Raw genomic sequence first — 576,716 nt, forward strand, 5'->3', positions numbered from 1 at the left:
ATGCGCACAAGAATGCTCTCCTTGGAGAAAACAATCATTAAGCGTGACTTAAGGGGCTTCTGCCACAATTAAAGTCAGTCTATGGAAATGTGTTTACATCTTTTTTCTCTGCTCTAATCTCTACCTCTGTCTCAAAACAAAATAAAAAACTATAGCTTCTCAGTCCTAACATAGAGTAATACATTTAAGACACTGAACCCTTTTGAGATTTCTATGAGGATAACCCTTGTATTATAAAGAAATCAAGCATTAAGCATTGATGTGACAAAGTTAGTCTAGAACAGACAGATTAGAAAGCAGGAAGCTCCCTTGTAAAAATTTATTTCTTTACAAATCAAATTCCCTTGTTTTTCATTGAATAGCCAGTGCTCACCTATCCAGGAACTAAACTAAAAAGTTTATTATAATATTATGAATTATTTATTACTATTAATTACTGTTGACTTAGAGGAACTTTTCATCATCTTTATTTCAGATACTTTGTGATTTTTTTCTTTCCGTCTTCCTAAGCCCCGAATTCTCAGGCTCAACCCTGCACTCTTCTTTCTTCACATTTTGTCTCTCAGAAAGTGAAGACACACTGACAGTAATAGTAAACAGATATTTTTTATAGAATTCTTCCTAAATTCAAAGTGCTGGACCAGGTGCCATGATGTAGGTGATGAGTAAATAACAGGGTTCCTTCTGCCCTTAATAAACCTAGAATATAGTGGTAGACACAGAGCATGAAGTCACAGAATGGTAAGAGCCCACATGCCGCTGTAGGAAAGCTTTCTATGATTTCTTCAGGCAAAGCAAGCAGCTACTCCCACCTCTGAGCACCAACACTCCAATTATCAGGCAGCTTAGCCTATGTGGGATCAGGTATGTGTGCTCTGGAGTCAGACTACCTGGATTCAACCTAGCTCCATCACTTACTATGGGAATGGCTTGGGCAAATGATGTAACTGTACGTAGGGTTCCAAGTCTCTTAAGCCAAACCATATTAAACTGCTATCCTACAACTGCTTTGACCTATATCAAAGGCAATGGCAATTTCACATGGTTCAATCTAATATAAATTGGGGATAGTGGTCATACCAACCTTCACAAGATTACTGGAAGGATCAAATGAATGAATGTAAGCAAAGCACTTAGAACAAAACAAGCACATAGTAAACATGCAATACACATTTATTATAACAATTTTTTATAATTATTTTCCCTCCACAAATTTGAACTTTTTGATTGCAAAGAGCCTTTCCCACATACATCTGAGTTTACCTCTATTCTAATTCCAACATCTAGAACAGTACAAGACACATACTATGTGACAGTTAATATTGAGTGTCAACTTGATTGGATTGAAGGATGCCAGACCCACTCTTAATCTGGGTGGGCATCATGTAATCAGCTACCAGCACAACTAGAATATAAAGCAGGCAGAAAAATGTGAAAAGACTAGACTGGCCTAGCCTCCCAGCCTATATCTTTCTCCCGTGCTCTTCCTACCCTCAAACATTGGATTCCAAGTTTTTAGTTTCAGAGACTAAGAACTGGCTAAGACTAAGAAACTTGGACTGGCTCTCCTTGCTCCTCAGCTTGCAGATGGCCTATTATGGGACCTTATGATCATGTGAGTAAATACTTAATAAACTCCCCTAATATATATATTATATATATAATCTAATATTTATATTATCTAATATATATCACATATTAGATAATATATATTACATATGTAATATATATTATCTAATATGTGATATATATTATCAATATATATTATCTAATATATATTATATAATATGTAATATATATTATCTAATATATATTATCTAATATATATTATATAATATGTAATATATATTATGTAATATATAATCTAATATATAATATATTATGTAATATACATATATTATATATTATGTAATATATATTAGATAATATATGATATATATTAGATAATATAAATATTAGATTATATATAATATATATATTAGGGGAGTTTATTAAGTATTATGAAATATATATTATCTAATATATATTATATATTATGTAATATACATTATCTAATACATATGATATATTATGTAATATATATTATCTAATATATATTATATATTATGTAACATATATTCTATATATTTTATACATTACATATTTTATATAGAGAGGGACAGAACTAATATATATAATATAATATATAATGTATATTATATTATATATAATATTTTATTATATATAATAAAATATTTTTATTACATATAAAAATATTACATATATAATATATAATAATTTATTATATAATATATATTAGTTCTATCCCTCTAGAGAACCCTAATACATACTATAATAAATGTTTGTTGGCCAGGCACAGTGGCTCATGCCTGTAATCCCAGCACTTTGGGAGGCCAACACAGGAGGATAACTTGAGCCCAGGAGTCTGAGGTTACAATGAGCTATGATCGCAACACTGAACTCCAGCCTGGGTGATGGAGTGAGGCTCTGTCTCTAAAAAAAGTTTGTTGACGAATGAGTGAATCTATGAATGAAGTGGAGCTGAGAAGGACTTAAGATCACAGCACCAGCACAGCAGACCTAAGAATTCAGGAGAATTTGTGCAAAGGAGATGATCCATAGCAAGATTGGCAAGATTCAAATGCTTAGAAAGGAATAAGGAAAGCTTTTAAATAACAGTGAATGAAGGACTCATAGAAAGGCAGAGAAGATACTCAAGGCTGGCCAGAGCCGTCAGCTCTACACAGTGACATGTGCAGGAGAAAATGGCATCCCTCTAGGCTACTGCAGTACTTCGGTAGTCTCAGTATAGCACTGAAGCATATGTGAGATTTCAGACCCCACTTGCCCAGGATCAGGAGCCTTGGGCAGTGCACAGCCTACACAAAGAAGCCCTGAAGTGGCTCCCTGAGAGGCAGCAGAGGACTTCATTTCTTAAGCCAGTGCTTAGGACCCGATTTTACTTGGTTGAATAGCTACCATAAGCAAATGTTATCCTCACCACTCCAAGCACCTGCTCTCCTTTACCCCTCTGCCTCCAGATCCCCAGCTAACAGAGCAGCATACCGCAGGGTTTGAATCTCAGCTCTGCTGCTTAACTTGATATTGGGCAAGTCAAATGTAACCTCTCTGGATTTCAGTTGCTCCATTCTGGAAAATGGGGATGGTGACATCTGTCTCACTGCTACAGTGAGAAGGAGGTTGAATAATCATGTGTGTGAGACCCTCTGCACAGTGCCAGCCCCCAGGCAACGCCCAATGGAGGGCCCTAATTGCATTCCACTTGCTAGGTGATGTCTACATTTTTAATATAAAGCACTTGGAAAACTAGTTATTGAAAATGAAAATTGTTCTTTATGTCCCTTGGGAGTGGGAAATTGTATATCCTCACTTTAAATTACCTATTTTATTGAGTACAAGAAGTTGATGCTGCTTTTTTAGCTGATAAAATACTAATACTAGAACACTTTTGAGAAGCAGAAACTAGGATAAAGCATTTAGACTTTTTTATATGTTCATAAGTTTATAGCATCTTCTCGTAACCCTCAAAGAACCCCAGAAGATGGTTGGAATTATCTTCACCAATTTACAAATGGAGAAACTGAGGTTTGCAAACAGAGAGGGACTGGCTGGAGGGCACACAGACACAGTGGCAGAGCTGACTGAGACAGAGGCAGGTGTGGAGGGGTCTGACGCTTACACAGTGGAGGACGACCAAGATAAATGATCCAATATTATGAACACAAAATTAGGTACAGCACTTTGGAAGGATCCTGTATGAGTGAGAGGCCCTTCTGATGGTTAACTTTATGTGTTAACTTGACTGGGCCATGGGTTGCCCAGATAACTCATGAACATGACTTCTAGGTGTGTCTGTGAAGATGTTTTGGGAAGAGATTAGCATTTGAATTTGTGGACTTAGTAAAATAGACTGCCCTCCCCACTGTGGATAGGCAACATCCAATCCACAGAAGGCCTAAGTAAAACAAAAAGATGGAGAAGGGGTGGATTCACCCTCCTTTTGCCCAAGTGTTCTCAGGTTTTCAGTCTTAGACTGAAATCTGTGCCTTTGACTGTCAGGCTCTCTAGGTCTTCAAATTATACCATGGACTTTCTTGGGTCTCCGTCATGCAGAAGGAAGATCATAGGACTTAGCTTCCACAAATGGTGTGCGCTAATTCCTTATAATAACTCTCCTTCTCCCTCTCTCTCTCTACATATATCTCCTATTGGTTCTGTTTACCTGAAGATGCCTGGGTAATATAGCCTTGAAGCTTTAAATGTTATTCACTTCCAGATAATTCATCCTCTGGCTGATGTAAGAATTGATTGTATTCAAATGCAATATTTACGGAGTGTTTGGGGCCCTGTGCTAAGTGTTCGATATGGCATCATCCTGGAAGCATCTTCCCCAAATCCTGGGTGTGACATGTCAACTTGGCTGGATTACAGTACCCAGTTCTTGAATCAAACACTAATCTAGATATTGCTGGAAAGGTATTCTGGAGATGTGATTAACTGATCTATGATCAGTTGACTATAAAGGAAATTACCCTCGATAATGTTGGTGGTCTCATCTAATAAGCTGAAGTCCTTATAAGCAAAGAGAGGCTTCCCAGAAAAGAGAAAAAAATCTGCCTCAAGACTCTAGCGTCAACTACTTCCTGAGTTTCTAGCCTGCAGGCCTGCCCTACAGGTTTTAGATTTGCCAGCTCCAAAAACATGAACTAATTTATTACACTAAATCTCATTAATTTTATATATATATATATATATTTCTAAACTAAATACACATATATTTTAAAGTTTTATATTTAAAAATATGTAAATATTTATTTATAAATTATATATATTTATATATTACATTTTATTTTTTATATATTATATACATATATATAATTGAATAACATGGGTTTGAACTGCACAGATCCACTTATATAAGGATGTTTTTCAATTAAAAGTTACACAGAGTGCACCTGCCTCCCACCTCTGCCACCCCCGAGACAGCAAGACCAATTCCTCCCCTCCCTCCTCAGCCTACTCAATATGAAGACAACAAGGATGAAGAGCTTTATGATAATCCACTACTATTTAATGAACAGTAAATATACTTTCTCTCAAAATGTCTTAATAGCATGTGCTCTTCTCTAGCTTATTTTAAGAATAGAGTATATTATACATATGACATATAAAATATGTGTTAATCAGCTGTTTATATTATCAGTAAGGCTTGTGGTCAACAGTAGGCTATTACTTAAGTTTTGGGGGGAGTCAAACGTTATAAGAAGATTTTTGACTCTGCAAGGGTTCAGTGCCCTTGGCCCCAGTGTTGTTTATAGTTTCGATATGTATACCTATATATATGTGTATATATATTTCTATATGTCTATCTATACATGGATAAATAGGTGGATAGACAGCTAGATCTCCTATTGGTTCTATTTCCCTGGATATCCCTGACTGAACTGACCTCCTCCTTCTCCAGGGGTTAGACATGGTTTGTTCTTAGCAATGCTTTATTTGTCCCATATTGATTTGAAAGAGCTTAAGCCAACATTTTTTAAATGTTAGATTTCACATCAAAAAGTAAATTTTTCCAGTTTCCTTTGAAAACACTGGATGCCTAGAAACATCTTGGTGTATGGGGTTGGGTTCTGCTCCCTTTAGAGCAAACTAGTCTTCATTTGTCCATCCTCATCACATTTTCTTTTATCCCACTAGCCTCCTTCTTTCATTACAGCTAACCACTTGAACCCTATAATCCATCAGTTTTGTTTTGTTTTGTTTTTGTTTTTGTTTTTGTTTTTTAACGTGGGGGTGTGGAATACAAGGACACATTTAAAAATCAAACCACCAGCTCAGAGACAAGCAAGGTTAGTTGCATGAAACTGTTGGCCTGTGGGCTAGACTCACACTCCATGAAAGCTGGGCCCAGTTCTGTTCAATTTTTGTACTAGTCACATCCCAGCAGGAGCTCAATGAGGAGTTGGCTGATTTGTGCCCCCTGCTTTCCAGCCCCTTCATTAGTCATTAGCAGAGCCAACGGAATATGCACAGGGAAAAGACATAAACTATTCATTTTTCTAATCGTTAGCAGTTCCTGCAACAGATTCAATGGGAGCATGAATTGAAAAATCTTGGCTAAGAGGGCAATTAGGGATTTTGTGGGGCTTTTCCTTTTAAATTTCTTCCAGCTCACCTACATACAGATGGTGCTAAAAATTTATCATTAGTAGGAGATGCTTTTAAAGTTAATATTCTGGTAGAGAGGAAAGACTGTTAATGAGTTATCCATATGATTATGAAACTACCTGAAAATAACAGCAAACTGTTCTGAAGTGTGGTGATCACAGACTTGAGTGACAGAAGAAGCAGCAGCTGGTTTTCATACTATGACAGATCTAATTTGAGAAATAAGCTCAGTGAAAGAGGATATTATTTACCCATTCTAGTCCTTTTCTGCTTTCAGGAATCATAGAACATAGCAATGAATTCTGAATTTACTGCCATGGCCACTACTAAGCTATATGATCACTTATATAAATATTAGATAAAGGTGCCCTCTCTGGGCAAAGGAGATAGTACAAGGTGCCTGTCTGTAGGAGAGAAAACCCCAATCCTCTGATTAGATGGAGCCCCTTGTCAGGGCACAGGGTTTGGCGAGCAGAGCACAGGCTGAATTTCAGTGCCAATCTTTCCATTTAGATGCTTCTATGCGAGTATGCAATGCCAAAGTTCACAAGTGGATTCAGAAGTCCTACCAGGGGATAAAGCATTTTAGTTTCTAATCTACAAATAAGCAGCAGAAGGAAAAAAAGGAAAGAGCAAAGTAAGTTCTCTAGATAGGTAGTTGCTAGACATATATGACAGAACCAGACACTAGAATAATTTATTCATCTGTTTATTCAATGAACAACGATTGAGCAGCTAATACGTGCTAATTAATGACGATTCAAAGGTGTCTCAGACTCAATCCTTCAAGATGCCAAGGAAAAGGATATGGTAACAAGAGCTCGACAGGAGTAATGACTTCAGAAAAACATTTGGAAAATTGGATTACTGACAGGCAGGAAGGTTGCTGAAGTTTAGGCTCCTGATGCTTGTTTTCTATACTTAATACATAAAGGAATTTCTGAAGGCTCTGCCTGTGCATGTGTCACTTAGAAGGTGCAATACTAAAAAAATGGGAATTAAAACCAATATTTTGCCTTTGCAGTCACCTATTTCCTTAGAATGCCCACAGAGAAGACAGCTAATTTAAAAAGAGGTTGGCACTGAAGTACAGGATTACAAGATGAAAAACGTTCCCTAGAATCAGTGCAACGGGCTCCATTAGTAAACAGGAAAGATTCATTTCTTCTTGTTGCAACACAGCAAACCAGATAGAGAGGGTTTGAGTTTAACACATAAATGCAAGGGGAAATATTGTGAAAGTATTTTTAAGGGTTCAATCCCAAATTTTTAGTTCCTGTGTAATCCCAATAGCCAGAAATTGGCTTATTAAAAAATCTCCAGATTCCAAGTGGCAACTATCCCAAATTAAATTCTATCCTCTCTTGCAAAGTTTAATCCTGTCAGGATTAGAAGGAGCTATTAATAACAATAGATAATGATCATTTAGCCATATGTCAGGTGTTCTTCTAGTTGTGTTACTTTATTAACCCACTTAATCCTTATATTATCTCCTTTTTCCTGGTAGGGAATATCAGGTACACCAACTTCAAGTACTTTGCCTAGGAACACAGAGATAACTAGTGGTATGGGTGATGCTGGGATTTGAATGAAGGCCCTCTGGCTCCAGAATCTGGGCTGTCAACCACAACATTTTACTGCCTCTATAATCATCATCATCTTTCTATTATAATTACCATATTTAATTACAAGTATTAGCTTGGATGCCCCGCTCCTCCATGGCATTCTGTGCTCCTTGAGGGCAAAGACTTTTCAATCGCTAGCACCAGGCCTGCTGCATATGAAGCATCCAATAAATATTTGCAAAATAAATGAATAAATTATGCTTACGGTTCTGTCTTACACTATGTGCAGCCCTTACCAAAAGGCTTACCACATATACCATAGGAAACAGGCAAAATTAAGTGAAATGTAGAAGTTGACAGAAAAGAAAACACTAAGTAGACAAAAACAGGTAGTTGAAGAGTCTTGTGAAATTCACCAAGGTATCTAAGAAGGATCATTACTGGGCTCACACTGTACATCCAAGCAGCACAAGGCCGACAACTGAGAAGGGGCAAAATCTCTTACATGGATATGCCAAAGCCACATGGAAGAGGGGAAGAAAGACAAGTGACAAAATATTCTGACACCCCTGGCTGAGATAATTGGCTAACCATAAGCAGAAGATTAAAACTGGATGACTTCCTTATACCATATACAAAAATCAATTCAAGATGGATTAAAGACTTAAACACAAAACCTAAAACTATTAAAAAAAAAAAAAACTAGGAAATACCATCCTAGGTATAGGCCCTGGCAAAAACTTTATGATGAAGACTCTAAAACTAATTGCAACAAACACAAAAATTGACAAATGGGACCTAATTAAACCAAAGAACTTCTGCACAGCAAAAGAAACTAACAACAAAGTAAATAGACAAGTTACAGGATAGGAGAAAATATTCGCAAACTATGCATCTGACAAAGGTCTAATATCCAGAATGAATAAGGAACTTTAAAAAATTAACAAGCAAAAGACCAAACAAACCCATTAAAAAGTGGACAAAGGATATGAACAGACACTTTTCAAAAGAAGACATACATGTGGCCAACAAGCATATGAAAAATGCTCATCACTAATCATTCTAGAAATGCACATCAAAATACAATGAGATACCATTTCACTGTGGCTACTATTAAAAAGTCAAAAAATAACAGATGCTAGCAAGCTTGCAGAGAAGAGGGAATGATTACACACTGCTGGTAGGAATGCAAATTAGTTCAGCCACTGTGGCAATCAGTTTGGTGATTTATCAAAGAATGTAAAACAGAACTACCACTCAACCCAGCAACCTCATTATTGGGTATCTACCCAAAGGAATATAAATCATTCCACCATAAAAACACATGCACGTGTATGTTCATTTCAACACTATTCACACTAGTAAAGTGATTTACACAATGAATCACCCAAATGCCCATCAATGGTAGATGAGATAAAGAAAATGTGGTACATATACACCATGGAATATTATATAGTCATAAAAAAGAAAGATCACGTCCTTTGCAGCAACATGGATGGATCTGGACGCCATTATACTAAGTGAACACAGAAAGGGAGAACCAAACACTGCACGTTCTCATTTAAAAGGGGGAGCTAAACACTGAGTACACATAGACATAAAACAGGGAACAACAGACAACAGGGCCTACTTGAGGGTGGAGTGTGGGAAGAGAGTGAAGATTTGAAAAATCACCTGTTGGGTACTCTGCTTCTTACCTGGGTGATGAAATCATCTATACACCAAACCTCTGCAACATTCATTTTATCTATAAAATCAATCTGCACATTTACTCCTGAAACTGCAATAAACATTAAAAAATATATTCTGACCACCCTGCAATGCGATCCCAACTAAGGAACATCTCCCTCTTGCAGGTTGTTGGGGATGATCAGAAGATACCCCGCAAGGATCTAATTCTACAACAGCAGGGGTTTTGCGATGGGCAGGGGTTGGGCAGAGAGAACAGGTGGGGAGGGTGGGGACAGGGAGAATGAATACCAGCCTTTATGGGGCATGGCCTGTAAATTAATGTGGCTGAAACACTGAAAATAGAATAGAAAAGTTAACCACGGCACCCTGACCAAAAGAACCCAGAAAAACAATTCAGAGAGTACAGAGAACACAATCAAAAGCAGTTAGTACAATCAAAACACAATCACAAGCTGCCTATGCAGATGCACTTTTTTCTTTTTTTTTCCTGTTTTACTCTTATCAAATATAAAAATCTATCTAAAAACTGGCTTTTATTCTTTGCTGCTTGAAGAAGGGTTAGATTATGATTTTTAAAGCTTTATAAGGAATTAAAAATGCAGAAAATGAGACATTATCTCCCAAAGAAACAAAGGAAAGAAATGCAGTGTCTTCTCTGTGAAAAACCAAGCAAGACATGCCACGAGGCTAATGAAACCGAATTCAAATCATCATGGTCCCACCTACCAACTCTTCCATTCCTTAATACCACACCTAAGTACCATAATGCCTCCAAAGTTCCACTGGAAGATAACAGAACAGAAATTAATAGGAACATTCAGCTATGACCTTCTGGTTGAAGACCTGCTCATTACTGCAGTAAGCTCAGCCTTTTACCAGTGTTTATACAGCCTTTCTTGCCATCAAACAATTCCCCGCCAAAAAACAGCCAGTGTGATTCTTCTTAAATCCGTTTATGACATACTTCTTTAAATATTCCCATTCATAATAAAATCCTTATCTCACATCTAATTTACAAAAAAATTATAACAATCACATAAAATATTTGAATCAGCATGACTAACACCTTTTTTCCATTAGATTTACATGAGAAACATGTGTGATAACATGGAATTTGAGTAATAGTTCATCTTTGCTAACCCATCAGGCCATATGGAAACTGGCTCCTGCTTATCTCACTCCTCATTTTATATGACTTACTGTCCTCTAGCCTACAGGCTTCCTTCCTATAATCTAAGCACCTTAAAAATTGTATACCAGGTGCTTCTCCACTCTGAAATACCATCTCCCCAGATAGATTCCACACACTTTTCTTCTCAGCATTCAAATTTCACTTCCCCAAGAGTCCTCCCTGGCCATTCACTCCCTCTGTTAGCACATCACCCTATTTCATGTTCTATTTAATATTTCATTTTCTTTCAATTGTCTTAATCTCTGATTTATTTCTGTATCATTACCTAGGAGGTGCCAGGCACGAAATACATTATTACAAACAAATCTTGCAAATTGAGGTTCACTTAATAAAAGGACTATTTACAAAAGTGGGGACACACTGTGGAGAAACCATAGGGATGGCGCAGTAAACAGGGCCTAGGAACAGTGAGGGACATTAGCACCCCTAAGCCTAGAGGGGTAAGGGGAAAAGCAGATGCTGGCACATGAAGAAGAAAAGGGTTGTATATTCCAAAGACCACCTGGCGGGCTCTGTGACCTTCAGGAGCTAATTTAGGCAATTGACAGAGACCCCAAAGAAAGGCAGCTGGAGAATTAATTCCCCAAAGTCTGTGCTCCCTTGCCTTCTGATCTCCAGCAGCAGCTATCCATTGGCCAAGCCCAGCAAGAAGCAGAGAGTAAGCAATCTGTTGATGAAGGCTAGAGGATGCTAAGCCTTTTCTTTAAAAGGCCAGATAGCAGGCCAGGTGCAGAGGCTCATGCCTGTAATTCCAGCACTTTGGGAGGCCGAGGCAGGCGAATCACAAGGCCAGGAGTTCCGGACCAGCCTGGCCAACATGGTGAAACCCCATCTCTACTAAAAATACAAAAAACTAGCTGGGCATAGTGGCGGGCACCTGTAATCCCAGCTACTCAGGAGACTGAGGCAGGAGAATCGCTTGAACCTGGAAGGCAGAGGTTGCAGTGAGCCAAGATCGTGCCACTGCACTCCAGTCCAGGTGAGCGACAGAGTGAGACTCCGTCTCGGAAAAAAAAAAAAGGCCCGATAGTAAATGTTTCATGCTTCTGAAGCTATAGCATCTTTTTAGCAGGTACTTGGTCCAGCTGTTTTAGGGCAGAAAGCAACGGAGAGAGCAGTAAACAAAAGGATGTGGTGGGGTGCCAATAAGACTTTATTTATGGACACTGAATTTTGAGTTGTATACAATTTTCACATTTCACAGAATATTCTTTTGATTTTTTTTTCATCCATTTTAAACTACAAAGATCATTCTTAGCTTGTGGGTCATATAAAAAACAGGCATAGATTTGGCCCATGGTGCATCGGGGGGGGTCTGGAATATACTAAGTGCTCAATAAAAATTTGTTGAATGATGCATCACATGAGTTTTCTGCTGATTATTTCTTTATTTGGTCAACATCATTGTAACCAGCCCTTGAAGCCTCATAATACATTCCCTGAAAACATTTCTGGGGCACTGTCATGTGGCACTTCAGATTTACAATACAACCAAACAAATCGTGCAGTCGACCTGGAGTCTTCAAATGATGTAAAGGTCGGAGGGTGTGCAGGAATCTTCATATGTTACTCATCAGGGCCCCAAGGCACTTCATCCAACATCTGATTCCAGTAAGAACTGATACAAAAGGAGGGGGGAGAATGTGTTCCTTTTCCTTAAGCTGAAAGCAGCTCTAAGACTGAGCCTGAGGGACTCTGTATGCTTGACTATTGATTCACCTTCTAATCAAAATGGATAAATGCGCCCACTCGAGCTGCAGCTAGAAAAAGAATGATGAACGCAGGTGGGGAGCTCCTAGACAAGTTTAGGCCTTTCTGCTTTTAACATAAGAGCAGCGCTGGTCCTGGGCAGATGGGTGCTTCCAGAGGCTGGGCAAAAGCTACTGTTACTTAGTACCACCCTAAAACACTCAGGGAAAACCCCAAATTCATAGTGATATTTCCACTTTTTATAGCAACTCACTGTCCAAATAAACAATAAGAACATGCTTCCTGAATGAAAAAGAGAAAAAAAAAGACATGCCCTGACTTACACCATATTAAACACTAAACATTTTTAATAGTAACAATAATAGCAAACAATTTTAAAATACTTAAACATGCCATGTACTGTTCTTAGAGCTATGTGTGTATATACATATCACACATATCAAAATATATAAACACACATACATTAACATACATCAAAAGATATATACATGTATATACACAAGAACATAAAAAATATATACATATCAAAATATACAAATATACACACACATAAAAATATATACACATGCATATAAAAATTCATTTTATTCTCCCATGAAGATTATGAGGTAGGAACTTTATTATTCCCATTTTACAAACTGTGAAACTGAGCCACTGAGTGGTAAGTAAATATCCAAGGTTATTCAGGCAAGCAAGCCAGCATCTGATCCCAGGGAGCCTGGTTCTTAGCACCTACACTATTCTATACATTTCTACACTAATCAGTCTATTAAATATCTGCCCAAGAGATGCACGTAGTTCAAAGTTGACAAGGAAATTATAACATGCATGAATTCAAGCATGTATAGTCAAGATTCAACACAACAGATAAACCGAGAGCTAAGCTAAGAGATTATACATCGTGTCATCGCAGAATTACCTTCATAGCTGAATGCAATTCAGCAAATGTTTATTCAGTGTCTACTTTGCATCCCCAAAGAATGTGAGGTACCTCTGAGAACACAAGCAGAATATGACAAGGGTTCAAGTATAAGAGTAACACACGTGAAACAACTAGAGAACGTATCACCAAAAGGTCATCAAAAGGCAAGTACTTATTTATGTTTCCTTTTTGATGACTTAACTCTCCTTAGTACCAGGTAAGTGCCAAAGAACTTACTAGTAAAAGTTTGGATAAAATGGTTCTCGCACAGGATAATCAAGACATGTACAATTAAAACCCACATGGTTACCTATGAAATATTTCTCACGTGTGCATTTTAGTTAAGTTCAGTGGCTTGTTTGGTGATTAGCGGCTAGAAAACCAAGGGGGGAAAATTGTTGAAATCAATGTTTTGGAGTTATATATCTCAGTAGGACCAAAATGAATGAACAACTGCCCTTATTCCATAGTAACCCACGTTAATTAATTCAACTCATTGACATTTAATTGCATCCTCAGCCTCTAAAAAGTCAAAGAAGTGTTTCTGAGAAAATCAACTGAAGGAGAGAGTTTTAAATGACGGCAGATAAATGAAAAAGTATTTCACTCTCACTCTCTCCCTCTGGGCATTGGCAGGTGGGGATGATGCAGAGGAGCACTAAAGGAAGCTGTCTCCTCGGGATGCAGAGAGCGAGAGGTGTTCAGTGTTAGGTTTATTTACTCCTTGGATCTCAAGAGGGCTTCATGTTTACATCTAGTGGGCTCTGACCATTTGAGTGGGTCCACGCGGAGCCCTCTGAACAAGAAAGCCTCTAATAGCCTTCTCCAGACTGCCCTCAAGTTCCTTAGTTTTTTATGACAACATTGGCCAGAATTACACCATTGCCCTGTAGGGATGAAAACTTGAGTAATGGAATTCTAAATTAAACAAGTAATGTGTTTCTGCTTCATACTCACCCACCCATCTACTCGTCCAGCCATCCTTTCCTTTCTAATTTATATAAAATTGGCTCCAGCTCCTTTTATCCTGCCCTCGAGAAAGTTCAGTATTCTCCAGAAATTGTCTTCAAACACCTAGGGGATTTTTGTCTCAAAGTCACTATGGGTCCAGGTGACTTACTCCACATCTCACACAAGACTTACCTTGTGCAGCACTGATCTCGCCTCTCTGTCACCCCTGTCTGGGAATTCAGCCACTGTGTTTACCCCAACCATGCACTGGGGTGTGTGCCAGGCTTTACTAATAGCTTTAAATAACAGCCACACACATAAAAGTTCGAGCATTAGACTTCTTCACACTGTATTAGTCAGGATTCTCCAGAGAATCAAAACCAACAGGGGGGATGTGTGTGTGGAAATTTATTATAAAAATTAGTTCAAGCAGTTATGAAGGCAGAGAAGTCCCACAATCTGCTGTCTGTACGATGGCAAAACAGAAAATCTGATGGTGTAGTTCAATCCAAATCCAAAGGCCCAAGAACTTGGGAGCCATTAGTGTAATCCTGATCTGAGTCTGAAAGCCTAGGAGCAAGAAGGCGAAGTCTGTAAGTCCTGATCTAAGTCTGAAAGTCCAGGAAAAAGGAGGTCATGTCTGACAGCAGAAGATGAATGTCTTAGCCCAAGCAGTGAGCAAATTCACCCTTCCTCTGCCTTTTTGTTTTATTCAGGACCTCAACGAACTGGATGATACCCACCCCCACTGGAGAAAGCCACAGGTCTTTACTCAGTTCACCAATTTGAATGCTGATCTCTTCCAGAAACACCCTTATAGACATACCCAGAAATGTTTTACCAGCTGTCTGGGCATTCCTTAGTCCAGTGAAGTTGACATAAAATTAACCATTACACTGTCCGGGCACAGTGGCTCATGCTTATAATCTCAGCACTTTGGGAGGCTGAGGTCGGTGGATCACCTGAGGTCAGGAGTTCCAGACCCACCTGACTAACATGGCTAAACCTTGTCTCTATTAAAAATACAAAACTTAGCTGGGCATGGTGACATGTGCCTATAGTCCCAGCTACTCAGGAGGCTGAGGGAGGATAATTGTTTGAATCCGGGAGGTGGAGGCTGCAGTGAGTTGAGATTACGCCACTGTACTCTAGCCTGGGTGACAGAGGAGGACTCCATCTCAAAAAAAAAAAAAAAATTAACCGTTACAAACTCACCCCTTTTCAATCTGGCACTTACATGCATCTCCATAAGCCATACTTAATCTCCAAAGAAAGACAATAACAACATCGCAATTTCTCTTACTCTGCATACAACCAAAATTGCCAGCTAAGCTCTTTCCCAGAAGAGGAGGTAAGGTCCTTGAGTGATGTCTACTCTTGTTCTGATATTTTATAATTTAAATACTATGATATAAAATTAATAATACTTAAATACTGATGTAAAGTCAACATGTGCTACATGATAAGGGAATAAGACAGGAAATAAAACAAGGATATTTGCATAATATAATTTTATATATACATATATTCATAACAAAATAAGGAGGAAATACTAATTGCAATTATAGTCCTTATTTCTGTAACCGATCATTTGGTCATGGTTGGTATTTATAATTACCTTCTTATATTACCCATTCTGTATTATCTTTGCCTTCAGCAGGCACCTATCATCTAGTCATGGTTCTTTACGTGGTGCATGACCCAAACCTTCATTACTGAAGGGTCTGGGCCATCAGTAGTCCTGCCTAGATTAAAGTGCTGTGGTTTTCCATTATCTTAATCACAAGGCATGGTAATTCTAAGAGACACTCTAAGGGATCTCTATATTCCAGACATCCTCTTCCTCACCAACATTGTAGAGTTGCAGTCTGATTTCTTCTTGATCACTAGAATCACTCACCCCCACCAGCATAGTAACCTCCCTTCTTTGCCTGTTGACTTAAATGCATGAAGAAGCCAAAGTGGCTAACAGCAGTCTTAAATTTCAGTTCAACAGAATCACTGTTGTGCTTCCTAGTAGAAGCATTCCTCCTTCTAGAACTAAGACCTCTAGGCCAGCAGAGCATCAGGTCTCAAGAATAGGAAGCAAAAATTTTGCTAGTGATTCACCAGGGGTAATATTGAGCGGTACCACTCCCATTTCCCCCCCTTAATTCTTGGACTTTGATCCTGGCTATGGGAGAAACAGCACCATATACTGGACATGATTCAGAGCATACATAGTCTACAGAATCTTGCCCCAGGCCTGCAAGGTATTGCCACCTTGCTGGCTGCCACTGAATATAACTTAAAATGTTTCTTAGCCAACCTAACACTAGGAATTTCTCCATGGCTACCTCCATTTGTAGACATCATCATCCCCCCATGTTGCCTGACCCATTCACTTTCTTATTCCCATTCTTCTCTCTCATCTTCTCTCTTTCAGGCACCTCTCCCACAGCCATTCTTGCTCATTGGGTATACAAATATATTTAGCTATTTGTTTAATATTTTTCTCATAAACATTGACTTCACCTAGCCCTGAATATTCTCCTAAACAAAAACAGTTTTGTCACTAGAAAAAACTTTAGTACCAGCTATCAAAATAATGATTTTTAAATCCCCTACAAATAAATTAATATCACCCCCATATAGATCTATATAAGCATGTACCTTATTTTTTAAAAGATATATAATTATTTTAACAATAAAGCACATTAGCATTAATTTAGTTTAACATATAAATAAATGTGCCACAGTCATTTTTATACTTAAAATATATTTCTTCTTAACAGGATAAGGCTCAGCTATTTTAAAGGAAAATTAAATAGTTGAAGTTCCATATTAAGAGGAATCTATTACTTACACTAGTTATACAAAATCCACTTGTATAATTCTTTATTGTTTTGGAAAGAAGTTTTCTGCTGCTAAGCTCAGGCCTGAATCCTAGAACAAGTTTCCTTCTGTGGGTGTGCTGTCTCTATGGACATCCTGAAATAGCATCCCCTTTGCCCTGGCTCTCCTCCTGGGCCTCTGATGGCAGTGGCCCCTTCCAAGCCCTAAGTCTATGGCAATTCCTCCCCATCAACCATTCAATCAGATTAATGACCCCCTTTGTGGCTTTGTAAACGTACAACACAGCTTTAAACACATCAGGATATACCCTAAGAGTGAAAGATATCTTCCCACCCAAAGGATCACATCACCTTCCCTTCGCCAGATAAAGGCCCCATCCTCATCAGGCTTTGCCCTCATCTCTCAGCTGGGTTTCCATTCATCTGGCTGAATCTTGAATTCTGCACTGGGGTTACAGAAATTATGACAATTCTGGTTCACAAGAAACAAGAAAACAAGTGAATATTCTTATTGAGGAACACAGATAAATACGCATTAGATAATTGTGACCCAAATAATAAAGCACTTTTGGCATTTGTTTGTTGAATTTTGTTTTGCTTTTGCTAAGTATTTGCAACAGACAAATAATCTTCATTTAATTATAATACAGTGACCTTGTTTTCAGAAGCACATGGCGCACCATGCAAATCAATAAATAAGAATTAGCCACATCCAAAGTGTTGCAAGTGTTTCGCCTGACAGAGCAGGAATGCAGGGAGAACATCCAACGTGGAGGCGATAATCATGGCACGACAGCTGGACTCAGAAGCCAAGAAGAGTAGAATATTTATAAAATAACTTTTAAGCAGCCCCATGCATGGGCTCAAGTTTAGGTTCATAATCATAAATCCAAAATGGAATATGATCATGAAGTCACTCTGCTATGCCTATCTAAGATGTGACATGACCTATTTCCAATTTACAGGGGGAGCCAGCATCTGACATGTTCTAGATATTTTATCACAGAGACTCAAACTAAGCATGCCAATTCACTTTTTGTATACAACATCCTAAGAGTTCGGAGATTTGGCATGGGGAATTTTGCTTTTCACCATAGGAAACACAGTTCACTTACAAGAGAAAACCATCTATTAACAGCCCTGAGTCTTGATTATCAGTTGAACACACACCAAAAAACATCTAAATAAGATGCTAAACATATCTATGCAGATGGTCTCATTCAGTCCACAAGTCTCAAGAGAGAAAATTCTAGCCCATTGATGGAGACTGCATCTCCTACAAAGTGATGGAGACATGACACTGAATGCAATTGATCTTTTAAAAAGAGTAGCATTGATATTTGTATGAGACGTAATTTTAAGAAAATTGAGTTAGAAGATGGTTGCAAATTATAATGGAATGCTGAAAGGAGATTTTGAAATGAACAGAATTCTACAGCCTTTTATTGAAAAAAAATCCACAGTCGTCTTGATTTGTGTAAGCACAAAATATTCAATATCATTTTTTAAAATGCAGTCCTTCTCAAGCAAGATTCTTACTGACCTCAATGGAGCTTCTACAGTTGAAATAACTCCAGGGATGTTTCCATGTAGGATTTAAACATACTAATGGAAAGATCATTAAGCCTTTAAAAATTCTCTCTGATTGTATCACCAACACAATGTCCACTGCAATTATCTTTTCCAGGTGTCACTGTTGTGGGAGATGCTAGGAAAGTTTTTTTTAAATCATTTATAACATTTCATATCTGTATTCCATCAAAATCTTCCATTTTAAGACCGTACTCAAAACTGTTCCAAAATGGTGAAAATTATGTTCTGAAATATAAAACTTTGTTGGCAAAATTAAAAAAAGGTTATTGGCAAATATGCGAACAATTAAAACACATTTCCAGTAAATGTCTTGTTTATGCACAAACAAGGACTACTTTTTACAGTAATGAATATTTTCCACAGAGTTCTGAATCTGTAAAGTTTGCCACGTGGGACTAGAAGAGAATTTGGCACTCACTGATTTTTCTCAAGTGTTTACAAATGGCTTCCCATGTTTGATCAGCAGCTTTCTCCTACATTAACAGGAGTTCCAGTAGGAATGATTTGGGGAGAGGAAACAATGCTGTCAAATGATTATAGAGTTTTGGTTTTTGGAAGTAATGCTACCTCCAAGGAACCATACAGCTATCCAAGCAGGGAACATTAGCTTTCTTTCCTGTTTTCTCAAATCTTCACACTTGGCTACCTCTTTCTTTCAGCTGCATGGGGTTGGCAAACATAAGGTCAACAACAGAGAATTTTTCTAGAAGAACCTTGGCATAGTTATGTTTAAAAAAAAAAAAAGCACAATAAGCCTTCCAAATCAATGGAGAGAGAATAAAATTTCAAACAATATTGCCTGAAAATTTGCCAATTTGGAAAAAAGAAAATAAATTTAAAGTCTCACCTTACACGATACACCCAAATACATTTCAAAGATACTGAAAAAAATAATTTATAAATGATAGACCATAGGCAAATATTTAACTTACTAGTGACAAGGATTTTCTCAGACAAATGCAAAGGAAAAGTCAGGAAGAAAAAAATCTTAAATTATTTTTAAAGAATCCAAAATAAGTTATTTTACTACTATAGTATAATTGCAATTAATATCTTTCTACTTATGAAAATGTTATACTCTCACATCTGAAAATTTAGAAACCACAAAGAAGAGCAAAAAAGCTTAACCTACCTACAATGCCAAAAAGTAGCCACATCAGTGTTTTCATCATGTCCTACTATTTTATCTATGTTAGATACTATATATACAATATGTCAATGTGAATGTACTTCGATGTAGTTTGAGAAGGAATATAACCCCAAACTCCAGGCATGGGGCACATACCTCAGACCCAAGCCAATTAAGACTTGATATTCATTTTGACCACAGTAAATCAATCATCCAGGGATGGATGCATTACCTAGTCAGAGCCACTAAGACTGCTCAGATTTCCACAAAAGAAACTCTCACTTCTCATAACAAGCACGGTGCCATGTCTGGCAGCTCTCTGTGACCAGAAAAGAATGGAGCATATAAACTTTAAGTAGTTTTTTCCAATTCTGTGAAGAAAGTCATTGGTAGCTTAATGGGGATGGCATTGAATCTATAAATTCCCTTGGGCAGTATGGCCATTTTCACAATATTGATTCTTCCTATCCATGAACATGGAATATTCTTCCATTTGTTTGTGTCCTCTTTTATTTTGGTGAGCAGTGATTTGTAGCTCTCCTTGAAGAGGTCCTTCACATCCCTTGTAAGTTGGATTCCTAGGTATTTTATTCTCTTCATTGCAATTGTGAATGGGAGTTCACTGATGGTTTGGCTCTCTGTTTATCTGTTATTGGTGTATAAGAATGCTTGTGATTTTTGCACATTGATTTTGTATCCTGAGACTTTGCTGAAGTTGCTTATCAGCTTAAGGAGATTTTGGGTTAAGACGATGGGGTTTTCTAAATATACAATCATGTCATCTGCAAACAGGGACAATTTGACTTCCTCTTTTCCTAATTGAATGCCATTTATTTCTTTCTCTTGCCTGATTGCCCTGGCCAGAACTTCCAGCACTATGTTGAATAGGAGTGGTGAGAGAGGACATCCTTGCCTTGTGCCAGTTTTCAAAGGGAATGCTTCCAGTTTTTGCCCATTCAGTATGATATTGGCTGTGCATTTGTCAAAAATAACTCTTATTATTTTGAGATATGTTCCATCAATACCTAGTTTATTGAGAGTTTTTAACATGAAGGACTGTTGAATTTTGTCGAAGGCCTTTTCTGCATCTATTGAGATAATCATGTGGTTTTTGTCGTTGGTTCTGTTTATGTGATGGATTACGTTTATCAATTTGTGTATGTTGAACCAGCCTTGCATCCCAGGGATGAAGCCCACTTGATCATGGTGGATAAGCTTTTTGATGTGCTGCTGGATTTGGTTTGCCAGTATTTTATTGAGGATATTTGCATCAATATTCATCAGGGATATTGATCTGAAATTCTCTTTTTTTGTTGTGTCTCTGTCAGGCTTTGGTATCAGGATGATGTTGGCCTCATAAAATGAGTTAGGGAGGATTCCCTCTTTTTCTATTGATTGTAATAGTTTCAGAAGGAATGGTACCAGCTCCTGTTTGTACCTCTGTTAGAATTTGGCTGTGAATCCGTCTGGTCCTGGACCTTTTTTGGTTGGTAGGCTATTAGTTATTGCCTCAATTTCAGAGCCTGTTACTGTTCTATTCAGAGATTTAAATTCTTCCTGGTTTAGTTTTGGGAGGGTGTATATGTCCAGGAATTTATCCATTTCTTCTAGATTTTCTAGTTTACTTGCATAGAGGTATTTATAGTATTCTCTGATGATAGTCTGTATTTCTGTGGGATCGGTGGTGATATCCCCTTTGAAATTTTTTATTGCATCTGTTTGATTCTTCTCTCTTTTCTTCTTTACTAGTCTTGCTAGCAGTCTATCAATTTTGTTGATCTTTTCAAAGAACCAGCTCCTGGATTCATTGATTTTTTTGGAGGGTTTTTTGTGTCTCTCTCTCCTTCAGTTATGTTCTGATCTTAGTTATTTCTTGCCTTCTGCTAGCTTTTGAATTTGTTTGCTCTTGCTTCTCCAGTTCTTTTAATTGTGATGTTAGGGTACTGATTTTAGATCTTTCCTGCTTTCTCTTGTGGGCATTTAGTGATATAAATTTCCCTCTACACACTGCTTTAAATGTGACCCAGAGAGTCTGGTATGTTGTGCCCTTGTTTTCATTGGTTTCAAAGAACATCTTTATTTCTGCCTTAATTTTGTTATGTACCCAGTAGTCATTCAGGAGCAGGTTGTTCAGTTTTCATATAGTTGTGCGGTTTTGAGTGAGTTTCTTAATCCTGAGCTCTAGTTTCATTGCACTGTGGTCTGAGAGACAGTTTGTTGTGCTTTCTCTTCTTTTACATTTGCTGAGGAGTGCTTTACTTCCAACTATGTGGTCGATTTTGGAATAAGTGCGGTGTGGTGCTGAGAAGAATGTACATTCTGTTGATTTGCAGTGGAGAGTTCTGTAGATGTCTATTAGGTCCTCTTGTTGCAGAGCTGAGTTCAAGTCCTGGATATCCTTGTTAACCTTCTGTCTCGTTGATCTGTCTAATATTGACAGTGTGGTGTTAAAGTTTCACATTACTATTGTGTGGGAGTCCAAGTCTCTGTAGGTCTCTAAGGACCTCCTTTATGAATGTGGGTGCTCCTGTATTGGGTGCATGTACATTTAGGATAGTTAGCTCTTGCTGTTGAATTGATCCCTTTACCATTATGTAACAGCCTTCTTTGTCTCTTTCGATCTTTGATGGTTTAAAGTCTGTTTTATCAGAGACTAGGATTGCAACCCCTACTTTTTTTTGTTTTCCATTTGTTTGGTAGATCTTCCTCCATCCTTTAATTTGAGCCTATGTGTGTCTCTGCACGTTCGATTGGTCTCCTGAATAAAGCACACTGATGGGTCTTGACTCTTTATTCCATTTGCCAGTCTGTGTCTTTAAAAAAAAAAAAAAAAAAAGCCCACATTGCCAAGACAATCCTCAGCAAAAAGAACAAAGCTGGAGGCATCACCCTACCTCACTTCAAACTATACTACAAGGCTACAGTAACCAAAACAGCATGGTACTGGTACCAAAACAGATATATACACCAATGGAATAGAGCAGAGGCGTTAGAAATAACAGCACACATCTACAACCATCTGATCTTTGACAAACCTGACAAAAACAAGAAATGGGGAAAGGAATCCCTATTTAATAAATGGTGCTGGGAAAACTGGCTAACCATATGTAAAAAGCTGAAACTGGACCCTTTCCTTACACCTAATACAAAAATTAATTCAAGATGGATTAAAGACTTACATGTTAGACCTAAAGCCATAAAAACCCTAGAAGAAAACCTAGGCAATACCATTGAGGGCATAGGAATGGGCAAAGACTCCATGACTAAAATACCAAAAGCAATGGAAACAAAAGCCAAAATTGACAAATGGGATCTAATTAAACTAAAGAGCTTCTGCATGGCAAAAGAAACTACCATCAGAGTGAACAGGCAACCTACAGAATGGGAGAAAAATTTTGCAATCTACCCATCTGAAAAAGAATTAATATCCAGAATCTACAAAGCACTTAAATTTACAAACAACAACAACAACAACAAACAACCCCATCAAAAAGTGGGCAAAGGATATGAACAGATACTTCTCAAAAGAAGACATTTATGCAGCCAATAGACACATGAAAAAATGCTCATCATCGCTGGTCATCAGAGAAATGCAAATCAAAACCACAGTGAAATACCATCTCATGCCAGTTAGAATTGCAATCGTTAAAAAGTCAGGAAACAACAGATGCTGGAGAGGATGTGGAGAAATAGAAAGACTTTTACACTGTTGGTGAGACTGTAAATTAGTTCAACCATTGTGAAAGACAGTGTGGTGATTCTTCAAGGATCTAGAACTAGAAATACCATTTGACCCAGCAATCCCATTATTGGATATACACCCAAAAGATTATAAATCATGCTATTATAAAGACATATGCACATGTATGTTTATTGCAGCACTATTCACAATAGCAAAGACTTGGAACCAACCCAAATGTCCATCAATGATAGACAAGATTAAGGAAATGTGGCACATATACACCTTGGAATACTATGCAGCCATCAAAAAGGATGAGTACATGTCCTTTGCAGGGACATATATGAAGCTGGAAACCATCATTCTCAGCAAACTATCACAAGGACAGAAAACCAAACACTGCATGTTCTCACTCATAGGTGGGAACTGAACAATGAGAACACTTGGACACAGAGTGGGGAACATCACACACCAGGGCCTGTCAGGGGTACGGGGGCTCGGGGAGAGATAGCATCAGGAGATATACCTAATGTAAATGACGAGGTGATGGGTGCAGCACACCAACATGGCACATGTATACATATGTAACAAACCTGCACGTTGTGCACATGTACCCTAGAACTTAAAGTATAATAATAATAATAATAATAATAATAATAATAATAAAAGAATGGCGCAAATACACAGACAATGAATCCAAGAGATAAAGAGGAACTAAATCTGAGCCCTGAAGACAACTGAGCCTTGAAGTCAGTCTTACCCCAGAATGTCTGACTTATGTGAGCCAATACATTTTATTTATCTTGAACTGGTGAGAGAGTGCTACCAGATTCAACTGTGGTTAGGGCATTGAAAGAATCTCTATGAAATTTGGTTTTTAATAATCCACTCCTCTTTACCAATAGTTTCAATTTTCTTAGTTTAAATCTACCAGATCCCCTTTTCTAGGGCTGTGGTATCACACATTCACATGTTTAAATGCTAGAATAGGAGTTACCTGAAAAAAATTATAAGGAAAGATAAACGAATGATGGACTGCAAAACCACAGCCATAATCTACAAATTATCGAGAAAGTTTGAGGACATATGCAATAATTCCTTTAGCAGTGTAGGGTTTGGCTTATTTCCTTCTAATAACTGTTTAGACATGATACAGCAACACAAATTGTGTATTCCACAGTTCACTTTATAGTCTCACTCTGGGAATCTCCTAAACCCACAGCTATGGCTAAAGCAGTGCAAAAATGACAGCCATTTTCCAAAAGAAAAGAAACCAGCTCTAACAAAACTATGGTATTTCATAGCTTCCATTACCAGCCAGATCCTAATCATTGTCTTGAAGGATAAGTAATTATGCTGTACAGGTGCTGCATCAATCAATCAGTAACATGAATTTGCTGACCTCCTATTATGTGCCTAGCATTATGCAAAATGTTTTCTAAATTATAATATGTATTGACACTATATTAAAATGTCTGTTATCTTTGTAGCACCTCAGAAAGATGTGTGGGAAACACTATGCAGACCTCTTCACTGTATCCATCAACCACACAATCATGTTTGACATGATCTATGGGCATTAACTTACAAAGGTACTGATCAGGTTTCATTGCTGGAGGAAAACAAACCCTAAACTCCATGACAGTTATATAACAATGTCATTGTGTATGAGTATGTGCGTGCGTGTGTGTGTGTATGTGTGTGTGTGTGTATGTGGGTGTATGTGTGTGTTAAAGGTAGTTTTCGAGTGCAGAAAATAAGAAAAGACACATGACACTAAGATACTACTACTAATCACCAAGAGAAGCTTAGTATATAAAGACCATGACGAGCTGTGTTTTGTTTTCTTAAGCCATAATATAATTTGCTTTTTCTTGTCTCTCTTGATTTTTTGGCAAACAAGAGATGGAGATCAGGAAAACTGGAAAGAAAAATGTAGCATTCCACTGAGAAATTTTCAACAGCTGCTGAGTTTGTGGCAAAGTGTGGAATACCAAGGCACCAGAGACTCAGCAGTGACTAAGCCACGGAAGAACTTCTGACCCCATGAAAGGAAGCAAGAAGAATTAAAGCATTAGGATTATTGAGACTTAAATGAAAATTAGCGTCAATGGAAGCAGTTGTTAATAGAAGTTGCTCCTAAGTGAAAATTGTATCTGTGGTAGACATTTATCGATCGACTAGCTTGGCTACTCAGCATCCACATGCAATCTTCAGTCTTGGTGGCATTATAAAGCCAGTTATACCCCAGGCCACCCAAGGGGGAAGTCAAGTAATCCAAGCTTCAGTCACTGGATGCTTTACTATAACTTCTAATCTTGAGTAAAGTGGCATAAGACGATAAATGATGAAACAATTAGGTAGATTCTATTGCTGAATGCCAAGAGTGGCCTGTTCCTAATCTATTGCCATGGATTATCCTTCAGTCTCTCATCTATTCTGGCATCTATCTGTTCAGCAGCCCTTCTCTAAACTCTCTTATTTCTTGACTTGCACAGAACTGGGATCTGTTGCTTACACCAAAGGCTCTTAAGTGATACTTAAGCGTTCATACCTAGGTGCTGGTTTTTTTGGCTCTTACTCTAATATGTGATCATTATTTTAAGGGTATTTGGTGGCTACTCCAAAGAGTTGGACAACACAGCTCAATCACAGATACAAATTAGGGTTTGGAGCATTCACATTTTCCACAATCATCCAGACCTTGGTAAACTCAGAATAACAACAGTTCTGGAATAAAAATATCCCCACAGCCATAACCCACATATATCACCTTGATCGGTGAGTTAAAAGATTTTAGTCACAAGGCTCCCTGCTCTACACACAAAACTTCAAGCCTAAACTTTCACCAACTTAACCCATTTCCTCAAAGGAAGGAAGGGAGGACAAAAGGGCAAAAAGAAAAGAAAAAAAGAAAGAAGAAAGGAAAAAAACAGATTATAATTGTTTTTAGCACTATTTTGCAAGAAAAAAATACACATTTCTTTAGCTTTTTGGAAATCTTTCCACTCCTATGAGAGCCAAAAAATTATTTTTGTCCAGTATAATCCTATATAATTCATATCTTCTTTATTTGAATTTATTTTGACAACTTCTCAATTCATTCTTTTTTCTGAGAATGATACTGTTGTGTTTTTAGTAGCACAAGCTATGTGGTAGGATCATGATCCTGAGTGCTAGATGATAGTTTTTGTCAACAATAAGCCATAATTGTTAACAATTATGTTTTGATGGGAAAAAATATATAACCAACTCAAAAAGTTATGATAATAAGTTTTATTAGAAAAGAAGAAGGCTGCAATTTATGAATTACCTTCTTTCTGCCAGGCACAGAGCTTGGTGCTTTCCATAAGTTCTCATTAGTTCCTCATGACAATCATAATAGGGATCATTCTCCCACGTTTCTAATAAGAAAATTAAAAGCGGTCATAGCAAACCTAAGATTGTAATGCCTGTCTTCTTCCCAAAATGCTACACTATTTACTGCTGTCCTTGCTTCAAGGAAACCAGGCCATGCCACCCAAGTACCACTCTCCATTGTATGGCAATTTTCCCAGATTGTAATTGTAGTAATCAATTAGTAATTAAAGCTCTATAAACCCTTTCAAGTGATGTCACCACTTTCCAGACAGTTTCAAAGGAATCTTGAACATTTTCCAAAAAGATATGACTAGTCACAGACTGATGACATTCAGCCTGATTCATACTCTATTACCAAAAAGAATAAAGTAGATGAAGAAAAAAATTCCATAAATTAAAATTAACTCACTAAATCGTGCTAGCAGCCACTGCAAGTTGAAAAGCTAGGTTAACTCAGCCTGCACTTTTGTGCCTCTGGTAATGTTGTCTAACTCTACAGAGAATAAACATCATCTAATATCCTTGAACCAGTCATCCAAAAATGTCTATAAGCTTCTGGACTGCATTACTCTTACCAGAGTAATGCTGAGAAATTCAAAAGTTCTTTGGTTTTGGTCTTATTTCTTCTTGAATTGTTTGCCCACCTTCTCACTAAAATGCAAAAAGGACAAAAGGAATGACAAAAAGGCAACACCTAAAGGATCCACAGAATTTTGAAAATCCATTAATAGATACTCAGACTCCATATCCTCAACGTGTAACTATATTAATATATGTAATATATTAATAATAGTGCAAATATACTCTTTGTATGCAAAAAACAAGCTTTCCTGAGTATACTGATAACAGTCAGAGGTTTGGAATTTCTGATCTGCCTTATTGTTTTTAATAAGTTCTTTCTTTTGAGGATGCTTTGATTGAATTCAGATTTTTGGGTTTTTGTTTTGTTTTGTTTTTTTCCAGAAAAATATGAGTGCAGGGGAAGATGTTAAGACTTTGGAGCTCTAGAACTGCACTGTCTCTGTCTAAGCCACTAGCCATGTGTGGCTGTTGAGCACTTGAAATGTAACTAGTCCAAACTGAGAGTATTATACATGTAACATGCCCACTAGATTTCAAGGACTAGTTCACTAAAAATAAAAAGAACATAACATTTTGATACTGATTATATGTTGAAACAATGTTTTTGACATATTAGGTTAAATAAAATGTATTCTCAAAATTACCTTTGCCTCCTTCTTTTTACCTTTTTAAATGTGGCTACTAGAAAATTTTAAATTACATTTCTATTTCCATTGAAGAGCAATGGTCTACTGCTATGGCTTTAACTCAGGATCTGTCACTCACCAGCTGGGCCACCACATAGGTTGTATGGATTGTGCAATATACAAGGGTAGCTGGCAGCAGGTGCAAGCAGGGGTCAAAATCCTTCCTGTGCTCTGCCAGCCAAGCCATCACCGCAGTGAGAGCCTTTCTCTAATATGCACACAGTGCCACACTGGCTAGGAGCAGCCCTGCTTATCTGCTGCCTCCTTTGAGCATGATACCTACCTCTCTTTCTCGTTTTCCTCATCTGTAAAATGGGGAGACCCTATGGGCCTCATAAAGGTACTGCAAAGATTAAACAAGATCATGCACATCAAAGGCCCTACCCAGTGTTCAGCAAATAATAAATCTCAATAAATGGTTGTTATTATTATCTGTTCTGTGTAAATCATCCCCGGTGATTTATACATCTTCAGACTGTTGAAAGTCTTCAGAAACATCTTCATTGTTATACAGTCATCCCCCAATATCCACAGGGAATTGGTTCCAGGACCCCTCACAGGTATCAAAATCTGTAGATGCTCAGTCCCTTATATAAAATGTCACACTATTTGCCTATCAACTATTCACATCCTCCCATAAACTTTAAGTCAGATTTAGATTACTTACAATACCTAATGCAATACAAATGCTATGTAAATTGTTGTTGTAGTACATTGTTTCCTATTTGTATTTTTATTTTGTATATTTTTCTAATATTTCTGATTTGCAGTTGGTTGAATCTGCAGATGTGGAACCCGTGGATAGGAAAGTCTGGCCATACTAGTCCTTCGAGCAGGTGGTTTTCTCCCTCAGATATCCATGATTTAAAAGAAAATACGAGTGAGTGGCCTGGCACCGTTTCCCAATAGTTGATGGATGAAATAGAATTGACTCAAGAAGCTACCACCATTACATTTCACCAGAAGAAACTTTACCACAACTATTGGGAAATAAATATAATGAATGAAAATGTTTATGAGTAAAATGAAAATCTGAGGAAAGAGAAGGAATGCCAAATAAACTATTTCTCATCAACTTGCTGTGATTATATTTCTTTCCCTCTAAATGAATGCCAGGTGTATAAGAAGGATAAAAACTTTCAATTAAGCTGCTACATAAAGATTAAATGACCTTTAAAACAACTAGAATACTTGGAAAGGCTATTAATCATTATTAGAGTATGCGTCAACCATGATTCAAAAGTATGAGGTCTCAGACTGGGCACCACATTTCAAAGGTGGTAATATTTCACTTCAAAGTGCAAAGTGACAAAGGTCAACTAGATGAAGCAGGAATATAAGTTCCCATCAGGGAGGGCCGTTACCTTGGCTTGTTTTCCCACTATGTGGAAATGAGTTACTGGACACAGACTTCATTAAGCTGTAAGCCCAATTACTATCACATGGCGTCAACCATATTGCAATTACAGTCCTTTCGAGAGGCAGCCAGCCGCTGTTTTCAGTAGAGAAACACTGGTTTGGACAAGGTTTATAAATGATTTTCATTAACTATCATTTACCATTAGTGCAAATAAAAGCACTAAATGCCCACTTTGCTGTAGAGAATGACCTTTGACCCGGATTCTCTCTCTAACCGATGAGGGCTAAATGTATTGTGACAGCTCCTAATCACATTTAGTGCAGCCCATGATTTGATGGCACTGGGTGTCCCATCAACTACAGACAGCCCTTGCAAAGCCATTATATTCTGCTTCCTTTTAGAGATATGCACATTAGGATCCCAGGGAATCGAGAAATATAAGCCTTTCCCAATCATCTGGACTATATTTCAGTAGCTTAAAAAGCTCATACAGTGACATCATTACTTATAAAGAATTACTTGCAATGAGAACATACTTCTCTTCTTTATAATTCAGGTTTATATGCCTAAAATGCATTAATCCAATCAGCCCAACTCTAGTACTACAGATAAAAACCCAGCCATCATAACTCACCAGTCAGAAACAATCCCCTCCAAAATCCACACGTAATGTTTTGCAGCTCAGTTTCATCTCATAAAAAGTTAATACAGCTGTGTGATATTTAATACTGAAGCATTGGGGCCTGATTTTGTACTAATCCAGGATAACACATTTCACAGAAACATCAAGGGGAAACACTGTGAAGTCAAGACTCATAACGTGAAAATGATTTACTTTTGAACTCTAACTCCTTGATTTGAATGAAAACAAGAAAATGGCTGCCAAATGTTCAAAATAAAATACTAAATTATGAGTCCAACTACACATTTCCATAGGTAATAGCTTATTTTTTTCTAAAAGAAATTAGATCAGGCATGCTATGGTTTGAATGTGTCCCCCCCAAGTTCCCATATTGGAAACTTAATTCCCAATGCAACAATGTTGGAGGGATAGGGCCTAATAAGAGGCGATTAGGTCATGAGGGCTGTGCCCTCATTAATGGATTAATGTCATCATCGTGGAAGTAGGTGAGTTATCAACCGAGTGGACTTGTTATAAAAACAAGTTTGATCTCTTCTTGCTAATGGCTCTCATGTGTACTCTCTTACCCTTCTGTCCTTCTGCCATGGGAGGAGGCAGCATGAAGGCTCTCACCATATGTTGGCACCATGCTCTTGAGCTTCCCAGCCCCCAGAACTGTAGCTGAATAAACTCGTATTGTTTGTAAATTTCCCAGTCTGTGGTAGTCGGTTATGGCAGCAGAAAGAGAATAAGACAATGCACTACCCCAGCAAATATCTGACCCCAAACAGGGGATAATAGTATCTAAATACACAGTCTGAGGCCAAGAGAGAAAAGAGATTTACAGAGTTATGCTAAAATTGTTTTCTCATAAAAATCCAAAGCTAAAAAACAGCTGAATTAAATATTGCACATGCAGTAATTGTTTGGAAGCAGGTGTCAATTATCAACTGTCTCTGCAGCATAAAGGCCCACTCTCTTTGTTCCCTGCAAGCACAGTCATTAAAATCAGGAGGAAAACAGCAAGCTCATGCTCATGCTCTGTTCTATTGGAAAGTGAAACATATTCATGAAAAATTTGAGGAAAGGCAATGCTTTTTATCCTGATACAAATATTTAAGGAAAAGAAAGAAAGAAAAGCTACACCAGAGGACAGTCTTTTAGAAGTTAAAAATAGATAGTTTACATAGACAGGTCTCCTTTCTATAGACTTTTGGCAGGATACCATGTGTTTTATCAACACTGAAAGACCCTAACCAGTTTTAACTTGGCTATATGGATACCCTCTTAAAAAAAAAAAAAAAAAAAAGGCCCCCCATTATTATTGCTTTCTTTATTTGGAACCTCCAAGAACTTGGAAGTCAGAAAAAAATGTTTTCTTCTATGAACTAAACTTTAAAAATCAAAGATGTGCAAAGTCACTTTAGAGAGATACAATGGCCTCTGTGTGAAGAAAGGAGGTTGTTGGCAGTTGAAGCCTGGATAGCGAAGATGATAATGGCATATCATGGCCAAGCATGTTGTCAAACCATTTACTCACACATTTTTTACAGGTAGGGAACTTGAGACACAGTGAGACAAGGAACTTGCCCGGGATCACACAGAGGAGTCATAGTTGGCAGTGCTCATCCAAGTATACTTTAGAGAATCTGGTCCTAGCGGCAGGTCTTGCTCTTTTGTGGAATTGATGTAATCAACCATCTTATCCTCATGTCATTAAACATTTAAATCATGTAACTCACTCACCTCAGCTGCTTACAGCCTCACTAAGCAACCAGATGACTATAATTTGTTGTCTGTGCCCTACAGGGAGATTATGGGTTAGCTGGTGACATGTGTCTTGGGATTCACTGTACCTTCATCAGTTGATCTGCTCATTTTATACATTAGGGTAAAAAGTTTCTGAGTCCACAACTGAGAGAAGAAACCACTAGCAGTGCACTGACAAATGAATGTTCTGAGCTTAGTGAGATTGGGTCCTGAATGTGACAAATTCACAAAATTAATGTCTTTCTGTGATGAGATCCCCAGCAGGTTTGGGACAGGATATTCTGGACATTGCCATTGGCCAAGTTTGACCTTTTTCCTTTTAGTTAAATGCACACCATTACACAATTCATGGTCTCTGATATATCATGGTTTCCTAAAACATTTTTAAAAGAAAAAAAACCTACAGAAAATAAAAGCCGAAGGTCATATAGTTAACTTATAAAGAGCTCATTACACCACCTTTTAATACTACCTTACAACAAGATTCCCCTGAATATAACCATTTGAGACATGCTTTATTTGTACTTCTTCATGCTATCCTGCACTTTGGATATGGATTATACAGCCTATTGTGCTTCTTTTTTAAAAAACTTCAAAGTCTGAAACTAAAAGCTCTGCTTCCTTTTTTTAACGTTATGCATTTATGAACAAGCCACCATTGGAAATAAAATATTCTAAATGTTTCTTCAAATAGATGTTCCATGTTTTAGTAAAACCAGGTAGTTCTACTTAATCCAGTTTCTTTTGAAGAGAGAGTGCTTTTAAATTCAATCTTTAAAAAATGGGTCACCTGCAACTGTGTCAATTTCCTAATTTATTCATTGCCTTAACCTTGACATATCCATGCTCAACAGGCAACCTGTTCACAGATTAAATTAGGAGGAAAAGCACCCTGAATGATACTTAGAAAACAGAGTTGTGAGGTCAAATCCTAGGAGGGTAGTACAACAGAGGGCTTAAGAGCAAAGACTGAGGTTTGCGGCATAGAGAAAGATCAGAATCCCATCTTTGCTATATGAGAACTATTGACCTTGGGCAGGTTATTTAACTTCTGAGTCTCCATTTTCTCACCTAGATTAGAATATTAAAAAAAAATAAAATAAAAATAAAAATAAAACCTAACACTTGAGCAATTACTATGTTCCAGACATTATTCTGATTAGCAATTTAAACCTCACCACTTTCTGATGAAGGTGGTATTACTATTGCCACTTACAGGTGCGGATCTTGAAGTTCGGTGAAAATAAGACTTGCTGAAGGCAGCCAGCTAGTAATGCCAAGAGATGGTATTTGAACCCAGGCTGTATGACTCTGACTTGCCTCCTTCATCATTTGACTTAATGCCTCCCAGAGTTCATAGTATAATTAAATGAGATGATACATGTCAAATACTATACCCAGCATGTACGAAGTACTCAGAAATTGCAGCTGTCATTTTGATTTTTATTTATTAATTAATAGTTTATTTGAAGCTGAGGTGAAAATCAATGTAGGCCTTTGTGGTAAAAAGTTACTCCTTGCATCAGTGAAATTTCTATTCTTTGTATGAGAATACTACTTACATCACTTTAATAGCAGCAGCAATAACACCCTTATAAATAACAGAGTGGTTCAGAGCATGGCTACAAACTCAGAGGATCTGAATTCGTAACCCAAGCCTGCTACTTACTGGTGAGATCTTACAGAGTTGTTCAGTCTCTTGAAGCTTCATCTGTACAAGGCCCCTACCTCAAAAAAACTGCAGTGAGAATTAAATGAGACCATACATCAAATGCATTTAGCATAGTGCCTGGCACAGAGTAAGAACTCTGTAAATATTAGCTAGTATTTGGGGTATGGCCTGCTTCTCTCAATAGATTCCATGTCTTTTTGTATAAATTATATCTATTGGTATGATTGTTCATTTGGGTTGCCATATACTAACAAAGGTGTCCAAGAACTATTTTAAATGGTATTACTTATAAATATCTAGAATGTTATCTCTACTGGTACATTCACCATCATTATTCTAGCACTGCTAACACATAACAGGTAAGAGCCACACAAGACTTCTCTATTGTCACATTTTTCTTCCCATGTGCTTTTACATAATTTTTTTTTCTTTTTAATGAGCTCATTTCTAGAAGTATGTTTCTTGGATCATTCTCTTTTTTAAATATATATATATCAATTTCTAAATATTGTCTGTTTTTCTTCTATAGTACTTGAATTCATAATGCTTCCATCACATGTGCATGCTTCATAAAGTCATCCCTTGATGACAGTCAGTGAGCACGGAGTGTCCACTTTCAGTAGCACAGCTCTGGCTTCTTCTCCAGTTGCTTCCTTAAAGATGACTTCATTTCTTCTTTTTTGCCTAACCCTAGCCTGTGATAAAGTCCATTCCATATCCTCAAGTTTTCATATCTCCTTTACCTTAAAAGATCCCAAGTCGCAGAAACCAAATTATAGCTACATGTTAACAGTAGAGAAGGAGAAAGAATGATTTCGAAAAATCATACCAACTCAAGTGGTTGAAAAACAAAAACAAAAAATCAATCTAAACATTGGGTTCTTTTTTCTAACACAATAGCAAATAACTTTCACTAAAGCCTGAAAACTGTCTTTGTTTCTCCCTAGCTATTTTAGATTATTAAAAAGCCTTTACTATCCCATTTTCTTTTGCCCTGTGGTCTTTGGATCTCATTAGAAATGTTTATTCTTGGGAATATAAGCTTTTGCCATACAGTCAAAAAATATTGAACTTTTCTCCTTTAATCACCAATTAGCATGTTTTGTTTCTCTTTTCTGTGTTTATGCACTTGGAACGTGAGACTCTAATTTCTCTGAAAAGAGGCTAAGCCCTTTCACACCAATTTCAAATGGCGAAGGTAAAAGCGGAACATTTCAGCTTTCTCCCTCTTCCTCTTTTTAAATATTTAAGACACAAGGCATCATTTTATCACATGTAATCCTCTTTCTCAGAAAAGTGAGTACATTTTATGCCTTCTAACCAAAACCACATCAACAAAAAAATTACATATTCAATTTTAGGTAACAGAGGGTCCTAGGGAAAGGGATGATAATCTAATGGTCTGAATGCTTTCCTAGAGAGCAAACACTGGTCCCGGCCAGGAGCACAACCGCTGGTCTGACCCTCTTAGACTTATCACACCTAAGCCCTTTTTTCTGCGGAGCCTGTCTCAGCTCAGATACAACAACATTCCCAAGTGATGTGTCTTCATTCTCCCTTTGCCCTGCCTCTAATGTGGACTCATGGTCATTCCTCTATTCAGACAGACACCAGTTCCACAAGATTTTGCTCAGAGAAGTTACATTTCTTTCATACTTGTTTAAAGCAAATCATTTTGCCCCCATTTGCAATCACTGCACTTTCAAGCATATACATTTTGCCTTTAGACTGTTAAGTCAATCTTCCATGCTTTGTCCACATAGGCTAATTCTAAAATTGGAAAACCAATTAAGAATGTTTATGATTTTTATAAACGTGTAGCTATTATTCACTTTAGAACCAAGAAGAGTAACACACAAGGAATCTGTTGTCCTAAATCACTTCTAATTGGAGGAGACATTTTCAGGTCCCCACACCAATTAACCTTACCTTCTTTCTAGCTTCCTTTAGTTCTCCTAAGTCTTACTCTTTTATCATATTGCTGAAATACCTCCTACTACAATCTCTTCATAAACTTCCTGAATTATTGCACACCCAAAAATATCTTCATTGGCCTTCATGCCTGATTGGTAATGTGGCAAGTATAGAATGCCAGTTTCAAACCTTTCCCCGTCTTCCCAGCATTTTGAAAATACTCTGGTCAACATGGTAAAACCCTGTCTCTACTAAAAATACAAAAAAAAAAAAAAAAAAAAAAAAAAAAATTAGCCAGGCATGGTGGCAGGTGCCTATAATCCCAGCTACTCGGGAGGCTGAGGCAGGAGAATCGTTTGAACCCGCTGGAGGTTGAGGTGAGCCAAGATCCCACCACCGCACTCCAGCCTGGATAACAGAGTGAGACTCTGTCTCAGAAAAACAAACAAACAAACAAAAACTAACAAGGAAAAGAAACAAGAAAACACTGCTTTTTTGTCGGCTATCCAGTGTTGCTGACAAAAGGTAGAATGTCATGTCTTATTTCTTGGTAAGTAATTTGTTTCTCCTCTTTGGAAGCTTTTAGGATCTTCTCTTTATCCTCAGAGTACTAGAATTCCTCTAGGATACATGAAGTGTATTCTCACAACTTTCATGCAGAAATGCGTCTCCAATTCTTTGGTCCTAATATGAATCCCATGCAGTAGTACTAAAATCAGATATGGCCAGACTGATGATTTCAAACAATGTTATTAGATCTGTGTCTCTTTCTTGCTATCTCTCAGGCCTGGTCTTCTCTGTGGTGGATTCTTTCTCAGGCTGATACTCTCCTTATGGGACAAAAATGGCCCCTTTCTTGTTTCATGATCACTGAGTCGTTAAGTACTAGATATCTCAGAACGGTAAAGAACCAATATCTCCCTGCTTCCACTCTGATCCCTAAGTAGCATTAACAGCCAGTTCTAACATATCGTAGAGGAGTGGTTAATTACCGAAGGCTGAACACTAAGCTAGCAGTAGGTTTTCGTTTCCTTCATTCCACTTGGTACTTACTGGAATCTTTCAATCTGAAGAGTTATATTTATTTTACTAAACAAAACAAAACTCTTCTATTGTTTTTGGGCTATGTCCTTTTCTCTATTCTTTCTTTTTCTTTTTCTTGTTCTCTGGAGTTCCCATTAGAGTCACATTAGCTGTCTAGACCTCTGCTCCCATCTTAGTATTATTTTCTTATTTTCTGATTCATTTTACTGTACATTATCAAAGGTTTCCTTGATGCTATCTTTAAGAACAGCAACATGGTCTTCAGTCCCATTAGATTATTTAGGCCATCTATTGATTTTTTTAATGTCAGCTCTCTGTTTTTCCTATTTTCATAAACTCTTGCTATATTCAGGATGAAAGCAATTTATTCTGAGAACATTAATTTAAAGTTTTTCCATTATTAAAACTATTTCTATTTACTTTAGTTGTTCTGTTTATTTTCACTCTTTCAAGATTTTCCTCAGTGTTTTCATCAAACGTCTGCTAACCTTTGTAACATGGACTTACTTGAAAGCTATATATATTTGCTTCCACAGGCATCTCTCCCTTGAATGAAAGGGCTGACTGCAGGTTCTAGGAGGGACAATAGTGTAATTGAGATGTCAACAGGTGCGCACCCTGGAGTCTGCTGGGGCATGAGGCATGCAAAGAGACTGAGGACAGACACAATTACCACAGGAATGGAAGCCTTTGCTGTATTTCCTTCCCAAGCACTTACCTTTTCTTCAGTTTACCTGACTGTATCTGTTGTGGAGATCGGGACTTCCTACATACACCACCCTGCTTCGCTATAGATTCCTATATTCTCACTGAGATCTACCACCAGACAAATCATTTTCTTTAGGAAGCAGTTCTTCAGTCTTAGCTCAAGAGCAAAAGCCTATTCCTTTAAACTGTTCTGATTAATAAAGGCTCAGAGGGGCAATCAAATGTCCATGTTATTAGAAACACAGTTCTATGAAATGAGTAACTTGGATGATTGCTCTGTGACTCGTTCAAGCTCTCTATTGACCCCCAGACTTGAAGCTGCTCTGAATTTTTGTTTCTACTGAGCTTTCTCCATCAGTCCACTGATTGAACGGATGCTTTCTGTCTTCCACATGTTCTTCAACACTTCTGGCCATTGATACTTAAGGAATGTTCTTGCTCAGTGCTATTATAGTTCCATTGTTTAAAAAAAAAAAATCTGTAATGTTACTAGAAAGAAGAATCAGACACATGTGATCAGTCTACCATCTTGAGCCAGAATCCTATAGATACCAATTGAAGGGTATCAGATTGACAAAATATACAAAGATTGATGATGTTGAGTTGTGGTGAATGTGTGACAAACAGGCATTTTCCTCTCAGAGGAAAGGAGGCTAGAGCATCCTTTCTGGAGGGAATTTGACAGTCACTATTGACATGTTAAATGACTACAATCCATGACTTTGTAATCTCTATAATTTTAACAATTTACCCTACAGAAACACTAGCATGACTACTTAAAGATATATTATGTAATTATAACTACTGAAGCACTCTACTTAAAAGCAAATACATAGGCAATGGCATAAATAGGCAATGTTTTAACAAATTATTTTATATTTATAAAATAGGTAAAGAATAAGACAAATCTGTTTGCAATGACTTGGAAAGATGCTGGTAATATGTGATTGACAAAAGCAAGTTGCAGAAAAGTATGTTTTTGATGATCCCATGAAAAAATAATAAAACAAAAGCAGTGTCCATCTTAAATGTGCTGTGCTGCTATGCTTACATATTATAAAATGCTCCTAACACATTTATTTTGTCTGTTCCTATTTATTTTTATTTTTAATTTGCACTTTTTTTTTTTTTTTTTTTTTTTTTTGAGACAGTGTCTCACTCTGTGGCCCAGGCTGGAGTGCAGTGGCAAGATCTTGGCTCACTGAAACCTCCACCTCTCAGGTTTAAGCGATTCTCATACCTCAGCCTCCAGAGTAGGTAGGACTACAGGCACGCACCACCATGCCCAGCTAATTTTTGTATTTTTAGTAAAGACAGGGTTTCATCATGTTGGCCAGGCTGGTCTCGAACTACTGACCTCAAGTGATCTGCCCTCCTGGACCTCCCAAAGTGCTGGAGTTACAGGCATGAGCCACCACGCCCAGCCTAATTTGCAGTATTTTGCATAAGCCAAACATAGTTGATGACTATTGTCAGTTAAAAACAAGCAACAAGCTATATAGCACCACCAAACATGAAATGCAAGATTTCTCTGGGGAAAAAAAAAAGTATTGATAAAATATACTGACCAAAAAAGTAACGTAAATCATAAATAAAATATTTTAGTATTTTATAACATTTTATTTTCTAATTTTCATCTTCACACCTCCCAAATTTTAAGTATCCAAATTTTAAAGCTGATGTCAGAATCTTTTATGCCACAATTTGAATTTAACTTCATTGAGACAAAAATAATTTTCGCCAAATAATTTCTAAATGAAAATTTGCTGATTTCACCCAGAATCAATGTCTAGTTGTACATCATACCTTCGAAGGCACTGCATAATGTTCTGGTTCCCATCCTATTTCTTCAAAAACTCCCCTTTTCCCTTCCGTGAACATTTCAAAGTCAAGAATGAAATAAGCAGCACCAGAAAGTATCACATAAAAAGCAATGTGTTTCACAGAGAGAGTAAAGTTAAGACTTGTTTTAAAATTTAAAGTGACATTTGAATACTGTATTCTCATAACATCAGAGGCAATTAAGAGTTTTACAAATGAGTCCATCAAAGGCATTCTTCAATTCTGTTACAGTAGTTTTTATTTGTAGCATTTCTTTTTTGATTCTTAGAATCTTCATTTTTCTACTTACATTACCCAGCTGGTCTTGATTGTTGTCTACTTTTTTCATTAGCGTCTTTAGCATATTAATAATTCCCTTTCCAACAATTCTGACATTCTTGCCCTATCTGAGTCTGATTCTGATGCTTGCTCTGTCTCTTCGAACTGTGTTTTTTGTCTTTTAGTATGCCTTGTAATTTTTTGTTGTTGAAAATGAGACATTTACTGGGTAAAAGGAGCTGTAGTAAATAGACCTGTAGTGATGTGGTGCTGAGCTGTGAGGGGCGGGGACACATTCTGCAGTCCTGTGAGTAGGTCTCAGTTTTAGTGAACCTATGCCCCTGGGTTGTAAACTTTACAAATGTTTTTCTGCGCCCCCTTTTACTGCCCAACACACGTCAGGCAAAACTAGAAGGGACTTCCCTTCCCCATGGCCTCTTAGGCTTTGATAAAAGACCAGTCTGTTAGGCTTTGGTGAAATGGTTTATTTCAAGGGCAGATCTTAAGAAGGACAGAACACTTGGGCATATTTAAAAATGTGCCCCTTGTCAGAAGTACAATTGGATTTTTCTCCAGTATTCACTATGAGAACCTGTAGATAAAACTCACAAAAGTGTGGGAGCAACCCCCTAAGACTAGGTTTCCTGGAGTTCTTAACTGTCTAACTTGTCCACAGTGAGCCTCCAGCAATTCATTAATTATAGTTTAGGTGTCCCTACTCTAGCACTGCTTTCCCCAGAAGTTGTTCCTTTGGGGTTTCTACTCAGGTAAAATTGTAATTCTCTGTATTTCCCTGTCTCTCCAATTTTGGGGGCAGTCATTTGCCCTATGACCCTTCAGTTCTCTGAAAGCTGTAAGAGTTGTTAATTTTTCAGTTTATTCAGCATGATTTGTCTTATTGTGTGGATGAGGAAGACGTCTTCCAAGCTCCTTACATGCCAGACCTGGAAAAGTAAAAATGTTATATTGCTTGATATTAGATACACACTTGAATGTGCCTGTCACTTGGAAGTACTGGTTCCTATTATTTATTTTAAATATGACACGTAAGGAGAGAAAATCTTACATAAATTTATTCAATATGTTAACAGTGGGTTATTACGAGAAGTTAGAGTCTCTGACTCAGACTTCTCTTGGATAGTCTCTATCAGACTAGTGCCTCCATTAATAGGGTCAAATATCTTGCCTGCAATGGGATGCACAGAAATTTTCTTAGCTTTTAGAAACTGGTGGTAACAAAGCTTTTAATTCTCTATCTGGTGGTAGAGGTAGGAAGAGAAGGAAATCTTATTAATCCTTTGTTTTGTTTTGTTTTGTTTTGTTTTGTTTTGTTTTGTTTGAGATGGAGTTTCACTCTTGTCGCCCAGGCTGGAGTGCAATGGCGTGATCTTGGCTCACTGCAACCTCCATCTCCCAAGTTCAAGTGACTCTCCTGCCTCAGCCTCCTGAGTAGCTGGGATTACAGGCACACACCACCAAGCCCTGCTAATTTTTTTTGTATTTTTTTAGTAGAGATTGGGTTTTGCCATGTTGGCCAGTCTGGTCTCAAACTCCTGACCTCAGGTGATCCACCCACCTTGGCCTCCCAAAGTGCTGGGATTATAGGCATGAGCCATGGCACCCAACCCTAATTCTTTGCCTTTACTGAGAGTAACTTACTGATGGGATCAGCAGTTGATTCCTTTAGATAGATAAGGTAGCTATTAAGAATTAGGGCAGCTTCCAAACTTATATTAGTATGTTATCCAAAATTACACTCTCTCCCGTACACATATCACATCACAGTAGGGGAAATCCAAATGGCTCACAAACACAGAAAGAGATGCTCAAATTTACTATTAGTAAAAGAAATGCAACTAAGAATTCCCATAAGAATGGAAAATTTTAAGTGATGGTTCAGAATAATTTTCATATATGTTTCTCACAAATGTGCTTGCACTAATAATAAATATAACCATACTTGAAAGTGATACACATTATTTACTATATACGCTATAACCAGACAATCCAACCTCAAACATACCACAGAAACATTTTGACACAATAGAGTGTTGCTTGCCATAGCTGGGAGTGAGACCGCCTATCATCGGGGAAATGAATCAGTAAAATATGATGGATGCATATTTGCAATATAATACAATCGCTACTGAAGCAAACCAGTTACACAAAAAATATAAGTCGATATCAAACACATAGTTTTGAGTAAATTAAGAAACCAACAGAGAATCATAGTATAATATACAAAACAAGATGCCATATTTCATATGGATGCACCTTTTTTAAATGATGGTGCCTATGTGGAAGTAGAGTAGGTGCCTATGTGGAAGAGGAGAATTGAAATGGGGTAAAGGGGCATAGAAGGGTAAAGGAGAAAAATGAAAATAAAACAAATGAGAAGCAGCCTTGCATAGGAAAGAGCAACAAATACCAAACACTACACATTAAGCCCTCTCTAAAATACTTTTTTTTTTTTTTTTTTTTTTGAGACAGGGTCTTGCTCTGTCACCCAGGCTGGAGTGCAGTGGCACAATCTTGGCTCACTACAATCTCCACCTCCAGAGTTCCAGCAATTCTCCTGCCTCAGCTTCCCGGGTAGCTGGGATTACAGGTGTGCACCACCACCGCCAGCCAATTTTTGTATATTGGGTAGAGACAGGGTTTCACCATGTTGACCAGGCTAATCTCGAATATCTGGCCTCAAGTGATTGGCCTGCCTCGGCCTCCAAAAGACTCTATATTTCACCCACCTTTTCAGTTTCCCCTGCACCTGCCAGCTCACAGCAGACAGGAACCATACCTTTAATCCTTTGTCTTTTACTTACCAAGTTTTCCCACATGCCCATGTTTACCTTCCAGATTGTCATTTGTTTCTTATGAATTTCTTCATAACTAAGGAATTCAATTAAAAAATCCAGTATCTTAGTAATCATCAACACCTACTTCATCATTTTACATGTTTGGATTTGTTTTGTGATTTAGAAAGTGACACAAATATACTCACAGCATTTTGGAGCACTTAAATAAATTTTATAATCCTTGATACTAAATCCTTACTCAAATTTGTCTATAATTTGGAAGTAGTCCTATTAGTTATACATAGGAGAAAATGACAGGAGAAAGCCTTGCTTAGACATTTACATGCAGTACATTAGTAGAAGGTTGTGAGAAGTTAGGGTCCCTGGCTCTCAGACTAGTGTCTGTCCTACTTGGGCCATGTATAGAAAAATGAAAAGATGCCTAAGAGCTAGTTCTAGGCAGCCAGGAACAGATCATAAGTCTCCAGAGTCACGAGCCTCCTTTCCTCACTGTTCTGCACATATTTGCACTGACTCTAACTGATCAGCTATTTCCCACAATGGCACCTCCCCAGTGAAACCAGTATCATTATTTTCAAGGGGAAGGCATCATAAACTGACTTATCAGTACTGGAAAAAGATGCAGTCAAGAGCACAAAAAATCAGGAAACTTTTCGGGGAGACAGCAGTTCCACACTTTCTTATTTTTCACATGAAATCCAAAAAGGCAGGAGAACTTACTTTCTAAATATTTTTTCTATAACTGAATAAATATTTCAGTGTTAAAAATCCAACATGACATGGTCATAGTCCCCTGATTCAAAACTCCTATCTTCTTCATTTATTAATCACATTTGCCATCGATATAGCACTAAAATATCAAATTAGTACTCACTGACAAAATACTTTAAAAAGGAGAGGCTAACAAAGCTCCCTCCCACCAGAAAAACGTAAAATAGTCCCAGAAGAGTGAATTAAAATGCTCATTTTAGTTTTCTCAAGGTCTAAATCTCCTCAGGCACCTTCTGTGATCTTTTATTTAGAAAGAAAAATTTTCGGCTGTCCGCCTATACTTTCTCCATCGGGCATTTAGCCCCAAAGAAAAAGGAAAATATTTCTAACAAAAGCCCAAAATATAAGAAATGAAGAAACAGATTAGAATCAAAGTGATTTCTACAGAAGGTTGAAAACGGTGTCACTTAGAGTAACCCTGGATATACAGATTACATGTGACTAACTCTGATCTTTCATCAGGAATCGGAATTTGTATTGATAGAAAAAGCTTCCAGCTATAAGAAAACAAAAGCAGCAACAATAAACAACACTGATCTCTTTTCTCACAGAAGCACTATTCATGGACAAAAGAATTGAAGTGGAAAAATAACTTCAGATTTCAATCAACTCTGTAGAGCGGTTCACACAAACATACACAGAAAACAGGCTTCAATGCTAATCGCCTGACCCAAGCGCAATCCACCGTGAGTAATGGCACATCTCCCAGGTTGAAGACTGACTTCATGGGCTTAACAGTGGCCTTTAGAGATCACCGAGAGGGGCATCTCATTCTGACAAAAGTCCACTTAACCACCCCTGCCAAAAGAGATTCTAAAAACGCCTAAAGGTTTCCCAATAGGACTCCAAAGTCACACCCAGGAGAACCTCTCAAAGCTTAATAGCCTACAATACCAGGAAATGATTTCATGTAGGTAACTTAAATCACCCACCCTAGAGATTTAACCTGTTTCTTCTCTTTTTCGCTGCAGAGGATAACAGCTGACCCTGCTTCAGTGGCAAGTTCTTCCTTTATTGGAAATGCATTATCAAATTGTTCTTCATGATGAGATGCTGTTCTGTCTGACCTTTGCTTCTGGTTCTCCCTTCACATCCCTTCAAACACTTTGGTGGCTCCTCAGGAAATGCTCTGTATCATGAGAACAAGTCATGTGCAGAGAAGAGCAAAGAGTTACTTTCATAATAATTGTAAGAAGAATAGGAGAAGTCCACAATGGAGCTTTTTAGACATTGGGTGTGTGGGAGGAAATTGAGAGCAACACTCAAAAGGATATTGGAAAAGCCAGTGATCCCTTTCTAAGCACTTATCTTAAAGATACTTCCTCGCATTAACATTTATCTATTAAAGTATACTCACATTTATGTACAAGAATGCTCTCTGCAGCCCTGTTTATAATAGGGAAAAATTAAAAGCAACCTTAAAGTATAACATTAAGGGAAGAATTGTCTAAAATTATATAGAAATTGAGTGGAATATTATTCATCCATGAAAAATAATGCTGTTAGATGAGCATTTAACATTTTTATGATACAGTATATTGCAACATTTAAGAAAGCAGGTTGCAATACAACGTGTACAGAGTGTCCTAATTTATGTTAAATTGCGTGTGTATTTGTGTTCAAAAATATTAGTCAAGAAAAATATATACCAAGATCTTGGCAGTGGTAATTACTGGGTAGTAGGATTATGAGGGTTTTTCTCTTATTTTTACCTATCAGTATTTTCTGATTTTTCTCATAATGAGCCTATGTTGCTTTTAAGCAGAAAAAAAATCCAGCATTTATTTTAGTTTTACAAATATCTTGTAGAGAATAGCTTAATACTTTGTACAAAACTAAACAGAAAGTAGATGTAATGTAACAGTTCAGATAACAAGGAAATAAGGGTGTAGACAAGGGAATATTCAAAAAAGGAAACATGTCAGAGACATGTCAGAGACAAATGAAGTTAAAGTAGTGTTCAGAATCAATGTCGTCTCTCCCATTCTGCGTGAATTCTCTGAATTACTGGATGCCCACTCCTCTTCAGAACGCCACTCCCTCTTCGTTTCTTCTCTTCCTCTGCCTTTTCCTTTTTGGCCTAGGTTGCATGCTGCCCTAGCACTCTGCATGTTGCCCTAGGTTGATGTCAGCTGCTACTCTGTAACTGTACCTTCCATCAACCTCTCTCCTGGCCTTTAGAATCGAATCTCTAATCTTTAGAACTCCTGCAGGCCATTTCAATTCTGTTTGTTTAAAGCCAGAATCATTATTCTCTCCCCCAAATCCTGCTCCTTTCCAGTATTCCTTTTCCTCTACTCAATAGTATCATCATGCACTCAAGCTAGACGTCTCAGGGTTATTCTTAACTCCTCCCTCTGTTATTCTTCCAGTAAATCAGGACAAGTCTCATCATGCCCACTGTCTAAAGCTCTCTGGTATTTGTTGTCTCCTCTACTTTTTTCCTCACAGCATTAGCCCAATACCCCATAACCTGCATTAGCTACTTCTTCACTCCAGTTCAATCCTAAGCTCATGTTAAAGCCATCTAGTACCCTCCCCAGCTTGGCTTTGTCCTCAGGCTAGCAAGATGGCCTCTGAAACTCCAGACATTATATTCATGTACAAGATGAGAGGAAGAGGGAGATACCAGCTGTGCTTTTCTCTGTTATAAAGTAAACACAAAAATTTTTCAGAAACTCCCTAGCAATTTTTAACTGATGTCTCATTGGTTGGGTTGTGTCACATGACCATTCCCAGCTGCCAAAGTCCAAACTGCTTCCTGCTATGCAGAAGGCTCTTTAAAGTCTAGTTTTAATTTATCTTTCCAGTCTTAACGCTCCCCACAACATCAGCTACATCATACACACACATACACACACACACACACACACACACACACACACACACACACCCCATCCTAGAGCCACCAAGTTTCTACCAACTCCCAAACATGAAATGCATACAATGCTTAGGTGTCACTGTATCCCATTTCTATGACCTGGCAACCCCCACTCTTTTCTCTACCTATCATTATTCTTTAGGATCTTTCTGAAACACTCCTCTCCTCTCTACTATTTAAGCCTCAGTCCTACTGTTATGCAGTCATTTTTTCCACCATGCTTTCTTTCACAACCTAACATTGTACACATTCCTCTTTTTTACTTCCTATACCCCCAATCCCATGCCACTCCATCAACAAATGAGACTGTGAATAGAGTCTTTGCTCAGTTCCTCTGTTGAAACTGACAAAGCTAGATAGTCATCGTCCAAGCCCATCTTGCAGCTGGGAATGGTCATGTGACACAACCCAACCAATGGGACATCAGTTAAAAATTGCTGGGGAGTTTCTGAAAAATTTTTGTGTTTACTTGATAATAGAGAAAAGCACAGCTGGTGTCTCCTTCTTCCTCTCATCTTGTACATGAATATAATGTCTGAAGTTTCAGAGGCCATCTTGCTAGCCTGAGGACAAAGCCAAGAGAATCACGGAGATTACAGCTCTGATGCCACAGAGGTCCTGAACCAACATTACTAGCCACCAACCTACAGACTTACTAGGTGAGAAAAATCAATCCTGACTTCTCTAGCTATGTTTCATGCTTTTGTTGTTGTTGTTGCTACTTGCTGCATTCCTAACTGACACTGTTTTTTAAACAAGTCGATGTAGCAGTAGAATTTCTCGGGACCTACTGGTCTTCTGACACTAAGCATTTTTGTTTATGTGTCCTTGTTTAGGTCTTTAGGCGTCATCATTTCCATTTACAAAATTAAAGACTGATGCATTGAAAGATTAAGTAATTTCTCAAACACCATACACAGTTATAAAGGTTCTCAGCCAGGATTCCAACGCAGAGCTGTCTGATTTAAAAGTCTGTTCTTTTTACCACTTGCAAAGACTGATTCAATGAGGCTAGACCAAGAAAGGAACTGTTGAAGACAACATGGGTTTGCAAGTCCAGCAAATGGGAAAATCTGTATCAGCTAAATCCATTTACCAGTTTACCAATGAGTTGGTAGTGTGGGACAGAATGAAAAGGGTTGATAAAGTTGGTAATAGAATTCTTTCCAAAGTGCCTTCACAAGAATTATCAATCCTGCCATTTGGTCACAGACAATTGGATTCTTCTCTAAAAAGACAAAATGGTTAACGGCCCGCACTCCATTTTCTTCAAGATGCCTGCAAATTTATTCACAAAGGAGACCCACGCTCTAAGAAAGGATAGTGGAAACATTGTTTAAGCCATTTATGAGCATGCAAAGGCAACACATGAAATAAAATGCCTGTTCAGAATTAAGAAGGCCCTATCTGGGATCAGGAATGATTTTTAAAAGAGTAGGAAGATACCTCCACAATGTGATTTAAGGATCAAGAAACATGATTTAATTTGCCCCAGAGATATAAGAACAAAAAGTCAAACAAACTTATTATATTGCAGTTAGTCTGATGCACACCATGAGGTGGAAGAAAGTAAGGGCTTTGTACCAGGCAGAATATATTTAAATCCCAACTCTACCATTAACTGCACCTTAGCCTTTGAAATTCAGTGTAATGGTCAAATTAGGGTGATGTTCTTACTTAACAAGGTTTTGTGAGGATTAAATTAGATAAAAGATAAGCAAAGTACTTGGTTAATGCCTGGCCCCAGTAAGTGCTGGATAAGTGGTGGTGTTGATAATAATAACAACAATTAGAAAAGCAAAGGCAACAACAGCTCAAAAGTACCTCAACTGGAAGAGGACCATGTTAACACTGAGGAGAAAATAGATGGTTGAGATATATGCAAACTGAAGTATTACTACGAACAGGGATATAAATATAAGTTCGAGATATTTTGTGTAAACAAAGCTGATTGCTTCCCTATGAAAGGGTTGATATCTTGAAAGCCTCATATTATTCCAGAATAATCCTCAAAACGACTGTGAGCTTTTATATTTATCAGTCCAAAGTGATGCCCACTTCCCTCCATGTATCAATAGTATAAACACTTTACAATGTGCTTGGCTTCCAACTTTGAAATTTAAGTGATTCTTGCTGAAATTTTTATTACAGAATTGGGTTCACATTATTTTAAATTTAACTTATAAAGTGAAGTAACATTAACTTTTGTCACAAAATCTCAAATATACATAATTCTAGTTCTTACAAAATGTTCCAAGGCAGCTAAGTTCTGAAGCCTGGGATCTCAGGTAGAGATGGTTGCCCTTCTATAAAATTCCCCCTGCAACTTCTACTTCTAGAGAATACACTTGTGTCTGGGAAGCAACTGCCTCGGGAGTAATCACATTTCCTAGCTCCTGGACCAGTCATAGTCATATAACTGGTTCCCTCCAGCGGAATGTAAGTGGCATTAGCATCTCCACCCTCTTACCCTTCCTCAGACTGGATGCAGATGATGATGTGGCCATCAAGGATGGCAGAAGCAAAAGATGAAAGGAGCCAGTAGATCACTGCATAAAGAAAGCCATCCACTGACCAAACACACATCTTAGACTGTGATAAAAGTGAGAAATGAAGCTCTATTGTGTATGACACATTATACACCTTTAGGTTTGTCAGTAGCAGTTCAATCTAATGCAGATTCCATAGAGGAAAGTTACATGAAAAAAGATTTAAGACCAGTTCAACTAAGCAAGAGACAAAAAGAAAATCTAGATACATGTAATCACAACATATTAAGACGATTTTTAAAAATTGAACAACCAGCATCTTTTAAAATTTCCAGCCAGGATATCTGACAGGTGTTATTAACAGCAAATAAATAAATAAATAAATAAATAAATAAATAAATAAATATTGGTCAAATATAAGCTAAGCTTCATATTCTTGCTTATGTGAAAAGCCTAGGATAGTTATGACCTTCCTAAGTTTAGAAAGAACCTTTACTAAAATTTTTATCTCTATGCAAATAAAAATTAAGAACAGGTTGAGGAATCTTTCCAAGTAACTGGCTACAGGAGCTCACCTCCAAGAAGGCCCCCAGTGGTTCTCACCTCTTCATATTCATACCTCTGTGCTTCCCCCTGCCACACTGCATAGGGCTGCTCTGTCTATACAATTTGGCACTGCAAACATGCCAGAGTGTGATTTCCAAGGCTAAGTCATAAAAAAAAATTGTGGCTTCCACCTTCCTCTCACTTGAATCACTAGTCTGCGAGAAAACAGCTGCAATGTTGTAAGGATACTAAAGAAGCCCTGTGGAAAGATTCAGGTGGCAAGGAATTCAGGCCCCCCACCTACCACCAGCACTAACTTGCCAGCCACATGACTGGGCCATATTGGAAGCCAATCATCCAGGTCCAGTCAAGCCTTTAGATGGCTGTGGTCCGAGCTGACACCTGTGCTGCGACTTCATGAGACACCATGATCCAGAACCCTGCAGGTAAGTTGCTTGAATTCCTGACCTCCAGAAACTATGTGAGATAATAAATACTTATTGTTCCTTAAGCTGCTAAGTTTTGGGCTAATTTACTATTCACCAATAGATAATGAATTTACTAGCTTGTTCAATATACAGACAGAGAGAAAGAAAAAGTTAGCTCTACTTTAGGCTGAAAAGCTTTGCCTATCTTTAATTATGTTTGATGTTTCCTGGAATAGGGGAATAGACTGTGCCAGGCATTGTGTATTACCTTGAGTTTTCTCGAACTGAGTCATAGATGAAATCAGTTCTACCTGGGTTACAGGCTCTTTTTAACAAGACAGCAAAGGTTTTACTCATGAACTTATCATTGGCTCATGTGAAAGGCAAATTTAAAGGTTTAATTCATTCTGAGGAAGGGGTGTTGGCTGGTAGCACTGAAGAAAACATGGATAATTGAACATAACATATAATTCATTCAGGGAATCAGAGACTATTTCTTAAGAGCCTCACATTTCACATAAAATGAAGACTTCAGGGCAATTTGATGCTTTTGCTGCTACACAGCACACTGCATCACTACCATTCTATGATTGAGAACCCTCGCACCAAACTACTTTAGTTTTATCTTTCTTGACTGAGGATACTTAAGAGGTGGAAAAAAATCTCTCACTGCCTCCACATTGTGACTGGCTGACTTGTTGGAAGTGTCACAGTGTTTGATCATATTGACATGATTACTGAAGAACAGAAAGCAAAGAACGTGTAGTGGCTCATTTCCCTCTTTACGGTTTGCAGGAACCATCACTCGCTCTTACATCACAGTAGGTGGCACGCTGACAAGGACTGGCAACACAACCCCTTGTCAGAAAACTGTATCAGGCAACAAGAAGAGCTAACTATCCTAAATATATACACGCTGAATACAGGAGCACCCAGATTCATAAAGCAAGTCCTTAGAAACTTACAAAGAGACTTAGACTCCCACACAATAATAATAGGAGACTTTAACACCCCACTGTCAACATTAGACAGATCAACGAGACAGAAAGTTAAAAAGTATATCCACGAATTGAACTCACCTCTGCAGAAAGCAGACCTAATAGACATCTACAGAACTCTCCACCCCAAATCAACAGAATATACATTCTTCTCAGTGCCACATCGCACTTAGTCCAAAATTGACCACATAGTTGGAAGTAAAGCACTCCTCAGCAAATGTACAAGAACAGAAATTATAACAAACTGTCTCTCAGACCACAGTGCAATCAAACTAGAACTCACAATTAAGAAACTCAATCAAAACCACTCAACTACATGGAAACTGAACAACCTGCTCCTGAATGACTACTGGGTACATAACGAAATGAAGACAAAAATAAAGATATTCTTTGAAACCGATGATAACAAGGATACAACATACCAGAATCTCTGGGACACATTTAAAGCAGTGTGTAGAGGGAAATTTATATCACTAAATGCCCACAAGAGAAAGCTGGAAAGATCTAACATTGACACCCTAACATCACAATTAAAAGAACTAGAGAAGCAAGAGCAAACACATTCAAAAGCTAGCAGAAGGCAAGAAATAACTAAGATCAGAGCAGAACTGAAGGAGATAGAGACATAAAAAACCCTTCAAAAAAAATCAGTGAATCCAGGAGTTGGTTTTTAGAAAAGATCAAGAAAATTGATAGACTGCTAGCAAGACTAATAAAGAAGAGAGAAGAATCAAATAGACACAATAAAAAATGACAAAGGGGATATCACTACTGACCCCACAGAAACACAAACTACCATTAGAGAATACTATAAACACCTCTACACAAACAAACTAGAAAAGCTAGAAGAAATGGATAAAGTCCTGGACACATACACTCTCCCAAGACTAAACCAGGAAGAAGTTGAATCTCTGAATAGCCCAATAACAGGCTCTGAAATTGAGGCAATAATTAATAGCGTACCAACCAAAAAAAGTCCAGGACCAGACGGATTCACAGCCGAATTCTACCAGAGGTACAAGGAGGAGTTGGTACCATTCCTTCTGAAACTATTCCAATCAATACAAAAAGAGGGAATCCTCCCTAACTCATTTTATGAGGCCAACATCATCCTGATACCAAAGCCTGGCAGAGACACAACCAAAAAAAGAGAATTTTAGACCAATATCCCTGATGAACATCGATGCAAAAATCCTCAATAAAATACTGGCAAACCGAATCCAGCAGCACATCAAAAAGCTTATCCACTGTGATCAAGTGGGCTTCATCCCTGGGATGCAAGGCTGGTTCAACATGCGCATATCAATAAACATAATCTAGCATATAAACAGAACCAAAGACAAAGACCACATGATTATCTCAATAGATGCAGAAAAGGCCTTTGACAAAATTTGACAGCCCTTCATGCTAAAAACTCTCAATAAATTCGGTATTGGTAGAACATATCTCAAAATAATAAGAGCTATTTATGACAAACCCACAGCCAATATCATACTCAATGGGCAAAAACTGGAAGCATTCCCCTTGAAAACTGGCACAAGACAGGGATGCCCTCTCTCACCACTCCTACTCAACATAGTGTTGGAAGTTCTGGCCAGGGCTATTGGGCAAGAGAAAAAATAAAGGGTATTCAATTAGGAAAAGAGGAAGTCAAATTGTCCCTGTTTGCAGATGACATGATTGTATATTTAGAAAACCCCATCGTCTCAGCCCAAAATCTCCTTAAGCTGATAAGCAACTTCAGCAAAGTCTCAGGATACAAAATCAATGTGCAAAAATTACTAGCATTCTTATACACCAATAACAGACAAACAGAGAGCCAAATCATGAGTGAACTCCCATTCACAATTGCTTCAAAGACAATAAAATACCTAGGAATCCAACTTACAAGGGATGTGAAGGACCTCTTCAAGGAGAACTACAAACCACTGCTCAATGAAATAAAAGAGGACACAAACAAATGGAAGAACATTCCATGCTCATGGATAGGAAGAATCAATATCGTGAAAATGGCCATACTGCCCAAGGTAATTTATAGATTCAATGCCATCCCCATTAAGCTACCAATGACTTTCTTCACAGAATTGGGAAAAAACTACTTTAAAGTTCATATGGAACCAAAAAAGAGCCTGCATTGCCAAGACAGTCCTAAGCCAAAAGAACAAAGCTGGAGGCATCACGCTACCCGACTTCAAACTATACTACAAGGCTACAGTAACCAAAACAGCATGGTACTGGTACCAAAACAAACATATAGACCAATGGAACAGAACAGAGCCCTCAGAAATAATACCACACATCTACAACCATCTGATCTTTGACAAACCTGACAAAAACAAGAAATGGGAAAAGGTTTCCCTATTTAATAAATGGCGCTGGGCAAACTGGCTAGCCATAAGTAGAAAGCTGAAACTGGATCCCTTCCTTACACCTTATACAAAAATTAATTCAAGATGGATTAAAGGCTTAAATGTTAGATATAAAACCATAAAAACCCTAGAAGAAAAACTAGGTAATACCTTTCAGGACATAGGCATGGGCAAGGACTTCATGTCTAAAACACCAAAAGCAATGGAACCGAAAGCCAAAATTGACAAATGGGATCTCATTAAACTAAAGAGCTTCTGCACAGCAAAAGAAACTACCATCAGAGTGAACAGGCAACCTACAGAATGGGAGAAAATTTTTGCAATCTACTCATCTGACAAAGGGCAATATCTAGAACCTACAAAGAACTCAAACAAATGTACAAGAAAAAAACTAACAACTCCATCAAAAAGTGGGCAAAGGATATGAACAGACATTTCTCAAAAGAAGACATTTATGCAGCCAACAGACACATGAAAACATGCTCATCATCACTAGCCATCAGATAAATGCAAATCAAAAACCACAAGAGTCCATCTCACACCAGTTAGAATGGCAATCATTAAAAAGTCAGGGAACAACAGGTGCTGGAGAGGATGTGGAGAAATAGAAACACTTTCACACTGTTGGTGGGACTGTAAACTAGTTCAACCATTGTGGAAGACAGTGTGGCAATTCCTCAACGATCTAGAACTAGAAATACCATTTGACCCAGCCATCCCATTACTGGGTATATACCCAAAGGATTGTAAATTCACTCTGCTATAAAGACACATGCACACATATATTTATCGCGGCACTATTCACAATAGCAAAGACTTGGAACCAACCCAAATGTCCATCAGTGACAGACTGGATTAAGAAAATATGGCACATATACACCATGGAATACTATGCAGCCATAAAAAAAGATGAGTTCATGTCCTTTGTAGGGACAGGGATGCAGATGGAAACCATTATTCTCAGCAAACTATTTCAAGAACAGAAAACCAAACACCACATGTTCTCACTCATAGGTGGGAATTGAACAATGAGATCTCTTGGACGCAGGAAGGGGAACATCACACGCCAGGGCCTGTTGTGGGGTGGGCGTAGGGGGAAGGGATAGCATTAGGAGATATACCTAATGTAAATGACGAGTTAATGGGTGCAGCACACCAACATGGCACATGTATACATATGTAACAAACCTGCACATTGTGCACATGTACCCTAGAACTTAAAGTACAATAAAAAAATAAAAATAAAAAAATAAAAAATAAATTTAAAAAAAAAACCGTATCAGGAAGACCTAGACTATAACTGAGCAACACACCTCCAGACCTCATCACATACTGCCAAGGACAGTGTCAAGGAATGTCTAACAATTCTGTCCTCATCTCTTGCACCATTCTGACCAGCAGTTCATGGCACAGTTCATGTCCTCACAGAATCCTGTTTTGAAATGGCTGATCTTTTTTTATTCAACCTGATTTCTCACTAATTCTGAAATCTAGCAAATATTAGAGAAGGCTGTTTATTTTTATAATCACCTAACAGACCCTATTAAATCATTTCCATGAACACGGAATCATGTTTTAACAAAGTCAATTTGTGGACATGGCATTTCCTCTGCCTTTTAGGTTATAGGTGGCCTATAAACCCACACTTAAGTGCATCCTGCAATGATTCCCAACCTGGAGGCTTTGAATAAAGCATCATAGTTTCATAAATAATCCTCACCATTGCAAAAAATGTAACAAGAATCATGCATTTGCGCATGATAAAGCTGCATGAATTAAATAAAGCAGTGGTGGACACACTGTGATCTGATGGCCAAATTGGTCCTAATACCAGTTTTTGCAAATAAAATTTTGTTATAATATAAACACATCCATTCATTTGTCTATGACTGCTTTACACTATAAAAGAGTTAAATAGTTGAGACAGAGACTGTGTGATTCAAAAAACTCAAAATATTTACTATTTGGCACTTTGCAGAAAGAGTTAGCCAACACCTGAAATAAAGCATCACATTTCTTACTTTGGGCTCTGGGTGTAGCAACTGATATGGGACCCTTTCTTGACCATCTCACACGGACTGCTGCTTTAACTTTAGTGAATAAAGAGACTAAGTAACAAATCTGATAGATTAAATCTTTCAAGATTTAAGGTGGAATTAAGAGAGTTTTCCTTCTTAATAAAGCATTTTCCTTATTCATGCTTATCAAAATTAAAAAGGACTGTGCATGCATTTGTTTAAAGTTTCTACCTACTGGATAAGTTTAAGTAGCCTTCTTTTTTTTTTTTCTTTTTTTTTTTCTTTTTAACATGATTTATTTGGTCTCCAGTACTTTACAGAGCTCAGTATTCTGAGCCTTACATTGCATGTGTTTTTTAAGTAAACTATTTGGGATACAATGTTTTTCCCGGTTTGAAAATTCATAAGCATGGACTAATCCATATTGTACAAGATCAGAAAATGTTTGTAGCAAAATTTAACGACAGTAAAACAGCTACACAATTTGAAATCAGTGATTTAGAAACCCAAAGCATACATAGTTTGGCATCAAGACACAATCTTTCCAGGCATGGTGGATCACACCTGTAATCCCAGCACTTTGGGAGGCTTAGGTGGGAGGATCGTTTGAGCCCAAGAGTTCCAGACCAGCCTGGGCAACATAGCGAGACTCCATCTCTAGGAAAAAAAAAAAAGAGAGAGAGAGAAAATCTTCATTAAAGTCTGAGACTATGATTTTTAGAGAAGCTTCCCGTCTTCCACCTTCAAAACAATAGAAAGGGTCCCAGTAAATCTCAATTTTATTACAGAAAAGACAACGCTTGGAATTCGTGGTCTAAGAAACTTTCCCCTCACACTAGTCTCTTAAAATTAGATCTGGAAAAAGGATATATTTACAGACTTGGGGGTCCTGACTACCTCACAACGAGACAAAGCATTACACGTTCTGTTTTAAAACTTCCCTTCAAAATATTAACCTCATAAAGGATATACAAAAACAACACCCCAAAGTCTCAGAATATTTTTCAGATCAGGGTTTCTGAGCCTTAGCCCTACTGACGTGTTGGGCCTGATAATTTGGCATTGTAGGAGGCTGCATTGTGCATTGCAGGATATTTATCAGCATCCTTGGCCTCTACCTACTGGATGCCAGGAGCACCCCACCAATGGCTGTGACAGCCAAAATATGACTGAATGTCCCTAGAGGGAGGGCCAAAATCATCCCTATGGAGAAACGCCTCTCTAGAGAAGAGTTAAACCTTTAACTTGCCAAAAGATGGTTATTTTGTCCAACCTATACAAACCAGCTATCCATACAGTTGGAAGCAAAACCTGATTCCTTCCAAAGTAAAGCAGCTACAGGTGTTGTAACAGTTTTTTATCACAACCATGCTCAAAAAGAGGATCAATTCTTTTCTGAGAAAATTCCACCATTCGCGTTTCTCTGAGTTGTCATCTTTTCCTTTAGAACCCAGATTTCTTTCCCAGAATCTGATCAACACATAAAAGGCATCACAGGCATTCAGAAAGACTCATTTTCCAATTTTGTTTCCAAATCCCACCCTGATTCAACAGCAGTGACGGACAGTCTCTTGTAACTGATCAGAGCGAAAAAAATAATAATAATAATAAGTAGCCTGCATTTGCTAAAAGAGTCCACTATGAGAGATCGTTACTTTATGTATTGCACATTAACAGGATTTCACATGACAGCGCCAAAAGTCGAATGTGGTTGCTTTCCTTGTGATCCTTTTCAACTCCCAATTCAATTACCAGGCTCATTTTTCTGATGAATCATCAGTAAAGAGCCAGACTGTTTTTAGAGAGTGATATGATTCTCAGCTCAAACAACAGACTGCTTTACCTACCTGACACCAAATAGACACTCAGTCTAGCCCTGAAAAAGGTTAGACCTTAGTCGCTAACCCAGTGCAAAATTAACCCTTTATAGAACTTAGAGTTTTTCAAAGACAGCTGTTACGCAACTGACACCAAAGAAAAACGAAAAAATTAATAATAATACTAAACAATGTAGTGAAGTGTGTGGTGTTACTTTATTGTTGTAACTCTACATCGGATAGCCTCAGAGATGCAAATCTCAGCTCTAGGCCACAATTAAATTGATGCATCAAAATAAAGACTTCACATAAATTTCAAACATCACAGCAGCTGTGAAATGTTAGGTCTTCAATATTGCTTTTCCCTCAAGGATTTTCTTTTTTCTCTACCTCTTCTTCCTTCACTAAAACGATACGCAACCAGAGAAGCAACATCTGCCATGTTGATATTGCCACAGATAGTGAATCTCTATAGAATTCAGGGACTGGTGCCATAAACAAGGAGGTTTCTTTGAATTCCAAAATTGCCTGGAAACTGAAAGTAGAACAAATGGACACGCGACCACCCAATATTTAGGCTGTGCCTCCCAGCTGGCGTGATTCTGAGCTGAGTGCTTTTGCTACAACCACATACAGAAAGTGAGTGCACATTTCTGAGTAGTGAGCATGGGAAGACACAATAGTTACAGCAAGGAGTTACAGCAGTTTTTCCTCATTCTTGCTCCTTATTCATGTGCCCTTCTAGGTTTCAAGTTGCTTGAAGCTGTTGACATCACAGACACCAAGAGTCCATATTTTCACCAGTAAATCTCAGTGGTAAAAGTGAACTCCCTGACGCAAAGGACTCTGGAATGAGCTCTAGCTTCATGTCTTCAGTTCAAACATAAAGAAATAAGAAGGTAATGACTAAAGGGCAATTATGGTTGCCTTGGTTACATCTCCAACTTTTGGCAAATATGTTAGTCTTTCTGTATCTCTATGTTTTAATACTTATTTAAATGGTATGTAAAAATACCAGAAAGATGTCATTTTTATTGGCATAGCTATATATCTTTTTCTTTCTCGATTATTGTTCTCTGTATCAACTGTATTCCTATCCCTTGGTTCAGATTATCTGCCACTGCTGAAATGGAGGAGAGAAGGCTGACATCTCCCACTCTCACTGTCTTCCATGCATTGCTACATTCTGAACGTGATGCCTAGGGGCCTCCCGGCTAACTGGATGTGTAAATAAGAGTTTTAGATCACTTCAAGGTGTCATTCAAATTTTCATCCTAGCTAACAGGGAGGAAATTCACCAAATCCACCCTGGGGCCATTTTCCCATCTCTTTTCCTGCTGACAGTTAATGCGCCAGACAAAGGCACAGCAAGTCTCATATTAGGATCTTTCAGGACTAACTCCCCCGTCCTTTCTCCAATCTTAAAAAGATTACTCTTCTCACTCATGGATTTAAAAGAAGAAATACAAGGACTAAAAAGGTAGTATCTATTATCAGACTTCTTTTCATAGATATTCTTCTTCTTATTTATCTATATCTAAAACCACTAGCAATCATAACGTACTTGAAATTTTATTGAGTAAGATGTAAGAAGAAGAATAGGACAAACACCTTAAGAGTGCAACTTTGTAACTTAGTATTCTTTATCCATTATATAATTTGAAAATTATTCCCTGCATTGTTGTTGCAAGCATGGAGGCTCTTTGATGATATTAGATTTGGGCTCTTGGCAAGATTTCTCTGCCTGTGTATTCTGACAATAAGTACCATTACAGTAATCCCCACAGTGTGAAGACAATCATTAGTCAATGGCCAAGAGGAGATGTCAATGGTGCTTCAGGCAGTGGTTCCACTAACCCCACTAATAAAGGCTTTGAACTTGAGTAATAGAAAAGTTATCTCTTGGAACCCCTTACCAAAGATTGCTTTCTATAATGGTCAAGGGCAAATACCAAGATTCAACAGAATACCTAAGTAAAAATAGTAATCCCACTAGCCAAAGGTTTTGAAAGAGATCTTGCTCTAAACTGCCTCTATACACAACAATATTGGTAATTCTAAAACAATTTGTAAGTCACCAAGAACGTAAAGCAAACCCAGGGAAGTTGTAAAATCTCCGTCCTTGTCAAAGGACTTGCTTCACAGCTTCTCAGAACAACAGCTGAGGCAGGCTAGGAGAGGTAAAGTCCTACTCCATAACATCCCTGTCCTATAAAACTCTCTGCAATAATAGATACACTCTATATCTGCACTGTGCAACATGGTAGTCATTTGACTTATGACTTTTAAGCATTTGAAGTGGAGCTGTGCAAATGAGTGACTGAATTTTTAATTTAACTGTAATCATGTTTAAATGTAAATAGCCACATGTGTCAATTGACCATTATATTGAATAATTCAGGTTTAGAAATTGAGGAGGGGAGCAATGAAGACTGAGTGTCTGGTCTAAGCAAGGGAGAAGGCATTACTAAGAAAGCTGTAAGCCTAGCAAGGACAGCACCAGAGTTTCATCTTGTACACGACCTCCAACTGATTGCTAAGGAATGCCTGCTTCCAAGGCGAAGGCTGAACTCAATAGGAAAGAGTGCTGTGATTGGTTTGCAATGACTAACATGAACCCAGGAAAGGGAGCTGGTGGCACATTTCCTGCATATTTCCTAATGTCAATATGGTGAGCACAACTTAAACCCTGCAAACAACGTAGAAAGAAGTAAACAAGGACAGGTTCTGAGGCTCTAAGATACATGGCCATTCCAGAGAACAGGCTGGATTATGGTTATGTGTTTGCTGCCTTGAATAAATATGGTTAGACAGGGGGTCTGAATATATGCCTACAGTTAAGGGGTCACTGGTGTCAAGTATTTTTCTTTTTTGGTTGTTTATTATCTGTAATGTTTATTTAGTTGTTTACTTGTTTAGTATCTCTCTCTCTCCCCCTCTAAAATATGGGCTGCATAAGAACATTGACCATCCTGTCCGAGGAAGTAAGTCTTAGATAAAATATTACCAAATAGGTACCCTGATATGATTGCTGCTACATTAGGATTGGAGAAATTGCCTGGAAAGACAGATCTGTCCCTATCCTCATGACATATATTAGACAGATTTCGCAACTAAGAATGTGTGATATCACATCAACAGGGACTTTACTTTTTTTTTCTAATTTAAGTTCGGGGTACATGTGCAGGTAAACTTGTATCATGGGGGTTTGTTGTACAGATTATTGCACCACCTAGATATTAAGCCTAGTACCCATTAGTTATTTTTCCTGATCTTCTTCCTTCTCCCACCCTCCAACCTCCAACAGGCCCCAGCGTGTGTTATTCCCCTCTATCTGAGGAACCTGACTTATAAGGTATGCAGGGAAAGGTTCAAATCAGGGAAAGCTTCCTTGAGGTATTGAACTGAATTTTGAAGGCTGAGTAGGAATTAACTGGGTGACATAAAGTGACAGGGAGGGAAGGAAGAGCATTCTAGGCAAAGGGAATGACTTGAGCAAAGGCTTGGGGTAGGACATTGTGAGCTCAAAAATCTCCAAAATATATATATATTTTTAAAAGGTTATTATTACTTTCATCCAAAGAGCAAGCAAGATAGGCAGGAGAGCAGGTTTTCAGGGTCAGTTGAAGAAGCCCCTGGTGGTGTCCTGCCACTCAAATCCAACCCCTTAGACCTCCCGGGCACACGAACCCATGCAGTATCATCTGAGGGTATCCTTCTCAGGAAAGACCACACGATCCTATGCACCTATCCCCCAGCTCCTTTAACTCTGATGTTCTTTTGTTCACTTCCTTAAATAGAATAATAGAAAACCTTGAATGCACGTGGGACTCATTTATCCAACAAAACTAAAGTGACGGACAGATATATATTCAGATTCAGGCAAGAAATTATCATAGGCTTTGCTCATGCACTATTGAATTTGAGTTTTGGGTCTAGACAGTTCCTGAACAGTAAAGGATACTGAGACTCAAAGAAAATGTGACTTGTCCAAGAGTTCACTGTTAGAAAGGGCAGATCCAGGATTCAATGTCGTACCATCCAAGTCCCAGATTCTTTCCTACAAGAGCAGTTTTTTCCCAAATGAGGGTTCCCATGGGAAATACGGAGTCAGATTTTTAATGATACAAACTCTACCAACCATGCAACTTTAAAAAAAAAATTATTGAGCTGATTTTTGTTCTGCCAGTGAAAGCACTCTTTCAGAGAGCTTTCCCTTCTCCAGCCAGGGAGACTGGCATTCTAAAACACAGCTAGCATCCTAAAACACATTTACATTGTGGTTAGAGGCTTTGGGGAGCTGCATCAGAAAGTTCTAAGGCCACTTATTCAGAAAGGCAATATTGTTCCTCCAATTCAAATCCAGAGTCTTGCTTTGAACTATTTTTAAAGTCAATTTGAAGAACCTGGAATCATTCATAGGGCCTCATTAGTTCTGAAATACAATGAGTCATTTTCAGACTCACAGATCGAATGCCCCAAAGCACATTCAACAATGACAGCTCTCATATTCTGAGAGTCTATAAAAGCACAGATGTTTTACATGCATCCTATAAGTAGGGTGACTAACTTTCCTAGTTTACCTGAGATGGAGAACTTTCAGTGTTAAACTAAGATGAGTTAGTAACCCTGCTCGTAATTCAATCCTGTAACTTCAGGTATAGTAAGAAGACCTTATCCATCATCTTTATTGATAAGAAAATCAAGACCAGAGTGTTCATATGGTTTGCCCAAGGTCCTTACAGCCTGCAGAAACACAACTGGGGTTGAAAATGGGGTCCAATTCCCAGGAATGACCCCAAACCTAGGCCCGTGGGTAACACAGCAGTGCAATTCAGCTGAGAGATGCACATCCCTGGGTGCTGACATGTAAATGAACACTTCAGATCTTCCACTTCTCTGGAGAACTCTCACTTTTCTATCTTCTGAAATGGATAGGATTTTTTCTTCAGGACTTAAATAAAACTGGGAGCCTTCTCTTTGCCTTAAGCTCAATGTTCCAATTTGCATGTCAGTGCCAGCAGTGTTATTTCACCTGAGGGCTGCTTTTAAAACACCCAGAGCAGTGCAAGGGATTTGGCTGGGAAACTAACCAGTCAGTTGTGGAGAACAAGCCTTGGAGTCACACCTGAGGAAGTGGAAAGAGTGTATCAGGAAGACTTAAATTTAATTCCTTCTCTGACATCTACTAGCTGTGTGACCTCAGGGTTAATAATAGGTATGTCTCAGGATTACTGTAAAGCATAAGATGAGACCACCTGATGTGAATCTACCTTGCTCTGTGACTGGCACATGATAAATGCCCAATAAATGCTAGTTCACCAACAACCCTAACAAGGCAAGCTTGAACTGTCCCTCACCTTGTAATCTCCTCAAACTTCCACTAGGGTTTCTGAAACCTAAATCTAGGTGAAAATAATAGATTGTATCAATAAAGAATATAAACGACCCAATTTTTTCTAAGACAGGGCAAAGATTTGAACAGACTTTTTACCAAAGAAACATAGAGATAGCAATTAAGCACGTAAAAAGATGCTCAATATCATTATTTAATAGGGAAATACAAATTAAAGCCACAATGAGATATCATTGTACATCTACCTGAATAGCTAAAATTAAAAATACTGCCAATGCCAAGTGTTCACATGATGTGGAGGAACTGGAACTCTCAGGGACCGGAACTGATAGAAATGTGAAACCATTGAGCTACTTTTAACAATAGATTGGCAACTTCTTATAAAGTTAAACACACATTTATATGACCCAACAATCTCATCCCTAGAAATTCATCCAAGAGAAATGAAAATGTCCTCACACTCACAAAACAAAGCTTATAGCAGCTTTATTCATAAAAGCCAAAAATGTGTGAGCAACCCAAATGTACATCATCAGAAAAGCAATATGTGGTATACATCCTTACAGTGAAATATTACTGAGTAAGAAAAATGAACTACTGATACATACAACAAAATGGGTGGATATCAAATAAATTTTGTTAAGCAAAGGAAGCCGGATACAAAAGGATATATACTACCTGATTCAATTTACAGAAAATTTTGGAAAAGACTGGGAAAAGGTGAGGGAATTATGTAGCAAGGAATGCAAGAGACTCTTTGAGGATGATGAAAACATCCTACATCCTAACTGTGGTGGTTACAGAAGTGTACACATTTGTCAAAACCCAAACTACAGATTTAAAAAGGGTGAGATTTACTGTCTGTAAATTATACGGAAATTAATGTTACTTAAAAAACAGATTGTATTCCATGGTGGATATGTGCCATATTTTCTTTATCTAGTCTATCATTGATGGGCATTTGGGTTGGTTCCAAGTACTTGCTATTGTGAACAGTGCCATAATAAACATACATGTGCATGTGTCTTTATAGTAGAATGATTTATAATGTTTTGGGTATATACCCAGTAATGGGATTACTGGGTCTTAAAGTATAACAAAAATAAATAAAAATTAAAATAAAACATTGTACAGAACAAGGAAGTCTAATGTGGGAAGGGGGATGTAAGTCTGGGAAAAGCATATAGGAGGAAGCATGGGACAGATGGACAGCGCAGAGCCAGCCACTAGTTCTTGCAAATGAATCGTGACCTGTGCCTCTGATTATTTGCGGAGCATCTCAGGAAATAAAGGAGCCACGCGCTGATCAGTGGTCTATGTGTCCCACAGTCTCATTTCGTTTGGCTATTCATTGGAATGTTTGTTAGACAGGTCAATACTTTATCTTACAAAACATGTTAAATGGCCTCAATTTTTAAGAATATGCTACCAGAATCACTACTCCTTCTGCTGCCTCCAGTTACGTTTTTGAGTGAGCTCAGGAATATTTTATTTTTAATTACTTTTTAGAGGTAAAAACAATAGGCTAGTCTAAGAGCATGAATCCATCTTACCACTGACAGTAACTCTGCCATGGCTGTGCCTATGAGAAAAAAAAAGATAAACTCAGCAAAAATTCCTCAGCCCAATCTCAGGCTTGACACAGGTGCCTCCAGCTCCCTGTCCATAAGGAAGTACACAGAGGTCTACAGAGAAGTGAGGACAATGAGGACAGTGGGGTGTGATGGGCTATGATGGGATAAGGCAGGATGCACATGAGAGAGATGGGTTGGGAAAGGGTTAAGGCTGCTACCTATTCTTTCTCAAGAAAGGCTACTCTATCCTGACATAAATTTTATTTATCATTTTTGGTGCTTAAATGCACTTCATGTATGAAATGATGTAATATCCTCTCTTGTCATAAACAGGAGTTAATTCTATTTTTGTCTCTACATTTTCTTTTAAATTTACTGATGTAGGGAATTCCCCAGTCTGGAAAGCCCTGCTGGCCAGTGTTAGACTGCTATGACAGCCTCAAAGTTTTACTCTCAACCTATTTGTAAGATAAAGTCCACGCTTCCTGGCATGGCATTACAAGGCCTTCATGACAAATATACCTCCAGCTATTACCTCTACTCAATCCTATGACAAACTTCTGAATCTTTCCCAGCCATTCCAAATACTGACTCATTCCCTCTATCTGGAAAGCTCTTGCTCTGCATCTCCTACTCCTCTTAAACCTGGTGAAATGGCTCCTTTCCATGCAGCCTCCATTCAGGGAGGGCAGCTGAGCCCCTCTCTGCAGTACCTCTTACTCTCATCTCTTTCATGGCCCTCACCCTCTTATAGCATTATGATCTGTGTATAAGCGTGTCTCCTCCACTGAACTGTGGAGGAGTTTTAACTTCTTTAACTTTGCAGTTCCAGCTAATACACGTTGACTGACTGCATCAATGCAGAATTCAACATAACCACTATTTATTGAGCACCTCCTACGTGCCACGCATGGTAGGTGCCAGAAGGATGTGTGCCCGGGAATGAACGGCTTACTTCCAACACTTGCCACCCAAAAATCAGAAACTAACATTGTCCATGATTCCACCACCTACAGGACTTCCCCAGTAGGTACAAGGTCAAAATGTGAGGACAGAAACATTTGGACATGTAAATTCAAAGGTCAAAGAAAAAGCTTTAGCAATTTGAGCAATCAATCAATTTGCTTTAATTTACAGGCAGACAAAAATTATTAATATATTTTATTCTAAAGGACAGGAGTACGATGAAAGGTCTGTATTTTAAAACATCAGGGCCCAGTTGCACCCATTGTCAGATTATCTGTTCAGGAGATGTGTGCTGCTGATCTCATTTTCTAAGTTGAGAAACTAAGAATTCTGAAATTCTAAAGAAGACTCCAAATGTTTCATGTCACCATATAAGAACTTAGAGAAGATTAGAGTTTCCTAAGAAGAGGAGGGACTTTGACTTATGTCACCTGGATGCATGTTCCAGGTTAAAAGGTATTCAAGTGCCAGCTCTGCCTTTGGGCAAAACACTTACGGGACCTCAATTTTTTCCCATGTAAAAATAAAGAAGGGAGATTAGGTAGATGAGACCCAGTGGGATATGCATTCCAATCCAGTTTTCTAATTCTAGGAGTCTTATTTTGCATATAGAAATACGGATCAGCCAGGTGCAGTGGTTCACGCCTGTAATCCCAACACTTTAGGAGGCCGAGCTGGACGGATCACAAGGTCAGGAGTTTGAGACCAGCCTGACCAACATGGTGAAACCTCGTCTCTACTAAAACTACAAAAATTAGCCAGGGGTGGTGGCGCGTGCCTGTAATCCCAGCTACTCAAGAGACTGAGGCAGGAGAATGGCGTGAACCCAGGAGGCGGAGGTTGCAGTGAGCCGAGATCGTGCCACTGCACTCCAGCCTAGGCAACAGAGTGAGGCTCTGTCTAAATAAATAAATAAATAAATAAGGATCAAGTTATCTGCCCTTCTTCCTGTACATAAGTACGTGATAGATTCCATACTTTCCTCTCTATTCTTTCTTTTAAAATGGTAGGAATACAATGCTACAAAATGTTCCAGATTCTTGTCTAAATATGTGTCTATTTCTCCTTCTCCTTTTTTCTCATTCTCTTTCTCACTCTTTCTCTCTGCCTCTCTCTATCTAGGAAAAGAATGATAATGGTTATTTTGGCAACTAATATCTATTGTCTTTGGTCTGATAACAGCACCATGATTTTTTTTTCCCCCCAGGAATTATACCCCGTCCAAAAGATACAATTTGAAGGACACTACATTGAGGATCCCCACCTTACCCTGGCCAAGAAGCAGCTATCTGAAGCAGGAGAGGCCAGTTAGATAACCTTCCCATAAAATCCAGGTCTTGAGCAGAGTAGCATAAAGGCGAAGAATGGCTGGGATTTATTTTTCTTATGTCAGTGCCCTTAAGAAACCTTTCAGTACTTTCTACTACTTAAATCTGAGCAACTCTTGTGTCAGCATTTCCCCAAAACTAGCTTTGTCATTTTCCCTTTGATTTCTGTAATTACCTTAAAATTTTACAGTATAATATTTTGCTCAAAGTAAAGTCAGTTTCTGTTTCCTGAAACCAAAGAGCCCTAACAGATACAACTTTTTATCTCAATCATTTTTTAAGTCTTAAGATTTGCCACCTAATCTTCCTGAAAAGCCATAAGGATAATGTGCAAAAGCAGAGCAATCCATTTGCTTTACTAGGGTCTTAGGCATATTTCTGGAGCCTGGGGTAGGATATAGGGACTTTTCATCCAGCTCTTCCTTGGCCTTCCTGATGAGAAAAGAGCAGACTATTGACAAGTCAGGATAACTATTTTCTAACCTTCTGCCCACCAGGACCTGAGAACATCTTAAGGATCACAGGGCAAAACCAGGTGGATGAGCACCAACTTGGTTTGACTGTAGAAAAGTATGTCTGTGTCATTTCCAGTCCCAGAACCCTCTGGTAAACTGAAAAATTGAGGGAGACTTGAAGCCCCAACTCATACAATTTATTCACTATTATTGAGCAGTCATTACCTGTGAAGCACTGAATCAAAAACTCTATATATTTTATCTCATTTGAGCCATATAATAACCATAGATGGTTAGCACTATAATTATTCCTATTTGACAGATAAAAAGGTTAAGCTTTGGAAAGGTTAAGACCTTGTCTAAGGTCAAGAGCTAATAAAAGACAAAGCCAGGATCAAACTGGGGTCTTTTTTATTTCACAGTCAACAGTTTTAATCACATTGACATCCTACCTATTGTGGAAACGTTTCGGCTTCTGTGCCGGAAGTCAGAGTTCACCTGGCTAATATACAATGTAAAACCAAAAAGGCTTTCATTAGATTTCATGCCAGAAATGATCACCCAAGGGGTTAGGCATCAAAGTGAACTACCTTGAATTTATCCATTTCCTTTTATCCTCTGCCTGCCACTTGAGACTTTGCTGTCCTCTGTGTACTGACAAACCCTGTCTTACCTGGAGCAGGAATGTTTTTCACGTTAAAACAAAAAAGGAAGACCATTATTCCTCACAAGTTAACAGCACTCAAGAGCTTTGCCAAAGCTGTAACTCCCCCAGGGCTCACTGCAGTTGATGCAGAACTTCAGGGACCTCCAAATTTGTACTTTGCAAGCTGCTCCTACTCAACAGATAAAAGGGAGACATAGTCACACAGAACTTAAATTTGACTCTTAAATACCCTCTCACAGAGCCTTTCAGGTATAAAGACCACCTTAAAGACTGAAAGAATAGAATGGAAAGCAACTATATGTTATACATTCACCCAAAAAAAGTTTTACTACACAAGTTAACTAGTAGTTTCGTACAAATGTTCATCTCTTTATTGTAATATACATACCTTGATTACGTAGGATGTTAATATTAGAGGAGACTGGGCAAAGGATATATCTTTGCATCTCTTCTATAAATGTAAATTTATTTCCAAAATAAAAGGCTTTCAAAAATGTAATGACATTCTTGATAAGAGTCCCTACAGTATGCTCCTAAAGAATGACTGTTAGAACAGCGATACTGATGGAATGCAGTTGAAGTGAGAATTGAGTCATTTTCATCAATGATGTATCATTGGTAGCAACAGTACAGAGTTCCTCTAATCCAAAGCCATGGGAATAACACATCTTGCAAACCAAGGATTTAATCAGAGCTGAGCAAAAAAGAGAGTTTGATCACAATGCTTTACATCTGAGCCATAAACATATCTTCTATATAAAACACTGTAGTAAATAGTATTGGCAGAGGGGAGGTGAAGCTGGTGTAGGGTGTGAGGAAGGAAGCAAAAGGGAGGACAGAAAGCACCATTCATATATTCATGAATGAGATGAACCTGAAGGAAGCTAAGAATCATTTTTATTTAGCATCTAGGATCAGATCAGGGGAAGAATTTCCACATTTGCATAAGTAACTTCATAATACAGAGGGAATAAGGCACTGGAGTGCAGGTCCTCGACACAAGAAACTTTTCTTTAACTTTTCCAAAGAAAGTTTCAGAAACACCCATCCAAGAGTTATTTGGTATAACCAAAGCATTTCAGAAGAATTTTAAAAAGCAATGAAAGGATGAAATATTTAGAGCCTGCAAAAAACTTTCTAAGAAAGTTCTGAGGATGATCAAACCCAGAATCAAGAGCACTTTCAAGAATTTGAAGGTCTCTTACTTAAGGACCATGATCATTTAATCTTCTTTGCTAAGACCAGAAGGAAATATCTCACTAGGTCACCAAAGGTGATTACAATATTATCTTTGGATGTCATTGCAAAGAGAAGAGGCTGCTTTTTGTAAGGGTTTAATATAAACCTGCCTTAAAGCACAGAGGAAGAATAGATGGTCTATTTCAGGTCTGTTTCCTCCCCAATTCATGGAATCAAAGCAATATAATATGCAGCTGCTTTAATATTTCTTTGAAGAGTATTTGCTAGAGAGGAATCAGGAAACATTATTCTAGGACAGAAAGCACCAGTCACATCATGAAACTCAGGCGTAAAAAATCCCTTGACTGATCCAGTTTTCTAACCTCGCTTCCTATTTCATAGACTTTCTGAGGACATATGACCACGAACCTGAAATTTAGGAGACAAGCTGATCTGGTGCTAAGCTCTGATTTCTTTTCCAATAAGACAACTGAGACAAATTCATATGAGAATAAATCATGGCCCTAAACCAGAGTCTTAAAAAAAAAATGCCATTAGCCCCTGATACTTTATTTTCAAGGGGTATATCCACTCACATCCTATTCATAATACCCTTAAGGTAAAGTTAAAGTCAATAATTCAGTTTTTGAAATTTGTATTTTATTGTTCTCATTAATGAAAAGAAAACATAATCATCTGGTACATTATGTTTGTATATTACTGTTTGAAAACCATACTGTGATAAACTCCTCCACCTCACCCCAAACAGCTTGATACAACCCCATTTCACTTTATACCAGTTTGTCTTCTATTTATATTTTAATAGAATAATTTGGTCAGACATCCAAAGGACTTCCTACTAATGAAATATGAATTTTCTAAGAAAAAGGCAATTTATAACTTGCCTTAGTATCCATCAAAGACAAGAACAGTTATTAAAGTCTGAAACACAGCAACCATCCTCAGACTCAAAAGAACCAGTAGGACAGTATCAGAGGCAAGCAAAGGGTTAACACAGCTGATATCTAGGTTAAGAGAAGGATGCAACATAATTTTTTAAGACAAACACCTGGAGAGAAAAAAAGTAGTATTTTGTTTCCACCTCAAGAAACCGCAGACAAACACGAAGCAAATCACATCATCAGAATACTCAATTATCTGAACATGCTAATTAACTAAATGTAATCAACCCGCTTTCAGTCCTCTTTTAACCTGCTGTAATATTTCTAGTGCATTGCCTTCCTTATTCCTCACAACTGGTAGAACGTTAGACAGTCTGCATGGTGCATCAAAGGGAAACAAATAAGCACAGATTTTTGCTGATGGCAGGAATTTCTCATGCTCAGGGCATGTGAATCAACAATATGGAAATGGCAGTACTGGCTGTATATTTTAATTATTCTCCACACCTATTTTGCAAAAGAGACTTAAAGTTCAATTAGGTAATTGATGCTCAGTTATGGTTATTTCATAAAACTGAGCGCAGACAGTCATTTAAAGTAGTAAATATGCAGTCATGACAGAATTAAATATTCATGAAATCAAGAGCGACTGGAAAGCTGAGGATATCAGAATATTAAAATTCATCATAGTTTTCACAATGTAAATCTTGTATGCATTTGTAAGGCACCCCGGTCGCATCTAGAGTGTATTCAAATTCTAGTTCCTTGGTAAACTTCCATTTAAATAACAATATTGATTTTGGAAGATAAACAACAATTTTGATTCTTAGCTCAGTTTCAAAATGCAAAACAATTCTGAACATTTGCAAATCTGAACTTGTTAAATGAGCCTGTCTCCAAACACAGAACAGCAATTCAATGTGATCCCGACATGTTTCCAGTATTTATTTAATCCACTAGTATCTTAGGAAAGCTCTAACAGAAACCAAGGCAATCTCCATTAAGGGGCACTTCATGACACACAATTCCTTTCTAACTAGCAGAAGTGCCCATTTTCCTGCACACTTCCTCAAGTGAGCAGAAGTGAGAAAGTAGATTGACTGGCTCATTTGGTTCCAATAGTCTGATTTGTTGAACCAACTTTTCCCCAATATTACCAGCCAGTTTCAAAATATATTAACAAATATACAGTGTACACTTTATACAGATAAAACAAAGCAACATTAGCTTCCACAAAACTAAACTCCCAGTGTGTGAAGGAAGACTGCTCAGAGACAAAGCTGTAATAAACACACCCTACTAATACTACCAAGGCAGTATTTTCTATGCCATTTCCTCTACTTTACAATTTTCTCAGCGGAAGAGGCATCAGCACCAGAAAATAACATTCAAGCCATTTCTTACTAGAATCCAATTACCTGAAGAACTCCTCTTTCCACAGCAAGTAGCAGCTATCCCCTGGTCTACAATGACACAGCAGGGCTGCAAAAGATTTGTAGGGCTCATCTGCTGGCAGGCACTTGATCTCTACCCTCCTAGAAGGAGGATGCCAGGTCAAGAGGAGGACCTCCAGCTTAGAGCAGGGTTAAGCAGGGCACTCCATTCTGCAAATGAGCCAAACTTTGCTCCCATTGTTTTCTTTAGGTTGATGTCACCACCCTCCAAGGAGTCTCAGAAGCCACTTGGCAGCTCCTAAAGAACAGTTTCTCCTAGACCTATATCATCCAAATAAGCCTCAGTTAAACTGCGAGGGCAAGCAAAGGTCTCATCACTGCTTTACTGAGGTGCTGTGCTCACCCAGAGCATCACACCGCATGTACCAGAAGACTTTTCTCTGCACACACCGCTGAACACTGAAACCAGGACAGACTTCTACACATACCCTCCAGTTCGGAAAGTCACTATCGCCCATGGATTCCCCTAAATCTTAAGCCTTCTTCACATCTGCCACCCCCACCCCCACACAAACGAGGGAAGGGGGTTGGGGAGCGGAGGGGTTAAAGTGACAGCCACGACAGCAACTCCTTGGTTTTGTTCAAAAGGTAGCACAGCGCCAACACTGTGGACCTACCTTGCTCTCTCCTTTCTCGCCGTTGGGTCTCGTCTCCGGATCGTCGCTGTCCTCAGCGCCTGCACTCTCGCCGGGCAGTTCATCCTGAGCCAGCTGCTGCGGCGGCGGCTGGGGCTGGGGCGGCTGTGGCGGCGCCTGGCAGGCTCCGCCAGCCCCCTGGGAGCGGGGGATGGGCTCCGGGCGCGGAGAAACTCCCTCAACATCCATCTCCATCTTCCCATTCACTGGAGGGCAAGACAAAAGCGGAGTGGAGACTTGGCAGCGGCGACCGGCAGCTCCTCAGCTGCCCGTGGCACGCATGGCTCGCCGAGGAGGGGCCGCCTCCCGCGCGCCCTCCCTCCTGCCACCCTTCACCCGCGCTCCCCGCAGCTCCGCTCGCCTGCTCGGCTCCGGCCCTGGCTGCGTCTGGGCCGGGGAGCGCGAGGAGCGGGTGGCCGCGTGTCCTTGGAGCGCTGGCCTTCAGGCGCCCCCGGCAGTCCCGCTAAGCAGAGCGCATCCCGGCGGCGGCGGCGGCGCCTCCCGGCCGCGCTCCCAGCCTCAGGGCCGCTTGGGGACTTGCTCTCCAGCCCGGCCCACGCTCCGAGCCGCTTTCCGGCGTCTCTTGGGGCCCCTCGGCGTTTCCCCTCCCTACCAACCTTCTGAACAAAGTTGCTGGAAGAACAAACCTGGTCGCCAGGATTTGCCCGGCGAAACTGGCAAGAATAGGGACTGTCAGGTGCAAGTGAAATCTACCGTCCCCGCCCGCTGACCAAGCGCCGACCCCTCAGCCTTATCCCCTCCCCAACGCAAAGGAGCCAAGGAAAGGAGGGATCTCCGACCTGTGCGAGGTGGTGGCGGCGAGGACTAGAAAGAGAGGAGCGTGCGGAGAGCTGGTGCGCCCACCCCCAACCCCAGGTGACCCTCGCCTCCGCTCTGGCCCTGGTCCCCTCCCTCCCCCGGCCGAGCGCGCCTCAGGGGTCAGTCCCTCCGGGCTGCGCGTGTGTGTATCCCAGAGCTCCGCTCCGGGGTCTGTTCTGCCGCTGGCGGCTCCGCGCCGCACAGCCCTGCACTAGAGAACTGGAGTAGAGAAGGAGAAGCCAACGGCAAATTCCGGGCAGGAAGTCGACCTACCCTTGCCTCTGGCCAGGTCGCAGGTTAGAACCGGGAAGGGGTGGGGCCCCTCGGGGACAGGGAGGACGCGAGTCTCGCGGCGCGCCGGAGTTTGGCGTAAAGGTCGGCAGCAGAGGGTCGATGGGGTAGGAGGAAGGAGAAGCGAGAAGTCGCTGCCAGGCATTTACTGCAATGTGCCCGGGGCGGGCGCCAGCTGGGCGCCGTCTCTTTTTGGTGGTGAGTTCTGTGCTGGAAGAGCGTCCTCAGCAGGGCAGGGCTCCACCAGGAGGCTTCGGTGGTGACCCCAGGGCAGGGAGTGCGGTGCGTCTGTACATTTAGAGATGGCGAGGGTAGACTTGGAAATTCTTAAATCGGGGTTCACCACTAGTCAGGTGATCAGGATGACTTCTCAATTTAACACCACTTGATCCTGGGTAGTAGCTTACAACTTCACGGGAACTGCCACTGCAACTCTGCACGTCCAGGAGGGACCTTCAGGCGACTCTGGAGAGAAATGGCGGGTTATCAAGAACCTGTTCAATATTAAATAGAGCCCATTGTTCTGGGCTTTGAGTTCCATAATGCTCCCAAATGGATCAGCAGATTAATGAACTATTCATGCGTTTCTTAGCAGAGGATGGCTTTTTTTCCCCTAACATATATCACAGATCACACTTGCTTGATGAAACTGGAAAATTGCATTGCTCATCCCATGAATGCTTTGCATTAACTTAAACACAACTTTTACATATCAAGACACACTGCCCCATAGATGCAGTTACACAAGAACACATCATTAGGTTGTATTCCTCATTGCTATCTTTTAATCTGACTCTGCATGTATGACAGAAATTAATTGCTCCACTTTCATCAGCGTAGACAACCAATCTGGGTAATGCAATGTGAACAAGCTTTTGAAAAAGAAGAAAAAGTTTAGGGACCAAATTACCCATTCTCTTTTTCTTCACATTTTCTAAAAATCAGATTTCAAGTTCATTTTCTCAATTGGGAATTGTTGAAAATAGAGTGGGCTCCTCCCCAGTACCTGGTAATAAACCAACAATCATTAGAGAAGGTTTATAATGGTAAATTAGATTATATGTGTAATGTGCTTAGCAGAGGGTCTTAGTGCATAGTGAGCACCTAACATTGTTATACTGAGAACAGTAAGATGATACAAGTTCACACTGAGTGTTCATCTGAAGACCTTGATTTACAAAAAAGAAGCTACCAATTTAAATTACCTTTATTTAAATTTCCTAAAAGATATTTGGTCTCTTTAGAGAATGAAACCGCTTCTGAAGACAGGAAGAAAGTCAATAATATTTTGTGCAATAAAGGTTTGAATGTGTCAGATTTTTTTTTTCTACAGTGTAGCAATAAAAATCATATGTCAGTTCAGACAGCAGCAGGAATAGCTGACTGGTAAGTTATTATTCTTCCATGCTTGCTACTTCCAAAATATGTTTGTGAACTTCTTTCAAGGCTTAAATGAAGATTACATCAAAATAAAGATACAATACTTCAATTAAATTTGTTCTAAATTTAGACATGTCCTTTTAAAGACTCTCATTGTTAAATGCAAATATTTCTCCTTCTGCCCCTCTATTTTTGGGGGACGTAGTTTTTTTAAGCATCTGTCACAAGTAAATATGGACTCGGAAAATATATTACATTTCAAAACTGTTGATTGCACCTAATTATGCATGTAAATTGCTACTTCAAGCATGCAGACAGCTTGCAACATTTTGAAAATTTTGCCCTACTAGTCATCTGAGGTATTTGTGTTACTATTTTGCAGTTGCCTTAAATGACTCTTCATTTCTCAATTAACTTTCCATTAATGATAGGTCTGTGAATAATTTTGACCTTTGACTTTCTCTTCCCAAATGATTTAAATTAGTAAATCAGCACTTTCAACAACATCACCCTTCTTCCTATTTATACCAGACCTCTTGATTTTTTGAGTCACTGAAATGGGACTTTACAAAAAGGTGTCCTGGCAGAGTAGTCACTCTAACTCCTTGCTACTGAGTATGATCCATGAACCAGAATCTTCCCAACATCTGGGAGTTTGTTAGAAATGCAAGGTTTTGGGCCCTACCCTAGACCTACTGAAGCAGAATCTACATCCAGCAAGTGATTCCTACAACATTTAAGCTTAAGAGCCAGTGCTCTGGCACATCACGTGGTTGGTCTTTCTACATTATAATCATCTATGGGCACTCATTATTTCCCTGAAATACTACCAAGAAAGGCTTACTAGGAAAACACAATTTAGAAACATTTTTTTAAAGACATTATATTCCCCACGACCTCTCAACCTCCAGGATCTTAATGATGCATAATGAAAAGTTTCATAAAATAAGAATTTATCGGCCGGCATGGTGGCTTATGCCTGTAATCCTAGCACTCTGGGAGGCGGAGGTGGGTGGATCACCTGAGGTCAGGAGTTCCAGACTAGCCTGGCCAACATGGTGAAACCCCATCTCAACTAAAAAAATGGAAACAGCTGCGCGTGGTGGCAGGCGCCTGTAATCCCAGCTGCTGGGTGGCCCAGGCAGGAGAATTGCTTGGACCCCGGAGGCTGAGGTTGCAGTGAGCCAAGATGGCGCCATTGCACTCCAGCCTAGGGAACAAGAGCAAGACTTGGTCTCCAAAAAAAAAAAAAAAAAATTATCTATATTGTATCTCTGGCAATAAAAGTATACAGTTTTCTAAAGTCAAAAGGCATTAACCTAAAAAGCACCTAATCTTGAATAATAAACTTTATGAAAGTATGTGGAACTAGTTCCTTAAAGACTTGGTTATTCTTGACCTTCTTTCTACTTGAGACTTGAAAGTCCACAGTTTCTTTCTGCTGGGATAACTAATGTCTTTGGTTGCAAGGCAAACAGACTGACAAGTGCTTGTCTGTGCAGTGGCAATCTAATACAGCTACAATAATTTGGAGTGAGTTTGGACCAAATTATGTGCCCCAATATTTTTAGGAACTATAAAAAATTATTACAAGAATTTCTTTAAATCACACAGATCAACAAATTGTTACTTTAAAAGGCTATCTAGTGTAGTACTTCTCACCTTTAATGTATATGAAGTCACCCGGAAAATGTTGTCAAAATGCAGGTTATGATTCAGCAGGTCTGGGTTTGGCTCTGAGATTCTAAATTTCTAACAAACATCCAGGTAAAGCCAGTGCTTCTAGTCCCCAGACCTAATGGGTTTACTTTATTACCATTAATGTTTCTCAAGTTTTAATCATGTGGGAAACTTTTAAAAATCTTCAATGCCCAGACTACTAGGCCCTAGAAAAATTAAATCCGAATATTTGGGGTGGGATCTAAGCACAAGTAGTTTTTAAACCTCTCCAGGTGATTACAGTGTATAGCCAAGATTGAGAAACAGTGCTTTAGGTCAGTGAGTGATTCTCCAAGTGTGAGCCCCAAACCAGCAGCAGTAGCACCTGGGAATTTGCTGAAAATGCACAGTCTAATGTCCATCCCAGATTTACCAAATCAGAAACTCTAGAGGTGAGATCCAGCAATCCATGTTTTCACAAGGCATGATTTTGATGCATGCTTAAGTTTCAGATCCACTGCTATGATCAAAGATTCTCTGCAACTGCATGTGAGAATCACCTGGGGAGTGTTCAAAAAACACTGATTTCCTCCCCCACAATCAATTAAATTAAAATATCTGAGGGTGAAATCTAACATGTTAATGTTTAAAAGTTCCCCCCGGTTATTCCAATTGTGCAGACAAGGTTGAGAAGGATGTCTACAGACTGAATTTTTATGTATGCAAATCAGTGTTTCCATGGAGCAGCAGTTTCTTCTATGCTAGTTTTTTTTTTTTTTTTTAAAAGTTCTTAATCTGCAAAAATGGAGACCTAGAAAGGTAGAGTACTATCCCAATTGTCATAGATTCAAATTAGTGTATTCAGTATTTTCCGATGAGCCATTTTTCCTTCTTGGTAACATGACAGCAGCTTCTGCTTTCTCCAGCAGGACTTTGATGTGAAATGATTCAATTTTAAGTGGCTATGAGATGTACCCTGGCACCAGCCTGCAGTGATTAAAGATTCCTGTGTCAGATTGGTTAACCATCTTCAGGGATGTTGCTGTAAATCAAGTCTCTCCTGTTAAGGGCTTTAGCACGTTGCTACCCAAAGTGCAATTCACAGATCATCACCTGGGTGCTCATCAGTATCACCTAGGAGCTGTTGATGAATGCTGACTCTCAGGCCCCACCCCAGACCTACTGAATCAGTGTCTGCACATTAGGATCCCCATGTGATATGTATATACATTTAAAGTTTGAGAAGCACAGCTGTAGTGTATCCCCGTAATATACAAAAAAAAAAATAACAGCCACTTAATCCTACCTGTTACATCTCTTGGCTCTTCGTGGATGTTCATCCATTCTGAGAAGCTTGTGGAACTCTTATGGGTAAAGTTCCAATTGTAGAGGAATCTACAAGCATCCTTCCCTTTGTTTCAATCCTTTAGGTTTAGCACCCCTGTCCAGTAGAACTTTCTACAATGATAGAAATGGTCTTTATCTGAGCTCTTCAATAAGTAGCCATCAGCCACATGTGGCTGTTGAACAAATGAATTGGCTAATATGACTGAGAAACTAAATTTTAATTTTATTTCATTTTAATCGATTTAAATTTAAATTGCCTTGTGTGGTTATTGGCTCCACTATTGAACAGCACAGCTCAAGAGTAATCATCTTTCCTCTTGCTCAACCCTTATTTGAGTTCCCAGGTTACACCCCAGCCCCTCCTTCTCAGCTTTTGTATGTATTAATCCCCAGTGAATGCACCAGGAAGAAAAACATCTGCCTTGCCACCTCATTTACATAATAAGTAACATTATGCTTATTATTTTGAATGAGAGGAGTTTAACTTGAATTAAATGCCACCAAAAGTTGTCAAAACCTTTTTCATAGTATTCATAATTGCCTAGCTTTAATTTTACAGCCTTTTCAAACATCAGCAGACATAGACTGCATTTGGAAACTGCTTTAAGAAAATGAGACAAAAGACTGCAAATGGATTCAGAGTACAGGATACATAAAGACATCGCCCCCACCCCAAGCATCTTGTTGGCGTATAATGGAAAGTTGATTACATTGAGTGCATCTATGTTGAAAGTAAATATCAAAACTTGCAGATTACTCTCAAAATGGAAGGTGAAATACAAAATAAAAGAGAGATCATAGAGTTAACAGTACCAGAAGATAGCAAATGAAATTCAAAATAGAAATGTACTCAACACTTAGTTTGGATATTAAATATCTATGGAACCAATGGAATGAGATGGGATGGCATGGGGTGAGATGAGAGGAGAGGGGATAAAACAAAAACACTCATGATTTGAAAACAGAAACCAGCCCCCTCAAGCTTTCTCTTCTCTGGGATAAAAGTAACAACAACAACCACATTTATAATTGCACTGCCTATCATTGCTTAAGTGTGCTCTGTACATTATCCCCTATAATCCTTTCAATAACCATGTAAGGTGGGTATGATCAGGAAAAAAAATTCTTCCGGAGATTTGGATTATTGTTTTAACTAACACACCTCAGGAAGGCAGAATAAAAATAAGCAAATCCCTACTAGAGAGGGAAGGGGATAGTGTTAAAATAAAGTCAGCCCTTTTCTTTGATTGAAAAAGGACATGTATCACTTCTAAGCTGAATTAGCCACAGCCTGTCTTATAAAAGGAGGCTAACACTAGGAAAATATTTCATCAGGGTCTGTGCTTTGCCCAGCTGCTGATTTGGTACTGTGTGATTCAAAATTATTCCCACAAAGAAATGTGTAGCTAAGGGCAACAGCCTCACTTCTGCAGGATGGTCACTTCATAGCAACTGAAACCAATAAATAGACTGTTGTTGTCATTAGGAAAGAAACTCCAAGGGACTTCAGATAATATGATTTCAGGAGGCTGGCCTGGAGCTCAGACGCCATTCAAAACATCTTGAATTTCATGAGGGCTTCTTAAGACCCACCTCACTCAGACGTCATTTTCTCAAAAACGGAGGGCAAGTTTCTTCATGATCCACATCAATCCAGTTCAGAAGGGAGGGAGCAGTGTGGGGATGAAAGAAGACAAAAATATTTACTCCTTCAGTGACGAACTAAAAGGGCCAAACTCGGTTCTGTGTTTCTACACCTTTGCTGACATCTTAATAAAATGAAGCCACAAACCCTAATAGTTGTCTTGAGCAATGTTTGGAAGATGCACCACCCTTTACTTGCTCAAACACACGTTTCTTAACAGAGAACTAAAAGTTTACATGTAGTCTGGGGACATAAGAATTCCCAGGATTCTGAACTTTAATTTTGGGGTCACCCAAAGACGTTTCCAGGCCTTTTCAGTTTGAAGAGCAGTCACACTCTGCCCAAGCAATATCAGAGCAATTCTGCCTTAGTGAGCTGGCCCATTCAGCTCCTTGAATCTTGTGCAGAATGTCAGCGTTGCTGAGCTAGTTCTGACAACTGGTGCTTCTGAATGTTTAGGTGTGGTGCTCAGAAATGCAGTCCCTCTCCTATGATCTCCCGCATTTGATTATTTCTGTGCCCTTTGATTTGGGCCTCTCAGCTTGGATTCCTGGTTGCCATACTGGGGATTTTCTTTCTTCCTTTTTTTTTTTTGTGACAAAGTTTTGCTCTTTTTGCCCAGGCTGGAGTGCAATGGCGCGATGTCAGCTTACCACAACCTCCGCCTCTCGGGTTCAAGTGATTCTCCTGCCTCAGCCTCCCAAGTAGCTGGGATTACAGGCGTGAGCCACCACACCCAGCTAATTTTGTGTTTTTAGTAGAGACGGGGTTACTGGGGATCTTTCTTCCACATTTACATTTACTGGGATCTTTGCTGGACAGTGGAACCATAGAGATGAAGCATGTGGTAGTCTTTGCTTTGTAAACAACAGCAGTATGGATACTTAAGGTATGCCACAAAATACTATGAGAGTACTAGAAAGAAAAAGGTCAGTACACACCCACTTACTCCAGGGGTCTCAGCAACCAGAGTGTTCTCCCTGTGTATCCTTTAGGAGTCTTAAAAAGGGAACCCAATAAATAACCAACTCAAGTTCTTAAGCAGAGAAATAAGGCCAAAGAATATCCAGGGCCAAAATATCACCTCTATTACTGATAACATCTAGGTTGGAGGATATAGCTTTTATCTGTAAGCAAATGGTCTCCCTAGTTATAAACACTAAGATCAGGCAGACAAATTCAACCAGTCACAAACAGTGTGGGCATGTGCCCTGCAGGCAGCTAGCTCCCAGAAAGAAAAAGGAGGAGGACAGCAAACTCAGTCCATTTTTTCCCAGATTCACTAGGCAGACAAGAAACCTCTCCTGGGGCAGAGGGAGTGAAAGAGTTGGGAGAGGCCAGGGTTGTTGTGCTAGTTGAACTCCATACACATGGAAAGAAATAGATATGAGGAAGAAGTGTTATGCTTCCCAAGTGAATCCTGCTTCAATTTCAGCCCTGTATCCCATGTCCCAATCCCCCTTGCCAACTGCTGTCTCCTGCCACAGGGGAGAACTCTGGAACATACCATGGATAGCTCCATGTCCTGCCATGTCCTGTATCCACTTTCTGGCCCTATATGACTGCTCGGTCACCATCAGCTCTACCAGTCACACTTCCCTCAGTTGCAGAACTAACTACAACTAACAACAACCTAGACATGGTTGTTGTACCAGGAATTAACATTCCTGGTACAAAGCTGTCAAGAATTAAACTACTGACCCGGCTCTCATTAGCATCATGCTCATATCTCCTGAGCAAACCAGAAATTTTACGAAGGTATAAAGCTTGCAGAGGAGGTGCTCTAGCAAGTACCTTTTATCTTACACGTGCCTAATAAATATTACATTTTCATAATTTGACTTTTTAAACCACAAATTATCTTTCATACCCTCATGTAGTATGTTTTAGAAGGCCCACCTAATGCAGTGCCTTGTACATGGTGGGAGCTAAATAAATGCTTGAGAATGAATATTAAAAACCTTTTATGTGGATGACTTTGCATCTCCTCTTGGAAAATTTAGTCTTCAAAAAAGTAAAACAAGGACAGTCTATTTGGAAGCTAGGTTTTCACCATGGATTTACTATGATCACATGTTTGTGGCAATTTCACTGAACCATTGTAGGAAGGTGAGTAATTGTAACTTCATACAGGTATCTTTTCTGCATCTCCATTTCCCTATTTGTGAAATAACGTGTAATGTGTTCAACTCAAAAACTGAGATAACAATAGTAGATATCTTCTGACTAGTTAATTGCACACTGAAAGTATCAAATAATCAAGTGAAGGTGAGAAACCTGTAGTTTTTAATGGTATGCTTTCATTTGCATCTCTTCTCCTATTTCTAGATATGGCCATTGATCCCCTGGTCATTATGTTCTTTATCTGTACACTTTGCTTTCCATTTTGAAATCAGAGTATAACAAACATGTACAACTATGGCAAATAATTAGATGCAACATTTTGGAAAATGATAATTTAAATGTAAATACAAAACACATAAGAAAAAATAACCCACAGAGGCAGTAATACACATAATAAATAATCCTCTAGGGAGAACCAGAAGAGTGTAGATGATGGGTTACAAGGTGTACCTGGATAAATTTCTAGAGAAAAGAGAAGGACTACTATACTGGAGAAATAGAAATTTTGGTGGGTGATACACACCTTTTTCATATTTTGATATTCTCACATACCTTTAGAATAACATACATGCTTAGAAATTAAGACATACGATGCCAACTGTTCGCTGCTTCTCACTCTTCCCTCTCTTTTTACCCCTTAGTATTCAGGCTCCCAGCTGTCTGCTCTGTCGACACTGTTCTGTTGTGTGTCACTCATCACCTCTTCACTGAAAGAATCAATGCCTTTTGGTTCTTTTATCTTCATCATCCATCTGTCCCTTATTGCACCCAAATTTTATCAAACATTTTCAAATTAAGGACTTTCAGATTCTCTGAAGAAAAATTGAGTGAAATAATTAGTCTTACACAGTCTTAATTCCTCCTCCTCTTCTGACTAATCCCTCACCACTCTCATTTTTACTCTTTGTTCCCTATCCATCCCTAAGTGACCTGTTTTACTCCATGCATGTTGTTTCTTCAGAGCTCACAAAACTTTAACTTTCTTGAAATACCACTCGTTGTTAATCACCAGAGAGATTAAACACAGCACTAGGCATTTCATGTATAACATTTCTTTTATTTATCATAACAGCCTCATTGCAATAAGCATTGCTAGCTCCATTTTATACCTCAGGAAAGTGAGGTTCTGATGGTATAAATAGAATGCCTAAAGCCACAATCCTGGTAATAGCAGAACCAGGCATTTGAATTCAGGCCTCAGGCCTCTCAGACTCAAATTTCATGATCCTTTCCACCTATATATGTCAATGATCTCTTGCTATATAGCGAATTACCCCCAGAATTTAATACTCTAAAAAATCATTTATGATGCTCACACAACTGCAATTCAGACAAAGCTTGGTAGATGCGACATGCCTCAGCTCTATTCCACATCAGCTGGAGCAGCTCCAGTGGGGGCTGAAAGCTCCACACTGAAGACGGCTCACTCATGTGGCTGGCAAGTTGGTATTAGCTGTTGGCTGGGGCTTAAGGGCTGTGGCCGGGGTCTCTGTTCCTCTTCACATGAGCTCACCAAAGCCCGCTTGGGCTTCCTCACAACATGGTGGTTGTGTTCTAGGAGTGAAGAATCTACTAGAACAAGGCAGAAAGCTACTAGAACAAGGCCATTTCTTCTATACACTGCTGGTCAAGGCAAACACAAAGGCCTACTCAGGTTCAAGGGGAGAGGACATACACTCCACCTGTTATATGGAAGTAGTAAAGTACTAAAAGAGCATGTAGAATAAGAGAAAACCCTGTTGCAGCAATATATGGATAAAACAAGCTGATACGTGACAATTCCTCTATGAATCCCATCTATGAAGATGAGTTTCAAATTTATTTTTAAGCCCTAACATCTTTTGTGAGGCCAGTTCCATACTTCTGATTGTCTATTAGAATTTTTCAAAAACCAAATTCACAAAGCTCTTTATTAAAACCAGGCTTTATCCAATTCTTTGTTATTTGTATTAACAGACAATTCTTCCTAATCATCAAAGTTGAACAGCTCATATACAGTTTTGACTCCTCTTTCTAGCTCCATACATCCAAACAGTTGCTGAAACCTATTAATTGTATTTCGTTAAACAATTATTCATTTATTTATTTTAAAAAAGGTATTGAGTACTTACTATGTATCTGGTCCTGAAATGGTGTTAGTTATTAATGATGGAGATAGCATAGTACACCCACACACATATCTATGGAAATATATATTCATATACTGTATGTACACACACACATAATGTCTCTGCTCTTGAGTAGTTTGCAGACATGTAGAATGAATAGACAAATCAACAACATGTTAAAATTGTTCTTATAAGTATTATACTCTTAGTAAACTCATGGTGCTGAGGTTGCAGAGGAAGGAAAGAAATACTAACCTAGGTTTGGGGTGAGTGAAAGGTAACAAGAAAGGCTCAGAGAAGAAAATGAACACTAATCTGATTTTAAAGGAAGAGCAAGAGTTTTATTTCATCTGAGCTCACACTTTACAAACAAATCAAAACAAAACAGTATGCTGTTTTGCTCAGGATGACTTGAAGTTGGTTGGCCAAGAGATAGTTTTTGAACCATTGAATGATAACCAAAGCTAGACCTCTGTTCAAATATATATAGACTCTTAATAAATGTGTCTAACTTCTAGAAAGTGAATTAATTTAATAATAATCAGTATCACTGAGTACTGAGGTATTTGAAACTCAATGTAGAGAGATTTTTTTAAATTGCCCTTTAAACAAGAAGGAAAGAAGCCTTTCACAGACTAATGTGCTGGTATTTTGCTAGGTTGCTCTTAGAACCATTTCTCATTGTTTGTTGTGTCCCCTGCTCTGCTCTGTGTCACAGGAAACTACATATCTGGGCTCTTTTGCTAACTGATCTCTGGGTAGTTTCAGGCAATGGAAGGTACTGGTAGAAGATGGCAGGGTGTAAGGAGGGAAGACGCTCGGGTATTTCTTCCCCGCTCTCCTGCCTCAGCTGCATCCAGCAGCAGCTACATCTCTGTGGCTCCAGCTCTTGCGAGACAGATGGACCCTCCTTCAGTTGCCCTAGATCTTGCTGGGCAGCAGCCCCCCCGACACCCCCACCACCGTGGTTTTAGTTCCCACTATGTGGCCCCAGATTCTAGGACCAGGTAACACACCCTCCTCTCCGTGGAATTCCAGCCCTAGGGGAGGGAATAGCCTCCTGCTCTTGCTAACCTCTGGGTGGCTTCATCATGTTCTGCTGGCCATCCCATATGCGACTGAATCTATCACACTCGCTTCCATTTGAAAGGCTAGAGTGGTAACTGGTTTCCTGACTGAACTCTGACTGGTAATACTTAGCTCATTTTAAAATTATTTTTAAGTGTGGTAAAATATACATATAAAATTTTCCATCGTAACCATTTTAGGTATACAAGTCAATGGCATTAAATACATGCACATTGCTGTGCAACCACCACCACCATCCGTCTCTAGAGTTCTTCTCATCTGCAAACCTGCAATTCTGTAGCCATTGACAATAACTCCCTATTCCCCTCAAACCCTGCCCCTGGCAACCACCCTTCTACTTTCTGTCTTTAGGAATCTGACTTTTCTAGGTACTTCATCTGTGTGAAATCATACAGTATTTGTCCTTTCCTGACAGGCTTGTTTTACTTACCATAATGTCCTCAAGGTTCATTCATTTCATAGCATGTGTTGGAATTCCATATCCTTTTAAGAATGAATAATAGTCCATTGTCATATATATATATATATATATATATATATATATATATATATATATATATATATCACATTTTGTTTATCCACTCACCACAGATGGACATTTATGTTGCTTTCACCTTTTGGCTATTGTAAATAATGCTGTCATGAACATTCACGTAGGAATATCTCTTTGAGTTCCTGCTTTCAGTGCTTTTGGGTATATACACGAAAGTGGAATTGCTGGATCATATGGTAATTCCTATTTTTAATTTTTGGAGGAACTACTGTACTGTTTCCCAAGCAGCTGTAGCATTTTACATTCCCACCAACAGTGTAAAAGAGTTTCAATTTCTCTGTATCCTTTCCAACATTTATTTTCTGTCTTTTTGATAGTAGCCATTCAAGTGGGTATGAGGTAGTATCACATTGCATTTTTTAATTCACTTTAATGCCAGAATAGTATCTTACAGTGGTACAAATTTTTGTTTCAACTGTGTCTTCTAGTCATATGGTAAGCCGTAGGCAGGATTTCTGGCATTAAGTTTATTCCTGCTCTATGTTTCCATGACAAATTTAAATAAGAGCCTTACCAGCTCCCAACAACTGAGGCCCAGTGAGGATTTCAGAGTAAGACGGGCCTTCCTCAAATCCCACTTCAGCCACTCACTCTATGACCTTAGACAATTTATCCACCCCTCTCTCTCATCTCAGTTTTCTCATCTATCACCTTGTGAATAATAACCCATGCCTTGCATAGATAGAATAATACTTTCCCTTTATATTTACTTACATTCCAGATTCTTAGTTTTAAATATTTGATGCTTCACATCTTCCTACCTTGTTTAGATAGCGAAAACTTCATATGCTTTTGTTAATACAGTATCAATAAAAAGAACTGGAAATGTGCACATGTTGCTTTCCCTCATGGCTAAGACTGAAAAAAGTAGCTAATTAAGAGTGCAAGTCCCTGATGTCTGATGAACATAATTTTAAATTCTAACTCCACTACCAGTAAATGTATGACTTTGGAAAGTCACCTAAGTTATTTAATTTCTCTGAACCTCAATTTCCCCACCTGTAAAACAGGGATAATAACATTTCCTACACCTTTGGGTTGTTGTGGAGATTAAAAATAAAATTACATAAAGCTCTCATCACATTTATAAATATCTATTAGGTATTATTAGACTCTATTAAATTGCAAATTTAAAATTTAATAGACCCACGGTTGAAAGATCCATTAAAACCTTTTCATGTCATAAAGGGGATTTTAGTTTGGGTTTATCTGAGGACATGCTGATAAAGACTATTTCTGCCCCAATTTTTAGATCTTACTTGGGTATCCCAAATTCCAGGGTGCATAGTAACTTTGTATCAGTTAGGTATCTGCCTATATGAGTTGGACAAGCTCTAGCCACCTGGTCTTCTTTCAGCATGTTTGAATGTTGGAATTCTATGGCGCTGTGCTTTTTGTGTAGCATAGGAAGTCAGAAGTCTAGATTTTGAGTAATAGTCCCAAACAGAGCTAACCATGTTCTTACAAAGGCATAGCATGCTCAACCACAGTCCATACCCCTCAGGAGTGTGTAATGACCCTAACTCATTCATTTCTCATTCCCTAAGAGAGCAAATTAAGCATAATCTCTACCTCATTCATTCAGCCCTTCATTTCACAAACCTTTCCTGAGCACTTGTACCAGGCCCTAAGAACTATGCCAGAAATACAGAAATGCAAGACATAGCTCCAGCCCTCTAGGATCTCAGGAGACTGACAACCAGCCCTACATGCTCTGGGAACCCAAATGGTGTCTAACTCAGTCTGAGGTGTCAGGGAGGAAGCAGTGGCTGGGCTGATTCTGGAAGAATGAGGAGATGTCAACAAGAAATAATAAAAGGGAGGGAGCATCCTTGCTGTTCAAAGTGGAGAGAACAATGGGTACAGAGCAAGATGATGAGTGTAATGTACATTGCAGAACCTCAAGTGTGTAAAGGAGAAATGAGAGGTGGATGGAAAGGTTGACTGGACCCAGATCGTGAAGGTACTTCTATATCATGGTAATGATGGTGGTATTTTAAGCAAGGAATAAGATGTGGGAGATTTCATGATAACCCTATAGAGAAAAGTAAGGTAAGAGGGCAAGGAAACCAACTAGGGGACCAGAGCTATAAGAGAAGCAAGAAATACGATTTGAATAAGAGAGCAACCACAAAAGAAAGAAGAGGTGCTGTATTCTAGAGGGAATTAGAAGGCATAATCAACAGGACCGAGTGAGTCATTAGATGTACCTATTGCTTCTAAATTAGGAATGTCAAGATCACTGAGCAGACTATAAATATTCTCTGACCACATGTGGGTACACCAAGCAAGGCTTCAAAAGATGGCCAAAGTAAGAGGAAAATCAATGTGCCATGCAGTCAGACTCCAACCAAACCTGACCTATTTTTACCAACTATGCATTGAAATGTCAGAGGCCAATGAATTCTATGGGATTTTTGTTGAATAGAAAAAAAGAAAGAACCCATACTTTCCAGGTAGTGCAAATTTTTCTGTCTGTGTTTATAGTGCTATTTATTCTGAAAGCTCTCTTCAGTCTTTTGCAGGAAATTAAGTATATGCTTTTCAGTGTCAACCATTAGACAGCTAAAGACTCTATTTTTCACTGTCATTAAGCAAATATTCACCTACACAAAACCACTTTGTTTTTAAGAATCTCTAAATAAATAACATTTACTAACCTCACTGACATACTAACCTCACCCATTCTATTTCTTAAAACACCTTGCATGAAGAAAGCCCTCCTCTTACTTACTGTAATTCTCTCATATGTCCAGGTAGGGCTCTTTCTTCTCATGTTCTTTGGGGTATGTTGAAGAATAGCTGTTTTATGAAAGGGATAGATTTGCCTTTGACTAGCTCTTGTGAGTGAAAATGATTTCTTCCTCAGAGATCAACACAAGGTGAACTACACTAAATGTATTTGCTGCAAATTACCCTTCCCAGATTCCACAGCTGATCACTCACCATTTATAAATAAAGGAATTTTGGGTTGAAATGGAGAGCTAAAGACTTTGAACACCAATTCCAGAACTAGGTTTATTGTCAAACATTTTCTTGCCTCACAGTTTTTATATAATTTAGAATAAGGCAACCTTTATGGAGTTTATAGTCGAAAGACACGATTTTGGGATATACTTGTCATATGTTTTATGGTAATTCTCCATGCCTCAGAAGGTCTTAGTAAGCTGTATGACTGGGTCTTTCCATGGTCAAGTATTGGCCACATTTTGGGAAGATATTGGCAGGCTGGATATTGGGTGACTGAAATCCAGATTTGGAACCCAGAGGAAAGGAGAATACAGAATGAAAGGTAGGGCCAATTCAAGGCTGGATGAAGAAAGAAACTGCAAGGGTTTTTTCTTTTCTTTTTTTCTTTTTTTTTTTAGTCAAGATGTTTTGGGCTGCAAGTCAAGGAAAACCAACTCAAATTGTTTTAACAACAAAATAAATTTATTAGTTCATGGAACTAAAATGTGTAGAAATAATATCATTTCTAAAACAGTTTGAACTGGGCTCTGACTCTATTTCACTTCTATTCTTTTGGATCTATCTTTCTATACTGTGCCATCTTTGTTCTCAGACTGGCTCCACACTCATTGTACATAACCCCCCATGAACTAATCACCATAACCAGGAAAATATCATCTGGTTGACACAAGCCAATCATATCTTGCTCCTGTGTATGAGTGTGGTGGTCAGTCCTACCAAATCACATGCCTACCACAATAGAAAAGGAGTGGAATAGATGCTAGAGAGGCATCAATGCCCACTACAGTACCCAATAAATTCATAGTCAGTGAGTACAGAAGGGCAGAGCCAGAAAAGAAGGGAGGCAAAAGAAACTGAAAGCAAAATAGCCATGGCACCATCATCAGACTCAATCCACCAGTCACAAGAGAACCTCACACTGGAGCAAAGCTAGCCTAGGATGGCAGTATGATTGCATTCTTCATGTTGCAGCAGGTACCCAAGAATAACTTTTGAGGGAGGTTTGAAGCCAACACCTACATACATGACAACCACGTCCTCATTTAAGTTATTCAGAAAAGAACAATGGTGTTTATAATGAAGATAGCTCATGGCAGTAAATCGTCATGCTAGAATAAGAAAAAGAGACATTCATTTTTTTCAAGCAACTAATGTGCTAGTTAGTAAATATCTACTCTTAAGGACAAAGTAGAACTCAGAAACACTGAACATTTTATTAAATAAAACATCTTGTTTCCTAAGAATTACACTATGTGAAGTGACAGGCTGTTCTAGTACTGACTGATTCCTTCAATAGGAACAAAAAGTTTATACACCAATATTGAATAGGGAAAGGAGAAGGCTCATAGACATAGGGAAAGTGCATTTTATCATTTATTAAGATCTGAGTACAAAGACCATGTGTTTTGTTTTTGTTTATATTAAGAAAGTCCCTCTGAGAATAAATCAATTAGTAAATATCTTTCACAGTGTTTGGCAAGTAGTAGGTACTCAATAAATGTTCATTGAATTAAAGTATTTATTGAGTACCTTGTAAGTACTGTGACAGGCATTGATGGTAGCTTAGCAGCCACTGCATGTCCCTTGGCACTCACCATGTCTGAGTACATGGATTGCTCTTGTTAAAAGCATCTAAAACTCTCTGCTTGAGGGAGATGTTTAGTCCATACAAGGGGTAGGTTGGAGGTGCTCGGAAGTTAGTGCTGCTGGGAGCAGCTCTCTACCAATGATGGATGGGAATGACTGGTTAAATATTCTAGATTCTTTGCCCCTCAGATAGGAAAGCTCTACATTGTCTCACAGAGGTCCTGAGTAGGACTGAGAAGCAGTTGCCCACAGCACTAACCTGCTCATTAATACATCTTTCTACCCATCCATTTTTCATTTTCCCACTCTCCTGCCAATGCTTCTTGGGATCACCTCCTAAATCAGCTCTTTTTGCTTGCAAAGTTGTCTCATGAGTAGCTTTTAGAGGAATACAGCTTATGACAGTAGCCCTCCTAATAGCATTCTCCCTTTCTTTCCAGCTAACAGATCCCAAATATTCTGGAGAAAGGCAATAAGCCTATCCCCAGGATATGAATTACTATTGGGATACACCAAACATGACAATCTCATTTCAGTTTCTACAGCCCAATCTTGCAGATATGATCACTCTAGTCAATGAGATGTAAGCATAAAACTAATGAAAATTTTCTGAGGAAGCTATTGTTATCATGACAAAAAGTTAGAGATGTGACTGCCTTCTTTCTGCCATAAATGTGATCATGGTACCTGGAAAGAGCTGCAGCAAAGAGATCATAGCAAAAATTTTGCTGGCAGCAACATCATTGACCCACTGAGCCAACAACAAAGGCCCATCTCCAAGACTTCTTGTTATGAGAGAAAAAGTTTTATTTGTTTGTCAACTTTATTCAGATTTCTGCTACATACAGTCAAAAGCAATCCCAGCCAATACAAATATGTTAAGGGTTGAAAGAGATAATAAAGGAACAGCTCATGACTGTTTCACTGGGGAGTGAAAACTAAGTTGTAAGACAATTAGACCATTTTTATTAACTCTAAGGTAATGGGTGTGATGTAATACTTCGTTCAAGCACAGGTTGAACAACTAATTGGGATAGATTGAAGGGTTATAGGATGTTTAAGACGAGAGGATCTTTTAGGTCCTTTCCAGCCTTAAGTTTCTATCATTCTCTCACTACAGAGAAGGAAATAGTTGGAGTAGTAGTCCCAGCAGTAGTCCCAGAGAGAAAGAGAGAAGAAAGAAATACATGGGCCTTGGAAGATACATAGGATATGAGTAAAGTGAAACAAAGAGCATTGCAATTAGAGCAAGGTGTTGGAAATGTATGCAGCAGAAATACTGTCTACAACATGGAAGTCTCATAGTTGAAAGCACCAAAATTGGGTCCCCCTCTCCCCACCAAAATGAAGGGAGAATGCAGCTGCAGATGATGAATTTCAGTGTAGATGTAGATATAGACATAATAGCCATTTCAGAAGAGCATGTTTCACCTGTAATATCTGCTATGACTGAAGTCAGCTGATCTTGCTTTTAAACCCTTTTAGGAATTTCAAAATCAGCTCAATGGATAATGACAAAAGTGTTAACTTCTGTGACACCATTCTCTGAAGATGAAACCATAATGTCATCAGGGGTGGTGTTAAATGCCAGAATGAAGAGAAAGTGGAAGAGACTGATACGGTGGAATGCAAGGATACTGGACCCCTGAGAGCAGCCTGTTGTCATTGCTTGGCATTTACAGCATCTGTAATTCATTAGCTATTCTTTAGCAAAACCCTGTGAACTAGATTCATTTCTTTTTTAATGAGGAAACAGAAAGAAGATCAAGGAATGAGCTCAAAGCAACCAAAAAAATATTTTCAGTAGTAAGATAAACAACTGTTACCATGAGTCTAAAAGGTAGAATTCTACAAGGGGAAGAAATATATGGCCCCTGCTAATTTTAACCAGGACCATTGCCTGTGTAATTGCAATGACAATAAAAGTTACTGGTATCTATATTTTACAAACTACTATTAATTAAATTACCTCATTCAAACCTCACAAAAGAAAAACAGAAGGTAGGAAAGTCAAAAATTAGATCCTCATTTTACAAAGGGGAAAACTAAGGCCCATAGAGGTTAAGCAATCAGCCAAATAACCAACGAAGGCCACCTGGTTGGCAAGGAACCAGAATCCCATGCAAACTCTCATTATCTGTTTATTACCCCTCCCTACCATGTAGGTTTTGGCTACAACAAACCAACTTGATGGCCAAGTCTGGTTAATCCTGGAGTGCCAAGATACAGGTCAACACAGATAAGTAATTTGTTAGGATTTATGTAATTCACTTAACTCACTGAATTAATTATTTATTAAATGCTGACCATGTGTCAGACACCATGCTATGTGCCTTGGGTCCCAAGGGAAAGAAATTGTAAACTCCTGACCTTGAGGAGTTTACAATTCCCTTCAAAGAACCCAAGTTACTCTCCTCATATCTGAGGGAGAATTCCTTTCCAGGAGAGGCACTTTCAGCTCACTCTGGTGCTAGAGTGACACCTGCTATGATTTGCTGACTGGATCATGAAGGACATGGAGATTTACAAAAGTGAACAAAAAAGAATCATGAGAGACATTAAGAAATTCACTCAAAACCATAAAATTACATGGAAATTAAATAACCTATTCCTGAATGACTTTTGGATAAATAATGAAATTAAGGCAGAAATCAAGAAGTTCTTCGAAACTAAAGAGAATAAAGACAAAACATATCAGAATCTCTGGAACATAGCTAACACAGTGTTAAGAGGGAAATTTATAGCACTAAATGCTCACATCAAAAAGTTAGAAAGATCTCAATTTAACAACCTAACATCACAATTAAAAGAACTAGAGAACCAAGAGCAAACCAAGCCCAAAGCTAGGAGAATACAAGAAATAACCAAAATCAGAGCTGAAATAAAGGAGATTGAGATACACACACACACACACACACACACACACACACACACACACACACACACATCATTCAAAAGATCAATGAATCCAGGAGCTAGTTTTTTAATAAAATTAATAAAATGGATAGGCTGCTACCTAGACTAATAAAGGAGAGAAGATTCAAATAAGCACAATTAGAAATGACAAGCGGAATATTACCAGTGATCCCACAGAAATACAGATGACCATCAGAGAATATTATGAACATCTCTATGCACATAAACTAGAAAATCTGGAAGAAATGGACAAATTCCTGAACACAAACACCCTTCTAAGATTGAACCAGGAAGAAACTGAATCCCTGAACAGATCAATAATGAGCACTGAAATTGAGTCACTAATCACTAGCCTACCAACCAAAAAAGGCCCAGAATCAGACAGATTCACAGCTGAATTCTACCAGATTTACAAAGGATATCTGGTACTATTTATTCTGAAACTATTCCAAAAACTTGAGCAGGAGAGACTCCTCCCTAATTCATTATATGAGGCTAGCATCATCCTGATACCAAAACCTGGCAGAGACACAATAAAAAGAAGAAAACTTCAGGCCAGTATCCTTGATGAACATCAGTGCAAAACTCCTCAACAAAATACTGGCAAACCGAATCCAGCAGGCATTAGAAAGCTTATCTACCATGATCAAGTATCCCTGGGATGTAAGATTGGTTCAATATATGCAAATCAATAAAAGTGATTCATCACATAAACAGAACTAAAGACCAAAAAAAAAAACACATAATTATCTCAATAGATACAGAAAAATCCCTCAATAAAATTCAATATCCGTTCATATTAAAAACCCTCAATAAACTAAGTATTGAAAGAACACACCTCAAAATAATAAGAGCCACCTATGACAAATCTATGGCCAACAACATAGTGAATGGGCAAACACTGGAAGCTTTCCCCTTGAAAACCAGCACAAGACAAGGATGCCCTCTCACCACTCCTATTCAACACAGTATTGGAACTTCTGGTCAGGGCAATCAGGCAAGACAAAGTAATAAAGAGCATTCAAATAGGTAAAGAGGAAGTCAAACTATCCCTCTTTGACATATAACATGATCCTATATCTAGAAAAACCTATAGTCTTAGTCCAAAAGCTTCTTAAGCTGATTAACAACTTTAGCAAAATCTCAGTATACAAAATCAATGTGCAAAAATCACAAACATTCCTATACACCAACAACAGTCAAGGCAAGAACCAAATCAGAAACACAATCCCATTCACAATATTCTCTCTCTCTCTCTCTCACACACACACACACACACACACACACACACACACACGCACAGAATACCTAGGAATACAGTTAACCTGGGAGGTGAAAGGATCTCTGCTAGGTGAACTACAAAATACTGCTCAAAGAAATCAGAGATGATACAAACAAGTGGAAAAACAATCCATGATCATGGATAGGAAAAATCAATAGTGTAAAAATGGCAATACTGCAAAAAGCAATTTATAGATTCAATTTATAGTTTCCTATTAAACTGCCATTGACTTTCTTCACAGAACTAGAAAAAAACTGTTTTAAAATTCATGTGAAACCAAAAAAGAACCTGAATAGCCAAGACAATCCTAAGCAAAAGGAACAAAGCTGGAGGCCATGCCACCCAACTTCAAACTATCATACTGGGCTACAATAATCAAAACAGCATGGTACTGGTACAAAAGCACAGACCAAGGGAAGGGAATAGAGAACCCAGAAATAAGGACACACACATACAACTATCTGATCTCTGACAACATTGACAGAAACATGTAATGGCAAAAAGATCCCCTGTTTGATAAATGGTGCTGGGAGAACTGGCTAGCCATAAGTAGATGATTGAAACTGAACCCCTTTCTTACGCCATATAAAAAAACTACTCAGTCATAAAAAGAAATGAAATAATGACATTTACAGCAAACTGGATGGAATTGGAGACCGTTATTCTAACTCAGGGATGGAAAACCAAATACTGTATGTTCTCACTCATAAGTGGGAACTAAGCTATGAGGACACAAAGGCATAAGAATGATACAATAGACTTTGGGGACTTGGGGGAAAGGGTGAGAGTGGGGTGAGGGATAAAATATTACACATTTGGTACAGTGTACACTGCTTGAGTGATGGGTGTAACAAAATCTCAGAAATCACCACTATGGAACTTATTCATGTAACTGAACACCACCTGTTTCCCAAAAACTTATTCAAGAAAAAAAGAGTTCACTATCAACAAAACAAAACAAAACAAAACAAAGAAAGGGATGGAAGGGGATAACATTAGAATGGCAAGGTATCATGGAATGGAGTTCAGATAGAAGATCAGTGAGGGAAGAAGGAGAGAAAGGAATTAGGGAGGTAGATTATGGATGGTGAAGCACACGTTAGTAGTGTTCACTAGTAGTTCTGGTTCTCCTCTTCTCCCAACACAAGGGAAGATTATGCTTCTTTAACACCGTGGAGTTAGGCATGGCTGTGTGACTTCCTTTGGCCAGTTAAATAAGAGTGGAAGTGACAGGTGTCTCTCCTGGATGGAAGCACTTCAAAGCTCTTATGTGATTCCCCTTGCATTCTCCTCTGTTAGAATGTTGAGATGGTGATGTCAGTCACATGGCCAACTCTCTGTCAGCCTGGGTCCCTGAGTGATGATGATAATATAGCATCCCTCAAGTGACATGCTTTAGATGTGTAGTGTGAGTGATAAATAAATCTGTGTTGTTTTAATCCAAAAAAAAAGATAGATTAAAAAGATTTAAATGTAAAACCCACAACTATAAAAAATCCTGGAAGACAACCTAGGCAATGCCATTCTAGACATAAGAACAGGCAAAGATTTCATGACAAAGACAGCAAAAGCAATTGCAACATAAGCAAAACTGACAAATCGTATCTAATTAAACTAAAGAGCTTCTGCACAGCAAAGGAAACTATGAACAGAGTGAGCAGACAGCTCACAGAATGGGAGAAAATTTCTGCAAACTATGAATCTGACAAAGGTCTAATATCCAGAATCTATAAGGAATTTAAACAAATTAACAAGCAAAAAAAAAAAAAAAAAAAAAAAGCTCCATTAGAAAGTGGGCAAATGACATGAACAGACACTTTTCAGAAGAAGACATACACGTGGCCAGCAAGCATATGAAAAAAAAAAACTCAGCCTCACTGATCATTAGAGAAATGAAAAATCAAAACCACAATGAGATACCATCTCACACCAGTCAGAGTGGCTATTAATAAAAAGTCGAAAAATAACAGATGCTGTTGAGGTTGCAGAGGAAAAGGAACACTTATACACTGTTGGGAGGAGTGTAAATTAGTTCAACCATGTTGGAAGACAGTGTGGTGATTCCTCAAAGACCTAAAAACAGAAATACCATGTGACCCAATAATATCATTACTGTGTATATACTGAAAGGACTGGAATTCATTCAATTATAAAGACACATGTACACGTATGTTCATTGCAAATCTGTTCACAGTAGCAAAGACATAGAGTCAACCAAAATGCCCATCAATGGTAGACTGGATAAAGAAAATGTGGTATGTATGGAATACTATGCAGTTAGAAAAAACTATGCAGCTAGAAAATAGAATGAGATCATGCCCTTTGAAGGAACATGGATGGAGCTGGAGGCCATTATCCTTAGCAAACTAATGCAAGAACAGAAAACCAAATACTGCATGTTTTCACTTACAAGTGGAAGATGAATGATGAGAATACATGGACACGTGGAGGGAAAAAAACACACACTGAGGCCTATCACAGGATGGAGGATGGGAAGAGGGAGAAGATCAGGAAAAATAACTAATGGGTACTAGGCTTAATACCTGGGTGACAAAATAATCTGTACAGAAAACCACCATGACATAAGTTTACTTATGTAACAAACCTGCATGTGTACACTTTAAACTTAAAAGTTAAATTTAAAAGAAGAATGATAAGGAAGGTCTAGGGGCAATGTAAGAAGCTCTACAATCGTACAGTCCAATAGAACTTTCTGGGGTGATGAAAATGTTCTATGTCTGCACTATCCCATTTGGTAGCCACTTTGAAAAGTGACTATTATGACTGAGGAACTGAATTTTTCATGTTCACTTTTGGTAATACAGTAACCATATGTATCCAGTGGCTGTCATATTAGACAGCACAGGTCTAGAAGCTAATCCTAGAGCTGAACAACAGAAGCATGTTTTGCATTATAGTGCAGGAAAAGCTACAACTTACTTCTCTTTGTGCAAAGATGGAAATGTATTTTCTTTCTTTACTTTTCTTTTTTTTTTTGAAATGGAATCTCACTCTGTTTCCCAGGCTGGCTGGAGTGCAGTGTTGCAATCTCAGCTCACTGCAGCCTCTGCCTCCCAGGTTTAAGCAGTTCTCCTGCCTCAGCCTCCTGAGTATCTGGGATTACAGGCGCACCACTACACCTGGCTAATTTTTGTTTTGTTTTGTTTTGTTTTCATATTTTTGGTAGAGATGGAGTTCTGCCATGTTGGTCAGGCTGGTCTCGAACCCTTGACCTTGTGATCTGCCCACCTCAGCCTCCCAAAGTGCTGGAATTACAGCCATGAGCCACTGCGCCCAGCCGGAAATGTATTTTCTTAACAGCCAGGGCCAGTATTTTTATATGAAAGGAACTGTCTTTTCTTGGAAAATTGTCTTCATAAGCTAATTGGGGTAACACTAAGGCTCTGAGAACATGAGTGTTGCACTAGTTCAGGGCCTCTGAATCTCAGCACTATTGACATTTTGTACTGGATAATAGTTTGTTGTAGGATGTTTTCAGCATCCCCGGCCTATACTGATTAGATGACAGTATCACTCCCAGTTGTGACAACCAAAAATGTCTCTAGACATTGCAAAATACCCCATTGGCAATAAAATTGCCCCTGGTTAAGGACCACTGCAATATTTCAAGTAATAAAACCACTATCAAGCTGCTTGACAGGACTAATCAAGAAAAAGTAGGGTTTACTCTTGGGAAGGAGGGGGAGAAAAAAGATTTGAGGAGATGAAGAGAGCAGATAAGGAGGGAACATCCAGGGAGAGGGATGAGGTAGGCATTTTGTGTGCTTTGGGTAAAGTACCAGTGGGAATGCCCAGGGACATACGCAGAAGAAAATTTAAGAATGAGAAAGTTAGCTTTTCAACATGGAGTGGCTTGTAATACCATGGTGTAAAATTCCTCTCATATCTTCCTGCACCTGACCAGTAAAATTAACTATGCTTTGCAAATGTTTCTGCGAGCCAATTTTTATTGGAATCAGAAAAGAAGCTAAGAGCCATGCTTGGACTAAATTACAAATCTAAAGCAGGTACCTGGGCATACAGGTGATAACAATAGTGAAGATAACAGACTGAATTCATTGAGTCCTTTTTATGGACCAGGCACTGTTCTAAGTGTATCTTAGAACATCTAAATGCCTCTCCATATATTAGCCTCAATTTACATATGAGGATATTGAAGAACAGAGAGGCAAATTGTCTGTATCAGTTAGGGTTCAACTAGGAATGGAGAACCACCCTACCTATTATGGTGGTTCTGCACCCTACCATATAGTAAGCTCTTCTGCATGTAGTAAGCTCTTCTTACTATTATGGAGTAAGGAGTGTGCCAAAGTAAGGAGACCTTGCATAATTATGAGAAGAGCTAGAGGAATAAGGTTCCAGAAAAGGGAAAGTGGAGGATCAGGGGAAAGTCAATAACAGGGACCATACCACAGATGGACAAGTGGGAGCTGGCAAGCACCTCCTGTCACTGGGATGGGATCACAACTGGGGGTAAGTATCTGTTGGTGGGCCTGGGGCCGGTGCTGGTCAATGGCCTGTAGTCCAAGAATGGGATGTGAAGTGGAGAAAACTAAGACAATCTACCTATAGGTACCCCTGGGTTTGTCCCTCACCAAGCTCTCTCCCTGATGCCTTTTACCCAACAGCCTAAAATCTACTTGAAAGGCAAATATTCACACTTAACATTTATGCAAGAAGATGTTCCGGCAATATTACTTACAAGTAAAATAACCCTTTGCTTTTTATAAACAACTAAAATAATAGGAAAAGATTGTGTAAGTTACAGTATAGCCATCAAAATATTTTCAAGACTATTAAATGATGTAGGGGAAAGATTATTATATAATGTTTAATAATATTATGGACTGAATTGTGTCCTCTCAAAATTCATATGGTAAAGTCCTAACTCCCACAGTGACTGTATTTGGAGATAGGGTCTTTAAAGAGGTAATTAGATTCAATAATGGCATAATCCAATATGACTGGTGTCCCTATTAGAAGAGGAAGAGCACCAGGAGTGCACAGAGAAAAGGTCCCATGAGGACAGAGAGAAGACTGCCATCAGCAAGCCAAGGAAAGGGGCCTCAGGAGAAAACAAACCTGCCATAACCTTGACCTCAGACTTCCAACTTTCAGAAGTGTGAGAAACAAATTCCTGTTCTTTATGTCACCAAGTCTGTGATATTTTGTTAGGGCAGCTATAGTAAACTAATACAGATTGACTGGAAAAGTATGTATGTGTGGTGTGTGTATGTACACCAATGATCCAATTTTTAAAAAGGCTTTCTCATACACATAGTAAAATGACTAGAAGGAAATATACTAAAACCCAACTGGGAGGTTATGAAGATTTTTATTTTATTCCTACGTTATATTTTTCTCTGAGTGATTTATATAGGAATAATTTAAACTGTTTAGTGTGCATCATTAATTTATGTAGGCTTTTTGTTTATTTTTTTCTTGACGTGTATATATACTCTGCTTTATTACAGAAGAGATCTGCAAGTAAAATTCTTTCCTAAAAACAAACCCTGTTTTTCAAAAATGATGTTAACTCACTTATTAAAGAAATGAGGTGAATATTTTAAGTCCTTGTTCATCAGCATCTCAAACGAGCTGAAAGCTCAGTTTTGGATGTCACAGTTGATCCCCAGTTCCTGCCCTCAGCATTGCAACAAAATGGGTCAGGACAGCTCCCCCTCTAGAATGGTGAGCCTTGGTGCTGAAGGGGCTTAACCTCAGGTAAGGAGCACCCCTACCTTCTGCTCCTCTCTCCTCTCTCCTCCCCTCTCTAGCCACACAACACCTACAAGACTGAGGGAACTCAGCCAGTCTTGAGGTGCTGGAGAATTTGACAACTGAAGATTCACCTTGTAGTGGGGTTATGTTTGAATGTGGCTTAGCACTGCAATTTTTTAAGGAATAAAGAATAGGGAAATATTTTTGGCCATTCTCTCCCTCTCACCCTTCCTCTCTCACTCTCTCCTCATGTCCTGAAATTATGCATTGTTTCACTGAAAAAGAATTCCCTGTGTTTTCTAAGTCTGCTGCCTGTCATGCTCATGGCTATGATAAAGCAGTTAGGAGTGGAGCAGACAGACATAATGGAAGGACAATCCTAGTTATACAACCTGGGCAATTGGTAAGAGAGTGTTTCCACATGGGTTTATGGGAAATGCTCACCCGTGGAAGGTGCCCAGGAATGGAAAGATGAGCAGGAGATCCATACAGCCTAGCAGAGAAGTTTATCAGAATGAATCAGAGCCCTGAACTCCTCCCATGCCATGGATGCATGCAAGAGAGGTAAGTGTGAGGAAGCTGTGGGAAAATGTTTTGGGCTTAGGACCCTTTCCTCCTGTAGTAGTGTGATTCCTACATATCTCATTTATCTGGAAATGTAATTTCCTGTATGTTCTCTAGCAATGAGATTCTCATCCAATTTCAGTGTCTCTGCACAATGCCAGCTCACTTTCTCACTGGGCAACATGGAATAACACACATTTGGCACAATTGGCCAAATCATTTTCATTCCCATACCAGCAGGTTCCAACCACGGCAACCTAATCAATCTTCTGACCATCTACATTAATCCCCAAAATGACCCAGATAATCTGATTGGCTGCAGTGTGGCCCAGTGACAATTTACATCAGACCATCTGGTGATTCTGTCTCCTCCAAGGGTAGCCCAGAAGGGCCATCTGCTTTAACATTTCATATGTCCTGCTGAAGGAGGCAAAGGTTGAGGCTGACCACACACCAGCAAGCCATTCTCCTCCTGCCTTTGCATGGACCAAAGAAATCCTGAAATGCACTGTAATTCAGCTGCTCACAACCTGCAGAGCCTGCTTTGCATTCTCCATGAACACATGGTAATATTCAGAATGCAAATTAAACTTTATGGGTGCCATAACCTTGGCCATTTATTGCAGCAGATTCTGTAATTGCCTGATGCTGCTAATACAGCCAAGACTACTTTGACTTTTTCTTTTTCTTTTTTTTTAACTTTTGCAGATCAAGCTGCCATGTTGATTAAGCAATCCTGTTGTTTCTTTGTGCCATTTCTTTAGCTAATGTATTACTTAAGGTTCTTTCTCATACAAGCAACGGGAATCAGTTTCAGCTAGAGATGGGCAGTAAAATTAAGAATAAAATATATTAGTATCCTCAAGTTCAAGTATTACTTGGGAAATGAGTAGAGTTAACATTCTGAAGGAAAATAGGTTTGCACAATAATACAAGGAAAAATATAGGTTAATTTAAGAGCAACTGGTGACTACATACTAGAAGGTAAAAGTTGCTCTTTGAATAATTTGAACCACAAAGGTATCTATGGTTTGTACTAACTTGGAAGAAAATCACCAGCATTAGAACTGTCACCAAGGGAAAACCAGGAAAGTCTGGGCTATTGTTGGCCTATATAACATCTGTGTGCAAATTGGAAAAAGATGTGCATTTCTGTAGGCAGGTAAAGCCTGCTATAAGCAAGCATCTTCCATTGTAATCTTCAGCCCTGAAGAAGCCACCACCAAATAAAATGTCCCAGGACAGCAATTTCCCCTCCTATATTTTAAAGACATGATGATACAAGGAAGTGAATGTAAAAATCCTAATTTGAGAATGGAAGTAGGTAGCATTTCTGGAATGTCCCAGGGTATGGACTTCCCCAAGGAAGATGTCAGGTAGAAATGTAGGTGCACTTAAAAGAGAAGTTTGGGGATTTGAATAAAAACTAAACCTCAAGCATATGGTTTGAGATACCCTGGATTATAAGAGACCTGTTTTCCCCCCACTCTCCCAGTGAACCGCCAGTGTAAAGAAATCAGACTTAAGTTCATTTTCTTTTGCCTCCCCTACCTAGTGCGGTGGTCATGAGAACTGGATCTTAAACCAGGACACTGTTGAGCTCATTCCTTTGGCAATACTTATGAGCTGGACTTGGCATGCAGCAATGTCCAAGGTAGTTCCTGCTTGTTATTTCTGAGGTGGCTAAAAGAAACTAATGTATTGAATGGACATGGGGCAAACAACAATCAGCCATCAACACAATCGATATTCTGCCATAGCACCATGATAAATTGCATAAAGGACCCTCGTTCTTCTCCTCCCCATGTCATATGAATTTGTCACTCCTCTCTTTAAGAGGCAGAGTCTATCTCCCCACTGTCTTAGATTATTTGTACCCCTAAAACAAAATACCACAAAATGAGTAATTTATAAACAGAATATATTTCTCACAGTTCTGGAGGCTGGGAAGTCCAAGATCAAGTTTCTGGCTGGTTCAGTCTCTGGTGAGGGAAATGATTACTCCATCTGAGATGGTGCTTGGTTTCTGTGCTCTCTGGAGGGGATCAATCTTGTCACATGGCAGAAAAGATGGAAGGGCAAAATAGAGCCTAAGCTGGTTCCCTCCAGCTTTTTAATTTAAAAAAAAAAAAAATGCACCCCATTCATGTGGTGCAGCCATCATAACTTAAATCACTTTCCAAAAGGCCCTACCTCTTAATACCACCACAAGGAAGATTAAGTTTCAACATGAATTTTGGAAGGATATAAACATTCAAGCCACAAATCCCACCTTTATGTCTATGGTCAACAATGCAACTACTTGTTTTCATTAAATAAATGAGGTGAGAATGATAGCATGCCAATTCCAAGGCTAGGCCTTGAGAACACTTGCGTTTTTCTACTTCTTCTCTTGCACTTCTCTCATCACTTTGAGAAGGACGATGCCTGACTCAGTCATCTGTTTCAAAAGCGCATGAGAGACACACAGAGTAGAGCTACCCCAGCCACTCTGAGCCTAGATCAGGGCCTCTAATCAACCTAAAAATGCATGAGTGAGTCCTGTGGAGGTGAGATGACCCACAAATATGTGCATTATAATAATAAGTGATTGTTGTTTTAGGCCACTGAGTTTTCGGGTGATTTATACACTGTAATAGCTAACTGATACAATAAGAACTATGGTAGCTCCTCAACTTGCAAGTTTATGGACCTTTTTACAAACGGCTTCCATTAACCCGCAACAACTCCTAATGTCTGCTTCTCTGTTCACAGTTCCAAATTCCTGACAGAAACAAATAGTTGGGGAGGATGCAGTCAAATATCAGGAAACATAAGTCTCTTTGTGTTCAGGGTCCAGAGACCCTCCCCAAAGATGGCTGTCACAGCTGGGCCATCTGTCCTGGTCACAAACTGTGAGTGATTCCTTCTTCAACTTGCATCTCCTTGTACTGCTGACAATTAAACACCTCACTCAGTTCCAAACACAATGTCAACAATCAGGAAAAGTAAATGATAATCAGGATAAAATGCATTGACATCTCTGCTGTCTATTCGCCTATTTCTGAAATTTTTCATAAGCCATTATCTCCCCTTAGCAGAGACATTTATCATCAATGACAAAGTGTGACCACTGGGCACTTATGTACTCATAAAAGGCTGCTTCCTTGGACAAGGTGGGGCCTGATCTTTTCTCCTCAGAAAGCATCTTCTTTGTGGCCTTTGGATCCTACACTTGTCTCTTGAGGGCTTGAGTGCTGTCCCATGGGCTGTGTGGGCTCCTTCACAGCCCACACAGCCTTTATTTGGAAGCCTTATCACAACCTTTAAAAATTGAAATAAATGACTGTCACCAAGTCCTGTGTATCCCTATTTTTGTTTACTCTTTCTAAGAATTTAATAGCTAGAATGATTTCCCCTTTCCCCTTCCAGAAAAGAGTCTGTGTACACTTGCCTCTATTTTTTCCCTCCATTGTGTTGTGAGGTCTGGAAATGATAGTTGAAAAACAACTTTCCTGGAGGTTGGGCAAAACTCACCCCTCTTGTTTTAGGGATCACCTTTTCATTTATGAGACTGACGTACTGCCCACTGCGCCGAGAGGGTGATTACCTTCTTCTTTAGAACTAATTTTGGCCTCTTGGCTATTGTGGGTAGCAATACTTTCTTTTTCATAAGAACAAATGACTATTTCTAACTTTGTTTTTGTAGTTTAACTCAGCTTGTTTTCAGTAATACATTTGAGGCCAAAAGAAATTTTGACGGTTAATTTTAAAATTTAAAGACATTTTTTTAACTCAAAAAAAAAAAAAAAACAAAATTATAAATGAAAGTCCCCTCATACCAGGTTTTTATTTATCTTAAATTTTTAAAAAGCCAATACATAGTCTTACCTCACTTAAGCTATTGACTTAATAGCTCTTGAGAACCTATACTGTTTTTCCTACAACGGCTCCTCCCCAACCCACCACCCCATTTGGGGCCATATAACAACTTTTCATCTAAAAATACACAAATAAATATGCTGCAAGGAATGATATTTTGACATTACCCTATTAGTCGGAGACATGCTAACCAATTTACTAAATAGTCTCAGGTCGTAAAATAGCATATAAAATAAATGTAACTTACGCACGATGTATAAAACAACCCAAAGTGTTTTTGCTGTCATTTACATACTAAGGAACAGGAAAGAGGTGGCCTTATCTACAACTTTTTGGTCTGTTGTACTGAATGTATGCAATTTCTGCATGTTGCAAAATTCTCACACGTAGAGGCTTTATTTGGTCCCAAAAGTGTTTTTCTGTTCTATAATTTTATTTTTAAGTTTATTTTGACTTCAAGATAACCACAAGTTCCCACAAGGTTGAAAACTAGGTGAAAGTATAAGTACAGAAAGGAGAATGCATGTTTCAAAAAATGACTTCCTCCTATCAGTCCTGTGTAAAAAAATGAGTAGAAAAAAGTATCTCAGTTGGTCATGATTCTTTAACTGTTGGAGTGACCCAAACCTTGATCCTTAAAGGGTCTTGGGCCATTAGTAGCCTTGCCTGGATGCAACCATTGTAGTTTTTCACTGACATTAATCACAGACCATGGTAATACTAAGAGACTGCTTAAGGGATCCCCTACATTCCAGACATACTCTTCCTTACTTCCATTGTAGAGTAGTAGTACAATTTTCCCTTGTTAGTCAGAATCAATCACTCCAGCCAGCACAGTAACTCTCTTATTTATCTGTTGATTCAAAAACCTGAGAAGTCCAACATGACTGGGGGCAGTCTTAAATTCCATTTCAATAGAATCATTGTTGTGTCTTCTGGTAGAAGCATTTCTCCCTTTGGAACTAAGACCTCTAGGCCAGCAGAGCATGAAGTCACAGGAACAAGAAGCAAAAATTTTGCTAGCAGGTCACTAAGGGTAGTAGCAAGTACTGCCATTTTCATTTCTACTCCTTGATGCCTGAACTGTGAATCCTGGGTATAGAAGAAATAGCACCACATATAGCACACTGATTCAGAGCATATACAGCCTTCTACAGAACCTTGTCCTGCCATTGTAACTGAGTCTTCAAAAGGTCATACCAATTCCAGATGGTGGAAAATATGAGACCAGTGAACTCCATAAACATGGGCTCGTTGTCACACTTTTTTTTTTTTTTTTTCTGTGAGTGAGTTCCATGAGTGTGGATAAAATATTCTAAAAGTCCATGATGGTAGTTTTGGCAGAAGCATTTCATGCAGGGAAGGCAAATCTGTATCCAGAATAAGTGTTCATGCCAGTAAGAACAAAATGCTGCTCACTCCATGATGGAAGCAGTCCAACGTAGTCAACCAAGAAGCTGGCAGATCACCCCAGGGAATGGTGCCATGTTGGGATTCATTGTTGGTCTCTGCTGCTGGCAGATTTCACACTCAACAATAGGTGTAGCAAGGTTGGTCTAGATGAGTGGAAGTCCATGTTGCTGAGCCCATGCCATCACGATGACTTTACTCATGAACCCTCTGGGTGACGACGGGGGAGGCTGGGGAAAGAGTCTGACTGCTATCCACAGACTGAGTCATCCTAACCATTTGCTTATTAAAATCCTCCTCTGCTGAGGCCACCTTTTGGTGAGCATTCACATGAAACACAAATATCATCATGGTTTTTGTCCATTCAGAGAGATCTATCCACATACCTCTTCCTCAAATTTCCTTGTTATCAATTTTCCAATCATGTCCAAATCTCTGACTACTATCCAGAAAAACCACTAGCCTAGCCCATTAATCAGTATCTAATTGCGCATCTGGTCATTTCTCCTTTCAAGCAAAGTGAACAGTCAGATTTACTTCTTGAAGTTTTGCTCACTGGGAGGATTTTTCTTCACCATTGTCATTCAGTAATGTCCCAGGTTGGGGCTATAGATTTGCAGCTGTCCACTTTCAGGCGGTGCCTGCATGTAATGTAGAACTCTCGGTTAACAAGGCCCAAGCCTTCTCTTCCTCTGGCAACTGACCATAGGGAATTCCCCAAAAAGTCAGACGTGCAGGCTGGGAAAAAGAACAACCCAGTTTGTATGAGCATCTCAGATCACATGATAGTTTGGTGACCCATGGTTAAGCACCCAGTCTTTGCTAAGGCTCAGTAGCAGGCCAAGAGGTATTTCTCAAAAGCACCATAGTTCTGTGGATGATGGCAAGACTTTGCTCCAAAATCCTAGAAGTCTATACTGTGATTCACCCATAAGGACCTGTCAAAGCCTTCAAACAGCATCTCTATATGCACCTACACTTCAAGCATCATGGAATCTGCTGGATCATATGGCCCAAGTGGCAAAGCAGCTTAAACAGAAGCCTGCACCTGTTGCAGTCTTCTCTTCCTCTGGGCTCCCCACAAAACGAGAAGTTTTTCAGGTCACTTAGTAAATGGGCTAGAGAAACACATCCAACTGAGGAATATATTGCCTCCAAAAATCTAAGGAGGCCCTCTGAGCATTATGCCTCATTTCTGGTTGTAGGAGAGGCTAGATGCAACAACTTATTCTTCAGCTTGGAGGAGATATCTTAACATGTCCCACACCACTGAGCCCCTAGAAATTTAACTGAAGTAGAACTGAATTTATATGGGTATATTTCCTACCCTCCAGCATGCAAATGTCTTACCAATAATTCTAAAATATTGGCTACTTTGTGCTCACTAGTCCAATCAACACAGTGTCATCAATGTAATATACTAGTGTGATACCTTATGGAAGGTAAAGATCATCAAGATCCCTGTGAACTAAATTACGACAAAAGGATGGAAGGTTAATACACCCCTGTATACCTACCTACCAGACAGTGAAGGTATATCACTGGCCTTTCCAGCTGAAAACACACTGCTTTTGGTAGGCCTTATTAACAAAAATGGAGAAAAGGCATTTGCCAGATTAATAACCTCATACCATTTTGGGGGATGTGTTAATTTACTCAAGCAATAAAACCACATCTGGTTTAGGAGCTGAGCTGTGGTTTGAGTGCATATCCTTCAAAATTCAGGTGTTGCCAATGTGGTAATATTATGAGGTGGGACCTTCAAGAGGTGATTAGATCATGAAGGCTTCTCCCTTATAAATAGGATTAAGGTTCTTATTTATTTATTTATTTATTTTTTAAAAAAAGACTTCACACAGCATTTGACTTACTATTTTCCTAGGTAGAGGCAGTTCTAGTGACTTCCACTTGGCCTTTCCCACAATGATAGCCCTCACTGCACAAGTTAGGGAACCAGTGTGGGGATTTCACCAGCTGCTAAGTGTAACTATTCCAATTATGCATTTTGGAACTGGAGAAATAACCACAGGCTAGGGTTAAGGACCCACTGGGCCCACTATGAAATAGTCTTCAGTTAAAACTTCATTGATTACCTGACCCCCATCAGCCCCTACTTTCACCAGTGGACCCACAGTGATGTTTTGGGCCTCCTGGAATTAGTGTCAGTTCAGAGCCAGTATCCAGTAATTCCCCAAAGTTCTGATTATTTCCTCTCCCCAATGCATGGTTACCCCAGTAAAAGGCCAAAAGGTCCTTTGGGCTATGACGAAGGTTAACAGTAAAGTTTTGGCAGTGTCCCATGGTCTCTTCTGAAGAGGACCCAGCCTCCCCTTCATTCATGGTACTCTATGTCTATAATCTTGCTCAAGTCTGGAAATTGACTGAGGAGTCATGACTCTGTTCTTATGTTTCAAGTTAGAATTTTGTTCAGTTGATCTAGAACATTTCTGCTTATACAGATCAAGTAAGAATTTAGTAGGCTTCTTTCTATTTCACTTCTAGGAACACCATAATCAATTAGCCAACACCCTAAGTCTTTATGAGTCAGGCTATTCTAATTGCTGCTTTGACTCTTCTGTCCATTATGGTAACAATGTCTACCTTCCCTTTAGCATCTGAGTGATGCCACTTGGCCTTTGCCACCCAGGGATTCAATTACTTCAATTACTCCCATTGCATTTTAATTTCCCAATTCAGTCACTGCAATCCCTACTGTAAGGTCTGGCCTAGAGCGATGAGTGGAGTGATCATGGAGTTCTGAAGAGGTAGCTGGGACTCCCTTCACAAATTTCTCTCTCAAAGTATTGATGAAAGACACATTTTCTGGGCACTCCCAGAGTGGGTTAGTAGGTCTTAAATGAAAACTCCACTCTAACCTTACAATCTCTCTAAGCCATTGAATCTCTTCCTCAACATTCAACCAAGGCAGGTCTGGCCTTTCTAATTCCATCATCATAGGTCACCTTTTGGTCCAAGTTTTAGCCAACTAACCAAACAATTACGGTTCTTCCTAACTCCCAAGCTGCAACATTAAATGCAGAATCTCTGCTTAGTGAGCCCGTATCAGCAAATTCAGCCTGATACAACTTTATGTTTTTTCCACCATTATTACACACCCTCAACATTCATTTCCTCATATGCTCCCCATTTCTGTCTACATAAATTAGAAAACTCACATAGTTCTTTTGTAGTGCAACTCCTCATGGGTCATACTTTGTACCTCACCTTTAAAGGCCTGGCAGTGCTTGAGTTTAGTTATCATTATAGAAGCAAAGAGGGGTTCTGGGGGTGGGTCCTGAGGAGAGTCAGCATTGTCTTGCATGGCAACTGCATCAGAAGAGGCCATTATAGTTTCGTTAGGCAATGCAGAATCAATGCCCTGACAGAGGGTAGAAAGGCCACCATAACTAGCGAGGCAACTTCTACTGGCAAAAACACTAATCAGAATTTAGAATTTGGGGGGTCAGGGTTCCCAGACTCATCAGGGTCTTTTCACACATCTCTGTTTCAACGTAGAGAATCCCATTCCTTCCCAATCAATGCCCTCATTTTAACAGCAGACATGCTACAAGGCTAGGAGTTCAACTTGCATTGTCATTCAACCAATAACAGGATAAGATTCTTTATTTGATTTTCAGCAATCTCAGTCCTGAAGCTACAGGCAATAAGGATCTTCTTCAGGGCACACATAGATGTTTTCAGGTCATGTATGCGGCACTTGCACTGGGAATGAGAATCCCTGAGCTCAGTCTTTTCTTTCACCACTTTGTCCAGGGACATTATGCACAACCAGCCAACTTCATTACATTCATTAAAGTTCTAAAAATATTTATATGTACGATATATACAGTCACCCAGCTCTTTGCTCCTTTAAGTGGTTGATTAGGGTATCAAATGGAGATATTTTGTTTATCTCTATAAACACTACACACCACGGACTATCAGTGCTCTCTTTACTACTGAAAATACAGTCATTAGCATCTTCAAATCTAAGTAGATTAGAGATCCAATTTCAGAAACCCTTTGATCAATTTAGAAAAGTCATCCTTAAAATTCTGTTCCTCTGGAACCATTTTTGGTACCCAAACAAAAATCTGTATTAGTCAGGCTTCTCCAGAGAAATAGAAGCGCATATATATATCAGCCTCCATGACTGTGTGAGCCATTTATTCATAATAAATACCTTCATTTATATATGAAGTCCCACGATCTGCTATCTGAAAGCTGGAGACTCAAGAAAGCTGGTGGTGTAATTCTACTCCAGATTCAAAGGTCTGAGAACAAGGGAATCCCATGGTGGTCAGTCCAAGGACAGAAGAAGACTGATGTCCCAGCTCAGACAGGCAGGCAGAAAGGAAAAAGGGGTGAATTACTTCTTTCTCTGACTTTTTGTTCTATTCAGTCCCTCAAAAGATTGGATGATATCCATCCACATTGAGGAGGTCATCTACCTTATGGATTCCACCAATTCAAATGCTAATCTCATCCAGAAACAACCTCACAGACACACCCAAAAATCATGTTTAGTCTGGGTACCCTATTGGCCCAATCAATTTGAAACAAAATTAACCATTGAACCATGAATGCTAGATTATCCAGGAAACAGTATATGCAGTGTTGAAGACCACAGTGCAGGAGGGCAGATCCCTGGATGGCGTTGGCCAAGCCAGCTCTCTCCCCCTTCTTTGCAATTCTGAGGCCAAACGTACTGAGAATGCAACATTCCAAAATAAGAAGGAAGTGTCAGAGTATCCCAGACCATGCCTTCGTTCCTCCTAAATTAGGATGTTCTTCAGTGTTTGCACTCAGAGACTCAGTGACATCCAGGGTATACAACTCAGAGCAAAGTACTTTTAGTGGTCCCTCAGCTGCAATGCAACGTGGGGCATGCACAGACCAGTCTCTCTCCACTCTGGCCAGCTTTCCTGCATCTTGAAGAACTGGCTCTTCATGGATTCCAGGCTTCTATCTATCCTTGCTGCCTGTCTATGACTAATAAATTTGCTTTGCCTGATGTGCTATGTGAGTATTCTGCCTGACCAGATTTATTCTCTGGTAGCTGGGTTTGTGCAAAACTTCCTGCTAGACCTAGGAACTTTTGCACATGGTTCTGAGACCAGACTGAATTATAATTCCTGTTCTGCTACCAGATCTTGGGCAAGTTACAGAACCTTTTTATGTGTCAGTTTCCTCATCTGTGAAATAAAGATAACAGTATTGCCTATCTCATTGGGTAGTTGTGAGGACTAAATGTTTTATTAAAAGTTAAACCAATTGGCACAGTGATATAAGAAGTGTTTAATAAATGTTAGCTATTATCCATATGAAGGAAAATGAAGTGTCAAACACTAAGTGTAAACACTATCTTTTTAAAAATCTGAGTAACTGAGGCTCTCAAGTTCTCTTTTGTCTCAATCACAAATTTTCTTTCACTTGAAAAATTGCTTTAACGAACTCACTAACTCAGACAGAGCTTTTCTTGATCCTCCACCATAAACCTCCTGTGGTTATTATTCTGAAATAAAAAAGAACAGATGTCAGAGTAGTAGATGTTGTCCAGGCATCCCACATCACCTTGATTCTGACCACATCAGTCCCTTCTGCTGTATATGGCAGGCCAGAAGCATGGGGAATCATTACCTTCCAGGAGCAGTCTCTAACCAGTGACCAATGGGAAGTGGCATATAAATAGCTTAGCTTCCTCACACTCTAGGTGGCACAGTTCTGAGGTGTGTGTCCCACACTGGCTCTCAGAGTTCCCCAGCAGGATGGACCTTTAGTTGCCCATGATGGGAATTTGCTTGATAACACACCCTTAGTGTTCGCCTTCCCTGTGTCACTTCTTCACATCGCCTCCCACTATTGTCTAACACTAACCCCCAAATAAAACACTTACCCCCAAATATTTGTTTCTGGAAGAAACCCTAAGACAATTAGCAATACAAATATGAAAACTACAAAAACGTGTTTTTAAAAATATTTGTCTTGGCCGGGCTGGGTGGCTTATGCCTGTAATCCCAGCACTTTGGGAGGCTGAGGCAGTCAGATCACTTCAGGTCAGAAGTTTGAGACCAGCCTGGCCAACATGGTGAAACGCTATCTCTACTAAAAATACAAAACTTAGCTGGACATGGTGGCACATGCCTGTAATCCCAGATACTCGGGAGGCTGAGGCAGGAGAATCACTTGAACTTGAGAGGCAGAGATTGCAGTGAGCAAAGACCACGTTACTTCCCTCCAGCCTTGGTGACAAAGTAAGACTTTGTCTCAAAAAAAAAAAAAAAAAAAAAAATTGTCTACAAAACAAAACAAAAAATTATTAAATCACAAACCAAGCAAATATAAGAATTTCCAACTTATTCTACTTTGTATAGAATTTGTTTTAGGCCTTAAGTATTTAATGGTTTCAGGATAATGTATTATTTCTTTTTTATATCTTTGGCTCAAACATGCTATCACACAGTGAACACTTCTATTCTTCACTACAATCTTATTTGAGACTAGAAGAATGCTGTGGACCTTGTTTGGAGTCACTTGAACTCTGTGGTCTCCGAACTAACTTTTTCTCTCTCATCCCAAGCTCCATTTGGTGTCAACAAAACATGAACTTCTAGTCCAAATAAAAATATCTTGGAAAAGTCTTATAAGAAGACTCTTAAAAAGTGTTGGTATCTGAAATGTCTCTGACGGTGTATAAATGAATCAAGTACACACAGATTAGATTTCCCTTGAAATATAGTTTCTAAAAGAAGGAAGTCCTTTAGGGAAAATATGTGTGAGAATTTACTTCTTTGTTTTTTTTTTTTATTTTTCTACTTAAAACATTGGCGGGATTGTTAAAAACTTTTCTCTTCAATAAAAGCATACCAAAATTATCTTAAAATTGTCATTGAGAGATAATCATTTCTATGGAGAATGAATGTTTAAAGTTCTTGCTACTTAGAAAACCAAATTCTAGGGGTTTGGAAAATTCCAAATAATTGTTTGAATGTCCTGAAGCTAAAGATTAAATATCGTTAAAAATTTGCAATTTAAGAAGAATAGATTTCAGCATATGCTTAAGTTTATGCTAAATGTATAAATCATATGCATTATAACTCATGAAAAATAAGTTGTAAGAAAGTTTGAAATTTGTTTACATTTTACAAATTCATTTACTAGATTCTATCAAAGTTAATTTTTTGGTAAATTATTATCAGAGTCAAGTGTCTCAAAGTGAAACAATTCATATCAAGTAAATATGAATCACAGAAAGATTTTTAAAATACATTTGTCTATATCTAATTAGGTTATCAAAAGAAATTCTGATAGAGCTTGGAAAACTCAATTATAAATGACACTACACATGCCTAGTCCTCATACCTTTTAATTTGCTTTGATAAAAATGTACGGTATTAGGCTTCCAGGTAAAATACTTAATAGATGCATTTACTTTTAGGAATTTTTAATATTTTTCCTTTTATAATTTGAATGGCCTCATTTCTATTTAAGAAAAAGCATGTGTGGTAATTATATTTTTCAGTATTATGTATTTAAAAAATAACAAACTATTCTTCTTTCCCACCAACAAATCCTAGTCCTTAAATGGTTGTTCTTTTTCCATTCTGGCTATATTTCAGTAGTTACCTCTTCACTATCTTGCCTGCACACACACACAAATGCACACCTACCCCTCCTCCCCATACACACATGCACATAAGCTACAGAATTTTTCTGTGTTTGTATCTTTCTATCTCTGTGTCTCTCTCTTTCTGGCTTCCTCTCTTTGATCACCCCTTGTTCTGCCTCATTATTCCTATTCCCCACTTCCCCCATGCGTCCTCTGTGAAGTTTACTCTTCAGCATTAAAGCACAAATAAAATAATTCATTAATTTGCCAAGATTATGTTTATAAAAGGGAGCATGCAAGAAAGAATATCACTCGTCTTTTACTTTTTATTTTTTTATTATTATACTTTAAGTTCTAGGGTACATGTGCATAACGTGCAGGTTTGTTACATATGTATACTTGTGCCATGTTGGTGTGCTGCACCCATCAACTCGTCAGCACCCATCAACTCGTCATTTACATCAGGTATAACTCCCAGTGCAATCCCTCCTTCCTCCCCCCTCCCCCCTCCCCATGATAGGCCCCGGTGTGTGATGTTCCCCTTCCCAAGTCCAAGTGATCTCATTGTTCAGTTCCCACCTATGAGTGAGAACATGTGGTGTTTGGTTTTCTGTTCTTGTGATAGTTTGCTAAGAATGATGGTTTCCAGTTGCATCACTCGTCTTTTAAAGAGAGAACACCAGCTACTGTCGTAATAAAAGAATGAGTTTTTTTTTGTTGTTCGTTTGTTTGTTTGTTTATTTTGCCTTTTGGGGACGGAGTCTCGCTCTGTCGCCCAGGCTGGAGTGCAGTGGCGCGATCTTGGCTCACTGCAAGCTCCACCTCCCAGCTTCACGCCATTCTCCTGCCTCTCGGCCTCTCGAGTAGCTGGGACTACAGGCGCTCGCCACCACGCCCGGCTAATTTATTTTTTGAATTTTTAGTAGAGACAGGGTTTCACCGTGTTAGCTAGGATGGTATGGATCTCCTGACCTCGTGATCCGCCCTCCTCGGCCTCCCAAAGTGCTGGGATTACAGGCGTGAGCCACCGCGCCCAGCAGGAGTTCTTATTTACATATAATTAAGAATGTTAAATGTGAGTTTAAATTCTTCATTAGGCCTCTCAAAGGAGTGTTTACTTTTAAAATAAGGATACACTTCACTTCGTTGAGGTGAAATACAAGATTTAAAAAACTGTATGTCTATGAAATGCACACATTTATTTATGATCACTAACACACTGTAATGAAGGCTGAAATCATTATTCAGTGATCACTTGATTCAACATGATATGTGTTTCAGAACTGAAGGAAAAGAAGTCCACAGCATGGAATGATGGAATTTCATTTGTTCTTCTGTTGGGAGAGATAATCACTTGCCAATTTGAGACATTATTTCTTCATAAACATATAGTGATTGAGCCTGATTCTTTCCTGCAATGTCAGTAACATTCAAACATATTTGTGTTATTACAAAGGCTATGTAATTTATTGGTGGGCACTAATGGCTTTAATGAAATCAGAAAGCTTCAAAGAGCAGAAATAATAACAGGAAGATTGCAATCAGTAAATTTTCTAATTCTTCATTCCAATTACAAATATTAGCATATTTTGACTTGTTAGCCATATTCATGTGTTTATAAAATAACGAACTTACATGAACAGATCTGCTTATAGTAGACCAATATTTGGTGCCATGTTCAAATTCAGGAAGAAGGATCCAAGCCAATGTGAGAGATTCAAATGTAAAGTTGCATTCGTGAGAAGTTCAATTAACTAAATAGTGAAATCTGAAGGAAATAGTGAACTCAGCCTTAGCCATATTGGCCTTATTGAATATGTCATGTTTTGCAGTATCATAACCTTTGAACTTGTGGTTCCCTCTGCCTGGGATGCTCTTTCCCAGATACATGCATAGTTCAATGCACAAATGTCTAACCTGAGAGGCCTTTCTGACACCCTGTCTAAAATATATAAAGCATCATCCCCCATCCTGTTTTGGTTTTCTTCCTAGCTTCCTATCTTCATTGATTCATTGCCCTGATCTATATCTATTTTTAAATTGTCTGTCTTCTCCATTAGACTTTACCTTGTCCCTTTATGTTTACTTCTTTTCTTAGCCCCTAGAAGAGTATCTGGTAGACATTAATAAATATTTGTTGACTTGACTAGAATGTAACTGTAAAGCATTGACATCATGTATTGAGACAAATATCTCAATGCTACTCCAGGCACTGTGAGAAATGAGACATATGGTTCTTTCCTCTAAGATGCTTATAATCTATTTGGTGAGACAAACCCATCAAATATTGCATTAGTTATCTATTGATGTGTAAGAAATTACCTCAAAACATGAGTGTGGGTCAGGAATCTAGGCAAGCCTTAGCTGAGAAGTTCTGGCTCAGGGTCTTTCATGAAGTTGCAGTCAAGATGGGTTGTGGTTGTCTGAAGACTTGACTGAGGCTAGTGGGATTACTTCTAAAAGAGCTCACCCACATGGCTGTCACATTAGTGCTGGTTGTTGGCTGGAGGCCTCAGTTTCTTACCACATGGACCTCTCTATAGGCTTGCTAGAATGTCCTCATGGTGTGCCAGCTGGATTCCTCCAGATGACTTCTCCAAAAGAGATCAAAGTAAAAGCTGCACTGTTTTTTATGACTGAGCCTTGGAGGTTACATTCTGTCATGTTTGCAGTATCTTAATGGTTACACAGTTCAGCCCTATTCAATGTAAAAAGAGACTACATGAGTTTGGATACCAGAAGTTGAGAATCATCTTAAATACTGGCTGACACACACATGAAATAAGTAATAAAGCATATGTGGCCATGTGTGAGGGCTAAAATGTGAAAACATTCAAGTTTCATCCAGTTTTGAGAACTTAGACTTACATAATTGGAAAGGCTAAGTTAGATGGCAAATTTAATCCTTACTTGGGCAAGGGTATTTGTTCCAGGCATTTTAATAACATAAACTTGATTTATTCATTTATTAAACAAATATTTCTTAAGCCCTTGCTTGCTGTGCTAGGTCAAAGGATTATAAAAATCCATAAATCCCAGACCCTGACTTAAAGTATTTATAATCTATTTTGTGTAAGGTAAAATTTATGAGCAATAATGGTTTTGAATGAATTTAAATACTTAGCACAAGGGCTGGGGCAAGAACCATCATCCAAAGCTAGACATTACAAATAGAGACTACAAACACACAAAATATGTGTATTTGTGGATGAAATATGTGAATGAAAAATGACATAGTTTTCATGCTCTCATTGCAATAAATTTCAATTTAATCCAAGAAAAGTGGATTTTAAAAATTATCAGCTAAGTAATTTAATATCAAAAAATTCACTGATCATGACTATGATACAGGAAGGAAAGCTACATGACCACTTTCATAAAAGGAATCAGTAAACACTGACTTCATTCTCTAAAGCACCTCCAAATCCCTACCCCTGTCCAAACTGGAATATAACTCTCTGGACCTTTAAATTCTATCAGTTCACCAAAATGTTTATTAACCCAATGACTCTGCACTAGTATTCATCACAACAGTGATTGGCAAAAAGGGCATTTAGCATTTAAATCAAGTGATGCATCGTTTCTTTTAACATTTAATTTTCCCCCGTTGACTGCCAGATTTATTCTTTTTGAAATTAATCTATTTTATTTATACATAATAGTTATACATATTTACGGGGTACATGTGGTATGTTGATATATATCCTTAAAATGTGATCAAATCCATCACCATGAACATTTATCATTTTATTGTGGTGGGAACATTTAAATTCTTATCTTTTAGCTACTTTGAAATACACAATTTTTTTTCAACTATAATCAACCTACTGTGCTATCAAACACTAAACCTTTTGTCTATCTAATTGTATATTTGGATCCATTAACCAATCACACTTTATGCTCTCCCCCACCTTTCCCAGACTCTGGTAACTATCATTCCATTTTCCTACCTCTGTAAGATTAATTTGTATAAGTCCCACATATGAGTGAGAGTATGAAATACTTATCTTTCTGTGCCTTGCTTATTGCACTTAGCATAATGGCCTCCAGTTCCACCAAGGTTGCTGCAAATGACAGGACTTCATTCATTTTTATGGCTCAGTAGTATCCCAGTGTGTATATATACAGTTATCCTTCTCCATTCACTTTTTAAGGCTCAGTAGTATTCCAGTGTGTATATATACAGTTATCTTTCTCCATTCTCTTGTTGGTGGACACCAAGTTTGATTCCCTATCTTGGTTATTGTGAATGGTGCTGAAAGAAACGTGTGTGTGTGGGTATCCCTTTGATACAGTGATTTTTATGCCTTTGGATAAATATCCAGTAATGAAATTGCTGAATTGTGTAGTAGTTATATTTTTAGATTTTTTAGAAACCTTCATACTGTTTTCCGTAATAGCTGTATTAATTTACATTCCTGCCAGTAGTGTTAAAGAGTTCCTTTTACTCTGTGTTCTCATCAGCATTTGTTCTTTTTTGTGGTTTGTAATAGCCATTTTAACTGGGATGAAATGATATCTCATTGTGGTTTTAATTTGCATTTTTCCTGATAATTAGTGATGTTGAGCATTTTTTTTTTCATATACTTGATGGCCTTTTGTCTTCTGTTGAGGAGTGTCTATTTAGAACTTTTGCCCACCTTTTAATCAGATTGTTTATTTTTTTAATTGTTTTGTTTTGTTTGCTGTCAAATACTTGAGTTTCTTATATATTCTGGATATTGGTCCCTTGCCAAATGAGTAAATATTTCCTCTCATTCTACAGGTTCTCAGGTTGTCTCTTCACTAAGTTGTCTCCTTTGCTATGCAAAAGCTTTTAAATTTCACATAGTCCCATTTATTTTTTTTGTGTGTTGTCCATGCTTTTGAATTCTTAATCTTAAAATTTTTGTCTAGAAAAAGGTCTTGAATCATTTACTTTATGCTTTCTCTTAATAGTTTTATAGATTTGAGTCTTAAGTATTTAATCCATTTTGATTTGATTTTTGTATATGGTGAGAGATAGGGATCTAGTTTCATTTTCTGTATGTGGATGTCAAGTTTTCCCAGCACCATTTATTGAAGAGATCGTCCTTTCATCACAGAGTGTTCTTGGTGCTTTTATAACAAATCGTATTATCATAAACACATGGATTAATTTCTGGAGTCTCTATTATATTTCACTTGGTCTCTATGTCTGTTTTTATGCCAGTACAATGTGGTTTTTATTATTATAGCTTTGTAGCATATTTTGAAATCTGGTAGTATGATGCCTCCAGCTTTCTTCTTTTAACTCAGAATTGCTTTGTCTATTTGACCTCTTTCTTCATTCTATGTAAATTTTATAATTTTATAATTTTTTTCCTATTTCTGTGAAGAATGTTATTGGTGTTTTGATGGAAATTGCATTGACTCTGTAGATTGCTTCAGGTAGTAAGGTCATTTTTAAAATACTAATTATTTGAATCCATAAACCTGGTGTGTCTTTTTACTTGTGGCTCTTCAATCTCTTTCATCAGTGTTTTGTAGTTTTGCAGGAGGTCTTTTACCTCCTTGGTTAAGTTTATTTCTAGGTATTTTACTTTATTACGTTTTTGTAGCTATTGTAAATGGGATTGCTTTCTTGATTTCTTTTTCATCTAGTTTGTTATCAGTGTACAGAAATACTACTCATCTTTGTATGCTAAAGTTGTATCCTGCAACTTTACTGAATTCATTTATTCATTCTAAAAGTTTTTGTTTTTTATTATACTTTAAGTTGTGGGATACATGTGCAGAACGTGCAGGTTTGTTACATAGGTATACATGTGCCACAGTAGTTTGCTGCACTCATCAACCCATCATCTACATTAGGTATTTCTCCTAATGCTATCCCTCTCCTAGCCAGCCACCCACCAAAAGGCCACAGTATGTGATGTTCCTCTCCCTGTGTCCATGCGTTCTCATTGTTCAACTCCCACTTATGAATGAGAACATGTGGTGTTTGGTTTTCTGTTCCTGTGTCAGTTTGCTGAGAATGATAGTTTGCAGTTTGATCCATGTCCCTGCAGAAGACATGAACTCATTCTTTTTTATGACTGCATAGTATTCCATTATGTATATGTACCACATTTTCTTTATCTAGTCTGTCATTGATGAGCATGTGGGTTGATTCCAAGTCTTTGCTATTGTGAATAGTGCTGCCATAAACATACACATGCATGTTTCTTTATAGTAGAATGATTTATAATCCTTTGGGTATACATCACTGATCCCACATATATATATGTGGGAATACTATGAACATCTCTATACAAATAAACTAGAAATCTAGAAGAAATTGATAAATTCCTGGACACCTACACCCTCCCAAGACTAAACCCGGAAGAAGTCGAATTCCTGAATAGACCAATAACAAGTTCTGAAATAGAGGCAGTAATTAATAGCATACCAACCAAAAAAAGCCCAGGACCAGATGGATTAACAGTCAAATTCTACCAGAGGTACAAAGAGGAGCTGGTACCATTCCTTCTGAAACTATTCCAAATGATAGAAAAAGAAGTACTCCTCCCTAACTCATCTTATGAGGCCAGCATCATCCTGATCGCAAAACCTGGCAGAGACACAACAAAAAAAGAAATTTCAGGCCAATATCCTTGATGAACATTGATGTAAAAATCCTCAATAAAATACTGGCAAACTGAATCCAGCAGCACATCAAAAAGCTTATCCACCATGATAAAGTCAGCTTCATTCCTGGGATGCAAGGCTGGTTCAACATACACAAATAAATAAATGTAATCCATTGCATAAACAGAACCAATGACAAAAACCACATGATTATCTCAATAGATGCAGAAAAGGCATTCGATAAAATTCAACACCCCTTCAAGATAAAAACTCTCAATAAACTAGGTACTGATGGAACGTATCTCAAAATTATAAGAACTATTTATAACAAATGACAAACCTACAGCCAATATCATACTGAATGGGCAAAAGCTGGAAGCATTCCCGTTGAAAACTGGTAAAGACAAAGATGTCCTCTCTCACCACTCCTATTCAACACAATATTGGAAGTTCTGGCCTGGGCAATCAGGCAACATAAAGAAATAAAGGGTACTCAAATAGGAACAGAGGAAGTCAAATTGTCTCTTTTTGCAGATGACATGATTGTATATTTAGCAAACCCCATCGTCTCAGCCCAAAATCTTCTTAAGCTGATAAGCAACTTTAGCAAAGTCTCAGGTTACAAAATCAATGTTCAAAAAATCACAAGCATTCCTATATACCAATAATAGACAAGCAGAGAGCCAAATCATGAGTGAACTCCCATACACAATTGCTACAAAGAGAATAAAATACCTACAAATACAACTTACAAGGGATATGAAGGACCTCTTCAAGGAGAACTACAAACCACCACTCAAGGAAATAAGAGAGAACACAAATGAAAAAACATTCCATGTTCATGGATAGGAAGAATTAATATCATGAAAATGGCCATACTACCCAAGTAATTTATAGACTCAATGCTATCTCCATCAAGCTACCATTGACTTTCTTCACAGAATTATAAGAAACTACTTTAAATTTCATAAGGAACCAAAAAAGAGCCTGTATAGTCAAGACAATCCTAAGTAAAAAGAAGAAGCTGGACTGGAAGCGTCATGTTACCTGACTTCAAACTATACTACAAGGCTGCAGTAGCCAAAACAGCATGATACTTGTACCAAAACAGAGATATAGACCAATGGAACGGAACAGAGGCCTGAGAAATAACATCACACATCGACAACCATCTGATCTTTGACAAACCTGACAAAAACAAGCAATGGGGAAATAATTCTCTATTTAATAAATGGTGTTGGGAAAACTGGCTAGCCATATGCAGAAAACGGAAACTGGACCCCTTCCTTACAGGTTATACAAAAATTAACTCAACACGGATTAAAGACTTAAGTGTAAGACCTAAAACCATAAAAACCCTGGAAGAAAATCTAGGCAGTACCATTCAGGACACAAGCATGGACAAAAACTTCATGACTAGAACACCGAAAGCAAGGGCAATGAAAGCTAATGGGACCTAATTAAACCAAAGACCTTCTGCACAGCAAAAGAAACTATCATCAGAGTGAACAAGCAACCTACAGAATGGGAGACAATTTTTGCAATCTATCCATCTGACAACGGGCTAATATCCAGAATCTACAAACAACTTAAACAAATTTACAAGAAAAAAAAAAACATCAAAAAGTAGGTGAAGGATATGAACAGACACTTCTCAAAAGAAGACATTTATGCAGCCAACAAACATATGAAGAAAAGCTCATCATCACTGGTCATTAGAGAAATGCAAATCAAAACCACAATGAGATATCATCTCATGCCAGTTAGAATGGCAATCATTAAAAAGTCAGGAAACAACAGATGCTGGAGAGGATGTGCAGAAATAGAAACATGTTTACACTGTTGATGGGAGTATAAATTAGTTCAACCACTGTAGAAGACAGTGTGATGATTCCAAAGGATCTAGAACTGAAATAACATTTGACCCAGCAATTCCATTACTGGGTATATACCCAAAGGATTATAAATCATTCTATGATAAAGACACATGCACATGTATGTTTATTGCAGCCCTGTTCACAATAGCAAAGACTTGGAACCAACTCAAATGCCCATCAATGATAGACTAGATAAAGAAAATGTGGCATGTATACATCATGGAATACTATGCAGCCATCAAAAAGGATTAGTTTATGTCCTTTGCAGGGACATGGATGAAACTGCAAACTATCATTCTCAGTAAACTAACACAGGAACAGAAAACCAAACACCACATGTTCTCACTCATAAATGGGAGCTGAACAATGAACACATGGACACAGGGAGGGGAATATCACACACCAGGGCCTGTTGGGGGTAGGGGGCTAGGGGAGGAATAGCATTAGGAGAAATACCTAACTAATATAGATGATGGGTTGATGGCTGCAGCAAACCACCATGGCACGTGTATACCTATGTATCAAACTTGCACATTCTGCACATGTATCCCAGAACTTAAAGTATAATAAATAAAAATAAATAAATACATTTCTCTCCTGACTTCTTCTTTTCCTCTGCAAATTGCAAGAAGTTCATTTCATAAAATTTAAGATTTATGGAAATTCATTATATGTCATAATAAGGAAGGGTCAACAATGAAGGAGACTAATGCTGATTAAATATTTTGGTGAACTTCCTGGTTTTTAAGTTATTTTGAGCCTGGGCCCAAATTCCAACTTGCTGCAGGAACATATCCTTAAAAATAGCATGTCTTTCTTGCAAAAGGCATTTGGCCATTTGCTGAAGTGCATCCAAAATGACAGAGAAACCAGCCACTACTCATCAAAACTAAGACTTTCCCCCACCTTTCCCTATTTAACTGAATGTCTATTAAGAAAGCAAAGTTATTTAAAGCCATTTCTAAAACTCAACAGTGAGCTGTACCTTAAAAGATAGACAGAAGAGCATAATGTTGCTCTTCTGATGGTTTCCAAAGATTAATTTTATAAATGAGAAAGAAGGAACTCTGATATTGAGGGGTAGTAGATTAAATAATATAAGAGAAAGAAAAGTCATCATTTCAAATGTATAGTTACATTTTATCTCAGTAATGATTAATTGCAATATACTTAAACACATACTTGGTTCTCTTTGCAAAGAGTAAAACGGAAGATCAAATTGATTTACAAACCACTTTCACAAAAAGAATCTCATTTATTCCTCACAACAATGCTTGGTTTACATAGTTCCATCCCCATTTTACACATGAGGAAACTAGATTATCATTCCACCACCCAGCTAGTTAAAAGCTTCATCAAGACGTTATAGATGGTAATCAATGGCGTGGGATCTGGAACCTGACAGAAATGTACTCAACTTCTGAGAGTTCTATTTACTGGTTATATGACTTAAGACAAGTTAGTAGGTAAAATAAGAACCCTGACAGGCTTTACAACTCAACATCCTATGACACAATATCAGAATGCTAAGGAATACATGAGGAAAACAAGGAGGACAGAAATACATACACACTTTACTTTGACAAATAAGATATTTCACTGTTATGGGTCTATCTCTACTCTCCAGTCTATGTGATTATTACAGAATCTAAAAATACTTAAAAGAAGCAACCCACTCAATGAGTCCTTAGTGATATGTTGGTTGTTTGGTGTCTTATTTGTTTTTAATATCTATACATGTGCTGCCTCCTTGATAAAGCAGTATGAGGCAACTCACAATAAAATTCACCACTGTGGTGATGCTCTCGTGCACTTCTCTCCTCAAGCTTTGGTTTTTATGTGCTTGGAATGCCCTTTTCCTCACCCCGTACTGCCAGAGAGAGCTAGAGCAGGAACTAAAGATAGGTGTGAATGCCCACACATTTCAGTGTACGTAAAGCAAGATCTAGAATGATATCTACTAAAACTGTTCATGAGAATTCCTGAAAAATGATGTAGTTTTTACTTTCTATATTGTTAGATTTCTTATAATGAATATGTTTAACTTCTCTGTATACACGTTAAATTACATTTTTCCACCTTTCTGATGATACCTTCAAAGACACTGATTCAGCAGGGAAGGGTCCAGGATTTTGATCTTCCAAAATTCCCAGAGACTCTATTAAGCAGTCAGTTTTTGGGTACCATGGTTGAAATAATTGTTTCTAGTATAAGTAGCAAGTGAAATTTTGTTTTACAAGAAAAATTTCAACTCTATTAAACAATTATTTAAAAAATTATTTCCTTTTATTTTGTAATAGTTTGATTCCACCACAAATATACATTCTCTAAGTCTATTAGATTTGAATTACCTCTGAGATTTATAATAGCTTGGCCAGCCATTTTAAGTTATCCATTTTTGAATAAACGGCCTAAACAATCATTGTAAAGCATATGTTTGTGAGGCAATTTCACAAATCATTTAAAAATTAAGGCAAACAAGAAATATATAAATACAACTATCAGGGTTTTTTAATTCTAAATTTTTAACACTAACTTAAATACCATTTGACTGGCTCTAAAAATCATGGCCATTCTCAAAATATGAAGTAGAAAGTTATTGCAAATATAAACTTTGGTATAATTTATATCTATTTCACCAAACATTTTTAAGGTTTTAACTTCAGATAAATATAAAGATGCCAATATTTTTATAATTAACTTAAAAATGTATAGTATTCTAAAACTCAGACATCAAAGCATCTATTTCTTTAAATTTATTAGTTATATCCTCAATACATTCTCCAGCTTTTAATTTTATCCCATCAATTACAAGATAGTCCTCTTCACAGTGGTTTTCAAACAGATTGCCTGCAGGAGCTTCTGGGCTGCATTTAGATAACTGCAAAACAACCATATAATTAATCGGAACTACGTCAAATTTACCTGATTACTGGAACAAAACATAAAGTAGTCAGTAATTCCGCAAGCCACATTAGCTAAACAAACTTTTCTGTTATTCTAGTGTTCAAATAATAGTCACTATATATAGTACAATGTAGGGTGAATGTGTTTATATAAGAAAAAGTCATTATTTAGGTCTGTGTCTATTCCCCAGCCTTATATATTTTTAGTTTTAATTTTATGCTTTGGAAAAAAGTGGTAATTCTGATTCTATGTGAGTTTTCTACATTGTTTTAGTTTTTACATTATTGTTATAGGGAATACAACTTAAAATGTAACTGTTTTAGTCACATTTTCTGTGGTCATGTTGTCAAAAGGTCATCTGCATTTCTTAAAAATAGTGATAATTTGCTCTTGCTTAGTGGGAAAGGACACTAGTAAAAACAATGCATATGTGGATTTATTTGCTTTATAACTTCAGAGCTTATTAAAGGTAGAGTTCACTTCCCATGTAATTCAAGGGAAAAAATGTATATGTAGTTCATATAAATATTTTCACATATCAAAAATGTACACTTTTATACCAATAATTTTTCAGTAAACTCTATTTTATTTGTATATGAATTATTCAATTTGTGAATTATTCAGGTGGATTTATAAAAATCTAAAATTTATTTCCTCCGATTGCTTGCCAAGTCAGGGCATGTCACCCAATGTTAATATTAGCTTAAGAAGAACATAATTAGGAAGGTGACTCTATGCAGGAAAATAATTTCATAAAACATTTCAATGACAAATAGAAATGAGTTTTGATTATCTATGTGTATAAGCTTTTTTCCATGTTGTTATTCTCATCTATTGATGTAAATGCCTGAGATAATCCACTTGAAACCTCATAGGTGAAATGAATGATGAAAACATCATCAAATTCACAACTTTGAAAACAGCTTATACAATGTCTGCTCAGAGAGTCAACGTGCTCAGGACTTTAAAATTCTTAGGGGTCTCTTCTTGGAGTATTTACCTTATAAGAGGCCACCTTCTCCTAAAAACAACATATCTCCAGCTTTAAGTGGAGTTGCTTTTGGGAGACAAATTAATTATTTCTAATAACAGTAAATAAATTCCAACATGTGATTATTTATTTACTTTTAAACTGAAATTTCTCCAGCTTTGCTAGTTGGTTTCACCGTTATTCTCCTCATTTAAAAGTGAACAAGAACCTAAATATCCTGAATCTGGCATGAATGCCAGACTTACAAAGCTCAGTATGCACAGTGCTTATGTTTCAGTAACCAGGAGGCACTCACCTGCCCACTAGCCAGTTAAAATAGCTAATTTTTACACTTCTGAAATGCTGTTTGAAAGAATAAAATAATACAAGAATCTAAAACAAAAGCAAGCTCCTGCCTGGTGATGGGTTAAAACTATGTATTTTACCTTAAGAAATAAAAATCAGAAGTATTTCTCTGTTCTATCAAGGACTACTTATAATGGCAAAACAGAAGTCAATTCTGTGCCTGTAAAAGCTCCAGGACATCGCTCTAAAGATCAACCTGGCTGTATTTTTGAAAAGAAACTGCTAACACTGAAAAACACTACACAAAACCATATGGTATTCAAATAAAACACACATTTGCTGAAAAAGAATAATTTGTATATTAATTATACGTATGTAGGATGTATGATACCAATCTACAGGTCTTATTCTGCAAAAGACCCATATATAGTAAACAAGTCTTTTTTTTTTTAGAAAGGAATCCAACTGGAAAAGTAGCATTTACAACCCATGCACATTCAGGTAAAAATTGATATTGCTGATGCTGATTAAGAAAGTTATGTTTTTCAACTCAGTAGGAGTTTTTAATGTTAATATTACTTTCCTTTAGCACATTCATCTCCATAGTAGTACATTCTGTATATTTTATTAATTTCTAACTCAATAAAGGACATGTTTACGAATAATCTTTATTTTTGTTGACATTCTGAATGAAATCATACGACTGGGCAGTCTGCTTAACGGTGTAAACCCCTTTGTCCATTTATAAATCCATCTTTTTCTACATCTTGGAACAGACAGACTTGGAGATAGGCAGTTGTTCAAAGTGTGAATGTGGGAAAAAGAGAGATGAAGTAAGAAAATCTAAGCACTTATTCCCTCTAGCAACTGCCATTGCCAATTCTCATCTGTAGTAATAGCCAAACCTGGGGTGTTTGTTCCTATGGAAAGCACTTTTCCTGGTTTATCATATTTTATCCTCAAAACAATCCTCTGAGGTAAGTGATAAGCCACTTTTTCAAATCACATAAGTCCTTATTGGCAGGACCAGGACTGGGACACAGGATTATATTTCAGAGTCAGTGTCAATATGCTCTCTCGACTCCAGGCACACTGCATATCTAAATAAATGAATGAATAAAGCCTTAGGGTTACAGAACTCCTCACTGCCATTTTTTTCCTAGTTAGGGAACAGCTGCACTGGCACATGAAAGTGTCTACCCTATGACTTCTTTTTCTCATACCTACCACATCACTGCTCTGTACTAATGGCAGAGCCTTGTATCACAAACTCTCATTTTATTTGCAGAGACATTGAATAAAGTAAGCATATTTGGCCTTTCTGAGTTCAACATAGAAAGCCAAATGAAAGAAATAAAAAAAGGATGAGTCTAGATATAAATAGTAAAACTTATTCCAGTGAAAAATTCTACCTCCAGTATGTTAATGATAAGGTTTGTCCCTGTAGAGATTATCTCGGTGCATAGCCCAGACAGGGCAGATTTTCCAGTGAGCTCTTGTTATCTTGGCCCCCTCTCCTGACTGTAAAGATTGGTAGCAAGGGGGAATTCTCTCTGGAGTGGCCTACTTCAGCTACAGTGAGCATCATCCGTCTTTCTTCGCTCCAATCCCAAAGACTTAAAATTAAAAGAACTCCTCTGCTTAAACACAGATTTTTTTTTCAAATACTGATAGATGTGTTTTGATTTCTTAACAGGCTACTAGTTTATTATTTACCTCATGATAACCAAGGACTCAAATTTCAGACATAAAAATAGTTTTTTATATATTTAAAATGTACAATGAGGAAAAATTCTGTTTAAATAATTTGAAGTTGTTATTTAGGTCTGAAAATAATTATCAATATTACCTTTTCTCCCGTATTTATTTCCTCTCCATATCCTTCTTCAGACTCATCAGGTATGACTGTGGGTTGCAGTGCTTGCTGTAGCATTTGCTCCAACTCTTTTAGTAAAACTTCCGTCTCAGATACAACTAAAAAAACCATGATTAATACAGTAAAAAATGCTACATCTCACTTAATTCAATCTAATTCATAATCTTAACTACTCAGAAAGAAGAAATCTTTTAAATGCTACAAGGTAAAATATAAATGTTTCATATAATTTTCTTACATGACTTCTTCCTGATACAAAATTATTATGAATATCAACGTGAATCTTTTAAAATTCTTCCTCAAAAAATGTAGGTAATAGTCTTGCTATGTATAAACCATAAAGTAGAAGTGAAATATCAAAAGCTTATTAGAACTTTTTTAAATTAGGGGCTAAAGGCACCAAACTAAATTATATTATTTATAGAAACAGCATCAGCAAATTTTTTTCTAAAGGGACAGAGAGCCAATATTTCAGGCTTTGGGAGCCAGATGGTCTGTGACAACAACTCAATTCTGTTATTGTAGCACAAACCATTGACATGTACATAAACAAATGAGAGTGGCTATGTTCCAATAAAACTTTATTTACAAAAACAGGCAGCAGCTGGTGACCACAGTTTGCCAATCTCTACTACAGATTATTAAACTACTGTTAAAAGGAAAAGTTTTGTAATTAAGTGGCTAGGCTGAACACAAGCTAGTGCCTTCCTAATCCAAATGGCAACACATCTTAATTGCTTAATCTATTTTTTTAATACTGCATTTATAAAAGTCTTTTTGTATTATAAAAGTCACCGTGACATGCTCATGCCTGTAATCCCAGCACTTTGGGAGGCCGAGGTAGGTGGATCACGAGGTCAGGAGATCGAGACCATCCTGGCTAACATGGTGAAACCCCATCTGTACTAAAAACACAAGAAAATTAGCCAGGTGTGGTGGCGGGTGCCTGTGGTCCCAGCTACAAGGGAGGCTGAGGCAGGAGAATGGCGTGAACCCAGGAAGCGGAGGCGGAGCTTGCAGTGAGCCGAGATTGCGCCACTGCACTCCAGCCTGGGTAACAGAGCAAGACTCCGTCTCAAAAAAAAAGGAGAAAAAAAAAATCTGGTAATTCATTGACCTTGCTGAGATAAAACAATATCCCCACCAAAGAAATAAAAGCCTACTATAACTGTAGACTTAACTATTGATTAAAAATATGCATTTGCATTTTTGACTTAAATAAAACAAACATTTTCATTTTATAGAAGGCCTAGTGAAGCCTTTGCTTCAAAGAAGGGAGGCCACATGCCTGTTGTCTTGCACCAGAGGCAGATGGAGCATCTGAGAAGCTCTTCCAAAGACAACGTAATTCAGAGAGAAAGGCCGTGAGTACACATCCCTTCATCTTCCACTAGTTAGTAAAATCTAACATACCACCTTCTATTATCTGCAGTTCATGGGCAAGTCAGCAAAAATCCCACCTAGTAGAGCAGCTGAAAGGTCATGGAACATGAAAATACCCAAGGAGGACATAAGTAGGAAAATTTAAAATTCTGCTAAAGTACTTACGAAATAATGTTAAATAAAATCATAGCAGGTTATGAAATAGGTTTTCATTTCTTGGTTCTTGTCATTACAGTACTGGAAAAGCTACTTTTAGTTTATATTTTTCACAACACAGGTTTGTCTTGAAAATAATTTTTCTGTCAATATTTACTGCTTTCCCCAAGCACTTTCATATTCAATCAACAAATATTTACTGTTTACCTACTAAGGGGCAGGAACACAAGAAAACAGGCATAGGCTAATAAGCCTTCCTAGCTATCACCTCCTCCTAGTCAATTTTAGGTTTTCTCTATGGAAAACCTCTTTCAAAATAGTTTGAAACAAGCTTTTTGATAAGCAACTCCACATCTTATAAAAAGTTCTCATGTTTAAAAAAAAATAAGCAAAACCTGTAATTAACATGTTAGTTGCATCCACATAGATCTATGTTCTAGGGTTACTGCTAAGGCCTAAGAACACAGAATACAGAATGCTAGATTCTAAAACAGTGGCATTCAAAATTGTGTGAGCATAATAATCACCTGGAGAGTTTATTTAAAAATATAACAATGCCATGTCTATCAAATCAGGATTTTCTAGAGGAATGTACGTTTTTTATTGAAGCACTTTTGTTAATAAAACTAACACCCTCTTTAAGACAGATTTCTTATTTAGTAACCTGACTATATAATGACTAGTATAATAGTCATTATGCTATATAATAGACTATATAATAGACTATATACCTGACTAGTACATGACTAAGAGAAAATTTAATTCAAGGAAATAGAAACCTAAAGAAAATTTAAAAGCTCTGGTATGTAAATCAATAACAAAAATGATTCATTAATATTTTTCATATATATGTGTATATATACACACACGTATATATGTGTAAAAATGTATACATATGTATACATGTGTATATGTGTATATATACACACACACACACACGACCTTTTATTTTCCTTCAAAGGACTACAACTACATTCTGTGGAATTAAATAGATGACTGCTCATGGTTATTTTCACACCAATTCCCCAGTTCCACTCACAAATGTTAAGTTTTCCTACTTTACATTCTGAGTCTATGGAAATTGACAATGACATTTAATACACTGTTGAGATGATAGATTTGAAGCTATACTGTAAAAGAAAAAACGGCAAACAAACACCTTTATATTTCTAATGTTAGGCTAAAATACAATCAATTTATGATAATAAATATCATTGCCAAATGGCATTGTAGGCTCTTTTCAAGTGATCTGAAGAAATACGTACACTGCCTTTTGATCAAAATTAGACAAAGTAATGGATGACTTCATAAGTCAACTAGGGTTTACAACACCAACCTGACTGCTGTCCGTTTCTGCTTCCAGAGTAGTGGGAGGTTTGCTTTTCTAAATAAGTATTCCTATATTGTAAATGAACTTAAAAAATAATTCTCAAAAAATAGCAGTTATTGTAATCTACAAACTATGTTATCAAAATTGGTCAATGATATCCTCCAAAGATACGGACAAAATGAATGCCTTTGCTGACTGCATGACCAATCATCTTCTATCAACACTGATTATCTTGTAGTTTCTCTGACTTGTTTCAATTTATTGTTGAGAGTGAAGTGGTAGCATTACGGCTACTCTATCACTCAGAGAAAGTTAAAAAGAAAAAAAAAGAAATGAAAGAAAAAATACGTATCTGTAATAGCAAAGTCCATATCTAGCTTTTTTTTTTTTTTTTTTTTTGGAGATGGAATGTCACTCTGTCACCCAGGCTGGAGTGCAGTGGCATGACCTCAGCTCACCGCAACCTCCGCCCCCCGGTTTCAAGCAATTCTCCTGGGTCAGCCTCCTGAGTAGCTGGGACTACAGGCACACGCCAGCATGCCTGGCTAGATTTTGTATTTTTAGTAGAGACAGGGTTTCACCATGTTGGCTAGGCTTGTCTTGAACTCCTGACCTCAGGTGATCTACCTGTCTCGGCCTCCCAAAGTGCTGGGATTATAGGCGTGAGCCACCACGTCTAGCCCCATATCTAGCTTTTAAAAATTAATATGTAGAAAAATAAATCAGTGTTGTTTTTCCATTCCTGATAAGAAATAATTCACAGTTTGTCTCAATAACTCAGTCACTATTTTAGAAACTTTCAAATATATGTTTATGGAGTTTTCTTTCACCTAGACTTACCTATTAAATGTTTAAGAAGCTGTTTCCTCCTAATAGAGTTCGGATATGTGTCTCTGCCCAAATCTCATGTTGAATTGTAATCTACAGTGTTGGAAGTGGGGCCTGGTAGGAGGTAAGTGGATCATGGGAGCAGATTTCTCACGAATGATTGAGTACTATCCCCTTGGTACTGTCCTTGTGATAGTGAGTGAGTTCTCATGAGATCCGGTCATTTAAAAGTGTGTGGCAACTCTCCCCTCTTTTGTTCCTGCTTTTGCCATATGACATGCCTGCTCCCCCTTTACCTTCTGCCATGATTTTAAGCCTTCTGGGAAGGCTCCCAGGAGCCAAGCACCATGCTTCCTAGAAAGCCTGCAGAACTGTGAGCCAATTAAACCTCTTTTCTTATAAATTACCCAGTCTTTGGTATTTCTTTATAGCAATGCAAGAACAGACTAACACATTCTCTTATATAGTAGCTACTGGTTGGGTTACCCCAAAGCTGGCACTGAAAAAAAAAATCCTAAATAAATTTGCAGGGCTATGTCAATGTTGAAATTCGGAAGGTATTTTAATAAAAGAGAAGAGTGATGAGGAGGAAAAAGTACTTGGTTTTGTTTTCTAAAAGAAAAGTGTTAGAATCTAAAAGTTTTCCTATTTTACATTCTGGGTCTAAAAAAACAAGTTATTTTTTAAAAAATAATTACTTCATCCTTTCTGTAACCCAGGGTGGAGTGCAGTGGCGTAATCATAGATCACTGTAAGCTCAAACTCCTGGGCTCAGGTCATCCTCCCACCTCAACTTTCCCAGTAGTTGGGACTACAGGCATGTGCCACCATGCCCAGTTAATTTATTTTATTTTCTCAATTTTAGTAGAGATGAGGTCTCACTGTGTTGTCCAGGCTGGTCTTTAACTCTTGGGCTCAAGGGATCCTCCCACCTCAGCCTGCCAAGGTGCTAGGATTACAGGCATGAGCCACTGCACCTGGCTTTCCTTTCTTTTAATAACACTACAACGACTGACTTATTTAGCCAATTGAAATGCAATGCCATAGCATCCCCTGGGAGTGACTTCAAGGAAAAGGGAATATATCACTGATAACTCCTCAGGGTTTAATGGGCTTTGAACATGACTGCCAAAGTTCCACATTGCAAATAAGCATTTTACTGCTTTTCAAGACTAAAGAAAATGTAGAAGGAGGAAATTCCCTTTGAAAACCAAAACTTTCTCCCTGCATTCCACATTCACTCTACTGTGTTCTAACCGAGGACAATTTAGTTGGAAGCCCCAGGCTTCTGCTTTTCTTTCTTCTCTCCCTTTGGCACTCCTAGGATCCCAGTAAGTTTGGAATGAAGAAGTCTGGATTGAAATGTATAGTTGTTGGTATTTCTTCTCACAGCTGCTGCTTTATTTATTTATTTATTTATTGAGAGGGAATCTCGCTCTGTCACTCTGTCGCCCAGGCTGGAATACAGTGGCGCGATCTCATCTCACTGCAACCTCTGCCTCCCAGGCTCAAGTGATTTTCCTGCCTCAGCCTCCAGGGTAGCTGGGACTACAGGTGCATGCCACCATGGCCAGCTAATTTTTGTAGTTTTAGTTGAGATGGGTTTCACCATGTTGACCAGGCTGGTCTTGAACTCCTGACCTCAAGTGATCTGCCTGCTTCAGCCTCCCAAAGTGCTAGGATTACAGGCATGAGCCACTGTGCCTGGCCTGGTGTGTTATTTTAAAAAATTAAATACATGACTAAGAGAAAATTTAATTCAAGGAAATAGAAACCTAAAGAAAATTTAAAAGCTCTGGTATGTAAATCAATAACAAAAATGATTCATTAATATTTTTCATATATGTGTGTATATATACACACACGTATATATGTGTAAAAATGTATACATATGTATACATGTGTATATGTGTATATATACACACACACACGAGAGCTTTTTTTTCCTTCAAAGGACAACAGCTACATTCTGTGGAATTAAATATAGGTTAAAGAACTAAAAGCAGGACAGGCTTTCACATACCCATGTTTTCCTTTGATAAGGCATCATCAGAACAAACATTTTCAAAAGCGCATTTTAAAATTGCTTTCCTAGAAAAAGAATTTGACAGATTTAGTTTCAAAAGATCAATCATGTATATTTAAATGGCCATTTATGTCTATTCATTGGTAACTGTAGATTATAAATACATATATTTTCTTAAGGTAATTCTCTTGGTTGTTTTATGTAGTAAGAAATTATGCTGCAGTGAAAAACAAAGAAGACTAATATTGATTTGAGTTCTCACTAGGTGCAAAGCATTAACAATTTACCAAGCACCTTACACTGGCTTTTTCATAATCCTCCTCCAAAACAACTACTAATTGTTACTGTCATTATATAAAGAAACTGAAAATTTGAGATATCAGAGAAAAATGAGAAGTTTGACAACTTAGGTAAATGGTGGAACATGGCAGAACTAAACTCGGTCAGACTGCAAAATCCATACTGTTTCCATGACTCTATGTTGCTGACACAGAGTCAGAAAAAAATTTGCTCAAATGTACTTTCTCTAACCATAAGATCTTGAGAAAGTCACTAACTTCTCCAAGCCAGGAATTCTTCATTTTTTAAAATGGAGATTATAATATACTTCCTAACTATTTGATAGGGCTAGTGTGAAGTGTAATGAAATAAGGCAGTGAAAGTCCATTTTTAAACTTTAGTTATTCATCTTCTGAAAAAGCACAAGGAAGAAGAAAAGGGCTACCTATTAGTGTCAGTCCTTGTTTTTGAGTAGGACCCCTCCTAACACAGCACTGATTACCATTCTTTAAAAAATGACTGGTTCAATGACAAACACTAAAACTTGTCATCTGTGGCTTATTAGTTCATTATGAAAACCTGTTTCTGGTTTAAATTACCTATTTTTAAACTAAAAACCTGATTCTTTTCTGATTGCTCATAAGATATTAATCTCTAAGTCCCATTTCAAAATATTTCATAAATATAAACCTTTTTCCCTACTTCTAAGACTACTACTTATAATTCTATTAATTCTTTTAGAAAACTGTAAACACAGTATTTTCCAAGTGAAACAGAATCAAGGATTATGAGAAAGGTCATGCAACAACTAAATCCAATATATATTTCAATTTTATCATAATACTATTTAATTTCAAAAAGTATACCTTTTCCTTTTTCTAAGTTTGGGCTTCTTCTTTTCAATATTATTTTTAGAAATCTGCTTCTGTAAAACAAAAACAAAAATATGAGTTAGTTCATATAGGACTAAATCAGCTTAGTAAAATAATGGGCCCCATGCAGTTCAAGTAATTTGGCCAGAAGAAACACCCTGGCCGATAGCCCTAAACAACATCTTTACGTCTAGTCAACCACTGCATAGTCACTGCAATTGCATGGATCTGCTCATCTTTCAGGAGTGCTAAACTGATCTGATTTGGATGTGTACCTCCCATATTACCCGCTCCCCCTTACATAACTTCACAAACATATAAAAATACTAATAAAAACACTTTAAAGTTGTACACACATATATAACGTTTAGATAAAGAAAAAAAAATCAGATGCCAGAAGCACATGAAATGCAAAGCTATTAATATATAGGTGGAAACTGACATAGTGAAGGTCCAAAAGAAATTTGTACCAGGATAAGGGGCCAAAGGAGTTTTGAGCTGGGCTTTTCATGTCCAGGCAAAGATAAGTGACATGCTCTGAGGGTGACACTGGTTAGAGAGCTGTGCTAATAATGTTCCATAAAGCCCAGGGACTTCAAGGATTTTTTCCTGTCCATAACGATAGGAAAATCTTCATTCACGAGGACACAAAAGCAATAAGGTAGTACGCAGTCTGACATGGGGAATTAGATGGCAAAAAGCAATAATCCTAAAAGAATGAAAACACTAAGTCTATACCATTAAAGTGAGAAATCCAATTTCATGTCTCCTGAGATTTCCCAGTCGAATAATTAACATGAAGACTTATCCAGGACTTCTAAAATCACTAAGACAAAAGTAAGCAAAAGAGCCAAGAAATTAATGTAAAAATGTATACACGGTCTTTGTAATTCACAAGTATTAAGAGCATATAGATCATCTGGAGAAGAAAAAACCCATAAAATAATTATATTTGCACTGTATAGCTCAGTTGACATAAAACTCAAAAACAGGCAAAGCTAAACTGTGGCACTACAAGTCAGGATAGCAGTTACCTTGGAGGTAGGAAGTGTGACTAGAAGAGGGCATGAGAACACTTCTGGGGTTCTGGAAATGATTTGCTTCTTGATTTGGCGCTGGTTAGAAGGGAATGCTCATTTTAAAAAATTCACCTAATTTTATCTACATTTATGATTTTCATTTTGTATGTTTGTATTACAGCAATAAACCTAAATTAAAAATAAATATTTAAGTTATTAAAGGGTTAAAATGGATTAGAAACTATAATGAACAACTTTAGGTTTCTATACTATCTATAAGCCATGAAAGAATTTTTTAAAAAAGCCAAATAGCACTTCTAGAATTAAAAAAAAAAAGTCAAGTCATTGAATTTAAAATTCAATGGATGAATTAAAGAGCTGATTAGATATACTGAAGAAAGAATAACTATTCTGGAAGGTAGATTTGACGAGATCACCAAATCTATAGCAGTGAGACACAAAAATACTTTTTGGAAAAGTAGCTAAGAATCAGAGAATAGAATGATAAGGTCAAGAATATTTCTGAAAGGAATTCCATAAGAATAATATGGAAACAAAATGGAAGATCAAATATTTGAAGTGATAATGACTAAGAATATTCCAGAATTAGGCCATGTGTGGTGGTTCACACCTGTAATCCCAGCACTTTGGGAGGCCAAGGCAGGTTGATTATCAGAGGTCAGGAGTTTGAGACTAGCCTGCTCAACATGGCAAAACTCTGTCTCTACTGAAAAAAAAAAAAAATCAGCCAGGCATGAGAATCACTTGAACCCTGAAGGCAGAGGCTGCAGTGAGTTGAGCTTGCAACACTGCACTCCAGCGAGAATCTGTCTCAAAGAAGAAAAAAAAAGGAATTTTCCAGAATTAAACATGTAAATTTGTAAAAGCCCATGGTGCCAAGCTATAAAGGTAAGACAATTAGGCTTTAATAGGCACAATATCAAAACAATACCCAGGAACATATCTTCAATTAAACAATATTCAATAAACCTGTAATTCAAAAAGGTAGCCATATGTGTGTGTTTGTTGAGACTGAGCAGTATAAAAAGGTTTAATACTATTTTCTCTGCCTTTGTGATTGTTAATTTCCATGATTATGAAAAAAATTACAATTTTTAAAATAATATTTTTCAAAAGAGTGAGAACTAAAAAGATAGAACTTTGCTGACAGAGCTACTACAGAATGTACTTTGGAGGAAGAACATTAATCTAGAAAAATCAAAAAGAAGTGAAGATAAGTAAATTAAGTGCTCAACATTATATAAATCTAAATAAACACTGACCTAAAAAAAGACAAATTGGTAATGGAGTAAAGAACAAAGAGGATTTACAAAAGTAGACAACTGAATGGAAGAGGAAAAGGGGTTAGACAAAGGTGAAAGCATCTTAAGAACCTTGAATTACTCAGAAGAAGAGTGATGGTGATCAGATTTAAATTGTTAAACCCATTAAGCATGTTCATATTTAAGGATAATCACCAAAAGAAGAGAAATACAATTTGTATTTTTTTAAAGAAAATTCATTTTTATTATGTCTAAAAATATGTACTTCAATGGATAGAAAAATTCATAGAGTTAATACTTGGATAGACAGATAATGCCTGTCTATTCAGTACATTTATTATTAGAATTTGCTGCTAACATTTTTGAAAACATTTTTGAAAAAATTTTTCAAATGAAGTACTTTCCATTTAAATTCTTGTTTACATTATGTATATTCATTTGCTATATTTTCAAGTTCCATAATTTTGTTCAAAACCCACTTTAAGATATTAGTTCCCATGAGGGAGGATCCAACAATATGACCCATATAAAGAACTGACACTTGCTCCTAGTTGGTTCACACCCAGATAGTTGAATGACTTCCTGAGTTCCCTTACTGCCATGAAATTCAATTCATCTTCCAGATTGTCATTATGTTTACTTCTTCCCCTCTTTTCTCTCCAGTGTTGATCCTTTTCATTTCAGCATTGTTAATGCCCAGGGTCTTTCTTGACATCTAGGGTAGATTCTTAGCCTTGACTCTCATCTTGATAGCTGAAAAGGCTACAAGTTCCAGAGTGTAGCTACCAGGTGGTAGAGATTCAATCTGCTTCCCTTAGTGACCATGGAGTAGAGATTCTGTTCTAATTGTTTCAATCCCTGCTAATCCTCAATGGACATGCACAGTGTTTGTAAATGACTAATACAGATAAGAAATTTGTACATCATCATCTTCTCATGGAAGATCCTAGGCTTTCCTTACAGAAACTGGTGGCTTCTTTTCTTATGTCTTCAGGTTGGTTGAGGTTCCTCTTGGTTTGGTGGGGCATCTCTGATACACAGTGAAGCAGCTAGGAATGCTCTCCTGTAGGTCTAGGGTTGGCTGAGGTAGGTAGTTCTGCCCTACATGACTTGCATTTTCCTAAGACCATTGGGTAAACTTGGGTTAGTGTAGAGGGTCAAAAGAAAAGCCAAAATACACAAAGCCTCTTAAGGACTAGGTTGGAATTATCACACTGTCACTTCTACCTTATTCCATGGGCCAAAGTAGGTCACAGAGTTCAGCCAAAGGCATGCAGTGGGGCAATATACTCTTTAGAAGGAACAACTACAAAGGGTGTGGTTAAAAGAAGGTGGTCACATCTCCTGATTTCAAAAATTATGACAAAGCTACAGTAATCAACATAGTATGGTATTGGAATAAGAACAGAAGAATAGATCAATAGAATAGAATTGGGAGTCCAGAAAAAATCTCTCATGTATATGGGCAACTGATTTTTAGCAAGGTTGCCATGACAATTCAATAAGAAAAGAATAGTCTTTTCAACAAATAGTACTCAGACAACTGGATATCCACATGCAAAATGAAGTTCAACCTGTACCTCACATCATACATAAAAGTTAAAATGGACCAAAAATGTAAATGTAAGAGATAAAAGTTAAAACTCTTAGAAGAAAACACAGGGGCAAATCTTTATAATCTTGGATTAGTTAATGGTTTCTTAGATATGACACCAGAAACACAAACAACAAAAGAATAAATTGGATGTCATCAACATTTTAAAACTTCTGTAATTGTAAAGGACACAATCAAGAAAGTGAAAAAATCTATATAATGAGAAAAAAATTTTCAAATCACATATTTGATAAGAAATTGTGTCTAGAATATGTAAAGAAGTCACAACAATAAAAATACAGTAAGTCAATTAAAATATGCTCAATGAATTTGAATGGACATTTCTCCAAAAAAGACGTATAAACAGCCAATAAGCACAGAAAAAGATGCTTAATACATTAGTCATTAGAGAAATGAAAATCAAGACCACAATGACATACCACTTCAAACCTACTAGGATAGCTAATATTTTTTTTAAAAAAATAGAAAATGACAAGTGTTCACAGGGATTGAAGAAATGGAAATCTTTATTTACTGCTGGTGGGAATATAAAATGGTACAGCCACTTTGGAATATAGTTTGGTAGTTCCTCAAAATCTGAAATTTAGAGTTACCCTGTGATCTAATAATTCCAATCCTAGGTATATACCCAAGAAAAACAGAAGCATATGCCCATACAAGAATAAGCACATGATTGTTCATAATGGCATTATTTATAATAGCCAAAGAGTAGAAACAACCCAAATGTCCACCAATGGATAAAGTGTGGTATATCCATGTAATGAAATATTACTCAGCCATTAATATGATGAAGTACTGACACATGCTACAATATAGATGAAAAATGAACAGTCAGACACAAAAGGCCACAGTATTATATGATCTAAAATGTCTAAAAAAGGCAAATCTATAGAAGGAGAAAATAGATGCATGGTTACCACGGAAAAGGGGTAGATGGGAAATGGGCAGTGACTGCTAATGGGTATAAAGTTTCCTTTCAGGGTGATGAAAAAACTGTTCTAAAATTAGCTAGTGATGTTGGCTGCAAAACTTTGAATAAACTGAACTGTACATTTTTTTAAAGTGAGTTATATGATATACAAATTAAATCTCAATAAATCTGTAATTTAAAAAACAGAGTGACATGGAAAGGTTGAAAGGGACAGGGGCAGTGGCTCACAGCTATAATCCCAACACTTTGGGAGGCCAAGGCAGGCAGATCACTTGAGGGCAGGAGTTCAAGACAAACCTGGCCAACATGGTAAAACCCCATCTCTACTAAAAGTACAAAAAATAGCTGGGTGTGATGGTACACAACAGTAATACTCAGGAGGGTGAAGCTACTCAGGAGACTGAAGCAGGAGGATCGCTTGAACCCGGGAGGTGTATGTTACAGTGAGCCAATATCGCATCACTGCACTACAGCCTGGGTGATGGAGTGTGACTCTGTCTCAAAAAAAAAAAAAAGATTGAAAGTGAGGAGCTGGAATATAATATATCTATAATTATTAACAAAAGTAACAAAAGAAACCTAATGTAACTATATTCATGTCAGAAAAAAGTAGACATTAAGTCAAAAAGCATAATCAGAGATAAAAAGGGTTATTACTAAATGCTAAAAAAAAATTCACTCAGAAAGTATAATTGTCTTGACCTGTCTATTATCTAAAATATTAGTGCAATAATTTTGATGTTTGTCCCCTCCAAACTTCATGTTGAAATTTGATCCTCACTGTTGGAGGTGGGGCCTAATGGGAGGTGTTTGGGTTACAGGGGCAAATCCTTCATAAATGGATCAATGCCCTCCTTTGTGGGTGAGTTCTCAGACTATTAATTCTCACTACAGTTGGTTGTTAAAAAGAGTCCTGCTGACTCCCCTTTGCCTTCTATCATGAGTGGAAGCATCCTGGGTCCCTCATCAGAAGCTGAGCAAATGCCAGCACCATTCTTCTTGTACAGCCTGTAGAACCCTGACCCAAATAAATCTTTACTTTATTAATTACTCAGTATTCCTTTATAGCAACACTAAATGAACTAAGACACGTAGCTTTAAAATATACAAAGTGAAAACACAGAATTACAAGTAGAAAATACTGAATCTACAGTTTTTTACCTCTCTTAAAATTTCTTATACAATTTACCTCTCAAAAAATAATAAAGCAGAAAAAATACAGTAAATATGATAATTCAACCACACAAATAATAAGCCTAATATAATGAACATATATTAAAACTAGCATTGAATAATTAAAGAATACATATTGTTTCCAACATTGAAACATTTATAAATTTGACCACCTACTGGGTCACAGAGGAAGTCTCAAAAATATTAAAGTAATCTCTATTTTACAGACCACATTCACTGACAAAAATGCAATAACATGTGAAATCAAAACCCAAAAGGTAGCTAACTAAAATTTGTAATAAATTCATAGAAACCAAGATTGCACCAGTGTACTCCACAGAGGGAGACCCCATCTCAAAAAAAAAGAATATTGAAATATTGTCTGAATCACTGACCTCCATCTCCAAAGACAATGTAGAACTATTATTTCTATCTTGTTAGTAAGTATCATCTTAAATTATCTGCACGTTTAAATATAAAGTAAAAAGGTTTACTACAAGAGGAAATAAGATTAAAAGATAACAACAAATGAAAAGTACTGTATTGTTACTAATGGAAATACCATTAAACAGTTACCATAAATCACAGAGATTCCTGTTGAAAAAAATAAATTCTTTTTCTATTTCGTTAAATATTCTACAGTGACTGAAATGAACAAGTCAGTATTTGCCAAAATGCTCTGTGCCTTGCTGGTATGAGCCTTTGATAAAATGTGATGGAGAAAAGCACAGAATTTGGTATAACAGGATCTAGAGTGAAGTGCTTAATCTGGCACTTACTGGCTGTGTCACTTTTGGCAAGTCACTTGACCACTCCAATAGCCAGCAAGAGTCTGGTATAAACAATAAATATTTGTGGCCTAAATGACTATTTGGCATTTTAAGGTCTTCTTTTGTTAAATGATACCAAAAATTATTTACCTCAAAGTATTTGGGGGAAGATAAAATAACATATCAGAAAATATCCAACTCTGCTTGCCAGTTAGTTGTTCAATCATTGTTCACCTCTGGACCAGTGTCCAGATTCTACCCTTTTTGTTTACAGCATATGACTGAGGGAACTGAGCATCATGGTGTAGTAGGAGCTTGGGTAGTACACTAGTTTCCTAGGACTGATGGAACAAATTATCACAAACAGAAAAGCAAGAGAAATGTATTATCTTACAGTAATATAGGATGGAAGTCTGTATCTGGTGAGGGCACTCATTAAACTTAGGGCCCATCTCCAAGATGATCTCATCTTACTATCCTTACCTTGATTACATCTGCAAAGACCATTATTCCAAACAAGGTCGCATTCTAAGGTTCCAGATGGACATATATTTTTGGGGCCACTATTCAACCCACTACAGGTAGATACTATAATATTTACCTATCCCATCCCTTCCACTTCTCTCTCTACCGTTGAATAGCTGATTCTCCTATGTTGTCTAGCCTATTACTATTCAGAGTAATAGCCAGAATTAGCAATACCTGGGAGCTTGATAGAAATGCAAATTTTTATGCCCACCCTAGGCCTACTGAATCAGATACTCTGGGAGTGGGTTCCAGGAATCTGTGTTTAAATAAGCTCCTTAGATGACTCTCAAGCAAATTAAAGTTTCTGAGGCACTAATTTAATGCTTCCCACCTATCCACACAAATATAACACTATGTGTCACTGAGTTTAAATAAATCAAATAAGTATTAATGCTTTCCTTGTGGAGTGTAAAAAACAACGTGGTTATATGGAAAGACTCTCTCTCTCTCTCTCTCCATATATATATATATATACACACACAAAATGATAATTAGGATTGCTGACTGGAATGGCAAATGACAGAATTGCCTTTAATTGCAAAGGACAGAAAATCCATAGAACTGTGTTTACATTAGATTTATATAATCTGCGTAAAATGACTTGACATTGCCCATTTCCTTAAGTCACTATTCAGCTAAATGAAGTTTTCTTTTTTAATTTTTAAACAAAAAGAATAAGTCTGTAGTTCTGTTAAATCTGAGGGTGTGAAATTTTGATTCAGTATTTTATGCTCAGGGAAGACATAAATATGTTTTGTAATCTTCTTTTGAGAGTAATTGTCAGTCAATAATCACTAAAGAGCTGCCTGCTTTGACAGAATTTCCAAAAGTGAATCTATGTGCTTTGAATAATGTACACAAACTCCTTGTTAAACGTTATCATATACAAGAAAAAGCCAATATCCTCATTTCCCTTTGAAAAATCTGCTTAGAATAAGGATGAAAACTAGTTACATGTAGCACTGCAAATGATGGTTATTACTTAATCTGAGTATCCAAAGAGTAGAGATAATATAGTTAAGTCTTTGGGCCTAGACAATGATTGCTTTCAACTTTCCTTTGAAAAGGAGGGGAGGATTAAAATGATCATTTGCTGGCCCTATTTTAGACACTATTTCAATAGAAAGAACACAAATCTAGTGTTTCTTATATAAATGTCAATCATCAATTGCTACATGCTCCAGTCTAGTCAACCTTAAGTAGAGTTCTGCATTCCTGTGAGATTTGAACAGTATTAGAGACCAGTCCCTGACAATATGACTTAATATCTTGCTGTTCCCTGCACTCTCTTCTTCAGCCATGTGTAAGTTTACAATAAAGCACTGTGGATTTCTCTGCTTTGAGGGGCTTATCAAAGAGAACACTGGAGTGTGTATTCAAGCAGTGAGCTGAGACACAAGACAGCACTTTCCCTAAAAATAGCAGTTGATCACCAGCCCACCTTAAACAAAAGGCATAAAAAGCCTTTGATTAACACTTAACAATCCTGGCTGAGAACAGGAGTACCAGGAAACTTCAAGGAGCTCTATGATTTGGTGCTTCGCTGATAGTTTTTTAAAGCCTTACATTTATTTTTTAGTGGTCTTTGACTATATATACCAGAGATAGATCATGAAAATCCAGGTATTTCTTTTTGTAATAGAATAGATTTCACTTATAATTATAAAGAGTTTAAGAATACTAAGGACTAATCCAGACAGGGTGTCCAGGGAGGGACAAACCCCATGGAAAGCAGAATTTGTGACACAGTTGCTTAGCTGATTGAATAAAGCCAGTAAATTAAGATTATCTGACCTCTAATTGTAGGCTTTCTGAAAATCCAAATCAGTTGAAACAATTCCTACTTGGGTACAGTTTTTTCCTAAAGTCAACAGATATCTTAGCAAGGGGAATGTTGGGAGAAGATACTGTTTTTAGGGAAGACCTTCTAGAGTCTATGTGTTTCAATTACATTCTAAAAAGCTGATGCAGAGAATATTCAGTGGTTATAGTATCTATATTATGCTGTTTTTCTGGACAAAAGAATGAATGTCAAGTGTTTCATTATTTGTTTTATAATTTTTCTCCATATCGGCTAGAACAGTAAGGATAACCAGCCTGATTTTTGAACTCATGGATCATTGTCAAATGCTTTAAGCATTTACCTTCAGTAGAATGCATAAGATCTCTCTTATACATAGGAATAGACAGACTCTCCACAATAGCACAACTAAAACATTTAAAAAATTATTTTAAAAATGTTGTCTAGTGTGTAGGAGAGTATAAGTTTAAGATGTATCTCTAATATAAACATTTCATGATGCAGCAAATTATTTCTGGAACAAAGTGAAAGAATTATTATTATTATTATTATCACTATTTAAGATAGGGTCTCACTCCTGTCACCCAAACTAGAGTGCAGTGGCGCAATCTTGGCTCACTACAGCCTGAACTTCCCAGGCTCAGGGGATCCTCCCACCTCAGCCTGAGTAGCTGGGACCACAGATGCACACCACCACACCTGGCATAATTTTTGTATTTTTAGTAGAGACAAAGTTTCACCATGTTACCCAGGCTTGTCTCGAACTCCCGGGCTCAAGCGATCCACCCGCCTCAGCCTTCCAAAGTGCAAGGATTATGAGCATGAGCCACCCTGCTTGACAAAGTAAAGGTATTAACTACATAAACAAAAAGACAAATAGCATCTCAAAGTCATTATAATTTTAAAGAATTTTAGAAGTAGTAATTTATAGGTTTTTAAAGAAAGAAAATAGGTCTGTGTCATTTAACATAAATGAAAAGTTGAAAGACTTGTGGACAAAAGCCAAATGCTTATAAATTTGAAACTGTAGGCTTGAATTCTGCTATAAGCCAATTTTCTTTTCACTGACATTGTATTTTTTCTGGTGATATCTCTCCCCTTTGCAAGTAGAATAGTAGTATAACTATTAGGCATAGAAAAATCACTTAATATAACTAGTGTAATTGCTACAATCCATAAAATACCAACTCATTATTCAAATTCCTATTCTATATTATATCAATAACCTATTGATAGGTACTACTGGTTTTGGTTTTAATGGAATGGAGTGAAGATGATGATGGTGAGCAAGAAATATTCCAGAATTTAGAGGAAACTCAGATTCATTTTGTGTGGAGTCTGAAGTTGGAAATAGGACTTATGTGTCTCTGAATCAGAGAGAAAGGATTACACTTGTACTAAATACAATCAGCAAAATGCATTGAAGAAAACTGCATACCACAACCGTAGGTCCAAATAACAAAGGACAACATCTGGCAGCTGTTCACCATTTGATAACTGGTATTTGAGGAAGATTTTGTTTCTTAAAAAAAGGGCAGCTACATTTTGTGGAATCATATTTCTTGTTTTCTGGTTCAAAGTTGAAATATAGAATAGAAAACAGGGAGAGTTATGGTTGAAAAGTTTCAAATTTTTAGAATCTGCAGCAGCAGATTTTAAGTATCATCAAATTCAAATTCCAAATAAAATAATCTAAACTGAATTTTTAAATGGGCATTATGTATAGAGAAAAATTAATACAAAACTAGTCATTATAAACAGTGACATTCAAAAAGCATACTTTTGTGTTTGCTTTTTAGTAACAAGGATGAAAACAAATTTTAAATGACTAGAGAAAATCACTGATAGATAAACCTCAATGTTTGTTTACCAAAAACCAGATTTGCATAATTAAACTCTGAATTTTCTCAGACAAACCACTCACTGCACTGGGAGAAAAACACTGGTTTAGGAAGGCATCACTATACCTCTCTCCACTTCTACTTTCTTAGAACAGCCCCTTACAACTCAACTGCAACCCTAGCAACAATAAGCAGGCCAGTAGCCCTGTGGATGGAAAAACTTCCCCTTATAGCTAGTTGCTAGCCAACATTTCTTATACTACATGCCCTATGAACTTGAGGAATAGTGCGGTCTTCACACTATGACATACTATTGTATTCTCTCCAGGGGAGAAAAACAAAGGAGTTTTCAACTCTGCTATACTCACCCTTGACACGCATTTACCCTGTACTCCTCAGCTCCTCCCACTCCCACTGGCCATTTTGTGAAAACCACAAGTAGGCAGTTTGACTGAAGTCAGATCCATCAAGCGAAAATCAAATACAAAAAAGGGTTAAAGAAATATATAAGTCTCAATGAAGACTTTTTCTTTTTTGTTTAAGGAGCAAATACAATAATCTGCACTAGAAAATTGGTATTCTGAAGCAAGGGATCTTTGCTTGCCTTCATAAATGGTGTATAAAAGGATTTGGAATCAGAGATTTATCTATTTTCTCTAATTGTAATATTTTACTACTAATTGTTATCCTATAGAACTCCTATAGACTTTAATTCAAGATAAAAGAGGTAAATCTTGCAATTTAATCAAGCAGGGTTAGTTAAGAAGTTACTAAAGAGTATCTTGTTAAAATCACCCTCTGGAAGGGCATTTTAATACTGCCTTATAAGGAGGCAGTTTCCCTCTACAGATTTTGAGCATAGGGCAAATGAAATTAGTATGAAGAAAACAACTTTCTGGTGGGGTGTGGGTGGCTCATGCTTGTAATCCCAGCACTACGGGAGGCCAAGGTGGGAGGATTTTTTGAGCCCAGGAGTACCTTGTCTCTACAAAAAAAAAAAAACACAAAAATTAGCCAGACAAGGTGGTGCACACTTGTGTGTCCCAGGTACTTGGGAGGCTGAGGCAGAAGGATCACTTGAGCCTAGGAGGTCAAGGCTTCAGTGATCCATCTGTGTTCACGCCAGTGTATGCCAGTCTGGGCAACGGCCTTGCCTCAAAAAAAGAAAAATGAACTTTGTATGTTAAGATTTACACTGATGATTTAAAGTAATAAATGGATAAAATGGATAAATATTTACATTAGGAAACTTTCTGGGTAGGGAAAATTCTTTATTTTGATTAGGGATGGTAGTTTTATGAGTATATATATTTAAGAAAAAATCATCAAATTGTACAATTAAGATCTCTGCATTTCACTGTGTTTAAATTTTACTTCAATAAAAATTTAAATTATGAAAAAGGTGAGTCAAGTTGGCTAAATAAAATTTATAGGAGGTAGTCATTGTGGACTGTGCCCCTGCACTAGACCCCAATAATCCAGACCACACTAGAATGGAGTCACTCGCACTAGGTGTCATGTAATCAAACTGAACTGAGACATGAGCTAGTTTTCCAAAAACCAGAAGATTTCACAGCAACCAATAATAAGGGTCCCAGTCAATCTGAGCTGTCATAATAAGAAAGTATCTTCTGCTTTAAGCCACACAAGGAGAGTAACTTGAAGTAACCTGATGCTAACCAACCTAGTTTTTTTGCACAATGCTGTTTCCTTCTTCCTACTGGAGCTGCCTTACAAAAGCTGATCATTCTGCTAATCCCAGTAGAGCACCCTTCTATTTCATAGATAAGGTGCTGCCAGATTCACGAATCACTAATAAAAGCCAATTTGATCTTTAAACTCGATTTGTTGAAAATTTCTTCTCTAAAAACTAAAAAAAAACAAAAAAAAAACAAAAAAAAAAACTATATTAATAGTACTGAAAATGGCAAAATGGTGATGGAATACCTGAATGATTCAAGTCTGGGGGACACTGGCCTATGGAAAGGTGAATAATGCCCACAAAGTAGAATACAAAAGGAAATTAAATGAGTTTTGAAGCCTGACTGTGACTCTTCCCAAGGGGTTCTGCTCCTTGCTATTCTTTTCTGAGATTTCTCTCTGCCTAGGGCTAGAACCCAGCAGTAGGAATCTGCTATAATATATTTATCTTCTGGGAAGGATGCATATAAAGCTAAATTAAGTGAGCTGCAGTACATGAATTCCATATTAATAGCAAGCTTAGCAATTAACACAAATATCCAGAAATCTAGTCATAAAATGTAAGCAACTTATCCTGTTAATTGGGCTAATGAAAATTTTCTGCTTGTTATGGAAATTTTTTGTAATAACTTTGGAGAGAAATACTTTTTATCAGAAAACATAATAGCTGAAATTCCTCATATTGAAATGTATAAATCAAGAAAGTGGTCCTTAATTTTGTTGTTCAAATCGTAAGTTAAGTTATTGGTATTAATAAGTTTTAGGGAAAAAGATACACATAATTTCTGTATGTAAGAAAAAAATTAAAAAATAGATCTTTTTCCAGTTAGTAATAATATCTGGGATAGAGTTAATTAGAAATATGTAAAATTCTCTATTGAAAAAACGAAATAAAAATGAATAGAGAATCAAACTATGTTTCTACATGGATGCATTTAATATTATAAACATGAAATTTTTCCCTAAATTAGTACATAGATTTTTTTTACCTCATGTTATAGCAACAACAACAAGTTATGATGTAAACTGGCAACAACATCTTTATTATACTAATACTTGTCAATGACAATTATGGCATTTGCAAGCACTGATGATGAGAACACTTCAACATAATCCTTCTACTGGGAAGTGTCCTTAAAAAAACAATTCAACAAATAGGGTAGGAGAGAAAGCTATACTGATGAAGCTTTTCATCACTTTTACCAACAACAATAGAAGAAAGGTTAAGTGAATTGTGAAACATATTTTATATTAATGAAAAGGCAGTCTTTTAAAGCATGTCAAAAAAAAAAAAAACACTGAATGCCCCAAAAGAGACAATTTTACTATATAAATACAGAAAAAGAACTACAAAACATTTAAAAGGAAAATCAGAAAATGTTTGTAACATACTGACAAATTATTAATAACTAATAAGAGTGTCCATGCCTACAAATCAATCAGAAAAAATATAAGCCCAAGAAAAAATGGGTAAGGGTATAATTAGGCAATTTTCAGAAGAAAACCTAGGCAAATACCATTTAGGAAATAGGCATGGGCAAAGACTTCATGACTAAAACACCAAAAGCAATGGCAACAAAAGTCAGAGTTGACAAATGGGATCTAATTAAACTAAACAGCTTCTGAACAGCAAAAGAAACGATCATCAGAGTTAATAGGCAACCTACAGAACAGGAGAAATTTCTTGCAATCCATCCATCTGACAAAGGGCTAATATCCAGAATCTACAAGGAACTTAAACAAATTTACAAGAAAAAAACAACCACCCACATCAAAAAGTGGGTGAAGGATATGAACAGACATTTCTCAAAAGAAGACATTTATGCAGGCCAACAAACATATGAAAAAAAGCTCATCATCACTGGTCATTAGAGAAATGCAAATCAAAACCACAATGAGATATCATCTCACTCCAGTTAGAATGGCAATCATTAAAAAGCCAGGAAACAACAGGTGCTGGAGAGGAGGTGGACACTTCTACACTGTTTACACTTTTACACTGTTGGTGGGAGTATAAATTAGTTCAACCATTGTGGAAGACAGTGAGGGGAATCCTCAAGGATTTAGACCCAGAAATACCATTTGACCCAGCAATCCCATTACTGGATATATACCCAAAGGATTATATATAATTCTACTATGAAGACACATGCACATGTATGTTTATTTATGCACTGTTTACAATAACAAAGACTTGGCCCATGGCACTGACCCTGAGAACAGTACTGCCTTTGTTAAGAAAAATTGGTACAAATAAAGCAATATATAGAAACATTAGTTATTATCTTTATAGTCTTTGATTCTAAATATCATTTAGCCAAGATTAAAATAAACTTATCCACATTAACAATACTGCACTACTTCACGTATTCCTGTCTAAATCTCCAGATGAACACACAAAACCTATATCCTTTCTTTTATAAAGGGCAACCTTGTTTTCTATGATACTGAATTCCTCTCTGCAAAGGAGCTGAACAATATTCAGCCAGTGAACAGCCAAGATTCCTTTTATAAGCCAAAAAGCAAAAAGATAAAACAACACCTGATTTTAGAAGGACTCATAAAATGTACATATTCAGAATACAAAAATGATGCCCATCTTTTGCCTAATCATCTATAGATACATGCCCAACATCCTTTTCTGTTCCTCGAGGTTACACTTGACCTTCCCTGGATCTGCTCTGCTTCACTACTCAACATGGGAAATCTCACCATAGGCTTTTCGTTCTATCGTAATTCCTTTTTATTGTGGCACTAGTATATGTCCACAAGTATTTGTTTTAGGCACCAATTCTTTCTCTTTATTTAGTGGTAAGAACATCATCTCTTGAGGAGAATGTCAAGGTTCATCCTATCTCAACCAAGTTTTTGACAATAAGTAGAGTTAAACAACTGTCTGAATACAATATTCAGAATAATGTATTACATTTTAATAATTCTTTAAAAATGCTGCTGACAATTTTCATTTAAAACATTCCACGTTCAGAAAATTCATTAAGATGGCTGATACTGTTCTCTACTTAAGTTTAAGATAGATGCTATGTTGAGCAGTAAATTCTACTTAAATTTTCTATGAGACTGTGTACACACATTACAGTAATATAGTATATAAAAATATTTTAGTATATGAGTATGTATATGAAATATAATTTAAGTAAATGCACTCATTTACTTGTTTACTTACAGTTCTCTATTGTTCTAATTTCTGATAGTCCTCTAACATTAATATAAGTAACCATAAACATTAATTTCCTCATATTAACCTAAGAAAGGAAACATACTGAAGTAACATTTAGAAGAAAAAGTGGATTGTATGTCATTGTTTGTTTTTAAATAATTTAATTTTCTTTAAAGAATAGTGTTAAATGAAATTTGAAGTTTGTATATTTTATATAATAAAACACAATCTTACCCCTTTCTTGGCCAGTGCAGCAACTTTGTCATATGTTTTAGATTTATCTGTAAGACAATGAAACATGGCTGCTTCAAAAATGTGCCTATGTTCCTGTTCAAATAAATACTGAGTTACACAATTAGAATTTTCTACTTTCTCATTACTATTATAACATTATTTTGTTCCAGTTGTCCCTTTAATTAATATGCTAATAAATTGAGCTTCTCATTGTTTAGTAGAGCAATGCAATCCAAAGTAATAATATGAACATTTTTATATTTATTTGGCAAATCTCCTCTCTTAAAGTTGGTTAGTTGGATGTCCTCAAGTTGTCTAGTATATCTGATTTCTAGGTTCTGGGGAGCTTGTGTACTCTGGAGTATATAGGATCTAAAATTGAATCCCAGCTGCCTCCATTTTCATATCTATCTATTATATGCTGGACATGGGACAAGGACTTTATATAGATATCTTATTTAATTATCATTATAACCTTGTAAAGTACGCAGCCTCTCCTCACTTCACAGCTGAGGTAAATAACGTATCCTGCCTGAGGTCATGCAGCTTGGCCAGAACCATCTGATCACAAGCCTCTAATTTTTCCAGAATGTCTGTCGTCTCCATTTGGGACCACTGAGCTACCAACAGTGCCTCAGAGAAAGACTCAGCAAGAATGGAAACTACTAGTATATTTTCTCATTATACTACTCCTAAATTTAGTACATTTTCTCATTATTCCACTCCTAAAAACAGAATAATTAGTAACCAAATAGTTCATAAAAAACTATCCCAGGATATTATTTTGAGATATGCTAAAGCAGGTATGTGTGTATATGTACCTATTGGTTACGACTGTTGTCATAAAATACAGAAACTCAGAGGAACAGGTTACTATATTCATTCCTACAACTGGCTGGTCACACGTAAACTATCCTCTTTCCTATATCCAGCTGTATACTTGAGATGATCCCTCTTTCTGGAACACCCTTTCTCTCCACTGATGAATGTATAAGGTTATGTGCCACTACAGATATTCCTCTGATTAGGATAAAACTCCACCTCTTTTGCAAAATCACAGTCATATTAAGCCATGAAACTTTCTTCTTTGTATTATGGTTAGTTAAGAACATGTCTAAGTATTCTGTGACTTGAATATTCCTCAAAAGCAGGGACCACATTTTATATGCAGTAAGTGTTCAATATTACTTATAAATAAAAATGTATATGTATTTCATCCAAAATCTCCTATGAATCTGAAATATATATTTTACCTGAAAAAAATTACTGTAATGTATTAATTAAAATATATTGATCATTTACTTGGTATCAGCTACTATATTAGACAGTATAAGATATAAAACAATGCACATGCTCTTAGACTCTCTTTATTTATAAACCAGGGTAATAATTATTTTTCTTAAACTTTTAGTTTCAAGGGTACATGTACTTATTTGCTATACAGATACATTGTGTATTACAGGGTTTGGTGTACATATTATTTTATCACCCAGGTAGTAAGCATAGTACCCAATAGGTAGGTTTTCAATCTTCACCCTCTTTCCACCCTCCACTCTCAAGTAGGCCCCAGTGTCTATTGTTTCCTTTTTTGTGATCACGTGTACTCAATGTTTAGTTCTCACTTATAAGTGACAACATGCAGTGCTTGATTGTCTGTTCCTACATTATCTTGCTTAGGATAATGACCTCCAGTCCCAACCATGTTGCTGAAAGGACATTATCTTGTTCTTTTACATGACTGCATAGCATTCCACAGTGAATATGTACCATATTTTCTTTATCCAGTCTACAATTAATGGGCGTCTAAGTTAATTTCATGTCTTTGCTATTGAAAATAGTGCTGCAATGAACATATGTGTGCATATATCTTCATGGTAGAATGATTTATATTTCTATGGGTATATATCCCAAAAATGGGATTCCTGGGTCAAATGATGGTTCAGTTTTAAGTTTTTGAAAAATTGTCAAACTGCTTTGCACAGTCACTGAACTAAATTACATTACCACAAGTAGTATTATAGCATTCCCTTTCCTCTGCCACCTCGCCAGTATTTGTTATCTTTTGACTTTGTATTAATAACCATTCTGACTACTGTGAGATACTATCTCATTATGGTTTTGATTTGCCTTTCTCTAAGGGCCAGTGACGTTGAGCATTTTTTCATATGCTCATTAGCCACATATATGTCTTCTTTTGAAAAGTGTCTGTTCATGTCCTTTGCCCACTTTTTAATGGGGTTATTTTTTGCTTATTATAAATGCTGGACATCAGAACTTTTTCAGATGCAGAGTTTGCAAATATTTTCTCCCATTCTGTGGACTGTCTATTTACTCTGTTGATAGTTTCGTTTGTTGTAAAAAGCTCTTTAGTTTAATTGGGTCCAGGAGTAAAAATGATTACCTCACTAGTATATTGTGAGATTTAAATAGAATAAGCTACTTAATTAAAACTCCTAAAACAATGTCTGAAAATCAACAAATATTCACTTCCATTTTAGCTAATAGACATGGTGTGTGTGTGTGTGTGTGTGTGTGTGTGTGTGTGTGTGTGAGAAAGAGACAGAAAGAAAGACAGAGATCTTGATCTTTGGAATACTAGGAAAAACACTTTAGTGATTATATATTTCACTACTGTATCATCTTTTTAGGTGACTCTACCATTCTTCCATCTAAATAATTATTTTCATCTTTTTAACATAGTTAGAAATAATTGATTAGTAATAATAAAATAGCAACATGTTTCAAGAAATAGGAAAAAATAAGATCACAAAAATCTCACAGTATATTTTGGGATTAATGACGTGTAAAGGGCCCAGTAGAACCTTACAGTAATAAAAAGATACAATAAGTTTTGTTGTATCTTAAAAAAAGTAAATTTACTCTTTGTTCTTTTGAAAATCTCTAATAAGGATAGAAGTCATGATGAAATATCAATCATTAAAAATAGTTAAAATTGAAAAAGAAACTCAAAAAGTAAAATTGGAGTCTATGTATCTGTATGGGATAGAGAGAGTTAACCAAAATGGATGTTTGCTATGTTTCCTGTCAAAATATACCTCATTCTTACATAAATTTGCTAACATGGCAATGAATTGGGAACAGAAATATGTGAACTGTTGTTCAAGGAGCTTTTTATGCTCAAAAGTTATAAAAACCATCTTCCAATAAAAGTAGAGTATCTTGGGGAATATCAAAAACCACATTGATTTTCAAATGCCTAAGGAAAATTCTTATGTAATACTTGAAACATTATGATCAGTAGTAATTTCTTTATTAATAATAACAGTAGGTCTATGTTCAACTTCAGCAAAAATTAACAACCTTCTAAAAGCTAAATTTTCTCTTGTGAGAAAGATTTAATTTCCTTCCTTCAGAAATCTCTGCATGGAGGGACTCTCACCATAAAGAGTGAAAAGCAGTTAACAGGAAATGTAGATGTGGATAATGAAAAGGGCCTTCACTCCTCCTTTGAGTTATATCCAAGTCATATTTTTAAAGTGCAAAAGAGGAGCTGCTGGTAGTAAATGAAAATGTTCTAAATGAGTAGAGGTGGTTATGACTCATGACCCAGAACAGATGTTACTGATTTTTTACTTACAACCATATTAGGGAGAAATACAAATATTCACATAATTCAATGATTTCTCTTCTTTAAATAATTTTTTTAAACCTTGTGTATTCATGGACTCTGAAAAATTTGTCAGTTTTTGTTTGTTTAACTGTGATAGCTGAGAGCATTTTCGTAAAGATGTAGAAGACATTCAGTTTCTGGTCTGGAATGTAAGGAGCTTAGAAGGTTGCCACTAGAGTCCAACAACATGTACAAAGGTGAGCAAAATGAAAAATGAACAACTCTTTTCAGATCCTTTGGAGAAGTGAGATCACCAGGAAAACTGATGTCCCCAAATTTGGAGAAAAAGACAGGTAAATACAGAGAATCACAACCCACCTGAGCAGGGTGGAAACTAGTATAGGGGTAGGAAAACATGAACTTCAATTGACAAACTTCTAGAAACTCTGTGGGAACAAGCCTGAGACAAAAACTCCAGGGGGACCTAGTCATGGTGGGAGCGGCACACACTTTTGTTGAGTTTTACCTGAAGGAGCTCTACCAGGTTCTCACAGAGAAGATTAGGGAAATATCTCCTGGTTCCATCAAGGGGAGGAGAAAAGTAATCATTTTGAAATAATCAGACCATTCTGTACTTCTTAGCAAGGCCTGCCCTCAGGAGAAACTATTTTACCAGAGCCTAACCTATTGAGGGATTTTCAAAGCCTAACCCCAGCCTGACCTGGGGGAAGCAAAATACCCAACTCCAGCCCCTTCTAGCCATCCTTTACCACCTATGTAGGTGAAGAAAATAAAAGGAAGTTGGAGGAAAGCCCTTATGAAGTTTACAGCCTAGGACTGAGACTTTATGATAGGAACATAGAATGCTTTCCCTCCCCCCCATGTCTTACCACTGTACTGCTAAACTATCATGATTGCAGTTATTTTACCCAGAACATCATGCCCACCTTTCAATAAAAATTTGTAAGGCATACTAAAAGGCAAAAAAGAAAATTTGAAGAGAAAGAGCAAGCAGCAGGACCAGATCAAGATATGGCAGGGATGATGGGATTATCAGCTCGTGAATTTAAAACAACTATGATTAATATGCTAAAAGCTATAGTGTTAAAAGTAGACAACATGCGAGAACAGATGAGTAATGCAAGTAAAGAAATGAAAATTCTAAGAAAGATTCATAAGAAATACTTGAGAGCAAAAGTACTGTAACAGAAATGAAGAATGTGTTTGATATGCTCATCAGGAGACTCAACATAGCTAAGGAAACAATCTTTGAGCTTCAGGATATATCAATAAAAACCACCAAAACTAAAAAAACTGAAAAAGAGAAAATACTGAAAAAAATAATAAAACAGTATATCCAAGAACTGTGTGACAACTAGAAAAGTGTGACATACACGTAATAGGTATACCAGAATGAAAAGAGATACAGGAACAACAACAACAAAAAATTGACACAATAATAACTGATATCCCCCAAATTAATATCAGATGCCAAACCATAGACCCAGAAGCTCAGGAAATACCAAGTAATATAAATGCCAAAAATCTACATGTCATATTCAAACTGCAGAAAATAAAAGATTAAAAATAAAATCTTGAAAGAAGTCAGAGAAAAAACCCACTTTACCAATAGAAGGGTAAAGATAAGAACTACATCAAACTTTTCCTCAAAAACCATGCAATCGATAAAACAGTTGAGCAAAATAAAGTGTTAACAAAATAACCCACCCACCTAGAATTATACACTCTGAAATTACTTTTCTTTCTTTTTGTTTTTTTTTCATTTAGAAAACATGTTTCTTAATTCTTTTTTTTTTTTTCTTTTGAGATAGGATCTTGCTCTGTACTTAGGTCAGAGTGCAGTGGCACAATCATGGCTCACTGCAGCCTCAACCTCCTGGGCTCAAGCGATACTCCCACTTCAGTCTCCTGCATAGCTGGGACTACAGATGAATACCTGGTTAATTTTTGAATTTTTTTATAGAGACGGAATCTCACCATGTTGTCCAGGCTGGTCTCAAACTCTGAGCTCAAGTGATCCTCCTGCCTCAGCCTCCTAAAGTGCTGGGATTACAGGCCTGAGCCACAATGCATGGCCTGTGAAATTATTTTTCAAAAGTAAAGGAGAAATAAAGACTTTCTCAGGCAAAAAAAAAAAAAAAAAAAAAAGGAGGCATTTGTTGCCAATAGAACTGCCTTGCAAGGAATACTAAAAGAAGTTCTTCCGAGACAAGAAAAATAATATAAGTTAGAAAGTCAGATCTGCACAAAGACAAGAAGAGCATTGAAAACTGACTAAGTAAAGGTAAAGTAAAAACTTTTTCCTTTTCTTATTCTTAATTGATCTAACAGATAACAGTTTGTTTAAAATAATCATGATATACTTAATTATGTATGTTTATGCATACATCTTTTTGTGTGCATGCATATATGCTTATATATGAGTAAAATGAATGATATCAATGATAGCAGGGATGAGAAGGAAGAATTAGGCATAGTCTGTCATAAGATATTTGTACTACCCATGAAACAGGATAATTATTTGTAAGTGAGATTTGAATTAGTTGTAAATGTATATTGCAAACTCTAGGGCAACAACTAAAAAAAGTTTTTGAAAAAGCATAACTGATAATTGGTAGGCTAAGAGGGAAGAAAATGGAATTATTTAAAATCTCAAAATCACAAAGACAGGAAAAGAGTGAAAGACAAAAACAGTAACAAAGAAAAAGGACACCACTAAAAATAGTTTTAAAAAAGTATAATTGATAATTGATATGGCAACAGGGAAGAAAATGTAATTACATAAAATCTCAAAATTACAAAGACAGAAAAAGAGTAAAAGGCAAAAACAGTAACAAAGAAAAAGGGCAATAAATAGAAAATAATAATAAATATGACAACTATTAATCCATGATATTAAAAATAATCATTTTAAATATTAATGGCCTAGATGGATGAATTAAAAGAAAAGTATATCATGCTAACCCTAATGAAAAGGAAGTAGGAGGAGTTATATTAATTTGAAACATAGCAGACTTCAGAGTAAGGAAAGTTATCAAGAATAAAGAGGGTCATATAAAATAATAAAGAAGTCAATACTCCAAGAAGACTTGCAACCTTTAATGTACATGCACCTAACAACAGAGCATCAAAATATGAGAGGCAAAAACTGATGGAACTGTAGACAGAAATAAATAAATCTACTATTACAGCTAGAGGCTTCAACAGCCCTCTGTCAGAAATGAACAAATCCAGCAAAAAGAAAATCAGTAAAGACACAGTTGAACTCAAAAGCACCATCAATCAACTGGATATATTTGACATCTGTAATCTACTTCATCCTACAACAGCAGAATACACATCCTTTTTGAGCCCACATGAAACATTCAGAAAAACAGACCACATTCTGGGCAATAAAAAATACTTTAACACATTTAAAAGAATAGATATAATACAATGTCTCCTTGCAGACCAAAATGGAATTAAGCCAGAAACTGGTAACAGAGAGAGAAGTGGAAATTCAAAATACTTGGAGATTAAGGAACACATTTCTAAGTAACACATAGATCAAAGAAATAAAAAACTCAAGAAAAATTTTAAAATATTTTGAACTAAATGAAAATGAAAATACAACTTATCAATCACGGGATGCAGCAAAAGCAATGTTCAGAGGAAAATTTATAGCATTGAATTCATCTATTAGAAAAGAAAAAAGCTCTAAAATCAATAATCTAAGCTTCTACTTTGGAAATTAGAAGAAAAAGAACAGACTGAATCCAAAGTAAGCAGAAGAAAAAAATAAAAGAGCAGAAATCAATGAAATTGAAGACAGTAGATAGAGAAAAATCAATACAACCATAAGCTAGTTCTTTGAAAGATCAGTAAATTTGATGACTAAAGAGAGGAAGGAAGGAAGGAAGGAAGGAAGGAAGGAAGGAAGGAAGGAGAGAGAAGGAAGGAAGACAAGAAGGAAGGAAGACAGGAAGACAGAAAGGAAGGAAGACAGGAAGGAAGGAAGACAGGAAGGCAGGAAGGAAGGAAGACAGGAAGGCAGGAAGGAAGGAAGGCAGGAAGAAAGGAAGGAAGGAAGGGAGGGAGGGAGAGAGACAGGAAGGAAGGAGGAAAGAGAGAGAGGCAGGTGGGCACATATTACTAATATTAGAAATGAAAGAGTAGACATTATAACAAATCCCATGGGCATTAAAAGAAAATAAAGGAACATTATGAACAACTCTATGCCCGCAAATTTTATAACCTAGATGAAATGGACCAATTTCTTGAAAGAGACACTCTGCTAAAATTCTACAAAAAGAAACAGGCAATCTGAATAGACCTATACTATTAAAGAAATTGAATCAATATAATAACCTTCCAAAACAAAAAGCAGCAAGCCCAGATGGGTTCACTGGTGAATGCTATCAAACATATAGGAAGAAATTATGCCAATTCTCCATAACCTTTTCCAGAAGATATAAGCAGAGAAAATACTTTCTAACTCATTCAATGCAAGGTAGTTCAAAAATTGGAAACCAATTAATTTAATCAATCAATTGCATTAACAGCATAAAGAAGAAAAAAAAAACACCTCAGGAAACAAGGAAGACAGGGGAACTTCCTCAGCTTCATAAAGAGCATTTACAAAATATCTAAAGCTAGTATCATATTTAATGGTAACAAGCTAGAAGCTGTCATGCTAAGATGAAGAACAAGTCAAGGGTTTTCTCACTCACCACTCTTCTCAATATTGTACTGGAATTCCTAGATAACACGGTAAGACAATAAATGAAAATAAAAGGTATATAGATTTGGAAAGAAGAAATAAAAGTCTCTTTGCACATGATATGATTGTCTATGTAGTAAATCCAAAAGAATAGACAAAAAAAATCCTGTAATTAATAATAGATTATAGCAAGGTTGCAGGATACAAGGTTAACATGCAAAAATAAATAGATTTCTGATATACCAGTACCAAACAAATAGAATTTGAAATGAAAACACATTAGAATTTACACTGGCAAACCTCAAAGTGAATTAGTTAAGCATAAATCTAAAAAAAAGTATAAGATCTAAATGAGGAAAACTACCAAACTCTGATAAAAATAAATCAAAAAAGAACTGAATAAACTTGAAGATATTCCATGTTCACTGATAAAAAGACTCAATATTGTCAAGATGTCAGCTCTTCCCAACTTGATATATAGATTCAACACAATCCCAATCAAATGCCAGCACGTTATTTTGTGAAATCAACAAACTGATTCTAAAATGTATATGGAAAGGCAAAAGACCCAGAATAGCCAACCCAATATGGAAGCGAACCAAACATCTGACCCTTTGACCCTTGGATTTTTAGAGCAGTGAAACTATTCTACATGATACTACAATGGTGGATACAGGTCATTATACATTTCTCCAAACCCACAGAATGTGTAACAGCAAGAGTAAACCCTAATGTAAACTAAGGACTTTGGGTGATAATGACGTGTCAGTGCAGGTTCATCAATTGTAACAAATAGATCTCATGGTATGGGATGTTGATAGTGGGGGAGGTTGTGTGTTTAGGGGCTGTGTGGAGGAGATATACGGGAACTCTCTGTACTTTCCACTCAATTTTCTGTGAACTTAAAACTGCACTAAAAAATCAAGTCAATTTTTTTACAATATAAATAATTCTGGGAAAAAGTTAGAAATAAGGACATCAATTCTAAAATGTAGAGCATGTAAGAAAGTCTTAATCTTTATTAAGATTAATCATTATTCTATGGATAATGGTCTATTTATTTTTAGAAGTATAATTAAAATGAATGTTTCTATATAAGATAAAAAATTTTCTAGCTCCAGCAGAATTACTTAGTTACAGTAGTAGTAATAAATGCAACAAAAACAGAACAACTACATTATGAGGGTGAGACTGTTATAATCTGATTGGGTTATATTTAAAGTTATATTTTAAAATTTACATATATTTAAAGATCCTGCATATTTCAACAATGAGAGAGTTGCATCAGATAAAATACTATACCAATTTCTGCATGGTAGGAAGACTATAGGTTAAATATTGGGGTAATTTGTTTCTAGGTTGGAAAAATAAATTGTTAGGTGAAGAAACCTTTCAAGTTGCTGGGTTACAAAGTGGATTGCTGCTAAGTTATTCATCTTTGGTGAAATATCTAAACGGTGGCTACTTATCTCTCAAAACTACTTTTGAATACAGAAAGAAGTTGAATACTTTACCAGAATCTACACTGGATGCGAAGCAGACACAAGGATTACATGACTATTTTGGAGATAGTGAATAGTGAATTGTGAGCCTGTTACTGCAAAGACTGAACTCCTAGAATTCTGAAGTCCTGAAAGTTCATGCCCCTCCATTTTGGCTACTTAAGAGACAAAATGAAAGCTGTTAGGCATATGGCTCTCAAGAATCAGGCTGAATTACATAAAACTCTGCATGTAAAAATAATCAGACTTTCAGCAAGAAAATGAGCTATTGCTGCAAAACCAATCAGAAATAATCCTTCTTCAGAGTCTCTGGACAGGCAAGAATGTCAAAGGACCCACTGCTAATTGAGAGTGCAAGTCTACTCCTCGTGAGAAATAAATATAAATTTTAAAAGTAAATGACTATATTACTTAAAGTTATTAATGTTCAAAAAATTAAATGTCTAAAAGGCTTTTGTGATTAAATAACAGAAATGTATAGTCTGTGCAAGGCATAAAATTGTATTTGTGACAATACAGTGAGTTCAACCTTTATTGCTAATAAACAGAGACATTATATTTTCAGCACAGGAATAAAATTGCATTTGTAGTAATAAATGTCTCTTCTCATGGTCTCAGAGTAAACCTGAGTAGTGTATTTGTCATTCTTTTTCCACTCTTTTCAAACATACTTATTTGCTTTAAATCCTAAACTTAGGTGGCTGGGTTGAAATTTAAATTTTTTCTCAAATAAAATCTTTTCACATATACATTTTTTTGTAAATATAAATCAAAGTTTTCCAAAGGAGAAAAAAAAAATCATTGCTACTTTAAAATCCAGTCAGCATCAAAGTCCGGATCCTTCTATCCATAGAGTAATCTGTTTAGAACTTAAAGTAATAAAGACAAAAAGGGGCTTATAAAATATTAAATGATTATAATCACTAAGCAGAAAGCAATTTAAACATATTTAAGTTTAATAAAAACTATCTCATGCCTGTGATGCCAGCACTTTGGGAGGCCAAGGCAGATGGATCACCTGAGTTCAGGAGTTCAAGACCAGCCTGGCCAATATGGTGAAACCTTGTCTCTACTGAAAATACAAAAATTAGCTGGGTGTGGTGGCGGGCATCTGTAATCCCAGCTACTCGGGAGGGTGAGGCAGAAGACTTGCTAGAACCTAGGAGGCGGAGCTTGTGGTGAGCCAAGATCGCGTCCCTGCACTCCAGCCTGGGCGACAGAGTGAGACTCCATCTAAATAAATAAATAAATAAATAAATAAATAAATAAATATTATCATTTTATGTGGCAATCATCTTCTTTTTAGAGTTAAAAATGTGTCATATCCATAGATCAATGGAACAGAATAAAGAACTCAGAAATAAGGCCACATGCCTACAACTATCTGATCTTCAACAAACCTGACAAAAACAAGCAATGGGAAGTTCAAGACCAGCCTGGCCGACATGGTGAAACCCCATCTCTACTAAAGATACAAAAAATTGGCCGGACATGGTGGCATGTGCCTGTAATCCCAACGACTCGGGAGGCTGAGGCAGGAGAATCACTTGAACCCAGGAGGTGGAGCTTGCAGTGAGCCGAGATCACACCATTGCACTCCAGCCTGGGCAACAGGGCAAGACTCTGTCTAAAAAAAAAAAAAAAAAAAAAGAGGAAAGGATTCCCTATAAACGGTGCTGGGAGAACTGGCTAGCCATATGCAGAAAATTGAAACTGGACCCTGCCCCACTTCCTTATACCATATACAAAAATTAACTCAAGATGGATTAAAGACTTAAATGTAAAACCCAAAACTATAAAAACCCTGGAAGACAACCTAGGCAATACCATTCAGGACATAGGCATAGGCAAAGATTTCACAATGAAGACACCAAAAGCAACTGGAACACAGCAAAAATTTACAAATGGGATCTAATTAAACTAAAGAGTGCAGTAATAGAAACTATCAACAGAGTGAGCAGAGAAGTTACTGAATGGAAGAAAATTTTTGCAATCTATGCATCTGACAAAGGTCTAATACCCACCATCTATAGGGAACTTAAACAAGTTCACAAAAAAAAAAAAAAAAAAAAAATTAAAAAGTGGGCAAAGGACACAAACTAACAATTTAAAAAGAAGACATACATGTGGCCAACCTACATAAGAAAAAACGTTCAACATCACTGATCATTAGAGAAATGTAAATCAAAATCACGAGATACCATCTCACACTAGTCAGAATGGCTACTATTAAAAAGTCAAAAAATAACAGATGGTGGTGAGGTTGAGGAGAAAAAGGAATACTTATACACTGTTGGTGGGAGTGTAAATTACTTCAACCATTGTGGAAGACAGTGTGGTGATTGCTCAAAGACCTAGGGGCAGAAATACCACTCAATCCAGCAATCTCATTACTGAGTATATACCCAAAGGAATATAAATCATTCTATTATAAAGACACTTGCACACGTGTGTTCAACACTATTCACAATAGCAAAGACAATGACTCAAACTAAATGCCCATCAATGGTATAAAGAAAATGTGGATAAAGAAAATGTGGTAAAGAAAACGTGGTACCTGTACACTGCAATAAAGAAAATATGGTACCTGTACACCATGGAATACTATGCAGCCATAGAAAAGAATGAGATCAGTCCTTTGCAGGGACATGGATGGAGCTGGATGCCATTAGCCTTAGCAAACTAATGCAGGAACAAAACCAAATACTGCATGTTCTCACCTATAAGTGGGAGCTAATTGATAAGAATAAATTGGCACCTAGAGAAGAACACACACTGGGGTTTATCAGAGGGTGGAAGGTGGGAGGAGGAAAAGGATCAGGAAAAATAACTAATGTGTACTAGGCTTAATACCTGGGTTATGAAATATCTTTATAACACATTCCCATGACACAAATTTACCTATATAACAAGCCTGCACATGTACCCCTGAACTTAAAAGTTAAATATATACAAAAAAAATCAAACCTACTCTAATCTTTCAAATGGTTTCATTTAAAAAGCTAACTATACACCATAGTATTGAGAATTCAATAAAACTTTCTGTGAAAATAACCTGAAATATTATCACAATTTTTCACCTAATTTTTTTGAAAGTTGAAGTTTATCTTCTATTCCTGCCCTGAACTTATTTTAAAATGCAACATTTTGAAAATACTTTGTTCTGTAATAATACAGCATATCCAAGTGAAATTTTAATGCCAGGAATATATTTAAAGCTATGGTTCCCATTGTGAAATATATGCATTTGAAATACACAAGGGGATCTGTAGATAGTCTAAGAGTAAAGAAGATAACAAAAGTGCTCAGAAGAACTCCTGCATTTAAATAGAGTGTATGCTTAGTCACTGAAAATTGTTTTAGGGGACAAAATATATGCTATTCATTTATATAAAAATACTTTTCCAATAAACAATGACATACTATTTCTCTGTGAACAGAAAGAGACAGATTTTTGAATAAGCAAACATATTTTGGAAAACATACATTTGGATAAATCCTTATTTTGGAGTAATAAAGAAAAAATATTGATATACCTTGTTGTTTTGATAGGCAGCACATTTCCAGTCTTTGTTCATGAGAATATCCATAGAGTAGATATGCTTCTTGAAGTGCACTTTTATACCACTTCTTTTTATTCTTACATTTTTCTGGCTATATAAATACAGAAAAAAGAATAACATTCTTTTTAAAATATATAACTTTGTTTTAAAATCCACTGATTAAGCTGGAACAAAATCTAATTTGGAGCATTGTATAGTATATTTCTTAGACTTTGGTATCTAATTATTATTTTATTATTATTTTAGAATTCAGCAAAATTGTGAAAATTTTGCAATTTAATAGTCAAAGGGTCAGATGTTTGGTTCGCTACATAACAAAGTAGTTAATATTAATAGATTTAATAAGAATAATGTTGATTTCTTTTTAAACAACATAGCAATTATACTAAAGTGGTACAAATTGAAAAGCAAGTTTCTTATTAGAAGAAAATTAATTTGGCAGGGTGCAGTGGCTCATGCCTGTTAATTCCAGCTACTTGGGAGGCTGAGGTAGGAGAATAGATTGAACCTGGGAGGCAGATGTTGCAGTGATGCAAGATTGTGCCATTGCACTCCAGTATGGGTGACAGAGTAAGACTCTGTTTCAAAAATAAAATAAAATAAAATAAAATAAAAAGAAATTACATTCACATCTAGTTTTAGTGTTACAGCAGATATTAACATATGCATACAAGTTTCTTAAACTTTCTGTGCCCTAGTTTCTTTATCTAGAAAATATGAATGATAACACTACATACATCATAAGGTTTCATGAGTATGAAATAAAATAATAGATTATAGTTTCATGGCATAATAAGAATTCGATAAATTATTTTACTTGGATACAGTACATTTTCTAAACACATATTTAGTTTACAAAAATATATTTTAAGAAGAAAAACAAAATGAAAAAAAATCTGGGTCAAAAATAAATATTAAATTGACCTAGTCCAATGTTTTCAGTGTTATTTTAAAACTTAGCAAAAAAGATCTGTATAATGTTTTTAAATGTTATATTTATAAAATGCATGCCATCATTTTCATTTTATTCAAAATACTTTACCAGCCAAAGGAATATGGCTATTTATTTTATTAACCTATAATTATCACCTATCTATAAAGATTATATTTTTCTCTCAGATGTATAATTCACCTTTTTCACAGAAGTGTAAATCTATATAAGACCCATATTGAATTAGTTCAGAGAATTAAACTATATATTTAAAGCTCTTCTCAAATGTCACCATACTCTTAGAGTCCCTAAATTAATATCAAGTCTGTGCTCCCACTACACATAATACTTTCATTTACTGATTTACTACTTTCTGACTTCTATTATAGTTATTTGTGTTCATGACATCACTACCCATAAAATGAAAGGTCCATGAAGATGGAGGCAATAAATAACATTTCATCTTTGCATCCTCTGCAGTACCCATTTGCCTATACCTCATGGTATATTACATAAAGTATTCAGAAAGAGGCTGATAAATTGCATTTGGTCCTGGGCACAGATTAACTTGACATAAAAGCAATGAAACAATAGGATCAAACAAAAATTTACTTTTGGGCACATAATCTATGAATTTCATTTATTAAGTAAGTTATTTCATAGGAAACAGATGAAAAGAGACAGATACAATTCACTAAATACTGGAAATTTTAAATTATTTTAAGAATGTCTAAGCTAGCCTTCACAGATTTAAGACATTTCTGCAAGTCAAATGTTATAAAATTAAATTAGAAATTATAGTGAAAAATCACTATAAAGCTTATAGCACAAAACATACTATTCTGTATATAGCAATGGTGTAGGAACAGTTCCTATAATATTCCCTAAAGCAGGGGTCAGACCAGTACTAGTCCGTGATCGGTTAGGAACTGGGCAGCACAGCAAGAGGGGAACGGGGGACGAACAAGCATTACTGCCTGAGCTCCACCTCCTGTCAGGTCAGCTGAGGCATTAGATTCTCATAGGAACATGAACTCTATTGTGAACTGCACGTGGGAAAGATCTAGGTTGTGTGCTCCTTATAAGAATCTAATACCTGAGGATCTGTCATTGTCTCCCATCACCTCCGGATGGGACCCTCTAGATGGAGGAAAACAAGCTCAGCGCTTTCACTGATTCTACATTATGGTGAGTTATAGAACTATTTCATTATATATTACAACGTAATGATAATAGAAATAAAGTGCACAATAAATGTAATGCACTTAAATCATCCCGAAACCATCCCCCTTCCGGACCCCTAGTCTATGGAAAAATTGTCTTCCATGAAACCGGTCCCTGGTGCCAAAAAGGTTGGAGACTGCTGCCCTACAGAAATAGTATAAGAAAAGAGTTAAAGAAAATTCTTGAGAAAAATCAGTGCCATATAGCTAAAATAAACTTTGATGACTTAGGGGAACTGAAAGGTTTAACACTTGTGTCTGGGAATCTTTGAACTTATCAGTAGGCATGTGCCACCTAGTGGTAATACAAATTAAAACCTCCTAAGGAACTCAAAAAACTAAGGATCTATTTTACGAAGAATTTTAATTTCCAAATTAGGCTCAACTGTGCTTTGTATTTTTAAATTCCTTTTTTTTTAATTGAAGAAGTGATAAGGTGCAAATTCTCACAATATGGAATGTGCCTTTCTTCCCATCCCAGGTACTACTTCTCCCAAAATTACTGTTACTAGCTGCTTTTACAGTCTTCCAGAGATATATATTTATATAATTGTACAATGTATATATTATAACATTATATATTTCTACAACTTATATAAATATATGATTAATGTTATGAATAGTTATATATAATTGATTTTTAAAATTTTCTTGAAGATTGCTGAATTTATTGATACAGCATATTCCAGACTCTCAGGATCTATCATTGAAGAAAACAGACAAAGCTTACATTCTAACCCATGAGAAGAGACAATTTATAACAAGCATAAAACATAAGGCTATAGTATAAGAGGTGATAAGTGCTCTGTAATAAAATGTAAGGCAAAGTCAGGGTGGGTAATGAGTGGTCAAGGTAACTCTCATCAAAAAGGTGAATTTAGGCTATGATCTCCCTGAAGGAGGCCAGGAAGTTACCCACATATATATCCAAGGAAAATATACTCCAGGTAGAGAAAAAAATCCTCTAATGTGGGAGAGTACATGTATATTCAAGAAGTATCAAAGAATCCAGGGTAGCTGAGTCTAATGATGAAGAGAGAGAGTAACAAGAAATGATTTCAGAAAATTAACAAGGGCCACATCATCAAGGCCTTTGCAAGCCATTGTAGGGTCTTTGGCTATTACTTTGAGTGAAATAGACACTATGGTAGAGTTCTGAGCATAAAATTAATATTTGATTTGAATTCCTGTTTTTAAAGAAATCATTCTGATTGCTTTGATGAGGAAAGGCTATACAGAGGCAAGTATAGAAGCAGGACAATTAGGAGCCTATTGCAATAATTTATGCAAGAAATGATGGCAGTGTGGACCAGGGCAGTAACAGTTACTGTGATAAAAAGTGTTAGGGCTCTGGATATAATTTGATGATAGAGCAAAAAGCACTTCCTGACCACTTGAAAATTGGTTTTGGGAGAAACGGAGGATTACTCTAGGACTTTCAAACCCAGCGGGCAAAAGGATGGAATTTGCTCTCTACTGAGATGAAGCAGGCTGTCAATAAAGAAAGATTAGGAGAAAGATCAAGAGTTCGGGGCCGGGCGCGGTGGCTCCTGCGGGTAATCCTAGCACTTTGGGAGGCTAGGTTGGGAGTTTGAGAGTTGGGCAGGTTACCTGAGCTCAGGAGTTCGAGACCTGCTTAGGCAACATAGTGAAACCCCGCCTCTACTAAAAAAAAAAAAAAAGGAAAAAGAAAGAAAAAAAAAAAGCCGGGCAGTGTGGCATGTGCCTGTAGTCCCAGCTGCTCGGAAAGCTGAGGCAGCAAAATTGCTTGAACCCGGGAGGCGGAGGTTGCAGTGAGCGGAGATGGTGCCACTTCACTCCAGCCTGGAGACAAAGCGACATTCCATCTCAAAAAAAAAAAAAAAAAAAAAAAAGAACCCCCACATACTGACACGAGACTTCTCAATACCCAACAGGAAGATAATTACGACATCGAGGTGGAGATGTCAAGTAGCAGTTGGATATGAAAATTCAGGACAGAAAACTTACCTGCAGATAAACTTTAGGAATTACAAACATATACACATACACAAATGCGCATGTGCACGCATTTGACAATGCTCAAGTGATGGACACTTAGGTTGTTCCTAATACGCTATTGGAAGCAAGGCTGAAACAAAAACATTTTGTCCATATGTCATTTTGTCCATTTGAGAGTATACTGAAAGATAAGTTCCAAGACATAAAATTACAGGTTTAATGTATGTATATTTTAAATTTTGGAGGCTACTGTGAAATCACTTTTGAATAAGGAGGTCAAAGTTTACAGTGCCACAAGAAATATATTCAATGTATTTCCCCACACTTTGCAGAACACTTCTGTTCCAAGCTTTGACATCTTGACCAATCTTTTTTTTTTATTAATTTTTAATTTTCGTAGGTACATAGTAGGTGTATATACTTATGGGTTACATAAGATATTTTGATACAGGCATGTAATGTGTAATAATCAGATCAGGATAAACGTGATAGCTAACACCTCTAGCATTTATCTTTTGTGTTACAAACAATCCAGTTATACTCTTTAGTAATTTTTAAATGTACAATTAAATATTTTTAACTATTGTCACCCTTTTGTGCTAGAAAATACTAGGTCTTGTTCATTCTTTCTATTTTTTGTACTCATTAACCATCTCCACATCCCCCTGACACTCCACTACCCTTCCCAGCCCGTTAACCAGCCTTGTACTCTTGATATCCATGAGTTCAACTCTTCTAATTTTTAGCTTCTACAAATAAGTGAGAAAATGCAAAGTTTATCTTTCTGTGCTTATTTCAGTTAACGTAATGACCTCCAGTTCCATCCTTGTTGTTGCAAATGATTGGATCTCATTCTTTTTCATGGCTGAATAGTACTCCATGGCACGATCCATGTTTTGTTTAACCATTCATATACTGATAGACCCTTAGGTTGCATCCAAATCTTGGCTATTGTGAACAGTGCTACAATAAACATTAGAGTGCAGATTACCTCTTCAATAAACCGATTTCCTTTCTTTTGGGTATATACATAGAAGTGGGATGGTTGGATCATATAGTAGCTCTATTTATTTATTCATTTATTTATTTTTGTGACAAAGTGTCACTCTGTCACCCAGACTGGAGTGCAGTGGCATGATTTCGGCCCAGTGCAGCCTCTGCCTCCTGGGTTCAAGCAATTCTCCTGCCTCAGTCTCCCAAGTAGCTGGGATTACAGGCATGCACCATCACGCCTGGCCAACATTTGTATTTTTAGTAGAGATCGGGTTTGCCAAGTTGGACAGGCTGGTCTTGAACTCCTGACCTCAAGTGATAAACCCACCTTGGCCTCCCAGAGTGCTGGGATTACAGGCATGAGCCACTGTACCCAGCCTACTTTTAGTTTTTGATGAACTTCCAAAGTATTCTCCGTAGTAGCTGTACTAATTTATACTCCCACCAACACTGTACAAGGATTCCCTTTTCTCCACATCCTCACCAGCATTTGTTATTGCCTGTCTTTTGGATATAAGCCATTTTATCTGGGGTAAAATAATATCTCATTGTGGTTTTAATTTGCCTCTCTGGTGATCAATGATGTTGAGCACCTTTTCATATGCCTGTTTGTCATTTGTATGTCTTCTTTTGAGAAATGTCTATTCAAATCGTTTGCCCATTTTTTATATTGGATTATTAGATTTTTTTTTTCCTATAGAGCTGTTTGAGCTTCTTATATATTCTGGTTATTAGTCCCTTGTCGAATGGGTAGTTTGCAAATATTTATTCCCATTCTGTGGGTTGTCTCTTCACTTTGTTGATTGTTTCCTTTGTTGTGCAGAAGCTTTTAACTTGATGTTATCCCGCTTGTCCACTTTTGCTTTGGTTGCCTGTGCTTGTGGAGTATTACTCAAGGGATCTTTGCCAAGACTGATGTCCTGGTAAGTTTCTCCAAAGTTTGCTTGTAGTAGTTTCATAGTTTGAGGTCTTAGATTTTAGTCTTTAATCCATTTTGATTTGATTTTCATATATGGTAAGAGATAGGGTTCTAGTTTTTCTACTGCATATGGATATCCAGTTTTCCCAGCACCATTTATTGTAGACTGTTCTTTTCCTAATGTATGTTCTTGGCACCTTTGTCAAAAATGAGCTCATTGTAGATGTATGGATTTATTTCTGGGTTCTCTGTTCTGTTCCACTGGTGATTGTGTCTGCTTTCATGCCATTACCGTATCATTTTTGTTACTATAGCTCTACAGTATAATTTGAAGTCAGGTAATGTGATTTCTTCAGTTTTGTTCCTTTTGTTTAGGATAGCTTTGGCTATTCTGAGCCTTTTGTGGTTCCATATAAATATTAGGATTCTTTTTCTCTATTTCTGCGAAGGATGTCATTGGTATTTTCATAGGGATTGCACTGAATCTGTAGATTGCTTTGGGTAGTATGGACATTTTAACAATATTGATTCTTACAATCCATAAACATGAAATATGTTTCCATTTTTTTCTGTCCTCTTCAATTTCTTGCATCATTGTTTTACAGTTTTCATTGCAGAAAATTTTCACTTTTTTGGTCGAGATAATTCCTAGGTATTTTATTTTATATGCAGCTAATGTAAACAGTATTACTCTTTTATTTGTTTTTCACATTGTTTACTATGGGCATATAAATATCCCACTGATTTTTGTATGTTGATTAGTATCCTACAACTTTACTGAATTTGATTATTAGTTCTAACAGCTTTTTGGTGAAGTCTTTAGGTTTCTCCAAATATAAGATGATATCACCTGCAAACAAGGATAATTTGACTTCTTCCTTTTCAATCTGGATGCCCTTTATATCCTTCTCTTGTCTAATTGTGCTAGCTAGCACTATGTTGAATAACAGTGGGCATCCTTGTCATGTTCCAGATTTTTAAAAAAGGCTTTCAGTTTTTCCCCATTCCGTATGATACATACTAGCTGTGTGTCTGTGGTTTTCATTATATTGAGGTATGCTTCTTATATACCCAGTTTTCTGAGGTTTTTATCATAAAAGGATGCTAAATTTTATCAAATTCTTTTTTTAGCATCAATTGAGATGATCATATGGTTTTTGTCCTTAATTCTGTTGATATGCCACATTGATTGATTTGTGTATGTTGAACCAACCCTGCATCCCTGGGATAAACCCCACTTGATCATAATGAATCATCTTGTTAGTGTGTTGTTTGGTTATATTTGCTAGTATTTGGTTGAAGATTTTTGCATCAATATTCATCAGAGATATTGGCCTGTAGTTTTCTTTTTTGATATATGTTTGTCTGGTTTTGGTACCAGAGTAATACTGGCCTCATAGAATGAGTTTGGAAGTATTCCCTCCACTTCTATTTTTTGGAATAGTTTCAGTAGAACTGGTATTAGTTATTCTTTAAATGTTTCATAGAATTCAGCAGTGAAGCCATCAGGTTCTTGGTTTTTCTTTGCTGGGAGACTTTTTATTATAGTTTTTATCTTGTTACTTGTTATTGGTCTGCTCAAGTTTTGGATTTCTTTGTAGTGCAATCTTGGTAAGTTGTACGGTCTAGAAATTTATCCATTTCTTCTAGATTTTCCAATGTATTGGCATATAGTTGCTCATGGCAGCCACTAATGAGCCTTTGAAGTTCTGTGGTATTGACTGTAATGTCTCCTTTTTAGCTCTTATTTTATTTATTGGGTCTTATCTTTTTTTTTCATAGTTAGTCTGCCTAAACGTTTGTCAATTTTATTTAGCTTTTCAAAAATTTTTTTTGTGTTGTTGATCTTTTGTATTTTATGTTTCTATTTCATTTATTTCATCTCTAATCTTCAATATTTTTCTTCTATTTATTTGAGTAAAAGAAAATCAGTTGAGTTTGAGTTTTGCTTGTTCTTGCTTTTTTAGTACTTTATAATGTATCATTAGGTTATTTATTTGAAACTTTTCTTCTTTAGGCACTCATGGCTATAAACTTCCCTTTTAGTAATGCATTTACTATATCTCATAGGTTTTGGTATGTCATGTTTCCATTATCATTTGTTTCAATAAATTTTTAAATTTCCTTTTTTTTTTTTTTTTTTGAGATGGAACCTCGCTCTGTCGCCAGACTAGAGTGCTGTGACACGATCTCGGGTCACTGCAACCTCTGACTCCCTGGTTCAAGCAATTCTCCTGCCTAAGCCTCCCAAAAAGCTGGGATTACAGGCATACACCACCACACCCATCTAATTTTTGTATTTTTAGTAGAGATGGGGTTTTACCACGTTGGCCAGGGTGGTCTCGGTCTCCTGACTTCATGATCCGCCTGCCTCGGCCTCCCAAAGTGCCGGGATTATAGGCGTGAGCCACTGTGCCCGGCCTAAATTTCCTTCTTAATTTCTGCATTGAACCACTGGTTATTTAGGAGCATACTGTTTAATTTCCGTGTGTTTGTATAGTTTCCAAAATTCTTCTTGTTATTTATTTCTAGTTTTATTCCATTGCAGTAAGATAAGTTACTTGACATACATTCAATTTTTTGAATGTTTTAAGACTTGTTTTGTGACCTAACATATGGTCTATCTTTGAGAATCATCCATGTGCTAAGGAAAAGAATATGTATTCTGCAGCCATAGGATGAAATATTCTGTAAATGTCTATTTGGTCCATATGTTCCAAAGTGCAGACTAAGTCTGATGTTTCCTTGTTAATTTTCTGTCTGGAAGATCTATCCAATGCTGCAAGTGGGATGTTGAAGTCTCCAGCTATTATTGTATTGGGATCTATCTATCTCTTTAGCTTTAATAATATTTGCTTTATATGTCTGGGTGCTCCAGTGCATGCATATATATACACACACACACACACACACACATATATTTATATATATACACACACACATATATATTTATATATGTATAAACACATATATATACACACACATATATATACACACATATATATTTACAACTGTTATATCCTCTTGATAAATGAACTCCTTTATCATTATATAATAATCTTCTTTGTCTCTTCTTATAGTTTTTGTCTTGAAACCTATACTGTCTAGTATTAAGTGTATCTACTCCTGCTCTTTTGTGGTTTCCATTGGCATGGAATATCTTTTTCCATCTTTTATTTTCAGAGTACATGTGTCTTTATACGTGAAGTATGTTTCTTGTAAGCAATGGATATTAGATCTTATTTTAAAATCCATTCAGCCACTCTATGTCTTTTGATTGGAGAGTTTAGTCTATTTACATTCAATGTTATTATTGATAAGTAAGGACTTACTCCTTTTGTTATTTGTTTTCTGGTTGTTTTACAAATCCTCCTTCTTTCCTTCCTTCTTCTCTTCCTCTTAATGAAGATTATTTTTCCTGGTGGCATAATTTAGTTTATTGCTTTTTAATTTGTGTATCTGTTGTATGTTTTTTGATTTGTGATTACCATGAGGCTTGTAAATATTATAACCCATTATTTTAAGCTGATAACAACAACTGCTTACATGTTGTTACATGTAACAAACTAATAAGTAAAAAGAAAACTAATAATAACTCTGAACTTTAACTCCTTCCTCCCTCTTTTTAACTTTTTATTATTTCTATTTATATCTTATTGTACTCTCTCTGTCTTGAAAAGTTGTTGCAGTTACCATTTTTGATTGGTTCATCTTTTACTCTTTCTACTGAAGAGTAGTTTACACACCACAGTTACCGTGTTATAATATTCTGAGTTTTTCTGTGTACTTTCTATTGCCAGTGAGTTTTGGATCTTCAGATGATGTTGTGTTGCTCAGTAAGATCCTTTTCTTTCTGATTGAAGTACTCTTTTTATCATTTCTTGTAGGACAGGTCTGGTGTTGAGGAAATCTCTCCGCTTTTGTTTGTCTGGGAAAATCTTTATTTCTCCTGCATGTTTGAAGGATATTTTTGCTAGATACACTATTCTAGGGTAAAAGTTTTTCTGCTTCAGCACTTCAAATATGTTATGCCACTCTCTCCTGGCCTGTAAGGTTTCCACTGAAAAGTTTGCTGACAGGTGTATTGGAGAACCATTGTTTGTTATTTGTTTCTTTTTACTTGCTGCTTTTAGGATCCTTTCTTTATCCTTGACTTTGGAAGTTTGATTATTAAATGCCCTGAAGTAGTCTTCTTTGTGTTAATTCTGCTTGATATTCTATAATCTTCTTATACTTGGATATTGATATCTTTCTCTGTGTTTGGGAAATTCTCTGTTATTATCCCTTTAAATAAACTTTCTACCACTATCTCTTTCTTTACTTCCTCTTTAAGGCCAATAACTCTTAGATTTGCCCTCTTGAGGCTGTTTTCTAGATCTTGTAGGTGTGCTTCATTCTTTTATTTTTTTTTTCTCTTTTGTCTCTTCTTTGTATTTTCAAATAGCCTGTCTTCAAGCCCATTAATTCTTTCTTCTGCTTGATCAATTCTGCTATTGAGACTCTGATGCATTCTTCATTATGTCAGTTGCATTTTTTCAACCCAGAATTTCTGCTTAATTCTTTTTAATTATTTCTATCTCTTTCTTCAATTAATCTGATAGAATTCAAAATTCCTTCTCTGTGTTATCTTGAATTTCTTTGAGTTCCTCAAAACAGCTATTTTGAATTCTGTCTGAAAGGTCACATATCTCTTCAGGATTAGTGCCTGTTGCTTTATTTACTTTGTTTGATGAGGTCATGTTTTCCTGGATGGTCTTGATGCTTGTGCATGTTCATCAGTGTCTGGGCATTAAAGAGTTAGGTATTCATTGTAGTCTTCACAGTATGGGTTTGTTTGCACCTGTTGTTCTTGGGAAGGCTTTCCAGGTATTTAAAAGAGCTTGAGTGTTGTGATCTAAGCTGTATCTGCATTAGGGAGCACCGTAAGCCCAGTAATGCTATGGCTCTTACGGACTCACAGAGTGTTGGATAAGATCTAGAAGAATTCTCTGGAATATCAGGCAGAGACTCTTGTTCTCTTCCCTGACTTACGTACAAACAAACAGAATATTGCTCTCTGTGAGTCACCTGGGGCTGGGGATGATGTGACACACGCACCCTTGTGGCCTCCACCACTGGGAATGCACTGACTCTGATCTGAAGCCAGCACAGTACTGGATCTCGCCCAAGGCCCACCATAACCACTAACTCGCTACTGCCTATGTTCTCTCAATGCCCTAGGGATCTACAATCAGCAGGTTGTGATTGTTTTTTAAAAGCCATTTATATTTTATTTTATATGGAATGACTATTCAAGTCCTGTGTTAGTATGTATAATGGTCTTTTTCTTATTGACTGTAAAATCATATTTTTATATATTTTTAAAAAATACCCCTTTCTTCTATGTACTACAAATATTCTCCTCTGTTTATAGTTTGTATTTTTGTACGTTTGTATTTTCTTTTTTTGTTGTTGTTCATTTAAGTCTTTCTTCCTTGTAGAACTAGTTTGGACATAAGTATGATATGTAGCTCCAACTTCATTTTTTCCCCGCAGGTTACTATTTGTACCCATCCCATTTATTAAGCAATATAACTTTTCTTATTTGAATACAACCTGAACCATTAACTATAATTTCAAGTACTTTTGAGTTTATTTGTGGAATTTCTATATATTTCTATTAATCTGTCAAATCACTATTAGTATCATATTGCCTTAACTAGTGACATCTTGTTATATCTATCATATTTTATAGGCCTCTCTCTTTTGTTTAAACTTCTAACAAATTTATAATTAGTTTGTTTTGTCAAAGTTCTTGTTTGTTTGTTTTAATTGAGATGGCATTTAAATTAATTTAGGGAGAACTGACACCTTCCATATTAAATCTTCCACATCAAGAAGAGGATTATATCTTTCCATTTACTCATGTTTTATTTTTATTTTGAGACACAGTCTTGCTCTGTCACCCAGGCTGGAGTCCAGTGGTGCAATCTCAACTCACTGAAACTTCCACCTCCTGGGTTCAAGCAATTTTCATGCCTGAGCCTTCCAAGTAGCTGGGACTAAAGGTGTGTGCTACCACACCTGGCTAATTTTTGTATTTGTATTTTATTTTATTTACTTATTTATTTTTGAGATGGAGTCTCGCTCTGTTGCCCAGGCTGGAGTGCAGTGGCGCGATCTTGGCTCACCGCAAGCTCCAGCTCCCGGGTTCACGCTATTCTCCTGCCTCAGCCTCCAGAGTAGCTGAGACTACAGATGCCAGTCACCATGCCCGGCTAATTTTTTGTATTTTTAGCAGAGACATTATTTCACCATGTTACCCAGGATGGTCTCGATCTCCTGACCTCATGATCCACCCGCCTCGGCCTCCCAAAGTGCTGGGATTACAAGCGTGAGCCACCATACCCAGCCTAATTTTTATATTTTTAATAGAGACAGGGTTTCGCCATGTTGACCAGGCAGGTCTTGAACTTCTGACCTTAGGTGATCTGCCTGCCTTGGCCTCCCAAAGTGCTGGGATTACAGGCACGAGCCATCACAGCCAGTCTCGGGCTTTATTTTCCGTCTCTTAGCATTTTGAAGTTTTATTCACACAGATCTTGCACATTTCTTCTTAGGCTTACACCAGTGTATTATTTATGCTTTGTTGCTATTATAAATGAGAATTTTAGTCTCTTTATATTTTCAAAATGGTTACTTCTTTTTTTTTCCCCTTCCAACTTTTATTTTGGGTTCAGGGGCCACATGTTCAGGTCCATTACATGGGTAAATTGTGTGTTATGTGGGTTTGGTGTACAGACTATTTCATCACCCAGGCAATGAGCACAGTACCCAATGGTAGTTTTTCTGTCTTCACTCTCCTCCCATCCTACTAGAAGACTGCTTGAAGTAGGCCCTGGTGTCTACTGTTCCTATCTTTGTGTCCATGTGTACTCAATGTTCAGCTTCCACTTAGAAGTGAGAACATGCGGTATTTGGTTTTCTGTTTCTGCATTGATTCTCTTAGGATTATGACCTCTGACTCTATCTATGTTGCTACAAATGACATGATTTTGTTCTTTTTATGGCTACATAGTATTCTGTGGTGTCTATGTACCACATTTTCTTTATCCAGACTACCAATGATGGGCATCTAGGTTGATTCCATCTATTTGCTATTGTGAATGATGCTGTGATGAACATACGTGTGCTTGTGTCTTTCAGGAAGAAAGATTATGACCTGACATACCACTGAATTTTCTTATGCTTTTAATCATTTTTTCCTATTGTTTATAATAGGTTTGTTTACCATAGGTTTTTTTTGTTTGTTTGAGTTCCATGGGTTTTACAGGTATACACTTGTCTACTAATAATGTAATTTTTCTGCTTCCTTTCTTGTGTGGGCACTTTTGATTCTTTCTTTGGTTAATTATATTAGCCAATTAGACCAGAATAATATTACATAATAGTAGCAGTCCTATCTACTTTTAAAAATTCAAATTTCCCACCTGAACAACCAGTTTTTTCTCTAATTAAAATAAAAATATAAAATGAGTTTATGTTCTTTTCGTGAGATGTTGAAGTAATTCACATTTATTTAACTGCATTATTTTGAGAAGCTAACAAACAAGTTTGTTTGAAATCATTCTCATAAACTTAGCTCTTTTAGACATTATCATAATCTTTCAATTTGAGTCTTCCACTGAAAGGCTTCTGGATTGACAAGAAGCTAAGACTCAGCATCTCACTAAACATAATAGATTCATTCTATATACTAATTACTGGATAAAGTTTGTGAAAGATGAATGAACATCATGCTTGAATGAACTACAGTAATACCATTATGGTTAAGTTCCATCTTAAAATGCCATAGTATGTAAAGAGACAAATATTTGGTTTGGAACACATTTATATTATATTTTAGAAACAAATTAGAAAAGGAAAGAAAGCTGTTTTATAGATAAGGTCAAACTAAGGTAAAAACTACATTTAAAAAATTATCTTTTGAAAGCATGGAAACATTTACATTTACTTTTCTAACCAGCAATCAAATAGATAATTAAGTTCATATTTAACAAATAATTATTCTCAAAGACAAATACTATTCAAAATAGGATTCAAGCTTAAGCAGAAAGCAACTGCCATTAAAACTTTTTCAACTATAATCTGGATGTTTCTTAAGCCTTGGCTAAAATCTACAGAAATTCCTGTGATGTTTCTGATAACACTAAAATAATAAAATGTCCTGCAATTAGTTTTAGTGCCCCAATATTAAAAAGCCAAAGTGTCCTCTAGCATGTAAGAAACAAAATTCCAAACTTCATTTCAAGTTAAAGCTCCTGTGCCCTACAAGCTAGCAGTACACTTCAGGCTGCCAGTGGTTCTCCTTGTCCATCTATGCTGCTTCTTCTCCCCCACTATGTTCTAAGTCCTCTGTGGCTGAAAGAGTTAGATATGGAGAATACAAGAGAAATTGCAGAAAATATATTTATTTATCTTCTCTTATGGCAATCTAGGATTGGTGCTCTGTGGGCTTGAAGTATTTTTTTTTTTTTTTTTTTTTACTACAGTGTGTTTTGCGGGTTGTTAGAGGGTCTTCTCTCCCAACTAGGAACATCTGATTGACAACTTCCTCGAGAGGAGCAATGTCTTTTTTTTAGTTGGTTGCTTTCAACCTGTATCTCATTATCATATTCTGCCTCTTTCTGCTTAGGTTGCATGAAGGCAGGAAGCCCTTTTGGGTGGAGACTCTTAAACTGACCCCTGACTCTTCCCATTTTGTCTGCATCATTGCTCCTGAAAACTGGAATAACGCTGGCCATTCCCAGTGCTGCCATCTGTCTTCAGTTTTCACTGTGTAGATTTCTCAGGGAGAAGTTTTATATCAATATACTGTATTGCTCAAGCTCTAAGACACATTCATCAGGTATTCAAAAAAACAAAACAAAACAAAACAAAATAAAACAAACAAACAAACAACACCCTTGTACTTCACATGAGGTAAAGAAAAATGACCATCTTCTTTTTCCCAAGATAGGGAGGAAGGAGGTATAGAGAAAATACCACAATGTACCAAAATTTCCTCCCCCAAAATTTTCCTTTTCATTTCTTTTCATTCCCTTTCCTTCTCTTTCCCTTCCCTTCTTTACTTCTCTTTCCCTCCCTTTCTTTACTTCTCTTTCCCTCCCTTTCTCTCTCCTTTCCTTCCTCCCTCCCTCGCTCCCTTCCTTCCTTCCTTCCTTCCTTCCTTCCTTCCTTCCTTCCTTCCTTCCTTCCTTCCTTCCCTCCCTCCCTCCCTTCCTCCCTCCCTCCTTCCCTCCCTCCCTCCTTTCTTCTTTCTTTCTTTCACAGGGTCTTGCTCTGTTGAACAGGCTGGACTGCAGTGTCATGATCATAGCTCACTGAACCCTTGAACTCCTGAGTTCAAGGGATCATTCCACCTCAGCCTCCCAAGTAGCTAGGACTACAAGCATGAACCACCACCAAAAAATTTCTGTATGTTCAACCTCCAACCTTTTATAAAATTGACTTAAGGGATGCCAAGCTAGTTTGGCACCTCCTTGTAAATTCTGCATACATACTCTTGTACCTCACTTTGTGATGCAAAAATAATTATTTTTGTCCTTAGCTTGAGGTTCTAAAGACTTTCACTAAAATCTGAATATATCTAATAATTTTAGAATTTTCAAATTAGGTTCTCTCCCAACCCAAAGCAAAACACAGACAAATTTTAATTTTTTAATTTAACATTTAAATTTAAACATTTTCAAGGCAGCTCTGTAGTAAAAACTTCCAAGAACCTAAAAGCTTATAAAGTCAAGGGTTAATACCAGTAACTCCAGATGAGACTATAGGAAGGAGTGGGTACCATGATCATCACATTCCAGTAAACCTTATAATTCTGAGAGAGAATATTATATCCTTAATATGTCTATATTACTGTGGCAAGTTTGAACTTGAGTTTTCTCAATCAGTTTTATTACATTTTCAGTGGAGGATAAAAGAAGTAATAATTACAGAAAGAGAAGAAAGACACTTAGACTAAAAATTTATGTAAACTTATGAATATAAATAAATGATTTTTGATAAATGAATAAGCATGGAAATGTTTGGAGCAAGAGTGAGGTTTGAGACTAAACATATGGCTAGACAGAGAAGATAATGCTCTATGTCTGAGAAAATCCCTAGCTGTGTCCAAAACTGAAGTTTGTAAACCACTATTCTATGTGATCTTGTTTTAATCAGGTATTATCGACCAACTGAAGGCCTTAACCTCATTTTTCCTTTCCCATTTCCTTAAGGAAGAAATCGAATGTCTCTTTTCAATAACTTTTGACTCACTGAACAAGGTTTATGCTATTTCTACATACTAATGTGGATTTAAAAAAATCAAGGTAAAAATACGTAACGGTTTGTCCACCAGTGAGGACAGTGGAGAGAAATTTGCAATCTGGCAGAAATTCATGTCTTCTGTTGCTTCCTATTTTAAGACTTTTTTCCTCTACAAAAGAACTAATCAAGATGTAATAAATAATAACCTGGGGTTATAGCAGGATAAATCTTACTTTTCAAACTTGAATGTGTAAGCAATGTCATATTACCTCGTATTTGCAAAATCAAATTGAATGTGACAGTGCTCATCCAACCAAGATAATAAGAAATTGGATCTCTGTTATTTTGGGGCCACCTTTTACATTCCCTAGGTTCACATAAATCGGAAAGGCATTGTGCCTAAAAGGTGCTTGAAAAATGAGGGCAGATCACTGCTCTTCAGCCCATCATGGTTACATGAATATTATTTTTGTTCACGTCCCTTGAAGTTAGGCAACCCAACAGCTTCTTTGCCACACCTTGACAAAAGAATCTTTTCAGAGGCTAGGACTCTTGATAGCATGGGTTCAACTTCCCTGGGCATACCATGGTGCTGTTCTTCTTCGGGGTACTGCCACATGCCCAGGGCACTGACAGACTTTTGTTCTCTTCTAAATGTGAGAGACTAGCTTCTCTGCCTCGCTGTTCCTGTGTCTCCCTTGCAGTGGTCCTGGCCTCTGTGTTCCCAGTCTGCCCTGCCACTCTCAAGGAACTCAGGTCAGGAAAACAAGCAAACCCTGCTTTTGACCATCCACAACAGAAAACTCCCCTGACATACGAAAATGTAAGGGGCCTGACTACTTTTTGCAGTAAAAGAAAGAAAAATACAATCGAGACAAAAATTATTATCAACTAACCAGTGGTGTTTGGTTAATTGTAGGGAAGAATGTCCTAGCTACGTGACTTTGAATATTAGAATAGATAGGGAGGTGACAGTCCTTCCTTCCCACCCCTTGGTATTCTACTTCTTTACTCGGCCTATTGCACTGATTTTTCTACATAGAACTCAAAAATAACTAACATACTATATTGTTTTTCTTATTTATTTCTTTATTACATGTCTTATTCCACTAATTTAAATTTTATGAGGTCATTCAATTTTGTCTATTTTGTTCACTTTGGAACCTAGAAGAATTTCAAATAATAGGAGTTCAGTAGATATTTACTGAGTAGTATAGACAGACATATTTCGTTCAAGGTGGCATGAAAAACAACCCAGTCAGGAAACTGGAGATGAAAACGAAAGGCTGCTACATTTTTTAATCCTGAATTATGTGATTACCCTCTACAAAGGAAAAAGAAAATTTTACAAACATAATGATCACCTGGTATTACAGTGATACTAAAATAATATAAAACTTCATTTTGGGTAAAGTATTTCATAGGTCAGTGATTTATCCTCTAGTATTGGTAGCATTTTTTTTCTTGAAAAAAATATGTGTCTAATGTCAAGTATAATGTTATATAAAAAAATGGTACATAATTTTAAAGTAATTCAATCAAATGTTCTCAGTATGACCAATCTGGGGAATGGGAGAACCTTGTAACAATACTCTAGGTACAATGACAACATCTATAATCTAAAATTATCAATTCAAATATCAATATTAAGGCTAACTGCAAATATAAGCACCTCCAATTTAGAAAATGTATCTTTTATACACAATGTTTATATATTTAAAATCTAGAAAACTGGAATGACACATACTTACAAACTTCAAAAATTCATTGATATGATTTCAAATATTGATCATTTCTTTAAATTATTTCTTATCTGTCTTTAGCAACATGTGGATATAAGTCATAGATCTCATAATCTAAAGATTATCCTTTGGACTGCATCACCACTAAATGTTTAAAAACCAACACTACCACCTATTATAAAGTATCTGTCTACAGATTTATGTCAATTGCTGCTATTTATACATTCAAAGTTGCAATGTAGCTCACTGATTCTAACCATGTATTGCACTGACGCATCATTCTATTTACTATTGTGCCAAAGTTATCGCTCTTTTCCTCTGTTGGGCAGATCGTTTTCACTTAAAGCAGTTCAGTAGAAACTTAATCACTAGGATATCTTGTCTTCTTTAAATTGGATTTCTGCAACAGCAACCAGTAATCCAGACAGTAAGAACATTCCTGTTCCTTTGATACAAACTAGAAGAATGCTACACTATACCCATGTGCATTAGAGAAGCCATAGCTTTAGTTAGCCTCCTTGGCTTTCTAATAATATCTGCCTTCCTGCTTACCTGTCACTTTAACATAGGTTCATACGATCTTCAAACAATCAAATCTGGATTATTTAGACAGCTTATTCAAATTATTGAATACTTGAAGCAAATATTGCTTAAAAAATATTACTGAGTTGTTGCTTACTCTGCTTAAGTTTCCTACAGACACAAATAGTAATTTTGCTTCCCTAACTCAGCAGAATTTTAAGATCAAAACAACTTGTGTATCCCACTCCCCATGCCATTGGAAAGTGTAAACTATTAAAGCTGACAAAGAAAAAAAGAAAAAGAAAAAGAAAAAAAAGGCTAGCTCTGTTTAGTGTGATCCCTTACATCAGATTGAGAGATAATGCCAAGAATGCAATGGGCACTAGAGAAGAAATTAGGCAGAGAAAAATAATAAGAAAATTTGGGAGTCAAATCTTTATACTGTAATTCCATTACTTGGTTTAAAATTATTTGAAAGTATCAAGACAGAAGGTCAAATTCCTAACTGGGTACTCCCTGCAACATTGCAGGTAGGGGTAGGGAGGTAGGAAATCAAGCAGTTTATGATAAAATGGTTCCAATGAACCAATCAGAAAAATCACAAGGTACTAGATAAGCTTTGTATTCACCTAGACTTTAACATATATTTACTAAAGATTTTGAATATCTAAGCTCTTTTCCTATCTGGAAGGCATACACAACTGCTGCATGTGGCAACATTTTTTAAAGAAGCCCCAATTTGATATTTTAGGTTTGTCCATTATCTGGAGTGACATCCTTTTAGAAAACAATTTTTATACCACCAATATGCCAGTTATATAGTGTGATAGACCTGAAATCGGATTTTGAGAAGAGAAAGTGAGAGGGCTCTGGCTGTCACAGCAGAGAGAAAATCAGGCACCACCAAAAGAAGAAACATATTTAAAAGGACAAGGGAGTTTAATGTCACAATCCTGTCCAAGATTTTCCTGGCTTCTTCAGTACCACAGCTTCATAAATACTTTCATACATTCCATAGAGTAAACACAATAAATGCAATGCACATTCACATAAATATCTTCTTTAGTTAATTCCAGCACCACACAGAAAATATTTTTGGGAAAATAATCTGCTATACAGTGATTCTTGAGATTTACCAAGGACAGTGACTTCTGTTGCCCAGGCTGGAGTGCAGTGGTGTGATCTCAGCTCACTGCAACCTCCACCTCCCGGGTTCACACCATTCTCCTGCCTCAGCCTCCCTAGTAGCTGGGACTATAGGTGCCCGCCACCACGCCTGACTAATTTTTTGTATTTTTAGTGGAGACAGCGTTTCACCATGTTAGCCAGGATGGTCTCAATCTCCTGACCTCGTGATCACCCGCTTCGGCCTCCCAAAGTGCTGGGATTACAGGCGTGAGCCACTGCGCCTGGCCAAGAATATGTATTTTTTTTTTTTTTTTTTTTTTTTTGAGACGGAGTCTCGCGCTGTCGCCCAGGCTGGAGTGCAGTGACCGGATCTCGGCTCACTGCAAGCTGCGCCTCCCGGGTTCACGCCAAGGAATATGTATTTTTAAGGAGCTCTACAGCAGAATGTGATGACCAGCAAGCCTGGGAACCAAGAGTAGGATCAAAACAAACAAATATAAACAAACAAATAAAAAAACACAAAACGAACGACGCCAACAGGATAACAACATTTGTATTAATAACAACCAGTTACTGCTGTGTTAAAAGGGAATGAAATAAATCCTAGGTTTTAATGACAGCATGAAGAGCCTTCAAATCCACGGCAAGAAATCAATGCCCTAAGCATGACTCAAAGACCTTTCACATCTTTATTCAGCTTTGAAAGACCCCGGTTAAAGGTTAAACTAGTTAATCAGGTTGGCTGAATTAACAACAGTTGATCAATAAGAAGGCCTGTGCGGTTTTCCAGTTTACGAATGATAGCTTATTATGAATTTGGTATGCTTATGAAGATGAGAATCAGATGCCCCAATGTAAATTTCAAACAGGTTAACATACAATATAAAAACCTGGAGTTTGTAATCATAAGATCTGAGCTTGAGTCCTGGTTCTGCTGCTGTGTAACCTCAGGCAAGTCACTTAACCTGAACCTTAGCACTCTTAACGACAAATGAAGATTATGTGAGATTATCATTTGATGTCTACAGTCCAAAAAATGAGATAGGAACTCTATTCACAATAGAGAGAAGTTGGCCGTGTATATATTTAATTTCTATAGGAGTTCTACAATTTAATGAACCTAATATTTTAAAGTTACTAATTTCTTCAATGCTTGTATAGTACTGACGGGCACCATCCTAAGCGCTTCACAGATAACTCATTTAGCTTTTTAACAAGCTTATAAAGTAGATACTAGAATCCTCATTTTACAGATGAGAAAGCAGAGGCACTGAGTTTAGAACTTGCACAAGTTTACATAGAGAGTAAGACAGAGCTGTAATTCATAAACAGACAACCTAGAGAGTTTCTGTGCTCAGCCACTACCAAATGATATTGTTTCACTACAAGGTAATTCTATTGCCTAACTATCAAAGATGGTGTTATAAAGAGTTCCTTAGCTCATATCATAAAAAAATAAGAGGTGTTGAAAATGATGAAAAACTGCCATGTGGCATTGGTCACTTTCATATTGCTTAGGAAAAAATTTTTAGGACGATTAATCAGTAGTTAAAAACTTAAATCACCAATGAACTGTACATTTAAAAATGATTAAAATGGTAAACTTTATCCTATATCTATTTTAATATAATTTTTTAAAAAAGAATGAAAACACTGTGTACAGTTTAAAGTATTTTACATATTCTGATTTCAAGGTGTAGAATTTTTATTTTTAACAAAACTGAAATTCATCAAGTCTGTAGCAAAAAAAGCAGTTGTAAACTCTGCTGTGTAAAATGATAGTGAAGTATTAGTAATATATTGATGAACACAACACAAGAAGCAAATGAGCATAGAGTCAACAGATAATGTTTAAGGCCAGTGCTTATCTAAAGTGCTGCTATCTTCCACTGCTCTAGCCAGGCAGACTGCTGCAGCTAGAGACATTAAATAGAACTGCAAGAAGTGTACAGGTTTAAATCAGCCATGAAATAAGCATGCACTCATTTGCACTGAGTCTTTAAAAACTCAGGATTAGCCTAAAAAATTTTAGACAACAATATTAATGGATATCAAGACCTGAACCTAAAATAATGTTAGTATACTTGGATGCTATTTTCTACTCAATACTTGCTTGTTTTTCATAGAATATGTGTTTAAGGGGAAACCCTGGTTGTATTTATTACAAACAGATGCTCGGATTCTACATTTAATGATAAAATTATAAGGGCAGGTGAGAAATCTAGGTAAAGAAGATGGTTAAATATGTGATGCAGAATCAGTACATATTCTGTGAGCTAAACAAATGATAAAGAAGTGATGATTCTAAATTTATTTTCAAAACTAGTTTAGTCAGCATTGTTTAGGATTTGGGGATACTGGATTTCACCTAATTCATGGACTGGACCTGATCCTTTACTAGAAGACACTTTAAAGGAAAGTTAGAGGGCAGAGGTATAAAGAAGAGATGATGCCATTCCTACTGAAACTATGCCAAAAAATAGAGAAGGAGGGACTCCTCCCTAACTCATTCTATGAGGCCAGTATCATACTGATACCAAAACTTGGTATAGATACAACAACAAAAAAAAGAAAACTTCAGGCCAATATCCTTGATGAACGTCAATGCAAAAATCCTCATCAAAATACTGGCAAACCAAATCCAGCAGCACATCAAAAAGCTTATCCACCATGATTAAGTTGGCTTCATCCCCGGCATGCAAGGTTGGTTCAACATATGCAAATCAATAAATGTGATGAATCAGAAAAGAACACATGATTATCTATTGAATAGATGCAGACAAGACCTTTGATAAAATTCAGCATCTCTTCATGTAAAAAACTCTCAATAAACTAGGTATTGAAGGAACATACCTCAAAATAATAAGAACCATAAAAGACAAACCCACAGCCAACATCATACTGAATGCAAAAGCTGGAAGCACTCCCCTTGAAAACTAGAACAAGACAAGGATGGCCTCTCTCATCTCTCCTACTCAACACAGTATTGGAAGTTATGGCCAGGACAATCAAGCAAGAGAAAGAAATAGTATTCAAATAGGAAAGGAGAAAGTCAAATTATCTTTATTTGCAAATGACATAATCCTATGTCTAGAAAACCCCATTGTCTCAGCCCAAAAGCTTCTTAAGCTGACAAGCAGCTTCAACACAGTATCAGGACACAACATCAATACACGAAAATTGATAGCGTTCACCAACAACAAGCAAACCGAGAGCAAAATTGCAAATGAACTCCCATTGACAACTGCTGCAAAAAGAATAAAATATCTAGGAATACCGCTAACAAGGGAAGTGAAGGACTTCTTCAAGGAGAATGACAAACCACTGCTCAAAGAAATTAGACAGGACAGAAACAAATGGAAAAACATCCATGCTCATGGACAGGAAGAATCAATATTATGAAAATGGCCATACTGCCCAAAGTAATTTATAGATTCAATGTTATTCCCATTAAACTACCATTGACATTCTTCACAGAATTAGAAAAAGCTCTTTTAAAATTCATATGGAACTGAAAAAGAGCCTGAATAGCCAAAACAATCCTAAGCGAAGAGAACAAAGCTGGAGACATCATGCTACCTGACTTCAAATTATACTACAGGGCTACAGTAACCAAAACAGCATGGTACTAGTACAAGCATGATACTGGTACAAGAACAGATACATAGATCAGTGAAACATAATAGAGAACCCAGAAATAAGGCCACACACCTAAGCTATCTGATCTTCAACAAAACTGACAAAAATAACCACTGGGGAAAGGATTCCCTATTTAATAGAAGCTGCTGGGAGAACTGGCTAGCCATATCTAGAAAATTGAAACTGGACCCCTTCCTTACACCATTTACAAAAATTAACTCAAGATGAAATAAAGACTTAAATGTAACACCCAAAACTATAAAAACACTGGAAAAAAAAACTAGGCAATACCATTCAGAACATAGGCACGGGCAAAGATTTCATGACAAAAGTCAAAAGCAATTGCAACAAAAGCAAAAATTGACAAATGGGATCTAGTTAAACTAAAGTGCTTCTGTACAGCAAAAGAAACTATCAACAGAGTAAACAGGCAACCTACAGAATGGGAGAAACTGTGTAATCTATTCATCTGACAAAAGTCTAATATTCACTATCTATAAGAACTTAAATAAATTTACACGAAAATAACAAACAGCCCCATTTAAAAGTGGGCCAAGTATATGAACAGACACTTCTCAAAAGAAGACATACATGCCGCCAACAAGCCTATGAAAGAAAGTTCAACATCACTGATCATCAGAAAAATATAAATCAAAACCACAATGAGTGACCATCTCACACCAGTCAGAATGGCTATTACTAAAAAGTCAAAAAATAACAGATGCTGGTGAGGTTGTAAAGAAAAGGGAATACTTATACACTGATCGCGGGAGTGTAAATTAGTTCAACCATTGTGGAAGACTGTGTGGTGATTCCTCAAAGATCTTGAGTCAGAAATACCATTAGACCCAGCAATCCCATTACTGGGTATAGACCCAAAGGAATACAAATCACTCTATTATAAAGACACATGCACACATATGTTCACTGTAGCACTATTCACAATAGCATATACATTGAATCAACCTGGATGCCGATCAATGGTAGACTGGATAAAGAAAATGTGGTACACATACAACATGAAATACTGTGCAGCCATAAGAAGGAACAAGATCATGTCCTTTGCACAGACATGGATGGAGCTAGAGGCCATTATCCTTAGCCATCTAATGCAGGAACAGAAAACCAAATATTGCATGTTCTCACTTTTAAGTGGGAGCTAAATGAGACCAAACAAACACAAGGGGAGAGACAACACACACTGGGGCCGGTCAGAGGGTGAGGAGTAGAAAGATGGAGAAGATAGGGAAGAGTAGCTAAGGGATGCTGGGCTTAATACCTGGGTGATGGGATGACCTGTGCTGCAAACCACCATGGCACACACCAACCTATGTAACAAACGTGCACATCCTACACGTGTACTCCTGAACTTAAAAGTTAGAAGTGAAAAAGTAAGATGAAGAAGTATAATGCGTACTCATGAAAGGGAATAACACTTGCTTGTAATGACAAAGATAACAAAGGAGGAAATCCACAAAATTTAATACTATATCCTCCTCTTTCTTACAAATATTTGCATGACCTAATATCCCATTTTTTAAAATGCTAGGATATCATACTCCCTACATAAGTCCTGCTTCATGATGTCAGCACTATTAATGCAATATATATGAATGTGTAAAAATAAGGTAAAGGGAAGAATTAATGAAAGGAAAATGATGAAGAATCTATACTATTATAAATATACACAATTGTAAACTTTCTCTTATCTGATTTTGAATTTTGGACTTTACCATTCTTGATGGAAGAATGTAACAAGAAGTTACTTTCCAACGATTTACTAATTTAAGAACCCCAACATAAAAAATCTCATTATAAGGCAACTTTACTTATAAGAGAAATGACTCTGAGGGCAATTTTATGAGTCTTGTATATTGGCTTAAAAACAATGACCTGATTCATGTTTTTTTTTTTTTTAACAGGAAATAAGCACTTTTAGAAAATCGAGAAAGCTATATATTGAAATTTCTTAGAAAAGAATATTGCTGTTCCATTGAAGAGTCAATATGAGAAACCTAGTTGATATATTTTTCATGCATTTGATGATGGAAAAGGTAGGCAGCTGTTCCATTCTTTATATACTGAGTGAAGTTGGTCATATTATTTGGTTTGGACTTTTAACTTCAGTACAAGTTCACAGCTATCTAAATTTATAAGAGATGAAGTTGAGAGATGATAGAGGTGAATTCAACAATTTAGTTGGTGCTGCGAAGTCAGCATATATAAACGTGAGTGAATCCAAAAAGCACAATAGAGATAGGGAAAGAAACTGGTTTCATTCAGTTGCAAAGAACATGAAATATAGTATTTCCTGTTCTCCTTCCAAATTCCATCAAACAAATCCAAAGTATTCTGGAGACACTGATGATATTGGGCTTACTCATTCACCAAGTAGTCAGATTAAGAAGGCTCTAACTTATTTACTGCTTTCAGTAGTTCTTGACACTTCTGTTTACACGAAACTATGAAAACATTGCAGCAATGGTCTCATTTCAGTCATGTACTGAAGAATCAAAGAATAAGATGATCAGCTAGCTCTACTTCTCTCAGTTTCTGGGAGCATTGTGTTTGTTGATAAAGATCATTAAAATCATGTCATTTTCTATATATAATCTTAGTCAAAATAAAAGACACTATTCTCCACCTTATTGTTCTCAGCATCTTTCTGGTACTCTCTCCTATAGACATGGAGTCCTAGAGAAAGGAAATAGATAATTTAACTGTATATTTAACTAGTTACTTCCAATGAATACTAACAACTAACATTTATTGAGAGCCTACTGTATGACAAGCATATGCTAAATGCTTTACATGTATTATCTCAATTAACACTCATATCCACTTTGTAAGGCAGATGCTATCACAATTTCTATTTTAAAGATAAGGTGGCTGGGCACAGTGGCTCACACCTGTAATCCCAGCACTTTGGGAGGCTGAGGTGGGTGGATCACAAGGTCAGGAGTTCAAGACCAACCTGGCCAACCTGGTGAAACCCCGTCTCTACTAAACTACAAAAATTAGCCAGGCGCAGTGGCAGATGCCTGTAATCCCTGCTATTCGGGAGGCTGAGGCAGGAGAACGGAAGGAGAATCGCTTGAACTGGGGCAGCAGAGCTTGCAGTGAGCCGAGACTGTGCCACTGCACTCCAGCCTGGGTGGCAGAGTGAGGCTCCGTCTCAAAATATAAACAAATAAATAAATAAAAACGATAAGGCATCTGGGATTTGTAAAAGTTAAGCGACTTGTCGTAGGTCAAGTATTAGTAGGTAGCAGAGCTATCCTTCAAGCCCAAAGAACCTGATTCTAGAGCCTGTATTTTTAACCACTATGTTAACCACTTTGACAACTTTATTCTTTTCCTATTGTAAATTACTACCAAAGTTTTTCTTGGCAGATTATTCACAAATATATCACAGTTATAGAGTCATGTTCTAATTCCTTCAACCTTTCTCCAGGACAAAAACTAAAGGATGTTTAGAAAACAAACAAAGGTTGAATCTAATAATTGCAAAATTACAGCAAATTTTATGCCAACTATGGGATTAGTATAATAAAATTCTACTGAGAGTTTGGTAGCTGTATAAGATTATTTGCTAGTAGGAACGTGGTGCAAGAGTTTTTTAGTTTTTAGTTTTTGTTTTCCAATGTATTTTTCCAGTGTGTTGGCTAATAAATCCGTATTCAGTTTCACTCTATTACTCTGATGGCAAAATGCTGCCAGATGATGAATCTATAAACTCGTTTACTAATCCTTATCACAGACTACATCTTAGAATTGGGGTCCTAATGAATCTTAGAAGCAAAACACTTTTTAATTAGATGTTAATCCAGGTGTACTGGTCAAATGACCACTGCAAATGTAACTTGAAAATAAGAATTCTGCCTGTTCTTCTTGGTCTCTATTCCTTCATAGGGGAGCATTGAGCAGCAAGTAAAGAGCAAGTCTTCCAGAGACTTCCATCATTCAACATGTATTAAAAACCAAAATATTTCCTCATTGTAGGTACAAATGTGAGAAAACATTCAAAAATAAATTAGGCCACTGCTTATGGATATATATGTTGGCATAGCATACAAAGAGAAAGGAATTTGGACTTGATATATGGATTCTAACCATTGCCCTGTCATTTAGCCAACAGACATTGGAGTAGACATGTAGCCTGAGTCTCCATTTCCTCCATATGTCAAATAGTGATGATGTCTGTTAGACTTTAAATATTATGTTTAAAAGATCTCCCTATCTTTAGCCTACATATATAGACTCAATATATGATTGATATAAACATCTGTGGCCTCTTTTTGCTATTGGAGTCATCACAGCACATGTTGAATGCAGTCCCTCAGGATCCAGGCTGAGGCAACAGCAAACCGACACCTCAAACATTACCAGTCACTGTGCCATGGAAAGAAAGAACTCTGGATGATATTTCACTAGCAGTGAAGTGCTCAAACAAATGACATTCATCACTTTCACTCACAAGGCACTGGCCCTACCTACCGTGAGGGTGCCAAATGTGCACTTCTACTTTGCAGCAGGAAGGCAGAGATCTGGAAAGCTGATCAACAATATTAATGACTATCACAATTAGAAAACAGCATTATTGGAGCTGTAAAGCTCAAGTTTAGCAATATGGCAATGCTCCCTTTCCATTTCCCTAGAAAATATGGGTAAACTTCATAATACAATGGATAAATACCAAAATGATCTCTGGGACCCCCCCAAATAATTCCATATCTATATAGGAATATCTTACATAAAATGATAAGCAGACCACTAAGACATATGGCCAAAAACATCCATTCACATCATGGATAAGACAAGCTACATTTTTACTATAGGAGCATCTTAGCATCAGGGATGAACCATCTACTTCTTCTTGGCAACATAAAAAACTACAAAAGTGCAGTCTAAGCAATTACTGGTTGTACTATACTGCTAATAGGAATACATTATTTATGCCCAAGAAAAATTATAATGGCTCTATGCCACCTACAAGCTAGATGATCAACTTAAACATGCTATAAACATTAAGTCCAAATTCTGAATCAGCAATATCTACAAATTATAAATAATATTGAATGACAAGAATGACCTCAATGTTGTGTTCAGTTAAACTGATTACTATTGGGTTAGACATGTGAGCTTATGGCAGTACGCATAATTTCCAGTCCAGGCAAATGAAAGTGAAAGGCTAACAAAAGAAGTACACTAAAGAAAGCCAACAGAGGCCGGGCGCGGTGGCTCAAGCCTGTAATCCCAGCACTTTGGGAGGCCGAGACGGGCGGATCATGAGCTCAGGAGATCGAGACCATCCTGGCTGACACGGTGAAACCCCGTCTCTACTAAAAAATACAAAAAACTAGCCGGGCGAGGTGGCGGGCGCCTGTAGTCCCAGATACTCGGGAGGCTGAGGCAGGAGAATGGCGTGAACCCGGGATGTGGAGCTTGCAGTGAGCGGCAGAGCGAGACTCCGTCTCAAAAAAAAAAAAAAAAAGAAAGCCAACAGAAAGCTCTAAGCCATAAACAAAGTTAGACTACTACACTAGTAGGGATAAAACCAACAAAACTGTAATGCCTCAAGTTGAGAAAAACTTAATCAGAGGTTCTCTCTCCTTAAAACTTAAGGAACTTCGAATGCTTGAGGAACTTAAAAATGCTTATGCCTGGCCCTTTTCCAAGATATTCAGATTTAATTGATCCAGTAGAGTGAGGCTCAGGCATTTCTCTGTTTTTGTTATTGTTTTTGTTTGGTAAAGCTTTCTAACGCACAACGAGACTTGCATGAAGAGCAAATACTACACTACTCTACACTAAAATGCTACACTAAATCATGTAACCTATCAAGCTACAAAATAAACTTTAAAATCATGGGTTCTACAGACATGTACCTACTAAATATAAAAGAAAAATCATTTGTACTAATGGGGAAGAATTCTATACCATGCATCAGCTTAAAAAAATAGCCCTGCAGCACATGTTCATGGTTATTTCTATGAGTAAATACTAGAGTGATGTAAATGTTGAACACATACTTTGTGTAATTTTTTATTGTGATAAAATACACATAAAATCTACCATCTTAACTATTTTAAATGTACAGTTTGGTGTTACTAAAAACATTTATAATGTTGTGCAATCATCACCACCATCTATCTCCATACTGTTTTCATCTTGAAAACTGAAATTCTGTGCCCATTAAACAATAACTTCCCATTCTCTACTTCCCTCAGTCCCTGGCAGCACCATTCTACTTTGTCTCTGTAATTTTGACTATTCTTTTTTTTTTGAGACGGAGTCTTGCTCTTTCGCCCAGGCTGGAGTGCAGTGGGGCGATCTCGGCTCACTGGAAGCTCCATCTGTAGGGTTCACGCCATTCTCCTGCCTCAGCCTCTGGAGTAGCTGGGACTACAGGCACCCGCCACCGCACCCAGCTATTTTTTTATTTTTTTTATTTTTAGTAGAGATGGGGTTTCACCATGTTAGCCAGGATAGTCTCAATCTCCTGACGTTGTGATCCACCAGCCTCGGCCTCCCAAAGTGCTGGGATTACAGGCATGAGCCACTGTGCCCAGCAATTTTGACTGTTCTAAGCACTTCATATAAATGGAATCATACGGTATTTGTCTTTGTGTGATTATATTATTTCACTTATCGTAATATCTTCATGGTTCTGTCATGATGTAGCATGTCAGTATTTCCTTTCTATTTAAGGCAGAATAATATTCCATTGTTGGTATATGCCACTAGTTATTGCCCTGTGTTTTCTTCTAAGACTTTATAGTTTTAGGTCTTACATTTAGGTCTTTGATCTATTATGAACTCATTTTTGTACATGGTTTTAGGTAAGGGTCTAGCTTCATTTTTTTGCATATGAATAGCCAATTTTCCTAGCACTATTTCGTGATAAGATTGTCCTTTCCCCATTGAATGGTCTTTGCCCTACTGTCAAGAATAATTTGACTATTTACATGAGAACTTATTTCTGGGCTGTCTATTCTATTCCACTTGTCTATAGGTTTACTGTAGCTTTATCCTAAGTTTTGAAATCAGGAAGTGTGAGTCCTCTAGCTTAGTTCTTCAAGATTGTTTTGGCTATTCAGGGTCCCTTGAGATTCCAAATAAATTTAGGATGGGTTTTGCTATTCATGCAAAAATATCATTAGGATTTTAATAGGGATTGCATTGACTCTGTACATTTCTTTGGGTAGTATTGACTTTTTTTTTTTTTTTTTTTTTTTGGAGACAGAGTCTCACTCTGTGGCCCAGGCTGGAGTGTAGTGGCACAATCTCAGCTCATTGCAACCTCTGTCTCCCGGATTCAAGCGATTCTCATGCTTCAGCCACTCGAGTAGCTGGTATTATAGGCATGCGCCAACGTGCCTAGCTAATTTTTGTATTTTTAGTAGAGATGGGGTTTTTCCATGGTGGCCAAGCTGGTCTTGAACTCCTGGCCCCAAGTGTTACATCCTCCTCCGCCTCCCAAAATGCTGGGATTACAGGTGTGAGCCACCACATCCGGTCAGTATTAACATTTTAACAATAGTAAATTCCAATCTGTGGACATGGAACATGTTTCTATCTATTTATTTATATCTTCTCTAACTTTGTTCACCAATGTTTTGTAGTTTTCATTGTACAAGTATTTGATCTTCCTGGTTAATTCTCAGATGGTTTATTCTTTTTGATGGCATTGTAAATGGAATCATTTTTATAATTATCTTTTGGCATTCTTAGTGTATGGAACTGCAACTGAATTTCTGTGTTTCTGCTGCTTCGTTGAATTCACTTATTGGTTCTATTTTTTTGTGTGTGGAATCTTTAAGGTTTTCTACTCATAAGATCATATCATCTGCAAAGAAAGATAATTTTACTTCTTTCTGTCCAATTTGGATTTTTTTTAAAGACTTTTAATTTTTGTTACTTAAAAAAGGCTTCATTTTTTAATTTAGCTTTCTGACTCTGTGCTTGTACCTTAAACAATTTCACAACAATTTTCTGCTCCTCAATAAGGAAAGCACACTTGATCCTGTCATGAAAACATTTAGTACACATGGAAACACCATAGGGCCTGCTGACATGTTTCTTTGTTTTGGACAATCGCATAAGAAATTTAGGCCATATAGCACGAACCCCTCTAAGTCTGCCTGGGCACACACCACATGCAGATTTGGTGCTTTCCCAACCTTCTTTGTATAAAGGTAAACAATTCTATTACCAGGGATTCAGGACAGCCTAGTTTTATTACTGGTTGTATTGTAGGAAACCCTACGATGTATGTCAAATCCTGGTCCATTCTGAGTGCCTCTTGAAAACATCCCTGGAAGCTAGATAACTTTGATGTCTTTTTTCTTGCCTAATTGCTCTGGCTAGAACTTTCAGAACTATGTTGAATAGAATGGTGAAAGTTGGCATCTGTGCCTTTTTCCTCATCTCAGAAGAAAATATTTTAATTCTTCATCTTTGAATATAATGTTTTCCATGAGTTTTCATATATGGCTTTTATTATGTTGAGATAGTAGCCTTCCATTCCTGGTTTTTTTTTTTTTTTTTTTTAAATCATGAAATGTTGTTGAATCTTGTCAAATCCTTTTTGTACATTAATTAATTAATATAGAAATGATTAATTAATTAACGATTTTTTCCGTCATTCTGGTAATGTGGTATATTACATTCATTGATTTTTATATATTGAACTGTTCTTACGTTCCAAGATAAATCCTATTTTGCCATAGTGTATAATTATTTTACTATTCTACTGAAATACGTTTGTTAGTATTTTGTTGACTTTTTGCATCAATGTAAATAAGGAATACTAGCCTATAGTTTTCTTTCTGTGCAGTGTTTTAATCTGCCTTTTGTACCAGAGTAATGTTGGCCTTATAGAATGAGTTAGGAAGTGTGCCCTCCTATCCAGGTTTTTGGAAAAGTAGGATTTGAAGGATCAGTATTTGTTCTTTAAGTGTTTGGTAGACTTCAAAGTGAAGCCATCATGTCCAGGATTCTTTATTGTTGGGAGATTTTGGATTACTAATTCAATTTCATTACTACTTACAGGTCTACTCAGGTTTTCTATTTCTTCATGCTTTAGTTTTGCTAGGTTTTGTGTTTCTAGGAATTTATAAATTTCATCTAGGTTATCCAATTTGTTGCTGTATAACTGTCCACAGTATGCTCTTATAGTCATTTTTATTTATGTAGAATTGGTAGTAATGTCCCTGCTTTATTTCTGACTTTAGTAATTTGAGTCTTTTCTCTTTAATTCTTAGTACATCTAGCTAAAGGTTTGACGATTTTATTGATCTTCTCAAAGAACCAACTTCTGTTTTCATTGATTTTCTCTATTGTTTTTCTATTATATATCTTATCTCTGCTCTTATCTTTATTATTTCCTTCCTTCTAGTAGCTTTGGATTTAGTTTTTCTTTTTCTGGTCCTCTAAGTTGTAAAGTTAGGTTGCTGATTTGAAATATTTCTTGTTTTTCAATAAGTGTTTGTAGGTATAAATTTTTCCCTCAGTACTGTTTTCATTGCATACCATAAGTTTTAGTGTCCTGTGTTTTTGTTTTATCTAAGATGTGTTTCATTCATCTCTAAGTGTTAGCCTATTTCCCTTATAATTTTTTCTTTGATGCATTGGTTGTCTTGGGGTGTGTTTAATTCCCACAAATTCTAATTTTACCTCTTATTATTTCTACCTTCATTTCATTGTGGTCCGAGATAATACTCTACATTACATCTGTCTTTTAAAAATCTCTTGAGACTTAATTTGTGGTCCATCATGTCATCTGTTGTAGAAAATGTCCCATGTGAACCTGAGAAAATATACTATTCTTGTTGGGTAGAGTGTTTTGTACATGTCTGTTAAATCTATTTGGTTTACTGTGTTATTTGAGTCCTCTATTTCTTTACTTATATTCTGCCTAGTGGTCTATCCATTACTGAGAATGGGTTATTAAGTCTCCAACTATTATTGTTGAACTGTCCATTTCTCCCTTCAATTCTGGAAGATTTTGCTTCATATGGTTTAATAATCTTTTAACAGATGCATGTTTATAATAGTTATATCTTCTCGCTATATAGAGAACATCTTATTCATTAAAATATCCTTATTTTGTTCTGTTGTTGTATCCTTTGTTTCTTGTAACATTTATGTTTATTTTGTTATTATGTTTGTTTATTAGTATAGCCACCCCTGTTCTCTTTTGGTTACTATTTGCATGGAACATCTTTTCTCATTGTTTCACTTTCAGTCTATTTGTGTCTTTGGATCTAAAATGAGTCTCTCGTTAGAGAGCAGATAGTAAGATCATGTCTTTTTATTCATTCTATTAATCTCTGTCTTTTGATTGGGGAGTTTAATCTATTTAAATAATTACTAGTAAGGGACTTATTTCTGTCATTTTGTTATTTGTTTCAATACGCCTTACAGCTTTTTGTTCCTCATTTCTTGCCTTACTGGCATCTTTTATATTTAATTTTTTATACTGAAACATTTAAATTCCTTTCTCATTTCCTTGTGCATATATTCTATAGCTGTTTTCTTTATGTTTAACATGAGGATTACATCCTTAAGTTATAACACTTTAATTTGAATTTATACCAGCTTATCTTCCACAACATACACAAATTCTGCTCCTTTAACAGCTTCATCCCTGCCCCTTTCAGTTGCTGTCATGAAATTTCATCTTTATATGTTGTTTGCCCAAAAATATAAACTAATAATTCTTTGAAGAGCATCAGTCTCTTAAGTTATGCAGAAAACAAAATATGGAGTTATAAGCCAAAGTTACATATACTAGCTTTTAGACTAATAATGTTAGGGCCTCACTCTGTAACCCAAGTGGTGAGTTAATACTTAATAAACTCATATATATATACACACACACACTAACAGGAGATATATATATATACACACACACACACACACACACATATACACACACACACACACACAAATAGGATATATACACACACTAATAGGATATATGTATAAATAGGATATACACATACACACACACACACACACACACACACACACACACACACACACACACACACATATATCCTATTAGTTCTATCCCTCTAGAGAACCCTGACTAATACAGATTTTGGTACCAGGCACGGTTCTAGGGGAATAGAATATTAAGGATGGAGTTCTTTTATTGGTTTGGGGGTTTCTGGAGTTGGCTGCTTAATATGATAGACCCCAAAATGCTAAGGACTCTACTTCTAATAGTATAGAAAACACTGATACTCCATGGTGTGAACTTTTTATGGAGTTAGCCAAATAAATGCATTTGACACTCCTGATTCACTGCCTATGAGAGGCAAGGAGTTTAGTGACTCTATACATAATACATTTGACCATATGTAAAGAACCAAGGAATATAATGAAGCTGATTGGTTGCTCCTAAGTTCAGTGGACAAAGTGATGAAAGCAAAAGATGAACTCAGGGATTCTAACTCCCGGCTTCAGAAGAAGCAGATACTAAGTCTCAAATCTGCTAAGATTGCCCTGAGTGAGAGTCTTATCTCCTGTAGAGGAAGAGCTGAAATTGTGGAAAACAGACACAAGCTCTTACCATGCGAGTGGCTGACCTGCAACGAAAGGTGCATGCACAGCCTCACCAGGTGTCTACTCTAAAAGTGAGTGCATTGATTGGAAAAGAATGGGACCCTGCACTGTGGAATGGGGACATGTGGGAGGACCCTGATGAAGCTGGGGACACTGGATTTGTAAACTCTGTAGTGGCAGCTTCCCTGCCTCGACCAACGCTGCCATCAGCCTTTCCGCCTTTGAGGAGATAAACCCTGCATTGCCTGAGGCAAGAGTGATGGCCTCCCCTGAGGCAGCTGCCAGGCAAAATAATGTTGATTCTCCTCAGGAGCCACCCTCAACACTCATGCTATCTTCTAGACCTATAACTAAAGTCCTCACCCCTAGAGGTGAGGTTGAGAGTGTGACCATGAGTAGGTGTGCTACACTCAAAAAGGGCTGTTTGAGTTCTCTAATTTATATAAACAGAAATCTGGTGAATAGGCATAAAAATGGATATTAATGGTGTGGGATAATGGTGGAAGGAAGACAGAATTGGATCAGGCTGAATTTATTGATTTGGGCCCATTAAGTAGGGACTCTGCTTTTAATGTTGTGGCTTGGGGAGTTAAAAAAAGGTTCTAACAGTTTATTTGCTTGGTCACATGAAACATGGATTAAAAGATGGTTCACTGTGAGTGAGCTAGAAATGCCTAATCTTCCTTGGTTCAATGTAGAGGAAGGGGTCCAAAGGGTTAGGGAGATTGGGATGGTGGAGTGGATTAGTCACTTAGACCTACTCATCCTAGCTGGGAGGGTCCAGAAGATACACCCTTGACCAGTGCCTTGCAAAACAGATTTGTGAGGGCAGCATCTGCAATTTTAAGGAGCCCTGTAATTGCTCTTCTCTGTATGTCAGATCTAACAGTGGGAACCACGGTCACTCGACTACAAAATTTAAATACAATGAGAATAATTGGATCCTGAGGTGGCAGGGGCCAAGTGGCGACACTCAACCATTAAAGGCAAGGTGGGCATATCTACTGTAATGGACAGCAGAGGCAAAGCAGCAATCAGAATAGTCTGACTTGTGTAGAGCCCACTGGTATTGGCTAGTTAATCACAACGTTCCTAGAAGTGAAACTGATAGGAAGCCTACTGCATTCCTACTTAATTTATACAAGCAGAAAACTAGGTTGAATGGACAAAAGACTAATTTCAATTGGAAAAACAGAGAACCACACCCCCTCAATCAATTTCCAGACTTGATCCAGTTTACAGACCCAGAACCACTTGAATGAAGGGGAGGCCGGGTCACCTTTAGGAAGGACCCCACTACATTACCAAAAATTTATGCAGTGAATCTTTCTCCCATACGTCCCTAAGGAGACCTCTGGGCTTTCACCCAGGTAACTGTGCACTGGGGAATGGGAAATGATCAGAAATTTCAGGGACTACTGGACACTGGCTCTGAGCTGATGTTGATTCCAGGGGACCCAAAATGTCATTGTGGTCCTCCAGTTAAAGTAGGGGCATATGGAGGTTAGGTAATTAATGGAGTTTTTAGCTCAGGTCTGACTTACAGTGGGTCCAGAAGGTCCCTAGACTCATCCTGTGGTCATTTCCCCAGTGCCAGAATGCATAATTGGCACAGACATATGTAGCAGCAGGCAGAACCCCCACACTGGCTCCCTGACTGGTAGGGTGAGGGCTATAATGGTGGGAAGGGCAAAACAGAAGCCATTAGAGCTGCCTCTAGCTAGAGAAATAGTAAATCAAAAACAATATCGCATCTCTGGAGGGACTGTGGAGATTATTGCCACCATCAAGGACTTGAAGGACGAAGGGGAGGTGATTCCCACCACATCCCCATTCAACTCTCCCATTTGGCCTGTGTAGAAAGCAGATGGATCTTGGAGAATGACAGTGGATTATCATATGTGTAAACAAGTGGTGATTCCAATTGCAGCTGCTGTACCAGATGTGGTTTCATTGCTTGAGCAAATTAACACATTTCTTGGTACCTGATATGCAGCCACTGATTTGGCAAATGCCTTTTTCTCCATTCTTGTCCATAAGGCCCACCAGAAGCAATTTTCCTTCAGGTGGCAAGGCCAGCAATATACTTTTGCTGTCCTACCTCAGGGGTATATCCACTGTCCAGCTTTGTGTCGTAATCTTATTCAGAGAGACCTTGATCGCTTTTCACTTCCATGAAGTATCACACTGGTCCACTGCATTGATGACATTATGCTGACTGGATCCCGTGAGGAAGAAGTAGCAAACACACTGGACTTATTGGTGAGACATTTGCATGCCAGAGGATGGGAAATAAATCCAACTAAAATTCAGGGAACTTCTACCTCAGCAAAATTTCTAGGAGTCCAGTGATGTGGGGCTTGTTGAGATATTCCTTCTAAGGGGAAGGATAAGTTGCTGCATTTGGACTCTCCTACAACCAAGAAAGAGGCACGATGCCTAATGGGTTTATTTGGATTTTGGAGTCGACGCATTCCTCATTTGGCTGTGTTACTGTGGTGCATTTATTGAGTGACCCAAAAGGCTGCCAGTTTTGAGTGGGGTCCAGAACAGGAGAAGGCTATGCAACAGGTCCAGGCTGCTGTGCAAACTGTTCTGTCACTTGGGCCATATGACCCAGCAGATCCAATGTTTCTTGAAGTGTCAATGGCAGGTAAGGATGCTGTCTGGAGCCTTTGGCAGGCCCAAATAGGTAAATCACAGTGGAGGCCTCCAGGATTTTGGAGCAAGGCCCTGCCGTCTTCTGCAGATAACTACTCTCCTTTTGAGAGACAGCTCTTGGCCTGTTACTGGACTTTGGTGGAAACTGAACATTTGACTATGGATTAGCAAGTCCCCATGTGACCTGAACTGCCTATCATGAACTAGGTGCTTTCTGACCCATCTAGCCATAAACTGGGTTGTGCACAGCAGAATTCCACCATCAAATGGAAGTGGTATATGTGATCGGGCTCAAGCAGGTCCTGAAGGCACAAGTAAGTTACATGGGGAAGTGTCTCAAATTCCACCGTCTCCACTCCTGCCACCCTGCCTTCTCTCCCCCAGCCTGAACCAATGGCCTCATGATGAATTCCCTGTGATCAGCTGACAGAAGAGATGGTTCTGCATGATATGCAGGCACCACACTCGAAAGTGGACAGCTGCAGCACTATAGCCCCTTTCTAGGACATCTCTGAAGGAAAGCTGTGAAGGGTAATCTTCCCAGTAGGCAAAACTTCAAGCAGTGCACCTGGTTGTGCACTTTGCATGGAAGGAGAAATCTACAGATGTGTGATTATATACTGATTCAAGAGCTGTAGCCAATGGTTTGGCTGGATAGTCAGGGACTTGGAAGAAGCACGACTGGAAAATTGGTAACAAAAAAATGTGGGGAAGAGGTATGTGGATGGACCTCTCTGAGTGGTCAAAAACTGTGAAGATATTTGTACCCCATGTGAGTGCTCACCAACAGGTGACCCCAGAAGAGGAGGATTTCAATAATCAAGTGGATAGGATGACCGCGTTCTGTGGACACCACTCAGCCTCTTTCTCAGTCATCCTTGTCATCACCCAACGGGCCCATGAACAAAGTGGCCATGGTGGCAGGGATGGAGGTTATGCATGGACTCAGCAACATGGACTTCCACTCACCAAGGCTGACCTGGCTACAGCCACTGCTGAGTGCCCAATTTGCCAGCAGCAGAGACCAACACTGAGTCCTCGATATGGGCACCATTCCTTGGGGTGATCAGCCAGCTACCTGGAAGCTAGTTGATTATATTGGATGTCTATCATCATGGAAATGGCAGAGGTCCTCACTGGAATAGACACTTACTCTGGATATGGGCTGCCTAACCTGCACACAATGCTTCTGCCAAGACTACCATCCGTCGACTCACAGAATGCCTTATCCACCGTCATGGTATTCCACACAGCATTGTCTCTGATCAAGGCACTCACTTTACAGCTAGAGAAGCATGGCAGTGGGCTCATGCTCATAAAATTCACTGGTCTTACTATGTTACCCATCACCCTGGAGCAGCTGGATTGATAGAACAGTGGAATAGCCATTTGAAGTCACAATTATAATGCCAATTAGGTGGCAATATTTTGCTGGGGCAAAGTTCTCCAGAAGGCTGTGTATATTCTGAATCAGCATCTAATATATGGTACTGTTTCTCCCATAGCCAGGATTCATGGAATCAAGAGGTCCAGGAATCAAGAGGTAGAAGTGGAAGTGGCACCACTCACCATCACCTCTAATGATCCACTAGCAAAATTTTTGCTTCCAGTTTCTGTGACATTATGTTTTGCTGTCCTAGAGGTCTTAGTTCCAGAGGGAGGAATGCTGCCATCAGAGGACACAATAACGTTTCCATTAAACTGGAAGTTAAGATTGCCACCTGGACACTTTGGGCTCCTCCTACCTTTAAGTCAAAAGGCTAAGGGAGTTACAATGTTGGCTGGGGTGATTGACCTGGTCTATCAAGATGCAATCAGTCTACTACTCCACAATGGAGGTAAGGAAGAGTATGCATAGAATACAGGAGATCCATGAGAGTTTCTCTTAGTATTACCATGCCCTGTGATTAAGGTCAATGGCAAACTACAACAGCGCAATCCAGGCAGGACTACAAATAGCCCAGACCCCTCAGGAATGAAGGTTTGGGTCACTTCACCAGGAAAAAAACCATGACCTGCTGAGATGCTTACTGAAGGCAAAAGGAATACAGAATGGGTAGTAGAAGAAGGTAGTCATCAATACCAGCTACAACCACATGACCAGCTGCAGAAATGGGACTGTAATTGTCATGAGTATTGCCCCATTCTTTGTTAAAAACATGTTCGTTCACGTATATACTTGTACTAAGAAAATATCTTCACTTTATTTCCTTTTTCCTTTATCATGTGACATAAGATTTATTGACTTCACATCAGCATTTAAGTATTGCTAACTTTATGTAATAGTATTTGGGTTGAGAACTGGTGCATTTCCAATTGTACAAAGAATAGTTGTATTATGTTCTGCATAATTATGACCTTATTATTGTCTTTATTTGAAGACTATGTATGATCTCAGGAGATGTGTACAGGTTCAAGTCGCCAAGGGATGGTTAACACTGAGTGTCAACTTGATTGGATTGAAGGATACAAAGTATTGATCTTGGGTGTGTCTGAGAGGGTGTTGCCAAAGGAGACTAATATTTGAGTCATTGGGCTGGGAAAGGCAGAGCCACCCTTATTTGGGTGGGCAACATTTAATCAGCTGCCAGCAAATATAAAGCAGGCAGAAAAATGTGAAAAGGAGAGACTGGCCTAGCCTCCCAGCCTACATCTTTCTCCCGTGCTGGATGCTTCCTGTCCTTAAACATCAGACTCCAAGTTCTTCAGTTTTGAGATTTGGACTCGTTCTCTTTGCTCCTCAAGCTTGCAGACAGCCTATTGTGGATGTTGTGATCATGTAAGTTAATACTTAATAAACTCCCCTTTATATGTAGGTATATAAAAATATATGTGTGTATATATATATATACACACACACACAAATACATATATATACACATATATATATACACACACACACACATATATGTATGCTATTAGTTCTGTCCCTCTAGAGAACCCTGACTAATACACTTAGACTCAATAATTTCTACTGTTCTGTCTTCAAGTTTGCTGATTCTTTCTTCTCTGTGTTCTAATTTGTCTTTGAATCCCTGTAGTGAACTTTTCATTTCAGTTTTACTTTTCTGTTCCTAAATTTCTTTTGGTTTTCTTTTAGATTTTCTATTTCCTTATTCATATTTGTCTTTTGTTCGTACATCATGTTCTTGACTCTCAAAATCTTCCTTTAGTTCTTTGAGCATCTTTAAGACAGTAGCTTTAAAGTCTTTGTCTAGAAGATCTGCCATCAAGTTTTTTCAGGGACAGTATCTGTTGATTTTTTTTTTTCCTTTAAATGAGCCATACTTTCCTATTTCTTTATAGGCCTTATGAAGTTTCGTTGAAAACTGGACATTTAAGTCTAACAATGTGATAAGTTTGAAAATCAGATTCATCCTCTTCTCCACAATTTGCTGTTTTTGTTATTGCTTTTGTGTTTTTTGTTGTTGTTGTTGTTTTTTATTGTTGTAGGCTATCTTTGTGCCAAGGATCAGCCTGAACTAAAACTTTGAGTGTTGCTCAGGTCTTTTCTGAGCCTGCACCTTTCCCTCTGCCTGTGCAGTCACTTTCTAATTTTCCTTGTATATGCAGTTGGTTTCAAATTTCCTAGTGTTTAATGTCTGGCTTTCATAAGAGGAAAAATGGAAAAATGAAAGTGGTGGTGCAAAAGGGTGCCAGCCCTTTAAATCCCCTGGAAGTCACTTCGGCTGAAGGGGGAGGGGCTTGCAAAAATGAGGGAGATTACAATAACAGTAGCTGCCTCTTTCATTGTCTGAACCTTTGTGATCATCAGCAGCAATAGATGATTACAGCACAGATCCCCAATATTTGAAAAACAAGGTCGTTTTTGCCCACCTCAGCTCCTGTAAGCTATGTGCAAGATGCTCCAGAAACATGTGCAACTGTCTGCCACAGGACTGGGAATGGGGACTGGTAGCTGCAACTGTGTTAAGAGCTAGAGTTGATGGAAATTAACTGCAGCATACAGTCCAAGCCTTTTCGTGGAAGTTTCAAGTCTTCAATAGACTCGAGTTCAAAAATAGTTACATTAGACAGATTCTTCCAGGGTCTGATTGTTGTCTAGGTGGAGAGACATATTCATGGTGCTTCCTACTCTACCATCTTCCCAGAATCCCATCTCTGAATACTTTCAGGAATATCAAGGCTTCTTTATAAGAGAGGAAGCTGGATTTCAGCTATGTTTATAGCTACCTATTAAAAACTAAAATATATAAACTAACATCAATTATAAATCTACAATAAAAATATTACCTTCAACTATTTTCTGGAGTATATCTCAGTGTATTAATAAATAGTTCCATTTATCAGGGGAAAACTCTATTATCTGTATGACTAGAGAATGACTAAGTACTATTGTGCTCTTAACAATAAAATTAATTAAGTCAGAGGTCTCATAAACATGTCAACCATGTACCTATTAAATTAACTATTTAAAAGACTAGACAAACATGATTGAACCAAAAGAAAATAGTTAAAATTTTCATAGCAAAACAAAAAAAATTTAATTTAAATGCATATAATGCAGGTCTTTGTAGGCAAATTTATGTCTATCCCACCTTAACATATGTACTGCAAAATACAGAGTCCATATTCAGTGAAAATCCTGAAATATTATTTAATTAGTTGTTAAAGTAATTAGTTTAGAAGAATTAATTTAGAGGGAAATGATGTTGAAATAGTGTATGAAGTAAGATTTAATCAGCTATAACCAGAGAAAATTATACATGACTATCATTCTTCATCCGGTTTTAGAAAAAGTGATCAGACAACTTGTACAATTTACATACCTCTCCTCTAGAAAATATTTTTAAAACTCTACATTGTTTAACTATACATTACTTTTCATGTAAGTGGTCCTGTCTTTTTTTCTGAAGTCGGGGGCATGTATTTAATATCTGGATCAATGTGATGCAGTATAGAGATAGCATTTGAGGATATAGGAGCTCCAAAGTGGAAAGGACCATAAAAGATTAAATCCCTGGGAAGTCTAGGCAATAGAGCGTAAATTGGAGTCAATACAATCTCCATCTTCAAAGCAAGGGAAATCTCAGCTATCCCGAGCTAAGATTCTAAGGTCAGCTTCATGAGCAGCTAAAAGATTCCCCTATCCTTTATAAAGGGGCCCAGATGGAATATTCTATCCTGTCTTCTGTGATTGCCAGCAGAAGTATCTAGGAGCACATTCAAAACATCAGAGCAGAGAAGATGCCTCATGTAAAGATGACTGGATCACAACTAGCATGAAATTGGTTGATATGGCGTTATTCCATACTTAAATGTTTTCACAAAAACAGCCTCCCCTCTTACCTGCTTCAAACTGAATAGTATAAAATACCAAACAAAAGAGTAAAAAAATACATAGTTTTTACCATATATTTGCCAAAGATATAGTAAAAGCCCATTTAAAATTACCCCAATATTTAAAGATTTCATTTTACTGTGGATTAAATTGCATGTTTTAAATACGTGTATGTACTTATTTGTATTTCTAAATATGTACACATCTCACTATTAACAAAACAAAAAACATCCAGCTGGACGCAGTAGTGTATGCTTGTAGACTTAGCTACTTGGGAGACTGAGGCAGGAGGATCACCTGAGCGCAGTAATTCAAGGCTGGCCATCGCAAAAAAAAAAGAAAAAAAAAAAAGAAAAAACAGAAAATACTAAAATTAAGTAAAAGTTATCCACATTTCTGACATCTACTTTTTATCAAGTTTTAATAAAAGCATGATTTGCAGATGAAAAGTTTCAGTATTAGAATATAAACACAGGTCATTTAATTGGTTTATACTTATTAAACCAAATACTTGGAAATAGGTCCAGTTTACCTATTCTCATCAATTTGAGAAACTATTAGGTTGGTGCAAAAGTAATGGCAAAATCGCAGTTACTTTTGCACTAACCTAATAGTCTATCCATTAAGTGTAGTGTGAGATTTAAAGTTTAAAAAGAGTCGAAAAGATACCAAAGGAGTTAGTATAAATGAAATATTCCATTTGAAATTGAAAAGCTGGTTGCAATCCATAATTAATTTTTCCTGTGAGCTATGGCTATAACGGTCTCCTCTTCTCAAGAAAATGTAAAAATTCCCAAATTATAGTCTTAAAATTGTTTCAAAAGGCAGTCACATAAAGTCTTCAGTTGATTTTTATTATATTGCCATTAGAAAAATAAAATTTAAAACTCCCACAACGATTTTATGTCCCTACTTTCTTTGAGAAAAACACTAAAAATACAAATATTTCAATTAAATAAACAGCATACATTTATTTATATAAATCTAAAAGCAAATAATTGTATTTTATGATCAAAGATAAAAATTACCATAACTAAAAATAAGTGCAAGAAGAATAAAGTTTTGATGTTACTGTACCTACCTTTAATGTGATACTATAATGTCCAACGAAGGTTGCCTTTATCCATGATCTTGAATGAGGATCGCCCAGGAATTCTATGTGATACTCTTCAACATTTCCATCTGGGTCATAGGTCACATATTTCCCTTTAAAACGGTCAGGGCAAAGTATCCCTGGCCAACTTTCAAAAGAAAACATTTGTAATTATTTTGATGCTTTTAAAAAGGCAGACATCAACACATCTATCAATCACATATTAACTTCCTCCTTTGAATTTTAATGACTTTTCACAAAACATATATCCCCACTTATATCTTATATCTGTTGGAAGTTCTGGCTAGGGCAATCAGGCAAGAGAAAGAAATCAAGGGTATTCAGTTAGGAAAAGAAGAAGTCAAATTGTCCCTTTTTGCAGATGACGTGATTGTATATTTAGAAAACCCCATTGTCTCAGCCCAAAATCTCCTTAAGCTGATAAGCAACTTCAGCAAAGTCTCAGGATACAAAATTAATGTGCAAAAATCACAAACATTCTTATACACCAGTAACAGACAAACAGAGAGCCAAATCATGAATGAACTTCCATTCACAATTGCTTCAAAGAGAATGAAACACCTAGGAATCCAACTTACAAGGGATGTAAAGGACCTCTTCAAGGAGAACTACAAACCACTGCTCAGTGAAATAAAAGAGGACACAAACAAATGGAAGAACATACCATGCTCATGGATAGGAAGAATCAATATTGTGAAAATGGCCATACTGCCCAAGGTAATTTATAGATTCAATGCCATCCCCATCAAGCTACCAATGAGTTTCTTCACAGAATTGGAAAAAACTGCTTTAAAGTTCATATGGAACCAAAAAAGAGCCCGCATTGCCAAGACAATCCTAAGTCAAAAGAACAAAGCTGGAGGCATCACGCTACCTGACTTCAAACTATATTTAGATAATTTTAAAATCTAAAGAAGGTATACAAAGAATCTGAAATCACAAAAATAAAATATCCATACATTGTTTGAATTTGAGGTCTGTAGATTATTAATCTGTTAAATTATCAACTGATATCAAAGTTATAAAATAATAAATCTAAACAACCCATAACCAAATAAAAAAGTTATTATTTGTATTAGTTCATTCTCATGCTGCTATAAAGAACTGCCTGAGACTGGGTAATTTATAAAGGAAAGAAATTTAATTGACTCACAGTTCCATATGGCTGGGGAGGCCTTAGGAAACTTACAATCATGGCAGAAGGGGTAGCAAACATGTCCTTCTTCACATGGAAGCAGGACAGAGAACTGAAAGAAGTGCCAACTGAAGGGGCGAAAGCTCCTCATAAAACCACCAAATCTTACGAGAACTTACTTAGTATCATGAGAAGAGCATAGAGGAACTGTCCCATGATCTAATCACCTCCCACAAGGTCCCACCCCCAACCTGTGGAAATTACAATTCAGATTATAATTCAAGATGTGATTTGGGTGGGGACACAGAGCGAAACCATATCATTCTGCCACTGGCCCCTCCCAAATCTCATGCCCTCACATTACAAACACAATCATGCCCTTCCAACAGTCCTCCAAAGTGTTAACTCATTCCAGCATTAACCCAAAATTCCAGGTCCAAAGTCGCATCTAAGACAAGGCAAGTCCCTTCTGTCTATAAGCCTGTAAAATCAAAAGCAAGTTAGTTACTTCTTAGATACAATATTAGTACAGGCATTGGGTAAATACACCCATTCCAAATGGAAGAAATTGGCCAAAACGAAGGGGCTACAGTCTCCTCCAGTGGGGCAGTCAAATCGTAAAGCTTTGAATTATCTCCTTTGACTCCATGTCTCACATCCAGGTTACACTGATGCAAGAGGTGGGCTCCCACAGCCTTGGGCAACTCCACCCCTGTGGCTGTGCAGGGTACAGTCCCCCTCCCAACTTCTTTAACAGGCTGGCATTGAGTGTCTGTGGCTTTTCCAGTTGCACAGTGCAAGCTGTCAGTGGATCTACCATTCTGGGGTTTGGAAGAAGGTGGCCCTTTTCTCACAGCTCCACTAAGCAGTGCCTCAGTGGGGACTCTGTGTGGGGGCTCCAACCACACATTTCCCTTCCGCACTCTCGTAGCAGAGGTTCTCCCATGAAGGCTCTGTCCTTGAAGCAAACTTCTGCCTGGACATCCAGGCATTTCCATACATCCTCTGAACTCTAGGTGGAGGTTCTGAAACTTCAATTCTTTGTTTCTGTGTACCTGCAGGCCCAACACCACATGTAAGCTGCCAAGGCTTGGGGCTTGTACCCTTTGAAGCAATGGTCTGAGCTGTATTTGACTCCTTTTAGCCATGGCTGGGACACAGGGCACCAAGTCCCACGACTACGCAAAGAAGCAAGGCCCTCGACCTGGCCCATGAAACCATTATTTCCTCCTAGGTCTGTGAGCCTGTGAAGGGAGGGACTGCCATGAAGACCTCTGATATGCCCTGGAGACATTTTCACCATTATCTTGGTGATTAACATTTGGCTTCTTGTTACTATGCAAATTTCTGCAGCTGGCTTGAATTTCTTCTCAGAAAATGGGTTTTTCTTTTCTATCATATCATCAGGCTGCTAATTTTCCAAACTTTTATGCTCTACTTCCCTTTTAAACATAAATTCCAATTCCAAACCATATCTTTGTGAATGAATACATAAAACTTAATGCTTTTTAGAGCACCCAAGTCTCTTCTTGAACACGTTGCTGCTTAAAAATTTCTTCCACCAGATACCCTAAATCATCTCTCTCAAGTTCAAAGTTCCACAAATCTCTAGGGCAAGGGTAAAATGCTGCCAGTCTTTTTGCTAAAGCATAGTAAGAGTCACTTTTATTCCAGTTCCCAAGAAGTTCCTCATTTTCATCTGAGACCATCTCAGCCTGGACTTCATTGTCCATATCACTATCAGCATTTTGGCCAAAGTCATTCAACAAGTCTCTAGGAAGTTCCAAACTTTCCCACATCTTCCTGTCTTCTATCGAGCCCTCCAAACTGTTCCAATCTCTGCCTGCTACCCAGTTCCAAAGTTGCTTCCACATTTTGGGGTATCTTTATAGCAGTACCCCACTCTGTGTGGTATCAATTTCCTGTATTAGTCTGTTCTCACGCTGCTATGAAGAAATACCCAAGACTGGGTAATTTATAAAGGAAAGAGGTTAAATTGGCTCACAGTTCCACATGGTTGGGGAGGCCTCAGGAAACGTACAATCATGACAGAAGGGAAAGCAAACACATCCTTCTTCATATGGCAGCAGGAGAGAGAAGTGAAAATCGTGCCAAGTGAAGTGAGGTGGGGGGGAGTCCTTTATAAAACCATTGGATCTCATGATCTCTCACTCAGTATCATGAGAACACCATGGGGGAACTGCTCCCATGTTCTAATTACCTCCCACAAGGTCCCACCCCCAACACATGGGGATTACAGTTCAGATTACAATTCAAGATGAGATTCTGGTGGGTTACAGAGGCAAACCATATCATTACTGATTATAATTAACAAAACAATGTAAACTAATAAAAATATTTCATGCTTGGTATTTAGTGACATAAAAATTCAGATTCTAGGAAGTTGACGAGTCCCAACTCTACTGCCAGGAGGTGGTGACATGGGTGCACAGTCAACAGAGATGGTGGAATGTGAGAATGAAGTAGATGTTCAGTTGCTCCCTGGAGGCTGAGCAGAGTTCTGTGGCTCTTGTGCCTCTGAGTTAGGGAAAGCATAGGTAGAGGACTACCTGGCAGTCATAGGTTTTAGAAGAGGAAGGTCTAGAGCATTACACATTGTTTCCAACTGTCTGGAACCCATAAAGCCTAATATGTTAAAAGAACTCTAAGTGATAACAAAAAGTCAGTTGTAGCCTCAGGACCTCAATGAAGCCGACTATCTGGTTATTATCAGGTTCACACCACAGTATCTCATTGTTTGGTGACTGTTATTAGGCTGTCCTTAAGAGCAAACTTGAGCGGAGTTTACCTTGTAAACTTACACTGGAAATTTACATTTCTGAAGGAGCCCACTCGAAGGAAGATCTCACTAAGAAGCAGAAATGGAGACTCCATGGCAGCAGCAATGGAGACCCCAACTTAACAGAAATTTAGGAACAATGGGTGTTTCAACCTAATTAACATCTATTTTAAAAGCAACCAATCCATAATTGTTACATTACAGTGTTAAAACTGTAAAATGTAAGAGATTTATATTTAATAGTTGGTGATTTAAAATTTCTCAAAGGATTATTGTCAAGCAATATCAAATTAAAAGTAGCATAAAATAGTCTCAAGATTTCTCACACTTAAGTCATAAAAGTGGGAAGTATTTTGCAGTTATTATATATAACATGAGTGGCTATTTTGATAGTCTTTGATAAATCACATCTCTATTGGGTCTAAGAGTATTCATTTTAAATTATTACTTTATAAATATAAATAAAAAACAGAGACGACTCTCAAAAAGAATTAGATGCTAATGAAAGAAAAAGCTTCTGTTCATATTTAAACATATTAAATCATAGAAAATCTTGCATGCCGATCTAAAGACAAATTGTGAAAGATATTGTCACATGTCCAAATAAATGGGGCACTTCAGTATTTCTTCATGAGACAGAGGGAAATTGTTTGACTCTTAGTCTGTATATCACAGTTAAAAATGAATGTGCTAAACTAAAGGAAAAGCTGAGCAGAGACAATAGATGTAGAAAACACGATTACTTCTCCTTATCTCCTACATTCATCATCTTTTCTGACTTGAGGTGTTTGAAGAAAGCTGATGTCCACTTTTTGCCCTCACGCTGACCTCATTCTGAGTTCAGACACTGTCAACCATGATAATGCATTCTGCACTTCCATTTCTCTATTTTTCCTTTTACTGGGATGAGAAATTCTGAAGCATTATCAGGAGATTTAATGATGGAAAGGGAGAAGAGTGGGCAACCCAAAGGAAAGTTAGCAGAATTACAAGAAAAGTGTATGATCAATTTTAGAATCTGTGGGTGGTGAGAAGTAAAATGCACAAATGCAACAAAATCAAATAGATACCAGTCATTGAAATCCATTAGAGGAAAGGGCAAATTTTGACAGGACAAGTAAGCTCAAGGGAATGCCAATGTATCAGGAAAAAACTCATGTTTTACATATTTGTTATCCAGTAGAAATGATCTTTAATAAGATAATTATTGCCCCCATAGAAGTTGAAGTTTAATCATGGTTTCAGGTGCCACGTAGCCAATTAGAAATACATGACTTCATGTTTAAATAGTGGTTTGGATGTATAAGTGGAGAGCAAACTTTACTTGGGGCTTTTCCCTAAACTGTTGGAAACAAAATGGATGAGTTGGAATCATGACTAAATGTTATATTTGCCAAGAACTCTCTGAACTGTACCTAATTGCAGGGGCTGATGGAAAAGGGAAGTTTTCCTTTCAGACACACACATTATGAGTATATTAATTCATATGCAAAATAATGCAAATGAAAAGTAATCAATTAATAATTTATAATACTAAAAGGATCTAGTAGAAATCTCAATTTATCAATTTATATACTGTGTCTAAAAAGTATCACTTGATTGCTTTGTTAACTTAAAGCCATATTTTATTACCAAACTGGACTATAATAGAATGCAAATATATTTTCTATAAATTAATTTTCATATTTTTGACAGAGCTTTGTCAAATATCTGTGTAAATATTCCTGAAGTAGTTACCGTAACAGAGCCTAGTTTCTGCTTCATGATATATCTTCCTGAATTAAGTGAGATATGCACTATTTTTTTCTCTAAAGAGTCCAGACTCTTTCTAGCCAAAAACAATAGTGTATGATCAATTTTCTTAAAAACAAGGCTGCTTGAACACTGTGGAGAGTTTTATCTTTGTAGTACATGCAGATGTTTCCATATCCTAGTATATAAAGGCACAACCCAAAAGCAAAATGCTACATATATATACACACACACACACACATATATATATATATATAATTTTTTTGAGATGGAGTTTTGCTCTTGTTGCCCAGGCTGGAGTGCAATAGGGCTATCTTGGCTCACTGCAACCTCTATCTCCCGGGTTCAAGCGATTCTCCTGCCTCAGCCTCCAGAGTTGCTGGGATTACAGGCATGCACCACCATGCCCAGCTAATTTTGAAATTTTAGTAGAGACAGGGTTTCTCCATGTTGGTCAGGCTGGTCTCGAACTCCCAACCTCAGGTGATCCTCCTGCCTTGGCCTCCCAAAGTGCTGGGATTACAGGCGTGAGTCACCGCACCTGGCCTACATATATATTTTTATAAGTACATAAATATATGCTGTGCCAGAATGTAGAAGTAAATATAACTGTTATAATTTGATTATTCTTGGAATCTGCACATAGGAAAAGAAAGTGCTATTCTCTTGACAATTATTTGTTTTTATTATATAGATACAAAGCAGTTCTAGATTCTGTATCAGTCTCTAGCTAGCTTTATTATAGTCAACTTTTTTGAGAAAGAATTACTCTGATATGTTGACAAGATTGAGTTTCTGAGCCTTAGAAGCTATATGTAAGGCCATAGGCTAAAGAGAACTGACACAGATAATGCTACACCACTAGGTATCTCTGGGGCCAGCAGCTAATCTTTCCACTTGGAACTTCAACATCTATGACATTGCTTAATTAAGAACTAATATTTGTTTCTAGTAGGTTAATTCTATCTTTATATTTCCCTATTGTAATTTATCCTGTTATTATCTTTCTATATATTTGTGCTACTGAATAAGCAATATAAGTAGATTTGAGTTTCTTAATCTGTATTTTGTGTGCTCAACTTAGTTTATAAAGAGAAATATATGTGACAACTTAGTCAGATGCATTCTACTCTCCAGTAAATAAGAAGGTAGACAGAGCTGTATTTTTTGGGCATTTTGATGTCCCTAATCATAGATTAGAGATAATTGAGGGACTGGGGTAAAACATGTTTCATTTTTAAGTCTTAAGCCTCAGTGACCAGCACAATACTTCAAAAGAAAAGTTTTAATCAAATTTCTAACACAGTATTTCAGACACAGTGACAAAAAAATCAATTTTTTTTAGCTAGAATTAAAACTTCAGAATTTTCATTAGAGGAAACAAACACTGTGCTTTCAAAATGTTAATTAGAAATAAGAAAAATTATGTGGGACTACAAATACCTTCATAAATTCTCATAAAATAAGTGTTCATATTCGTGTCTTTTAAAACATTTTTTCTTACGTAACTATTTCCTCTTGATGTCCCTCCTAAATTATTACATGGAAGCCGATTAACAATATAATTTTTAAACAACATTATCACATTTGATCTTTAGAAAAGCCCTCAGTAACAAAGGCCACATTTTTCTAGATTTCCCATATGTGCAAAGATAGTAAGCACATTAGTTTGCTAGGGCTGCCATAACAAAATACCACAGACTGGGTGGCTTAAACAATAGAAATTTATTTTTTCATAGTTGTGGGGGATTAACATCTAAGACTAATATGTTGACATGTTTGGTTTCTTCTGAAACCCCTCTCCTTGGCTTACAGACGTCCACCTTCTTGCTGTGTCCTTACATGGTCTTTCTTCTGTGCACGTCTTGGGTTCTAATCTCCTCTTCTTATAAGGAGGCCAGTCATATTGGATTAGGGTCCATCTTACTTTGGTCTCATTTTCATTTAATTACCTCTCTAAGAATCATATCTACAAATATGGTCGCATTCTGAGCTACTGGGGGTTAGAGACTTCAACATATGAATTTTGAGAGAACATAATTCAGCCATAACCATAAGTGATAGAGCAAGAACATACATCTAGGTATTGATTTAAAGGCTGTGTGTGTGTGTGGAGTGGGGGGAATAAGACCACCATAGTCTCTCTATGAAAGCCAAAATCCTATTTTCTTCATGGGGAATAGTTGAACATGAATGAAAACAAGGTAGTAAGCTAGAATATACATTTAAGAATGTTATGTTGAAAAATGCAATGTAAAATAGTAAGGGATTCCGGAAAGATAGCAGTAATGGTGGTATAGTTTTAGAATATCCTGAAATTTCCCCATAAATACAGTTAGGGCAACTATAATAGCAAAACCAAACCTGACGCACACCACCTATAATGAAACTAAGTGGTAACCTACCCACATGAACACCAAAATAGGAGCAAATGGGCACAAACTACTAAAAATTGTATGACCCCCACATAATATTAGCATCTATTTGAGAGGAAGGAGGGTGGGAGGAGGAGGAATGAGGACTTCAAACTTGCAACAAGCATTGACAGGAAAGTGCAGCAAGTTGAACTAAGAACAGCAGCCAAAACTGTGAGATGGATTGCAACAAAATCTGAAAGTGTTGGAAAAGTGTGGGCCCTACGAACCAACCAAGATTCATTCCAGGATAAAAGTTCACAGGGGCTGGGCACGGTGGCTCACACCTGTAATCCCAGCACTTTGGGAGGCCAAGGCAGGCGGATCATGAGGTCAGGAGATCGAGACCATCCTGGCTAACATGGCAAAACCCCGTCTCTATTAAAAATACAAAAAATTAGCCAGGTGTATTGGCAGGTGCCTGTAGTCCCAGTTACTTGGGAGGCTGAGGCAGGAGAATGGTATGAACCCAGGAGGCAGACCTTGCAGTGAACCCAGATTGCGCCACTGCACTCCAGCCTGGGCAACAGAGCGAGATTCTGTCTCAAAAAAAATAATAATAAAATTAAATAAAATTTTTTTAAAAAGTTCACAGAATGAGAAACTACTGGGAGCAAAACCTAAACTGAAGAGGACAGGATCAATAAGAAACAAAGGAAAAAGAAGATACAAATAAAAGTGGGGATATAACATCAAAGGCACCAACCATGACAGAAAAGAATGATAAAGTGGAGTTCATTAAAATAAAAAAAATCTGCTCTGCAAAGTCAATGTCAAAAGAATAAGATGACAAGCCACAGAGTGGGAGAAAATATTTGCAAAATATATATCTGATAAGACTGTGATATCCAAAATATACAAAGACCTCTTCAAACTTTACAATAAGAAAATGAACAACCAGATTTTAAAATGGGCAAAAAATCTTAACAGGCACCCTACCAAAGAAGATATACAAGATGGCAAATAAGCATATAAAAAGATACTCAAAAGCATATGTCCTTAGGAAAATACAAATTAAAACAATGAAATACCACTACACACCTATTAGAATGGCCAAAATCCAGGTAACACAAAATGCTGGCAGGGAGGTGAAGCAACATTGTTGGGAATGCAAAATAATACAGCCACTTTGGAAGACAGTTTAGCATTTTCTTAAAAAACAAACAACACCACACATACTCATAGCACACTGCCAGCAACTGCACTTCTTGGTATTTACCCGAAGGAACTGAAAACAGGTCCACATAGAAGCCTGCACATGGATGTATAGAAGCTTTATTCATAATTGCCAAAACTTGGAAGTAACCAAGATCTCCTTCAGTAGGCGAATGGAGAGATAAGTTGTCCTACGTATAGACAATGGAATATCATTCAGTTGCAAAAATACATGCGTAATCAAGCCATAAAAGGACATGGAAGACACGTAAATGCATATTACTAAAAAAAGAAGATAGTCTGAAAAGGCTAAATACTATACAATCCCAACTATATGGCATTCTAGAAAATACAATACTATGAAGATGGTAAAAAGATAAATGGTCACCAAGAGTTTGGATGAATGGAAGGGTAAATAGGAGAAACACAGAGAATTTTTAGGCCAATAAAACTATTCTGCATATACTATAATGGTGGACACATGTCATTATACATTTGTTAAAACCCACAGAATATGTAACACAAAGAATGAATCCTAAAGTAAACTATGGACTTAATTGATAATGATGAGTGAATGCTATTTCCTAGATTATAACAAATGTACCACACCAGTGTGAGATGTTGATGGTGGGGCAACCGTGGGTGTCAGAGGGAGAAGGGGATATGGGGAAACTCTCCATACTTTCCATTCCATTTTTCTGCAAACCTAAATAAAGTCAATTAATTAAAATAAATAAAAATGAAAGAACTCAAACAAATTTACAAGAAAAAAACAAACAACCCCATCAAAAAGTGGGCAAAGGATATGAACAGACAGTTCTCAAAAGAAGACATTCATACAGCCAACAGACACATGAAAAAATGCTCATCATCACTGGCCATCAGAGAAATGCAAATCAAAACCACAATGAGATACTATCTCACACCAGTTAGAATGGCAATCATTAAAAAGTCAGGAAACAACAGGTGCTGGAGAGGATGTGGAGAAATAGGAACACTTTTACACTGTTGGTGGGACTGTAAACTAGTTCAACCATTATGGAAAACAGTATGGCGATTCCTCAAGGATCTAGAACTAGAAGTACCATATGACCCAGCCATCCCATTACTGGGTATATACCCAAAGGATTATAAATCATGCTGCTATAAAGACACATGCACACGTATGTTTATTGCGGCACTATTCACAATAGCAAAGACTTGGAATCAACCCAAATGTCCATCAGTGACAGACTGGATTAAGAAAATGTGGCACATATACACCATGGAATACTATGCAGCCATTAAAATCAATGAGTTTGTGTCCTTTGTAGGGACATGGATGCAGCTAGAAACCATCATTCTCAGCAAACTATCGCAAGAACAGAAAACCAAACACCGCATGTTCTCACTCATAGGTGGGAACTGAACAATGAGATCACTTGGACTCGGGAAGGGGAACATCATACACCCGGGCCTATCATGGGGAGGGGGAGGGGGGAGGGATTGCATTGGGAGTTATACCTGATGTAAATGACGAGTTGATGGGTGCTGACGAGTTGATGGGTGCAGCATGCCAACATGGCACAAGTATACATATGTAACAAACCTGCACGTTATCCACATGTACTCTGGAACTTAAAGTATAATAATAATAAAAAAAAAATTTAAAAGTAAACATGAGGGAGAGAAAAACCTAGGAAATTTAAGAACAGGCCATATTTTTGATACTTTGAGAAAACAGTAAAATAAGGGCTCTGGAACTTTGAAGTAGGGGGGGAACAAGCTAAAAAACAAACAGCAACTATTCTCCAACGTATGGTTCTCAACAAGAAGTAGATTCATTTCTTTGTATTTCTCCTTCTATCAATAAATCTGTATGTTATATATGAAAAAAACATAAAAAGATTCTCAAAGTCACAGAGAAAATGATAGACTAGCTAGGGATCCTGTGACTTGAGGAATGACATGGCAGCGAGTTTCTTGTCACTTTATATTCCTCAGCTGGGTACTGAAGAAGTCAGTAACCCAGAAACACCGGTGAGTGCAACCAGACAAAGAAAAAAAGCTCCAGTGAAGCCTGCTCTTTTTAGCCAAAGGACCAGGATAGGGGGAGCCGAGCAAGACAGAAAACTTATACAGAATAACTGCTCTATCCCAGAAAAACGTCATGGAAAATATATGGCCTCCACATTTACCCCAATACCAAAGGCCAATGGTGAGCCTGGACTGCAAATCACCCAGTAATAATGGAGCACCCTTCCTGCTCAGGTGGTGGCAGAAAAGGCTTAGCTGGAAGCCGAGATTTTTACCACCTTCCAGTGTTAACAAGACCCTCCCCCTATGGTGTCAATGAAGTTCACCTGGCAACAATGAAAAGTTCGTCCTACCCCTACTAGCTAGGGTTGTGAGTGGGGAGCTTGAACTCTCTCCTCCGCCCAGTGGAATTGAGGCACCCTTCCCTACCTTGGAAATCAATAGAGGCTGAGTGGAGAACCTCGACTCTTACTCCCACGTGGGAGTAACAAAGAGGTGCTCCCATATATCCTGCTGATGTAGTAGCAAAAGCAGCCTGCTAAATAGGTTTAAATAAGATCCAAAATGAAAATAATATAAAGTCTAGTAAACAAATAGGAAATATAAAGAACTAAATGAACATTTTAGAATTGAAAATACAGTATTTTTAAAAGCTCAATGGATACTTTCAATACAGTATGAATATAACAGAGAAAAGAATCAGTGAACTTAAAAAGAGAACAATAGGAATAAACCAATCTGAACAGAGAGAAAATGAACTGAAAAAAACGTATTACTCCCTCTTGCCTTCTGAACAAATAAGAAGCCATTTCATATAAAAGTACTCAGGAAGAAAAGATTATAGCAGAATCTAATATAAAGATGTTATGGTAAATGCCCTACCAAAAAGTGAAAGCTTATCACAGAGGCATGGCCTTACAAAGATCAAAATTGTACCTGAAAGTTCAAATTGAGATAATAGAAATTAAGAAAATAATGCAAGTAATGAAAAAAAGCAACATAAATTATAATTAGAAAAACTAAAAAAAATAAAGTAAGTGATTAGAGAAAAAGATTTGATGATGAGAACACATGGACATATAGGAGGGAATGACAGACACTAGGGCCTACCAGAGGGTGGAAGGTGGGAGGAAGGAGAGGATTAGGAAAAATAACTAAGGAATACTAGGCTTAATACCTGGGTGATGAAATAATCTTCACCACAAACCCCCATCAAACAAGTGTACCTATACAACAAACCTGCATATGTATCCCTGAACCTAAAAAATTACAATTAAAAGAAAAAGATTTGAAAAGAGAAGAAACATAATTAATGAAATTTTTTTTGTGATTTTGACAAAAAAGACTAAACCAGAAGAAAAAAAGCAATTTATATACCTTCAGAAAAAAAAAGAAATTTTAAAAAATTGAAAAGATAAACACAGTTCAAGAAAAGGTAATACAAAAGATGGACAAACATCCACCATAAGTAATATCAGAATCCTAAAATAAGAAAATCAAAGCAATGCAACACAACAAATATAATAGGTTATAATTTAATAAACCTCAGCTAAAAATAAGACTTGAAGTTATATGATGAAAGTGCACACTGCATACTTGGGAAAACCAAACCAGAATGGGAAATATTGGAATATAATAAATCAACATAAATCTAAAGAAAAAATATTTTAGGTATCTAGGTAACAATTACAGAATACATTCTTTTCAAATGACTATGAAATATCAATAATATATGCCACAAGAAGGTACGGTGGGCCATACAATAAGAATCTTTGAAACTGATTATAACAGATTTAAATTAGAATGCAATAAGATACATTAAAATTCCCCAATATTTGGTAATTTAAAGACACACTTCTAAATAACCCATTTCAAAAAGGAAACGACAAAGAAAATCAGTAAATATTTCAAAATGAATAATAAAACATAGTATATCAAAATTTGTATGATGAAGCTACAACACTACTTGAAGAGAAGTTTGTAGCTTTAATTGCCTATATTGGGAAGAAAATAAGATTTGAATTCAGTTACCTAACTTTCCCATTTAAAAAGCTAGAAAAAAAAATCCAAAGAAGTATAGAAAAGAACAATGATAAGAAATCAAGAAACAAGTAGACAAAAGAAAAATGTTGAATCTTCAAAAAGATTTTTAATATTCATAAACCTGGCAAGACTATACCTCAAAAGTCATAAAACAACACAAACCTTACCTTGGCCAATTCTGTAATTTTACCAAAACCAGGCTTCCAAGAGGGAGCTGTGAATAGACAATCTTAAATCCACACTGATGAAGCTGAGACTCTTCAGGGAAGTCTTCTTCAGAAATTGAGCAGTTATTATATCTTGAATCAGTGTTCATGAAGCAGTACCATGGTTCATCATGATCAACTTTGGCTGCATCCTCACTTGACAACAATCTCCATTTCAAACAATTTTCATTCTCACATTGAACCCACACTTTGTTTACATACATGTTTTCCACTGAGGAATCCATTGCACAGTTACAATAATCAATCTTACCATCCAATTTTTCTTTATCCATTAAGGCATTTAATCTGGAAAATAAGAAAGAGGAAAATAACAAAATGAGGATTCAAGAGTATAAGGAGAGAAAATTCAAACCAAAATCAGAGAAATTCCTCTTTGATATCTTCCATGCCCATCCCCTCTCTATCCTACAAAGACTACATATGTTGAACACATTGTTTCCACCTACCCAGAAACAAAGGAACAAAATAGAAACAACGATCACTCTGAGCATAAAATGCACCAAAATTAAAAATAAGAAAAATATGATGGAACCAAAGAGTAGTAGAGGTTGACTACAGTTTCTATTAACCTAATATATAGCACATGTCTGGTATATAACAAGTACATTTTCCCATGATAACAGCTAAGCCTTATTGAATGCTGACTAGGGACCAGGTATTATTCTAAGTGCTTTATACACATGGCTCATATAGTCTTCCCAACAACCTTATTAGGCCCATTTTTACAGACAAAACTGAAGCTAAGAAATGTAAAGCAATTTGTCTCAGGTCCTGGAGCTGATACACAGTAGAGCTGGAATTTAAATGCCGGCAGTTTGATTCTAAGTTTGTTATCTTACCCATTAGTTTGTACTGCCTTTTGAGTATATATACAGCATGACTAAATGATCCTTTTCTTCTTCTGTCTCAGGAAATCAAATGCAGCAAAATATTTCAACATACAAAAATGCAAGATTTTTTAAAAATTAATCTCTTTCTTATATAGTTTCAGCTTTTATTCATTATTAATCAAATTTCTCAGAGCTTTTTTGTTAGAAAAATTGTAAACATATAAAAAGTTTGAATTGTGTAACAAAGCCCCCAAATTCTGGCTTCAATAACAATGTATATAGTAATAAATAAACATAAATAAAATACAAGTAAAACTAAGTATTGGCAACTTATTTTGCAATACAAAGTCTATTTCTTAAAAATAAAAAGACTGATGTACCATATACACGAATTAGTAAAACACTACTATCCAAGTATAAGCACCATTTAACGAATCCTTTAATTTACAAATTAATCATATATTTAGAAGCTCACTTACTAATATTTGTCATATACCTTACCAGGACCACGGCAAATTGCTTTAGAAATTTGTCAATGTATTTCAATAGCCACAGTTCAAAAATTTTGACCTATTAATCCCACTCATGCAAATGTAATAAAATACATTTTAAAAAGACGAACCAATACATACGAAGACCAAAAACATTCAGTGTAACACTGTTTTTCATACTGAAAGTGAAAAAGTCTAAAAACAGAATCAAATCTAGCAGAAGATATAAACTTTTACTAATGATATTTGTTTTACTGTGTTTAATTCTTTAATTGATGAGAAAATGCATAAGGAGCAAAACTGCAATGTGGATTGCAACTGAAGTGAATAAATTTTTTCTCTACTCTCTGGGTCACCAGTCAGTAAAGCAGAACTGACTGAGGTTAGACTTTGGAGGTTATGTGTTACTCACAGAGTCCCTGTCCTTTCCTAAACTTTCACTTCACATCAAGTGTGTGTGTGTGTGTGTGTGTGTGTGTGTGTGTGTGTGTGTAACAGCTTTTTTTGCTTGATTAGTTCCAATCTTCATATGTTGTCTTACTATGCTGGCTAAACCAGAGATAACATTGACTAGAAGCCATGATAGTAGATTTCTTTATCTAATTTTAAAGAGAATGCTTTGAATGTTTGACTGTTATGTTGGGAGTATGGTTTTCGTAGAGACCATTAAAAGGTTACAGAAAGTTGTTTTCCTTCTATTACCGGCCTACCAAAAGGATTTTTTTTATTGATATTAATCATAATGTGATGTTTAATTTCATTAAATTCTTTTCGGCATATACTGAGATAAATATATGGTTTTTCTTTTAAAACATATTAATTGGGTATATTATATTCATGGATTTTTTGAATAATAAACTATGCTTGTATTCTGGATAATCCCTACCTGGTTATGCCTCATAAGTTTTTAATATACAGTGCTGTATTTCATTTATTAATAATTAATATTTTTTACGTGTGTATAAATAAGATTTGTCTGTTATTTCTCCTTTTGTCTTTGTTTGGTTTCCATATGAAGATTATAAAGTTACTTCATTAAGTGAAGTAAAAAACGTTCCCCCGTTTTGGGAAAGTTTGCCTAAGGGAGGAATTGTCTAATTTTAACATAAATTTCATGAATTTTAGTATATCTATTATATTTCTCTCTTTCACTTTGAAGTTTATGCCCTTTTTTTTCTTCATTTATCTTCTCAGAGTTTATTAAACAACCAGAATTTGAGTCCCCTCATTTTTTTGAATTCTATTTAATGAATAGCTGCACTTTTCTTAATTCTTTATTTCCTTTTACTTTCTTTGGACATTCTTTGTCGCTCTTATTTTTCTCTTCTTGAGTTGATGCTTAGTTAATATATTTGCAGTCTCTTCTACTACGAGCATTCAAGGTTATACATTCCTCTCCCAGTATTGTTTTAGTATTTAGTTTTAAGCACGCAGTTTCTATTCATCTTTTACCCATGAGTTACTTAATTCAAAAAATTCAGAAGGTAGGGGTATTTAAGAGTTTTTATTATTGATTTTTAATGTAATTGTATTTTGGTTAGAGAATATAATCTGTGTGATATTGATTTTTTTGGCATTTGTTTTGTTTTGTGGCCCTACTTAACAATACTTGTGAATGTTATATGTGTGCAAAAAAAGGATGTGTAGTTTTCAATTGTTGGGTGCAACGTGTACATTTAATCATTATACCAAGCTTTGTATCAACCATTACAAATAAAATTTTATGATTGTGGGGTTAATTTTCTCTATCCATACGAATTGGTTGATATATTAATTACTTAAAGGGCTATGTTAAAATCTCCCATAGTAATTGTGGATTTGTCCATTTATCCTGTAATTTTGTCAGGTTTCTTTGCTTATTAAATATATACATGTTCAGATTTGTGACATCTTGCTGGTGAATTCTTCCTCATGTTATGTAATGATGCAATTTATCCCTAATAATGTTCTTTGCCAATATACTAACTTAATTAGTAGACCAAACTACTTGGTCCACTATTAACATAGCAATTAAGATAGTACTTACGTTTATGATTGGCTTGGTCCTAGTTATAACTCTTACCATCCCTTTACTTTTACCCTTTCTAATATTATGGATTTCTTTGTCTCTGTCTCCTGTAAACAGTATATTGTTGGGATTTGCATTTTTATCCAATCTAAGATATGATCTGCTAACCAGTGATTTTAGTTCATTTAGTTTGACACTGACATACTTGCATTTTTGTGCACCTTTTATTAATTATGCTATTTCTTTACTTCTTTTTTCCTTTCCTAACTTGTATTAAAACAAATTAATATTTTTCTTCTCTATACTGGTTTTCACAAGTTTATGTTATTTTTATTACTTTAATAGTTACCCTTAATATGTGATTTAACAAGGTATAAATTAATCAATGTCTCTACCTTCTTCAGAATAACAGAATGCTTTAATTCAGATGACCTTTGTGCCTTTAGCTCATTTCTTTCCAGCATCACAGTTCTATTTGGCATTTATACCTCAAAATGAGTCATAATTATCACTTGTGTGTTTTCTACAATGTTCATTTAGATTTTTTTTCCATATGTTTTCCAGTTTCTTTGCCATCATTATTTACTACACCTAAAGGTATTCATTGAATAAGGATGGTGACAGAAAGGGATGAAATAGCAGCCGGGCATGGTTGAGAGAGAGAGAGAAAGAAAGAAAGAAAAAATTAAGCCATCTGGAATATCTGGAATATTTTCTGTGTTTGTGAATAAATAAGATGGAAGACTCTACTTTTTGTCTAAGTAGTTAACCAATGATCCAAATAATATTTATTTAATTCTTCATCTTTTAGTAATTGGTCTGAAATGGCATTTATCCGAATTCACATATGTGCACATAAATCTATTTCTGGGCTCTGTATTCCTTTCTTTCAGATGTCCTTCCCTGTACCAAAAGAGATTCAGAAAATTCTAAGTCTAAAGCAGATATCTGCATGAACAACTGAGCTGAGGGAAAATAGTTGGGGTACAGATCTAGAAACAATGAGATTATCAATAACAAGTTCATTCAAGGACATTCTATTTATTTTTATTTAATAAGTAAGAAAAAATAGGCTTTACTAATACTTACTATGAAATTGACACTGGAATCTTCACTAAGACCATATGTAAGCTGGTCATATGGGAGGTCTCCTGCTGAAAAGGTGGGAGATGCCATAACTTAAGAGGGTTTCACAAATGTGCCTTTCAGTTATTCATTTACACTTACTATAATGCAATGTATTGGAGTTACATTTAACTAACTAAACAAGTTTATAGAATATATTATCTAGATTATTCCTCAGAAAATAAAGTTACGTTAAAAAATTTCTAAAAAGAAACAGAAAAACTTGACAATATTAATAATACAAATAATGAAGTATGAGAGAGATGACAGAAAGAAGAAAGTAATTACTGTCACTCAATCACTTAGCATTTTGTCCAACTTGCAGCCAATGGATTGCTATAAAGGGGAAAGTTTGTGGCACCACATCAATGGAAAGCTTATGAAAATTCATTATGACAGTCTATTATAAAATGTTAAGGGGATTAAAAGATTACTTTTAAATGCTAGATAACGTTTTCAGATTTTCTTAGGAAGTTGGGTCTCATAGTGGATAATACTGAGAAGATAAACTAACACTAAGAAAATGTCATTATTACTTAGTGATACTCATTTTCAATTGCATCTAACTTAAACCTCTTGGTATTTTAGATTTGATATGTTTTATCCAGGCTAATAGAATTTAGAATATAGATCATAAAATGCTTATTCTTTTCAAACCAGATTCTCATTGATTCCATTACATTTTCTCCAACACTTTGCTGGTTTTCAAAATTCCTGCCACATATAAGATGCAAATGACAATGAGGAAGTGAATGTGGTCACAAGAATGCTAGAGCCTTCGAAGGGATCCCAATATAATCATACCTAAGTAGATCAGAATTAGTTTATAAAGACATTGACAAATGCAAAGCTCTGCTCAGTACAATATTTGCTTCATTCAACTTTTGTTTCTAAATTTTTATTTCATAACTTACTTATATTGAACTAGAAAATGCAGAAAACCAAAATATTAAATTTTAAAAATAGAAAACACAGAATGGCTATTTAAAATTATAAAGCCTTAAGTACAAGGAAATGGATATGAATGGTTATGGACACTCAATTTTCAGCCAGACAACTCTACCACTCTTTACTAGGCAAATAAGTTCACCACTCAAAATCTCTGATCCCTTACCTGGGGATAATAAGAGTATTACTTATTACCCTATATTGAACTCCTAGCATATTATTTTGCACACTATAGATACTCAATATTTTTTGAATAAATGGATGACTTTAAACATCAATTCAAATATTGAGTTCCTATTAAATGTTAGACACTGTGAACAAAAGATGAACAAGAAACAATCCCCGTTCTTGACTCAGAACATAGATACCAAGTTCCATAAAATAGTTGATAAATGCAGTACAGTGTGATAAATGTTAGATGCACAAATACCTAGGAGAACACAAATGAGAAAATAATTTTCTTAAAATAAGAAGGCTCCATGAAGGATGCATGGAGCAGCTGAACATGAAAAGATAAGTAGCTCACTTCAGCGAGGTGAAGGAGCAAAGGAGCACATAAGAGGAAACTCGCCAGGTGCAATGGCTCAGGCCTGTAATCTCAACATTTTGGAAGGCCAAGGTGAGAGGATCACTTGTACCCAGGAGTTTGAGACCAGTCTGGGCAACATAGTAAGACTCGATCTCTACCAAAAATAATTAAATTAGCTGGGTGTTACAGGGCACACCTGTATTCCCACTATTCAGAAGGTGGAGGCATAAGGATTGCTTCAGCTCAGGAGTTGGAAGCTGCAGTGAGCTATAATCATGTCACTGCAGTGTAGCCTGGGTAACAGACTAAGACTTTGTCTGTCAAAAAAAAAAAAAAAAAAAAAAAAGAAAGAAAGAAAGAAAAGAAAAGGAAATTCCATGAAAACATGCATGCATGTATAATGATGCACAGCATGTACAAAAATATTGAGCTCAGCTGTTAGAACACTTTTTAAGGGAAGCAAAGGTCATAGCAGGTGAGGGTGGAAAAACCTCAGAAGCATCTTATTTACCGTGTTAGGTTAATAGACATTATTATCCTGGAAGCAAAGAGGAGTCATTGTCTGTTTAAAACTAAGAGTATCACAAAAAATAAGATACTTCATAATTTCCAAGGCACATATTTTTACATTAAACATCTCAGCAGCCACACTGTATCTTCCAGTCAATATCCTCTCAAAGTCATTATGTAGTTGTCATTGCCTGTACATGAATACACTTGATAATTTAAAGTATAAGCACACCCAAAAGTGCACAGATATGGTTTTCTCATGCTATGACTGGACAACAGTCACTATGAAAGCATTTCAAGAACTCTGATGACTTCTAAATTTTCTTCAGGGTCGTTCTGCCATTTTCTTGGATAGTAGATCTTGGCTTCTGTTGAGATTGCTAATTTATCAGATGGTCATTTAGCTACACCCTTCATGTTCTTTCCTGAACATGCTTTCTCATTCTTTACTATATGTATAGGCTGAGAAGTTTCCAAATCCTTAAGCACTGCTTCTCTTTTGATTAACAATTCCATCTTTAAATCATTTCTCTCCTCTTATACTTTACTATTAGCAGTCAAGAAGAGCCAAGCCACAGCTTCAACACTTTGCTCAGATATTTCCTTCAGTCAAATATTCAATTTAATCACTCACAGTTCTACCTTCCACAAAACACTAGAACATGAACACAATTGAGCCAAGTTCTTTGCCACATGATAATAAGGATGGTCTTTGCTCCATTGCTTTATGATATGTTCCTCATTTCCATCTGAGAATGGCCTCCCACTAAAATGGCCTTTAATGTCTATATTTCTACCAACATTCTCTTCAGGATCACTTAGGCATTGTTTAAGAAGATTGAGATATTCTCTACTGCGCTCCTCTTTTCTTTCTGGGCCTTCACCAGTATCATCCTTAACATTCTGCTGGCCGGGCAGGGTGACTCACGTCTGTAATTCCAGCACTTTGGGAGGCTGAGGCAGGCAGATCACAAGGTCAGGAGTTAGAGACCAGCCTGACCAACATAGTGAAACCCCATCTCTACTAAAAATACAAAAATTAGCCAGGCATGTGGTGGGTGCCTGTAATCCTGGCTACCTGGGAGGTTGAGGCAGAAGAATCACTTGAAACCGGAAGGCGGAGGTTGCAGTGAGCCAAGATCGTGCCACTGCACTGCATCCTGGGCAACAAGAGTGAAACTCCATCTCAAAACAACAACAAAAAACTGTTTACAGCAATGTATGCTTTTTCTAGCATGCCCCTCAAAACTCTGCAAGCCTCTACCCTAAATCCACTATCACATTCTTAGGAAAGTATTATAGCAGCACCTCCACTTCTCAGTACCAATTTCCTGCCTTAGTATGTTCAGGCTGCAAAGCCCTACCACCTAATGCCACCTCCCAAAGGCTCTATCTCCTAATACCTTGGAGGTTAGGATTTGAAAATATCAATTTTGGGGGACACAGACATTCAGACCATAGCAATATGATATGGAAAGACCAACATCGAAGACTGAATTGAAAAGTGATTGAGGAAAAGTACTTTTATATGAATAAGCTTTAGGAATTCTATAACCAAATTTATTTCACTTATATTTTATTTTTTATGTGAGATGTGATAAGAATATATGTCTAAATGAGTTCAAAATAAATATTTCATTTCCATTGGTTATTGGGGAACAGGTGGTATTTGGTTACATGAGTAAGTTCTTTAGTGGTGATTTGTGAGATTTTGGTGCATGCACCATCGAAGCAGTATACAGTGTGCCCTATTTGTAGTCTTTTATCCCTCACCCTCCTTCCATTATTTCCTCCTAAGTACCCAAAGTCCATTGTGTCATTCTCATCCCTTTGCATCCTCATAGCTTAGCTCTCACTTATAAGTGAGAAATGCGATGTTTGGTTTTCCATTCCTGAGTTACATCACTTAGAATAATAGTCTACAACCTCATCCAGGTTGCTGTGAATGCCATTAATTCATTCTTTTTAATGGCTAAGTAGTAATCCATCATATATATATATATCACCGTTCCTTTATCCACCCATTGATTTATGGGCACGTGGATGTGGGTTGGTTCCATGGCTGCCATGAACATGCATGTGCAGGTACATTTTTCATGTAATGACTTTTTTCCCTCTGGGTAGATAGCCAGTAGTGACAATGCTGGATCAAATGGCAGTTCTACTTCTAGTTCTTTATGGAATTTCCACACAGTTTTCCATAGTGGTTGTACTAGTTTACATTCCCACCAGCCGTGTAGAAGTGTTCCCTGTTCACTGCATCCATGCCAACATCTGTTTTTTGAATTTTTGATTATGGCCATTCTTGCAGGAGTAAGGTGGTATGAATAAGTAAGGTGGTATGAATAACTACAATGTGGTTTTGATTTGCATTTCCCTGATCATTCATGATGTCGAGCATCTTTTCATATGTTTTTTGGTCATTTGTATATCTTCTTTTGAGAATTGTGTATTCATGTCCTTAGGCCACTTTTTGATTTTTTTTTTTTTTCCTTGTTAATTTATTTGAGCTCATTGTAGATTCTGGATATTAGTCCTTTGTCAGATGTATAGGTTGTGAAGAATTTTTTTCCACTCTCTGGGTTGTTTATTCTGCTGACTGTTCCTTTGCCATGCAAAAGCTCTTTACTTAAGTCCCAGCTATTTGTTTTTGTTTTTATTGCATTTTCTTTTGTGTTCTTGGTCATGAAATCCTTGCCTAAGCCAATGTCTAGCAGGGTTTTTCCAATATTATCTTCTAGAATTTTTATAGTTTCAGGTATTAGATTTAAGTCCTTAATCCATCTTGAGTTTATTTCTGTGTAAGGTGACAGATGAGGATCCAGTTTCATTCTCCTACATGTGGCTAACCAATTATCCCAGCACCATTTGTTGAAAAGGGTGTCCTTTCCTCACTTTATGTTTTTGTTTGCTTTGTTGAAGATCAGTTGGCTGTAAGTATTTGGGTTTATTTCTGGGTTCTCTACTCTGTTCCATTGGTTTCTGTGTCTATTTTTATACCAGTACCATGCTGTTTTGGTGACTATGGCCTTATACTGTAGTTTGAAATCAGGTAATGTGATGCCTCCAGATTTGTTCCGTTTGCTTAGTCTTGCTTTGGCTATGCGGGCTCTTTTTTGGTTCCATATAAATTTTAGAATTTTTTTTCTAATTCTGTGAAGAATGATGATGGTATTTTGATGGGAATTGCATTGAATTTGTAGATTGCTCTTGGCAGTATGGACACTTTCACAATATTGATTCTACCCATCCATGAGCCTGGGATGTGTTTTCATTTGTTTGTGTTGTCTATGATTTCTAACAGCAGTGTTCTGTAGTTTTCCTTGTAGATGTCTTTCACCTCCTTAGTTAGGTATATTCCTAAGTAATTTTTTTCAGCTATTGTAAAAGGGGTTGAGTTCTTGATTTGATTCTCAGCTTTGTTGCTGTTGGTATATAGAAGAGCTACTGATTTGTACACATTAATTATGTATCCTGAAACTTAGCTGAATTATTTTATCAGTTCTAGGGGCTTTCTGGAGAAGTCTTTAGGGTTTTCTAGGTAAACACTCACATCATCAGCAAATAGCAACAGTTCGACTTTCTCTTCACCGATTTGGATACCCTTTATTTCCTTCTCTTGTCTGACTGCTCTGGCTAGGACTTCCAGTACTATGTGGAAGAGGAGTGGTGAGAGTGGGCATCCTTATCTTGTTCCAGTTCTCAGAGGGAATGCTTTCAATTTTTTCTCATTCAGTATTATGTTGGCTGTGAGTTTGTCAAAGATGGCTTTTATTACACTGAGATTTGTCCCTTGTATGCTGATTTTGCTGAGAGTTTTAATCACAAAAGGATGCTGGATTTTGTCAAATGCTTTTGCTGCATCTATTGAGATAATCATGTGATTTTTGTTTTTAATTTTGTTTATGTGGTATATCATATTTATTGACTTGCATATGTTAAACCATCCCTACATCTCTGATATGAAACTCACTTGGTCATGGCAGATTATTTTTTAATATGTTGTTGGATTTGATTAGCTAGTATTTTGTTAAGGATTTTAGCATCTATGTTCATCAGGAATATTGGTCTGTAGTTTTCTTTTTTGCTTATTTCTTTTCCTGGTTTTGGTATTAGGGTGATACTGGCTTCATAGAATGATTTAAGAAGGGTTCCCTCTTTCTTTATCTTGTGAAATAGTGTCAATAGGATTGGTACCAATTCTTCTTTGAATGTCTGGCAGAATTTTGCTGTGAATCCGTCTCATCCTGGACTTATTTTTGTTGGTAATTTTTAAATTACCATTTCAATGTTGCTGCTTGTTATTGGTCTGTTCAGGGTATCTAACTCTTCCTGATTTAAGCTAACACGGGTGTATCTTTCCAGGAATTTTTCCATCTCTTCTAGGTTTTCTAGTTTATGTGTGTAAAGGTGTTCATAGTAGCCTTGAATGATATTTTGTATTTCTGTAGTGTCAGTTGTAATATCTCTCATTTCATTTCATATTGAGCTTACTTGGATTTTCTCTCTTCTTGGTTAATCTTGCTAATAGTCTATCAGTTTTATTTATCTTTTCAAATAACTAGCTTTTTGTTTCATCTATCTTTTGTATTTTTTTGTTTGTTTGTTTCAATTTCATTTAGTTCTGTTCTGATCTTGGTTGTTTCCTTTCTTCTGCTGGGTTTGGGTTTTTTTCTTGTTTCTCTCATTCCTTGACGTGTGACTATAGACTGTCTGATAGTGCTCTTTCAGACTTTTTGAGATAGGCATTTAGGGTTAAGAAGTTTCCTCTTAGCACCACCTTTGCTGTATCCTAGAGGTTTTGATAGGTTGTATCACTATTGTCATTTAGGTTGAAGATTTTTTAAATTTCCATCTTGATTTCATTTTTGACCCAATGATCATTCAGGAGCAGGTTAATTTCCATGTATTTGCTTAATTTTGAAGGTTCCTTTTGGAGTTGATTTTCAGTTTTATTCTACTGTGGTCTGAAAGAGTGCCTAATATAATTTCAATTTTCTTAATTTTATTGAGGCTTGTTTTGTGGCCTATAATATGGTCTATCTTAGAGAAAGTTCTATGTGCTGCTGAAAAGATTGTATATTCTGCAGTTGTCAGATGAAATGTTCTGTATAAATCTGTTAGGTCCATTTGTTCCAGGGTATAGTTTAAACCCATTGTTTCTTTGTTGACTTTCTGTTTTGATGATCTGTCTAGTGCTCTCAGTGGAGTATTGAAGTCCCCCACTATTATTGTGTTGCTGTCTATCTCATTTCTTAGGTCTATTAGTAATTGTTTTATAAATTTGGGAGTTCCAGTGTTAGGTGCATTTATATTTAGGATTGTGGTATTTTCCTGTTGGACAAGGCCTTTTGTCATTATATTTTGTCCCTCTTTGTCTTTTGTAACTGCTGCTTTAAAGTTTGTTTTGTCTGATATAAGAATAGCTACTCCTGCTCACTTTTGGTGCCCATTTGCGTGAAATGTTTTTTTCCATCCCTTTACCTTACATCTATATGAGTCCTTATGTGTTAGGTGAGTCTCTTGAAGGCAGCAGATAGTTGGCTGGTGAATTCTTATCCATTCTGCAATTCTTCATCTTTTAAGTGGAGGATTTAGGCCATTTACATTCAATGTTAGTATTGAGATGTGGGGCTCCATTCCATTCCTCTTTCTATTTGTTACCTGCATACCTTGTTTTTTGTTTATTTTTGTGTTTTTTAAAGCTGTATTTTTGTTTTATAGGTCCTGTGAGATTTATGCTTTAAAGAGGTTTTGTTTTGATGTGTTTCCAGGATTTGTTTCAAGATTTAGAGCTTCTTTTAGCAGTTCCTGTAGTGGTAGCTTGGTCGTGGCAAATTATCTTAGCATTTCTTTGTCTGAAAAAGACTGTATTTTTCCTTTGTATATGAAGCTTAGTTTTGCTGGAAGCAAAATTCTTGACTGATATTTCTTTTATTTGAGGAGGCTGAAGAGGCCCCAATCCCTTCTAGCTTGTAGGGTTTCTGCTGAGAAATCTGCTGTCAATCTGATAGGTTTTCCTTTATAGGTTACCTGGTGCTTTTGTCTTACAGCTCTTAAGATTCTTTCCTTTATCTTAACTTTAGGTAACTTGATGACAATGCCTAGGTGATGATCTTTTTGTGATGAATTTCCCAGGTATTCTTTGTGCTTCTTGTATTTGAATGTCTAAGTCTATAGCAAGGCTGAAGAAGCTTTCCTTGATTATTCTCCCAGATATGTTTTCCAAACTTTAAGATTTCTCTTCTTCCTTAGGAACACCAATTATTCTTAGGTTTGGTCATTTAACATAATCCCAGACTTCTTGGAGGCTTTGTTCGTTTTTTCTTTTTGTTGTTGTTTTTTGTATTTGTTGGATTGGGTTAATTCGAAGATCTTATCTTCAAGCTTTGAATTTCTTTCTTCTACTTGTTCCATTGTATTGCTGAGACTTTCCAGAGCATTTTGCATTTCATTAAGTGTGTTCACCGTTTCCTGAAGTTTTGACTGTTTTTCTGTTTATGCTATCTATTTTGCTGAATGTTCGTCCCTTCACTTCTTGTATCATTTTTTTTTTTTTTTTAATTTCCTTACATTGAGCTTTACCTTTCTCTGGTGCCTCCCTGATTAGTTTAATAACTAACCTCCTGCATTCTTTTTCAGGTAAATCAGGGATTTCTTCTTGGTTTGGGTCCATTGCTGGTGAGCTAGTGTGATTTTTGGGGGGTGTTAAAGATCCTTGCTTTGTCATATTACCAGAGTTGATTTTCTGGTTTCTTCTCATTTGGGTAGGCTCTGTCAGATGGAAGGTCTAGGGTTAAAGGCTATTGTTCAGATTATTTTGTCCTATGGGGTATTACCTTGATGTAGTACTCTCCCCTTTTTCCTATGGACATGGCTTCCTAAGAGCTGAGCTGTAGTGATTATCTGTCTTCTGGATCTAGCCACCCAGCAAGTCTACCAGGCCACGCTGGTACTGGGGGTTGTCTACACAGAGTCCTGTGAAGTGAACCATCTCTGGGTTTCTCAGCCACAAATACCAGCACCTGTTTTGGTCGAGATGGCAGGGGGATGAAATGGACTCTGTGAGGTTCCTTAGCTTTGGTGGTTTAATGCACTACTTTTGTGCTGGTTGGCCTCCTGCCGGGAGGTGATGCTTTCCAGAGAGCATCAGCTGTGGCAGTATGGAAAGGAACAGGTGGTGGGCAGGGCCTTAGAACTCTCAAGAGTATATGCCATATGTCTTCAGTTACCAGGGTGGGTGGGAAAGAACCATTGGGTGTATGTCTGAGCTCAGACTCTCCTTGGGTGGGTCTTGCTGCAGCTGCTGTGGAGGATGGGGGTGAGGTTCCCAGGTCCAAGGAGTTATGTTCCTAGCAGGATTATGGCTGTCTATATGGAGTCATGCAGATTGTCAGGGAAGTGGGGGACAGCCAGAGTCACAGGCCTCACCCAGCTCCCAAACAATCTGAAGGGCTAGTCTCACCCCCACCATTCCCCCACCAACATCACCAAGTCTCTTTCCAGGCAGTGGGCAGGTGGGGCTGAGAACTTGCCCCAGGCTACCCACCCCCCAGTTGCAAAAGCAAGTATGGCTTTCCTTGTTACCCACCTGTAGAGTCTGCACACCAGATTCATGCCCTCCTCTGAGTTTTGGCAAAGAGGCCTCTTGATCATTTCAAATCATTACAAAGTTCAGCTGGATATTGCCTTCTCCCTGTGGCCTGTTCTCAGTGCTTCTGGCCACCCTCCTGAAGGACCCCTGTGAGGTCAGGCAGATATGGCTTTCTAGGGGACCCAGCGAGCTCACAGGGCTTTTCCTGCTGCTTCCTCTACCCCTGTATTTCACTCGGCTCTATAAATGGACTCAGCTCCAGGTAAGGCCAGCATCTTCTCCTGTAATCTAGATCTTCAGTTTCCCCCGTGGTGGTGTGTATTTGGGGGCAGACAATTTCCCTTTCCCACTTTGCAGTATTTGGGGTGTCTCCCAGGTCTTGCAGGAGCAATCTGGTTCCTTCAGAGGGTCTGTGGCTCCTCTCAGGTTTCTCGATTTATTCCTGCAGTCATTCTGGAGCAAAAATTAACGATGCAAGCCTCCACACACTGTTCTCTCCATCCGAGTTGAAGCTGCAATCTAGTTCTGTCTCCCATCCACCATCCAAAATAACTTTTTAAATAACTATAATGTAAAAATTCTAGGAATTAAGAAAGTGTTGTATCCCACCCCCAAGATGATTACATTTGAGGATGGGGCCTTTGGGAGGTAATTAGATCATCAGAGGACAGCCCTCATTATGGGATTAATGTCATTACAATAAGAAATAGCACAGAGTTTGCTTTTTTACCTTGCCTCGTCACCATGTGAAGATACAGTGAGAAGATAGCCATCTGAAAACCAGGAAGCACTCCCCCATCAGATACAGGACCTGCTGTCACCTTGATCTTGGAGTTTTTAGCCTCCAGAACTGTGAGAAATACATGTTTGTTGTTGAACGCACCCAGTCTATGGTAATTTGTTATAGCAGACTGACAATGTCTTACATTTAATTTGTGTTTTGGAAGAGATGCAGAGAATATAGAAGCAGAACAACTAGCTAGTAAGAAAGCTACTAAAATGTACATATAAAACATAATGAAAACTTCATTAGGACAACAGAAATAATGTAGAAATAAGCATTACTAGATAATCTGAATTTATTAAAGAGAACATCCAGGCCTGTAGAGTCCTACTAAGTAGTTCTAAGCAACTTAGTAACAGTACAATTATTATAGGTATGTATAGCTTTAAGTGTAATTCATGAGCTACATAAAAGAAATTAAGAAAAGTCTGTTGATTTTACATAAATTCTACAAAGATTTCTGTATTCTATACATGTTATTTTTATTTAATTATGTATTTTTGAGATAGAGTCTCATTCTGTTGCCCAGGCTGGAGTGCAGTGATGCTATCTTGGCTCACCACAACCTCTGCCTTTTGGCTTCAAGCAATTCTCCTGCCTCAGACTCCCAAGTAGCTGAGACTACAGGTGCCCACCACCATGCCCAGTTAATTTTTGTATTTTTAGTGGAGACAAGGTCTCGCCATGTTGGCTAGGCTGGTCTCAAACTGCTGACCTCAAATGATCCACCTGCCTTGGCCTCCCAAAGAGCTGGGATTAGAGGCATGAGCCACCACGCCTAGCCCATACATGTTATTTTTAAATGTTACAGCAGAGTTTGAAAAAAAATAGAAAATAAGATCAATTATTCTTGAATTAAAATATTACACAGTTTTTGTGTTCATTAAAGCAAAAGTATTTAAGATGGAATATAGCCAATATAAATTCTTGTGAAGCATCCATTTTTATTACAATGTATAACCATTTTGTGACTGATGTATCCAAAATCCAAAAAGGTAAAATCACAACACACCCAAGGGGTTTTGAACAATACCAGAATTTTTTTTTTTTTTTTTTTTTTTGAGACAGAGTCTGGCTTTGTCACACAGGCAGAGTACAGTGATGTGATCTTCTCTCACTGCAACCTCTGCTTCCCAGGTTCAAATGATTCTCATGCCTCAGACTCCCAAGAAGCTGGGAATACAGGCATGTGCCACCATGCCCAGCTAATTTTTGTATTTTTAATAAAGATGGAGTTTCACCATGTTGGCCAGGCTGGTCTCAAACTCCTGGCTTTACGCAATCCGTCCACCTCAGCCTCCAAAAGTGCTAGGATTACAGGTGTGAGCCACTGCGCCCGGCCTAATACTAGAATGTAATGAGACAGTATGAATAAATACATATGGAATAGGAATGAAGATAAATGGCTACTTGTGATAGAAATTGCTTTTACTGTTTGTATGTGAATGAGAAAAATGATTGTTCTTCCAAAGTTGTTGTTCTTTCACTCTATAACATTTTTGTTATAGGAAGATATATATCCATTTTTAGCTAGAGGCTATCAGAGATTATGCAACTCTCTTAGGTTTGAGAAAAATAACAGTATTTGTATCACTGTCTTCAGAGTCAGAGAATTTTGGCATTATAATTTTAATTTTCATGATTTTCACTTTCTAGATAACATCTCACTTGTAAACAATGCTTATAAGGCTGCAATACCGAACATATAATGTGTTTTCAGTCAAACCTTCATTTTAAAAATGAAATGTTCACATAATGCCATTTTTAAAGTAACAGGATTAAAAGAATGTTACTTATTTGTGTCCTGCCTACCTCTAGAAAGAACTTGAAATGATTAATAAAATAATTCTAAAGATATGGATTAAAATTTTGTAATATTTTAGAGACAGTAGAAAAATATCAAGACTTGAAGTCAAAAGTATTTTTCATACTTGTTATTCAACTTTCTAGCTGTATAATCTCTAGAGGACCTCTGTGTTCTTATCTGTAAAGAGAATAGGGCTAGATGATCTCTAAAATTTGTTCTGTTCTAATGTTTCATGATTTATCCATTCTGGCCTTTCCGATTTTCCTCAAAAACTCTCTACTTCCCCTGCTGCATTATCAGCTTCTTCGCCCTTTCTACCAGCTTCATTGAGGTATAATTGACAAAAACTGTATATACCAAGGTATATAACATGATGTTTTGACATAGATACATTGCAAAATACCACAATCAAATTAATATACCCATCAACTTTCACAGTTATCTATTACTTTTTCTGATAAGAAAAATTAAGATCTACTATCTTAGCGAATTTCAAGTATATATTATTAAATATAGTCACTATGCTGTACATTAGGTCTCTATAACTGAAGGATTTTATAACTGCAAGTTTGTACTCTTTGATCAACATCTCCCTATTTTTCCACTCCAAGCCCTCTGGTAACCACCCTTCTACTTTGTTTCCATCAGTACAACTTTATCAAATTCTAAATATAATTGGATGATACAGTATTTGTCTTTTTGTGTCTGGCTTATTTCATTTAGCATAATGTACTCCAGGCTTATTCAGCTGTCATAATGACAAAATTTTCTCCTTTTTAAGGCTAAATAATATTCCATTGCATGTATAAGCCACATTTTCTTTATCCATTTATCTCTTGATGGACATTAGTTTATTTCCACTTCTTGGCTACTGTGAATGCTACCACAATTAACATGGGATTGAAAATACCTCTTCCAAGTCCTGTTTTCAATTCTTTTGGATAAATATCTGTGAAGTGAGATTGCTGGTATACATGGTAGTCTAAACTTTTTGGGGAACTTCCATACTGTTTTCCACAACAGTTGCACCATTTTACATTCCCATTTACATTACAGTGCACAAGGATGCCAATCCACATCCTTGCCAACATGTTCTCCTTTTTTGATAATAGCCACCCTTGCAGGTATGAAGAGATATCTCATTGTGGTTTGATTTGCATTTCCCTGATGATTATTGATGTTGAACATCTTTTCATATGTGGGACATTCACATGTCTTCTTTGGTGAAATGCCTACTTACGTCCTTGGCTCGTTTCCTAATCAAGTTATTTGATATTTTGCTACAGAATTGAATGAATTCCTTACAAATTTTGGATATTAATCCCTTATGTATGGCTTACAAATATTTTCTCCCACTCCATGGGCTACCTTTTCACTCTGTTGTTTCCTTTGCTGAGCAGATACACTTTAAATGGATGTAGTCCCACTTTGTTTTTGCTTCTGTTGCCTGTGCACTTGGTGTCATATCCAAGAAATTATTGCCAAGACAAATGTTATAAAGATTTTCCCCTATATTTTCTCTTAGGGGTTTTACAGTTTCGTGTCTTATGTCTCAGTCTTTAATATATTTTGAGTTGATTTTTGTTTATGATTTAAGATAATGGTCCAATTTAATTCTTTTCCATGTGAATATCCAGTTTTCTTAAGACTATTTGTTGAAGAGACTATACTTGTCCCCATTGTGTATTCTTGTTGCCTTTGTCAAAGATTCATTGGTTGTATATGCATGGGTTTATTTCTGGTCTCTTCCTCCTGCTTATATGTCTATTTTTATTATGCCACCATACTGTTTTGCTTACTATAGCTTTGTAATATAATTTGAAATCAGCAAATGTGATGCTTTGTTCTTCTTGATCAAGATTGCTTCTGTTATAAATTTAGAGTCTTTCATGGTTCCAAAGGAATTTTAGGATTTTTCTATTTCTGTGAAAAATTATATTGAAATTTTGATACAAATTGCACTGAATCAGTAGATTGTTTTGGATCATACGTATATTCTGACAATATTAGTTTTTCTAATCCACAAATATGAAATATCTTCCCATTTGTTTCTTCTTCAATTTCTTTCATCAATGTTTTATAGTTTTCAGTGTACAGATCTCTCATCTCCATGGTTAAATTTATTTCTAGGTATCTTACTCTTTTTGATGCTACTGTAAATGGGATTTTCTTCTGAATTACTTTTTTGATAGCTCTTGTTAGTGTACAAAAACATAACTAATTTTTATATTTATATCTTGTATCTTTTCTAAATTTATTAGTTCTAACAGTTTTATGATGGAGTCTCTAGGGTTTTCTATACATAATGTCATGTCCTCTGGAAACAGAGATAATTTTACATCTTCCTTTTTTTATTTGGATGCCTTTTACTCCTTTCACTTGCCTAATTGCTCTGGTTAAAACTTCCAGTGTGTTGCATAGAAGTGGTGAGAGTCAGAGTGAGTATGCTTGTCTTGTTAGAGAAATACGTTAGAGTTTTCCTTACTGAGTATGATGTTAGTCATACAACTGTGATATACAGCCCTTGTTGTGTTGAAGTACATTCCTTCTATATCTATTTTGTTAAGAGTTTTTATCATTAAATGACATTAAATTTTGTCAAATGCTTTTTTCATTTATTGAGATGATCATATAATGTTTGTTCCTCATTCTGTCAATGTGGTGTATAACATATATTCATATGCATATGTTGAACCATCTTTGCATGCCAAAGATAAATCTCATTTGATCACAGTGTTTGATCCTTTTAATGTGCTGTTTAATTTGGTTTGATAGCATTTTGTTGAGGATTTTTGCATCTATGTTCATCAGGGATGTTGACCTGTAATTTTCTTTTCTTGTAGTGTCCTTGTCTGGTTGTGGTTTAAGGGTGACACTAATCTTGTAATATGAGTTTAGAAGTGCTCCCTCCTTTTCAATTTATTGGAAGAGCTTGAGAAGGATTGATATTAATTCATCTTTAAATATTTGGTAGTATTCAGCAGTGAAGTTATCAGGTCTTGGACTTCTCTTTGATGAGAAATTTTGATTACTGATTCAAACGGCTTACTTATTATTAGTCTATTTCAGATTTTCTATTTCTTCATGATTCAGTCTTGGTAGGTTACATAATTATAGGAATTTATCCACTTCTTCTAGGTTACCCAATTTGATGTCATATAATTGTTCATAGTAGTTTCTTATGATCCTTTGTATTTCTATGGTATCTGTTGTAATGTCTCCTTTTTCATTTCTAATTTTATTTTAGTCTTCTCTCTCTTTTTTCTTAGTTGAGCTACAGGTTTGCCAATTTTGTTTATCTTTTCAAAAAAACAATTTTAGTTTTTTTGATCTTCTCTCCTTTGATCTTTTCTAGCATATTTCTAATCTCTATTTTTTTTTTCTGCACTAATCTTTATTTCCCGCCTTATGTTAACTTTGGGCTGATTGTTTTCTCCTTGTTCCTTGAGTTGTAAATTTTATCTAAACTCATTCATTTTTCTTCATGTATGTATTTATTGCTATAAATTTTTCTCTCCTAGTATTGTTTTTGTCACAGTCCATCAGTTTTAGTATATCTTTTCCTTTTCTTTATCTCAAAATATTTTTTTCATTTCACTTTTGATTTCCTCAGTGAGCCATTGGTTGTTCAGGAGTATGTTGTTTAATTTACACATTTTTTGAATTTATAATATTCTTCCTGTTATTGATTCCTGATCTTATACCATTGTGGTCAGAAATGATACTATTTCAATCTTCCTAAATTTGTTAAGACTCGTTTTATGGCCTCACATATTATCTACTCTGGAGAATGTTCTGTGTATGTGTGAGAAGAATATGTATTTTGTGCTACTATTGGATAGAATGTTCTACATTTCTGTTAGGTCCATTAGGTCCAAAGTGTAGTACAAGTTCAGTGTTTCCTTATTGGATTTCTGTCTGAATGATCTCTCCCTTGTTGAAAGTGGGGTACTGCAAATCCCTACTATTATTGTATTCCTGTCTATTTCTATCTTCCAATCTATTAATATTTGCTTTATATATTTAGGAAGTATGATGTTGGGTGCATATATATTTATGGATGTTATATCTTCTTGATAAATTGACTCTTTTATCATTATATAATGACCTTCTTTGTTTCTTCTTACAGTTTTGGACTTAAAGTCTATTTTGTCTAATATGTATAGCCCTAGCCTCTTTTGGATTCTGTCTTTTTCCACACTTTCAGTCCATATGTCCTTAAAGCTGAAGTGAGTCTGATAGGCAGCATATTATCAGATCTTTCTTTAAAACAAATCCTTCCAGCTACTCTATGTCTTTTAATTGGAAAATTTGATCCACTGACATTCAAGTTAATTATTGACTGGCAAATAGCAAACAGTATGTAAGGACTTACCATTGCCATTTTGTTAAATTTTTTTCTGGCTGTTTTGTGGGTCCTTTGCTTCTTTCTTCCTGTCATTCTCTAGGGGCTAGGGCATGTACTGGGTTGAGTGGGTGGTGGCCTGGTCCTGGGGTGGCAAAATAGTGGCTCCTTCTTGGGGGGTGAGGGTGAGGGACCCAAAGCCTCTCCCTCTCTGGGTGTCTGCAGTGGCAATGTTATTGGTTACCTCAGCTGTGAAAGCTGCCAGTATCCTCTATGGAGCAGAGCATTAGAGGTCATGCTGACAAACACTAAGAGGACTCCGTGAAAGTGCAAGGTATCCATGGCTTCCACAGGGGCTGCCATGTGGTACCATAAGCCACACTGCTGATACTAATAGCCCCTGCCCTTCTTTTGTATCCCTAGCCTTCTCCAGGCATTTCAGGTATGCCCATTTCTGCAATTATTCTTTCAGCATATTATCTATTTTTTGTTCCGCTGCATTGATGGAGGTTGTTAATTGGACTCCTAAGCCCTCCTAGGGCTATTTTCATTCATGGGTAGCTGTCTCATTGGCTTTGTCTGTGTGTTTGTGTGTGTGTGTGTGTGTGTGTGTGTGTGTGTGTGTTTGTGTGTGGCAGGGAGAGGGGACTGATGGAACTGAAGGCTGGAATCACGTAGTCCTTCATCTTGCTGTCATGACTCTCTGCTATATACTCTTCTATGTTCTTTTTAACCATGTATATACATGGTTAAAACTGATGAAACTACAAATTTCATCAGTCACCCTTTTATCACATCTGTGTCATTAAGTCTTATTAGTTCTGAAGACTTGCTAAAAACCTTATCTACTCTGCAGTATGTGCTAGGCTTAAAGTTTATTCTATCTCCAATGCTTATGTAATCTCCCTTAACTTGAAAATAATTTTAGTCTAAAAGTTGTGCTTCTTGTCAATCAGTAACATCCAGGACATTTCATCACCTTCAATCTCTATCTGGGGTCCTAGTCTAGCCTGGTATCTCTCATCTCTCATGAAAGATGCCTTTATCACTGTCTTTAAAATAAAAGAGAGCAGATATGAATTCCCTTTGGCAAATGTTGATAGAGTGTTTCACTGTTCTTCCACCTAAGCAACCCAAAATGATGTTATCCACTTCAAAGTCAGAAAGTATAAGAAGATTCCAGAACTTTCTAATTTGTGGCTAACTTTGGGAAAGTCATTTAACCTCCTAGTATTTTAATTTTATCTGAAAAATTATTGTTTCATAGAGAAGTTATACAGGTGATATTTTTAAATTTTAAAATTGCATATATGCAATAGAGAACAGTGATGGGAATAAAAATACCTATGTACTAGAGAAAAACATTTTGGAGTTCCTCAAGTATTTAAAGAGTTAGACTTTTCTTTTGTTCCTAGAAAAATTCCATGAAGAAAATAGACCCCAAAACTCCAGAGAAAGGAAGTTAGGTCTGTAGTTACTAAAAGAGGCAGGGGTTCTACTGGGATGAATCTGAAGAAGTTGTATCTCAATCTATCAAATTTAAAACCATATAATACCCACATTTTTAAAATAATAAAGAATTATTTGAAATTCTGATATATCACTGACAAAAATATAAATTTGATAAAACTTTGGGTAGGAAATTTTGCAATTTGTAATAAGCACTTTTAAGACATACTCATATGGTAATAGTATTTGATCAATGTTAAGATGCTGATTTTGATAACTACATTATGGTTAAGTAATAATAAAAATAATTATTTGTTTTTTGAAATACACCTTGAAGTATTAAGTGGTAAAGAGGGATCACATCTGCAATTTTACTCTGTGAAGATGATATTCTTTGTTGTGTCACCCTGTCTGGCACTAGCAACTCACATCAAGAATGTGGGCTGACATTCCCATGGCCATCTGTAAACTGGGAAATGGAGGATGACGGGCAGGTATAAAGGTTAATTTTATGTGTCAGCTTGGCTGGGCCATGGTATCTAGGTATTTGGCCAAACATTATTCTGGATAATCCTGTGAAGGTGTTTTCAGATAACATTAACACTAAAATTGGTGAACTTTGAGTAAAGCAGATTAACTTCCATAATATGGGTGGTTCTCATTCAGTCAGTTGAAGGCCTTAATTATGCAAACACTGACATCCCTTGAGTAAGAAGGAATTTTGCCAGATGACTGACTTTAGACTCAAACTGCAACTCTTCCCTGAATCTCCAGCCCACTGGCCTCCTCCATCAGAAACTGGACTTGCCAAGTCTCCACAATTGCATGATATGTATCTTTAAATCTCTCTTTATAAATATATCATGTCCTATTGGTTCTGTTTCTCTGAAGAACTCTAATACAGACTCTGGTACTGGGAGTTGTTCTAAAAGAACAAAATCTTAAGGATGCGTTTTCTAAATTAGTTCTGGGAATTCTGTAATTGGTCTCTAATCTGATTAGATTTAAAGACACTAATGACTCCATTTCCATTACTAAAGAGAGCAATTTTAGTCCATGGCATGATATGGCAATAGAGGTAAGCAAAATCTCACCAATGGATACTCCTAATTAAGCACTTATAAAAGCCAAGATCTGGGCAACCATGCATATAGTACCTTCAAACATTTTTGTCAAACTAATGAGTATAACGAGATTGGCTGGTTGTTCATGCTATTGGACAATGTGATGGAAAACCAAAAAAGAAAAGGGATGAGCTCAGGAACTCAAATTTCGAGTTCAAGTTCTCCATCAGTAATCTGAAAGCTTGTAGGTCTGCCCTGAAAGACACCCTTATATCTTGTATCCATGAATCAAGTGGTGGGAATGGGAGTATCATCACTAGTAACATTTTTGCTTCCTGTTCCCAAGATGCCATGCTCTGTCGGCCTAGAGGTCTTATTTCCACAGGGAAAAACGCTTCCACTAGGAGACACAACAATTATTCCATTGAACTGGAAGTTTAGGCTGAGGGGCACCTTATTCATCTGAATCAACAAAGAAGGGAGCTGTGATGGATGAGGTGATTGATCTTGACTTCCAAAAAGAAACTGGAATACTGCTTCACAATGGAAGAAGAAACAGTATGTCTGGAATACAAGAGAAATCCTTTAGGGCATCTCAGTATTACCACATACTGCGACTAAAATTAAGAGAAAATTATAATAACCCAAAACAAGCAGGAGTACTTAATGGCCCACATCACTCAGGAATGAAGGACTGGGTTATCCGTTGACATGCAGGCTAAAGGTGCAAAGAAAATACAAAATGGGTAGTGGCAGAAGGTGACAGTTACTACTACATGACCAGTTACAGAAATAAGAATTTTAATTGTCATTAGTATTTCTTATTTTATTATGAATATGTGTGTGAGTTTAAGCCAAATATCCTTGTTTTCTTCTCCCAGTATCCCCTTATCTTATAAGATATACTGACTTTATGTCATAGTATTTAAGTACTATTAACTTTACATCAAAGTATTTATGTTACAGGATATCTAGGAAAAGAGCAAACATCACACAAGGACTTTGCAACCTCTTCTGGAAAAAGAGCATGTTTTCAGTTGTATGCAAGATAGTTGTATCATATTAGGCAAAAGTATGATCTTATTAGAGTCTTTAGTGGCAGATTAAGTATTGTTTAAGGAGATGTGTATGGCTGTCAGGTTGACAAGGTGGGGACTTGTGATGGTTAATTTCATGTGTCAATTTGGCTAGGCCACAGAGCCCAGATATTTGGTCAAATATTATTCTGGATATTTCTGTGAAGGTGTTTTTGGATGAGATTATCATTAAAATTAGTGAACTCTGAGTCAAGCAGGTTGTCTTCCATAATGTAGGTGAGCCTCATCCATTCAGTTGAAGACCTTAATAAAAGAAAGACTGACCTGCCCCAAGCAAGAAGGAATTATACCATTAGACTGATTACCTTTGGGCTCAAACTGCCACTCTTTTCTGTCTCCAGCCTGCTAACCTACCCCACCATATTTTGGATTTGTCAAGCCTCTACAATCACATGAGCCAATTCCTTGAAATAAATATGTCTCTATACATATGCAGTTTCTTGATTCTGTTTCTCTGTAGAACTCTTAAGAAAGAGTGTAAGTGAAAATGCCATAAAACACTCTTATTGAAATTTAGCAGCTTCCTTCTTTATTACACACTCCTCTGGGTATTACTAAGTTTTCAGTTAGATTCTAAAATTACATTCCAGAGCTCCAAAAAAGTCAATTCTGAAAGATTTTGCCAGTTTAATCATTGTTATAGTGGACAGATTTCATTTTGAGTTTCCTATTCTGCCATTTTTTTATGATATCACTACAACTTATTCTTAAATTATTCCTCTTAAATGATTCAGATAGAGTATATAGATGCACACACAAACATAAATAAAGCAAATGTAATAAAATGTTAATATTTGAAAAAACTGAATGTAGAGTAACTGAGAAGTCTTTCTACTATTTTTGAAGCTTTTCTGTAACTCTAAAATTATATCAAAATAAAACAACTTTTAAAATGTAGCTGTCTTGGAGACTGGTTTAAGATAGATGACTAAATACTTGCCAGAGCCTTTGCATCTCACTTCAAGTGCCAGGAAATTACAGAAGAGTAAATCTCCGTATCTTCTAAAAATATAATTTTTTTAAAAAAGTAGTATCCTCAGATCTCTAGAAATGATGGGAAGTCCTTCCATGAAAGAAGACAGATGGGAACAAAGAGAAGAAAACCATGTGCAGAACATGAACAGAAGAAAACACCTACAAAGATGGGAGGTGATCCAAGGGTTTGCTAAGCCTACAAGTCATAGATAGTGAATATTGGAGGGATCTGGGAAAACCAAGAGTGATTGGTTTGATTACTGAAGTAACAGCATATTGGGTAATCTCTCTTTGGCCCAGAAAAAGCAGCAGAGATGCCTGTTGCCAGGTAAAGCAGAGAGCTGATGCTGGGCTGAAGGGGGAAAACAGGACCTCCAGTAGTCTAACGATATTCAGGAGGAACAGGAAGTGTTTACTGCTCAGAAGAAGCTATTGGCTCACCCTATCCAGGAGCCTGCCCCACCAATTCTCCTTCTCCTTTTTGGAGAAAAACTAAAGTAAGCAGAGAACTCATAAACAGACTAACAATGAATCTAAAATACAGTTGATCACCCAATCACAAAAATCAAAGAGAAGAGCCAACAATAAAAGAGAAGAAACAAATCCAACAAAAAACAATTATCCTATAAAACAGAGGCTTAATAAACAGAGAGCATTTAAAAATATTTATAATCATATAACCTTAACTCATAAAAATATAAATATAAAAGGCTACTTATTTTTAAAATAATCAATACAATATCATGGATATTTTAAATCTGACCATCAAGATTGTTTAAATGGATTGATAGGCTATCAAAATAACCAAAAATAAATATTAATGAGTGGCAAACTTTAGCTAATAATGTTTCATAGGATGCACACTGAAATTTACAAAATGATGTATAAGAGAAATGAATAAACTAAAAAACAAGCAAGGAAAAAACAAACACAATGAATCTATTAGTCCGCTTGGGGAGGCAAAACAAAATATTATACACTGGGTAACTTAAACAACATAAATTAATTTTCTTAGAGTTCTAGAAACTAGAAGTTCAAGATAAAGGTTCTGGCTGATTTGGTTTCTAGTGAGGGCTCTCTTTCTTGCTTGTGGACTGATGCCTCGTTGCTAGACACTCACATGGCTTTTCTTTGGTGTGTATGCAAGAAAAGAGGAAGTGAGCTTTCTGGTGTCTTTTCTTATAAGGGCATTAATCCTCCCAGATCAGGATACCACCTTTATGAACTCATTTATTCCTAATTACTTTCGTAGGGGTCTCACTCCAAATTTAGCCATACTGGAGGTCAGAGTTTCAACATTTGTATTTAGGGGAGACTCAAACATTCAGTTTATAACAATCAACAAAAGCAAAAGCTGGTTCTTCAAAAAGAGAAAACAGAAATAAATTGTATTAGAAATATAACTATAGAAACAAAAATTTTAAAGTTACTAAAGGATACAATGTTATATATTTAACTCAAACAAACAAACAAACAAAAAAAAAACCCAAAAAACTTAGAAGCCAGATAAGGAGAGTGTAAGAAAATAAAAGGTTATGTTAATCTCATTTAGGAAAGTAGATTTTTAAAATCCTAACTAAAACAGTAAATCAAATCTGTTAGAATATTAAGAGAAAAATTCACCATGGCCAAATAGGTAATAAGAGTAAGAATTAATTAGTCCAAGAATGGTCCCCTGCAAGCTAGCCTCCCAAAGATATGATGTCCTACAAAGCTCCATAGAAACTAACTATGGCCCAGAGCCTAAAGCAATCAATTTTGGTCAACCACAATGTTTGGACCCCAGTGCCACCTCCAACCCTCATCATGCCAGAGAAGAAGCTGGTGCTAGTCTAATCATGTGTACTGATATGGTCAATCCTACTCTTATCTTGCACTATCACAAAGCCGTAACCATAAGGCCTGGATGCTGTTGGGCTGGGACATCCCATCAACCTTGAATACCCATGCTTTCAGACTAGCGCTGGAATAAAACTTCTTCCACATCATGCTGTATTCTGGTACCTGATCATGCCAGGGGATGAAGTGGTATTTCTCTAATTATTAATTAAAAGCTATACAGGCCAACAGTCAAGGTCCCTCTAATGGAACTTGTCATATGGCCTCTAAAAATTGCTATGCCCTGTCTGCTTCAGAGTGGGATGATGTCACAGAGACCCACAAATTGAGTTATTGACGCCTGTCCCTTTGAGCTTTCTCCAGTAAATTAAATACTGTTTCAACAGGTCTGATATGTGCAGGTCTTGACCACTTGCCTTGCTTTCACGACATGCCACATTATGGATTAAAGAAGGAAAACCATAGGATCATCTTAATATGTGGCCCAAAAGCATGACAAATTCAACATTTATTTGCGATTCTTACAATAAAAAATAAAGTTTAATCTTAACCTAGCACCATTTATAAACATAAATTCTAGACTGACAAAACAGTATGAAATATGTATAATACTGACATAGAAATGTATGTAAAACACAAAAGTCATAAAAGAAAGATTGGTTGGCTGGGCGTGGTGGCTCACGCCTGTAATCCCAGCACTTTGGGAGGCTGAGATGAGTGAATCACCTGAGGTCAGGAGTTCAAGACCAGCCTGGCCAACATGGTGAAACACCGTCTCTACTAAAAATATTTAAAAATTAGCTGGGCGTGGTAGTGGGTGCCTGTAATCCCAACTACTCAGGAGGCTGAGGTGGGAGAATTGCTTGAACCCAGGAGGTGGAGGTTGCAGTGAGCCAACATGGTTCCACTGCATTCCAGCCTGGGTGACAGAGTGAGACTCTGTCTCAGAAAAAAAAAAAAAAAAAATCGGTAAACTTGAATGTGTGATTAAATCTTCTGTGTAACTAAAGGTAAACTGAAAAATTAAAACCATAAAGTAAATTGAAAGGCAAGTAACTAGAATGAAATATTTTCAGTATACAGACATATTTTCTAGACACATTTTCAGTATACTAGACACATTTTCTAGTGAGACTAATTTTATTTAATATAGAAGCAAAAGTTTGACAAGCAGTATTTAATAACATAAAAAGTACAAAACAGATTTGTGATTTCTAACATATTAATACAAAGTGTATAATTACATATATTCCATGAGCAGAGAAAGATGAAAGCAAGGAAAGAAGACTGTGGTTGGGTCTAATAACAAATAAACACAGAAGTAGAGATGATCTACATTACAGTATATTCTACCATTAATACCAGCAGAAATGTATTACCCAAATTTAAAATATGGAGGAAGATGAAAATGGCTAGGCCTCTAGTAATACACTTCTAAAGCTGTGGGAGAGCCCAGGAAACTCACTACATGGTCTGTGTATATGGAGGTATGGAGCATGTTGATTTTTTTCTAAAATGAAGAAACACTAAATTTTAAGTTTAGATGAATAATTATAAAATTACAGGGTACCTATACCATCCAATTTTTAAAAAATCCAGTTTTAAAAGTAAGCATTGAGTCACATTTTTATAAAATAGGCAAATGTTTATTCATTACAAAAAGTGTGAACTGATTTTTTTCCCCTGAACTTTCAGAAAAGTGGCAATAAGAGTACTTTGGTTTAGGCTCATGTGAGGGAGGCTTTTCATAAAGATTTTAGAATTGAAGAGGTCCATGTTGAGAATTTATTAATCAATTAACATTCCAATATTTAGAATGTCTGACTTAAAAAGGTCACCCCAAAACCAGCCCACTCAGCTTTAACACACACCTCTTATTTCCTAGCAGATTTTTGTTTGTTTGTTTGTTTTTACTTATAAAGTAGAAAAAGAAATATACCCTAACACATTAAACCCACCAAATGCCCATTTTACACAGGTAAAACCTTCACAAAGGCCAACTGAATCCATAGCTAAAACTGCATTGTTCAGGTTTGCAGTGACATTGTCAGTCACATAATACAAAAAAAAAAAAAAGTCAACTATTTATACCTATGGCAAGCTCTCTATAAAATGTAATCTAAGAAGTATTAATCTTTGCTTTGTGTCTAATATTAAAGACTTGTATGTTTTATTTTTCCGATATGTAACATTTAATAGAGTGTATTAGCTACTATGTGGTAATGCTTTGGTACTATTCGCATAGGTTCTTTCATCCTAAAGATTTGCCATTTTCCCAAAAGGAGCTGTGGTTCTGCTTTAGACGTCTTATGTAAATTAAACAACTTATCGAATATTAATATGTGGGAGATGACACAGGATGCAACACAGACAGTCAAGTTACCTCTGTATATTTAGGAATTACCCTCTCCTTCAAGGTATTTGCGCCAGAAAGCTAAGTCAGCCCTGATTAATATTTCAATAATACAGGGTTGAGTGATGGAAACCTTGGCAATACCTTAATTCAAAATTGTTAACAAATACTGCCAGTGTCAATTCCATGTGATTTTGTTATTATAAATTTATTATTATGAGGCAAAACAAGTATAGCCAGTCATCGTTGAAAATGCTTCAACTACTGCTTCTTAATGTGGAAAGACTGAAATTAACATTTGTTTTACCATACAATTAAGACAGTATCTATGTACCCTGAAATTTCCTTAATGTTACTCATTAGGACAGGATTTTGAAAGACTTAAGGGCACTTTATAGCAGCATCCAGCTTTCCTATCAAAGACTCAATATCTTAAATATTATATGTACCTTTTTTACCTTTTATTAAGCTAGATACTAGCTTCAGAGTTTGTGAAAACGAAGAAAAGAACCAATAAACGGATTCTATAAATTGTCTTTGGCAGAATAGTAAGTATCTAAAACAAAAGTAGGAAAACCACTATTATCAGCTGAATTGTTTGCCCTCCTCTCCAAAAAAATTCACATAATTCTAATCCCCAGTAACTCAGAATATTACTCTATTTGGAGTTAGGGTCTTTAAAGAGGTAATTAAATTTAAATGCGGTAATTAGGATGAGCCTTCCTCCAATATGTCTAGCGTCCTTAGAAGAGGAGGAAATTTGGACACAGAGGAAAGACAATGTGAGGACAGGGAGAAGATGGCCATCTACAAGCCAAGAAGAGAGGTCTGAAACAGATCCTTCCCTCACAGCTCTCAGAAGGGACCCACCCTGTCAACAGGGTTGATTTCAGACTTGATCTCAGGCTTCTAATTTCCAGAATTGTGAGAAAATAAATTTCTCTCTCTTTTTTTTTTTTTTTTTTTTTTTTTTTTTTAGATGGAGTCTCACTCTTATTGCCCAGGATGGAATGCAATGGCACAATCTCAGCTCTCTGCAACCTCTACCTCCCAGGTTCAAGCGATTCTCCTGCCTCAGCCTCCCGAGTAGCTGGGATTACAGGCATGCACCACCACGCCCAGCTAATTTTGTATTTTTAGTAGAGATGGGGCTTCTCCATGTTGGTCAGGCTGGTCTCCAACTCCTGACTGCAGGTGATCCACCCATCTTGGCCTCCTAAATTGCTGGGGTTACAGGCATGAGCCACCACACCCAGCCAAATTTATGTTTTTTAAGCCAGCCAATCTGTTGTGCTCTGTTACAGAAGTCCTAGCAAATAAATACAGCCACTTTATTCTTCCAAAATACGCTTATGAGATAAGGGTTCTCTCTGTTGCTCAGGCCTGAGTGCAGTGGTGGGATCACAGCGCACTGCAGCCTCAAACTCCTGGACTCAAGCAATCCTCCCACTCAGCCTCCTGAGTAGCTAGGAGTACAGCCGTGTGCCACCATGCTCATCTAATTTATTTCATTTTTAGTAAAGACATAGTCTCACTGTGTCACCCAGGCTGGTGGTGTTCTAACATTTACATACACAGTTGACCCTTGAATAACATAGGTTTGAACTGCATGGGTCCACTTACATGCAGATTTTCTTCCACTTTCATCATCCCTGAAACAGCAAAACCAACCCTCAGTCTACTCAACATAAAGGCAGTGAGGACAAAGACCTTTATGATGATCCACTTCCACTTAATAAATAGTAAGTATATTTTCTTTATGATTTTCTTGGTAACATTTTCTTTTTTCTAGGTTTATTGTAAGAATACAGTATACAATAGATATAACATAAAAGTATGTGTTAATTGACTGTTTATATTATTGTTAAGGGTTTTGGTCAACAATAGGCTACTAGTGAAGTTTTTAGGGAGGCAAGCAATTCCTGCACAGTTTGGAACTTTGAGGAGGACAGATGAGTGAGGAAATTTATTTTCTATTAAATGAAGGACTTCCCCGTCTGCCATCCTTTCAAGAGACTTCAGTAAAGACTTAATAATTTTTGTACATATATATATATGTTAAAGTTCAACAAAGTATATATATTTTAAACATAGCACATTATTAGGTAGAGAATAGACTTGTGGAAAAAGATAATGTTTTGGTCTTGGGTGGGAACAGAGCTTTGAAAAAAAGTGGACTCATTCTGCATATGTTTTAGAGGTCAAATAAGCAGCACTCACTGACATATTGCATGTAGGGAAAAATGAAGAGATTAATCAAGTTTGACTACTAAGATTTCAACCTAAATAATCAGATAAAAGTTAGTGACATTCATGTCTCCAGAAAAACTAAATGGTTGATTGTGTTGGACATTACTTAGAATTTTCAGGAATGAAGACAGAGAAGTTGCCATTGGATTTCAACATGGAAGTCACTGATGACGTGACAGGAGCAATGCTAGGTTTATAGTAAAGATGAAATCCTCATCGGAGCATGCTAAAGAATAATTATAAAGTAAGGAAGTGTATAAAACAATAGGTGATTCTTTGAGTAGTTGTTTTTGTTTGTTTGCATGTTTCTGTGGAAGTGAGGAAATGCAAAGAGAAGAGCAAGCTGGAAAACACTGTGGGGTCAGAGCAAGTTATGACATATATTTATATGGGTGGTGAGGGGGAGGAGTCCAGTATAAAAAATAAAAAAAACTTGACTTACTCAATGTTTTTGTTCCAAGATTAGGTCTACTCCATTATAATTCACCTGTCCCTTTGACTCCCAAAATAGAAACTTCTTGATATGTTACTTGAGCTACAAATGGTCAAATTTTTCTATTCTCTATTTTTGCTATGGAAAAGGTTCTCTTTTTTTTTTTTTATTTAACAGCTTGATTCTGAGATATAATTCACATTTCACAAGTCACCCATTTAAAGAGTACAATCATTTCTTTGTATGTCCTAGGTTCCTTAATGTTGCTTAAGTACTGACTGATGTTAACATATCCAGTGTAAAAAAAAAAAATGTTTTGGAAATAGAACAGAGAGGTATTCCTTTCTAAACTTTTGTTTCAATGACCAATTTTAATGCAGAAGATATTTATTGTATAAAGGTAGATTTCAGAAAAACATACAGATAAACTTTCTAATTGTTGATATTCAGGGAAGAATTCACAGTAATATTCTTAAGGGCATTTTTTGCTGTTTTTTGTTTTAACCTCAGGAATTTTACCCTCATTCTATAGCACTTGTTTAAGGCTGTCTTTTTAATGTATTCTTTCTCTTTCCTCTTGCATCCCCTCAGTGATTATTCTAAATCTTTTTCATTCTAGACCATATTCCTCATTCTCAAAAGATAATTTTTCCTCTGGCTTTACAAGGATATCTCCATCACTTCTCATCCAAATACTTAAAAGCTTATCTAAAACTACTCTCTCATGGATTTGCTGCAGTCTCAGACCTTGATTCTATTTTCTTTGTTCTAGAACTATTTCTTGAGGGTTTGCTACGAACCAGGTATAAAATGCAAAGGTAAATACAAGACCCCTCTCCATAAGTGATGATAAGTACTATTATGGGTCAAACATAGAATTCTATGGAAGCACATAAAGCACACCTGATATGTTCAGGCAGTGTCCAGCTACTTGGGAGAAGTGATGTCTAAGCTAATCTGAAAGATAATAAGTAGGAGTCAGTATCCCTATTATATGCCTCAGCAATCTCTACTCCCTCTGCATACTACTTAACACATTGTATTATAGTTTATTTAGTGACATCCTCTACAAGACAAGTCCACTTAGGACAAGGCTCATATCTATCTATTAATTGCTTTATCCCTAGCATCTAAAAGAACATTTGTCAAAGAGAAGCACTGAATTATTTATAAGGCATGAAATAATGAAAAAAATATAAACCTCAGAATTAGACTGGCTTAGGCAGTGTTGATATTCAAAATATTTAACAATAATCATGGCCATGCGTATCAGTTGTACATCATCCCTAGGTCTGGGCTTAAATTCGCACTTCGTTTCCTATGAGATTTTCAAATTAAGGCAAGTCAGTTAAATGATCCAAATGTCTTTTTATCATCTGTATATGTTGATGGTAATAACAGTTAATTCGTAGATAGCTTTAATGATGAAATTAAACAGCATATGAAAAAACCCATTTCAGTATCTGGGACACACTGAAGATACAATAAATGTTTGATTTCCTTTCTAGACTGCTTTTAAGTCAGTTATATTTCTAGTTAGATAAGAAATTAAAATGTGCAAAAACCAATGTAGAATGGGAGCTGTCTACTTTGTCTTTCATTTTTTCAAGTGCTCAACAAATAATTATTTAGTTTTCTTCAAATCATTAAACTACACTTATCTTCAATCTTCTCTATATTTAACTTTCACTGTTCATTCTTTTGCCTAATTAAGAAATTCATGCTCATATGTCAACCTTATACTTAATGATTCCACAAAAATGTATTAAGATACTGTATCTGTGCAAAACTGTTATCATTCAGAGACTAGTTTATGCAGATACTGGTGGATAATTTCTGGCATAGCTCCAAGAAGCTTAACAAAGATCTTCTTTTCTTTTATAATAATAAAGATAACTGATAGGTTTCATCCAAAGTCAGACATGAAAGTAGAACGGACAAAAACAGCATATTGGGATATTTAATGGCTGGTGTCTTTTGCAGCAACTACATTCTGCTGTGTTAAATATTTTCAAGGGAAAGGTAAATAATTGGAAATTTGATAAATTGTGCTAAATGCCAACTCCAAATCTTAATAATCAAGCTATATGCTTTAGATCTACATTGAATGGCTGCCAATTTTATTCAGTATATTAAGACTTGTAAAAATAAAACAGACCTAACAAGACAGTTAAAATTAAGTTCTTCAGACTCTCTTCAAATCCCATTATATATAAAAGTTATATTCACAGAAAAAATGAGAATACAAAATTTAGACTGCTTAGTTATTCTTCCCTGAATGTGACCATTCTCAATTGACCTTTGGATTTAAGTTATATTGTCATTGTCATGGAAGTCATACAGTTGATTTATTTAAAGGTAAAATTTTGTTGCCCTAACGTGAAAAAAGTCTTTAATTCAGCTGGCCATTTTCCTTAAACTATAGTACACAAAAAATAGAATCTTGAGCTAATCTAATTAGAAAACTGTAACTTGACATTCAAGATGATTTATACATTGTCACTTACTTTCCTTATTTTTGAAGTAAATGTCATAATCCTAACAAAGAGTGATAACCTTCTTACTCTCAGTTCTGGTGAGCAACTGCATAATGATTGTTTCAAGAATCATTACACAAATATTAAGAAAAGGACTCTATCACAAGCTTCAAAATTAGAATGTAAAAATGGAAGTAGTTTTAAATTGCATGACACAAAAATGAGAGCATGCATCTTTAATGCATGACATCTGAATCTGCAGAGTAAAACAACAGGTTGAGGACAGGAAAATTTGGAATTCTTTCTCTGAAAAGAAACAAAACAAACTAAAGGTCTCTAAACAAATCACTAATAAAATAAAAAAACATCATCATGTAGTGAATTCAATATTGGAAAAATATTTGTCTTCACTGTGAATTTCATTAGAACTGTCTAAATACATAACTGAGGAATAAAGAATATAATTTTAACATCAAAACTAAAATCATGCCTATGCTTAAACAGTATGTTCACAATATATTATTAAATAAAGAAAGCAAACTGTCTAGTTCTGTTTAAGACTACTAATTTATTTACCTTTTCTTTCCATTAAAATTACACTTAAGACATAAAAAGAAAATATACACATAAAAGAGAAAAAAGGGTTAGGGAGCAATCAGTGTACAAAAGATTTCAACGTACATTTTGAGACAAAAGTTGTATCACCAAAATGGTGGAGTACAAGGAATCAAGCTTCACCTCACCCCAAGAGAAAACTAAAAACAAATACCTTCTGCCAAGATTACAACGAGCAATATCCCAGAACTGAAATCTGAGGATGAAGCAATCTCTAGGTTCAAAGAGAAGTGAAAAAACTGGGCAGACAATAAGAGAATCAGACTTCTATATTCATGACACCTCTCCCACAATCTGCCAAATACATTGTGCTGGTAAAATTGAGTACAGAGACAAACCCCGAACTCTAGTACTGTAAGGCTGGGGTGCAATAGACTCATATCTCTAGAATGAAACTCCAAACATATATCTATCAAAAAAAAAAATAGCTAGAGCAATCTATAAAGATATGGTTAATATAAAAATATGTAAATGCAATAACTAAAAGTCAAAATGTGAGAGGAATGGAGTTAAGTGTAGAGATTTTTTTTTCTATTTCTTCATTATTTGTTTCTATTGAAAGATAAGCTGACATCTCCTTAAAATAACATCTATAAGATGTTTTTATAAACTCATGATAACCACAACCCTAAAACCTATAATAGATTCACTAAAAATATCAAGTACCAGCAATCCCACTGCTGGGTATATACCCAAAAGAAAGGAAATCAGTGTATCAAAAAGACATCGGTACTCCTATGTTTGTTGTAGCACTGATTACAATACTTAAGATTTGGAAGCAACCTAACTGTCCATCAACAGATGAATGAAGAAAATGTGGTACATAGTCACAATGGAGTACTATTCAAATAGCCATAAAAAAATGAATGAGATCCATCATTTGCAACAACATGGATGGAACTGGAGATTATGATGTTAAGTGAAATAAATCAGGAACAGAAAGACAAACATTTCATGTTCTTACTTATTTGTGGGATCTAAAAATCAAAACAATTGAACTCATGGACATAGAGAGTAGAAGGATGGTTACCAGAAGCTAGAAAGAGTAGTAGGGGGATGGTAGGGGAAATGCGGACAATTAATGAGCATGAAAAAATAGAAAGAATGAATAAGACCTACTATTTGACAGCGCAATAGGATAACTATAGTCAATAATAAACTTAATTGTATTTTTAAAATACCTTAAAGAATGTAATTGTATTATTGGTAACTCAAAGGATAAATGCTTGAAATGGATACCCCATTCTCCATGGTATGCTTATTTCAGATTACATGCCTGTATCAAAACATCTCAGCTAACCCATAAATATATAAACCTATGTACCCACAAAAATGTTTTAAAAATCAAGCAGTGGATTAAAAAATACTACCAGAGAGAATCACTTAACCACAAAGGAAAACAGTAAGAAAGAATGAAAGGAAGAGAGGAGTTACAAAGCAACCAGAAAACAAGCAACAAAATGGCAGTAGTTAAGTCCTTATTTATCAATAATAACACTGACTGTAAATGAACTCAATTCTCCAATTAAAAGGCAGAGAGTGGCTGAATTAATAAAGAAACATGACCCAAATATACACTGCCTACAAGAAACCCACTTAAACTATCAAGACACATAGACAAAGTGAAGGAGTGGAAAAAGGTATTATATACAACTTGAAACAAACAAACAGACAGACTAAACTAAACTAAAAAAAACAAAAAACAAAAAAACCAGAATATACTTACATTAGCAAAAATAGAGTAAAAATCAAAGACTAAAAAGAGATTAAGAGAGTCACTATATAATGATAAAGGCGTGAATTCAGCAAGAGGATAAAACAATTATAAATATCTATGCACCCACCTCTGGTGCTCTCAAGTATACAAAGCAAATATTAAAGATCTAAAGAGAAAGAGACACTGTAATATAATAACAGTAAGGAACTTTAACACCTCACTCTTGGTAACACACAGATCATCCAGAAAGAAAAATCAACGAAAATTAACAAAAACCTGTAAAGCAAATTCAGTAAAGTTGTGGATACAAAATCAACATACAAAAATCAGTAGCATTTATATATGCCAACAGTGAACAATCTGAAAAAGAACTCAAGAAAGCAATCCTATTTACAATATCTACAAAAGATAAAAAATACCTAGGAGTCAATTTAACCAAATAAGTGAAAGATCTATACAAGAAAAATCAGTTGAGGAAAAGAACACTGATGAAAAGAACACACAAAAAATGAAAAGACATCCCATAATCATAGTTTGCAAAAATCAGTATCATTAAAATAATACTACCCAAAGCAACCTATAAATTCAATATAATCCCTATCAATATACCAATGAGATTTTTCATAGAAATAGAAAAAACAAACCTAACATTTATATGGAACCAAAATAGAGCCTGAAGTAATCCTGAGCAAAAAGGACTACATTGGCAGCATCACACTACCTGAGTTCAAAATATACTACACAAAGCCAAAGTAACCAACGCCACATAAAAATAGACCCATAGACTAATGAAACAGATTAGAGAACCCAGAACGGTCAACTCATTTGTGACAAAAGTACTGAGAACATACACTGGGAAAAGGACGGCCTCTTCAATAAATCATGCTGGGAAAACTAGATAACCATATGCAGAAGAATAAAATTAGTGTCCTATCACTCACCATATACAAGACTCAAATCAAAATTGACTAAAGACTTAAATCTAGGATGGGAAACCATGAAACTACTACAAGAAAACATTAGGGAAATGCTTGAGGACACTGGTCTGGGCAAAAATTTTATTGCGTAAGACAGCAAAAGCACAGGCAACAAAAGCAAAAATAAACAAATAAGATCACATGAAGCCAAAAAGCTTCTGCACGGCAAACAATCAACAAAGTGAAGAGACAACCTACAGAATGAGAGAAAATATTTTCAAACTATCCATCTGAGATGGGATTAATAACCAGAATCTATAGGGATCTCCAACAACAGCAAAAAACAAACAAACAAGATCGAATTTAAAAATGGGCAAAAGATCTGAGTAGACATTTCTCAAAGGACATACAAATGGAGCCAGGTGTGGTGGCTCATACCTGTAATCTCAACACTTTGGGAGGATGAAGCGGGTGGATCACCTGAGGTCAGGAGTTCAAGACCAGCCTGGCCAAGATGGTGAAACCCTGTCTCTACCAAAAATACAAAAATTAGCTATGCATAGTGTTGCACACCTGTAATCCCAGCTATTTGGGAGGCTGAGGCAGGAGAATCACTTGAACCTGGGAAGCAGGGGTTTCAGTGAGCCAGAGATTGTGCCACTGCCCTTCACCTGGGCAACAGAGTGAAACTCCATCACAAACAAACAAACAAAAATACATACAAATGGCCAATAGGTATATGAAAAAAGGCTCAACATCACTAATCATTAGGAAAATGCAAATCAAAACCACAATGAGATATCATCTCACCCCAGTTAAAATGGCTTTTATTAAAAGGACAAAAAATAACAAATGCTAGTAAGGATGTGGAGAAAGGGGAACCCTCCTATTCTTTTGGAGGAAATGTAAATTAGTATAGCCACTATGTAAAACAGCATAGATGTCCCTCAAAAAACTAAAGACTACCATATGATCCAGTAATTCCACTACTGGATACATATCCAAAAGAAAAGAAATCATTATATCAAAGAGATACTTCACTCTCATGTTTATTGTAGCACTATTCACCATAGCCAAATTATGGAATCACCCTAAGTGTCTATCAATGGGTGAATAAAGAAAATGTAGGGAGTTTGTGTAGATAGACAGATATAGATATGGATATATAGATATAGACCACGGAATATTATGCAGCCATTAAAAAAAGAATGAAATCATGTCTTTTGCAACAACAGATGGAGCTGGAGGCCATTATCCTAAGTGAAATGAGTCAAGCAGAAAATCAAATACCCTATGTTCTCACTTGTAAGTGGGAGCTAAACAATGGGTACACATGGAACTACAGAGGGGAATAATAGACACTGGGGACTCTAAATAGGGAGAGGTAGGGAAAGGGGTGAGGGCTGAAAAATTGCCTATTGGATACAATTTTCATTATTCAGGTGATGGTACACTAAAAGCCAATACATCAAAGCTAGGCAATATATCTCACCCATGCAACAAAATGTATCCTCTGAATCTATTCAAATAAAATAAAGGAAAAGTTACCAAAAAAGGTTGTAAATAATGCACAGAAAAAGACTAGCAGAATGTACTTCAAAATGTATTAATATCAACGGCTACACTGTAGTTTTACTTTGTTCAGTTTTTCAATAGGTACTTTTTAAACCTTTGTAATTGAAGAAAAAAAGTTATTTTTAAAAAGTTATTATTTCATTCCCTGATGAAATAATATTCCATCTTTAGATATTTGGGCTGTTAACATTTCATGATTTGCTTGTTTTCCTTTTCTAAAAACACTGATGGTTCTCTTAAGCTTCTAAAAACGTTCATAACTTTATATCACAAAAAAATATACTACAGACTACGGTTCTTTAATATTATAGCTAAGTGAATATTTCACATAAATCTCTAACTACATCCAACAATCTTCATAATCATTGTCTTTTATCAATGTAAGTCCTTCAACTGCTATATTAATTGAATATAGATTATGGTAGTATGAATTTTAGCAAGGTAATTAAAGGAACCATCCTGCCAAGAACAACATTAAGCCCATATTATTACAAGCAAAAAATGAAGAAAGGAAGGAGGAGGGGGTGTAGGAGGAGAAGGAGGAGAAGGAGGAGAAGCAGGAGGAAGAGGAGGAGGAGGAGGAGGAGGAGAAGGAGGAGGAGGAGGAGGAGGAGGAGAAGGAGGAAGAGGAGGAGGAGGAGGAGGAGGAAAGAAGGAAGAAGAAGGAGGAGAAGAAGAAACTGGCAAAGCCTCTCCCTTTCACTAAACTTTAATCAGGCTCCTCTAAGGCCTCTTTTCCTCTAGGCGTGGAGCTTGACCACATCCCCCACTAACCCCCACCTATCTTGTCCTATCTTTGGCCTCTGCAGCCCAATCTTAGCAAAGAATCCTGCTAAGCTAGTTTACTGAGAGTCCTCCCATCCTTAATATTGATTAATCATTTATTTATTATTTGTTTGTTTGTTTGAGATAGGGCTTGCTCTGTTGCCCACGCTAGACTGCAGTGGCACAATCATAGCTCACTGTAGCCTCAAACTCCTGGGCTCAAGTGATCTGCCCACCCTAGCCTTCTGAGTAGCTGGGATTGCAGGCATGAGCCACTATACCAGGTTGCTCACTCCTGGTATTTGGTCAACTTCCTTTGATGTATAACTCCTTGGCCTTTAGTAAGATTCTTGTCAAGTCAATTTAGCAAAATCCCCCTACACTTGATGTCTCCTCCCAGTAATTTTCTATCCACGACACTTTACCATGCTCCTTGGCTGTAAATCCCCAGTCGTTCTTGTTTTATTCTGATTTCTCTCACCTATTGCCACATACCTATTGCAATAGTCTTGAATAAAGATTTCTTTACCATTTTAACAAGTGTCAGAAAAATTTTTTCTTTACCAAAACTGGTAGGATGTTGTAATAAAATCAAGCAATAAGCATCAACACATCATTTAGGTAGAATATTTTATATGATTTACTCTCAAATGTATACATTTATCAATACTATGATAAATTCAAAGTCTAATATTCCAAACCTAAGAATGTTAGATGCTTAAATGAAACACAACTCTGTAACTAATTATAGTTTAAAAAAAAAAAATTTTGTAGGCCAGGCATGTTGGCTCACGCCTGTAATCACAGCACTTTGGGAGGCTGAGGCGGGCGGATCACCTGAGGTTGGGAGTTCAAGACCACCCTGACCAATGTGGAGAAACCCCATCTCTACTAAAAATACAAAATTAGCCAGGCGTGGTGGTGCATGCCTATAATCCCAGCTACTCGGGAGGCTGAGGCAGGAGAATCGCTTGAACCCGGGAAGAGGAGGTTGAAGAGGAGATTACACCATTGCACTCCAGCCTGAGCAACGAGAGCGAAACTCCATCTCAAAAAAAAAAAAACCTTTATGAAAATTAGCAGAGAAAGTTCATGAATTATAACTGTATGGCTCAATGAGTTATCACAAAGTGAATGTAGTCATGTAACCAACATTCAGTTTAAGGATTAGAACATAAACAATACCTTAGAAATCTTTTGACCTCTCCCCAGTCACTACCCTCTTTCTTCTCCCCAGGAGTAGCCATTATCATGACTTCTAATAGTTTTGTCTGCTTTGATCTTCATATAAAGTATATCATAAAGCATGTATTCTTTTGTGCCCATATGAAATGCCTCCATGCTATTGCTTGTGGCTAGTTTATTCATTTTCATTCCCATAGGATATTCCATTACGAAAATATACCACAACTTATTTATCTATTCTAATATTGCTATTTAGATCTCCAGTTTAGGGTTGTTATGCCACAGTGAATGTTTTTATACATGTCTATGTCTTTTAGTGCAATGTGCACACTTAACAGTTTGGTATATACCTACAAATGGAATTGCTGGGTCATAGTAGATAATGACAAGGACTTTCCAAAGTGGTTGTACCAACTTATATTCCCATGAAGAATATATAAAAGTTTCTGTCACTCCACATTTTTGCCATCACTTGATACTATCAGTCTTTTTCATTTTAGCCATTCTGGTGTGTAGTGATCTTACCGTGATTCTACTTACATTTAACATATGACTGACTGAATATGGATTAGGACAATATGGATTATAGGAAGATTATATTTCGAATATAAGATATTAACAGGAAATTTGAGATACAGTAAGGCTGACAGATAACAAGGTAATTGCCATTTTGAAAAGACAATTTATTATTCACAAAAGGAGGGAGTGTGCACCACCAGAGAGGGCTACATGAGGAAGGACCAGCATCAGTCAGGAGGCAGAAGGAGAGAGAGGACTGCGAACAAGAGGCTTAACTGTGGTTTCTAGGGGAAGGAGTGGGAAAGGCAAGCCCTAAGGTTTAAGATTGGCGGCCGGGTGCAGTGGCTCACGCTTGTAATCCCAGCACTTTGGGAGGCCGAGGCGGGCAGACCACGAGGTCAGGAGATCTAGACCATCCTGGCTAACACGGTGAAACCCTTTCTACTAAAATTACAAAAAAAAATTAGCCGGGCGTGGTGGCGGGCACCTATAGTCCCAGCTACTTCGGAGGCTGAGGCAGGAGAATGGTGTGAACCCGGGAAGTGGAGGTTGCAGTGAGCCGAGATCACGCCACTGCACTCCAGCCTGGGTGACAGAGCAAGACTCTGTCTCAAAAAAAAAAAAAAAAAAAAAAAAAAAGGTTTAAGATTGGCTAGTTTGAATGATTTCAGGAAGCTCTGGGACATAGGGGCTGACCCTAGTTTTCTGGTACCTATCTCTGGGGTGATTAGCACAGGTAAACAGTGGTATGGAGAGTAAGAGCTTAATAAAGGAGGTGGTTGGGGTGTGGGCTCTGGATTGGTTGATCTGCATTTGAAAAGTACATTTCAGGGCAGTTGTTTACTAGCTCTAGAAATGGGCAAACACTGAAAGGCGCTGTACTTCTAGGGTCAGCAAAACACTAGAATGTCAAAGCATCAGAATACAAAAAAATAAAAGATATGGTTAATATTAATATGTTCATTCAAAGTGTAGAAACAATCTGCCAAGAATGAGAATAAGCCCGGTGCTATTATAAGAAAAACTGAGTACTTTTTCTTTTTTTCTTTTCTTTTTTATTGGCCACTGGGAAATCCTCTTTGGTAAAGTACTTGTTCAAGTCTCGACCATTTTTCTATTTGGTTGTCATTGCCTTATTATTAAATCAAGTTTTGTATATTCCAGATATCAGTTATTTTGTTATTCTTTTTAAAAAAAAATATTTTAATATTTATTTTAGGTTCAGGGGTACATGTTAGACAGGGAAACTCGGGGGCGGAGCAAGATGGCCGAATAGGAACAGCTCCAGTCTCCAACTCCCAGCGCGAGCCACACAGAAGACCGGTGATTTCTGCATTTTCAACTGAGGTACTGGGTTCATCTCACTGGGGAGTGCCGGACGATCGGTGCTGGTCAGCTGCTGCAGCCCGACCAGCGAGAGCTGAAGCAGGGCGAGGCATTGCCTCACCTGGGAAGCGCAAGGGGGAAGGGAATCCCTTTTCCTAGCCAGGGGAACTGAGACACACAACACCTGGAAAATCGGGTAACTCCCACCCCAATACTGCGCTTTAAGCAAACAGGCACACCAGGAGATCATAGCCCACACCTGGCCGGGAGGGTCCCACACCCACGGAGCCTCCCTCATTGCTAGCACAGCAGTCTGTGATCTACCGGCAAGGCAGCAGCGAGGCTGGGGGAGGGGCGCCCGCCATTGCTGAGGCTTAAGTAGGTAAACAAAGCTGCTGGGAAGCTCGAACTGGGTGGAGCTCACAGCAGCTCAAGGAAACCTGCCTGTCTCTGTAGACTCCACCTCTGGGGACAGGGCAATAACAAACACAGCCGAAGCCTCTGCAGACGCAAACGACTCTGTCTGACAGCTTTGAAGAGAGCAGTGGATCTCCCAACACGGAGGTTGAGATCTGAGAAGGGACAGACTCCCTGCTCAAGTGGGTCCCTGACCCCTGAGTAGCCTAACTGGGAGACATCCCCCACTAGGGGCAGTCTGACACCCCACACCTCACAGGGTGGAGTACACCCCTGAGAGGAAGCTTCCAAAGCAAGAATCAGACAGGTACACTCGCTGTTCAGAAATATTCTATCTTCTGCAGCCTCTGCTGCTGATACCCAGGCAAACAGGGTCTGGAGTGGACCTCAAGCAATCTCCAACAGACCTACAGCTGAGGGTCCTGATTGTTAGAAGGAAAACTATCAAACAGGAAGGACACCTACACCAAAACCCCATCAGTACATCACCATCATCAAAGACCAGAGGCAGATAAAACCACAAAGATGGGGAAAAAGCAGGGCAGAAAAGCTGGAAATTCAAAAAATAAGAGCGCATCTCCCCCGGCAAAGGAGCGCAGCTCATCGCCAGCAACGGATCAAAGCTGGACGGAGAATGACTTTGACGAGATGAGAGAAGAAGGCTTCAGTCCATCAAATTTCTCAGAGCTAAAGGAGGAATTACGTACCCAGCGCAAAGAAACTAAAAATCTTGAAAAAAAAGTGGAAGAATTGATGGCTAGAGTAATTAATGCAGAGAAGGTCCTAAACGAAATGAAAGAGATGAAAACCATGACACGAGAAATACGTGACAAATGCACAAGCTTCAGTAACCGACTCGATCAACTGGAAGAAAGAGTATCAGCGATTGAGGATCAAATGAATGAAATGAAGCGAGAAGAGAAACCAAAAGAAAAAAGAAGAAAAAGAAATGAACAAAGCCTGCAAGAAGTATGGGATTATGTAAAAAGACCAAATCTACGTCTGATTGGGGTGCCTGAAAGTGAGGGGGAAAATGGAACCAAGTTGGAAAACACTCTTCAGGATATCATCCAGGAGAACTTCCCCAACCTAGTAGGGCAGGCCAACATTCAAATCCAGGAAATACAGAGAACGCCACAAAGATACTCCTCGAGAAGAGCAACTCCAAGACACATAATTGCCAGATTCACCAAAGTTGAAATGAAGGAAAAAATCTTAAGGGCAGCCAGAGAGAAAGGTCGGGTTACCCACAAAGGGAAGCCCATCAGACTAACAGCAGATCTCTCGGCAGAAACTCTCCAAGCCAGAAGAGAGTGGGGGCCAATATTCAACATTCTTAAAGAAAAGAATTTTAAACCCAGAATTTCATATCCAGCCAAACTAAGTTTCATAAGTGAAGGAGAAATAAAATCCTTTACAGATAAGCAAATGCTTAGAGATTTTGTCACCACTAGGCCTGCCTTACAAGAGACCCTGAAGGAAGCACTAAACATGGAAAGGAACAACCGGTACCAGCCATTGCAAAAACATGCCAAAATGTAAAGACCATCGAGGCTAGGAAGAAACTGCATCAACTAACGAGCAAAATAACCAGTTAATATCATAATGGCAGGATCAAGTTCACACATAACAATCTTAACCTTAAATGTAAATGGACTAAATGCTCCAATTAAAAGACACAGACTGGCAAACTGGATAAAGAGTCAAGACCCATCAGTCTGCTGTATTCAGGAGACCCATCTCACACGCAGAGACATACATAGGCTCAAAATAAAGGGATGGAGGAAGATTCACCAAGCAAATGGAGAACAAAAAAAAGCGGGGGTTGCAATACTAGTCTCTGATAAAACAGACTTTAAACCATCAAAGATCAAAAGAGACAAAGAAGGCCATTACATAATGGTAAAGGGATCAATTCAACAGGAAGAGCTAACTATCCTAAATATATATGCACCTAATACAGGAGCACCCAGATTCATCAAGCAAGTCCTTAGAGACTTACAAAGAGACTTAGACTCCCATACAATAATAATGGGAGACTTCAACACTCCACTGTCAACATTAGACAGATCAACGAGACAGAAAGTTAACAAGGATATCCAGGAATTGAACTCATCTCTGCAGCAAGCAGACCTAATAGACATCTATAGAACTCTCCACCCCAAATCAACAGAATATACATTCTTCTCAGCACCACATCGTACTTACTCCAAAATCGACCACGTAATTGGAAGTAAAGCACTCCTCAGCAAATGTACAAGAACAGAAATTATAACAAACTGTCTCTCAGACCACAGTGCAATCAAACTAGAACTCAGGACTAAGAAACTCAATCAAAACCGCTCAACTACATGGAAACTGAACAACCTGCTCCTGAATGACTACTGGGTACATAACGAAATGAAGGCAGAAATAAAGATGTTCTTTGAAACCAATGAGAACAAAGATACAACATACCAGAATCTCTGGGACACATTTAAAGCAGTGTGTAGAGGGAAATTTATAGCACTAAATGCCCACAAGAGAAAGCAGGAAAGATCTAAAATTGACACTCTAACATCACAATTAAAAGAACTAGAGAAGCAAGAGCAAACACATTCGAAAGCTAGCAGAAGGCTAGAAATAACTAAGATCAGAGCAGAACTGAAGGAGATAGAGACACAAAAAACTCTCCAAAAAATCAATGAATCCAGGAGTTGGTTTTTTGAAAAGATCAACAAAATTGACAGACCACTAGCAAGACTAATAAAGAAGAAGAGAGAAGAATCAAATCGACGCAATTAAAAATGATAAAGGGGATATCACCACCGACCCCACAGAAATACAAACTACCATCAGAGAATACTATAAACACCTCTACGCAAATAAACTGGAAAATCTAGAAGAAATGGATAATTTCCTGGACACTTACACTCTTCCAAGACTAAACCAGGAAGAAGTTGAATACCTGAATAGACCAATAGCAGGCTCTGAAATTGAGGCAATAATTAATAGCCTACCAACCAAAAAAAGTCCAGGACCAGATGGATTCACAGCTGAATTCTACCAGAGGTACAAGGAGGAGTTGGTACCATTCCTTCTGAAACTATTCCAATCAATAGAAAAAGAGGGAATCCTCCTTAACTCATTTTATGAGGCCAACATCATCCTGATACCAAAGCCTGGCAGAGACACAACAAAAAAAGAGAATTTTAGACCAATATCCCTGATGAACATCGATGCAAAAATCCTCAATAAAATACTGGCAAACCGGATTCAGCAACACATCAAAAAGCTTATCCACCATGATCAAGTGGGCTTCATCCCTGGGATGCAAGGCTGGTTCAACATTCGCAAATCAATAAACATAATCCAGCATATGAACAGAACCAAAGACAAGAACCACATGATTATCTCAATAGATGCAGAAAAGGCTTTTGACAAAATTCAACAGCCCTTCATGCTAAAAACGCTGAATAAATTCGGTATTGATGGAACGTACCTCAAAATAATAAGAGCTATTTATGACAAACCCACAGCCAATACCATACTGAATGGGCAAAAACTGGAAAAATTCCCTTTGAAAACTGGCACAAGACAGGGATGCCCTCTCTCACCACTCCTATTCAACATAGTGTTGGAAGTTCTGGCTAAGGCAATTAGGCAAGAGAAAGAAATCAAGGGTATTCAGTTAGGAAAAGAAGAAGTCAAACTGTCCCTGTTTGCAGATGACATGATTGTATATTTAGAAAACCCCATTGTCTCAGCCCAAAATCTCCTTAAGCTGATAAGCAACTTCAGCAAAGTCTCAGGATACAAAATTAATGTGCAAAAATCACAAGCATTCTTATACACCAGTAACAGACAAACAGAGAGCCAAATCAGGAATGAACTTCCATTCACAATTGCTTCAAAGAGAATACAATACCTAGGAATCCAACTTACAAGGGATGTAAAGGACCTCTTCAAGGAGAACTACAAACCACTGCTCAGTGAAATAAAAGAGGACACAAACAAATGGAAGAACATACCATGCTCATGGATAGGAAGAATCAATATCGTGAAAATGGCCATACTGCCCAAGGTAATTTATAGATTCAATGCCATCCCCATCAAGCTACCAATGAGTTTCTTCACAGAATTGGAAAAAACTGCTTTAAAGTTCATATGGAACCAAAAAAGAGCCTGCATCTCCAAGACAATCCTAAGTCAAAAGAACAAAGCTGGAGGCATCACGCTACCTGACTTCAAACTATACTACAAGGCTACAGTAACCAAAACAGCATGGTACTGGTACCAAAACAGAGATATAGACCAATGGAACAGAACAGAGTCCTCAGAAATAATACCACACATCTACAGCCATCTGATCTTTGACAAACCTGAGAGAAACAAGAAATGGGGAAAGGATTCCCTATTTAATAAATGGTGCTGGGAAAATTGGCTAGCCATAAGTAGAAAGCTGAAACTGGATCCTTTCCTTACTCCTTATATGAAAATTAATTCAAGATGGATTAGAGACTTAAATGTTAGACCTAATACCATAAAAATCCTAGAGGAAAACCTAGGTAGTACCATTCAGGACATAGGCATGGGCAAAGACTTCATGTCTAAAACACCAAAAGCAACGGCAGCAAAAGCCAAAATTGACAAATGGGATCTCATTAAATTAAAGAGCTTCTGCACAGCAAAAGAAACTACCATCAGAGTGAACAGGCAACCTACAGAATGGGAGAAAATTTTTGCAATCTACTCATCTGACAAAGGGCTAATATCCAGAACCTACAAAGAACTCAAACAAATTTACAAGAAAAAAACAAACAACCCCATCAAAAAGTGGGCAAAGGATATGAACAGACATTTCTCAAAAGAAGACATGCATACAGCCAACAGACACATGAAAAAATGCTCATCATTACTGGCCATCAGAGAAATGCAAATCAAAACCACAATGAGATACCATCTCACACCAGTTAGAATGGCGATCATTAAAAAGTCAGGAAACAACAGGTGCTGGAGAGGATGTGGAGAAATAGGAACACTTTTACACTGTTGGTGGGATTGTAAACTAGTTCAACCATTATGGAAAACAGTATGGCGATTCCTCAAGGATCTAGACCTAGATGTACCATATGACCCAGCCATCCCATTACTGGGTATATACCCAAAGGATTATAAATTATGCTGCTATAAAGACACATGCACACGTATGTTTATTGCAGCACTATTCACAATAGCAAAGACTTGGAATCAACCCAAATGTCCATCAGTGACAGATTGGATTAAGAAAATGTGGCACATATACACCATGGAATACTATGCAGCCAGCAAAAAGGATGAGTTTGCGTCCTTTGTAGGGACATGGATGCAGCTGGAAACCATCATTCTTAGCAAACTATCACAAGAACAGAAAACCAAACACTGCATGTTCTCACTCATAGGTGGGAACTGAACAATAAGATCACTTGGACTCAGGAAGGGGAACATCACACACAGGGGCCTGTCATGGGGAGGGGGGAGGGGGGAGGGATTGCATTGGGAGTTATACCTGATGTAAATGATGAGTTGATGGGTGCAGCACACCAACATGGCACAAGTATACATATGTAACAAACCTGCACGTTATGCACATGTACCCTACAACTTAAAGTATAATAATAAATAAATAAATAAATAAATAAATAAATAAATAAATAAAGACAGGGAAACTTGTGACTAAGGAGTTTGGTGTAGAGATTACTTCATTACCCGGGTACTAAGCATAGTACCCGACAGTTTTGTTTTGTTTTTCCTGAACCTCTCCCTCCCACCCTTCTCCCCCAAGAAGGCCCCACTGTCTGCTGTTCTCCTTTCTGTCCATGTGGTCTCATCATTTCGCTTCCACTTATAACCGAGAACATGTGGTATTTGGTTTTCTTTTCCTGTGTTAGTTTGCTAAGGATAATGGCCTCCAGTTCCTTCCATGTTCCTGCAAAGGATGTCATCTCGTTCTTTTTTATGACTGCACGGTACTCCATGGTGTATATGTACCACATTTTCTTTATCCATACTACTACTTATGGGCATTAGGTTGATTCATTGTCTTTGCTACCGTGAATAGTGTTGAACATACCCATGCATGTGTCTTTATAATAGAACAATTTATATTCCTTTGGATATGAAATGGGATTGCTAGGTTTAATAGTTCTATTTTCAGTTCCTTGGGGAACTGCACACTACTTTCCACAATGTTTGAACTAATTTACATTCCCATCAGCAGTATATAAGTGTTCTTTTTTCTCCACAACCTCATCAGCATCTGTCATTTTTTTTACTTTTCAGTGATAGCCATTCTGACTGGTGGGAGATTGTATCTCACTGTGGATTTGATTTGCACTTCTGTAACGATGATATTGAGCATTTTCTCATATGCTTGTTGGCCACATGTATGTCTTTTGAAAAGTGTCTGTTCATGTCCTTTGCCCATTTTTTAATGGTGTTGCCTTTTGTTTGTACACTTAAGTTCCCTGTAGATTCTGGATAATCTCTCCCATTCTGTGCCTTCTATTGAACTATTTTTTAAATAATATAATATGAAACCTATTCTTTAAAAATTTTAAGTGTACAGTATTGTCAACTATATTCACATTGTTGTACAATGGATCTCAAGAACATTTTCATCTTGTATAACTGACTTTTTTAAGGCTGAAGGATATTCCATTCCATATATACACCACATTTTCTTTATCTATTTATCTGCTTATGGACCACCTTATCTGCTCATGTATCCACCTTTTGGTCACTGTGAGTGACTGCAATGGACGCGAGAGTGTACATATCTCTTCCAGATCGTCTTTTTAATTCTTTTGAATAAATACCTTTGAAGTAGGATTCCTGGATTACAAGGCAGCTCCACTTTTAATCTGGGGAAAACTTCTATAACATTTTCCACAGCAGCTGCACCCTTTTACATTCCCACCAACAGTGCACAAGGATGCCAATTTCTCCACATCCTAAACAACACTTACTTTCTACCTTTAAAAAAAAATTATAGCCATCCTAACAGGTAAGAGGGGACAGCTCATTGTTTTTGATTTACATTTCCCTGATGATTAGTGATGTTGAGTCTCTTTTCACATAACCTTGCCATCTGTACATCTGCTCTAGAAAAATGTGTAATCAAGTCCTTTGTCATTTTTAATCAGGTTTTTTTCTTTTTGATATTACATTGTATGAATTTCTTATATATTCTTGATATTAATCCCCTATCAGATGCATGGTTTGCAAATACTTTCTTCCATTCCATAGGTTTCCTTTTCACTCTGTTGTTTCTTCCACTGTGCAGATACTTTTTAGTTTGATATAGTCCCACTTGTTTATTTTTGCTTTCATTCCTGTGCTTTTGGTGTCATATCCAAGAAATCATCACCAAGACCAATGTTATGAAGCTCTTCCCCTATGTTTTCTTCTAGAGTTTTATAGTTTAATTCCTTATATTTTTCATATGCTTCATTTAATCTATTTTGAGTCGATTTTGTGTATGGTGTAAGATAAAGGTCCAATTTCATTATTTTGCATGTGGATATCCAGTTTTCTCAAGGCTACTTGTTGAAGAGACTATCCTTTACCTATTACATAGTTCTGGAATCTTTGTTGAAGATAATTTTACCATAGTGTGTAGGTTTATTTCTGGGATCTCCGTTCTGTTCCATTGGTTTGTGTGTCTGTCTTTATGCCAGTACTAGTTAAATATCCCTTATTCAAATTGCTTGAGACCAGAGCATATCCGATTTCTGATCTTTTTTTTGATTTTAGAATATCTTTATATACATAAAAATACATCCTGAGGATGGGACCCAAGCCTAAACACAAAATTTATTTATGTTTCACATGTGCCTAACACACATAGGCTAAAATTACATTTGGGCTATGTGTGTTAGGTGCCTATGAAACATAAATAAGTTTCCTGGGCCCTCTATTCTAATTCTATTGGTCTACATGTCTATCTTTATGCCAGTGCTGTACTGTTTTCATTACTGTAGCTTGGTAGTAATTTCTGAAATCAGAAAGTATGAGTCCTCCTCCTGCTTTTTTTTTTTTTTCCTCAAGATTGCTATGGCTATTTGGGGTCCCTTGACATGCCATACGAGTTTTAGGATACTTATTTTCTGTTTTTTTTGTTTGTTTGTTTGCTTTAATAATAGCCATCCTAGTAGCTGTGACGCAAATCATTTTAATTATAGTCATCTCTTTTCCTAATGCATTATTTTCCTGTTTATTCTATCAGTTACTGAGGGAGGTATATTAAAATCTACTTTAGATTTGCCCCTTAGCTCCATCAATTTTTACTTCATTTCTTATGAGGCTGTTTCTTTAGATACATATAAAGAGAATTGTCTTATCTTCTGGTGGAAGTAACACTTTTTTTCCTGAAAGTCTGCTTTGTTTCGTCTTACTATAATTATACCAAGCTACTTTAATGTATGCATTATTAATATTTTCTGTTCCTTCACTCTTTCCCATGTATCTCTTATAATTAGTACACAATTATTTTTCTTAATCCAAAATGACATCTTTGTTCTGAGTAGTCTACTTACATTTAATGTAATTACTGATATATTTGGTTTTAAACATATCATCCTGTTAGCAAAACAAGTAAATTTCATTGATTTCTAATTTTTTCTAAAATTTCTTATTAAAACATGAGAAGTGACCAAATGAAATTATGAATTATAATCAATATTTAAGTTTTCAAAAGTTTAGCCAAGAGAAGATGGTACGATCATAATTTACGATGTGTAGGGTGAAAAAAGACACTATCTTTAATTACCTCTTATGTAAGGTAATGTTTCATGAACATATCACATAAATACGCCTAATGCTACATTTTATAGTTGATAATTTCCTGATTGCTCTAAAGTTTTTTGTCTCCTAAAAAAACAGTGAATAACTTGTTCTACAGTTTTTGTAAGGATGAAAATCCTGTATAAACTTTCAAACTTTTTTTGTTGCTAATTTATCTTTACAAAGCAAGGATTATGAAGTATTCTGATAATTCATTTAATGTCAAGATACACATTTTTCCCTAGTCCTTTTTCTCTTTTCTTCAATTCAAGCTAATTTTTACCCATGAAATCAAAGACACTCTCATGCATATTTTTGTCAAGTTACGGTAGCTCTACTAGAAAATCCTAGTTGTCTTCTGCTTAGTTGTATAGAAAAAAATTTAACTGTCTTAGACTCTTCATACTATGTTTTGTACCTTCATAAGAAAATAGTGACCAAAATAGAAAAATGTTCAAACTTAATGAATACAATACTTGTCAAAGAAAGTTACGTTTTTCAGAAATGTAAATGTTACAAATAATTTTAAATCATATTTCTGTTACTAATAAATCCTCAATTTAAAATATATGACAATTTGAGTGGCAGATGTGACCATTTCCACTTTTAATACAGTATTAAGAATCAAACTTAAAAATAATACAAGTAAAGGATAATCTGGCTTCTAACACTCAATTATTTAGTTTTGAGCCATCACCTCAGTTACTAGATTCAACATATCAATGACTTTCTCAATGTACAGTTAAGTATTTCTAGGTAGTAATAGTTTTCTGTGTTTTCTCTGACCTTTAAACTTGTTATCTAGCACAGGTATTTGTATATATTATTTCACTTCAGACAATAAATATATTGAATTGTCTAGTTAGGAAAACAAAACACTTTTCAAACAGAAAATGTGAATTATTCCAGAAAAAGGATTGTTGGGGGAATAAAATGAGATATAAATTCCTCCTGCAACTTCTGACCATAATATTCAGATAGCAATCTAATCTATTACGAAGATTTCAGAGAACATTGAGAATTCTTATTTTAGTTTTGGATGGTCTATGGAGAAAAACCTTTCTATTTCGAGTACAAAGGGAATGTGTGGCTTTGAATTTTAATGCACAACACTTGATGTTGAAAAATGATGCTGCTTTATTGGTACATATTCCAAATAAATTTAAGACTCAAAGTATTCTAGTAACATTCCTTATCCAGACATATAAAATTCCCTTGTAAATATGTTTTCATCTAGGACAAACATGTGAGAACCAGATTCATAATTTTCAAACTGATGTTAGAAAATTTTTCTGGAGTTCCCCAATTCTCTGAGAATTTGACAATTATTTTTTATAAGATCAATGATAATCTAAGAAATTAAATACTGTAAAAGAATAATCAGAGTCACTTGAATGAAAATTGTGTAAGTGTGTAAAGATATCCAATTTCAGGGCCTACGTTGGCAGCATTTATAAAAGCTAGTGGAGAAACAGGCCAGCTATATTAAAAAGGTCCTTTTAAAAAATGTTAAGGAGTCATTTCAGGAATTTAAGAGAAGTATAATGATAACATTTACAGTTTTTAAAGATCACTTTGAAATGAATATAAAGAATATGCTGGAAGAAAAAAGAATTTTAAATGAAAACTACTGCAATAGTTCAGATAGCTAAGGAGTAAAACCTATAAAACTAGGTGAACAGATTTGACAGTGGGATGAGGGAAGGGATTACTAAAGCCAAAAGGGAATGACATAGAATGACTATCAAGAGCAAATAATTAATAAGGTAATTTCAGTGAATAAATAACAAATTTTCGAGGGAGACTTAAGAATCACTTGAGTACTGATTCATAGGCAATTCAGAGTCTTTAGGAAATTAGATCTAATTTTGTAATTAGTACAAAGTATATTAGTCAGAGTTTTGTAGAGAAACAGAACCAATAGGATGCACAGATATATATATATATGTATGGAAATATATATATAATATATACATGCCAACTATATATAATATATATACAACTATATATAATATATATACAATTGGCCCATGTGATTATGGAGGTAAACTCCCATGATCTGTCATATATAAGCTAGAGAACCAGGAGAATCAGTGATATAGTTCAGTATAAGTCCAAAGGCTTGCAAAACAGAAGAGCCAATGCTGTAAGTTCTAGCCCACAGGCAGAAAACTTATGTCCCAGCTTAAATGTTCAAGCAGAGAGAGCACGAATTCTCCCTTCGTCTACCTTTGGTTCTATTCAGGCCCTCAGTGGACTGGATGATGCTGCCCACTCACAATGTGGACAGCAATCTGCTTTACTCCATCTACTATTCAAATGCTAATCTTATCTAGAGACACTCAAAGACATCCCAAAAATAATGTTTAACCAAATACATGGGCAGCCCAGGCACAAAGTCAAGTCAACACATAAAATTAACCATCACACCAAATCAAAAATTTCGCTTTTGTATGGTGTGATTTGTGGGTTTGGACATTTTCTTTCTTCTTTGCTACACAATCTATTTGAAAAATGTAGCTTAACTTCTTTCTATAGACCTTAATGAACTTTAATGTCATCCTTTCATTATTATTTATTTGTAGCTTTATAAAATGGCTCTCCTCTGAATCATTGCTTTGTCTTCCAGATTTTTACAATGTAAATGAAAGCCTCAAAACAGAATTATTTATTCTTCTCTTCTCATTTTAAGTAGGAAAAAAAAGACTTTTTTTTTCTTTATAGGCACATATAGAAACTATTGGCAAAAAATAAATGAAAGGGAATTTCTTATCATGTTAAATTTCACACAGTTCTTTGTCAATGTGACTGGTTTCTCTAATAGGTTTCATGTCCTTGTACTTTAAAAAAGTCATCTTGCCTATTTCATCCCAGTGCCTAAAACAGTGTCTGGCACATGATAGGTGCCCAATAATTGCCAAATGTTGAATAAATGAACAAATTCATATCTCAAATAGCAAAAGAGTATAACTACAAAGCCTCAGAGGAGGGTTTCTCTTACTTCATTTAATAAGAATTATAGGATTCCCTCTACTGAGTCTTCTCTGTACAATCTACCAACCTTCTCTGTTGCTGTTCTCCTGTTGGTTGCTCTCATATTTCTTCTCCCTGTGATTCTTCATGTCAAAGGCTTTCTAGGACCATTAATTTTTCTTTACCATGTTTCTGCCAGAAAATCACTGCATTTTGTCATTGTGCAGACAATTACGGCACTCATGTTTTATTTTAGGAAAAAAAAAGCTCTGTCAGCAACCAATTCTATTGATGGCAAACATTTTTAAGTCAAAAAGTTCTTAGTGAAGCACAGATTGTAGGTCCAGGACAAAACTGTCTGCTGGAGTCAAAGTCATAATTTCTTTTATAAATGAAATGTAAATGCCATAGTAATTTAAAATCTATCATCATCCATCTTTTTGAAAATTACATGAACAAGCTCTCCTTTAGCAGCTGGGAACTCGATATCATGTCTCTTTTCCTTGAATTCATATTTCCATCTCACTTCCTCCACATAAGCTTATCCCAACATAATATATTTTAGTGTTTCAAAATATTTTAAATTGATCACCCTATCATACTCCCCTACAACAAAAAAAGTAAATTTTAAAATTTCCAAGAACATAAGTTCTAATACTGTGTCCTCATTAAATTACTAGAACACTTAACATATAACAAATTATAATTATAATAAAATATAAAAAGGATTTCTTTTTGAGACAGAGTCTCGCTCTGTCACCCAGGCTGGAGTACAGTGGTGCAATCTCAGTTCACTGCGGCCTCTGCCTCCTGAGTTCAAGCAATTCTCGTGCCTCAGCCTCCCCAAGTGGCTGGGAACTACAGGTGGGAGCCACCATGTCTGGATAATTTTTGTATTTTAGTAGAAACAGAGTTTCGCCATGTTGGCCAGGCTGGTCTTGAACTCCTGACCTTAGGTGATTGGCCCATCTCAGCCTCCCAAAGTGCTGGGATTACAGGCATGAGCCACTGTGCCTGGCCAATAAAATATAAAAAGCTTTTATTGGAAATGCATGTCATAAAAAAAATGGACAGGACCTTCTGCCCCCTCCCTCATGAGGCCATGTACCCAAAAATAAATATTACTTATTGCTAGAAAGAAACGGAATTCAGGTTAATTCTATTTTTTATGTTGTATTCTTCCATTCCAAACATTTGGGAGTGTAACGATTTCTGGTTATAGCAATAATCATTTGTGTGAACTCCTAAGTTATAGACCAAAAATCACATAGGGGTATGCTTCAAAAATTGTTTTTAATGATCAGCTGATAACTCAATTTGGTCCTTCTGCAATTATCTTTTAAAGCAACTGAAACTCACCAATTTTGCAAGAGAGTTAACTACTCAGTCATTAGAGTCATTCACTTTTTAAACACCACTATCAAGATTTAGGTCAGATAAGGTATGCCCATATTTGTCAGAGAGAGGGACAATTGCTAAAGAGGAAAGCAGAAAGATATCTAGTTCAGCACACTCTGAGGAAGATCAATTTTAGGAATGAAACATGCAAGTTGACAACCTGAGAATTAACACTCTTAAAACTATCCTTAACTATATAACCCCCGGAAAGCCTTTATGTACCTCTCAAGGTTAAGGGTAAAGGATATATGTTGCTCAGTTCAGAGACTGCCAGTTTAAGATGCACACAGGTTGGCATACACGCAGTTTAAGAAAAGTCATAGGCCGGGCGCGGTGGCTCAAGCCTGTAATCCCAGCACTTTGGGAGGCCGAGACGGGCGGATCACGAGGTCAGGAGTTCGAGACCATCCTGGCTAACACGGTGAAACCCCGTCTCTACTAAAAAATACAAAAAACTAGCCGGGCGAGGTGGTGGGCGCCTGTAGTCCGGGCTACTCGGGAGGCTGAGGCAGGAGAATGGCGTAAAAACCCGGGAGGCGGAGCTTGCAGTGAGCTGAGATCCGGCCACTGCACTCTACCCTGGGCGACATAGCAAGACTCCGTCTCAAAAAAAAAAAAAAAAAAAAAAGAAAAGTCATGAACTCTAAGGCATTCATAATTCATTCTCTCTCTCTCTCTCTCTGTGTGTGTGTGTGTGTGTGTGTGTGTGCGTGCATACATCTGAGAGACAGGGAAACGAGGTGTAAGGAGACAAAGGAGAGGGGAGAGGGAGAAAGTACGGGGAAAACAGGGAAGACAACTGTGTATGCCCAAATACCAGCTTTTATTTTTGGTAGTCTTCTTGAAATCGCTTTTATCCTTGCCACTAAAACTATTCTCATACCCTAAAGATACAACCTGGACATGTGATATGTAAGGAAAAGAGAGGAAGAAGTTTCTGAAACAACACTGATGAAATGACACTGAAGCTGATATGAATATGAAAAGACAGACACTGCCATTTCAATTTAGTGGTATTGACATATTAAGTTTTCTTCCTCTGACAATGAAGAGCCACATCTATCCAGGGTGTACCAAAGCAGTCCTCAGAATACACAACAAAGAAACAGAAAACATGACCCCTGAGGTAGTATGACATTAATCAAATTAAATACACAATTTAAATCACTAATCAGAAATTCACTTAAAAATTTTTCTTAAATATTGCACTTACTGTTTCTTTTTACTGTATTCTTCACAGCTCAGATACAGACACAGTCTTCATTTAAGAAAAAAAAAAAGTTTTTTCCTTATTTTTACATGTTGCCTAAGATTTGAAGCTCTAAAAATGCACCTTATTACCTAAAAATAAGAAAAAAGGCTAAGCCACAGTCAGAAGTTGTGCTAGCACCCATATTCTTTATTAAGATATTGCTTTGAAATCCAATCTAATCCAGTGAAAAAGGGAACCCAGTGTCAGCCAGTATCATGTGCTTCAGGAGCCCTGTCCCTGATGGAGAACATCTGGATCTTGGAGTTGGTGGGGAGGTGGAAAAAAGTGGAGAAGGAGCTTATCCTTCTTTCTTTCTTTTTTTTTTTTTTTTTAATGAGCGACAACATGTAGACAGGACAATTTTTAAAGTGCCTGGTGTCAAGAGTGTTCAGTCCAAAACAGCCATTCTGAAAAAAATACCTATCTTTTTAAAGCAGTGACTTGTTTTGAAATATTCAGATTTGAGTTTGTATCTACAAAAAAATGTAATGGTTTAAAAGAAAAGAAACTGTCCCAAACTTGGCCTTGGAGACAGCTGTTTAGATGATGTAATTCACAACTCCCTCTTGGGAAAATAGGAAAATTTCTGAAAAAAATCCCTAACCAAAGTTCCAATACATTTCAATGGAATCAAGATGCTCTGAAAACCAACCACTCACTGAACTAGTTGGCTATCAGTCAAGATTATCATTTAGGACCCTTAAATTCTTTTCTTTCTTGGAGCTTAACAATTATCTAACCATTCTCTTTTCCTATAAAATGTCCTTATCAAGACTGTATCTTTTAATTATTAGAGGCCTTTCCCTGATAATAAACCTTTAATACACGATTATATCTGAACTGTGTAACAAGTTTTCTCTAATAATTTATTTTATTTGTTAAAGTTAATTGGAGCAGATACAGGGTAGAAAGTGACCATTTGTAGCTAAATCCAATGACTATATAGATTATATTTGGTCATAATCTAGCACGGGTTCCACAACCCAAAAAGAAAAATCAAGATGTTTTACTTGACTGAAATAATAAAGTTTATATATCCTGGTTAAGCAAATACATTTGTTAACAAACCCATTATATGTTTGTTAATAAACCCACTGTGTAGTGTGCACTAGGAAACAAAAATTGACTCCCTCAACAGATAAACCTCAAAATACGGATTTATGACAACATTTTCTCTTTACTTACCCAGAAAGAAAAGATAAAAATGATTTCCCCTGCCTTTTCAACAATTCTTAAATTATCTTATATTGTGAACGAAGATTCAAAAATATTTCTACACCTTCAAATTAAAAACCAGATTACCACTATACGTCTGATGACTTGTGATGCCTCAACCAATTTTGCTAGCATTCTTCAAAACTCTACCTGTAAAAACACACCACCTAATTGTTGTTTTAAATTGAAAATTCTCAAAATGCATCACGGAAGTAATCAAAAAAAATTAAGGACTGATACTTGCTCAAAATATTAAAAACACTGCTCTCTTCCATTCTCCAGCCCAGTAAATTGAAGCAAATCGTTTCCTTTCTCAACGATAACATTAATACACATTTCTAAGTATTTTTGAAAATATCATAAAACTTCAACTTGTGGTCTTTGTTCCTAACAACTATAAATTTTCACTTAAATCTAAACCAAAAAAGAGAGGCTCAACAACAATTTTAAAAAAAACGAATTTTCATGTAAACCCTTGACTGAAATCCATCCTATTGGGCTGACAGTTGGGCTGATAGTTAAGCCGGCAGATGACAAAATATTACTTTAAGGGGGTGGTGAGGAATGTCCGTATTGCTAATTGGCGGTTAGTGAAGTTAAATTTCCTATAATTATTGGTCTTTGTTTATTTGTTTATTTAACCAATAATACCTTAGAGCGACAGGGGTTCCATCTGGCTGCGACCTTCCATGATTGTAATTAATTCAACTACTCGTGATTCCACAGCTAGGCACTGTCTACCATCTAGAAATAAGCAAGGTGGTGGCAACTCCAGGGAAGCCGGGCACAACTCCAATACTTTGGCATCTTCTCCCTCTCATTTCATAAACTGAGCAATGTGCTGGAAGCCGCGGTGTCGTTTGTGAATAACTACAGACCCCTACGCAATTCGTCGAGTTTGTGCCTCAAGTGATCGCCTGAGGGCTTGCAACGAGCTTAGAAAACAGAGGCTACAGAGGGGTAAACTGCTTCTAACAGACTTCCCAGTTTCCAGCCACGTCAGCTCCTAAACCTGTAAGGGCGCTACTCAGCCGAGCCAGCACGCACCACACGGCCCGGGGACCCCCAAAAGGCCGCTGTGTGAAAAAGACGCACTAGAGGGCGCCCCTGAAAGGGGCCCCTGGCCCAACTGGTAAGGCGGCTGCTAACGCTCTTACCTAACTCCACTCGGCCTCCAACGCTCTTCCCTAACTCCACTCCGCCTCCGCCTCCGCCTCCGCCTCTTGGCGTCGCGCGGCCACGCCCCGTTCCGCTGCGGAGGCTCACGGGACATGTAGTACACCGCGCGCCACTCCTGCACTTCCCCACCCCCCCACGACCGAACCTGGCTTCCCTACGCCCTCCCAGCTCTCTCGGGCCTGACTTCCGGTTTCCTCGCGCGGCCCTGGCGCCGAGCCCGTGGACGGCGGCGGCCCCTTTTCCGGCTGAGAGCTGAGCCACACTTCGAGTCCTTTGCCGCAGTGCTTCCTCTCCCACCGGCCCGTGTTGGTCCCGACGGCGGGCCTGGGTCTCGCGCGCGTATTGCTGGGTAACGGGCCTTCTCCGCGTCGGCCCAGCCCCTCCAGCCTCGGCTTGTCCCTCCTTCCAGAACATCCAGGGCTCCTGCCGAGTCAGAAGAAATGGGACTCCCTCCGCGGCGCACCCGGTGCAACTCCCTTCGCTGTGGAAGCGGCGGTGTCTTCGAAGAAACCGGAAGCCCGTGGTGACCCCTGGCGACCCGGTTTGTTTTCGGTCCGTTTCCAAACACTAAGGAATCGAAACTCGGCGGCCTTGGGGGCGGCCCTACGTAGCCTGGCTTCTGGGTGAGTGACTCGCCAGGGCCGGGTGGAGGTTAGGGATGCGGGCAATGCCGCGGCCAACCTCCGTTGCTGTTGCTGGTCCGAAGAGACACGTCATTTTTCTCTTACTCCCTCCCGCGCCCCCTCCTTTGACTAGGGAGCGGCCCACTCCTGGGCATCCCTTTCCCCAGTCACCTCCACACCCAGCTGTCCACACCCCTTCCCCTGTCACCCTCACCCCCAGCTGTCCAGGCCCTTCTTGGTCATTCACTTCTCTAATTCCTGCTTTTCTTACTGGGGCGCCTTGAGGGTTTTTTTTATTCGTTGGGACTGCCAAAGGCTTCTTTCCGATACAAATTATCGGAAAGAAAAGGGGGACGTTGGCTAGGACGGCACTCCCTGGGGCATCTGAGTAGTGAATATCGACGTCCTGCACTTGATCGAGGGCTAACAGGTATTCGTCGTTTCTCCAATGTCTAACCTGTGTACGGTATTCATTCCAGCCTTCGGCTGTTTGTTGAGTAATTAGTACTACGTGCAAGGTAAGCTAACACCCTCTACACACAAGAAACCCCAATACTCGAAAGCGAGATAAAATCCCCAGGAAAACTCTTAATACCAATCAAACCTCAGTTGCTCCAAGACGTAATGGAAATTTGCTAAGGTAATCAAAGACAAACGTACCAGGATTGAAATTAACCCTTGCTCCTTAAGTATAGAAGGCATTTTGGTTTTTAGATTGGAATTTCAAATTGGATTGAGCAAGATCTCAAGGCACAATTTCATTTCTCTAAAAACGCCATATCTAATTGCCCAATCTTGTGATCATTCCATCATCTGTAAATTGAGAACAGGGCATCATTTACAGGATATTTACAAAATTTTAATGTGATACTGTTTGTAAGCGAGACGTCTTACGCAAATAGAAGGTTTTAATATTAAAGAGACAGCATAACACAATGGGAAATGACACTGGATTAGGTCAGAACAGCAGTATCTGAATGCTGATTTTTCCACTTACTTGACAATGGGGAAAGGCTAAACTTCCTCATTTTCCTTATCTCTGAAATAGGGGTAATACATACTCTAAGTCACCAAAGCGTAGTTTCTAAGAGTTATGGTGGCTCTGGAGTCAGCTGCCTGATTTTCATTTCTGGCTCCTCTACTTTCTAATGTTTTCATGTTTCAATTTCTCCACCTGTAATCTGAGGAGATTATTTACAACCTCGGAGGTATTACATAGATTTACTGAATGCTTATGAAGAACAAATGAGATAGTTTCTCCAGAAGATGAAGCATACCGCTTGGTGTACCATAAACACTTGGCTACTGTTAATTACCAATGCAGAACCCTGTCATGTTTATTAAGTAAAATGATGAAGTTTTTTTATAATCCGTGAAGTAACAGGACCAATCTAACTTTTTTCTTTTTTATGGCACTTATATTCAGAGTGCAAGTATAGTTGTCTTGTACTGTTAGAAAATAATTATCAGTAACACCAGTAACATTGAATTGCATTAGAGGTATTACTGTATGAAAGGAATGAAAAGAAGTAGACTGCTCTTCATACCTATGCTAACTGTGGAAGAGTCTTATGATTCAGTGCAATACAAACTGATTTCTGGACTAACGCGGTTTGTTGGATAACTCAGTGAGTCATAAAAATGGAACTGAAGTTTTTCTTCATGTTGTATATAATGCTGAGTACATTTTTGGACATTTATTGAATTACAGGTCATTTTATTGCGAATGTACGCACATGAGAGATGATGTCTTGAAAAGAGGTACTCGGTGACCCGTCTTCATAAACTAGTTAGGCTATTTCCGCCCCTATTTCATTACAAATAGAGGAAGGGGAATAAGCATTGGTCTGTTCGTCTTCATAAGACTTAATCCTTGCTCCATAGTATTTCGACTGATTGTACGAAATGGGTTCGGGAATATCCTAGCTTTTCAGAGGTAGAAAGGTGATGAAAATTCTAAATATGATTTACTTCAGGAGGCAATATTGAATAAAGAGCCTACCATATAGGCCTCGATTCAAGCTTCAGTTTTGTCACATACTGCTGGTGTGAATATAGGCAATTTATCTCACCTCTTTGAGCCTCAGTTTCCTCATTTATCATGGTGCTAATACCTTCCTTGCCAAGTTTGGTGTGGACTTGAGATAATGTGTGTACCATACGTTTTATGCAGCTCCTGGCATAAATGTGAATTCCCTTCTCTCTGTTTAGGTTGCCATTCTGTATTTGTATTAAACTTTTGCCTTCACAGTTTAGTAAGGTGGCATCTTAGTGATGTAGTCTAACCCTATCATTCTAGATAGGTGGGAAAATTTCGATCTAGAGAGGTAAAGCAAACTAAACTATAATCAGGGTGGCAAATCCTAGACTAGAGTCTGTGTTTCTGAATCCTGGGCAAGTGTTCTTTATGACATAGTTATGCCTTGTCCATGTTCTTCTTAGGATAAGCAGAATCCCTTTTGTATTGCCTCTCCAAATGTTGTATTAAGACCATAGACTTAGAAGACAGCTTATTTGGGTTCACGTCTCACCGTAGTCACTGATTAGCTGTGTAGCTATAGGTAAGGTATTTAACTTTTCTAAGACTTTGTTCATAACAGTACTTAGCTAAGTGGTAGAAAAATGCATGTGACTGGAAGTTAGCAAGCTGTGAAGGTGTAAGTACAGTAAGTACAGTACAATGAAAATAACCATTTTCTTCACGTAAGAATACAGTCTTAAGAGACATTTGCTCTTTTGTGGCATCTTCTTTGAAAACCACTTTTTCTCCCCGTTCCCTCAGACCTCCATAGCGTTCTGTTGTTTCAAATTTATTACCTACCTTTATGGTATAATAATTATTTTTCTGCACAACTCTGCCTCTCACTCTGGGTTTTCCTTGCTGTGTAAATGATTGTTTCATGATAAAAATGAACAAGTAAATCACAGCTGAGCTAGTTAGAACTTTCTGTAAAACAGAGGTGCATGAGCCCTAATCTTTAAAATACACAAACTGCAAGATATCTGTTTTTGACTTTGTAGAGCAGTTTATGTTATTTCTTGTTTTCAGCTGTCTTTAGAAAAAATCCACATCGAATAAATTCTGCCCATTGGGTTGAGTATTAAATTATTTAAGTCAAACATCTATGGACACAATTTTACCTCTCCTTAAACCAAACTGCATTCTACCGCTTACCTAGCCATCTAATGCTTATTTAACTTGCTCTCCTTTTAAGGGGAGAGTGTGTGTGTGTGTAAGAGTCTTTCTTATATGAAGATATATATGCATACTTTCAGTTTGCCATATGAGAAAAACCTGTACTTTTCTTTTGAAAGGAAATAACGGGAGTTTCAGCTAGCAAGAGCATGACAGGAATATGTTTTCTCTTATTTTGGAATATCATTAAATCTGGAGACTGAAAAGTAAACTCTTTTAGAGGAAGAAAACTTAAACTTTTCATTGGGAGCAAATACAGCTTGCATCAGAAGCAGCATGAGTTAATTATGGTTCTGAGAATCTGCCACTTTTTTGGTATACTGTAGGTAGCATAGTATATTCTTGTTCTTGGACTTTATTGAAAAACTGGGAAAGATTGTACCTTAAGAGTGGGAATTGTCCTGTGTGGTTAGAAAATGTTAAATTGATGTTAGTGAAGATTGACTAGATGGCAGGTTTTACCTACTCAAGACTTGTAGCGTACACATCGATTTTAACCTGCCTTGCTTTTTCCTAGATGCAAATTGCTTAGGTGCTCCCAAGTGTTGCTTTAGTTGACAATTGGAAGTTTTTAGTTGTACAATTAGAAAAGCAAAAATACAATGATATAAGACCAGACCCAGAAAAACACAAAACCTTTTGTTGGTATTCATGTGGTCTGAAATAAGGCAAAAGAAATGTTATGGGCATTAGTTGATACGAGAAGGGAGATTAGACATTTTGGAAGAAAGCAGGCGTAGTGAAACGGGTTGGAAACAAGGCTGTAGTTAAATTGTCTATGTTTACATCTCAACTGTCCACTTACTATGTTACTTTGGAAAAAATACTTAAATTCCTCTTACCTCAGTTTCTTCATCTATAATGTTCTTGAACAGTGACTGATGTTAGTAAGTAACCAAGTTTTATTTCAAACAAGGGATAGTTAAAAACTCACTTTCTAGTAATAATTACTGACCTAAGATACATGAAATTCAATTGATAATCTTTCTTTAGAATGTTATATTTAGTTTTTTATTTTAAACTAAAAAATATTTAAAAGGACTTTTTGGGTTCTTTTGCATGATCTAAAGTGCCTCTTATTCTGTTTTTCCCAGGAGGTCTTAAAAGGTTTTAGCCACAATTTCTCCTTCCATCATGTTTTTCAGGAACATAACTCTCAGAGAAGTAATGCTGAACCTAACAGCAAACGTAGATGTTCAGAGCAAGTCAGTTTTTCGTTAAACAATGAAGGTAACTAGCCTCTTAGGTTTTGAAGTCAGAGTTTGATTTGAATCCTGATGTACCCACTCTTCATTCAGTAATCAGTATTTATTGAGCAATTTTTACACAGTGATGAGATGGGGACACAATGATGGGCAAAACAGACATAGCCTCTGCCCTCACAGAGCTTAACATTCTTCTAGATTTAACGGGGCTAATCCAACTTTCTAAAACCTACCTATAAAATATAGATGATACCTATTTCATAGAATTGTTCAGATAATTGAAAGAGATAAAATAATGTAGTATATGATAGTGGGACATATTGGACACTCAAGTGCTGATTAATTTGTCTTCTAAATATACAACAAACATAACCAATTACTGGTATGGAAAGATAGAGTATGCTTTAAGACTTCTATAATATTAATATGTTGTAATGAATTATACTCAGAATTTTTGAGAAGTTATAAATTGAGAAGCTCTAAAACTTGCTACTAATAGATCTAAGTGGAAATGTTAGGAGAAGGAATATTTGGGGATGAAGTATTTTAAGAAATTTTGATTGTTTTAATGAAGCTGATATTTCAGATTTTTATAGAACATATTAACAATTATAGTTTTAAGTGGTTTATAGATATCATTTAATATTCTTAAGATTCTATGGGGTATTTGCTATTATTCCTTGTACTTTATAAATAAGGAAACTGAAGCATAGAGGTTAAGCAACTTTCCCAAAGTCAGACACTAAATGGTAGAGTTTAGAATATAACCCAGGCAGTCTGGTTTTTAAACATTGTCCTAGTATTTACATTATTCTAACTATAACTTTTTTTCCTTTTCACTTATTCAGTGAGACATTTGTCATTCATATTTTTTTTCTTTTAAACAGCTGTCATGGATGCACTGGTAGAAGATGATATCTGTATTCTGAATCATGAAAAAGCCCATAAGAGAGATACAGTGACTCCAGTTTCAATATATTCAGGAGATGAATCTGTTGCTTCCCATTTTGCTCTTGTCACTGCATATGAAGACATCAAAAAACGACTTAAGGATTCAGAGAAAGAGAACTCTTTGTTAAAGAAGAGAATAAGATTTTTGGAAGAAAAGGTAATTTTTATCTTTTACCTTCATTGTGTTTGTGACATAAGGAATAATTCAAAATATTTGAAATTTTGAATACTTTTTGTGCTGTCTTCCATGATTGTACTAAATTTCCAAGAATAACTCACTGCTAATCTGAAAACTCTGGGCATTATACTTATCCTGTATTTCACGTACCACGTACTTGTACCTGTATCTGTAGGAGAGGATTTAATAACTTGGAATTATATTCCAAATATTTTTATTTCATTTTCAGGTTTACTTACCTTCATAGCTGTATGTATTTTATTCAGAATTTTCAAATCTGGGCAAAAAAAAAAAAAAAAAAAAAAAAAAAAGATACACTGACAAAAGATATTAAGTATCAAAGGAGGAAGCTTCTGGAACATTGTCCAATAGGTTTAATAATGTATTTACCAGGGCTGAAATATTCACTTCAACATTCTTTCTCTTGTTTAACACATGTAATAGGAATAATACTTTTAACTGATAGACTGATGTTTTCTGTTTACCTTTCCATGTACAATTGTGACACACCTGTTATAGAATATATAAGTAAGGTAGCTGATTCAATATAAAGCACCAATCTACTTGGCTTTATATATGAGGAATATTCTTCAGTCATCCTTTTGTTTTTGAGTTTTAAAGTTTTAACTTAGCTTAGTTTATATTTTTTCAGCTCAGGTCAGAGCATTTTTATCCTACAAAGAGCAGCTACCACAAAGGGTAAAGAATGCATTGTCCTGTATAATGGAAATTAATTATCCAAGGAAATGAATTATCCTATATAAAAAAAAACTTGAAGATGGAGCTTGGTAGAGTTTGATTCATTTTTGGTAGGAAGTAAGAGGAAAGGAGTCGGTTGTAAAATAATTATAATTTCTTTGTATTGATATGAATTATGTTTACTTTAATGTTGATTATGTAAATTTGTAACATACTGGGATACAGTGAGAGAAGGTAACATTTTGGATCATGTAGCTTTATTTTAAAGTTTAGTAGAAAAATGAGATTTTATGTATAGTTAACATTGGAAATATTTCTGTACTTCATGACCAACAATCTTATTAATTCCTATTCTATAATATGAAGGATTTAATGAATTAACACGCACATCTATTTCTTAAAAAGTCAAGTATGCCTTGGCTGGGCACGGTGGCTCACAACTGTAATTCCAGCACTTTGGGAGGCCAAGACAGGTGTATTGCCTAAGGTCAGGAGTCCGAGACCAGACTGGCCAACATGGTGAAACCCCATCTCTACTAAAAATACAAAAATTAGCAGGGCGTGGTGGTGCGCCTATAATCCCAGCTCGTCAGAAGCTGAGGCAGGACAATCACTTGAACCTGGGAGGCAGAGGTTGCAGTGAGCTGAGATCGCCCCATTGTACTCCAGCCTGGGCAACAAGAGTGAAACTCAGTCTCGGAAAAAAAAAAAAAGTCAAGTATGCCCTAAGGTGCTGCTTTTTCTCCTGAAAATTAGATACTTTTAATTTGAAAAACATCTAAGCACTGTGCATCACATCTATACTCTGTTGTAGTTATGATTTAATGTGATAAAACAGATACCATGAATTATAAAATACTGATTAGGTAAAAGCATAGAAAACTTCAAAAAATATTCTGCACATTTTTGCTTTCTTTGTAAAGATTAATTGTGTGGAAATGAAATACTCATCTAATGAATCCAGGCTTTATCCCCTTATTACAACAATTCAAGTAAGATATGGAGCCATCAGAACACTGACTTATTTTTTATCTGTAGAATACTCTCTTAAGCTTTCTCTTTTAATTTCATACCATTAGCTAATAGCTCGATTTGATGAAGAAACAAGTTCCGTGGGACGAGAACAAGTAAATAAGGCCTATCATGCATATCGAGAGGTTTGCATTGATAGAGATAATTTGAAGAGCAAACTGGACAAAATGGTAAGTTGGTTTGAAAAGAATGACATCTGTATTTTGGAAATGAATTTTCTCCTTCAAGAGGTTTAAAATTAGAAGTAAGTTAAATATTCACATTTAGTAATTAAAATTTTGTATATATGCTCAAGGCAAAATGGAAATTTTAGTAATATTTTAACTTATTTTTATGTAAAATATTTAGTATGTAATGATGTTTAGGACTTAAATATGTCTAACACCACTGACTTACTTTGAAAAATTATGACGTGGTAGATTTAGTCTTTTTTTTTTTTTCTATTAAGCCAGTGAATAATGATGTCCTAAATTAGAAAAAGAAAAAAAGAGATTTCTGAGAAACTGAGTTCATTTTCTCACCTTGCTTTTAAAGACAAGAATGTGTTTTTTTCAATATCTACCTGAAAATTGCAATATAATACCATCGTGTAGATTTTATTGAATGTAATTTGGCATTTTCCCTACTTAACTAGAATAAAGACAACTCTGAATCTTTGAAAGTATTGAATGAGCAGCTACAATCTAAAGAAGTAGAACTCCTCCAGCTGAGGACAGAGGTGGAAACTCAGCAGGGTATGCCAGTTACTTGTTATAAGTATTCCAACAGAATTAGCATATTTTTCCATTTATTTGTAATATCAACAGTTTTCTGTATCCATATGCTAAGACCTTATTTTTTACCTTTTAGGTTTATGTTAATTTCTCTGTTCTACCTTCACATAATATCAACTTCCTTTAACTTTTCCTTAGCTATATATTGCACTTTTCCTAGAGAAAGTGTGATGGTTTTTATTCAGGTCTAGGTTGTGATGAAGCAGAAGAGGAAGAGAGTAGAAGCGCAGGAGCAAGCAGCAGAAGTGAAATCACCTAGCCCGTTGGTTGTCCCGGCTTCTCTTTCTTACTGAGCATCTTGCCCACAGTTAAACACGCTGCTGTGGAGTTGTTACAATTTCTTTTTCTTTCCGAAGGTTGTTAAAAGGTGCAGATGAAATGTTGGGGTGGAAAGTTGGATCTGGGGCATATGGATGAATATAGCCTGTTCCCGTGAATATTCGTTCTGATGAGACAAGCTAAGAGTGGGCCTCTGAGAGACCTTTTGATAGGAGATTGAGATGCAGTATCCAGTTGTATTGAGTTTCTGCAGTGGAATGTTTAAGGATAAATTGTTTTGACATCATACTCTGAGCTTGTTGGTCAAACTTCGTATTCTCTGAGAGGACTAGATGGAATGATTAGCTGAGCCTCAGTTTATTCAGTTTATTATTTTTGTCACTGTTTTAACCTTATGTAGAATATTGATCTGTCTGCAATTTTAGCACATGCTTGATTTTAATGTAGTTGTCTTTAGAAATTCTAAAACAAGATTGCTAGATTTCTTACTCTCCTTAGCATAGATACTTGAAAGTATTAATAATTACTGTTTTTAAAAAACTATTGATCATATATGTTTTATGATAGTTTTTCTGTTATCTACATTTTACCAGAGTAACCTATTTTTAATAATTGCAATCAATGTGGAAGGAAAAGATAACAATTCCATTGTCCATCCTTTTTGTAGTGATGAGGAATTTAAATACACCTTCATCAAACTGGGAGGTGGAAAAGTTGAGCTGTGACCTGAAGATCCATGGCTTGGAACAAGAGCTGGAACTAATGAGAAAAGAATGTAGCGATCTCAAAATAGAACTACAGAAAGCCAAACAGACGGTATTACAGAATTACTAAATCGAGAAATTCAGTGTTCTTTGTACATCATATGTAGGATTTATAACTAAGTATGTATTAAACCATAGCGTTAAAATAAATTGTAATTACTTAGAGAATAAAAAAATTCTTGTTTATCTACCTCTTTAAGCATTTCTGCTAAAATTTGACATGCCATATACTTTTAGTCTGTCACAAAATTAAACAATTTTGTTGTTTAAAAGGTTGATTTTTAGTAAGCTTATTAGTTTATTATAACTGTTCTTTCAGACTCTTTCCTTCAATTTCCTTAAGTTATTTTTTTCTCTGTAAAGTTTAAAGAGTACTCAGGTTTTAAGTCCTATATTATTTTACTTAATAGTTTCATTAATTTATATATCATAAGGGACAACTCAAGTTTTAGAATTAAACAAAACAACATGACCAACAAAGAAAACATGACAGAGCTTACTTATTTTCAAAAGACTAATACTTTGGGGCATCTTTAACTACCAGCAAATAGCTGAGAATTTAAGAATTGGAAACAATAACAAAAACCTGCTAAATTACTGAAGTGTGTTTAGCCTGAAGTCAACCACTAAAACAAGCTGCCTCTTAGGTCCTCACCAAGAGTCTATTTGCCCAATATTTTACACGAGGTTCTAACAAGCTTGGATCTATGTTTTCAGACGTCATGACAGTGTTGAGATTAAAAGAAGAAATGATAAAGTAGCAAAGTAGTGTGACAGCAGTGCACCAAATGCAGATTTTAAATAATTATTACAAGACATTGAAAAGCTTAGTAGTCTGGAGCAAATAGCCATTTTATGCATTCATGTGTCTCAAACTAAGGTATAACCAGTTACATAATTGTTTCTGCACTCAACCATTTTGCCTACGAAAGCATTCTAACACTATCGAGGAATTGTGTTTCTTATTTCTTGTTCCTCTGGGATACTGCCACCTGAAAGGGGAACTCCATCCCATACTTCCTGACTGCTTTCCAGATTCTGCCCTGAATCTCAAGTGTTCTTAGATGGAGCTGATACTTCTTTCTTCTGTAATGTAGTTTTTATGAGAGGTGACCACTCGATAAGAATGAGCCAGACATTGAGAATAATATAGCACTCTGCCTAGTCCTTGCCCAAATGAATTCCTCTGAAATGGGCAATGAGAACTCACTTTGGCACCCCCATCCCTGATAAAAGGGAAACACTACAAAAATTATTGTCATCTCCCGCTAGAGCCAAAGTGGTTGTTTTTCCTACTTGACATATAAAGTTGATTGTTCCCAGCTTTGAGCTTGTGGCCACACACCACAATTCCTTCAAAGACTCAGCATCCTTGTTCCACAGATCAGTTACTGTCACCGAGAAGCCTCTTTTCAAAAGATGGGTCTACAAGAAAGGATATGCACCTTGAAGTTCTGAATTATAATTGTCAGTATTTATATTCTGTTTGAAAGGAAATAATTTGATAGCCTTTATACGTGATGGATATTTTGTTGTAGTGTAGGAAGCAGTACCATGGAATCGGAAACTTAGCTCTGAATTTTGGTGTTGCTTATTAACTGTAACATTAGGAACACCATTTTACTTTTTGGAAGTTGTTTTCTGTAAAGTAGACATTAAATACTTTTTTTCATGAAGGTTAAATTAGTGTATGTGAAGCAGTTATTAGGGCCTTTAGACGTCTTCTAAACCAACTTTATTTACTGATCTAGTATCTCTTTTACTTCTTTGGCCCTAGAGTCTGTACTTCTCACAGGATCAACTGTTTCTGAATATAAATGGCTAGAATATTAGGGGACACAGTTTTATTCTCCTGATCAAACATGACTGTCATGCTCACAGGACTTAGTATATTAATCACAGCTAGTTAGCATAGTGGCCATTATATAGTATGTTCAGTAGATAAATGCTTTTTTAAAAAATTTGATAATCCAGAAGGTCAGTATTTTTAGGTATTTATATGTATTGAAATTTCTATTCTTAGCATTTTAGTTATTATTTTCCACTAGATGGTGCTAGGGAATAAATTTGCTTTTAGTTTAAATTCATCTGTCATAAGTAACCAAATCACAGAAACAGACTTCTAGAGGTAGAAGAAATCACTTTCTTTAAATGATGACTAAATTATGTCTGAGAGACAAGAAACTTTTAATAGTTAAGATGAGTTAAGAGAGGAATATTGAAAAGGCAATATTTATAAGATGGCCCCCACCTTCACAGGCATTTATTAGGGGTAGGGTGAGGCTGTGAAGTTAAAAAGGGCTTACTCAAACTAAAATAAATGAACAAAGAAGAGGAAGAGTGGAAATAACAGTTTATCAAGGGTTCCGAGTTGAAATCTTGATGCATACTTGCAAATCTTCTTTCAATGATGTTGCTGGCCAGAGTCCTCTTGGATACACGAATCTGAGAGGAAGCCAAGGAGAGAAATTTATGTTCACAATACTCTAGCCATACTACTCTAGCTCACATTACTCTAGCCATATTAACAAATTTTTTTTTTTTAAGATGACACTTTCAGTGAAGCATTTTATAAAACCTGAAGTATGTAATAGCATCCTACATGGATATAGTAGTGGTTTTTTTTGTTTGGGTTTTTTTTTTTTTTTTAAGTGTTTAGTGAGGGAATTCAGTTCATTAGTATGTCATGTTAGTGAGGTTACAGGGGCAGTTTCCACTATGGGCTTTTTAGACTTTCTGTGTCCCCTAATATTCCAGCCATTTATATTCAGAACAGTTGATCCTGTGAGAAATACAGACTCTAGGGCCAAAGAAGTAAAAGAGATACTGGATCAGTAAAATCAAGTTGGTTTAGAAGACGTCTGAAATCCCTAATAGCAGTAGCCCAGTTAGAGATTCACAGTGTGCTGTCGTATGTTAAAGGTTCTGCTGTAGTATAGAAACCTATATAACTTGAACATTGTTTCCCAAGATTTCGTAGCCATGGGCTTCACCTGATATGAAACTCCCACATCATATGGCACTAGTTGGGGAACAGATGCATTATCACCTTTAGGACATAGGCAGTCTATTACTAGCAACAAAAGCGTCTGAATACTAGATACAGTCCCTATGAGCTTACTGCTGATGTACATTAGAGTCTCTGAATTGTTAGATAGTAGTTGGAAAAACATTTTCCCACTCAAACTGTCAAATTTTTTATATTGTTGGCTTTAAAAATGAAGATTTTCAATGAACATGTATGCGTAAGTATATACTAATTTTTTAAAAAGATTTTAATTGATGATATGAAGATACTATAAGTGATCTGATCAGATTCCATTATTTCCTGCAAGGAACAGGAAAAACAAGGTCCAAGGATATATGTCTTGTTAATGGTCAGACCTCCCGGACCTGTGGGCCAGTTCTGGGCCAGTTCTGTTTCCCCTCTCCATGGGCTCCCTAAGATTTAATTTAACTGTTAGGGTATTAAAATCAGAGATCCAGAAATGTTTTAACTCCTGTAAGATTAGGTATTTCTCACATTTTACTCTCAAGTTCAGAGTACTTATGAAGTCCTTGTGTTGCTTTTTAATGTTTCACTGCAAATTATATAATTTAGATTGTATTAGTAAGAAATAATAAAATTAAAATTGGTATTCTGAGCTTATACTGGCCACATCTGCCAGTAGAATTAATACCTGTGGTAATCATTATTTGTTACAGATCGTTAAATGAGAATGCATTGCAAACAAGTGTGTTAGAGTTGTCTCAAACATACTAAGTCCATTGAAAAATATCTTCTGAAGGTTCTTTCTGTCACATCTGCAAACTAAATAAACTAAATTTAAAAGCATATAGGGACTTTATGATGTCCTCGCCAGGTCATTTTTAATCCATGTGGAAGGAGGAAATGTATGCTGACATTTTAAAACAGTGACCTGTTAAAATTCTGGTGTGTTTTTGGTAGTACTACAAAAAGTAAAATTCCAAAAAACTTCCGTTTTCCCATAGAATTCATTCACCTGTACCGTAAGTAAACAGAAATGTGATAAATGTGTAACACTTTTTTGAATATAGACTTCAGATTGGTGTCTTCAGAAATATATTTTGTAAGATTCCAAGGTCTTTTACAAAATGAGAGCAATTTTATTCTTTTAAAGAAAATTAAAGTATTAGCATACTTTAAATTATTGGAAGTGGTTTAGAGATATTTGTTACAGATTGGAGGTGTTTCATTAAAATTGAGTTTAAAATCCAATTTTATTCTTTGCACTTACAGATATATTCTGTAAAACCTGAAACATGTCTCTGGTCATGTAAGAGCTGAGACTAAATAAAATGTAAAAATTACAACTTTTAAACTTCCTTTTTTTTAAACAATTGACAGGATCCATATCAGGAAGACAATCTGAAGAGCAGAGATCTCCAAAAACTAAGCATTTCAAGGTATGACCATTCTTCAGCAGTCCTCTTCCATAAGTCACTTTGTGTAGGTCCTTAGATTTCTTTTATGACTTAACCCTAAAAACAAAAAATGGATGTTGTTTGGATACTGAATGTAACCTCTGATCACAATATATTTATAAAATAAAATTTAATTGTTAATAACAGCTTTGAATTTAAGTAGCAGAAAAATGGGATGCCTTAAACTTTCTGAACATTTAGTAATATTTTAGGTATGATTTTAGGGAACTAGCTTTGTGGAAGTATTCTGTAATACTGAATTTGTACATGAAGAATTATTCATTATCTATATACAATAACATTCCTTTGTCTTAAGAGCTTACTTGGCCGTTGTTAGTCTTTGGGATAGCATGAAATTTATTTTGTTTGTTGTTTGTTTTTTGAGACAGAGTCTCTGTAGCGCCGCCTGGAGTGCAGTGGCGCAATCATGGGATAGCATGAATTTTCAGGACTGTTCCCTCTTCCCATAAGAATAGAAGTAGCCATCAGAGTCCATATACTTTTTCAACCCTTTTTCCTCAAATACGTATCATTTTTACTTAAGTAACTTCAGTTCTGTGTTTTAAACTATCTAATAATTGTTGTTTCTACTATGTTAAGATAGCCTCTCTACATTGTTACCCTCCATCCAATAAAAAATAGTGATCTGACTTCATTGTTTTGTCATTTGGTTTCCAAAGTTTACTGACCTAAGTAAATAATGTGAATTGTGTCAGGCCAATTTCTATCAAAAACCCGCTTGAGAGAAATGATCAATTAGGAAAAACAATCTGAGGAAATGACATACAGCCATTCTTCTAGATCAGGGGTTGGCAGACTTTTTCTATAAAGTGCCGGCAGTAACTGTTTTATTCGGCTTGTGAGCTGGCAGTACAATCTCTGTTGAAGTTATTTAACTCTGCCATTTGAACAGTACTTCAATTATGCCTTCGAATTTTATCTAAGTTTACTGCAAGGAAACTTTTTCTTTTTTTTGAAAAATGTGTCTAGTATAGTGTCCATGTAAACTATTTCTGAAAATTATCTTGTCAGTTATCTTCTTTTCTCCTGTCAACCTAGGGTTCCCCTTATTTTTCTGTATTGTCCTTTTTGTAAGCCACTTCTAATCAGCTTAGAAAGGAGTAAAGAATGAATAAATATCAGCAAGAGAGATCAAATACAGGGGCTATATAAATAGTACATTCGAAATATGTGATATAGAATGGAATTTCTGCTTCCATTCATGGGAGATTACATAATTTGGATCATATCCACTAAGAATTTCTTGAAAACCTGACTCCCCCAAAAAATACCTGTTTGAAGGCATCAGATAACTAACAGATATTAAAATCTCTCTGTGCCAGGATTTGGGGAAAGCTGTAGTCCCAAGGAGACGATTCCGTTTTCAAGGCTGCAAAGCTGTAATTGTGGCTCCAGAGTGTAATCTCGCAGTTCTTTAAAGCTCAGTATCAATTCAGAGGAGTTTTTAGAAAGAATTGCCTTAAATTCAGTTTAAAAGTTACTTTGTGTTAAATCCGTGTCAACAGATGTATGGAAAGAATTGTGTAATTACAGCGTGTCCCAGTGGCTCTCTCAGTGCTCATATACACTTGTGTGTTTTTGCAAATTGGTTTGCATTTGTATCAGGTAGACAATGTGAACTGCAAAACCAATTAGGTTTCTCTCTTCTGGTTATATATTAGAAAACTTAGAACCAAATTTGTGGCCTACTGTTGGTAAACTTTTATCATGCATTTTTATGTTAGCCTCATTCTCCACTGCATTTTGTTTTGTATTTTTCGCCTCATCATTTCCGCCTGTTTCCAGTTTATGTTCTTGTGTTTTGTTAATCTTTGTAAGTTACTTCATCCACTTTTAAGAGGAACAATTCAGATGACAGATTGGTTTACTATATTGGAGAAAGTACATAGGGATATTTCCATTAAACCATTAACTAAAGGTTTAGATATTTTTAAGGAATAATTTTCAGTTATTTGGATAGCTTGCTTTTTGGGAACTCTCCTTTTTTGTATTTCTTCCATCATATTGCCAGGCAAATGAGGTAGTATACTGATTTGTAAGACAGAGTGAACCTTTTAATTACTGGAGGCCTTTTGTATGATACTCCTTGTATAAAACATCGTTTAACAATAATAACCCTATCAGAAATTTAACCAGTGTCTTCCCAGTTCCTGTTTTGATTTTGGCTTTAGGTTGATTGCTTTAGTTTTTAAACCAGATCTAGATATGGAGTCACTGTACTTCTTTTATTCATCATCTGTAAACTTATATTGTGGAACTGTGTTACAGATGACTTCCTAAAATTCCAGGTTTAGAAAAAAAAAAAAGATAAGTGTTTTTCAAGCTCTTCTGTGTTTCCTTAGTGCTATGAAATTTTATTAGCTATAATAAGCATTGTAAAAATATGGAATAAGAAAGAACATACCAATAGCAGAGTGCATTACACACAATAAGGGTAAGTATGGTTTCTTAGAACTTTGGGTTGCAGTGTGAAATGATTCTTGCTGTGCCTTGCAATAAAAAATGAAAGCCACTTGTTTGGGGGGAACCACAGTTCTCAAAATACACACTTTTAAGTCTATAACTCTTGGATAAGAATATCCCATAGTTTAATTCTACTGTGGTGATGGAGGATGTAATAGTTCAGTAAATTTTCAAATGCTAAAGAAAAATATGTATGGCTGAAGCAGAAACTCAAGTAAGTGGATTTCTCTTATACAAGGAATAGTTATTTCTGTATTAAAGAGTTCCAGATATAGTGTCAATTAAGAAAATGGCTTTTAGATGTTACACTTTGTAAGCAGGACATGTACTCCCTCCTTCAGTTGTGGACAAGCAGGTTTCATTTAAAAGTCAGAGATGTGAAGTTTTATACTGAGAAGTATAAAACTTATACTGAGAAGATTGTGTTGGCAATCAGCATATTGTAGGTGTGTGATAATTGATGATGATATGAAAAATGTTACTCTAAAAGGGCAGTGATCAGTCATCAGACCTGGTAAGTGAAAAAAAGCTTTAAACAGCAACATGGCAGACTGCAGTAGACTTCTCAACCCATTTCCTCGTGTGTAAAATGAGGTTACCCACTTTACCAAGTTGGTGTGACAATGTGGTGAAGTGCCTAATATTAGTGCTCAGCCATTGTTATTTGTGCTTCATCTGTTTTTAGAGTTCTCATTTGAGAAGCTTCAGTGTTACATTTCAATATTTTAAGTAGTTGTATAAGTTCTTTATAGACAACAGTATACATTAATAGCATTTTGCTTGTGGTGGCATTTAAAGCAAAACTTAACTAAAGTTTATACTCCCAATTGAGGAACTGTGGTGAGGATAGGAGGGTCCACAATCTATATATTGTCTTTGAAATACCTAGATAAGAGGTTTAATTGGAAGCCTGCTAAAAATTAGGGATGACGACTTGCCTTTTCTAGTATCCTTTAAATGATGGTTTAAACATTTTATTCAAGTAGATAGAATTTAAAATAATTTTTTACACACTTTGAAGATTATAGCACTTTAATATTAACTGTAAACTGGGAAACACTAACTGCAGTTACTTTGTTATCCACAAGAGGGTGAGCTATACTTAGTAATAATTTTAGATTTGCCTATCTGTAGTTTTAAATTCAGGTTACATTAAGAGCAAAAAACAAGAAGACTACATGTGTATTAAACTCAGTGACCTAGTTTTTAACTAAACCTAAGTTTTAAGCAGTCTTCACTAAATTGAACTGAAAAGTTTGTATTAGGCACTGTAAACACCATTATTAGAATTGTTTCTCTTCTTTTCTGTGCCTAGCTGTGTATTTTAGCTCTCAGACTGTCTTCAGTATTTGCTGTTTTCTCTAAAACGGGCTCTGATTTACTGTCTCACGCCAATAATAAACTATTTTTAAGCTGTATTATTCATACCATGACTGAATGAATTAGCACATGTACAGTGTTTACACTTACTGCTATATAATGTGAATAACTCTTCGGAAAGCGTACAGAATGCCCAGAATTGTACCAAGAAACCAACAACTCTCTTCACACTTAAGACAGGTTCCTGTGTGAAACATTCATTGTAGCAAACATCTCAGATGTTTTTTGGTGAAGTAGACATGGTTAATTTTGTGAACTAATTATTTGACCCCATTCAAAACTTGCAAAAAGCCCTGTGATTTCTAATACACTACAACTTAACAAATGATGTTTACAAGAAACTAAAGCACATTTTTCTTAAAAGCAGTGTAAAGTTTATTGACAAAAAGGTATTTCACCTTACATAATTCAAAATAATTATATTTTATAGATTATATATTAAATATAAACTATATTACTTCTGTAATTTGAGATATTAGATTTCAAAAATGTTGTCCTTTTGAAGTTTAAGTGTTTATGGTAACACAAAAATTGAAGCATAAGGTGACATGTTTGTCTAGTTTGATTTCTGTACTACTAAAATTACACTAATATCTCTAAGGGGTAATAATTATTTTTTAATGCTATAAGATTATTTAGTCTTATACTTAATACCTTGTGATATTCCTGTACAACAAAATGAGAATTATGCTGAAGATTTTAATTTCATTTAGTTGGTAATTAAGCAGCAAAAAAATAATAATGAATATCCAAATATGAATGTTTAATGGAAAACAGAATCTATAAAAATTAGGTTTAAAATCACTAATTATAATTTCTTAGATAATTGAGGTAAAATACTTTTAATTATAAAAATAGGAGAGGCATTTTTGAAGTTTCCATTTCTGTTTCATATAATCCTCCCTCTCTAGCTTCTTTTTCCTTACCAGGAAATCATCTGGCTCTTCATGTCTTGTGCTGTCATGTCACATTGGTTTAGAACCAACATTATGAGACAGCCCAGTCAGACATAAAGAATGTAATACATGAAACCTAAATTTTATTTTAATGTGGACTTGGATATATATTCAGCAGTTGATATATCATTTCAATTCAGTGCCAAAACAATCAAAGGATAAATACAAATTGATCCATATTTGAATGAGTGTAACTTTACTGTTAATCAGATTTGCAAATAAAGAACATATTTCTTACTACTTACTAATTAATAGCTGCACATTATAGCCTAAAATAAAATCTCAGTTCTGAGACTCTGCAAGAAGCTCTCATCTGTTATATTTATTTTTATTATACCCTGTTTAATATCATACAATTAATTGCTACATATCAGATGGACAGTATTATTCTTTCAAGATCTTTTCACTTATTAATGCCCTAGTTGAATATCTTTCAATTGTTTATTCAATTTACATCATCTCAAAACTAATTGGAGCAGAAATTTGATCTGCATATTTCTAAAGTTATTCCCTTTTGTCTATAAAAAAGAATGATGAGTATTAACTTTTTGTAAAAACATTGATTTCAGTGATAATATGCAGCATGCATACTGGGAACTGAAGAGAGAAATGTCTAATTTACATCTGGTGACTCAAGTACAAGCTGAACTACTAAGAAAACTGAAAACCTCAACTGCAATCAAGAAAGGCAAGTCACTGTTTACCGGAAACCACTGATTCCAGCCAAACTGCCTGAAGAGCAACTAGCTGTCGTATCTTATCAAAATCTCATCAAATGAGAGATTGATAAGCCAAAGTATATATAGTATGTTCGCAGCCTACCCATTCTCTGCTTTGGCTTCAGTCTCATACTGGTCAACTTCACACATAAAGGTGTTGCTGATGTGTTTTTTCTTCAGTACTGTATTCTTTTCCCCTTGTGGCTTTTCTCAGCCAAGTGTTGCTTATGTGTATAAGACTGAGGTGTTAAGTTTGCTCTAGTTGACCTTTTACCACAGCTACTTCATATATTAAAAAAAAAAAAAAAGACACCAAAAGCAAATTTTCATTCCAGTGCTACAGAATACACTGGAGACCTAGCTTTTTAGGTTGTTTTGAAAAAAAAAAAAAAAACAAACTTTGATTCATTATTTGGGTTTTTGCATTTCTTATCAGCTTTTCTTTCCACAAAGGATATAGCTGATTACAACGAAGACTAGGTGTTCTCCCCTTATGCCCTTCAAGCAAACAATTTTCATTGCTTTGCCTTTCATATTTAACTGCTTGACTGATTGAACTTTTTGAGTTTTGTGTTAACTAGTAGTAGCTACTTTCGCCAAAGCTATTTTTATACCTTAGAGAAAAATCAGTACATTTGTACCTAGTATTACATAACAGGTGTATTTCTGAAAAGTTGTGTGATACAAATTTGAATGCCCTAAAATTTACTTTTTAGAAATGAGGTAGGACTTTTTATAAAAAATAATCACCGTCTACTTTAAAATTACTTACTTATATTTCACATTGTCTTAAGAGGACACAAGGGGATTATGTCATAAATACTTGTCCTCAGGAGTGTTTATTAGTGAGGAAAAATGTTAAACTTTGGAAAGGAAAATTGAATTTAGAACTCCTTTTCATTTTTAGAGAGTTGGTTACATATAAATCAGGGAAAATAATATGGTGTTTTAGCAAGTCTAGCTTAATTTTTGGTTCACTTTGTCCTTGAGTTTTCCAGGGGCCAGAGTTATATCTGAGACCAAAGGTTGATGGTACAAATAAGATCTCTCTTTAAAGGGACTCACAAAGTAATTCTGCATTGGGTTTTCATTGTAGCTTTGTTTACATGATAAATGGAACTACCAAAGAATAGTAAAGGAGCAATGCTCTTTTCATACTTGGACATGGCTTATCCTTGTGTTCCTTCCTAGCTGATTAATAAGGTATTTTTCAGTGCTTTGGAACGTAAGTTTTTTAGCACATTTCCTATGACAGTGGCAGGCTCAAGGTCACCACTCCTTATACAGAACTCATTGATTTGAGGAGTACAGAGATGAGACTAGAACAACCTTTCTCCTGACCTTTGTATCACCTTTTTTCCAAAGCCAAACACTTCACTTCCAGTTCTCCTCCATCCTTATCCACTCTCCCAGGAAAAACAACGAGCTTATTTTATAATGTCGTTCAATCTGTTTATTCTAAAATTGCATGAAGTCAAGCCTTTGTTACTCTTGGCCATCCTTCTTGAGCTAAGGATAAACTTACCTTTCCACACTGGTAGGTGGAGCTGGAGGGAGAGTAGAAACCTGTATTACCAACATGCTGGCTGTGGTGAAATAATAGCTTTTAAGTAGTCTTTTTCTAGGCCATTGCATTTGTACAAAACTTTTTTTTTTGGCTAATTGAACTATCTCAGTCCCCACTGACATGTGAACAGTCTGCAACCCTTCTCCAGCTACAGTAAGAGCCAAGAACAGGATCTTTACATGTATTTTAACTGTATTAGTTTCCAACTTTAAAAAATATGTAGTTCTTCCTCTTTTAAGAGCTCTGTGGCATAGTTGGGACAGGAACTCTATATCCATCCTGCAGACAAGGAAAGAGACATCAGGAGCAGCTAAGAGAGAAGTATCTAAAGTCACAGGAAATTGCTGATCCAGGATTAAAACTCAGATCATCTGTCATCTCCTAGTCACAGTGCCTCAATGATCACACTAACTTGGAAATGTTAATTTCATCACCAGTTCTAGAATTCAGTCAAATTAGCGAAGTGTTACTGAATTTTATGATCACAAATGTCATCTGACATTTAGTCTGTGTTTTCTTTTTAGCCTGTGCCCCTGTAGGATGCAGTGAAGACCTTGGAAGAGACAGCACAAAACTGCACTTGATGAATTTTACTGCAACATACACAAGACATCCTCCTCTCTCACCAAATGGCAAAGCTCTTTGTCATGCCGCATCTTCCCCCTTACCAGGAGATATAAAGGTTTTATCAGAGAAAGCAGTCCTCCAGTCATGGACAGACAATGAGAGATCCATTCCTAATGATGGTACATGCTTTCAGGAACACAGTTCTTATGGCAGAAATTCTCTTTCTCTGGAAGACAATTCCTGGGTATTTCCAAGTCCTCCTAAATCAAGTGAGACGGCATTTGGGGAAACTAAAAGTAAAACTTTACCTTTACCCAACCTTCCACCACTGCATTACTTGGATCAGCATAATCAGAACTGCCTTTATAAGAATTAATTTGGAAGAGATTCACGATTTGACCATGAGGACACTACCTCTTTCAGTGGTCCTCCCAAGAAATTATTTAACAAACTGAAAGGGGATTTCGATTAAAATTTTGCAGAGTTCTTCAGTAACTATATTTGAACATACTGTACAATATTTACAAAAACCAACATAGTTGGTTTTCTAGTATGAAAGAGCACCCTCTAGCTCCATATTCTAAGAATCCGAAATACACTACTCTACTAATTAATAAGTAAACTTAAGGTGTTCTAAAAAGAGAACTCTGCCTTCGATAATTGTAAAATTTTGCCTCTCAGAAGAATGGAATTGGAGATTGTAGACGTGGTTTTACAAAGTGTGAAATGTCTAAATATCTGTTCATGAAAATAAAAGGAAACCATGTATGTTGCTTCAGATTGCATAATGGAAAAAATGGCAATGTGAACAGGTTACATTTCTGTTGGTACAATGCATAAAGATACTGAAAATATAATGAAATAAAAGCATCTTAGGTTATACCATCTTTATATGCTATTGTGTTTCAATATTTAAGATTTAAAGTGATTTTTTTAGTCACCGTGTTTTGTTGATAAAATTTTAGAATGGAAGTTTGAATTCTAAGACTTGAAACAACCTGATCATTGAAGCCAACTTTGTCCCAGTACATTCCTTAAGTCCTAATTGGGGGGGGAAAAAAAAAAAGGTGAAATAGTTGAAAACCTCTGTTAGGTGTAAACAAATGATTGTTAACCCTACACACCATTCAATTAGTAGTATAAAGAGCATCACACAGATTTCAGTCTAATCTGCCCCTTCAGTGGGCCATAATATAAACATAAATGTATGTGTGTAATGATAAAAAGTAATTTTCTTCAAAGGGACTACAACTGCTTGTGTAGACCAGCTTCTAAATTGTTAGACTTTGTGTTGAAATGTAATATATTTATTGAGAAAGTGATTTTAAATTAGAATTTTTAATCATAGAAATCAAAGTTTGGGCTGTATTGATATTGTCAATCATGAAATGTCCACACACGCTTATTCTCAGTGGCCAATTACTTGTAAATAAAGAAGGAAATAACAAAGATGGCTTCACATGGAAATTTATCTAAATTCTTTCAGGGTGGAGATTTACTTGGTTCATACACCTTTTGCCTGAGTTAAAGTATTTCATGTAGGAGGACTTTATCCTTTTTGATAGACAGTTTCATATATCTTGAACTCAAAAGAGTATCTCAGATCTCTTCTACTATATTACTGAATAGCATACATACATAGACAGTGTTCACCATTCATCAGATATTTTTTTCTTTCTATTATCTTACACTTATTCAAGCTTGTCTGTGATTAATGGAATTGGTGTCAGATGCTGGAATTTATTCTGACCAATGAACATACTGACTCAGGGGAGTACAATCTCCTGCCAAGTAATAGACCCAAACCCAATATGCATAAAACAAATACAATACTCCAGGCTTTAGCTGAAGGAAGCAACTACCTGTTTGTAATAACAAAGCAGCAAAAACTATTTCTCATGTGGCTGCATAGGCTGTATATTGTATCTGATCTCTAATGTAGCTTACTGGTTTACCTTTTTTAAAACCAAAATTGGAAATTTTCCTTTGTAAAGAAAAAAAGTCTTATGAAATAATTGCTTGATTAATGTTTTGAAAAATACCAAGAAATTGTTCAATTAAAATAAATTATTTTTGTTTGAAATTGAAGTGGATGTGAAATACTGTCCTTGCCTATATATCTCAAAGTCTGGTACTAATTGTTAGTTGTTAATATGATTCATATAATAGACATTTGTTAAACCAGCTTTTGAGTGGAGAAAATTATTTTCCATTTAAACAGTACAGTGATGATAGCTATCAAACAGGTGTACTAAAGTCAGTGACTGTGACAGTTTAAAGTGCTAGACATATGATGTATAAGGTTCTTTAGTAAGGAAAGATTAACCAAAATTTTTTTACCCAGCTAGAAGTTTTTAAATGTACACTTGATCATCTCTGCTCTAGGTAAAATTCAAACAAAAAAAAACAGTGGCCCATCTGTAGCTTATAAATCTATTTAAAATTGAATATGTTGACTTAAACTAGCTGAAACTTGCTCTCAAGAGCTTCCTTTGAATCTTTATATTTCTTTTTATAAGGTTCAATTCAGTACATCCATAAATCGACAGAATGAAGAGAACATAAATAACAAAAAGCCACCTATTCCTTCCTCTTGCTCCCTTATTAGCTAAAGTAAAATTTACATCTGTAAGACTTATCGAGTTGCTGCCAAAATGGAACTGAATTCTTAAAAGCAGGAACGTGCCTATGTGAAACATTAGAAAACCAAAATAAATGGGAAAATTCAGACTTGAAGAACTGAATCATGTGACAACAAAGTACTGATCTTAATTCAGAAAGGCTACTTGGAGAAGGTGTATGTTAAGGGGTAAAAAGCCTGTGGGTTATCACATATTAACAGAATAGTATCAACAGGCACCCATAAGCAAGCAAGACACAACTGAGGCGGATGTACCAGGTGAAAAAAATCTTCAGTATGGATACGCATGGGTATTCTGAAGCCTACAATGAATGGTTTTAGTCTTTGACATGAGGATGAACATATTATTTATATTATATAATCTAATTTGGCTTCTATGGGGAAAGCAACATATACATAAGTGAATTTTCTACATGAGGTGGGCTACCTCTGATTTTAAAGCTGTAAAATAGTCAGATTGTGTATTTCACTAGCTTCTTAAAGTAACCTTTCCATTATCTCTAAAAACAGGTAACTTCCTGTGCTCTAGGAAATGCACCAATACCAAAGGTCAATGTGGAAATATGGGCAGGTTTGCCCCTATGCTGTGTGGTCTCTAGATTTCTGTATTTGCTTTGCTTTTGTCCGCTCTAGTAATCTTCTTCCTTTTGATCTGTGGCCTGGGAAAATGTGGTTTCTTTGTATTACAAATAAGAGTAAAATAGTTTTTTGAGTGGTTCACTCAAGAGTAAAGTATGGAACTTGAACATTTATTGATTCTTCAGTGTCCTATTTAAGTTCTTTCTTAAAAAAAAAAAAAATCTCTCAGATCTATTTCATGGGATTAGGGAAAGTTAAACCTTGTCTTAGTGGGTAGTAATTTCTATTTGTGCTTTTAATGAGGATTGTGTGAAAATATACATAAAATTTACTTATCTTGAAACTAGTTACAATGGCTGTGGAAGAGTTAACAGCTCATGGGGAAAAATAACTTTTAATATAAAAGTTCAAATTATTAAATTGGGACACAAATTTTTTATACTACTTCCTGAGTCCATTACTATGTTACAGGATGGTAATTCACTTAGAAAGGTAACTTTTCAAAATGAAAGATTAAAGGACTCAGTAGCCAAGTTAGCAGGTTAAGAACGTATGTTTTAGAAAATTCTACATCAAAGATGTAAGTAAAATTAATTCATGTAAGTATCTCCTTATCTATGGTTCTGCTATGGTTTGAGTGTGTCCCCCAAGAGTTCATGTGTTGGAAACTTAATTGCTAATTTAACAGTACTAAGAGACCGAGCCTTTAAGAGGTAATAGGGTGATGAGGGTGGAGCCCTCATGAATGGATTTATGCCGTTATTGCAGGTATAAATTCTCAAGAGAGCGAGTTGTTACAAAAGCTTGCCCACACTTGTTCGTCCTTCTGTTTTTTCACCCTGTTATGTTTTGATGCAGTATGAAAACCCTTGCCAGAAGCTGCTGGCAAATAAACTCCAGAACTGTAAGCCAAACAAATTTTTCTTATAAATTACCTGGTCTTGGGTATTCTCCCAATGGACTAAGATAGTTTCCAAATGAGCCTGTACTACTACTAACAGTAACTACCAATATAAGAGCATCCACCAGGTCTGAAGCACTGTCTTATACGCTGTACGTGTAGCTGCTATATGCAATACTCAGTACATCCTCAACAAACTGTATTAGATTTACTTCCACAGTTGTATAGCTAATAAGTGGTAGAATCAGGAAGGATTCTGGTTCATAGCCATCCTGCTATACTGCCCAGTTATTATTAACACCTTTGAAGGTTATCCATTACTGCTTTTCTTTAGTTTTGGCTCCCATGATTAGCCATTAGCCTATACATTGGAAGAAAAGTAATATAAGGACCATATTAGACTGTAAAAAGTCAGTGTCACTGTTATAGAACTACAGTTGTGGAAAAACTTTCAAAAGGTCCAGAATGACCAGGAAAACCATATCCCACTTCAGTAACTACTACCTTCCCATTTAAGAAACCAGAACTTTGAAATAAAATATTTATTTCAGTATTTCCATAATTAAAGCAAACATACATGCTTGAGTTCATTATTTAAGGTGATTTATACTATAAAATGACTTCCATGAATATTAGAGTTCCTGAATGTCATTTGAGTATCTGCCTACATGCTTGTTGGAACCTTCTGTAGCCTTTTCTTTGCAGGAATTCCAGTTTTTCTGAATTCTTCCCTTTCCTTCAGGTATTCCATTTTGCATTCTTCATGAAAGGCTGGATCATTATAGCTATGAGAAGGAAATGAAAATATTTTAAAGTAATCTTGCATGTGTTAAATGTAAGCTTACTTTAATTACTAATATTCAGACATCTGGTTCATCAGGCTCAATCTTTAGAAGCACACTTTTAGTAATGGTTACAAATTCACTGTTAACTTTATGCTACCAAACTGAAGACCAAATCATTCATTTTTATATAGTACTGTCACAGGATACAGCAGTGAGAAGCACAGCTCCTGTCCTGGGAACCCACGGTGTAAAGGACAAGTAAAGACCGGATTAAGTGTACAAAATACTGTGACAGAGGCATGCCCCAGTGCACCATGGAAACAAGGAAGAAATGGGGAAGGCAGAGATATCAAGGGGAAATGCTTGAGTCGTATTTTGAAAGACCAACAGAAATCCATATAGAAGGCAAGTGTGGGAAGGCACGTGGATGAGGAAAAACTAATGCATGAAAAACTGCAAGTAGATAGGTACCACTATAGCAGATTATGCACATAGGAGAAAAGGCCTGAAATGAAGATGGAATGGGCAAAAGTCAAATCATGATGTGCCCTTTATGCTATACGAAGAAAATCTATCCTGAAGAAAATGGAGCACAATTAATAGAGCACCTCACCTGTAAGATCAGTTTTGTGTCTTGGATGAATCTGACAAAATGTGGCAGATAGGGCAAAAGGGGGCAAGCAATGTTAGAGCCAAGATAGCCAATAAACGGTTAAAATAATCCAGGCAAAAAATGATGAAGGCACAGGCCAAAAGAAGAGCTGAAGGCATGAAAAGGAAGAGATAATGTGCGGGAAATTTCAGTAATCAACAGGAAATAACCAGTTAGAGTTAGGAGATAAGACTGTAGATACTAGACAACTGTATAATTCACAAAGACACGTAGGATGAGCAAAATGAGCCAAATTCATTTTTGGACTTGAATAAAGAAACAAATGTTACTTTCTATAGTAAGTAACTGAATTCATGGGTGCAAACTAAACTTCCTCAGCTTTCAGAATGAGAAGAGAACTTGGGGAATCACCAACTTTAAGGAGTAGATTAAAAACGTTGAGAAGTACAGAGAGGTGTTGGGAAAATGGGAAAAAATATTATCAGGGAAGACAGAGGAGACTTTTAAGAAGGGATTGCCAGAGAGAGGTCAAATAAAAAAGAACAATTTGTTGGATTTGTCTACCATCAGCCCATTAGAGCCTTTAAAAAGAGCAGGTTCAGTGATGTAAGGACAGAAATCAGATTATAAATGAAGGTAAGAGGTAAGCAAAAACAATGTTTCAAAAAGAGAGGATAAGCAGTTACATTCATTTCATGGAAATGTCAATAGTAATTAACAAAGAAGAACACCCTCTTATTTAAAGATGAACAAATACTATTTCTTAGTGTATCTGGGGACTCAAAGTCAAGTAAAATTTTCCCTAATAATTTTCCATTTACTTTCAGTTAATGTTACATCCACTGCTTATCTCTTCTAAGCAAGCAGAAACAGCCATCCTTCCTAGCCCTCTCCTCCCCTCAGATGGACTAGAATCTTTTATTTTCTTCTCGTATATCTAGGGGGTGAGAGAGAGAAGGATATTCAAATGATTAATATTCAGATAAATAGTAACAAATACTAATCAAAAAAGAGCTAATATTGACTGAATACCTATCATGGTAAATGTGTTTACATACAGTACCTCACAATCACTCCATAAGGTATAATTATTCATTCTTACAATGAAGAGCCTGCCTAAGGTCACACGGCTAGCTAAGCTCTCACTGATGCAGAAGCTGAACCCAGGTTGCCCTCTGCAGTCTAGACTCCTGTCTACTCTGCTCTAGAGCTGCCCCGACTGGAGTGAAGGATAATATGTCAAACTAGCAATAACAATTATGATGACTGAATCTGAGATATAAAAATTATTTAATCAATATATAAGACAGAATTTAACAATTCAGTCATACAAAAGTTTAAGGGATTCGTTTACTCAGTAAACATTTCTTGGAAGCACTCGGGAATAGAACTGAGTCACAGAACGAAGTTTCACTCCTCTATGGTAAAGCACTGAGTACAATACCTAGACCATAAATAAGGGCTGCTGTTGATATTAACTTAAGAAAAAAAATCAACACTGATTATGTTTCATCATCTACAAATATAGCAAATGTAGAGATGAGTTTACATTATCTCTAAAGTCTTTTCCAACTCCACCATTCTAAAAAAAGGTCTATAAGTTTATGTGTATGTATTTTATTTTTTTTAAAATGTAGGGTTCAGGTGTTCATTACTATTTTATTTAATCCCCTAAGACATGTATCATACTGACATACACACTGCACAGGCTAGAGAAATTAAAGGAAATAAAGGCTTACCAAAACTAAGATCTCTCAACATTCAATTAACAATACTTGCTAAAGTATTCTACAATATTATCTGTCAATAATGTGAGCGATAGAACTTGGGTGAATAAATCAGCATGTGAATTCAAAGAACTTCACACATTTTTACTTAGATTTAAGGAACTACAACAAAACATTAGTGCACATGATATTATAAAATTATTTTAAAAGTTAATTTGGTTAACTTCAAAAATCTAAATTTACCTTTATATCATCCATATGATTTATCTCAGCTTTCTAGGAGTTAAATTATATTAATCCAACAAATCACAAGGCTGGAGAAGGTCTCAGAGATATTTTAATTCAGTTATCTTCACAATAGAATAAACAAATATCAGTCTGTACTATATTTTACAGATCAGACTGTTCATGAAAAAAGATTTGTTAAATAGTGAAAAATCATATATTTTTGTCTGCTGACTTCATCTTTTTAATTAGATACAATGCTGACAAAATTTGAAAAGACTCATAAATATGTTGCATTTTTAAGACTATACTGGAACTTTAGACTCAGCCAACAATATGATAAATTTGGTATGGAGAGGTACAGAATATATTACATGTACTGAGTTAAGTAATATACTCTTATCTACTACAAATACACACAGAAGCACAAACATCGAGATAACTACTTACTAAGCAGTCAGACATTCTTTCATTGCAGAGTTTTCTTTCCGGCATTTTACTACCATAAGAACTCCAGAGTTCTTGCAACATTTGGTAAAATCTGAAATACATTTGGAAGGAAAAAATTACTTGTAATTACATCTGTATAAACACACACACACACACACACACACACACAATTATTTTTCTTTTTAGAAGAAAGCCTGTCGCCCAGGCTGGAGTGCAGTGGCATGATGATAGCTCACTGCAGCCTTGAACATCTATTACATAGATTGGGCTTGGCACATGGTATCAAGCTCAACAAAAGACATGTACACCAGTAAAAGGCAGAATAAGATGAGTGATATTTACTTTGTAGAAATAAATGTGATTTGAGAGGAGGGAGAGAGGACTTCTGAGATGAAGGGCAAGGAGACTTCAAAGAGACAGGATGTGGAGATAGGATTTCTAGTAGAGAAACAGTACAATCATGGGCTGCTTAACAATGAGGGTATGTTCTGAGAAATGCATCATTTGACAATTTCATCGTGGTCCAAAGATCAGAGTGTACTTACACAAACCTAGATGGTACAGCTGAGTAGACATCTAGGCTATTTGCTATAGCCGAGGCCACAAACCTGTACCATATGTTACTGTACTGAATACTGCAGGCAATTATAACAGAAAGGTAAGTACCTGTGTATCTACACATTTCTAAACATAGAAAAGGTACAGTAAAAATACAGCATTATCATCTTATGGAACCACCATCATATATGTAGTCTATAGTTGATCTAAACATCGTCATGCAGTGCATGACTGTATATTCCAGGAGAAATACCAAGAGCTGCCTCCTCCTTTGAAGGGGAATTGTTTGCAGACATTGGTATCTGTTGTCTAGTCTCTGCATGTCTTCTTAGTACCTGGCAACAAAAGCCGGTGGATTCCCACCTGATGGCATCAAGGCATCCCTTTGCTTTTACACAATCCTGCCATGGTTTCTTAACTTCTAATAACAGGACTCCCATTTCATTCCCAAGGAAGTTCTAGGTGCCCTAGATATTTCAAATGGCTTTCTGTCAAATTTCCACTCTGCTAATTTGCCCTTTAAATTGTATTGGCACCTTGAGTATTCTGCCTTTTCAGGACCACAAATCCAGAAAAGCCTGGTACCTATGCTACCCACAGCTGGGCCACTTACTACTCTGTCTTGTGTTTGCTTTGGGTCAGACTCAGTCCTGTCTTATCCCTTACACAGGACATATGCTTTGCTCCTCATCTCTTGAAGCTACTCTCGTGAACTACTCTGGTCCCTCCTTCTGACCACTGGCTGCTCTAGTTCCAGACTCTGCCACCCCTAATCTACTGTAAGTAAGCAACTATTTCCAAGTGAGATCTTAAACATCGTCCTTACAAAGAAGCTGTAGGCAAAAAAGTAAAATAAAAATAAAAATAAATTCTGGATTGTGTTTTCTCAATATGTTTTGTAACTTTTAAAATACAAAATAATCAAGATTCCTCTCTTAAGCTATGTGTTATCCTTCCAGGTACTTGGAATTATACATTATTTATAATTGTCTTAAACAGATAATTTTAGGAATGTCCGTGAAAATACATACTTATGTAACAAAAATATTTTTAAACCACAAGCAACCAAAAATGAGATTAAATGCATAAAAAATTCATTATGGGCCGGGCACAGTGGCTCAAGCCTGTAATCCCAGCACTTTGGGAGGCCGAGGCGGGCAGATCACCTGAGGTCAGGAGTTCGAGACCAGCCTGGCCAACATGGTGAAACCTGTCTCTACTAAAAATACACAAATTAGCCGGGTGTGGTGGCAGGTGCCTGTAATCCCAGCTACTCAGGAGGCTAAGGTAGGAAAATCGCTTAAACCTAGGAGGCAGAGGTTGCGGTGAGCCAAGATCGTGCCATTGCACTTCAGCCTGGGAGACCAGAGTGAGACTCTGTCTCAAAAAAAAAAAAAAAATTCATTATGGGGGCTTTGCTGGGACAAGAGTCCTACAGCATAGATACCTGTATCCACTCACAACATCATAGTGATACTTCCAAGAAAATTGGTGGAATAGGAAGAAGGAACAAGGGATGCTAGAAATGACTTTAATTCAAATAGCGTGTGTGATCACACGAAATGAGTTCATACATAGTATTCCCCTTCAAGGACACACAGGATTAGTTCCCTTTGGCTTCTGCTTCACTAGTCTCAGCAGTCCTAACATTTGCTCTCTCATTCCCAACCCAGCCTGTTAGACTCTACATGTAATCAAGTATCTTCTTTATTCCAACTACAAATGTTCTTGTTCCTCCTGATGCAGAGGAGCTGGGCACACAGGTCAAATCAAACCAAAGGAAATTCCTTTGTGCCCTTTGACTAAGGACTCCCTAATACTCAAAAGGCAAAGCGGACTTACAGCCAGCTCTCCAGTGCAGATGCTGAAGGGTAGCCACATGGCTATCTAAAAGTCAATTATCTTTCACTCTGGAATGCCTATCTATTCTTACATGTTAATTTTTCTATTTACAACGTGATGTTAAGATCCACCTTTATATAAGCAAAGACTACGATCCCCAAATAAAAAGACATGGGCAATCCTCAAACAATATGTATATAAAGTTAATCCAGAATTAGCTAAATCTAGCTAAAGGCTTCTTTAAGAGAACTGCCATGCTCAATAGTGGTAATGAACCATTGGCTGGATTCCCCTGCACCACCTTACCTTTACTGTCACCTTACTATACCTATACCAGACCAGTTCACCCAAATAATGTCTGGAAGAAAGGTAATTAGATAATGAATTTTGCCTCATGAAAACACACTAGTTGACCAAACTCCAGTCCTTTTCTGGAAAACACAGACACAATGGATGTTAGCAAATGTTTACTTTCTGAATTTAACAAACCCAATATTTTACCTTACTTGAGAATAGGATGCTTAGGCATTGCATTAAGATTTGTTTTGTTTACTATTAATAAAAATGTCCTTGGTAGGGAACTGGTACAAAATAGCATTTATGTGTTCTGATCACAATAAAGGCATAGTCTATACACTTTCACACTTGTCCATATCTCTTCAGGAGTAAATGTGACTGACCTGAAGCCTAAAGCTGTCTGTAAGGTTTCTGTCACTTGTTTAGCAACAAGATTTTAATGAGGACCTTTCTTTCATTCTACATTAGCATATATTCATATAATAGTGATGCTGCTAATACTGCGCCAACTGATTTCTAAAATGGAATTCTGAAACAAATCCAATTTAAATCACTTCCATCTTTCAATTTATGTTAAATGTTAAAGAGCTTGTATATCTGATTCTATCAATAATTTAATTACCATTAAAAACTACAAAAATCAAATTTCATTCAATTCAGTCTATCTTAAGATAATACAAAAGAATATCAATAAACAGTAGGAATGTGGAGAGATTGTTAAAAGTTATTCAAAGGTTTAAAGTAATGAGCACTCAATATATTTTTTCTTTAAGATATCAAGAACATAAAATTCTGTGTCTTTCTTTTGGAAACTCTTCATTTATCTCAAGGAAACCATGTAATATCATATACTATTGGTAAAAACATTCTCTGAAGCCAGGCGCGGTGGCTCACGCCTGGAATCCCAGCACTTTGGGGGCTAAGGTGGGTGGATCCCTTGACGCCAGGAGCTTGAGTCCAGACTGGCCAGCATGGTGAAAGCCCATCTCTACTAAAAGTATAACAATCAGCTGGGCATGGTGGCAGCACCTGTAATCCCAGCTACTTGAGAGGCCAAGGCAGGAGAATCACTTGAACCCAGGAACAGAAGGCTGCAGTGAGCTGAGATCACACCACTGCACTCCAGTCTGGGCAATACAGTGAGACTCTGCCTCAAAAAAATAATTAAAAAAAAAAAATTCTTTGGATATAATTAAATTTGGCTCAAGATTATCTAGGAAAAAAACACGAAAAGATAAAGTCTTCTCCTAACTTTAACATAATGGACAAAATAATTATTCACATTGTAATTAAGTACCAGTAGCCTATATAATTTCCAGTTTAACTATGATATGAAAAAAACTTGGGAGCTTCCATATAAAACAGTAACAGAAGTAATTTATTTTTTAACTCATTTAATTTATGAAACTTCCAGATATACGTCAATATTTAAATAATTCCCAATAATATGGTTCCTTAATCGAGCAAAGGATAAATATGGCAACTGTGCATTGAACTAGATATAGCAGATAGTTCATCTTTTACACTTTCTCTGCACATAGTTTCAAGCAACATCATTACTTTGCAAATGCAGTTATCCAATTAGAACTAAAGCATTCACTGAGATGACAATTTTAAAACACATCAAATTAAAAGAAATAATCCCTATTATTTCATTTCTCTGATTAGAACGACTCTGTTCGTATCTCCATTAATTTGATTTTAAAATGAATTTTTTCACAACTATCTTTAGACACGGCACTTATTCCTAACTTTTCAGTACTTTAATTTCCTTAGCCAGTCAAGTCTTCAAAAAAATGCCTATTTTCTCCCAGCATTACAAAAAGCAAAGGCATATTTGGATACCAATATAATTTAGAATTTTAACATATAAGCTATAGGCAATATTTCCATAACTGCACCATCATCTTAATAGGTGGAAAAAAATTAGGACATCCTGTTTATTAAAGAACATAGTAGGGCAGACTTAAAAATCCTCCTAAATTCATAATACATCATATCAACTCTATAAATAGGAGTCTGAATCACAAAACATTCCTTACATAAAACTAGGTAAGAATAAAAGCAGAGAGGTACTTTAAACTTAATGTAGGAAAGATCTTTTGAACAGTTAGTGAATTATAAGAAGTTTTAAAAACATAGGACTAAAAATGATAAAATTTGAAAGAGGGTCTAAGTGCTGACTTTTAGTAAGATTTCCCTTCAGACAAAGGTATCTGCAGTTTTAAATCTGTGATGTAAATTAAAATCTACAACAAATTTTCTCAAGAAAAGCTATCTTTTATGTGAATACTTCTGCAGTGAACAGTCTAATGTCAGGTCCCTCTAGACGATGCCTAAGAGCTGCGCCACTCTCAGTAATCATCATCCCTTCTGGAAGCTGTGAAGTAAAAAGTGCCTGAAGACAACAGGAGGTCACCCTCAGTTTTCAATGCAGTGATGAAGGTCTGAACCAAAGCAGAGACAATGAAGACAGTATTTTTGTCCTCTTCTTTCTCATGACTGCTCAGCTGAAGGAAATCAAGGCCAGAGGGACACACAGCACATTATTCTGTATAACCAACAGCACGAACAGTATTTCATGAGCTTCTGACTTCATATATATTAGTCTATAAAATTTAGTAACACAATTGTAGGTCTCCCTGTGACTTCTGCATCAATGATCTAAGTACTTCGACTTTTGGAAAGAATCGAATCCAACCCACAGACAAAGCCAAATATAAATTACTTCCAGACTGGATGAGAAGTAAATTAGGATAAATTCAAATAAGCTGAAAAAAGTGCACAAACCTTTTCCAGCAAACATTCTAGCCACCCATCCCTACAAAAAAAAAAAAAAAAAGAGTACCACAATTTTCTAAAGATCCATAAAACTATCAGTTCACATGGAAAAATATAATGTCCAGAAATGATAAACACCTTTTATAACAGGGGTCCCCCAAATTCCGCACTGCAGACTGGTACCAGTCCATGGCCTGTTAGGAACTGGGCAGGACAGCAGAAGGTGAGCGTCTGGCCAGCGAGCATTACTGCCTGAGCTCCACCTCCTTCAGATCAGCAGCGGCATCAGATTCTCACAAGAGCACACACCCTCCTGTGAAGAACTGTGCACGCAAGGGATCTAGGCTGCACGCTCCTTACGAGACTCTTAACTAATGGCTGATGATCTGAGGTGGAATCGTTTCATCCCGAAACCACCGCAAAAGTGTCTTCCACAAAACTGGTCCCTGGTGCCAAAAAGGTTGGGAATTGCTATTTCACAAGACACATATTGAAACAGTGGCTTCTTCACTGCACTACATCTTTAAAAACATTTCCATTTTCAAAGGCAAATCTAGACACTGCAGATGGGAAATCACCAAATCATTACCTTAATTTTTAAGAAAAGATTCATTTGTAAATACTGAGTTTGTTTTTCTTTAATTACCAAAGTAGAATGCAAAAGAAAAAATTACCTACATTCCTATCTTCATGATAGCAACAATAACAGCTAATATTTATTGTGTTTATAATAGGCACCGTCCAATGAGTTAATTAATGATTCACATGTATTAGCTGATTCAATAAATTACAATATTTAAGTATTTTCTCATTTATCCAGGGGCTCATAAAATATCATTCATTCATTCAACAAACATTTTCAAAGTACCTACTGTGCATATAAACACTGTGCTAGCTTCTGGGGTTACCACGTAGAGTAAGAAAGAGAGGGTTCCTACTCTGTGGGAGCTAACAACAGTTCCTGAAGAAGACAAGTAATCTTCAAATGCTAACAGTTGAGTTGATACCTGCTCTGGGCAGGGAGGGTGCTATGGAAGCACAGAATGGGAACCTCAAACATATTCAGGAGGGAATTCCAATATGAAGTACTCTTAAGCTACGATGTACACCGTGCTGTGTTAGCAAAGGAAGAGAGGGAACAGTATTCTGGACAATGGTAAGGGCACAGAAGATCTGGAGGTGAACAGGCAGGACATATTACAGAGAATAATTCAGAATGGTTGGTACATTTGCTATTAGCTTGTGAGTGTGTGTGTGTCGGGGGGGGGGGGGGGGGGGGATGCCAGATGGAGGAGAAAAGGCATGTACCAAGTATGACCAGTTGGCAATGTTCAAATGTTTAGGCTGTGTTCTAAGGATTATCGAAATCCTCAAAAGAGTTTATGCAGTGGAATGACAAGATCATGTTTTCTTCTGCACAGAACTTTAGAGTAGGCAGGGAAAACAGAACTGGAAATAACAAAACTGGATAGAAAGTTAGTACTAACAGTCCAAGGGGCTAAAAACATTTAAACCTGTGGCAGACAAAGTAGGAAAGGACAGAAGTGAGTGAATAAAAATGAAACCAGAGAGAACTAACAGGACTTGGAATATAGTTATTTATGAGTGTAATAGAAGGAGGAGTCAAGGATAACCCCTAATTTTCTTGCTGGGTGCATGATGGCCCAGGTGGATGACTTAAAAAACACCAGAAAAACAAACAAAAGCACTGTTGTACATAACACACACTCACCAAAAAGGAATAGCATATGAATTTGTTCTGTTTTGGTGGAGGAAGATGGAATAAAGATGACAATGAATTTAGGACATGTTCAGTTAAGGAGCCTGTGAATCATCCAAGTAGAAGGCAGTTAGCTATGATTCTGAAGCAAGTTCTGAAGACACTGTTTTGATAGCAGTAACTTAACAAAAATAATGAAAAGAGGCCCTGGACAACCACTGAGGAATCCTAACACTTCACGCTAGGAGAAAAAGAAGAAACTGGAAAAATACAGAGGACTATGTGGCATCAGAGAAAGCAAGGAAACCAAGCATTTGACTCTCAGTATAAAATCAGGGTCCACTAGACCCAATTTTAGTTTTGCAGATTTCTTTTTTTTTTTTTTGAGACGGAGTCTCGCTCTGTCATTAGGCTGGAGTGCAGTGGCATGATCTCGGCTCACTGCAACCTCTGTCTCCCAGGTTCAAGCGATTCTCCTGCCTCAGTCTCCCGAGTAGCTGGGACTACAGGCATGTGCCACCACACCTGGCTAATTTTTTGTATTTCAGTAGAGATGGGGTTTCACCATGCTGGCCAGGATGCTCTCGATCTCCTGACCTCATGATCCACCCACCTCAGCCTCCCAAAGTGCTGGGATTACAGGCATGAGCCACCACTCCAGGTTTCTTTTATAACTATTTCAAGGATATTTTATGACTTTATTCTTTCTTAGAGTCCTCCAAAAATCTAAAGAAAATTGACATATTTTTAATACAATAAAATTCATTTTAGCAAATAGGATCATTTGATCTTGGTGTAAAGCTAAGATTCAATATATAATTTATTGATCTTATTTTGCCTGTATCTTCAAACATTTAATTTCATCATAGTAGAAATTATTGCATCATGGCCTGTCAGTTATTTCCAACTATGCTAAAAATAACTACGATAAGAAAAGAAAATGATGAAATCCCCTAGAAGGATGCAATAGTGAAATAAAGCCTTTCATTATTCCATCATATTTACTATATTGCTCAATGTATTGTATTACTGTTTATGAAGATATAAAAGTAGCTTTTTCTTTTCTTTTTTCTTAAAGCTTTCACTGAATACAGTTAAGATTTGAATTTTTTTTTCATTTTCTGCCTATGTTAGGTAGCGTAATAGTCCCCAAAGACGTCCCAGTCATAATCCCGGAAACCCATGAATATGTTAAGATACATAGGAAATGGGAATTAAGGATGCAGACAGAATTAAGTTTGCTAATCAGCTGAAAATAGGGAGGTTATCTCGGAAGGCCCAAAATAATCACAAGGGTCTTTAAAAGTGAAAGACAGATGCAGAAGAGGACAGGGGAAAAGAGATGAGATGATGGAAGCAGAGTCAGAGAGATTCTATCTTGCTGGCTTCAAAGATGGAAAAAAGAGAATACCTTCACCTTTGCTGAAAAAGGCAAGGAAACAGACTTTCCCCTAGAGCCTCCAGAAACAAACACAGCTCTGCTAACACCTTGATTTTAGCCCAGTGAGACCTGTCACACTTCAGAACTATGGAACTATAATATAATGAATTTGTATTGTCTTAATAAAGCTACTAAGTTTGTATAATTTGTCACAATAGCAATAGAAAACTAACATGCTACCACAGTACGGGGAAAAACTGGCCAAAAGATGTTTTGCAATTATTTGATGAATTAGAAGAATGCAAAGAAACCAACAGCAGCACTCTACAATTTAACGATGATGAAATTGATGATATAAGCACATAATCATATCGACTATAAGTCTTCAGATGATAGCATCCCAGATGAATTTTCTCAAAATCAGGAACTGAGGAGTGAATAATACTTTTTTTCTTGTCACCCAGGCTGGGCACTGGTAAGATCATAGCTCTCTGTAGCCTTGAACTCTGGACTCAAGTAATCCTCCCACCTCAGCCTCCCACGTAGCTAGGACTACAGGTGTGTGGCACCACGTCTAGCTAATTTTTTTATTTTTACTTTCATAGAGACAAGGTCTCACTATATTGCACAGGCTGGTCTTGAACTCCTAGCCTCAAGCAATTCTCCTGACTTGACCTGAATAATACATTTTAAGGACAAAAAGGAAATATAGTATTCTCATCCTATTAGACACTTAACAGGAGTGATTTTTCATGAAGTATAAAGTAACAACTTGTAACCCATTGTGCTAAAAACAGGGCAATGCACTATTCTTCCATCTTTCATGGTATCTGTGTGTTGAAATGTACTTGATCCAAATGTTGAAGACAGATGTATTTAAAAGGTGATTAAAAGGAAATAGTATTTGTAAATCTAAAAGTAAAAATGTTTTAAAATTATGGAGCCAAAAAGACGGCATCTTCACTTCAACAAAATTATGAGTCATTAAGTGTTTTAAAAAATATTTTATTTTGGCTGGGCACAGTGGCTCACACCTATAATCCCAGCACTTTGGGAGGCCAAGGTGGGCAAATCATCTGAGGTCAGGATTTAGAGACCAGCCTGGCCAACATGGCGAAACCCTGTCTCTACTAAAAGCACAAAAATTAGCCGGGTATGGTGGCGGGCACCTGTAATCCCAGCTACTCAGGAGGCTGAGGCAGGAGAATTGCTTGAACCCAGGAGGCAGAGGTTGCAGGGAGCCGAGATGGTGCCACTGCACTCCAGCCTGGGCAACAAGAACAAGACTCTGTCTCAAAAAAAAAAAATTATTCATTTTAAAGATGTAAGTAGTTTACCAACAATTATTATATATGTAGAAAATGCTAAAGATTCCTCTAAAAGACCACTGATCTGATAAATGGCATCAGTAAAGTTTCAGGATACAAAATCAACATGCAAAAAATAACTCAATCCCATTTACAATAGCCACACACACACACACACAAATACATCTGGCCAAGGAGGTGAAAGAGCTCTAGAAGAACTACAAAACACCGCTGAAAGAAATCACAGATGAAACAAATGAAAAAACAACCCATGCTCATGGATTGGAAGCGTCAATGTCATTAAAATGCCCATAATGCACAAAGCAATCTACAGATTCAATGCTATTCCTATCAAATTACGAATGTCTTTTTTCACAGAATAGGAAAAAACCATCCTAAAATTTATATGCAACCAAAAAAGAGCCCAAATAGCAAAGTAATCCTAAACAAAAAGAACGAAGCTGGAAGCATCACATTACCCAACTTTAAAATATACTACAAGGCTATCGAACCAAAATAGCATGGGACTGGTACAAAAACAGACACACAGAACAATGGAACAGAATAGAGAACCTGGAAATAAAGCTGCACACCTACAACCTACTGATCTTCAACAAAGTAAACAAAAATAAACACTGGGGAAAGGATACTTTATTCAACAAATGATGCTGGGAAAACTGGCTAGCCATATGCAAAAGAATGAAACTCAATCTCTACCTCTCACCATATACAAAAATTAACTCAAGATGGATGAAAGACTTAAACGTAAGACCTCAAACTACAAAACAAAACAAAACAAAACAAAAAATTCCTAGAAGAAAACCTATGAAAAACTCTTCTGGACATTGGCCTAGGCAAAAAATTTATGACTAAGACCTCAAAAGTAAATGAAACAAAAAGAAGAATTGACAATTGGGACCTAATTAAACTAAAGAGCTTCTGCCCTGCAAAAGAAACCATCAACAGGGCAAACAGACAACCTAGAGAAAAGGAGAAAATACTTGCAAACTATGCATCCAACAAAGGACTAAGAGATGTTGTTGAGGATGCAGAGAAAGGGAATGCTTATAAACAGAATATAAATTAGTTCAATCCCTGTGGAAAGCAGTTTGGAGAAGAACTAAAAGTAGAACTGGATAATCCCACTACTGCGTAGCTACCCAAAGGAAATCATTCTACCGAAAAGACACTTGCCCTTGTATGTTTACTGTGGCATTATTTACAACAGCAAAGTCATGGAATCAACCTAGCTGTCCATCAATGGTGGAAGGGAGAAAGAAAATGTGGTACATATAGACCATGGAATACTACACAGCCATAAAAATGAAAACATGTCCTTTGTAGCAACATAGATTTAGCTGGTGGCCATTATCCTAAGTGAATTAAAAGAGAAATAGACAAATACTGCATGTTGTCACTTATAAATAGGAGCTAAACAATGGGTATGCAGGGACATAAAGATATAAACTATAGCTACTGGGGAGTCCAAAATGGGAGGGAAGGAGGAAGCACAAGGGCTGAAAACCTACCTATTGTTTACTATAATCACTGTTTGGGTGATGGTTCAATAGACGCTCAAACCACTGCATTATACAATATATTCATGTAACAAACCTCCACATGTACTCCTCAAATCTAAAGCAAAAAAAAAAAAAAAAAAAAAAAAATTAAAGATTAATGGTAAACTAGAACCTATTAGAGCTATACGGAGTCAGAATCTTTAAAATAGATTATGTTCTAGGTTCATGATGAGCAGTTAGTGGCAATCAAAGGACATAAACCATTCCAAGTTATAGAACTTTCAGAACAAGTAAAATAGGAAATAAAAATTGGGGCTTGCTATATTTAAATTCTTATTATACTTTCTAAAGTCACTGTCTTCATTCTTCTATAAATTATTTGAATATAACGTTAAAATATAAAAACTAACAAATTGTATCCATCAGATGACTGTATTTTCTGGGAAAGTTTAGGTCAAGGAAGAAATAATCATTATTGTCAAATGCTGTTGAGACATCTACTAAGATGAGTGAAAATCACCCAACAGTTTTTATGTTACAATTTTAACCATACTGTCCAGAAATACCTTAGATTCACATAACTCCAGTGAGGGGATTAGAACAGATAAAAATCCTGACTTCGTATGTTTGATGCATTAAACATAGCTTTTATTTTCAGTTCTCTAGGACAGTTATTCCTTATATCCATATTCAGATTTCAGGGATTATGACTGGGACATTTTGGGGACTATTATTCTACCTAACATAGGCAGAAAATGAAAAAAAATCCAGTGACAAAAGGAATATAAAATATCTCATTAAAAATTTTTAGGCCGGGCGCGGTGGCTCAAGCCTGTAATCCCAGCACTTTGGGAGGCCGAGACGGGCGGATCATGAGCTCAGGAGATCGAGACCATCCTGGCTAACATGGTGAAACCCCGTCTCTACTTAAAAAATACAAAAAACTAGCCGGGCGCGGTGGCGGGCGCCTGCAGTCCCAGCTACTCGGGAGGCTGAGCCAGGAGAATGGTGTGAACCCGGGAGGTGGAGCTTGCAGTGAGCTGAGATCCAGCCACTGCACTCCAGCCTGGGCGACAGAGCGAGACTCTGTCTCAAAAAAAAAAAAAAAAAATTTATATTGGCTGCATGTTAAAAAGATATTATTTTGGATATATTAGGTTAAATAAGATACATATTTTTTAAAAAAGACAGGGTCTCACAATGTTGCCCAAGCTGAATGTGGCTAATGTGGCTGCATAACTAAATTTTTTATTTTAATTAAAATAGCCATGTATGTCTAATGGTGACCACGTTGGACAACATAGCTAAAGACATTTTTAGTTCCCTATACTTCAGGTGAGATGCAAACAGGTGGCTGATGATGATTTGGCTACTGTTTTATGATTTATAACTTATGATCATTCTAGGCTTAGTTATCTTCCATATCTTTCCTTAAAACATATTTTCTTATCCACTGATCCTTTTAAGCCTATTAAAATACCTAATCAAAATAAAATATTTAAGAAAATAAAGACTAAGGTAAAAAATAATCATTCAGCAAAGCTTACTTGCTTAGCTTATATTTATTCAACAAACAAATATTTGTGCATTTATTTGTATACAAATGAATATCTGTAAATATTCACATATTTATCTAACAAATAGCTGAATAAATAAGTGAATTAATTGAAGGAGTGTTAATAATTCTCATTTTCTATGAGGTTTTAGTTGATTTAACTCACTCTAATTTTTTAAAATATGTTGCTAAACCATCTCTGCCCTTACTGTTATCTAATTTCTTTGACAAAGATCAAAATTTCCAACATTGTACTTTATCATGACTATCTCTTCAGTTTAGTAAAGGCTGTGTTCAGAATTTATCCATAAACAAAATTGAAAAAAACAGTAACAAAACTTTGGGGTTTCATAGGAAAATTAAAAAGTTTTAGGAGGATACTGAGATTCATTATCTCAGTTGATCAGAATATAAATTTCGGATTAAAATGTGATTCTTACAAGAAGCAGTTAAAACACTAGGAACATAGATAATGGAAAACCAAAAGTCAAGAATACATTAATAATGTTGAATAGAAACTGTCTTATTTTGGGTGGCCTTTTTCTTCTTTTTCCATTTTCCCATGACAACTTCCTAATCATTTTTTGCAAGGTAGTTAATAATGTTAGTAATAATAGCAATAAAAACATGAAAATGGCAACTAAGATAAACTGTTTACTTTGTACCAGGCACTACTATACTAGATACTTTATGTATGTTAGCTCACTTGAATTGTACAAAAACACTATCAAGTAAGCACTATTTTTATCTTCATTTGTCAGATGAATAAACTGAACTTTAAATAGGCTACATCATATTCCAAGGTTAAATAGTGTGGCATACATAGACTGGTTTAGAACCAGGTCTTTTCACTTCAGAAAAACATCTGTAATTACTATTGGATTTCACTTATTCCTTTCCAGAACACAGGAAAAACTCCTATGCTTGGTAGAAATTTCCATGCCCATGCAATAGAGACTTAACCTAGGCCAAGTATCTCACATGAGGTCACAAATGAGACCTGGGAAGCAAGTGGCAATGGTTCATCACATTGTATCACTACCATAGGAAAGATTAAAGTAGACACTGCTGCTGATTTTTTGCTACATGACCACTTAGCAACCATATAAAATCAAATAGCATCAGATACCTCAACTCTCTGATTCCATAGTGTTTTCTAGTATTCCTATAAAATATATTTAAATATTTAAAATAAAGATTTTACACATTAGAAAGGGGCTTTTTCAAACAAAATATAATGAAGTGCTAAATTTCATGTTTCAGATATTAAGTGCTACCAGAATTTGAAAGGGACACATTTGCACAGTCTGGTGTGGAAAATGAAAGCACCGAATCCCCCTATCTTTTTTAAGAGATCACATGGAAAAGATTCCCTAAGTCTCCCCAAATACATTTTTCTTACATATCCCAACTCTTTGCTGCCCCACATAGTCTTCAATGTTAAAAGACCAATTCATTAATAGATATTGATAAAAGCAACTCACACACACACACACACACACACACACACACACAAACTGGCAAACTTCTGAACATGGAGCCTTCTAGGATTTCTTGCCTCTAGCAGATGCTTTGCGTTCTCTCATCACCTACACAATGGAGAAACAAAAGTAGGATCCATGTTTTAGTAATGCAAGTAATAAACCAACCTGCTGGACTTTTTCATACTTGCAAGTGGTCTACAGACCATTCTGGCAATGAGTATGAGTCAACAGTGACCATTAAACACTACTTCTCAAGGGCCCTGGACAGGACCAGCTGTCTTGTTCCAGACTTCTGGAATCAAAAAGGTTAGAGTGTGAAGGCCTTTAGAGGTCACTTAATCTATTTCAGAAAGTGTTTCCCACTCCGTCTTACTGTTTAAACATTTGTAGTGATAGAAAACTCCTTAACTCACAAGGCAGCCAGTTCCATCGTGTGTATGTGTTGATGGGGGATGGGAGTAGTACAGGCTGAAAAAAGCTAGTCTAATGCTGCCGCTTCATCATACACTATAGGAAATAACATTCATATTTTTTTCTCTTCTCCTGGCTCAGCACCAGTTCAAACTTTGCTGCCTCCTCAAGGTATGTGATTTCCAGACTATTAACAGATCCTTGTCATCCACTTTATAATATGTTCACTCGTCAAATTTATTTATTTAACTGGCTTAAAAAACATTAGCATCTTCTATTAAAAAAAAAATACAGCATCCATAAAGTAAATTCTCCAAATTCGACCACAGTCGAATTTTTCATTCAATGCAGATATTGACTATGTATATGTCTTTCTTAACAAAAATAAATCAGTAAGCCGAGTGCAGTGGCTCACACCTGTAATCCCAACACTTTGGGAGGCTAAGGCAGGAGGATCACTTGAATCCAGGAGTTCAAGACCAGCCTCAGGAACACAGTGAGACCCCGCCTCCATAAATAATTTTAAAAATTAGCTGGGTATGGTGGCACACACATGTAGTCCTATTTACTTGGGAGGCTGAGGTGGGAGGATCGCTTGAGCCCAGGAGGTCAAGGCTGTAGTGAGCTGTGATCATGCCACTGCACTCCAGCTTAGGTGACAAAGCATGGCCTTGTCTCCAAAATAGTAGTAAATAGGTTCCCATCTGTGAGGAATCATTAAAATAATGACATATTATTAGCCATTTCTCATCTTGTCTTCTCTCACCCGAAGCAAAAAGTACTTTTATAGAAATGTGGTTTTTGGTGATGTCATCAAATCTATCACAGTAACACCAACTGTTTAAGTATTAATACTGTATCACAAAATACTATGTAGCCATTAAAAAAACAATAGCACATTGATAGGGAAAGATCTCTAAGACATAAAAGTGAAAACAGCAAGGTACAGAAGAGTATTATAGAACATTATCATTTCTGTGTTTCAGGGGTGTGTATGTGTGTATGTGTGGGGGGTATGTCTGCAAGCACATAATGGCTATGAAAGAATATGTAAGAAAACTGATAACCATGGTTATTTCACAGGAAGGAAACTGGCAGGGACAAGAATTGAAGAAACACATTTGTATTGTGGTTTGGTACTCTCTACACCTTACAGAATACTATGGAAAAAAAAAAGGAAAGGAAGGGAAGGGAGGGGATGGGAGGAGGGAGGGGAGGGGAGGAGGGAGGGGAGGGGGAGAGGGAAGGGGAAGGGGAGGGGGAGGGGGAGAGGGAAGGAGAAGGGGGAGGTGGAGAGGGAGGGGGACGGGTGAAAGGAAGGAAGGAGGGGAGGAGGAGAGGAAGGAAAGAAGGAAGGGAAGGAGGAAGGGAAGGGGGAAGGGAGGGAGGGAGGGAAGGAGGGAGAGAGGGAGGGAAGAAGGAAGGAGAGAGAGAGAGAGAGATGGAAATCATTTTGGGTGCTGGAGAGGGGACAGTGGAGTCTATGTAAGAGGAGCCTCGGCTTCCAAGAGCTGAGTGAAAAAGCCAGCTCCCTCTCTCTCATTTTTTCCTAAGCAGGCCTTTCTGCCCTAAATTGCTGTTTAGTAACAACTAGGTGGGGAACCCACTGTATCTCATGAGAACATCGCACTCTAGGAATGTCTCTGCAATTATGGCTTAATTTTATTAAATCCTAATTGCTCTCGAATATAAATTTGGATATTCCTTTTCACAAAATATACAGCTACATAGATCCTACTATTCCCATTATAGCAATATCAAGCAAAAAACACTATTCCAGTGTAAAATGACACTATCAAAAGTCACACTATTGGCTTTCTTTTAATTTAACACTGCACACCAACTGCCAAAATCGAAGAAATCTGACAATGAAAATACGTGCTACTTTGCTAATAAATAAGTCAAAAGTTTCAGTTTTAAGGGAAAAAAAGGAGGAAATAAAGACATGTAATACTAAATTTAATTAGACATTTAATAAGTATAGTATCCGTAGTTAACAAGGCAAAACGATCCTTTCAGTTCTAGCTGCAGTTTATTTAAAGACTACAATTTTACTACTTAAGAGCAAGTCCTATGGAGGTGTTATCTCACCATTTATATTTTCACAACACTTATGATATTGCTATCACACTCTTAAAATAAATGAAAGCCCATGTCACATTTCAGACCAACATAATGTTACAGACTCTATTTTTATTTCTGAAGATAAACATTAAAATACTTCTGAATTGCTCACTTTCTTCTTGCAATGTTGAACATAAAAAAAAGTAAAAGACTAAGAGTTTTCTTAAAAGTCCCAGGTATACTTGAAAAGCAGAGGTTTAATCACTTGGTTTTAAAACTAGTAACTAGAAAATATAGCATTATAAAATTGTGACAACAACAGCATCTTATGACAAAATTATTATGCTTTTAATTTTCTATTAAATTGTGATGTATTAGCTTGCTACTTTAAAGATTAGTCTGTGTATAGAATGAATTTAGTGGTGCATTTAATGAGACAAGAAGGTAGAAGGCTGAACATGAAAAGATTATTTTACATTGTAGTGCATGAGTTATTTGATAATTCTAACACAGTACAAAAGCAAGCTTCTCTCTAGATGGATCATGGTTCAGTTAACATCACTGAATATCTAATACCTCCAACTCAATTAATTCTCACCTGATTAAGATCAGGCTGATATTCAAACTAAATCATCTCTCCAGTCAAGTAGAAATCAATATTTCTGATTTTACTTTTAAATTACAATAGAAAATAAAATGCATGCATCTTCAATATGCCACGAGTAGATTTTCTATTCTAGTCTACCATAGCATGGATAACACAGTTGATTAAAGAATTATTCTAATTTGAGCACCAATATGTAGCAGAATCTGATTAATTTGAACACAGAGATGGAGTAAAGTAATTAAATATATCTTACACAGGGCAAATAGAAAATTGACATAAAATAAACTTGACTTGTTTAAAACAAACCTCACTGTTTATCAGCTCAAGTAGTTAGGAATACAGTTTTATTAAAGACTGATTATGCTCAGAGAAGAGGCTTGTTTCAGGCACAGATATTTGTAAGGTAGGTAAAGAAACAGCTCTTTTTGCATCATACTCTTTCCACCACCACTGCCTCCAAAATCATGCATGTGCTTAAAAACAACCAAATTATTTCTATAGACTTTCCCAGAAAAAAAACAGAATATACTGACCCATCTTTGTTGAGCAGGGAAATTAGTGAATCCAAGAATAAAATACTTACATATTTGCAACTGTTACTACTAAACAGAACATGAAATAGATGTTCCTCCTCTTTTATTTCTTAATTATCTTCAAATTTAAGATAGAGAAGAAGAGTAAATTATTTGTTGGATTAATTGAATAGAAATGATTTTTGGCTTGTTAGCAAACTCAAAAATTCAGATGAAAACGTTCAAATTTTAAAAAATGTATTTAAGAGAGCAGAACCACAGATAAATGTACCCTTTATTAGAGTTAAAAATAATTTAGAGAATACTTAGTATGTACTAACATTGCATACTATACATCTTTATTATATATGTAATATATATACTTTATATATAAAAATACATTTTATATAGAATATTACATATAAAATATAATTTACTATTTCTAAACCTCACAAACTAGGTTATTAACCATGTACTAAATATTCATGGGTGTTAACTTACCTCAGATGTGCTTTTCCTAGTGTCTTAGATATATATCCCTTCACAGAAAAAGTATGAGGAGCCAAGAATTAAGCAAAGTAATCTGGAAGCATAGATTTCCAAAATTCATATCCAATGAGTCATACAAGTTACCTATAGACTATAATTAAGGACATAAAAATCAAAACCTGACAGATCGGATACTCTCCAAGACTGTAGACTCAGGCTGGGCTACCTATGCAACTTGGAAGTTGACCCATTTGCATGTTAAACACAAAAGAATATTCTTTACCTTCACAAAAGGCTCCATCCTGTTTTTCTTGAACCAGAACAACAGCTCAGTTTGGTTTTCTTACTTATGACTGAAGCACAATTTCAGAGAAATATGTTTTTGTACATAAACATATCTATCTGTATATATATTATGTATATATAAATACATAATGTGTGTGTGTGTATAAATACATGAACAGTGCAAGCACAAAAACTGTAATGAACCACTACAACACATGTCCATGTTTAAAGGTACAGCTGTTACTTTATTTGAGATCATTGTTTGTCTTGTAGGACTGGAAATACAGAATCATCAGATCTGAGGATTTACCTTTTTTCTAAGCTGGAATTTTTGTTTTATGTAAAATCTCACAATTTTAAATAGCTAACTTTGTTTTCTAAAATACTGCAGAGGAAAAACATGTCTGCGTAATGGCTCCCAGCTGAAGGCTGATGGTCTGTGTCATTGCTGGAAAAGCTTCCTTGAACATTTCAGCTCTAAAATAATTAAACACTTGTGGTTATTCCCACAAAAACTGCTATCACCCACACAACAACTATTAAAGCAGAGGTCTCCATAATTATATTCTAAATAGCATTGTAGAACCTAGGACAGAGGAATTAAATGGAGACTTTTCCCATCTCTAATTCCACAGGCCTCATTCTCTTCCATGGTCCTATGAGGCTGCCACAGTAATGGTGGCTGTAGTACATTTCAACAGGGATTCAGATGGGCCCTTAGCTAAAAGTTTACATTTTCTTTAAGCCCACACTGATTGTCTTATGAATCAGTTACTAAACTTCTCTAAATGTATGCTCCAAGAAGCACTTTAGGTAAGAATGTTTCATTTGAATGGATGCTACTTTAAAACGCTAACTTACCAAACATGTATTCAGCTATCAAATAGTTTGTCTGTTGCCCTCAAGAAGTCTCCAATGGAGCAGCAAGGCAGTGACATATTTAAAATTAAACAAAGAAACAAATAAATAAATAAAACAGCAATTCTGGAAAGATGGCAAGAAACATCACACAACAGTAAAGACTGATAGCCCAAGGAGGCCACATAACTAACTAATAAGAGTTTGAAGGTGGAAGGACTCACCACAGGCTACTAGAAGGGCAGCACAAAATTCAAGGAGGTATTCCCACATTTGCAAAAACAGATGGAAGAGTGCCAAGAAATGTAAAACAACAAACATTACTTGTTTCCCTATTACTCTATTAAATAATCAGAGAATACAAACAATGAAATAATTATTTAAAATATTTCTAACAAGTTCACATTGTTAGAATTCAAGATAATACATGTTAAATAAGTCAAAGTCATAGCAGTTGGTCTTAGAAGCTACTTAGAAGACATTTTTAAATAAGAATTTACTTGTGTTCTACATTTTATTAGTAACTTTTATTAAAATAATAAAAATAAACAATAAGACACAACTCATCTCAGGATCTGGAAATCCTGTTACGAAAACAAAAGGAAGTAAAGAAAGTGGCTGTCACAGTTTTATTTGTAAAATTCCACAAAGAATATTTTTAATTTTAAAACAGAATGTCAACAGGGTTGATTGAAATAAAGAGAAAGAAATTAATGCTAAATAATTACTAAGGAAGTTTTATTTATGGAAATGAATAATTCAGTGTTTTACAAAGTAAATTCAAGCAGCAGCTGCTTTGCTGACATTTAAGCTTAAAAGAGCTTCCTCAAAAATGTACAAACTTTAAAACTAAAGAATCATCATATCTTTTTAATGTCAAACAGGAAGTTATTTCCTAAGTCATCTGGTTTTAGTATAAAATATTACATGGTTACAATGGTGATCAACCAACCATTTAAGGAGTCTCAGCATTACATTTTTCATAGGAAGTATCTGTCACATTCTAGTTTACTGAATATATGCATAATTCCTGGCCTGTTTAGTCTTACAACAGCTGGGGGCAGAGAGTAATTCAGATTTCTAACAATCTGTTCATATGTATGTGTACTCAGGGTTGTATTTTAAACTGTATTTCTTACTATGTTCCAGGTGAAAAGAAATGGAAAGTAACTGGTTTAGGGCATGAAAATTCTTATTCTATACAATAGGAGAAAAAGATCTCAAATAATACAGTTGACCCTTGAACAACACGGGTTTGAGTTGCACAGGTCCACTTATACGTGGGTTTTTTTTTTCCCTCCAATAAATATCATTCCTTATCTGGGGGTTCCATATCCACAGTCAAACACAGACCAAAAATACAGTATTAATGGGATTTAGGTTTTGGTTTCCTGGGGAGGGACGGGCATCCTGTAACTAAACCCCTGTGGATAATGAGGGACAACTGTATATTCTTAATCCATTCTTTTGTTAAATATTTACTGAACATGTCTATGTACCAAGCCTGTTTTAGGTTCTAGGGACACAAGAGTAAAACAAACCAGGATGCCTTATTCTAAAAGGAGTATTGTGCAGTATGTTACAATGTGGTAAGAGTTACAGAAAAAGAGAGAGAAGTTAAGGGCTGTGGGAGGTTATAGGAGGAAGGACCTAGTAGGTTACATTTTCAGTAGGGTCAGCCAGGTAGGCCCCTCTAAGGAGATTTTTGGGGGAAAACTTAAAGGAAGTAAATAAAGCAGTAACATAATTTTTATAGCCAGTGATGTGATACAGATACTGAAGTTTCTAATTCTATACAAGACATATTTTTTAAACATTTTCAAGGAAAATGGGCATGAAGAAAAAAATAACTGTAGATAAGAACAAATTTTCATATGAATTCCTAAACACAATATGGATAAGGTAGCCTAGTCTAAAGAGAAGGCATAGCTACTAATGCCAATGTAGAAGTACCTAAGTTACTCTTGTGGGAATCAGATAGGGCTTAATTTCACAATGTCACTAAAATGAAAGTAAAGGCTAAGGAGACAAAAGACATACATTAAAAAATGGCTTAAACACTTAAGAGTAAAAATGAGCTCACGTTAAAATGAATCTGTTAGAAAAACATTATTCACTAAGGGTATTTCTGGGGTAGCACAGGGTGAACACCACATTCTTTGCTCCTTCAAGTCTACAGATTGTTTTGTTTTATTTTCATAAAGTAATAATAATAATAATCAGCACCGTAAACTAAGCATCTATGTAACTTCTCCATGGGTAACAAAGAAAGAAAGGTTCAGTTACTACCCAAAGCCTGAGTTCTAATATAACCAGCTCTCTGAGTAATAGGCAACACGAATCCTGTCTGATGTTTTGGACAAATCTAGAAGTAACCACATTAGCATGCACTAAGAACCTAAGTCCTCTATTTTACCTAACTCAACGAACACAAACAGATTTCCTAAACTGAAAATGGGAAAAATAATTAAAGAACCACAAGTTAAAAAAGATTTTTTTAATTCATAAAAATGACTGAAATACAACAAATTTAGGATTTCTGGTATTATTACTTTATGTTGACTTTAACTTCCCTATATCAGTTTCCATTAGCTTTTTAACTCACAACTAAAGCATTTTATTTTTATTTATGTAATACAAACAGATTAATAAACTTCTGGTACTCACTACTGTTTATGTAGCTATATAAGTTCCTCCTCTTACTTAGTTTGTGAAATCCTATGGAAAATTCTCCCAAATCCATCTAACATCTGCAATGTTTCACAAAAATTTATTTGTCCTGTATTGTAAAAGAGAAATATTTATTTCACATGACAAAAAGGAAATACTACCCCCAAATTTTGCTACTTAACAATTACACAATGTGCAACTTTAGAAGCCAATTCTGTAAGAAAATAAAGCAATTATAAAAATTTTTTTCCACATTAAGGGGGGTAAATTTTGTATACATAACCACTGAATAAAGTTCTCCTGACTGCAATTCATTTATATAACTTTTTTGACAGAGCTCACTCACATAACTGCTCCACAGTTATGTACCATTAATAGGCATACTGAAGTTATGGTAGAGCAGATGATCCTGTTACAGCACTTTCTATATAACCAGACATTAATATTTTAAAGGCCATTTTACAAAAATCACTGCCTAATATTTATTCTAACCAATTAAAATGAGTTCTTCAAAAATAGCAATTATTCTCTTCTTTTATTTGAAATCCATTTAGTTCAAATTTAATCTTACATGTAAAATATAAAAGGTCTTAGGAAGAAAATTAACAAAGATTTTACAGAACTAAAAAGGTTTTCAAGTTAAAAAAAGGAATACTTGTAGCCAGGCACAGTAGCTCACACATTTAATCCCAGCATCTTGGGAGGCTGAGGCAGTTGGATCGCTTGAGCACAGGAGTTTGAGACCAGCCTGGCCAACATGGTGAAACTCGGTCTCTACTAAAAATACAAAAATTAGCCAGGCATGGTGGTGGGTATCTGTAATCCTAGCTACTTAGAGGCTGAGGCAGAAGAATCACTTGAACCCAGGAGGCAGAGGCTGCAGTGAGCTGAGACCACACCACTGTACTCCAGGATGGGTGACAGAGAGAGATTCCATCTCAAAAAAAGAAAGACTACTTTTAAAAGATGTCTGTTTTGTTTTAAAATCTAGACCTAAGCCTCAAAAGCAAATTTTCATTAAAGATGAATATCTTCTTGATATCTTACAATCATCTACCTCAAACTTAATGTGTCCAGGTTCACTGTTTCTTACAAATCATTTGAAATCAAACTCCTGGCATCATCATGTTTCTCTTCAGTGGTCTTCTCTTCAGTTACCAAGTTCTGCCAAAGCTCCCTTTGATGCTTCCCGTTCTCACTGTCACCTCCCCGGTCACCCGAAAAAAAAAAATTGTCCCTCTATTTGTAGGTTAATCAAATGGAAAGCATCCCTTTTTTCTAATATCAACTCCTCCATCCAGCTTGAGCCCATATACAGAACAACCACGGTTTTTTATCTCTCATGTCACCCAGGCAGACCCGGGGAAGAAAACAGAACTATATGAAATTAAAAGGATGCAAAGTAATAGAACTACTGCACTTACCTACCCACAAAATTATTATTTAGAGATGTGTAGGAAATCACTAAAGGCATGATTAGCATATCTAGATATAAGAGAGAACTAATTGGAGATTCAAAATACTCTCAATAGTATGGCCAACCAGGGCAAAAAGTGTTTAAAGGTAAAATTTACTTGGATACATGCGAATTCCTACATTTAGGTTAAAAATACTTCCAAGTTTTAGAATAGAATGACATTTTATAAATTCAATGTGAATCAACAACTTGATGACGTACGACAGAACAACTAAACCAATCTTAATTATCAGTGCTGCAATCACAACTGCACAGTACTCACAGCACATCTATGTTCATTTCTGCAGACCATATTTTTAGATAAATCTTGATAAATAAGTACGTTCCTATGGAAAGGCAATAAAGAGATTAAGAAGTCTTTTTAAAAACCATAATGTTCACAAACACCATATTATATACTAACCACATCTTAGAAATCTACCTAGGGCATCTACGGGAAAACAGAAAATATTTAAATTTAGCCAGAAAAGAAAACTCAAGAAAGGGAATGAGACTGTTATCACTAAAGTAAGCTGAAGTAAAAATCTAGGTGACCTTAAATATAAGAGCTTAGGCTTGATCCTATAAGCAGTGGGGAATGACATAAACTAAACTGATCAGTTCAAAAAGCTTTACCTAGCAACAACATTTAGGATAAGGGTAAAATCAGGGAAGAAGGAGAAAAAGAAATTTTCTAGATAGAAAAAAACTAGTCTTCATGCTAATAAAACAACTGAAAAGATATTGAAGGCAGTTTTGGGTAAAACTGCAAGATATTGTAAGCTCTTAAACTCTTCCTCAATATTCTATAAGATAAACAAGAGTTTTAAAAAGACAAAAATTGGCTAGCTGCCACTATGCCATAAAAGGGGGATAGTATCATACTACAATTTCGAAACGTAGGAAAAAAGGAAAGATTTTGGCAAGGCTCAGCATGCCATGGATCCTAGCCCCTAGAATGCACTGGGGAAAGAAAATGAGTTCAAATATCTTGCAAATTTCCACTAAAAAACACTCCTCGTTTTTGAGAGAAGTAGATTAAGGGCATAAATAGCCCAGAGAAAAATAAAACAAAACAAAAGAAAAACATTTAGTATAAAAAAACCTCTACCCACCTTCAAAGGATTTCAGCAGGGGCTAGAAAAACCACCAGGGTATGCCATTTTTCAGGGATCCACACTTAATAGAGAAGATAACCCAAAGGTAACCCCACAGAAAAGAGGAAACATTCCTGAAGGCTACCTAACAAAAACAGTGCATTGGCCATGTGCTCACTCTCCCCCTCCCTCAGGCTTCAGGAAAGTACATAAAAGAACACCCCAGCCTTCACAATATAGCCCACAGGAGAAAACAAATATCAGAAAAAGGTGGCAGAAGTGTTAAAGAGCATTCACCCACAATTTTTCAGAGAAACAGCAAGGCAACTCTGCAAACATGCCTAAGGAAAAGAAGATTCATCTCAAATGTCACACTCTATTAGAACTTAATAAAAACATAAATTCAAGAAAACTAGACTTCAAGGAATAGTTGATAAAACAGAGTGAGATGACAGAAGAGATAAACTGAAGACCAAAACAAATCCATAACAGTGCTAATAAATATATCAGAAACATAAAACGAATAGCATAGACACAGCTAAAATTCAAATGAAAAATTCTATTTAAATTACTCAAGATAATCACAGTAAGTATCACGGGGGAAAAAAGGTTAATACAAACACAGAGAAAACAAAGGCATGGTAGGCAACTATTGTGGAAGACGGCTTCCAAGATGGCCTCCAATGATCCCAGCTTCCTATTGTTAATGTCCTTCATGTCCATGTCACCCCTCCTATTAAGTAGGCTAAACCTAGTGATCTGCTTCTAACCAAGAATATGGTAATGCAGATAGGATGTCACTCCCTATGACTGAGTTACAAAAGGCTGTGGCATGTCTTACCAGATGTTCTCTCTCGTCTTCTTGGCTTGCATGTTTTGATGAAGTAAACTGCCATGTGGAAAGGGCTCATGTGGGAAGGAAGCGAGGCTATCAACCCAACATTCTACAGGAGACTGAATGCTGCCAACCATGAGTGAGCTTCAAAGCAGATCCTTCCCCAGTCAAGGTTTCGGATGAGACCACAGACCCTCCTTAGCCAACACATTAATTGCAGCCTTGTGAGAAACTGAAGCAGAGGACCCAGTTGTCATACCTAGATACATGCCTCGCAGAAACTATCAGATTAATAATTATGTGCTCTTTTAAGCCACTACATTTTGGAATAATTAGTTATGCAGTAAATAACATCAAATGTTAATTTTTGTTTTAAAGTTCCAAGGATGATTGGTTATCTCTGAGGAAAAAAATTCCCCCCAAAAAAGGAAACAAAAAACATTTTAAATTACAATTTAGGAAAAGTTTTCTGATGGAACAAAAAAAAAAACTACAAACCAAAAGGGCAGAGTATGTTCCAGAAAGAACTGATACAAGATATATCCCAGTTAAGCTTTCAAACTCAAGGATACAGAAAGAATTCTTCTAGGATCCAACCAGAAAAATCACATCATCTATGGTAGGGTGATTGCAAGGTGGAGTGGGGATGAAAATCAGGCTGCTCTCAGACTTCCCAGCGCAACATTTAATGTCATAAAATACTGATGTAATGTGTATCTACAAAGTCCTGAGGTACAGAAAATATGACCTGACAATATTATATCCACTCTACATGTCACAAATGTATAAGGCAACAAGCAGTCATTCCCAACCATGAACGATATCAAGGATTCTAGAACCCAAAGACTCTTCTTAAATTAACTATTGGCAATAAAATCAAGCAACGGATCAAAAAAAAATTTTAAAGACAAAATGTGATGAGCACTGGATTTATAGTTACAGAAAAGAATATAAGTATTATAAGTTATGACAATGTAAAATTACAACTTACGGAAACTGGGACCTGAAAGAGAAAAGCTGGAGGAAGTATAATTGTACTTTCACACACAGGAATCACTCAATACTGTCCAAAATTAGAATACAGAGTTAAAACATAATTACTGAACCTTGTCAGTGGGTTTCATAATATGTTTTCTTATGATGGAGGCAAGTAACCTTTTATCAAGAAACATTTACATAAACTTTAGCAAACCTTTTGTTTTCTAAATTCCACTAAAAAAATAGTGTATATAATATAATCCCTTTGTATTATCCTTTTGTTCCCAGAGAGATGTCTGTATTTGTGAATGGTAGAATTTAGAGTAATTTTTGGAAGGCATTTCATATTTTCTGTATTACTTATATGAATTGAATAAAAGCATGATGTTATTTTCCCCCACAACAATAAAATGCAGGAAGGAAGGAAATACTGAATGCCTGAACTAGAGTAGATGTATTGAAAATGAAGTCTCACATATTGTTAGAAAGATTCCTGCATTGGTAGTAGTTAACCTCACAGGCCTCATCTAACGTTTCTGAGATCACAGACCTTCTCCCTAAATAAAGATCTTTGCAGCATAAAAATCCCTGTTTTCTATTATATGAATTCTAAAATTCTTTGCCTGGCTTTCAAGGAGCACCAAAATATGATCCTAAACAGCAACTAAATTGTTTTATATAATTAAACTAATCTTCTCATTGTCCCACAAATATCTCATGTTATACTTGGCTTTTATATCTTACTACCTACTTGGAATATCTTCTAAATAAATAATTTAGGTGTTTCCATTTCACAGACTATTCCTTCCCCAATACTTAGTAAGATAAACAAAATGAATTTTAAAAAGAAACTATCTAAATGTTGTCTAAGTAAAGTTTATTTTCTACACAAAATTCTTCCTTAAGTCTTAAAATTTAACTAAAATATTCTTTCAGAATTTTTAGAGTACTCAGAGACTTTTCTATATTGAAACATAACTCTAAATTAATACTGCTTTGCGACTGTATTAGTCTTAATTCAAAAACTTTAAAAAAACTCAAAGATATAAAAATTTTAACAATATATTAAGAAATTCATCAAAAAATTAAAAAGAAAATAAAAGAATGATACAAATAGACCTGACTGGAAATATGTTCTTAAACCTCTGAGATGGTCTTCCCAATATTTCATATTATATATTTTTAAAAGATAAGATTATGTATTTGTATAAAATGCTACAGTTTACAAAGTGTTTTAATAATCACTTTTTCATTTACTTCCAAAATCAATCTTACAATCATAATTATCCACAAAGGGACTGTGAGTATACTTAAAAACAAGAAACTATAAAAATAAAAATTATAAAAAATATTAGTCAGTATGAAACAATTTATCAAACTTTATAAATTTATCACATAAATATATTCATCATAATCCTCTTTAACAACACAAAGCTACATTTGCAGGTAAGCAGCTAAAGCTTTCTTTTTTGTTTTTCCTCTCAACCACGATTTAAATGTTTGTATTCCTTATTTTAATATTCCAACACACAGTCAAAATGTGGCAGTTGCAGTTGTACATTTATCTTCAATAGTAACTATAAAACCTAAAATCATTTTTAACTGGGTCCTTCAGTAAGAGCCAAAATTTCCTAAAGAAACATTTAACACTTAATGTTACATTTATGGAAATGAGAAAGAGCAAGGTTAAGTCAATGTAAAAATGAATAAGCTTTAATGATATTCTTAACAGGATCTCCAGATACTTCTACCACAAGATGGAGATAAAGTAGATGTATTTACATATGTCAAAAATATATAATTTTATTAAATTATTTGATATCACTTGGCTCACAATCAGAAATATATGCTAACTTTATGATAAAGGTAAACTCACTTCACATGTAGTCACTTTTAAATATTTCCAAAATGTTCTTTTAATAAAATATAGACATATAACATTTTCATGTTTCATTTTACACAGGAAACTGCCAGCATTAAGGTATTTTTAAAAACACATTTAAGAAGATTCATATATCAATACCAGACCTGTTCAATAAATTTTTTTGTAATGATGGAAATGACTGATGTCTGCGTTGTCGAATGTGGTATCCACAAGCCACATGCAGCTACTGAGCATTTGAAATGTGGCTAGTACCTTATGAGACTCAATTTTAAATTTTATATTTTAATTAATTTAAAATTAAATAGCCAATGTGACTACTGGCTAATATACTGGACAGCACAGAGCTATATTATAGCCAATTTAATATTTTAATATATATCAAAATCTAATCATGGTTTTCAGAGTGTAAAATAACACATAAAAACTGATCTTTAAAAATAAAATTACTATAAATCAATGATAAAAATGAAAGATTCTGACCATTAATAATGGAGATTTTTCCAAAATCATCAGGAAAAAAAATAGAAAAGCTCAATATAACTATAACGGTAAAAATAAAAACCAATATATATTAAAAAGAGTAAAGTTTACAGCATCCTTCAAAGGGAATAAAAGAGCATATATTAAAACACACAAATCTTTTTAAAGTATACCAATAACCACGTAAATTTCCAAATTTAGTATAGAAATGGATTTAAATATTTAAAATATGTAAATATCTGCAATTACAATAAACCTATTTACTGTTTACACAAGTCAAAGTTAACATTTTCAATAACAGGAAAAAAAATTTGCTTCCCCTTACCAAAACAGTAGGAGTCTAACTCTGCAATTACAAAGTAGAGCACTTTGCACCAGAGAAATATTCCAACATAAATTATGTGGACCTCAATCAATGCAAAGTTGGGCATCAATTAAACTAGACAGCCAGTAGCCATTCTGTTTCAAACTGAGAGAAATAGTCTTACTAATCCAGACAAAGATGCCAATCAAAGGTGCTGAAACCAAAAGGAAAAGTTTCATGATGATCACATCTCATAAAACGTAAGAGGATTCATGAAGAAGCCACTTCACTGGAGTCTGTTCTTGGATTTGGGCAGAATAAGGGAGGAAGCTGATTTAAAAGTGCTATAGAGGTGACACTGAGAAGACAAAAGAGTGTTAGAAAGAATCTGAGAATTGGTCACCAAATAATACCTAAAAATGTGTTGATGGTTGGATTATTCCAGCACAAAAGCCCTGACTTTAAAATTATGCAAACAAAAAGGATATTTCATTAAACTGCATATTACAAAAATGGGATCTATTCTTCTCTTTTGCAATAAATAATCAAAACCAGCTTTTTAATGACCAGTCAGGTTCTAACAGAAAATGAAAAATAGGCTCCCACATTCAGCAGATCTACCCTTCCCCCAAGATCTCAGTAAATTATTTCTACATGTGCTGTGTTAAAACTGAACCCCTAGAGGGCAACTGAGCTTCAATCTTTACTTCATAATACATACTTCAGTTCCTCAGCAGTTTATAGATACCATGACCTACTTCCTTGTATCTTGGAATTTTTCCTTTAATACAAAAAGGAAATGGAAAGAAAAAAATTGATATATTCCATTCACTAATGCAAAATATCATTACGTAATACATTCTTTAACAGCAATCATTCAATGATGAAGACTATGGTACAAATAGGTATATTCCTGAATAACAGACATCATAAGTGAATATCTGAATATTAACACTCTCAGTAGGAATCATGTAGCAGATAGGAAAGACATACTTAACAAGTCTATTTAATATAAACGTTTTGCATAACTTTACTTTCACTAAATGACATCTTAAAATGTATAGGGAAAAAAGTGAAGAATCCAATTTCTCTAACAATTACCCCATATAAACTACCCAGTATAAAACACTACAGGAAAAGCAATGTTTCTTCAAAGTCAAAATGTCAAGAGGTTCCTTACTGCCCAAATAAGTTAACTGTATTTCATGAGGAGGAAGTATCGATATTCAAACAGGCCCACATAAAATACTGACATAGCAAAAAAAGTTATGCTATCGATATAAAAATGTACTAGCTAGCAAGGCCAACAATGATATCTTAGATTCAGCCTTTTCTAATGAAGCTCAAAAATTAGACATATACAAGTATAAAATGTATATGCCAAAAAAGGTGGCATAAAAGAAAATGCTGCCGGGCGCGGTGGCTCACACCTGTAATCCCAGCACTTTGGGAGGCCAAGGTGGGCGGATCACGAGGTCAGGAGATCAACACCATCCTGGCTAACACGTTGAAACTCCGTCTCTACTAAAAATACAAAAAATTAGCCGGGCATGGTGGCAGGCGCCTGTAGTCCCAGCTACTCGGGAGGCTGAGGCAGGAGAATGGCGGGAACCTGCGAGGCAGAGCTTGCAGTGAGCGGAGATTGCACTAAGGCACTCCAGTCTGGATGACAGAGCGAGACTCTGTCTCAAAAAAAAAAAAAAAGAAAATGCTAAGAATTTACCTGGACAATATACAGAATAATAATTACTAATTGATAACTTGGTCCAAAAGTCATGTGTTTTTGGTTTTTTCTTTTTCACTTTTTATTTGTATAGATGTAGGGGGTACAAGTGCAGCTTTGTTAAATGGATATATTGTGTAGGGGGGGAAGTCTGGGCTTTCAGTGTAACCATCATCTGAATACAGTACCCTGTACCCAATAGATAATTTCTCATCCCTTACCCACTTCCTACCCTCCCATCTTTCCTGGTCTTCAATGTCTATTATTCCACTCTGTACCCTTATGTATACATTACTTAGCTTCCACTTATAAGTGAGAACATGTGATATTTGACAGAAAGTCGCGTTTTTTTTTTAAACCCAGTAAGACTTTTACATAATCAACTCTCTTTATCTGTATATATTTTCTACAATATGTATTCGCTAACTGGAACAAAATTATAATTCCATCCATAAACAGCTTTTGAAGCTAAGTATGTATTGTGTGTCACCACACAAGTCCTTCTTCCCCAGCAGAGCAGGTCACCAGTACCTCCTTAGCTACTGTGCTCAGTGACAGAACCATCATCTTGGTGAGGACAGAGAATACACGCACATGCTGGTTAAAGACTCTTTCTCCATGTCACAATCATTTTCTTCACTAAATTCATCAATCAATTATTAGCATGACATCCTAAGTATGTAGAAATCTCAATGATCACAAAGCAATCTCTGCTCATTTGGATTAGAATCCATATATGAAAGCTGAAACATCAAAGAACGCACTGATGGAACACACAGTAGGAAGAAGCTGCTAAAGAAGGTGAAGTTTGTGTGCAACAGGGTTAGTAAAGGAAGCAGCCATATAATTGGTAGGATACAAAAGAGGTCAAGGTTTAAGGCTGCCAGAGCATACTTTCTTATTTCATAAGAGTTTGCTAAGAATCCTTGGCCTACTGGAAAAGAACCTGAAACCTGACCTAGATAATTTGGCGTTTAACCGCCAAGATGGAAGTAAGGGAAGTAAAGGTAAAGAAAGAGCAAACACACATACACACACAAATCTAACAATAAAAACAGCCAAAAACTTATGGCTTATATAGAAGAGTGCTTTAGATAATAAATTATGTAACTTTAAGATATACAAATGAGCAAAATCTACATGGGTTGTTGCTACGGGCTGCTTTAAGGAGAAATCCTGTTCCTTTGGCTAATCCATTATTTCTCAACTTTGGATGCACATTCAAATCACCTTGAAAGTTTTGGAAAAAAATACAATTATCTCTCTTTGTGGAGGCAAACGTGCACTATTATTTTGTTTTGTTTTAATTCCTAGATAATTTTCAAGTACAATGAAGGTTTGAGGACCACTGATTTAGCCTATGTGTGAGAGATGAAGATCCAATACACTTCAATTATACAGGCAAAGTAAAGGTTCTACTCTAAGAATATGACAATTTGAATCTCATCATCTAAACAGACTTCACCAGGGAAGATATGAAATAAAAAGATAACACAAAAGAAGTTGCATGAAGCCTTAACCACTGAGGCAGAAGTAAATAGTAGACCTATTTAGGTCTACTCTGAAAATCACCGGGTACTAATGAAATGAAAGAGTTCCTCAATGAGCTCAACGATAAATAAGTTAACCACAGATGATCTTCTGAAGCCAGAATCAAAATAAGAGGGAAAGGAACAATTAAGATTTTTCACACTAATGCATCACAAAGTACACTTAGTCAAATCTTCAATAAGATCAGATATTCTAATTTCCAAAAGTTCAAATTTTGCAGTCTAGGCATAAAATATATCTATGGGAGATATAGCAGGAAAAAAATAAAATGCAACATATCCTAAATTTAAATTTGTACACTGTATTGACACAATCTAGGATTCAATGAACATCTAGCTACTTTTAAAGAGGGTTTCAAATTTCCAAATATAGCTTTGACTTTTCTCTTAGGATGGTCTGGTTTAGTCTGTGTAGGTGAGTGACAAGAAATAAGCAGACAATGTAATTGCAGTAATCTGTATTGAGATGGAATACAACTGTTCCTACTGAGTCAATAAAGCCAGGGTATTCCCTGCCTAGAAAAGTCAGTCAGAATTGAAATGGAATCACCACATAAAATGCTCAAGGACCCAATAGGCTTAAAAAGACAACTATAAAAGCTAGACAATATACTACTGCAGAGAATTGGTTTCTTTCTTTTTGTTTTTTGTTTTTTTTTTTTTTTTGGTTGTGTTGTTGAGATGGAGTCTCACTCTGTTGCTGGAATGCAATGGCATGATCTCGGCTCACCACAACCTCTGCTTCCTGCATTCAAGCGATTCTCCTGCCTCAGCCTCCTGAGTAGCTGGGATTACAGGCATGGGCCACGACACCTGGCTTTTTTTTTTTTTTTTTTTAGTAGAAATGGGATTTCACCATGTTGGCCAGGCTGGTCTCGAACTCCTGATCTCAAGTGATCTGCCTACCCCGGCCTCCCAAAGTGCTGGGATTACAGGCGTAAGCCACCATGCCTGGCCAAGAACTGGTTTCTAATCATGTGCTTGATATTTACCCATGGTTTGACCTAAAGCTAGTCAATTACCCAATATTTTACATAAAGCACTTTGAAAAATATCATAAAGATTCTGCCCATCACTTTAATTCTATGCATGACTTGGTTCTCTGGCAATGTCACTGACTAGGAAGGTACGAGTACAGGGTTGAACTATAGGAATACTTTGCAAAAAATACATGGCAAAGTTCAGAAAGTCAAAAAGAAGCTGAGCTGTGTGTGATGACCTGGAAATCTTACAGAAAGATATGACCTAGTAAGTCTAGTCAAGTCAAATCGGATTTTCTTAAGCTCTGCTGGTAGATATAGCTGAAATAAGGCAAGATATCTAATAATATGAACTTAAAGTTAAATTTGTTCTGGTTTGAATTTGGTTGTCATTAAAACCAAAGTTTTAAGGTTATGATGAAGAATCAAAGGGATGAAAAAGTTAAGTGTAAACAGATCATTCATGCATGCATTTTAAAGGTAATGACACAGGTAATATATCAGAATACAGAGTAAAATTACTGGTGTTGATTAGAGGGAAAAAAGCAGCCTGACAATGTGAACTTTCAGATTATGTAAGCACAAGTCAGTGGCCATTAAATTAAAAGATTAAACTGTGTTTAGCTATTTAGCCATTCTTAGAGCAAAGAATATATTTCTTTAGCTTTGAGGACTTCAAATAAAAAAAATGTTACATTTAAAAGTCTGACAAATCTGGTGAATCAATTTCTCCAGAGAAGGTAAGGACTAATGCCTTAGGACACCTGTAAGAACAACAATAAAAAAAGACTGTTCAGTTATCTCTATAGTACTACATTGCAGTTAATGCTCATTCTCTTTCAACAGCCTCATTCTTTAAATAAATGCCAGAGGTTATGCTACAGCGATCTGAGACAGGGACGTTTTTTAGTTCCAGCAAACACACATGGTTACACTGTTGTCTGTCACTGTTAATGAAAACCAGCTTCTGGTTTTAAAAGAATGCAGAAAGCCAAAATTTAGAAAGTAAACTTGTAATTTGTCTTGTATTTGGTGGCAAAATTAATCTTTCAATTTTATTTGTACCAAGTCTTTTCCTGGGAAGGGAAATAGAAAGACAGAAAAGAAAGAGGAAAAAAAGGAATAAAGGTAGGTAGAAAGAACAGATTTCAAATTCTTCTGATTTTCTTTTTAACCAGAAATCAAATCTAAACTTCTGTTTCAGACTTTTAAGACACTCCAAAATCAGCCTTGACTCTCAGTCTTTATCTACATCACTAATCCCCTATTGCACCACTGGTCTCCTAAGGTCAATCTCTTTGCTACTGTATCAACAAACATGCCCATTCTCACCTCTGTGCCTTAAATCCTGGGTCTCTGGTCTGAAATGTTTTTCCAGTTTCCCTATACTTAGACAAATAATTAGCTGTACTTCAAGGTCCAGTTGATAACCCACATACTTCATTAAGTCTCACCTGCCTAAATCAGAATTCACTGGCTTATTTTTTTCTAAAGTAACATACAAGTATTTTATAAACTATTTTATATAATGTAATTCTATTTTCTGTGCCTGGTTTGTCTCTTATCAACCACACAATAAGGTACTTAAAAGCAAGTCTCAGGCTTCGACTCCGTCTCCACAGCACTTCTCACAATACTGAACGTGTGACAGGCATCCAATAATATTTAAGCAGACATGCTATTAAACTTAATTCTGTAAATTAAACTTAATTCTATGTATTCAGAGCGATATCAGAAAGTTTTAAAAATTACTGAAGCAGTGTCTAGTTATCTACTCAATCTTCATTACCTTTTTCCAATGAAATATATTTAAATCCTAGAAAAAACTTAGAAAAGGAATCAAGTTTTAAAATTGCCAATATTACCAACACTTAGAAATAATACCTGCTAACATTTCCTCACTGTACTCTTCCTTTATAGAATTACTTTTAATTTGAATATTTATTTGATAACTATCTCCACTACCATACTTAAAAAGAATGCAGACTGAATCTATTTCAGTCACATTTATGTAGACAGCTTATGTGCAGGGCTGGATACGTGGTAAGTATTCATAAATTTATGGAATTAGTTAATTTAGGCAAGCCCTTCCTGTGTTTCTAGAATTTAATTTGATTAAACCAGGAGTCAGGAAATGTTTTCAGTAAAGAGCCAAAGAGTAAACATTTTAGGCTTTGTAGGCCATATGGTCTCTGTTGCAACTACCCAACTCTACTGCGGTAGTGTGAAAGCAGCTATAGGCAATACATAAGTAAATGAGCATGGCTGTGTTCCAATACAACTTCGTTTACAGAGATAGGTGGTGGACCAAATTTGGACATCAGGCTGCAGTTTGCCAACTGTTGAATAAAAACAATATATTGTAACTAGTTTCTCATATTGATCAACACACTTACTGTGACTACAAATGTACGTGTCCTATATCCTATGGCTACACCATAATTAATATAAGCAATCAGACTCTGCTGACCACTACATTTTTGGCAATATGCCATATTATATATGATGCTATGTTGAACATCCTTATGCATATTTTATTGTACATCTCTGACCATTTCCTTAACATAAAATCCCAATGGTAGAATTGCTAAGAGAGTAGCCATTTATGAATTTTTGTGAATTTTTAAAAATACGAGCTCCTTTCATGCTGTTATTCCTGGCCAGCAGTGTAAATATCTGCTTTTCCAAAATCTTGTCAACACTATACATTACATATGTTTTCTTACCCACAAATACTTCATCATGTATGTAGTAAGAGTTCAGTATTTGTCTACATTTTTCTAATTAGGTAACGTTGATCTAAAATGAAATAAACGAGCATTAATATATACCATTCAATGAAACAAAAGTATGCCTTTGTGCAATACAAACTACTGAAAACTACAGAATATTAAAATTGCTCCAGAAAGTTCCTTTAATATCCTTTTTCAATCAATACTTGTCCCACTCCCGGGTAGTGCAACTGTTGTTCACATTAGTTTTGTCTATTCTGAAACACTATATAAATGTTGCCTGTTCTAGAACATAATATTAAAGGAGTATACACTTTTTTCTCTTATATTTCACTAAGCATAATAGTTCTGAAATTCATCTCCACTTTTGTACAGAACAGTAGTTTGTTCCATTTTATTGCCCATTGTACAAGTACACCACACTAAGTCTTATCCTGTCTTTTTTTGAGAGGAATCTGGGCTATTTTCAATTTTTGGCTACTGATAGATACACTACTCTTAAGTATTAGTATACAGGCCTTTTTTGTGTACATAAGTTTCATGTCTCCTGGAAAGAGTTGCTAGGTCACTGGGCAGACGTGTGTTTTGTGAATGTTGTTAGTGCTCTTAATTGCAGCCATTCTGGCAAGTATGCCATTCCAATTACATGAAGGTTGTCCTTATGTTAGTGTCCTACCAGTCTGTAAGGTTTTGCTCATTTTTCAAATCTTGTTTTTTTCCCCTTCTCTGTTTAGGTGTTTCCTTGATCTATCTTTAGGTTATGATTCCTATTCATTTCCATTCTAAAAGTTTTATGTCAGATTTTTTTTTTTTTCAGTTTTAGAAATTTCCATTTGGGTCTTTTTTACTGCTTCAAATTCTCTGTTAAGATTTCCTATATTTATTCATTGCAAACATATTTTCCCTTATGTTCTTAAGCAATTACGACAGCTGCTTTAAGATTCTCATCTGCTAATAACAACATATGAGTTATCTTCAAGTTAGCCCATTGATTTCTTTTCGGAATGGTTCATGTCTTCTTGTTTCTGTGTACACTGAATACTTTTGCATTCTACTGCAAACGTTGTGAGTAATATGAGTAAAAAGTTTGGGTTCTGTTTTTTCTGAATAATTTTTTTCTTTTTCATTTAAGCAGGCAATTTAATTTACTTTGAGTATGCATGCACACATACTTTCCAAGGCCTGCAGCTACACCAAACCCTGTCCTTGGTTCTTCAAACCAACAAGACCGAGGGGTTTTGTTTGTAAGAGTTTTAGCCACCCTACCTGGCAGAGACTCACGCAGTGCTATTTCCTTACTTCAATGTTTGACTTCCCTCTATTTTCTGTCTGCTTTTGTTTACTCTCCAGTGCTTTTGGGTATTTATTTTTCCTATTTTGTTCATAAGTTATAGTAGTTTTCTGCAGAAGGAATTGTGCAATGGAGCTATCAGGCCATGCCAGAAACAGAACTCTTTATAAACTTAATAAACTCATTATAAAATTTTAAATCATACTAAATTTAGGTAATATAAAGTAATAGCTAATTGATCTAATGACATTCTTTCTGATTGACCCCATTCACAATGTGCTAGTCAGCCACTATCAACTGATTAAAGTTGACACAGATGAACTGTATTTGCTATCTTTTACATAGTTAAAAGGTACATTATTAAGGAAACACACTAGGCTGGGAATAAAGATAGCTGAATTCTAATAATGGTCCTGCTATATTGACAAGTCAGATGATACTGAATAGATAATTTACTCTTATGACACCATGTCTTTCTATTCCCCACTGTACCTAACACCATGTATTGCACATAGTAGTACTGAAGGAGAGTTTGTTGAATTAACAAATCAGTGTAGTTACGGTTTTTTTCTGGAGGGGAAGTTGTCTATGTGAAATCTTAAGGGAAGGCAAAGGAATACAAATGTCAGTTTTTAATCTATCACTATCCAAGTTGAACATGTTTACTGATAGTACACTAACAGAAAAGAGAACCTGCATAATGTGCACAAAAACATTAGAGCCACCACAATTGTACAAACATTCTACTCCCTTGTTTCCCTTTAAAAGAGAGATTTTTACTACTGTCTGATAAAATGGTTTCAAAATGAAATAATAAAGACACTTCAAAGCAAACATATCCAAAATTAAATTCTGAGTCCATCTACCACCAATAATAAAATAAAACAATAAAATTTCTCCACACACAGTCTTCCTCATCTCTGCTAACTATAACTCCTCCTTTTTTACATGTTCAGGACAAATAAGGAGTCATCGCTTTCTCTGTTGCCTCTACTTTCAAAATATATCCCAAATGTGCTCATTCTCACTACTTCCATTTTTACCAACCTTCCAGTCCACCATCATCTGTCAGCTGGAGTATCTCAATCACATCAATCACACAATTATTGGTGTCTCTAATTCTCCCCTTGTCCCTATTCCACCTATTATTAACATAGCAGTGAGAACTGATTATAAATCTCTTTTCTTTGTCTCTTTTCAATGTCAAAGCAATCTTCATCTTTCCATTTTTCTCCTTACTAGCTACAAGTCCTCAGTACCTAGAAGACCCTGAAGGATTCTGCCTCCAAATCATTTTGCTGAACTCCTCCGTATTCACTCTACCCCTCATTCATTCCAACTTAACCACAGTGACCTTTTTGGTGTCCCTTAGTCATGCCAGCTTCACTTACACCTCAGGGTCTTTGCACATGATATTCCTTCTGCCAAGATCATTCTTCTCAGAGATATCTGCATTATCTCACTCCTTCACCTCCTTCAAGAATTTGGTCCACATGTCACTTTCTCATTAAGACCTATATTGATCACCAATTAAAAACTGTAGTCTCATTTTCAACACCAGCACTCCCCACTGACCTTATCGAAATTTATTGCTCTCCAAGGCACTTATATTTACTTATAATGTTTATTATTTATCCTCCCCTATGCCACTAAAGTTTATAATTTTCAAGATTTTTGTCTATTTTATTCACTGTTCATAAAATGCTAAGTGACAGGGAATAATAAATATTTTAAATGACTACATTCCACATAACACTAAGGTTCAAGTGCTCAAAGGAATCAGAAAATTCTTTATTTGCTTTGTAAAGTTATGTTTTTAGTGATGTAATATTTGGGTAACACTAAAATATATGCAAACAGTATTACCAAATGCAAATACAATGGAGACAACCAGTGTATTAAAACGTGACACCAGATAAACTTGTTTGTGGGCCTCAGAATAAAATCTCTATCATATTTATTTAATTAATATTCTGAAAATTTGAATAAATCATAAGAAACCATTATGCTTTAAAACTGTTGACTTATATGACTTAGAATTTATTCTATACTTTCTATCTCCCAAAAGAGAAAACCACAAAAAGAAAATGGAAGGAGATACATACTAGGCTGCAACTGTCACCTATAACTTCTGATTTAAAATCTGCTTCATCAAAATCACACATTGTTGTCATGTGCTGGCTCTGTAAATGCAACAAAATGAAGCCCAATACAATAAAACTGCATTTATCTCTTTTGTACATTACTCTTCAAAGCAAATTCTGTCCCCAGCCCCTCAAAAAATGGCTGATTATTATTAACTGGTTTTAAATCTGAAAGTCTAATACATTCCAGAGTTTTGTACAAACAAAATTGCCTCCTTTGTTATTTTTCCAACAGATATACAAGATTCCTATAAAAACGTCTATTTCAGTAAAATGTAATTATCTGTGGGTATTTGCAAAATGTTTACCAGCGTCAGGCTCTGATTACCATTGTCAATTGCAACTGCAGGATCATCAGGTAACTTAAGTGAAGTGTGATCTTCTACTCAGATTGTATATATAAGCACATCTGCTTGAAGGCCATATTTAATTTTAGATTAATTTCTCATAAAAGAAAAGGATTTAAGTCTACTATAGCAAAACAATTCAAAGTTAATGTCTAGGAAGATTAGAACACTAAAATATTGTTAATGAAGTATTGGTTAAAAAGCTATGACTTTTATAATAACATATTCATTTTAACAATATTTTAAAATTTCAAGACACGTAATTCTTTGCATTTGTGTTCAAATGTAGATTTTACACAATTATACCTTCAAAGATGAGTTACATAAACTGGTTGTTTAACAAACTATATTCACCCATCCTGACAAAATTCTCACTAATTTTGTCATTTAAATTTTTAGCATTTAAATATTTCATAGGGGCCAAAACGGCTGACTGGAAACATCTGCGACAGCTGCGGTCGAAGGCTCCCACCAAGAACGGAAAGGGCGAGTGAATCCTGTACCGGCAATTGAGGTATCTAGGTTTTCTTACTGGGACTGGCTAAGTGGTTGGCACAACCCACAAAGAACAAGGAGAGCAGAGTGAAACAACGGGCCACCCAGGAGCCGCACAGTGCAAGGGGAGCTCCCATCCCCGGCCAAGGGAGACGGTGAGTGATTATGCTATCCTGCCTGGAAAACTACACTTTTTCCATGGATGTCTGCAACCCGTGGATCAGGAGATCCCCTCGTGAGCCCACACTACCAAGGCCTTGGGTCCTAAGCGCAGAGCTGTGCAGATTCTCCGGGGCCGCTCGGTTGGAGACTGCCTAAGACTACTGAGTTCCCGGGGAGAGGGGTGGCTGCCATTACTGCAGATGATGGCTGCTGCCTGAGACTACCGAGCTCCCAGAAGGAGGGGCGACAGCCATCACTGCAGCTCCGGTCTGCCATTTTCCCCTGCCGGTGCCAGGGAGACTGGGTGGTTTGGACCCAGGAGGAATCTCCCACAGCAGAGCACAGTGGTTGTGGCAGACAGCGTCCAGACTGCCTCTTCAGTTCAAACCCGGATGCATCTCTCCTCACTGGGCAGGGTCTCCCAGGGGGAATTTCAGCAGGTCCAGTCAGGGGTTTATGGACAGACCTCTGATCTCCCTGGGATGGAGACCCTGGGGACAGAGGTGGCTACGATCTCCTCAGATCAGCAGACTTAGTCTTTCCCCTGCTGGCTCTGAGAAATTGAGGCAGTCCAGACAAGTAGGATTCCCCCTAGAGCAGCACACGCCCTGAGCCAAGGGGCAGCCAGAGTGCTTTGTTAAATGGGTCCCTGACTCTGTGTGTCCTGACTGGGTGGGACCCGAATAGGGGGTTGCCAGACACCTTATACAGAAGCGTTCCCACTGGCATCAGGTCAGTGCCCCTCTGAGACCAAGATCCCAGAGGAAGAAGCAGGCAGCCATCTTTGCTGTTGTGCAACCTCCACTGGTGACACCTTCAGATGCATGAGGGAACCAGGTAACTAGGGTCTGAAGCAGACTCCCAGCAAACCACAACAGCCCTACAGAAGAGGGCTGTAAAAAAAAAAAAAAAAAAAAAAAAAAAAAAAAAAAAAAAAAAAAACTAGCAGTAACAATGATGACAGCATAAACAAACAAAAAAGTCCTCACAAAAACCCCATCCAAAGGACATCAAAGACTGAAGCTAGATAAACTCATGAAAATGAGAAAGAATCAACTAAAAAACACTGAAAACTCAAAAACCCAGAGTGCCTCTTCTCCTCCAAATGATCACAACACCTCTCCAGCAAGGGCACAGAACTGGGCTGAGGCTGAGATGGATGAACTGACAGAAGTAGGCTTCAGAAGATGGGCAATAACAAACTTCACTGGGCTAAAGGAGCATGTTCTAACTCAATGCAAAGAAGCTAAGGACCATGATAAAACATTGCAGGACCTGTTAACCAGAATAACCAGTTTAGAAAGGAACATAAATGACCTGATGGAGCTGAAAACCACAACCAGAGAATTTGCAATAAGTATAAATAGCTGAAAGAAAGAATTTCAGAGCTTGAAGACTATCTTTCTGAAGTAAGACAGGCAGACAAGATCAGAGAAAACAGAATGAAAAGGAACAAACAAAACCTCCAAGAACTATGGGATTATGTAAAAAGACCGAACCTACGACTGACTGAGGTACCTCAAAGAGACAGGGAGTATGGAAACAAGCTGGAGAACACACTTCAGGATATCATCCAGGAGAACTTCCCCAACTGAGCAAGACAGACCAACATTCAAATTAGGGAAATTCTGAAAACCACAGTAAGGTACTCCACAAGAAGATCAACCCCAAGATGCATAATCATCAGATTCTCCAAGGTTGAAATGGAGGAAAAATACTATGAGCAGCCAGAGAGAAAGGCCAGATCACCTAAAAAGGGAAGCCCATCAGACTAACAGTGGACCTCTCAGCAAAAACCTTACAAACCAGAAGAGACTGGGGGCTAATATTCGATATTCTTAAAGAAAATAATTTCCAACACAGAATTTCATAACTGGCCAAACTAAGCTTCCTAGGCAAATAAGAAACAAGATTCTTTTCAGACAAGCAAACGCTGGGGGAGTTCTTCACCACCAGACCTGCCTTGCAAGATCTCCTGAAGGAAACAGTAAATATGGAAAGGAAAAACTGTTACTAGCCACTACCAAAAAAAAAAAAAAAAAAAAAAAAACACTTTAGTACAAAACCCAATGACACTATGAAGCAACCACATCAACAAGTCAGCAAAATAACCAGCTAGCATCATGATGGCAGGACCAAATTCACATATAAAAATATTAACTTTAAATGCAAATGGGCTAAATGCCCCCAATTAAAAGACACAGAATGGCAAGCTGGATAGAGTCAAGACCCATTAGTGTGCTGTATTCAAGAGACCCACTTCATATGCCAAGGCACAGATAGGCTCAAAATAAAGGAATGGAGGATAACTTACCAAACAAATGGAAAGCAGAAAAATGCAGGAGTTGCAATTCTACTTTCTGTCAAAAGACTTTAAACCAAAAAGATCAAAGAAGACAAAGAAGGGCATTACATAATGGTACAGGGATCCATTCAACAAGAAGAGCTAATTGTCCTAAATATATATACACCCAAAATAGGAGGACCCAGATTCATAAAGCAAGTTCTTAGAAACCCACAAAGAGAGTTAGACTCCCACACAATAATAGTGAGAGACTCTAACACCCCACTCTGAATATTAGACAGATCATCAAGACAGAAAATTAACAAAGATATTCAGGACTTTAACCCAGCTCTGGATCAAGTGAACCTGACAGTGATCTACAGACTCTCCACCCCAAATCAACAGAATATACATTCTTCTCATCACCAAATGCACTTACTCTAAAATCTGTCACATAATTGGGAAGTAAAACACTCCTCAGCAAACGGAAAATAACTGAAATCGTAACAAATAGTCTCTTGGACCAAATTAGAACTCAAGATTAAGAATTCACTAAAAGCCACACAACTAAATGGAAATTGAACAACTTGTTCCTGAATGACTCCTGGGTAAACCATGAAATCAAAGCAGAAATAAATAAGTTCTTTGAAATCAATGAGAAGAAAAAGACCACATACCAGAATCTCTGGGATGCAGCTAAAAGCAGTGTTCAGAGGGAAATTGATAGCACTAAATGCTCACAACAAAAAACAATAACAAGTTCTGAAATTGAAGCAGTGGTAAATAGCATACCAACCAAAAAAAGCCCAGGATCAGGCGGTTTTACAGTTGAATTCTACCAGAGGTACAAAGAGGAGCTGGTACCATTTCTTCTGAAACTATTCCAAACAACTGAAGAGGTGGGACTCCTCTCTAACTCATTTTATGAGGCCAGCATCATCCTGATACCAAAATCTGTCAGAGATACAACAAAAAAAAGAAGGCTGGACGTGGTGGCTCACACCTGTAATCCCAGCACTTTGGGAGGCCAAGGTGGGCGGCTCACGAGCTCAGGAGTTTGAGACCAGCCTGGCTAACATAGTGAAACCCCATCTCTACTAAAAACACAAAAAAATTAGCCAGGAGTGGTGGTGGGCACCTGTAATCCCAGCTACTTGGGAGGCTGAGGCAAGGATAATCGATTGAATCTGGGAGATGGAGTTTGCAGCGAGATGAGATCATGCCACTGCACTCCAACCTGGGTGACACTGCAAGACTCCATTTCAAAAAAAAAAAAGAAGGAAAACTTCAAAAACTTCAGGACAATATACCTGATGAAGATCAATGTGAAAATCCTCACTAAAATACTGGCAAACCAAATCCAGCAGCACATCAAGATGCTTATCCACCATGATGAAGTCACCTTCAGCTCCGGGATGCAAGGCTGGTTCAACACACATAAATCAATAAACCAATTCTTTACATAAAAAGAACTAAAGACCAAAACTACATGATTATCTCAATAGATGCAAAAAAAGACCTTCAATAAAATTCAACATTCCTTCATGTTAAAAACTGTCAATAAACTAGGTATCGATGGAACATACCTCAAAGTAATAAAAGTCATTCATGACAAACCCACAGCCAATATCATACTGAATAAGCAAAAGCTGAAAGCATTCCCCTTGAAAACAAACACAAGACAAAGATGCCCTCTCTCACCACTTCTTTTCAACACAGTATTGGAAGTTGTGGCCAGGGCAATCAGGCAAGAAAAAGAAATAAAGGTTATTCAAATAGGAAGACAGGAAGTCAAACTGTCTCTGTTTACAGATGACATGATCCTATATCTAGAAAACCCCACTGTCTCAGCCCAAAGGCTCCTTAAGCTGATAAGCAATTTCAGCAAAGTCTCAGGATACAAAAATCAATATGCAAAAATCACAAGCATTCCTATACACCAACAATAGACAAGCAGAGAGCCAAATCATGAATGAACTCCCATTCACAATTGCTACAAAAAGAATAAAATACCTAGGAATACAGCTTACAAGGAAAGTGAAGGACCTTTTCAAGGAGAACTACAAGCCACTGCTCAAGGAAATCAGAGAGGACACAAATGGAAAAACATTCCATCTCATGGATAGGAAGAATCAATATCGTGAAAATGGCCATACTGCCCAAAGTAATTTATACATTCAATGCTATTCCTATTAAACTACCATTGTCAAGCATCCACTAGAATTCAGAATTAGAAAAACTTCATAGAATTAGAACAAACTATTTTAACATTCATGTGGAACCAAAAAAGAGCCCACATAGCCAAGACAATCCTAAGCAAAAAGAACAAAGGTGGAGGCATCATGCTACCTGACTTCAAACTATACTACAAGGTTACAGTAACCAAAACAACATGGTTCTGGTACAAAAACAGACACATAGACCAATGAAACATAATAGAGAACTCAGAAATAAGACTGCACATCTACAACTATCTGATCTTCGACAAACCTGACAAAAACAAGCAATGGGGAAAGGATTCCCTATTTAATAAATGGTGCTGGGAGAACTGGCTAGCCATATGCAGAAAACTGAAACTGGACCCCTTCCTTATACCTTATACAAAAATTAACTGGGAGGCTGAGGCGGGTGGATCACTTGAGGTCAGAAGTTCTAGACCAGCCTGGTCAATATGGTGAAACACCGTCCCTACTAAAATATAAAAATTAGCTGGGTGTGGTGGCGCATGCCTGTAGTCCCAGCTACTTAGGAGGCTGAGGCTGGAGAATCACTGGAACCCAGGAGGCAGAGGCTGCAGTGAGCTGAGATCATGCCACTGCACTACAGCCTAAGCAACAGAGTGAGACTCCATCTCAAAAAAAAAAAAAAAAAAGAAAAGAAAAAAAAAATTTACTCGGCTGGGCGTGGTGGCTCACACCTGTAATCCCAGCACTTTGGGAGGCCGAGGTGGGCGAATCACAAGGCCATGAGTTCAAGACCAGCCTCCCAACATGGTGAAACCCCATCTCTACTAAAAATACAAAAAAATTAGCCGGGTATAGTGGCACATGCCTGTAATCCCAGCTACTCGGGAGGCTGAGGCAGGAGAATCGCTTGAACCTGGGAGGCAGAGGTTGCAGTGAGCCGAGATCATGCCTTTGCACTCCAGCTTGGGCAACAAGAGTGAAATTCCGTCTCAAAGAAATGAACTCAAGATGGATTAAAGACGTAAATGTAAAACCCAAAACTATACTAGAAGAAAATCTAGGCCAGGCGCGGTGGCTCACATATAATTAGACCTGTAATCCCAACACCTTGGGAAGCCGAGGCAGGAGGATCACAAGGTCAGGAGATCGAGACCATCCTGGCTAACATGGTGAAACCCTGTTTCTACTAAAAATACAAAAAATTGGCCGGGCGTGGTGGTGGGCGCCTGTAGTCCCAGCTACTCAGGAGGCTGAGGCAGGAGAATGGCGTGAACCCAGGAGGCAGAGGTTGCAGTGAGCTGAGATCACACCACTGCACTCCTGCCTGGGTGAAAGAACAAGACTCCGTCTCAAAAAAAAAGAAAAAAAAGAAAATCTAGGCAATACCATTCAGGACATAGGCACGGGCAAAGATTTCATGACAAAAATGCTAAAACCAATTGCAACAAAAGCAAAAATTGACAAATGGGATCTTGTTAAACTAAAGAGTTTCTACATAGCAAAAGAAACTATCATCAGCGTGAACAGACAACCTAAAGAATGGGAGAAAATTTTGGCAATCTATCCATCTAACAAAGGTCTAATATCCAGAAGCTACAAGGAACTTAAACAAATTTACAAGAAAAAAACAAACAACTCAATTAAAAAGTGGGCAAAGGGCATGAACAGATACTTTTCAAGATATTTATGCTGCCAATGAACATGAAAAAAAGCTCAACGTCACTGGTCATTGAAGAAATGCAAATCAAAATCGCAATGAGATACCATCTCTTGCCAGTCAAAATGGCAATTATTAAAAAGTTAAGAAACAACAGATGCGGTGAGGCTGTGGAGAAATAGAAACACTTTTACACTGTTGGTGGGAATGTAAATTAGTTCAACCACTGTGGAAGACAGTGTGGTGATTCCCCAAAGACCGAAAACCAGAAACACCATCTGACCCAGCAATTCCATTACTGGGTATATACCTAAAGGAATATAAATCATTCTATTATAAAGATATATGCACACGTATGTTCATTGCAGCACTATTCACAATAGCAAAGACGGATTCAGCCCAAATGCCCATCCGTGATAGATCAGATAAAGAAAATGTGGCACGTATACACTATGGAATACTATGCAGCCATAAAAAGGAACGAGGGACATGGATGCAGGGACATGGATGAAGTTGGAAGCCATTATCCTCAGCAAACTAACGCAGGAACAGAAAACCAATCACCACATGATCTCACTTACAAGTGGGAGATGAACAATGAGAACACATGGACACAGGGAGGGGAACAACACTCACCGGGGTCTGCTGGGGGCAGGGAGGGAGGGAAAGCATCAGGAATACTTAGGTGATGGATTGGCCAGGTGCGGTGGCTCACACCTGCAGTCGCAGGACTTGGGAGGCCAAAGCGGGCAGATCGCCTGAGGTCAGGAGTTTGAGACTAGACTGGCCAACATGGCGAAACCCCATCTCTACTAAGATACAAAAATCAGCCAGCGTCATGGTGTGCTCCTGTAGTCCTAGTTACTTGGGAGGCTGAGGCAGGGGAATCACTTGAACCCAGGAGGCAGTGGTTGCAGTGAGCTGAGATTGCGCCACTGCCCTCCAGCTTGGGCAACAGAGAGAGACTCGGTTTCAAAGGAAAAAAAAAAGAAACCTAGGTGATGGGTTGATAGGTGCAGCAAACCACCATGGCACAAGTTTACCTACGTAACAAACCTGTACATCTTGCACATGTATCCCAGAACTTAGAAGTAAAATTTCATTTACTTCTAAAACCAAATATACTGCATCTTCCTCTGTGAGAAGAAAATTAGCCATTTTATTCAAGGTTATTTATATCCAACTACATACAGTTTTATTGCAAAACTGTCCTGTTTTCAGAAACAAGATAATCATAATAAGCTATTGAGTCTTATAATGAGCATATGAGCTAACACATACAACTGAAAACCACTGGATCAATAAGTAATAACCATTATACAGCAGTCCCCTGTTATGCATGGGGGATACGTTCCAAGCCCCCTAGTGGATGCCTGACACTGCAGATGCTACCAAATCCTACATGTACTATGTTTATTTCCTCTACATACATACCCCTGATAAAATCTGATTTATAAGTTAGGCACAGTAAGAGATTAGCAACAACTAATAAAATAGAATGTTTATAACAATAAAAGTTAAGTGAATGTGGTCTCTCTCAAAATATCTTATTGTACTATAAATATCCTATTACACTAACCCTTCTTCTGATGATGATATGAAATGATAAAATTGGAACCTCAGTTGAGCACAGGTAATTGAAACCACGGAAAGTGAAACCACAGATAAGAAGGGCTGCTATATACTTTGTTCAGTTATTTTTAAAATAATTCAGCTGTATTTATGATTGATATAAGCCTATTACTCATGATTCCATTGGCATAACATCAGGCGTGATAGGCATACATAAATAGTTACTGCTAAGTAACTTTCATTATGTCCATGTGCAGAAAAGAGTTAACATAGCAGGCATGACACTGCCATCCTTAAAAAGCTTGCTCGCAAGATTGGCCCTTAGGTGGCATCGGAGAACTCGGATCTCGGGAGTGTCCCCACCATTTCCTAATTAATAAGAGTGGCTCACTGTGCCCAAACTGTTTGTGCAAACAATATGGTTTATGCTGAACACCTGCTTTCCTTCTGGGAATCTGAAATTTTGGTACATGTTAGGCAGAGGGTTCCCAAATGACCAACTCTCAATAAAAATTCTGGGGACTGAGTCTCTAATGAGCCTCCCTGGTAGACAACATTTCACATGTGTTGTCACAATCCAATGCTGGAGAAATTACACACACCCTGAGTGACTCTACCAGGAGAAGACTCATGGAGCTTGTGCCATGGTTTCTTCTGAACTTTCCCATATGCCTTTTCCCTTTATTGATTTTGCTTTGTATCTTTTTGCTGTAATAAATTTTAGCTATGAATAGGATTATATGCTGAGTCCTGTCAGTCTTCCCAGTGAATCAACCAATCCAGTGGTGGTCTTGGGAACCCATAACATAGTCCAGTATAAGTCCAAAGTGCAGAAACTGTGCCTTATATCTACTTGTATTTCTTAGACTGTATAATATACTCATATATAACAGCAGTTCATCATATGCAGTGATTATTTTCCTTTTAATATATCCAAACTAGTCTCAAGATGTGTTGCATATCCACTTCAGCATTAGTTAATACCGGTGAACTGGTTAACAATAAAAATACATGTAATAAGAGTGGTACACCTCAAACAACAAATAAAAAGGCAGGTTTTTGGCAGCTTGAAGTAACACAGTTGGACAAAAGATTGATTACTTTGACCATGTATATAGTCTGCAGCTCTGCAACCTATTTCAATGCTGTTTTGATAATTATCTGCCTGTAAACTTCCTAAAGAACATTCTAAGCATGCTTAACTTGATTCTTTTTTGTTTATTCACTTATCTTTGGAATTTCACAAAATAGAACATACTTCAGTTCTGTGTGATTGACAGAACAGGGTATTTTATCAAGCTTCTTTGTTATTTACCAACAGCTCTGTGATGTTTCAAACAAACAAATAACCCATGCTTCCTTGTACTTTATATAATTCTTTCAGAGCTGTATCTCACTTATTGGACAACAGATCATAAAGACTGCAACATAAGTACAAAACGAACATTAAAATAAGGGAAAAGAAGGCCCAAGGGATGAAAGGAGTCAGTAAAAGAATACAGCTAGGTTAAAGAAAGTTCCAACCCATCCCTGATGACGAAATACTTTTTTGTCTTTACCTGTGACAGCAAAAGGAAAAAAGAGAAAAGGCTCTTATTACTTCTAAGGCAAACGTCATTATCCAATATAGAGACTTTATAGCAAATGTCGATTACGCACTTCAAAAAAGCAAAGAAATATAATGAGGAATTTTTATAAAACACTATATAATTCAGTGACTCTTCCTCTTACAGAGAAAAATGTATAATACTAGTATGCATACTTTACCTATATACGGCAAACAATATTTTTTAAACATTACTAACATAGAAAACATAAATCATTAAATTAGTGAAGTCAAACAGCTAGAAAAGGACACAAAGTTGAAATCCAGAGTTTGTCAAACCATCTCCCTAAGACACAAGGTGCTAACTCCTAGATCCAAGAAAAAGTAATGATTTCATCATTGCAGTTGGTGGGATATTACTGTTTTGGCTTTTGGAAGGTGAGGAAAGTGGGAGGAAGTAAGAAAGCGATTTGGCCATTCTAGAGTTTTCCTTCACTTCCATTCCCAATGTACTCAGTGTTCACTGTGTTAATGTCTACCAGTATAGTTCAGTCATTTATTTTAGCAGCTTTATTCATTGCCAATAATATCACTAGCAAGGAAAGAATACTATAAAATTAAATTTTATATTTAAATCAATAACTTTTCTTTTGATACCAACAGAGTTTATAATCTTGTCAAAGTTTCCCCAATAGCAAGATCAGGATTCTCCTTTCTAATCTCTAAGTCAAGCCACCTTTTCAAATCAAATCAAAGTTCAAAAAGGAAAGGTGCTAAGCACTATTCTTCTCTTCAAAAAGAAACATAGGCCGGGCACAGTAGTCCATGCCTGCAATCCCAGCACTTTGGGAGGCCAAGGAGGGAGACTTGTTTGAGCCCAGGATTGGAGACCAGCCTGTACAACATAGTGCGACTCCATTTCAAAGAAAAAGGGGGAAAAAAAGAAACCATATATTTTTGTGTTTCTTACTTTACATTATTAAAAATATATTTTATAAAGACCAAGATTCAAGAGTCGACACCATTTGAATAATATGAAAACTAATTGTCACCCAAAAGCTAAAATTTTTTTGTATTACATTATAGTTTTCATTATATTGAAACGGCATATTACTGGAACTTACACAAATTCATTGTAGAATTAGAATCATGTAATTCCAGATTAAAATTAAATTTTAGAATTACAAGGGTATATAATGATGAAACATTCTAAATGTTATCTACTGCTTGACAAATTTTAACTGTATTTAAACATTAGGTGAAATATGCAACTCAGACTAACTCAGTGTACAGTAAGTAAAAACCAATGGTGTATAGATAAAGAGAGTATAATGTAAGCTGGTTAAAAAATTATAATGAAGAGACAACTAGTAAGAATATAGCAACCTGGCTGAAATTGATATTCATTAGGGTACTCCTCACATCAATAGGTAACATTTGGACTCTGTGGTCTTTATCAGTGTCCCAGCTGGTAATGGTTGAAAGTTAATGCCTTACCCAATTCTGTTCAATTTTCTATCCTAATTAGCCCTCCAGATCTATAGCTGTGAGCACCAAGTGTCTGTGCTCAAAAGAAACTAATTAATGCTAGCAAATTAGATCAAGTCCAAAGATCCAACAGCCAAACTCTTAGTTAAATGCTCCTTGTTAATAGGAAGTGTAGCTGTCAATAACTGCTGTTGGTGACTATAATGAGGCATCTTTCTTTCATTGAAAGTGATTTCATTTCTCTTTGTCCATGGAAAAGCTGTTCCATTCCCTTCACAAACCTAAGTTGCTGACAGTCTGACCCAATTCTTATGATCAGCTGGGTTGAAATGACGTTTAAAAAAAAAATCTAACAGAAAAGCTTTCCTACATAATCATGTTTTAGGCATTTAGCAGAAAGTCAGACCACTTATTAAAATTCCTGTATCTTTTATCTAAGAACCATACAATTGGCATACATAATGCTTTTATACAAAATCCTATAATTATTTAATAAAGCAAAAGCTATAAACAGTAAATAAACTACAATGGAAATGTCCCGATTCTAAACTATGTCTTACTGTTCAGTTTAAATGAAGTTTTCTTTTGATGCTTGAATAATTCTAATGTATATCATTTCCTAATTTATATGGTTAGAAAATAGACTTCTTATTCTCTTATCAATTTTAGATTCTAAAACATTGTTTTGAATCACATGGCCTAAAAAATCAATATATAATTATAAGAAATTCAAATTATGTTATTACATTCTAATATAGATGAATACATTTAAATAATCCAAATGAATCACAGATTTTAAGATGCTTTCAGTCTTCAGAAAACTCAAGTATGTTGAAAAAGCAAAAACTTAACTACATCAACATCCTAAACAACTTCTGATGAAGTGAAAATTAAACACTTATTTTCTGTACCATTATAAAACACTAGTTTTGTAACACAAATAAATATTTTAAAGTTATACTCTATTCTTTCATTTCAAAAACCAAAAACAAAGTTTCATTGTCTAAGAGAAAATGAAAGACAGTTCTGAAACCCAAAGTCATACAATCATTCTGCATTTTCCTTGGAATTATGTCAGTAAAATTTAAATCTGTAATTGAGTTAGCTCGCTTTCTTTCATTCCAGGTATAAAGATAATATGCTACATGACAGCATAAATACAACTTACATGTATAACTTCAGACTGATATATCAGTAATAAGTAAATTTCCCTAGCAATAAAAAGCCCTACAACTTTAGTATAGAGTTTTTAAGTTTTATCTCCCCTCACCTGAATCAGGATATACATTTTTTAAGTTCTATGAGGAATGTGCACATTGTACCTCTTGTGACCATAAACATGACACCTGCCAATGCCATACATGCACTACTTGCAGGTGTCACAAGGTTGACTTCTCAAGACACCTGGGGGTAGGTGTTAAAGAAAGGTACTCTGATTAAACTATTAAACTAATACAGGAAAGCAAGAGTAAAACCACAGGATGGTTATTTATATGAGTTTTAAAATGGATACGTCATAATAAGTTACTGAAGAAACAAAAATGACCATCACACATTGTTGAGTCCAAAGAACTACTCTTATTTTATTACCTCCATTCATCAATTGCAAAGGTCCTCTCTAAGGGCAGAGGACAGAGAAGGGAACAAAAGTATTCCTAGTCTCCAAATGTTATTGACCCAGTCCTGAAATTAGAGTTGACACAGCCCTGCTCCCCTGTAGAGAAGCTTGCAGTGGAAGTGCAGCCCATCATCCTCGCTAAAAATTGTGTTCCCTCAACAAAGATGACCACACGGAAACTGAAGAGGTAAAGCCAGGAAAATAGCCTATGTCCATAAAATTTTGTTACTTCTTTTTGATGGCCCTTCCAAGAGGTAGAATTTTTTTAAAGCTATTTCTACAGTAATATTGCCATGTGCTTTTCTAATAACTCATCATTTACAAATGTATTATGGCCTCACTTTTCACCTTTCACTGCTTTGTTTACATGTTTCACTAGAATATTGCACATCAATCATTGATGTCTCTAGATCTACAGGAGTATTTCATGTTAAAACATTTTCCAAAGAAAACATACATGTGTAGCTGTCTAGTGTATGTATTTACATAAATATCCTCCACTTAGAAACGTAAAACAAAACAAAAACCCCAGACTCACTGTAAGTGCTATCAGGATTCTATTAACAATTCAGTAATAGACAATGACACCAAAGAAAATCACCTTAGAATATATATATATATATTATATATATACATGTGAATATGGTGACAGATGGAAAACAGGTATAGGCTAGATCTGATGTTTCTTCCTCCCCTATAAAATCATCAGAATAACTTGTTTGTCCAAATTACTCATACCAAGTTTTTCTATGGATATAACTGTACCTCTGAGGGTAAAAAAAAGATGTTTTTTACTAGTAATTTAGGGAAATATTTTTAAACTGTAAATGAATTGAACATCACTGGAAGTTCTGAAAGCTGAAATACTGGTATTTCAGCAAAAGGGTGAGAAGCAATTCATACATATTAATTCACTGACTACTTGATTCTGGGGCTAAGGATTAAATTCAGATCATATTATTAAAAATAAATTTGATCTTTACATGAATATTTGAATCTTACCTTGAACTTGTTCAGAACACCTCTCTTTGGCCTTTTCTCTCATTATTTTAGGGATCAAAATATCTTTTTCGACATGTCTGAGATGCTGGTCTGAAAAAAAAAAAGATCTTTCTTTAATAAAGTCTCAAGCAAATCACCAGATTAAAGGAAAAATAAGACTCTGGTTTACTTAAAAGCCTATGCAAATATACTCAAAACTTACAACCTTATGAAATTGTGATTATTTTAATCATTGAAATTCATCATATTTGCAATGATTTTTTTATATACCACAACAAAAATGTGAGGAATACAAGCAACATGTTTCTTAAAATTTCTGCAAACTATACTATGACACTTTTACTTTATAACATATTCCATGCAGTCTTGTCAAAGTTGGCATCTAAATCATCACTCCCTTATTAATATAATCCACAAAAGAGAATTTTCACTGATACTGAGATCCAAGAATAGATGAAGAGATACAAGATTAAGAGACACACAAGTAGTTTTTTCTACCTAGCAGTAAGAGTAGCCTAAAAAAGAACTAGCAGAAGAAAAGGTGGAACTGCAAGTCCATATGAAAACAAAGCGTATGTGATTTCTGTGCATTTTAAACACAACTTCTACAATTGAACTAAAATGGCAAATTGAACACCTGCTCTAGAGTCCCACCTGCTCCTTAAATGCTAAGAGAGTCCTGAAAAATAAACAAGGGATAAGTGTCTTCAGTGAACCAAAAACGATGAGGAATCTCTGAAAGATAAAAAGGCAGATTAGATCAGATTAAATGAGGTAATCATATTGCTATAGAGTGTCCAGGAAAAAAACGCATGCCAAAAGTGGGTGCTGCTCCATGCTCTGAAGCAGCAAATATGAAAAGCAAGAAAACTTCCCTGGGGTAAACTAAACAGTTATTAATTAAAGTGACTCAATAGAAGCCAAATGGTCACCTCCTCTGCTGCCTTCAGGTCATGGGTGAAAAAGGTATATATGGCTATTTATACCCAAAAGACCAGACAGTTTCCCATTAAAAGAATACAGGAAAGAAGATTTTAGATTATTGTGTAGTATAATAAATATACTGAGGCAAATACAAAGACCTGAGTCCTCAGACAGCAATGGACCATGTCTGAAACCCCAGAATCCTAAAAGCTTCAAAAGGGAATAAACACTGCCTACATAAAAGAAAGAGATTCAGATTTACGTCATGGCTCACTAGCAAGACATGATGCAACAAGACAATGGAGAAATAACTTCCAAGTTCTGAGAGAGAATTATGAAGAATTCTAGAGTCTTTAAACAACCAATTATAAGTGAGGTTAAGAACATTCAGATATATAGGAACTAAAATGCTTACCACCTTCAAACCCTAGAGAAAAAGAAGTAATCTCCTTGTTACAGTTGATCCTTGAGCAACATGGGTTTGAACTGTGGGGGTCCACTTAACACTCAGATACTGTCCAATCAAATGCAGACTGAAAATACAATATTTTGGAGATGCAAACCTATATGGTATACCAACTTCTCAGGCCGACTTTTCATACACATGGGTTCTGAGGGGCCCATAGTAGGACTTGAGAATGCACAGGTTTTGGTAAATATGGGGCTCCTGAAACCAATCCCCTACGTATACTGGGGAATGACTACTATGTGCAACAACCACCACTAATCAAATTTAGTGATGTGGAACAATAAACAATAAACTATTGGTCAGAGGGCCTGATCTGGGAAGACTCAAAGTTCTGGTGGTTCTGGTGTTGGTTTCAACAGCTACAAAAGCTGGGGCTGGAGGATTTACTTCCAAAATTACTTCTTTTTTCATATATGTATCTGACACCTGGCCTGGAATGGCCAAAAGAAATGCTCAGTTAGGACTGTAAACCAGAACATCTACCAATGGCCTCTCTACCTGAAGCCATGCTACAGCATTCATTCATGCTGCACTATACTGATTCCAAGTCATTAAGGATAGCCCACACTCAAGTGGAAGGAAATCAGATTCCATTCTTGGTAACAAAACCACATTACAGAAAAGCATGAACGATGGGAGATAATTTTGTAACCTTCTTTGTAAAATAAAATATCTCACAAGATGTAACAGAGAATATGCTCTGACAGAAAAAAAAACTGAACACATGATATACAAATGTAAAATATATAAATCATATTACAAAAACATACATTTAAATGTTAAAACTGTGAAGTACTTGAACAACATTATCGACTAACTTGACCTAACTAACATTTATAGAATACCTAATAACAGCAGAACATCTACTAAAATAAACCATACTGTGGCTAGAAAACAAACCTCAATAAATCTGAAAGAATTCAAGCACTACAAATTATGTTCCCTGACACCAATGTAATTAAATTAGCAACCAATAACAGATCTCTTGATAATCTTCAAATATTTGTAAGCTAAATAACACACTTTTAAATAACCCATGGATCTAAGAAAATGTCAAAAAGGAAATAAGACAGTATTTTCGTATGAATAAAATAAAAACAATGTATCAAAATTTATGTGATCCAGCTAAAACTGTACTTGGCAGGAAATTTGTAGCACTAAAAACCTATCTAGTAAATGAAAAAAGGTCTTATATCAACTTAAGTTTCTACGTTGAGAAACCAGCAAAAGGGTAAAATAAATACAAAGCAAGCAAAAGAGGAAATGATAAATATCAAACTATAAATCAATGAAATAAAGAATACCACACAAATAAAAGAAAAAAAAATGAAATTCAAGCTGGTTCTTTGAGAGGATCAGATTAACAAAATTTATAAACCACTAGCCAGAGTAAGGTTACAAATTTCAAACATCAGAAATGATAAATATTTTTAAATAATAAGGGAATATTATGAACAAATTTAGGCCAGTGAACCTGACAACTAGAATGAAATGAACACATTCCTTTAAAAAAAACCACAAAACAACCAAAACTCACTCAAGAAGGCACAGATACCTTGATACCAAAAGCAAGAACGGTATTTACAAAACACATACACATACCCACAAAATCCACAGACCACTATGCCTCATGAACACAGATGCAAAAATCCTCAACAAAATATTAACAAATCAAACCCAGCAATACATAAAAAGAAAGATACATAACAACAAAGTTGGATTTATTCCAGGAAGACAAGGGTGGTTCACCATTAGAAATTCAATCCATGTAATCCATCAGATATATTAACAGACTAAAAAAGGAAAACCATATAATCATATCGATTGATGCCAAAAAATTGGACAAAATTCTACACGCATTCATAAAAAACAAAATCAGTATACTTGGAACAGAAGGGAACTTCTTTAATGAAGGACATCTACAAAAAATCCTCTAGCTTACATCATACTTAATAGTAAAACTCTGAACGCTTTCCCTATAAAAAAAGAGACATGGTATAAAATTACACAGAATTATATACGCACACATGAGTACATGTAAAAACTGGTGAAAACTGAAATGGTCTATAATATAGTTAACAGTACTGTATCAACTTCAGTTTCCTGGTTTTGATATTATACTACAGATATATAAGTGTCACCACTGGGGAACGCTATGAGATGGATACTTAGTCTATATAGCATTTTTCACAATTTTATGTGAATCTATAATTATTTCAAAATAAAAAGTTAAAGAAAAAAAGTCTACAAACAATCACAGGAGAAAATCCTCATGATCTAGATGTCATATAACTCTAGAACAACAAAAAAAGTGCATGTAAAAAACTGGTGAAATTTGACTAAGATTAGTACCTGAAGCAACGATATTATACCATTGCCAATTCCCAGTTTCCGTGTTCACATTTCATTATAGGAGCCTGTCCCAACCTTTTCTCATTTTTGCCCTAAAAGGAGCCTTTTTTGACATTTTTTTCCTAATGTACCCCTATGAAATGTTAATATCGCAGATAAAGCATATATGTTTAGGTACTGCAGGTGTAACAGTGCTTTATATGTTGAGAGTATTTTTGTCTCCACCAATGTCAATTGTTATACTTTGAAGGCAGTATCACACCCACTGAGAATATACATACCATGGTTATGTAAGATAGCATCATTAGGGAAAGGGAAGAAGGTAGATACATGGAAACCGCATGATTTTGCAGTTTCCTATTATTATTATATTATTACAAAATAAAGTTATAATAAAAAAGTGAAAAAATGTATAAGGAAGCACAAAGGACACAGAATAGCCAAAACAACACTAAAACAGAAGAACAAATTTAGATGCTATGGAGCAACTACCTGATTACAAGTCATACTACAAAGCCACAGAAGTCAAGACAATGTAGTGTTGGCATAATTCGGGTAACCAAAAAGAACAATGTAACAAAAGAAAACAAATGAATCCAGAAATACTTCCATGTATAAACAACAAAGTTATTGACAAATGAACCAAGGCTAGTTTATGAAGAAATAAAAGTATTTTCGACAAATGGTGGCAGAACTATATTAACATGGAAAAAAAAAAAAAGTTAAACCCTTTGACCACCTACTTCACAGTAACCACAAAAATTAATTGGCCATGGATCATAAGTCTAATGTAAAAACTAAAACTATTAAACAAAAAAGACCCTTCAATTCCTTGCAGTAGACAGTTTCTTAAAAGGGCATAAGGCAGTAAAAATAAAGTATACAAATTATCAATTTGACTTCACTAATATGAAATTATTTGTTTATCAAAAGACACAATTAAGAAAATTTTGAAAAGGCATGCTACAGACCAGGAGGAAAAACTTACTTCATATATATATTTTTTTATATAAAAATAAATAAAACAAAGGACTTGAGTCCAGAATATATCAAGAACCCCTACCTATCAATAATAAAAACTCAATAAAAGATGGGCAAAAGGCTTGAACTGACACATCACAAAAGATGATATGCAAATTGTAAATATATATATATAAAGGTGCTCAAAATCATTAATTATTAAGAGACTGCAAATGAAACCCCTTGTATCATTTTGAATGCAAGAGAATGACTAAAACTAAAAACAATGACAACATCAACATTGGAGAGAATGTGGAGCATCTGTAACTTTCATATCTTGCTGGTGGGACGATGCAATGATACATTTCTCTGGAAAACTGCTGAGTTATAAAGTTAAATATGTTCCACTATTAGGTATTCACTTATGAAAGATAAATGAAAATGTAAGTCCTGGTTCACACCTGTAATCCCAACACTTTGGGAGGCCAAGGCGGGCGGATCACAAGGTCAAGAGATAGAGACCATCCTGGCCAACATGGTGAAACCCCATCCCTACTAAAAATACAAAAATTAGCTGGGTGTGGTGGCATGCGCCTGAAGTCCCAGCCATTTGGGAGGTTGAGGCAGGAAAATCACTTGAACCCAGGAGGCAGAGGTTGCAGCAAGCCGAGGTCGCATCACTGCACTCCAGCCTGGCAACAGAGCGAGACTCAGTCTCTAAAAAAAAAAAAGAAAATATAAGTCTAGAAAACAACTTGTACAAGTCTATTTACGGAAGCATTATTCAGAATAGCCAAAAATTACTTAGCAATAAAAAACAATGATACTATTGGTATACCATTACTATCAGTAGGGTAGGTGATCTATCCTAGGTGAATCTTAAAAACATCTGAGCAAAAGAAAGCAGACACAGGAGTACTTACTGCCATGATTCAAGAACATGCAAAGTTAATCTATGGTGATAAAAATTACAACAGTGCTTATTTATGGGAGCTGAAAAGGTACTCTCTGAAAAATGTCTTCACTAGGGTATATACATTTATGAAAACTCATTTAAGATCTGTAAATTTCACTGTATATTTTACCTCAATTTAAAATAGATTAGCTTAAAAAATTATAGAAATCTGCACTCACAGTGGAAGATTTCAACCCATAACTATTAGAAATTAGGTTACTAAGTAGACAAAAAGATTCATAATTTTCTCTTTAAAGTTACTGTTCATCTTTCATTAGATTTCTATTGGTAAATGTATCTTTCCATAAATAACCTGTTGTAATTATTTACTGCTGGTGTTTAGGTTCAACTGATTTTTTATGTTGTCCTTATAATCAATACAACCTCTCTCAATTGTAATAATTTGACAACAGATTCTTTTCCAATTTCTATGTAGACAATCACAGAAACACTTTTGCATCCTCTTTCTTAATTCTTGCTGGCTACATCATTTAGAAAAGTGGTTAAGTAGTAACTAGCAAGACCTCTGTCTCGGATGCTCAAATTGTGTTTAAAATCTTTTCAGTTGTCACCATGCCGGTGTTTGCTTATGACTTGCCTCTCTTATGTTTGCATTGTTTTGGTGTTAAAGTTGTATTATTTAAACAATAAATTAGGGACCTTCCTCTCCCTTTATATTATCTAGAACATTGTGTATAAAACAAAGATTATTCTCAGTTCCTTGAAAGTTTGTTAAAAACCATCTGTGATGGTCAGTTTTATGGGGTCAGTCTGGCTGGGTTATAGTCCCCAGTTATTCATGCAAACATTAATTCAGGTGATGTTGTGAAGGTATTTTGCACATATATGCATATATATGTGTGTGTGTATATATATACACGTTAAGATATATATGTTTTTTCCTCCTACTGATTATTTCCATGGTGGAATCCTAACCGATACACAACCTATCAGGGCCTGCGTTTGGGGGTATGTATGTGTGTATGTGTAAGACACACAGGCACAAAGATAATTTTAACTTTTGTTTCAATTTTGTAAGGGCTTTTTACTTACACTAGAGTCAGCTGAAGTTTTAGCAAGATTATATTTCTCAATGACACTATTTCACTTAAATTTTCAAACAAAAAAATGATATGAAGGGGTTCACATAATTTTTTTTCTCTTTATGACACCTGTGGTTGTATTCTAATTTTCATTGCCTATGTAAAGGTAGACAAACTATTTCTGTTAAGAACCAGAGTATAAATATTTTAAGCTTTGCAGGCTACATATAATCTCTGTCATGTATGTGTGTATATATGTATTATATATATATGTGTGTGTGGATGTGTGTGTGTGTGTGTGTGTATATATATATATATATTTTTTTTTTTTTTTAAACAACCCTTCAAAAATGTTACTAACCGTTCCTAGCTTATAAGCCTTTCCAGATTTGGCCCATAGGCCTGAACTCTTCGCTATATCATTTATTTACACATTCTCTTTTTCCTTGGCTTTGCCAGAAGCCACTGGAAACAGGCCGGGCACAGTGGCTCACGCCTGTAATCCCAGCACTTTGGGAGGTTGAGGCGGGCGGATCACTTGAGGCCAGGAGTTCCAGACCAGCCTGGCCAATATGATGAAACCCTGTCTCTAGTGAAAAAAAACTACAAAAATCACCCGGGCGCGGTGGCACGCGTCTGCAGTCCCAGCTTCTCAGGAGGCTGAAGCAGGAGAATTGCTTGAACCCAGGAGGCGGAGGTTGCAGTGAGCCGAGATCATGCCACTGTGCCCCAGCCTAGGAGACAGAGTGAGACTCTGTCTCAAAAAAAAGAGGAAACAAAACAAAGCACTGAGAAGGAACTGGAAGCATGGATGGAGAGAAAAGGACAAATTCAGAGGGAGTTCCTACAAGCCTGATGGTGCCTAAAGGGGCTGAGGGAACAGGATGATTCAAGGAGGACTCCTAGTTTTCTGGCTTCAAGTAAAAGGATATGACCATTTATTGAGCTAAGGAATACAAAAGAAGGATCAGGTAAGACAGACATTCAGTTGTGTACATGTTGAATTTGAAGGGACTGTGACACATCTTATAGAGTGGAAAGCTGATGCTTACTTACAGAGAAAAGAATAAAACTGAGACTATCCCTACAAATTCCTTTTTGCCTTGCCTACAGAATAAATCATAACTAGGCATCAATAACTATTCAGTGTAATTACTAAACAGATTAGAAGATACTGGATTATACTGATCTATTTATAAAATCAATTTCAAACTGTTACTTTTTTTCACATATATAATTTTCATGTACACAACTTAGTCATAATGCATCCTGATGAATCTTCTCTTTGCTCTATAAATCTTCCAACTAGGTCTTAAATGACTAAGGCAATATTACTTTAAATCAATTCCTCGAATACAGACATAGATTTGTAATATCAAACCATTTTTCCAAAAATAAATTATAATAAAAATGTACCTACATTATGAATTCTAAGATATAATACTCTATCAAACACATTTTTAAAACGTGTCAAATTTTAAAACTTGATGGTTTGTCAAGACATCTGATCATTCTTCTAAAACTTCCTAGGGCAAATAAATAATTCCAGAATTTATTAATATTGATTTCAAATTTTCCAAATTCTTGGTATTAAATCAGAAATGACAGTATTAAAAATATGAAAATTCTACTAAAGATTTTCCTACTTGATAGCATACCAGCCACTAAATATCAATGATTTATTAATTATAATTTTTGAAAAAGCTATCTTCAACATTACAAATATTATAGATATGGCAATTTTTATTCACAATATTACAAAGTGATTCTCTTAATCTCAATCTGGTGTATATATGTTATACATTTGTACAGAGGTTGAAAAACTAAAAATTAAATTTTGAAAGTTTGCTACTGTATAGTCACATAAATTTATACTGAATTAATGAATCAGGATAACACCACCAGGGAAAATTTCCAAAGCTCTAAGTTCTCAACATTCTATCATCACCTGGAAGTCAATTTTCACCTTTTTCACTGGCTGAATTTGTTAGCTCATATTTTGCTTTGGGGCTCATGTGTTCTTGCAATATGGCAGTACTAGATTATAAGGCTACTGACAACAGCACTTGCTATGAATCCACAAAGACAACAGTGAAGCAAATCAGAATATTACAGAGTCTTTAATAGGAAAGAATGTGATATATGAAGGGCAAGCTATGCCCTTTCAATAATGAAAACATTCTAATTTAACTAATTTGATACTTAGGTAATGCCACTTTTTAAAAAATTTACTAGTTACACTTACTTCTTCTTGAAGACAGTTTGGTGCTACTGTTTACTCTGTAGGAAAAACATGAAAAATGCTTGTAATAAACTTGCAACAATGTTCTCATTAGCAGTAGTTTCTATATTTGGGTCCCTCTTGTTTGTTTAGCTTTTTGGGGGGAGTATTTTTGGGGTTTTTTGGGTTTTGTTTTTGTTTTTTGAGACACAGTACTACTCTGCCACCCAGGACAGGGCGCAATGGCGTGATCACAGCTCACTGCGGCTTCTGCCTCCCAGGTTTAAGTGATCCTCCTATCTCAGTCTCCCAAGTAGTTGGAAACACAGGCACACATCAATACATCAAGCTAATTTTTTTCTGTGTATTTTATAGAGATGGGATCTCACTATGTTTCCCAGGCTGGTCTCAAACTCCTGGACTCAAGTGATCCACCCACTTCAGCCTCCCAAATGCTGGGATTACAGGAGTGAGCTACCAACTCCTACTGGCCCCTCTTCTTTACTAGCTATGAAGAGCTTCAAAAGGCAGAGCCCCAGGAAGAAGGCATGATGTACAATATAATGAGACCAGAGTTCTCAATTGTTAGTTCTCACTAAGTGCTTCACACCAGGAATCTAGGCAGACACCAGTTTGCCTCAACAGCACAAAGATATGTATGCTCATGACCAGATATTCCTCTTGCCAGTCTGTTCATACCTTCTTGCTATAATGACAGAGTAAAATGAGGAAGGGTAAAGGAAGTGACATCTTAGAATAGGAAAATTCACCTTCTTCCCTTCAAGCCATACTTGAACTGACAAAACAAAAACAAAAAGGGAAATCAAGACTAGGAGAGATGTTTTTTCCCCCACAATGCTCCAGCCTGTCTATGTCTGTGAAACCTGGAGATGAGGGCAATGAATATAAACAGTCTTCATAACAGTTCTCGCAGGTATTTTGATTTCATTTTGCAGATAAAGAAGTAGAGGCTCACAGAGGTGAAATGAACCAAGCCTCTAATAAAGTGCCAGTGCCAAGATCATGTAACCTAGGTTCTAAACCTTCAATGACACCACCATGCACATTGAGTGGTGGCCTTAGGACACTTAAGCAAACACGGCTAAGTGAGCTTCCACCATTATGCTGAAGCAGGGAAACAACCCTTAGACAGTAAGTTTGTGATTCAGAAGCACCACTTGAATAAGCAATATTCAAAAATTCATAGTTCTCAATTTTTTATCAGAAAGTAAAATCAAAGGGAATTCTGATTCTGCTTCCTACCATGGGAAAAAAAAAATGTTTTAAAGCAAGAGGAGCAATTTGTCAGTTGGTTGAAAAACACATTTAAAGGGAATAAACATCAAATATTAGGTCAGCCACTAACAATCTAATTTTGTATAAACTCAAATGCTTACAAAATACGGAAAGTACATCAGTGAGGTAGATGTGCCTATTTCTGCTTAGCTTCTGGGTCAAGTACCACCCATATCCCACAATAGTATGCTTCATCTGAGCTTCTCTGTCCTATCAGCTTTCACTGTTAATTAACCACCTTGTTCACACTAGATGTGCCCATTTCCCAATAGCACCTATTTCTTGGACCTCAGATTCTGCAGATTGCTAGGTGTGAAAACTTCCTCTTCCACCCACACTGCTTTAACCAAGAAGAGGCCAGAAAGGGACAACATATTTAAAAGTATACCAAAGCAGGAAATTAACTTATGCAATAAGACATGCCAATTTTAGAACTGTGTTACAACCGCCATTGTGGCCATACTTTCTTAAATGAACAAGTTTCACATTTACTTTATTTGGTAAAACTTCAAGACTGTCTTTGCCCCTACAAGCACAATTTCCCACTGATATCCAGTAGAAAATCAGCAGTGTTATGGGACAGGAGCAGACATTTGACAAAGTAATAAATGACAGCATACCTGTGGCCTTCTTAGCAACACATTGCCTGATTTACTTGTTTTTCTCATACGAATCTAGAAGACTGTGTAATATTCTCAACACTATGAATGTTCCTCAAGCCTCTGTCCACCCTGTTACTACTGGTTCTTTTATCTTACAATATTTCATAGAATTCCTATAAAGAAAATATAATACTTTGATAATGGGATAGGAGAATTATTTTTATATTATATTTTTATATTGAATTATTTTATTTTTCACTTCTTTCAAAGACTCAGCCTTTGCTCAAATCACATCATCTTTCTTGGTATGGCTTCAGAGCTAATCTGAAGTAAACATGAAAACCAGTTCCATAATATAACTGTTTTGGGGTGGGAGCAATATGGTTTGCCCCCACCAAATCTCATGTTGAAATTTGATCTCCAGTGTGACAGTGTAAGGAGGTGGCGCCCAGTGGGATGTGTTTGGGTCATGAGGGCAGACATCTCATGAATGACTTTGTGTCCTTCTAGCAGTAATGAATTCCTGCTCTTGCTAGAGTGGACTAGTTCTTCAGAGTGGGCTGGTTCTCAGAGAAATTGACTAGTTCTCAAGAGACTGGGTTGTTGTAAAAGTCAGTATGCCTCTCACGTTTCGTCCCTCTTCACACATGCTCGCTTCGTCTTTGGTCTTCTCTGCCATGTTCTGACACAGCATAAATGCTCTCATCAGAAGCCAAGCAGATGCCATGCTTCCTGTACAGCTTGCAGAACTGTGAGCTAAATACACCCCTTTCTTTACAAATTACTCATCCTAAGGTATTCCTTTATAGCAACACAAAACAAACCAAGACAAGGGAAGAGGCAGCATTTCCCAGAATGATCATCTATCACCTTCACCAGACTGTCTCTGGTTAAACTTTGGCTTAAATTCAAATTAACTTTCAGAACAAAGATTTGCCAAAATGAGGATATTAAGATAAGTGTACTGAAGAATCTGGAAGGAAATCTTAAAGGGGTTTCAAAAATATCCTGAACAATGGTAACAATATTAGAAGTATACACACTTTCAAGGTAATATCTGCACTTAATCCTCCTGGGGCAATCCCACAAGGTTCCACCTTTAAAGATGGTGTTTATGATACTGAGTTCTCAGTGCTCCTCTCTATCTCCAACTCTCCACATTTTCAACTATCTACTGGTGGTTTCTAAGTCCCACCAGCATCTCAATTCCAACTTAAATTTTCTACAATGTAAACTCTCATTTTGCCAACCTAGTGGTTATTTTACCCTTCTTACCTGAAAAATCAGCTTACAGCTATATAGTACACAGAAGCAACACGATAGTATTTACAGAAAGAAGAAAAGGGTGGTGGATGGAACTGGTTTACAAACATCATCTCATTTAGAAGCAGGTATAAAGAAACTAAGACTCAGAAAGCTCAAAGCAATCGTGCATTACCCAGCAAGTAACAGGTAAAGCCAAACTCTAGTTCAATCTCGGTCTTTGTTTTCCATCTTCTACCTCTTATTTTTTGTTATCAAAGTTTACTTATTTAAAACTCAATTCAACATTTCTCCATCCCAAAGTTCTTCCTGACCTCAGCACTAAAATGTGATTTCTCCTTTCTCTAACCCCAAGATTTTGCCTGCACTCGTTCTGTTGCTATAACCACACCAGGACTTAAACACATCATATCACACTATATATGCAATCTTCTCCTGCTAGATCACTGGTTGGCATGAATTGAATTGTGTTTACCATTCTCCAAATTCATATGTTGAATCCCTAACCCCCAATGTGACTGTATCTGGAGATAGTGCTTCTGAGAGGTAATTAAGGTCAAATGAGGTCATAAAGGTGAGGCCTTAATTCGATAGGATTAGTGGCCTCATAAGAGGCAGAGGGCTCTCTCTTCTTCTCCCTCTCTCCTCCTCCTCCTCCTCCAACCTCCTCTTCCCCCATCCCTCCCCGCTCACCACCATGTAAACACACAGGGAGAAGGCAGCCATCTGCAAGTCAGGAAAAGAGTCCTTGCCAGCAACCAAATCTGCCTGCCCCTTGGTCTTGAATTTCCTAGACTCTAGAATAGTAAAAAAATTAATGTACGTTTTTTAAGCCACCCAGTCTATGTTGTGTGGGTCATTCAGTCAGTCTACGAGATTTTATTATGGCAGCCTGAGTAGACTAAGAAAGATTTCGGTACCAGAAGCTCTCAACCTTGGCTGTACCAAAGAACCACCTGAGAGGACTGTACAAAATTCTTAACGCTTGGGCTGCACCCCAGACCAGTTAAATCAGAAATGCTGGGGTAAAAGCCAGGCATTGATATTTTTTAAGGCTCCCCAAATAATTATAATATGCAGCTAGACTGAGAACTACTGCGAGTAACAGTTAAGTTTAATGAGGTCAGAGACCACATCTAACTCATCTTTGTAATTCCCTCTAACTCCTAGCATACGGTAAATATGCAATAAAATTGTTGTAATGCTTAACAAATGACACATATATTTAAAAGACTTTTAGTGTTTGATAGTTACGGATATACTGTAAACAAATACGTATGTACCTATTATGTACCAATCACCACACCAGGAATTGTGTATACAATAACGAATCAGTCAAGCAAGGTTCCTTATTCTGCAGCATAAACATGTGACACTCTACATTCCAATTAGTCATGTTTAGGTAATTAACGTATCTTTTGATCTGTAAGAATCTCCCTGTAACAGTTCTTTAGCAGAACACAATGCAGGATGGTAAACACCACATTTTTAACAATTTTTTCCTTCAATCTTCTTACTTAAAAATGCAAAAATAGGCCGGGCGCAGTGGCTCACACCTGTAATCCCAGCACTTTGGGAGGCCAAGGCGGGTGGATCATGAGAGGAGATCAAGACCATCCTGGTTAACACAGTGAAACCCTGTCTCTACTAAAAATACAAAAAAAAAATTAGCCAGGCATGGTGGCGGACACCTGTAGTCCCAGCTACTTGGGAGGCTGAGGCAGGAGAATGACGTGAACCCAAGAGGCGGAGCTTGCAGTGAGCCGAGATCTGGCCACAGCACTCCAGCCTGGGCGACAGAGTAAGACTCTGTCTCAAAAAAAAGAAAAAATGCAAAAAATAGAATAGGGGATTGTGGGGGAGAATGTTAACTTGGGTATCAATAGTTTTATTTGAGTACAATTTTGTTTGGTCTACTTATATCAAATACAAGGTAATACTTCTCATATTTTTGACATCTACAGATATCAAAAACACAGAATTTTACACATATGATTTTAACACCCCAAACAAAAAATTAAAAAAGATACTAATCCAGGCAACAATACATAATCTTGAATTTATTTCTGTGTGGCGTCAAGAACCCCTTGAGACCTAGGACAAGTATTAATATTTAGAATCATAGAAGTTTAAGGTTTGAAACAACCTTAGCGATTACCGGATATCTCTTTCCCTACTTCTCATCCTCAAATCTCATATTATGTCATTAAGGACAGGTTAATGACAAAGTCTGAAACAATAAGTCAGGCTTACTAACTCCCAAATTCGGTGTTGATTCCACAACAGTACACTGCCTCCCTGGGAGTAGGTGGCCAATCCTCTATAATCTAGGTGAAATTAACTGACCTATCCTTTTACCTAGTCTCTAACGAATTTAAAGAGGTGGATTTGTATGAAAAATATTACACAGGTAGAATATTCCTATTCTTCAAGTCATGTTTTTCTTTATTTCTCCAATTATTTGTTACATATAGGCACATCATATCTGTAGGTTTCCTTTTATTCATCAAAGAAAAGGACTTTATATCTAAAATACGATATTTTGGTGGCGTTTTTAATCCTAAACCTTAACAAAAAATTTTTAACTGGAGGTGGTAGCAATCAGGAAAAGCCCCCTAAGACACTGATTTTAAATTGAGTTGTGGAAATGAACAAGAATTCGGTAGACTTGGGGGTAGGGAAGACGGGGGAAATTCTAGAGAGAACAGTACATACGATGGCCTAGAAAACAACAAAAAAAGTACAGCTTAGCCTACCTTAGGTATATCTTAAGCCAGTGTTATTCAAACTTGTTAACCACAACCTGTGACACTTTACTGGATGCAGTACACACACCTGTGTGTATGTACACATGTGTGCAAATACCCATTCCTATCTGACCTGTCACAATCTGAAATCTCACTGTCCTAAGATTCCTAATAGATTCAGATAAATTATTTTTAGGACAGAGCTGGTATCCCTCCTGCAGCAGAGAATGTTGGAGCATTCATACCTGCAACCTTATTAGGACTGCCCCTGGCCATGGTAGCCCTTTGCTGTTTTCCTTGCTGCTGTCCCTCTCCCAACTCCTGCAGTTACCAATGACTGAAAAGTGGCATGAAAGCCCAGCTCCCTTGCCTCCAAGGCACAATAAACTGTATGTACCATGTGGTACATCAGAGCTGATTAGGCTAAGACCTGAAACCACACCCTTGCTCAGATTTTTCCCCTTCCCTCTCCTATTTTCCTTACTCTGTTACAGGGTTTGTTTTTTTTTTTTTTTTTCCTAAAGGCAATCCATTAATAAGTCACCCAAATTATATTCTGTTCTAGTGACCAGCTCTTACTCTCTAATACTGTGCCCATCTAAAAGGAACCAGGGCTTCTCAGAGAAATAAGTAATTCTACGGATTGGCCAGGGTAGGTACAAGATGAAGCAGTGATATCTTGTAAGAGGGAATAAAAAGAAAATGCTCAAAAAAATGGTGACAGCACATGACAAACATCCAGAAGCTAGTTTGAAGGGAACTCTGGCCAAATCTGGGGAAACTCGAGCACAAAAAATAATTATGTACATTAAAAGAGTATAAACCATTGAAAATACAGGAATTCATGAGTCCTTACCAAAAATACCAATAATAAATTCACAAATAAATGAAAATGAAACAAAGCAATCTCTTGCTTACAGTAAAATGTCAACAACCATCTAGTAAATGTGAAGGGAGTGTGCTGGAGGTAGAAAATCATTTTTTTGCAACCATTATGGGAAAGACTGAATCAGGTTAAAAAAAAAAAAAAAAAAAAAAAAAAAAAAAAAAAAAGAACCCTAAATCAAAGGGAAATATTTGCTGAGAAGCAAATATTTACAAGGTCTTAACCTTCCCACAGATTAGTTATTAATTGCAAAACAGAGAAAATACACAACAAAACAGGGCAAAACCTTCAGTGGGCAATCAAAATTAACATCACCTATGAGAAACAGATACCATGTGCCTCCAGATGGGATACTCTGGAAAGACACATCACGTATGCCATATGTAGCTGAGATCAAGGTTATTCTTGATCTAAAGAAAAGTCAGATCAACACAAAGTGAAGAGAGTTCTGTTTGTCACTGCCTTACCTAAAAGCTTACAGTGTCTTCCCATTGTTCTTAGTATAAAATTCAAAATCCTTGAAATGGTTTACAGGTCACTTCATGCTTCAGAACTGAAATCCCAACCCCCACCCCACTGCCATGGCACACACTCCTCTTTGATCTCAATTTTTCTTTCTTATGGTCTTTGCTTAAGGCTGTGTTTTTCAAATTTCACAGAGCAACCATCAGAGAGTTGTTAATCTAATGAGACAAAAATAATGTATTTTCTATGGCAAATACACTTTTAATTTATAAATATACAAAATGTAGATGTTAAACAAGTCTTTTTTCTTTTGTTCTGAGCCACCAATGTAATTTATGTCTAAGAAGATACTCTAGAGATATAGAGGCAATAATAAAATCAAAATTTTTCTTATAGGCCAGGCAAAGTGGCTTATGCCTATAATCCCAGGACTTTGGAAGGCCAAGGCAGGCAGAGCACTTGAGCCCAGGAGTTCAAGACCAGCCTGAGCAACACGGCAAAACCCCATCAAAACAAAAATAAAAAACAAAATATTTTTCTAATCAACTCCACAACCTTTTACATATTAAACACACAATTCTCAAAAAAGATTCTTCAAGTTTGTTTAGATGTCTAACTTAAAAAGTAAAATTTTCTAGTAAATGTAAGTGCTAGTACTGTGCCTGTACCCCTAAAGCTAATTTACCTACATTCCCACAGGAACCACTAAAAGAACCCCCACTTGGAGTACTGAAACCCAAATGCTCCAAGAATATCCATAATGAAATCCTCCCAAGACACATATACCTTAAACACCTTCTCATAGAATGTCATGAAATCCGTGACCCCACTTTCCACCCCCTAAACCCTATCTCTGTCCCATTTCCTCCTTTTATTAGGTCCCCGGAAGAAAACAGCAATAGAAGGACACAGGGACACACACACACCTGATTAAGGAAACTTCCCTTAGGCTGCCATGCCCCATCCTGCATAAGTAGAGAAGGAATCCATGTTGACACAGGGAAGAGAACCTAACTAAAATGGGGAAAGGTCAAAGAAGGGAGAAAGGAATTACTTCTAGTTGATAGAGAAAGTGAAAAATCAGATTTATCAGGTGCAGGTTTCTATGGGCCATCATCTGAGAATAAAATCATGTCTGAAAATTTGTCCAGAACGTGGCAATAAGCAAAGAGTGTTATTACTGCTACATTAACAAAAAGGAAAACAGTGTAACTAAAACTACGTGTAAGCCTGTAACCTGCATTTCATCATTGGATTCACAGTTTCTTGAGGAAAACAGAGACCCTACAAAGTTAATTAAAAGTTCCTGCCAAATGAAAATCAAGCTTCTATAAAGATCACAGAAAATACAAAATACACCAATAGGAAAACAGATTTTGCTAAACAAACCTCATTTGGTGTATCTATTAGTCATTTACTCAATATGGGCAAATACCATCGTGGGCTGTACAAAGCAGTAAAACATCAAAATGTGAAACTAAGCTTCAACGTACGAACCAAATAAACACGAAATTTAAAAACAAAACAAAAAACAAAACAAACAAACAAAAAAACTGGCTTCCATACACTTTATTCTGGAATTTAGACAGACAAAACAATTTAGGGGGAAAAAAAAAAATCTTCCTACTTGCTGACTCCACTTTTTTACTTTCCATGGCTTCCATTCCTTCCTTTGATGAAGTTTCCAATAATCACATTGTTAGATTCAACCATGACCTTCCACCCAGCTGCTGACGTAAAAAAAACTGGAATTATCCCTATTTCCCCCCTTTCTTGTTTTTGTTTGTTTGTTTGTTTGGAGATGAATTATCCCTATTTCCTTTTTTTTTTTTTTTTTTTTTTGAGACAAAGTCTCACTCTGTGACCCAAGCTGGAGCGCAGTGGCGCAATCTCGGCTCACTGCAACCGCTGCCTTCCAGGCTCAAATTCTCATGCCTCAGCCTCCCAAGTAGCTGGGACTATAGGTGTGCACCACCACGCCTGGCTAATTTTTTTGTATTTTAGTAGAGACGAGTTTTCAACATGTTGCCCAGGTGGTCTCGAACTCCTGAGCTCATGCAATCCGCCTGCCTCGGCCTCCCAAAGCGTTGGGATTATGGGCATGAGCCACGGTGCCCAGATGCTATTTCCTCCCTTTCTCTCACCATCCTTATTCAATGCAACAGCAGGTCCTGTCAATTTCTCCTCATGATGCTGTATATTTCTGTCCATCTTTCTATTACCATCTTTGGCTAAGATACAAACATATTTGGCCTGGACTACTGCTCCCATCTCTTAACCTGTCTCCCTTCTGCCACTTATTACCTGACCCCTCTACAATGCATGCTACCACTGTAGTCAGGGTAATAAACACACAAATTATGTTACTGCCCTCTTTAAAAGATTCTAAAGGCGTTTGATGACATTAGAAATAATCCAAATGTTTTATTATCACAGCCAGCCTTTGAGGCCTTGCAGCCTCTGCAATATCTAGGCATTTAGCTACCACCCACTTTCCCAGTATCTTTCCTTATGGATCCCCTCCACACTCTGACCCACATTCAAGTTAAATATTTGCTACTTGATGGTCTAGCACACTTTGCCTAGCTTCCTCTCATCCCTCAGATTCCAATTCAAATGACACTTCTTCATAAAGCTCTTCACTGACTAATCTCTTCACCATCTACCACATGACATTATTTTCTTCATGTTTATCACAATCTGTAAAAATGTGTGTGTGTGTGTGCCCACGCACGTGTCTGTGTAGAAGGAGAAGGGGGTGTTAATTGTCTTTTTCTACCACTAGATAAGCTTTATTGAAGCAGGGATTTTGTTTGTCCTATATACTACTGTTCCCTAGGGCCCAGAACAATACGGGCCATATACCAGACACTCAACAAGTCTTTGTTTAATCAATACTCAAAAGGTGGCATGGTCTACAGCGCTGGACTGGAAATGAAATTACCTAGGTTCTAACCAGACTTGATTCAACCAGCAACTAGCTGTGCAGCCTTGGGTACAACACAAGATTGGAGTGGCTTATGAGTAACTGGAAGGTAAGCAAGTGAAGACAGCAAGTATGAAGATTTTTCTCCCAAATTTCCTTGTCTAAATTCAAAAATTATAGATATATGGAAATCTTTAACCTCTCTCAGTCTCAATCTCCTCATCTATATGAGATGACTTTATATGTCACTTCAAGTTCAGAAATACCATAATTAGGCTGGGTGTGGTGGCTCACACCTATAATCCCAGCACTTTGGGAGGCTGAGGCAGGCAGATCACTTGAGGTCAGGAGTTCCAGGCCAGCCTGGCCATCATGGCAAAACCCCATCTCTACTAAAAATACAAAAATTAGCCGGGTGTGGTGGCGGGTGCCTGTAATCCCAGCTACTCGGGAGGCTGTGGTGGGAGAATTGCTTGAACCCAGCAGGCGGAGGTTGCAGTCAGACGAGATCGCGCCACTGCACTCCAGCCTGGGCTACAGAGTGAGACTCCGTCCCACTAAAATAAAAAAAAGAAAAAAAGAAATACCATAAATTATATGGGACTAAACCTGAACCTTCCTTACTCACCCCTCACTTACACCCTACCCCTTCTACCTTCAAGAACGAAATCATAGTAGTCATCCTGAAACCAAGCATCGCACAGTGCACTTTATTATCTAAACCTTTGCTCATGGAGCTGCTCTTCTCCAGTTCCAAACACTGGAAATTCCATCCCTCAAAGCCCAGATCAACTGCTGTTTCATAATCACCTAGTCCAAAATGAACATGATCATTGTGTTCCAAAACTCCTCTATGCTTCAAATTAGAGTATTCCCTGATCTACCACTACCTGCTGGACTAGTCACTTAACTTCTCTTCGCCTCGGTTTCCTAATCTGTAAAATGGAGCTAAAGGAACCTACCATATCACATACTGTTGGATAACACAGAATACTTAGCATGGTAATAATGTGTTCAATTAAAACATTATTTCTGTGCTACATATATTTTTCATGCTCCTTGAAGGCTCCGAAAGAGCATTTCCCATTTCTGAATCTCCCAAGTTTGACACCATTTCACCTCTCAATGTTTTGACTTTTTGTATCCATAAAATGAAAGAAATGGACTAGACCAATTACCATTCCCTCCAAAACTGTTATCTATTCCCTTGCAAGAATAGCCTAAAGCAAAGATACTGCAGGTCACCTTTCACAAGGACGGGAATTCGAGGGGACGTAAACTATTGCTGCAAACGGAAGTGGTTGGAAGCAAGGAGATTAAAACAACATTCAAGACTTTGAAGATCCTTCCCAAAGAAACTGACTCTTGCCACAGTGATGGATCCTTTGAAATGTGTTTTTAAGTTGGGTTACAAGGATGAACTCGGGGTCCATGAACTCCCAAACAGAAATGTAAAACTGTGCGCCAGAACAAATATAAAAATTTTTCTGGGGCCAGAGTGTCTGCACCATACATTAAATGAGTCTGTGCCCTTAAGGGGCGAAAAGAGGGTGACAATGAAGAGACGAGTCGCGTTAAGTAAGAAACCACAATGCATGAGAGTTTAGACAACAAAAGCAACCTCAGCTAACCATAACCCCCAACAAGTGAGAAGATGACCTAAGACTGGGTGAAGCAGACGCCGAGCGTGAGGAGACGCTGGTGGAAGCAATGCCACCCAAAGCTCTGCACCTTTCCCAGGTCGGTCTCCAGCCCGCACGGCCCGCGGTGTGAGACCCAGGGCAAAGCCCCTCGGCAAACCCCGTTTCCCGCCCCGGTACCTGCGGGGTCGAGCGCCATCTCGGCGGGCCGAGAAGAAGCCGGCCGTTTGGCGGCTCCGGGGCAAGCGGGGAGGGGAGTGGAGGGGAGGGACTTGGGCTCGGACGCACGTGCGACCTCCTGGAGCTTCCCACAACAGAAACGTGGGCCCTTGGCATAGCACAGCCAGGCCCCGTTCTCTCTTCCTTCCCAGGTTCCTACTTCCGCCGCCCGTTGCGCCTGCGCTCTGCCGGCCCCGCCCCAATCCTGTAACTAGAGTGGAACTGACTTCGCAGAGGGAATGACCAGAGAAGGGGGCGTGGCTGCGCTCCCTCGGGGCGGGACCGTGCAGGACGCGCGCAGCCTCGCTTCGGGAGGCCTGAGCACCGGTTGTAGACCCGGGTCTGCGGTGACTGGAGCCGGACCTGCAGGACTTTGGGACTGCGCCTCACTCGGTAACTGGGTCAAAGTCCGAGCCCCGCCCCTCACACCCGCCTTCGGAGAACCAAATGAATCATTCAGTTCCTTTTCTTTTCTTCGTTAACGTTCATTCATTCATAAATATCTATTTCATGCCTACCAAGTTCCAGCCACGGTTCTGAATACGAGGGGAAAATAACAATAAAAATAACGTCCCTGTTCTCAAGGAGCAGTGTGGCAGAGGAGACAAATAAAAGCCACACGCTGAAAAATGTGATAAACGCCACAGGCACTAGATGTGCACAGCTTGTTCTACCGTAAAGGCGGTATGGTGTGTGCAATATCGTTATTTCTCCTTCCAATTAGGCTGTGGCTCTCCTAGGGGTTAAAATGTGGGCTCTAGAAGTACCTCTATGTTGTGAAATAATATCCCCAGGGCGTACAGTCTGATTTGGGTGACGTTACAAATCCCGCCTCTATCGGTAAAAGCTGTTTTGTGAGAATAAAATGAAGGAAGGTAATAGCCGTCCCGCTGAAGACCCCCTACTAACGTCTTGTCAGTAGAAGAAACTTTCTAGGTGGCACTTAGGTTCATTTCCACTCACAAACCAGCCTTCAGAAGGGCTTTCTTGTCAAATTCACGTTTAACTGGCTCGAGCCACCAAAGGGTGAGGTGTGGCCTGGGACAGATGGGACAGATGTTTAGAAAAACAAGGAGCAGCTGCTTCTTCCCTGCAAGGGATTTAGGGCTTTCAAAATGATCCCCTCCCCACCTACCTGCAGTCCCTCCTCCCCTGCTGCTGCTTCCGCCTGGTCAGTTGGCAGAAAAGCTGAGGCAGTTGAGCGGGGCTGGGAAAGTGGGTCTCTGCTTAGCAGGTCTTCCGTTTAAGGGCCTATTTGGGCATAACGGCCCTTATTACAGCTGTAGGTTGAGGTGCCAAGGTGAAGAATTAACGTTTCACTCACCCAGCCGGGGAATCAGGTCCTTTTCCTTGTATGTTTTGTAAATGTGCTTAGAAATACACCAGAATGACTCTGGTGTGCCTCTTTTATTCTTCTGAAGGTGAAGGATTTGATTTAGAAAGCTAAAGCAAATCTTTTTGAGGAGATGGAGTATTAAAACACGGGTCAGACACCCATATTCAAGTATTAAACTAAATCTTTCTATGTGCAAAAGGGTATTATGGTAAAGGGGGAAAGTTTGATCTGTTAGCGACTTGAGTAAGTTCTATCATTTTTCTGGACTTTGGTTTCCAATTTGAAAGACTGTTCTGAGGAATAAATGTGATATCATATAACGCCTTTGAAAGACATTAAAGGACCACTTCTACCATTTTTGCCAGAGCTATCACTGGAAACATTACTATTTAACATTTGTTTTTAAATCAACTCACTTTTTAAAAACAGTTAACTAGGCGCTATTTACTTTAGCCTTATCCTAAGCAACAGTATCTGTAATATCATGGGTTTTGTGTACCCCATAGAGTGAACTGTTAGACGTATCACACCAGGAGAAGCACTAGCAAAAATAGCAGCCCAATGCCTGATACATATAGTATATCTCTCTCTATTCCCATGTTAAACTAGATAATTTGGGGGGAAACTGAGTCTTTACAATCTATAACTAGGGAAGATAAGTCATTTTTTTAAGTTAAGCAAATGTAATTGGCAATTAAAAACAGAAGAAATTTCCTGAGGCATTGCATTATTAATAGGCAATTCTTTGGGTCGTAACTGCAATAGGAGCTCAAGGAAAGAGGAGAGGATATCATCCTGGAAATTAGGAACAGTGTCTTACCCAATTGTGATCCCTAGAGCTCAGACAACATCTGGTAACTGGTGACCCCACAAAAGCCTTTCGCAAAGGATTGAATGCCGCAATGGTTAGGAAAGACTTCAAAGGTAAGTTAGAAGTTATGCTTCGCCTTGAAAGATGGGTAGAATGAGTAGACAGAAAAAAGGGCATCTCATGCTGGGAGAAAAATGAGAGCAAAAGCGTCTGGGATTTGAACTGTTCTTGAAGGAGCATGGTGGAGCATGGCAGAGTGCAGGCTAAGGAATGGAACCAAATGAACAAAAACACAGGGGTGGGAAGCACCCGGCTGTGTGGCAGGAAGCACCGGGCTGTGTGGCAGGCATGTGCTGGGCAATGCTTGAAACTACTTCAATGCATTTGAGGATTTGGGAAGCTAGGGCAGTTATGCATTGGCTAGAAAAGGCCAGATTCCCACAGTCTTAAAGACAGAGGTGTTTGAATGTGTTTGAATAAGCAACCAGAATCTGTTGAAGGTTAATATATAGGAAAAGAGCATTGTGGTCAACATTTTCTAAAGGTGTTTTATAAAAGTTTTGTGCAGGATGAATTTAGGTAACGAGGAAAGAGCTAAAAGTCAAGCAGAAAAGTAAGGGGACTATTGTACTGGTTTAGGCAAGATCTGAAAAGAGCTGGAACTGGGACATATAAAAATGTAAAAGGATGGATGTGAGAGTAATTGCAAAGGAAGAATCTACCCTTTGAAATTGGATTTAGGAGACTAGGACAAAGAGTCAAGATATCTGGATAATTCCTTTTTTTGGCAAATGTGTACAGACAAATGAGAAAATCATGGCAATGTGCCTATTCATGCCTAAAATGATCTGCCCTTGATCCTCATTATTGGGGGCTAAGAGTGGCGATAATGAAACAGAAAGATCAGTTCAGAGAAATTTGCAGTAATGCAGGGTAATAACAGCAATTGAACCACAGTGAATTTCTCTTTGCATGTGAAGGCAAAGGAATGTGCAAGTAGAAACAAATATCTTAATTATTTTTGAGTCAATTCCGACTGGATCTAACATTCGTTTATGCTATATGTTGATATGCAGTTAGTTATTTTTTGAAATTGAGATTGTCAGTCAGCACCTGCTTGCTTCTGCCTCTTCTTAGCATCAGAATTAAAGGCTTTTCATCTGTAGCTTGGCTCTGCTACAGATAAGAATCAAACTTGAAGTCAATGAGATTTCAAACTTGAGTCAATAAGAATCAAACTTGAGTCAATAAGAATCAAACTTGAAAGAATATTAGACGCCCCATCTCTACCAGAGGATAGGATTGAGAAGTACTTCTTGGCCAGAAGATCACTAACCAAGGGTCCCTGGTGGCCCTGCCTACTTTCTGAGCTGTATTATTTAGCACCCAGTTCACATGGCTTGTGCCTTCTCTGGTTTAAAAGGACTTAGGTCCATGTTGACATTTGTAGTATTTGCTAGGGTTGTCATAATGAAGTGCCACAGTCTGGGTAGCTTAAACAACAGAAATATTTTCTCACAATTGCAGGCTAGAAGTCTCAGATCAAAAATGTTGGCAGAGTTGCTTCTCCCGAGGCCTCTCTTCTTGATTTGTATATGGCATCTTCTCCTGTGTCTTCACATGGTCTTCCCTCTGTGTAGCTGTGTGTCCTAATGTCTTCTTGTAAGGACACCAGCCATGCTGGATTGGGACCCACTCTAATGAATATCTTAATGGCCTCATTTTGTCTAAACTACCTCTTTTAAAACCCTATCTCCAAATTCAGTCACATTCTGAGGTGCTAGGGGCTAGGACTTCAACACAAGAATTTTGGGAGATACAGTTCAACTGATAAAAGCATTGAGATTTTTTACAAGGACTACAATTATTCCCTGAATCCCAAATCACTTCACTAGAGCCCTGAGAACCTGACTAGTGTTAGCCTCTCACCAGAATAAAATACTTTGTCCCTGTTTTCCTGGCTGTTGAATAGGGCCTGTTTTAATCTGACTCAGTTCACCTATTCACTTCAATCAGCTCCTGACTGTCCCTCATTCTCTACATCTGATTGATCAAAACATCTAGTCAGTTCTCCTTCCTTAATATATCTTTATTTCATCTGCCAATCAGAGTCATAACTCTTAGTCCAAGATCTGCCCATTTTTGCTGATATTATTGTAATAGTTCTGAATTGCCTCTCTGTTCCTAGGCATTTCTTCCTCCCGCTTATTCTCTCTAATCCATTTCACCCACAACAGCAAATATGATTCTAAAATTTCTTATATAAAATTCCCAGTAAGAGACAACCTATAGAATGGGAGAATATATTTGCAAACCATACAAATGATAAGGAGCTGACATCCAAAATATATAAGGAATTCAAACAACTGCATAGCAAGAAAAAAAAAAAAACAATTTAAAAATGGACAAAGGACCTTAATAGGCATTTCTCAAAAGGAGACATATAAATGATAAGTATGTGAAAATATGTTCAACATCATTAATCATCGGGGAAATTCAAATTAAAATCACAATGAGGTATCACTTAAGATCTGTTAGAATAGCAGAAATACAGGAAGATAATAAAGCATTAGTGACAATATAGAGAAAAGAGAACACTTAGACACTGCTGATGGAAATGTAAATTAGTACAGCCATTATGGAAAACAGTCTGGAGGCACCCCAGAAACTTAAGAACAGAACTACCATATGATCCAGCAGTCCCACTACTGGGTATATATTCAAAGGATATGAAATCAACATGCTAAAGAGATATCTGCACTCCCATGTTTTATTGCAGCATAATTCACAATAGCCAAGATATGAAATCAACCTCAGTGTCCATCAATAGACAAATGGATAAAGAAAACATGGTATATATACACACAATGGAATACTGTTCAGCTCTAAAAAGAGAAAATCTGTCATTTGCAACAACATGGATGAATCTGAAGGATATTATGTGTCCTTCAATTTTGAAAGACTCTTCTGTGAAATAAGCCTGGCACAGAAAGAAAAATACCACATGATCTTATTTACAGGTGCAGTGTGAAAAAGTCAAACTTATAGAAACAGAGAGTAAAATGGCAGTAACCAGAAGCTAGGGGTTTGGGGACCTTGGGGAAATGTTAATTAAAAAAAAAATAGAAAATTTCAGTTAGACAGGAGGAATAAGTTCAAGAGATCTACTGTACATCATGATCACTTCAGTTAGTAACAATATATTATCTATTTGAAAATTGCCACTCTCTAATAGATTTTAAGTATTCCCATTACAAAAAAAATGGTAAGTATGTGGAGTAATGCATATGTTAAATAGCTTTATTTTGTCATTCTACAATATGTATTTTAAAACATCATAATGTATACTATAAATATATACTATCTAACTTGCCAGTTGAAACAAATGCATACATATATACATCCTCAGTAGTTCCCTATATAAATAAAATTCAAACCCCTTCTTTTAGCAAGGTTCACAAAACTATAAACTTAGTCCCAGATTACTATATCAACTTTTCATAACCAACCTCCTTGTAATCTGCAATTTCTGCTACATTAACTTACATACAGTTGTTTATTAAATTATCTGTAAAGACTTCTTTCGGCTATCCTGGAAAAATGGGTAAGAGTTTGTAGTTAATATAAAAACTTGAAACTAATTGCAGATAAAGTATCTAGGTATCACTAGGACCACTGGAACTAGACAGAGTGATATAGTTTGGATGTATGTACTCACCCAAATCTCATGCTGAATGTAATCCCTTATATTTGAGGTGGGGCCTGTTGGGAGGTGATTGGATCATGGGAGCAGATTTCTCATGAACGGTTTAGCACCATCCTCTTGGTACTGTCCTTGCGATAGTGAATGAGATCTTGTGAGATCTGTTTAAAAGTGTGTGGCCCCTCCTTTCTCTCCCACTCCTGTTCCAGCCATGTGACATGCCTGCTCCTCCTTCACCTTCCACCATGATTGTAAGTTTCCTGAAGCCTCCCCAGAAGCCAGGCAGATACCAGCGTCATGCTTCCTGTCCAACCTACAGAACTGTGAGCCAATTACACTTCTTTTTGGTATAAATTATCCAGTCTTTGTATTTCTTTAGAGCAATGTGAGAATGGCCCAATACACAGAGCTAAACTCATTTTTCTCCCCTACTTTACTTAACTTTTTAAACTGAGATGTAACTTACATACAGTAAAGACTACAAATCTTTGTGCAGCTAAGTGAGTATTTACATATTTATACACTTTGAACTACCACCCCAAATAATGTTCTGTCAAAATATAGAACATTTCTAGTCATCCAGAAGGTTCCTTTTTATCTCCTCTTAGTAAAACATCTCTCCACAAAAGTAACTACTTTCATAACTTTTCTGAGCATTGATTAGTTTTGCCTGTTTTTGATCTTTATATAAATGTAACTATACAGTGCATAGTCTTTCCTATCTGACTTTTTTTGCTCAACTTCATGGCTATGAGATTCATTCATGTTGTTGTATATATAGACATAACTGCTCTGCTACTTTTAATGTAACATTTGGGAAATTATTTATCCTCCTGAGCCTCAATTTTTTCATCTGTAAAAATATAACCTACCTCTGCATGATTGATTTGAGCCTTAACAATGCACTATTACAAACACTGACAGTGGTGTCCAGCACACAGTAGGCCATTTTTTTTTTTTTTTTTTTTGAGACAAAGTCTGGCTCTGTCGCCCAGGTTGGAGTGCAGTAGGGGATCTCGGCTCACTGCAACCTCCGCCTCCCGGGTTCATGCCATTCTCCTGCCTTAGCCTCTCGAGTAGTTGGGACTACAGGAACCCACCACCACGCACGGCTAATTTTTTGTATTTTTAGTAGAAATGGGGTTTCACTGTGTTCACCAGGATGGTCTTGATCTCCTAACCTTGTGATCCACCCGCCTCGGCCTCCCAAAGTGCTGGGATTACAGGCGTGAGCCACCGCGCCCGGCTAGTAGGCGATTCTTAAACTGTAGCTATTATTACTATGATGATTATCCTCTCTATTTTCACTTTTGAAAAACTGTTCTTTCAAACTATTATTACGTGATATGTAGTTTTTAAAAATTTTTATTCAGAGCTACTCTGCCTTCAGGACTGAAATCTAGACAACAATGGGTTTAAATCAGTATTATGTGAAACAACCTTCAAATGAACAAAGGAGATTTAGCAGTGTGCCCTATCATTTATCAGGTGAGAAAAAAAAAAGTGTGAAATATCACCTCTCACCTCTGCAGAAGGCTTTCTATATTTTATGTTTTGTTTTTACTGTGTATGGTTTTCTGCATGGCCTCCTTTGAGACAGACCACAATATTATCTGGGGTCAGAGGCTCTATTCCTAGAAAAGAAATAATTTTTAAAAGTAATAATAATACTATGATAGGACTTATGTTGGATTTCTCCTATTTTGGCTTTGTGTGGGTGCTATGATTCTCTGTAGAATTTCTCATAGGAACTGACGAACAAAACACGGGACTGCTTTTTGTTGTACACCAAGCCTGAAACATCAGTGGCATACCAGTTAGTGGGTCAACTGCACTGAAAACATGTCAGAGATCTTTTGCTCATTTGGAGGAAACAAAGTTATGAAAACTTAAGTGACTTAACACCAAGTATCTCCACCCTGCTAATCTGAAAAAGGACAAATGTCTTAATTCAGCACCATTCCTCCTTCAGATCAGAGAACTTTCTATATGCCATGCACTGTATTGAATCCTGGGAAAATAAAGATCAGTAAGATGAGGTTTCTGCCTTTAAGCAACTCAAAGTCTAGAGGGAGAAAGAAAAACATATGAAAAAATAATTACAATTCAACTGATAGGTGATGATATGGGAGCCCAAAGAATGGAGAAATTAATTTGACTTTCATAAGACTTTATATACATGCTTATGTTTGAAGTAGGTCTTAAAGAATAATTAGATTTTCAACAAGAGAAAGGCAAATGGAGTCCTCATTGGCAAAGCTTTTACCATGTAGAATAGGTGTGGGATTACTGTCATGCCCTGTGAATAGGGTTAAAATAGCTAGATTATTCACTACTATTTGGAGCCAAACGAGATACAAGAAAAAAATATAATGTTGAGTATTGCTATCAAGTTTCAATGCTTTCTTCCAAGTGCTATGCTCAAACAAAACAATCCCACATCACTGATTCTGGTATCTTTACCAGTTGGACATGGAGCGTTAAGTCCAAATGAAAACATCCCAAAGAACTCAGGCCTTGACCTTCAGTAAAGAAGAGTGTTAATGTTACCTTCTATTAATCTGATTCTGTGTCATGGAGCCAGGGATTTCAAGGTGTAGATGAAAGATATCCTATAAAAATAGGGTATTACTGTTTGTTGCTAAGTCACATGACTATCTGCATTTTGAGGAGAAAGATTGTGTCTTATGTGCTATGGTAATCCCCTACATTTCTCACAGGATGTGACATCATAAATGCTTGTTGCACAAATTCCTGTTAATGGAGAATGTAAGGGCACCATGTAAAACTAAAGTGGGTCACATGGCCCATCAATTATTCTTTATTAATACCATTTTTGTTCTTTTCCTTGTCCCTAACTCCTGCCTTAATTCTGACACTATTTTTGTCTTTTCTGGTTATTTGCTGTAGGTACTTTCAGGTTCTATATGCTTTAAGAGATGTTTCCTTAACTCAGGACATGAGATACACATTTCTGGTATTGTCCGGTTGGCATCTTGCTCTTCTGTTCTTCCCCTGCTTTATTATATGGCTTCTACCAGTGTCCTCATGTCCTTACATGCCATCTATCTTTACCCATATTCATGGTCCAAAAATGGATACCTGGTCTATGAAAGGCTGATGAAACTGTGTCCTAGAAATTATAGATGTGAGTCTAAGCATGTCAGTTTGTATTCTGAGTCTGCAATTGTTAAATGCAAAATGTGCAGAAGTCATTAAGAGACTAGTTTTTGCCATGTAGTGAAAGCTACCTATAGGGAGAGAAAAAGGGTGAAGCCCAACCAAAGAGATATAGAGACTCAAGACTGAGAAAGTCCAGAAGAATTTTGTGTTTCCAGTTGCAGTTTCTGTGAGGCTCAGCTCTATATCTGCCTTTCTGTGTCTTTGCTCTTCGTTGAGCCACAACAGACATATATAGGACACCTCTTGTGTACCACTTCAAATACTCTTGGCCCCAACTCTTATAAGTGGGGCAAGTTCTTTTCAAGCTTCCTTCAACCTTCTTCATGTAGGTGCAACTTGACAGCACCTTGCCTCAGCGTTGTACTTCTCACTTGCTTCTCTGACACTACACCATGGATCATGCACAGGGACCCTCTCAGTAGTCGTTCATATACAATCTAGAAGTGCAGGGGAAGTTAATGGCGGCGGGACTACCTTGATTAATAGTGAATGGAATCCAATGGATAAATGTGTGCCATTTTTTAATTCCCTAGGCAGACAGTCTTGAAACACATTTTAAAGATTCCTGCAAATGTCTCATGGTAAACTGCACCAGTCACCTGTGAAGTAGGAAACTTAATGATACATTCATGTATTGTCTTTCTGTCCTTCCCTCTTTTCCTCTTCCCTCTTCCTCACTCCTGCTTCCTGGGATTATATTCCAAGACAATCAACCTGCATGCAATCTAGTCTAAAAGAACACTTGCTCGTTGTTTCCCATGTTTTGTTTCAGTTGGTTCCTGCCTCTTGCTACTCAAAAACACTGTCATAATTCATACAAAGACCTGCAATGGTTCTCTCATTGCCCATAGAATAAGATCATACAAGCAACAGAACTGGATGAGAATACATGAAAATCCAAGCACAGGAAGCAGCCTACTACTTTACCAGGATTACCCCATATTACTATTTGCCTATTCTTTGCCTGTTGTAATCTGCTCTTCTTTGCTTTTGCCTTCTCTGGCTGAAAATCCCTTAGTTCTTAATGCTTCAGCTCTCAACACTCATGCCAGGCCTTCTTTCTTTGAAGACCCATGTGTTATGCTACTGCAGGTGTGACAGTGACAATTTCTCTGGATATGGTTCTATATATATAGTTCAGCTCCATATCCTATGGTGGCCAGTAAGCTAGAGACCCAAAGACTCACAAATGCCAAAGCCCCTCACCTAGCATTTCTCCCAGTGCCTAAGACATAAAAGCCACTCACCAAATATCTGCGGGATAAATTTATAAAGGTGTTGATTTCTGGGAACTTAAAAGCAAAGATTAAGGGGAAATAATCATTCATTTGATTATGCTTGAATCATTATCAATCATATAAAACATACACTGAATATATCTATACATACTTCCTTTTATTTGTATTATTAGAAGCTTAGAAAAAATTAAAGTCTTCATCAAAGCTGTATATAGATACCAAAATTTATTTCACTTTTTACTTATTATTGATGTTTTAGGTTTTTTCTAAATTTTCTTTCAAAATTAACACAGAGATAAATATTCTAAAAATAAAGCATTTATCTCTAGCTCTGTTTATTTCTGAAGGATAATTCGTAGGAGTAAAATTATTTTGCTAATTACTATGGATAAATTTTTAGCAATAGGTAATGTTATCCTAAATATTTTTTATTGCTACAAAGAGGCATATTGTTACAACTTTTAACTTTTTATTAGTGCTGATAAACATTTTTGTGTATTTACTAGCCCTTTAATTGGCCTTCTGTGAAACGTCTATATTCTTTCCCATTGTAATTTATACTATTACTATTTTTTTACTGATTTATATATTGTCTTTCTATGTCAAGGGTATTGTCTTTTTCTATCCTTTTTGTAGCGTTGCTTCTTTGTAATTGTTTTTCTTTTACTTATACTAATTTGACAGACTTATAGACATATAGAGTATTTTCCTTTGTTATTTTGATTTGGTTAATTCTTAGAGAGAGATAACCCATCCTGTCCCCAATATTTTCTTGTGTTGTTTTTTTTTTTTTTTTAATAGATTTCTAGGGTAAGGGGAGGGAGAGCATTAGGACAGATACCTAATGCACGCGGGGCTTAAAACCAAGATGACGGGTTGATAGGTGCAGCACACCACCATGGCACACGTATACCTATGTAACAAAACTGTACTTTCTGTACATATATCCCAGAACTTAAAGCAGCATTTTAAAAAGCCCCACAAATTAAAAAAAGAAATAGATTTCTATTTTACATCTACCTTCTTTTCTTATCTTTATTTCATTTTATTTATGGTGAGAATTGAATATCTACCTTAATTTTTTTTTCCAAATAACTAACCAATTTTTTACACTATTTTCTAGATATATTTACTAGAAAAATATCCACTAGAAAAATAGATACCATTTTCTTTTCAGTTCTTTCTCTCATCTTGGGCCTGTTTCTAGACTATTTATTCTGTCCATCTTCCTGCCTATTTCTGTGAATGTATCCTGGTCTTTTCAACTGACACAAATTCTAAATGGATAAGGTGAGGGTACACATGATATTTTCATCTTTTCCAGATTGAGACTTTGTTTCTGCACATCTGACCACTGGACCAAAGGCTCGAAACAGGATATGTGACCGGTCTGTGTCAGGACAATGAACAGTGTCACCTGCCTGTCTATCCTGGTTCTGTGGCTGCTGGCTTCTGGTTTGTGGGCAATCAGATGAGGAATGGGCTGTGGGAGGGAGCCCATATCCAATACACTCTCAGGTTTAGCTGAAGAATCTTCATTTCCCATTCTTGGTTGCAGATCAGGTTTACATATATTCCATATGAACCTGCTATTCCAGGTCAACCCCTGGGAAGCACACTCTGAGGTGAAGATTAGCACATGGAAATTTGTTAGGGAGTGCTCTACTTTTGGAAAGCTAATACTTACGGAAAAGAAGGGAAAGAAACAGCATTAGGGAGAGGGAGAATTTGAGCTGTGGTACAGTCATAATAAGAACTAAGCCAACTCCACAGAAAGCTTTGAAGCTGGGATGGCCCTTCAGAATTGTCCTGAATTGGAGCCAGGGAGCTGGACTTTGTACTACTGCATTAACCGATCATTGATAGAAGGCTGCCCTAAGAAGGGGGCATGGCCTTGGAGGAGCCATGCTTTTTTATTAGAAACTGTAGCACTGATTATACTTACAAACCAACATAAATTTGTGAGATTCATTCATTGTCATCCGTTTCTTTCTATATCATAAGTTCCAGGAAGGAAAGGATTATTTTTCTTCTTGATTGCCATTGTAGCCTCAAGAGCATAGCAATTATTTGTTGAGTACCTGGTACATAAAAAGCACTCAATAAATACTTGTTGAATAAGTAAATGACCATAGGAGGCAATATTATCCTCATTGTCTATATTAACAATAAGGAAACTGGGACACAAAGATACAACTAATGAATGACAGAGCTAGGATTTAAAGTCACATCTGTTTGGTTCAGAGGCCATGTTCTTTTTACTATAATAATTAATCAGCTCAGGCTGCCATAGCAAAATACCACAGGCTGGGTGGCTTGAACAACAGACATTTATTTGCTCACATTTCTGGAGACTAGAAGTCCAAGGTCAAGATGTCATCAGGGTTAGTTTCTGGTGAGGCCTCTCTTCCTGGCTTATAGGGTCACCTTCTTACTATCTTCTGAGATGGCCTCTTCTCTGTGTGCACACAGGAAAAGAGAGAGGGAGACAGAGAGAGAGAGAGAGATCTGGTGTCTCTTCCTCTTCTTATAATGACACCAGTCCTACTGAATTAAAGTCCTGCCCTTACGACATTATCTAACCTTAGTTGCCTTTTTTCAGGCTCTATCTCCAAACACAGTCACACTGAGGGTTATAGTTTCAACATGTGAGCTTTAAGGCAGGGGACATAACTTCATGTGTAACAAATAGATTTCCAGGGCTTATTATAAAGACACAAAGATTTAGGGGAATCTATCCTAGGCAGGACTGCAGAGCTCTCCAGGGCCTCCTGAACTCCTGTTCTTAAAGTTAAGCTGCCATTTGTGTCCAATTATGTAAGAAATAGAAAAAGTTGAAATGAAAGGTATGAGAAATTTTTTTCAAAATGCAAAATAGTGCTTCAACAACTAAAAACATGTTGAGAGAAAACTATTTGGTGCTCTCCTAATTAACAGATTTCAAATCTCTGCCAGACCATAAAGCACCTTCTTAACCACACCACGTCAAATTCTGACTCATATTTTCTCATTTAAGGTATTTGAATTTTACTCTCTCTTTCTTGTATTTTGCAGTTGCCATAGTCTTCAGCCACTCATTTAATCCAGTCTCCATATTTTTGCTAGTTTTCTCCTAAGAAAATAAGACCTTCTCATTGCCTCGCTAAGCTACTTTCTAGTTTCACTTTTCCCTGCACAGTAGTTTTCAAACTACATTGTGCATCAGAATTACCTAGAAGGATCATTAAAACACAGATTGTTGGGCCCCACCTACTTCGCCAGAGTTTGTAATTCCCTAGTGCTGGCTTGAGTCCGAGTATTTGCATTTCTAACTGGTTCCCAGGTAATGCTAACGCTGCTGATCCTGGGATCATAGTCTGAGAACTGCTGCCTTATGGATAAGACTAATAGGAGCTCTTGCCTCTATCTGGCTCCAGTTTGCTTCTCCCAATTATCAATCTGCACTCCACTCATATCATATGCCTCACACTCCACCCGAGTATTTTCTCTACGCCTGAGCACTGCAGCCACTGATATACTGAATGCCTTCTTACTTGACGAAGTGTCTTTTTCTACCCAACTCACATACTCCTCCTCTCTCCAGTTTTCCCTTCCTCTCTTGGGGTAGTCTAATGATAATCCCACACTGTGTTCATATCTATGTTTTATATTAATGCTTTATTTAGATTGTTTTCAAGCCTTTCTCTTTCATTAGACTATGAGGTTTAACAGCAGGAATCATACCTCACTTTTGTATTTCTGATGATTCACATACTGTCTGGCAAGAATAGCTTCTTGGCACATATTGTGTTAGTATTTAATTAAAAGTTAATTTAACTTAATTATTTGTAAAAGGGTTCAGTCATGTATGAGATATATGATCACTCTGACATCTTATAAAGTTGCTTTCACTCTGTTAGAATCTGACCAAAAACTCTACCAAGGAGCATTTCAACTCAGGAGCTCTGCAGTCCTGCCTGGGATAGATTCCCCTAAATCCTTGTGTCTACCAAAAACTCTACCAAGGACCAAAAACTCTACCAAGGACCAAAAACTCTACCAAGGAGCATTTCTACTGCATTATTCATCAGCTCTTACATTCAACATGCCTATGCAGCTGACTTCTGTCCCAGGCTTTGCTGATCACTCTTTTGTCTAGCACCGTCCAACCTTTTCTCCAGTTTATACCTTTGCTTCTTGAGATTCAAACTAGGTTCTCTAGCTTTCTGTTCACTTGCCTCTTGGACCTCCACTTCCTACCAAAATAGCACAGCCACTTCGCTTGATCTGATTTGGCTCATTGATTCCTGGATTTTGAAACCGGCTACAACCACTAGATGAATGGCCTCTCCAGCTATATTAGTGTAATCTGGAGGAAAGCCCCTGCCTGAGACGCCCTCCCTTCCCTCCCTTTTTCCTTTTCCCTAGTGCTCTTGGTCAACACATTTTCCTGACCTTGATTTATTATTGAATAACTCTTCAATTCATTCTTTGACTTATGGCTTGCAGGAGACAATGAGTATGGTTTTATATTTCTGGTTTAAGCTATTTATTACTCTGAAATCATAAAAGGGAAAAAAGTCTGGGCATACAAAAATAAAAAAATAAATTTTAATCACAACCCACCTGTGAAATATTGCTAATGACAGCCTCTTCAACTTACCATTAAGAGGGCAGCAGCAGATGAGTTGTCAGAAAAGATGAATGATTCAACTCTTCACTAATGAGAATGAAAGTGTTCCAATTATATAAATTGTTTGCCATGAAGATTGAATACGCTATTTACTTTCAGGGTGAAATATACCTTCTTGAACTAGTAGGTTATTTTAAATTTGTAGGTCAGGTTTAAGTATAAATAATAGTGTATTTCCCCTATAAGCTAAATAACTTAAAAACAACAAAGAAAAACTGTCAACTTCTAGTGAACTAGATGTTGGTGACGACAGCTAAGCCACTACGTCATGTTTCAAACTACAAGTTTTAACTGTACTTGGACCAAATAAATTCACTTAGAAAGTCCTTACTCCCAGGTATTATGGTATTTCTCAGTTATATAGGGAGCTTGATGTTCTTTCTTTCTCCCTCTGTGTTTTTTTTTTTTTTTTTTTGTCTTTGTTTTTGTTTTTTTTTTTTTGAGAAAGGCTCTCACTCTGTCACTCAGGCTGGAGGTTAGTGGTATGAACATCACTTACTGCAGCCTTGACCTCCTGGGCACAGGCAATTCTCCAACCTCAGCCTCCTGAGTAACTGGGACTACAGGCATGCACCACCACACCCAGCTATTTTTTTTTTTTTTGTAGAGATGGAGTCTTGCCCCGTTGCCCAAGCTGATGTTATTTCTACTAGACAAAAATTCCTCATAATTTGTAATTTCAAATAACTACTGGAAACCAGAAGAATAGGTGATAATATATAGCGTGATGAACATCATTCCTTAGTGCTGAAATTATTTTCTAATTTTGATTCTTTGATCTCTTGGTCCAAGAGTGGGCCATTGTCTCACTATTCAAAGGTATAAAGTTATCTTCTACTACAAGGGAAATAAGACAATTTTGGAATATCACTCGAAAAATGGGAGTAATAATATTCAGTAATATTCAGCTTATAGTACTGTTCTCAATACTGAATAAGAAAATAGTTATGGAATTGCTAGCCAAAGCATGGCACACAATTGGTGGTCAATAGATGTTAGATGTTTTCTAAGGGCACTTTTATGATCTGTGAATCCCAGAAGTACCTTAGGCATCCATGGGCTTACTCTCAGGAAATAGAAATAGTGATAAATGGTCATATCTTCCAAACAAATGAAGTGAATTTCTCCTTGGAGTAGTCCTGAGAAGAATGTGAGAATGTGGTAGATGCTCAGTTCCAAACTATCTGATGTTGGAGAGGAGCTGGAGAAGCTTGGCACCTTGGAGAATGTGCATTTTCCATTATACAAAACAGAATCACATTCACTAGAGGTTTATTGTCAAAAGATAAAATAAGTAGGAAATCACTCAAATTGTTACTTTAGTGAATGTATATGGAAGCTGAGGACCTTTTTCCAAGCCTCATGTTCATCCTCTATGTGTGGCTATGGGATCCAACAATATAGCCTCTCCCCGCCCCCCTTTTTTTTTTTAGACAAAATCTTGCTTTGCTTTGCTTCCAGGCTGGAGTACAGTAGTGCAATCCTAGCTCATTGTAGCTTCAAACTCTTGGGTTCAAGCAATTTTCCTGCCTCAGCCTCCTAAGTAAGTAGTACTACAGGCATGCACGACCACCAAGCCTGGGCTTTTTGAAAACCCTTTTGTTCCTCTGATCTAGACTCACCTACTTCTACCATGAATTCTGTTTTTGTTTGTTTTTGTGTTTTGTTTTTTACTCTCTGAGTCGCCCTTTTTCATTGTTAAACATTGACCATTCTACTGTGTTTTATCTTGAGAAATTGGACCTTCTCTGTGGTCTTTCTCTTAAGATTGAATCATCTTGGGGACTACAACTATTGCATTTTATGTGGAGGTTTCCCAAATAATACTAGAGTTTTGATTTCTCTCAATTTTAAGTTTGCATCTATAGCTCTTTACTGAATAATTTAGATGTTGTATTGATACCTCAAATTTAGCACATTGAAATAAGTCTTACTCTCTGTCATTAATATTTCTCTCAATGTTTTCAACTCAACTCATATTTTAAACCTCAATTATCTTTGAACCTAAGTTCTGTACTTCACCCCCTAAATCCAAATCATGTTGCATAACCTTCTCCAATACCATATATTTTTCTTTTCTCACAGTCCATATTTTTGTGCAGACCACACCCCTTTCCACTTGGACTATTTTTGTAGCCTCCCAACTATTTCAGACCTTTAGGCTTTCTTTGTCCAATTCCTTCTATGCCCAGCCAGATTAAACCTTTTAAACTCCTTTTTCATCTCATGATGTTACTACTTGCCAAAACCCTTCAATGATTCCACATTTTCCAAACTTACAGGCCCAACAGGCCTATCTGTGGCATAACCTTATTTTATAATCTTATTCCTTCTTACTTATCACTATCCTTCTGGACCCTCAATTCATTGCATTTAAAGAAAGTTTCAGAAAAGCGGTGGTTCTTGAAAGGAAGAATGAAATAGTTCCAAAACATTTTTGAGATACTTTGTTTTCTTCCAGGACACTTCATCGTGATTACATACCCCTTCTTTAAAGACCCGACTATTTCCACAAATACAAATACAAAAAATAGCACCATGTTGCCTACTAAGTCTCTCCATGTACGTGTGAAGCATCTCAGCCTATGTTCATGGCCCATTGGTGAGTTTGGTGACCATATACATTAAAGCAAAACAGTACGAAGAAACTACAGGACTTAAAAGTAGAATGTTAGGCAGATCCTAAGTGCCTTACCCAATGGAAATGTAGTCTGTGACAAAGTCAAGCCTAGAACCCAGAATTCCTAACAGACATTCTTGGGATCACTGTAACTGGTTTGTGTCTGTTTCATGCTGAGGAACTCCCATTTTTAAATAATGGAATAAAACGATAGTTTGAGGTCAGGCACTGTGGCTCATGCCTGTAATCCCAGTACTTTGAGAAGCCAAGGTGGGCAGATCATTTGAAGTCAGGAGTTTCCAACCAGCCTGACCAACATAGTGAAACGCTGTCTTTACTAAAAATACAAAAATTAGCTGGGCATGGTGGCACTCACCTGTAATCCCAGCTACTTGGGAGGCTGAGGCTGGAGAATCACTTGAACCAAGGAGGCAGAGGTTGCAGTGAGCTGAAATCATGCCACTGCACTCCAGCCTGGATGATAGAGTGAGACTCCATCTCAAAAAAATAAATAAATAAATGAATACAAATAATTTAAAAAGATGATAGAGTTACCACTTTGCTTAAGCTCATTTTTTGTTGATATTAGTAACAACAACAACAAAATAAACAGAAAGAAAAAAAGTAACCACTTTGAAGTCTGGATTTATTTGAATATGTAAATTCTCTATGTCTGTTGAAAAACAATGCTCAATATTGAATATGTCTTATATGCTAGACATTGGCATGGGAGTTGATGATAGAGTGGTGAATAAAACAGTGCTCATGGCCCTAAGATGCTATGTCCACAAGTAAGATTTTAATTATTACAATAAAGTTGATAAGTGGTTATACTGTTTGGCTGTGCCGCCACCCAAATCTCATCTTGAATTATAACTCCCACAATTCCCACGTGTTGTGGGAGGGACCTGGTGGGAGGTAATTGAATCATTGGGGCAGATCTTTCCCATGCTATTCTTATGATAGTGAATATGTCTCACAAGATCTGATGGTTTTAAAAAGGGGAGATTCCCCACACATCTCTTGTCTGTCACCATGTGAGGTGTGTTTTTCACCTTCCACCATGATTGTGAGGCCTTCCCAGTCATGTGGAACTGTAAGTCCAATAACTGTCTTTCTTTTGTTAATTGCCCAGTCTTGGGTATGTCTTTATTAGCAGCGTGAAAATGGGCTAATATAAGTAGGTAAGGCCTTGTGGCGATAGGAAGCAATAATAGCACTTAGTGCATAGGATAAGTGCCTAATCCAGTTCAGTGATTGGGATGCGGTTAGGGGTGGGCAGTTCAGAAAGGTGTTTAAGAGGAATTAACTTTGAAAATGCGAGAACAGGAGCAAGTCAAACTAAAAAGAACAGAAGAGAAAAATGTTCCAAACTGAGAAAAGCATGCAAAGACTCTGAAGAAAAGAAGTCCTAGTAGGTTTGGAAGTCTGAGGAACTTCAGTCTGGCTGATCAAGTGCAAGGGTAAAAGGTGAGGTTGCAAACACAGGCAGAGGTTAATGTGGACCTCTTTACTTTATAGGCAAAATTAATGGGGTTGGCCTTGATCCTGAGAGCAAAGGAAAGCCACGTAAATGTTAAGCAGTGAGATGACATGAAATTATCTTTAGAACAAAAGATTTCCAACTGGGGTAGGCTCATTCACTGGGGTGCAAGGTGTCACAGTCATGAACAGTTTTTTATAGTTAATTTTAAGGTGGTCACCTTCCTTTTGCATTTTTTCTACTAGAGAATGCACACACTTGTGATGAAGGCATCATATGGTTTTCCTTTTCTTCTTGCCCTAGCATAATTATCTTTCTCCCTCTTTTATTTTTATTTATTTATTGCTCTTTTTTTAAGAGGCATATCACTCATTCATTCTGAATCTTGCTTTGGTGAGTTATCCAGGGGCACCAAACAAATGGACAATTCAAAATATTGGTACTGGTGAAGACCCCTCTTGTCAAGACACAATAAACTCACTTGTAAGATTTGAGATTTGTCCTTGTATTAAAAATATTTTTATTAGGGGAAAAATGTGGTATCAGAAATAGGGTATTAGAATGTTTTGGAATTAGATATCTTGCAGAGCAAAGATGCTGGAGTAATGATAATTTTTACCTATTGGTTTTGTCTCTTTCATTCCTGAACTATCATCAAAGAATGCAATGCACCTGAAAAGAAAAAAAAATTGATTAAACACATTGATGAGGGTGGCACCTTACTTCATCCACGAAACAACTCAACTCAAAGATCTCTGCTTTGTCTATTTTAGTATTGGAGCATTCCAAATTGTAAAAAGCATGTTAGGAAGTAAGAATCTGCAACAAAGCGAACCCTCTGGATATTTTCCCCCTCCTGGGTAAGGAGAAAGAGCTTCTCCAATACCAATGAGAGAACTCCCCTTCACCTGTGTTTTCAGCTGTCTAGTTGGCCTGATTTCAAAGAGAAAAGAGTGGAAAATAATTGATTCATTTTCTAAAGATTTTACAGCTCTAGTGAAAGGAACATATAACAAAGGTAAGTTTGTGTTTTACATTTTGATTCAGATCGTGGAGAAACAGTTTCATTACTTTTCCTAAGAAATTACTGAATACTCTAAACACACTAACTTTTTACTTGACCAAGGCTCCTGCTGTCAGTCATCAACATCTTTAGTCATCTATACATTCCTCTAAGAATTTATTATAATAAGAATAACAAAATAAATATGTTGTAGCTTATACTATAAATAATATAATGACCAGTCATCATTAGTACATGGCGATACCTTCTCTTCTGTTTGCGATTAATTTTTGCAAAATACATTTATACAATGTCCTGAACCTAAAATCTGCATCCGTTTATTATGACTAATTCTACTGTCTCAAATGTGCATTTGCTGCTCTAGTTCTGTATTTGTTTTCACCATGGAATGACATTACTGTACTATCTATATATAATAATTCTCAAGAGCCTATCTTCATGTCAACCTGCCATGCTTTTTAAAGCATCATGAAGTGACCATGGTATTTATGGTATCAACGCTTCTCAAAAATTATATGTATAAGGTCAAACATAGGCATAGAATTTATTCTGAATCCTAATTCTAGAAATAAATAATGTTTATCCATAGGCACATAAACAGATTTTAAAAAGACGTTTATCTCACTAAGAGGTGGTTTTTATATAATATTTTACTTATAATTAGTAAGCATTTTTCTAAATACATATTTGTTGTTTTCATTAATTATATTGAATGATATGTATGTATAATAGTAAATCAATCTGTAAGAAATTATTTAATACTTAGAGCCTTATGGATAAAGGAAATGAAAATTTCAGCTTATATATATGCTTTTGCTGCAGTAACAGAATAATCAATAAAAGACTAAAAATTATTCTGTTAAGATGAAATCTGTGGAGGAAGTATAATAGAAATGTAAGTTTGAGAAAAAAACATAAAATCATCAAGTGTTAGAGAAGAACTTGTGAACTTGTTCAGGTATTTTTAAAGAGGCCAATGGCAAGCATTAAATGACTTTTGAGGACACAACTCTGTCCTCTTTTGAATGTATCCAAATAAATGTTCTTTATATTTTCTGTATCACTGTTTACATTGTATCAGATATTCTAGCCTTTGAAATTATTTAAATTTACAGTAAAATAAGTTTTACCTAAACATTACATATAATTTTGAAAATTTCTGTGGGGGGTTTGTAGGCAAAAAAGCTTAAGGACCACCATTTAAAAACTATTTTTGAATACAGTATGAGAATGAACAGAAAGGGGCAAGATGTAAGCAACAAGACATGCTAGTAGGATGTTGTGATATATGAAGCAAGACAGGTATTGCCCAGACTGGGGCAGGCAAGTGAGGATGAATGGAAGGGGACAAATCCAAGAAATGTTTGGGAGGTAGAATAAATAGAACATGGTGAGAGATTAGGTGTGTGGGTGCATGAGTGGGAAGAGTAAAGGGTGACACCCAGGTCTCCACCTAGGTGGCTGAATGAATAGCTCTTCAGTCACCAAGAGTGGAAAGCCTAGTGAAGGAGTAGGCTTGGGGGACAGAGAGTGGTGCCCTAAGTATGTGTGCCTGCATGTGTATATGTGTATGTGATATGGTTTGGATCTGTCCCCACCAAATCTCATGTGGAATTATAATCCCTAATGTTGGAGGTGAGGCCTGGTGGGAGGTGATTGACTCATGGGGGCAGATATCTCAGGAATGGTTTAGCACTATCCCCCTTGGTACTGTCCTGATAATTATGAGTGAGTTCTTCTGAGAGCTGGTTGTATTAAGATGTGTAGGTTTAAAGTTGTGTAGCACCTCCCCCACCATTACTTCTGTTCCCATCACGTGAGACACCTTACTCCTCCTTTGCTTTCTGCCATGATTGGAAGAGTCCTGAGGCCTTCTCAGAAGCAGAAGTCACTATGCTTTTGCTACAGCTTGCAAAACCATGAGCCAATTAAACCTCTTGTCTTTGTAAATTACTGAGTCTCAGGTATTTCATTATAGCAATGTGAGAAGAGATTAATATAGTATGTGAGTGTGCATACATTCATATACATATATGGATGACTGAAGATGAACAGAGATTTGAACTAGAGGTTTAAATATGGCAGACATAAGAATATATGTAGTAATTGAATCCCAGGAGTGAATGAGATCTGTAGAAGATCTCAAATGTAGAGGAAAATCAAAAGCATGTGATGGCATGGAAACCAAGAGAAACTAATGTTTCAAAAAGGAAGGATATTGAGTGGTGTCAAATGTTATTAAGAAGTCAAGGTGAAGAAAAATGGGAAAGATCTGGACCAGGGTGGTTTCAGGAAAGAAAGGGCAACAGAAGTTACTGGGTTGCAGGTGGGAAAATAGGTATGTGTATATACCTACATCCTTACACATATTCAAGGTGGGCAATAGTAACTACAAGGTCAAACAGTTGACAGTATATTCACTTGGTGCTGATAAATGATTGCTAATTAGTATAACTTTTATTTTCTATATAACAAAGAAATGTGTGACTAATTTATAAATTGAAAATCATGCTTTTTCAAGCTTTTCATAACCACGTGTTTTCATAAAAATGCAACTTGATGGCAACTTTTGTCTCATCATTTACTATTAGCATTTATTCAATAGATAAGGATGCTTACTTAGTATAAAACACTACTAATTAGGGGCAGGGTAATAAGTCAGATATGTAGCCAGATTTCAAAGCATTAGAGGGCAGTTAAGATGTCCTTAAAATACTACACTATAAGGCTATACGATATATGTGCCACTAATATACCCTTTGGCTTTAAAATATAAACATGGGTAGATATTTTTATTCTAAAGCCTTTTAATACAATACACATGGAATATTGGTTTTAAACCTTCAATTATTAGATCTGCATTCCTCCAAGAGTGTCACTGCCTTTTTCCAGTATCATTTCTTAAACTTCACACACAGGTAACTTAGAAAATTAGCGAGATAATGAATATAGGGTCCTACCTCTTTATATGGTTTGGCTATGTCTCCACCCAAATCTCATCTTGAATTGTAGTTCTGATAATCCCCACGTGTGGTGGGAGGGACCAGGTAGGAAGTAATTGAATCATGGGGGCAGTTTCCCCCATGCTATTCTCGTGATAGTAAGTTCTCACAAGATCTGATGGTTTTATAGGGGGCTTCCCGCTTTCTGCTTTCTGCTCTCATTCTTCCTTCCCGCTTTCTCATTCTTCCTTCCCGGTTTCCTGCTTTCTGCTCTTTCTTTCCTTCCTGCCCTTTTGTGAAGAAGGACATGTTTGCTTCCCCTTGTGCCATGACTGTAAGTTTCCTGAGGCCTCCCAAGCCCTGTGGAACTGTGACTCAAACTTTTTTCTTTAAGGGCTACTCATTCTCAAGTATGTCTTTATTAGCAACCTGAAAATGAACTAATACACCTCCTAATTTAGATTTTTATATATCAGATTATCAAAAGAGACTTTGCTGTGATAGATTGGATATTCAATTATGTATTCAGATTATTCTGCATTTTACATGGAAATTACAAAGTCCAGAGGGAAAAATTGACAGTTCACACAAATGTGATTCTCCCTTCTTGGCTCCCTTTTGCAGGTGGTCTTGAACTGTACATCTCTTTTCCTCTTTAACCTCTTGTATTTAAAACTCCTTAATTAGGGGGAAATCTAAAATTTTCTTCATTCTTTTTTGAAGAGTCCTGTAATTAAAAAGTTGAGAATCTGCCTAGATGTTTGAGGAGCACAGATACACTGAACAATCCATCCTTAATAATTAAGTAGAATGTTATAATCATAAATAGCTCTGCCTTGCAGTCATTTCTGTAATTTTGTCTAACATTCATATTGCCATTTGATTAGTTAATCATCCATTTTCAAAGGTGTGAATGTGTTTTCACACTTCTGCTAAGACAGTGTTAACTATGAAACTATAGATAGCAATAGAGATTAATTATCTATTGCACCAGTTCCCACACCTTGTGCTTACCAGATAGAGGAAAAGAGTGCATGCCTTAACACAGGTGTGATTTTAAAAAATGGGAAAAAAAACTACTTGGTCAAATGAGCTTAAGGAGTACTTTCAATTGATCTTTAAAATGTTAACAGCATTTACACTTTTAATTTCATTTCATAAAACAATTGATCTCTCATGTATAACAAGGCTTCTTTCCTGAGTGAATTGGTGCATATCTTCAGTTACAAATGTGGAGGCATTTTACAAATGAGTCAGTCTTTCATGGAATTAGAAAATGGAACAGAAACTCTTTTTCAGGTTTTAACAATTGCTGTAACTTCAATAGGGCAAAGCCAGAAATTATAGATTTGTCCTCTGATAGGTTAATTATATACAGTGAAACATCTGAGTGGTCAAGTAACTCAAAATAATAGTGAAAATATAATAATAAACGGAGGACTTATTATTATAAGCATAATAATAATAACGAGCTCTCAAACTGACTTTTGATTTGCTGCTGTTCCCTTACCCTAATAATGAAGTCTGTTAATTTAGAATCTGCCTCACCACTTCTTGGAGATCTGATTTTTCTGTTTCAGTGAATCAGCTTTGATGTGAAGGGTATCATGATTGAAATGAGAAACTAAGGGATAGAAGTTGATCTTTAACCACATTCATTTTTGAAGTAAAAATAAGCTCAGATTTTAATCCACCATGAAAGATAACAATTTCTAGATTAGTATTAGTTTTGGTCCTACACTTGATCATTAATATTGTTAGTCTTCTTTGAAACATAAACCAAGCACTGAAAATGAGCTAAAATTTGCTTCTCTCATTCAGAAAAAAATGACTCTTTCGTCTCATATGCTTTCTTGCTTCTTTAGATATGTGGATGCAAACATTGTTCCAGGCATGGCTCTGTATGGACAGACACTCAAGCAAGGTTGTTGCTCAGAGATCTGCAAGCTTGTATCAATGCCTTTCCAGCTGTTTTTTAAGTGCCTCCCATTATAAATCCATAGCCCCAAATTGCTCCTTTCCTCTTAGTTTGGGTATGACATGAGGCAAGCAAATTCAAGCCATTAGGTTTTTGGTAGAAGAAAAACGAGATAAAAATCCAAGTAGCTGGACCGGGAGCATAGCATTCCAACATTTCTAATCAGTCTATTGGTAATGTACTATTTGGCATCATTGCACATGGGCTAGTCAATTCATATTTAGTTACTCTTTCTTAATCTAAATTCTCAACTCCATGCTACTGCACTACCAGTCAATAAATAAGAATGACTACAATTTATCACCATGACCCCACTAACATGTAGGACACTTTAGTTCTCAGGCCTAATCTGACCTTCCTAGAAGGCCTCAATTAGCCACACAGCTCATGAAAATGCTTAGCTCCAGCAGCATCACAGATATGTTTACAACTTTATGACAGCAAACATGTCAGTGTTGGGAGAAAATTGGTTGAAAAGAAGAGAGGGAAATATGACCAAGACCAGAGACTTGTTCCTCTTAAAGAGATTCCAGAAAAGAAACCTTCATCTTCACTGAGCATGTCTCCTGAGGAAGGGGAGTGCCATGCCCTCATGAGCTTATTTCAATCCTACTAATTGCCCATCTGCAGACCTAAGAGAGAGCAAGTGCAAATGGGTTGAGAGAATGGTCTGTGTGGGGTCTGGGAAATGAAGATGTCTTTCTTTGGAGGCAATCTTGAGGATTAAGATTTTGAATGCTGGCTGGGTGTGGTGGCTCATGCCTGTAATCCCAGTACTTTGGGAGGCAGAGGTGGGCAGATCACGAGGTCAAGAGATCAAGACAATCCTCGACAACATGGTGAAACTCCGTCTCTACTAAAAATACAAAAATTAGCTGGGTGTGGTAGCACATGCCTGTAGTCCCAGCTACTCAGAAGGCTGAGGTAGGAGAATCACTTGAACCTGGGAGGCGGAAGTTGCAGTGAGCCGAGATTGCACCACTGCACTGCAGCCTGGTGACAGAAGGAGACTCCATCTGAAAAAAAAAAAAAGAAAGAAAGAAAAGAAAAGAAAAGAAAAAGATTTTGAATGCTTTGACCAACTCCAAAAGTAGAGCACACTTTCATGAGAGCATCACATTTAAAACTGTACTCATTAGAGCAAACATTGGCTGGCCTCATTGTCTATAGGCTCTCAAATTTGGGGCAAAAAATTTAGTAACTCTGAAGTTCCTTTTAAATTCACAATTGGTTCTGAAACAGAATGGTTCCCTGGGGGTGTAAAGCAGATGACTTTTCATTCTTAGGAACAGTCTAAACCAGAGAAGACTCTAAGGATGACATGAATCTTCTTTTTACCTCATCTTTGGAACACTCTCCAGAACAATTTTGAGACCTACCAGCATCATTGAGAGATTTAGAAGTATGAATCAGTATTGCCCTAAGGTAAGCTCACCTGTATCAATGCCCTTTCACCTTTCTACTCACTGTTTATAAATACCATTTATAAATATCTGAGATTCAACAATAAAACAAAATCACTTTTGTTAGCTCTCAGTACTTTCTCTGTGTTTTTTTATTTGTTTGTTTATTATGTTACATATAATTCCTTTTTGATAGAATTCCTATAGGAATAATGATGAATAATATTACATGTTTATATTTTATGCCTCACATTTACTCTGTGCTAGACACTCAACTAAACACTTTATAATCTCCCAACAAATTTATGACACAGGTATTATCAACCACATTTAACAAATGACAAAAATGAATTACAGAAAGTTGAAATAATTTACCTATGATTACACAACACAGAGAATGCCCATAATAGCTAAAAGTAGACCATGCTAATTTGTTGGTTGGATAAAGAATGGTGACATCGCAATGCTTCTTATTAGTCTTCAAGTAACATACTAATTTTGTACTGTATATGGTATCAAGTCTCCAAAGATGTCCCCCAATGAACCAAACTTCCTTGTTTCTCCTCATCCCCTCGCCCTTGGCCTTCAGGTCCTGTGACTCACTCACAGCTAGTAGAATGTAGCAGAAATAATACATTGTAGGTCTTCCAAGCCCAGATCAGAAGATGCTTAGGAGCTTCTGCTTTGGTTCCTTGGCATACACTCCCTGGAAGTCCTAATGTGCTTTGTAAGAATTCCAACTCCCTGAGGTGGTTATGCTGGAGAGGTCACATGTAGGTACTCCAGTTAAGCTCAGACTTCCAGCCATCCCCATCAAAATGCTTCAGACGTATGAAGAAGGTGTCTTGGACCTTCCAAACTAACCCATTTGCCACAACTGAGTACCACTGAGTCACCTCAGTCAATGTAACATGGAACAGAAGAATCACTCTGCTGAGCCCTGCCAAAATTCCTGACCCACAAAAAAATGAGGTATAATTAAATAACTATTGTTCAAAACCATTACATTTTGGTATAATTTATTGTACAGCAACGGTTCTCGGAAAAGGGATGCTTCATAACAAAAACATTAAACATGTGATACTGGCTTTGGAACTGGGCAGTGGGTAGACGTTGAAAGAGCCTCAAGGAGACTGGAAATGAAAGCTCAAAGGGCCTCAAGAGGTCACTGCTGAGGCTCCTATGATGAGGAGGAAAGTGCTATTTGAGAATGAGGGGAAAAGGATCCTTGTTATGTTGTGTCACATGGTATGTCAACACTGCCGTCTGTGGTAACTGGGAAAATAGAAAGAATAAATACATAAAGCACTCATGGACTTGGCTGTGGATATTTCCAGGCAGAATGTAGAAAGTTCTAACTGGTTGCTTCTACTGATTGTGATAATTTATAAGTTAACTTCTTCACTGCTTGTAAGAAGAGAGAGAGGAAATAAAGAATTAACTGTTAAGTTTTTGAGTCAAATTTAGAGGAAATAGAAAATATTCAGGACTTGCTTGTCTTGAAGATGAAACTGTTTTCCATACCCAGTGTCTTGCAGTAAAATATTTCAGAGTAATAAACAGCAAGATCAAATCTAGAGCTATCAACAGAACATGATCTCAGGGTAAATATCTCAAGTATGTAGATGTAAGATTTAAAGACAGCCTTTTATAGACCCTGCAGCTAAAGAATATGGATTTCATAAATCTTAAAGTTGTTGTCCCATAGCAGACTTATACATGGCCCAGATATAGAAGGGCTCATCTCAGAAAAATGTAAGTGTGCCTTTGTTTATTGGAGTTTTTTATACATTGATATAAAACTCTATAAAATTGTTAAAGGAATCAAAGCAACTTGGAATGAGAGATAATATAAAATTAATTTATATTGTTAAGAAGTAGGCTAAGAAAGCTACCTTGCTGCAAACATAGACCTTTTTAAATTGTTGTGAAATAATAATTCAGAGGGAAGATCCTAGAGCCCAGCAGTCAAAGCTAAGAGCCACAGATAATCACTCACAGCAGAACTAGACCCTTATCAAAGGGATTGGTGCCATGTGCCAGATTGGGCTTCAGAATTGCTATGGATCTGTGACTGCTATGCTTTTGTTCCCTTCCTTTTTGAGTGGGACTGTCTATTATGGGCATCAAATCTCTTTCTCGCTATTATAAGTTGAGAATACTTTTCTCTTTAACTTATAGGTTCTGTGATCAACAGGATCTACACTCAGTGACCTATACTCAAGAAACCTTACCTGAGTATCAGCAGCTAGATGTGTGCTATGAATTGGATTGTGTTACCCAAAACTAGTATGATAAAGCCCTAACCCTCAGTGGGACTATATCTGATGATAGGATCTTAGGAGGTAATCAAAGATAAATGAGGTCATAACGTTGAGGTTCTGATTCAATAGGACTATAACCTTATAAGCAGAGGAAGAGAGTGCTTTCTCTCTCTCTCTCTCTCTCTCTCTCTCTCTCTCTCTCTCTCTATCTCTCCCCGTCTCCACCCCCCCTGCCAGCCCCCGCCATGTGATGACATTGAGAGATTGTGACCATCTGAAGTCCAGAAACAGAGTCTCCACCAGAAATGAAACATTGTTGAATCTTGATCTTGGACTTTGCAGCTTCCAGAACTGTGAGAAAAAAAAATTTCTATTGTTTAAGGCATCCAGTCCATGGTACTTTTTATGGCAACCTGAGCTAGGTAATACAACTTTATTTAGATGACAATATTTAATACCTTGAGCCTGAGGCTGATGCTGTAATGGGCTAAGACATTCATGGCAAAGAATGAGTGTATTTTACATGTTGGAGGAATATAAATACTTTTTTTTTTCTTTTTTGCCAAAGAGTATACTGTGTGGATTGAAGTGACTCAAAAAATCTTTCCTATTTCCTCCATTGAGGGGTAGGCATTCATATCCCTTCCCCTTGAATCTGGAAAGGCTCCATGACTATTTTGACAAATAAAATACAGAAGTGACACTTGTCAATTTGGGGCCCAGGCCTTAAGAAATCGGAATTTCCATTTTCTTATTTTCTTGCAAAACACTTATTCTTAGAAACCAGTTGCCATGATGTGAGGAAGCTCAAGCAACCCTATGGAGAAAGGGTTTCCCACAGGGAAAGATATCCAGATCCCTGTCTAACAGCTTCAATCAAGCACCCATCTGAAATAAGCATCAACCTGTCAACCATGTGCATGAGCTGTCTTGGAAGTGGACCCTCCAGCCACAGTTGAGTCATTCAAGCTGATGAATAGAGACAAGCTATTTCCACTAGGCCTTACCAAAATTGCAGATTTGCGAGCAAAACAAATGATTCTTGTTGTTTTAAGCTACTAAATTTTGGAGGAGTTTGTTATACAACAATAGATAACCAGAAAATCATGACATATGAATTAGAAATTTATCACTGAGTTGTTGGTTATCTTTCTACCTCTGAAAATTAAATACCTGGCCAGTCATGATAAAGAGTAAGGTAAAATAAGTATGAAAAATATGAGAAATATATATGAAAAATCAAAGATGAGCAGAAAATAGGATCAGGAACGAGGCTAATATATAATGCATACCACAAATTCCTAAATCTGGAAAACTTCGTCAGTTTCTAATAAAGTTAAGCATACATCCAACCTATGAATCAGCAATTTTACTCTTATGTATATGCTCAAAGAATATCAAGTGAAGACGTATTTCCACCAAAACACTCTTAAAGAATGTTCATAGTAGCTTCATTCATAATGATTCCCAAATGGAAACAATGGATATGTCATTAAACAATGAAGCCAGACACGAGACTACGTATTGTATGATTTCATTGATATTAAGTTCAAAAACATGCAAATTAAACTATGATAATAAAAGTTGTAGTATGGATGGCTACCTTTGGAGGAAAAGGAAATGACCAGGAAGGATCACTTTAAAAAATCTTCTATAGTGATAGGATCTTTTATATATTGACCTGGGTAATAGTTACATGGATGTATACATATGTAAAATTAATTGTGCTATACACTAAAGGTTTGTGCATTTGACTGTGTCAATTATTTCACATTTAAAAATAAATAAACTGGTATTGTACTAGAAGATCCAGATATGGCTATACTCTACTATTTACTGAGGCACACACAGGCTGTATTAGTCCATTTTCATGCTGCTGATAAAGACATATCTGAGACCGGATAATTTATAAAGAAAAAGATATTTAATGGACTCACAGTTCCACATGGCTAGAGAGGCCTCACAATCATGGCAGAAGGCCAAAGGCATGTCTTACATGGCGGCAGGAAAGAAAGAATAAAAACCAAGTGAAAAGGGAAACCCCTTATAAAACCATGTGATCTCGTGAGACTTATTCACTACCATGAGAACAATATGGGGGAACCAACCCTGTGATTCAATTCTCTCTCACCAGGTCCCTCCCACAACATGTGGGAATTATGGGAGCTACAATTCAAGATGAGATTTGATTGGAGACACAGCCAAACCATATCACAGGCCTAGAGAAAATTCTCTTAGTGCTTCATTATTCTTAGGGTCAATCATCAAGAGGATCTAATAGGGCTTTTCCCTCTTCCTTTTCTCTGTGTAATAGCTAAGAGAGAACTACATTTTTGTATATGTGAATCCAATACAAATCATGTGATTTGATCGGTGCTATTGTATTTCTTATTTTCTGTTAGAACACTCTTTCACTGTTTTATTGTTGTTTGTTTAGAAACAGAGTCTTATCCTGTCACCCAGGCTGGAGTGCAGTGGTGCAATCATAACTTACTTTAACCTCAAACTCCTGGGATCAAGCAATCTTCGGCCTGGCCTGCCTAAAGTGCTGAGATTACAGGTGTGAGTCACTGTGCTTGGCCATCTTTCACTTCTTATCATTTTCTTTGGAGGTTCCTGCCTTATATTTTCTCTTGGCATTTCAACTTTGACTTTTCTCCATTTTGGAATTTATCATTCTTCATTATCACTTTTACTTTATAATCATGCAATGTAAGCATTTCCCAAATCAAGCTTCAAATCACAGTCTCACAATTCACAATTAGAGCCATATTTAATTCTGACAGTCACTGACATTACCTATTTTAACACAATTTATAGCAGATGAGTTACTAAACTGTAAAAAATAACATTGCTTTATGCATTAAATTGTATTTTATTTTCAAATACATAATCTGAGGTGTTGTTTCTTTTTCTTTGCCTTTTTTTGCTTGAGAATAATTCACTGCATACTGCATGTTCCAAATTTAAACCTGACACCTAGATAGAAAACTGACAAACAGGAAATGATTAAAGGAAGAGGCTCTTCCTACCATGTTTGATACCATCAAAACAGACTCGTTCTGTAAAACTCTTTTTCTTTTTTTGAGGGCAAAAAGGGGTGGGGCAGTAACAAGTAACAATGTCAGTTTATACACTTACCCCTTAGTGACTATGTTAATGAAAGTGATTGCACAATTACTACAGTCTCTTCCAGGACTTGCTTTATAATTTGGTCTGTATCAAATTTTTTGATCCAGATTTTGTTCAGATTATTTAGCTCTTACACCCTTTGCCTGAAGATTTACAAAGCAATGATAATAAAAAGTAATGAGTCCCATTTATTTATTTATTTTTTATATTTTGAGATGGAGTCTCACTTTGTTGCCCAGGCTAGAGTGCAGTGGGGCAATCTCAGCTCACTGCAACCTCTGCCTCCCACGTTCAAGCAATTCTCCTGCCTCAGCCTCCAAGTAAATGGGACTACAGGCACGCACCACCATGCCCAGCTAATTTTTGTATTCTTTTGGTGGACACGGGGTTTCACCATGTGCCAGGCTGGTCTTGAACTCCTGACCTCAAGGGATCTGCCCACCTCAACCTCCAAAAGTGTTGGGATTATAGGCATGAGCCACCATGCCCAGCCAGGAGTCCCTTTTAGAGCATTTTCCCTAACCCTTAGAAATTAATCATTGCATTTTTCTATTTCCTTCACTCCTAACGAAGGAGGCCGATCAGTGAACACATGAACTGAAAAGGTTGTTATCTGTTGATTTAATGCATAAACTTCAACTCAGTTCCTTACATACAAATGCTTCCATCTTTTAAGCAAAAATGAGACCTAGAAATAGTCCATGGTTTAGATGTGAAATTTAGGATGTTTTATAACTAGCCAAGTAGGCCACACTGAATTAACTTTTTAAATTGGATTTTTTAAAATCATAAGAATAGTACACACTCATAACATTGAAACAGTACAGAAGCGTTAAAAAAAAAAAATCTTCTCCTGTCCTCTCTACCTCTCATCTTAACTCTCTTCCCCTACAAAGTATCCACCATTACCAGTTTGTGGGGATCTTTCCATTTCCATGTATTTCCCACTTAAATACAACACATGTCAATGTGACAGATTTTCTCTCCCTCTTCAGTCAAATGGAGTTATATTACACAAATTGCTCTGAAACATCCTTTGTTCACTTAAAAATAAAACGTGGACATCTCATTTTGCTACTGATATATAGTAACCTACCTCTTCAAACATTCTGAAATAAAAATGTTTGCGATTAATTTTAAAAATTATTTTTACTTTTCACAAATAAATATATTGTCTTAGTAGAAACTGAAATGTGGGGCTAAAGTCCTTTTTTAATCTCTGCTTTGAATTTCAGCCTCTCTATCTCTCCAGTTCACCACTATTAACAGCTCTCTAAATATTCTTCCAGACCTAATTATTTGCACTTACATGTCATTATTACAAAATTGTAACAATATATAGTATTGTATTGTTTTTATTTAACATAAATATAATTCATATATATATATGAATTATATATATAATGTTTTTACCATGTTCTACTTTACTTGGTAACTTGTCCTGGAGACAAGCACATGTTAATATATAAAAATTTACCCCCATTTTAAAAACTGAGATTAATATCTTTTGTTTAGCACTTCCCTTATTGATGATTATTTAGGTTGTTTCTTGTTAGTTTTTTTTTTTTTTTGATGTTTAAAAATAATTCTATATAACTCTACTAACTTTTACCATAATTATTTACACATAATAATTGTTTGAAAGAGATCAATTATATTAATACACTCAAGATCATACCTGCCTACAAAACTGTGTAGGTTATGGCTAGTACAACAGGCATTTTATTTAACTGCTATCTTAAAATGTGGTAAAATATAATAACTTTGTCAATAATTTTGACAACATAAAAATATTTCCTTTTGCATGGGAACAATGAAAGTTAATGAGAAGTGGAAATGCTGGGTCACAGATGGTGTATATGTATTTTTTTGTTTCAGTAAATACTACTGAATTGGCCTCCAAAATATCTGTACCAATTTCGGTTCTATCAGCAGTTCCCATTTCTTTAGAGTATTGCAAACACTTAATATTGTCAAGTTTTAAAGTATGCAATGCTATTACCGTGATTGTAATTTGCAAGTCCCTGTTTATTTGTGAGGTTTAGCATCTTTTCTTGGTCATTTGTATTTTTACTTCTGTGAATGGCTTATTCACATTGTGAATAATCCTTTTCACATTTTTCTCTTGTGTGGTTTATCTTTTTCTATTGTTTCGTAGGTTTTCTTGTAAAATTTGGATACTAATTCATGTTCTAATCATAAACGATACAAATATTTTCTCTAAATCTTTCATTTCTCTTTGAACTTTGTTTATGGTATTTTGTGATACAGATTTATTTAAATTTTCATTTTGTCAAAATTTTTGGCAAGGTCATGGGTGTATTCTATGTTTTCTTTACCAGAAGTTAAATTAAGCACCAGGGTTTCTAGCCATAATATATACAATTTTGTAGACAAACAATATTTTGTAATGTATTGATACAATTAACATGTTTTTGTATAATTACTATATACTAATATTGTGGTAAATGCTGCAAAGCTTGTATAGAGGGACAAAGCATAGTGTTAACACCTAAGATAAATGGTGACAATAAGGCAAGAATGCAAAGTAGCTACAATAAAAAAAAAACACAGGCTTTAAAACAGGAATTGTGATGTAGTGGGAGCTTAAGAGAGAGATTTATTTCTCTGCTGTTGGTGGTGGCAGCAGTGGCATATTTGGGAGAAGTCAGGATTGCAGAGGGCCTTCACAAAGGCTTGGTGGTATTTAAGATATGTCTTGATTTTATAGAAGATTGTAAGTGCTCACAAATGACTTGATATCACTCCCACAGACTCTGAGCTGGCTTGTGGCTGCCTCAGTAAAAGTGTATAGGAGAAGTGACATATGTCGATTTCAGACCTGGCCTTTTCAAGGACTGGCATCTTCAGCTTTGGTCTCTGGAAAATTTGAGGTGCCATATAGCAGTCTGACTATCTTGCTGGAGAATGAAAGAGAGGCCAAGGTGAACCCAGCTCTGCGCTGTCCCTGTCAATTTACCAGGCACACCAGTAAAGCTATCTTGGATACTCTAGATCAGCCTAGCTGCCAGCTGAATACCACCTACCAATCCTATTTGATGCCTGAATCCCTGACCCAGAAAATTGTGAACTGTAGTAAACGAGTTTATGTTTTAAGTAATTAAGTCTGGGGATGATATGTATGCAGCAATGTATAATTAAAACAAAAGCCAATGTAAGAACATGACCTGAAAAGAAAAAAGAAATGCTGCTGATGTAGTAGATTAATTCTCAAGAAGACAGAGCTTACAATGTGAATTCCCTGCAATGTTAATCTTTTATTCAATTTGCAATAACACAGCGCCATTATTTCATGTATATATTTGTGCTATTGCCACACACTACTTCTAGAGTAAAACACAAATCCTAACAGAAACATCCAGAAATAAACTGCAATATTCTGCCCTTGAAATAAGTAGGTGTTTCTAGGTAGCTTCAATCTTAACACAGAGTAAGAGGTCATGTTTTGACTCAGCCTGGAACTTGTATCCTAAATACTAAAACAAGAAAGGGCTCGGGAGATTAGCTGTCACAATCTCCTTCTTTTACACTAGACACACCGCATCCAAGAGAGATTGATTTGGTTAAGGACCATGAATGATTAGCGGCAAAATGTGGAATAGATTTGATTTCCTGACCCTTCTACTAGAGCCTTTTACTATGTTGTGTTGCCGGACACACAGGCACAAAAAAATGTGGTTTTAAAACTTTAGAACTAAGTCATTTTAACACTGTTACAATCTGATTTCCAGGAGCAAACAATCATTTTAAATACCAGTGTACATAGTGACATACTAGTAAATGTTTAACAACTGACTGTTTGAAAAACAAACAAAAGTGCTGATTTGTTACATTTGCTGATTTCCATGGTGTAAATACTTCCACTGTGACCACATTCAAGCTACCATTATGATGTCACCTAACACAAAGTTAGGAGTTCGGTAGAGGTGCAAAATCAGCTTCAGAGCTAGTGCGAGCCGGCTCCAGCACATCTCTGCATACGCTATTTTAAGAAAAGCCAATAGGAACACATCTTTCATTAAAAGAGAAACATTTGAAGTGATTATTCACAAAAGACTGTTTACGAATGTGTCACTGTACTTCTTTGAAGAGCTGGAACTTTCTACGTGCATTAAAATATAATTGGAGAAGCAACATTTTCTTTTACTTATAACTTATAAACAGTGAAACGTTGCCAAAAACATTTACAATTATTGTAGAAAAGAAAATGATGCTCACCAAATAGTCCTGGTGTCCCCTTAAATTTCCCAGACTGCCTTGTAGTTACGTTGGGCCAAAGTTTCAAGTTCTGGCTAATGTCTTGTGAGTGGAAGGATTTGTGTCACCTCTGGACCAAGGCAGTTAAGAACTACGAGTTCTTTGTACTTTGTCCTGACACAATAGCCTTGGAAGTCAGAGGTTGAAATGGTGGCATCACAGGGTGAAAGGACTCTGAATTCTTGAATCACAGACAGAGGACAACTCTGCTGACTCTCTTCAGCCTTTGTAAGCACAAGAAATAATTTTATCTGTGTCTAAAACAAGTGAGATTTGGGGATTTTTTAAATACTAAACAGCAAGGATTATCTTGACTAACAGAGTTACTAAAGCAGTTGCAGAGCTAACATTCTTTTCAAATTTTTCATGTATTTGAGTTGGTGCAAACAAGAAAAAGACATGATTTAGAAACAGAAACATTGAAATGTGATCAAGGGAATCAAGGTGGGAGTTTCCAATTTCTCATTAACCAGAAAGCAATGTTTCTGACCATAAACTTCTGGTGTCTATGTGTTTTGTTTATTTGTTTGTTTTAGATGGAGACTCGTTCTGTCACCCAAGCTGGAGTGCAAAGGAGCAATCTCAGCTCACTGCAACTTCCACCTCCACAGTTCAAGCGATTCTCGTGCCTCAGCCTCCTGAGTAGCTGTGACTACAGGTTTGTACCACCACACCTGCTAATTTTTGTATTTTTGGTGGAGACAGGGTTTCACCATGTTGGAAAGGCTGGTCTTGAACTCCTGACCTCAGGTGATCCACCTGCCTCGGCCTCCCAAAGTGCTGTGATTACAGGCATGGGCCACTGTGCCTGGCCTCTGGTACCTTTTAAATATAGGAATAATGTTTCATAGACAATTAAGGTGCCTTTAAAAAATTTTTTTACTTTAAGTTTTGGGATACATGTACAAAACATGCAGGTTCGTTACATAGTTATGTGTGCTATGGTGGTTTGCTGCACCTATTGACTCATCATATATATTCCCTCCCCTTGCTCCCCACCCACAACAGGTCCTGGTGTGTTGTTCTTTTCTCTGTGTCTATGTGTTCTCATTGTTCGACTCCCTCTTATGAGTGAGAACATATGGTGTTTGGTTTTCCGTTCCTGTGTTAGTTTTCTGAGGATGATGGCTTCCAGCTTCATCCATGTCCCTGCAAAGGACATGATCTCATTCTTTTTCATGGCTGCATAGTATTCCATGGTGTATATGTACCACATTTTCTTTATCCAGTCTATTGTTGATGGGCATTTGAGTTGGTTCCATGACTTTGCTATTGTAAATAGTGCTGCAATAAACATACATGTGCATGTGTCTTTATAGTAGAATGATTTATATTCCTTTGGGTATATACCGAGTAATGGGATTGCTGGGTCAAATGGGATTTCTGGTTCTAGATCCTTGAGGAATCACCACACTGTCATCCACAATGGCTGAATTAATTTACACTCCCACCAACAGTATAAAAGCATTCCTATTTCTCCACAGTCTCATCAGCATCTATTGTTTCTTGACTTTTTAATAATCACCATTCTGACTGGAGTGAGATGGTATCTCATTGTGGTTTTTATTTGCATTTCTCTAGTAATCAGTGATGTTGAGCTTTTTTCATATGTTTTTTGACCACATAAATGTCTTCGTTCGAGAGTGTCTATTCATATCATTTGCCTACTTTTTCATGGGGTTGTTTTTTTTCTCTTGTAACCCCTTGTGAATTCTGGATATTAGCCCTTTGTCAGATGGGTAGATTGCAAAAGTTTTCTCCCATTATGTAGGTTGCCTGTTCACTCTGATGGTAGTTTCTTTTGCTGTGTAGAAGCTCCTTAGTTTAATTAGATACCATTTGTGAATTTTGGCTTTTGTTGCTGTTGTTTTTGGCATTTTTGTCATGAAATCTTTACCCATGCCTATGTCCTGAATGGTATTGTCTAGGTTTTCTTCTAGGGTTCTTATGGTTTTGTGTTTTACACCTAAGTCTTTAATCTATCTCTAGTTAATTTTTGTATAAGGTGTAAGGAAGAGGTCCAGTTTCAGTTTTCTGCATATGGCTAGCCAGTTTTCCCAGCACCATTTATTGAATAGGAGATCCTTTCCCCATTGCTTGTTTTTGTCAGGTTTGTTGAAGATCAGATAATTGTAGATGTGTGGTGTGATTTCTGACGTCTCTTTTCTGTTCCATTGGTCTATATGTTTGTTTTGGTACCATTGCCATGCTGTTTTGATTACTGTAGCCTTGTAATATAGTTTGAAGTTAGGTCGTATGATGCCTCCAGCTTTGTTCCTTTTGCTTGGGATTGTCTTGGCTATACGGAGTCTTTTTTGATTCCATATGAATTTAAAGGTTTTTTTTTCTAATTCTGTGAAGAATGTCAATAGTAGTTTAATGGGAATAGTATTGAATCTATAAGTTACTTTGGGCAGTATGGCCATTTTCATGATATCGATTCTTCATAACCATGAGCACGGAATGTTTTTCCATTTGTTTGTGTCTTCTCTTATTTCCTTGAGCAGTGGTTTGTAGTTCTCCTTGAAGAAGTCCTTCACATCCCTTGTTAGCTGTATTCCTAGGTATTTTATTCTATTTGTAGCAATTGTGAATGGGAGTTCATTCATGATTTGGCTTTCTGCTTGTCTATTGTTGGTGTAAATGATTGCGTGTGATTTTTGCACACTGATTTTGTATCCTGAGACTTTGCTGAAGTTGCTTATTGGCTTAAGGAATTGTTGGGCTAAGATGATGTGGTTTTCTAAATATACAATCATGTTGTCTGCAGAGACTATTTGACTTCCTGTTTTCTTATTTGAATAACCTTTATTTCTTTCTCTTGCCTGATTGCCCTGGCCAGAATTTCTATTACTATGTTGAATAGCAGTGGTGAGAGATAGCATCCTTGTCTTGTACCAGTTTTCAAAGGGAATGCTTCCAGCTTTTGCCCATTCAGTAGGATATTGACTGTGGGTTTGTCATAAATAGCTCTTATTATTTTGAGAGATGTTCCATCAATATCTAGTTTATTGAGAGTTTTTAACATGAAGGGATGTTGAATTTTATCAAAGGTCTTTTCTGCATCTATTGAGGTAATCATATGGTTTTTGTCTTTAGTTTTGTTTATGTGATGGATTACGTTTATTGATTTGTGTAGGTTGAACCAGCCTTGCGTCCCTGGAATGAAGCCAACTTGATAATGGTGGGTAAGTTTTTTGATGTGCTACTGGATTCAGTTTGCCAGTATTTTATTGAGGATTTTTGCATCAGTGTTCATCAGGGATATTGGCCTGAAGTTTTTTGTTGTTGTTGTTGTGTCTCTGCCAGGTTTTGGTATCTGGATGATGCTGGCTTCAAAAAATGATTTGGGGAGGAGTCCTTCCTTTTCAATTGTTTGGAATACTTTCAGAAGGTATGATACCAACTCCTCTTTGTACCTCTGGTAGAATTCAACTGTGAATTTGTCTGGCCTTGGCTTTTCTTGATTGGTAGGCTATTAATTACTGCCTCATTTTCAGAATTTGTTATTAGTCTATTCAGGGATTTGACTTCTTTCTGATTTAGTCTTGGGAGGGCGTATGTGTCCAGGAATTTACCCATTGATTCTAGATTTTCTAATTTATTTGCATAGAAGTGTTTATAGTATTCTCTGATGGTAATTTGTATTTCTGTGGGGTCAGTGGTGATATCCCCTTTATGATTTTTTATTGCATCTGTTTGGTTCTTCTCTTTTCTTTTTTATTAGTCTAGCTGGCAACTTATCTATTTTATTAATTTTTTCAAAACACCAGCTCCTGAATTCATTGGGTTTTTTTTGAGAGTTTTTGTGTCTCTATCTTCTTCAATTCTGCTCTGATCTTAGTTATTTCTTGTCTTCTGTTAACTTTTGTATTAGTTTGTTCTTGTTTCTCTAGCTCTTTTAATTGTAATGTTAGGAAGTCCAGTTGAGATCTTTCTTAACTTTCTGATGTGGGCATTTAGTGCTCTAAGTTTCCCTCTTAACACTGCTTTTAGCTGTGTCCCAGAGATTCTGGTACATTGTCTCTTTGTTTTCTTCGGTTTCATAGAACTTCTTGATTTCTGCCTTAATTTCATTATTTACCCAGGAGTCATTCAGGAGCAGGTTCAATTGTTCAATTTCCATGTAATTGTATGTTTTTTAGTGAGTTTCTTAATCCAGAGTTCTAATTTGATTGCACTGTGGTCTAAGAGATTGTTTGTTATGATTTCCATTCTTTTGCATTTGCTGAGGAGTATTTTACTTCCAGTTATGTGGTCGATTTTAGAATAAGTGCCATGTGGCACTGAGAAAAATGCACATTCTGTTGATTTGAGGTGGAGTTCTGTAGATGTCTGTTAGGTCCACTTAATCCAGAGCTGAGTTCAAGTCCTGAATATCCTTGTTAATTTTCTATCTCATTGATCTAATATTGACAGTGGAGTGTTAAAGTCTCCCACTATTATTATGTGGGAGCCTAAGTCTTTTTGTAGGTCACTAAGAACTTGTTTTATGAATCTGGGTGCTCCTGTATTGGGTGCATATTTATTTTGAATAGTTAGCTCTTCTTGTTGAATGGATCCCTTTACCATTATGTAATGCCCGTCTTAGTCTTTTTTGATCTTTGTTGTTTTAAAATCTGCTTTGTCAGAGACTAGGATTGCAACCCCTCCTTTTTTTGTATTTCCATTTGCTTGGTAAATTGTCCTCCATCCCTTTGTTTTGAGCCTGTGTGTGTCTTTGCACATGAGATGGGTCTCTTGAATACAGCACACCAATGGGCCTTTACTCTATCCAATTTACCAGTCTGTATCTTTTAATTGTGGCATTTAGCCCATTTACGTTTAAGGTAACTACTTTTATGTGTAAATTTGATCCTGTCATCATGATGCTATCTAGTTATTTTGCCCGTTAGTTGATGCAGTTTCTTCATTGTGTCATTGGTCTTTATATTTTGGTGTGTTTTTGCAGTGGCTGCTACTGGTTTCTCATTTTTTATATTTAGTGCTTTCTTCAGGAGCTCTTGGAAGGCAGGCCTAGTAGTGACAACATCCCTTAGCATTTGCTTGTCTGGAAAGGATTTTATTTCTCCTTTGCTTATGAAGCTTAGTTTGGCTGAATATGAAATTCTGGATTGAAAATTCTTTTCCTTAGGTATGTTGAATATTGGCCCCCGATGTCTTCTGGTTTGTAGGGTTTCTGCTGAGAGGCCTGCTCTTAGTCTGATGGGCTTTGCTTTGTAGGTGACCTGGCCTTTCTCTCTGACTGCTCTTAACAGTTTTTCCTTCATTTCAACCTTGGAGAATCTGATGATTATGTGTCTTGGGGTTGACCTTCTCATGGAGTCTCTTAGTGATGTTCTCTGTATTTTCTGAATTTGCATGTTGGCCTGTCTTGCTAGGTTGGGAAAGTTCTCCTGGATTATATCCTGAAGTGTGTTTTCCAGCTTATTTCCATTCTCCTTGTCTCCTTCAGGTACTGCAATCAATTGTAGGTTTGGTCTTTTTACATATTCCCGTATTTCTTGCAGGCTTTGTTCTTTCCTTTTCATCTTTTTTTTTTTTTTCCTAATCTTGTCTGCATGCCTTATTTCAGCAAGGTGGTCTTCAAACTCTGATATCCTTTCTTTTGCTTGATCAATTCAGCTATTGATACTTGTGTATGCTTCACGAAGTTCTTGTGCTGTGTTTTTCAGCTCCAAGAAGTCATTTATGTTCCTTTCTAAAGTGGTTATTCAAGTTAGCAGCTCCTCTCACCTTTTATCAAGGTTCTTAGCTTGTTTGCATTGGGATAGAACATGCTCCTTTAGTTCGGTGGAGTTTTTAATTACCCATCTTCTGAAGCCTACTTCTGTCAATTCATCCATCTTATCCTCGGTCTAGTTCTGTGCCCTTCCTGGATAGGCACTCTGATCATTTGGAGGTGAAGAGCCTTTTGGATTTTCAGCATTTTTTCATTGATTCTTTCTCATCTTCATGAGTTTGCCAGTTTTGATCTTTAAGGCTGATGACTCTTAGATGGAGTTTTTGTGAGGATGTTTTTGTTGTTGGTGCTGTTGTTTATTGCTTTCTGTTTGTTTGTTTTTCTTTCAATGGTCAGGTCCCTATTCTGGAGGGTTGCCACAATTTGCAGGTGTTTCACTTCAGGCCCTATTCATCTGATTTGCTCCCACATCTGGAGATGTCACTCAGGGAGGCTAGAGAAGAGCAAAGATGGGTGCCTGCTCCTTCTTCTGGAACCTCTGACCTTGAGAGGCACCAATCTGATGCCAGTAGGATTGTTCCTGAATAGGGCGTCTGACAACCCCAGTTGGAGGGTCTCACCCTGTCAGGTAGCACAGGGAACAGGACCTATTTAATGAAGCACTTTGACTGTCTCTTGGTGGAGAGAGTGTGTTTTGCTGGGAGGAAACCCACTTGTCTGGGCTGCCTGGATTCCTCATAACTACCAGGAGGAAAGGCTAAGTCTGCTGGTCCACAGAGACTGCAGCCACCCCTCCCACTCAGGCCTATGGAGATAAGGGTTTTGTCCTTGAGCCTCTGGCTGGAGTTGTTAGAGTTCTTGCAGGGAGGCCCTGTCCAGTGAGGAAGGATGGGTCAGGGTCAGTCCTGAAGAGTCACTCTGGCCACAGTCTGCCACAGCTGATGTGTTGAGCTGTGGGGGACACCTCTTGGGACCAAACTGTCCAGCCTCACTGGACACAGCAGAGGAAAAGCGTGGCCTGGGGCTATAGCGATGGATGCTGCCTTTCCCCAGTGCAGGGAGCTTAGCATGTTAGGTAGTTATGAGTCCCAGTGCTGGCTGCTGCCCCTTCCCCAAGGAGCTGAAACAGCTTAGACAGGAGGCAGCCACAGATGTGGTACTGGTTGCCCCCTCTCCGCTGGGAACTCATCAGGCTTAAGCATATTCTAACTTATAGGCTGTTGAGAATCTGCGTAGCTCCAGGATTGGGACCCTAGGCCCCAGTGGCATGGGTTCGCAAGCGGGATCTTCTGATCCAGGGGTTGCACATTTCCATATAAAAAGCACAGTTTCCCTGGCTGGATAGCATGCTCACTCACCACCTCCCTTAGCTGGGGAGTGAGGGCTCCCCTGACCTGTGTGGCTCTCAGGTGGGCCACCACACCACACTGTTCTTTTTTCCTCTCTGTGGATCACACCAGCTGCCTAGTCAGTCCTGATGGGAGAATCTGGATACCTTGGTTGATAGTGCAGGATTCACATGATATTATGGTTCTTTTCAATGGGAGCCTCTGATGGCCACTGCTTCTAGTTGGCCATCTTGGCCCCATCCTCTTAGGGTACCTTTTGTATATAGCATCGATTCTCATTTGGAGGGCTAACCAGTTAGTTATAGCAATACTCTTTACATGCCGTAGAGCTAGCAAATCATTTTCAGATCATATATTAATTACTTTATGTATTTATTTATTTATTTATTCATTAAACAACAATTTATTGAGTGCTTGTGATATTACTGTGTGATATGCTTGGAATATAATGATAAGAAAAAAGCATAATAGGCTCTACCCTCATGGAAATTGTGGTCTGGTGGGTTACAAAGATATTAATTAAATAATCAAATAGTATTGCTGAGTATCATGAAGGGAAAGTATGGGATGCTTTGAAAATGTAACGGGCATTTCTTGGTGAGTTTGTGTGATAAAGGTAGTGTCCTTGAGGAAGAGATATTTGAATCAAAATCTAAAAGACTAATAAGAGTGAAAATGAAGAGGGGAGATGGGTGAAATAGACTGTGTTTTTGTTTCTATTGCTGTTGTAACAAATTACCACAAACATAGTGGCATAAATGAATACAGATTTATTATCTTACAGTGATGGAGTTCAGAAGTCTAAAATGGGTCAACAGGGCTGCATTCCTTCTGGGGGCTCTAGGAGAGAATCTGTTTCCTTGTTTTTTCAGCTTCTAGAGACTGTTCACATTCCTTGGCCAAAGTCTCTCTTCTAGTGATGGCAACACTCTGACCACTGCTTTTGTGATCGTATCTTCTTTCCTGACTCTAACTCTCCTGTCTCCCTCTCATAAGGACTCTGGTGGTTACATTGGCCACACCTGAATAATCCAAGATAATCTTCTCATTTTAGGATGCTTAATCACATTTTAAAGTCCCTTTGTCACATGAAGTAACAGAGTCACAGGTTTGAAGATTAGGACATGGACTTCTTTGCAGGCTATTATTATGTCTACTACAGAGTGGCAGGCAGAGTGGAAAGCATTGATCAAAACCCTGAAACCAAGGGAGCTTCTCTCATTAGACAAACAGAATGAGGCCACTGTGACTGAAGTGTTAGAGCAAAGGAATGTTGATATCAGATTGGCAGGAGAGAAAGGCCAGGCTAAGTCTTATAGAAATCTGTAGGCTATTTCTAAGATTTAGGTCTATAATTATCCTAAGGGTGCTTGGACACATCTCTATCAAGTAAAGCTTACCTAGGCCAAGGTGGGCGGATGACGAGGTCAGGAGATCAAGATCATCCTGTCTAACATGGTGAAACCCCATCTCTACTGAAATACAAAAAAAAATTAATTAGGTGTGGTGGCGGGCGGCTGTAGTCCCAGCCACTCGGGAGGCTGAAGCAGGGGAATTGCTTCAACCTGGGAGGTGGAGGTTGCAGTGAGACGAGATTGCGTCTGGTGACAGAGCAAGACTCAGTCTCAGAAAAAAAAAAAAAAAAAGAAAAGCTTACCTAAATAAACTTTCAAGGTTGTTTCTAGCCCTGAGGTGCTAGGAAATTCAAAATCCCAATTAAAATGAGTAATAATTCAATTTTGTAAAATGGAGATAATAATAGTACCTGTTGATGTGAAGAAAACATTGATTCATTTAAAACAGTGTCTGGCACGTATGAAGCACTACATAAATATTGGTATTACCTAGCTGTGCAAACTGAAATTTTGGGTGTTAAGAAAAGAGAAGGAACTACATTATAGTTGCCCAGCTCTGTGAGATTTTAAATGTAAGTTGAGTGAGGTGGAGTGGGTGAAGAATGAGGAAGCAGCACAATTTAGGCTAAAAATAAAATGGCAGGCTAAAGAGTGCAAAAAGAAAAAAAAAATGGCTATCTAAATTGTATTCCCTGGTGAACCCAGTTCAAATGGACAAGACAGAATGAGTGCATAATAGAACAAATGAAGTACACGTTGAAAATCTCTGGGAATTCTGAGATGTCTTAGGCTAGCTACTCTTGATGGAGCTGAAAATTGTAATGAGGAGAACTCTGGACCCATGTTGTATTATCAAAGGACAGGGAACCACTTATTCAAGCTAAACACTTAGTGCTGTCACACTGATGTGACAGAGAATGACACTCAAGCACAGATATGGGGCCATTTTAGTCAAGATAAATATTCCATTGTGTTATAGTCTGGAGTGAAATTTTTTAAGGCAGAAAGACATTGTTTGAAGTTAGCCTGGAATGACAATTTTTCTTACAGGAAGTACTGTACTACTAACTAGTAGGTAGGGCTTAGTTAAAAGTCATTTGAGTTTACACTGTCTTGGGTTGGTTTCCCCAGAAACAGACACCGAGACAAGGGTCTGAGTGTAGGTAGCTTATTTGGGAGGTTATCCCAGGAAGCACTAGCACTATCAGCAGATGAAGTGAGACAGGGAAGGGAAAGCAGCCAGTGAAGTGTGTGCCAATGAGCAGATTGCTGCCATGGACAACTGGAGGCCAGTTGTACTGGAGACCTCTAAGAGATGGTATAGAAACTTCCTTAGGTATTTATATCCAGTACCCATCTGTCATTGGCGGAGGGCCGCTTGGAAGAGATGAGGTCAACACCTGTGGACTCAACTTGCTCTTCCAGTTAGTGAAAACCCTCATGTTGTGAGTGAGGTAGGAGCTGTGGCATGTATAGGATGGAGAGTGCCAAGAGAACATGGGCATCTGCCATATGCATCTCAAGCTTAACATCCTTGGCATCTACTATATATACTGACATGTATATGTTATGATTTACATGTCATGGTCAATTCTCTCTTGCTCATCCAATGATATCACTCTAATAATTTTCTCCTCTCTCTTCTGCAGCTTTGAATTTTTTTCTCTGAACTGAATTTGTCTTTGCATCAGTACCAAAACATGCTCTTCTGTTTTCTCCATCATTTCACTTATCCTTCCAGTTGATGTCTGATTTTCCTCTTTCCCTTTGTAGCAAACTCATTGAAAAAATATTCAACATCTATCATTATTTTCATATATTTTTAGTCAATGTCTTTAATTTGTTCTTTCTGAAATCAGTTAGGAATATATTTTTGCCCCATTTACTCTAGAAATAGACAATGTCATGATCATCAATAACCTTTGTGTTAAGTCCAATGATCAATTCTTAATTCTTATTTTACTGGATTTGTCAACAGTATTTGACACAGTAGTACATTTTCTCCTTTGTGCACATCTTTTCCCCCATGCTTGACATTACAGTCTCCTGGTTTCCTCACACATGACTGCTCCTTATATGTTTCTTTTGCTGAACCTCGGCTGGTCTCTCCTCATCTCTCTGACTTCCAGATATTGGAGCTCTTAAACCTCTTTTTCTTTCTGACTATACTTTGGTGCTGTCAACTGGTCTAATGCTTTCAAATATCACCTTTATGCTGATGACTTTCAAATTTATATCTTCAGCCAGACTTCTCTTTATAACTCCATTTCATTCCAGTGGTTCTTACTCCAGGACAATTATGTTCCTCACCCCTGAACCTGGGGATATTTAGGAATGCCTGGAGGCTTTTTGGTTGTCACAACTGGGGGTTGAAGGTAAAGGCTCTACTTGCATCTAGTGGGCATATGGCAGAGATGTCACTAAACATCTAACCATGCACAGGACGACACTCCACAACAAAAAATTACCTGGCCCAATGCCGATAGTGTTGAGGTTCGTTCTCATATACAAGGGAGCATTTAGAATCTCCATATGGACATCTAATGGATACTTCAAACTTAACATATCGAAACTTATCTCTGATTATTTCTCAAACCTACCCTTTCTACACCCTTTCCCAGCTCAATTGATGCCACCTCTACCCTTCCAGTTGCTCAAGCCAAAAAAGTTGGAGTCATCTTTGGCAACTCTCTTTTTCTCACGTTTGCCACCTCCTCCACCAACAACCAGTCTATCAGCAAACCCTGCTGCTCAGTTTAGAAATCCCATCACCTTTACTGTTATCATTCCGGTTCACCCAACATCATCCATTGCCTGAATTATTGCCTTTACTTCCTAAACATTTCCCTGCTTCCTCTTTGGTCCCCTGTAGACTATCTCAACCCAGAAGCCAGTGATCCATTTAAAAATACATGTCAAGTCATATCATATTTCTGCTCAAAGTCTTTCAATGGCTTCCTGTGTCATTCAGAGTAAAGGCCAATGTCCTTTCAACGATGTAAATGCCGTGTTTGATCTCCATTCCCCCTTTACAGATTGTAATTCCATTACTCTTACCCTTGCTCAGCCACACCAGATGTGCTACCATATCTGGGCTGTTGCACTTGCTATTTGGTCTTCCTGGGTTGTTCTTCCTACAGCTTTCTCATGGCTCCTTTATTACCTCCATGCGGGGCTTTACTCAGATGACCTCTTCTCAGGCAATACTTCCCTCGCCAACTCATTTAAAATTGCACCTCTTTCCTCACTCCAATGCACCCTATGCTCCTTCCCCGTGTGACTTTTTTTCTTTGACTGTATTGATCAGTTTCCAATGTGTTACATAGTTTACCTATTTTTCTTGTTTACCGCCTGTCTCCCTCTAGCAGAATATCAATTCTATGAGATTAGGTGGTTTGTTTTGTTCACTCCTACATCCACAGTTCCTATAATACTTCCTGATCTAAAGTGAGCTTTCAATAAATATTTGTTAAATAAACAAATTACAAATAATTGATAAGTTAAAAACAAACGGGCCTTGCATATATGACTAGTATATACTAAATTTTTTCAACTCAGGGAAAAGTCAAGTGGAGCCAGATTTTAAATGACTAAAATGCTTAACTCCAACATCACTACATACTTCTTCACATTTTTAGTTGCTACTGACTTAGATATTAAGTAATATAGAAATAAATGTGGGAAAGCCTGATAAAAATAGGAAGGCAGTGGTAAAAGAAATTTTTTTAATTTTTTAATTGGTGTGTATTGAGTTAGGGTTTAGGGAGAAAATGGCACTGTGTTAGTTACCTATTGTTGTGTAAAAAATTACCACAAATTTAGCACCTTAAAACAATATGTATTTAGTGTCTCATAGTTTCTGTGAATCAGGGAATCTGGATGCAGTTTTGGCAGCTCCTCTGCTTTAAGTCTTACCAGGATTGCAGTCGAAGTATTGATGAGGCTGTGTTTTTATCTGGAGATTCAACTGGGAAAGAATTGCTTTCAAGTTCACTCACATTTTTGGCGCATTTTATTTACTTGTGGCTGCAGGACTGAGGTCCAGCATCTTGCTGGCTGTTGGCTAGAGGTTGCCTTGCACTTCCAGAGGCTGCCTACAGCTCCTTGTCATATGGCCATGTCTCCAAACATGGTCACTTACTTCATCAAGCCAGCAAGTCTCTCACTAGAATGCATCTGTTAGCAAGACAGAGTCTTGCACAATACAATGTAACCATGGAAGTGACATCTCATTATGTTTGCCACATTCTATGGGTTAGAAGCAAGTCACAAGTCCTCCCCCACTCAAGTGGATGAGATTACACAAAGGCAAATACTAGGAGACGGAGATCATGGAGGTCCAATTTACATCTGTCTACCACAGGCATACATACACAAAGATTGAGGAGAGTTTAACAAAGGGACTATTTACAAAGGTGTGGGCAAGATTAAGGCAAGTCAAGGAATCCTGAAACACCCTAGGACTAGCAACAACAGGGAGCCTTTATCACCCCTGGGGTTTGCACAGAGGGCTAGGGGATGGAATATTTATCCTGTAGGAGAGGGTTGACTTCCCAATAGGAGATGCAGTTTTGATAAGGGAACATTGCCACTGCCAGCTTGCAGCTTGGCAGAGAGGGAGCCAGGGACATAGTCTAACCAGCAGTTTTTTGGGGGACTCCTGGATGTTCTCAAGACCTCTCATAACTATTTTCAAAACTATCTTTATACTAACACTGAGATGTTATTTGCCTTATTTTCTCTAATGTTCTCATGAGAGTACGGTGGAGTTTTCCAGGGACCACATGATGTAATACTGCAAAAGATTGAATGCAGAAATAGATATGAAAATCCTGCTGTTTTATATTAAGCTAGGTATTAAGCAGATTTGCAAAAACATAAAACAATGCCAATTTAATTACTATTATGTGGGAAAATAGAGTTACTTTTCATATAAACATATTCTTGATTTATATTAATGTACAATGAGTTTATTATTTTTTTAAATAAATTATATCAATGTAAATTTTTCTGTTTTAATTTGTCATATGGTAAAATCAATAGGTATAATTTTTGTCTTAGTTTTTCTTATCAATAAACACAATTTTTAAGGGTATCAATAAGTTCTGAGGTCACGGTCTTTGAGTCGTGCTGCTATAATCTCATCCTTCTTCCACTTTCTAATTCACTGCTAGTAGTTCCCATCTGCTGGACAGAAGTGGAAGGCAGAAGAGGAGCTAACCTGGTTGATGTATCCATAAATGTCAGCTTCCTGCAGCACAGGGTAGAGCGGATGAGGTACAGAGTGGATGCTGAGGGGCAAACACAGAACATCTAGCAAAGATAATCTTTGTGCTGTATTGGGCTTAATCCATAATCTTTAAAATTCCTATGAAAATATACTACTAAATACTTTTATCATCTATTTTCTCCTGTCATTAGGATTGCATTGTAAAACTGAGTAAATAGCTTGTCAGGTCCCTCCTTTTTGGTACTTCAGCCTTGCCATTAATGTTTAATAAAATTCATAGGTTGTATAAAGAAAGGTAGTGATTTTCAGACTTTAAAAAAACAAACAGGAAATCTGTCAGTTTTTATCCAACAGACTCCAGGAGCGCAAAGTTTCCAGTCAATGGAATTTCAGTGTCATGTATCTGAACTACTTGGCAACCTCGACAGATCTTTTCCATTTGTTGATGAAGCCCATAAGTGCCCCCTGGAAAGAATCCTGGACTCTAACCCAGAACTTTAAGTCTCTCTCTGGACTCTATTTCCTGTCTATTCAAAGATTGATTATTCCTTTTTCTCAGTTATGACTTTCCTTTTGAAAACCTCCATCTTTACTTCTCTACTTGCTTCATACAAACTAGTTTCTGGGTCAGCTCAACACCATTCCAGTATTCATTCTTGACTCTTAAAACTGTAGGAGTTGGAAATGAAGCCTTATTCAGAGCCCCACAGCCCCATCTGCTAGGCATGAGAGTTTAATGACATGGAATGGTCATATCACCAGACCTGGATAAAAGACTCATCAAGACACTTTGACTTTTGTTATTTTTAGTTATTTTTAGTTTGTGATCCCCAAGAAAACTGTTGATGAGATTTGGAAATCCCTTGACATTGGGAAAGGAGATGTAAGGATATTGACCATTTCTTCTCATTAAAAAGTAATTGACTTACTGATATATAGTTCTATCTCTTCTGAGATAGTTAATATATGTCAGTTTCTGAGGCCCAATTAGCTCTGAGAACAATAATAATGAAGAATTTCTGTGTCTATACCATTGAACAGAGTTTTCCTTTTCCTTATTTTTTTTTTTTTTTTTTTTTTTGAGATGGAGTTTCGCTTTTGTTGCCTGGGCTAGAGTGCAATGGCACAATCTCAGTTCACTGTAACGTCTGCCTCCTGGGTTCAAGCGATTCTCCTGCCTCAGCCTCCCAAGTAGCTGGGATTACAGGCATGTGCCACCATGTCTGGCTAATTTTGTATTTTTAGTAGAGACGGGTTTCACCATGTTGATTAGGCTGGTCTTGAATGCCTGACCTCAAGTGATCCACCCACCTTGGCCTCCCAAAGTACTGGGATTATAGGAGTGAGCCACTGTGCCTGGCCTCAGAGTTTGCCTTTTCAATTTCAGGACTCACTGAGTATTAGCCTACCAACCTTTCCTACCCAACCCATTAAACCTTGTACATTTATATGAGCTTATTTTAATTTGGAACTTGTTATTGTTTTCAAGTCTCCCTTTTTCTAACCTGTTGGCTTTGATGATACAATATTCTGTTTTTTGCATCTTAGAGGATAGGGATGTTTGCCTAAGTGAATGCTAGGTCATGAATCAAAGAAGATGTACCATAGTCTAATGTGGGAGAAGAAATCCACATCACACCTTTTCTAATAGTGTCAGAATTCTGCATCTGAATTGGAAAGCAACTGGAACTTGATAGGAACAAACATAAACCAGAGATTGTAGAAGGATTAGCTTTCTGTGACAAAGTGGTAAAGTCTCAGGTAGTTGAAAGTACTACTTAGTAGGTGTTACTAGATGCACCTCTCAGAGAATGGAGCTCAGAGCTTTCAACACAGTTCTCTGTCAATGAGAATTTGCCCACACCAACCAAGCACAGATTAAATCATGCTTTCCTTGCTATTTGTAAGTTTCTGTAGTCATTGGCTTTAGATTTTTCCATGGTCTTCATAGTCTCTCTTGATTACTTCTATCTTTTTTTTTTTTTTTTTTTTTTTTTTTTTTTTTTGAGACAGAGTCTTGATTTATTGCCCAGGCTGGAATGCAGTGGTGTGAATTCTCCTTATTGCAACCTCTGCCTCCTGGGTTCAACTGATTCTCTCACCTCAGCCTCCAGAGTAGCTGGGACTACAGGTGTGTACCAGCATGCCCAGCTAATATTTTTGTGTGTGTTTTTTTTTTTTTTTATAAAAATGGGGTTTCACCATGTTGGCCAGGTTGGTCTCCAATTCCTGACCTCAGGTGATCCACCTGCCTTGGCTTCCCAAAGTGCTGGGATTACAGGTGTGAGCCACCACATTCAGCCTCGATCTTGTATTGTTCATTCTAATACTCTCAGGATCTGAATCTGGACTTGTCCCAACTCTGCTTTTGCCCCCAAAAACTTAGTCTTCATGTCCCATCAAAGCTCTTTTTTTTTGTCTTGTGTCAATTCATTATTTAGACCTTGGTACAAATAATTCATGGTTAACTGGTTCCATCATAAGGCCGCAGTAGAAAAGTAGGTTTACAAACAGACTTATGGTGATAAATCTAGCTTTTAGTCCAGTGTTCTCACACCTGACAATTAATAGGTATTCCACAAATATTTGTTGAATGAGTGAATAAATAAATGAATAAAAACTAGTCTTTATGCTCTCATAATATGCTAACAAACACAATTATTTTTAGCAATAATTATGCATTTTAATAAAACGCTTAGCTACGTTGCCTTGAAAAGAGAGCATAAATGTGTATAAGTGGATATTTTTAATATGTTTGAAAATAAAGTAGAGCATATGCAAAGCAGAATGACATTAGGTAACACAGTCATTTGCAATTCAATGCAAAAAAAAGGTGTTACCAGATTTAATGTACAAATGATAAACATTCAGTACACTTTAAGTAAACCTCACAGGCTCATAAATAATAAGGTATAATCTACTTTTAAATTGTATAGGTAATATTGCACTTTGCATTTAAGAGATGCTTAGGTCAACTGATTCATTTTTTGCTCAACACTCAGGAATGGGTACTTGCCAACATCAAAATTCACAGTTTTTATGGCATAAGTTTGATCACAAGAAGAAAAATAAGTATAGTTTTATATTTTGGTTCTGTTTTTCTCTCAGCTACAAAATAATTTCTCCCATAGGAACAGAGAGGAAAACTCTTATTTCACATTCTCCTGCAGTTAGGCTATTGCAAATGGGTTTCTGAATGGCTGTCATTTTTTCTGTACCTGTGGCAGGCATTACTGCCATTTTTTCTCCTACTGAGAATGAACTTACCAACAGATTTCCAGAGAGCTGTTCAGTTGATCTTATTTGACCTCCTCAACTTAAACTATTGCTTACCTGAGGAGAAAAAGAGTTTGACAAGCACCACTGTCCACCTCATGTTATATTTTTAATAAAAGTGACTTTTCTCTCTCTGAGGGCTGTTTTACCAATATTAGAGTTTCCATAGTGGCCTTCTGAAGTGTTTTCTTTCTAGCATGGCTTATTCACTAATATTTTTGTCTGGGGTCAGAAGTCATTCTTGGCTCCTTTGAAGCCTAGATGGAGGTATCCACGTATGGAAGACAGCAGCAGAAATAGCATCTCAGCTGCATCCAGAGTTTTATCTGGACCTATGCATATGTCCACTTTCCTTTTCCTTGCTCCACAATATAATCCTAGGCTTTAACTTGCCAGTGATTCTCTTGAATGCAAGCCTCCCAGGAGCTCTGGCCCTGTTGTTCCTGTCCACCTCTGAATGTCCAGTTCCTTAAAGTGCACCCGAATACAGTATGTGCTCAGTGAATGATAGTTGAAGGAAGGGAGGAAAGAAAGAAGACAGGTTGGAAGATTCTCCACCCTTGATGCCCTACTTTTTTGGAGTCTGTGCATTTTCGCTGTGTTTATCATTTTTACTGTTGACCATTATTCCCTATTTTCTCCTCCTGCCTGTGGTCTGTTTGTCCTGATGTCTGTTTGACCCCTTTTGGCTCTGGATTTCTGTTTCAGTGGCAACCTTCAGCTTCTAGACAGCCTAAGGATTATGAAGTTTTATTCTCTACTCATAACAATGTATTAATTAGGTGCTTACTGCCCAGAGTAACAAAAACCCTGACTTGACTGATCAGAAGTATGAGAGTTATTTCACATAACAAGAATTCTTAAAGAAAGGGCAGCTCCAGGTTCAGTGGAAGTAGAGCTCTGGCTCTTCTTGGGGATTCCTGTGGCTCTGCCCCTACCTCTGTGTTGGCTCTGTCCTCCCAATACCTCTTTTCATTGTTGCCAGATGGCTACAACAGTTTCAGCATCTCATCTGAACATGACGAAATCCAGAGGCTGAAAATAAACTGTTTTTTTCTATGTCTCCAAAGTCCCATAGCTGACTTTCCTGGATGTCTCTCGTCAGTCATAACTGAGCTGTCTACTCGTGCCTAGAAAAATAAGAAATCATGATCAATTTAGATTAATCAGCACCCTTTCCAGAGATAGAGCTGGTCCAACCTTTCTTAAAGTCTATGGCACTGGAGAGGGTAGGAACTTCACAAAATCGAAGTCATGTAAATAAGGAAGAAGGGAATAGCAGTTAAGAAGATAATGGTCTTAGTTTGAATTACCCAGAAGCAAATTCTTAAACAATGTACAGTTGACCCTCGAACAGCAACAAGGGGTTTAGGAGTGCCAATTCCTCCGTGAAGTAAAAAAAACCCATGTCTAATATTTAACTTCCCCAAAACTTAACTAATAGCCTACTGTTGACCTGAAGCCTTAGCAATGGTATAAACAGTTAATTAACACATATTTTGTGTATCACATGTATTATATACTGTATTCTTACAATAAAGTAAGCTAGAGAAAAGAAAATGTTGTTAAGAAAATCATAAAGAAAACATTTTCTATTCATTAAGTGGAAGTGGATCATCATAAAGATCTTCATTCTCATTGTCTTCTCTGAGTAGGCTGAGGCAGAGGAGGAGCAGGAGTTGTTTTTGCTGTCTCAAGAGTGGCAGAGGTGGAAGAGGTAGAGGAAGTGGAAAGGGAAACAGGAGAGGCAGGCATACTCTGTATAACATCATAATTTCTGCCTGACTTTTTTGCTTTTTTATTTCTCTAAAAGTTTGTATGTGGTACAAACCTTTTTCTGGCCATTTTCTTTAGTTTCAGTGCCTGTATCAAACAAGGGGTTCATGTTGTAAAAGAAGTCCAAAGCAGTCTTGAATAATTGGAACTCTTCTGCTGGATTATCTAATGTCCATTTGTTTCCTGCACTACTTCTTCTACATCTTCTTCCACATCATGTGGCGTTTGTTCGGAAGCACTCATCTCCATCAAGTCATTATCTGTTAGTTCCTTTAATGTGGTGTCTAATAGCTCTTGAATTTCTCCAAGATCCATATTTTGAAATCCTTCACTCCCTACCCTTTTTTTTTTTTGGTGGGGGGCCATATCCAGAATCTCTTTCATGATTTCCTTGAGTATCTCTGTCACAAATCTTGTGAAGACATGCACAACATCTGGACACAATTTTCTCCAGCAGAAATTTATAGTTTCAAACTTGATGGCTTTCACAACTTTTTCTATAACCACAATAGCATCTTCTATGGTTAATCTCTGCAGACTTTCAGGATGTTCTCTGTATTGAGGGTTCTCTTTCATAATGCTGATCATAGACCAGCATTATGTACTATAGAGTACTACAGAGTACTATAGAGTACTCTGTGTAACGAACTTTAAAGGTCTTTATGACCTCCTGATTTACAGGTGGATTTACAGATGTTGCATTTGGGAAGAAGTAGACCACTTCAACTCCCTTAATGTTAACTCCTAGGATTATGGGTGACCAGGGGCACTGTCCAATATCAAAAGTACTTTAAAAGGCAGTCTCTTACTGGCAAGGTACTTCCTGACTACAGGGACAAAGCAGCAATAGAACCAACCCAGAAAAAGTGTTCTCATTGTCCAGGACTTCTTGTTGTACAACCAAAAGATGGGCAACTTGTGTTTATCTTTTCCCTTCAAGGCTCTGGGATCAGCAGCTCTATAGATAAGGACAGTTCTGATGATAAACCTGACTGCAATTGCATAAAACACTAGAGTTAGCCTATCCTTTCCTGCCTTAAATTCTGGTGCCCACTTCTCTTCCTTACTACGAAATGTCCTTTGTGGCATTTTCCCCTTGGAATAAGGCACTTTCATCTGCATTAAAAACCTGTTCAGGCAGATATCCTTTTTCTCAATTTTCTTAATGGCATATAGTCCTAGAACTTGTCTGCTGCTGCTCCTCCTACTATTTTGACATTTTTAAAGCCAAACCTCTTTCTAAAATTATCAGACAATCCTTTGCTGGCATTAAATTCTCCCACTTTAGATGCTTCACCTTCCTTTTGCTCTAAGTTGTCATATAATGACTTCTCTTTCCCTATTCTTTTTTTGAGACAAGGTCTCACTCCATCACTTAGGCTGGAGTACAATGGTACAATCACAGCTAACTGCAGCCTTGACTTCCCAGGCTTAAGCAATCCTCCCACCTATGCCTCTCGATTAGCTGGAACCACAGGTGTACACCACCACACGTGGCTAATTTTTAAAAATTCTCGTAGAGGTAGGGGTCATTGGCCAGGCTGATCATGAACTCCTGGGCTCAAATGATCTTCCTGCCTCTGCCTCCCAAAGTGCTTTGATTACAGGCCTGAGCCATCATGCCCAGCCAACCATGTTTTGTTGTATTATGTTTGAGTCTATAGATATGCCTTTTTCATAGCGATCCTCACCCATATAAAGCTGCATTTTCAATACGAGATAAGCTATTTCACACAAAAAGTGCAAAGTTTTCACACCTGCCGGCATAGCTGCAGAGACAGCTTCCCTAATTCTTTTCCTTTTCCTTTTCTTTTCCTTTTTAACAATGGTTTTTACACTATATTCATTTATCTCAAAATGGCGGGCAACCACAGCTGCAGGTCTCAATCTATGGTACATACTAAACAATTCAACTTTTCCTTGTTAATGTCATGACGTTTCTCTGTTTGTTGGGAGCACTTCCAACATCACTAGTGGTAGCTTGTATGGGTCCCCTGGTGTTTTTCAAGGTTTACAAAATTGCACTAAAAACAATGAAAAATACGTGAGAACTGCAAGAGATCACTCTTTACTGCAAAATGAAATTTACTGGAGCGATGAACTGCTCATGCGGCAGTGATTAGCCTCACATGTGATGCGATTTGGCTGTGTCCCCACTGTAGTACCCATAATCCCCACGGGTCGTGGGAGGGACCTGGTGGGAAGTGATTGGATCATGGGGGTGGTTTCCCTCATGCTGTTCCTGTGATAGTGAGTTCTCATGAGATTTGATGGTTTTATAAGTGGTTGTTATTTTCTCCTACATTCATTCTCCTTCCTGCTGCCTTGTGAAGAAGGTGTCTTGCTTCCCCTTTACCTTCCACCATGATTGTAAGTTTCCTGAGGCCTCCCCGTCCATGTGGAACTGAGACTCAAACCTCTTTCCTTTATAAATTACCCAGTTTCAGGTATTTCTTCATAGCAGCCTGAGAATGGACTAATACACATGGAATTTTAAGCAAATACAACACTTGAACTCACTATAATAGCAACAGGAGGTGGATATAACATTTTTATGGTAGTACAATATCTACTATAGTTAATTTTATGAAGTTATGATTTAATATTGGATCGTCACATTTGTTTACATTTCTCTTGACAGTGAATAGTTCCATGTGTAATCTGTAAGTGTTTGTGTGCATATGTTTTAATAACTTTTAACTTTTTATAATATTTTTTTCTTTTTTTATTTTATTTTTGTATTTTATTTATTTATTTTTTTAATTTATTTATTATTATTATACTTTAAGTTGTAGGGTATAATAGATTTGTGTTTATTTTATGATAGCAAATGATAAAATAGACATACCTGACTTTCTTAAATTTTTCAATATTTCTAGGCCATGCAATTCATTGCAAGTTTTTTCAAATTGTCTCAAATCTCCAAAAGGTTTTCTAATATATTTATTGAAAAAAGTCTGCATATAAGTGGACCCCACATTGTTAAAACCTGTTTTGTTAAAGGGTCAACTGTATAGGTGGTTTATTTAGGGGATGAAACTAGGAAATTCTGGGGATGTAGGGAAGTGAGAGAAGAAAAGGAAGGCAGCTAAAAAAGGGTGCATTATAAATCAAGTTGCAAGAATGGGCAACGGAAGCTTAATGCAGCTGGGAACACTGCAAGTTAGGGTAGACATTTCTTAGAGTTGCTGGAAGTCAGTGCAGACATTTTCCAACCAAGTTGCAAAGAAAATGGAGCATTTATCTGCCAACTCCCATCTAGCATTTGCTGAGGGATGCTCCCAGTGGTGTTAAACCCCCAGCACTTCTCGTCTGTGCTACACACAGGCTTAAAGAAAGCCTTCTGGCAGAGAGTCACAGGTGCTTTCAGTAGAATGAGTGCCTAGAGGATATGGGCAGAACACTGTCAGCATCTGCTATAGCAAACAGCAGGTTTTGCTACTAACAGGAACTATTTAAATTTGTAATTTCATCTTCAGGCTTTTAGAACAACAATGTCAGCCCCCAGACTAATATAAAATAAAAGTAATCTTCATCATACCATGTGCCTTATAAACACTAACAGTTGTTCCAACAGGGCAACAGAGACTTTCGGAATGAATTCCACGTTTGTGATTGCCCTTGAGATTCAAATGTCAACTTTGAGAACAAGTGATGGCAGTGGTGCCCCTGTAGGGAGGTCTGCATCAAATTTGTCTCCATTTTTAATTCCTTTTTGTAATGCTGTATATATATATTTTAACAAGACAGATGCTTTTAAAAAATATTTTTAAAACAGAATTCCCTAAGTAACTCTAAAAATGTTTTTTTCTTAACTAGAAAAGTTTAAACAGAATGTTTTTTGGGGGCTAAGGTACATAAACCAATGTAAAATAAAGATGATTTATTTCAGCATTGTTATGGATTGAACTCTCTCCTGCCCCCTAATTCATATATTGAAGTCCTAACTCCAAGCACTTCCAAATAAGATGTAACCTTATTTGGAAATAGGGTCATTGCAGATGTAATTTATTAAGGTAAAATGAGGTCATACTGAGTAAAGTGGGCCCATAATTCAATATGACTGGTGTCCATTTGAAAAGAATTCCATTCGAAGAGACAGACACAAACACAGGGAGGACGTCATATGAACATGAGAACAAAGATTGGGGCGATGCATCTATAAGCCAATGGGTGCTAAAGATGCAAGGCACCGGGAGCTAGGAAAGAAACCGCAGAACAGAATCTTTCTCACAGCCCTCAGAAGGAACCAACCCTGCCAACACCTTGATCTTAGACTTCTGGCCTCCAGAACTATGACACAATAAGTTTAGCTGTTTAAGCCACTTCGTTTGTGGTACTTTGTTATGGCAGCTCTAGAAAACTAATATAACTATCTATAATACCTTCATGATGACTTAGTGGAGCTAGTATAGTTTTCTGAGAAAGGAGGCCCCTTTAGGTGTTGATGATTGTGGTCTAGTCTCTTGGCACCCGTGGTAAATCACATAGATTTGGGTTGCCTTATTCTAGTTGTAACAGTAAAAGAGACCATGCGAATGTATATTTCAGGAATAGTCAGCCCTGTCTAGATTTTTCAGGACAAAAAATCACATGGCCTGAAAAACATTATTGTAGTGATTGTTGGAGACCTTCAATAATTTTCTTCTTTCCTTATTATGAAACTGTATAAAAGTTTCCTTTGGTGTGTGTGATTTTGACAATGGCAAATTGAATATTCAGAGTGGTTAAGAAATTTGCCTAAGGTTAAAAAGCTTCTAACCAGTCGGGACACACATCTGGCTCTGTCTTCGTCCAATGACTCTGCTCTTTTCATTTGGAGTCTCCTGCCTTTTTATCCAGTGGAAGTTTTCTCTTTAAAATCTGACATTGATTTCTGTTTCATTAAAGCCAATTATAGGCATCAACTATTGCAGGAGGCATTCTTATATGATATAGGAGAATAGAGAAAGTAAACTCCAAAATTATTTCCAAATTCCAAGATTCTGGAGTTCTGTGAGAAATCAAAAAAGTTCTTTGGGTATCTGGGCCTTAAACAGAATTAATGAAAGTGTAAGCTCTTAGCCTCGTCCTTCCCCCTTACAGAACGTTTTCGAATTGTAGTCAAAGCAACTTTTCTAAGGCGTGAATCAGATCATGTTGTTGCCTTGCTTAAAATCCTCCAGTGGCTTTCATCAGAACTGCAATATCTAAGCTCTTTGCCATACGCTATAAACTTCTGAGTAAAGCAGGGGCTTTCTTAATTAAACAAAGCTAACGAGCGGTAACTGGGATAATCTTGGGCAAGTGGGATGCTTAGTTGGTCTTCCTTTAAGATTCTACCTGATCTGTCCCTTAGCCATCTCTCTGACATCAACTCCTTTAGACCGCCTTTCTTTCACTGTCTTTGGCCACATTGGCCTAGTTTTGGGCTTTGAACACAGGCCTGCTTTGATCCCCCCTTTGTTTGCCCTTGCTGTTCCTTCTATGTTGAATGCTGTCTCCAGACCTTCACATGCCTCCCTCTTTCTCACTTGTTCAGATCTCAATTCAAATATTTCTTCCACTAGAGAGGTCATTCTTGACCACGGGGGCTAAAATGTGCCCCTTCGCTCATTCTTCTTCATAGAATTTGATTTCTTCTTTTTCTTAGCACTTGCTAGATAATTTGTATTTTTTTATGAGTTTTTTTTTTTTTTTTTTTTTTGTCTGGATCCCTTCACTAATAGATAAGTTCCTTGAGGACAGAGACGATCTTGTTCACTGTGAGGCACATAGTAGTTTCATAAATGTTGGTTTACTGGCTGCTTTTAAATAAAAGTGGCTATTAAAATAATTTTAATGTCTGTAAAAATAGAGATGCTTTTTCATAGAACACCAACATCTGGCCCCTGTCTATCTCTCCATCTCCTCATTTCTCACCACTAATGACCTCAGCTCCTGCCATCTCTGACCTCCTTACATGCTGATGTCCATATTTGTGGGCTTTTTCTCCATTGATGCGTTATTCCTTGTCCTTGTCCTGGACCCGCACCTCCATTGGAATTTCTTCACTTCTCTAGACAATGGTCCCATGATATCCTGTATTTCTAGTATAACACCCATTGCACTTTATAATAATGATCTGGTTGTTTCATTTCTGTTAAACTCTCAGCTCCATCAGAAAAGGGCCATGTCTTTTTGGTCTGCTTCTGTGTTTTGAAACCTGGGATGCTGCCATCAAATAGTACTTGCTTAGTGAATGAGAATCCACAAATGTGCAGCTCTCAGTATATTTGCTTCACTCCAGCACTCTCTTGAATTTTTACATCTTTGCATCTATCCTAAAAATATAACAGTTCTACATACCAGTTATCAGCACAGGATTTATCACTACCTCCTGATTCATTCTCAATTTCTAGATGTTAGGATATCCTGCTGTCCACAGCATCAGTGCTAAGCTAAAAATCTTCAGACTCTTATTAGCTCTCAACATCTAATGAGTCACCACATGTGGTACTTGTTTAAAACTGTCTTGCTTTTTTCCAGGTCCTGGTGCCAGATATCTGTGCTCTTGTCCCTTTAACAGAGTCTCCTTATTGCCATCATTATGGTCAAAATTGGTGAATACACCTGCTGTCAGATTTTAGTGGATCTCATGGTGTGCAATCAGCTGTTGTTTGAGCTCTCTAATTTCAGTGTTAGAATACTGGTAGATTGGATTTCAGCCTGGCACAGTGAATTCTTATGGCACAGAGAGACTGATATGTGGTTCTAGAAGCAGCCTAGACAACTTGAGTTGTCTTTGAGTTAGTGTGATGGCAAAACCAAGATCATAGGCATAAATGAATGCTTAACCTCAACTAGCTATACCCTAAATGGTAATCAGAAGTGGATTTTAAATAGTGAAAACTTTTATTACTCTTTCTTGATTTGTATTAAAAATATGACTCCTAATTCTTTAAGGATGTTTGTGTATACACAGAGATCATCTATCATCATTCCCAGGAGAAGCAGTATAAAAAGAGCTCTGGGCCAGGGCTACCTGAGATCACATCTCAGTTTCCACAATGCTGGTTTTATGATATAGAATAAGTGTCAGTTTCCTCGATTGCAAAATGCGCATAACAGTCATAGATACCCTATCATGTTGTTGTGCAGGTGACATGCTTAGTAAGTAAGCACTATTTTTGTCATCATCATCATCATCATCATCACCATCATCATTCTATTCTAGTTATTACGCAGTCGACAAGGAAAGAGAAATTAAAAGTTCATCTAGTAGATTGTGTGTGTGTGTGTCAAAACAAATACAATTTTAATTACTACCAAAATTATACTTGTGTTTTGCCTAGGACAAATCACTTTCATGAAAGGGAGAAATTATCAAAGTAACTCTTCATGCTTTAAAGTTTTTTAAAAAGATATTATGGTAGATTGTTCTGTCCTAATTGATGAGCCTGTACTATTTTGCTAACCTGCCACCCTTCTTCATTGCCCTGCTTTGGCAGACCACAATCAACATGATTTATTGCAGCTGGTTATAGGTCTGTAGCATGAACTAAAGATTGTTCTGAATACTTTCTCTTTAAAAAACACAGAAATAACACATGCTAGTTGTACTAAATTTAAAGAATACAAGAGATAAAATAAAAATTATAACCCAAGTCAAACAATAATTTTTTTTTAAAATCCTTGTTCATCCCAGTCCTAATCCCCAGTAATCACCACTGATACCAGTTTGGAGTATATTGGAGCATATCCTCTTAGGTCTCTCCCTGTCTCTTCTTTCTCTCTCTGTGTGTCCATATCTCTCTGGTGTGTATACCCATGCACATGCACACATGCATATACATATATATATCATATGTATTATATGCACATGAATTAATTTTGCTTTTTAAAAAACCAGATGTGATCAGACTATGAATATTGTTCCATAACTTGTTTTTTCCACTTAAAAATACATCCAGAACAAGTTTCTATTTATCAAAAAATATACAAATACCTTATTCCTTTAAAAAAAACAAAGGCTCTGCTATTTTCTATTGCATGTTTAGGAGACTGTTATGTTAGTGATCCCTAAATAATCACACCTCCTGGTAACAATTCCTTTATGTAGTTGAGGTTCCTCTGATGCTGATGCTGATGATGCATCAGCATACATTGATGCTGAGGTTGGCCATGTTACTTGCTTTGACCAATGGGATAGCAAAACTTGATAAGAACTTCCATGTCGGGGCTTATCTTCTTGGAATGCTCTCTCTTGAAAGTCATCTGCCATGTGAGAAGTCTGACTATTGTGAGACGATGTGTGGAAGCTCAACTAGGCTGATATGGTTTGGATATTTGTTCCGCCCAAATCTTATGGTAGAATATAATCCCTGATGTTGGAGACGGGGCCTGGTGGGAGGTGTTGGTTCTGTGGGGACGGATGCTTCATGGCTTGGTGCTGTTCTCCCAATAGTAAGTGAATTATTGTGAGATCTAGTTGTTTAAAAGTGTGGCATGCGAAGTGCCTGCTCCTGTTTCACCTTCTGCCATGAGTAAAAGCCCCTGAGGTGTCCCCAGAAGTTGAGCAAATGCTGATGCATGCTTGTACAATTTGCAGAACCATGAGACAATGACATCTATTTTCTTTATAAATTGCCCAGTCTTGGGTATTTGTTTATAGCAGCACAAAGAATGGCCTAATACAAGATCATGTGGAGGAGCACTGAGGCACCAGACATGAATGAGTGAAGACTTTTGGAAATTCCATCATGGGCCAGCCACCAGCTGTTGTGGCATGCAATTGGCCACAGTCAATACTATATAGAAAGGAAGAACTGTCTATATTCCTGACCCATAGAATTGTTGTGTTAAGCCATAAGTTTTGGAGTGTTGTTAGACAGTAATAGATGACTGAAACACATAGGTACAATATAATTAACTTTTCTAGTGTCTTATTAATGTATAGATTAGTACTTTTTCTGCTATTTTAAACAAGATTTAATCATCATTCTTTTATAGATATGTTTGCACACTCATGCCTGTATTTCTATAAGATAGATTCTCCCTGGTGAGATTACTGGGTAATTGAGTACGTAGATTTAACATATTGATATTGTCATAATGTCTTCCTGAAGTCTATTTTAATTTATACTTATACCAATACTTGATTATATTGCTTATGTCTCTGCATCCTTGCCAATACTCTGTTATTAAGCTTCTACATTTTTAGAAGCTCTATTTTAATGAGAATTCTTTGATTAGTGTGATTAAATATCTTTAGATGAGTTTAACACCTACTTTTTTCTCTTCTGGGACCATTTTTAATTGGGTTGTTTGCCTTTCTCATTATTGATTTTAAGAACCATTTATGTATTAAGAATATTAGCTCTTTGTCTGAGATAAGTATGCAACATATTTTATTCCAATGTATTGATATATAAACTACATACTTTTGATTATAGTGTCTTTCAATTTACAAAGGTAACAAAATTTTGTGCAATCAGGACTTAAAGTTTTCCTTTATGTTTCTTACATTGTTTGCCAAAGCTTTTAATGATTTTTCCTATAATAAGATTTAAAAATTATTTTACTATATTTTCTTTTAGAACATTTACAGTTCAAAAAACTAGGTTTAAATATTTATTTAACTGGAGGTTGTTTTTGTAAAGGTTATATTATTATTTTTCCAATTGGATAACCAATTGTCCCAAAACTATTAATTGAATAATTTGCCATTTTATTGCTTTCTTAAAATGCTATTAAGATACTGAAGGTTACCTGGATTGCTTTCAGACACTATTTTTTCCATTGTTTTTTTTTCTATTCATACATTAGCATGGTTCCTAAGATTATCATGAGTCTTTCTTTAGCATAGTGATGTTAATTGTCCAGCCCACTCCAAAATTTGAAATAATTAAATCCTATATGTCAAAGAGCAGGGTCATATACATGTCTATCCAATCTATTAGACTGGTGTTTTTGCCACTTTAATGGCGAAAAGCCACAATTACATTTGCACCAACAAAATACTAATACATACTTAGAAATTTTGTAAAAGAAATACATACAAATCGTATTTCATCTTGGAACTATAAAAAGAAGCTCTAGTAGCAAAACAAACAATATCTGAAAGAAATAATAAATATAAAGATTAACCTGACAAAATATTTTTGTGATGTCCATAAAATAGTCTTCAATTTTACTTTCTGAGAGATCTAAATCCTTTTCTTTCTGCTTTCCCAAACTCCCTAGCCCTTAAAAGCTAATGAGTGACACATAAAACTGACTGTTGAGAAGATTAAAGTCGGCTGGGGAGGAAGGATGCTAAGAATTTATTTTCTAAATTCTGATTGTAAGCCTGTTTAGCTTAATTGATAAAATAATAGTGTCTATAACAGCCTAAGATACACTGGAGGGCTTTTTTGAAAATATTTTTCAGGAGTGACAGAAGAGAGAAGATTGTTAATTCCTCTTAAGTCTAAACTGGGCATAGTCCTTAAAATTTCTCAATTAATTTTTAAAAGCATTTTGTTTTTACTTTGTTAGTTCAAATGGATGGAGACGGGTATGTTCACATTTAGTCCTGTTTAGTTTTACACAAATGAAATCAATTTTTGCCTTATGTAAAGGAATGCTCAAACTCTTCCTAGTTTTTGATGCAACCTCACCTCTTACATAATCTGCTTGAATTTATCAGGTTTTGATGGTTTTGTTAGGTTCATGCCATTATGTTCTTAGAGTTTTGTGCTGTCTTCGATAAAACTGTGTACTAAAAATCTAGTTTCCTAAAGTGATAAAAAAGTGTGATAACAAGTTCTCTGACACATACATTGATCTTAGGCAACCTGTAAAAACAGTAAGTGGCATGAAGTCTAGAGCTGCAATGATCTGAGTGAATTCTACCCTTGAATTTGTGGGCATGAAATTAAGAACTGTTGTTGACCAATGCACTCTCAGGCTTCAAACAATTCAAAACTAAATGAGCTTAAGAATTAATATTTCTAAAACTCAACATTAATTATGACTCCCCCCCCTTTTTTGATAGATTTTGGCATTTTTTCATGTAATAAGTAATTCTATTTTCTACTTACTCCAAATTGCAGTCTAAAAAACAGAAAAGCACAAAGAAAAAAAATTATTTGCAGTCCTACTACCAAAATTCAACCATTGTTAAATAATGTTCTGTATATTCTTGGAGTCATATACATTGTTTAAATGTTCGTGTTCTCACTAATAATACATTGTAACATGTTCTCCACTGTATCATTCCCCTCACTTTCTTTGTGAAATACAAATAAGCAAATACCACATCTGTCACTTCTCTCTGTGCCCCTCCCCGCAATGATCAACATGCCCATAATTTCATCTATGATTTAGGGCTTAGTTCAAATGACATCTTAATTGCCTTGGCTGTTCAGATAATTACTTCTGTAAGTAAACCTAGCCTCCTTGAACTCTATCATATTTTATTTTATTTTTAAAAAAATTTTTATTTCCATAGGTTATTGGGGAACAGGTGGTGTTTGGTTACATGAGTAAGTTATTTAGTTCTGATTTGTAAGATTGTGATACACCCACCATCCAAGCAGTATACACTGCACGTTATTTGTAGTCTTTTATCCCTCACCCCCTTCTCACCCTTTCCCTCTGAGTCCCCAAAGTCGATTGTGTCATTCTTATGCCTTTGCATCCTCATAGCTTAGCTCCCACTTAAAAATACAATGTTTGGTTTTCCATTCCTGAATTATTTCACTCAGGATAATAGTCTCCAATCTCATCCAGATCACTGAAAATGTCATTAATTCATTCCTTTTTATGGCTGAGTCATATTCCATCATATATATATGTATATCTCAGAGTTTCTTTATCCATTCCTTGATTGATGGGCATTTGGGTTGGTTCCATGTTTTTACAATTATGAATTATGCTGCTATAAACATGTGTGTGCAAGAATCTTTTTCATATAATGACTTATTTTCCTCTGGGTAGATACCCAGTTATGGAATTGCTGGATCAAATGGTTGAAGTCTATCTTTTAAAAATTCCATTTATAACTATATTTTGTGTTTTGCGTACACACATATTTTATCTATTACATATAAACTTGAGGATAACGTGTTAATCAAATCTTATGTTGTTACAGGGGATAAAATCATAGCTCATGCAAAGCAAGATAATTTATTGTCTCAGAACACTGAAAAGTTGAATGGGGGACAGGAATGGCTAGGCTGGAGTCTCAGTTTCTGTCTTCTTCTCAGCTCTTTATCTCAGTTTGACTGCATGTTTTTCACTGAACAATTCCTTTTGAAAGAGTACCTCTTTCTTGATAAATATGGCAGGAAAGTTCCAAATAAAACTGTTAGTGATCTATCTTAGGCAATTTGTCTATCTTGACTTATCACTTTGGCCAGAAGGGAGGGCACACTGATTATCAGGCCTAAATAATGTGCCCAATCCTGTGTCTGATCATGGGCAGCAGGAAAAAAAAAAAAAAATGAAAGGGATACAGGAAAGAGAAAAACAGAGATATATGCTAGTGATGGCATCCTTACTTGATTTACCTTTGGGTACCCCATGGTTCCAGGACAGTGCCTTGCATATGGTAAGTACTCAATCAATACTTGCTGAGTGAAATGGCTATATCCATTAATCAATGTACACCCAATAGGGAGTGAGAAAAAAGCATTAACATTTTTAGGTATCTTGAGCTCTTTGATCTGTTAAAATAATTAAGAGGATATAAGCTCACTATTCAAAATTGTTCCTAAAAATTTTAATTAAACTGATTTGATGTAAAAAGAAAAGAAAACTTAAGGAGAATAGATGACTGTATCTATAATAAAAAGCAGAGAGAAAGAGGTACTTACTGATTACTTAAAAAAACTAAAGATAACTTTCATTTGCTTCTCCGATTCTGTCTCCACCTGTTCTATGCCTGGGATGTTTATCTATGCGGATGGCATCACCAGCTCTCCTTGTTCTCTGGTTCCTAGGTGAGTTTGTCTAAAGTGAAACATCTGCAGAAAATCAGAGGGCAGGAGGAGAGAATGGATGGTGTATGTGTTCCTTCACCTTCTGCATTGCCAAGTCATGTGGGCTGGCCACAAGCCTCTTTCAAAAGCCATATTTATTTCATATAGTTACCTCTCTAGATTCAATAATAGTTTCTTTCTTTTTCCCCTTCAGGCCTAGGATTGGAAGTTGATACCAACACTACCCCTTTTTGGTTTTCCTGAACCTATTTCTTAGCTTTGGAGATAGTCTGTGTATTGAACTCTCCTTAAATTACCTAGTTGGAGTATGCCCTACGTTTCCTTCTGGATATCGACTCATGTTTGCCTAATCAGCACGGAAAACAAATAAACAACAAACAAAGCCCACATTTTGATAAACTTAAAGTATTTACTCCATGGGTTAGAGGAGGGAAGAAGACTGGTTGGCTTCTTGACAACTATATTTCCAGAATCCTTAGTTTTCCTAACATTTATCTCATTAAAGCTGCCTTTGATAATCAGTTTCATAAAATCGTATTTGTACAAAAAAAAGGTGTTTCTTTTATTTTGAAGTGAGTAACTCTATTCTAGGCCCCAAAGTCCAGTTATTATTTATACATTTTAATATTTTGAAAGCTAGAATTTTGTTTCTAGAGGCAAGGATAGGACAAATCCCTTGGCCCTTTACTTAGACGTAGGCTATTAGCTAGTAAACTAAGGAAAGAGAAGGCAGAACAAATGTTTCATTAATCATCAGTGCATCAAAACCATTCTAATGAACCCATTTTAAAGGAAAGAGCTGAACAATTTCAGTTGTGTGTTGCTCCAATTAAAAAAAAATTGCATTTGAAAAAAGAAAATTGTTTCTCTCATTCTAATTAAACCAAATTAATATTAAGACATTTCAAATGGCTATCGGCAAGCATTGTCATCAGGCACTGAGTTTCATCATGTTCTTTGGTTTTAAAGTGAATTACTTTTGCAATAGAGATAAAATGTATTATTCTCCTTTCATTGTGACATTTACTCTGAGCCTGTTTATACCAACGCAGCTGCTGTGTAAGTCAGTGACTTTCCTTTCTTTTTTCTTTCTCTTTCCATTTTAAAGGCATATATGCAAGTCATCTGACCCAGGCTGTACATGAGCTGTACAGCATATGGTTGGGGGAAAAAACATCATATCTTTTGTTCAATAGTTTTTGTATTTTTTTCCAGTCTTTTGCTTTTCTGGTCCTCAAATAAGGCTAATTACAAAGAAAAAAAAAGGTGGGACTGGTGGAGAGGGAGCCTTTAAAAACCATTCCTTTTGCAGCATGGAACAAAAGAGAGTACCAAGGGCATGACTAGGCCTCAACAAAAAAGAAAAGAAAAAAAAAACCCACCTAATGAGGATGTCGAGATAAGTGCTTGTGAAGAAAACCGGCAAAAAAGAGCTTTTAGTCTAAAATCCATAAATAAGTGTGCATCAGATGGGTACTAGAACATTTTTAACAAGTCAGGCTATGAAAACTATATCCTTCTATGCAAGAGCCGCATGCCTTAAAAAAACCTTCTTTCTTTACAAGACATTTTTCTTTCAAAAATTAATTTAAAAAGAAATACTTGAAAATTAAGATGTTTTATTCATGTCTCTGAATCCATTATGCACTGGATACCATATAAAGAGTTATTTTTGAGACATCATTATGAAGGCTCTTGGCTTCTTAGGGGTCAAAGGTTTTGCATGAGTATAAAAAGAAGTTGTTCATGGAGAAGAGCAGAACAGAGGAGATTTTGACCTTGGAGACTTCTGTTGCATTTTTACTTTTAAATTGGGAGGAGAAGCAGCTATACTTGAAGTTTGTTGTTAATTCTGTATACCCGTAGCTTTTCTTTCTGCCTCTCCTGATAGCTTTGAGCCTTGCCATTGGTGGCACAGCAATAGAGGTCAGAGGTTTGCACCTAAATTAATTGTAAAAGCACCAAAGAATCATAGATTTTTAGTTAGAAAGAAACTTAGATTATCTATCGCTGTGAAATATAAAGGTGAAAAAAGAGTCCAAGGAGAAAGACTTAAGAAAGATTTAATTTTGTTGCATATTTGGCCTGAATGTATCTACCTTTAGTGTATAGAAAGAACATAGGAATGTGTGTCATGGTGACTTGATGTTATGCTGTCACATGTAAAGTGCCGCACTAGTTTGAGGACTTACTTGGTTGATGTAGAGATTTCCTTTTCCTTTCCTTTTCTTCTTTCTTTATTTTGCCACTCGGTCAGGTAAAAACACTTGTACTATATGTATGTAAAAAAATTCACTTACTCCTGTTTTTTGCTATCTTATCTCTTACTTCAATAGGTGATAATCAAAGATTATATTCAATTTTATTTTATCATTTCCGTGTCCTATGATTTCAATCTAGAAATAGTGCTTTTATTTTTTATTTTATTGTAAATACTTTGTATTTTTCCATGGAGTCTGTTATCTGCAAAGTCTTAAACTCTTCTTTTGTGTCTGAACAGTGTAATTTGTTTTAAAACACATTGTAAGTTGTTTTTATTTTTGCAATATTATATCTATTGCTGCTCCTCCTCTGCTCAGGACCCTACAATGGTTCTATGCTGCATGCAGCTTAAAAACCTGAGATGATCCCTGCCCACCTCACCCTGGCCCTTTATCTTCTTTTCTTCTTCCTTTTTTTATAGATATAGGGTCTCATCTGTTGCCCAGAGTGAGTTGGCTCATTCATAACTCACTGCAGCCTCAAACTCCTGGGCTCAAGTGATCCTCCTGCCTCAGCCTCCTGTGTAGCTGGGACTACAGGCGTGCACCACCTCACCTGACTCTGCCCTCATCTAAAGTCTGATCCTTCTTAACCTCCTCTGCTTTCTTTTTCTTCTACAGAACTGATCACATTCTAACATACTATAATAAGATTTCCTTGTTACATTTTTCATTTATTGCCTGGTTCCCCTGGTTAGGCAGAGACCTTCACCTTTTTCATTCACCAGTGTACCCCACGTACCTACAACAATGCCTCAAGCATAGGCCACAGTAGGTACTCAATTAACATTCGTTAATCTATGGCTCTATATATCTTTTTCTTTTGTGAATTCTTTTCTCAGAGTAAATTATTGGGTACTGTAAATAGCTTAGTATAAAAATAATTTTTAGTCATAGAGTATGAACTTCTTAATGGTTTTTAATAATAGTTGGCAGATTATCCTAACAAAATGTTCACATTTGTTTATATTGCAACCAGAAATTCCAATGTACACATTTTTCCACAGCTTAACTGACTTTAAGTTAGTAGATATGTATCTATATTTTAGCTAGCATACTGGGAGCAAAATTATGGCTAATTGCTTATGTTAATATGTTTTATTCCAGTAAATAATATCTAATATCTTTATATTAGATCAATTGACATATTTTATAATTTTATATATATGCTAGTCTATATTGTATTAGTCTAATATTTATATTTTTCTATGTAAAATATATGCTAATTTTGGGGGCTTATGTTTTGAGGTTTTGGAGAGAGTCCTCCTTATATATACAAGTTCTATGTTATGTTCACTAACTTCTCTGATTTGTTCTAGTGTATTTTCTTATTTTTTACATCATAGTAATGCAGATGTTCATTTTTGAAAAAGTTGAAAATGTTGCAAGTCCCTTTTAATTTGCATTTTAAAAATTGCTTTAATTATATGAATATTAACAATTTTGTACACCTGGGATGCATTAATATCTGAAACTTATTTTTAAATCTTTGCTTCTTAAAAATTGATTTGTAGACCAGCAGCCACCTACTGTATCAGAATCTACATTTTGATAAGATCCCCAGGTGAGTATGTACAGCAGTGCATAGGTGAGTTTGACTAGTACTTTTTAGGGTCTTTCTCATCTCCCGAAATTAGGAGACTATAATAGTTTTGCTGCACTGGAAGCAATGATAGTTCAGACTTACAATTATTACTTGCTCTTGGTTATTCCCTCAGTCAATAATCAATCTTTTCCAGAGTGGGTAACTGATCAACACAGTGCTTGGTATATAGTCAACAATCAATACATGGCAGCTCTTATTATAATTATGATTTCATTGCAATCCTGAAAACCTACACTGTCCTAAACAGTGGTTCTCAATTCTCTCAGATTCGGTGCCACAAAGATTTTTAAGTCTTCTGATATTTGTATGTTAAAAAACTTCAAAACTATAAAGTCCTACCCACAAATAAATGATAAAAGAAAATAAAAGGATATTAGTATATAATAAAAGAATTATGAAAGTTCATGCATAGACTGTATAGGAAAACAAAAATGTAGTCACATGTTTACTTAAAATTAGAATTCACACAAATGGTAGAGCTAACAATGCTGACTGTCCAGTACAGATGATTCCAATACCATAACCAGCATTACAGTTAGAAACATGATTTGTTGAAACGATATATATGGTATTTTGAAATAAATATTTCTCTGTAAAGTTCTGCACAAAACAAAAAGTAATCTTCTATCAATTTACAGGGTAGTTACATTTCTGGAAAGGTCAGTGAATCTAAAAATTGTGCAAACATAGGTCAGGTGCAGTGGCTCATACCAGTAACCCCAGCACTTTGGGAGGCCAAGATGGGAGGATCACTGGAAACGAGGAGTTTGAGCTCAGCCTGGGCACCACAGGGAGACCCTGGCTCCACCATAAATAAATAAATAAAATAAAGAAATAAATTAAAAAATTTTAAATTGTGCAAAAATAGACTTTGTGTTAATATATAAAACAAAGTTAGCTTCTAAGCTTATGTAATGAAGGTATTTCATTTTCATGGATGTCTGGAGGGATGCTAAAGCTGTGTGAACTCCTGGGCAATTCTGCATTCCATAGAAGTGTTCCGCACATTGCAGAATGCCTCACATCCCTGCACACTGCCCACTAGGTAGTGCCTTCCAATAACTGGGACAACCAAATGTGCCCTCCCATATTTCTGAAGACCCTGAAGGAACGTTATTGCTCCTGTTGAAACATACCATCTGAGTAAATGTGTTCTTTTCTAAATATTGTATCTGTCTGTATTTCATCATTATAGCTGACAAATAACATTACCTGGCGTAATGTAACACAAAAGGGGACATCAATAAGTAATTACATACTTACATTGTTGGGTAAAAGCAGACAGAACCATTACACAATAAAATTATATATGGATCAAGAAGTAAATGTCCTTCAGACTGAGTGACCTACAGTGACAGGATTGAAACGTTCTCCCTCTACTTGCCTCTGGAGATACTTTCAGTTACAATTTCGGACATTTTACAGCGATATTGTGACACTACAAATTGTAAATGACTTTCAGAAAACAGTCTTCAGCTTTTCAATGCCCCTGAGGTATGTGATCTTACATGAATATACACTTTGTTGCATCTGATTGCTTAATTAGGACCCAGAATTCCTGTGATAAAACTTCTTTTTTTTTTTTTTCCTGACAAACACTTCATAGTGTCATGGTGACAAACACCAACACAATTTCATGATGAACAGTTCAAGACTGAAAAAGCCATTAAGATTTTTTGGGGGTTACTGTTAGTATATAATTAAACACCATGACAGATGCTCATCAAGCAAATCTCCAACAGAGATTTATTTGTTTATTTATTCAAGCATACTCTGAGTTTATAGTAATAAATCCAAGAAGGAAAAATTTTGAGAAAGCAACCAAATGATCTAATAAAAGTGGTAAAATAAAGTTACACTAAAAGAAAGAAAAACCCATACTAACCTTTGTTTTATGCCTACCTGTCCTCTTCTGCTTTTGGTGTGAAATCACCTATAGATTGCATTGAGAAGCTTTGATACGGCACACTAAAATTTCTCAGTGAGCCTTTTCGTGATAGAAAATGTGAACTTCTACATTTCTTTGACAAGCTTGCTTTTTTCAGAGCTCAGATCTCACATACATATTTATGCATGTCGTTGTTAATAGTGTCTAACCTTTATCGGGAAGGTTGCAGAATGGTCAGCCCTTGGCAAAAGGTCATACTGCCCTTTAACAGCATAGAATTGTTGCAGGAAAGGAGTTTCCAGCCCTATACAACATTTTTCAGCACATTCTGAATCTTGGTAGAGCCACATGACTAAACTCTGGCCAGTGGAAAGTGGATGAAAGTAGGGTATACCCCTTCCAGATCTGTCCTATAATACCTCTGGACCATTCTTCTTGCTATCTTATGTTTAATCTGCTAGCTGATGTCAAAGCTTAGGACCTTTTTGGAATGTATGTATAGAGATGGCAAGGCCTCTATCACCCTGATCCCTGAATTAGTATGTGGAGCAGAGTGCCCCCTTCTCTTTCCCATGTACTAGACTTTACAGAAGCCAGAAATACACATTCAGTGGAAATGCACGTTTGTTTGTTTAAACCAATGAGATCTAGAGTTTATTCGTTACAGCAGCTTGCATTACCTTAAGAAATATGAACATTTGGCTGGGCATGGTGGCTCTTGCCTGTAATCCCAGCACTTTGGGAGGCTAAGGCGGGCAGATCACAAGGTCAGGAGATTGAGACCATCCTGGCTAGCATGATAAAACCCCGTCTCTACTAAAAATACAAAAAAATTAGCCAGGTGTGGCACGCACCTGTAATCTCAGCTACTAGGGAGGCCGAGGCAGGAGAATTGCTTAAACCCGGGAGGCAGAGGTTGTAGTGAGCCGAGATCATGCCACTGCACTCCAGCCTGGGCGACAGAGCGAGACTCCTTCAAAAAAAAAACAAAAAACAAACAAACAAAAAACCAAAAAAGCAATATGATCATTCAGTATTGTGCACTTAAACTTAGAAGACTTTCTGGCACATTGTACACTATCAATGATCCAATGAAATCTTGCTCCCTGTAGAAGGGCAAAGAAAAATGGCGTTTAAGTTCAATTCCTTGGTATTCTGGAGGAGTCATTGTGAAACAGAACGGAGATTATCTTAAAGGAAGAGCAGGAAAGACTGTGAAGTAGGTAATGCTACTTGTTTATTTAATTTCACATAGTCAGTATTTTCTTATGTGACTTTGGAGATCAGGGGACAATGTAACACTAATTCCAGGTCATTGGGTAGTAGGAGGATTCATACAATTAATCATTTAGGCAGAAATGATAGTACAGTTTCACAGAGAGGATATCACAGTAATTAGTACTAAAAAAATGGCAAGTTGTCATGTCTGTAAGATAACGCTCGGTTACTACCCACATCATATGAGAAACAGTACAATACTTTTGCTTCTATGGCTAGTTGAGGTAAAGCAACCCTGTATGGACATTCATACATATTCTTACTGTAAAAATAAACACTATTATTTATGGAGAGTTTACTCCGTCACTATCCATGATTATTACAAAACCATTCATTATCAATTATAGTGTTCCACTTAGTCTAGCCAAGGATATATTTATTTAATTATGCCAGATACTTTCCCATACATTTTCTTATTTAAGCTTTTATGTAATGTTATCTCCCATCTCACATGTGCAGTAATGAGGGCTCAGAGTTGTTGATGAACTCATTTGCCCAAGGACAACCAGCTGGGTGCCCCCTCTACACTTTTCATTCTCTGCTCACTACTTTCTTGTATTTCTTGGTTTCCTAATTTAATTGTGATTCTGAGAATCATCCACCAAATCACCAAGAAACTGCTAGTTTAACATCAAAAGCAAACTGTCAGATAATTCAGGGGCAGCACACTTGACAATAATGTGGGTTTGGAATAATTTCCTTGGAAAATTATTGGAAATACTTACTTCACAAGTTCTCTCAAACTGGAAACAGCATCTCTGTCGTTATTGCTGTTTTTCTAACAATGAACTGTTTTCCTTTAGGCATGTATCTTTCCCTTATAACATTACATCTTAATTTTTTTCCATCTTATTGAGGAGTTTACTAGACATTGCAGAGTTCATTGTATAGCTAAAACTGTATTAAGTTGAAATGTCTTTCTCCCCAGTGGGGACTGAGTCAGAATTCCTTTCAGCATCATCTTTCAAAAACTATTTTTTTTATACCACAGGTTTTTCTGTAAAGGAACAGAGGGTAAACATTTTAGGCTGCGTGGGCAACAAGATCTCTGTTGCAACTACTCAATTCTGTTATTGTGGTGCAAAAGCAACTATAAACAATATGTAAATGAATGACTGTGGCTTTTATTTCCTACTTATTTGTACAAATTTATAGGATACGTGTGCAATTGTGTTACATGCACAGATTGAGTAGTGGTCAAGTCAGGGCTTTTAGGGTATCAATCACCTGAATAATGTATTCTGTACCCATTAAGCAATTTCTCATCATCCTTCCTTCTTCCACCCACTTACCCTTCTGAGTCTCCATATCTATCATTCCACTCTCTCCATCCATGTGAATACATTTTTGAGCAAACACTTATGGATGAAAACGTGCAATAGTTGTCTTTTTGTGTCTAGTTTACTTCACTTAGCATGACAACCACCAGCTCCATCCATGTGACTGCAAAAGACATGATTTCATTACTTTAATGGCTGAATAGTATTCTATTGTATATATATACCCCATTTTTAAAATCCATTCGTCCATTGATGAACACTTAAGTTGATGCCATGTCTTTGCTCTTATGAGTAGTGTTGCAATAAACATACAAGTGCAGGTATCCCTTTGATATATTAATTTCTTTTCTTTTGGGTAGACGACCAGTAGTGGGATTGCTGGACCAAATGGGAGTTCCAGTTTTCGTTTTTAAAGAAATCTCCATACTGTTTTCCATAACGTCTATACTATTTTACATTCTCACCAACACTTTGTAAGAGTTTCCTTTTCTACACATCTTCACCAACACCTGTTATTTTTGTCTTTTTGGTAATAGCCATTCTGATTGGAGTAAGATGATATCTCGTTGTGGTTTTAATTTGCATTTCTCTGATGATTAGGGATGATGAGCATTTTTCAAATACTTGTTAGTTATTTGTATATCTTCTTTTGAAAAACGTCTATCATGCCCTTTGCTCACTTTTTAATGGGAATATTTGTGGGGGTTTTGTTCTTGTTGTTGAGTGTTTTTAGTTCCTTGTATATTATGAATATTTGTCCCCTGTAGGATGCATAGTTTGCAAATATTTTCTCCCACTCAACATCTTGTCTTTATTCTATTGGTTATTTCTTTTGCTGTGCAGAGGTTTTTAGTTTAAGTCCCATTCATCTATTTTTATTTCTGTTGCCTGTGCTTTTGAGGTCTTAGTCATAAATTCTTTGTCTCAACAAATGTACAGAAGAGTTTGTTTCTTGGTTTTCTTCTAGTATTTGTATAGTTTCAGGTTTTCATTTAAGTCTTTAATCCATCTTGAGTTGATATTTGTATATGGTGAGAGGTATGGATCCAGTTTAATTCTTCTGCATATGAATATCCAATTTTCCTGGCACCATCTACTGACTTTTCCCCATGTATATTCTTGTTGGCTTAGTTGAATATTAGGTTGGCTGTAAATATGTGGCTTTGTTTCTGGGTTCTCTATTCTGTTCCATTGATCTATGTGTCTGTTTTGTTTGTTTTACTCGTACTATGTTGTTTCGGTTACCATAGCTTTGTAATGTATTCTGAAGTGAGGTAATGTGATACCTCCAGTTTTGTTCCTTTTACTCGGGATTGCTTTGGCTATTTGAGCTAATTTTGGTTCCATAATAATTTTAGGATTTTTCTTCTAATTCTGTGAAATACAAAGATGGTATTTTGATAGGGATTACATTGAGTCTGTAGATTGTTTTGAGTAGTATAATCATTTTAGCGATATTAATTCTTCCTATCTATGAGCATGCAGCATTTTTCTATTTGTGTTATATTCAAAATGTTTTGTAGTTTTTCTTGTAAAGGTTTTTTTCTGCCTTGGTTACATTTATTCCTAGGTACTTTATATTTTTTGTAGCTATTGTAAATGGAATTGCCTTCCTGATTTCTTTCTCAGCTAGATCATTATTGATGTTTAGAAGTGCTATGGTTTTGGCCACGTTGATATTGTATCCTGCAACTTTATTTATTCATTTATCAAATCTAAGAATTTTTCAATGTAGTCTTTAGGATTTTCTAAACATGATCATATCATCAGCAAACAGGGATAATTTGACTTCTTCTTTTCTAATTTTAATGTCTTTTACTTTTTCTTTTGCCTGATTGCTCTAGCTATGATTTCCAGTATTATATTAATAGAAATGGTGAAAGTGGGAATCTTTGTCTCATTCCAGTTCTTAGAAGAAATGCTTTCAGTTTTCCCCATTCAGTATGATGTTACCTTTGGGTTTTTCGTTAATTAACTTTTTAAAATTATTATTATTATTTTTGAGATGGAGTCTCGCTCTGTCACCCAGGCTGGAGTGCAGTGGCGCGATCTCGACTCACTGCAACCTCCGCCTCCAGGGTTCAAGCGATTTTCCTGTCTCAGCCTCCCAAGCAACTGGGACTACAGGTGCACACTGCTATGTCCAGCTAATTTTTTGTATTTTTAGTAGAGACAGGGTTTCACCATCTTGGCCAGGCTGGTCTCAATATCCTCACCTGCTGATCTGCCTGCCTCGGCCTCCCAAAGTGTTGGAATTACAGGAGTGAGCCACCGCACCTGGCCCATAAATTACCTTTATTATTTTGAAGTATGTTTCTTCTATGCCTATTGAGGGTTTTATCATAAAACATTGTTGGATTTATTTTCCCCAGTTGTCAAAAAGGATGTTGAATTTTATCAAAAGTTTTTCTCTATGTTAGGATGATCATATGGTTTTTGTCCTCAATTTTGTTAATGTGATTTATCACACTTACTAATTCTTGTATGTTGACCCATCCTTGAATTACTGGTATAAACCCCACTTGATAATGGTACATTATCTTTTTGATGTAATGTTGGATTCACTTTGGTAATTTGTTGAAGATTTTTGTTTCTATGTTCATCAAGGATATTATCTTTTTGTTTTGTCCTTGTCTGGTTTTGGTATCAGGATGATACTAGACTTATAGAATGAATTAGAGGGAATTTCCCCCTCCTCAATTCTTGGAGTACTTTCAAGAGGACTGATACTAGTTCTTTGTACATTTGGTAGAATTTGGCATGAATCTGAATCTATCTGGTCCTGGACTTCTCTTTGTTGAGAGATTTTAAAATTACTGATGAAATCTCACTACTCATTATTGGTCTGTTCAGGTTTTCTATTTCTTCCTAGTTCAGTTGTGGGAGGTTGTATGTTTCCAGGAATTTATCCACTTCCTCTAAATTTTCTGGTTTGTGAGCATACAGTTATTTGTAACAGTCTCTGATTATCTTTTTTTGTATTTCAGTGGTATCAGTTGTAATGTCTCCTTTTTTATTTTTGAGTTTGTTTATTTTGGTCTTTTCTTAGTTAGATAGCTAGCAGTTTATCAATTTTATTTATCTTTTTTAAGAACCAACTTACTGTCTTGATGATTTTTTGTTTCGTTTTCTTAGTCCCTATTTTATTTAGTTCAGCTCTGATCTTTGTTATTTCTTTTCTTCTGCTAATTTGAGGTTTGCCTTTCTGGTTCCTTGAGGTGCATCATTGGATTGTTAATTAGTAAACTTTCAACTTGTTGGGGGTAGGCATTTCATGCTATAAATCTACCTTTTAGCACTGTTTTTGCTATATCCCACAGGTTTTGGTATATCGTGTCTCCATTTTGATTTGTTTCGAATTTTTTTCTTATTTCTCAGTTTCTTCATTGACTGAAGGTCATTCAGGAGCATGTTGTTTGATTTCCATGTATCTATAATTTCTGAAGGTCCCCTTGGTATTAATTTTCAGTTTTATTCCACTGTGGTCTGAGAAGATACATGGTATGATTTTCATTTCTAAAAATTTGATGGGACTTATTTTGTGACCTAATATATGGTCTATCTTGGAGAATGTTCCATGTGCTGATAAAAAGAATGTACATTCTACAGTTGTTGGGTAGAATGCTCTGTAAATGTCTGTAAGTTCCACTTGGTCTAAAGTCCAGTTTAAGTCCAATGTTTCTTTGTTGATTTTTTTTTCTAGGTGATCTATCTAGTGCTGTGAATTGGGTGTTGAAGTCCCCCACAATTATTGTGTTGTGGTCTGTCCTTCTCTTTAGGTCTAGTAATACTTGTTTTATGAACCTGGATGCTCCAGTGTTGACTGCATAGAAATTTAGAATTATTATATGCTCTTGCTGAATTGATAACTGCACCATTAAATAGTATCTACTTTGTATTTTTTAAAATTTTATTTATGTATTTATCATTTGTGACTTAAAGTCTATTTTATCTGATGTAAGTATAACTATTCCTACTTGCTTTTGATTTGTGTTTACATGCAATATCTTTTTCCAACTCTTTAATTTCAGTCTTTATGTGTCTTTACATGTAAAGTGAGTTTCTTTGGAGCAGTATACAGTTGGATCTTTTAAAAAATCCATTCAATCAATTTATTTCTTATAAGTGGAGTGTTTAATTCATTTACATTCAAAGTTGTTGTTGATATGTGAACTTTTGTTCTTGTCATATTGCTATTATTTTCTAGCTGTTTTATAAATTCTTTCTGTCTTTTTCTCTTAGTGTTTGTCATTGTGGTTTGGTAGAATTCTGTAGTGGTATCATTGGATTCCTTTTTCTTTTTCTTCCTCCTTTGTGTGATTGATTTACTAGTGAATTTTATATCTTTTTTTATTTTTTATCATGGTAAGTCTATTCATTTCCAAGATTAGGACTCCCAGTAGTTCTTGTAGGTCAAGTATAGTCATGAAAATTCCCATATAATTTGCTTGTCTGGAAAACTCTTTATTTCTCCTGCATTGATAAACACTAATCTGCTGCATATAAAATTATTGACTGCCAATTATTTTTTTCTTCTTTACCACATTGAATATATCATCCCATTCTCTTCTTGCCTGTGATGTTATGCTGAGAAGTTCACTGTTAGTCTGATGAGATTTCCTTTACAGGTGACTAGACACTTTTCTCTTGCTGTTTCTAAAATCACTATTTCCCCTTTGCCTTTAGACAGTCTTACTCTGATGCGCTGTGGTGAAGTCCTTTTTTCATTCTTTCCGCATAGGAATCGCTGAGCTTCCTGTATCTGAACGTCTAAATCTCTTGCTAGGCTTGGGAAGTATTCATCTACTATTTCATTAAATAGGTTTTCCAAACATTTTTATTTCTCTTTGCCTTCTAGAACACCCATAATTCATAAATTCAGTCACTTTATGTTGTTCCAAATGCCTCAAAGACCTTGTTCATTCTTTTTTATTCTTTTAAAATTATTTTGTCTGACTGGATTATTTCAAAATACCTTTCTTCAAGTTCTGAAATGATTTATTCTGCTTGACCTAGTCTACTGTTGAAGGTTTTGAATGTATTTCCTTCAATTAATTCTTCAGTTCCAGAATTTCTGCTTGATTTTCTTTTAATATACCTCTATCTTCATGAAATCCACTTTTTTAGCTCCTGAATATGAGTGAGAATAAGTGATATTTGTCTTTCTCTGCTTGGCTCTATTAGTCCATTCTCATGCTTCTAATGAAGACATACCTGAGACTGAGTAATTTATAAAGGAAAGAGGTTTAGTTCTTCACAGTTCTGCAGAGCTGAAGAGGCCACAGGAAATTTACAATCACGGCAGAAGGGGAAGCAAACATGTCCTTCTTCACATGGTGACATTGTGGTGATTTCCAAACTATATCAAATAGTATGATGCTGTCAGCTTTGTTCTTTTTTCTTCAGATTGCTTTGATTATTCAAGATCTTTTATGGTTCCATATATATTTTGGAATTGCTTTTTTCTATTTCTGTGAAGAGTGTCATTCATATTTTGATAGGGATTGCATTGAATCTGTAAATTGCTTTGGAAAGTATTACCATTTTAACAATATTACTTCTTGCAATCCATGAACATAGACTATCTGTCCAATTTTTTGTATCCTTTTAAATTCTTTTACCATTTCATAGCTTTTCTTGTATAGAACTTTCACTTCTTCGGTTAAATTTTTTTAGGTATTTTATATTTTTTGAAACCATTGCAAATGGAATTGCTTTCCTGATTCTTTTTTCAGGTTGCTCACTGTTGGATTAGATAAATGCTACTGATTTTTGTATGTTGATTATGTATCCTGCAATTTTACTGAACTTTCAAATAGGTTCTGACAGTTTTTTGGTGGTCTTTAGGTTTTTCTAAGTATAAGATAATGGCATCTGAAAATAAGGCTAACTTAACTTCTTTTTTTTCTAACTTGGATGTCCTTTGTTTCTTTCCTTGGCCTAATTGCTCTCGCCAGGACTTCCAGTACTATATTGAATAAAAGTGGGCTTCTTTTGTCTTGTTTCAGATTTTAGAAGTATTCAATTTTTCCTCATTTTGTATGATCTTAGCTATCAGTTTGTCATATATGGCCTTTAATTTTTTGAGGTATATATCTTTCACACCCAGTTTAGTGAGGGTTTTTATTGTAAAGAGAGATAGAATTTTATTGATTTTAAAGCATCTATTGAAATAATCATATAGTTTTTGTTTTCACTTCTGTTAATGTGATGTATCATGTTTGTTGATTTGATACAATATGTTGAACCATCCCTGCATTCTTGGGGTGAATCCCACTCAATCATGGTGAATGATCTTTTTAATGTGTTGCTGAATTTGGCTTGCTTACATTTATGTGCATTAGTGCTATTGGCCTATAGTTTTTCTGTTGTTGTTGTGTCTTTGTTTGGTTTTGCTATCAAGGATAATGCTAGCATTGCAGAATGTATTGAGAAGTATGATCTCCTCTTAAATTTTTTGAAGAGTTTGAGTAGACTTGGGATAGTTCTTTAAATGTTTAATATAATTTAGCAATGATGTCATTAGAAAAATACCCATAAAATACTAACATGCAAAATAACTTGAAAGTATAAAACCCACTGATATAATGAAGTACAACAGAGAAACCCAGAACTCTAATTTTGTAATTCTTGTGTGCAGTCCACTCATAACTCTAGTGTGAAGCCCAGAAGATAAATTTATCAAAAACAATAGCTACAGGAACCTATAGCTATTATTGAGTAATATAAAAATATATAAATTGTGACAAAAGTCAAAATGTGGGGAGGAGGGTGAAGTTAACATGTAGAAGGTTTTTTTTGCTTGTTTTTTCTTTGTTTGGTAGTTGGTCATTTTAGGTAATTTTTTATATCTTGTAGGCATTCCTTGTTGCTTTTTATTCTTTTTTGTCCTCTGTATATTTCTGAATAGCTTATCTTTGAGCTCACTGTTCCTTTCCTTTGTCTGATTCATTCTGCCATTGAATTTTTCAGTTCAGCAAATATATGTCTCAATTCCAAGATGTCTGCTGGCTGTTTACCTTGATCTCACTTTTTCTAGCATAGAAGCTAAGTTGAAGAAAAATTTCCTTCATGTTTGTGCCAGGGAGAATGTGAGCAGGAGTGTCTCAGATGTGGAAGCCTGACTCTTTTCCTGTCTGCTTGGAGTTTTTTCACTTCTCTTTTTCAGTTCTCTGGGAACTATCTCATCTTCACATTTGAATTATTGGGTATTGCCGGTAATAATTTCAGCATTGTGCATTTGTTTTTAGTTTTCTGTATAGGGGAGTGAAACTAGCTTGTATTTATACCACCATGCTGGGACCATAATAAGTCTATACACATATTACTATCATTGGTTAGATTTAACTTTACCCCAAACATAAAAAGTTGACACCCTTGAACAGCATGGGTGAACTGCTATGCTCTATATACAGATTTTCTTCTACCTCTACCACCCCTGAGACAGAAAGACCAATTGTTCATCTTTCTCTTCCTCCTCAGCCTACTCAACATGAAGATGATAAGAATGAAGACTTTTATGATGATCCACTTCTACTTAATGAATAGTAAATACATTTTCTCTTCCTTATGATTTTCTCTTTTTAAGAGATGAGGTTTCATTATGTTGCCCAAGGTGTATTTAAATTTAAGAACTCCTGAGCTCAATTCATCCTTCTGCCTTTGCCTTCTGAGTAGCTGGGACTACAGGTGTATGCCACTGTGCCTGGCCATATGACTTTCTTAATAGCATTTTCTTTTCTCTAGCTTACTTTCTTGTAAGAATACAGTACATAGGCCGGGTGTGGTGGCTCGTGCCTGTAATCTTAGCACTCTGGGAAGCTGAGGTGGGTGGATCATGAGGTCAGGAGATCAAGACCATCCTGGCTAACATGGTGAAACCCTGTCTCTACTGAAAAATACAAAAAATTAGCCAGGCGTGGTAGTGGGCACCTGTAGTCCCAGCTACTCAGAAGGCTGAGGCAGGAGAATGGCGTGAACTCAGGAGGTGGAGATTGCAGTGAGCCGAGATCATGCCGCTGCACCTCAGCCTTGGTGACCGAGTGAGACTCCATCTCAAAAAAAAAAAAAAAGAATACAATACATAATGCATAACATACCAAAGATGTTAATTGATCATATGTTTCTAGTAAGGCTTTTGGTTAAAAGTAGGCTATTAGTAATTAAGCTTTGGGGAGTCGAAAGTTATATTATAATTTTTTACTGTGTGGGGGTTGGGGCCCCTAACTCTTAGATTGTTAGAGGGTCACCTGTATTTATTTTACAATTTTTCTATTGTGGAGAATATGGATATATAAGGAAAAGAACATATGCTTTTTGGGTGTTTTAGGATTGCTAGGGTTCATACAAACTCTGTTTGAAAAAATTTTGTATAAGGGAAATTTCTATTTTAAAAAATGTTTTTAAATAAGAAAAGGAAAGAAAAAGATGATTCCTGATATAGAGTGAGATGATTCCTAACATAAGGAGGAAAACAAAATTCATATTGGATGAAAATGATGTTTATGTTGCTGCATTTATTCAATCACTGAAAATACTTGTTTTGTCTCTTTGCTCTAGGTCCTGGGATTACAATGTGAAAAAGACAAACGTAGTCCTTGCCATGTAGAATTTATAGTTTAGCTGGGGAGATACACATTATACAAGTAATTATCACAAAGGAAGACTATATGAACCCATCAAATACAGGGTGAAATGGGAACTTGACTAGAAAGAAGCAAACTGGCAGGAGAAAAAGGATATAAGGAAAATAAAATAATACTGACAGATGGCTTTGGAATTTGAAGAAGGAAGTTGAATTCGTATTTATATATGATGTTGAAAGACTACTGGCAGACATTGAGATAGGAACTGACATAAGCTAAAAATTGGTAGCTTTTTGGTTTTCTTGTTTGCTTTCTTAAAGGAGATTTCAGAGTAACTGGAGTGACTATGGTTTGGGGGAGGTAGAAGTAAAATGTAAAGTTGGGGAGTAAATGGGTGTAACTTGGTGGCAATTCTAAAAGAAGAGTTTGGTTGTGATCGGGAAATAATAAGTAGCTGGAGTTAGGGCCAGAAACAAAGGTTACAGCCAGATGGTGGAAGGCTTTGAATGATAGGATAAGGAACAGAATTGACTTGAGCAGGTTGTAGAGTATCTGAGTATCCAAGGGCAGGATCTGAGCCAGGCAAATTTTAGGAAAATAAGAATTAGAGAGGCAAAGACTCAAAGCAAAGAAAACAGGTAAGAGGACCTCTGAATAGTTCAAACAATAAGGACTATGAGATGAAATGAACAGGGTTATACTGTATTGTGAAATTGCTTCCTTTTACTATAAACTCTTTTGAGGTAAATGCAGCAGCTGTTCATCTGCCTGTGGCACAGTTTTTTACTGGATGAGAACAGCACTGTATTCACTGGCTGCTGACAATGTCTCTCCTTGTGCTCTGCTATGTTTTAATTATGTTTGACATTCATCTCACACTATTATCCAGTAGCAGCCAATTGAAGAAATGCAGCTTCGTTTGAAGTCAAACAAAAGTGAGGACACGTAATTATATAGTAATATATTGTTACTTGGAAGCTAGAAGATTTTTAGGTTTAATATACCTGTGGCTTCCTATGTATCACTCCATTCCCATGCCTTGTTTTGATTCAATTGTAAGAAGCGTCAGCCAACAATTTAATTATAAACATCCACCCTAAACCAGGAATAGTCTAAAAAGAACAAAGAATCTAAAAACCAGATTAGAAATCAGAAAAAGGTGGTGCCTTTTAATTATGGATTTTTTCAAATATATACATATGAAAGTAGGAAGACTAGTATAGTAAACTCCATGAACCCCTCATTCAGTTTCTATACTTATTATCACATGATGTAACTTGTTTCATTTACAACCATACCTACTTTTTACCCTTGATACTCAACCTAGATTATTTTAAAGCAAATCTCAGGCATCTTATTATTTCACATATAAATACTTCAATATTTATCTTTAAAAGAGAACTTTTAAAAAACAGATACATTGCCATTATGATATGTAAAATAAAAGTAACAATAATTCATCAATTCATGAAATATCTAGTTATTGTTCAAATTTCTCCAGTTATCTTTCAGTTTTTATTTGATAGCAGTTTTCTTTTGTTGTTGTTCAAATGAAGATACAATAAGAATCACACATGAAATAGGTTGATATACTTCTTAAGTCTCATTTAATTTATAGATTCTTCATTGCTTTTATTTTTTTTTTTTCTTGCTATTTATTTTGTGAAGATCCAGGGCATTTGTCATGTAGAAATTTCCACTTTCTGGATTTACTGATTAATTGTTATGTAACATGTTATCCTAGCCCCTGAGTTTCCAACAAACCAGTAATTAGACTTAGAGGCTTAATTACATTAGATTTTTTTCTTCAAGAATAGTTCATGAGTGGGGCTGAGTCTTACTGTGTAATATTAGGAGGCATTTAATGTCTGGTTATTTCTTTTTTTTGGTGATGTTGATGATTGAATTCACATGCTGTCAGTCTGATCCAACTATTTTAAAGTTGGCCATTACCTTGAGGCAATAGTTTATAAAAGAAGTATAGAAGAAATGCTTAATCAGGTTATTTAAAAATTGTCTATTAGCAATTCATGGATTTTTAAAAATTTTTGATGTGTTTCAATACATTGAAATAACATATATTTTAAATGCACAAATTCGTCCATCTTTGCCATAAGGGAGCCCTTCAAGTTGACATCATGTTCCTTTGGACTTTCCTCTGATATCTTCGTGAGCTTCCTTGCTTTCTGGAATGAAAAGAAGCTCATTTTATACTAACTCCTGTCTACAATCAGCCATTTCTCCAAGGAACCCTGTTTCCTTTTAATAGGAAGTGGTTTTTAGAAACCATAATCTGAGCACTAAAGGTGCTCATTGCCAGAGGATTGGTCATTGTTTCTAGCCCTTTCCAACAGATAGAAGTAGAAAATATTTATGTTTTTAAAAAATTACATCATGAGTTCATAGTACTATTTCCAACATAAATTTAGAATTTTTATTTAACTTACTTGACTTAACAGTTGTAGTTCCTTCTCATATACTGAAAAATCTTTGTTTTTAATGACATAAATATATTATTTCTTTGCTTTATGCTAGCAATATAAAACTCCAAAATTATCATACCAATATTATTACCAACAATATAATTATTAAATATAGTTTTATTTATAGTTTCTGTCTTTAGTATTCCACTAAATATGTTACTAAATACACATGTGATATATCAATATTTATTTTAATTATATGTAAATATATTTATATTATAAATGTATAGATTTATATTTATAAATAAAGCATATATATAATTAAAGTCATTAGAATAGTTTCTATCTGTGTGGTTAAGCCAATAACTTACATAGTAATATTGATCTTTTCATTTTGGTTTATTTTTTAGAAATTTTTTAAAATATTAGCTTAATTTACATGGGCCCAAAGACAAAGGTATAAAACTAATTGCATTCAGAAAAGTTTAGCTTTCATCTCTTTCATCTCACTTTGTAGATAGATAACCATTTATATTGATTTTTGGTTTACTCTTTCATTTAAAGAAATCACAGGTACCTTTATATTCCTCCTGTTTTACAAAAAGATAGCACAGTATACATACTATTTGGAAGAAGACAGCATTTAGAATGCTCTTAAATAAAGTTCCACAAATCAGATCTTCACAGATCTTAAGGTACTACTCATTTAAAAAGTTATTTTATAAGAATAACATTATTTTTATTCTTAAAATTCAGATCCATTTAGTATAAGATTATTATATTTGTGTAGACCCAGTGGAAGAAATTACATTAAATTGAACTATTGTAAGGCTAGAACTCTGCTTTATAAGAAGAAAAACACTGCTCACTTTAATGATGCATATTCAGCACTTATTATATGTGAGGCATGGTTTTAAGCACTTTCCAAATATTAGCTTATTTAATCCTCAATAATACTGCTAAATAGGCACCAGTATTAACCTCATTTTAGAAATGTGGAAACTAAGGCAAGAGATGTTAACAAACTGTTAACATCTCCAGTTACTAAGCCACAGTTAGGATTTGAACTGAAGATCCTGGCTTCAGTGTCTGGGGTCTTAATTATTCACCCTACTGCCGTCCTCCATAGTTAATTTACATTGTATTTTTTTATTTTTTTTATTTTTATTTTTATTTTTTGCTATTAAAAGCAGCATTGCAGGGAACATCCTTGAAAAATAAGTTTTAGTTCTTTTCAGTTATTATTTCCCTTATAATGATAATTTATTGAGCTAAAATTTCCGAGTTGAAAGGTAGGCATATTTTAAGTTAGGCATTTTGGGATTTTTGATGATCTTTAGCACAAAGAAATGAAAAGGAATCCATTTGAGTATGCTGACATGTACCCATGAGGTTTTTTTAAAAAAATCACTTTATTGATATAATCAAATATAGCCACCTTAATTATACAGTTCAGTGTTTTGGCAAATGTATACACTTATGTAACCACCACCACAATCAAGAAATAGAACATTTCCATTACCCCCAAGTTCTCTTGTGTTCATTAGCAATTTCCATGTTTTGAGAACTGATCCCTTTTACTTTCAGTTTTCTTTTTAGACGGATAAATAAAGTTTTTTAGAAATAGGACATCCCATTACTAAATAAACTGTCTTCAGGCAGAGATTAATTTTTATACATGTCTGTTTTCTTTTCTGCTAGAATATGTGTCAGAAAGCATTGACTTGAAGCTATCAATATTAAATGCTGCTTACTCTATGTGAGCTGAAAGCTGACATCCATTGTTCTGTTGATAACAAGCCTGGAACTCACATGTCTCATGGGTTACTTTCACCAGCCAGCCCTGCCTTTTTAGATGTGTATACTTGACTTTCATTTAGATAAAGAAACACATTTAAATAGCTATAGTCGCCTGTTTCCCTGAGGGAGTGTTATACATCTGTCCAAAAGATGGGAAATTTCAGTTTTTGAATGATTAGGAAATCTCACTTTTAATCAAAAGTATAACAGTGAGTTCTACAGACATGACCAAATGTATTAGCATATAATCATGGAATGATATAATTTTAACATTAAAATCTACTAAATATTTACAAGAAAACTAAGAGCCAGTGAGATTAAATGGCTTGCACAAGATCACAAAATTTAAGGTTCGTTGGAATTAAAACCTTTACTAACAGAATAAGATACCTATTCTCCATAAATCTCAGTCTGCTGATTCCCAATCTCACATTCTTATCAGTTTCATGCTGCTATTCCATATTGGTGTAGTCGTTAGGCATGACTTTTCCCAAACAGAGATTACAGAAATTACAGATATTATATTCACTATACCATGAGAAAATTTTCAGGTCTCACACTTTATAGTATTAATCAGGTATCAGTTGCAAACCAACCTTGTTATATCTCTCTTCATATTTACTTAGTATAACATACATTTTCTCAACAGCACACTGTGCCAGAGGGGTTAAAAAGAACATGTGTAACATCTCTGCAAAATCTTACTCGTGCTGCCAATCAGCATAGAACAAAATGACCCAATTACCAATTGGAAAGGAAGCTGCTGCATACTTTACGGTTCCCAAGATAGTTTGAATTGTGTTATTATGAAAAGTTATGGTATTTTTTCTTATTGCAGAAGTAAAGCATACCTATTTGGAAAGAATAAATAATAATTTTAAAAATAATAAATAAAATAAAAATTTTCCCCAATATTTAAAAATTGATTTCCACTATTCACATTTTGGTGTACATGTTTCCAAACTTATAAAAAATAAAGCCTTTATTACTTTGATTTTAACAAAACTAATACATGAATAAATTTCCTTCATGTTAGATATAGTAGGACATAGCAGTTAAGGGCACAGACTCTAGATTACCTTGTTATCACCTGGAATCTGCCAATTATTAGTCATATGACCTTGAGTAAGTTCATCTGCTGTGCCCTAGTTTCCTCATCTATAAAATGGTGATAATTTTAGCATCGGACTTATGGGGTTGTTGCCAGAATATGATGAATTTATATATATATTATTTATATTATATATATGTATATTATATATATATACACACACATATATACACACACACACACACACATTATTTACCAGGAAACTTGGCACTTATCATTATTACAATATTATCACTATAAAATAATGAAATCCATATAGATTCACTGAAGATTCCCTCTTGTTTACTACCTCTCTCCCCAACTCTAATTCTCTGCTGAGATAACCCTCATTATGCTTACAATAAAGAGCCATTCCAATGTTTTGATCTCTAAAGATCTATTTATAGTAGTGGTCTGGCTTCTATTAGATTTAGAGTGTAAGAGAATTAAACACTTCAAGAGTCCTAAATAGGTTTTCCAAATGAAGTAAAATTTGAAGAGAGTCAGGCATTGTTGGGCATAAGCTGAATTGTTGTCCTTATTGGGAGAAAAGTGGCTAACTATAAAAAGGCCCAGCCTATTTTACAGATTTAGATAAGGGGAAGAAAATGATCTAGGTGCTGCTCTGGCCAGTCTTGACTGTTGCTGACAAGGTTGGATGCTATAGTTTTTACACATTTCCACTATGGCCTGTAAAAGTTTATGTCTTTACTTGTATGAACAAGGATCAGTAGAAGCAGTTTCATCTGAGTTCCATCTCTATTCCATTTCAGACATTTTTTTACTCTTTGAAACCCAACCTCAAATATTTCCTGTCTTTGCTTTTCACCTCATGGTGATGTCATTTGTCACTCTAACTGTAGAATGAATGGGTGTCTACTCATGGATGGAGACATGACTACTGACAGATCACACATTTTCGTCTTGTGTCCCTCCTTAATTGAAGAGAGAAAATACTTCTTTTTACCTAGTTCAAAATCTGGACAAAAGGGGTCCAAATGGGGTCAGGGTCTGACCTCCTGAGATAATCAACTGTGGCCAGAAAGGTGGAGGTCCTGTAAAACATGACAACTCCTGCTAGAAGCCCATGCTGGGAATGGTAGAAGAGCATTTCTCATAAAAAGGAAGGTAGGAATGAGTGGAGCATGCTGCTCTTGTAATGATGGTAGGAGCTAAGCAGTCCATAGCACCACCATGACCTTTCTTAATTTCCGTCTGCTCTCTGCCTGCACATCACCTCACTTTCATTACTCAGCAGCATGCTGTGGGTGTGACTTTTGCTCTTGTATGCCATTGATGCCATCTGCTCCTGCCTTCTCTCCTTTGATGTCATTATACAGATGGCAAGGGCACAATGGGAAGTGGCACTTAGTTCAATATGGTAGCTCTGGATACATCAAACCTGCCCTGCATCAATGCTGCTGATAACTAATCCAGCTCATGTGTAAGTCTAATAATGGAATAATTATTACATTTTGGCTTAGCCTCTGAAATCCCATCATAAATTATTGGAACTCTATGCATCCATTTCAAAATATGCATCTTATACATTATGGGAGCTAAAATATGTTATTGTTTTAAATGTAATCTGGTAGATTTCTTAGAAATGATGATAACTTACTAATAGTAACCTACCAGGGTTCAGAAATTTTGTTGATATTATAAGCAATGGAAAATGTCTTACAAATGTGCTTGTTAATCTGACCATGTAGGTGTCAGAGCTAATCAGTCAACAGCTACAGCTAATGCAGGAAAGAAGAAAAATTAATATTCATTAGACTCTTGTTTACACTTCTGTTGTCAAGGTCAATCAGTTTGCTTTAAGCACAACGTTTCACTCTTATTAAAGTCATTAGTACCCTTCAGTATACAGAGAACACTTGGGTTTCACAAGTGTGTTTGATTTGCACATCACTCCCATTGCACAGGGGCCCAGGTTTAGGCCATCATTTGCTGGGATTTAGATGTAGACCTTTATTTAGACTAGCAAATTATCACAATAGAATAATAGCTTAAAAGTGGGACCAAAATTCATGCTTTTGGTAATATTCTCAATTGCAAAATCTAAATAAGTATTCAGCCTTTCAGTTTTAACACAAATATTATATATATCAAAGCAGTCACCATCAGGCCCTGGTAATGCAAAAAAATGCTTCTTTGGTATTCTGTTTACCTTTGTATCAAAAATGATAATTGTTAACAACTAAACTGTGATAAGAAATTTTTACTGAAAAACAGTGAATGTAGTTAGGATTCCGTGAGTACAATCCTAACAGTATAATTTTTTCTTATTACAAATAAGAAGATAATTTTTCATGACTCCCCAAGTGTGGAACTATCAATTTGATGAAAATCCCAGCTTTACATTATTCCAGCTGACTCCTCAACACCCTGCAAGTCTGGGTCTCCCAGGCCAATAGTTTACACAGAGGAAGCAGGTCTCTGGAATGGCTCTTTCATCATTGATTATGTTTTTATACTTCATTATCCCATGGAGAAATTATTATTTAAATTATTATGTTGTTAAAATTGCAGTATATATTATATTATTATAACATTATAATTATTATAATGTGGTTTTCAACTTTTATATGTATCTCCTTGGTATTTGGTTCCAGAGGTAGGAACCATAATGGATGACTCAGCAAAGAATCAATACAGACTCCTAGTTACTTACAATTCCCTGAAACCTATTTACTAGTTATTAACATGAGAATTAGATTCCGCAAAAATAGTCCGTTTACTCTTTTGAGCTCAAAATGGAGCTATGGTATTTGTAATTTTCTTTTCTTCTTTTTTTTGAGATGGAGTCTTACTCACTCTGTCACCCAGGCTGGAGTGCAGTGGCATGATCTCAGCTCACTGCAACCTCCACCTCCTGGGTTCAAGCGATTCTCATGCTGCAGCTTCCCTGGGACTATAGGCGTCCACCACTAAACCCAGCTAATTTTTGTATTTTTGGTAGAGATGGGGGTTTTACCACGTCGGCCAGACTGGTCTCGAACTCCTGACCTCAAATGATCTGCCTGCCTCAGCCTCCCAAAGTAATAAGATTAAATGTATAAGCCACCTCGCCCATCCTATTTGTACTTTTCTTAATCATGTATCTCAATGATTTTAAACTGCTTTAGAATGATGTAAATATATGCCTCTTGACTACAACAAGTAGAACAAACAATATTTCTTCTATATGCAAATTATGCACTTTTATGACAGTGAATGTTGAGGGGTCTCAGAGAATAAAAGATTCTTCAATAATTGCCATAAGAGAATTTAATATTAATTATTCTGAAACTGAAAAGTTAATTTTAGCACATTTCATCTAAAATTTAGTTAATACGTAGTCAATATTATTCCTACAGTAGAAAAGTTAATTCATACTTTGGAGAGGTGAGGTCCATTGGTAGTCAATTAATTCTGGTCAATTTTTTTAAAGTTCTTAAAAATAATTAAATATTCTGTTGGCACGCTCATGACATTTTATATAGAGACAATGAATGACATATAGGACTTCCAGCATAGAGTAATTTCTTCTGAGCATTAAGATGAGGGGAAAAAAGTAATCTCTACAATATTGTAGAAGTGTAGAGGATAGTACTTTGGGAATCGAATTAAGCATTTATGAGTGAGAACCCAGGTTATATATATATATATATGGGGTGTGTGTGTATATATATATATATGGTGTGTGTGTGTGTGTATTTTATATATGTATTTGCTAGTATTTGCCATATTATACAGTGCCAGAATACATTATTTTTGTTCTCTCAAAAATTTATTTTGGACAATGCTGATCTAAAACTAAGGCAGTCTTCAGCAGTCACAGAAATTATCTACTCTTCAATCATGTTCCAGGAAGTTTTTATTTCAAGGTAGCTTAATTAAAATATCTTTGACTCCTCGTCTTCCAGGATCATCCCCAAATAATAACAGGAACAAGAAACAAAAAATGGAAACACATACTTCATTGCCAATGAGACAAGAGATGCTTAATTCAAATAAAACTTGAATACAGAAAAAGATGGAGTCATCATGAATGATGTAGCAGGTAGGAGGAAGGCCACGTCTAAGTGAGAGTGGATGTGTGTGCACACACATTTGAAGGGTGACAACCAGGAGCAAGCAGATATTTTGTATAGACCTGAGACAGCCTGAGAGATTGGAGGTAGGTTCTGAAAACGGGATCATTTCTTGTCACTTCTATCCTGCACTGTCGCAGTGCTTCCTTTACTCTATCTACTCCAGCAGGAAACTGGATGTTTATTCTCTAGATTAACCAAAGTAGAGGTTCTGGATTGGAAACACCAGGCACAGCAGACAGGTAGTGGAAGGTCGTGGCATGCTGACAACAGTATAAGTAGGTGAATATGAAAGTTCTGAATGTTGATAATCCCGTTTCCTTTCCCTACCCAGCACCAGAAGAACACCAGGAGCCAGTGTATTTATCCTTTCTTGTCACCACCTCACCTCCCAAATAGGAACTGGAATCTCCTTTTGTGGCAAAAACAACTCCAGAGAAAAGATATACTAATATTGACATAGAAGATTCACAAGTAAAAAGCCAGCTGCCTCTCTATTGCCCTGCAGTGCAGCCCACCAGCATACAACTCCACCCTTGCACAAGAAGATGTCAGTCAATTTCTTATTACTTCACTCTTGAATGTAAAAGAACAGTTAGTGATAACCAGATATTTGAGGATAATCTCCAAGAAGAAAGAGACCGAAACAAGCAAAGGGAAAAAAATAGAGCTCACGAAAAAAAAAAAAGAAAAGAAAATGCAAGAAGAGGGAAACTTCAAAGAAAACACAAAACATAAGAGAAATAATGCACAAATAAAAGAAGAATGAGATACTATTAAAATAAATAGAATGAGAAATTTAAAATATAAAAGTAAATTGAATAAACCCAAAGAAGCTTTGGAAGATAAAGATGAGAAAATCTCCCCAAAAGTTAAACAAAAACAAACAAACAAAAACAAATAATAGGGGAATAGTCAAGAAAACTAGAAGTTCAATATCTGATAAACAGAAGTTCCACGGGAAAAAATGAAGAAAATAATGAGAAAGAAATATGAGAATGTTTCTCAAAACTGCAAGATGAGTACTAACACAAAGCATGAGAAAGCTATACCCTGGCATATGATTGTGAAATATCAGAACATTAGAGACAAAAAAAATCTTGAAAAGTGGTTACATTTTAAAAAAACAAGAATAAGAAATAAATTCCTTTTATCAACAGAAGATCTGTCTGGTTTCTAGGCAGAATCTAGAACAAACAGGTTATGTATATTACTTTAAAATATCGATGCAAATGCCAGAATAGAAAACAAAAAAAACCGAAAATTACTCTGGGCCCAGGAATGAAGGGTTGGGAAGAGAGGCAATGAGAAATGGCTGGGTTTTTATCAGAAGTCTTTTAGCACTCTGACATCTAAAATTACTTGAATGTACTATATGCTAGAAAGAAATGAGAAACAAAACCCTTTCCAAGAAAATAACCTCAATTTATTTAATATTCATTTCTTATCAAACTCTCAGTTTAGAGAATAAATTCATAAATAAACAATTTGGAGGCCCCAAACCTGGGAACTACCCAGGTTATATATATATAAGGGGTGTGTGTGTGTGTGTGTATATATATATGCTTATATATGGTATATATATATATCAGTTTATATATATACACACACCATATATATGTATATACACCATATATATATACACACACACACCTTACATGTATATGTGTGTGTGTGTGTGTGTGTGTGTATATATATATATACAGGTTATAGTATGATGTGAAAAATAGTAATGAATAAGTGTATGAGCCTTTATTCATGGTTGGATTTGAAGACATCACAAAATGCTTAGCTATCATGAATAAAATACAACCGTGCCTTTTATAAAGCAACTATAGTAACACTTCAAATCTTACCTTCAGAATTCACAATAAAGACTCCTGAAATCATTAAGCCTACAGAGAAAACTACCTAATTGACTGACAAGAAATACTTTTTCGTATTCAATTTGTCAAAGATGAGTTAATACCAGTAAAGCCTAACATCTTGACCATGACATTTTAGGATGTCAATGGTTATACAAAAATTCTAAGAGTAATTTTTCTTAGGGTGACTTTTCTGGAAACTGAGCTTTACTAAGAAGAAAAATCCAAATATATTACCATGGAAATCTTAAAACTCCTGTGTTTCCCATAGTGTCTTCCATCAGAATATTGGTGATTTCTTAGAACTTTAGTAGTATAGCTGATGTTAGGTCATTAATGAGGGCAGATATAAAATGGAAGCCTGAGAATGTGATTTTAAGTGTATTTTTTCTCCTCTATATAAAAGTTGTAAAATGAAAATCTATCAATTACCTGCTTAAGAATCTCTGGTAGTTTCCTTTTGCCTAGCATAAAAATCTGAACTGAATCTTTTATTCAATAACTGACATCAATTTTTCTTCTTTCCTCATTCTTCCTAATACTTTTTCAGCTCAAGTCAGACTATTTTCAAGTCTGGATTTTTTTTTTTAGCCCTACTGTTGTATTGTCATCCATATTGTCTGTCTGCCTGAACATATTCATTTTTCTGTGTATTAACCCCTATTTTTCTCCATCTTAAAGCTCAAATTAGTAGCCCTACTCTAGGAGGCCCTCCATGATTGATACTAACTGTGGCTGTTGTTTTGTTCTTGGTTAGGTTGGGTTTTACTACTCTGGGCCCCCTCTTCTAGCTCTTTTATTAATACCTCAGAGAATAGTTTGCAAAAACTATGGTAACTTTACTAATATTTAGTTTTCATCATGGACTTAATGGCAAATGAGTGACAAACTTGTTTCCCTTGACAGTAGGCATGGTTTCTGCTACCTATTGAATTTCAATGCTATTGTGTTCTATTTAAAATTACTAAAACCCTCATTTATCTCTGAAGCCCTTGGCCCCACAAATCTGCCTCATGTGCTCAGTTTGTCTGTTTTACAGTGTCTGCGCTCCTCAGGAGTCTAGATATTTTGGCCTGTGAAAACTTTCTCCCCTAGGGGTTTTGATGACACCATTGTATGGTGAGGTGTCGCTTCTGGTAAGTTCTGAATATGGTGACACATACATTTATTAAATTAATTTTTAAAATTAGAAATACATAAATATGTTAAAAATCTCAACTGTTCTATAGTGAAATGCAATTCTTCCTTCCTCTTCTTCCTCCAGTCTCCTATTTTCCCTGTCTAGAAGCAGTTACAGTCATCTGTTTGTGTGCCACCTTGCAGAAAAATTCACTGCATATACGAGAGTGGGAGAAACTTATGGATTTTACTTGTTCACTTAATATATTTGGAGCTTGTTTCGTATCACTCATATTTTTAAGGACATGTAGGATTCCACTTTGTGAATGTACCTTAATTTCTTTAACCAGTCCTATGCTGATGGACTTTTGTGGTGTTACCAATTTTTCATTCTTATAAGCAGTACATATACAGTTTTGAAAATGTAGATGATACCTGTTGCATAGACTACTAGAAATAAAGTTGCTCAGTCAAAGGAAGTACATTTTAATTTTGATGAATTTGGGTAAATTACCCTTCAATGAAGCTGCATCAACTTTCCATTCCCACCAAGAATATGTGACAGCTGTATCTGGCAAACATATGTATTTCCCTGGAACTTTGATCTATTTGAAAGAAGACTAGGAATACATTTACAGTACTGTTACCAACACCTTCTTCACCTTTTATTTTTCTGTAATTCTCCCTGCCAAAATTTAACAGAACGTTGTCATTTTCCTGACTCATCGTCCTTTTATTTCCACGTTGTAAAAATGTCTGACTTTGGTTTTATGTTTTTGGGGGTGGCATAGAATCTTCCATCAGAACCCTGGAAGCATAGGTCAGGATGTTAGAAATTCTTCTAATAAATAATGTCCAGGAAACACTTCATTAGAGTAATTCCCTGGCACAGGGAGTCCTGAGTGGTGGCTCTTGTGACAAGCCCCTTTACCTATGGTAGGTTGGAAATTTAACCACAACCTTAAGGCATGCAATGATGTCTTTCCTTTAGGTGTTTAACTCATATAAGGTCTTAAGGATAAATGGCACCAGTAATATTTTATTTTTTTTATTTTTTTATTTTATTTTATTTTATTTTATTTTTGAGACGGAGTCTCGCTCTGTCGCCCAGGCTGGAGTGCAGTGGCGCGATCTCGGCTCACTGCAAGCTCCGCCTCCCGGCTTCACGCCATTCTCCTGCCTCAGCCTCCCGAGTAGCTGGGACTACAGGCGCCCACAACCGCGCCCGGCTAATTTTTTGTATTTTTAGTAGAGACGGGGTTTCACCGTGGTCTCGATCTCCTGACCTTGTGATCCGCCCGCCTCGGCCTCCCAAAGTGCTGGGATTACAGGCGTGAGCCACCGCGCCCGGCCACACCAGTAATATTTTAACAACGTTCTGGTATCATTTGTTCCATAGTTATCTGGGTTTCTGTTAGCTGAAGACTTTAGATATGTAGCTTCAAACTCTGGGTTCTTCTGTAACTAGGTCAAGAGTTAACACATTTTTCCACCCACTGGACAGGCAAACCAAGTTGTAAATTTCACTTATGAAGAGGATCCTCAAATGGTACAACACTCAATTAGGTTACATTAAATCCAGAGCAATAAAATATTTCTGAGTATGTTCCTAAAGAAACCCACATCTTAGTTTTCCTTATTTGAGATCATCTTTACCAGTTAAGAGGGCACACTTCAAATAATACAAACACTCTTTATAAATTCATTATTTCCTAAATCCCTTCCTAGTTTCACTTTCAAAGAGACGAGCTTTTTTGATAACTCTGTGTACTTTAGATATGCTTCTCTCAGCCTCGATTTGGCTTTTAGGCTAAAGGGTTTTCCCAATCACAGCAAGTGGGTCAAAAATTGGGATAGGCGTCCCATAAGAGAGTAAGTACAATCATTAAACAAAAGTGGTGAGAGTTGATTAAAGTGACGCGAGGAGTAAATGGATTCACTTTTACAGGATCTTCTGAAATCTGAGATGAAGGACTGACTCCTTGGCTAATCTCAGTGCAATTACCTATCCATGGAGATCAATACTTTTTTTATTATTAAAAAATAGTGAAAGTTTTTAAGATTGGTTCAGGAAGAGTAATGTGTTATTAGGAGAGGCAAGGAAAACTGGATCTAATTTAGATTTCTGTGAAAACAGTGGGCATCAATAGGAGAACATGAAAAAGAGGCATGAATATTAGGAAAATACCAAAAGATTTGGCTAGAAACAAATTCTCCTGTGACAGGAGATAAGACTGAAGATCAAAGGGAAATTTTTTTTTTTTTTTTTTTTTTGGAGGCGGAGTTTCACTCTTGTTGCCCAGGCTGGAGTGCAATGGCACGATCTCGGCTCACCACAACCTCCGCCTCCCAGGCTCAAGCAGTTCTCCTGCCTCAGCCTCCCCAGTAGCTGGGATTATAGGCATGCGCCACCACGCCCAGCTAATTTTTTGTATTTTTAGTAGAGACGAGGTTTCTCCATGTTGGTCAGGCTGGTCTCGAACTCCTGACCTCAGGTGATCCACCCGCCTCGGCCTCCCAAAGTGCTGGGATTACAGGCGTGAGCCACTGCGCCCGGCCTCCAAAGGGAAATTAAAACTGCATAGATCTTGGTTTTATTCGTTCGTTTGCTCATTCAGCCTGTTCACTGGCTCCAACATAGCTCTTGATTCTATCCCATGTGACATATTCATTGACCAACCATGTGTTTTGGACAGATCAGTAGCTAGAGATCCAACAACGACTGGTTAGATGGAATGTCTTAGGAAATAGTGTCATCAGTGGTGTACAAAATGGTGTTAAACCTTCCCCGGATGATGGATTAAAGAGAGAACAAATTAAAGGCATAGATATAGCCATCTGCTAATCAGGGTTTCACAAGGCATCTGTACCTTAGGCCATTCCTTTTGAGATTTCCACTTGCAAAAAATATAGGGAAATAAAACTCAAACTAAATAGAAGAAAGAATTTCTTAGACTCATTCATGTTCAATCAATGTTTACTGAATGCCTAATATGTGCCAAATATTATACTAAGATGCCAAGGATACGGCAGAGGGACAAAAAGTCCCTGCATTTGTGCTGCTTACATTTTATTGATACAGTTAATGAAGATCATAAAAATTTTAAACACTGGAGCAGTGAAGTGAGATTAGGAATCCCTGTGCCTGAGTGCCTTTAAAGATTGAGAGACTATCATTTCCTTGGAAAGAATTATGTATTATCTTGCATGTATGTGTGAAGGCAAATGACTAAAGGAAATGCTTCTTCAGCAACTTCTTTCAATTCTCTAAAGTTATTTTCATTATCTAAATATTGAAGAGTGAGAAGGACGTTAGGAGAAAAAATAAAGCTTTTTTTTTTTTTTTTTTTTTTGAGACAGGGTCTCACTCTGTCACCCAGGCTGGTGGCACAATCTCAGCTCACTGCAGCCTTGATGTCCTGGGCCCAATCCATCCTCCCTCCTCAGCCTCCAGAGTAGCTGAGACCACAGGCATGCGCCACCATGCCCAATTAATTATAAATTTTTTGTAGAGAGATTGAGTTTTGCCATGTTGCCCAGGCTGGTCTCAAATTCCTGTGCTCAAGTGATATGCCCACCTCAGGCTCCCAAAGTGCTGGGATTACAGGCGTGAGCCACAGCACCTGGCCAAAATAAAACTTAACATGCGTTGATAGGAGGGTGTTGAGACTGAGTAAAAAGCTCATAGGATTCCAGCCTGTGTTCATGTAAGTATTCACAACAAGGTAGTTATAAGGTAGTTAATGTCTACTACTCTCTAGACTACTTTGATTGAGGAGTGACTGTACTTGACTTTAACAACGTCACTTAGGAGAGATATTGAGAAAGCCAATTATGACAAGATGTGGCTATTCAGCATGATGTGGAATCTGAAAAACACAATACATGAAAATTGATTCAACAAACTGGAGGAGATTGTGTGTTTGTTCTGAGGTTATGTAAGCTTGAGTCATGGTTCTGCTCTTTGCCCTCCATGCAACCTTAGAATATTTTTACTTTATTTCTTTGTTCTGTTTCCTCACATATGAAACAAAGATAGTAACATTGCCTACTCTATCAGTTAGTATAACTATAGCTTCAAGTAATGGAAAAGCCAGGTAATTTGGCTCAGTTCACAAAGACATCACTTGTTTACTTAGTGAGAAATCTAGAAGTACATGGTTTAGGGTTAGTCTGGTGGTTCCACAATACGAGGATTCTAGGTTCTCTGTGATTTTCCTGACTTTCCCTCCACTGTTGAAAAATGGCAGTGGTGGCTCCAGAAATCTCCTTTTCATAATTTCCAGTACAAAATATGGAAGGGTTGAGAGTAGGTGGGGGTGTAAGACAGAGAGAAAACCCTCCAAACATGTCTCTCTTCTTTTCAAAGGAAGAAAAAGTATTTCTAAGAATCCCTCTAGCAGATGTTCTTCTATGCCTCCTTAGCCAAAATGGAATTCCATGGCCACTTCTAGCTGTAAGAGAGGCTGGGAAACAAAGTGTTTGGTTTGATATCCTCTGTAGCTGGAGAACAGGCCAGAAAGATGGCAGTAACAAAGCTGACCACACCCACGTTGCAAAGGCTCTCTACCAATTGCTTAAGTCCGATGAGACAGAATACATGTACAAGTAGGACAAAGTAGATTATTATTTTGTTACAGATTTATTATAGGCAGCAAGGATAAACAGAAGCCTAGGAATCAGAGCAAGCCAGCTTCCTAAGGCTCAGGAAAGCTGCCCAGGGTGGATGGAGTTCCGTCTGTGCGTGCCCCATGTTGCACCACAACTGAGTGCTGTGCTGGGTTTATATACCCTGGGTGACATTTGGCATGCTGAGCTCAAGCTTGCAGAATATAATGTTCTAGGAGAAATGAGGACACAGTTTGGGTTGTTCTGAGCATTTCCTCCTTATCTCAGGATGTTGAATTCTTGGTACATGCTGCCTGAGAATTACATGCAAGAGAGGGAAGATCAGGGTCAGCCAACACGATCTGTCAACTGGAGACCTGCCCTCTTGTACATCTCAGAATGTTACTGTAAATATTAAGTGGGAAGAAACATGTGAAATAGTTTCCATAGGCATGTAAACATTCAAAAATGATAACAATTATTTGTCATCTTTATTTGCACTGGAGCATTTTAATGGAGAGACTTTATAGTTCCCTTTAAATATCTGAGTTTTGTGATGCATGTACAGAGGACATTATTAGTGAAATAATAGCAAACTTTCTATCAACGAGATCTGCTCAAAATCTCTATGAGGTAGTGAGTGTCCCATCATGAAGATTTTCACACAGAATTGGGATAACCTCTGTTCTTTAGGTAGGAACTTGGATTAGATATGTCTAGAATTTCTTCCAGTTGAAGTTCCTGTGATTCTACAATAGGGTAGTCAGCGGATCAAGATACAAATTTCTTCTCTTATCTTAAAATGGACCTAATTTGCTTTTGGATAAATTGCAATGTTCTGGCTAGATACAAATTTCTAAAATGAGGAATATTAAAAGTCTAACCATTACAACTCCACTGGCCAGTGTGATTCATGCATCATTTTCAGAGAAGAGAATAGTTGCTTAGATACTGAAAGGTACAAAATAATAGTATTTTCTCTTGTTTAGAGGTACAGAATCTATTTTATTTTTAGATCTTGACATTCTAAATACTTACATCTCTTCAAGATAAAAAAAAAATGAACATTGTTTATTTTGGTCAGTAGCTTTCCCTTGCTCATTTGTTCATACATTCTTAAAATAACCGTATAGTTCTCATTTATCGAACTTCCCTACTGCATGTACATTCTTTCTTCCTTCATTAGGATTTGGTAAGAGTGCTATGAATGTGTTAGAATGGTGTAAATGATACGTGCTGTGTATGATTTTTTTTGCCCCTCCCCAAGCCTGCCAGGGGAGCGAGCTGTTAAATCTCAAGAGATTCTTTTACCAAGTTCAAGTTTTAAATAAATGAAACTGTACAGACTCCAACATACCATCTTGAGGTAACCTCAGGCCCTGAAGTGTATTGACAAGCAGTTTGATCTCAGCGAAGTTGTAAAACTGTCTTTGAAAAGAATAACTGGATGAAAAACATTAGCAGCAACTGAATCAAGAGAAAACGTGACTTCAAACTGAAAGGCACCCTCATGGTAAATAAATAGTAATACCATGTTCTCCAACTTTATATTTTCATAATGCTTTAAGCTACCCAAGGAGCCCACGCAGATATGCAAAGCTACTCATTGAGAAGCTCAGTTTATCCCTACATATGCCATCACCAGTTTTTCACTTAACGTTTTCTCCTCAACCCCTTTCTATTTGGCTTCCATTCTACTACTCACCAACCACCTTCAGTTGGCAAAATCCTATGCAAATCTTACCTTAACTTTTCAGCATCATTCACTAAGTTTAACAGCTTTTCCTTCTGGATAGTTTTGGTGGCACCACAGTCTTCTTGTTTTTTTCCTTCTTTTTTAGCTGTTCTTTCTCAGTAGTATTTCCTGGCTCTCCCTCCTTTACTCCAACTCTTACTGTTGTAGTTTCACTGATCTTGGATTGAGTTCCTCTTTTGTTTTCCTATTTGTACTCTCTGACTAAGGTTCAAATTGTCTTTATCTGTTGTAAAATCTGTTTCAAGCCTAGCCTCGAACTTCTCCCCTAAATCCCATCTATCTGATGACATAGATTTCAGACTGAACATGCTTAGAATAAAATGCTTAGCCATGGCTGTCCCCTGCTCCCTGGCCACAATTGCCATACACCTGCATCCTTCCTCAGTTTTCTCATGGTAGATGTTACCATCATCCACTCAGTTAATAATACCTGAAACCAGGGAAACATCCTTCAGTCCTTTTTAAAATATCACCTTCATGTGTAGCCAATCAGCAATTCCTGCAATTTATATTCTAGAATATATGTCAAGTTCATCTACTTTTTCCACCTCCACCACTGTCACCTAGCTCAAGCCACCATCATCCCTCACCTATTCTATTGCAGGAGCCTCCTAGCAGGTCTCCTAGCTTCCTTTATTAGCCCTATACAAGCCATTGTCTGCACGGCAGCAGAATAATCTTTTAAAAACTGAAATCATACCAATTACTCCTTACCCAAAAGTATCGAAGGGTTCCTACTGCATGTTGAACAAACTCCAGACTGCTTATCATGGCCTATGGAGTGCCTCGTGTTCCCAGCCTTGGCAATGTTTTTTAATACGCTACCAGTTCTTTCTGTTTCTTAGTAAGTCTAGCTCACATCGACCTAACACACCAACTTCTTTCCTGTCTCAGGTCCCTTGCCCTTGCTGTTACCTCTCTTAGAACATCCTTTGTTTCTCTGCATAGCCCATTCCTCCTCATTCTTCTTTTCTCAGCTTAAATGCCACTTCATCAGAGATGCGTTTTTCAAAATTTACCTAAGGTTTTATTTGTTTTTCTTTTTTTCTGAACTGATAGGAAGACAACTCTTTTGTCTTTAGGATTTCAGATACTTTTAGAATCAAACCTGGAAAGGATACAAAAAGCAGAAGCAAGACCAGCATTTGGGAGAAGAACAGATTATGGTGAGAAAACCTCTCTTGAACCTTTCAACTTTCTAACAAAAATGATAAATTCTGAAGCCACTAGGGATCTGGCAGGTAACTAAAATGAATGTGATGAACTATGTGTAGGAAGCTTGAGAGTGGTGAACTAGAAACCAGGTGCCCATCTAAAAATATCTAACATAGAAATTCTAAAACATTATTCATGACAAGCTAAACTGTTGGAGGGATGAATTTGGCTTTTGGGTTGCCAGTTTAAGATCCATGTGTAGACATTTCTCTTTTGTTGAATAGATAAAAATATTCCTAGATATATAGGCATCATTTTAAACTTCTGAATGCACATACCAAAAATCATATCACAATTATTGATCAACATTCTTTATTGACCCTTTAGATGTTTTTCTTTTTTCTGTCGAAGTATTTTGAGACTTACAAATGTTAATATTACATAAGCAATATTTATCTAACCTGGTTTCCAAAAAAATCCTTAAGTGCAAGCCACAGCACTTGAAAGTGATGCTCAAGGAGGTCCATGGAAGAATTTGAAGCAGGGGAATAATCTTTTCTTTTTAGATCATCACATTTGTGTCCTAGAAAAATCATTTCACAGCAGTTGGAATAAGAATTAGAATGAAGGAGGCAGGGAAAGTGGCTAGAAACTATTGTAGTAATTTAGATGAGAACTGATGAAAGCAAAGGCAGTTAGATTGCAGACATGGAGAAAGAAATAATCAGACTAGAGAATCTAGGTGAAGAAAAGCTACAACAGGCAAGTACTAAAGTTTTAAGTTTGCTGACAGTTGTGGTAAAATAGGAAATAAAAGATGTGATTCAATAATGATTATCTAGTAGAAGATTACATACCAGTCAGGAAAATCAACTTTTCTTGAACTCCAAGAGGAACACATTATGTCACACTATAAAGGGATATTGCCCTACAAGGGACACTTGGCAAGAAAATGGCCATTTCTTATCACAGCACCTGGTGAAAAGCAAGGATAATATATTAGTTCATAATTCAGAGATGCAGGTCCATAGATAACTAAACTAATATTATATAGGCATGTTTTTATAATTTAGCTAATACTAAGAGAGAATTTTAAAATCTAGGAGATGAATTAATAGCATGTTCTTTAAACCTATGTTTTTCAAACTACAAATTATGACCTAGAATTTCTGAGATCTAGGTAGTAGGTTACAAACAGCACTTTAAGAAATGAAACAATAGACTTCATATGTATTCATATGTACATGTATAAAAATAGAGTATTTGTATTAAGGGTAACTACTGTAACATAAAACCGGTGTGTGTGTGTGTGTGTGTGTGTGTGTGTGTGTGTGTGTGTGTGCACGCACGTGGAAGTGTGCATGCCTGTGGCGGAATACATCCCTTACTGCACGTTGTAGTAAAAACAAGTTTGAAAAGCACTGCTTTAGACAACCTTCTAGTATGTCTCTTCTTGGCTCCTTCTGTCTGAGATTGCTGTAGAGTGTAGAAGGGTGAAGAAGCTCTGAGCTGTTGTTTAAAGGCAGATTTGCAATTAAACCTCTTTAGAGATTATGAGAAAGCTGACGGCGTCCTAGTTCCACTTGAAGTTATGCCCGGATGGAACCAGCTCCTCTTCATAAAATGCTTCAGAGCAGCTAAGGCAGGGCAAAGTCCATGGATCTGTTCAAATGCTGAAACAAACCCTTGGTTGAAGCTACTGAGTTCTGTCCCGAAGACTCAAAGTGGCTAACTCAGAAGTTTAATTTTAAGTAGGAGCACATCCCAGTCAACATACCAGAATGTACTGGTGTTGAGATACATGTAAATTAGGGCCACCTCCCAGAATTCCCCCAAGTGTGAGACAAGTGAAATAAATGTGTGAATACAATTAGGTGGATACAAATTAGGGAGTAGCGGGGACATAGTGAATTAGAAAGTACGAACTAGTTCAGCCATTGTGGAAGACAGTGTGGTGATTCCTCAAGGATCTAAAACTAGAAATACCATTTGACCAAGCCATCCCATTGCTGGGGATATACCCAAAGGGTTATAAATCATGCTGCTGTAAAGACACATGCACACGTATGTTTATTGTGGCACTATTCACAATAGTAAAGACTTGGAACCAATCCAAATGTCATCAGTGACAGACTGAATTAGGAAAATGTGGCACATATACACCATGGAATACTATGCAGCCATAAAAAAGGATGAATTCACGTCCTTTGTAGGGACATGGATGCAGCTAGAAACCATCATTCTCAGCAAACTATCGCAAGGACAGAAAACCAAACACCGCATGTTCTCACTCATTGGTGGGGATTGAACAATGAGATCACTTGGACACAGGAAGGGGAACATCACACACCAGGGCCTGTCGTGGGGTGGAGGGAGGGGAGAAGGATAGCATTAGGAGATATACCTAATGTAAATGAAGAATTAATGGGTGCAGCACACCAACATGGCACATGTATACATATGTAACAAACCTGCACATTGTGCACATGTACCCTAGGACTTAAAGTATAATAAAAAATAAATTAATTAATCAATTAATTTTTAAAAAGGAGGTGTGTAACTTTTTTCTTTTTTTCTTTTCTTTTTTTTTTTTTTTTTTTTTGAGACGGAGTCTCGCTCTGTCTGGAGTGCAGTGGCGCCATCTCGGCTCACTGCAAGCTCCGCCTCCCGGGTTCACGCCATTCTCCTGCCTCAGCCTCCCGAGTAGCTGAGACTACAGGTGCCCGCCATCAGGCCCGGGCTAATTTTTTGTATTTTTAGTAGAGACAGGGTTTCACCGTGTTAGCCAGGATGGTCTCGATCTCCTGACCTCGTGATCCGCCCGCCTCGGCCTCCCAAAGTGCTGGGATTACAGGCGTGAGCCACCGCGCCTGGCAAAAGTGTGTGACTTTCTAAAGCTGGGCAGCCAGTACACAGCTGCAGTTCATTGTTTTGTGGGAATGCGTCTCAGTGTTTCTAGTCTACCCTCATTGTCAACAGACCCAGAAATCCAGATTTTTATGTAAAATAATTGAATATTGGCAACTCATCTAAACATTTTACTGATGTATTACAGGACAAAAAATTCCATGGGCAAGATTCACTCCAGTGACTCCTGGTTTTGCCCGTTTTCACCTAGATCAGACTTTTTAAATCAGTAAGTTCCTTTTTTTTTTGGATAACATTTGTGTAGAAGTCTAATAAATAAAAACATGACCAAACAAAACCACTCCTCTTTCGGTGTGGGGTGAGGCTGGCGCCACAACCACCCGCCTCTTCTCTCACTCTTTAGCCCTGCCCCAGAGATCCCCCTGTTCACAAAGTAGAGAAACCACAGATCTAAATGCAAAGAGTATGGTCTCTTTGTGATAAGATTCTTTTTTTCTTTAAATTTAATTTGGCAATTTGCCAGTAGGTTCCATTTTTGTTTTGAGGACATTCTTATAATAGTAAGATTATATCATCAACATAGGGTAGGATGCTTGTCTCTATGTTTATATATATATATGTTGGGGCATATATAGGAGAAAATATATAGATCTTTCAAGCCAGAATAAATCATTTAGGCAGAAATTATAAATAAAAATGTTTAGGTGCAGTCCGGTTTTAAGCCATTTAAAATTAGAATTGACTCTTTCAAAACCCATTCTGTCATTGCCATATTGATTTAGATAAACATTTAAAATCTGAGATCTACACAAAAGTCATGTAAGTTGGTCCACAGAGCAACCTGAGATTCCTTGTGGAATAAGGCAGAATATAAATAAAAAGCCCAGAGATTGTCCTTAGGCAGAATATAAGTAAAAAGCCCAGAGATTGTCCTTATTAGTGGAATCAAAAGCTGATAATAAATCACAAAATACCTAGGGAAATAGAATTTTTCATAACTAAATTCCCGTAAAGTGAAGGGGACAGGACTTTGAGCCCCATGGCTAAATGACAGGTTCAAAATCTCACTATTAATTAATCATGATGTGGGACTAGAATCTAGCTTTTTTTTTTTTTTTTTTTTTTTTGAGACAGAGTCTCGCTCTGTCACCCAGGCTGGAGTGCAGTGGCATGATCTTGGGCCACTGCAACCTCCACCTCCTGGGTTCAAGCAATTCTTCTGCCTCAACCTCCCAAGTAGCTGGGATTACAGGTGCCTGACACCACACCTGGCTAATTTTTTGTATTTTTAATAGAGATGGGGTTTCACTATATTGGCCAGGCTGGTCTCGAACTCCTGACTTCAGATGATCCACCCACATTGGCCTCCCAAAGTGCTGGGATTACAGGCATGAGCCACTGCGCCCGATGTATGGCTCTTTTAATGCTCTTTCCATCTCCTTAATATGGTGGCAGAAATGGAAATTGGCATACATTGAAATATTATTTATTCTTTTCATATATGTCTCATACTATTTATTGCAGAACTATCTTCTATCTACTTTCCTGAGCACAAAGTTCCTCAAAATAAAAGCAGCTTTCAAACAAAGATAATCTATCGATATTTTCTCTCTCTTTTCTTGCCTCCTGCCCACAATCCCCTTTTTGCTAACTTCTGCTGAACTCTTGACCTTGGCTAAAGATGCAGCTTTGCGTGAATTTTTGAAAGTGACTTTTGGTGATTTAGCTGCTAAATGTGTATGATAGAAATCCAGCTTACCTTGGAGGCTCTCAGGGTTTTTAACTTACCGTGCCAGAAAGCAGACCAGTCTGGGGAAATTCAGCTAATGTCTCCCAGCTGTGCAGGAAAAGTGTGAACGGCTCTGTCAGAAAAACTGCCTCTTTCTCTTCTTTTCCAGACAGTACCTTATACTGAAACATCACTTCTCATTTGCTGTTTGGACAATGGTGATGGAACTGCTGCTTTATTGCCCACGGAGAAGCGAAGCGAAGAGTCTAAAGTGGGTCTTGCAGTTACACTGGACAAAAGAAGTTTGAAACTGAGGCTTGGTCCTGAAGAACACATAGAGAAGGCTGACAGATTATATATATATTCACAGCTTTGGCTTAAAGGTTTCTGGTTGACCAATAAGTAATACAAGAAGAAATTGTCTTTTCTGGAATTGTCCTTCTTTCCAGGTGAGCAAATTAAATGCCATCACTTAGTCCTGGGAGCAAGCCAGCATTTCTTGGTCAATTTCCAAAGCATGTTTGTTAGAATGTTGGAGCTGCTGCATGATTAAGGCTGTTAGAATAAGTGACAGAAACTTAGAAAGCAAAAACCTTCAGAGAGAAATATTAAATTTCAGTCACAGGGCAATAATTGTCAACCTTAATGCCTTATCAAAAAGCAGATACTGAAGGATTACCTATGCTTAGCATGATTTGTAGCAAACATTGTTGGTTGCCTCTCCGGCAGCTGTTTCCTTTACTTCTTTTCTCTGTCATGACCATCTGTCATGATAGAGGCTGAAAATTTTGGAGACTTGCTTTCCCAGCTTCCTTTATAAGGAGGGTTAGTCATTTGATATAATGCTGACCCATGAAGGAGGTTTGGTGGCTTCAGAGACATATTTTTCTTCATGATTAAAAGTTATATGAAGAAGGCCAGGTACGGTGGCTCATGCTTGAAATCCCAGCACTTTGAGAGGCTCAGGTGGGCAGATTGCTTGAGCCCAAGAGTTCGAGACCAGCTTGGGCAACATAGTGAGACCTCGTCTCCACAAAAACCACAAAGGTTAGCCAGGCAGGCCAGTGCACACCTGCAATTCCAGCTACTCGGGAGGCTGGGGCAAGAGGATGGCTTGAGCCTGGGAGGTCATGGCTGCTGTGGGTTGTGATTGTGCCACTGTACTCCAGCCCAGCTCGCTTCATGAGAGTAGCGACTTCCTCTGTTTTGTTTATGGTTATGTTCCCATGCTTACAATAATGCCTAGTACTTAGTACTATCTCGCAAAATTTACTTACTAACTGAATGATTGCATGCAAATGTTTGTGAGTGACTATGATGGTTAGAACTGCAGCAGCCAGTATGCAACCTTGCAGCAACCCATATGACAGGAGCCAAAACACTGAGGATGGCATAGCGGAAGGTCTTTGATGACACCATTGACCAACTAGATAGACTTGTGGAAAATTAGCTCTTAACTTCTTGTAATATTATAAACAAATCTCCTAATATTTAAACTGCATTAGTGGCCAGGCATGGTGGCTCATGCCTATAATTCCAATACTTTGGGAGGCCGAGGTGGGAGGATCTGTTGAAGTCAGGAGTTCAAGACCAGCCTGTGCAACATAGGAAGACCCTGTCACTACAAAAAAATTAAAAGTTAGCCTGGTGTGGTGGCACATGCCTGTAATCCCAGCTTTCCAGGAGGCTGAAGTGGGAGAATCACTGGAGCTGTGGAGATCGAGGCTGCAGTGAGTCATGATTGCACCACTGCACCCCAACCTGGGCGACAGAGCAAGACCGTGTCTCAAACAAACAAAAAACCAAACAAATAAATAAGCTGCATTCGTTTATTCATTCAACAAATATTTATGGAGTATCCCACTTGTGCTAGACTTTGTTCTAAGCTCTAGGGATACAACAGTGACTAAAACACAGTTCTTATATCCATTGTCTGTCAGAAAGTGACAGACAATGAACAAATTCCCAAGTGAATGCATTTCGTTTGATGATTAGCACAATGGAGAAAAATAAAGCTAAGTGAGGAGAAATAGAGAGTGCCAAGCTGGGGAGGGGTTGTTGTTACTGTTTTACATAAGGTGATCAGGGAAGACCATAAGGAAAAAGTCACATTTAAGCAGGAATAAAGGAAATGAGGGAGGGAGTCATGCCCCCGTGTGACTTGAAAGAGCATTTGGGCAGAGGGATGAGAAATGTTAATGCTCTAGGTGAGAGCTTGCATGGTGTGTTTGAAGAATAGAAGTGGCCTGTGTGAATAGACCAAAGCCAGTGAGTGAGGAGAGTGGAAGGAATGAGCTAATGAGGTAGTGGGCAGCCAGCTCAGAGGAGCCTTGTAAGCTACTGGAAGGACTTTAGCTTTAATCTGCATGAGATGAGAAGCTATTTGGGTGAAGGGAAGTTTAAGCAAAGGAGTGACAATCTGATATATTTTTAAAGGATTCCTCTGGCTGTGGTGTGAAGAATAGACTATAGGCCTTGAGTGGAAACAGGGAACCATTTAAGACTTTGAAATAACACAGGCAAGAAATGATGGTGGTTACATCAACATAAAACAGTGAAGGTGGTAAGTGATCAGATTTATATATGTTTTGGAGGTAGAGCCATATTTTCTGAAGCACTTTAGACGAAAGACTTTGACTATATACTTTTGTTTTGGAGATTTTTAAAAATGTTACTTGCCCACTCACTCCCTTACTCATCCACTATTTACCAAAATGTTCCAAGACATATTTTCATAAGTTTTATTTTTCAGTAATTTGCCACTTTATATTTAGCATTAAACTATCCTTGATGATTATTATTATTTCTGTAATAATCACTTTTGACCCCAGAAACATTCCTGAGAAGAAAGAAAACTGCTTGTGAGGCTGGATGTGGTGGCTCATGCTGTGATCCCAATGCTTTGGGAGGCTGAGGTGTGGGAGGATCGTTTGAGCCCAGGAGCTGGAGACCAGCCTGGGCAACAGAGAAAGACCCCATATCCAAAAAAAAAAAAAGGCAAAAATTACGCAGGAATGCTGACTCACACCTGTAGTCCCAGCTACTCAGGAAGCTGAAGCAGGAGGATTGCTTGAGCCCAGGAGTTCGAGGATACAGTGAGCCATACCACTGCAAAGAAATAAAGAGAGAGAGAGAGAGAGAGAGGGAGAGGGAGAGGGAGAGGGAGAGGGAGAGGGAGAGGGAGAGGGAGAGGGAGAGGGAGAGGGAGAGGGAGAGGAGGAAGGAAGGAAGGAAGGAAGGAAGGAAGGAAGGAAGGAAGGAAGGAAGGAAGGAAGGAAGGGAAGGAAGGAAGGAAAGGAAGGATTACAATGCATGCTAATTTTATCTCATATGCACAATTTTAAAGTATCCAGGTCTACTTTGGATTTCTTTCCAATACTGAACACTAGAGCTAGTTATCAAGTTAATTTATAGAGTCCCAAGTCTTTAATGTAAGAATTGAATTACTTGAGATGGTCTTGTCCAACTTTCTATTTTAAAGATGGAGAAACTGAGGCTCTAACAATTCCTGGGAGCTTTGGTTTTTCATTAACAGTGCTAAATGTTTCTCCAAGGGCACTTCTAGTTTTATAATTTCAATGATTTAAAAATTTAAATTTGTTATTGTATCACACTTCCTTTAAACATCACAAGCCAGTAGAGCTTGAATTCCATTTTGCTTGACAGACATCAGGAAATCCAGATGATGACAATGTTTTCTTTCCTGAGCATTTCAAGGAATACTTGAGGAATGCCTATATGTCCCAAGATCCAACCTGGTTGTCATTTTTCATTTCAGCCATCTGACTTGCTCTGACCATGGGCCAAGGCAATAGAATTATTGCTGTTCCCTTCTTGTCGATTTTATGCCACCTTCTTATTTTTAGTAAAGACAGCACCATAACCTTCAGTGAGAGTTTCCTAAGGTCTGGAGGACAGTGCAGTGTGATTCCAGTGAAGAGTGACTGGTTTGGTTCTGTCAGTCCTGTGAGTTCACAGGTTTAAGTTTTTTGATTGTGGTTCACTATTGGGTTCCTCTTTCTTTAGTTCTTTTGCCTGGCTTTAGTGTAGTTATGGACATATGACTATGTAAAAGGGATGAGTTTAATTGTCCTAAATAAAGTACCCAAAACACAGCTACCATATCTAATATGACAGTTACGTTCGTTTCCTGTGGCTGCTGTAACAAAGTACTACAAGCTCAGTGGCTTACAACACAGATGTAGTCTCTCACTGTTCTAGAAGCTAGAAGTCCAAAATCAGATTCCACTGGGCAGAAATCAAGGTTATCAGCAGGTCTGCATTCCCTCTGGAGGCGCTAGGGGAAAATTACTTAACTCTTTCAGCTTTTGGTGACCAACTGCATCCCTGCCTGACTCCAGTCTCTGCCTGCATGGTCACATTGCCTCCTCCCCTTCTGTCTGTATCAAATCTCTCTCTGCCTTCCTTTTATAAAGATGCATACTGTGTCATTTAGGGCATACTTCGATGATCTCCCACTCTTAAGATCCTTAGCTTAATCACATCAGCAAAGACTCTTTTCCAATAATGTAACATTTACAGATTCCAAGGATTAGAACCTGATATCTTTGTGAGCTGTTATTCAGCCTACAACTGTAGTCTTTGGTGTTATTCCCCAAATGTTTCCAATTTGTACTCTTCTGGGCAATGGTAATATTGCACTACCTGACTACCTTTGGTTGGGTGGAGAATGCAGCTAGCTATGGCCAGTGAGTAAAAGTAACTTGTATCACATGTAGACTAAAGCATATAATTGTTACTGCAAGAACTCAAGAGCTTGACCCCTGTGCTGTGAGCTAAACAAGTTTTGGAATGATGGCTGTACCATCAATCCAAGTTCTAGGGAAGAAGACAAGGAATAGAGTCCCCTGATGACCTGCAATGACATAAAGGATGAGCAGGGAATAACTTGTGCTATTAAAATTCTCTAATTTAGTTTTTGTTTTGTTTTGATTTGATATTTCTGTGATATACCTTAACCTAAATTGACTGACACATCCAAAATCTAAGCTCTCAACAACCTGAAGTTCAGAAAAGTGAAAACAGTTTTTCTTTTACAACAGTCCAAGACCTGCCTCCCAAATGATTACAAGTGGGAAATTCCTTTGTTCATTTCTCCCAGAGAAAATCCTGTTACCAACTCACATCAGAAGTCAGTAACTGATCATTAATACTTTTCCTAAAATGTGGAGTTTTTTTAAATTAGTAATAGCTTTATTGAGATAGAATGGGATATAATTCATACATCATACAATTCACCCTTTTAACATATATAATTTAGTAGTTTTTAGTGTATTCACAAAGTTGTGCAACCATTACCATTATCTAATTTTAGAACATTTAATCATCCCCCCCAAAAAAACCCTATACTCAATCAGCAGTCACTCCCCATTTATAACTCCCTACTTTCAGCTTCTTCCAATCACTTTCTGTCTCTATGGATTTGCCTATTCTGGACATTTCATATAAATGAAATCCCACTCTTTGTGGCCTTTTTCAACCAGCCTCGTTAGCACAATGTCTTCAAGGTTCATCCATGTTGTGACATGTATCTGCACTTCATTATTTTTTATGGCTGAATAATATTCAATTGTATGGATATACCACATTTTTTCATCCACTCATCAGCTAATAAACATTTGGGTTATTTCTGCTTTTTAGTTATTGTGAATAGTGCTCCTATGAACATTTGTGTACAAGTTTTTGTATAGACATATGTTTTCAATTCTGGGTCATTCAATCTTGGAATTACGTGTGGGACATGAACAGTCCAACCTAGACCCTTTTCAAAATCTCTCCCCCAGTCTGAGATGATAGGAAGATTAGGCTACATATCTGTAATAGTTTTCTATAATTGCTGTAACAAACTATAAATTTAGACTTAACACAAATGTGTTATCTTTCAGTTCTGGAGGTCAGAAGTGCAAAATGGATTTCTCTGAGCTGAAAACCAGGTGTTGGTGGGTTCTAGAGGGTAATCTCTTTCTTTGCCTTTTCCAGCCTCTGGAAGCTGCCTGTATTGCTCAGCTGCTGGCTCACTTCCCTCTTCAAAGCCCCCTGTTTTCTCAGGCTGCATCGCTCTAACTCTGACTCTCTCTTCCACATGTACAGGATGCTTGTGGTTACATTTGGCCCGCCCAAATAATCTAGGATAATCTCTTTATTTTAAGGTCATCTAATTATCAACCTTAATTTAAAATGCAATCTTGATTCCTCCTTACATGTACCATAACATAGCATATTCACAGATTCCAGCATAGCCACTTTGTGCGGGGCGTTATTGTGCCTATTACAATATCTTTCAGCTGTCTGGGAAACTCTTGTCCTAATGAAAGAAACAATTGTTTGAAAACACACACACACACACACACACACACACACACCCCTCCTAAGGAAAATGCAGATAGAAGACAGTCTAAATCTATCTGTTGTGAATGCAAAATATGTAGCCACTTTAGGAGTAGTTTGGTAATTTCTTACAAAACTAAACATAGGCTCCAGTAATCATACTCCTTAGTATTTACCCAAATGAATTGAAGACTTACATTCATACAAAACCTTTCATATGGATGTTTATAGCAGCTTTATTCATAATCATCAAAAGTTGGAAGCAATCAAGATGTCTTTCAGGAAATAAATAAAAATAAGTAAATAAATAAATAAATAGGCCAGGCGCAGTGGCTCATGCCTGTAATCCCAGCACTTTGGGAGACTGAGGTGGGCGGATCACCTGAGGTCAGGGTTTCAAGCCTGGCCAACATGATGAAACCCTGTCTCTACTAAAAGTACAAAAATTAGCTGGGCATGGTTTGTGATTCCCTGCTACTTGGGAGGCTGAGGCAGGAGAATCACTTGAAGCTGGGAGGTGGAAATTGCAATGAACTGAGATCGTGCCACTGCACTCCAGCCTGGGTGACAGAGCAAGACTCTGTCTCAATAAACAAGCAAACAAACAAACAAACAAATGAGCTAATGAACCACAGAAAGACGTGGAGGAAATTTAAGTGGATAATGCTAAGTGAAAGAAGCCAATCTGAAAAGGGTATCTATTGTGTCATATCAAATATATGACATTCTGGAAAAGGCGAAACAATGGAGGTAGTAAAAAAGCCAGTGGTTGCCAGAAGCTTGGGTGGGAGGAGTGAGGGATGAATAGGTGGAACACAGGGAAATTTTAGGGCAGTAAGACTATTCTGTGTGATACTATAATGGTGGATGCATGTCATTGTTTATTTGCCAAAATCCAAAGAAGGTGCAATAGTAAGAATGAACTTAATGTAAACTGTAGACTTTAGTTAATGTATCAATATTGGCTCATCAATTGTCACAAATGTCCCATACTAATGTTACTACGATGTTACTACATTGTTAACAATAGAGGAACGTGTCTGTGGAGGGGCGAGAGGACGTACAGAAACTCTGTGTTTTCTGCTCATTGTTTCTGTAAACCTAAACCTGCTCCAAGAAACAAACATTTGCAATTATTTTAAAAATATAATCTAAGAGATGCATTGTAATCATTATAAAAAAATAAGATTTTACATCGTTTCTCAGAAAAGTCTGGCTTTTGGAACTGCCCTTCTCAAATATCTGTATTTCATAAGTCTTTCTCTCCATGTGGGTCATTTTCCCCAAACAAAAAGTCAAACAGCTTCAAAAACAAAGTTGAGTCTCTACCTCATAAAAGGTAGAAGAGCTTTGTAAGTTGTAAGTGACAATTTTTTCAGAATCAACTCATTGATGTTTCCAACATTCTTAAGATCCAGTCTCAGTTGCCACCATCCTGCCACACCCATAAAATGGTTAAATAAATCTAAGAACAAGCCTCCCTGCTTAGCAGCTCTGTATATTAGCTGAAATTCAAAGGAAATTCATTTCAGATAACAGCCATTGTACATTTAATCTCAAAGTAAGTTATTTGTGCACTTTCTAAGTCATCTTCAGACCCCCAGGGAATTTGTTCCTTCAGAAAAGAAGAAAAGTCTCCACTAGTGAATACTGAAATAGATATCTGAGAATTGCCATCATTTCCTGTTTTTCTGTGAGGGTTTTTTTGGCAGGTCAAACTTGCCCATTATCATTTCTATTCAAAAATTACGAAAATTGAAATCAATCACCAAGAAAGTGAGTTTATTTACATCTTAGGCAAGATTCTGGGCTTGTACAGGGATATGGTTTTAGCAAAGGTTTACAAAAAAGACTCTACAATTTGTTAAGCTCACTAACTATTTAGTTTGGTCACTCTTTCACATTGAATGTGCCACAACTAGCAATCTTGAGTAACTTTCTAGCAAGTACTGTAAAGTGTCCATGATGTTCACCTCCTTAAAACCTCATAAGTTAACCTGCCACAATTTCATGGATGCTGGTAGAAAACATGAGACTCTCTGGGTCAGAGACAGAGGACCTTATTATGCATGGCACAGCAGGCAGCATGAGTAGCTGCATATTTGTGTTTGTTCTCTTTGTCCTTAAGTCCCACAAGGGCAACATGGGCCTAGACAGATGCAATAGGTTGTGTTACAGGAGAGCAGTCCTGAGCTTAGGGAACCTGAATTTATTTTTGCTGGTCAATAAACATATCAGCCCTTTACTCTGGAGGAAGATACCGGCTTCCAAAGCTATAAGCAATCCTACCCTTTGCCCTGGAGGGAGATATGATCTCCATCTTCCAAGGATTTTCATTATACAAAATTCTTTGAGAGGATACTCTGGGGAAAAGGTTGGAGAGTGCATGGCTCACAAGACATGCAAAAATGTGTGACCTATAGAGAGTTGTCTTCAATACTTTCCTTGAAGTTTCTGACAGGCACTGCACTCCATATAATAAGGTGATTCTACTGATCTGACAGACGTGCTTATGTTTTAATATGTATTTTGGATGTTCCTCCCTCTCAGAGGCAGTGATTTGTCCAGAAACATCCGGTGTCACCCAGTGCCCCTTATAATTGAAGTCTGATGAGTGGTGTCGTCTGTGACCAGAGAGATGAATCCAAGCTAATGACCATATGTGGGCATTGGACCAATAAACTTAGCCTCAATAAGTTGTACTAGAAACCATTTAATAGATTAAACTAGATCCTGGGGGAAATTGTAAATTCCTTTATTGGAATTCCTGTCAATCATGAATCCCATTGATACAACTTTTGTTATCAAATCATCCTCTCCAGCCCTCTTCTTCTGCCATAGTTTATGTCCTCCTCTTATTCTATATTATGATTGTAATTGTCTCCTCTCTTTTCTTGTTGGCTCCCTTTTTCCCAGTGTTGCCCACCTCTAATTCACCATTTACACAGCTGCCAGAATAAATTTCTAAAATGCAAATCTAAACATGTCACTTCTGTTCTACAAAATCTACAATACATCTTATCCTACAGACCGTAGGATAAACTTCAAACCTTTTAGTATAGGACACGTATCTTTCCGTGATTTGACTCCTGATGAAAACTTTAAGCACAACACTTCATCCCATTCCTCTAGCACTTTCATTTGTAAAATGGAGAGATAATAATAGCATCTATCTCCTCAACTGGTATGAGTTACATGGATTAACATATGCAAATTGTTAGGACAAAGCCTCGTAATAATTGCTCAAGAAGTGTCATGAGAAGAATAATTCTTTAGCCACACTGAACTGCTATCAATTTCCCCAATAGGCCAGATCTATCATTACCTGCTCTATGAAGGCGTTTTGAATACTTCGTAGTCTTGTACTCTTGACTTTTCTCATCACCGTGCCTATAATATTGGCTTTCCCCCAGCCGAATGCTTCCAATTCACTCTCCTTTCTAAAGGGTAAAATCTAGGGGAAAGGGTTAATATTTTTAAAATGTTTGGATTCCCAAGGGTATCCCATTGTTTGGCACATAAAAGATAATAAGTATTTATTGAACAGTGCTCTATGCTATTTCTGCTTGGAATGGAAATGTGACCAGCAGATCTTTCCATGCTCTTTTCAAGTCTTTTGGTTTTGCAGGTATAGCTATTAATTACAGGTCTTCTGGCTGTCTTTGTTTTCCTTTATCTCTTTAAGGCCCACGTAGTACCTTTTCTCAGAAATCCAATAGTTTCTGAATATCACATCTTAGCCTCCTTCCCATCCCTGGGGCTACAAGTATTATTACAAATGAAGAATATAGAAGTCAGATGCATGCTCTTTCTGGTTTTGAAATTTATCAGGCAGACTTCTGGGTACTTACTTTTTAGTTAGTCTAGAAACTCAATGTAGAAATAAGAAATAACCTTATAAGATCCATTTACTTAGGATTTATGTGAAAGGAAGGTGCTATTTCTTTGCTGCTGTATTTTGTCTCACTCTCTCTTCTTGTTAGTTTTCATTTCTGTAGGTAATTTTCTATGCAGATGATACAAAATAAAACAAGAAACATATTCAAGGAATCTTGTATGTACTTAGTTATTATCTTTAAGAGTATATGATTCTGATCACTTTGCTAAGGTGGTATCGACCATCTTTCTCCATTGCAAAACTACTATTTCTTCTTTTAAGATTAATAAGTATTTATAAGGAGATACTTTGAAATTGTATAAATATTCTGTTTCTCATCACATTTTTACACACTAACTTAGCACCCACTAATAATTCTTGTCTGGGTCAAATATTACCATAAAGGTTGCAACAGTGTTGATTTTCCAACTTACTTCATATGCCTCTTAAGTGATGCATTAAGAAGGAAATTGCATATATAGTGCTTCTGCCAAAAAAAATGCATAACTTGAGTCTAATCATGAGAAAACATCAGACAAGTCAAAAGTTGAGAGTGTACTACAAAAGAAATGGTCTGTAATCTTAAAAATGTCAATGTCATGAAAGAAAAGGGAAGGCTGAGAAACCGTTACAGATTACAGGCACCCTGAAAAATAGGACAACTAAATGCAGTGTGTGGTTTTGGACTGGATATTGAACCAGAAAGAAATTTCCTATAAAGACATATTGGGACAGTTGGTGAAACTGGGATATTGACTATAGATTAGATATTATGTAATAGCTAATATCTATATTATCTAATATCTATATTGTATCAATGTTAAATTTTTTAAGTATGATAACTACATCGTGCTTATGTGAAAAGAATGCTGTTAAGAAATACATAATGATGATTAAGGAGTAATAGGGAATGATATTGGCAATTTATTCTCAAATGGTTCAGAAAAATCAGTATGCATATATACAGTTAAAACAAGAATGATCAGGCAACTGTGGCAAAATGTTAATAATGGGTAAATCTAGATGAAGTCTCTCTGTACTATTCTTATAATTTATGTTTGAAATAGTTTCAAAAAATGTTAAAACAGTTGCTTTGTGTGAAAACAAATGTATGATTTTATAATCTTGGACACAATACTATTATGAATGTGACAAATATTTAAAAATTCTATATAGAAGTCTGTTCTTTTGATTTCTATTTCTTAACTGCAAGGAACTTCTCTCTGTTTCTCCAATTGCACAGAAACTCCTATTTATAAAACCAAAATAGGTGAGGATTTACAATAAGCAAGGAACACTAGAAAAAAATGATGTAATCAAACCTTTGGAAACTTGGAGCATCAATAATTGCAATATATGACTCAGGGGTATCTTTAAAAATCTAGCCGTTCTCTCATCAGCTTGTGGCCATTGATCTTTTGCCTGAAGACAAGGACTTGCTTTTTCCTGTTGCTGATTCTCTCTGCTGCATCTGTTTCTCTTTGTGTGTCTAGTATTCAAAATTCCTCAAAGGAAGATACAATTCAGTTACTTAGTAACCACCTAATACTGAGCAGTACAGCTGGGCAGAGTTCTCACAGCATTCCATATCATAAGCAGCTGGACTCTCTTATTTTGAACTCAGGACCCCAATTTGATGTGCATCAGAGTCAACCAAACTTCAGACTTAGCAGCCTCAACAACAGAGTTGGTAGTCTATGTTACATTATGAATTCGTGGTCCAGTGAGCTATGGTCAGTGTATTATGTCCATAGGACACAAAGGAGAGAAACCTACGAGGGAGGAACCATCTGTGACCACTTTTTTCAAAGGGGACATTGCTTTCTCCCTTCCTGGACCTATCTAAGGAAATGAGGATTTGCTAGAGCCTGTCTGATTAAATCTATATATTCTCCATAGGAAAACAAAATAATTTTACTTTCTTTATCTAAGCCACTGGGTAGGTATCAAGAAAGTATGGTCACTGAAAAAAAGAATGACATCCTGTTATTTGTGGCAACATGGATAAGCATGAAAGACATTATGTTAAGTGAAATAAGCCAGGCATGGATAAGATAAATACCACATGTTCTCACTCCTATGTGGAAGCTGAATAAGTTGATCTCATAAAAATAGAGAATATAATAGTAATTACTAGCGGTGGGGGAAGATGCAGGGAGGGAGATAGGGAGAGACTGGTTAATGGATACAACATTATAGCTAGGTAGGAGGAGTAAGCTCTAGTTTTTCTACAGCACAGTAGGGTGACTATCATTAACAATTACTAGTAGTTTATATTTTCAAACAGCTAGAAGAGAGGATTTTTAATGTTCCCAACTCCAAAAAATGATAATTTTTTGAGATAGTATACTAATTACCCAATTTTGATCATTACACATTGTATACAGGTATTGAAATACACTCTGTATCCCATAAATGTGTATAATTATTATGTGCCAATTAAAGATAATAAAAAATTAATCTTAGTAAAAAGAAAGGAAGGAAAGAAGATAAGTCCCTTGTGCCACAAAGCACATGAAGTTCAAAGTCAGATAGATTTGCTCCAGTTCCTACCCCTATCACTTATTGGCTACATGGCTTTGGAAAATTAACCTGTATAAATCTTGATTTCTTTGTTGGTACAGTGAAGATGAGAATAATAGCTCTTTGGAAGGTTAACTGATCTTAGGAGGGGGTTGTTGTGGAGATTAAATAAAATGTATATAAAGCATTTAGCATTGTGTTTGGCTCTTAATAAGAAGCCAGTAAAAGATAATAAATGTTATTACTGTAAAATCGGCATTGGAGCCACTGGCCATCTGTAGCTAAGGGCAGTATATGAAGCATTTCTTGGTAAATTAATTTGTGGGCATTGGGAGTTACCCTGTGTTTTTAGTTTCTCTGCTTTCTAATTTTTAAAATCATTTTTTATTTTGAAATAGTTTAAGACTCACAGAATTTGCACAAATAATTCCCATACACCCTTCACCCAGCTTCACCCAAAGATGCCATATAACTATACCATGTTGTCTAAGCCAGGAAATTGATATTTGAATAAACTGTTAACTAAAATATAGACTTTATTTGGATTTCACCGGCTGGATTTTTCTCCTTTCTTCCAATTTATTCTCATCCTAATCTATTTCTTTCTCTTCTTCCTGATGCATTTATAGTTTACAGGTAACATTCCAAATTTAGGATGAACAAAATGAAGCATTCTATTTAATTGAACAGTAAGATCAAATATTTATTAACACTTCGTTCTAGTAGTCATCATACTCCTAGTAAGATGGTTAAGGACTTTTGTTTAAAACATTCATCTTAAATGTGGCACATATACACCATGGAATACTATGCAGCCATAAAAAAGGATGAGTTTGTGTCCTTTGTAGGGACATGGGTGCAGCTGGAAACCATCATTCTCAGCAAACTATTGCAAGAACAGAAAACCAAACACTGCATGTCCTCACTCATAGGTGGGAACTGAACAATGAGATCACCTGGACTCGGGAAGGGGAATATCACACACCGGGGCCTATCATGGGGAGGGGGTGGGGGGAGGGATTGCATTGGGAGTTATACCTGATGTAAATGACGAGTTGATGGGTGCTGACGAGTTGATGGGTGCAGCACACCAACATGGCACAAGTATACATATGTAACAAACCTGCACGTTATGCACATGTACTCTAGAACTTAAAGTATAATAATAATAATAGTAAAACATTAAGACCATTAAAAACAACAACAACAAAAAAAAATTCATCTTTCTTGACACACAAGAAAGATGCATTCTTAAGGGAAGTCCAATCCTTCTAAAGACCCATAGGGCAAAGGGAAGTTCGGCTTTGAATATAATCGAAGAACATTATATTACATCACAGCATTTGTCACTACAGTTGGTTAATTTATTATCAGCACTTGAATATAATGATCCTCTAAAATTTGTCCACTCTGGCCCCAAAGAATAGAAGACACCAGTGTCCAATAGGCACGATACTAAGAGTCACAAATTGGCTTCCCAACCCCTGTAGATTGATGGGAATAACCGCTTCCCAGCCCTAACACTTTTCTCTGCATCCTGAAATGTGATTATACCAAACACAGGTTCAGTAAAGAAGGCCTTTAGTTTGGAGAGTTGTGTAGGAAAAGAAGAGATGCAATTCATTCTCATTCATGCCTTGTGTGCCCTGCTTTTCCAACGGATTTGTAAAATTTTTGACAGTTCATATATTTATATCTGGAATCACAATTTAGGTCTGAAATACATTTTTTGAAACTTCTTTCACAGATACTTCAGTTGTGGTTTTATGTTTTGTTTTATACTTTTTATTTTGAAACAAATACAAACTCACAGGAAATTGCAAAAATAATACAGAGATCCCTGGGTACTCATTACCCAGTTTCTCCCAATAGCAGTATCATGTATAACTATAGTACAATATCAAAATCAGGAAACTGACATTGGTACAATACAATACAAAACTGAATAATATTCAGACTTTGCCAATTCTTACTTGAACTCATTTCCCTGCGTGTGCATGCATGTGTGTGGTTCCATGTAATTTTATGCTGTATATTGATTCATACAGCCACAATCAAGACACAGAACTGTTTCATCATTACAAAGAAACTCCCTGTGCTACCTCTCACTCAGCAGTTCTCTCCCCTGGTGTCTTATTTACTGCTATCACTATCTTAGACTGATCTAAATATGTTTTTCCCTCCAGAAAAATTCAAGCTGTAAATATGGTTTAAAGCTCCTACTTGTTGGAATCAGGATAGTCTTTGACATGTATGTCTTAACCAGACAAATAGTTTCTATCTGGAATAATGTTTAACTCAAAAATTATATTTTGCACTGCTTTTAGTTAATCATGCAATGAGGTGAAGAAAATTTTAACTTTTAAATAGTAGATCTTAGTAATTTTCTCTAAAGGAATGAACTGTCTTTGGAAAAATACATGAGGAAGTGACTATGCAGAAGGTGAGCCCTTAGAGAGTCTCAATGTGAGTTGGTGCTGGAACTTCTAAGGAAGGGAGGAACTCATCTGTAAAACAAGGGCAGGAGTGTGTGGTTTTGCATCTCAAAGGGAAAGGGAAGTCAGTGGCCATAGGACATTTTTAAAAGTGTGGATGCTTAGAATTCCCTTTAAAGTTATTTACGTTAGTGTAGTTTGAGCTCCTCTTTCATCTTAGCCCAGAACTTTTCAAGAAAGTCTGTTAAACTTATGTTCATTTGTTTTCCATGTATTCATTCATTTACTCAACAAATATTAATTGAACAAATTTTATGTTCTCAGCATAGTCTAGCCTTTGAGGTTACAGCAGTGACTATGTCCAGGTCTGTGATCTCATGGAGCTTATATTCTAGTTGGGAAGAGTTAGTAACAGATAAATAAATATACAGCATGTTGGCTACTATCAAATATTATAAAGAGAAATAAAGCAGTGTATTGAGGTAGAAAGTGGGAGGGTGCATGTGTGTTACTTTAGACAGGGGGTCAGAAGAGGTGACATTTCAGTGGTAATCCAGATGCAGTGAGGGTGCAACCGTAGCAGATTTCTGGGAGGATCACATCCCAGGCTGAGGGAAGAGCAAGTGAAAGGCCCCTGAAGTTGAAGTCAGTTGGCACCTTTAAGAAACAGAAAACAGGACAGTGTGCCTTGAGAGCAGTGAAAACAGGCAGTGTTAGGAAATGATGCACATGATCTTTGTGGAAAGTAAGGCAGGACTGAGTTCCATATAGTGAAATGAGTAGAGAGAAGAAACTTCTAGAATTCAGGGGCCCGAAACTTGCGCTGGCTCTGAGAATACAAGCCATCATTTCCCTCTCTCAACTCAGAAACTTTATGTAGTACTTTGAACTTCTGGAACAAAGGAATTGCTAGTGGTTGAGGACATTAGAGGCAAGGAGGTGCTAGCTGACAGGTTTATTTGACACAACTCTTTAGAAATATTTGAACCTTTATCAAAATTTTTATTTTATATCATCATAGCTTTCCAACAAGCTCTCGTGTTACTATAGTGTCCTAGTCATTCTTTAATAAGGCTCATTAAAATTTAATAATAAAATCTCTAGGACGTAAATTACATGAGTGTGACATCTTTGTCTCCTGTTTCACATTTTCTCCGACCTCTACAAAAGTTCCGGGCACATAATAGGAACTCAGTAAGTACCTGCAAAATAAATGAAAGTAATAAATCACTTATTCACTTTTGAAATCCAAACAGTGCACATATCCATCCTTAAAAAAGTAAATTTGTTTGTTTATTTAAAACTTTAATATCATGAATAATTATGTATTGGTGACTTTTCTCTAACCAGAAGGTAAATAGTACACAGCCCGTTACTTCATTTTGGCTTCCTAAGTAGAATATTTTTATTAAAAAATACAATTTGATTATGGAGCATCTGTAATAGCCTCTAAGATTTTTCAAGTAATCACAGCTTAATTTATATAGCCAATATTCTCAGCCAGATTTTGTGACATATTACCAAGCATCAGTTTGAGTAGTGTCAATCTAAATTGAAAATATGCCAGGTTTATTAACACCAGCATTAACAGACTTTTAATTAAGTTGCTGATTCTGTCAGTAATATAGTTTACTGTTGTTCCTGAAAAGAGTTGTGTAAGCATTTCTTTTTAGATAATTTTTATTCCATAATTTTTATTTCTTACAAGTGGGGAGTGGGGCAAAGTTTCAATAAATGTGCAAGAAGCCAGGCAAAATTTCATGGCATGTTGTTTGCTCTAAAAAAAGAGGTTCTCAGCATCATGCAATATACAAACCTGCTCATGTACTCCCAAATCTAAAATAGAAGTTGAAATTATAATTAAAAAGTAATAAATATATTTTAATTTGTTCCTCAAAATATAGTCTTGCTTATTAGTAATTTTAAATGTACTATTTAATGAGTTAAAAATTACTTTTTAAAATGTACAGATTGAGCCCTCTGGAATCCTGGTTCTTGGATAGGTGGTTGACAGCATCTTCAGGAGTGTTTATAATATATCTTTCAGGATGCTAGAAGTGAAAATTACATTTCTCGTGCTGTTTTATGCTCATAAGGATTTCTACCTTTCTCCTCCCATGCTGTAATAAATGCAATGTCTTTGTACCAAACGTACAATGCAAAAAGGCACTTGCATCCATAAAAACTGCATAAGATGTGATATTCCAGCCTCATTATATAATTTAGATATTCCATCAAAAAGCAGAGACTTCATTTTCTGAACCGGAGAGCATAGTCCTTAAAAGATTATTACTATTTAAATGTTAGAACCATGCAGTCTAAATGAGAATATTTACCTAAAATATGTCGCCATTCACATTCATTAATTTGTCTCTCAATATTTTGCTCTGTATCCAACCCAAACAAGTTGGGTTTTAGAAATGTTATCTTTCCATACAGAATAATTTGATTTAGATTTTCAAGTCTAAAGTTAGATTTATTCTAGCTCATGAAACCTCAGCAACTGTTTTTATATTTCTTTCATTGATTATTATTTCATATATCAACTTAGTTCTTTGTTTCTGACCTTTGTTTGGAGGTATGGATTCCTTTAAAGCAGTGGTTCCCCAACCTTTTTGGCACCAGGGACTGGTTTCTTGGAAGACAATTTTTCCACAGATGGGAGGGTAGGATTGGAAGGATGGTTTTGGGATGAAACTGCTCCACCTCAGATCATCAGGCATTAGATTCTCATAAGGTGCACTCAACCTAGATCCTTCACATGTGCAGTTCACAATAGGGTATGCACTCCTATGAGAATCTAATGCCACTGCTGATCTGACAGGAGGCGGAGCTCAGGCGGTAATGCTCACTCACCCCTGCTAATTTCCTGCTGTGCAGCCTGTTTCCTAACAGGCCAGGGACTAGTACCAGTCTGCAGCCCTGGGGTTGGGGACCCCTGCTTTAAATGGAAAACAAATGCAGGTTTTTAAGGGAATGCTCGCTCTTCTTATGAGACATACATCCACTTTACTTTCTATTTCATCACCATTATAGCTTCTGCCAAGGAGTAATTTAATCCATGTGATAAATTGATTGCAAAAATGTTTCCAAATTCTCCACCCCCTCTCTGTCCTTGCTCTTTGCCACGTGACTTTGCAGCTCCTCTCAAGAGGTGGATTCTATTTCCCCACTTCCTGAAGCTGGGCTGACCTTGTGACTTGCTTTAGTCAACAGAACACTGCAAAGATTGAGCCTGAGCCTTGTGTACTTTCGCTCTGTCTCTTGGACCTTTCACCATGTGAATGAGCCTAGGCTAGCCTGCTAAAGGATGGAGACCATACGGAACAGAGCTGAGTCCCCCCATTGAGGACATCCCAGACCTGTCAATCTGTCAGCTAACTGCTGAAGCATGAGCAAGCTCATGTGAGACCAGCTGATCCCAGAGCAAATCACCAAAACCACCAGCCAACCCATAGATTTGTGAACAAAATGAACGTTTGTGGTTGTATGCCACTGAGGTTTGGTGGTTGCTTGTTACACAGTATTACCGTGGCAATAAACAACAAATACAGCCCTTAATGTTGTTTTCGTGCAATTGGCTGCAAAGATTCTTAGAGGGCAATGCTAATCAAGCAACTGATATTGAGTTCCTATGTACTTAAGGTCATATCTCTCTCACAGAAGGGGCTCCAGAAATATTTACTGAATTTACAAATAAGTAAACTTATTCACTGAATACACTATATTTGGTGTTATGTGAGAGACATTTCTTTAGAAGTTTACATTTCCATAAATATTAAAAATTAGAAATAATTCTCCCTAGAAATTCCATAGGAAAGCCTTGTGGCCAGCTTTCCTGGGTAGCCAAAATGGAAACTACTGACATCACCCCCACATCCTTGGAGTTCTCAGGCAGGGCTGGTGTTGGTGGCCCCAGACTTGTGACTGCTCTTTGGCCTATGGTTCCCATGGGTATGCCAGAAGCATGGCCTGCACCTTCCCAGCTGTATCGCCACCTGCCTTACCTTGTCTTGCCTTGCCTATGCATGCCTTTGTCCACTTCATTCCAGGGGATGCTCTCGGTTTCTGCTGACTGCATTCTCTGCCCCACTGCATCTTTAATTTGGACCTACCCCTTTAAACTCCAGCTCAGTTGGGATCACTGGCAACTGTCCCGTACTTTCTGGGCTCTGCTAAAGGCAGCTCCCCTTCTCGATTGCCTTCTAGGCTTTTACATTCATTGTGTCAATTTATTTTCAAAGCAAGCCTCCAAAGGAGAGTTTGTTATCTTAACTGAAAACACAGGTTCAGAGAGGTTTGTCGCTTGTCCCAGGGTACAGTGTTAGTAAATGGAGGATTAGGAACTAATCTGAACCCATGGCTTGTGCCCTAAATCCTGTGCCCTGAACTACATACTGCTGTCCCCTTATTTGCTACCAACTTGCAATGTGAGTGTGAGCAATTTATTTAATTACTCTGGGTCTTGGTTTCACCACTTTTAATATGAAGGCATTAGTTTAGGGTGGTCTATAATGGCCCATACAATTTCTAGTATAATTTTTTTTTACTTAGAAATGTGTTTTTTCATTTACTAAATATGTTGGCTTTTTAGATTTAAAAAATCATCTCTTTTGCATTGTGATTAGAGAACATGATCTGCATGAGACCTGGTATCAAAACATTTTGAGATTTGTTTTGTAGACTAGCAAGTGATGAATTTTCATAAATTTTCTGTCTATGAAGTGTACTCTGTAATCATTGGGTTTGGGATTCTATATATGCTTATTAGATCAGGACAGTCATTATGATGTTCAAGTTTTCTATATGCTTATTGATCTATTTGTTTGTTAACTGTTACAATGAGTATGGTAAAATCATACCATGATTGTGGATTTGTAAATTCATATTTTTACTTCTTTTAGTTTTTGCTTCATATATATATATATATATATATATATATATATATATATATATATATTTATATGAAGAGAGAGAGAGAGAGAGTCTCACTGTGTCGCCCAGGCTGGAGTGCAGTGGCACAATCTCCGCTGCAACCTTCACCTCCCGGCTTCAAGTATTATCCTGCCTCAGCCTCCCAAGTAGCTGGGACTATAGGCATGCACTACCACGCCTGGCTAATCTTTTGTATTTTTAGTAGCGACGGGGTTTCACTGTGTTAGCCAGGATGGTCTTGATCTCCTGACCTCGTGATCTGCCCACCTCGGCCTCCCAAAGTGCTGGAATAACTGGCATGAGCCACCATGCCTGGCCTTCTTTATATATTTTAAGATATGTTATTATGTGCATAAAACTGTAGACTTTAAGAAATATTCCTAGTGAATTGTATGTTTTATTATTAGAAAACATCTGTCTTTATCTCTAGCAATGTTTTTAGCATTAGAGAGTGTTTTGTCTGATATTACCATAGGTAAACAGACCCTTCCCTTAAACAAGCATGTCTCATGGGAGGCAATGAAAATGCATCCTTATTTTTTTTCTCCTAGTGTTTGAAATATATTCATTGGGAAGAAATTCTCCCTGACTCTGGAGAAAAATTCTGGACTCAGGTTTTTCCATAGGTAATAGAAAGTTCAATTGTGACTTTAGATAGCAAAACATCTTAAATTAATAATTACATCATCTAGTATGATTAAAATGAAACCCTATGTTTTAGACTCAGAGATGTGCAGCTCACATCTCTGTCAAAACAGCACTTGCTTCCCAGCTGTAGGGATTGCCAGGGCTGATGATAAGAAAGGCTGTTACAGAACTTGACTCCCAAATAGCAATGGGTATAATGGAACACAAAAAACAGAGGTCAGTGGTGATGCTTGACCCCCAGAAGCCAGGGGCACAATTATTATTAGGACTGGCAAAGTTGAAGTGCTAGCCATGAAAGTTTGACTTGCAGAGAGTTTTGAGACAGTTAATACAGTGTGAGTACTAAGGACAAAAGAAGTATTCAACAAAGGTATTACTCAGTTTGTACCAGCAGGAGAAATCAAGAGTTGATGACCAGGAAAATGAGAACAGACCCCCAGTGAAAAGTCACAATCCTTATTCCAGTTTCAGACTCAGAATCCATTGACCAAAGAGGTGATCTGATCCAAAGTGGGGAAGATCCTATAATACCATAACAGGTATACATGGTAATTACTCCCACAGTCCTTAAAAAGCACTTATGGCCATTTACTTGGGCAGTTATTCACTGAGGTAAGGAGAATTTCCATACTTTTTGAAGATGTGTGGACACAGGGTCTGAGTTGACACTGATGGCCGAGGACATGAAGTGTCATCATGTTCCCCTGGATGGAGTAGGAGCAAATGGCAGGCAGGTGATAACTGGATTCCTAGCCACCATATTTCTTACAGGATCCCCTGGGTCTATAGACCTCCTAGAAGCTTCTTCCCTTGCCCCTGTATTATCATTGAGTTGAACATATTGACAGATTCTGTGACCCTGATATTGAGTTTTTGTGGTCTATGGGGTAAGAGCGATCATAGTGAAGAAAGCCAAGTAGAAGCCTTGAAATTTGCCCACCCAATGACCAAGATAGTAAACCAAACCAATATTGCATCCTGGAAGGGGGGAGGCAACAGTACAGATTAGTAATAACTTTAAAGATTTAAAGGATGCAGGGGTAATCTTTTCCAACATATCTTCATCTAATTGAGCAGTCTGGTGCTGCAGAAACTGGATGAATTTTTAAGGAGAACTTGAAACCAGTGATTCTTAACTGGTGGTGAATGAACCCCAGGGATCATTTGCAATATCTGGAGTCATTCTGGTTGTCACCACTGTGTATATGTGTGGTGATGCTACTGGCATTTAGTGGATTGAATCCAGGGATGCTGCTAAATATCCTATGATGCAAAGAACAGCCACCTATGACAAAGAATTATATGGCCCAAAATGTCAGTAGCGCTGAGGTTGAGAAACCCTACTGAAGAGTACCATGAGCACAATGAAGTATTAGCTCTGACTGCAGCCATTATGCTGAATGTGGTCTTTGCTACTGCAGATAAATAGGGCCTCCAAAACATTGTATGTAGTCATTTATTTGGCAAATAATATCTTGACTATCTCAATAAAGAAAGGAAATCAGAAACAGCCACTGTCACTCGGAACAGTTAACAATATGCATTCCCAGTTTTACCTCCAGCTGGCAGCTCCTTTAGGGTTGGCCTCAACTGCAGAGAGCTAACCTGGTTGAGGTCATATACTTTCAGTGGCATCTTGCATCTTGTGGCTGAGCAAGACAGTGGTGTACAGGCCACACATTCTGGCCCAAGACAGAGAATTGCTGAGCCAGATTACCCTGCCAGGTTGGCCAAGGATCTGTCAGGCCTGCTTCCCAGTTTGATATCTCCCTCTGCTTAAGCTTGCTTTCTCCCTGCTATGGTTTGAATGACACCAAAACTCACATTGAAATGTAATTGCCATTGTAATAGTATTTAGAGGTGGGACTTTTAAGAGATGATTAGGTCCTGGGAGCGAAGCCCTAAGGAATTGATTAATGCTATTATTATGGGAGTAGCTTAGTTATTATGGGAGTGGACTCCTGATAAAAGGATACGTTTGGCCCCATTTCACTTTCTGCCTTGAGTGCTCACTTACTTGCCTTTCTGCCATGTTTTGACACAGCAAGAAGTCCCTCACCAGTGCTGACCAGATGCCATGCTCTTGAACTTCCCAGCCCCCAGACAGTGCATCAAATAAACTTATTTTTTTTATAAATTACATAACCTGTGGTATTCTGTTACAGCAGCAAGAAATGGACCAAGACACTCCCCTTTCCTTTTACTTGTGTTGATTTCAACTCTCATAAATATCCTACAATCTAAACTCTGTCTTAGCATCTGCTGTTTGAGAGAATCCAAACTGTAACACCTCATAAGTACTAACCAGTAACAAAAATTCAGATGTGACACAAATGATTAGGAGTATTCAAACCCACAGACTTCTCAATAGGTTACCTGTTCTGGCTCACCCTAGTCATATTATTAATATTCCCATAATAAAACCCTATATTTTACACCATTAAATACATAAATATGAGCTCTATTTATAGTTTCATGGTAGGTTTGTGTTTCGTTGTGTTGTGTCTTATTTTATAATATTAATCAATACTTTAATCTTCCTTTTATTTTTCATCAAAAACGAGATTTTTTTACCACTCTCTAAACCTTTCCACCAAGAGCTAAGACTAGTTGCACACAGGCCAACTGTCATTGGGGAAGAAAAAGTCATCTATTTTCCCTTTCTTCCCTTTTCAACTGGCTAACTGGAGCTTCAACCCACCTCCAGAGTTGAAGTATGGGAAGGTCATTCCCAAAGCAAACATTCCCCTTTGATCTCACCATTGGAGGGAGTGGAGTCACTTCCCAGGTGCTCACTATGATATCAAATATTTACATATCTGAGCAATTGAGTTGAATTCTAATTTAGCAACCTGTCTTGTGTATCTATTTTAGCTTTCTTTTTTTTTTTTTTTTTTTTTTTTTTTTTTGAGACGGAGTTTCGCTCTTGTTGCCCAGGATGGAGTGCAATGGTACCACCTCAGCTCACTGCAACGTCTGTCTCCCAGGTTCAAGGGATTCTCCTGCCTCAGCCTCCCGAGTAGCTGGGATTACAGATGACTGCCACCATGCCTGGCTAATTGTTTGTATTTTTAGTTGAGGCAGGGTTTTACCATTTTGGTCAGGCTGGTCTCGAACTCCAGACCTCAGGTGATCCACCTGCCTTGGCCTCCCAAAGTGCTGAGATTACAGGCGTGAGCCACTGTGCCCAGCCTATTTAAGCTTTCTGATACTTAGTATTGTTCTTATCTGTCTTTTATATTCTTTAATTTTCAATTTTCTGTGCCTTTATACCATACATAAATCTCTTGTGAAAAGCATATATTTTTAATTCAGTCTATCAATGTGGGTGTCAAAATTTGTCAGCTTTCCAGATGGTTCTTATGGCCAGCATACCTGAGTAGTAGTAGGACTCAAAATCTTGCCTGGAATAGTCATAATGCTTTCAGATGTTGCCTATGACAAGCTCAACCTCATCCTTCTGTTCCTTCATGAATCGTAGGCTGGCCAACTAATCACATATGTCCTCAGCCTCTTTAATGCCTTTGCTGAAAATCCAGGGAATGATCTGATTGGTTCATTCATATGGAGGCATGGGAAAATTGCATTCTCATGGACAAGAGAATTCCTATTTGATTTAAAGCAAGAAGAGAAAAAAAAAATGTTATGTATTAACTGGGGAAAGCTTTCGGAGGCCTGCCAAAGACCTATGCAGAGATATTACTCCAAAACCCTGCTCAGGCAAAAAGAGCTAACCCCTAATATGTTTCTCCATAAGGGACTTCCATAAGGAACAGACAGATTTTTGATGTACCGTGATATACAGATATAGTATGAGTAAAATGTTAAAGTGGAAGAAGTGGAGTAGACTATGGGATAGGAAGGTGTTATTTTCTATGTTGGAAATCAAGACAATGATATCAATTAGGATTTTTTTAGCTGCAAATAATAGATCCCCAACTAACACTAGCTTAAGGGATATGACATTTAATTGTTTTATGTAACAAGAAGTCTAGAAGTTCCAGCCTGGAGGCTGCAGTTCAAAATGTTGTTGAAGCCCCAAGTTTCCATCCTTCTGTTTTACTATCCTCAGAATTTGGCTTTTTGTCTTGGTGCTTGTGCCTCATGACTACAGGATGAGTCCATCAAAGGTAGAGACAGTGGGCTGGTAAGGCAGGCAAAGAATAACTCCTGGCAGGGGTTATTCTCTTTTTATTAGAGATGAAAATATATTTTGAAGAACCCACTTCCCTACCAGCAGACTTCCTAGTAGATCTCATTGGCTAGAACTGGGTCACATGGCCTTCCCAAGCTCAAGGAAGGCTGGGAAGTATCATCTGGTTGACATGAAGAGGGCAGCCGTCTTGGTAGTAATGCCTTCCCAAACCAAACTGAAATTCTATTAGCAAGGAAATGTCTAATGGGTAGCTAGCCTATAGTGCTTCCATGGCAGCCATTTTATATAGCTGCTCTCTCATATGTAGCATGTAAACTCCATGGGTGCAGAACATCATCATCTTTGATCGCTGCTATACCTTTCACACCAAAGAGTACCTACCCCATGGTAGATGGTCAGTAAGTATTAGCTGGTTGACTTAATAATGTTTTTAAATAAAGTACTTTGTAATGTTTGTAATAGTTAATAACTCAACTTTTCTCTGGTAAGTTGGAGGATACGGCCATACTACATTATACTTTGCTTGACCTAGAAGTTGTATTGAAAATCGTTATATGGATCTCATCAGGGACGTGATTTAGAGAGTGTAGAAAATATTATTGTCTAATTTGAAGTGAAAAGAGAAACTTACATTTTATTTCTGTTTTTAAAATATCAGTTTTATAAAAGAGAGATGACAAATTATTTCCAAGTGTTATCCCTAAAAGTCTGTTTAAAGAACATGTATACTGACTGATTTTATGAGTAAAAGATTGTAAGTTTTCATTAAAAGAAAGAGGTGTTTAAGAGTTTAGTTCATTTTTTTTCATGATGTGATCAATAAGGAGAGAATACTGTAATGATGAATTAACCATATCCGTACACAAAAATTCTTTTCTGAGATTCCAAAGAATGTTAAATATTATAGCAAAAGAATTAACCTTTTCAAATAACGAAACTGTGTTTTTATATATCGCTTTTTATGGGGAGCCACTTTGCCACTCTTTAACATTCACAGCTATGGTATGCGTGGCACCTGGGGCTCACCTGACTCAAGAGATTTGCTACTGAATGGAGCACCCAGACAGACCCATAGATATACACAAACAAGTAAATAATATCGGAACTAATGGATTAATCAGAATCAGGAATGGACTCTGGAAGCCTCTAAGGGATATATAGAAGAAAATATTTGCCAGTTTTTACAGAGCTTGAAACTCAGTAAAGTTAGTTACATTTCCTCTTCAAAGTTCATTCTTCCCTTTCCCATAGAAAGCCTCATATAATGAGGCTCTGTCCACTTGCTTCCAAACAATCATGGAATTCTGATATAATCTTTATATTGTTCCCCAAACCATAGCACTAGAATAGTCCTTGACAGAAATCATTCTCTCTGCTTTATAACTGGGGCACAACCTCAGAATCCTTAGAATAGTGGTTTAGGCATCAGATATGAATAAAGTCGACACTTAAAATAAAATGGCATCTAACTTTTTGTAGTAATGGTGGTTTTACAGTTATTTAATGAGAAATGCATTTTTAGGTGATTTTGTTATTGTGCAAACATCATGGAGTGCACTTACACAAACCTAGAGGGTCTAGCCTACTACACACCTAGCTATATGATATAGCCTTTTGTACCAAGGCTACAATCCTGTACAGAATGTTACTCTACCAAATAGTGTAGGCAACTGTAACACAATGATAGTATTTGTGTATCTAACTATAGAAGTGCAGTAAAAATATGGCATAAAATATAAAAATAGTATAGTTTTATATGGGACTTACCGTGAATGGAGCTAGCAGGACTGACGGTTGCTCTGGATGAATTAGTGAGTGAAGGGTGAGTGAATTGTGAAGGCCTAGGACAATGCTGTATACTACTTTAGACTTTATAAGCACTGTACACTTAGGCTACATCATATTTATGGAAATATTTTCCTTTTTATTTCTCCAATAACAAATTATCCCTAGCTTACTGAAACATTTTTGCTTTTTAACTTTTTTATTCTTTTGTAATAACACTTAGCTTAAAACACAAACACATGGTACAGCTGTACAAAAATATGTTGTCTTTATATCCTTATTCTATTAGATATTTTTATTTTTTTAAACTGTTTTTATTAAAAACTAAGACACAGACACATACTTTAGCCTAGGCACACAGCATCAGGATCATCAAGATCACTGTCTTCCACCTCCCCATCCTGTCCCAGTGAAAGTCTTCAGGGACAATAACACACATGGAGCTGTCATCTACGATAACAATGCCTTCTTGTGGCATTGTTACTACCTGCTGAAACACCTGCCTCAGGCTGTTTACAGTTAACTTTTTCTTAATAAGTAGAAGGAGTACACTCTAAAATAATAATAAATTATATAATAAATACGTACATCAGTAACATATTTATTATCATTGTCAAGTATTATGTGCTGTACAAAATTGTTATGTATGTATGACTGGCTACATAGATTTCTTTACACCAGCCTCGTTGCAAACACATGAGTAATACATTGTGTTATGATGCTATGATTGCTATGATATCACTAGACGATAGAAATTCTTCAGCTCCATTATAACCTTATGGGACCACTCTCGCATGTGGTCCATCATTTACCAAAACATTGTTACATGGTACATGACTATACAGCTTTAGAGAAAAGGCACAGATAGAATTAGTTCTGACAGATGATGCACTCTTTTAATTCATTCACTCATTCATTCATTCATTTATCTAAAACTAGTCAATCTCTCACCAAGTGTGAGGTACTTCAAGAACTAAATATAAGTAAATTAATCATATAAGAAGTGAACATAAAATAATTTATATTTTAGACTTAACACCATTGCAACATTTAGTAAGTGTCATATAAAAAGTCCTATATGTGAATTTGTATTTGATAGTGTCTTGGTTCAGAATGCATAAAGATATGCTGTGCTATGAGTAGTCATTTTCCAGTGAATCCCTTTTGCAAAGAACCTGAAGATGAACAAGGAATCCTGAAACATTCAAGTATTTTCTCTGGCCCTTTCAAAACAAAGCAAAGCCAGTCACAGCATCATATGCCAGAAACCTAGCCTGTAGAAGACAAGATCTTCTAAGAGTATCTGTAGCCTACTCAAACAACAAACCTAATGGCTCTCAGTTGAGCTTAACTGCGTCTGAAGAGGAAACAGTTGGGACATGACAGCTTCACATCAGTGGTTTGGGGCAGTAGCAGAAATGCTGGAATGGTATGCTTTGAAGAGGCTTGTCTATTTTCTTAACTTTATGCCATGCCACTGCCATCGCGATTTTTTTGACAGTTCCAGGGAAAATGCAAACAGAACTGACCTCTCCTCGGCAGCTCTGTAACCGTGGGGCTCATGTGCGCAGATTGGCATCTGCAGGCACATCTTTAGCAAGTTGGCAGCCTTTGTGCCCTTTGCAGGTTGCAATCAAACCTGCCTTCTACAGCAGCCTCTTTCTGGTTGATTAACTTTAATGTAATTTTAATTAAAAACCACAGTGTCAAAGGGTTTAGCTACTCGAGAAATGAGCACAGACTGCGGCCCAGTGGCAGCAGTCACTTGGAAAATGGAAATGTGTCCTGACAATGTTGTGCAGGGGCCAGATAAACAGGGTCGCTGCAGCACTTCTCTCACATGCAGGAAACAGGCAAGGGAACATCAGAACCAAGAGACCGGCTTGTACATCAAGGGTTCTAATGTATGAATTTCAGGTGCCATCAACATTTTTGAGACCTTGTTCAGTCCTGGCACCAAATACTCTCTACCATGGCTGGCTGTGACCATTCTGTTCTCCTCTTGGCACTTTGGTCTCTAAATTGACACACAAATCTGGGTTAAATATGAATCAAATTTCAGACAGGAAAAAATGAGCCAAGCCTTACTGTATTATTCAATTGTAGATCTTCACTTTTTTCACGGTGTGTATGTTTTGGGGACAGGGGATTTTAAATATCAGAGATAAGCTTTCTTTCAAGGAAACACTTCCTTTGGGATATGATTCTTTGACTCCTTTACAAATAGTGCCAAGGAACTATAACTGAATGACTTCTTCTGAAAAGATTACTGTATTACTTGAATTGGAAGAATACAAGGAAATAATTTTGCAAATGTTTGGTCATGATAGGTTCAGAAAATACATTTTATTTACTAGGCCTCCTTATGCAATGTAAATAATTATTTATATTTTTACTTATAATTTTTAATTATTCATATTGCATAAGGAGGTCTAATAAAGAAAATGTATTTTCTAAATAATTACATTGCATAAGGAAGTCTAGTAAATAAAATGCATTTTTAATAATACAAATAATTATTTTTGAATTTCTGGTTATCCTGAAGATATTATCTTTTTTAAATTCCCACTTTTAAAAAATTGTCAGGTTGATGTAAAATAATGCTTGAAATGAAAGACTGAAATGTGGTCCCATGTAGAAGAAGTATTTTATTAATGCCAGTGGGATGAACGCCTCTATTCCATGCTGAAATGCCCTTTATTCTTTCTCAATGTAGCTAATTTTTCAGGGCACAACTCTCAGGAGAACACCTAGTGACGTCAATTCTTCAGAGGAGAATTTCCTCCACCAGGTTTGTGGGATGCTGAGGCTGCTTTGCTGACAGATGGGGCCGGTACAGGTGGGCCCAGAGCCATGTGAACAGAAGGGGCCCCTGGACCCTGACAGAGAGGATAGACAGAACGGTGGGGGAGAGTTTAGGGCAGTGGACAGGGAGGGGAGAGAGGAGGCATAGAGGATTTCTACACTGAATCCAGCAGAGAGGAAGAAAAGCAAAAACAAGCAGATGGGTGGACAGGGAGAGGTGATTTGAATTGTATAACTTGCTTAAGAGACTAATAAAAAAAACCAATCTCTGGGGATAGGAGTTCACTGCAGGCAATTTTGGAAAATTGGAAACTTAATCTAAGATTGCCAAAGTAGAGTACAATAAAAATAAATATGAAATAAAAGTATTAAAATGAATTGTGTATGAGCTTGCAGGATGAATCCTCTACAGGCCTCTGTACATATCCAGGTAGAAAAGAATCATTCTCTGGCTTTTTCTGGTGTTAAACAACATTATTATTGCTCTCATCTCAACTGCTTATTCTATTAAAAGACAAAATAGGATTTTGATTGCCACTTTGGCAGATGACATAACTGATCAAAATAGACTTAGAGAATAACTCAATGCATTTATGCAGTTCCTATGATAGCAACTTAAAAAAAGAAAGAGAGAAAATTACCAGAGTAGGATCTGAATAAGTTAAACCAGTATACAAAAGTACCTTGCCTAGAATATTACTTTTTCAGTACACTTATATGTGTGTTTTGGGAAAATGGTTCTATGGTGAAACGAATATGAGGAGACCTGGGTTACAAGTCAAACCTTTTTTTAAATTTAATTTTACTGTAGCGCTTTTCAGGGCTTTCATGTGTTCTCTAACATATACAGATTTTTTTTTTCTCTAATTTTGATCATGGAATGCTTTGAAAAGCATTTCTTGAGGATAGTTTACAAAGTATATAACCTAGGAAACACTTTCTCAAACCAGGTAAAGGAGGTTATCTGAGTGGGTACATTTGCAATTGACATGAGTCCCCATTTGTATTGCATTTGTGTTCAGGAATAGGCTGACATTGACCATTCAGGAGGAGTTGTCTTACACCTAATACTTAGACCTAATACTATAGCTAATGCTATAAAGCATTTTGATTTACAAGTGGCCAGATCAGTGGTACTGTTTTTATCTATTTTGCAGTAGACATTTTGAATTAAAGAGTTAATATTTGGTTAGAAGTGACAATAAAAATAGGTCCTAAACATTGTTGCCTAAGCACTGACTGAGATAGATTCTGGTCATATACACAGTGGTACTTGTGTGTTCCAGCTAAATGCCAAGTCTGCTTCTAGATCTTTCTTGGTCTTCATTTACAATGAACAACAAACAGAACCTGAGTTCTATGAAAGCAGAGTCAGATTTGGCTTTGCTCACTATTGTAATCCTAACACTTATCATGTAGTTCTAACTCAACAAATATTATTAGAACTAATAAATTATCCCTCTGGCTAATGTTGCATACTGTTGTAACACATCAGAAAACATAAGAGCTAGCATCAAATAATATTGGAAATAACTTTACTAAACACCATCGGCTAAAATGGTCTTTCCTTTTGTAAATTTATTAAAAGTACTATTGAGCACCAGTCACATGCAAATCACTCTGCTGTGAACCCTGGGAGATGAAGAGATGAATGCAAGAAGAGAGTGATTCTTTGGGGAGCATATAATTTGGTGAGGTGTGACCTTAATACGGGAGAATGAAACCAAATTAGTGGTGGGGATAGAGGAGGTGGAAATTGGGCAGTATGGAGTGGGTACAGAATTAGCCATGTTCAGGTTCTAGCTTCCAAGTGGAGAAAAGCCACCACATTTAGATTCATTTCATCCACATGATCAATGTTGGATTTACATTGGTTGGGGACCATAGAGGTGGTTAGAGAAAGAAGGGCAGGCATGTTTGATGTGGTAACTTCGTTACTTTGTCTGAGCACACAGAATACAGTTCTTCAGAGATGGCCTCATTGGTTTAAAAGGAACTCGACATTTCTCCTCCTGGATTGTGACAATAACCTCCACAATAATCTCCAATAAGGGAAGGCATGTTTGATGTGGTAACTTGGTTACTTTAGATGAGCACACAGAGTTCAGGTCTTCAGAGATGGCCTCATTGGCTTAGAAGAAACTCAGCATTTCTCCTGCTGGATTGTAACAATAACCTCCACAATTGCAGAACACATTTTCACATGCCTTTTAAATCCATTATTGCACTTACTCTTTACAACAGCTCTGGGTGATGGTATGTTTACTCTGATTTTACAGACAAGGAAATGGAGGCTCAGAGTAGATAAGGTCTTCAGAGTTCTAAAACTCATTGTTGAGCAACTGGTCTGGCTCTGAGTTTTCTGTCCTGAGTCCTTTTCATCGGTATAATCACCTCGAAGACAGGTGGTTTTACCTTCCCCAGAGTTCCCATAGTAGTGCTGAACAAGTAAAGGTACCCAGTTAATGCAAATCTAGATGTCTCTTGTTTCCTTTGTGCCCAGAGGTCATGTTTCATCATACTTCATACGGCGTAAGTACCTTACATTTTATTCCTCAAGCAGCTTTCTCTACTTAGTAAGTAGTAATTATATTTGTTTCCATTATTGAACATCTCATTTTGTGCCAGGGGCACTGCTGTGTCGTTTTGGTGTTATTTGCCTATCTCCCACACGAATCTAAAATTTCCTGGAGGTAGATGATAGTATATGTTATTCATCTTTGAATTTTAGGCAATTTGAGACTTCAACTGAAGTAAAAGTTTGGCTCTGCCTTCCGAATGCTAAAAGGCATTTCCCATATATTTTATAAACTTTGTTCAGGACTATAAAGATATCATCACAAAAACATTAATTTGATCTCAGTTATTGAGACAAATTTTAGTTTCATAAGCAGTTAAATTTTGTGCTTCTGAAATACGTTGATGCTTGGACTCTGCTAGATTATAAGTTTCATAAGGATAGAGCAATATTTGCCTTTTCTATTTCCTTATCTCTAGCATCTTTTTTTCCCTGGAACATACCAGATACTTAATAATTGTTCAGTGAATGACTAACATTACTATTTTTCCTCTTAAGGTGAAATCTGATTGTGCTGATGCTTTGGGGAAGAACATATCAGTAAGTACTAACAGTAAAGATTTTTTTTTTTTTCAGATGAATCTGACTGTTAACCGGCTATAGGCAAATGTTAAACAAAATACATCCTGGAATTTCCCTGATGCTCAATGAATCTAGAAAGTAGAAATGAGAAGCTTAATTCTAGTTGATATTTGCTATCAGCCAATAAAGCAGATAGGCAAAACCAGATTTGGGAAGAAAATCATTATTTCTGTAGTATTTGTGGTATAAAATTTTGAAGTTTTGTTATTATACACTCATCAACTTCATATGTACTGAGGAAGTCTGGATAACAGGGACTAAGCATGAACTACATGCATTGGGCCAAGGATCCTATGGTAGATGATTTTATTTCCATGATTTAATTTAACTGGCATAACATATTAGAATGTGTATTATTAGTCATTTGACTAATATCACTCTGAAAGTAAGGCTTAGAGAGACAACTAACTGGCCTAAGTTCAGTTCACTAAATGGTAGAATCTGCTTGGCTATACCCTTACTGACAAAACAGCTGGGTGTAATACCAAAGGCAGACAACTTAACAGAAAGATCATGGAAAGAAACACTCAAAGAGAGTGCTGCCAAACTCAGTCATCCCAGGTTGTCTGTGCAGATACTCAAGACTACACCCTTGAGAAATTACAACAGAGGCTACATTTCAGAGGAAAGAGATCTCACTAAAATAGGTTAGTGAAGTCACAAAAAAACAAACAAACAAAAAAGCAACCAAGCCACAACAAAAACAAGCTCTGGTGAGGACAGAAGTGAATTAGTATCCAGAATTACTTTAACAAATTTCCAGTTTTCAACAATAATTAACAAAATCACAAGACATACAAAGAAACAGGAAATTGTGACCCATACATAGGAAAAAAGAGGGCAACAAAAACTGGCTGTAAGAGGGCCCAAATGTCAGATTTAACAAAGACTTTAAAAGAGCCATTTTAAATATATTCAAAGAACTACAAGAAAATATGTCTAAAGAAGTGAAAGAAGATATGACAACATCTCATTAAATAGAGAACATCAAAAAAGAGATAAGAAAATTATAAAAAAAGAACCAAGTGCTAATTCTGGACTTGAAAGGCATAATAACCAAATTAAAAAATTCACTGGAGGGTTTCAGCAGCAGGTTTCAACTGACAGACAAAAAGAATCTGTGAACTTGAAGATACATTGAGAGAGATTATAAATCTGAAGAGTAGAAAGAAAAAAATGAAGAAAAATGAATAAATCCTCACAGAAATGTGTAATACCATTAAGAGCATCAACACATGATAATAGGAGTAACAGAAGGAGAAGAGATAATTAAAAAAAAACAAAAAAAAGTGAATAAATAATGACTGGAACCTTCCAAATTGGCTGAAAATATTAATCTGCACATCCAAGAAGTTCCATAAACTCCAAGTAAGACAAGTACAAATAAACTTACATTTGTATGCATCATAGAAAAATGCTAGAAGACAAAGATAAAATTATGAAAATATCAAAGAGAAAAATGACTTAACACATACTACAGAATTCCAATAATATAAACAGCTGACTTCTCATAAAAAACAATGAGAGTCAGAAGGCAGTGGGACAATATACCGTTGACCCTTGAACAACACGCAAGTTAGGGGCACCAATCTCCTGTTTAGACAAAAATCCTCATATAACTTTTGACTTTCGTAAGTAACTACTAATAGCCTACTGTTGACCAAAAGCCATACTGATAAAATAAACAGTTGGTTAACACATATTTTGTATGTTATATGTATTTTATACTCTATTCCCACAATAAAGTAAGGTAGAGAAAGCATGTTATTAAGAAAATCATAACAAAGAGCCAGGTGTGGTGCCTCATGCCTGTAATCCCAGTACTTTGGGAGGTCAAGGTGGGGAGGTCATTTGAGGTCAGGAGTTTGAGACCAGCCTGGCCAACATAGTGAAACCCTGTCTGTACTACATATATAAAAATTAGCTGTGCCTAGTGGTGCACGCCTGTAATCCCAGCTACTCAGGAGGCTGGGGCAGGAGAATCACTTGAACTCAGGAGGTGGAGGTTGCAGTGAGCCGAGAATATGCCACTGTACTCCAAACTGGGCAACAGAGCAAGACTCTGTCTTAAACAAACAAACAAAAAAAAAGAAAATCATAAGAAAAAGAAAATATATTTACCATTCATTAGGTGGAAATAGGTCATCATAAAGGTCTTCATTCTTATTGTCATCACATTGCATAGGCTAGGGAAGAGTAGGAGGAGGTCTTGCTATCTCAGGGTTGGCAGAGGCAGAATAAAATCCATGTGTAAGTGGACAAATACAGTCAAGCATGTGTTGTTCAGAGGTCAATTGTATCAAAAGTGCTGGAAGGAAAAAATAATCCCAACAGTGTGTCAACCAAGAGACTTATATTCAGTAAAACTATCCTTCAAAACCAGAGGTGAAATAAAAACATTATCAGATAGAAAAAAACAATAGAATTTATTGGTAGCTGATATACTTTACAAAAAATACTATAAGAAGTTTTCAGGCTGGAAGCATGTAATTCCAGATGGTCATTAGAATCCATTTTTTAAAAGCACCAATAAAGGCACTATTAAAAGACAGTATAAATGTATATTTTCTTTATTTCAATGTCTTCAGTGATTTGAAAAGTAATAAAACTATATAACTAAACTGTTGGGCTTAAAACATAAAGATATAATATACTTGACAATTAACATTATAAAGTAGGTGAATGATGGTAAAGGTGTATGGGAGTAAGAAAATGACACCAGATGGTAACTTGAATTCACAGGAACAAATTAAAAGAACAAGAAACATTTCAAAAGAAGGTTAGTATAACAAACTATAAACGTTATTTGTTCTCCTTTCTTTCCTCAGCTTCTTTAATAGACATAAAGTTATATAAAGTAATAATTACAATAATGTATTCTTGGGTTTGTAATATATATGGATATAATATATATGTAACAATAATAGCACAAAAAAGGGGAAAAGGGAATGGAACTGTATGGAAGTAACATTTCTTTATCTCTCTGGAATCAAGACAATATAGATCTTAAGTAGGTTATGGTAAGATGTATACGTTAAGCTCCTAAGAAAATAAATTAAAAGCTGTGGTTAAAAAAAATTCTAGGAATTAAAATGTTACAGTAGAAAATATGCACTCGATGCAAAACACAACAGTAAAAGAGGAACAGAGGAAAAAGCCAGAAGACGTATAAAAGCCAAAAAGCAAAATGGCTGATATAAATCTAACTATATCAACAAAAACATTAAATGTGAATAGATTAAACAACCCAATCAAAAGGCAGAAATAGACTGGATATAAAAACATGATCCAATTATAATGTCATCAATAGGAGATAAAATTTAGATAGAGACATAAACAGTTAAAAGTAAAAAGGTGGAAAGAGATTGATTATGCACACAGCAACCACATGAAAGCTTGTGTAGTTATAATAATATTTTTTAAAAGAAGTTTAAAATGCTACTACAGATAAAGAAGAACATTTGATAATAATTAAAGAGTTAATCCATCAGGAAGACATAATAATACTAATAAACATTTGTAGACCTAACAGCAAAACCTCAAAATAAGCAAAGCAATCGCTGACAGAATTTAAAGTAGAAATGCACAATTCAACAATAATAGTTGAAGACTTCAACACTCCACTTTCAATAGTGGATAAAACAACTTAAGCAGAAGATCAATAAGGAAATAGGAGATGTGAAAAACACTATGAATAAACTACAATCTGTATCTATAGAACACTCTATTCAACAGGAGCAAAACACACGTTCTTCTCAAGCGCACATGGAAAATTCTCCAGGATAGACTCTATGCTAGGCCATAATACAAATATCAATACTTTTAAAAGGATTGGAATCATACAAAATATGTTATTCTATAACAGTGGCATGAAAGCAGATATTAATAATGGAAAGACAATAAGGAAAATCACAAATATGTGAAAATTAAACAACACTCTCCTAAATAACTAATAGGTCTAAAAAGAAATCTTAAGAAGTTAGAAAATTCTTTGAGGTGAATGAAAATAAATAAAAACACACAAAACTTATGGGATGCAGCTAAAGCAATGAGAGAGAATTTTATAGCGTTAAATATTTAGATTAGGAAAGAAAAAAAGTCTCAGATCAATAACGAATTTCCACCTCAAAAACTGAAAAAAAGAGAACAAATTAAATCCAAATCTCTCAGAAGAAAAGCAATAATAAAAATTAGAATTAAATTAATAAAATGGGAAATAAAAAAGCAATAGAGAAAAATCAACAATAGTAAAGATTAGAATAAAATTAATAAAATGAGAAATTTAAAAAAAGAGAAAATCCAGTAAAACCAAACTTGTTTATTTGAGGAGACCAACAAAATTGACAAACTATTGGCTAGACTGACGAAAGGGAAAAAATAAGAGAGAATACCAAGTTGCTAAAATCAGGAATAAAGAAGGGAATATTGCTATTAATTTTACAGAAATAAAAAATGGATTAAAAAGAACACTATGAGGAAATGCATACCAACAAGTTAGATAATCTAGATGAAATGAATAAGTTCCTAGAAAGACATAAACTACATAAACTTTTTCAAGAATAAACAGAAGATCTGAGTATATTTATAAAAAATAGAATTATGGTTAGTAATCAAAAAACTTTCTGCAAAGAAAAGCCATGGCTCAGAACACTTTACTAGTGAATTCTACCAAATGTTTACAGAACAACTAACAATAATCTTTCAATAAATAGAAAAGAGACTAGGCATGGTAGGTCATACCTGTAATCCCAGCACTTTGCAAAGCTGAGGTGAGTGAACCACTTGAGCCTAGGAGTTCAAGACCAACTTGGGCGACATGGTGAAACTCCATCTTTACAAAAAATACAAAAAAATTAGGTGGGCATGGTGGCATGTGCCTTTAGTTGCAGCTACTTGGGAGGCTGAAATGGGATAATCACCTGAGCCCAGGAGGTTGAGGCTGCAGTGAGCCATAATGGTGCTACTGCGCTACTGCTCTCCACCCTGGGTGATAGACCCTGTCTCAAAAAAAAAAAAAAAAAAAAAAAAAAGAAAGAAGAAGAAAAAAAGAAAGAAAAAGAAGTATACTTCACAACTATTCTGTGAGGTTAATACTACTCTGATTTAAAAAAAAAAAAACTAGAAAACGTGGCACATATACACCATGGAATACTATGCAGCCATAAAAAAGGATGAGTTCATGTCCTTTGTAGTGACATGGATGAAGCTGGAAACCATCATTCTGAGCAAATTATCGCAAGGACAGAAAACCAAATACTGCATGTTCTCACTCACAGGTGGGAATTGAACAATGAGAACACTTGGACACAGGAAGGGAAACATCACACACCAGGGCCTGTCATGGGGTGGGAGGTTGGGGGAGGGAGAGCATTAGGAGAAATACCTAATGTAAATGACGAGTTAATGGGTGCAGCAAACCAACATGGCACATGTATACATATGTAACAAACCTGCACATTTGCACATGTACCCTAGAACTTAAAGTACAAAAAAAAAAAAAAAAAAAAAGTTAAGACATCACAAGAAAATAAAATTACAGATCAACATCTTTTATAAATATACATGGCAAACATCATCAACACAATACTAGCAAACCTAATCCTGCAACATATAAAAACATTTATATCATGACTAAGTGAGATTCATCCCAACAATGTAAGTTTGGCTTAGCATCTGATAATCAATAATGTAATAAACATATTAATACAATAAAGTACTGAAACCACATAATCATCAGATTACAGCAAAAGTATTAGACAAAATTTGTACCACTTCATGATAAAAAGACAACAAACTAAGAGGAGAAAGAAACTTTCTGAATCTAATAATTTGGATCTACAAAATCTCACAGCTAATATCATACTTAATGTTAAGAAACTGAATGGTTTTCTGCTAAGATCAGGAGCAAGACAACAGTATGTACTGTCACCCCTTCTATTAAAATTTTACTGGAGTTTCTGAAACCACCTTTGCAAAAATTGTAATAGAAAATTATGTCATGGAAGAGATCTGATCTAACCAAGTCTCACCTGGCCTTTAACCTCCAGACTGTTCTCAGGCTTTTCTGGGCTTGGGCCAAGTTAACTTTGGGAGAAATTTAGTTTGTAGTTTAAATAATAATAGCCCTTCCCCAGAACTAAACCACTTTTGTAAAGCTAATAAAAGACCACCAGTTTAGGTGTATGATAGTAGCCTGAATTCTGCTAAGGTGTAGATATAAAAAATTAGCAGCCTTTATTCCAGAGGTCACAAGATTTGCAACTTCCCCAATTATCCCTGCAGATAACATTACTATTGCAGAACCTAAGATTAGCCTTTTGAGATGTCATTTCTGGTTTTTGCATTTATGACCACCAGTAGCTCCACTTGGGCCAACCAACCAGCCCCGTGGCCCCACCCAGAAGTGAACTCAGCACATGAGAACTATTTTCCATATCCTTATGATTGCACCCCCAACCAATCAGCAGCACCTATTCCCTTGCCCACCAAACTAGCCTTGAAAAACCCTAGCCTGTCAATTTTCAGAAAGGTTAATATGAGTAATAATAAAACTTTAGTCTCCTGTTCAGCCAGCACTGTTTGAATTAAACTCTTTCTCTATTGCAATCACCCTGCCTTGATTAGTAGGCTCCATCTGGGCAATGGGCAAAATGAATTCATTCTGTTATTGGAAAGGGATCCAGATCCAGACCCCAAGAGAGGGTTCTTGGATCGCACACAAGAAAGAATTCAGGGTGAGTTTGTAAAGCAAGTTTATTAAGAAAATAAAGGAATAAAATAATGGCTACTCCATAGACAGAGCAGCCCCAAGGGTTGCTGGTTGCCCACTTTTATGGTTATTTCTTGATTATGTGCTTAAAAGGGGGTAGATTATTCCTGCCTTTCTTTCTTAGACCATATAGGGTAACTTCCTGACATTGCCATGGCATTTGTAAACTGTCATGGCACTGGTGGGAGTGTAGCAGTGAGGATGACCAGAGGTCACTCTCGTCACCATCTTGGTTTTGATGGGTCTTAGCTGGCTTCTTTACTGCAACCTGTTTTATCAGCAAGGTCTTTATGACCTGTATCTTGTGCCAACCTCCTATCTTATCCTGTGACTTAGAATGCCTCTCTAGGGATGCAGCCCAGTAGGTCTCAGCCTCATTTTACTCAGACCATATTCAAGATGGAGTTGCTCTGGTTCAAATGCCTCTGACCATTGAGCAGGTACATTTCTAGTCAGGGAAATTAGGAAGGAAAATGAAATAAAAGACATCTAGAAAGAAATTAGTGAAACTATAATCGCAGATGACATAATCTTGAATATGGAAAATCCTAAGGATTTCACTAAAACTATTGCAATGAATAAAGTTCAGCAAAATTGAAAGACACAAGATCAACATACAAAATCAATTATATTTCTATATACTTGGCATGAGCAATCAGAAAATAAAATTAAGAAAACATTTTGAAAGAAACTTAAGAAGGCCTAAATAAATGGAAAGACATCTTATGTTCAAGGATTGAAAGGTTTAACATTATTACTATTGAAATACTCCCCAAACTGACCTACAGATGCAACACAATTTCTATAAAAATCCTACCTAATTTTTCCAAAATTGACAAGGTGACCCCAAAATTCACATATGAATGTAAATCATGCAGAATATTCCCCCTCCTCTCAAAAAATATTTAAAAAGGTAAAACAAAGTTTTTGTCACAAATGGTGCTGGGGCAACTATATATCCATGGGAAAAGAATGAAATTGAATCCCTACCTCACACCACATACAAAAGTTAACTCAAAGTGGATCAAAGACTTTACCTCTGTGATCTTTCTCCCCAAAATTCATATCCCAGTCTAATCATGAGAAAATACCAAATTCTAATATAGAGACATGCTTACAATATACCTGACCAGTGCTCTTCAACACTGTCAAGTCATCAAAACAAGGAAAGCCTGAGGAACTGTCATAGCTAAGAGGAGCCTAAGGTTCACAACAACTAAATGTCATCTGGTATCCTGGATGGGATCTTGGGACAGAAAAAGGATATTAGGTAACAACTAAGAACATCTAGCAAACTATAACATTTAATTAATTGTAATTTATCAATATTTGTGGACTGTGGACTTGTGGCTTCTCCGTGTAATGTAGTTGGATTTCTCATGTGGCAACTGAGAATTTCAATAGACAAAGGCAGAAGATTCCAGTCCTCTTAATGGCTAGGTCTGAATTAGGTGTAGTGACACTTTGGTTATAATCCATTTGTCAAAGCAGTCAGCTATTCATGCACAGAGGAATGGACCCTCATCTCTACCTAGCTATTTTTAACCTGCTGTAGCCCTCATCTCCTGCTGGACATAATATCACAGACTCTTCAAATCACAGTCCATCAACCATCCTCCTATGAAGTTCTTTCTATTAAAGATAAAAATTAATCTTGATTATTTTCCTCCCACACTTAACATTATCTATTGTCTGACTGCTGTCTGTGCAATATGCATGGGCTTTGTAACATAACTTTTCACAATCTAGCACCACTTTTTATTCCAAACATCACTTCCAGTACACCTCTGTAAAAAACTATACCAGTCTCAGAACATACATTATCATTTCAGGACTCCAGGCCATGCACACGTTTTTTCCTCTGCTGGAAACAATACATGCTCTTTGTCCCACCCCCACCCCACCACCCCTTTCTCTCTCTCTCTTTCTTTCTGTGCCTTCTTGACTTCCCCAGGCAGAGTTGGTCTGTCTTACTGTGGGCTGCAATAATAAATTACCATAGACTGGATGTCTTTTTTTTTTATTTGTTTTGTTTTTGTTTTTGTTTTAATTTATTTATTATTATTATACTTTAAGTTGTAGGGTACATGTGCATAACGTGCAGGTTTGTTACATATGTATACTTGTGCCTTGTTGGTGTGCTGCACCCATCAACTCGTCATTTACATCAGGTATAACTCCCAATGCAATCCCTCCCCCCTCCCCACTCCCCCCTCCCCATGATAGGCCCCGGTGTGTGATGTTCCCCTTCCTGAGTCCAAGTGATCTCATTGTTCAGTTCCCACCTATGAGTGAGAACATGTGGTGTTTGGTTTTCTGTTCTTGTGATAGTTTGCTAAGAATGATGGTTTCCAGCTGCATCCATGTCCCTACAAAGGACACAAACTCATCCTTTTTTATGGCTGCATAGTATTCCATGGTGTATATGTGCCACATTTTCTTAATCCAATCTGTCACTGATGGACATTTGGGTTGATTCCAAGTCTTTGCTATTGTGAATAGTGCCGCAATAAACATACGTGTGCATGTGTCTTTATAGCAGCATAATTTATAATCCTTTGGGTATATACCCAGTAATGGGATGGCTGGGTCATATGGTACATCTAGTTCTAGATCCTTGAGGAATCGCCATACTGTTTTCCATAATGGTTGAACTAGTTTACAGTCCCACCAACAGTGTAAAAGTGTTCCTATTTCTCCACATCCTCTCCAGCACCTGTTGTTTCCTGACTTTTTAATGATTGCCATTCTAACTGGTGTGAGATGGTATCTCATTGTGGTTTTGATTTGCATTTCTCTGATGGCCAGTGATGATGAGCATTTTTTCATGTGTCTGTTGGCTGTATGAATGTCTTCTTTTGAGAAATGTCTGTTCATATCCTTTGCCCACTTTTTGATGGGGTTGTTTGTTTTTTTCTTGTAAATTTGTTTGAGTTCTTTGTAGGTTCTGGATATTAGCCCTTTGTCAGATGAGTAGATTGCAAAAATTTTCTCCCATTCTGTAGGTTGCCTGTTCACTCTGATGGTAGTTTCTTTTGCTGTGCAGAAGCTCTTTAGTTTAATTAGATCCCATTTGTCAATTTTGGCTTTTGCTGCTGTTGCTTTTGGTGTTTTAGACATGAAGTCTTTGCCCATGCCTATGTTCTGAATGGTACTACCTAGGATTTCCTCTAGGATTTTTATGGTATTAGGTCTAACATTTAAGTCTCTAATCCATCTTGAATTAATTTTCGTATAAGGAGTAAGGAAAGGATCCAGTTTCAGCTTTCTACTTATGGCTAGCCAATTTTCCCAGCACCATTTATTAAATAGGGAATCCTTTCCCCATTTCTTGTTTCTCTCAGGTTTGTCAAAGATCAGATGGCTGTAGATGTGTGGTATTATTTCTGAGGACTCTGTTCTGTTCCATTGGTCTATATCTCTGTTTTGGTACCAGTACCATGCTGTTTTGGTTACTGTAGCTTTGTAGTATAGTTTGAAGTCAGGTAGCGTGATGCCTCCAGCTTTGTTCTTTTGACTTAGGATTGTCTTGGAGATGCGGGCTCTTTTTTGGTTCCATATGAACTTTAAAGCAGTTTTTTCCAATTCTGTGAAGAAACTCGTTGGTAGCTTGATGGGGATGGCATTGAATCTATAAATTACCTTGGGCAGTATGGCCATTTTCACGATATTGATTCTTCCTATCCATGAGCATGGTATGTTCTTCCATTTGTTTGTGTCCTCTTTTATTTCACTGAGCAGTGGTTTGTAGTTCTCCTTGAAGAGGTCCTTTACATCCCTTGTAAGTTGGATTCCTAGGTATTTGATTCTCTTTGAAGCAATTGTGAATGGAAGTTCATTCCTGATTTGGCTCTCTGTTTGTCTGTTACTGGTGTATAAGAATGCTTGTGATTTTTGCACACTAATTTTGTATCCTGAGACTTTGCTGAAGTTGCTTATCAGCTTAAGGAGATTTTGGGCTGAGATGATGGGGTTTTCTAAATATACAATCATGTCATCTGCAAACAGGGACAATTTGACTTCTTCTTTTCCTAACTGAATACCCTTGATTTCTTTCTCTTGCCTAATTGCCCTAGCCAGAACTTCCAACACTATGTTGAATAGGAGTGGTGAGAGAGGGCATCCCTGTCTTGTGCCAGTTTTCAAAGGGAATTTTTCCAGTTTTTGCCCATTCAGTATGATATTGGCTGTGGGTTTGTCATAGATAGCTCTTATTATTTTGAGGTACGTTCCATCAATACCAAATTTATTGAGCGTTTTTAGCATGAAGGGCTGTTGAATTTTGTCAAAAGCCTTTTCTGCATCTATTGAGATAATCATGTGGTTCTTGTCTTTGGTTCTGTTTATATGCTGGATTATGTTTATTGATTTGCGAATGTTGAACCAGCCTTGCATCCCAGGGATGAAGCCCACTTGATCATGGTGGATAAGCTTTTTGATGTGTTGCTGAATCCGGTTTGCCAGTACTTTATTGAGGATTTTTGCATCAATGTTCATCAGGGATATTGGTCTAAAATTCTCTCTTATTGTTGTGTCTCTGCCAGGCTTTGGTATCAGGATGATGTTGGCCTCATAAAATGAGTTAGGGAGGATTCCCTCTTTTTGTATTGATTGGAATAGTTTCAGAAGGAATGGTACCAACTCCTCCTTGTACCTCTGGTAGAATTCGGCTGTGAATCCATCTGGTCCTGGACTTTTTTTGGTTGGTAGGCTATTAATTATTGCCTCAATTTCAGAGCCTGCTATTGGTCTATTCAGGGATTCAACTTCTTCCTGGTTTAGTCTTGGAAGAGTGTAAGTGTCCAGGAAATTATCCATTTCTTCTAGATTTTCCAGTTTATTTGCGTAGAGGTGTTTATAGTATTCTCTGATGGTAGTTTGTATTTCTGTGGGGTCGGTGGTGATATCCCCTTTATCATTTTTAATTGCGTCGATTTGATTCTTCTCTCTTTTCTTCTTTATTAGTCTTGCTAGTGGTCTGTCAATTTTGTTGAACCAACTCCTGGATTCATTGATTTTTTGGAGGGTTTTTTGTGTTTCTATCTACTTCAGTTCTGCTTTGATCTTAGTTATTTCTTGCCTTCTGCTAGCTTTCAAATGTGTTTGCTCTTGCTTCTCTAGTTCTTTTAATTGCGATGTTAGAGTGTCAATTTTAGATCTTTCCTGCTTTGTCTTGTGGGCATTTAGTGCTATAAATTTCCCTCTACACACTGCTTTAAATGTGTCCCAGAGATTCTGGTATGTTGTATCTTTGTTCTCATTGGTTTCAAAGAACATCATTATTTCTGCCTTCATTTCGTTATGTACCCAGTAGTCATTCAGGAGCAGGTTGTTCAGTTTCCATGTAGTTGAGCGGTTTTGATTGAGTTTCTTAGTCCTGAGTTCTAATTTGATTGCACTGTGGTCTGAGAGACAGTTTGTTATAATTTCTGTTCTTGTACATTTGCTGAGGAGTGCTTTACTTCCAATTACGTGGTCAATTTTGGAGTAAGTACGATGTGGTGCTGAGAAGAATGTATATTCTGTTGATTTGGGGTGGAGAGTTCTATAGATGTCTATTAGGTCTGCTTGCTGCAGAGATGAGTTCAATTCTTGGATATCCTTGTTAACTTTCTGTCTCGTTGATCTGTCTAATGTTGACAGTGGAGTGTTGAAGTCTCCCATTATTATTGTATGGGAGTCTAAGTCTCTTTGTAAGTCTCTAAGGACTTGCTTGATGAATCTGGGTGCTCCTGTATTGGGTGCATATATATTTAGGATAGTTAGCTCTTCCTGTTGAATTGATCCCTTTACCATTATGTAATGACCTTCTTTGTCTCTTTTGATCTTTGATGGTTTAAAGTCTGTTTTATCAGAGACTAGTATTGCAACCCCCGCTTTTTTTTGTTCTCCATTTGCTTGGTAAATCTTCCTCCATCCCTTTATTTTGAGCCTATGTATGTCTCTGCGTGTGAGATGGGTCTCCTGAATACAGCAGACTGATGGGTCTTGACTCTTTATCCAGTTTGCCAGTCTGTGTCTTTTAATTGGAGCATTTAGTCCATTTACATTTAAGGTTAATATTGTTATGTGTGAACTTGATCCTGCCATTATGATATTAACTGGTTATTTTGCTCGTTAGTTGATGCAGTTTCTTCCTAGCCTCGATGGTCTTTACATTTTGGCATGTTTTTGCAATGGCTGGTACTGGTTGTTCCTTTCCATGTCTAGTGCTTCCTTCAGGATCTCTTGTAAGGCAGGCCTAGTGGTGACAAAATCTCTAAGCATTTGCTTATCTGTAAAGGATTTTATTTCTCCTTCACTTATGAAACTTAGTTTGGCTGGATATGAAATTCTGGGTTTAAAATTCTTTTCTTTAAGAATGTTGAATATTGGCCCCCACTCTCTTCTGGCTTAGAGAGTTTCTGCTGAGAGATCTGCTGTTAGTCTGATGGGCTTCCCTTTGAGGGTAACCCGACCTTTCTCTCTGGCTGCCCTTAAGATTTTTTCCTTCATTTCAACTTTAGTGAATCTGGCAATTATGTGTCTTGGAGTCGCTCTTCTCGAGGAGTATCTTTGTGGCATTCTCTGTATTTCCTGGATTTGAATGTTGGCCTGCCCTACTAGGTTGGGGAAGTTCTCCTGGATGATATCCTGAAGAGTGTTTTCCAACTTGGTTCCATTTTCCCCCTCACTTTCAGGCACCCCAATCAGACGTAGATTTGGTCTTTTTACATAATCCCATACTTCTTGCAGGCTTTGTTCATTTCTTTTTCTTCTTTTTTCTTTTGGTTTCTCTTCTAGCTTCATTTCATTCAATTGATCCTCAATCGCTGATACTCTTTCTTCCAGTTGATCGAGTCGGTTACTGAAGCTTGTGCATTTGTCACGTATTTCTCGTGTCATGGTTTTCATCTCTTTCATTTCGTTTATGACCTTCTCTGCATTAATTACTCTAGCCATCAATTCTTCCACTTTTTTTTTCAAGATTTTTAGTTTCTTTACGCTGGGTACATAATTCCTCCTTTAGCTCTGAGAAATTTGATGGACTGAAGCCTTCTTCTCTCATCTCGTCAAAGTCATTCTCCGTCCAGCTTTGATCCGTTGCTGGCGATGAGCTGCGCTCCTTTGCCGGGGGAGATGCGCTCTTATTTTTTGAATTTCCAGCTTTTCTGCCCTGCTTTTTCCCCATCTTTGTGGTTTTATCTGCCTCTGGTCTTTGATGATGGTGATGTACTGATGGGGTTTTGGTGTAGGTGTCCTTCCTGTTTGATAGATTTCCTTCTAACAGTCAGGACCCTCAGCTGTAGGTCTGTTGGAGATTGCTTGAGGTCCACTCCAGACCCTGTTTGCCTGGGTATCAGCAGCAGAGGCTGCAGCAGATAGAATATTTCTGAACAGCGAGTGTACCTGTCTGATTCTTGCTTTGGAAGCTTCTGCTCAGGGGTGTACTCCACCCTGTGAGGTGTGGGGTGTCAGACTGCCCCTAGTGGGGGATGTCTCCCAGTTAGGCTACTCAGGGGTCAGGGACCCACTTGAGCAGGGAGTCTGTCCCTTCTCAGATCTCAGCCTCCGTGTTGGGAGATCCACTGCTCTCTTCAAAGCTGTCAGACAGAGTCGTTTGCGTCTGCAGAGGTTTCGGCTGTGTTTGTTATTGTTTACTGTGCCCTGTCCCCAGAGGTGGAGTCTACAGAGACAGGCAGGTTTCCTTGGGCTGCTGTGAGCTCCACCCAGTTCGAGCTTCCCAGCGGCTTTGTTTACCTACTTAAGCCTCAGCAATGGCAGGCACCCCTCCCCCAGTCTCGCTGCTGCCTTGCCGGTAGATCACAGACTACTGTGCTAGCAATGAGGGAGGCTCCGTGGGTGTGGGACCCTCCCGGCCAGGTGTGGGATATGATCTCCTGGTGTGCCTGTTTGCTTAAAGCGCAGTATTGGGGTGGGAATTACCCGATTTTCCAGGTGTTGTGTGTCTCAGTTCCCCTGGCTAGGAAAAGGGATTCCCTTCCCCCTTGCGCTTCCCAGGTGAGGCAATGCCTCGCCCTGCTTCAGCTCTCGCTGGTCGGGCTGCAGCAGCTGACCAGCACCGATCGTCCGGCACTCCCCAGTGAGATGAACCCAGTACCTCAGTTGAAAATGCAGAAATCACCCATCTTCTGTGTCGCTAGTGCTGGGAGTTGGAGACTGGAGCTGTTCCTATTCGGCCATCTTGCTCCGCCCCCCCCAACCATTATTTTTCGACTGGATGTCTTAAACGACAAACATTTATTGCTCACAGTTTTGGAGGCGAGAAAGTCCCAAGATAAAAGTTCTGGCAGATTTGGTGTCTGATGAGGACCCACTTCCTGGTTTGCAGATGGTCACCTTCTTGTAGCCTAACATGGCACAGAGCAGAAAGAAAGAGCTCATGTCCCTTCTTTTCATAAGGGCACTAATCCCATTCATGAGGGCTCCACTCTCATGACCTAATTACTTCCCAAAGGCCCTACCTTCAAATATCATCAAATTGGGAATAAGTTTCAACATGTGAATTTTGGAGTAGACACATTCAGTACACAGCAGAGTCTCTTTAGCTATCTGAGTGTCCAGAGGATTCTCTTCATTTATTATAGCTTTTGTCATAATTGCATGGTCTTTTATCTGTTCTCTCTCTCTCTCTCTCTTTCTCCTTCTCTCTCTCTGAACTATACAACCATCAAGGGCAGAGAAAATTTCTAATTCATTTTTCTATTCCTAGTGTGTTAGCACAGTAACTAGCATATAGATCATAATTACATCTACTAAATGAACAAATAACAGAAAAAAATCCCTGGAAGGAATATGGTCGCAAAAAAGCTGGGTACTCCCAATAACTTGACATTTTTTTATTCTTTTCCTGCAGGTATCAATGGTGAGCAGAAGAGGAGCAGGGATGATGAAAGACCACACATTCTCCAAAAGCACTGTCCACAGATCGAACATTCATATTTTCAGATAGTGTAAGTAATATGATCATTGATCCTCCATGTATTGCCATTTAACCCTTTACTTTAGAATGTCAGCCTTTATAACTGATATCACACACATGTTGTAAAATGTAGTGAAGATAAAGGAGTGAAGTTAAACTTGCAATGCTCTTGCTATTATTTGTAAAAATGCAATAGGTATTGCATAGAGTTAGTTACAAGCACAAAACTGTGCTTGTAATAATGCATTAATAATGCAAGATTGTGCTGACAAACATTGCAGTCTCTGAATAGGAGAAATAATATATTCTTTGCACCAGTATACAATGATTTAGAACTTTAATAGTGTACTGGGGAAAAAACATGTGTCTGTAACCTGAAATAGTTGTTTCGCCTCACTGAGTACAAAATATGTCACAATTCTCTCCTAAATGTATTTTCTATTTTTTATCAGTCATTTTGTTGCTAAAATGTAAGATATGGGGATGAGAAGTGGGTGATTGTCTCCATCCTTTTGGATTTCTATACCCAAAATACCATAGACTGGGTAATTTATAAACAAAAGAAATTTACTTCTCACAGTTCTGTAGGCTGGAAAGTCCAAGATCAAGGCGGTGGTGGGGTTTGTCTGGCGAGGGCTCCATCCTTCTTGCTATACCTTCATGTGGTGGAAGGAGCAAACAAACTCCCCCAGCCCTCTTTCACAAGGACACTAATATTATTTGTGAGGGCTCCAGTCTCATGACTTAATCACCTCCCCAAGACCCTACTTCTTAATACTAACACTTTGGGGATTAGTCTTCAACATATGAATTTTGGAGGAACACAAACATTCAGACCATAGCAATGTTTATTGGTGTGAATGCTCATTTAACTTTTCCCAGAAAAATCCCCGTTATGTCCACTAACCTCCTGTAATTAATGATAACATTTCCTTCATTTTCCAAAGTGTTCTTGTTTGGATTATAAATTAAGTAGTTACCCTAATGACAATTAACTAGACATCTTTTTTCTTACTGCATAGCACCAGTATGGGTAATTGCAGTGGCTTTCAAACTTGACTACAATTCAGGGAGAAATACATTTTTCATCATAACATAGTACACACACCCCCACGTGTGCACTAAAGCAGAAGCTTCAGGAAATGGCACTTGGATATTTTCAAATATATTTTAGTCTATTTTTTAATTAAAAAAACTCTAGTCATGATACATTAAATTGATTTATTGACCCACAGCTTTAAAAACCACCAGTATTTTGGATGTGTTTTAAGGTCATAGAACATGCCTTCTGATTCTTTTCCTTCCCTAGGTAACCCTATGCAAGTTGTCAATCTTCTCTAAACAACACTCTTCCTCATCTCTAAAGTAAATATTAATACCTACCTGAAGGTGGCAGAGAGAGTTAACTGAGATAATTTGGTTAATGAGCCTGGAATCTAGTCAACACTTACTAAAGGTAATTTCTTCTCCTCTCTTCTGCTTCTAAACCAACAGGACACAGCTGAAGTTCACAGGTTTGTAAAAGTGAAAAAATATTTTTCCTAACCCCCTGACCTCTAAAGTTTGGTCAGAGTGTTTAGCCACTGATAACACATCTTTAAACACTGTTACTTCTATGTTCAACTAAAAGAGCCACTTTTCAATAATTTCCGGTCAAGCCCATCACAATAGCACTTGCAGCTTCTCGAAAGAAAAGAAAGAAAGAGAGAGAAAAAAAGGAAGAGAATGGAAGAAGGAAACAAGGAAAAAAATTGTGATGAAGATTTTAAAACATGTCTTATTGAGGGATGGGATGGTGAGGAAGTTGATTATAGTGATGAATGTGACATACACGGCCTGTACTTCTGTTTCTGTCCTCAAACTAACAGTTTTCACACATAACCATTTTCATGCATAACACACAAGCAGAATTTCGTTTGAATATTCACCTTGGAAATAAAACAATAATAATATAGCATTTATTATATTTTATATATATACACACACACATATATATAGTGTGTGTGTTTGTGTGTGTGTTTGTGTGTGTATCCCACATGTCCACATGAGAAATAATGAAAGAAGATGGAGCCCAAGTAAGAGAGTCCAAATGCCCCATAATGCAGGGAGACAAAAGAAGTGATGAAATCAAGCACTGTACCTCTGGGCCACCAGAATTCAGGCCTGGTTCCAGAGTCCTCTGGTTTTCACCATGTTGGAGTAGGACTTCCCCAGGTGCACGGCTTTTCTGCATTGGTTGGCATCTATTGAACCTAAGGTGATCACAGCAGTGATGGAGACAAGCCAGCTTCCGTCTTTCCATAGTTTGATCCCCTGCACCTGAGGCGGGAGGGGACCCCCTCTATGGAATGCAATACAGAGGAGGCACCCTATCACTATGTAAGAACTCATCTTGCTCCCTCATTTCACATTACATCTTTGAATGTCTTGCTCAGTTGTTTCGCCTTGGCTAGTTTTCACTCTTTGGTGAGTACTCTCACAACTCTCTTGTAAGCAGGAGCCCATTTTCTTTTTCTAAGTAATCCAGACTCCTCGCATGGTGCTTCCTGGGCAGGGGGTGCTCAACAAATTGTGCTGATAATTAAGCCATTCACTCAAAGAATATTTATTAAGCACCTAGTGACCAAGTTACTATTGACCTTCAAATCACCTAATCTAATGATCATTCCTTACTGCTCATCTTCCTCCACCATTGCTACCTTAGAAGCCTCCTGTGCCTGCCTCCATTTCCCAGACTTACTGCTTGATCCTCCCTGGCAAGCTTTCCCTTCACCATTTTTTTTCAGCACTTGTGAGGAACTGAATCTGTCCCCAATAGTACACAGTTTGAGTTACAGCCAGGACTAGAACTCAGGCCTGCATATAATCAAAGATCAGAAAACGGCCAAATCTTGATGTTTCTATTCATAGGGAGGAAACCCAGATGGGCCTACTCACAATACATGCTTCCAAATGAAAGAACATTTTTCCCCCTAAGGACATTGTTAGGACACTGTCTAGCTAGAAGATATTCAGAGAAAATTCACTCCTTTACCTGCCCTAGGGAAATGGGAAAATTCAATGTTTGAGCCATTTACCCAAAAGAGTAATCCATGCTGGAAATTTTGCTTAAAGTATTCTTTTAAAAGGCCCTTCTGTCTTTATTATGACGATAAGACTGCTGAGTCTGCCCAAGCATATGAGGTTGCAAAGAATATTTCTTTTTATTCAGACCTTGTATTCTCTACATGATGAAAGGATTCTTGGCACATAGTTGGCAATTACTATCTAGGTTTTCTGCATAACATAGGTTTTTTAAACTAAGCTTTTAACTCAATAGACATCAGGCTCCAGTGAAAATACATGTGGCCTAACACGAGCAGAAATAAACACAATTCTAATCAACTTAACTGTTGACAAAAGCATGTGGTTTCATTGCTTGCGGCCAAAGTTATAAGAGTGGACTCTGATTTCTTGCAGGAACACCCCTCATTTATGTGTGCAAATAGGGTAATTAAGTGTCCAATTACCAGATTTGCATTGGCAAATGGGGGCTTTGTGTGGGTAAAATTCTCCATGGTTTGGGACCAGCTGAAACTTAGGTCTTTTCTTTTTGGATCAATCCCCCAACAATAACACGGGCATGATGAAGTTCCCATCTTGCCCTGATCTGAAGCCACGGCTGAAGACGTGCCTTCTTTTGGTAATTCAGTGAAGCGGAGAGCCAAAGTTAGGATCTGGGCCTTTTTCTTCCTTACTGTCTACTCTAAAAAATAATTAAGCATTTCAAGTACTTTCAGACTGACTTTTATTTTTTTATTTTTATTTTTTTAAATTTTTCCTACTGGCTCTGTAGAATTGATTACTAAGGTGAAATACTTGTAAATATTCTTTTTAAAAATTTAACCATATGGAGCCATTAAGTTGAAAGACACTTCATAAAACAACTTTATTCTTTTCTCCCCCAGCTCTTGGGTGAAAGCTAAGATGGGTCCAATGACTTTCTCAAGTTCCAGATAAAAAGGTTTCTGGATACTTTTAGTCATTAAGCCAATCTTTTTACAGTAATTAAGACATCTTTTCTGGGATATCCCATCCTTTCTGGGATGTCTAGTCAAGATGCAGTAAACATATTCCACTCTGTCTCTCTCCATGAAGGAAGTTAAAACCCTGGATGGAATATATATAGCAGTTCTCTGTGGAGCCTGTAAAGTACGTGGCAGCAGGCAGACTAAGGAAAGCAACCAGAACCTGAAGAACTATTGAACCACTTTTCCCCTCTGGCATCTCCTGCTGTAGGACCGAGACAGCTGGAAAACAGGAACTATACATCAGGTACAGACAGAATGAACTCCAAGAAAACCCACTTAATTTTAGTCTAAAGAAGGAGAAAGAGGGCCTCATGGGGCCAAAGAGAATTTATGGTTTCTACTGCTCCATCTCCCAGGAAATTCTATGGCAGTGGTGGTGACAATTGCAGTGGTGACAATTGCGGTGGTGGCTCGTCAGGTATCCAAAACTCCAAGAAAGGAGAGTCCTTATGTCTGACCAGAGAAACTGAGAGAAATCCCTGCTGCTTTTTTCTCCCTCTCTTTATCCTCTTGCTGCTCAGCATTGGAGGCAGAAAGAGTTAGCCCTTACTCTCCTCCGGTAGCTTTCAGTTTGCTGAGGGCTTGTTTTTGTTGACTTGATTTTCTAAAATATTCTTCAGCTACACTGACCACCACATAAACTCTTGTTCACATATTTTATGTCCAGGACAAAGCTCCTATCGTTGATCAAGCCTCTTCTTTCCAGAAATGGCTTTACCTACCTCTGTTATAAGATTCTGTTATAATCATGTCGTCATTATCGCTTTTGCTTATAGGCTATCACCTTCATTTGTGGATTCATTCCCACCCTTCAGTGGCTGTTTCAGTGCTTTCCACAAATATCTGAAGGAATGATCAAGTCTGTTTTCCTAGAAATAAAATATTCCAAGAAATATTTAAGGATACATTAAGATTTCAATAAAGCATAAAAAACACTTAAATAAAAATGAAATTATTTGAATATTTTATTATAGATACAACTGCAATACAATTTATTGCCCAAACTGGGAAATGTTTGAGAGTGAAAGGGGGAAAAGGCACTAAAATAATGAAAACATAGTATTTCATCTACAACAGGTATTAACTGGAACACATTATGGTCCTCATTGTAAACTTAATGGCAAATACCACCTTGTCTCTTGTTAGTTTCTTCACAGTTTCTTCTTCACCTACAGACCTAGATGTATACATATGTGCACAACCCCCTCTAGAAATGCACATGTTTTAACTTCATGTCATATCCCAGACTAAGCCAACTAAGGAAAAGAAAGATGTGGAAACTTTAATATTGCTTATAAAATTATATTTATGCAGCGTCCACCTTTCTTTCTAACTTTGTCTCTTACCTACTCTCCAAATACAATTTCTCCCAAACAGAAGAGATGACAATTCCCTGGCACTTTGCAGAATACTATAGCTTTTAATTGAGAAATGGAACATTGTAGTTGAACATTCTTTTAGAATCATTCTCATAGGTTAAGATCTAGGTTTTGCTATTTACTATCCATGTAACTCCAGTTCTCTTATACTAAGTTTCCTCATCTATAAAGTGAAAACCAAAGGTAAACTCTCCAAAGGATATTGTGAGAATTTAATAAAATAATTGGCACCGAAACGTGAGATTTCCCAGGCAAAATCGTGTGTGTATTCAGCCCAGTTCCCATTTTGTAAATGGCCATGTACATTACCAATTTCCACAAAATGCTACGAGAGGGAAACTGTTACATGTTTAACGTGAAGCCAGAAATTATAAGAGAGGTTTAAATCTAAGAAACTTCCTTAGAGATACTTCATCGCCTCTAAAGCAACATCCAATTCTCAGGCCGAAATATGTAAATACAACTTGCCCGTAACCAAATTAATATCTATTAATATCTTATTAATATCAAATTAATATCTTATTTCTAGTTCATTAGCATGTGTTGTGTAAGCACCTACTGCTCTGGAGGAGAAATACTTCTAGAATGAGGAAGAAAGAAGGAGATGGTAAAGAGTTTAATAGGTGGGTCTTAAACCAAACCCCACAAGAAAACCACAACCACCATCACAACAACAACAAACATGACACCAGCTTGCTGAAACCCTGAGTGAAACTAAATTTCTTTTTCAAATCCAGAATATTTAACCATGAATGTGCTCTAATAATCAATTCTGATCAAACAAAAATTTATGTCTTCCAAAATTATCAAACCAGGTTAAACTTGGAGGACCATCTGTTAAGACCAAGCTAATATTTTAACATCTTATTTGCTAGAGAAATCCATTTTCTTGTGTGTGCATTTGGTCTCATGAGTGGTGAAGACCATTGAGTTAGACATTGTCAAGAGAACCACAATAGCATACTAGGTTTGGCTGAGTATCCTCCTGGGCTAATTATTATGTCCTCTGAGAGAAGGAATCTCCAAATTACCAGGGAACCTGATAATTTTTTTTTTTTTTTTTTTTTTTTTTTACCTATCCACTTAGGATTCAACAGTTTCAATCCTGAAATGATCTTTGATCAATGCACAAATCAAAAGACTAAGAGCTTTTACAGTGTAGTAGACATTATTTTGACTATAGGTGTTTCCATCAGCTCCAGGTTGGCTTTCTCGTTAACCTACTTCCGCTGGAAAACTAAGGTGGGTTGTTTCCAGTTCACTTATTGAAGTCATCACTTGATTCTCTCTGTAATGGAGAAGTCATACTACAGTCTTGTTGCTACAATCTTTACAGAAAATTGTGAATAATCTGACTATTTGAGGAATATTATGTCCTGGTAAATTATATATTTCTTAAGGTTACAACTTAACAGAGCATTTTCTCACTCTCCACCCCCACACTGGTTCTGAAAAATTTGGTAAGGATTTATAGTTTCCTTTTCTCTGTGAAAATAGTATCTAAGTATGTGTGTTTGCATTGTTTGGCAGTTGTTTATACTCTAGCTTCTACCAAAACTAATTTATTTTGCCTTTGTAATTATAATTTATTCCACATTTATCTCTTACATTATCCAGTTATAGGGGTTATATCCTGTGGGCCAAATTCACCTGTTCTCATAAATTGTTTTGTTAGGACACAAGCACAAGCATTTGCTTACTTGTTGTCTATGGCCGTTTTCAATATCAGAGTAGACAGGTGTAACAGAGGCTGCATGGCTGGTGAAACAAAGAAAAAACAGTTACTACCTGGTCCTTTATAGAAAACATTAGCCAACCCCTTGTCTAGTGTCATCATTCCAAACACAGAAACTCACTGCACAGATTTATAGAAAGTAAAGTGCAGTATGCTCTGTTGAATATATTCTAAATCTATGACATATCTTAGAAGACATTAGTTTTAAGAACATTATTATTGACAGCTCTTTTCTCATTCTTGAATTCTCATTAATTAAAAAGTTCTTATGTAAAATGCAGCAAACTCCCAGTAATGCATGCTTCATAATTACAAAAATTCAAATGTTCTCTTGTAAAAATCATGCCTTCTCGTTTCATAAAAACTTTAGACTCACTGAATACATGTTCTGTGTTTATTAATATATTATATATTTGGATGGGGGAAGAAGCAGGAATGTGTTTCTGCATTTCAAAGAGCTTCTAATATTTATGAAGAGATATAACCTTAACAATGCCTTCCATAATTGAAATGTACAAAAAAATGAACAGCACAGAGAAGACAGAATTCTGAGCTTTCACTTATTATCAGTAATTTATCATTAATTACAAACATTGGTTGAGCATCGATGCTGGCCAAGCTCTTTGGTTTGCCTGAAGTCTCATATTATACAAAGTAAGTCGTGGTTTGTATTTTCAGTAAGCTTCTAGCTAAAGAGATAATTACTAGAAGAGAATAAAGTTAGTCTTTAGAGGAGCTATTAGCTGTCTATGGCCATACCACCCTGAATGCGCCTGATCTCGTCTAAGAGTTATTAGCCATATCTTCCAATAGCAGTGTTAAAGTATTTCTCTTGCACATCAAAGCCCTGTTTTAAAAGTGGTGAAAGGGCTCAATATGAAGAGATAAGAGAGGGCATAATTTTATCTTTGATTTTAGACCATTTACTGTCAAAATTTGCTGCATATTGAAATTCCTGAGTGATTCTAGTGCACAGCCAAAGCTGTGAACCACTGGTCTTGAGTCATTCTTTTCGAACTTTAAAGTGCATCAAATGACCTGAGGATCTTGTTAAAATGCAGATTCATAAACTGTAGGTACAAGGTAGGGTCAGATGATGCTGATGCTACTGGTCCATGGAACACATTTGGAGTAATGAAAGTTGTGATTTGGAGTGTGTGTGGGGGCATGTGTACATGACTGCAATGTGTGCATGTATATATTCCTAATATGGCTGTTATTGTTCTCTCTAAAAATAAAACTTGTTTTCTCTCTGGGTTTCAAATACATAATGGCACACTCAACCAGAGGTGATTTTCGCTCTTGATTATGGAAGATTCCTAATGAACTCATATGCACAAGGACCCTACCCTGCTGACTCATGCACCCTAGAACCCTACTTAGGCCGTCAGTACAGTTCTCTTCGCTGTTAGCTCAGGTTTCTGCTCAGATGAGCTTGTGCTGCTGGCTCTGGAGGGGCCTTACTGATAATGGCATCTGAGGGCATTCAATTAGCACATTTCAGGTTTCTCTGGTCATAGACACCTCATAATTTCTTCACTAATGCAGCTGGATCTTTTTCTTTTTCCAAATCATTAGGCATCCCTTCAATGTTACTTTCCACTTTCCAGCCTGTAGTGGATAAAGATTTTATTTTAGTACTCAACACATTTGTGTGTTAGGGTAATTTAGGGAGAAACCACATGCTAACATGTTTTAAAAGAGGAGTTTCATTTTTCTGAATTTTACTAAGACATTGATCCTGCCTCCTGTCTTTATTTGAATCAGAGTATGAAGCCTTGGCATTAATAAGCAGGTGTGATGAAGGCTGTGTCTGGAGTTGGAAACTGAGTCTGGGAAGATAGAGAGGAGAAAAGGAGAGGACAAAGAGAGAAGTGTTCTCAGACTCATGCCTGCAATGTAGGAGAAAAACCCCTCTTTGGGGGGAAAGGTCAGAAGTAATGAGTTCCTCATTTTGTCTTAAATCCTCGTCTCTTAGGAAAGACAATCCCTGAAGCAAAGATAAGATCTGGTAATACTTCCTCTGATATGAGCTGGGTGAGAGGACTCCCTGTTTCAGAGCTTCTCAAACTTTACATGCACAAGAATCATTTGGAAGATCTTATTTAAAATGCAGATTCTGATTAGTTAGGTCCAGGTGGAGTCTGAGTTTGTGCATTTCTAACAAGCTTCCTGGTGATGTGGATGCCGCTAGTCTGAGAACCACACTTTGAGATGCAAAGCTTCATTGACATGCACCTGGGGCCCCAGTTCTCAACCTTGGCTTCTCATTAGAATCACTTGGGAAACTTTCAAAACACTAATGCTCAGGCTGCACCCTAGAACTATTATTAAATTAGAAATCTATAGTATGGGACTCACACATTAGTAATTTTGAAAACTCTGTGAGTGACTCCCATGTGCAACTGTCTGGGCTGAGGGAGATGTGAAGAAAGCAAGAATCAAGTCTCAAAGGATGATGCCAGGACCATCAGTGTAGTATTAGTGTCATCTAGGAGACTGTCAGAAATGCAAATTCTTGGACCCTGCCCTATACCTGCTTAATCAGAAATTCTAGAGCTAGGGCCCAGTAATCTGTATATTACTTTGATATATATTTGATATATATATTTACATATATATTTATTTATATATACATATGCTCTGTGCATTCTAATTCATGCAAAAGTTTAAGAACAACTACTTTATATATTCAGCCTCTCAGACAGCTTGATAGTAGGAATAAATACATTATAAATATTAATAGGATCCCAAGTACCCTCTGTTGAGAAGTAGCAATAGAACCCACTTACCAGATATTGAATGCTTACCATTTGTTATATAAAACACCAAGAAATTGACTACATCTCATTTAGTGGCACAACATCCCTGACAGGTAAATATTAATGCTTTCGTAACACAAATGAGGAAACAGAAGATTACAGAGATGAGGCAATTTGCCAAAAGTCATGGAGGAGGTAAATTAGGACCTTTCTGAGTACAGGTGTTATGTCCTAATCTAGGCGAGGCTTCATGGGGACTGAACACAAGTGTAATTCACTCACTGAGTAACCACTTTGAGCATGTAAGCCATGCTAGGTGTCAAGCTACTTTTGTTTAGAAAGCACTCCTCATAGTGATGCACTCATGAGCTAGTGGGCTTCAGAGAGGAAAACTGGCCATTACTGCACAGATGGATGCATACTATGGCAGGTTATATACCTTGTGCTATGAGTAAAGTGCTTTCTTGGGAACTAGAAGATGAGTGGCAGAATGGAAGAAAGATTTTCAGAGGAAATTACATGTAAAGTGATACCTAAAGGATGTCTATGAAGACAAGGATGCTGGGAGTTGGATGGGAGGATGTTTCAGAGAGAAGAGATACCAACATATTCCAAAAGTTGAGAAATAAAAGAGAGTTTAGCCCTCCAGGGTTGGGGTATTACTTTGATTTATAAGAGGAAATAAATTCCTTTTGTAACTGCTATAGTTTGATCAAAACCATTAGCTGGATTTTTATTTAAAAGCTATTACTTTCTGCCAAAGTAGTGAATTTCTTGTGATACTTGGTTGGTGATACACAAACAAATTGTTTTAATGCATGTCTTTAGCTGAACTAGAATGAACACTGTCATGGTTTCTGCTTGTTTGGTTGGTTGATTTTCAGATCAAGAAGTAGAAAAAGAACACAAGTTAATGAAATAATTTTTAGGAAAATTACAAGTCTCAACTGTCAGAATTTAACTGTTAAAGTCATTTTGAATCAGATAATCCATGGCTGGGGTCCTGTGGCTTTGTCTGAAGCAACAGCAAATATAAGAATGGATGTATAAATGCTGCAGCTTCCTTAACCCTTGGGTGGAATAACTCTGAACATGTGCTCTACTCTGTTACCCAGAGCTTCCCCATGGGATTAAGGTCCATTTGCCCACAGTGGTAACTGGCCTATAATGCACAGTTTATTTACTGCCTTTCTCTCTCATTTTCCCACTTTGGTGGTTTTTGCCCTTCCCAAATATACTACTTCCATTTGATTCCTTTTCTGTTTCTGGGGAACCTAAACTAGGGCAGTTAGAGTACAACAAGGACTCATATGAGGTATGGGGGTCTGGCTAGGCAGGAACGGGAAGGGGAAAGCCCTGCTTCTGGGCCCAGGGCAGTGTGAAACAGAAGAAAAGTGTTAATGATGAAGGAGGTCAGATGTCAGGATTCCCATTTTCCTCACTCCTTGTCCTGCATTTAAAGTGAGAGGACAGGGCCAGGCATGGTGGCTCACGCCTGTAATCCCAGCACTTTGGGAGGCCAAGTGGGGTGGATCACCTGAGGTCAGGAGTTTGAGACCAGCCTGGCCAAAATGGTGAAATGCCATCTCTACTAAAAATACAAAAATTACCTGGGTATGGTGGCGCATGCCTGTAATCCCAGCTACTCGGGAGGCTGAAGCAGGAGAATGGCTTGAACACAGGAGGTGGAGGTTGCAATGAGTGGAGATCGCATCACTGCACTCCAGCCTGGGTGACAGAGCAAGACTCCATATCAATGAATGAGTGAATAAATAAATAAATAAATAAATAAATATAGTGAGGGGACAGTGGAAATATTTAGATGTTTCTACGATACCCCCAAGACACCAAGATTGGTGGTCTACTTCCCTAGACACAGCTAAGATCTTAGGAGGGATCTCCCATTAATCTCTGCACCATGTCCTCATGGAGTGGGAAGAAAAGTACACCACTGAATGACAGAAGAACAAGAGAGATGAGAGATGAGACTGAGGAAGTGGGCTTGCTCCCCCTGGCCCGCACCTGGCATGAAGGGCATTACAGGTATTCCTACATGTCCTCATGTGGGGACACAGAATTTAAGAGACAGAAGGTAGACTGTCATACACATTGGGATGGTCAGAGTCTGCAACATTTGAAGGCTTCATAAACAGAGTCAATAGACCAGGATCACAGTCTCTAGTAGTAAGCCAGCAGGAAGCTCCAAATGGCCAGTTAGGACCTGATTGCTCTTCAGTCCATGCAGCTGGTCAGGCCAGCCATCCCAAGGTCGGGCCCCCAGGAATCCGAGAGCTAACATGAGTGTGGAGTGTTCATTTACCACTGGTGCTAAGCACATGCATTCCAGACACCATATTCAAGAGAAGCAAGGGGAAAGAGAGGAAACCTAAAAGACTGAGTATATAGCTGAAGACACTATACATCCAAAGAGTCTGACATTCAATGTTGTATCTCCATTGGAAAACCATGATGAACAAGATTTGGCCATCTATATATAAAACAGATGAAATTTCTTTGTCCATCTGAAGAACAGTATGAGAACATTTATGATGCACTATATAACAATTGGAGATAATGGGCAGAAAGTACCCAACTAAGCACCTGGCCCATGATAAGAGCTCAGTAATTGGTGACTGTTGTCATTAACACCATAACTGATTATCTCAGTGGCTTCTGCTCTAATGAAACTCTGGTAGTAGCTGGTCTAGGGGAGGAGGAGGAATCACAAGTCTTAGTTCTATTGTCATTTTTTTTTTTTTTAAAACTGAGTCCTAGAGTCCTAAGGATCAGGATTCTAAATAATAGTCTTTTAGTTAGACAAAGTCCTAGACTGGTTGATGGAAATATGTAAGTTCTGGGGCACTGGTTGATGGAAAATATAAGGCAAATCTGTTCCACTTCTAAGAGTTTGATTTGAATGGCCAGCATTGAAGAACTTGTATCAAAACCTATCTATATTGAAGAGTTTGGGTTAGAACTCACTTACATTGAAGAGCTGATATTCAAATTAACTAAGCCAGCCTAAGCCTCAATCAGGACTGAACACAGAGATCATTTGCATGCTATTTCTTCCATTAGTTTTAAATTCAACACCACAAGAGGCATAAAACAGCAACAACAAAAGCCATAACATGCAGCTGGAAGATTTCTGTCCAGTTTTTTGCCTTCTTCTTGCTACTGAAGGCAGATACAGAAGGCATCATTTTCTTTGACATATGCAGTTTACAGTCACCTTGCCTATTAGATTCAAATAGGGCAAAAGAATACTGAGAGAGGGATGGGCTTTAGGGAAAATTTGCATATACATTTCCATTAGGGATAAAAACATTTAAATCCACATTACCCTGGACCATAGAATAATGAATGCACCATTATGGGCAAGGCTTAGCGTGTGTTGCTGCTGCATTTGGCAGGTTCAAGTCTTGCTCTGGGTGTAATATTTGGTGACTCATTTTTCCTCAAGCATAGAGTAATAGGCTTTAACTTTGCTAAGCTTTTCTGCCAGCCCTTCGCCCCCTGCTGTTCCATTATATTGAACTTGTAAGCAGGACGCTCTGTCCAGCTCACCCAGATTACCACAGCAATACGGCCCCGCTGAGGGGCTGGTGTCAGGATAAGTGTCAGGGAGGGAGCTCCCCATCTTGGCATGCTGTTCTCATCTTATTAAATTCAGCTTTGTGGAAGCAGGGAGCCCGCCTCTCAGTCACACTGGCTCAAGCGTGATCCAACTGCTACTGTCAGACAATATGAAAATAGGAACCACCACAGCTAATGGCAGGTGCTGCTTCACAGCTGAAAAAAAAAAAAAAAAAAAAAGAGGTCTGAGGGGTTTTTATTATTATTATGATTTTATGAGCCTGTGTGAATTTGTGCCATTTTACTCTTACAGACACTTCACTAGATTGAAGGCCTGATTCAGAAAGCCTAATGCTTTTGGGAAATGAAACAAGATGGCACGCTTTCAGCATATTGGAGAATCCAAGTCACAGGACTGCTTTTATTTGCATTCTTTGTTGTAGGTTCTAGTGGATCATTCTTAAATCCCTGAGAATCAAGAGTGTCCTAAAAATCCTAAATTGTGTCACTAAGATTTTTGTCTTAGTGCAACAAGGAGACAAAGGAATGAAAACATTGAACAAAATGGAAAATTTAGGTCTGGAATTAAGTCACTGTGTGGATTTAAGAGTCCCAACTTCACTCTAAATTTCTGCCTTAACATATGTTTTGGTTATATGTTGACCAAATTATTGGTCAGCAAATTATTGCTGCAGAATAAATTATTTCAATATTTAGTGGCTTAAGACAACAATTTTAATATGCAATAAATTTGCATAATAAAATGATGTGGTTTGTGGTTTGGCATTCTGAAGAATGTCTATTTGAATGAACGAAGTCGGCCTAAGCTCCAACAAGGACTGAACTCAGAGGCCGTTTTGCACACTATTTCTCCCAACACTTTAAAATAGGCTCTGTTAGATGGTTCTTCCGGTGGTCTCACTTAGGGTCTCTTTGCAGCTGTGATCAGATTGTGGATGAGGCTTAAACATCCAGGATTGTCCTCTCACGAGTCTGATAGATACCCTGGCAAGGATGCCTAAGTCTGGGACTGTAGCTGGTAAAGGCAGAAGTTGCCGATTCCTTTCTCTCTTTCAATTGGCCTCTACATGTGGTGTCTCTACATGGTCTTTCCAGCAAAGTAGCTGGATATCTTACACGGTTACTGAAAGCTACTGACCTTCTTACAGACTTAGGCCTTGTAACTGTCTGACGTCTCTTCTCCTGTATCCTATCAGCTGAAGGAAGTCACAGGCCCACTAGTCCAGATTCAGTGGGCAGGAAGACTGGAAGGAATGGTTCACTAGGGGCCATTATTAGAGACCAGGTAATGTGTCATGTTATGTATTTTGGTCTTCAGCCAACATCTAGTGATGTTATCAATCCTGCATGATAAACTGTGTCAAAAAGATAATTTATTCCATTATTCTATAACTTTTTCAATTGAATGCAAGTTTAAGCCTCTAGGATATGCTATCTGTGAATTGGAATTCCATCACAGTACAAAGTACATTTTGAGATAATCTAGACTCGACTTGGTTAAGGTGTATGGTTGGAAAGAGAACGAGAAAGGAAGACTGTGGGAAGCCAAGTCACTAAGCGCTTGAGCCAGGATTAAGCCATACACATATCATTCAACAGCTTCCTTAAAAAGTAACATTGCGTCTATTAGGCGTAATAATCTAAAAATCTAAAAGAGGGGCATTCTGTAAATACAGTGACCCAAATGCAGCCCTTTGACTTCCTCACCAATTCCAACAGTCGAGTTAGTCCCCACTCGACTGATATGGGACAATCCTCTTTATCTGATTGAGCATCTGGAGACTAGCTTTGTAGAACCCCCGGAAATAATTTACCTTGTGAAGGTTGGCGAACTCCAGGGAGAAGGTCCTCCTCAATGGTCTTTCATGAGAGTACCAGATATCCCTGGTTTCCAAGAGTCCAAGGAATTTAACAGGAGGACAAAGTATTAAAGAGAACCAAGAGACTGGGGAGCAAAAGAGTTCCCCAATATACCAGAGGGTAGCCTGCTACCTGCTGCTCAATTGGAGAGCCATTAGGTGTTGTTAAAGAGAATGGAGATCTCTTTATTTACCCGCAATGGGAGAGCTGTCACTGATCAAACAGACCCGAGCCCCTAGAAGACTACAAAAAAACATAGCAAACCCTTTATCTTAGTCATTTTATGCTGCTACAGCAGAATACCACAGACTGTGTAATTTATAAAGAAAAATATATTTCTTGTAGTCTGGAGAGGCTCGGAAGTACGAGATCAAGATGCAAGCATCTGGTGAGGGCCTTCTTGCTTCATCTGCACATCGCAGAAAGTGTTAGGGCAAGAGGGGATGGGTGCTGTGTCCTCACATGGCGGAAGAGCAAAAGAGCAGAAGAGAGTGAACCACAAGCCCTTTTTACGGTGGTGTTAATCCATTCGTGATGACCTAAATACCTCCCAAAAGGCCCAGCTCTCAACATGGTTGCACTGGGGACAAAGTTTCTATCACTAGAACTTTGGGGGACACATTAAGATAATATCATCTTTATTTTTAAAATAATAGAATTAGTAAGAAAATTTGGTAAGTTGGCTGTATACATGATAAATATTTTAAATAATCGATACCTCTCATAGATCCTAGCCTTGATTACCTCACAATGGGAATAGAAAACATTTCACTCATAGCAACAACAAAAACAACAAAAAAAAAAGCACTTAAGAATATGTTAAGCATGACAAGATAAAACAAAAAATCTTATTGATGGACATAACACAAGATCTGAATGTATAGACATCCATATATTCTTCAGTTGGACAACTTAAAATCACAAAAACATTTTTTCCAAAATTATTGTTTAAATTAAAATTTTCTGCAACTCTAATCAAAAACTAAATTTCTGCCTTATATTTAGATAACATTATCTTACAATTTTTGTGAAAGAATAAATCCTTAAGAATAACCAAGATAATAATGCAAAGAGAAGGTAGTTGCCTACTACTCTAAACTGGATAAGATATCATTATGCAGACTCACTATAATTCATTGAAACTTTTTCTGTTAATGTCTAATTCACTAAAATCAATAAATATTCTTGCATACATGTCCCTATGTACTAGTGCACGTATTACTGTGCTGTACCTAGGAGGACTATTTGCTGGATTCCCCATACATCTATCAACTCAGTTGGGATAAGAAATTGCTTTCTTGTTGCATTTTTAGCTGATGTAGAATGGATATTATTGTACCTTTTCAATACCTCTTTGTTTCTTCTTCTTCTTCTTTTTTTTTTTTGTACAGGATATTGAATACATTTTCATTGGATAAATGTAAACAAAAGCCCCTTTCAAAGAGGCCCTTCCTTCAAAATGTAGAAAAAGTACAAATTCAGGAAAGTTTTAAGAACAAAAATATGCGCATGAATCGAGCCTAAGCTCTTCCTGTTGTGTTTGAGAATTTTTTGAAAAGCCTCGAAACAGCAAAAATGTGAATAAGCCTTCAAACATAGACTACCAACACATTTGTTTTGCTTACTCTCAAAGGCTTTTGTACTCTCTTGTATATACTTCTTTTTTTTTAACATTCTGAAATATTTCAATCATACGTAAAAGCATAGCAAGTAAAATAAATACTACTCATGTAACAACTATTCAACCTTGTCAAACCTTAGCATTTTGCCATATTTCTTTAGGATTTTAAAATAAGACATTTTAAATACAACTGAATCTACTGTTTAGTCCTCTCCAATCTTATTCCCCTCCCTCCTTTCCTCTCTCATCTATAGGCAAATTACTCTGAATTTGGAGTTTATAATTCCCATGCAACTTTTATAGTTTTACTATATTTGTATGTGACAAATAACATTTAGAACATTTCCTAATGTTTTCTAACTCTATAAAAATAATCTTATACAATGTGTCATTCTTCTACTTGCTCTTTTTAGACAATATTTTGTTTCTGAGATTTAACTATTTGATACGCATAACTGTATCTAGTTGAACAGCTATTTAGTATTGTGAATAGTAAACTTATCAATTCTCTCTTAAATACACAGTTTTATTGTTTCCAACTTTTTCCTATTGCAAGCTATTACAGTGATCATTCTTGAACATGCTAAGCATTCTTAAACACTTGACTATGTGGGAAAGTTCTCCAGGGCAGTCAGTGGCTTTCCAAGTGTGGGTGCAGTGATGCCTAGGGGTTTCTGAAACCCATTCAGCCCATTCAGGGACCTGCAAGATTAAAACCATTTTTGTAATAGTACTAGACCATTATTTGATGCTTCCATTCTCATTCTTTCATGTATGCAGAGTGGAGTTTTCCAGATCAATATGACATGCGGTATTTCAACAGACTGAATGTGGAAGCAGTTAAGAGAATCCAGTTATCTTCTATTAAACTTGTATTAAAGAGATTTGCAAAAATGTAAAATAGTGCCACTTTTCACACTGATTTTTTTTACTTGGGAAAATATAGTTATTTTCCATAAAAACATGTTATTTAGGTTAACAATGTTAATGATATTAATCTTTAAAATTAACGTTATTTCTGTTATTTAAAAATGAATAAGTGTCTAAATTTTTCAGTTTTAATTTCCAATTTAGTAACAATAGACAAAACTCACATAAACAATAGCCCTTTAGGGTTCTCAGTGATTATTAAGAATGTAAAAGTGTCTCAAGACTGAAAAGTTGGGGCATCTTTGTATATTTTTTGCAGAGAGAGAGAGAGAGAGTGTGTGTGTGTGTGTGTGAGAGAGAGCACGTTTTCATTTCTCTTGGGTAAATACCTACAAGCGAAAAATTGGGGTCAAGAATTGATGTTAAACTTTCTTACTGCTGCCCAGTTTTCCAATGTGGGAAGAGATGTATGCTTTTATATTTTCTCCAGTTACTTATGAGACTTGTTATATATTCTTGTAAATCTGCTTTTAAAATTTGCCTTTTTAGTCATTCCAGTGACTATGCAATGATAGCTCATTGTTGTTTTAATTTGAGGATGTCATTCCAGTGACTCTCTCCTCTAGGCTAAACCCTAGCATATATTTTTAACAATGCAAAAATCCCAGGGAAAGGATTACAGATTATCAGTGCTGGTCTTTTGTCTTTGCTCAGCATTATTTATCAGGTTGTTATCCTAAATGACAAATAATGAGGATACAGTCAATAAAGTGATTTCTAAGGTGTAAAGATAGTACCATCATAGTGTATCACAGGTAGCATTGCCTTGGCTGGGACTAGGTTTTGATGAAAAGGTCTTTTTAACAGTACTAGAAGTATGTGGTACAGGACATGGCATAAAGGTGCTGCACAAAAAAAAACTCAAGTTGGGAAACTGGTGTAGTGAAAACTATACTAGTTTGGGAATCCACTAGACTTGAGATTGAATCCAAGTTACTCTAGAAGGATTTTAGCCTCTCTGAATCTCAGTTTGTCATTGGTGATATGCTGTTAATAAAACCTACATTTCAGAATTGTTGAGAGGATTAAATAAGATTAAAATAATTTACTTAACATATTAAAATGATAAGGCATAGAGTGGTTTCTCAAAAAATCTCTCCTATTTCAATCAAGTTCACATTTCCTATCCTTGCCTCCAATGATTCTGAGGCTGGAAGATTTCAGAGCATCGGGTGGCATGAGATGTGAAAGGAATGTCAATCCATGCAGTATGATGGTGCTGAGTGGTCCAGCACTGGCATATGAGAGAAAGTAAGTTTCCTGAAGAGAAGTGTGGCCAAGACGGGCTATCTTTTCCCCAAACCCATTTCCTTCTTCTCTTGGGAAGGGTTAAACCATATTTCTCACATTTCTCATTACAGTTATCTGTGGCCAAGTGGCTGAGTTGGTCCAACAAGTTGGTCACTTCCATTCCTGATGTCCTGGGATATTATAGAACTACGAGATGGGAGGATCCAACTTCCACACTAAAAAGTTACATGAGCTAGAAGTAAACTTTTATTATGTTAATTCAAAGTGACATTGGCATTGTTTGTTACAGCACTCTCCTACCTTGGTTAGGTAGAAGAGATGACACTACTTATTATAACTCTCTACAGAGCTGTCAGAGGTTTAACCCGGTGCCTTTCAGGTGCTAAATAAATACTTGTTGAATTGATAATCAAATAATAAACAAATAATTGATTAGAAAAAAGGTGTGAGTTGAAGAGTGGAGGTGGGAAGGAAAAAAATTTGGCTTTCGTTATAAGATTACTCCAGTCTGGCCCATGCCAGAAGAAACAATTTTAATTTCTTGTCCCAGTGGGCCTTAAAACACTGTCTGCCTCTTTGTGGGCCTATTAGGAGTTGGAAAAGCTAGGGAAGGTGACATCCAAAGGTTATTAATAGCGGTCTGTTATTTCTCTCCCTCATACCAATTCCTCTCCTTCAAAAGATTCTGTTGCTAAAAACAGTAGCACCTGGTACCAACAAAATTAAAACAAAATAACAAATATATTTAAAAGATATTTCCTGGACTTTAGTTAAATCTGAGAAAAACTCTGTAGCAGTCTAAACAATGAAGACGGAATGAGTCTTGAAAAGTGCTGTACAGCCTAACCCCACTTTTTCACTGGTTCTCACCTCTTTAATAATCCACAAACTCAATACTTCTCACAGAAAACCCAGCAGTCTCACCCCACTTCTCCACCAAGATTTCATAGCCAAAAGCTGTAATGAGGTCTCCTGCAAGTGCAACTCCCTTTATGTTTACCAAATATGTTATGGTATCTTTAATGAAAGATTCTTGTCAACAGTGTGTGTCTCTCTGGGCACAGTTTACAGGGTAATTCAGTAAACTTACATCATTTTTTTTTTCCAATTAATCCTCTCTCCCAAGAAATGTGCTAATCTGTAGTGGGCCTCCTTGTCAATAGTGTGAATTATCTGATTTTTACTGTTTTCAAAAGCATTTTGCATATTCATAAAATGTTATCATTCAAATATAGAGTATTAACCCAGAATGGAAGACTAAGAGATGGGTTTGAAGCCAAAAGTAATTAATTCTGTTTTTGATAAGTCAATTAGAATTGAAGTAGAGACTATATGTAGATTCTGTCTTACTAATTTGATATACTTCTAGAGAAGCCTAGGCAATGTACAGTGGACTGATAATTATGTTAGATCCTTAATGATGCTATACATTTCTGATTCACCTGAATAACAGTAAGTTACTCAGAATACAAAAAGTCATAAGACAAAAAGATAAGGGCTTTAAGAATATTCAGCATGAAAAGTCAAATGTATAAAATATTTAAATTATGGGATAATTATTTGCATTACGAATTAATTATTTGCTTCAGAAGAACTTGGCAATTTATCAGTAGTTGAACCAAAAAAGCTGAGAGTTAATGTAAAACATGAGTCAGAAACTTCTTCTGTTAAAAAAAATTGTAATATTTTAGGTTTTGTGGACCAGTTGGTCTCTATCACAACTACTCAACTCTGACCTTGTGAATTATGTATGGAGCAAAATCAGCCATATGTGAATGAGTATGGCTGTGTGTTCCAATAAAACTTTCTTTGAGGACACTGAATTTGAATTTCATATACTTTTATTGCATCGTAAAATAAGTCTTCTTTTGATTATTTTCAGTCATTAAAAACGTAAAGCCATTTTCAGCTCCTGGACCATACAAAATCAGGGGACAGGCTGGGTTTGGCCTACAGGGAATAATTTGCTAACCCTAATTTAAAGTATTATGAACAAGTCTCAATTGGTAATCAGAACAAAATGAAGGTAAATGCCTGACATCACTTTGTAGGGAAAGTAGGAATCAACATAGATGCTTCAGTTTAGAATTTAGCATTAACAGCTGGAAGGGGCTTTGGCAGTGTAGTGCAAATGAGAAAACAGGCAGAGAGATCCTGGGACAAACCTCAGGGCACAGGGAGCTGCCATGACTAAGTCTGGAAGAAAACCCATGTCTAATGTTGTTTCATTGTATCTGTGCCTTTTCTTCTTCCTCTTTGCTCAGATCTCACTTGGAGGAGTTCGTGGAATTTTGAATAGTTTCAACCTCATCATTTTATCACTTACCTGCCTGTCTTAGATGATATAATTTTTAGTCATGGTTAACTCAAAACACCAAGACAGATTCCCGGGTTTCATCTCCTAGAGATTCTGACTCAGAAGTTGTGGGATGGGGCCTTGGAATCTGCATGTTTAACAAACACCCTGGCCGGGCATGGTGGCTCACGCCCAAAATCCCAACATTTTGGGAGGCCGAGATGGGTGGATCACCTGAGGTCAGGAGTTTGAGACAAGCCTGGCCAACATGGCGAAACCCCATCTCTACTAAAAATACAAAAAAATTAGCTGGATGTGGTGGTGCATGCCTGTAATCCCAGCTCTTCGGGAGGCTGATGCAGGAGAATCACTCGAAACCTGGAGGTGGAAGTTGCAGTGAGCCCAGACCTTGTGAAATATTAACTTGAATTCTGTCCTCAAGGAACTCATACTGGAGTTCCTTGAACTCGCTCCTGCACTCCAGCCTGGGTGACAAGAGTGAGACTCTGTCTCAAAACAAAAACAAATAAAAAACAAAAACAAAAAAGCCCACCCAGAATGTGGGTCCTACAACCGGAGGGCAAAGTGTCCTGATTACTTTCTTTCCAGCCCAATACTGGTTTTTGTCTTCTCTCAGACCACTTCCACCTGCTCCTCCTTCTCGTTCCTTGGTCTAAATATTCAGCTGTAGCTTGTGTATTATTTCTTTTTGGGAATTTCTTCTGGAACAGAAGCTCAGTGTGTTCTTACAGCCTACTGCAACCAAAGTAATATTTTCAAAATGCCAGTCTACCCATGTTGGTACCCTGCAAGACCATTCACTGGTTTTTCTCTTCATTCAGGATACAGGTAAAACTCCTTACCAAAGCCTACCTAGTTTTGTTCCACCTTTTTCTGCCTCCTCATCCCACCCACACTTTTACCAGGACCTTCTGTATCCCAGCCACTCTGAGTGCCTTGTAGTCCCAAATCTTTATGCCTCTTCCTGCCACAGTGTCTTTGCACTCACAGTTTTCTCTGCTCGTTCCATTTTGTATTATTTTACATCCTTCTCCTATTTGCTTACTACACAGGCTTCATATTTCACTTCAAGTGATATTACCTAAGGGAAGCATGTTCTGTCCTCAGCTATTATAAAATACTCATATACCAGGTGGCACTTGTCTTAAAGGCAATTTTACACTTGTTTTTATAACCATTTGATAAAGTTTTCTCTCTTTCACTAGACTATGAGTTCCTCGAGGACAGAATTCAAATTAATATTTCGCTCACATTTGTATCTTCCAAGCCCAGCACATTGCCAAGCTCAATATTTATTTGTTGAGTTAATGAACAAGTGAATGAATGAAAGAGAGACCACTGTGGGTTATGTACTATGCTCCAGGCAACTGAGAAAAATTGAAAAACTGTTTTGCAACTATGAGAGAATGAAACCTCCCATTTGAAGCCTCAGATTTCTGTAAGAAATCTGACAGGGCTTTGTACCATCCTACTACCCCAAATGTAAGGGTATTGGTCCTCAAAGCAGCATGGTGCTGCAGTCGAAAAGATCCCCACTGACAAGACCAGAGGAGAGGGGGCAGTGGCACCAACCACAGCTGACAAATACAGAGGGAAAAAAGCAAGTGTAAAGGAGGAAGAATTTCTTGGGAATGAGGATTACAATAAAATTATGGTAACCAAATACCAAAAAGAAGAAAAATAATAAGGTAGCCCAGACTTGATGTGTCAGACTTGTATGACAGGAAATGTTGACTGACGTGCAGACTTTGGTAAAAGTTGAGTGTCAGGGCTCAGACTTGCTCTACCAACTTGTATTGAATATCAAAGGATGAAATGGCCTGACCTCTGCTTAAATGCCTGTCCTAGATTTCAAATTTTTACAAGTAGGTATTGTTACATTTATGATATAGAAACTATTTAAATGTACTCTGAAAACATCTTTGTAACTTATTTGCTTTTCATGTAATGTCATCATTAAGCTTACATGACTACTATGGAAATGCAGTCTTTCTTTTAAAAACTTGTTTTTTAATAATATATAGCAAACCAAGTAGAGTCAAAATTACATTTGCCACAATTTTTATTTTTTTCTAGGAAAGAGACCACTTCATTTTCTTAGCATATGGCACAGAGTAGCTCTTCAATAATAATGATTACTGAATGCATGAATGAAAGATCATGCTGTTTCCTTACAAATGCAAAATAATCCTCTAGCTGGAGTTTAAACCTTCATTTCACAAATTTAGAGAAGTATGTGTGTTGGAACAAATCCTCTAAAATCTCCTATTTCCTCATGTTATCCCATATAGGTTTTTTCCTAAATAAATTCCACTGGGAGATACCTATGCTGTTTTCAAGGATTTTTAGGGTCAAAAATGTCATAATCTCCTAGAATTATTTAGCTTTCTCTGCATAACAAACTACCTCAAAATATGGCAAATTAAAAATACATACATTTATTTTGCTCATATTTCTGTGGGGTAGCAATTTTGCCTGGGCTCAGCTGGGTGGTTCTTCTGGACTCAGCTGAACTTGCTCATATACCTGTAGTCAGTTGTCAATAAGTTAGATGACTGCCTCTTGGGTTTGCTGGCTGTTGCCTAGGACAAGGGATCAAATGGACTCTCTCTCGCAAAGTCCAGCAAGCTAGCTCATGATAACTGGGCAGTATTTCAAAAGGAAAAGTAGAAGCTATAAAGTCTTGGGTCCTACACTCAGAACTAGCACATCCTTACTTCCACTGCTTTCTATTTGCTGAAGCAAAGCACAAGCTATCCTAGAATCATTAGGTAGGAACACAAGCTCCACCTCTTGATAGCAGGAGCTGCAGAATGGCCTTCTAGAGTCATTGCTACAAAGAGAGGTGCTGGATTGTGGTCATTGTTGCAACCTACTACACTCCCTAAGAAACTCTTCTTCTCCACTATCAGAACTATTTCTTTATATCAAATCAAATTCATGTTTCAGCTTATTACCAACTCATTATAGCAATCTTTGATGATAATAAAGAACAATATTCACTATCTCTTTAATAGCTTTTCCTTAAGTTGAATAGCATTAATTTCCCTTAAGCTCTCTTTCATCTTCAAAAATATGTTTGATGCTTTTGATAGTCTGAAAAATAGGTCCTTGAAAAGGAAGAATAGTTATATTTACTTGATACCTTTGAAAGTCCTCACATCTGAGAATAAGTCTTACCTGTGTCACTTACTATATGCTAAATAATTATAACAATAATAATGGCTAATTCATGTATTGCCATATTTGTATTTTAAGTGCTTTATATGTAAGTCTCACAATAACCCCTTGAGACAGGAACTTGAGCAACATAATTATTCTACCCATTCCCAGCTGATGACACTGTCTGTGTGGAGTTTGCACATCTGCTCCATGTCTGTGTGGGTTTTCTCTGGGTACTCCGGTTTCCTCTCACATCCCAAGGATGTGCACATTAGATGACTTGGGATCTCTCAGTTGCCCCTGCCTAAGTGAACGTGGGTGTGTGCAAGTGTGTCCTGCAAGGGAATGCCATCCTGTCCAGAGTGGGGGTTCCTGCCTTGAGCCCTGCGCTGGCATAGGCTCCACCTGCCTATGACCCTGAACTGAAGTAACTGGGCAAATAATTATCTTAATTTTTATTAATCTTTCTTAAATGTATGTATATCTCACATTTATCTCAATGTTTAATATTAGAAGTGTTATCTAGATGATGGGTTAATGGGTGCAGCAAACCACCATGGCACATGTATACCTATGTAACAAACCTGCACGTTCTGCACAAGTATCCTAGAACTTAAAGTAAAATAAAAAATAAATATTAGAAGTGTTTTTATATTTTTTATTATACTTTAAGTCTGGGATATATGTGCAGAACGTGCAGGTTTGTTACATAGGTATACTTGCGCCATAGTGGTTTTCTGCACCCATCATCCCATCATCTACATTAGGTATTTCTCCTAATGCTATCCCTCCCCTAAACCTCCACCCCCTGAGAGGCCCCGGTGTGTGATGTTCCCCTCCCAGTGTCCATGTGTTCTCATTGTTCAATTCCCACTTTTGAGTGACAACATGTGGTGTTTGGTTTTCTGTTCTTGTGTTAGTTTGCTGAGAATGATGGTTTCCAGCATCATCCACATCCCTGCAAAGGATATGAACTCATCTTTTTATGGCTGCATAGTATGCCATGGTGTATATGTGCCACATTTTCTTTATCCAGTCTATCATTGATGGTCATTTGGGTTGGTTCCAAGTCTTTGCTATTGTGAACAGTGCCACAATAAACATAAGTGTGCATGTGTCTTTATAGTAGAATGATTTATAATCCTTTGGGTATATACCCAGTGATGGAATTGCTAGGTCTAATGGTGTTTCTGGTTCTAGATCCTTGAGGAATTGCCACCTGTCTTCCACAATGGTTGAACTAATTTACGCTCCTACCAACAATGTAAAAGCATTTCTATTTCTCCACATCCTCTCCAGCATCTGTTGTTTCCTGATTTTTTAATGATCGCCATTCTAACTGGTATAAGATGGTATCTCATTGTGGTTTTGATTTGCATTTCTCTAATGACCGGTGAAGGTGAGCTTTTATTCATATGTTTGTTGGCTGCATAAATGTCATCTTTTGAGAAGTGTCTGTTCATATCCTTTGTCCACTTTTTGATGGAGTTGTTTGTTTTTTTCTTGTAAATTTGTTTAAGTTCTTTGTAGACTCTGGATATTAGCCCTTTGTCAGACGGATAGTTTGCAAAAATTTTCTCCAATTCTGTAGGTTGCCTGTTCACTCTGATGATAGTTTCTTTTGCTGTGTAGGAGCTCTTTAGTTCAATTAGATCCCATTTGTCATTTTTTACTTTTGTTGCCATTAATTTTGGTGTTTTAGTAATGAAGTCCTTGCCCATGCCTATGTGCTGAATGGTATTGCCTAGGTTTTCTTCCAGGATTTTATGGTTTTAGGTCTTACATTTAAGTCTTTAATCCATCTTGAGTTAATTTTTGTATAAGGTATAAGGAAGGGGTCCAGTTTCAGTTTTCTGCGTATGGCTAGCTTGTTTTCCCAACACCATTTAGTAAATAGGGAATCCTTTCGCTATTGCTGCTTTTTGTCTGGTTTGTCAAAGATCAGATAGTTGTAGATATGTGATATTATTTCTGAGGCCTGTGTTCTGCTCCATTGGTCTATATATCTGTTTTGGTATCAGTACCATGCTGTTTTGGTTACTGTAGCCTTGCAGTGTAGTTTCAAGTCAGGTAGCGTGATGCCTCCAGCTTTGTTCTTTTTACTTAGGATTGTCTTGGCTATATGGGCTTTTTTTTGGTTCCATATGAAATTTAAAGCAGTTTTTTCTAATTCTGTGTAGAAAGTCAATGGTAGCTTGATGAGGATAGCATTTAATCTATAAATTACTTTGGGCAGTATGGCCATCTTCATGATATTGATTCTTTCTATCCATGAGCATGGAATGTTTTTCCATTTATTTGTGTCCTCTCTTATTTCTTTGAGCAGTGATTTGTAGTTCTCCTTGAAGAGGTCCTTCACATCCCTTGTAAGTTGTATTCCTAGGTATTTTATTTTCTTTATTGCAACTGTGAATGGGAGTTCACTCATGATTTGTGTTTTTATCTTTAGTTGGAAGTTTGGTAGTGTTTCTATGACCTGAAATATGCTGTAGTAACTTAACTCTTGTTTATATCAGCTAGCCTATGGTAAAATTTGTTTTGTTACATGTCATTTCACCTAAAGTAACAGCCTTCAAGAACCTATACATAATGTTAAATGAGGACCTACTGTATAATTATCATTATCATTTTACAGATTGAGGAAATGTGTGCAGAAGGGTGAAGCCAAAGTCTCATTCCAGACAGAAGCAGAGTTGAAATTTGCATTCAGATAGCCTGGCCTCAAAACTCATGCTTTGAATTACTATACAATACTGCCTCCTGGGTGATTTTATACAAGTCACTGAACTTCTGAACCCATTCCACATCAGCAAAGTGGTGATGATAATGCCTACCCACAGATGTGTGGTGAGACTCAAATGAGCTGGTGTACCTGACATACCTTAGGAAAACTGAGAATTATTCTAAAAATGCAAGGTATTATTGTTGTTTTTATTATTCAACTGACATAATCATGTGTTTTACTAAGAACTTGAGAAGTCCAAAGAATGCACAAAATTCTTATGTTTCCTATGTGCTATTTAAATAAAGGAACGGATGGCATCTGTTTAAATGCAAATCAGTCCTGCTGTGTTAATAAAATCGACATCCGTGTGATTCTGGGTTTAACTACTCTATTTTGAGATCTTATTTTCCCACCAAATGCCCATCTTACAGTCTTTCTATAAAAATGAAACAATTTCATTTGTGAAATTTGAGTGAGGAACAGAAAACTATAGCTCCTTGTCAAGGCTATGCATCAAGTTCCTCATTTTGCTAAAAATTGTAGGACCAAACTCATGTACATTTTCCCCCAGAAGATATTTTCTAATTGATATGTCTTCATCATCATGAATCCAATTTATAGCACCAGGCAGGCAATGTGTTATTTTTGGAGTAGTGCTGTATACACTGGAAAAAATTTGCACATGAGGGCAAAATGGAACAGACAATTGCTTTTGGGGACTGCACAGATTAGTACATCATTGCATACTAACAAAGTGCTAATTGCTCCTTTTGACCATGGGCCCAGTTTACAAAGCTTTTGCACAAATGTGCTCTGTGCACTAAATTACAAAACTAACACTGCATTATTTCTCAGTACAGCTTGCAAATTCTTGTAGGGCAGTATGCATTAGCATTAATTAAACCAGAGAGAGAGAGAGAACACTAGCGGAGAGAGAGAGGGAGATGCTCACAATTTAGAAAGAACGGATCAGATGCTAATTACTCAAGTTACAAATGTTCCATTTGTTCTGGAATGATATCAGTAAAAGTAAACAGCATTTATTCTCAAGACTTGTATTTGGAAAACAGTTTCAATTCTGCAATGGATATGAAAATTAGTGTCTAATAGCTAAAATAAGAAACAGTGATTGACCGTAGCTGTTCTGTGCTTTTGTCAAATGAGTGTGACCAATTCTTGAGAAAACTGTTTGCATTAAAGATTACAATTAAATTTTCCCAAAGCAGTGGAGAGAATCTGCTAAGTGACAAATGAGTGAGGTGTTATCTATTAGAAAGCTTGAAATGGTTATGTATAACATCTCTTATTCATCTCCTTTTCATTTCATGCAGCATTTGCATCCTTGAGAAGTTTATTAAATTTAAGTTTAGATTCAAAGCACCTGTCCATAGGCTCAAGTACTTAAAAAACACTTTCAAATCAATAACCTCATGATTAACTATGCATTCATCAAGCACCTACTATGTGCTATGCACAGGAAGTGCCATCGCATTATCTTCAAGTAGTTCAGAATCTATCTGGATAGACCGATCTCATAAATGACTAAAGATAGCAATAATAAGACAAATGCTTCACTTGAAGACCATTCCAGCTTCATTTGAAGAATATACCAAAAATGCTCCTATGGGAAGTTAGAATGGCCAATTCTGGAAGAATTGGGAAAGGCATGGAAGAGCAGGGGATGTTCAACTTGAAAGATGTGTGCAAGTGGCAGACACAAGGTGGGGTTGAGGGCACTTAGAAAGGGAATGTGATGGTCTGAGATACCATAGCTCTGAACTTGGGCAGTGGCAGGGTGATGGAGAATGGAGGACAGATTTGAGAACCCTTGCAGAGATAGACCTGGGAGGACTGGTCCCCTATTGGTCTTGGAAAGTGATAGAAAGTGATCTCAGAGTTCTATGGATGGCAAATAACATATGTGTTAGAAAAGACCAGAGAAGGAGCAGAATGAGGAAAAAGGTAAATGGAGTCTTAGCAGGCCTTGTTTGTTTTCTGCCTCTAATTTCCTGGGATTTCTTGATCACTTCCCTGAATACCAGTTCCTGGTGTGTTTTCACTCTTAACCCTTGAGCACAGCCAGATCCTGGGTCTCCTTGTCAGGGGCTGACCTCAGCCTGCTTAAACTCCTTTGCCTGCATGCACAGAAGGCAGAAAGTGGAAGGGAATTTACTAAGGAAATTAAGGACTCTAGGACCAGCCCTTAACCAAAAACTGACATAGCAATGGAATATAAATACTTCACCATCCTTGCTCCTAGCTAGAACTGCTTTGATATCATGAAATATACCAGTATTTTTTCCAATTTTAACACTCCTATGAATCACTTGGAGGATTGTATTAAAATGTGTATTTCAGTTTGGTAGAACTAGTATGGGGTCTGAGATTTTGCACATCTAGCAAGTTTTCTAGTGATGTTGACCTGCCGGTGTATGGACCACACTTTATGTTGCTAGGAGTTCCACTATCTCCAGAGTCCCTCAAGTGACTGAATCACAATTGCTTCTCCTTCCCCATGGGCTTTCGCTAGACATTTCTTCCTTACTTAACGTCTTTCTCTTCTAATTCCGCTTCTCCTCTTCCATACTAGATTTTTCTGGAAACATTTCTAATAAATCACTGTCATAGGAATCTTCATTTCAGCATGTGTGTCTGGAAAATCCAACCTAATACAGAGTCCAGGAGTTTGATTTTTGGACATGTTATATTTGAGGTGCCAAAGAAATACACAAGATGAAATGTCCATTAGTTAATAAGCACTAGTGATAACCATGTCTTCATTCTTTCAGTTCTCCCTTCTTAGCAATAAGTGTCCTGAGAATACAGGGCATTTAAGCAGACCTCTGGTGTCTCAGGTTTGTCCCTCACGATTGAAAAGAGTAAGTTTCTTTTGTTGTATTCTTGTTTGAAGTCTTTGAGAGTTGATAATCTATATGTACTGTATCCCATTAGCCAGAATATTCTGCTGTCTGAGTGCTTTTCAGATATTAACATATATATGAACAACCCATGGATCTTGTTAAAACACAAGTTCTGGTTCTGTAGATCTGGGAAGGAACCAAAGATTCTGTGTTTCTGACAAGCTACCTGGTAATACTGCCACTGTTGGTCCGCAGACAATGTGAACTATACTTTGAGAAGCAGGATTCTAAAACACACTTCACAGGTTTAATTTTCAAGGAAATACTCTGAGATTGAATGAGGCACTGATAGCAACAGCAGTAGTAGAAGCAGTGATGGTAGTAGTAATAGCTGACATTTATTATTTACATTTAGTAAGTACACACACTCTGTGTTAAGCTCTACTCAAATTATCCTACAAATACCAACTCATTTATTCCTCACAATAATGCTGAGATATAAGAATAAAAAAATGGTTGATCTTTATTCCAAGGGTTTTAATAAGTTAACTATTGTTCCATATGGAAAACCTCAGGGTATATTGGTGGTAGGCTATAAAAGTCCAAATATTTAGAGTTGTTTTGCTAGTAACCACATCATTTCCAAAAGGAGATGGCATGTTTGGGAAATGAACATAGCCTAACACATTCTTTCCAGGGAGTGATGGAAAAGAACCAGAAAATGTATACGAGGGAACAATGTGTGAGGAGGCCTCCTTGGGTGACCGTTGTGGGTGACCACCTATTGCAGTTAGATTTATTTCAAAACTCAGTTTAATCTCCACTTCACCCCACCCCTGTGACTCAGTTTTAAGCAGTTGAGTTTGAAAATGACAAGGATGACTCAAGCATTGACATCTCTGTGAAAACAGGAGACACCTCCTCCCACCCTCAGCAATCTTTGTTTTCTTCCAAATGCTAAGAACCCACACTTAACACACACACAGACATACACATACACACACAGAGTAAGATATGTACAGAATTTTTTGAATTAACCAAAATAAATACTTCTCCAAATTAAATTTATTCTTACTTTTTTTTTTTTTTTTTTTTTGAGACGAAGTCTTGTTCTGTCACTCAGGCTGGAGTGCGGTAGCATGATCTTGACACACTGCAACCTCCACCTCCTAGGTTCAAGCGATTCTCCTACCTCAGCCTCCTGAGTAGCTGGGATTACAGGCAGGCACCACCATACCTGGGTAATTTTTGTATTTTTGGTAGAGATGGGGTTTCACCATGTTGGTTAGGTTGGCCTCGAACTCCTGACCTCGTGATTCACCTGCCTTGGCCTCCCAAAGTGCTGGGATTACAGACATGAGCCACCGCACCCGGCTATTCTTACTTCTAAAGAAAACTGAAATAATGTTCAAATACCAATCAAAACGGGAGTATATCACTATATTTTCTTGTTTTCAGAAATCAAAAGTTATTATCAGATAGGTAGATAGTTGTAAAGAGAAACTGTTTTCCTTTTAAATAAAGGTTTTGTGGTGGTTGTTGTTGTTGCTTTTGTTGTTGTTTTAAATAGTGACGAGGTCTTGCTATGTTGCTCAGGCTGGTCTTGGACTCCTGAGCTCAAGCAATCCACCTACCTCGGCATCCCAAAGTGCTGGGATTACAGGCACGAGCCACTAAATAAGGCTTTCTTTTATGAACAAGAAGACTAGCTATGGCTTGAAAGAAAAGTACAGTCATATCTATTTTTATCTCATTAAATATCCAGGATCTTTTATGATTTGTTATGGCTACCCACTAAGAAACAGATTTAAAGACTTAGTTTGTTAAGAGGGAGCAGAAGGGAATATGCTGACTATCTGGTAGGGTAGATAACATGATATGCCCCTGGGCTATGAATTAACTTGGGGTGATGTGAGAGCACATTCTTTTTGGTGTTATCATATGTGTGAAGTAATCATAAGATATAACTGTGATGAATCCAATTTCAAAAATCTCCTCTCTATAAGAGACGCATCTCTAGCACCTGGAGAGATGAGACAATGGCAAACTCAGGCAGGAGAAGTTGCAATCCGGTTGCGCCACTTAAACCTGTTCAGCAAATCAGCTAGGAGCTGGTGGTGGGATTCTGACCAGAGGATGAAATATAGTGTTGGGTGTTTAGAACTGGAAGTAGTCTCTCCTGTTATTAGAAAAAGAAATTATGAGTTTGACAGAAATTCCCAAACTGTATTATATGAAACAGTAGGTGTTGTGAATGAGAGAATTAATCGAACTCCTTTGTCAAGTAAGTTCGGGAAACCTCGTATGCCATATTTGCTTGTGGAGATTCACAAGGCACACACACATATGAAAGGTTCTGAGGAGACCTGCTTTTTGTTTAAGTTTGTTCAAAAACAGATTCTCACAAATGAATATTTGCTCATCTCATCTCACCACATAAACCTTTTTTTGTTGTTGTTTTTAAACACAAAATAACATCCCATGGAAATAGTATTCTCTGGAACTCAGTTCAGGAAATGAGAGAGAATTTTTGGAGAAGCTCCTTGATTTCAGGGAGGGGTGCCATCACATGACCAGTAGGTTAAGTTGGGGAGGCCATGCTTCATTAAAAGATATAGCCATAATACTTGGCAGGTGATGTACTACAGGCAAACTGAAAGACAAGGTTGAGTTGAAAAACTGTTGGCAAGTTAAAAGTCTTGCCTAGGAATTAAGCCAATTGATTGACTTGAATTACTTAAGAAATAAGTAATCTGTGCTCAATGGTCATTTATTTCTATGCCTTTGAGTGGGTGGGGGGGAGTGAGGGGGTGGTGGTAGTGGTGGTAAGGGATGTGGCTTTACTCTGTTTCTTGTAAATAAAATGCTCATTCTTATTTTTATAAAATTGTAAAAACAAAAACCACTAATTTATCCAGGTCTTGGATATAGAATGAGTATATTTTTTTGAAGGAAAAACAGCAAAATCTGACTATTTGCAATCAGATGGGTCTAGTCTGGATTCTTTTCTTTTCTTTTCTTTTTTTAGGTGGAGTCTCACTCTGTTGGTGAGCCTGGTGTGCAGTGGCGTGATCTCGGTTCACTGCAACCTCCACCTCCCGCATTCAAGTGATTC

The 576,716-nt window shown here is 36.9% G+C and overlaps 4 protein-coding genes and 5 long non-coding RNA genes across 26 annotated transcripts in view; 2 read left to right on the forward strand and 7 right to left on the reverse strand.

Moving 5' to 3' along the window:
- LOC135969606 (uncharacterized) overlaps positions 1-70,786 on the reverse strand; it is a 183,447-nt gene extending 112,661 nt beyond the window's left edge. Inside the window, exon 1 of the long non-coding RNA XR_010584897.2 lies at positions 70,256-70,786. This is a non-coding gene — a long non-coding RNA (uncharacterized lncRNA). The remainder of the gene's footprint in view (positions 1-70,255) is intronic.
- Positions 1-72,370, reverse strand: part of RBMS3 (RNA binding motif single stranded interacting protein 3) — a 1,486,333-nt gene extending 1,413,963 nt beyond the window's left edge. For all 7 annotated transcript variants that reach the window (XM_065539818.1, XM_065539816.1, XM_065539814.1 and 4 more), the window contains exons 1-2: positions 72,019-72,370; positions 70,909-71,132 (exon numbers count right to left, since the gene is read on the reverse strand). In XM_065539818.1, the coding sequence (XP_065395890.1) occupies positions 70,909-71,132; positions 72,019-72,181 (387 nt within the window). In that variant the 5' untranslated portion in view covers positions 72,182-72,370. The remainder of the gene's footprint in view (positions 1-70,908; positions 71,133-72,018) is intronic.
- A 49,212-nt stretch (positions 72,371-121,582) lies between these two features.
- Positions 121,583-281,103, reverse strand: ZCWPW2 (zinc finger CW-type and PWWP domain containing 2). Of its 2 annotated transcripts, XM_015445012.4 has the most exons (11): positions 280,509-281,103; positions 278,604-278,731; positions 224,692-224,756; positions 220,214-220,558; positions 206,699-206,858; positions 162,684-162,801; positions 149,355-149,401; positions 133,275-133,333; positions 132,127-132,194; positions 126,380-126,504; positions 121,583-123,228 (listed from the first exon to the last, which is right to left on the reverse strand). In XM_015445012.4, the coding sequence occupies exons 4-11, from the start codon at positions 220,543-220,545 to the stop codon at positions 123,067-123,069; spliced, it is 1,071 nt and encodes a 356-aa protein (XP_015300498.3). In that variant the 5' UTR covers positions 220,546-220,558; positions 224,692-224,756; positions 278,604-278,731; positions 280,509-281,103; the 3' UTR covers positions 121,583-123,066. The 2 variants fall into 2 exon arrangements, 1 of the variants encoding a protein (XP_015300498.3); XR_012430625.1 differs by lacking the exon at positions 149,355-149,401 and having other exon boundaries at positions 122,615-123,228.
- A 130-nt stretch (positions 281,104-281,233) lies between these two features.
- AZI2 (5-azacytidine induced 2) lies at positions 281,234-304,938 on the forward strand. Of its 4 annotated transcripts, none has more exons than XM_005545578.4 (9): positions 281,234-281,659; positions 286,001-286,085; positions 286,948-287,168; positions 288,968-289,090; positions 289,555-289,654; positions 290,640-290,788; positions 295,106-295,164; positions 300,572-300,690; positions 302,813-304,938. In XM_005545578.4, exons 3-9 carry the CDS (start codon positions 286,953-286,955, stop codon positions 303,229-303,231), a joined length of 1,185 nt encoding a protein of 394 aa, XP_005545635.1. In that variant the 5' UTR covers positions 281,234-281,659; positions 286,001-286,085; positions 286,948-286,952; the 3' UTR covers positions 303,232-304,938. The 4 variants fall into 4 exon arrangements, with proteins under 4 accessions (XP_005545635.1, XP_005545634.1, XP_073886974.1 ...); XM_045387062.2 differs by lacking the exon at positions 281,234-281,659 and adding an exon at positions 281,749-282,177; XM_005545577.4 differs by lacking the exon at positions 286,001-286,085.
- A 2,565-nt stretch (positions 304,939-307,503) lies between these two features.
- On the reverse strand, positions 307,504-386,083 carry CMC1 (C-X9-C motif containing 1). 8 transcript variants are annotated; one of them, XM_065539820.1, is made up of 6 exons: positions 385,967-386,083; positions 382,039-382,077; positions 373,878-373,912; positions 364,930-365,019; positions 310,777-310,867; positions 307,504-307,761 (listed from the first exon to the last, which is right to left on the reverse strand). In XM_065539820.1, the coding sequence occupies exons 2-6, from the start codon at positions 382,074-382,076 to the stop codon at positions 307,641-307,643; spliced, it is 375 nt and encodes a 124-aa protein (XP_065395892.1). In that variant the 5' UTR covers position 382,077; positions 385,967-386,083; the 3' UTR covers positions 307,504-307,640. The 8 variants fall into 8 exon arrangements, with proteins under 8 accessions (XP_065395892.1, XP_045243001.2, XP_045243003.1 ...); XM_045387066.2 differs by having other exon boundaries at positions 382,039-382,126; XM_045387068.2 differs by lacking the exon at positions 382,039-382,077.
- On the reverse strand, positions 333,063-335,879 carry LOC141409617 (uncharacterized). Its single transcript, XR_012430626.1, has 3 exons — positions 335,689-335,879; positions 334,857-334,920; positions 333,063-333,226 (listed from the first exon to the last, which is right to left on the reverse strand). It is a non-coding gene; the product is annotated as an uncharacterized lncRNA (long non-coding RNA).
- Positions 386,084-386,110: 27 nt separating the features above from the next.
- Positions 386,111-412,312, forward strand: LOC135969608 (uncharacterized). Its single transcript, XR_010584900.2, has 3 exons — positions 386,111-386,290; positions 391,957-392,070; positions 412,174-412,312. It is a non-coding gene; the product is annotated as an uncharacterized lncRNA (long non-coding RNA).
- A 75,162-nt stretch (positions 412,313-487,474) lies between these two features.
- On the reverse strand, positions 487,475-489,009 carry LOC135969609 (uncharacterized). Its single transcript, XR_010584901.1, has 2 exons — positions 488,817-489,009; positions 487,475-487,773 (listed from the first exon to the last, which is right to left on the reverse strand). It is a non-coding gene; the product is annotated as an uncharacterized lncRNA (long non-coding RNA).
- A 1,751-nt stretch (positions 489,010-490,760) lies between these two features.
- Positions 490,761-491,875, reverse strand: LOC123571911 (uncharacterized). The gene is made up of 3 exons (XR_006696227.2): positions 491,736-491,875; positions 491,228-491,345; positions 490,761-490,953 (listed from the first exon to the last, which is right to left on the reverse strand). It is a non-coding gene; the product is annotated as an uncharacterized lncRNA (long non-coding RNA).
- Positions 491,876-576,716: the final 84,841 nt, after the last annotated feature.

Source organism: Macaca fascicularis, chromosome 2 (genome assembly GCF_037993035.2).
Source record: "Macaca fascicularis isolate 582-1 chromosome 2, T2T-MFA8v1.1".
Taxonomy (NCBI): Eukaryota; Metazoa; Chordata; class Mammalia; order Primates; family Cercopithecidae; genus Macaca; species Macaca fascicularis.

What these genes read in the sequence shown, in the direction of transcription:
- AZI2 (XM_005545578.4), top strand. Translation starts at nt 286,953, where the DNA reads ATGGATGCACTGGTAGAAGATGATATCTGTATTCTGAATCATGAAAAA. An exon ending in TAAGATTTTTGGAAGAAAAG is followed by an intron (nt 287,169 to 288,967) that starts GTAATTTTTATC and finishes TCATACCATTAG; the next exon opens with CTAATAGCTCGATTTGATGA. An exon ending in TACAGAAAGCCAAACAGACG is followed by an intron (nt 290,789 to 295,105) that starts GTATTACAGAAT and finishes AACAATTGACAG; the next exon opens with GATCCATATCAGGAAGACAA.
- CMC1 (XM_065539820.1), bottom strand. Translation starts at nt 382,076, where the DNA reads ATGGGGCATGGCAGCCTAAGGGAAGTTTCCTTAATCAG. An exon ending in GTGTTCTGAACAAGTTCAAG is followed by an intron (nt 310,868 to 364,929) that starts GTAAGATTCAAA and finishes AATGTATTTCAG; the next exon opens with ATTTTACCAAATGTTGCAAG. An exon ending in AAAGAATGTCTGACTGCTTA is followed by an intron (nt 307,762 to 310,776) that starts GTAAGTAGTTAT and finishes TCCTTCTCATAG; the next exon opens with CTATAATGATCCAGCCTTTC.
- ZCWPW2 (XM_015445012.4), bottom strand. Translation starts at nt 220,545, where the DNA reads ATGGATAAAGAAAAATTGGATGGTAAGATTGATTATTGTAACTGTGCA. An exon ending in ATTATAGTATCACATTAAAG is followed by an intron (nt 162,802 to 206,698) that starts GTAGGTACAGTA and finishes GTATTTATATAG; the next exon opens with CCAGAAAAATGTAAGAATAA. An exon ending in CTGCCTATCAAAACAACAAG is followed by an intron (nt 149,402 to 162,683) that starts GTATATCAATAT and finishes ATTGTCTTACAG; the next exon opens with ATAAATCTAAAACATATGAC.